Source organism: Aquarana catesbeiana, linkage group LG10 (assembly GCF_042186555.1).
Source record: "Aquarana catesbeiana isolate 2022-GZ linkage group LG10, ASM4218655v1, whole genome shotgun sequence".
Classification (NCBI taxonomy): domain Eukaryota; kingdom Metazoa; phylum Chordata; class Amphibia; order Anura; family Ranidae; genus Aquarana; species Aquarana catesbeiana.
Window position 1 is genome coordinate 111,023,339 of NC_133333.1, and position 536,761 is coordinate 111,560,099.

General features: G+C 43.2%; 2 protein-coding genes and 1 long non-coding RNA gene across 5 annotated transcripts; 2 read left to right on the forward strand and 1 right to left on the reverse strand.

Moving 5' to 3' along the window:
- Positions 1-10,518: 10,518 nt before the first annotated feature.
- LOC141110804 (uncharacterized) lies at positions 10,519-53,624 on the reverse strand. Its single transcript, XR_012236344.1, has 3 exons — positions 53,087-53,624; positions 13,935-14,236; positions 10,519-12,863 (listed from the first exon to the last, which is right to left on the reverse strand). It is a non-coding gene; the product is annotated as an uncharacterized lncRNA (long non-coding RNA).
- Positions 53,625-165,232: 111,608 nt separating this feature from the next.
- DIXDC1 (DIX domain containing 1) lies at positions 165,233-440,877 on the forward strand. Of its 2 annotated transcripts, XM_073602439.1 has the most exons (20): positions 165,233-165,384; positions 175,060-175,143; positions 259,094-259,223; positions 266,275-266,400; positions 271,208-271,457; positions 282,193-282,300; positions 348,700-348,812; positions 362,367-362,512; positions 365,539-365,628; positions 365,716-365,769; positions 370,841-370,891; positions 376,387-376,491; positions 385,114-385,167; positions 385,279-385,350; positions 404,260-404,352; positions 406,665-406,826; positions 416,193-416,259; positions 426,021-426,132; positions 428,183-428,291; positions 432,350-440,877. In XM_073602439.1, the coding sequence occupies exons 2-20, from the start codon at positions 175,105-175,107 to the stop codon at positions 432,428-432,430; spliced, it is 1,962 nt and encodes a 653-aa protein (XP_073458540.1). In that variant the 5' UTR covers positions 165,233-165,384; positions 175,060-175,104; the 3' UTR covers positions 432,431-440,877. The 2 variants fall into 2 exon arrangements, with proteins under 2 accessions (XP_073458540.1, XP_073458539.1); XM_073602438.1 differs by lacking the exons at positions 165,233-165,384; positions 175,060-175,143 and adding an exon at positions 193,132-193,334.
- A 23,007-nt stretch (positions 440,878-463,884) lies between these two features.
- DLAT (dihydrolipoamide S-acetyltransferase) lies at positions 463,885-523,140 on the forward strand. Of its 2 annotated transcripts, none has more exons than XM_073602440.1 (14): positions 463,885-464,231; positions 471,892-471,993; positions 473,469-473,593; positions 476,633-476,789; positions 479,639-479,765; positions 482,396-482,574; positions 484,322-484,475; positions 487,053-487,126; positions 488,022-488,129; positions 499,408-499,515; positions 516,060-516,178; positions 517,200-517,362; positions 518,910-519,046; positions 522,483-523,140. In XM_073602440.1, the coding sequence occupies exons 1-14, from the start codon at positions 464,007-464,009 to the stop codon at positions 522,610-522,612; spliced, it is 1,908 nt and encodes a 635-aa protein (XP_073458541.1). In that variant the 5' UTR covers positions 463,885-464,006; the 3' UTR covers positions 522,613-523,140. The 2 variants fall into 2 exon arrangements, with proteins under 2 accessions (XP_073458541.1, XP_073458542.1); XM_073602441.1 differs by having other exon boundaries at positions 487,053-487,120.
- Positions 523,141-536,761: the final 13,621 nt, after the last annotated feature.

A 536,761-nucleotide genomic window follows, 5' to 3' on the forward strand; every position in this document is an offset into this window, starting at 1 on the left:
AGATTTGGTCCCGGGGAGAATTCCCAACTGCATTCACACTCTCCAGACTCATAGATCCTCCATTAGACGGCTTCAGCACTCTTCAACTTAGGCACTATCTGAGGACCCTCCAGAAACTATCATATGTCCCTCGGAGCCACACCCCTCTGGAATCCCTCTGCAAATCGGGGGAACCTATCAGACACACACTGTCTTTCTTATACAGTCTTCTTACAGGTCGGGGGGGGACTCAACTCCAGAGTTCCTCCTGAAATGGGAAAGGGATCTGGGGACTCAGTTCTCCACTCAGCAAAGAGAGAAGGTCTTGGTCTTGGCACATAAGTCCTCGATTGTGAGCCATTATCAAGAAGCGGGATACAAAATCCTGACCAGGTGGTACAGAGTCCCATATGTGTTACATAAAATGAATCCGTCGCTGTCGGATAGGTGTTGGAGATGTGACAGGGAAGTGGGAAGCATGCTCCACGTCTTTTGGTCGTGCCCACTCCTGAGACCCTTTTGGGAGGAGGTGACCTCGACTATTCAAAGTCTGACCTCGGTCGATCTCAGAGATAACCCGGCCGCATGCCTCCTACACCTGACCACGAGACCGATTCAAAAGTACAAGAAAACATTGACAATGCAACTCCTGAACGCAGCTAGGACATGCATTCCAGCGCTCTGGCGTGATCCTCTCCCTCCGACCAGGGTCCTGTGGTATTCAAAAGTTAACTGTATTTTACGTATGGAGGAACTGACGGAAACTCTACAAAACAAAGAGGAACAATTTATTGACAAATGGAGACCCTGGAGATATTTTGTCGGTACAGACGCATATCTGCAGGACATGGCACAGACACAATCTTCGCCTACCTGAGGTACAACCCCATTAAAACAGATATCTGTATACACCCCTCTGGGGTGTGAAAGGTGGGATCGAACTGGGGGCGATGTCGCAGCCATTCCTTTATAACCCCTTCTTTTTTGCCCTCTTCCCACCCTCTTCATACCTCCCCTTCCCCCTTCCTACCCCGCTTTTCTTTTCACTTTCTACTCTTTTCTTTTCTTTAGTCTCTTGTGTTTCGATCAGCTCACTAAGCAGCCTTGGTGACGGCGATAACGAATATAATGTGAATGATATTACTGAAGGTGAGCAGGTAACACTCACCTGTATAGCAAAAGACATATCTGTCTTTGAAGGTTTAAATACTATCATATATATCAAAACTGTTCATAAACAAATTAAGCTTTATGCAAGGAGGCCCGTTGGTAGGCAACCTTGATATTATATATTATATATGGAACAGATATACTTTTGGCTAGAACTTATCTACGCTACCATATTTGTTTGGTTAATAACTTTGATTTTGGTCTACAGTCATATTTTATGTGATTCAAAAGTATGTTTTTGTATGGAATATGTAACATACTGTAACCTAGACTGTATTTCTATGCCTTCAGTGTGTCAAAAATAAAGGAATTTAAAAAAAAAAAGTGAGTACACCCCTCACATTTTTGTAAATATCTTATTATATCTTTTCATGTGACAACACTGAAGAAATGACACTTTGCTACAATGTAAAGTAGTGAGTGTAGAGCTTGTATAAGTGTAAATTTGCTGTCCCCTCAAAATAACTCAACACATCCATTAATGTCTAAACCACTGGCAACAAAAGTGAGTACACCCCTAAGTAAAAATGTCCAAATTAGGCCCAATTAGCTAATTTCCCTCTCCGGTGTCATGTGACTCATTAGTGTTACAAGGTCTCAGGTGTGAATGGGGAGCAGGTGTGTTAAATTTGGTGTTATCGCTCTCACTCTCTCATACTGGTCACTGGAAGCTCAACATGGCACCTCATGGGGAAGAACTCTCTGAGGATCTGAAAAAAAGAATTGCTGCACTACATAAAGATGGCCTAGACTATAATGCCCCGTACACATGGTCGGGCTTTCCGATGTAAAATGTGTGATCGGAGCTTGTTGTTGGAAATTTCGACCATGTGGAGGCTCCATGGGACAGTTTCCATCGGAATTTCCGTCGCACAAAATTTGAGATCTGGTTCTCAAATTTTCCGATAACAAAATCTGTTCAAGTAAATTCCGATCGTGTGTACACAATTCCGACGCACAAAGTGCCACGCATGCTCAGAATCAAGCAGAAAAGCAGCACTGGCTATTGAACTTCATTTTTCTCGGCTCGTCGTACATGTTGTACGTCACCGCGTTCTTGACGTTCGGAATTTCCGACCAACTTTGTGTGACCGTGTGTATGCAAGACAAGTTTAAGCCAACATCCGTTGGAAAAAAAACATGGATTTTGTTGTCGGAATGTCCAATCAATGTCCGATCCTGTGTAAGGGGCATAAGAAGATTGCCAAGGCCCTGAAACTGAGCTGCAGCATGGTGGCCAAGACCATACAGTGGTTTAACCGGACAGGTTCCACTCAGAACAGGCCTCGCCATGGTCGACCAAAGAAGTTGAGTGCACGTGCTCAGCATCATATCCAGAGGTTGTCTTTGAGAAATTGAAGTATGAGTGCTGCCAGTATTGCTGCAGAGGTTGAAGGGGTGGAGGGTCAGCCTGTCAGTGCTTAGACCATACGCTGCACACTGCATCAAATTGGTCTGCATGGCTGTTGTCCCAGAGGGAAGTCTCTTCTAAAGTTGATGCACACAAAAGCCCGCAAACAGTTTGCTGAGGACAAGCAGACTTAGGACATGGATTACTGGAACCATGTCCTGTGGTCTGATGAGACGAAGATAAACTTATTTGATTCAGATTGTGTCAAGCGTGTGTGGCAGAAACCAGGTGAGGAGTACAAAGGCAAGTGTGTCTTGCCTACAGTCAAGCATGGTGGTGGGAGTGTCATGGTCTGGGGCTGCATAAGTGCTGCTGGCACCGGGGAGCTACAGTTCATTGAGGGAACCATGAATGCCAACATGTACTGTGACATACTGAAGCAGAGCATGAGCCCCTCCCTTCGGAGACTGGGCCGCAGGACAGTATTCTAACATGATAACGACCCCAAACAAATCTCCAAGACGACCACTGCCTTGTTAAAGAAGCTGAGGGTAAAGGTGATGGACTAGCCAAGTATGTCTCCAGACCTAAACCCTATTGAAATACAATAACAAATAGCAGCGCAGGTCTCAATATAAATAATAAACCACAATGCAAATCGTCAAATAGTCCTTTGAGCAAATTATAGCTCCTTGTGAGAGATATATCTATTATTTCCATACGAATAGTCCAATAATGTTTCTCCCTATTCCTGTTATATGCATTTAATTATGTCTATTTAATGTAGTTTTTATCAATTCTCCCAACAACATTTAAATCCACTGTGTGTACAAATATGAATAACTTTTATAAATTCTATTAATGTTTAAATCTTCCCATTTTTATATTTTTATACATATTCTTCTATTTAATTTGATATATATCTGTGTATATTTGTGGTAATGCTTATAGATTTATTATCCAGTATTTAAGGAAAGTGACCACAATACAGGCAAGTCACAGTCCAGTACAATGTATTTGCACATTTTAATCTCTTCCCCTCCCCTCCCTTTATCCCGTTGTCATAGCTATATATATATATATATATATTTCTGTAATATTAGCTGTAACCATTAGGTGGCGGTGCTTAGGTAGCACATAAATAGGCCGCACAAAATCTATCCCCTTTAGCATGAAAAAGGAGTGCGCCCCACAGCGCATGCTCTGAAATGCGTTGCTTAACGGCAGTACAGCCCATACCACTGACTCTGCGGTCCAGCCCTCCACTTGACTGTCTGGCTGAGTTTCAAGCCTTGTTCTGGATCGTGTTCGTATCCTGGAAGTCTGCGCCAAACACACGAGCCGACAGCATAGAGGAACAAGGCTCCCTTCCATCGTAACACTACAGAGATCATCTATGGCTTCTACTGGAACTCCCTGCACCGGACAAACATGTTATTACATGTGAATCCTTTTAATGCATATTTGTCATTAAATATTACAATCTTATTAAGAGGCGCCTGTTGCTGTTTTTTTCTTCCTAAACCCTATTGAGCATCTGTGGGGCATCTTCAAACGGAAGGTGGAGGAGCGCAATGTCTCTAACATCCACCAGCACCGTGATGCCGTCATGGAGAAGTGGAATAGGCCCCCAGTGGCAACCTGTGAAGCTCTGGTGAACTACATGCCCAAGAGGGTTAAAGCAGTGCTGGAAAATAATGGTGGCCACACAAAATAGTGACACTTTGGGCCCAAATTGGACATGTTCACTTAGGGGTGTACTCACTTTTGTTGCCAGTGATCTAGACATTAATGGCTGTGTGTTGAGTTATTTTGAGGGGACTGCAAATTTACACTTATACAAGCTGTACACTCACTACTTTACATTGTAGCAAAGTGTAATTTCTTCAGTGTTGTCACATGAAAAGATATAATAAAATGTTTACAAAAATGTGAGGGGTGTACTCACTTTTGTGAGATACTGTATATCCGCTTTTGCTAAAAGTGCCCCTTTTTCCGATTGCCTAGGCTTCTGCAAAGCATCCTCAAAAGAAGCATAATTCACAGAAGCCATATCTTCCGAAATTTGGTCATTCAATTAATTACCTACTGGGAGTGAAAGGTGATGAACTAATCTAAAAGAATTTGGCTCCTTCTTAGGAACTATACTTAAACAGGAAATTCTAAAATTAACAGAGGTTGATTGAAGGGGCCCTCAAACCTCCCTTCTTGTACTTCTTTGAAAACATTTATCAACAGACTTTACATTTTTTACTAACGTACAACTGCCAGAAAATTTTGGCAAGCGGAAACCATCCCTAAAACCTTCAATTAACAGTAGAACCTTCTGTCTGTCTGGATATACCTGTAACCAAGGAAGAATTTTTAGTAACCTCACTGGGATGGCTGCCCTTTGGTAACAACTCTCTGCCATGCTGTTGGTTGGCAGCTGACATCTTTTTAAAGCATTTGCTGACTGGATGGCCTCTTGCAAAAAAGGCCCATTCATGCCTGTATTTGCAAGAGTTTGGCCACTTACAATGCCCGTCATTGAAATTAAAGCAGATTCCTTTTCTGTAACCGGGTGTTGACATGGGTGCCACAATGGCGGACTGCTTGCCGAATGTTGATCTTTGGGGGAGAAAAAGATTTTTTGACGGAAGGACTCGTTGTACAAAAACCACACAGATCCACCAAAATTTTTATAAGCCTCCGGAATTATGTCAATGTGCTGGAACAGACTAGAACTCTTATTCGGACACTTTTCACACAGCGCACTACTGAATATACAGGAAGCCTGAAGCCATTTATTAAATGACTTCTCCTATCCTCTTCTTTAGCACTCTTCTCAGGTTTAGCCATAAACTCGTTAGAGGACGGTAATAGGGACAAAATGTCTACATATTCCCCTCTCCATATTTTCTCTTTAATACTGATGGCGAGATGATAACCAAGAGGAGAAACTTCAATAGGCAATGTTTCTTTAAGACAAATCTCTGGAATGTTTTGTATCCTGGCATTGCTGAGACTGACTGGAACAGCTGCAGACAATAACTCTGCACTGGATGCTATTGACTGGGCGCAATTAGCTAAAGGGGCAGCAGGTGGCGCCCAAACCATAGCAACAGAATTATTTATATTATTCTCCCCACTCTCGCTAGCCCGTCGCACTAGCCTGTTTTTTTTTATCTAAATTTTTTGATCATTTAGATAACAAATCCGATAAGTTAGTCAGTAGTGTCAATGCAGGTAACTCACCAGCCCCTAGGTTCAGCTGGACATCTCCCCTCTGCTGCAGCTGATCACTGACCACTGGTATGTTGAGGCCTTAGTTGCTTTGCCTGCTCCTGGAGCTCTGCATTCTGCAGGGGTCTGGATAAACCTGGATAAACTCTGTTGCCTAGGCGATTTTTCTGGTCTTCACCAAGATGGCTGCCGTAACGCGGCTCTGCCCTTAGCCCTTCCTTCCGAAGCCTGGTGCTTGCACGGCTGCAATCGCCCAGCACTCCCTTCTGACAATCTGCAGGGCGGAGATGGGGAGTGCCTTCTTTGCGGTATGCACCTCCTCTTCGCCGGCCCCACACCTCTGCCGGAGATGACGCTGCCTTGGCCCCTGCGCTCGGGATCCTCTTCCCAGGGGTCTTCCTCTTCCTCCTGCCACGATGGGATGCTCCATCCTTCCTCCACTCCGGCCCGAGCTTATTTTGCGGCGGCGAGGGCAGCAGCGGTGGTGACAAAGGTGGCGACATCCTCTTTTCCTTGCTCAGCTTGACTCATAGTCCTCGGTAAGTCGAGACAGCGGCGGACCCATTCTTCTTCTTCCTTGCTGGCTTGCTCGATGAGGCACCTCAGAAGACTCATCTTCTTCTGCCTCAGAAGGTGCTGTTTGCTCAATGGAGCAAACCCCTAGTGCACTACAGCTGTGCCTTCTGAGGCGACTGAGCCCTCAGTCATGGAACCCCCTTTTGATAGCCCTATTCAGGGGTTCTGGAACATTCTAAGTGATGTCATCATATATCTGTACCCCTATTGGTCACCTGACCTCACCTCAAACCCTATACCTAACTAAGGCTTCACTGCGTGCCACAGGCTCGCAGGGGGAGCCTTGAAACTGCCCCCTACCATTATCCCATGAGGAAAGGGGGGTTCCTAGAAACCTCTTTCCCCTTTCCTTTCATTCTATTGGCACTAAATTTTTATGTCTTCCAAAGACCAACAACTGCGTGGCTGCTATGACATCCACATAACCACATGTAGCACCCTCTACCTAGGTAGGTGCTAGAGGTGAGATTTTTGTCAGAGCAGGTAAATTTAGGCAGGCCTAGCTGGAAACTAGGCCTGTTTGTTTTCATCTGTGTGTGCTGGGAGTGGCTCAGAGTAGGCTGGTGATTCACAGATAGCATTACTTCTCGGTTACCTCCATCTGGCTTCTAGAGGATTCTAGAAAAGAGGAGGGGAAGAGAGGTGGGGCTGTCTGAGGTGTCTCAGGGAGTCCTGACCAATCCCCAACTAGGATTGGCAGGGGGAAGGCCTCCTTGATATACCCAGGGTCAGTCCAGCTGGGGGGAGTTGTTGAGTGGAAGAATTGAGGATGGAGTGCTAGGCTGTCGGGGCCTTTGAGGGCGCTCCCCATTCTGGGGGGGTGACCTTGGGCCTGGGGACTTAGGTGCAGGAAGGATCCCTTCAAGAACGCATGAAGGATCTGGACAGGAGGCACAGAGAGGAGTCAGAAAGGACAGCAGGAGCTAGCGCTGCCGGGCAAGTCTTCAGGAGGGAACCACTGGTGTGTGCGTAGGCCGGAGAGCTGGTGAGTGACATAAGCTATTGGGAGTACTGGAGAGGCATGCCAGAGAGGACTGAGAGGTAACAGTCAGAGCTGGGTGTAGAGCCAGTGAGCATTGCAATGTCACAGGCAGTGGAGTCGGGCAGCTGCAGCCAGGAGGGCTGACAGGGCCTATAGAATAATTGCTGGGAGCAGTAGTCCCCCATAGGACAGCTACCACTAAACTCTTCCTATTCTATTTTTGCTACATTGAAGAGGGACCTGCGGTCCCTGCCTGCAAATGGCAATCTCTGGGGTCTGACTGAGTCAGAGTTGGGCCTAACCATGTGCTAGCTGTGCCTGGAGTTAAGTGTTGAGCAGATGAGAGAGATAGTGATAGTCTGCAAGCAAGTGTTGTGCAGGAGGAGTTTTAAGAAGTGTCATGTACAGAGAGTGTACATAGTTCTGTCTCAAATGGACTGTTCTAAAATTTTACTGGGCATCCCATATATTCCCATTCCTATCCAAGTTCAAATCCCTCAATAAAAACACAAAAAAAAACATATGGACTGTTCATTGACTCAAGGTGATTGGGAAGTGAATGCCGGGCTGGGCAGGGTGACAGGTGGACCCACAACTATCAGCAGCCCCTACCGGGGTACCGATATACACACAAAATCAAAGAAAACACAGGGAGGGCAGGTGGGAAGATTTTTCTTTGTCTGTTGCACTCCACCCTAAACTTATAGCTCACAAACCCCTCCCAAAGTCTTCGAGACCCTTCCCAACCAGATTCCCACCCCTAACAGGTAAGGCTTCTGAAGCATACAAAGCTTTTCAAATTTTAACATTTTTGATGCTTGTCCCCCCTCTTCACACAGTCGTGTCTGCCCTTCACTTTTTTTTTTTGCTTGGGGCCTTCATAACCTGTTCCATCAACCATCTCCAATGTGCAGATTAATGGCTGATTCACACCAGCAGTCGTGTTGAACGCAAAAAAGAACAGGAGAGCTGATCCCGGCGCATTGGCCCTCTCTTTTTTTGTTAGAACTTTAATGAAATATCACAAGTCACATTTCATTAAAGTGGGACTAAACTCTGGTTAAAAAAGAATACTTTTCAAATATGTATTCCTAACTTAAAAAGTCCCTTCTGTTGCTTCATTTAAATGTTCAAAGCAACTTTTGGCTGTGATCTCATTATTACCAGTGGCGTCTCTAGCTTTCATATTTAGGGGGAGCACATGGGGGGAAAAGGACTAAAGTAGCGGGGCCAACCATAAAACGCAAATTATATATATATATATATATATATATATATATATATATATATATACACACACACACACACACACACTTTATTAATGACAATGGGCATCAAATGCATAAACATGAAATATTCCTGATCCTGACAATGGGCATCAAACGCATAGACATGAAATATTTCTGACAACGGGCATCAAAGACATAACCATGAAATATTCCTGACAATGGGTATCCATGACATAAACATGAAATATTCCTGACAATGGGCATCAACCGCATAAACACGAAATATTCCTGACAATAGGCATCAAACACATAAACACGAAATATTCCTGACAATGCACGCGAAACACCTAAACATGAAATATTCCTGACAATGCACAGTGGCCGTGCCGTGTAAGTGGGAGATATTTCTAATCCGGCGGTGCTGGGGACTTATGGTCACCCTAGGCTAGTGGCCGGCAGGACCCACAGGTCAGTGGCCAGCAGGACCCACAGGTCAGTGGCCAGCTCCCAGCAGGACCCACAAGCTGCGGACCTGTGGGTCCTGCTGGCCACTGACCTGTGGGTCCTGCTGGAAGCCGACCATGGCATGTGGGTTGGAGGCCAGCAGGACCCACAGGTCAGTGGGCAGCAGGACCCGCAGGTCAGTGGCAAGCAGGACCCGCAGGTCAGTGGCCAGCAGGACCCACAGGTCAGTGGCCAGCAGGACCCATGGGTCAGTGGCCAGCTCCCAGCAGGACCCACAAGCTGCAGACCTGTGGGTCCTGCTGGCCACTGACCTGTGGGTCATGGTCAGAGGTCCTGCTGGCCTCAGGGGCCTCTAGGCTATGGGCAGCTCCCAGGAGGAATCACAGGCCATGAAGGGCAAGGTGTGTGAGGTGTATGGGGGGGGAGATCAAATGATCGATCCTGTGGGGGTGTCAGGGTCTCTCACCTACCTTGCTCGGCAGACTCAGAGCTCAGCAGGACAGGTCCTCTCTTCCAAGTTCCACCTTCTCCTTCCTTGCACTGCTGCTTCCTCCAGTCGTGGGGGTTGGTCAGTGATGTTGCTCCTGGGGGGTCGGTCTCCACCCCACAGTACTCTGTACTGTCTGCAGCCACAAGGCACACCCAGGCCAGCCACGTGGTGTACAGGCAGGCCAGGCAATATCCCACCACAGCGATGGGAGTTGTAGGTAGCACGTAGGCTCAGGCTGGCTGCTCTCCTCTGACTCCACCCCCTAGGAGTTTGAGCACGCAGCCGCCGCCGCGGACTACAACTCCCATAAACAATAGCAGCAGCCGGCGGCTGTCGCGCGATGCCGACGTCACCTGCGCTAGCCCCACTTACTGTCTCAGACAGACTCAGTCACAGTCATAGTGAGTCATTCAAGCGGGCACCGGGTGGACACTCGGACAGATAGCCGTGGCGCTGGCCAGCACCCATTCATTTATTACAGACAGTGCTTAAAGCGGAGTTCCACCCAAAAGTGGAACTTCCGCACATCTGATTCCTCCCCCCCTCCAGTGCCACAATTGGCACCTTTCAGGGGGGAGGGGGGTGCAGATACCGGTCTACTACAGGTATTTGCACCAACTTCCTGGAATAGACTTCCGCGGGAGTCACGCCACTTCCTGCACCCCCTGCTGTCTCCTGGAAAACACACAGGTCCCACTTAGGACCACGGGGACCACTTAGGACGTGCAGCGTGACTCGCGCATGCGCAGTAGGGAACCAGGAAGTGAAGCCGCAACGCTTCACTTCCTGATTCCCTCACAGAGAGCTGCCGAGAGCCGTTACACTTTTCGGATCGGAGCGGGTCAGATGTCAGCGGACATGTCATCGCTGACATCCGACGCTCCATAGGGATACATGTATGTCAGTTTTTCATCCGAGAACGGAAGGATGAAAAACGGACATACGGATCCTCCGTGTGAAAGAGCCCTAAGAACTAAGTCTGTCAGCCACCTTCTGAGAAGCATTCCACTGCAGAATATTTTTCAGAGGGGCTGAAAAGGCTACTACCCATTTAAATGAAGCCTGAGGAACCAGAAAAAAGTCACTATGTAGGTGGAACTGCTGGCACCCTCCCACTCAACATCTTTTGATTGCAAAGTCAAAGGAGCCAGGTGGAAAATTGTCAACTGAACAGTTCTGGTATTGTAACAGCAGTTGTCAGAATACAATAGCCACAGCTGGAGATTCCTCCATCTGCACTGTATAGCCCGCAGGCTGAATGAAATTGATTATATTAATCGGTGTATCCCCAGCTTTAAGTGAAACTCGAGGGACTGACTGGAGCAGACTTTTATGCACTGGTTAGTTGTTTATAGGTTGAATAGATTACATTTGGCAGCAGTGTCTGTACAAAATGGCAGAGGAAAGTGAAGCAATCTTGACATACTGAAGCACTACACTCTCTTGGCCATTCCAAGACAACAAAAAATCTGATCACCTAGTAACGGTCTGTTTTAGAAGTATACTATGCTGACGCTTGCAGGGTCAAGAAACAATGAATGGAATTCACATTGTTTACTAAAAAAAAAGGACGTGCTCCAACTGTCATATCACCTTGCCAGGTACAGATGATATTGTTTAAGTAGTTTTTACCTCCTCAATTTTTTTTTGCATTAAAGTAACACACGATGTGTACATGTACAAATACATTTTAAGAAAAATTCCCCTTAGCTTCCCTCAAATTACAAATCTGGTTCCCCCCTCCAGCAGGTCCGTACTTATCTCCTCCGAAGGCTGCGGCTTCCTGCGATGTCTGCAGCCTGTCCAGTAGAAATCTGGGTCCAGACTGCCCATGCCAGTGCACTAAAGCCAGCCATAGATGATTTGAATCTCAGCAACCCAGGCCATTGTTATATTGCTTATTAATGTGTGTTGCATTAGGGCAGCCCATTGTTTAAAGCGGTAGTAAACTCTCCTTTTTTTTATGGCCCCCTGCAGGTTGATGTCATAATGTGCTAGTAAGCACCGTATACTAGCACATTATGACAGACCTACCTTTTAAATGGAGCCCTCTATGCACTGAGCTGTGACCACTGTCAGGGCTTCCACCTTCACCCGATCTTCCTTCCGGGTTCGTGTTCTCTATCCATTTGCATGCACAAAAACTGTTTTTAAAAAGAGCTGGTTGCATTCCCACATGCATAAAATATAACTGGATACTAACATTTAAAGGTTATAATGACAGGGGTAGTTGATCCAGGGAATATCCAATTGCCTAATGGGGGATGAGGAAGGAATTTGTTTCCTCCACTGGAGTAAATTGAACCATGTTTTATTGTTTTTTTTCCTTCCTCTGCATAAACTGTGAGTATAGGATGGTATATATGGAGGTATGCTATTTGTGTGTGTGTGTGGTTTTTTTAATTGGTTGAACTAGGTGGACAATGTCTTTTTCCAACCTAACTATGTAACTATGTAATAACCCCTGTATGGCAGCCCTTCTCAGCATTATTACCCCACAGGAACCCTTGAAATAATATTTTCTTCCTAAAGTTGAGCTCCACCCAAAAGGGAAAGCTCCACTTATCTGCTTCCTCCCTTCTCCGGTGCCACATTTTGCACCTTTCGGGGGGGAGGGGGGAATGGGTACCTGGTTTTGACAGGTACACGTCTTCTCTTCTGGGAGACCTGGCTGCGGTGAGATGCAGCAAGGTCCCCAAGGAGTTCGCCCCCCCCTTCTCCTTCCCCCACCACTAAGCCATTCACAAAGTGCAGCGCACTTCACACATACGCAGTAGGGAACCAACATTTACCTGGACTAATTTCCCATAAATGTACCACTATCCTAAGCATGTAAAAATAGAGAACAATAAACACATCAGAATCACTAGATATCAAAATCTCGGCTGCAAAGCAATTGTCCATGAAATATAAAGGGGGAAGGGGCGTGATAGTCCATAAAAGCAAGTGGGAGGGGCATGACAGCCTTTAGGCCAAATAAAAAATAGTCCCAAAGAAAAACACAAAAAAAAGTCTCTTGTATGGCTTATGAATGTCCATTAAATTCAAAAAAGAAGGAAAAGGAAAATGTCCACATTATAATTTTAATCCTCCTAAACTTTTCCCAAAACATTTCCCAAACTTTTGGTTCGATTCTGTGCTCATCCATATTTACAGAAATTAATTCTCCACCCCAAACCCTGCCTCTTTGTAAGGACAGAACTCGATATCCACAGACAGACTGGAACTGATGCATTGGGCTAGACTTGGGTCTTTGGGCTGGCATCTGGATCTTTCCCTTGTGTTTCTCACTGAAATTTCGTAGACCTTGGGCGTGCGTCATTGGCTAACCTTCAAGGTGTCATTCCCAGGAACATTTTCCAGCAGGAGTTTTACTCATTTCAGCACCTCCCATGGCTGTAGAACAACAAGGATGAACAACAAAGATTTCCATATAAAAGCTGTAATCATTTCTTCAAGTAACTTGACATCTGGATAGGGTATAGGGTAGGGTATGAATAGGGTAATATTCCTCATTAATTCAAACATAAGTAAAGCATGCAAAAATAAGAATGTTTCTCAGCAACAGTTTTCATTATATAGATTCAATATATTTAACTGAGCATTTACCTCAAATCCAGTATTACGGCAGGACTTCAACAAAACATAAACATCTTTAGTTCCTTCTATCCCTGGGACCCAAGTGAAATCAAGTCCACATATCAAGCAGTAAAACACCATCCATGTGATCTTCAGTGATGATATATGGATACAACATGCAGGTGACTCCGTGGGTATGTATAAAACCTCCACCAGTAATAAAGATGGCCTCTCACCTCACCAAGGGGACCCTTAAATTATAGAGGGCCAAATACACCTTCCCTTGTGGGCACAAATGGATGGTACACAGAAGATCCAAGTCAATCCGGATGCAGCAGGGAGCAGCGATAAATATACGTTGATGTCTCCAAAGTCACATGGGTGATGTTTTACTGATTGATATGTGGACTTGATTTCAGCGCTGCACTATCTATTTTACATATCAGGAACATGGGCCTAATAACTTCTGCTCCCAAAATAAGAGAACACAATATCCCATGAGATCACATTATCTCTTTTTGTACATTTTAAAACATAAACAGAAACCCTTGCCTTAGGTACTTTACTGATCAAATAATGGGGAGGGTAAAATGGAGCGCTGGCAGGAGAAACTGGTGTGATAAATAAATAGATTTGTAGTAATGATAACTATAATAGGGGCGGTGCAAGGTGGAAGTCCAGTTATTATATGAGGGGGATTTTGTCCATTTTCCTCTCTGGATCCAGACCTGTGTTAAAGGTTCTGGTTGAAGGTAGGAGCGACAGCTGGCTCAAAATAGCAAAATAGCAGAAGTGACTCTATGACAAGAGAAAAAGGGGAGAAAGAGCAGCGCCGCTCTAAGCGTAATAACTATGGTAAAAAGCTTTAATATAATTTAAAAAACACACTCAAATTGTAGCAGTGTTAAACAGGCATTTGGATCAGAAGTTTTTGCCTCTCAGCTGTGCTGGATGCTCCCTCTGTGTCTCTGGCTGGGCAGCAGTGATGATGAAAGCAATCACCGGCTGCAGTGGCGTCTGCAGCCCCGAGGCTGATGGTTCACACACAAGCACATAAGCAGGGCATGTCAGCAGGAGTTCGTCAGACGCTGGAGGAAGTGGTGGGCGTGGCTTGAGTGCTCGTGTTCGGAGCATGCGTGCTCCTTCATCAGGCAGTGTCGCGATGGTAGCCGGTCTTTAAGCGGTTAACCCTAAAGTAAGAATCAAACATTTATAAATCCCCAAGAATTGTTATAATTATTCAATATTGTATGAATTGTATTAATGTAAACACAATTAAAACATTTGAACAAATAACCATTCCCTTGTTTTGTAACAGGCTTATATCCTAGTACATTGCCAAGTTGCCATTTCCTTAATTTCAATATCAACAAATGAGCCCATCGGTCCAACTACCCCTCAAACATACAATCTATGTTTTCATAATTAATCTTGAACAACATATTTATACCCTAAATAAAACAGGTTCTCTAGGTTCTTCTATAAAATCATAATACCATTTATTGAACACTTCGGAGCCCAGGGCAATTTTATGAATCCGAAATATAGTACATTTGTTGACATTGAAAAATAGCTTCCAAACCTTTAACAATGTGAGGATAGGCAATTGCACAATTAAAAATGTTCCTTAAAATCACACTCTAACTGAAACAATCAAAATACCCCATGTATAAATTGAAATGTTACTCTTAAAAATTTCTATCTTGCAATTATCTTAAACCTTTTAATCTACTTAATTATCTGATCAGATTCCTCAAAAAAAAAACATTTGGTACCTGCACATACATGTAATTTAATAGTGACGTCACATTCCCCATATATGATTCCAATTAACATTGCATTGGGCATGGGCTTAATAATATGTGCCCAACACATTCCATGAATAGACTAACAGTAAATGCTACCTTTTAACAATAAACATGTAATAACCTACTTTAAACCTATACAGTTAACCTCTCTGAATTCAATCCTTTTCAAAAATTTGCATTTGTCTTCAACAATCACCTTCCATTCCAGCAAGGCTAGGACTTGCTGAACATGGAATACAAATGTAGCAATATGCATGCACTCTGGAGTTGCATATGATAATGAAATGCATCCATAAAATAAAATTCAAAAGAATCTATTTTATCGTATCATCATCTATACCTTAATTATTATTATTAATTATTTAAAATAACTAACAATATTATGCTGAATGGCAAATTCCCCTTTTCTTAGTTTCAGTATTAATATATCTTATAGCTTACACATATCTAAAAATGTCTCAATATCTACTGCTAGATTGAAACTGGCTGTAAAAATTTTTAAACCAGCTGTCATCCATTCAATCTAGACAGTCCTTTACTATCTCATGTCATTCCTGACCATTCTTTGGTTCAAATATTCTTCATAATCAATAAATACATGAAAATGAATTTTCCTGCGATGCTACAGCAAACATAGACACTTGCCAGGTATGGTATGCTTCGCCATTAATGATATTCCCCTTTAAACTTAAACCTCATGCCCAGTAATGTCACTTCCCGTTTTTAAAACTACTTTATTTCTGCGTCTCTTGAACTTTATGGAACCGACTTGTACAATGAAAACCTTCAGATATATCGGTAGCTACCTTTGATAATAGATTTTAACTGCAGACACAGTGTTCCTAAGCTTCTACATGTAAACTCTACCTGGCCCCAGGAGTGGTAAGTTCCATTAACTTTTCCACTGCAATCCTAAGACCCCAATACTCCCTGAGTTGCTTGAACGCTTTTAGCTCTCCCACAAGCTCCCAGAGCTATCAATGGGCATGTACACTTTTCCACAGCGTTCCCAGAATGCTTAAAGTCAACCTGGGCATAACATCATAGAAACCCCAAGCTGTACAACAAAAAATATGCAAATAATCTAGCAATACCAATCAACAATCACAAGTTATGTTACCAGTGAAGTAATATTACTTTGCACACACTTCAAAATACTTCCTAAGTACCTGATCTGAGGCATTTGTCTTATAAGGGTGGGCAACCGGGTTCAACTCAGGAGTTAACCAACTCTGTCACCAAAGCGGCCTGCACCCTCCCCAACAAAAATACTCAAGAAAAAAACAATTCCCCTTTTTTAATCTAAGTCCCTATCAAATTTAAAATATATTAAAAAATTATCTATCTACCTGAGTATTTAAAATTCTGTAACAAAAAACACAAAAGGCAGCGCTCTATGTGAACAGACAGAAAGTACATGTAGACTAATAGCTAAATAGTAATAGCTGCTGTTAAGTGCTGGGGCTGGTCGCGGGGGAACAACTGTGCCAAGCTGCAGGTAGTGGAATAAGATTTCCTGCTGTTGGAAGATGGAGCCAGGGGAGTCGACCAAAGCCAAAAGAGACGTCTCCTGTGGCTTTGTTCGGCTCCCCTGGCTCCATCTTCCAACAACAGGATATCTTATCATCTTAACTTATCATCGGCCGATTTTGTTGCTTTGCACCCAAATATATGCATAGAAGACAGCGTACATCAACCAATCACAATGTCGCAATATCATTGTGTCACATAAACAGATATAAATGCAGAACATCTTATGAAACATACATCACTTCCTATGTCTGGTTTCGTTTTCAACACAAGACCCATCTTACACAACAATATATTTTACTTAATCAGCAAGATAACTTTTAAAGGTGCAGTTCATATATTAGATTGCAAATCACAAGGGGGACTTTTGCATGACCCTTTCATATCCCTTTCCTATTTTATACAGTTCAACTACCTTTTCCCACAGATACTTTGACAATTCTCCATGACTCAGAATCCAGAAAGTGCAGCACTGGATCAAAGATGCAAGGGTCTTTCAGGAGGCCAGAAACTCATTGACCTTTTATACACACACACTAATTACAAGAAAACAGATCACAGGTCACGATGGTTACCTTTAATAGCCATTCAAACCCCTTTGTGTCAACTTGTGTGAATGTTATCAGGCCAAAATCACCAGGGTATGTAAACTTTTGATCAGGTTCATTTGGGTAGTTTCTGTTGTCATTATGATTTAAAAAGAGTAAACACAGTTGATTGATAATAAATGGCTTTGGCCAAACACTAACCATGAGTGAAAGAAATGTTTTTGTGTTATTCATATTCTCTGAAAAATGGCCAAGAAATCATAAATTCTGCCAGGGTATGTAAACTTATGAGCACAACTGTATATACCATAGTCTGTAGACTCTATAACTTTCCTACAGACTAAATAATATACACTGATTTTGGTTATTTTTTACTAAAGAAATGTAGCAGTATATATTTTGGCCTAAATTTATAAAAGAAAGATTATTTATGTGCAAAATTGTATAACAAATGAAGAAAAAAGCTATTTTTTTTTCAAAATTCAAAACTTTCTGCCTTTTTTTGTTTTTTTTCACCAAAAAATGAAAAACTCAGTAGTGATTAAACATCACCAAAAGAAAGCTCTATCTTTCTCAATTTCTTTAGGTAGTGTTTTATGACTTAGCAATTGTCATTCAAAGTGTGACAGTGCTGAAAATTGGCCTGGACAGGAAGGGAGTCAAAGTATCCAGTATTGAGGTGGTTAAAGATCATTGTCACCATGCTCCTAGCTCTGCCAAGTGGTAATGGACCTGGATCTACAAAGACACCATTAGATGGAAGGTCAATTAGCCCCAGCTCATGGAACACCTAGCAACCTCTGGAGGAACCCTAGGCTTCCATGGAACTCTGGTTGAGAATGGCTTCTGTAAGGCTAAAAATAATTCTTAGCTAAACCCCAGCTTTAGCAGTCACAAACGATATAAAAACAATACATGCTTATGCTGAAGTTTAGCTTTAATGTGTATCTAAACCCAAGAACAAAAATGTAATATAATGCAGCTTACCAATCCTAAAATGTGGTGGCTACATTTGGTTTAATTTACTGGGTTTCATTTTCTTTATTTTCATCTGGTAACACTGCCAATAACACAAGGCCTGCCCTAGAGAGACAACGCTAGATCACTGTATCTATGGAAGAGCAACGTTGTCACTCATCTTGATAACATAGTGTGAAATGTTCTGCAGTCCACAAGCAGAACTGGGAACAAGGGTATCTGATAACAGTCAGCAGAAGCAGACAGCACAAGAAATGATCACCTTACTAGATTTCCGGCAGGACCAATTGTTTTTTTTTTTTTCACACATGGAAAATAAATGCTTCCTTTGATATTTTAAAAATGGTATTAAAATATAGTCGTAGCACTGCCCCCCTGGGGGTTGCTTAGAATTGCACGTTCATCTGCCCCACCTTGACCTTGTAAACTTTCCAGCCCTCCTGACACTCTAAGTTCAGACATGCTGTGTATACCTTTAAATAACACACTGACACAATGCAGATTGATTAGCTCTCTCTGGTTTTACTTATTTAAGAGAAGAGTCTTGTAACAGGGTATAAGTCAGCTAGGTCCTGGATAAACAGCCAAGACTCTAAGGTCCTCTAAGGCAGATAAATGACAGCTTGAAATCACAAATATAGAATATCAATGTACACAGAACAGACAATAAATGAATGAATCTCTAAGAAAGGCTACTGGTTGCTGTCTATAATACCACTGCTAAAGGGGAACCCCAGGCCTGCCATTATACCTTAACCGGTTCCCGACCAGCTCATGCACAAATACTGCAGCAGCATGGTTCTCCTGGGCGAAATCCTGTATGGGTACGTCCTTCTCCTTTTTTCGGCCACCAGAGGTCGCGATCACCGCCAGCCACGTGCGATCGTGTGCACGAGCGCCAGCCTGGGGATTTATGTGTGTAAACACACAAATCTCTGTGCTGTCAGAGGAGACATGTCGTTTGTTCCTAGTAAGTAGGAACATAGATATGTCTCCTCTCCTACTCAGTCCTATCCCCATACAGTAACACACTAATGCCCTGTACACACGGTCGGACTTTGTTCGGACATTCCGACAACAAAATCCTTTCGTCCTGGGTGAAGGAGGAAAAACAACATAGATACTGCTCCAACGTTTGGTTAGTATGGTTAGTCTGCCCGTTGATCTAGGGGTGGTAGGCTAAGGAGAAATTGAGTTTGATACCCAGGGCTTCACACAATGCTTTCCAAAACTTTGACGTGAACTGTACCCCACAATCAGAAACAATGTCACCAGGAATTCCGTGAAGTCTAACAATTTCTTTAATGAACACCCTGGCTGTCTCTGTTGCTGATGGAGTCCCCTTCATGGGGATAAAATGTGCCATCTTAGAAAGACAATCAACCACCACAAAGATGGACGAAAGTCCTTCAGAAGGAGGAAGCTCAACAATGAAATCCATTGCGATCTTATCCCATGGTCTTTCAGGGATGGGCAGCAGTCTTAGTAACCCCCAAGCCTTGTTTTTACTGTTCTTATTCTTGAGGCAGGTTAAATAAGAACTAACGTAATTCCTGCAATCCTTTGCTAGATTGGGCCACCAGAAATGTCTTTGAAGTCCATAGTCTTGTGTTCCCGAAATGACCCGCCAAAGGATAGTCATGGCAGACCTGTAGGATGGTGCTGCGCAGGTCCTGTGGCACAAATATTTTATTTCCCTGCCAGTAAAGCCCATCTCTTTCTTGTAGGTTCCTGCCTGGAGGTAAGGAAGTTCTCAGGGATGCCTGACGGATCTGTGACACAAAATCAGATTGGGTTAACAGAAAATTTCCAGCTTGCAGGAGAGTATCTGGAGGGAATGAAACTTCGGTCTCTGTGAACATGTGAGATAATGCATTGGGTTTGAAATTTTTAGACCCTGGCCGGTAAGTGATATGAAAGTTAAAGCGTGAAAAAAAAAGAGCCCATCTCGCTTGTCTGGGTCTGAGGCATTTGGCAGTTCTGAGATATTCTAAATTTTTATGATCCGTGAAGATCAATATTGGGTGTGCTGCTCCCTCCAAGAGGTACCGCCACTCCTCCAAGGCTGACTCTATCACCAACAGTTCTCGGTCCCCCACATCGTAATTCCTCTCCGATAAACCTGTTTTTTTGGAGAAGAAAGCCACGGGATACATTAAAGACTTAGATCCTTGGCGCTGGGACAGGATGGCCCCTACTTCACTCTCATTAGCATCCACCTCCAGGATGTACGGCAAAGCAGGATCAGGATGTTTTAACACTGGAGCAGAGGTAAATAACCCTTTTAGCCTGTCAAAAGCAACTTGAGCTGCCTCATGTCCATTGGAAACGGTTTTGTTTCTTTGTGAGCTGTGTAATAGGTGCTATGTTACCAGAGAAATTTTTTATAAACTCTGTAGAAATTGGAAAACCGATAAAAAGTTGTACCTATTTCTTGTTGGTTGGAGGTGGCCAAGACATTATAGCCGAGACCTTCTGAGGGTCCATTGCCACACCCCCAGTTGATATTACCAGGCCGAGAAAGTGAATAGAGAAAGTGAATAGTGTGACGTTCAAATTTACATTTCTCGGCCTTAGCGTACAGTCCGTTCTGTCTCAGTCTGTGGAGAACATGCTTCACATGGCTACGGTGTAATTCTAGAGAAATTGAAAATATCAGAATGTCATCCAGATAAACAATCATGAATAAGTCTAGGAAGTCCCTGAAGATGTTATTAACAAAATGTTGAAAAGTGGCCGGTGAGTTACAAAGTCCGAACAGCATAACAAGATATTCAAAGTGATCAAAACGTGTCCGAAAAGTCGTCTTCCATTCATCCCCCTCACGGTTTCTGATTAAGTTGTAGGCACCTCGCAAGTCTAGTTTTGTAAATATTTTTGCAGAACGGAGTCTCTGGAAAAGCTCTGGGATCAGAGGAAGAGGATAGCAATTTTTGATTGTTATTCTATTCAATTCCCTGTAGTCTACGCATGGGCGGAGGGAATGATCTTTTTTCTCGATTAAAAATATTCCTGCGCCAGCTGGAGAAGAGGAGTGTCGGATGAACCCTTTCCTGAGATTCTCGTTGATGTATTCTTTAAGGACCAGGCTCTGAAAGAGGAAAGATCCTTCCAAAAGGGATTTCTGCCCCTGGCAACAGTTTGATTGGGCAATCATAAACCCGGTGAGGGGAGGGAGTATCTGCCTTCTGTTTGTCGAACACGTCCAGGAAGTCATGGTGTGAAGGAATGTGATGTAGATAATAATAATAGTAATCTGAAAATGTCTGTTTTCTTATGTGCATACATATTTTTCTCCTTGCTCATTATATAAGTATACAGGTTTGCTCTGTTCCTATATTTTCTCAAGATAGCGGGTACCCCCTACATCCCACACATCAGAAGAACGCGGAACAAGATAAAACCAAAGATCAGCCAGACCTCGTTATGAACATTCTCCACTTTCTTTTTCTATCTTAACCAATGAGATGTACTTATTAGACTAACATAGCAATGACGTATTTGTGTGTATAAAACATTAACACCGCCTTGAATAAATTAGAAGTGTAACGGTAACGATACTGAGCGTGTCTCAGAGTGTTTACTTTTATATGCATGCATATCAACACTTTCAAAATTAGAGACAGTAGCAGATAACCTTGGGCTCGATTGGAGCTCTTAATCATTGCCATAACAGATGGTGCCGAAACCCGGGACCTCAGGCTACAGTCGAAGTTATACCGCGACAAGCATTCGGGCGTTAACTGATTGATGAGAGTGGGGTTTGCGCAGCCCTAACAGTACCAGTAAGTTTGATTTATATTCTTACCACTGTACGACTCTCTTATCTTTCGGTTGACGGCTGGATTCTGTCGGTATGCTGAGACTGTCTTAGAGGCAGGTATTTCCTCGCCTGAGGTTGTTTTAACGAACCTGCCAATGGGTTTCTGCTGACTGTATTTTTTGTTCACTGTCTGCCATTCTTTGGGCTACGAAACTCAGCAGTCTAAGGGTGCTACATGTGTGAATGGGTAGTCTCATCGCCAGATGAGCTTTCGGCCTCTGGCATGAGATTGTTTCCCGTGTGGCAAACGTTATAGACGGGTTACTCTGGGTTCGACGAACCTTTGAGGGGAATTTCAGCTGCTGGCTTTGCAGCCTGGAGTGCTACATGTGAGAATGGGTAGTCTCATCTCCAGATGAGCTTTCGGCCTCTGAGATGAGATTGTTTCCCTTGTAGCAAACGTCTATAAACGGGTTTATTTTGCAGGGTGGTCTGCCCTTGTGGTTATTTTAGCCTGCTGAAATTTTGCAGTTCGAAGAGTGGCAGGTGTAATGTCCTGTCGTGAGTGTATTTGTGATTTACTGTTTGCTACGTTGCTCCCTATTACCCCTGATGTGTTTGTTCTTGTTCTGAGATTAACGGTACATTACAGGGTTATAGCAAACAGTAGCAACTAGGAGTGCAGTAAGTGCCCCCACCGAAGGAATTTTTGATAAGAACGCTGAGAAAAATATTAACTCCTTGGTTGTATGTATTCCCCTCTCAAGCCGTTAGCCGAGAAACAGAAAGTGATATTGTAAAGAAGGAGAGAAGAAGATGTTGAAATAGTTAACAAAGTTGAAAGAAGTGGCGAAAGTTATGTTGCTGAAGAAACAGAGAGAAAAATCCTGTGTGATAAAGAAAATTGGATAAAGGAAGTTAAGAAAGATGGCGATTGTATTATGTATGTGTATCACAGAGCTGATGATATGTTGGAACTTGAAACAAAGGAGGGGAGGGACAGCACTGCCCTCCGTCTAACAACCACTCCTTTCTCACCACCCAAGTACAACCCACTGTGACAACTCAGCCCGGCGGCCATCTTAGTGCACCCATGCCTTCACTTTCTACCCAGTCCAGTGCACTTCCTGCCGGCGGCCATCTTGGTACACCCAGTAAGCTTAAACAGCCTGTACCCAGCCCTCCCTGTTTTAAACCAAGATGGTTCATACCACACACCTGTCTTCCCCAATACGGGAGCATCACATTCCCAGGCCGGATATGTTAATGATGAAGAAGCATCTGAGTGGGAAGCCCGACAGCAGGCAGCAAGGTCACCCACTGATTTAACCCCCAATCCGGCTCCAGACTCTCAGTTCCGAGAGGATCTCAAACACATGCTGGCAACCGTAAAGAACAGTGCTTCTTGCCAGACCCTGCCCCAACAACAGTCTCGGTTACCAGAAGGGGCACCAGTGATGTATGTCGCTTTTACTCTATCACAAGCAGCGGCCTTAGTGACAAGTCTGCCTGACCCAGAGAAGCAGCCAATTCCCTTCTACCACAGGATAGTGCAGATACAAGAAACTTACTCAGCTGCCTGGAGAGACTTGATCAGCCTATGCCAAATCAAAGCAGGATATGTCTTTTGGCCAGTCATGCAGATGGCCTTCAATGATGCCTGCCTGACAAGTGCCACTTCCTACACCTCAGGCGTGGAGTTCTGTGCACAACTCCACGACTGGGCAAAGGAGAAGTTGACGGATCAGAAGACCACAATCCAAGATATTACCCAAGATAAAGGGGAGTCTGTGAAGAAGTATCATGCTAGACTCATAAAGGCACACACACACATGTTATCAACTGCTTTTGTTTCAGGGCTCAGAGAGGATATCAGAAAAGGCCTGATGGTGGCCCGCCCTGAATACCATTCAATGAAAATGTCTGATTTATTGTTGGTGACCAGAGGTATAGAAAATCAAAAAGGTAAAAAACCAACGCCCCTCATGGCAACCCATGACGAAGATCCCGCCTACACTAGTCCACCACCACTGCTCAATACCAGGGAAAGGATCACCTGTTACAACTGTGGGAAACGGGGTCACTTCAGAAAAGAATGCAGAGCCCCAAGATGTCCCAGACGAAAAACCTACCACTTTCCTCATTGACAGGGGTGCAGCCAAAAGTGTGTTGAGGGCGGTGAACCTGCCTAATAATTCTTTCCTTTCCACTTCCTGATTTGCTTGCCAGATTTGTGGTGTCCTCTACATGTCCCTTGAATCTACTAGGAGCTGATGTGTTGTCCAGACTACAGGCCTCAATCAGGACACGCCTGAAGGGGGGATGAAGTTACATACTCCCCTATCTTTAGAAGACTCATCTGCTTTGTGTTCTCTGCCTCTCCTGATGACACTTAATGAAGCAAAAACTTCAAGTTCAATACTGCAGGAAGTACTTGACAGAATCCCTGCGTGCCTATGGTCCACAGGACCGGAAGACAACGGTCACTTAAAGGTGCCACCAGTTTCAGTCAAGCTAAAAGAGGGCGCTTCATTGCCCCGGAAACCACAATAACCCCAAGAAGAGAATCCTAAAAAGAGAACCAGGTACCTACTGTGGATGCCTTTGACTGCAAAATACCTCACAGAGGTGGACCTTACAAACGTTTTCTTCAGTGTCCACCCTCACCCCTCCTGCTGGTACCTTTTTGCATTCATCCACGGAAAGAAACGGCAACATACCTAAACAGTTGTGCCACAAGGGGCACAGAACTTTCCAAGCCAGTTTGCAAAAGCTATGGCTATCATCCTTGACACATGACAAGAGGAACACCCGGAAGTGATTCTCTTCCAACATGTTGATGACCTTCTCCTTTGTGCAGCTGACTTACCCCCTGTTGAAGTCACCTCAGAAAGCCTGTTGTGCTATCTTGCCAACCAGGGCTGCAGAGCCTCAAAGCCCAAATTGCAGTGGTGCTCAACACCTGTCATTATCCTTGGACTAATTTCCTAGTGCAGAGCATGGATTCCAGAAGCCTTCCTACTGATGCTCTGCAATCAGACCCCTTCCAGATGTCTCCTGAAGAAATATCTAAGTTTGAGGCCCTCAAGTTTGCCATCTCAGGCACTAGGGCTCCCAGACTACGACAAAACGCTCAAGCTCTTTGTATCCGAACGTCTGGGACATGCTGCAGGTGTACTCACCCAATCACACGGCATCAGCCTACGCCCTGTAGGATATTATTCCTGTCGACTGGATGTGGTAGTCAGAGGAGGCCTATTGTGTCTGCGAGCTGGATTTGCTACACAAGCCTTGCTTGACAAAACTTTGTACTTGGTCCTCGGACACTGCCTCGTTCTGCTTGCTCCCCATGACGTTGTTGCCATATTCAACCAAGATCCAGCCGAAACACTTGTCCACTACCAGACACTTGAGACTCCTGTGTTCCCTCCTACTGGACAGCATTACTCTATTAAGTTGTCAAACACTGAACCCTACCACCCTTCTTCCACTTCTCGAGGGGGGAAAGGAGGAGGAGGAGTAGAGTCTTGACTTGTCACCCCCGTGACCGCACAGGACACGCGGTCACCACTGAAAACACTGTTCTACAAGCTGAAGCCTTACCACCGGTGATGTCTACACAGGATGCAGAGCTGTAAGCACTTACTACAGCACGTAAATGGGCAGAGGGAAAAAGAGCCAACATTCATATGGACTCAAGATATGCTTTCAGCATTGCCCATGATTATGGTGTTATCTAGGACAGAGGATTCCTGATGGCTGCAGGAACACCTGTAAAAACTTGATTGATGCCTTGCTTCTCCCAACCCAAGTGACTATTCTGAGTAAAGCACACGACAAAATGAACTCAAAGGAAGCTTAAGGCAATCATTTAGCCAATTCAGCTGCCAAACAGACAGCTGGTGGTCCACGGGAAGTGGACAGCAGGGTGGTAGAAGAAGACCACCCCGTGCTTACCTTACAGACTTTCCCAGTGGACAGAGTTTATCTAAAAGAACTACAGGAAACAACAAGTCCGGATAAGAAGGAAAACTGGAAACGGAGAGGAGCAACTCTCAGAAATGGACTATTCGAGTGCAACAAGAAGCCTTGTCTACCCAGGAGTATGTACCCAGCTGTGGTGCAATGGGCACATGGAGCTGCCCACTTGACAAAGACTTTTATGAACTCTCTTATCAACAAGTGTTGCACCAAGAGTTACTCCACTGACCGACAGCTTCTGCAGATCATGCATTATCTGCACCAAATGTAACCCAGGATGCACAGAAGAAGCACAGAAGAAGCACCTGGCAAAAGCCCTATACCCCATTCCAGAGGATGCAAATTGATCATTCTCAAGTGCCAAGAAGTGGCAGATTCGAATACGCCCTAGTGGAAGTGGTCATGACTGCCAGGACCACAGCTAAGAAACTACTGAGTGAGATAGTATGTAAATTTGGGGTCCCAGAGGTGATATTGAGAGATCAGGGACCAGCCCTAACAACAACCCTTACTAAAGAGATTTGGGCAGCACTGGGGGTTCAGTTGGCACTACACATCCCATACCACCCTCAAAGTAGCGGGAAGGTAGAAAGGATGAATGGGACACTAAAAACAGGATGTTAAAGATGGCCCAAGAGACTAACATGAGTTGGCCAGACAGTTAGCCCATTGCCCTGTTCAGTGTCAGACACACCCCCAGGGGAAACATGCCCTATACCCTTATGAAATTTTGTTTGGTTCAGCTCCCAGACTTGGTTGTTATTTTCCACAACAGTTACAGTTACAGTCTGATGTGTTGACTAATTATGTAACCACTTTATCACGAGAATTAACCTGAATGCATGTCCAGGTGTTTTCTTCCATTTCAGATCCTGAATTAGATACAGGAACACACCAACTACTGTCTGGAGATCCTTGAGCCAAGTTATGATGGTCCATTCCAAGTTTTGCTGACCACAGCCACCTCTGTCAAGTTGGCCAGGAAGAACACCTGAATGCACGCTTATAACTGCAGGAGAGCGTGTTTTCGGGTGCTGCATATCCTTTTTCTGTTTGATCTAGGGGGGAGGGGCCCAGGAGGTGGCCATCACAAAAATGATAACATAATTACGTTTTGGTGTAACTCTTCAGGTACACATGTGACCACCTTTACCTTAGATTACTGTGACATAGTACCTTGTCCGTTTGACCCTTCATGGTGATGCCATTGGTACAGTGATATCCCTGACGGTAAGGACATATATGTATGCCACACAGACAGTTACTGGGGACAGAGTTGTGGTTTCTGTGGGGGCCAGTGGGTTGGAACCCAGGGCCAGATTGGGCGACCACAGAGTGCATTAGACAAAAAAGATGAAAATAGAAAGCCCCCATATCCTAACCAAAGATACCCCTGATACATGCACTGACCCAGCACACAGTCAGAGGAGGAAGCGAGCAGCTCTCTCCGGAAGCTTTTGATCCTCATGTATACATACATGTCATAGGGGTTACAAGGGGGGTCCCTGATGAGTTTAAAGCCAGGGATCAGGTAAAAGCTGGTTTTGAGTCTTTGATCCCCATAACAACTGTCAGCAAGAATGTAGATTGGATTAACTACATGTCATGGTTATGCAATAGAGTTTGTCGATCAGCATACCTGTCTCCATGTGTTCATCTCTAGAGACCAGCTGACCCTCACCAGACTGCTTTTGTAACCTCTCCTATAAGCATGGCCCCACCCCAGGCCCTATCAGGGAACCCTATATTAACCTGTGCACTGCAAGCCAGCAGTGCTGATCAACCACTGTGTGTTAGCCTCTATGTGTACTTGCTATGTTTCCTACATCTGATTTCTGTTACCGACTTTGGCCTGTTCCCGGCCATCCCTGTTTGCCTGTGACCCTGATGTTCCAGCCAGCTCCCTCCTTCCTCTTCTCCTGTAGTCTACCGTGAGCGTGAGCTGTGAGACCCTGGGGGCCGCGACCTGGAGCCAGACTGCAGCGCAGTCCATCCTCACCACTAGAGGCTCTGGTGAACACCTGCTGGCTCTTAGACTCCGCGCCCTGGGGAATCTATGCTCTAGCTCCCAGTGGGATCTGTGTCAGTGATCCAGTAGACCTGCTTCCTGAACCTCCCAGGGTACAATCCGCAGCAGTCAGCCGTAGGGTCCACTACCTTGCAGTGCACTCCTGATCCCAACGGTGTGCATCTGTCACCCAGCCTCTAGGTGACCTGACACTACACATATTATAACCAACAGAGATTTGTAAATTACACTAAAGATGCCCTCCAGGGAATTGCTGACCAGTTAGCCCCCACTTCCTACATGACATTCCAGGACCGGATGGCCTTAGACATGGTGCTAGCTGGGAAAGGAGGTGTTTTGTAAAATCATAGGAAAAAACGGGAACCTGTTGTACATACATTCCTGATAATACTGGGCCAAATGGTAAGGTTACTCTAGCTATAAAGAAATTAGAAGATCTGTCACTAGAGTTGAAGAAGAACTCAGGTATCACAGACCCATGGGATCAATACTTTAGCTGGATGAGTGGGTGGCAGAAGGTGCTCGTCCAGATAGGGGTAACGGTATTAATAATCCTGGTTCTTTTAGCCCTGATTGTATGCTGTATTCTACCTTTTGTAAAAAGTTAATGAACAAGGCTGTAGACAATAGCACACCTACATTTCTCCACCAAGAAGAAGAGGACCCCCTTATGATGGAAGATGACAAACCCTTCACTCCTCTACAGTCACTCCCTGTCCATAATCTCACAATCCTATAGGGTTTTAGGGATAGATAGCGCCTGACTGCACCTCTCCAGCTGTATCGAGGAGGGAAGTGAACAGTTGCTGCCCAATTCTATATACAGCCTAAAAGAGTTGCTGAGGAGAAGGGCCAGGCCAAAGTGGGACCTTTAGTATTAGGGACAGAAAAGAGAAAATAGTCATTTTAGGGGGGATTGTGAAGGAATGTGATGTAGATAATAATAATAGTAATCTGAAAATGTCTATTTTCTTATGTGCATACATATTTTTCTCCTTGCTCATTATATAACTATACAGGTTTGCTCTGTTCCTATATTTTCTCAAGATGGCGCGTACCCCCTACATCCCACACATCAGAAGAACGCGGAACAAGATAAAACCAAAGATCAGCCAGACCTCGTTATGAACATTCTCCACTTTCTTTTTCTATCTTAACCAATGAGATGTACTTATTAGACTAACATAGCAATGACGTATTTGTGTGTATAAAACATTAACACCGCCTTGAATAAATTAGAAGTGTAACGGTAACGATACTGAGCGTGTCTCAGAGTGTTTACTTTTATATGCATGCATATCAACACTTTCAAAATTAGAGACAGTAGCAGATAACCTTGGGCTCGATTGGAGCTCTTAATCATTGCCATAACAATGGTATACAGATGGGACGAGTTTCTGGGTTTCAGATACGGATTTCAAGCAGCCGATGACTGGAACTACATGGTGGGAAGACTTGAGACAATAGGAGGACTGGAAGATCAACTGGCCGGTAACCCAATTAATTTGGGGGTTATGGGCTTGCAGCCCTGGCATTCCCAGAATGATTGGGAATAATGGGGAAGAGATGACATCCAGGCATAACAGTTCTTGGTGATCTGGCAAAATGTCCGCAGACAAAGGTGGAGCTTCACGGGTAATAGGTCACGATTTGATGCTTGACCCATCAGCTAGCTGTATGGAGAGTCGCTGTTGTTTGGGTTGCAGAGGAATGTTGTACTGCTGGAGGAAGGCATGGTCGATGAAGCAGCTGCAGGTGCCTAAGTCAATTATAGCCTGGACCCAGAGTGCCCCTTCTGGAAGCTGTAGTGAGACAGGAAGAGCAATGTGAGCAGATCTGGTTAAAGTCAATACACAAGGATCGTGAGGAGGGGAGTCAAACTTACGGGTTTTGTTGGGGCACATACTTGCGTAGTGGCCGGCTCCCCCACAATACAGACAGAGGTTATTCTGATGACGACGCTGCTTTTCCTCTGGTGACAATGGTGAGCTAAGCAGGTCTACCTGCATTGGCTCTGGGGCCTCAGTAGTGGCAGTAGGTAGTGGGGAAGCAGGAACAGATGGACTGCTAGGTACTTTGAGCAGCATCCACATGGGACAAAATTGGCTGGTCCTCTCAGATCTTTGTTCCCTTAAGCAGTGATCGATTTGGATGGATAATTAGATCAAATTCTACAAAGAACTGGGGACCCCAACTTGAGCCAGCTCATCCTTAAGCGCTTCAGAGAGTCCTAGACAGAACTGGTAGCGGAGAGCGGCATCATTCCATTGTGTATCAGAACTCCACCACTTAAAGTCTGTTACATAGTCCTCCACCGGCCTGCGACCCTGCTGGAGGGCATGAAGGTTGGCTTCCACCATTGTGGTACACTGGGGGTCATCATACAACTTAGCCATTTCATCCAGGAAAGAGTCCATAGAATTCAAAAAAGGACTGGCTTGTTCCATCAAGCGGTAAGCCCAGGTTTGGGGTCCACCCTGGAGGAGTGAGACGATGAACCCCACTTTAGTGCTTTCCAAGGAGAAGGTGCTTGGTTGTAGCAGGAAGTATAACTGGCATGCATTTTTAAAGGCATGGAACTTGCTGCGGTCCCCCGAGAACCTCTTAGGAGTAGAGACCCGAATCTCTGGAGGTGGCACCACTACTGTGGGTACTGATGCTGCAGGAACAGAGGGCGAAGGTGCCATGGCTGTCAGATGTGCTGAGGTGCCTGGAGATAGCGACTCTACTCTTTGTTCAAGTTGACGATAGCCTTGTAGGCCCTGGACTGCCTGGGTGAGGGCTGCGATTTGTTGGCACAGTGCTTCCAAAGGTGAGGACCCCTTTCGGGCTCCATGTGGCTGGAACGTGCTGTCACGTACCTTACAGCAGAGCCCGAAATGATGAGAGTGGCCTCTTGCACGGTTCCGGTCCAAGCACCCCTGGTGGTGGGTATAGGGAGTGCAAAGGCAACGAAAGGGTGCAGGTGCCTACAGGCAGAAGGCTGGAACTTGGAGATACAGGAACCTCTCCTGAGGAGATGTGGAAACTGATCACCAGACTTGTTCAGTGGGAGCCAGATCAGGATCAACTGCAGAATCAGGAACAGGCAGGAGTCGGCAACATGCTGGCAGCGGTGTTACAGAATCAGAAGGCAAAACCGTAGTCAGGCACAGGCAGAGGTTGGCAACAGGCTTACAGCGGGGTACACAATCAGAAGGCAGAGCCGTAATCATAAGTCCAAGCCAAGGTCAGTATTGCAGGCAGAGGCAGATTGAGCAGGCAGGGGAAATCCAAGAGTATGGTCAGAGGATAGCCGGGTTTTCAGGAACAGGGTCAATCAGGCAGAGTAGCAACAGGAACACAGGGACAAACTGAAGACGATCCAGCACTGATGCTAGGCAGACTCTCTGTTTATATAGGGTGCTGTGCGCCAGGATTCGCGGCAGCGTGCGTTCTCGCATGGAGGTGCCATTGTGTATGCCTGCTCTGGATCTCATTTGTCTCTGACTAAGGTTCCGCGCATGCGCATTAACATTAGCGGAACGAGGGTTGGCAGCTGCTGCACGGAGACGGGCGCTTGCTGTGTGAGCTCTCTGACACAGTCCAAGAAAGGAAAGGGTAAGTCTACAGTGCCAGATAACTGTAGTCTGCTGTCGGCTACATCCTCCCCCCACTTGAAAGTCTTTGGTGACCGAAGACAGGATACAATCTTGTTAAATGATCTATTGATTAGTACATTTAAAGATATGCAACAAATTATTCTACTAATCAGAAGCAAACAATTGACTAATAGAGGGATTTTTCAACAAAAAACTATATACACCATCAGACAGAGTTATATCATTTTGATGACAGGTCAGTAATAAATTAGTGACCCACCCAGTAGTGGAAGGCGGAACAGGGTCATTCTCTACCAAAAGTTCGGTAGAGGAGGCTGGCACTTGGCTAGAATGTTGAGCTGTAGAAATTAGTTCAACAGAGCTTTCTCCAAGGGTGTTGTATGTTAGTCTCTTAAAAGGACAGATTTTCTGTCTAAGTCTTTATGCTCTCTAAAGGTTCAGGTTCATGATCCATACCCCAAAAACTACAACCGGGCTCTGGTTCTACCAGATTTTCAGGAACAGTCTCTCCTCCTGTTTCATGGATAGGGGGAACTGGAGCTTCTCCAAGATCTTGTACCTCAGGGTTGTCGGTTGATTCTGGTTTAACCCCTCCAGTCCCTCTCCCTGGAGAGTGTACAGATCCTTCTGTCTCAAAAGGCTGATGTTCTTCCATTTTGGGTTAAGATATTTCATTCCTGTCTTCCATTGGAGACTGAAAGACTCTGGTGGTATCCTCAATTGGGGAATCCATACCCAGTCAAGGTTTAGTTCTTCCCCATCACTCTCCTCTTCTTCAGCCTCCTGGGAGGTAGATGCAGGTGTCCGATGAGTTCTGGATCTCAAGGTGGGGGGGTGCATCAGAGCAAGGAGGTGGAGATACTCTAATAGCTTCAGATATGGGCAACAGGTGGTTCCGATGCCAGGACTTGAGTGGACCTGTCTTCCCTTCAGGGCGAATCTGGTAAACGGGAAGTCCTGGTAATTGTTTGCAGACAGTGTATGGTTGAGAACGCCATTGATCGGCCAACATATGTTTTCCTGGCACTCCCAAGTTCCGCAATAGCATCCAATCTCCTGGTTGTAAGTCTTGGACCCTCACCTTGAGATCAAAGTTCCTTTTGTTGGGGGGCGTGACTGACTTCCGGTATGTGAGCAGTCTTTTTCTAGAGCTCCGGACTGTGCTGAGATCCTACAGAATCCTGATCAGCCCTAGGCTTCGATTTTCACAGTGTATCCACCCAGAAAGGATCAGGGACACATTAGGCAACCGATCATGGCGAAATATGGGCCAAGTCTAGAACCAACGCCCGTGGAGAGGCTTGCTTGATTCCCCCACAAGGCAATCCAAGATGGCGCCTGGGACACACAAGAGCAGCCTCACTCCCCTGACGCTGACGGCCAGCCGCGGACCGAGGGAAAGGCTGAATGTATGGACGCTTCAGATCCTTTGGTGATTCCCTTGCCTTCTCCCTCTGTAGACCCGGGGGAGGGAGGTTCCGATTCACAGGTAGGAGAGCCAACGCTATTACAAATAATGGAGACCATAAAGAGCTGCCATGCTTCACTCTCCACACAAATTGAAACTGCACCGCTGAAGGATGATGTGCACAAAAGCAGACACAGGGTCACTAATGCAGAACAACGCATTAGTGCGATTTGAACCCACTGATGGTGAGGGTTAGAGAAGTGGCGGTGGACCACAAGTCCCAGGAAGCCAAACTGGGAGATATCGAGGATCAGCTCTGCCTAAATAATCTTTGCTTCCTGGGATTTCCAGAGGGATTGGAGGGCCCTGAGGAATTCCTGCTTTCCTGGCTCAAGCAAACCTTTGGGGAGGGATGCTTCTCCCACTTGTTGTTTGAGAGGGCTCATGGGGTCCCATTGAGGGCCCCTCCGCCAGGCAGATACCCCAGACCTCTGCTGGCCTGTTTCTTATACTTCAGAGATAAAGAAACCATTCTACAGAGAGCTCGCAACATACCTGAATTGTTTTACCATAATAATCGTATTATCATCTTCCCGGATTTTTCTGCAGCTACGCAGAAACAGCTTTCCAGAGTGTGAAGCAACGCCTGCGAGATAATAGCTTACTGTATAGCATGCACTATCCTGAAAGGCTCAGAGTGGTGCACAAAGGCAAAGCACAATTCTTCACTTCCTCTCAGGAAGCTAACAGATGGTTGGAATCTTTGGGTGGTACCTGAAATGCTGTTCTTTCACCTTTGAATGTCACTACATAGAAGTGTCATGGAGGGGATTGTCTTGCTTTAAGTTTACTTTAAGTTTGCCATGGTCTTGCTTTAAGTTTACTGGCGTCGTTATGTGCCTTACTTTTGGAAACAAGATCGTTAACAGATCAAGTGTTATCTGGCTGACATTAATAGACCTGCAATCAACGCGGTTCATTGTTCGCTCTGCTGACTACTTCCGTCTCACCCCTTTTCTTCCTCTCCGGCTGGACCAGGAAGAATTCCCCCACTAGGTTGACTTTGCTGTTTGATGTTTGGGGCAGAAGCCTGTAGTGTGTTTGGGACTGTAGGGAGGGTGTGGGGGGGTTGGGTTGTCCTACTTTATGAATCATGAATTTTATGGTTTATTGTTTTTTGTTGTTGTTTCTACTGTGTTTTATAATGCAATTTATTCCAATATTACCACTTGCTATTGGTTATGTCTGCATGCCTTTCTGCAGTTTCCATGTGAGGCAATTGCCATCTGTCCAATCCTGGTGCCCTTTGCCATTTTACCACTATAGGTTATATTATCTTGTAGCTCTTCATAGATATGTCACCAAATATGCAAACGCTTATTCTTTTATCTTGGAATGTGCGAGGCCTCAATTCCAAGATCAAAAAGGCCTTAGTCTTCAATTATATACAGAAATGTAAACCTTATATAATTTTCCTGCAGGAATCACATTTGGTTGGTTCTAAAACCCTAGCCCTTCGGAGAGCATTTGTGGGCCATTCCTTTCAATCCACGTATTCTAATTATGCCAGAGGTGTCTCCATCCTAGTGGCCAAATCGTTATTGTGTACCCCTAAAACTATAGTAACAGACCCCTTTGGTAGGTTCATGGTTATGTTCCTTATAATTGATAATTCACCTTATACGTTTGTGGCGGTTTATGTACTACCACCGTTTACTATCAATGTGTGGGATACTTTGATGGCAAAGGTGCTCCAGGTGGTAGAGGGGACAATTATTCTGGCAGGGGATCTGAATGCTGTATTGTCTCCTGAAATAGATCGATTTCAGGCGGCTTCTAGAGGCAGTTCCCTGCTGGAGGCCTGTGCGAAACAACATAATCCGGTGGAGGCATGGAGATGGAAAAATCCAGATAACCAAGCTTACTCATGTATTTCCTCTACATTTAATACCTTGTCTAGATTAGATATGTGTTTTGTGTCTAGGGAGGTGCTGCCGAGGATTCTCGGAATCCAATACCTCCCGAGGGCTATGTTTTGTGGTGATTGAGCCCCTTGTGCTTAAAGGAGGAATGATTTGAAAGGTCAAAAGCTACCTCTATAGCTAATTTTTGGTCAGAGAACAAAAAGGAAGTTCCATTGGGTGTTACTTGGGATGCACATAAGGCCACTATTAGGGGCTCCATCTCGGGAATTATTAAACAACTCAGATCTGATAGAGAATGGAAGGTCCATGCTTCTGAACAGGCTGCCACGGACACTGAGGTGGAGTACATTAAAAACCCTACTTTCTCTAACTATAGGTCTTGGAGGGATAGTATTCGTCATCTAGATCTAGTGTTGGTGGAAAAAAAAAAAAAAGTTACTCTATCAATCACAACGTATATTTAAATTTGGGGATAAAAACAGCAAATTTTTAGTGTATTTGGCTCATTCTCAACATGCTCCTGCAGAGGTGGCTCTAGGCTTTGTGAGGCCTTAGGCAAAACTTAGACATGAGGCCCCACTCACGCCCATAATGGAAAAAATAATTCAAGCGATAAAAATGGCTGCAGAAAGATGCATGGATTTAGGACAAAGGTGATCAGCACCACTTCCAGGGCACCCTCCTCACCTGTCAGACATATGCAGCCAATACAGCATCTGGGACCCAGGAAGGTGACAACCAGTGGCAGCCTGTCCATTAGGGGCGCACGGGCACTGCCCCCCCCCCCCCCCATCCATGCGTCCGGCCCACTAATGTACAAGCAGGGGGCCGGAAGCATGGATTCCAATGGGAGGAGGGGTTTCTTTTTGAAGCATGTAATTAGACCCAGAGGCTCTAATACAGTGGTGGCTGGTGCTTAAAGTTTTTTGGGGGGGCGCAAACAAATGGAAAAATTCTGAAAAAAAAATCAATTGCAGCCTCACTGTGCCTGTCAAATGCAGCTTCACTGTGCCCATCAATTGCAGCCTCACTGTGCTCATCAATTACAGCCTCACTGTGCTCATTATGAGGGTTTCCCACCATCCCTGTGCTGAGTTCCCGAGTCTGTACACCTGTGCCCATCAATTGTAGCATCACTGTGCCTGTCAATTGCAGCCTCACTGTACCCATCAATTGCAGTGCCCAAAGGGGGGGAGAGGAGGGGAGAGAGGAGAGAGAGGAGGAGGAGAGAGGATGAGGAGGGGAAGAGGAGGAGGGGGAGGAGAGGAGGAGGAGGAGGGGGGAGAGGAGGAGGAGGGGGGAGAGGAGGAGGGGAAGAGGAGGAGGAGGGGGAGGAGAGGGGGATAGGAGAGTAGCGCGGCATGGTGTAGTCATCTCCAGGAGTGGCTGTCTCCTCCTCCCCAGGAGCGGCTTTAGGAAGCGAACCATGCTGCAACCGGTGTGGGCAGATCAGCGGTTCGGTTTCCTGGGCATCTGAGGTACTGGTAGGTACCAGCAATGTATGGCAAGCTGCAGGGGAGCCGCTGGCCAGGAGTTCACGCTGCCATGCTGAGACCACGCCCCTGATCACAGGCAAATTAGGCGGCCGCAAAGCCCCTGTGAGTGTGAGGCCTTAGGCGGCCGCCAAATTTGCCTAATTAAAGGGGGAGATGAGGAGGGGGGGGAGGAGAAGGGGGAGAGGAGGAGGAGGGGGAGAGAGGAGGAGGGGGAAAGAGGAGGAGGGGGAGAGGAGGAGGAGGGGGCAAGAGAGAGAGGAGGGGAAGAGAGAGAGGAGGAGAGAGGAGGAGAATGGGAAAGGAGAAGAAGGGGTGGAGAGGAGGAGGGGGGAGAGGAGGAGGGGAGATGGAGGAGGGGGTGGAGAGGAGGAGGAAGAGGGGGGAGAGGAGGAGGAGGGGGAGAGAGGAGGAGGAGGAGGAGGGGGGAGAGAGGAGGGAGAGAGGAGGAGGAGGAGGGGGGAGAGGAGGAGGAGGGGGAGAGGGAGAGGAAAGGGGGATAGGAGAGTAGCGCGGCATGGTGCAGTCATCCCCAGGAGTGGCTGTCTCTCCCCCTGTGTTGAAAGCCACATGGCGCCATCTTGGAAAACACTGTCGATTGTTGTGGCTTTTGGAAGTGAACCATGCTCCAACCGGTGCGGGCAGATCAGTGGTTCGGTTTCCTGGGCATCCAAGGTACTGGTAAGTACCAGTAATGTGTGGCAAGCTGCAGGGGAGCCGCTGGCCAGGAGTTCATGCCGCCATGCCGAAACCACAGCCCCGATCGCAGGAAAATTAGGCGGCCGCGAGGCCCCTGTGAGTGCGAGGCCTTAGCCGGCCGCCTAATTTGCTTAATTAAAGGGGGGAGAGGAGGAGGCGGGACATGAGGAGGGGGGAGGGGAGAGGAGGAGAAGGGGGAGAGGAGGAGGGGGGAGAGAGGAGGAGGAGGGGGGAGAGAGGAGGAGGAGGGGGGAGAGGAGGAGGAGGAGAGAGAAGGAGGAGGAGGGGGAGAGGAGGAGGAGGAAGAGGGGGAGAGGAGAAGGAGGATGTGGGAGAGGAGGAGGAGGGGGGAGAGAGGAGGAGGAGGAGGGGGGAGAGGAAGAGGGAGGAGAGGAGAGGTGGAGAGGGGGAGGAGAGGAGGAGGAGGGGAGAGGGAGCAGAGGGGGTGGAGATGAGGAGGGGGGAGAGGAGGAGGATGGAGAGGAGGAGGGGAGAGGAGAGGAGGGGAGGGAGAAAAGAAGGAGGGGGAGAGAGAGGAGGAGGGGGGAGACAAGGGGGAAACAAGTTACTAAAAAGTGGCACGCTCGTGTAACAATTGTCCACGTACAAGTGGTAGCCCTTTCCGAATAAGGGTGACACCAAGTCCCACGCAATCTTACCAGTGCTCCCTATGTAGTCTGGGCAGTTCTCCGGCTCTACGTGACTATCTCTTCCCTCGTAAACCATAAAACTATATGTATAGCCTGTGGCCCGGTCACAGAGCTTATACATCTTGACCCCATATCTGGCACGCTTGCTGGGAAAACTTAATCAGGGACTCATCAATGCAGACAACTTGATCGGGAGTAAACAAGGTTGCAAACTGTTGGTTGTAGTGGTTTATGGGGGGCCGAATTTTGTGGAGCCGATCGTATTCAGGGTCACCCTGAGGACGACAGAGATCATTGTCATTAAAATGCATGAACCGCAAGATCTGCTCGTATCTAGCTCTGGCCATGGAGGCAGAGAACACAGGCATATGATGAATTGGGTCAGTGGACCAATATGACCGCAACTCACTCTTTTTAGTTATGCCCTTGTGGAGGGATAGGCCCAGAAAGGTCTTAAACTTGGAAACCGTAATAGGTTTCTAATCTCTGCCAAGGGTCAAATAGAGATTAGCAGCGATGAATTGACCAGCATACAAATTGCTTTGGTCCACAATAGATCTATAGAGATCTTTCATGAAAAACAGTGAATAAAAATCAAGTGACATAAAATCAACTGTTTCCACCTGAATTCCGGATTGGCCAGTGAATGGGGGAAGTACGGGTGCTTCAGAAGTGGTGAGCTCCCAATTAGGATTGGCAAATTCAACAAGAAGGGCACTATGGGCTAGACGGGCCTGTCTTTGTCTTCTTGGTGGCTGTGGGACTTGTGCTAGCCACCGCACCAACTTGAACTGCACTTATGGGACTCGCAACGTCACCATGTGATACTGCAGTGCTGGTTTGATTACGACCAGGGTATACTAGGCCGCTGGTGCTTGCCAGTTCACCAGAAGGATGAGTAGCACTAGTACTGGCTCTTTACTTTAGTGTTTCTCAACTCCAGTCCTCAAGGCACCCCAACAGGTCATGTTTTCAGGCTTTCCATTATTTTGCACAGGTGATTTGATCAATTTCACTGCCTTAGTAATTACCACAGCTGTTTCAGCTGAGGGAAATACTGAAAACACGACCTGTTGGGGTGCCTTGAGGACTGGAGTTGAGAAATGCTGCTCTACTCCATACGAGAGCCCTGCGGTTTTTCCACCTCAACAACAGCAGAAGAACGGGGTCAGGTACGCCTGACCTTGGCAGGGACCACTACTCTGTCGTCAGAGCTATCTGTCAGAGTGCCACTGCTATCTACAGGTTTGAATACTGAACCTGAATCTGACAGATGGGTGACTTCCTCTTCACTCTCATCTGTCATGCTCAGAAATGTGTAGGCCTCTTCACTAGTGTACCTTCGATTGGACATTTTGGAATCTAAATTTACTGGTACAACTAGTAAGACTCACAGGAAAAAAGAGTATCTAAATGTCAGAGACTGCTTCAAACACTACCAAAAAAACTGTTAGCGTTCGCAGGGATCAGGCCTGACTGTTTTTGTAAGTGACAGTGATTGATTGCTACTGCATTTGGGTGGGCCGGGTGGGCTGGGTGGAGGGGGTAAATGCAGGTGCTAGCAGATATCTGGACTGATCCTGCTAACGCTGTGTTTTTGGGAACCCTAAACTACTGGGGATGCTGGTATAGATCTGATTCATTCAGACACTATACTATTAAGGGAGGTGTATGGTGCGTGCGTGGGTGTTAGCGCTACTGGCAGTAACCTGACACTGCCTGGGGCGACGTGGATCCTAACTGATGCTAAAACCTAACTGATGTCACCTGCCGGGTGATCAGGGGGTTAAACCTTTATTGGGTAATATACGGCAGGCGCCCTGACACTTTAAAAAACTAACTAACTAACCAGCGTCACCTGTAACACTAATACGGTGATCACTGGTAATGGGGGTGAAAGGATTAACTAGGGGGCAATCAGGGGGTTAAAATCTGTATTAGGTGGTATATGGGGGTGCCTGATGCTTTAAAAACCTGCTCGTGAAACTAATCAACTAACTGGCTAACCCGTGACACTAATACGATCAGAAAAAAATCTATTAGTGACACTGGTGACGGGGTGAAAGGGTTAACTGGGGGCGATCAAGGGGTTAAACCTTTATTAGGGGGGTTTAGGGGGGTGACAAGTGTACCTATGTGTACTGGTGTTAGTGTAGTGTTGTGCAACTCACGTTTAGACATCCTCTCTCTGGAACTGAAAAGAATTCCAGAGAGGGAGATGACATCACTTCCCCTGCCTGTGTTTACACTTACAGGCAAGGGAAGCTTTTTCATTCGCCAGAACGGATCAGCAGGTCCAGGCCAGAAATCATTGGCCTGGACCTGAGGACTGATGGGTTCTGTAACAAATCTGACTGCCACAGGCATGGGGGGGTGTGCGCGCGTGCACCCCCTGCCCGCAGGAGCAAGGGATGTACAGGTATGCCCATTTGCGCACCCGTGCCATTCTGCCGTAGTATATCGGCGTGCGGCGGTCGGCGGTTGGCAAGTGGTTAAAACAAGGGCCCCACCGTTTGCTAGCAGAAGACACTAGTATTCTTCACCTCAGGACCTGCAACATTACAGAACTGTGCTTACTGTACTTGTGTAACCCTTTTCTTTTCATTGTGTGTTTGCCTCTCAAAGGTGTTTGCGGCCCCAGAAGGAGCTGAGAAGTTGACAAGTCTTCTCTCCTCTCCTCCCACCTGTGTTAAGGACGTATAGGTTACTGCCCTTTCTATACCTGCAGTTCCTAAATATTGAAGGGTGTCTTTTCTAATGTATTAGTTATTTGTAGCAAGGTTTAACAGTGTTGTAAGTAATGTGTTGTAAGTAATGCTTTAAACCGTGCTGATATATTTAACTTGTTTATCACTACCAGGTGTGTGTCTATTTTTGGTGATAATCCACAGCCAGGATAATGGTATTTACCACATGTGTCCTTAAATGTGTTTGCAGTAATTTTATTTAACCAGGTGTGTCAGAGGAGCTGAGGTCATTCTTGGAGTTGAGGTGGAGATCAGAGAATCCAAATTCACCAAGCGGCTCCTTCGGGGGTGGTGCTACATTTCCAAAACTGGATATTGCTTCGGTGGCCACCCAGGCAGCCCAAGTTCACTCGTTTGAAGCACTTATTAACATACTATATAGGAATGGCCCATATCCTGAACAGGGCGGCGGATAGAGCTTAAAGAGTAACTCCACTTTTTATGAGAAAAAACATTCCCCCCGGATGATCTATGTACACTGCAAGGATTGTAACAACCTTTGTTTAGGATTCCTACCTTTTGTTATTCTGAAGAAATCCATGTGTGTTTGTCTGCGCCTCTGTGCTGAGTAAGTCTAATGGGAGTGGTTTCATAATTATTAGTCAGCTGTGGCAGCTGAAGAGCACTAATGAGGAAAGCTGCTTGGCCCTTGCATCCCTTTAGACGTGTTCCTATTGAAATACCTCGCAAAAAAATGACATTTTTGTTGCAGGGGATGCCTGAAATCTGACTTGTATCTTAGGCAGACTTCTGGGAAAATTGGTGAGCCAATCACATAAGCAGAAAATGATGTTTCTGGGGAGTGGTCAGTACACATTCTGTGCAGAGAACAACTGTAGCCATATTGCATTGCATTTATAGTAAATTACAGCGCCCACAGATTGAAAAGCTATACAATATGACTTGTATCGCAATTGTACACACTATATTAATTTTTCTTTATTTGCTATTTTTTTTCCCTATGAAAGTGGAGTCACCCTTTAAACTTTCATACATGATCTTTCATATGTGTGATGGTAGAACAGTAGGCGCTTGCCTGAACACTTCTCCAAATGCTCCCTTGTGGCATAACCCTCAGCTCACTGAAATATATAAGATCCCAGACGGAGAGTGTTGGGCGCAATATGGCATCACATATGTTCACCAGCTATTTACGGACCGGACTCTTAGATCATTTAACCACCTAAAGTGGTTGTACACCCTGTACAACCACTTTTACCTACAGGTAAGCCTATATTAAGGCTTACCTGTGGGTGCTTGAAATATCTCCTAAACCTCCACGGTTTAGGAGATATTTACTAAAATACAGAGCGGCGATGACTACGGCGCATGTGTCCTTTAGAAAGGGCACATAGTGCCGTTTCTAATAGGGGTCATGCCGTGACTGGCGGCTCCCGCGTGCATGTGCGGAAGTGGCCTCACGCCACTTCGGCCAGTCACAGAGCCAGAGTTTGCGGCCCGGAAGGAAGAGGGGCGAAGATGGAAGCTCCCTGCTCGTGGGGACAATGGCAACAGCGCGTGCTTCGGTGTCAGGTAAGTGACACATAATGGGCTACTATGCGATGCATAGTAGCCCATTATGCTTTACTTTTGCAGGGAAATAAAGAGGAAGTAAAACCCTCTTTCTGAGATATGCTGTTTTCAAATGAAGATCAGGTTTTATTTTTTTTTGCTAGAAAACTACTTAGAATCCCCAAACATTATATATATATTTTTTTCTAACACCCTAGAGAATAAAATGGCGGTCGTTACAATACTTTCTGTCACACCGTATTTGCGCAGCGGTCTTACAAGCGCACTTTTTTTGGAGAAAATACACTTTTTTTAATTAAAAAATAAGACAACAGTAAAGTTAGCCATTTTTTTTATACTGTGAAAGATAATGTTACGCCAAGTAAATTTTTACCCAACATGTCACGCTTCAAATTTGCGCCCGCTCGTAAAATGGCGACAAACTTTTACCCTTAAAAAACTCCATAGACAAAATTCAAAATTCTACAGGTTGCATGTTTTGAGTTACAGAGGAGGTGTAGGGCTAGTATTATTGCTCTCGCTCTACCGATCACAGTGATACCTCACATGTGTGGTTTGAATACCATTTTCATATGCGGGCGCTACTCATGTATGCGTTTGCTTCTGCACGCAAGCTCGGCGGGACGGGGCACGTTTAAAAATTTTTTTTTTTTTCATATTTAGTTTACCTTTTATTTTTACACTGTTCTTTAAAAAAAAAAATGGTGCCACTTTTATTCCTATTACAAGGAATGTAAACATCCCTTGTAATAGAAAAAAAGCATGACAGGACCTCTTAAATATTGTATCTGGGGTCAAAAAAACCTCAGATCTCATATTTACACTAAAATGTAATAAAAAAAAAAAAAATTGTCATTTGAAAAAAAAAAAATTGTCTTTTAAGAGCTTTGGGCGTAATTTTGATGTCGCTTCCGCCCTACAAAGATATGGAGAAGGATGGGGGCCATTTTCCCCTCACTGGTCTCCATACCAAGCCAGGAGAAGGATCTGATCGCCTCCGCCGGCGGAGGGCACCAGAGCGCAGAGGGCACCAGAGAGCAGCGGGAGGGGGGGCCCCTCTCCTGCCGCTGATAAAAGTGATCTTGCAGTGAATCCGCCGCAGAGACCACTTTTATCTGAAAGCGGACCGCCCGCTGAAGAAGAGGATACCGGGGTTATGGCAGCTAGCTGCTGCCATAACAACGATACTCCTCTTTAAAGTAGCGACGTAAAACTGCAGCGGCGGTTCGTAAGTGGTTAAAGACTTGCAGATAAATATAGGATTCCCTATACTTTCTTTTTCCGCTATCTAAAATTACATCATGCAGTGGCGGCATAATTTGGTTTAAAGGAGGTCAAGCTTTGTCCCTCTAGTATGGAAAAAATGTTATTTGAAGATGATCACTCAAAGCTAATTTCCAGATACTATTATACCCTGTAGCTGCACAGTGGAAATCTGACATACCATCCCTTACAGAGGAGTCATGGTCTGAGGTCATGGAATTGCTGTTGCCTTCGGTGATCTCAGCCAGAGACAAACTGACATAATGTAATTATTTGAACCAAATATACTATACCCCTTCAAGTCTTCATAAAATAGTGTAGGGCGGATTCACCGAATTGTCCACGGTGCAATGCTGCCCGTAAGAGATTATTGCCATATGATTTGGCTCTGCCCCCTTGTGGGGAGATTCTGGGCGGCAGTTCTGAAATTCTTAGAGGAAAATATAGCCCTCTCCATCTAGATGTCTCTTGGGGGATTTGGAGAAGGAGGACATAACTAACTCTCAGAAAACCCTACTAAGGTTAGTTTTTTTGCCAAAAAAGTGTTGGCTCTCAGATGAAAGGACCCGGTCCCTCCATCTCTTCAAGGTTGGGTGGAACTCATTAACAGAGCATTGCCAATGTACTAACTAACATACATTTAGGGGTTGCCCTAAAAGCAGGGCTTTTTTTCCGCAAACAATAGGTGCTGGAACTCAACCACGACCCCCCAAAACCCCTCCCCCCACACACACCCTCCAAATCACATCAAATGGTGGGTGTGGTCATATTTCACAAACAGTAGAAGGGTCTTAAAGGGGAATTAAATATCAGGATTGCATTACACACAGAGTGCAGAGTTCATGGGGGTTACACACAGAGTGCAGAGCTGTCAGAGCTGAAACCAGACTTCTATGTTTACAAGTGATTGTGGTGAGCAGGCACCAAAGGGTCTGAGCCAGAGGTGGTGGAACTGAGTTCCACCAAGTTCCCCCTGAAAAAAAGCCCTGCCTAAAAGGTTTGAGAAAATATGGGCTGGATGGATAAAGTCTGTATCTGGGGACATAAAAGTGTAGTATGGGTGGGGGTGGCAGAGTAGCCTAAGTATGTAACTAAACAGAAGGGGGCTAAGTGTACACAGAAGTAGCACTGAGTTTTCTTGAATACTCAAAGCGTGGTAGAGTATAATAGGATCAAAAGGTTTCAGGTTTAGTTTGTTTTGTTTTTTAAGACTGGCTTTATTGATAAGATGCTGAATGTGTATAATAGGATGCACATATCTTGTTCATATGTAACATGATTATGGATGTATGCTTATCAATGTTATCCTCCATACAAGGTGGGTTATGAATGTATATATGTATATATATATTTTTGTTACAATATGAATAAAATGTACCCTTTAAAAAAAAAAAAAGAGGTTCCTTTTGTCTCTCTGCTCTCTAGCAGTGGATACTTGCTTGGCTTTTTCATAGACAATCTTCAAGCTTCTTGGAAGTCAAATCGACATATCCTCGATAAGAGGCCTGAGAAGTGTGATCCAAGGATATTCCAAATGCCAGATCCACAGGCAAACGAGCCTCTCTCCCGAACATCAACCGGTAAGGAGAGCACCCAGTGGAGTCATTCACCGTACTATTGTAAGCGTGGACCACTGCAGCAATGTAGTCACCCCAGTGTTGCTTCTTTTCCAAAGGTAGGGTTCCTAACATGTTCAATAAAGTACGATTGAAACGTTCTGGATGTGGATCTCCTTGTCAATGATAAAAGGTGCGGTTCAAGATTTTTGAATGCTCAAGAGTTCACACAGTCTTTTTATCAACTTGCTCTCGAAATCCCGGCCTTGGTCCAAATGCAAGCGCTGAGGTAGGTGAAATGGACGGAAAACGCCTCCACCAGAGTTTTAGCAACAGTACTTGCTTGTTGGCCTTTGGTCAGGAAGGCCTGAGCATAATAGGTGAAATGATCTGTCACAACCAGGACATTGCTTTGCCCACTCAGGTCTGGTTCTAGACAAAAGAAATTAATGCACACCAGTTCCATCGTCTCTTGGGTCTGCAGATGGCCCATTGGGGCAGCCCTACCAGGCAAGTCTTTCACCAAATACAGGAACGGCAGTAACTTACGACTTTTCAGCCCTCATAGATGGCCAATAAAAGCGGTCCCTAACTATCTTAAGAGTTCTGCCTGGCCCCAAATGCCCATGGTCATCATAAAGAGCGGTCAGTACTACCAGTTTGTGCTTTTTAGGAAGAAACAATTGGCGAACACCTTCTGGTTCCTCAGATGGGCCTTTCCTGTATATGACTCCATCTTCCAACTGCATCCGTTCCCATTCCTTATTAACTACTTTTGAACCGTCAATGGAACTATTTAGCAGGATCTGGGGGTCCACAGCTGCCAAAGCCTTCTTGACGAGGTTACATAGTGGATCCTCACGCTGATCCCTTTCTTCCTTGGTCAGCTGAGGCAGTTCTTGGCTGCGCACTTGAGTAAAATCACAGTAGCACTGGGGTACTCCAGCAGGGGTGACTCCCACAGCTTCAGCTCCCATGGCCCCTTTAACGATGCTCTACTCCCTGGCACACCACACGCACTCCCTCAGGAGGCAAATGGACCCATCTCTTCAGGTCAACGTCTGTGACATACGGTCTTTGGGATAGGACATCTGCATCTTGATTTTCCACTCCTGGCCGATACTTCAGGCTGAATTAAAACTCAGACAGTGCAGCCAACCACCTATGTCCAGTGGCATCCAATTTTGCAGTAGACAACAGGTAGGTCAAAGGATTGTTGTCCGTTTTGACCACCAACCTAGCTCCAAATAGGTAGTCTCGCAGCTTGTCTACTACTGCCCACTTGAGGGCCAAAAACTCTAGCTTGTGCACAGGATAGTTCTTCGGTTTAGTGTTCTATATTCAATACACATCCAAATGGACCCATTTTTCTTGCACACTACCACAATGGGGGAGGTGTAAGGACTCCTGGATTCTTTAATGACTCCATACTTTTTCAACTCAGCCAGCTGCTCCCTGAGATCTTCAGGATCCCTCAATGGGATCTGCTGAGCTCTCTCTCGAAAAGGCCTGTCTTTGCTCAGTCAAATTCGGTGTTGGGCACTTTTGGCACAGCCCACATCAAAATCATTCTTACAGAACATCTTTTCCCACCTGGCTAGCTAAGCTTTAACCCTTTCTTCCCATCTGGGAGACAAAGCGGGACACCGGATGGGAGGCTCTCTCCCAGGGTCCTTCTGAACCAAGTCGTCTGCCGTCACTAGAGTAGCTGCACTCACTTTTCCTATCACCATACAAAGCTTCAGGCTGACCAGCTGACTGCTAGCATTTCGAACACTGACAAGGATTCTTCCCCCATTTCTTAGTAATGCTCTGGTGGATACGATTTCCGGGACCGGTTCTATCTCGATATCTTCCTCCAATGTGTCAGCTTCCAATACCACAAAGGGACCCAGCTGGTCCCAGGAAAGCTTGACGGTGCCCTTCATGCAAGTTCTTTCTCCGGTTTGCAAGACTCTCTCGAGTGTCCAGTCGCCGCAGTCTTCCCACACTTTCGGCGAGTGCCTTTTGTTCCTGCACTACACATTGGAAAGCTTGCCTCAGCTGAGGGTGGATCCTCTTCACAGCAGCACCCTTCACAGCCAACGACGTGAGCAATCTTCTCACAAGGTTTGTATTAGTTCCTATCAACACAGGGGGCCGAGGGCAAACAATGGCCCCTCTTCCCCACATCCAAAACATCTCTTTTCCCTAGTTTGAGGAGGCTTTGACCCTCCTGGGTGAAGTCCTTGCTCTTGCATCTTCCCTTGGGTTTCCATTACTCGCATAAAAGCATGATACATCTAAGTTTGAACCTGGGCAACTTGGGTCATCAACTCTACTGGCCCTGATTCGCCAACTGGCTTTTTGTTGTCAGGACTGACAGATCCTTCTTGCTCTGGTTCTGTTTCACTGTCCTCATCCAAGAAACCAATTTCGGCATGGACAACACGAGCAGATGCTTTCTCTCTCCTTCCTCCACCCAACTCTCTCATTCCCTGACTCTTTTCCTCCAATAGAGCCTCTTCCTCCCGTACTTCTCTCATCAATTCAGGATAAGTTGGAACTGTTCGTGCTCCCTTCAGTAATAGTTTCAAGACAATGGGATGGTTTGGACGGGCCCCTTGTATGACCCGATCTAGATGAGCTTGATCGGCATCCTTTGGATCAATACCCTTTTTGACCAGACTGATCCGATGGACTTTCCGACGGACTTTCAGCTGACTTTTGACGGACTTCCGACGGACTTTTTAACAAACGGACTTGCCTGCACACGATCACACCAAAGTCCGACAGATTCGTACGTGATGACGTACACCGGACTAAAATAAGGAAGTTGATAGCCAGTAGTCAATAGCTGCCCTAGTGTTGGTTTTTGTCCGTCGGACTAGCATACAAACGGATTTCTGGGTCCGGCGGAGTTACGACGTAAAGATTTGAAGCATGTTCCAAATCTAAAGTCCGTCAGATTTTCGACTGGAAAAGTCAGCTGAAGGTCCGATGAAGCCCACACACGATCGGATTGTCTGCCGGACTCTGTCCGGCGGACCAGTCCGGTCGAAAAGTCCGACCGTGTGTACGCTGCATTAGGGATAATCTGGTGTAGCATTCTGTCTACTCGAGAAATATACTCCAAGAGTCTCTCCCCTCTTTGTTGGTGAGTTTGATTGAATTTGTATGAGAGATCTGAGATCGTCTCAACTCTTCCGAATACAGAATACAAAGCTTCTATGTAGTACACAGCAACACAATCTTTCTTTCCCTGTCTCAAGTTATGGATCACTTCACCTGCTGGGCCTCTAAGGCCCTCACTAAGTCGCTGTCGCTTCACAGCTTCTGGAACACTCCATTCCTCTACTGCCTGAATGACCTGACTCATCCAGGTCGCAAACTCCTCCTCTCCAACTGGGGTTGGCTACTGGCCTGAGAAGAACTGGAGCCTCCAGTATCCTTGGTTTGCATTGCCAGAGCCATTTCTCACCAAGCTCTCACTTAGCCGGCTCATATCCATGTAGAACGAGGTGGGAGGAGAATTAGCCCCACAGGAATCTGCACCAACTGGTCCTGTGCTCCCTGCACTGGCTTGTGGTGGCAGTTGCCCCTCTGTGGCCTCTTCCCCCGCTTGCAGTGGGTTCCCCCGAGCAACTACCCCTTTCACCAGAGGCACCTTTTCTTTCCGGAAACAGGCAGGTATTTCTTCCTGCCACTCCATCAGCTAAGTCCTGGATAAACAGCCAAGACTCCGTCAAAAAGGTCATGTTAAATGACAGTTTGAAATCACAAATATAGAATATCAATGTACACAGACAATAAATGAATGAATCTCTAAGAAAGGCTACTGGTTGCTGTCTATAATACCACTGCAAAGGGGAACCCCAGGCTGGCCTATTATACCTTTAATCCTAACGAGAGATGTGGTAATTTAGGTCCTTGCAATTATCTGCACCGGCAAGTTGGAGCTCAAAGAACAAGAATTCTGAGTGTGGCACAGTGATATGTAGTCCAGGGAAAGTTCTGCTGATCAAGGATGTCTGTTCAGGAGACTACAGCTCCCATAAAGCTCTTTGCTTGGCTCAGGAAGATAATGTATGTAATCTGAGCCCAGCACTAGAGGAACACAGAGACAGTCCAAGAAAGGAGAGGGTAAGTCTGCAGTGTCAGATAACTGTAGTCCGCTGTCAGCTACATAGTTTTGCAGCTCACTAATTCTTAGAGCCCTTTCACACCGAGACGCCCATAGCATCAGCAGTAAAACGCCGCTATTTTTAGCGGCGTTTTACCGTCGGATTAGCGGCGCATTTCAGCCGCTAGCGGGGCGCTTTTACCCCCCCTAGCGGCTCAGAAAGGGTTAAAACCGCCCGCAATGCACCGCAATAGCGGCGTTTTTCCGGTGGTATCCCAGCGCTGCCCCATTGGTTTCAATGGTTTCAATTGGGAGAGAGCGGTGGAGGAGCGGTAAACACACCGCTCCTTCACCGCTCCAAAGAAGCTGCTGGCAGGTCTTTTCCTGATGTCCTGCCAGCTCAGCGCTCCGGTGTGAAAGCCCTCGGGCTTTCACACTGGAGACAATGCTGCAGCTGTTTGAGGGCGGATTGCAGGCACTATTTTTAACGCTATAGCGCCTGCAAAACGCCCACGGTGTGAAAGGGGTCTTAGATGTGATGGCTGCATTTGTTTTCTTATTTTGGGCTTTTCTTTTGTTTTCACCTGGTGATCTGCCCAGCATGTCACTCATTGCGGACTGTCACTTGCCAAACGTTGCGGATTGTCCCTTTCCACGTCATCTGTCACTCGTTGCCGAATGTCACTTGCTGTGTCACTTTCCTGCTAAGGTGGGGATTGTCTCTTGCTGTGTCCCAGAGTCAGGAAGCAGAGAGATGATGTAATCTCTCTGCTGCCTGCGTCTGCCTGCACAGTGAAGGCGGAGCTGAATGGGATGTAGGGCGGGCGGTGAGACATGATGTCATCTCTCTGCTCCCCCGCCCGCTGGCTCGCTGATTGGCCAGCCGCCCTCTCACCCGCTGAGCCCCCCAACCTGCCTGCTCTCACCCGCCCAGCCTCCTGCCCGCGGAGCCATACGCTCTCTTACCCTCCCGCCGAGCCACTCAGCTGCCCAGACCGCCCGCTCTCTCACCAGCCCGCAGACCCGCCCACTCTCTCAGTTGCCCGCTCGCTCTCTCACTCGCCCAGCTGCCCACCCGCGGAGCCGCCCACTCTATCACCCGCCCGCCGAGCCGCTCAACTGCCCATCCCGCCCGCTCTCGGAGCAGCCCGCTCTCTCAGCTGCCCACTAACTCACCCGCATCTAATTTCTAATAATAAAGGAAAAAAGAAAAAAAGAAAAACAAATGCATCCACCTCATCTAAGGATTAGTCAGCTGCAACATATTACACTTTTGTTTTTGGGTTTAAAAACAACTTAATAGACTAAAAGGGAAAAAAAAAAAAAGGAATTGTTCACTGTTAGAGTGTACATAAACTTTAACGACTTTCAACTGGTTTCATCATTCCAGGCATCATTCCAGTATGTATTTTTTCAGCCGGCGATTCCCTAACATGCAGAAGTGATCCGAGTAGCTAATTAGCTACTCGATCACTTCTGCAGGTGGCGGAAGGAGGTCCCACCCCCCTCCCGTCGCCGCCTTTCCCAGGGTCTGCCATCCGATCACGGTGCCCGGGAGTGATGCGGCTCATGGCGATGGCTGCCCTGAACAGAGAGAGAGGAACTGATGTTGTTCTCCTCTCTCTGTAACTCCATAAATCGGGAGCGATGACGAGTTATGCCATCACTTCCAGTTCCGCTTCTTTGTTTACCTGGCCACCAGCGGCCAGGAAAGCAGCCGATCAGACCCATCTGGGTCTGATCGGCTGCATGGGAGGCTAGATGAGAGATTTGGGGTCTAATAGACCCTAGATCTCTCCCTAAAGAGGACCTGTCATGGCCCATGCTGTCACAAGGGATGTTGTTCATCCTTTGTGATAGCAATAAAGTTAATCTCAAAAAAAGTTTAAAAAAAAAAAATGTGTAAAAAAAAAAAAAACTGTATAAAGTAAACAATAAAAATATAAAAAGAAATTTAAGCGCCCCTGTCCCACCGCGTTTAGGCGCTAATGTGAACACATATGTAACTGGTGCTCGCACCACACATGTGAGGCATTGTCGGGAAAGTCCTGTGCAACTCTAAATTGGTAACCTGTAAAGGTGTTTAAAGCGTCACCTATGGCACCTATGGTTACGCGGCGTAACATCATCTTTCACATTATACAAAAAAAATGTATTCCACCATTTTATTCTATAGGGCCTCTGCTAAAAAAATATATATATATATATATATATATATATATATATATATATATATAATATTCTGGGGTTCTAAGTAATTTTCAAGTAAAAAAGTAGATTTTTACATGTAGGAGCAAAGTGTCAAAATTGGGCTGGATGACAAGTAGTTAACCACTTAAAGGAGTTGTAAAGTCTCATGGTTTTTCACCTTAATGCACTCTATGCATTAAGGTGAAAAACTTTCTGTGCTGTAGCACCCCCCTTTTTCTCACCTGAACCCAATTGTTCCAGCACAGAGCACGAGCCCAGCAGCTCCAGCCACTGTCTCGGGTCCTCATTGTATAGACTGAAAGCAGCAGGAGCCATTGACTCAAGTTTCTGTCAATCAAAGCCAGTGCTTAGGGCCGAGTCCTGCTGTCTGTGTCAATGGACGCAGCAGCAGGACTCAGCAGCGCGCCAGCACGGATGTCCCCATAGAAAGCAGCTCTCTGTGGGGGCACCCAATTAGAAGAAGGGGCCCGGAGCGCTGCCGCAGAACCCCAGAAAAGGCGGATCGGAGCCATTCTGTGCAAAACCCTTGTACGGAGCAGGTAATTATAACATGTTTGTTATTAAAAAAAAAAAAACCTTTGCTATCACTTTAGGGACCAAGCCTATTTCTGACACTTGTTGCTTACAAGGTAAATCCAGTATTTTTTTCTAGAAAATTACTTAGAACATCCAAATTATATACATATATTTTTTAGCAAAGACTCTGGAGAATAAAATGGCGGTCGTTGCAATATTTAATGTCACACGGTATTTGAAACGCAATTTTTTGTTTAAAAATACACTTCACTGAATTTAACAAACTAAACAGAAGTTAGCCCAATTTTTTAATATACTGTGAAAGATGATGTTATGCCGAGTAAATAGATACCTAACATGTTATGGGTTAAAATTTGTGGAATGGCGACAAACTACGGTACTTAAAAATCTCCATGGGCGATGCTTTAATACATTTTAACGGTTACCTGTTCAGAGTTACAGAGGAGGTGTTTTGCTAGAATTATTGTTCTCACTCATATGTTTGGGCGATACATCACATGTGCGATTTGAACACCGTTTGCATTTGCGGGTGCGAATTACGTATGCGGTTTCTTTGGTGCGCGAGCACGCTGAGACGGGGGCATTCCGGCTAAGGTTGCCACACCATCCCTTTAATCCAGGACACACATTAATTACACAGGTTCTGTGGCCGATTAAGGTGGTAATTAAAATCACTTGGTGCCTTATCTGCATTAAATCAGCCTCAGAACCTGTGTAATTCATATGTGTCCTGGATTAAAGGGATGATGTGGCAACCCTAATTCCGGCTGGTCGCTCGGGTTTCGTGGTGGGACGGGAGCCTCCGCTCTCGCTCCTGGTAATAATGGCTGCTGAGTCGCATCGGTTGTTATCACTATAAAGCCGATTGCCAGCTCTAAAAAACGGTACCAGGGTGAAGCCTACAACCACGGATACATCGCTTCGCATGACCTGGATAAAGAGTAACTCCACTTTTGTTGAAAAAAAAAAAACATTCCCCTCTGGGTGATCCATGTACATTGCAAGGATTATAACAAACTTTGTTGCAGATTCCGACCTTTTGTTATTCTGAAAAAATCCCTGTGTGTTTGTTTGTGCTCATGTAGGAAACTGAATCTAATGGGAGTGGTTTCATAATTATCAATCAGCTGTGCACCTTGCAGAGCACTAATGATGAAATTTGCTGCATCCCTTTAGATGTGGTCCTATTGGGAGTATCTAACCAAAAAAAAATTTGCTGCAGGGGATGCCTGAAATCTGAGTTTTGTGCAGAGTTCTGGGAAAATCTTTGAGCCAATCACACAAGCAGGAAATGATGTTTCTGGGGGGTTGTTATGTAAACATTCTGTGTACAGAACACCTCCAGGTAGCCATATTGCATTTTCAGAAAATTACAGCTGCTGCAGATTGAAAAGGAAAGGTAATTTTTAATAACATTCAATGACAATATGACTTGTGTCGCAATTGTATACATTATAATTTTTTTTCTTTATTTGCTATTTTTTTTTTCCACAAAAGTGGCGTTACCATTTAAATAATTCCAAAATCTCATTTACGTATTTAAAATAAACTATGCCGATGAACTGACTACAACTAACCGCACAGGTTTACCAAAATGCTGACAACAGTCAGCCCTGGCAGCATACAAGAAATGCAGTGCTATCCTTGCATTTATTTTTACTTCCTCCTCCAGCCTACCTTTACCTCCTCAGAACAAGCGTCGCAATACAATGTGGAGATTTGTCTTTTCCAGCCAATAACGATCAGGCCAAGAAACCTGACACTCCTCTTGTGTAAAGTACATGGGAACAGTAAAACCAGGAAACTGCAGCTCTCCACTGACATTTGCTTGCTCCATGGAGGTGGAAGGTGCGAAATGGGCAACAGCAGCAGCAGCACAAACGGCTTCTGGCCCCCTGGGTGAGTAGATCTGTGTGCCCTGATTGTGTGGGTGTAGTGCCAGGCACAGAGGATTGATCATACTGCAGATCTGATAAGGTGTTGTACTTCTCACTCACATATGCACCTGTCACATTTCCTGGGATAAGGTCTTGCTAGCAGGTGGAGGATCTACATACTGCTTTAATTATATGGAGACTGCTGCTAAGATCCCTTGCCTTCATCCACTGAGTAGGATTAGTCTTCCATAACAGAGATCTTGGATAGAAATACAAATGTTGTTGCCACCAACAATTATTCTGTGGTTGGTACAGTCACAGCGAATCTAGATCTTCTGTTGAATGTTGATTTTGTGGGAGGTGGATATATGGATTAATTACACAGATGCTTTCACTTGCCTACTATAGAGCAGAACCAAGTTTACATGAGCTTCACAATTTGATGAGCAATTTGCAGGAGATCACTTTTCAGAGAGTGTTTGGTAGGTTGTAAGGAGGCTCTAGTTTTAACCCCTAAAACACTGCACCATTGCACCGCAACCAGGGGCATTACAGAGGGTTTCGGGGTGGCCCTATTCAGTTAAATGGGTCACGTTCAGCGGACAGCACTACCCACCAAACATGGCAGAGGGGGTTCGTTTTTGCATCATGGCCAATCCATCTCCTGATAGAACAGAGCCTGGGGGGCAAGCTGCACATGCTCAGTTTGCTGTGTATTGCTTGAGAGTTATTTTTTCTTTTCTTGGGAGAGTGCATGTGATCAGCTCAAGGCCAATCAGCATTGTCCAGACAGAGGGTCAGGGGTCCTGTTGCCTCATAGGACAATCAGGGGAAGACAAAAACTCCTCCTACAAGCTTTAACCAGACACTGATAGAAGTCACAAGACTGCTCTAACTGCTGATGAGAAAAGGTATTTAGCAGTTTATATTTAATAAAACTATTGCATTTCCATGTTCAATGTACTGTGGGAGACCAGATATAGTAAATGCAGGGTACTGGGTTTAGTAACACTTTAAAGTGGAACTTCACTCTCCTATCAACATTGATTATTTTTAATACTCATGCTGCTAGCATTAGTAAATAGATAGGAATGTAGATCATATTTACTTGTTTCAAACATTTTCTTTTACATTTCTTCAGTTACTTCCTGGTTTCTTGCCTAGGCAAATGATGTAATTCACCCCAGGAGTCTTCAGGAGGAGAGGAGGATGTGTTTTCTTAGCTAAGCATACTCTCCTGCATGCATGCTTGAGCTATGGGCAGATGGATTCCAGGAAGTAAATGCTAAATTAATGAAATGTCCTTACTCAAGATGGCCATGGGCAGAAATATTAGGGGGGTGTTTTTCAAAGTGATTTCTCAACAAAATGAAGCATAGAGACATGGATGGATGAGGGAGTTTGCTTTGAATACTAAAAATGAATTAGTGTTTCTGGTTTGTGGTGCTCGGATGCAGTAAAGATCCACTTTAAGACGAAGCAGTAGGAAGTGGTATAGTAGTGAAGTAGTTCAGCATTGTGTTTTCGCCACCCCCCAACTACAAGTGTAAACATAGCCTTAAAGTGTATCTATGGAAAAAATGTTAAATTATATATTCATTTCCATTTTGTATTTCAAGTGTTTCTAGCCTACTCCTATTAATCTGAATGATCTTGAGGTTTGAAAGCCTACTCTGTGATGATCCCCCACACATTTACTTCCTTGAATTCTCGTGTTGATAGGCACTACTGTGTCACACATATCACAGAGCCTGCCTTCTGAACTACAGAGGTACTGCGAGGAGGAGCTTTAGGAGACGGAGTGTCAGGTCACCTGAGTCCAGGTGACAGATGCACCCCATTGGGGTCAGGAGTGCACCGCAGGGTAGTGAACCCTACGGCTGACTGCTGCGGATGGAGCTCTAGGTGATTCAGGAGAGCAGGTATTCTGGAGCACCAACACGGATCATACTGGGAGCTAGAGCATGAGTTTTCCCAGCGGGTGTTCACCAGAGGCTCCTAGTGGTGGGGATGGATTTTGCCGCAGTCTGGCTCCGGTTGTGACCCCCAGGGCCTCCCAGCTCATGCTCATGCACGGTTGACTGCAGGAAGGTAGAGATGAAGCAGTAGACTGCTACAACAAAGGATAGTCAGGAGATAGCCAAAGGTCGGGCAAGAAGCAGGTAAGGATAGTCAAGGAACACGCCAAGGTCAGGATATGAAGCAGACAAGGACAGTCAAGAACAAGCCTATTATGGCATCCTTGAGGATAGGTATGTGGAAAAGGGGGAGGAGTCCGAAGACCCTCGACCTGAATCCCACTAGGCAGGGCAGGACCACCAAATATGGATTTCTTCTCCTCGCTGACCACAGCCCCAGAAACATCTATCTCTATGAGATGGGTTCGACTTGGCAAATACCATTGAAGGAGGACCTTATATGCTGCCTTCAGCGTGACCATATTGAAGGAGCACTTTTCTATGCTGGACCAGGCCTTGCTCCAATCTGCAAGGTCAATAGGGAATAGGTCTTGCTCCAACTTAAGCACATAGGAAAGAGAAGCAGAGGCACTGTAAGATTTTGGAGAAGAATATATCATAGACATGGTGCCTGGGGCACATGGAGAGTGTAGGCAAGGGTGTTCAAAGGCCTTTTTTTGATATGGGATATTGTCATGGTAGCGAAGAGAGGATATGCAGTGCCGCGGCTGAATATAGCAAAAGAATTCAACTGAAGGAGCTTCATGGGTCTCTTGAATCGAAGACCATGTAGAGAAGGTGCGAGATCCAAGAAAATGTCAGACCTGTGAAAACCAATGGGCGGGTTACCATGAAAATATGGAGATGTTCAAGAGAGGGAGTAGTGAAAGAAACCGATACATGAGCTTGCCAGTGTACCGTACCAAGTCCCAAAGTTTCAGACTATGTGCCATTAAGGGGCTAACAGAGGGGGGATGTAGTTTAGGAGGGAGCCACAGTAGGGCGGAGATGGTGGACCAGCACGCAGTTAGGTATCTCGAAAAGAACTTAAAGAGGGATGTCAGTTGAAGCGTGGCGCATGGTAAGTTGAAAAATTTGAGCAGGAGACCATGGGGCGCTTGTGGGTTCAAATGAAAGAGAGGAGTCTGTTCTGGAGAAGTCGCAGGTAGAATGCAAAGACCTAGACAGGCAGGATGTTCTGAGTATTTTTATTTGAAATTCTATCCATCTATGCCCAGCTTTTGTTGCTGGTCACTTAAAGGACTATTTTAAACAATGGAAGGGCTGGGGAGGACAATTGTTGGGCTGTCCATTATCTGGCCCTGTGGCCCATAGATGATAATACATTTAGCAGATCATGATACTGGCACAGTTGTTAGGTTTTGAGCAGTGTGCACACAGTTTGTCTCCCACAGATCAACCTGCTACCTCTTCTCTTGCGATCTTTCAGAAATGTGCAATGTTGCTACATCCAGTAAGTGATGATGGAGGGTGTGAGGAGCAGCAGTTTCTACTGACAAAACATATAAAATTTACTGCCGATTTACACTTAAAAAGTCAACACAGCATTAAATTATCAGCCCCTGATATTTACTGGCAGTTGTAAAAAAATCACTGACTTTTACAAACTGTCAGAAAATTTACTGGCGGTTGGCAATCCTGGGAGGAGACTAAGGCTAGGTTCACATCATATAGGTGCAACAGGACGCGCGCATCATGTGTAGGGCAGCCCATTCATTTCAGTGGGCTGCCTAATGCACGAGAAATGCAGAAAAGACGTTTCTGAACCTTTTTCCAAAGTTGCGCTGCACCGAACTGCATGATGCTGCATCACCGTGCAACTCTTGATCTTCAGGCATACCTGTAAACCACAAAAAGAACATGCTATTACTATTATTATTATTATTATTATTATACAGTAATTAATATACAGGGATTTATATAGTGCACAACAGTTAGTGCAATGCTTTATATTATAAAGGGAGACAGTACAGTTACAATACTATGCAAGAGGGTTAGGAGGACCCTGCTTATGTGAGCCTACACTCTAATAGGGTGGGGCAAGTGGGACAAAAGGTAATAAATGTGAGGGATAAGCTGATGGAAAATATCAAATTTCAGTTGTTAGGTAGAGGCAGGTTTCACTGCAGAGATGAGTTTTCGGGGATTACCTAAAGGTGGCCAGAGTAGGACATAGTCGAACAGATTGGGGTAGAGATTTCCAAAGGATGGGAGAGGCTCTGGAGAAATCTTGGAGGCTTGTATGGGAGGAGGAGACAAGGGAGCTAGAAAGCAAGAGTTCCTGGGAGGAGTGGAGCAGGCAGTTTGGGTCATATATTGAGAAGAGATTGGTGATGTAGCTTGAGGCAGAGTTATGAATGGCATTGTATGTTGTTGGTATTTTGAGGTTTTTTTTCCCGTTAGGCAATTGGAGCCAGGGGAGGGGTGGCGGACACTGAGAGGGTAGTAAGGTATCCATGCAGTAAATTCTACTTAAAAGTTATTTCTTGGGGCTCTAGCAGTGGATCGGGTTGGTACATAGAGAACTCTTAAGCCTTGTACATATGCTTAGATTTTCAGACGACCGAATGTACGTTTTTTGTGGCATGCTAGCCTCATGTTGAAAGTGAAGAGGTTACTCACAACACGAAAAAGTTAGTTTCTGAGCATGCATAGTCTTGCTCTTACGATTGTTTTCGTACAAAAACCGTACTGTTGAAACGAAAATCGGATATTGAGTTCACATCCGACAAAAATTTTATAGTCTGCACATCCAGCTTTTATCTGTCAAAAAAGCTAAATCGGCCGTCGAAAGCACCGTACTAACGATCCGAAAATCGTTGTACGAATTTTTCCATCCGATTTTCGTATCATGTGTACGAGCCCTTACTCTAAGCAGGCGTTTGCAAGCTCCAAGCAGTATAATAGTGGGTTCATACAGATGGCTAAATCATATGTTTAGCAGGCTGCTCTGAACCCTGTGGATGGACCCCTAAACTGTACATTTGATGGAGTGGGTCATTGCACAAATAAATAGTGAGTTTACCGTGGCACAGCAGGCCAAACGTTTATTGCAGTGTCCAGCCGCAGCTATCCATTGCAATGTTTTTTGCTTCTCACAGCGGTCCTCTCTTCTAAACCGTGGTTGTTGATGACCAGTGATGAGCTCAGGCATGTTTGGTCACGAGTCTGAACCTGTCTAAGCTGTCAAAGCCAAAAGCTGATCATAGGCAGCAAAGGCATTCCCCTTCTGCAGCCATGCGTATACATGCTCTCAGTGCTGGGACAAGGCCATTTGGTGCCCAGGGCGAAGATGACAAACTGCGCCCCCCCATTTTTAAGAAGCAGTGGAAGCCAATCAGCAGGCAGTGATGCGAACCCCCCCCCCCCGCAGTGGAGTCCCGCATAGGTGGGGGTAAGGGTAGGATGGAAGGAGGAGTGGAGGGCTGACAATCACTGGGACTGAGCTGTCCTTACTGTTTGTGACACTGATGATCAGGAGGAAGGGCGTGGAAAGGATAGGATGGGACAGGGGGTGGTTATAAAGCCCAGTCTGTGGCTGAGGGATGCTGCGGGGGGGGTGCTGGCTCTTTCTCGTGTTGGTGGTCGCTGGCTGCAGAAAGAAGTTGTGGCATGGTGGTAGATGTATGTAAAAAAGGGGAAGCTGCGCTTAATAAATTGACCTGTGAGGCTACCAACTATTAAATTAAGCACTCACATAAAGTGTTGAATGTGAACAGACATGTGAAATAACACAGTACAATACTTAAATTAGGCTGCTACAATAAATGTGCACAGAAGTGCCAGTGAAATAATCTAAAGAAACAATAATGTAATAAGGTGACAAAAATTAGTGCACATAAAATTATACACATAAACTGTCAACAAACCAAATGGCCGATGACATAAATAAACAATAAACCACAAAAGCATTGAACAAGTTCATGAAAGTGAGTCCATGTACAGTAATAGTGACCATATAAATCAGAATTTGACAAAAATTGAGTGAAACGATATAGTCCATGCAAATGGTTGTTGGCTGGTTAACGGTGACATTAAACACAGCACCAAAGGAAACGTGAAGAAATAGAAATTGCCTCCACCACAGCAAACACTGGCGCTTACCAGATCACTATGGTCCCTTGTTACAGGGGACCACAGACGCAGATGGCTGATACCCCAGCCTGGGATCTTTAGGTAGACACTGGTCTTTAGCTTCAAATCCCTATGGCCCCTTATTACAGGGGACCACAGAACACGAATGGTTGATGCCCTAGCCCGGGATCTCCAAATGGACACCAGACTCTTAAAACTTAGGTAGATTAAAAATCGCATAAAATAAATCAAGCCGGCCGGCTCTCAATAGCTGCCCGTGACGGGCAGCCCGTCTGATCTGGTAAGCGGCAGTGTTTACTGTGGTGGAGGCAATTTCCAGCCAATAACCATTTGCATGAACTATATCGTTTCACTCAATTTTTGTCAAATTCTGATTTATATGGTCACTATTACTGTACATGGACTCACTTTCATGAACTTGTTCACTGCTTTTGTGGTTTATTGTTTATTTATGTCATCAGCCATTTGGTTTGTTGACAGTTCATGTGTATAACTTTATGTGCACTCATTTTTGTCACCTATTTACATTATTGTTTCTTTAGATTATTTCACTGGCACTTCTGTGCGCATTTATTGTAGCAGCCTAATTTAAGTATTGTACTGTTATTTCCCATGTCTGTTCACATTCAACACTGTATGTGAGTGGTTAATTTAATAGATGGTAGCCTCACAGGTCAATTTATTCAGCGCAGCTTCCCCTTTTTTACATATTCTATTGATGTCATATAACATCCTGAGTTGCAGCTTGATCTCTTTTAGCTATTAGCGCAGTTTTCCCTTTTTTTTCCATGGTGGTAGCTGTGCCTCTCCCTGGAGCTAGAGCCCCGGTCCCCCCCCCCCCACTGATTGACAGCCCCAGAGAGGGGCGGCCCGGTCTAGACACCTCTTCTTTCCTACCGGGACTTTCCTCTTCCAGTCCTCGCCACTGCATGTCAGATGCCTCCTCCAGGTGTGCGGGGACCGTTCTGCTGAGCACTCCAGTGGTGGGGGGGTGACGGCCAGGGGGAGCGTGATATGTGTCTCCAGAGCAGCGGGGCACATTTTGCTTCAGCTGCTGGAATCTCCTTCCCTTCTCCTCCCCCTCTCCTACCCCGGACAACACAGCGCCGGCCCCACCTCCTGCCTAAGACACAGCCACACTCCGTCCTCTCTCTCCTGCCTAAGACACAGCCACACTCCGTCCTCTCTCTCCGCTGCCTGGCCGTGGAGCACACAGGCAATGTTAAACCACTCCTGGCCAGAGCTTAATGCCGCAGCGGCATTGTTGTCAGCAGAGGCGGCTCTTCACTTCACTGCGCCCCCCCCACCCCCAATAAATTGTCCCGCCCAGGGCATCCGTCCCTTCCGCCCCCCCCCCCTTGTACCGGCTCTGCATGCTCTTTGTGGGGCAGGGAAGGCCTCTGCCATATAGATTTGCTGCCAACTTTGACAGCTTAGTTTGGAGATCATCCCTATTGGTGACTTGACTTTATTGGGGATATTTATCCTCATTTTCTGTCCTTGTGATCAAATAGTAAGAGAAGCCAATCCCCTTACTTGGACACAGACACTATTAATAACCTGATATAGGCTATTACTTCTACACGATGCTAAAAAAAGTTCCTTTATTTCAATGTCATATGCTTACTAACTACCATTATGATCACAGAAAATGAGAGAAAATCTTTCCAGTGAGAGTTGGACTTTAAAAAATGAGTGTGTGTCTGTTCATTTGAAAGCATATACAATGGCATTAACAGTACATAAAACGCAAATAAAGTATATCACGTGAAATGATGGCTATTTTCCTTTTACTAAATAGAAGAGTTTGAATGTGTTTTTAGGCTAGGACCACACTATTACGGGTCCTGAGTGACACGTTTATGTGGTCTGCTGTACCTGCGTGAAATACAGGGAAATGGTCCACAATCATTTTTAAGAAATAATGGCACCTCCACTCTTCTGCTAAATAGCAACGCATTTTGGCTGTGAGTGCCAGCAAGTGTGGGAACGTATGCAATTTACACATGCTCCCTTACCCACACACGCAATGGGGTAAACCTACCCTTATGCACTTAAGGGTTAAATAAAAGGTAATAGTTATTTTTCTTAATTTTTTTTTCAACATAATTCAGTTCCTGATTCGGACAAAGTACTATAAAGTAGCACTTTGGACTGGTCCCCCTTCCTTGGTCTACAGCTGCACCGCAACGCATTTAGCAAAGATGTAAGCAGGTTGCCCAGTGTTGACTTCAGTGGCTGAATATGCAGATGGCGCCCCACTTACAAACATGGCTCCAGGACTGTAAAAAGATATCAGAGGGTGCAAAGGCCTAGTATATAACCACCACCAAATTTAATTAAATATAAGAACCAAAAACATACTCACAAACTTGAGAAGGTATAAGCGTTTCAAAACTCAACTCCAGCATCAGGCAATGCCATAATAGCTGCGGTTGGAGAGCTGATGCATTTCCACAGAGGCCTGCAGCTGCACAACAACGCAGTTTTCAAAGATGTAAGCAGGCTGCCCAGTGTTGACTCCAGTGGCCAAACATGCAGATGGGGCCCCTCCTCCAAATAGGGCTCCAGGACTATTCCTATAGTATTTACTGTTCAAGCCCATGCAAACATCACATGCTCAGATACTGGTCTGAGACCATATTCCTGTATCCCTTTGTTCTTAGTGCAAAAAAAAACCCTTTCCCCGAAGCACTTTATACACAGGCCTGTGCCTTAACGTGGTCCAGATTGGGGCTCTGGGATTCCAACTCAACATCTAGGGCCCATGTCACCTGGCGAGTGTTCCAGGAGAGGTTTAGCTTTCAGTGCCAGGAAGGTGACTCTTTTTCCCCAATCACCACCTACTCCTAAACCGATCAGGTTTGCACAAACGCACATATTTAGTTCTTCCCAAAGGCTGATCCTATTGTTTCACAATTTTTGAGCTCCCAGGCTTCGACAAGGAAGAGACAATAAGACGCTTTTCTTGAACTTTACTTAAAACAAAAAGGATAATACATAGTTCTACAAGCTGATATTGCAACCCAATGTACAAGGTATGAACAGCTCCCAAACAATGACAGAAAGGTGCATAATAAAGATGTCCACATCCTGGTTATAATAGCAATAAAGCAATAGATACACAGAAAGAGGTGCTGTGGTGCTACTCTCCAGGCCCCAGGTCTCATAACTTCCCACCACCAGGGGGGGTGCTTCCTCTTTAATGCTGTATCCTGCTGTCCTTGCTGCTGACGAAGACCAGCATTAGCTCCCCCCCCCCACTATTTAAAGGGACAGGGGACTGGGCTGAGGTAGTACAGGGGACACACTTCCTAAGGGAAGTGGCCACACCTTAACGGGGAAGACCTACCTACAAGTAGACCGCTTCTCTCCCAGCACATGCAGAGGCAAGCACTGACAAGGAGAATGCAGAGTGATGGGGGTCTGACACTTCATTCTGCATTCCTCTTGCCCATGCCAAGAACAAGTGCTAGAAGCTGGAGACAGGCACTTGCTATCGAAGCAGCCATCTCCTTGTTATCTGCAGTGTTGAGTGGCTGTGAACCAAGGTGGGGTACCCTGTCCAATATTGCATCTAGTGTTACAGGACACCTAGGAAGATGGGAAAATCAGAAACTGAATAATTGATACTTCTTCTTTAACAACTAGCTCCTGATTTTATCAAAGTATGCAACTTCCCTAAACAAGATCAATCTGCTTTTATCCTATGTCTATCTGGTAGACAAGTTGTACCAGTTCATTTTTTTTAACCACTTCAGCCCCGGAAGAATTTACCACCTTCCTGACAGAGCACTTTTTGCGTCTCGGCACTACATCGATTTAACTGACAATTGCACGGTCGTGCGACGTTGTACCCAAACAAAATTGACGTCCTTTTTTTCCCACAAATAGAGCTTTCTTTTGGTGATATTTAATCGCCTCTGCGGTTTTTATTTTTTGCGCTATAAACAAAAAAAGAGCGACAATTTTGAAAAAAAACACATTATTTTTTACTTTTCGCTATAAAAAATATCCCCCAAAAATATATAAAAGAAGTATTTTTTTCCTCAGTTTAGGCCCATATGTATTCTGCAACATTTTTTTGGTAAAAAAAAAAAAAATTGCAATAAGCGTATATTGATTGGTTTGCGCAAGAGTTATAGCGTCTACAAAATTGGGGATAGATTTATAGCATTTTTATTATTATTTTTTTTACTAATAATGGCGGCGATCTGTGATTTTTATCGTGACTGCAACATTATGGTGGACACATCGGACAATTTTGACACATTTTTGGAACCATTGGCATTAATACAGCTATTAGCGCGATTAAAAATGCATTGATTACTGTAAAAATGTCACTGGCAGTGAAGATGTTAACACTAGGGGGCGGTGAAGGGGTTAACTGTGTTCCCTGGGAGGTGATCCTAACTGAAGGGGGGGGACTAACTACAGGAAGTGACAGATCGTGGTTCCTAGCTAATAGGAACACACAATCTGTCACTCCCATCAGAACAGAACAGGAAAGTGTGTGTTTACACACACTCATCCCTGTTCTGTGTCTCCTGGTCACGATCGCTCTTGGCTGGCGGTCATTGCGACCATCGGCCACGAGCATCGACACCCCCGCTGTGCAGCGGGCACGCACGCCTGCTATCCGGACCCCGCGAGATCACATACAGTAACGTGATTTCTCGCAGGGGAACCAGTCTGCCGCAGTAAAACTGCGGCGGCTGGTCCAGAATCAGTTAAAGAGTGGAAAAGGGAACTGTACCGACTGTCCTGCTTTTATCCTGTATGTTCCATCAGAAAACATAAAATTGAGGGTTTATTCCTCTTTCAAGCAGCCAGCACACCACCAACAGCTGAGACTAGTCAGATATAATGAACAAATTGGGATCAGCTTAAAGTGGTTTTAAAGCCTAAACATTTTTTACCTTAATGCATTGCTTGCATTAAGGTAGAAAAAATGTTTTGGCATCAGCATCCCCCCTCATTCCCCTTTTACTTTCCAGAGCCCTCCTTTGATCCAGCACTGTGCACGTCTACAGCTCTTCTCTCCCCCCACTTCCGGGTCTCACTGGCTCTCCTGGGGCATTGGAAGCTATTGGCTCCCAGTGCTGATAATTAAAGCCAGTGACGGGGGAGAGGGGTCGAGTCCCGCTGTTTGTGTCCATGGACTCAGCAGCGGGGCTCAGGAGCGAGCGCGCACAAGTGCCCCCATGGGAAGTGGCTTTCCATGGGGGCATTGGACAGAGAGGAGGAGCCAGGAGCGTCAGTGGGGGACCAGAGAAGAGGAGTATAGTATAGTATAGTATGTTTAAAAAATTGGAGAGAGCACACCACTCCCTCATAAGGTGGTAGAATTTTTAAGGATGTGTTTAAAACTGTCACTGGCGTAAGCACAACCACAAAAAAGTGTTCATAAAATTATTAAATTTATTACAAAGGTTAACAAGTTAAAAGGTTACAATAATGACATTTGGTAACAGAAAGTAAACCAATGCAATACAACAATAGCATTTGGTCATAACTATTTGACCATAATTGATACTGAATACACAGGATAAAGGCAGATGCTTGTATAAACGAAAAGCTGAAGTGTTTCGCAGACTTCTTATCTGCTTCTTCAAGGCAGCTCGGCAAGTTGGCATGCATTTATAACATTGTGTAAATTATAAAAAGATACTGTTAATACCAATAACAATTATTTTATTCACATTTATAGAAGATTATACAATGGGTACGAGTGCTCACCAAACTTGTGGTATTGATACTTCAGCAACTGCAACACCAAGAGGGAGCGGAGATGACACACCCTACGATGATAGGGCGGTGAAGCTAGATTCACCAGCCTGGTCTGATGGACGTTGGACCGTATAGAAAGCTCGATATAAAGAGGCCAATGATCGTCTAGGAGTACCAAACAAAATTGTTCAAAGAATAGAACCCTTTCTATACCATGACCATAGCAGTATATGTGTATATATATATATATATATATATATATCATATGTGGCCAATGGTAAGGTGAGTTCAAGTATAAGGCATGGATATGAGACATCCAATTGGCCCATACCCCCCCACAATCATCACAACCCCTCCACCCCCCCACCCACACACAAAAGGAGCAGAGCCTAGGCAGGAACAGGTGCCCCGTGTATAATAGGACAGTAGGGGTAATCATCCTCATTAACCACTAGGATGACCATGAACATTGCACTATAAATAAACCAGAAGCATAGGGCATAGGGAAAACTACCATTGCCACAGTATAATATACCTGCTAGATATACACTTGCCAATAAGAAAGTGGGATAAACAGAACACAATTCCTAAATGCCTATGAATATATGTTAGGGTTATTAAAATCATAAATATATGGGACATTACCTTGAAGTGGCTGTCAAGAACAAATACCCCAAAAAGACTGAGATGTAGGGTGCGTCACAACGGCTCAGCTGTTTAAGGGCTATTCTTAAATACACAGTCCCAGGTGGAAGTGAATGAGCCGGAAATGGCTCACTGACCTCACTTCCTGTGCGGGTACCCCTGCAAGTGCGCACGTGCCAAGTTCCCGGTCACGTGATACACGCTGAGACCCAGGATACAGAGCGCAAGTGCCACCCACCCAAAAGATGTAATAAATGGATGGGTACCGAGGAGAGGGAGACCTCCTCGTCCACCAGGGGCACCTGAGCGTCCAATCAATAACCTACACAGTAAGGGGATCAAATCGCTCTCAATGGTGAAAAGTACGGCAGCAGAATACCCACCATCAAGTTAATAATACTAGACTGGACATCTCTCAACTAAAATACAAAAAATAATGATAAACAAAGACGAAAAACAAAAAAACTACAACATTAAAAATTCAGTAGTGTTATACACCGCTCCTAAAGTGCCCCTGCCGAAGAAGTGCCTCGACAGCAGCGCTTTGCAGGCACTTTTAACCCTTTATTCGGCTGCTAGCGGGGGTTAAAAGCGCCTCTAAGACATCTATAAAGTGCATCTTAAATTAGCGCTGCTTTACCACCGACACCCCCGCGCTGGCAGTGTGAAAGAGCTCTTAGTCACAAAATTATGTCCTGCTAGATCACTTCAGGCTGGCCCCTTTTGCAGGTATAGCTATGTAAAACATTAGAAATAAGTGCTTATACTGTTTAAAACACAGTAATACACGGTCTTGTCCTGCTCTGCACATGCTCAGTTGCTCTCTATTTTTAGGCACTGTGCCAAAAATCAAAGCCACTAGAGGCTGATCTGCTGACAGCCTAAAGATTTACTGCTGTTTAAGGGCTCTGGGCTTCAGCAAAATGGCAGGAAGAAAGAGGAGCAATGCTGGAGGCAATGCACAGCACACACTTATTTTGGTAACATAATTATTAAAGCGGAATGTATGTTCCTTGCTAAAGAACAATATTTTTATCAAGTTTTTTTTGTAAAGTTCTGCTTTAAAGTGTATGTATAGCCAAAACTTTTTTTTTTTAGTTCTGAAAAGAGTAGGTAATGAGTAAACCCCACCAGTTAATTTTTAGTCTCTGCCCCTGTACAAAACAGGAAGTGACAGATCACTAAGTAAGGGGAATCACTTTTAGAGTTGTCGCTGGAATAGGTGCCCCCATAGAAAGATTTATCCTCACTTTGTTTTTTCTGGGGACAATTGTACAATTTTGGATTATCAATCGTATTTGGGTCTATTTACTATTTTGGGTCCCCATTCTAAAAAAGCCCTCACTGGATCCCACCAATCTCAACAACTTACGTCCCATCTCCTTACTCTCCTTCTCCTCCAAACTTCTTGAAAGACTGGTCTACAACCGACTAAGCGACCATCTGACCATGAATAAACTTCTTGATCCCCTTCAGTCCGGTTTTCGCCCTCAACACTCCACGGAAACTGCTCTCCTTAAACTCTCAAATGATCTACTAATGGCTAAAGCCAATGGACACTATTCTGTACTACTTCACCTGGATCTCTCTGCTGCCTTTGACACAGTGGACCACCCCCTCCTCCTCAAAAAACTCTACTTCTTTGGTCTCCGTGACTGTACTCTTCGCTGGTTCTCATCCTACCTATCCCACCGCTCCTTCAGTGTCACTTACAACTCTACTTCCTCCTCTCCTCTTCCTTTTTCCGTTGGGGTCCCCCAAGGTTCTGTTCTTGGACCTCTCCTTTTCTCAATCTACACCACCTCCTTGGGTCAGTTGATTGCCTCCCACGGCTTTAAATATCATCTCTAAGCTGATGACACCCAAATCTATCTCTCCACCCCCCAGCTCTCTCCATCTGTCTCCTCGCGCATTACCAACTTACTAGCAGACATATCAGCCTGGACGTCACATCACTTTCTCAAACTCAACCTATCCAAAACCGAGCTCATGATATTTCCTCCCTCAGGTGCCACTTCCCCTGATTTCCCTGTCAAGATCAACGGCTCAACTATCAACCCATCTCCCCACGCCAAGGTCCTAGGTGTAATCCTGGACTCTGAACTAACCTTTCGACCCCACATTCTATCACTATCCAAAGCTTGCCACCTCAGTCTTCGCAACATCTCCAAGATACGCCCCTTCCTAACCAATGACACCACAAAGCTTCTAATCCACTCCCTGGTCATCTCCCGCCTCGACTACTGCAACTCCCTCCTCATTGGTTTACCTCTAAATAGGCTATCCCCACTTCAGTCCATCATGAACGCTGCTGCCAGGCTCATCCACCACACAAACCGCTCAGCGTCTGCCACACCCCTCTGCCAATCCCTCCATTGGCTGCCGCTCAGTCACCGAATTAAATTCAAGATACTAACTATAACTTACAAAGCCATCCACAACCTGGCCCCCAGCTACATCTCTAACCTAGTCACAAAATACCAACCTAATCGTTCTCTTCGCTCCTCCCAAGACCTCCTGCTCTCAAACTCCCTTGTCACCTCATCCCATGCTCGCCTTCAGGACTTCTCCAGAGCCTCCCCCATCCTCTGGAATGCTCTACCCCAATCCATCCGATTTTCTCCTACTTTATCCACTTTCAGACGATCCCTGAAAACTTATCTCATCTCTTCAGAGAAGCCCATCTGGCCCCCACCTAACAACTGTACATTTATCTTCTCAATCAGCACATCACCCATAGTTATTACCTCTTGTATCTCTTGACCTTCCCTCCTAGATTGTATGCTCTAAGGAGCAGGGCCCTCTGATTCCTACTGTATCAAATTGTATTGTATTTGTACTGTCTACCCTCAAGTTGTAAAGCGCTACGTAAACTGCTGGCGCTATATAAATACTGTATAATAATAATAATAATAATATTTATAAAAACTTTGTATAGCCATTCTTCTGGTGAATCTGCAGGAACATTCATTCTGTGTGCAATGATCAAAAACAAATGTTTTTTTAGGCTGTTTTTCTCTGTTCTTTTATTATTTGCAGTAGTAAAATACTGAATTATGTGCACTAGTTGTAGCTGAACATTTAGTTTGGACCAATTGGCACAGAAGGAATGTCCATGCAGATTCTCTACAAACAGCTATGCAAATATGTTCTAAATAGAACCCTTTGTGTCTTGGTGACAATGGTCACACGACAAATAAAGAGAGAGAACATCCTAAGGATGGACACAGACAGCAATAAAACTGACAGCAATAAAACTGACAGGGGTTCTAACCCTTTCCTACTCTATCCAAAACAAGAATAAATAATGTCTTTATATGTTTTGGAATAAAAAAATGGTACAGGGTAGTGGGCAGTAAAATTGCTCTAAGAAATTTAAAATCTAAATCAGTAAAACATAGGTTCAGAATGACAATTTATTTCCAGGCTGGTTCACACTAGCCCAGCCGACAAAACGCAGTGTTTTACCATGCAGGCAGATGTAGTGTGAGCTTGGGCGGGGTATTGTGGGTTGCGTGTTCCAGCTCGTTGCACTGCTTTCCTTTTTTTGTTTTTTACTTTATTTGAAGTGTCACATAATTTCTGTTTAAAATCAATGAAAAACAATTGGCCAGAACAGAAAATAGCCAAATAACTTTTTTCCTTTTTTTGCCCCATGCGCAGGGATTTGCATGCAGGCAGTCTATGTTACTCTATGGGAATGCAGATAGTGTGCATTTGGGGCTGCACACCTACCCCTGCACACCTCTCAAAGTAGGACCTGAGCTGCCTGCATACATATATTGGCAGGTCAAGCTGCATATACAAATGCTCATTCAAGCTGTATGGTCTACAGTGCCCGTGTGAATGAAGCCTAAAGCCTGGTACACATGGGCTGAGTATTGGCCGGTTCCACAAAACCTGGCCGACATTCGTCCTGTGTGTACATCAGCCTGTCTGACAGAAGCAAAAACTGCATCTGATCAGCACTGGTAGCCAATGGTTCCGAGCGCTGACCGGTGCATTCTGGCGTAGGGAGGGGGGAATACAATAGCTCAGCGGGGAGCTTGCTGTACTAACGTCACATAGTTAGTACAGCAAGCGCGTCAAAAACTGAAAAAACTGTGTACTTGGTATTAGGCTGAAGTTAAAGGGGTTGTTAAAGTTTGTGTTTTTTCTCCCTAATGCATCCTATGCATTAAGGTGAGAAAACACCTGTCAGTGACCGGCCCCCCAGCTCCCCCGTTTTACTTACCTGACCCCTCTAACTTGACCCATGGGAACGAGCTGTCTCTCTGCCCGGGGTTCTCGGCTGTTGATTGGATAGATTGATAGCAGTGCAGCCATTGGCTCCAGCTGCTATCAATCAAATCCAATGATGCGAGCAACAGGGGGCGGGGCTGAGTCCTGCATTTGGCCTCTATACGCTGAATGTTGGACACGGGAGCATGCCCGCAAGGTACCCCCCTCAGGGAAGCGTTTCTCCGAGGGGGTTATCAGATGTGAAGAGGAGCCACGAGAGCCGTCGAGGGACCCCAGAAGAGCAGGTTTGGGGCCTCTCTGTGCAAAACAAATTGCACAGTGGAGGTAAGTATGATATGTTTGTTATTTTTATTTTTTTTTATTTTTACCTTTTATAATCACTTTAAGGCAGATCTAAAAGGCACAAATTAATGCAGGTTGTATCCATTAATAAAAACCATATGTCGTTTTTTAAATGCAAGCAGTGTACGTTCCTGAATTTGACTTGGTATCAGCCTCTTACATTCTACTCTCCATTCTGTACGGCTCAGACTGGGTAAAAACCAGCACAAGCAGCCAATCAGGTGTGTTGCAGCATAAAGCCCCTTTCACACAGGCAGTCTGATCAGGACCTGATTGGAAGCTCCATGTTAGGCTGGCCATACATTTTATCATTTTTTTGTACAACCTGTTAGATTTACCAAAACCATATAATATGAGGTCACACCTAAACACTTTCAATGTGTATGCAATCAGGCAGGCCCTTGCACTACATAGCTGAGGGTAAATCTATAGTAAATTAAATAAGAAAATTGTATAATGTATGGCCAGCTATAGGGTCCTTTCACACGGGTGGTCTGCCCGGCGGACTCCACTTTGCTCAGCAGGGATCGCTCGCTGATCCCCGCTGAGCAGGCGGATGACAGGTCCGTCTCCGCTCACTGTGCAGAGACGGACCTGTCAGAGCCTCGCTCTCCTCTATGGGGAGATCCGATGAAAACGGACTGCCTGTCTGTCATCATCTGATCCCATCCGATCTGCCAGACAGATGGAAAATAGGGAATCCATCCGTCTGGATTTCACAGACAGGTTTGGATTGGATAGCAGCGGGTGTCAGTGGACATGTCATCCGCTGCTCCATAGGAGCGATTGGATGCTCTGATCAGGCCCGCCTGAAATACTGACAGATGGACCTGATCGGAGAGCCTGTGTGAAAGGGACCTTAGTCTGTGGGTGGCCAGGTGTAAATAGACTACTTACCTCTCATTACCTCCAAATCCAGCCAGATCAGAAAAAAAACAGAGAAAGGTCTATGTCCTCTTTGAAAATGTTTGGACCTAAACATGACAGATTGCAAGTAGTCTGATTTAAACACTTAAAAGTCTGTTTACAGTATCTCACAAAAGTAAGTACACCCCTCACATTTTTGTAAATATTTTATTATATCTTTTCATGTGACAACACTGAAGAAATGACACTTTGCTACAATGTAAAGTAGTGAGTATACAGCTTGTATAACAGTGTAAATTTGCTGTCCCTTCAAAATAACTCAACACACAGCCATTAATGTCTTAACTACTGGCAACAAAAGTGAGTACACTCCTAAGTGAAAATATCCAAATTGGGCCCAAAGTGTCAATATTTTGTGTGGCTACCATTATTTTCCAGCACTGCCTTAACCCTCACCAGAACTTCACAGGTTGCCACTGGAGTCCACTTCCACTCCTCCATGACGACATCACAGAGCTAGTGGATGTTAGAGACCTTGCGTTCCTCCACCTTCTGTTTGAGGATGCCCCACAGATGCTCAATATAGTTTAGGTCTGGAGACATGCTTGGCCAGTCCATCACCTTTACTCTCAGCTTCTTTAGCAAGGCAGTGGTCGTCCTGGAGGTGTGTTTGGGGTCATTATCATGTTGGAATACTGCCCTGCGGCCAGTCTCCGAAGGGAGGGGATCATGCTCTGCATCAGTATGTCACAGTACATGTTGGCATTCATGGTTCCCTCAATGAACTGTAGCTCCCCAGTGCCAGCAGCACTCATGCAGCCCCAGACCATGACACTCCCACCACCATGCTTGACTATAGGCAAGACACGCTTGTCTTTGTACTCCTCACCTGGTTGCCGCCACACACGCTTGACACCATTTGAATCCGTAATCCATGTCCTTAGTCTGCTTTTCTTCAGCAAACTGTTTACGGGCTTTCTTGTGCATCATCTTTAGAAGAGGCTTCTTTCTGGGACGACAGCCATGCAGACCAGTTTGATGCAGTGTGAGTCGTATGGTCTGATCACTGACAGGCTGACCCCCCACCCCTTCAACCTCTACAGCAATGCTGGCAGCACTGTCCTGTTAAACTACTGTATGGTCTTGGCCACCGTGCTACAGCTCAGTTTCACGGTCTTGGCAATCTTCTTATAGCCTAGGTCATCTTTATGTAGAGCAAGGATTCTTTTTTTTCAGATCCTCAGAGAGTTCTTTGCCATGAGGTGCCATGTTGAACTTCCATTGACCAGTATGAGAGAGTGAAAACAATAACATCAAATTTAACACACCTGCTCCCCATTCACACATTGAGACCGTGTAACACTAACGAGTCACAAGACACCAGGTAGGGAAAATGGCTAATTCGACCTAATTTGGACATTTTCACTTAGGGGTGTATTCACTTTTGTTGCCAGCAGTTTAAACATTAATGTCTGTGTGTTATTTTGAGGGGACAGCAAATATTAATTATAATTATACAAGCTGTACACTCACTACTTTACATTGTAGAAAAGTGTCATTTCTTCAGTGTTGTCACATGAAAAGATCTAATAAAATATTTACAAAAATGTGAGGGGTGTACTCACTTTTGTGAGATACTGTACATCCAGCCGCCCATAGATCTAACATCGGTCCAAAAAGCTCCAGTTTTAAAATTCGGCAGAGGATCTGTTCCTTGTTGATCAGACTAGATAGCTCCCATTGATAAGGGACATGCTGCTGAGAGAAAAGGGACAGAGAGATGAGCTCATCAGTGTGCTGCTTCTCCTTTCACTGACCAGTCACAGGATGGGAAAAAAGGAGAGGACCTAAAAGCGAATGTGAAATTTCAGCAAAGAAAGGTCAGGTCCCCTTCCGTGTACGGCTAAGTTGAAAAGTCTGGCAGACTTTTCCACCCCTCTAAAAAGCCATCTACAGTGGATCACTTTTTAGAGGCAGTTAACAGGCAGTGAGGAGGTGATATGTTGCCTCCTCACTGCCAGTCCCAGGCTACTTTCACACTCTGTTCCCAACACACACAGAAACTCACTTCCCTTAAACTTAATGGCACCCACATGCATCTGGTAACGCGCATGGTTTTGCGCGTGCCAAAACGTACGGTGCAGCAGCATCACGGGTTCTGAACTGATGTGATTTTGCAAATGGTAGGACTTCTTTTGTGCTTTGACATAATTGGGCTGCACTATATGCGATGCGGAACACCTGAAAATCACACATGCGCTCCATTGCAACTACATGTTGTGAACAGAGCCTTAAACCTGTAAATGCCACACCAACGCAAGCATGTGCATTACTTGCAGGCTGGTTGTGGTGTGACCCCATATACCTGAATTGGGCTGCATTTGATGGCGGTACTGCCGGCCAAATGCAACAGGGGGTATCATTTTTGCCACGGCATATATACAACCCCATTTGGAAGCCTTTGCTGCTGAAGAGGTGGGGGTGGTTGGGGGAGGTAAAATTGTGGCTTAGCTGCTTGTTACAGGTAAATGGCTCTCATGTATGTATTTATTCTGTTTATTTAGCAGTTTTCCTGGAGTTCAACTTTAAACTGAAAGTTCAGTTGGGAATTTACATTAGTAATCTTATCAATTTGTGTTAATGCTTTATAAGGAAATGCTTCTATTTATAGTTTGTAATTACCTTACCTATGCAGAACATGCTTCCTGATTACTATGGTTGTGCTTTACTAGGGTTCTTTCCCAGAGAATGGCAACCAGTTTAATTAAGCTGAATATTAACAATCCCCTCTGTAGGTGTCTCATTCTGTTACCTTGGTAATCGCTGAGCAAAGGTGATGATTGCCAGTCTCCCATACAGATTAACAAATGCAAATCTACGTGAAAGTCACATAAAAAATGACTTTCATTATACACCTTACAGTAATACATGTATCAAACAATAAGTGTATTTTTTTTGTACGTCTTAGGAACAGGTACAAAAATTCTCAGAACATTAGAAAGCTGTTCAAAAGATTTTGTTTGTTTTTGACATTTGTGGACTTACGAAAACCACATACACTGTTAGAAATGAATTCCCTCAACAACATTTTTCCATTCTGCTCCTTTGAATTTTCTCGTCACTGCGGTAAAAAACAAACATCAATTTCACCCACTGTTAATTAGAAAAAAGAACAAGTTTCTTAGAACATTCTTTTCCTAAGAATTTTTGCTCGAATCTCTACCCATCTATGGCTATTTTATGTAGCGGTGCCCCTGCAGGAGCCGCTTCATAGATTGGGTCTCAACTCAACTCTGAGAACAAACTCAACCCCACTGAAACGCCAGATTAACCAATTCAGCTCTGGAAGGTTTACCCGCCTTCATGACCAGACCATTTTTTGCGATATGGCACTGCGTTATTTTAACTGACAATTGCACTGTCGTGTGACACTGTTCCCAAATAAAATGTATGTCCTTTTTTTTCCACAAATAGAGCTTTCTTTTGGTGGTATTTGATCACCTCTGCGGTTTTTATTTTTTGCTTTAGGTCAATATGTATTCTGCTACATATATTTGGTAAAAAAAAAATCCATTAAGCGTATATTGATTGGTTTGCGCAAAAGTTATAGCGTCTACAATCTATGGGATAGATTTATCAAATTTTAATTTGTTTTTACTAGTAATGGTGGCAATCAGCAAGTTTTAGCGGGACTGTAACATTGTGGCGGACAAATCTGACTCTAAGCCCTTGTTCACACTGACAGCGGGAATGAAATCTTGCAAGTTCAGCTGAACTTGCACAATTTCATTCCTGCATGTCAGTCCCGACTTTGGGGGTGACTTCAGAGACATCTGTGCAGCTTGCTGCACAGATGTCAATAGAAATCACACCCCAAAGTCGCCAAAAGTAGTACAGAAACTATTTTTGGGAATCAGTGCGGCTCCACAAATGCAGCATCACACCGATTTGGTCGGTGTCATTGCCGGCAATCACCGCCGTTTTGGCATGGGATTTGACATGTCATGCTTAGCAGAAACACAAGATCTCTGTCTTCCCTTCTCAAAGAACGGCGACCTGCCTTGTTTACACAAGCAGACCGCCATCCTGCTGATCTCCAGGACGATCGGTGGGTCCAAGCGCACATCGGGTCCCCTGGACCTGCTGATTGGCTCCCGCTGTAGTGGGGTCACAATACAAGGGGTATCTTATGGTATATGGTAACAGTGCTGGGGGGAAATCTGAGATGTAGAGGGGTCACAGTGCTGGGGGGGGGGTATCTGGGATGTAGAGGGGTCAGAGTGCTTGGGAGATATCTGGGGTGTAGAGGGTTCAGAGTGCTGGGGGAAATCTGAGATGTAGAGGGGTCACAGTGCTGGGGGGGGGATATCTGGGAAGTAGAGGGGTCAGAGTGCTTGGGAGATATCTGGGGTGTAGAGGGGTCAGAGTTCTGGGGGGATATCTGGGGTGTAGAGAGGTCAGAGTGCTGGGGGGGGTATCTGAGGTGTAGAGGGGTCAGAGTGCTGGGAGGATATCTGGGATGTAGAGGGGTCAGAGTGCTGGGGGGATATCTGGGGTGTAGAGGGGTCAGCGTACTGAGGGAATATCTGGGGTGTAGAGGGGTCAGATTGCTGGGGGGATATCTGGGGTGTAGAGGGGTCAGAGTGCTGGTGGGATATCTGGGGTGTAGAGGGGTCAAAGTGCTTGGGGGATATCTAGGGTGTAGAGGGGTCAGATTGCTGGGGGGATATCTGGGGTGTAGAGGGGTCACAGTGCTGGTGGGATATCTGGGGTGTAGAGGGGTCAAAGTGCTTGGGGGATATCTAGGGTGTAGAGGGGTCAGAGTGCTGGGGGGGATATCTGGGATGTAGAGGGGTCAGAGTGCTGGGGGGATATCTGGGGTGTAGAGGGGTCAGAGTGCTTGGGGGATATCTGGGGTGTAGAGGGGTCAAAGTGCTTGGGGATATCTGGGATGTAGAGGGGTCAGAGTGCTGGGGGGATATCTGGGGTGTAGAGGGGTCAGCGTACTGAGGGGATATCTGGGGTGTAGAGGGGTCAGATTGCTGGGGGGTATCTGGGGTGTAGAGGGGTCAGAGTGCTTGGGGGATATCTGGGGTGTAGAGGGGTCACAGTGCTGGTGGGATATCTGGGGTGTAGAGGGGTCAAAGTGCTTGGGGGATATCTAGGGTGTAGAGGGGTCAGAGTGCTGGGGGGGATATCTGGGATGTAGAGGGGTCAGAGTGCTGGGGGGATATCTGGGGTGTAGAGGGGTCAGAGTGCTTGGGGGATATCTGGGGTGTAGAGGGGTCAAAGTGCTTGGGGATATCTGGGGTGTAGAGGGGTCACGGTGCTGGGGGGGGGATATCTGAGGTGTAGAGGGGTCAGAGTGCTTGGGGGGATATCTGGGGTGTAGAGGGGTCAGAGTGCTGGGGGGGGGTATCTGGGGTGTAGAGGGTTCAGAGTGCTTGGGGGATATCTTGGGTGTAGAGGGGTCAGAGTGCCGGCGGGATATCTGGGGTGTAGAGGGGTCACAGTGCTTGGGGGATATCTGGGGTGTAGAGGGGTCAGAGTGCTTGGGGGGATATCTGGGGTGTAGAGGGGTCAGAGTGCTTGGGGGATATCTGGGGTGTAGAGGGGTCAGAGTGCTGGGGGGGTATCTGGGGTGTAGAGGGGTCAGAGTGCTTGGGGGATATCTGGGGTGTAGAGGGGTCAGAGTGCCGGGGGGATATCTGGGGTGTAGAGGGGTCAGAGTGCCGGGGGGATATCTGGGGTTTAGAGGGATCAGAGTGCTGGTGGGATATCTGGGGTGTAGAGGGGCCATGGTGCGGGGGGATATCTAAGACTGAAGAGGGATTATAGTGCTGGGTGGGGGGGGGGTATCTAGTGTAGAAGGGCCATGGTGCTGGGGGGATATTTAGGGTGTAGAGGGATCAGAGTGCTGGGGAGGCATCAATGTAGCAGATATATTATATGCACGGGACAGCTTTGTTACTTTATGTAGTATTTTCCCACTGATTCTTTGCTGTACAGAATGATTGTTCATGTAGTTAATGCGGAGCTCCACCCAAAAGGCGAAGCTCCGCTTGTCTGCCTCCTACCTACTTGATACCTGTTTACCTGCGCTGTCTCCATTGTAGGGGCCCCAGAGCATTACTTTGCCCAGGGGCCCAAGATGCTATTAAAACGGCCCTGGATTGGAGTTATATGCAGCTAATTTAGCATAAACCTGGTAATCCACAAAATCAGCAGCAAGTAATGATATTAGAAAACAGTAACAGCAACAATAATCAATACTGTAAACAGTAGTCTATATCTACTTTAGAGTGCACTCTCTTTGAATAGCAGCAATGACATTTAAAGAGGAAGTAAACCCTGATGGGTTTTACTTCCTCTTTGTTTCCCTGCAAAGGTAAAGCATAATGGGCTACTATGCATCGCATAGTAGCCCATTGTGTGTCACTTACCTGACACAGGAGCCTGCGATGTCACCGCTGTCCCCTCTTCCACGAAGCATCCATCTTCCTTCCATGTATCACGGCTCCGGCGCTGTGATTGGCCGAAGCCGTGATGACGTCACTAACGGCGCGATCACCGTTAGGAACAGCACGCTCAGTGCGCCTGCGTGCCGTTGTCTATGGCGCATGCGCCGTAGACATTGGTGCCTGTCTTTTGCAAATATCTCCTAAACCGTGTAGGTTTAGGAGATATTTCTTGCACCTACAGGTAAGCCTTAATCTAGGCTTACCTGTAGGTAAAAGTGGTCTTAAGGGTTTACAACCACTTTAAAACCCCCTAGAGAGGTACCTCTTAATATGGACAGTAGACAAATTCTTGAGAAGCAGCTGAGTGAGCAGTCTTGTGATAGGTTGAAGTGCACACAGTAGCTCAGTCTCCTTACAGCAAAGAGAAAGTTTCTCAGTATTGAGCATGAGAAAATACGACTCTCTGTCCCCTAATACCTGGCTAGCATTGGAATAGAAGTTCAATGGTCCATAGACTGCAATAGTAAAATTTCTTTCCCAAACCTAATTTCCCATGATTCAATGCTGCCAACTATCATCCCTCTTGAATTTTTCTGCTTGTCAGCTCCCTGGTGGATGGAGGCGAGGTAGTGTCAACTGAAATCCACAGAGAGCACTGCAACACAATATCCTACATCATTCTGTCTCTACAGAGGACAATGTTTAGGTCAGTGTTCAGAGTGCATCCTGTTAGATCTCCGTGAAGAAGAGGGAACTTATCCCCTGAAACGTGGTGTTTGGGATCTTCGTTTTAATCTCTGAATGTGAATGTTTATGTAAGTGTGTATATACTTTCTTCCATTGTTAAATATGATGGCCATTTCTTTTCATAAACTACATTTTATAGTTTATGGTATGAAGTCCAACGTTTAGGTGCGGTGCATTTGCTAATTACAATAGGCTGCATGTGGTGACTACATCAGCCTTTAACATTACCCAGTAGGTTTAAAACATAAAATTGTTAACTAAAGGGGGTGTATCTGTAACATTTTTGCACAGCAATTCTCTCTGTGAAAGTGCATATACATTTGTTCTGTGTGAATGGGGCAAAAACAAATGTTATTAGACGATTTCCTGTGCTGGTCGATTGTTTCTCCTTGATTTAAAACAGAAAATACTGCATTTGGCCGCTAGATGACATATGATATAGGAAATTCCTGGGATACTTAGTGACATTTAGTTGCCCAATTTGGTATCTTCTGTTTAAAATTTATATATATATATATATATATATATATATATATATATATATATATATATATATATATATATATATATATATATATATATATATATATATATATATATATATATATACCCCAAAGTGTCTGTAAACTCTTAATATAAAACTCAACAGTAGCTATACATCAGCATTGCTAAAACACTAATCATCCAAACAATGCTTTAAAATGTAATCGAAATACCTTTTTTCTAAAGGTTATATTCATGGCCACATGACTGCTAGGTTCCCCTCAAATACATCAGCTCTGTGGGAAGAGGGTGACGCCACCACTATGCAGTATCTTGCTGTATTGACAGTGATAGTCACTAAGGCAGTCTCTGTCAAGCTACAGACAAGTGCAGGCCCGGAGTCATGGCTGCCTGTACAACCACAGGCACATTACTACCTGTACACTGATACAGGGTCAGAGCTGGATGGCGCGACAGCGATAACGAAGTAGTGCCTCGTGGTTTTTGTTGACCTGATGATCCAGGAAGCTGAGGCTGCTAGCAGGATCAACAGGTAATTCAGGCTTTGGGAGAAAAAGAATAAGAAAGAGGATTCATAAAAACATTGAATGCATTATGCTTGTTTGGTTAACCCTGTTTTCCCAGTTTGAGTATAGATAGTGATGGAGCAGCAGCAGACTGATTAGCTCATCTGTCTGCTCTCTTCTCTTATCAGTACAGTCATTGTCAGCTTGTGTGTACAGTAGTGTACCTGCTTGGCTGGACTCTAGCACTGGCCCCCCCATCTCCCAGTCTGCTGGATATAATTCTGTTATACAACACAAAACAGAACCGGCCTATGAGCCTAATAGCATGCAGCTGGCTTCTAAAGGGAGCCTTTCCCCAATTGCTACCAAAATACTTTAGTTCCAATGGGATGGTGCTTTTGCCCTTGTGCCATGCATCCCTTCAGCTGTTCACCTGTGTAACCAGAGCTACCTTAGACTTCAGTGATAGATATGCTGTTTATGAGGATAATCATAAGTATCTGTCTGATTATTGTTTTACTGAAAAAGTGATTCTCAGTTGGACTCTCTGTTGTTATAGTGTCTTATAGAGAATATGTTTTGCAACAATCATGTTACCCTAATTGAGCCACATAGACATTGCTGTGAAGAGTCCATGATTGTGAAGCTTTCTTAATCTGTTTTGTATTATTCTGCAATTTATGCATGCTCTTTGCCATCCTGACCCCGTTTGGCATTATTAATTCTAACCTTGTACCTGTTTAGTATTCTATTAAAATGCTAAGCTGTGGCGGACTGCTCTCCTGCTTAGGGAATTCTGCTGCTAAGAGCAGAGTTTTTTTTTGCTATTTAGACAGCTACAATCGTTAGTATTATCTAGTGGAGGACTAGGATCTATTGGCCTGATGGACAGTCTGAAATAATTTTGTGTTGTGGGGAAGTTTCCTATGTGCCCAAGAAAGTATTTCACATAGAGTGTGCCACAGTGACATGGTGGCTAGTAACATGTGAGAGATCAATACTGTCCTAAAGGACATTTGTTATTGTCATACACTTATTTTTATATTTTTTAAATATATATATATATATATATATATATATATATATACATATATATACACACAGTATCTGACAAAAGTGAGTACACCCCTCAATTTTTTGTAAATATTTTAAATCTTTTCATGTGACAACACTGGAATAGTCCAGGCCACATGCCCTCAACATGGGGGGGGGGGGTGGATCTGGGGGCCCCCTTGTTAAAGGGGGCTTCCAGATTCCAATAAGCCCCCCGCCCGCAGACCTTGACAACCAACGGCCAGGGACAAGGTGCTTTGGGGTGGGGGGCACATTGCCCCCCCTGCCCCAAAGCACCCACCCCCCCATGTTGAGGGCATGTGGCCTGGTACGATTCAGGAGAGGGGGTGCTTGCTCGTCCCCATCCCCTTTCCTGACCTGCCAGGCTGTGTGCTTGGATAAGGGTCTGGTATGGATTTTGGGGGGCCCCCACACTGTTTTTTTCAGCGTGGGGGTCCCCTTAAAATGCATACCAGACCGAAGGGCGTGGTATGCCCTTGGAGGGGGAACACATGATTTTTTTTTAAATCGGCATGGAGTTCCCCTTCAAGATTATCAGAGCACAAGTCGCATGCCAATGTGGGATCAGTCAAGACGGCGATCTGACTTTGATCCGACTTCAGTGATATTCAATGGGCTGAAGTAGGATCAAAGTCCAACCAAAGTAGTGCAGGGAGCATTTTCAAAGTCGGACCGACTTGTGTCGGACCAGTTAAGACGCCTCCCATAGGGAAACATTGATTTTCACACGTCATACGACATGAGCTCCCAATGTCGGAGCGTTTGTAGCACCAGTGTGAACCCGGCCTGGAGGTCCAGTGGGCCTCTTTTATGAACTCTGATCTTTTCAGCTTAAACATGAACTTTTATTAAGAAAATGTTCATACAAGGTCATACAAAGTATAACTAACAAAATTTCACTGGTGTATACATCAATTACAAGAAACATGGGGTTATTCATCCTCTGATAAGATCAATAGTAACTAAGCACAGCTTATGGGTTATTAAATAGACCAGAGAAAATCCTATTAGTTAGGACATGCACAGAAAATCAATACAAAATATGACATATAACACAGTTGTCAATATACACAGTCTGTAGCCTATCATAAAAAGAGAGGGAGGGGGGGGGGGGAGATAGAGATACCCCCTCCTCAAATAAATGGGACGTTAAAGGAAAATACTGAGTCTAGTAGGTGAAAATCAAGCAAGTTTGATAAAAAAATTAATAATATTTATTGAGATATGATTAAAAATAGCATTGTCAAAACATATACAGACATATGACCATCCAGTAGTAAATTCCAAAATTCATACGTGACTAAAGCCAACATGTTTCGCAAAAGGATTTTCGCTTCATCAGGGCTAGACACAATGTCATTGATTCATTTAAATGTTAAAATTTCAAAGGAATAAGGCTATTACCACCATTCACCGGACATCAACCGCTGAACCAACCAGCACGGATTGTCCCTGGGTGCCAGATCCCAGGCGGACAATACCAGTAGGAGGACTGGACCACACACTTAGGGCAATATAGACTGGGCACAGTGGCGCATAGGTATGAATGTGAGTTAGGGACCTTAGATTGTAAGCTCCTTGAGGGTATAGGGACTGATGTGAATGTATAATATATATATATATATATATATGTAAAGCGCTGCGTAAATTGACGGCGCTATAGTGGCGCAGTGGGTAGCACTCTCGCCTAGCAGTAAGAAGGGTCGCTGGTTCGAATCCCGACCACGACACTACCTGCCTGGAGTTTGCATGTTCTCCCTGTGTCTGCGTGGGTTTCCTCCGGGTACTCCGGTTTCCTCCCACACTCCAAAGACATGCTGGTAGGTTAATTGGATCCTGTCTAAATCGGCCCTAGTATAGGTATGAATGTGAGTTAGGGACCTTAGATTGTAAGCTCCTTGAGGGTATAGGGACTGATGTGAATGTATAATATATATATGTAAAGCGCTGCGTAAATTGACGGCGCTATATAAGTACCTGAAATAAAATAAAATAAAAATAATAAATAAGTACCTTAAATAAATAAATAAAAATAAATAAACCCGTACCCTGTGTGTAGAGACAGAAGGAGAGGAGCTGTGATAGCTCCTAATTAGATAATTGTGCGTCCGCCCGTCACGATGGATGGCTGCAGAATGTGTCTGTAGCCTGTAGTAAGAAACCATGGAATGGTATCTAAACACGGGTTTCAGAGGATTGTAACCAACAATCCCAATTTTTACTATATCTAGAAGGACATCCCCTGTGAATGTATAAAAACGTTTTGTAGGGCAAGTTATTATTGATTTCTCGTATCCATGTGGTGGGTTCCGGGGGTAAATTTCTCATCCAGTTTTGGGTCATAGTGATGTAAGTAATGATAACAGGCAAATGTATTAGAAAAAGGACGATGATCATGTTAGAGAAGATGCTGATCAAGTCCGCAGCCTCTGACCATGTCTGCAGCCTCTGATCATGTCTGCAGCCTCTGACCATCCCCTGTATCATGTCCGCTGTCTCTGACAAACTCTTGTAGTACGTCTGCAGTCTCTAACCAACTCCTGAGGTGGAGCTCTAATAAGAAGAGTTGGAGCCTAAAGAGGAAGCTGTGGAGTTTACAATTGAAGGGGTGGATCTTAAACAGGAAGGGGTGTGGCAAATTCAGATGGGTGGGCGCACGATTTTATTCTTGCCTAGGGCAGCACAAAACCAAAATACACCACTGACTCAAATATTGGATTCCCTTTAAGCTCCATAAGTCGGCACTAGGAACGGAGGTGAGTTTATGAATTCTTATTTTTAGTTCTTTTCATAGATTTTCTATTGGATTCAAGTCAGGTGATTGGCTGGGCCATTATAGAAGCTTTATTTTCTATATTTTCTGATAATTCTTTTCACTCCTCTGTCAGAAATCTTGTGAGGAGCACCTGGTCGTGGCTAGTTTATGGTGAAATTATGTTCTTTCCACTTCCGGATTATGGCCCCAACAGTGCTCACTGGAACATTCAGAAGTTTAGAAATCCTTCTGTAACCAATGCCATCAGTATGATTTGCAACAATAAGGTTGCAATGGTCTTGAGAGAGCTCTTTGCTTTTACCCATCATAAGATGTTTCTTGTGTGACACCTTGATAATGAGACACCCTTTTATAGGCCACCAGTTGAGACTGAACCAGCTGATCTTAATTTGCACTGACAAGGAACTGGATTGCTTTCTAATTACTGATAGATTTCAGCTGGGGTCTTGGCTTTCCATACCCTTTTGCACCTCCTTTTCGTTATGTGTTCAGTACTTTTTCCCTGTGTCATTCAACGGATCACACTGGGAGCTAGAGCATGAGATTCCCCCAGAGCACAGAGTCTAAAAACCAGCAGGTTTTCACCAGAGCCTCTGATGATGAGGATGGCCTTCGCTGCAGCTGACTCCAGGTCATGGCCCCCAGGGTCTCCCAGCTCACGCTCAAGGCTGGCTATTGGTGGATAGAGAGGAAGCAGCAGTCCAGGACAACAAGGGATAGTCAGGAGAACAAGCCAAGGGTCTGGGCAATGAACAGACAGGGATAGACAGGAGAACATGCCAAAGGTCAGAGTATGAAGTGGACAGGGATAGTCAAGAGAACAAGCCAAGGTCGGTATACGGAATCAGACGTAGAGCACATGGCAAGAACCACAAAGGAAGCCTAACATACTAATGTTGATTGGCAAGGCTGGCTTGCAGTGCACAAGGCTAAATAGTGTTTCCAGTGAGACCCATAGGAGAGAATGGACGCAGGGGCTGCATGACTATGGGAGGAACAGGGGTCAAGTAACGGTCAGTCAGGTCAGTGGTGGGGGCAAGAAGTCATCTCTTACCTGATTGGAGGTAGAAAGCAGATGGGGCAGGGCCAGAGGCTTGGGGTCCGGTGTAGGGGGTGGATTCTTCATCATTCAGAGAAGTTGGAGAGGAGACATCTTCTAGGGACACCCTTGCTGATCACCTGCAGGTTAGAGAAATAGGGAGATAAGTGATCTTGATGCCTTGCTGGCTCAGGTCAGGGCCGCAGCGGTCGAGCGGGGCCCTCAGTGGCTGCAACAGCAGCTATATGATGTGCTTGGGGGGTCGGGAGCTTCCCCCTCACCTGCCCCTTCTCCCCCAGGGCAAAAACGAGTCAGGAAGGTGCACCCTCCGGAGCGCCTGAGCCCATCTCCTGTCCCACGGGCTCAACAGGCTAGAAGGAGCCCCTATCCCAGGGACCCTCCAGGGCTGGCTGCCGGGCTGCATCCTATCAGTTCCGGTGGGGGCCCTGGGAGGAATCCTACCCCCCGGCGCTCTCCAGTGGCTCGCTACACAGGCCGGAGCAGGCGGTAGCCATCCCCCCCCCCCCACATGGATGTCACGGTGGGGAGGACGGCTTGGCGTGGGAGAAGCAGCGGTGTCAGCGGTGGGGGGCGGACTTACCCCTCAGCTGCTCCGTGCGACGTAGAGCCACAGGACCGGAGGCATATCACTGGGGGGGTGCCGCCATCGTCCCCCGCCAGCCGCAGACGCAGGGCTCCGGAGCGTTCGGCTCCCTCCACGGCCGCTGCACAGAAGAGGTTTTCTGCATCAGAAAGGAACTGACACGAACGGCAGGGGGGTTGGAACGCCCTCTGCTGGTTCGCCAGCGGGATCGCAGGCCGGGAGCTGTACAAGTCTTCAAGCTGGGGGACACCCCCCCTTAAAGAGACAGCGCGTCCCTGCTGCAGCTGGGGGTACTACAGTGCCCAGCAGCTCTTCGGGGGTGAGAACTGTGCCTGGGACTGAAGAGGAGGCTTCCGGGAGCCCAGATGAGGAGTCGTCGGTGCGAGGGAGGCAGGGGACGTCGCCGTGGCAAGATTCTTCGGCTGAGTCCGGTGAGATTACCAGCGCGGATGATGATGATGATCGGTCAGGCGGGAGGCGTCCTGCCTTGAAGAGTCAGCTGGGATCCGGACAGACGGCTAGTCGTGTGGCGGTGCGGCTGCAGCCTGGTAAGTCGCCAATTTTACCTATACTTAATAGTCGGGTGGGGGGGGGTGCAGTGGGGGTTTCTGCGGGGGCTGGTACAGGTGGATCAGGAATTGTAGGGGGAGATGCGGGTGCAGCGCCGGTTTTGTCCGCAATTTTTGCAGGTTTTCGGGATTTGTTGGCTCGTTTTGACCCGGCGGGAACTCCTAGCACATCTCAAGGGCCTGTTGGGGCATGGGCTCCGGCTGCCTGGAGCGGGATATCTAGTTTTCCTACCACGGTTCCCTCAACGGTGGCGTCCCCCGGTGATAGCATAACAGCCGCGTCGCTGACAGAAGTGTCTGGGGCGGCCGCGAGTAAAGGGAAGGAGGCTGCTGAGGATAAGGTTCGGTTGGCGGATGCGGCGAAGTGCGAAATCTACGTGTGCTTCGAGGGCCCACTGGGGGTGCATTTGAAGCCAGACGTACGGGAAAAAAAAATTTGGAAAGGGGAATATGTTGAAATATTCTCTCTTTTGCCATTGGAAAAATTTACTATTGACAAAGGGAAGGCAGACGAAAGCAAGAAGGAGGAGGAAGAGAAGCGTCGCTGGAGGCTTATTCCGCGCACTTTTGCGAATTGGCTTCAGGCGTTTGCCATCTCGGCTAGCGTGATTGGCGAAAGAGCGCCGGAGAATGGTTCTCCACTTTTTTGTTAAATCTGGATGCCATTGGGGAGGCTTATCGGGTTTATGGGGGTGTTGCTTGGTTGCGTTATGACAAGCAATTCCGACGGCGCAAAGCTTTGCGTCCGGGCTTGCGTTGGGATCATAAGGACATTGGGCTTTGGATGAAGCTTATGTCCCAAGCACGGGTCGGGACAGCCCTTTCTTGGGGGGGGCGGCGGTTCAAGTACCGCTGGACGGTCGGCCTCACAACGGAAAGGAATTTGTTGGCAGTATAACGAGGGGTCGTGCCGTTTTGGCACGAACTGTCGCTTCCGTCACGAGTGCTCTGGTTGTGGGGGCTCCCACAGTTATGTCAAGTGTTTTAGGAAGGAAAAGTCCCAACCCGTCGAGTCAGCTTCAAAAAGGGAAGACGCCGGTAAACCTCCTCGCGATGGTGCCGTATCTAGATAGGTATCCGCGGAGGGAGGCGGCACGTTTTTTGGCTGATGGTTTTGCACATGGTTTTCGGAGCCCGTGTTTGGGGCCAGTGACCCCGTCGCCTCGGCACAAAAACTTAACATCAACCCGCCAATTTCCACAGGTTGTTTCTGCCAAATTGGCGAAGGAGGTGGAACTTGGGAGAATGGCTGGACCATTCGAGCCCCCCCCCCCCCCCCCCCCCCGTGTCGTCTTTACACGTGTCCCTCTTGGGGGTTGTCCCCAAAAAAGGGAATCCGCTTTTCGCTTGCTACCAGTGCACCCGGACATTCAGCATTTGCTGGGTTGTCGTTGGGGGGGCAGTTTTATCTTGACCGGTGTCTTCCGATGGGGTTCCATTTCTTGCGCATATTTTGAGGTCTTCAGCACCTTCGTGGAATGGGTGGTTCGGGCAGAGACTCAGTTGGGGTCGGTGCTGCACTATCTCGATGATTTCCTTTGCATTGGTCCTCCGGATTTTTCAGTCTGCTCAGTAATGTTGCACACTTTGGAATCTATTGCGACCCGTTTTGGGATTCCCTTGGCGCCGGGTAAAACGGAAGGTCCTTCCACGGTCATACAATTTTTGGGCATTATCATTGACACGCGTCTCATGGAATGTCGGCTCCCGAGCGACAAACTGGAAGACTTGCGTCGGGGGGTGGCTGAGGCGCTGGCGGCAAAAGAAGGTGAGGCTTAGGCAGTTGCAGTCATTATTGGGTAAGCTTAATTTCGCCTGCCGCATCATGCCTATGGGACGCATCTTTAGTCGTCGTTTCTGTGCTGTTACCGCAGGGGTTCTTATGCCGCATCACTTCATTAGGCTTTCAAGGGAACTGAAGGCTGACCTGAGGGTTTGGGAAAAAATTTTGGTCACGTATAATGGCAGGTCATTATGGATGGCCTCTGTTGTGGCTGCTTCCGACATTGACATTTTCACGCATGCGGCGGGTAGTTCGGGCTTTGGGGCTTTTTGCCAAGGGGCTTGGTGCGCGGCGGCGTGGCTCAAGGAGTGGAGTGTGGCGGGGTTCTTGCGTAATTTAGTGTTGCTGGAACTATTTCCGATTGTGGTGGCGGTTGAGATTTGGGGCTCCAAATTTCGGGACCGGCGGGTCTGTTTTCATTGCGACAACTTGGGGGTGGTGGAGGTAATATTGAGCTTGTCAGCTTCTTCGCCGCCGGTGGTGCGATTGCTGCGTCACTTGGTTTTACGGTGTTTAAGTTTGAATTGTCTGGTACAAGCTGTTCATGTCCCGGGTGTTTTGAATTCCATTGCCGATTCTTTGTCTCGTTTTCAGTGGACAAGGTTTCGAAGGTTGGCGCCGGAGTCGGAGCAACTGGGGGTTCCTTGTCCAGACAGGCTGTGGAGACTGGCATTGGAGTAACGGAGGAGCTGTTACGTCGATCGGTGACCGGGGGTACATGGGCAGCGTACTCGCCGGTGTGGGGTGAGTGGTCTGACCTGGTAAGTTTGGTTGGGAGGAATGTTTCACAACAGGAGTATTTGGCTTTGCTGCTGTACTTTATTGGGAATGGGTTTGCGCAGGGCACATCGGTGTCGAAAATTAACAAGAGTTTAGCTGCCTTAGCCTTTTTCTTTCGGAGTCAAGGCCTGACGGATGTGACAAAGGATTTTAGGGTGCGCCAGGCCATGAAGGGGTTCCGGAAGGGGCGAGTGCATCTGGATTCTAGGCACCTGGTCTCGTTTGACTTGCTTCAGGAGTTGGTTGGGCTGTTGCCAGGGGTTGGTACTTCCAATTATGAGGTGAGGCTGTTCACGGTGGCTTTTTCATTAGCATTTTTCGGGGCGTTGCGTATTGGGGAGCTGGTGAGCAAGAACAGGTCAGGGGCCGGGGGGTTACAATTGAACGACGTGACAATGTCAGGGGAGTGTGTTCAGATTCATATTAGTAAGTCCAAAACGGATCAGTTGGGAAAAGGAGTTTCTGTGTCATTGTTTCGGGTACTGCCGGCATCTGTTTGTCCGGTTTCTTTGGTGCAACGGTATCTTGAAGCGAGAGGGTTGGGGTCGGGGACCTTTTTATTGCACAAAGATGGTTCATCTCTGTCGCGTTTTCAATTTTTGTCCGTTTTCCGGCGTTGTTTAAAGCAGGCGGGTAGGGAGGTTTCACAGTTTAATACTCACTCCTTTCGTGTGGGGGCAGCCACAGAAGTGGCCAGGTTGGGTTTGGATTCATAGGTAGTGAGACGGATAGGGAGGTGGGAGTTAGATCGTTTTAAGATTTATGTTCGCCCTCATCTGCTTTGAAGTGTCATTGTATGTTGTGCATGGTTCTATGTTCCTTTTGTTTCCTTTCAGGTCTTCTTACTGGTCTGGGGGGGATCCTGGGGGATTCATATGTTTTCTGGGGGGCTGTTCGGGCAGATGTCCGACCGGATGGGAGACAACTGGGCATTTTACGGAGTGAGGCTGTCCTAAAATGGTTAGGGATTCGTGGAATGATGTGGGGCCAGGTTATCCCGGAATTTCATTAATTTGCCAGAGTTGACAGGCCACCAAAGGTGGTAGTTCTCCAGGCAGGGGGCAATGATTTAGGGGTGCGTGCAGCCAGGGATTTGGCGAGGGATATAAAGTTTGATGTTTTGCGCCTTTTGCGTGATTTCCCTGGCTGCATCATAGTATGGTCCGATATTGTGGCGAGAAAGAGGTTGCGTTTCGCCCGCTCCGTAGTTCAAATGAACAAAGCCAGAACCAAGTTGAACCGGGAGATTGGGAAGTTTGTGGCCAGGTTGTGAGGTATAGTGGTCCGACACAGGGAGTTGGAGGATCAGTCTGTTCGCTATTGGAGAGATGACGGTGTTCATTTAAATGCTGTGGGTATAGACATCTGGTCCCTTGGCCTTCAGGAAGGGGTGGTTCGGGCTTTGCAGGTGTGGAGGGATTCGCTTGAATGAGGTTTTCAATCAAGCTCATGTGGCGGTTCAAGGGGTCTTTGGGGGGTCAGTGAAAATTTTGCATGGTCACAGGATTAGTGGGGCCCATCTAAGGATGGCGCTTTCCTTTGGTTAGCGGTGGTTCTCCCAGGAGATAAGTCCCCTGGGGGAAGGAAATATGGAAGTTGGTGTGATGTCCGAGCGTCCTCGAGCCAGTTGGGGCACAGCTGAGGATATAGACCATTAAAGTCATTAAAGTGTGCCTTTTTAATACACCCAAAGACCTCTTGCTGTTGGATATTATTTTTGTTCTTACGGGTATGTGTTACGTGTTTTCACGTTATGTTATTTATTATTTGGTTAATAAATGGGGCTGCTGTGGCCTTTTAAAACCCATGTCACGCGGTCTGTGTCTTTAATCTAATGGTAATGACCCAAGGTTGACGAATCCTTTAGTCATGTTAGAGACTGGGGTGAAGCCATGCTGAGGGAAGATTACTTAAGCACACAGGTGAACAGCGCACCGTCTCTTAAGCTGAACACAAGCAGAAAGGTAAGCAGACAGGACATGAAACTTTACTGCAGATTCATGACATATATACAGTATCTCACAAAAGTGAATACACCCTTCACATTTTTGTAAATATTTTATTATATCTTTTCATGTGACAACACTGAAGAAATGACACTTTGCTACAATGTAAAGAAGTGTGTGTACAGCTTGTATAACAGTATAAATTTGCTTTCCCCTTTAAAATAACTCAACACACAGCCATTAATGTCTAAACCACTGGCAACAAAAGTGTGTCCACCCCTAAGTGAAAATGTCCAAATTGTGTCCAAAGTCTTAATATTTTGTGTGGTCACCATTATTTTCCAGCACTGCCTTAACCCTCTTGGCATGGAGTTTACCAGAGCTTCACAGGTTGCCACAGGAGTCCTCTTCCACTCAACATCACAGAGCTGGTGGATGTTAGAGACCTTGTGCTCCTCCACCTTCCATTTGAGGATGCCCCACAGATGCTCAATAGGGTTTAGGTCTGGAGACATGCTTGGCCAGTCCATCACCTTTACCCTCAGCTTTCTGTGGTCACCTCATGGCTAATAACTCTCTGAGGATCTGAAAAAAAGAATTGTTGCTCTACATAAAGATGGCCTAGGCTATAAGAAGATTGCCAAGACCCTGAAACTGAGTTGCAGCACAGTGGCCAAGACCATACAACGGTTTAACAGGACAGGTTCCACTCAGAACAGGCCTGGCCATGGTCAACCAAAGAAGTTGAGTGCATGTGCTCAGCTTCATATCCAGAGGTTGTCTTTGGGAAATAGACATATGAGTGCTGCCAGCATTACTGCAGAAGGGGTGGGGGGTCAGCCTGTCAGTGCTCAGACCATACGCTGCACACTGCATCAAATTGGTCTGCATAGCTTTCATCCCAGAAGGAAGCCTCTTCTAAAGATGACAAGAAAGGCCGCAAACAGTTTGCTGAAGACAAGCACATGGACATGGACAAGCACTAAGGACATGGATTATTGGAACCATGTCTTGTGGTCTGGTGAGATCAAGAGAAACTTATTTGGTTCAGATGGTGTCAAGCGTGTGTCACAGCAACCAGGTGAGGAGTCTTGCCTACAGTCAAGCATGGTGGTGGGAGTGTCATGGTCTTTGACTGCATGAGTGCTGCTGTAACTGGGGAGCTACAGTTCATTGAGGGAACCATGAATGCTAACATGTACTGTGACATACTGAAGCAGAGCACGATCCACTCACTTTGGAGACTGGGCAGCTGGGCGGTATTCCAACATGATAACGACCCCAAACACACCTCCAAGACAACCACTGCCTAGCTAAAGAAGCTGAGGGTAAAGGTGAAGGACTGGCAAAGCATGTCTCCAGACCTAAACCCTATTGAGCATCTGTGGGGCATCCTGAAACGGAAGGTGGAGGAGGGCAAGGTCTCTAACATCCACCAGCTACGTGATGTCCTCACGGAGGAGTGGAAGAGGACTCCAGTAGCAACCTGTGAAGCTCTGGTGAACTCCATACCCAACAGGGTTAAGGCAGTGCTGGAAAATAATGGTGGCCACACAAAATATTGACACATTGGGCCCAATTTGGACAATTTCACTTAGGGGTGTACTCACTTTTGTTGCCAGCGGTTTAGACATTAATGGCTGTGTGTTGAGTTATTTTGAGGTAACAGCACATTTACACTGTTATACAAGCTGTACACTACTTTACATTGTAGCAAGTGTCATTTCTTCAGTGTTATCACATGAAAAGATATATTAAAATATTTACAAAAATGTGAGGGGTGTACTCACTTTTGTGAGATACTGTATATAAACAAATGCAGCCACCACATCTAAGGACTAAACTGCAGTATTATATAAAATTTTTGTTCTTAGGTATACATAGCTCCCAACTGTCCCTGATTTGGAACAAAGGCCCTCTGTCCCTCTTTCTTCTCCATTTGTCCCTCATTTTGGTCCGATCTATATAGTTGCATATAAAATTTATTATTTATCTTTCAAAAAAGTGTTTACAGTGCTACATTTGTCATCACATTTCTAAATTGCTACATTTGTAAATTTCAAAAGCCATTATAAAGGAAAAGTAGTTGTAAAAGAAAGTACTTGAGGATTTACAATCTTTTGTTTTATATAATTCTCCTTTAAGGGGGCGTGGCAGGGGGTGTGTACTATGCCCACAAACTTTTGCTAAGGTGTCCCTCCTTCTCACCTCAAAAAGTTGGGAGGTATGGGTTTATATATACTTTAAGTTAATAGTTCAAGGTGTTCATGCACAATCTTGCTTTACAAGATGTACTAGGCCATGCCTACAACAACAAAGGAAAACAGTACCCATGGCATCCAGTCAGAATGTAGCTGACAATGTGTAATGCAGGTAGAAAACCAGAAACAAGCACCTCACTGGTTGGATTGGACAATGGTCTGATTTTCTCTTGTCCATTTGTTTTATAAATAAGGCCCACTGTTAGATACATAGTCAGTGCACATTATACAGTGCTTTTGTCATTGTCCATCCAGCAGACTTGTAGTAGTTCAGTGTGGGAGTTCAGTAGAAGTAAAGCAAAGACGTCACTTCAGTGAATCATCACTATACACCCCTGTGTAGTGACAGGCCTCAACCCTGATACCTCATTGTACGAATGTCTGTATTATTCATTAGATAATCCCATGTGTAGACCTAAAAATATACTCATTGTAATTAGTTTAACCTGGAGCTGTATCTTAATAGGATTAAGTTTAGTGGTTCATTGTCACAAGTTGTAAAACATTTAGGCCCCTTTCACACAGACGATTATACGTATACACCAGATTCCAGAAGCAAAAATCAGCGGAGTCTTGCAGCTGGAATGACTGGTATATGAGAACAGCCACAGCTGTACAAAGTAATGACAGACTGAGAAGGACTGTCACATTTCGCATGTATTTGCACACCCATTCGGTTACCTTTTGGCTTCCTCCATAATGCAGGTGAAGTGGAGGAGACTCAAAGTACTCAGTGGCTAGCATCTGCCAGTTGGTTGAGTTGGAGGCTCTTTACCATGTGATCAGTCATGTCCAATCACGGCTGATCAACGTGTAAACAGCAAAAGCCATTCATCAGCTTTTCCTCACTCGCGTCTGACAGATGCAAGTAGAGGAGAGTCGACTGGCTGCTCTCCTGACAGGGGGGGTCTGTGCTGATTGATTATAAGCCAGATGCCAGTCAGTGCCCAAACATGATGCCAATCAGTGCCCAGATACAATGCCAATCAGTGCCCATCAGTAATGCCTGCCAGTGCCATCAGTGATGCCTATCAGTGCCCATCAGTGCCACCTATCACTGCCGCCTATCAGTGCCACCCATTAATACCCATCAGCGCAGCCTTTCAGTGCCCATCAGTGTCACCTATCAGTGCCGATTAGTGCCACCTATGAGTGCCCATCAGTGCCGCCTATTAATGCCCATCAGTAGTGCTCATTGGTGCCACCTCATCAGTGCCGCCTTATCAGTGCCTGTCAGTGCAACCTCATCAGTGCCCATCAGTGAAGGAGAAAACGTACTTATTTACAACCTTTTTTAATAGAAACAAAGGAAAACTTTTTACATTTTTTTTTTATTTTAGGTGATCAAATACCACCAAAAGAAAGATCAATTTGTGGGAACATAATAATAAAAATTTTGTTTCGGTACAGTGTAGCATTTAAAAAGTGACAGTGCTGAAAATTGGCCTGGGCAGGAAGGGTGGAAAGTGCCTGGTATTGAAGTGGTTAAAAGTACTTACTGTAGTTCCCATGGGCTCAGTTGCCTAAGAAACAACAAAAAGTAAACACATCACAGAACTTACTACAAAGTTTCACCATAAGGTGACATGGGATATTAATTACAGATGTGTATTTTCATTTAGCTATAATACCAAGTCCTCCTGGGTTCAGAGTGTGATTGGGCGATAATACATGGACATTACATCACATGTTAACACAAATTGTGTCAGGGCAGCTCATTTATTTTAATTGGCTTCCAACACACCCCATCACAAGCAAAACTGTACCTCACCCTTTTTTAAGGGAAGCAGCACACGGTTGTGCATTGCTAGATATTGAGGAGCACTACAGTGCAGGGGCATCACCTTATTGTGTCAGGATGCCATCGAAAATCAATGACACCTCAGTACACAGACACCATAACAACGCACAATCTGTGAACCAATCTATACTATACATACCAATCTATACTATACTACAATCTATATCTAAATCCTTCCAAAGTGAGGTAAATTCTGTCTTAGACAACTGTCACAGGTGACCCTCCTGGATGTTTCTCTCTTTTATTTCTGTCCTAGCAACATCAAAACTTTGGATTTTCCTTCACTTTAAGTCCCCATGCCAATGGTTACCAGGGCAAATACAGATAGTGAATCTGCTTAGCGTATATAAAAACCTGACCTGACCCCTCACCAGTCTATCCAAAATTTAAAAAAAAAAGCTTTGTCTATAAATGCACTTAAATGGTCTTCAATATTCTTGTTGTTTGGTACTTGAGGGTTTTGTATCATGTTTAATGTTTTTGTGAATCTAAAAGTCCCTTGAGTCCTTATAATATTCCCACTGAGACAACATGCAACATTTGAAAGAGAAGGGCAGGGTTTAAAAGAAAAACAAAATTCACCTTTATGGTTGCAGCATCGATCCGATGCTGCATCTTTTCCCACCAGCTCTAACACTGAGAACTGTGCAATCACATGACTGCTGATTACTCAGTTCTGAGGCTTCAGAGAGCTGGGACTGTCAGTTACCGGCTCTTTTCTCTGCCCCTAGTGTGCTCAGTAGAGCGCCAGGCTGTGGAAGGGGCAGGACCGGTTCTAGCTGAGGCTCTAAGAGGCTGAGCCAGTTGCTGGTCAGGCATCTAGGTGGATCCTGACATTATTATTGGGATGGATCTATAAATTGTTAGCTCGAATAGCATGCCGCATACCTAACATAATCGATACAAAGAAAAAAAGGAGGTATTTTTTAAGGCTGGATTTTTGAGGCACAGTTCACATAATATAGGTAAAGTACAAATAACTTTATTACAAAATTACAAGATTAAAATCTCCATAAAATCATATGTTTTTTAGATTCTCTCAAACTGCCATATTGTTGTACATTCAACTAATGTATACTTCAAATCTCTTAACCACTTCAGCCTAAGACCATTTGGCTGCCCAACGACCAGAGCGTTTTTTGCGATTCGGCACTGCGTTGCTTTAACTGACAATAGCGCGGTCGTGCAACGCTGTACCCAAACAAAATTGACGTCCTTTTTTTCCCCACAAATAGAGCTTTCTTTTGGTGGTATTTGATCACCTCTGCGGTTTTTATTTTTTGCGCTATAAACAAAAAAAGAGCGACAATTTTGAAAAAAACACAGTATTTTTTTACTTGCTATAATAAATATCCCCCAAAAATATATTAAAAAACTATTTTTTTCCTCAGTTTAGGCCATTATGTATTCTTCTACATATTTTTGGTAAAAAAAAATTGCAATAAGCGTCTATTAATTGGTTTGCGCAAAATTTATAGCATCTACAAAATAGCGGATAGTTTTTTGGAATTTTTATTTTAAATTTTTTTTATTAGTAATGGCGGCGATCTGCAATTTTTATCGGGACTGCGACATTATGGCAGACACATTTTTGGGACCATTGTCATTTATACAGCGATCAGTGCGATTAAAAATGCATTGATTACTGTGTAAATGACACTGGCAGTGAAGGGGTTAACCACTAGGGGGCAGTGAAGGGGTTAAGTGTGTCCTAGGGAGTGATTCTAACTGTGAGGGGGCTGGGCTTGAACACACAGGACAGTGATCACTGCTCTCGATCACAGAGAGCAGTAGTTCACTGTCCTGTCACTAGGAAGAACGGGAATGCTTTGTTTACATAAGCATCTCCCCGTTCTTCCTCTCCATGACACGATTGCGGGCACCAGGCGGACATCGAGTCCATGGGACCCGTGGTCACGGAGGTCACACGCTTGCGACGCTGCTTCTTAAAGGGGACGTACCTGTACACCCTTTTGCCTGCAAGTGCCATTCTGCTGACGTACATCGGAATGCGCTGGTTGGCAAGCGGTTAAAGTGTTACTAAAACCATAACAGTAAAATCAGTCTGTATTTGCAGTAAAGCATGCTTGTTATACTCACTGTGGAAGGGCTTAATCCTCTGCATTGTGTAAAAAGGCTGTTTGTTCCTGTCTTCTGTGATCCTCCCCTTCTTTTACTATCCCCAATCCATCTGCTGATAGAATAGAGCCCTAGGAGGCACTCTGCACATACTCAGTTTGGTGTGTATTGCTAGAGAGTTTGTTTTTTTTTTTTAGAGGCTGCATGTGATCAGCACAGAGCCAATCAGCACTGTCCAGACAGGAGAATGAAAACTCCTCCTACAAGCTTTAACCAGTGCTCAGTCAGACACTGATAGAAGTCATAAGATTGCTCTAACTGCTGATGAGAAAAGGTATTTAGCAGTTTAGATTTACTAAAATAATTGCATTTCCATGTTCTGTGTACTGTGGGAGACCAGATATAGTGAATGCAGGGTCCTGGGTTTAGTAACGCTTTAAATCAGGTGATAGCTTTCAACCTTCTATAAACTTGTCATCAGAAGAATATTTATATGGCTCAATGCATTTCCTGGGTCATAGTCCACTTCTTCAAAATGGAAACCATTTAATTACCTTAATCCAAAATAATTCTAAATGTTTATTATGCTGACCGCAGTCACTTGAAAAACCACTGGGGGTGTTGTTGGTTTGGAGGATACTAAAGGGGAACCCAAAACACAGGAGAAAGGAAACCACTCACCAGGCATCCCAGGATTCCCTTCTCTCCTCTTCCTATTTTACTCACAAGGTAGCACAGGAATTATCAATATTCTTATTGTTTATATTATTCTCCAAGATGTTCATATTTACTAAAAAGGGGAATTGTCAGAAACCATGAATCAGACCGAGAGAAGTACAGTTAAATCACACTTGTTTAATAATAAAAGTAAATAGAACAAACGTAGTCAAAACATAGCCAAAGTTTGGTAACCGTAACGAATAGTCAGACAAGACAGAAAGTCGGGGAGCCAGCGAATGTCAGTCAAGCAAGTCTTTAACAGGAACGCAGGAGATAGTCTCTGTGATGTTGACCAAGGCGAAGGCAGAGATCATCTGGGCTGGACGGCTTAACTAGGCAGGACTGACGAGCAGGATATCATCAACAATTGAGTCACTGTGGAGAGATAGGAGCTGGCAATTACCTGACAGCTGAGCGCCCAGCTCAGAGAAGGAAGGGCTGAGCCCAGCCCTGACACAAATAAAAGTATTCATAATCTAAGGGTCCAAAATGGAGGCTTTCCCTTTGATACATTTATACATTGTAAAGCAGAGCTCCACCCAAAAGGGGAAGTTCCACTTTAAGCTCTCCTCCCCCCCGCCACATTTGGCGCAGTCATGCTGGAACAGGAAGGGACCATCCCCAAACTGTTTCCACAAAGTTGGGAACATGAAATTGTCCAAAATGTCTTGGTATGCTGATGCCTTAAGAGTTCCCTTTACCAGAACTAAGGGGCCAAGCCCAACCCCTGAAAAACAACCCTACACCATAATCCTCCTCCACCAAATGATTTAGACCAGTGCACAAATCAAGGTCCATAAAGACATGGACGAGCAAGTTTGGGGTGGAGGAACTTGACTGGCCTGCACAAAGTCCTGACCTCAACCCGATAGAACACCTTTGGGATAAAGCAGAGCAGAGACTGGGAGCCAGGCCTTCTTCCAACATCAGTGCCTGACCTCACAAATGCACTTCTGGAAGAATGGTCAAACATTCCCATAGACACACTCCTAAACCTTTTGGACAGCCTTCTCAGAAGAGTTGAAGCTGTTATAGCTGCAAAGGGTGGGCCAACTCAATATTGAACCTTACGGACTAAGACTGGGATGCCAATAAAGTTCATGTGTGTGTAAAGGCAGGTGTTCCAATACTTTGGTAATATAGTGTATGTATTGTTATAATTACCAATGCATTATGACAGAGTACTAGTAAAATTTGAATAGGGGCCTCAGCCTCTTTACTTATTAAACCTTAGTGACCCCTTAAATTGTAACAAACTTACATACTTAATTATTTAAGGATAAGAGTAGATTACAGTCTTCTTGATTAAATATGCATCCCACTTTCCTGTAAATAGAAAGGCCAGAATGTGATATTTCAGTTATGTTCTATGTTTATAGGTTGAATTAGATGAACTTGTGTCTTTTTTTATTTTTCATCCTGACTGTTTCTGAGTCAGCCTTTCTCAACCTTACTTCAGAGAAACCCTTGGAATACTTTTCAGGTCTCAGGAAACCCCTCTTAAATTGATTTTACCTACAGCTCATGGAACATTACCATGAACAATAAGTTGTAGGAAGGTTTAAATAAAATAATAAATCATTTGGCTTACCTACTGTATTTGACACCCTGGAGGCTGAGCCTTGCAGCCGCCACCTAAATTCTAACATTTCAGCCAAACAGGACCGTACACATGGTGCAGAAAGGATGCTTTGCTTGGTTATCAATTTTAACTTCGCCAGCAGAGTTTGACAGGTGGCACTGCCTGTCAAACATGTCTAATGAAGTCAATCGGAGTACACTGCAACCGGGAGGCAAACACTTGGCCCATGTTTGCAGTGTAGTATTTTGATCTAAAATTCCCTTTGAGATTAAAAAAAAGAAGACATTCAGAAGTCAGACAAGTGTTTGTCTTGTAGTACAGTGTTTTAATGTAAAATCCCCTTTGAGATTAAAAAAATGAAAAAAGAAATTATTTAGGAGGTGGCAGGATTGCCTACTGAATGCTTGTCAGCTGCTGCTATACCACCCTCTGAAAAGTGTTCTTCCATGGACCACTTTTCAGAGGGTGATAAGCATTACCACTAGTGAGAAAGAGCCTTTAGAGATCCCTGGAACCCAGGCTGAAAAGGGCAGGTCTGGATTCTTTCACCTTTTTGTAAAAAGCCCTGTGACAAGAACCAAATTCTCACTACTGTTATAAGCACGTTCTTCCTTAAAGAAAGACTAGTTATTGAATAACTTCAACTCACGTTCTTGTCAATGCAGTTTGGTTAGTGAATGTCTGGAAGTGAAGTTGTTTTGTTTCTTTCAATCGAAACTCTGCAATTCACTTCCTTACTGACCTGGTGGATAGTGTGTGGTTACTATGGGAGGGGTTGTGTGATCAAAGCTTCTCATTGTACACTTAAAATCAGGTTTAACTTCTTTAGTTGTGTTACAACTGTAGTTCTTAGTTGTGTTATCAAAAATGTACAGTATTTCAGTTTGTTTGTAAAGCTAGTTATATAATTAGCAAGAGACAGTTAGCGAGTACCGTTAAGATAGAACTTTTTTTTTTCATTTTGAATAAAGTAAGGGAGGGTTCTAACACCTGTCAATTGTTTTTGCCATTTGTGTCCCATTAGGGAGATCCCTGGTTGTCACTATAACTACTGTCCCCATTGAAAGTTTTGTCCTGTATGTCCTGTTTATCCTGTTTGTCCTGTATAACCCCAGGTGACTACCCAAAATTTGGGATTTCCCTTCGCTCTCTGTGATATTGGTAAACAGGACAAATGGAGAAGCTGAATCTCCCTAACCGGGGCACAGATAGCAATTAAAACAAAAAAAAGAAGTTTTGTCTTTTAGTTATACCTTAACAAATACAGTTATATCTTGTACCAGAATTATTTTTTGGTACTTTATTAGGTACACCTGATCATTGATACAAATAACCAAACAGCAAAGGATATGGCTTCAAAACTCAAATATTTAAAGCATGCAAGTATAATTAAAATGGACCCCTCAGTATTTTTAATCTTTAAGAAGACATTTCTAACAACAGTATCCAGTTTTTCCAAATCTGTACCTTTTATCATCAAAGCAGCAGTCCAAGACACATCATTTTGCTGAGATGACACTCTCAGTCTACTGCAGGCAGGAAGGAAGAAGCATTTTCTTAACCTGGCCATAGGCTAATGGATTTTTTTCATTCAGCCTGTAGAACAACCTACATAATTACATAAAGCACATAATTAAACCACCTAAGCAAGGAATGCAGCCGATCAGAACCGTACACCTGACGTGACCATGATGCTTCGCTTCATGTGCGCAGAAAAAATTAAACTCCTGTTGCATTCTGCTGACAGTATTGCAGCTGAACCCAACTGATTTAAGTTAAAGCAGAACTCCACTCAAAAGAGGAAGTTGCCCTTTAGGGCTTCCTCCCCCGCTCCTGTTTCTAAAGTGGAGCTTTTGAGGGGGGGAGCAGGTACCCAATTTTGACAGGCACCTTCTCCTACTTCCGCCCCGATTGCCTAGGCAATTGGAAGAGGACGTTCTCCCCCCTCCCTCCTCACAGTTTTCTGGGACACGTGACAGGTCCCAGAACACTTTGCAACCATTCACAGCATGCAGCAGAGCTCGAGCATGCGCAGTGGGCACCCGGCTGTGAAGCCACAAGCTGTGTGCCCACAGTTAAGATGCCGACGCCGGGAACAGCCGAGAGGAGGTGAGCACACCGCTGGAGTGTGTGGCTATTTATTAAATAGTAAATGAGTGGAAATTCCTGCAGATTAGGAGAATCCCTTAGCCCCCACACTCCACATCACCAGAATTGGTGTCCTTATTGGAAGATACCCCGCCAGGCATGCCGAATTTTCACAGGCACTCCAGAGTCAAACAACAGTCCGTGACTTTGTTTTTGTTATTTATTAGGGGTTAATAACTTGGATAGGGATGGGAGGTTATGGGATGCCCACTTGACTTTGGCAAAACTTTGGCAACAACTTCAGGGACATCTTCCTATATACAGTCTGTATACAGTTTTCTTGTCACTCCTCCTGCACACACTTGCTTGAAGACTTCAGCTAAATCACTGTTAGTTGGTCTGATAGGCTCTAAGTCAGATTTGTAGCAATAGACCTTTACAGGCAGGGACTCACAGCCCAGTGGCAGCTGGTGGTATATTCTTTGGGGGGGGTTCAAACAATCCAACCGATGACACCGGGGGGGGTTCAAACAATCCAACCGATGACACCACCCCCCGGTCGGTCGGGTCACAGGCACCCCCGCACCGGTCCCGCAATTACCCCATCTAGGTCGCTTCATCAGGGCAGTAGGTGGTGTCTCTTCCTCTTCACGGCGGCTTCTCCTGAATCTCCTTCCTCCTTCTCCTCGGCGACCAATAGGATCGTTTCTCCTCTCGGCCAATCGGGTGACGGGTACCCGCTTCCTGATTGGCCAGGAGGAGAATCAGATAGACAATAGCGAATATTATTTCGCTATTGTCACACAACTGGGTGGCCTTTGGGCGCAGTGCTCTGCGCCTTGAGCCCATCCTTTTTTGAAGCCTTTTAGAGCCTATGGCTCTAATCACGCGCTTCTAAAAAAAAAAAAAAAAGAAAAAAAACCCATTGGAATCCAGGCATCCGGTGCCCCACATGTAGATTAGGGAGCCGGACGCATGGATTGGGGGGGTGGCGCCACTGTAGCAACCCCTTGTTGTGTAGCAAAATGTCAGTGAAAAAGATTGCACATCTCCTCCTGTAGTTACTAATCCCAGCACCACCTCTTCAGGCACTGCCAACTCACCTGGCTGCAGCTGCCCCTTTCACTACCCCTCCAAACTAACTTCTCCACACCAGTCCTCCACACTGACTCTTCATCAGCCCACCCGGATGACTCTCTCACCAGCCCACCTGGCTGACTCTCAGGAGATCTCCTAGGTAAGGATGACGTCATAAGCACGCCACTGTCTTTAGTGAGACTGGCTACATGTGGCAGTCTCCCCCCTTGTTAGTCCCCAGCAGTGCTGATCTACTCATGCCGTCCTCTCTCTTGCTCCGGTGCCTCCAGGAAGAGCTTTGCTTCTTCTGTGTGTTTTGACTGGATCCTTACAGCACCCGAACCCTGGCCCAAGGTCACCCCCCAGAATAGGGGGCACCCCTGAGGGCCACCGACAGCCTCCTTAGCACTGTATCTCTATCTTCCACCCAACTGCCCCTGCTGGCATGCCTATTTGAGGTAAGCTCTGCCCCCTGCCAGTCCACTACTGGGCATTGGCCGAAGCCTCATAAATATTCCAGGCACCTCCTAATCTCCACCCACTTGCTCTAGAACATTCTGCAATGTCCCAGAAACAAACAGCCCACTGTCTGCTAAAAATGGGTCACAGGAGTGCAAAACGAACTGCACTCCTGTGATCCACAGGAAAAGTACAGCCAAACAAGCTTCGGCTGTACTTCTCCTTTAAACCAGCCATACACTCCTAGATTTTCTAATGAATATTCCTACAGATATTCTCAGTAAATTCAATGACTTTATGAATGTTGTTTAAAAGTGCTTTAAAATTTCATTTGCTTTTACCATTCAGTTTTTGGAAATAATTCCATTTCCTGCAAGAAAAACGCATACACTGTAAGGCCCCTATCACATGGGCTGTCCGATTAGGTCCACTTGTTAGTTTTTCAGGTGGACCTAATTGGACATTGCACTGTCCTCTATGAAGCGGCAGATGTCAGCGGACACATGTCCACTGGCACTCGCCGCCATCCGATTCTGTCAACCAAAAACAGACGGATGGTGGTCCTATTTTCCATCTGTCCGTTGGAGAGGAGAGAGAGGACCGTGTTTGTGTCCACTCTGCCCAGTGGAGCAGTGGCCTGTCTTCCTCCTGCTCAGCGGGGATCAGTGGAGCAGTGGTCTGTCTTCCTCCTGCTCAGCGGGGATCAGTGGAAGAGTGGTCTGTCTTCCTCCTGCTCAGCGGGGATCAGTGGAGCGGTCCCCCGCTGAGTAAGCAGACTCCATTAAGCGGAGGCACCCATGTGAAAGGGGCTTTAGAAATTAATTTGTTCAAGAAAAACTTTTCATCCTGATCCTTCAAATTTTCTTGTCACTATGGTCAAAAACAAGCATCAATCTGACCCCACTAACCATTAGAAAACCAAACATTCCTAAAATTAAAATTTTCTAATAAAATTCTACTAGTGTAAAACCAGTTTAAAAAAAGAGAGCTTACTGGAAGTTGTAAAAATGTGTTTTATGGTTAAAAAAAAAAAAATCAAAGCAAAAATATGTGTAGAAACAATCAATGGACCCATCAAAGTTGAAATCTGTGAATGTATTAAAAAATGTAAATGTATTATTTTGATCTAATTATTACAGTTAAATAGCATAATAGTATAAGCAGTTGGAGAAGCAAATGATATAAAATGTGATTAAACAGTAATACAAAGAAGAAAATGTCAGTTTTACTTTACATTGCACTGCCTAATCGTGTGTCATATCTTTTAGTTCTAAGCTTTACCAAGATGAGTCTATTGTGCTATTTCATTCTCCTAACTATGCATCAAAAGAATCCATTCATGTTGTTTAATTAGATTTTTAGACTTTTCCCTACCTTTGATGAGTCCACTGATTTATGTTCCATATATATACATTTTTCAAAGGTTTTAGATTTATGTTATGCACATATTCCTAATGAATTCTTTTTAACCAGGAATTGTTTTGTTTAGTGCCAGTAAATCACCTGTTCCTTTAGAAGATCTATTATTTTTTCTTTATCTGGGGCTTCATGGCATCCTCCTCATATCCTGTCTACATTAACCACTTCAGACCCGGAAGGATTTACCCCCTTCCTGACCAGAGCACTTTTTGCGATTTTGCACTGCGTTGCTTTAACTGACAATTGTGCGTTTGTGCGACATTGTACCCAAACAAAATTGACGTCCTTTTTTCCCCCACAAATAGAGCTTTCTTTTGGTGGTATTTGATCACCTCTGCGGTTTTTATTTTTTGCGCTATAGACAAAAAAGAGCGACAATTTTGAAAAAAACGCATTATTTTTTACTTTTTGGTATAATAAATATCCCCAAAAATATATAAAGAAACAAATTTTTCCTCAGTTTAGGCCGATATGTATTCTTCTTCATATTTTTGGTAAAAAAAAATCACAATAAGCGTATATTGATTGTTTTGCGCAAAAATTATAGCGTGTACAAAATAGGGATAGTTTTATGGCACTTTTATTATCATTTTTTTTTATTAGTAATGGTGGCGATCTGCGATTTTTATCTGGACTGCGACATTGAGGCGGACAGATCGGACACTTTTGACACTATTTTGGGACCATTGTCATTTATACAGCGATCGGTGCTATAAAAATGCACTGATTACTGTGTAAATGACACTGGCAGGGAAGGGGTTAAACACTAGGGGGCGAACAAGGGGTTAAGTGTGTCCTAGGGAGTGATTCTAACTGTGGGGGGATGGGCTACTACTCACATGACAGCAATCACTGCTCCCGATGACAGGGAGCAGTGATCTCTGTCATGTCACTAGGCAGAATGGGGAAATGCCTTGTTTACATAGGCATCTCCCCATTCTTCCACTCCGTGACCCACGGTCACGGAGCACGCGGCGGGCACGCGTGCCCACAATGTCACTTCTTAAAGGGGACGTACTTGCATAGCCGTGCCATTGTGCCGACGTATATCGTCGTATGCTGGTCGGCATGTGGTTAAAAATGACTTTTTAGCCCAATTCTAGACAAAAGTTTTTGCGCTTGTTTACACTTGCAACCGGGGTCAGTAAAAATAGGCCAATGAGCTGCAGTTTTACCGCCCCGCAATCCCTTGCCTTAACATAACATTGTAGCTGGAGGTGGACTGTACAACATCATTTAATGTCAGGAACCATAAACCAGAAGGAGACAGAAAGTGAAGTTAAAATCACACCTTTAATGTAATGGCAAAAATAACACAGTTCGGGAAAGTAGTAAAAAAGCATAAGCCAGGGTTCGGGTGCCAGAGATGGTAATTAGACGAGCTGGGGTCAGGAAACCAGAGGTCAGCGTATTCAGGAGCAAGAATCAGGAACTGGAATCAGAAGGGAAGTCAGTCAGGCCAAGTCAAACACAGGAGCACAGGAAAGACCGCACTTAGAGATCATAGACCATGCAAGGGCAAGGAGGAAATGAGCTAAACTGCTTAAATAGCAAAAAGGGTCTGGCTGTAGGCTGAACTAATGAGGCAGGTTAATGGTAACCAGGTGATTCACTGTGGTAACAATGAGTGACTGGTATTTACACGACAACTGAGCAGCTTCTGAGCTTGGAAAGAAAAGAGCTGCTCGTTAAGAAGCAAGAGACCAACCCTGATATGTAAAGCATGCAGCTGCGACATGCTGCTGCAGCCTTCCAAGGGTTAAACCTAGGTTCACATTGGAGCGATTTGGCAAGCGTTTTGACATGTCAAATCGCATGCCAAATCGGCGGCTATTGCCAGCAATGGCACCCTCCGAATCGGTGCAGCACCACACCGATTCCCGAAAGTAGTCCCTGTACTACTTTTGGCGACTTCAGAGGGCGATTTGGATAGATATTTCTGCTGGAACCCACACAGATGCCTGTCAAATCTCCCCTGAAGTCGGACTGCATTGCCAGGTTGAAATTGCACGCGTTTCTAACCTGCAGCAATGTGAGCCTGGGTTAAAGCAGGCAGTGCCTTTCAGCTGCCCTCTAAAAAAAAACGATCCACCATCAATCACTGTTGTAGAGGGAGGCCCCTTTTCCAATCAGTGCACATGACCATGCCACATAGGATCATATTTCCATCCCTGGAGTTTGTAGGCAAACAACCATCTGTCCTCCACGTCATATCCCTGTGCTATGTTGACCTCCTTTATAGAACATTTTCTAGTTTTACTGAACCTACCCTGGCTTATAATATAAAAATAACATTTAAAAAACTTACACGACCTGAGTGATGATGGGATACAAAATGTGTAGTCAATATCTGTTAAAAAAAAAAAAAGGCACCTCTTTGTCGATGCCACCTATTGGAGCAAGTCTAGCGTGCCTAATGGTAAATCCAGCCCTGGGGCCATGTGTCATCTGGGGCATGGCTGAGATCAGAGGAGAGCTCTAGCTGAGATGGCACTGATATCAATGCAGAAGGTGGACAACCTTCAAACCTGTTGGTGGTTAAAACAAGGAGTTCTCTGCAGGTTAGTTCTGTAATGAGTGTCTTGTTGGTACTGAAACTTTTTCCTTCAGTCATTTTAGTAACATGCACATTATTACATGGTCACGGTGTATGTTCCAGAATATTCCTCTTTGTTCTTACATTATTACACTTCCTCTTAAAAGATCTAAAACTTGAAATGACAGAAAGGGGAAATCCAAAAGGAAAATCTCTAACATAATACTCCAATCACCTGGAGCAGCATATCATGTTACTAAAATGCTATTCACAGAAAGATTCTGTATTATTTAGATCATATTACAAATACTTGATTAGATGTTGTTGACTTTGCTGATACCTGTTTACCTATTTATACCTTAGATCTTACTGGAATGGATAAAGCGGGTGTGACAAGTTTATTTACACTTCTCTATATCAACTGCTTTGCAGTTCTTAGTAGTCTTTATATAATCTGATCCTAGAACAGCTCAGTGCTGCCCTCTGTGTGATTCTTCGCAGACTGCAGTGTCTTCCTCTTCTGAACTTGTGCTGCAGCGAGGACTGGTGTCCTGGTGTGGAAAGCAATGTAAACAGTGTAATGTTAGGCTGTAATGCGCAAAATGCTTTTACTGCAATGTCATGACTTAGCAGCCTGGACAGTTTTATACATCTTGTGTCAACAATTTAAGGCTCCATTCACACCTGAGCGATCCGCATCACGGCCGGAATCTCCACGATTCTGCCCGCGATTCCAGAATCTCGGCAAACTGCAGAACGCCTTCGCGATGCCATTATTTCTTAATAGCACCCCAAATGATTTTACCATGATTGTCAAGTGACAAATTGCGCTACAATTGCGGCAAAAATCGCAAACACTCTGTGTCAAGATTTGGTACATGAGCTTTTTTTGGAGCATTTTTGGAGCGGAGGGTGGCCCATTCAAACGAATGGTGCCGCTTCAAAAACACTCAACCAAAAAACAAAAAAAAGCTAAAAAAAAAATGAGCGGCAGCAGCTGTCGCTGCAGATCGCTCAGGTGTGAATGGAGCCTTAAGTGTATATTGACACCAAGTAGTGAGTTGCAGCGCGGTGGTTGGTGTGCGGTGGGATGACAGCAGTGCTGATGGGCCAATTGCTGTGCATCGTATGGTTAATGGCACTGTAATTATTTTAATTAAAAAAATCTAAGCACCTTTTTCCTAATCGATATACAGCTGTCACATGACCCAGATCTTTCCCAGCCTGTCTGCAGAGAAACATAAGCAGGAGGAGCTTTGAGTCCTCTGCTGCTGGCCATGTGTTCAAAATAAAAAAAAAGGCTTTGGAATACAGAATAAAAATAAATAAATAATATCAATAAACTGTTTTAAATCATCATCCAAATATATATTTGGAGTGAATCCTTATTAACATGGGCGGATTTCTGCCAGTCACAGGCTGTGTCACACGCCTTCAGCCTGTGTCATAGAATAAGAGGGAGGTGAAGCCTCCATTAATCTACATGTAATATCCCACCCACATTGTGTTTAGCTGGTTAGTGGGCATGGAGGAGAAGGGAGGGAGTGGGCTGTCATTTATCACTGTGTAGCCCACATATGTGACTCTATAGTCACATGGGTGCTCAGGTGCGTCAGTGAAGAAATGCTCAGCATAGAAACTCACTGAAAACTGAGCATGTGCAGAGTTGCCACCACAGCTCTGCAAAATCCCTAGCTGAATTGGGGACATGAACAGAAAGTGGAGAGAGGGAGCAGCAGGATCAACCTGTTGTTTTTTTTTTTTTTGCAAAATACAGAAAACGAATCTCATAGTGACTGAGCATTTATTGATAGTTTTTATGATGTGGGTTTAGTGACACTTTAAGTTCTATTGGTCACCGCGCGGTACAAGGTGGTGGATTGCCTCACACTGCTCTGTGCTGAAAAAAGTACATCCTGCCGTAGCTCTTTGCAGCGCACATCACTGCAACGCGGTGGTGTGAACCAGCCAGGTAGGAGACAAGGGCTGCACTGAAATAGCCACCCAAAGCAGTCCTACTGTACCTGGTGTGAATCTACCCTTTTCTTAGAAGAGAGATATGGAAGCTGCCAATGCCAAAGCAGGCTTAAAAAGAGAAGTTTATTTCATCATTTTTTAATTTTTTAATTTAACCGCTTCAGCCCGGGAAGATTTTACCCCCTTCCTGACCAGACCACTTTTTGCGATTTGGCACTGCGTCGCTTTAACTGACAAAAGTCACGGTTGTGCGATGTTGCACCCAAACAAAATTGATTTTCTATTTTTCCCACAAATAGAGCTTTCTTTTGGTGGTATTTGATCACCTCTGCAGTTTTTATTATTTGTACTATAAAAAAAAAAAAAGAGCGACAATTTTGAAAAAAAAACGCATTATTTTTTACTTTTTGCTATAATAAATATCCCCCAAAAATATAAAGAAAGAAAAAAAACTATTTTTTTTCCCTCAGTTTAGGCCGATATGTATTCTTCTACATATCTTTGGCAAAAAAAATCGTAATAAGCGTATATTGATTGGTTTGCGCAAAAGTTAGAGTGTCTTCAAAATAAGGGATAGTTTTATGGCATTTTTATTATTAATTTTGTTTTTACTAGTAATGGCGGCGATCTGCGATTTTTATTGGGACTACGACATTATGGCGGACACATCGGACAATTTTGACACATTTTTTGGACCATTGGCATTAATACAACGATCAATGCTGTTAAAAATGCATTGATTACTGTAAAAATGTCACTGGCAGTGAAGGGATTAACACTAGGGGGTGCTCAAGGGGTTAATGTGTTCCCTAGTGTGTGTTCTAACTGAAGGGGGGAGAGGACTGTGCAGGGGAGATGACAGATCGCGGTTCATACTCTGTATGAGCAGATGATCTGTCTGTTCTCACCTCAGAGAACCAGAAACTGTGTGTTTACAGACACATATCCCAGTTCTTCGTGTGTCAGCGGCGATCGCGGGAGCCCGGCGGTGATCGTGACCGCCGGGCACTCGCATCGGCTCGGGGCGTGCGCGCCCCTAGTGGCCACAGGGCAAAACGACGTTACATAACGTCTTTTCGCCCAGCCGTGCCATTCTGCCACAGTACAACTGCGGCGGCTGGTCTGCAAGTGGCTAATCCTCAAAGCTTTTTTTTTTTTTTTTCTTTTTTCTTTTTTTTTGTCCCCTGGCTGTACTGCTATAACCCTACTCTCCCTTTCTGCCCTCTGTACCACCAGGACCTTTGGAGTCCTGTGTGAGTCTCTGCAATGTGCACGTTTGCGCTCTGTACTGCAGCTTTATGTGCAGTCGTTCAGAGCACTGCACACACAGCCATACTGAGAGGTACACAGCCGCTTTCAATCATCACCATGGAGTAGAAGAGGAATGACTTTTGCTCTGTGTCCCCCACACACAGTGCTCTAATCAGCTTCACAAGAATTGTTGTACACAGCACAATGCAGAGACTCATATGGGGCTCCAAAGGTCCCAGCAGAATAGTGGGCACGGAGAGAACAGGAATATAACAGAATGGCCGGGGGACAAATGGAAAAAAAAAAAAAAAGGTCAGAGGAGGAAAATAAAAAATTAAATTCATGTTAGTTATGTTATTATTTATCTGATTTAGGAAAACAAATTTTATATCATTTTAACATTATTTACCTGTAAAAGACTCCTCATGTAGACATCCAAAAGTCCTGATCTTGAATGTGATATCAGCAGGCCCAGGAGACCCAGCGCTGTCACTAACGTTATATTGTATAGTGTTTGCCTTTATCAGCTGCTACATAAAAGGTTATGTAGGAAGGGGAGGGACGCAGGAGCTGGACCAGCACAAACATAAATTAGACACTCCCAGAAGAGAAGAGGACTATGACCTGCAAGGAAGAAGGGGGCTGTGCTGGGGAACTGATACAGTCCATTTCCTAGTAAGTTCTAAGTACACTGCAAATCCATTAAAAAAAAAAGAAAAACATTTATGGAAAGCAAAAAGGCATTAAATACTTTTCTGTTCTTTTACCTGCATTTTTTATGTTGGTGACAGTCTCCTAAAATGGCAGTTTCAAGACTGTAATCCTGAGATCTACTTATCTGCTACACGCTAAACAAATATTCAGAATGAAAACAAAGTCTGAAAGTTTCGATCTCATTTTCTTTATCTGAGACTGTTGCTTGCTTTATTTCCTCATTCTTACCAGAATTGCATAAGGTGAGTGGAAATTAGGTTCTCAAGTTGCATGAAAGTGTAAGCTCTTCTTCTGCACATCAATTGATACTAAAGGTTGATTTTTTTTTCATTAAAATAAAAAGATGTTATACTTACCTTCTCTGAGCAATGATAGTGCACAAAATGGTCCCTTACCTCCTGTTTGGAAGTCCCATGCCAATGCTGTCCACACTTCCTTCTTCCGTTTGTGTCCTCAGCAAGCCAGGTGCTAAGGAGGCACCGGTACATGTGTGCTCTGGAGCCGGGCTATGTGAGTCCCTAGACACACATGGCACCAGTAAGCCATGCCCCTGTTCCCTCCTCACAGGAGTATGACTGACAGCAGCAGGAGCCTACCACTGTGATTCACATAAAAAAAAGTGCACCGTCCCCTTAAAAACCACTTGCCTACCAGGCCAATTCTGACATTTCTCTCCTACATGTAAAAATCATAATTTTTTTGCTAGAAAATTACATAGAACCCCCAAACATTATGTATGTTTTTTTTAGCAGAGACCCTAGAGAACACAATGGCGGTCATTGCAACTTTTTATCTAGCATGATATTTGGACAGCAATTTTTCGAATGCGTTTTTTTGGGAAAAAAAAACAGTTTTGGGCTTTAAAAAAGACAAAACAAGAAAGTTAGCCCAATGTTTTTGCAAAATGTGAAAGATGAAGTTACACTGAGTAAATAGATAACCAACATGTCACACTTCAAAATTGCACACGCTCGTGGAATGGTGTCAAACTTCGCTATTTAAAAATCCCCTTAGGCGAAGCTTTAAAAATTTTTACTGGTTACATGTTTTGAGTTACAGAGGAGGTCTAGGGCCAAAATTATTGCTCTCACTCTAACGTTCGTGGCGACACCTCACATGTGTGGTTTGAACACCGTTTTCATATGTGGGCGGGACTTATGTATGCGTATGCGTATTTACTTTTTTTATTTTAGCTTGACACTTTTTTTCCCCCAAAAAATTTTTTTGATCACTTTTGTTTCTATTACAAGGAATGTAAACATCCCTTGTAATAGGAATAAGCATGACAGGTGCTCTTTACAGTGAGATGTGGGGTCAATAAGACCCCACATCTCACCTCTGGGCTTAGAAGCCTGAAATAAAAAAAAAAGATCACCGCTTCCCAGCCGAAGCGGCGCCGTTTTTTTTAATACAGAGGCCGGGCGTGATGTCATAACATCGAGCCTGGCCTCTGAATGATCATAGAGGTCCGCCGGAAATCTCTATGCTAAACATCCGGGGCTGGCGGATCCTGTGACCGACTCACCGATCGTAGCGGTGAGTCGGTACAAGCACCGGAGGGCGGCGGGAGAACGATCAAGCGGCGGAACAGCTGCTACGATCGGTCTTATGGTGCGCAGATTTGCTGGCTCTAAAAGACAATATCTGGATGATGTCTGTAGCTACAGGCATCACTCAGATATCCCCGCTCAAAGCCGAGGACGTCATTTGGCGTACGGCGGGCGGGAAGCGGTTAAGAAAGACTTGCTTACCAGATTGCAAGCAAAATAGGCATATGGCTATAGCCCAGCCAAGGCCTTTGCTTGCACGAATGATCTTAGGAACGAAAATCACAAGCTAGATGGCTGCATCAGCTTTCAGACACTGGCACCGCTGTGTAGTCCGTATGCATCTCTTTCAGCAAAAGACCCAAAAAGAAAGACTGGCCATAGTGTAATACTGTCTAGCTTTTTAATAATATGAAAAGTAATCCACTTACATTTACTTGGTTTTAAAATCGCATATAAAACAGAGGCGGCTTACAACAAATGCCCATCCTCCTAGTACAACAGCGTGGTGAAGTCAACAAGTACCCTCCTCCAGGCGCACTTCGTCATACGTGACGTTGTCAATGGAGGAGGGTACGTGTTGATGTCACCACGCTGTCGTGTCCTCTTGCTGAATGGCCCAATATCCAACAGACGTGCCCCAAAATATCTTGCCAGAAGAGTGGAGGCTCTTATAGCTGCAACACCCATAGTTAGAGAATGGGATGTCCAACAAGCTTATATAAATTGCCCAAAAAAACACTAGAAACTAAAGTAAGGACTTTAAAGGTACCACTTATATAAAATATCAAAAATATTGATATTTTATATAAGTGGTACCTTTAAAGTCCTTACTTTAGTTTCTAGGGTTTTTGTTGGGCAATTTCTATTAGAGGATGTGGTACCGGACAACAATTTAGAGGGTCCTGCTTAGTGGCCCTTCCTCCCATTTATCTCTTTTTTTCTAAGCTTATATAAATATGATAGTCAGGTGTCATAGAATACATTAAGGTAAAAAAAACCTTTAGGTTTAAAAGGCTCCAAGCACACTATTTTAGGCTCCTAAACGCTGCTAATAGCGGTTTTTGAGCTTTTTTCCCCCCTTTTACAGTAAAAATGCCAATAATAATGCTAATGTTCCTAAATGCTCCTAAAACACTGCTAAAAACGCTACTATAAAATGGAAAATTTATATCAAATACTTACCGTAATTTTCCTTTCCTGATGGACTCCATGGCAGCCTACGTATGGGTTAATCCCGCCTCTCATACCTCATAGGACCCCACTCCCATAAATCTTTGCTTCTGGTCAGAGGCCGTGTTCCGTAACTTAGCCTACTCCAGCAAATGGGAGGGAACTCCTGCTGCCATGGAGTCCATCAGGAAAGGAAAATTACGGTAAGTATTTGATATAAATTTTCCGTTTTCCTGACAGACTCCATGGCAGCCTACGTATGGGAAATAACTAGCTATACACACCCAGGTGGGCAATTGCTGGATAAAGAAAAAAGGGTTTAATTGGCACCATCAACAGATAATACGTGCAAACCAAAGTTAACCGAAGACAAAGAATCCGGTTCTACACAATAGTGCGTCATAAAAGTGTTAATTGATGACCATGAGGCCGCTTTACAGATTACTTCCGGAGACACATGCCGGGATGCTGCCCACGATGTAGAAACGCTCCTGGTAGAATGAGCGGTTACCGCCTCCGGAGGAGCCAAACCCTTAAACCTGTAAGCCCATTGAATGGCCTGAACGATCCATGCTGCAATGGTTCTAGAGGAAGCCCGTGATCCCTTGTTTTTACCATGAAAGAGAACAAATAGATGATCAGACTGGCAAAGGAAGCTGTGGCTTCTAGGTATTGCTTTAGAATCTCCCCAACATCTAGAGGGTGAACATTAGAGTCCTCAGTAGACCTGAAAGTAGGAAGGACAATCTCCTGATTCTCATGGAAGACGGTTGTTACTTTTGGATTCGATCCTAACATGGGGATCAAGACCACTCGATTTGGGAAGAAGGTAAGGAATGGTTCTTTGCATCCTAAGGAACCAATTTCAGAAACCCTCTTGGCCGATGTTATGGCCACTAGAAAGACCACTTTGAGAGAAAGCTCTTTAATCGATGATTGATCCATATGCCGTATTTCCTTTTCTAAAAAGAAATCCAAGACGAGAGGAAGATCCGATTTAGAAAATCTTGGTCTTCTCTGAGGCCTAAGCCTTATTGCTCCCCTGAAGAACTGCCTAGTAAGTGGGTGCCTGGCCCATGATACGCCTGTGAAGGCTGAGATTGCAGAAACCTGGACCCGCAAGGAACTCACCGATAAGGACAGATCCAGGCCAGTTTGTAGAAAACCTAGAATGTCCTGAATCCTTGGATTACTACAGGAACCATTGGTGGAAACCACATAGTCCGCAAACTTCGCCCAAATCCTTTGATACACTCTGTTGGTGCCCGCTCTTCTGGCATTCAACAATGTAGCAATAGCTGTACTTGGACATCCTAGTGCTTCCAACCTTCCCCTCTCAACCACCAAGCCACCAGATGGAGATGGGATGGGCATGGGTGAAGAGACGCTCCCTGCAACAGGAGATCTGGTCTGGACGGGAGAGGGACCGGCTCTCGGTAACTGAGCTGCATCAGGAGAGGAAACCATGGCCTGTTGGGCCAAAACAGGACAATTGCCAATACTTCGACATCCTCCCACCTGAGCCTCGATAGAAAACGAAGAATGATTGGAACCGGGGAAAAGGCATAAGCCCTGTGGAATCTCCACTGGTCCGTCAAGGCATCCACTCCGAATGCTTGGGGACAACGACACCTCGTGTAATATTTCTCCAGCTTGAAGTTGCAAGGGGATGCAAACAGATCTACTTCCGGCATCATCCCTAGAGACAGGACCCAATTGAAAACTTCGGAGTGGAGGGACCACTCGTTGTTGTCCAGGGTGACTCTTGAAAGGAAGTCCGCCTGGACATTTTGAATTCCCGGGAGATAAACAGCTGATAGATTTTTCAAGTTCGTCTGGGCCCAGGACATGATCGGGCTTACTTCCCTCAGTAAGGAGAGACTGCGGGTGCCCCCCTGTTTCTTGATATATGACACTGCGGTCATGTTGTCTAACCTCAGGAGAACTGAGGCTCCTGATATCAGATGGAGAAAAGCTTGGAGGGCACTGAAGGCAGCTCAAAGCTTCAGGACATTTGAGACTATCCCTTGGGATGGGAAGTCCCATCTGCCTTGGGCTACCTCCGTCAGGCAGAGAGCGCCCCAACCTCTGTTGCTTGCATCCGTTGTCACCGTAATCCAGGAGACAGGTGCTATGGAATGGCAATTGAGGAGATTTTTCCGTTGCAGCCACCAGGGGAGGCTCTCCCGCATGGAGGTGGTTACCCGTACAAGATGGTCTCGAGACCCTGGATCCCATTGTTGGAGAAACCCCTTCTGAAAGGGCCGCATTTTCCATTGCGCCCACCTCACCATGGAGGATGTGGCTACCATGGTGCCAATTATCTTTAGACACTGAGGCTCTGAGGAGAGATGATGACAAAGCCAGGCGAATTCTCTCCCGAATTACCGGAATTTTCTCCAGTAATCTTGAATCGAGGCTGCCCAGACGTGCTGATACCGGAGTAAACGAGCCCCTACTTGCTCCGTCTGGACAGGCGCCGTATCAAAAGGACTTGGAAATCTCCCGTCCTCCTGACGGGGGCTGACTTTGAGGATTTTTGGCCGGAAGGCTGGCCTCTCCTCCAGTTTTTCCTAAACTCACGGCCAGGTCTGTAGCGGCGAGCATCTCTAGCGCGCTCTGGCTCTTGCCTAGGTTGAGTTCTTCTTTGGTTTAGGATACGACGGTCCTGGGGTAAGAACCCTGATTTACCCCCAGTAGCACGGTAATGGCAGAATCGAGTTTATTTCCAAAGAGTGAGGAACCCTCGAATGGAATCCTGCACCATGCTTGTTTAGAGGCAGGGTCTGCAACCCATGGGCGTAACCATAGGGTGCGTTTTGCTGTGACGAGAGCATGACACGTGCCACAAGACAAATAATGTCAATGGATGCTTCCCCCAGGAAGACCGATGCCAGCTTCAGCTCATGTACTGGAGAGCTCTTGAATAAGTCTTCAGACACACTTCCTAAAGTTGCACCCACATCATCCGTCCAAGACTCCATCGCTTTAGACAAAGCTGCAAGGTCCAGAGCTGGTTTACAAGCCATACCCGCCGTGATATAAATACGTTTTAAGTCCGTATCAATCTTCCTCTCCAAACCATCCTTGAAAGAGATGGTATCCTCTAGAGGGAGCGTAACATGTCTCACCAGCCTCATGAGAGCTGCATCGATAAGGGGGGCTGATTCAAGATGTTTTACTTCATCACTCTTGAATGGATACATCTTTGCTATCTTGGAAATTAAAGAGTTTTTCCTTTCAACCTTACCCCATTCATCCGAGATAACTTCGCCCAGTTCACCCAGGAAGGGGAAATTTGGGCGGTCCTTCTTAAGATGTTTAAAGTATTTCCTCTGCTTAGAGGGTGCCTCTACTGGTTCTTCCCATCTCAATGCGTCTTTAACCGCTCTGACCAACTGTGGAACCAGGGAGAAATCAAAACCTGCACCAGGCTCATTCATCTCTGCCTCGCTGTCCGAGGAACCACTCAAAGAGAGACTATGTTGAGATGGACCCGGAACTTCGGGCTCAGTTTCTTCAACAACTGGAGCTATAACAGAAGGAGGAATTACTGCCCGGTCAAAATCTGTTTTGTTAAGAGATTCTTGGACCACTTTCCTAACCAGAGCTTCTACTTGCTGGTCCCCAGCTCCTCTTTCCTTTGTAGCTCTAGAATAGCATAACTCACAGAGAGATTTACCCTCTGGGACTTGAGTTTTACATCCCCAGCAAGCTTTCCTCTCAGAGCGCCTGAAATGGCGGGGGGAATGATGACTGGACCTAGATCTTGACCCCTCTTTGCGGTGTCTGGAGGATGACCTAGTACGTCTAGAACCTGACGTGGACTGGTGATGTTGAGACCTAGACTGGTCTTTCTCTTTGTGTGCCGGTAGCTGCGGTTCAGACCTAGAAGGGCTGAAGGAGAGAAAGAATACTTTGCTCCTAAATAATACCCCAAACAATACAGGCGGAATGAAAAATAAAAATACTTTCATCCTACCTGCGGTGTAAGGGTTGGCCACGAGGGGGCGGTGACACATCCATGGCGACAGAATCAAAAGACTGAAAACAATTCAATAGAAAGCAACTGATAAATAATAAATTTTAACTTTCTCTCTCTTTTTTTTTTTTTTAAGAAAAAAACCCAGATACAAGAAGGTACAACAAACCCTTACCTTAGTCAGAGGAATGGACTCAGGGAAGCCTGCTGCCTGAGCAGTGAGAGCAACCCAAATAATAGCTGTATCTGACAGGCGATACAGCCTGTCAGCCTGTATCGCGGCCACATCGTCCCTACGCTGTGACCGACGCCATCTTACCCGGACTGCGCAGGTGCGAACCAAGCCTCGATCTCAATCGAGACTTCGCAGCTGCGCACTCGGAGTGGGGAAGCGGTGAACTGGAACGCAGATGCGTCCCAGCCGCCATGGCCACTGAAACAAACGGAGCTAAGACAAGAAACAACACACAAAAACAGGCTGCCATATCAGAAAAAACAGAAGGGCATACATTACCACGGCACCCAACGAGATCCGTCCTGGGACTGGGAGCTAAGAGAGTGCTCACCGCATGACCGGGGTATTTGTAAGAGGAGGCCTCCCGCTAATAGCTGGGACAATTGGCCAAGTTGCCGCTTCCCAGCCAATGGCTGGTCTAATAAGCTCTTCAAGGCATCATAATGAACCCCTTGTGTCCTGCCCTGCTAATAGCTGGGGAAGCTGGACTCCAGTAAGACACCGCCATCACCATCAAAACACGTGCAAACCACCAGGACTGTATCAATAAACTTGATAATGTAAGAGATACACCTTGGTCCTAGGAGGAGGACAAAAAAGGAACATGGTCTCTGACCAGAAGCAAAGATTTATGGGAGTGGGGTCCTATGAGGTATGAGAGGCGGGATTAACCCATACGTAGGCTGCCATGGAGTCTGTCAGGAAAAAGCTATTACCAGCGTTTTTTATCCAGTGATTTTTCCAGCGTTTTTTTTTAGCATGGAGCCTTAATGTGCTAATATGCTGTGCATGCTAGATCGTTATGGCTTCTGTGGCCCAATTTGACATCTTTTTTGCAGTGGCTTACTTGATTGTTCTTATTGCACAGTTACTGTATCCTTTTTTCATGTAATTTATGCTTCTGTTAACCTGTTACAATGTCTGACTTTCCCAGTAAATACCATGCTTCTTATATGCCACTAGAGGGCATATTATTCCTGGATTTGACAACAGCAGCATATCCTCTTCTGTTTGTTACATGTCAACATCAAAATAAAGTGAGAAAAAATCCTATCAACACATTGATATAATGAGCACAAATCAAATTCCATATGTCATTTCTTTGTAACATGGTTCTAGCTCTGATGGTGTGATAATAATGAATAAAATGTGAAAATGCATTTAGTTTTATCTCTACCTTAGTGTTTTTTTTCATAAATATATCCAGGTGGATATGTTGATGTGTTTTAGATGTACAAAGGCAAAAAATTTGTTCGAACACGCAAACACTGCTAAAGTCTATGGAACACGAACTTGAAAAAACAATAGTGCTAATTTTAAAGGCTTATATGCAAGTTATTGCCATAAAAAGTGTTTGGGGACCCAGGTCCTTTCCCAGAGGACATGTATCAATGCAAAAAATTGCATTGATACAGGTCATTGATCGTTTTTTTGGGAGCAGTGATTTTAATAATGTTTAAAGTGAAAAAATATAAATGAAATATTCCTTTAACCACTTCAGCCCTAGAAGATTTGGCTGCTCAATGACCAGAGCATTTTTTGCGATATGTGGCTTTAACTGACAATTGCACGGTCGTGCAACGCTGTACCCCAACAAAATTGATGTCCCTTTTTTCCCACAAATAGAGCTTTCTTTTGGTGGTATTTGATCATCTCTGCGGTTTTTATTTTTTGTGCTATAAACAAAAAAAGAGCGTCAATTTTCAAAAAAACACAATGTTTTGTACTTTTTGCTATAATAAATATCCCCAATTTTTTTCTCAGTTTAGGCGATATGTATTCTTTACTTATATACATATTTTTGGTAATAAAAATTGCAATAGGCATAAATTGGTTTGCGCAAAAGTTATAGCGTCTACAAAATAGGGGATAGATTTATGGCATTTTTACTTTTTTTTTTACTAGTAATGGCAGCGATATGCGATTTTTATCATAACTGCGACATTGTGGCAGACACATCGGACACTTTTGACACATTTTTGGGATGATTAACAATTATACAGCTACCAGTGCTATAAAAATGCACTGATTACTGTATAAATGTCACTGGCAGGGAAGGGGTTAACACTAGGGGGTGATCAAGGGGATAACTGTGTTCCCTGACTGTGTGTCCTAACTGTAGGGGGAGGGGACTGACTAGAGGGGATGAGGGGATGACTAGAGGGTATGACAGATCGTGGTTCCTAGCTATTAGGAACTCACAATCTGTCTCTCCTCACATGTCCCTGTTCTGCCTCTCATGCCCGCTATCGCTCGTGGCCAGCGGTCATCACGACCGTCGGCCATGAGCATTGGCACCCCGCAGTGCAGCAGGCGAGCCTGCTATCCTGCTTAAAGGAGCCAACGTATAGCTATGACGGCTCGCGGGATCGTGCCAACCTGCCGCAGTATGACGGCGGCTGGTCGCAGGAATGCAATCTGAATAAAGGGAGCCTTGAGAGCTAAGGAAGTCCTCCTTTTCCTCCCGCTGTTCTGCCTCAAGTGCCCTGTCCATGATTCCACGAAGCGTGTGCTCCAACAGGAAGACTAGAGGGACAGTGTCACTGATGCATGCATTGTCGCTGCTCACCATCCTTGTGGCCTCCTCAAATGGTGACAGGACAGTGCATGCATTCTTGATCAGTAGCCACTGGCGTGGCGAAAAGAAGCCAAGCTCCCCTGACCCTGTCCTGGTGCTATACTCGCACAGGTACTCATTGATGGCCCTCTGCTGTGTGTGCAGCATTGCCAACGTTGAGATCAACCTGGTGGGCATGTCACAAATAAGGTGGTTGGTGGGCAGGTTGCATTCTCTTTGAATGTCAGCCAGCCGAGCACTGGCATTGTTTGACTGGCAAAAATGATCACAGACTTTTCTGGCCTGCTTCAGGAGATCCTGTAAGCCTGGGTACCTGCTTAAGAACTGCTGCACGATCAAATTCAGGGTGTGTGCCAAATATGGAACATGGGTCAAGTGTCCCTGTCGGAGGGTGGAGAGAAGGTTGGTGCCATTGTCGCATATAACCATTCCTGACTGAAGCTGGCGTGGCGTCAACCAACTCTGAGCCTGCCCCTGCAGAGTTGACAGAATCTCTGCCCCAGTGTGGCTCCTGTCCCCTAGGCAGACCAACTCAATCACCACATGGCATCTTTTAGCCTGACTGCTTGCATAGCCCCTTGAACGCTTATGGAGCACCACTGGTTCAGAGGACAAATCTGCAGAAGAGGCCATAGAAGAAGAAGAGAAGGAGGGGGTGGAGGAGAGAGCTGTGGCAGAATCACCACTAGCATTTTGGAGGCATGGTGGAGGAACAAGCTCCAACAACATTGAATCCTGTCCTGCATCCTTCCCAGCTGCCAGCAGAGTTACCCAGTGCGCCGTGAAGGAAAGGTAACGTCCCTGCCTATGCCTGCTGGACCATGAGTCAATGGTAAAATGAACCATACTGTTGATCGCCCTGTTCAACGAGGCCAAAACATTGCCTTCCACATGACGGTAGAGAGCTGGAATGGCCTTCTGTGAAAAGAAATGGCGTTTTGGAACTTGCCACTGAGTTACAGCACATTCCAAAAAATTCACGAAAGACACTGTAACTCTAATACACTGTATTAGATACTGTGTACGAACTTATGTTTGACCCGAACATCAAGCTCATCCCTAATCCACAATATTGTGTGTACTTCAGCACAAGCAATCAAAATGCATCCTGTGTGCACAAACTCTAAATCTACATGTGGTCTATACAGTGGGGGAAATAAATATGTAATCTCCTGCAGATTTTGTAAGTTTGCCCACTTACAAAGAAAGGAAGGGTCTATAATTTTTGTCATAGGTTTAGTTTAAATGATAGAGACAGAATATCAACCAAAAATCCAGAAAAAACACATGATACAAATGTTATAAATTGAGTTGCAGTTCAGTGAGTAAAATAAATATTTGATCCCCAAGCAAAACATGACTTAGTACTTGGTGGAGAAAACCTTGTTGGCAAGCAAAGAGGTAAGACGTTTCTTGTCACCAACTACAAGAAATGCCTTACCTCTGTGCTTGCCAACAAGAGTATCTCCACCAAGTACTAAGTCATGTTTTGCTTTGAGATCAAATACTTATTTTACTCACTGAACTGCAACTCAATTTATAACATTTGTATCATGTGTTTTTCTGGATTTTTGATTGATATTCTGTCTCTATCATTTAAAATACACCTGTGATAAAAATGATAGACCCTTCATTTCTTTGTAAGTGGGCAAACTTACAAAATCTGCAGGGGATCAAATAATTTCCCCCACTGTAGGTAAAGGCTTTTTAAAGCTAAACTCCAGGTTTGATCTTTATTGCATACTTGCAATCAATGCACCAGCTCCAGCTTGGTCCAATGTAAGTATGCATATCTTGAATGTAAGAGGCCGCTGGGAAAACTGACAATCACTATACCGTGTTTCCCTGAAAATAAGATCGGGTCTTATATTCATTTTGAAAACAAAAGACACAGTAGGGCTTATTTTCGGGGTAGGTCTTATCATGTAATGTTCTGTCTTCTCTCCCCCTCTCCCTCCCTGTCTGTCAGGAATTCCCAGCATGAACCAAGTTAAAATGCTTGTAAAATCCTATAATCCACTCTATTACAGTAGCATATAATGTACAATGTGTGTGTTTCTGTAATATAATTGTGCCAAATACCCTTGTATGGGTCACGGAAGCGCTGCTCTGTGCTTCCGTGACCCACCGGAGCTCTCTTCCCCGCTCTGAGCACTGCAGAGGGGGCGCGTGGGGGTCTGAGATCCCCCCACTGACAGCTGGCAAAAGACGAGGAGAGCAGCAGGAGGTCAGCTGAGTGCCGAGCGGTGCTGTATCGAAGGCATTTGGCACAATTAGATTACAGAAACACACACATTGTACATTATATATTACTGTAATAGAGTGGATTCTAGGATTTTACAAGCATTTTAAACTAGGGCTTATTTTCAGTGTAGGGCTTATATTGCAACCCTCCTGGAAAATAACAGTAGGTCTCATTTTCAGGGTAGGTCTTATTTTTGGGGAAAGGCAGTAGTAGTCGGCACTGCAGTGATAGCCATAATCTTCCAGGCCCTGTGCTGAGTGGGTTCCCCTAAGCACACTGACCACAGGGGGTCAATTGCTCTGCACTGCTGCCATTCAAAGAATGCCTTGTAATTTTTTTAATTAATGCAAGTCATTCTCTGATTAGACAAGGTGGAGATCATGATGTCACCGCCCCTTCAGCAAGCTGGAACAATGTAAGAGTGCAAAAAGTTTACACCTGGAAAGAACCTGTGCAACTATAAACTTTTCTAATCCTTATTCTTGCTATAACATGGTTATAGAAGTTAGTCCAGCATTGTTTTTTTTAGTTGTTAGAGAATCACAACCCTCAACATGCTTGCAGTTCTGCTAGTGGAAAACAACTGGTCCTTTATAACACATTAAATAACATAAAACATTTAAAAAAATGCATTTCTCATAGAATGGACCTGAAAAGAAAGAAATACAGGGATATATATATAAGAAGAAGAGTCCAGAGGGTTGCTGCACTATATATATATATATATATATATATATATATATATATATATATATATATATAAGAGTCCAGAGGGTTGCTGCACTATATATATATATATATATATATATATATATATATATATATATATATATATATATATAATATTTTTATAATCAACCTTTTTATTTAATATTCAACACATCATACTAACCTAATTTTTCTTTTATTTGCAGGAAACTGTTTCAGCGCAAGAATAAACAAAGTAAGTGAGTTTTCCTAATTTTCCAAATACAAGGGTCGTCCCAGAAATTATCAGCCTGACTTACAAGAGACATAAGTGTGTGTTAATTTTAGGATATAACACTGCACATCTAGAAATGCCAAGAGACAAGCTGTAAGCTTCTTGGTCATGCTAAGTATTTTTACAAATCTACTGGGTAAACCAAGGACCTTAAAATGACAATCTATGAAAAGAAGACAAAGGACATTCATAGAGCCTCAGGGGCTAAGACTCGCAGAGCATAATCCTTCATAGAGTACTGTAAATAGGCAGACGGTGAAATTCAAGCATGGGAGAATGTGTGTTAAAGATGGCCCGTAAGACATACCATTGGGAACATACTAGAATAAACTTGGACAAGGTACATGGAAGAATACTGCAAAAAAGACACGACATAATATTTAGACATAAAAAAGAAAACTGCTGACTACTGAGTCCCAGAGATCCTGCCTCCAGAGCAAAGGAAAATCAGAACAGGTCTTGCACTGTTTCAAGTCAATCTAAATAATTCTGCATAGTTTGCAACAGTGGATGAAAAATGGACATGCTACTATGGTTGGTTCTGTAAAGACAGAAAAGTCTAATGCCTTTGCTGAAAAGCTCATGGCATTCGTTTTCAGGGATATGGAGAGGTTAGTGATGATGAATAACCTTGTGAGACCAAACCTTCACTAGAGCATACCATGCAACTAGGGAAACATCAACAGACTAAAGATTAAACCCCAAAGAAGTTTGAACAAACAGGAGTTGTTTCACCCAATATCACCATCTGCCATTCATGGATGGGATTTTTTTTTTTTAAATGTATTGCATTTTAAAAAGCAAATACAAAATAAAGGGGAGAAACATAAAATTGGAATATAGTATTCACATAGTAAAGGACATAAAATAGTAGATTTACGCTTATACGTGGATGGGAGTTTTAACTGTGTCAGTATCCTCTCAATTTTGAATTAATTTTTTGGATTAGTATCTGTTCCCATATGTAAAGAAAGACTTGTTTTGATGGCTTAATACAACTTTGCCACTCTTGACAAATCTTTTTTTTTTTTTTTTTTGTATAGTAACCCTCCGACTTTCAAAGCATATGAGGTAGGTTCAGATGGCATTTCACCTTAGGGTCTAGTCCTTGGAATAGTGGAACATAGTGAACAGATGGGCACTAGTCCCTTTTTTGATGCAAGAAATAGTCCTTAATGACTCTTACTCAACAATCCTGGGAGAGAGGGTTAGGGCAGAGGACTCGCGTGGACTAAGCAGATTCCAGATAAGGCACAGCAAGTATTTACAGTGTTTCGTTTAGGAACAAGCTTCTACCCATTTTTTTTACCTTCTTCTCAAGTCCCCGAATTAGGCTAGAGTGCCTTAATGGTGCTTTAATTACTTACCTTCCTGTACCCGCAGAGAAAAATGCACTGCTGCTTAAGTGATACATGGGGGGGGGGGGGCATCGATCCTATGGCAACACCACACACTGAAAACTGCAGCATGGTTTCCTGTCCTGGTACTGCGGCTGCATTGTTTGAAAAGGTGCAAGGACCTTTTCCCTGCATTTTCAGGAGGTACAGCAGCCTGGTCAAATGAATGGGCTGCTGTGCTACATTAGGAAATAAGAGTTGTCAGTACGGCTATCAAAATGGGGGCCCTATTATGTAGGAAAAAATACATATTTTCACGGCCTATCCCTTTGTAGTAAGGCTGAGAACTTTTGGGACAACCTGTAAAAATATTCATAAATCCACCACGTAGGTATGTGTAAACTGTGCATTTCGTAGGGCCGAATTACATCCTTTTCTTTCCTTCTATGTTACTGTAACTATATAAAGGAATGTTGTTAGTCAGGTTATTTTTGTATTTATAACAGTGTGGAATATGTTGTTGCCATACAATTTAGTATGATAATACAGAATCTTACTTTTGAGTATGTTTTAAAGTGTTCAGTGAGTTGACTTTATATTTCTATATAAACTGGACAATAACAATAGCTACAGCAGGTTAGAAAGCTGCTTGCTGCATAAAATGTGGTGCTATAAGGATTTTAGTAGCTACAAATTCTTAAGACATTTGCAGCTACTGAACAATTTCACAAATTCACAAAATATTCATAAAACAATTTCAGAGGGAGTTAAAGTGCATCTAAAGCAGAAGCCTTGTTTTCTCATCTTAGATAGAACAGGGAATGGCTACATTGGGTTTTTGACCCATTGGGGAGATTTCCCTTTTACTTCATGTCTTGTGTGATCCAACAGGAAGTGAGAAGTCCTTAGCAATAGTCGCCAGAACAAGTGTCCGCATTGGACAAATTCTTTCTCTCTTTTTTTTGGCTGACATTTTTTGATTCTGCTGACAGCACTGTAAGTTTGAATTGTCCCTCGCTTTCAGCCATGGTGATAGTGGCCATCAGCACAAATAGAGAGTGTGAATATCCTAAGCAGGATAAAAAACGAAGAAAGAAAAGAAAGCAATATAAACCTAACAGCGGTGGTAACCTTTCAGTACTCTTAAAAAATGTTTTGGCTTTCGATATACTTTAACTACATCCTACAGTGAGCAGCCAATAGATTATCTACTTTATACCCCCATGTAACAGAAGAAATATATCTCTCTACCTCCAACAGCTTGATTGTGAATAAAAGTAAGACCCTCATCTTGTTTACACTATTGGAGCAACTGTGATTGCCCTTGTATGTTTAAACACCATGAGCTAGTTTGGAGATATATTTTACAGGTTTTAGGCTGGGTTCACACTATTGCAAATTGGATGCGGATTTCCCCGCATCCAATTTGTATGTCAGGAGATTGTGACTGACTCTCTATGGAACCGGTTCATACATCTCCGGGGCGGCTCCAGTGCGAATTGCCCAGGAGTCTTGTGCGTCTTCTGGTCTGTTTCAGGTCCGAATTCAGCCAAAAATTCAGACTGAAATCGGACCTGGAACAGGGACTCATCGGACCCTTGCTGTGAGCCGCTCCATGCTGTGCTGTGAACCCAGCCTAAAGAAGTGCCCACACTGCATGGGTTAACTGCTTGTTTTGTCCAGGGCCACACAGAAAGGCTATACTCACCCTAACCTTTGATCCTCTGGAAAACAGAGCTCCCCCACATCCAGTGGTGGACTGTTCCTGCTGTTCTCATGTCCAGAGTCGGTCTATGAGTGTGATGACATCAGGAACAGTCCACTGCACTAGACCGCTTGACCACCAGGAGCCCCACTGCATGGGGGGAAAAAATAATTTTCACAGAGTTCTTCTTTAACCTACAAAATAACATAAAATTTATTATCAAATACTTACTGTAAATTTCCTTTCCTGATGGACTCCATGGCAGCCTACGTGTGGGAAATAACTAGCCAGTCCACACGGGTGGGTATGCTGATCAAAGAAAAAAAATGTAAATTTAACCCGTCAACCGACAGGATTCTTAAACCAAAGTTCACAGAAGATAGAGAAGCAGGCTCTATGCAGTAATGTGACATAAAGGTATTAATGGAAGCCCATGAGGCCACTTTGCAGATGACGTCTGGGGCCACATGCCGGGCTGCTGCCCACGAAGCCGCCATACCCCTGGTGGATTGTGCTGTCACTGCCTCTGAAGGAGCCAAGCCCTTAGCCCTATAAGCCTGCTGTATAGACTGGACGATCCAGGCTGCAATCGTTCTGGTTGAAGCCCGCTTCCCTTTGTTACTGCCAGAGTGCAAGATAAACAGGTAGTCAGAGCGTCAAAAGGAGGAAGTAACTTGCAGGTATTCCCTCAATATTTCGCCTACATACAGAGGATGAGCTTCGGTGGACCCCTGGGCCCTGAATGTAGGTAGGACAATTTCTTGGTTTTCTTGGAATACTGAAGTGACTTTTGGGTTTGAGCCGAGCATAAAAATGAGGACCACCCAAAAGAAGCAGACGCGCCCCCACCCGACCCGCCTGGGCGGGCCCAATCTGAAAAAGACTTAGCTGGTTCTCGTCCGCTGGATGCCTGGCTCTTAGCAAATTTTTGGAAGGATGTCTGACCTCTGCTCCAATTTCTTCTGAAATCCCGGCCGGGCCTGTAGGAGCGTGCTTCCCTTGAATGCTCAGTACTGCGTCTTCTAGGCTGGGGCTTCTTCTGACCAAACAGACATCTATCCTGGGGTAGGAAGCCCGACTTCCCACCCGAGGCTCAGGCTATAGCGCTATCCAGCCTGTTGCCAAACAACGAGGGCCCTTCAAAGGGAATCCTACAACAGGCCTGCTTAGATGCTGGATCAGCAAGCCAAGGGCACAACCATAAGGCCGCTTAGCTGTGACCAAGGATAGCATAGTCTGAGCCAACAGGCGGATCAGATCGATAGAAGCTTCCCCCAGGAGAGCTGTTGCCAGCTTCAATTCATGAACTGCCGAGCCCCTGGCCAATTCTTCCGCGACACCTCTGAGTACAGAATCCACATTCTCTGTCCAGGCTTCCATAGCCTTGGACATGGCTACGATGGCCAAGGCCGGTTTGCAAGCTATACCAGCTAGCCCCGTAAATTCTCTTGAAATCTTGATCTATTCTCCTCTCAAGCCCGTCCTTGAAGGATATGTGTCCTTTAAGGGAAGAGTGATGTGTTTAGCTAGTCGCATCAGTGCCGCGTCTAAAAGGGAATCGTTCTCCAGATGTTTCACTTCCTCTGCCTTGAAGGGGTATAATCTGGAAGTTCTACTTGACATAGAAGTCTTCTTATCTACCTTGCTCCACTCTTCATCAATGATGCCCTTCAATTCAGAAAGGAGCGGAAAACTGAAGCGTTCCTTTCCCAAGTGTTTAAAGAACTTCCTCTGCTTAGCCGGAGGAGTGGAAGGATCTTCCCACTTTCCCAGGTGTTTAAAGAACTTCCTCTGCTTAGCCGGAGGAGTGGAAGGATCTTCCCACTTAAGGGCCTCTTTGGTTGCCTTAATTAGCAGAGAAACTGGGCTGAAGTCGAAGGCACCGACAAATTCATCTCCCTCCAATTCGCTGTCTGAAGAGCCGAGGGAGGCATTGTAAGGCTGGAATGGGCCCGGAACCTCCTGGGCCTCGTCAGGAGAAAAAAGGAGAAGGGCAGAAAACACATCACGTTAGGGGATACGTCCATCCAACATGAACCTCGCCCCCTCTCTACCCACACTCCACGTACCTAGAGCGTGAGGGCTGGCCGCACGGAGGCAGTGACTTGTGTCCATGGCACCCTGGCGGACGATAATTGACGATCCTGCAGCTTTGTAGGAGCACACGTATGTCCTGGGAGAAGGAGAGCATGCAGCTTGCCCTTTAAGAGCCATCTCCGCCCCCCCCCTCACCCTGCACCATAACCGCCGAAGCTTACCTTAACCTGGGAACTCTGGTGCATGGAGTCGCTGTCGCAAGGTGCCCGCAGTGATCCCCAGTATGACAGGGCTCACAGGGATTTAAATATCCCCGCCGTAATGACATCACCGCCATGTTAGCGCGCCTGCGTGGCCACCAGGACTCCGGCTGTACCACGCACACGCGAAACCAAGCCTCGGCTTCGTCCAAGGATCGTGCATGCGCAGAAGCGGGAGCCGTGCCAGGCACCAAAGAGGGGTGAGGAGGGGAAAAATGAGACACACACACACAGGCATAAAAAACAAACACTTGCTGCCATGGAGAAATCTTCAGACCTGGCAGCCCACCGGACACAGAGGCCTGGAGCCACACACCCACCCATAGCTGGGCCCTGGGCTATCCTGACACCGTTAGAAGATATGCCTGGCATCAGCCTCGATCGATTGGACATCTGTAAACGTAAGTGCATTGATTGTAGATCCAATGAGGAAAACAAAAAAGGAATGCAGTCTCTAGCGGTGAGCTCAAATTTATGGGGGTGGGGTCCTATACCATTGGAGAGGAGGCGGGGTTAACCCACACGTAGGCTGCCATGGAGTCTGTCAGGAAAAAGTCATGTTTGCTCTATTTTATCATATTTGCCATTACATTTTACAGCCACTTTAAATGCAAATTGTGTGAACAAACCTTTTACTTTAAAGTTTGCTGTACACATGGCAATATTCAGTTAACTTAAACCAGTTGCAAACCACTGGGAATTGCGAATACAAGCTCAAGCCATTCTATGACTTTGATTGCTTTGCTCTTTCAACAGAAAATGGGAATCAAAAGTTTCATTGCTATATCAATTGCCACATGCATTGCCAAGAGATGAGTAAAACAAAAAATGTTAGTATAGCAAAAATTATAAATATCTTTGGATTTATTAAAATTGTTCATCTTCTAGGTTTAAATAGGAAGACATCTAAGCACGCCAGTTCAAAGGTAAGTTATTAATAATTATTGAACTATATTAAATGCTAGATTTGTAAGCAGAATAAATAGGGCTTTGCTTTGTAATGTACATGAGTGTTATTGCTGTTTACATGGTGCGAATAAACTGTTTCTCATATAGTCAAACATTAAAGTGTAAGTCCAGCCAAAAACTAACTAACTCTAAACCTGCTCTCTGCCACATTCTAAGCCTATTCTATTGAACCCCATAAAGCAAAAATCGATGTACTTACTTATTCTGCAGCCAATCCAGTCTGGTTTCCAGTGGCGGAAGCTGTGTGCAGGAGAGGACCGACAATGGCTGTGAAATGGGTGGGAAGTGATGTCACCCATAGACTTACTGTACTTACTGGGACTTCCATTGTCGGCTGCCTCTCCTGCACCCGCCTCCACACTGAAGGCGCCGCTGACAGCTGATGCTGGGACCAGACCGTATTGGCTTAATAATAGGTAAATACAACGATTTTTGCTTTACAGGGTTAAACAGATTAGGTTTAGAATGTAGCAGAGAGCAGGTTTAGCATTAGTGAGGTGTTGTCTGAACTTTTACTTTAAGAGTCCTTCAAACATGTTGCACATTAACATGCTTTGGGGTTTATTTACTAAAGGCAAATCCACTTTGCACTACAAGTGCACTTGGAAGTGCAGTCACTGTAGCTCTGAGGGGGACATTCAAGGAAAATAAAAAACAGCATTTTTGCTTGTACATGATTGGATGATAAACTCAGCAGAGCTTCTCTTCATTTCAGATCTTCCCCTCAGATCTAAAGCGACTGCACTTCCAAGTGCACTTGTAGTGCAAAGTGGATTTGCCTTTAGTAAATCAACTCCTTTATGTCATTTGCAGTAGAGCAACCCATTCATTTGAATAGGCAGCGCAGCTAGTGCTCCAGAATAGATTAAAAAGAAAAACCTCCCTGCGTCTTTTTCTTTTAAGCAGCAAACCAATAAGCACAATATATATATATATATATATATATATATATATATATATATATATATACACACACATACTGTATATATAGCGGGAAAATAAGTATTGAACATGTCAACATTTTTCTAGGTAAATATATTTCTGAAGGTGCTATTGACATGAAATTTTCACCACATGTTGGTAACAGCTCATGCAATCCAAACATACAAAGAAGTCAAAACAAATAAGTTCAGAAATTAAGTAATGTCTAATAAAATGGAATGACACAGGGAAAAGTATTGAACACATGAAGAAAGGGAGATGCAAAAAGGCATGGAAAGCCAAGACTCCAGCTGAAATCTTTCAGCAATGCCCCATTCACACCTGAGTGTAGCGTTTTCAGGCAGAAAGCCGCATTTTTTGCCACGTTTTTTGCCGTGTTTTTGCACAGGTCATAAGGTCACCAATGTAAAAAGCAGAAAAACGCCCAAATCTGCCAAAAAAAGTTCCAGAACTTGTTAGAGCTTCTGGCTTTATGCGTTTTGGAGTGGAGATGTGAGCCATCTCCATAGAGAATAATTGATTTTTTTCCCCTCCAGCGTTTTGTAGCTTGAGGCTTCAAGCTACAAAACGCTCAGGTGTGAATGGGGCTTAATTAGAAGGCAATCCTGCCCCTTGTCAGTGAAAATTAATATCAGCTGGTTCAGTCTCAACTGATGGCCTATAAAAAAGTGTCTCATTACCATGATGTAACACAAGAAACATCTCATGATGGGTAAAAGCAAAGAGCTCTCTCAGCTCTTCGCAATCATATTGTTGCAAAACATACTGATGGCATTGGTTACAGAAGAATTTCTAAACTTCTGAATGTTCCAGTGAGCACTGTTGGGGCCATAATCCAGAAGCGGAAAGAACATCATTTCACCTGAAACCGGCCACAACCAAGTGCTCCTTGTAACGAAACGTCCCACACTCTGCTTGAGTGCTTTCGTCATATACCTCTTCTTTCCAGTCTGAATATAGATATCAGATATTCCAACCGCTCACAAGCACAAAACAAGACGATACTTGTTTAGTTGCTGAACATGCAGGTGTATATAGTGTAGCGCTGATTGGGATAAGGATTTTTCAAATCACAAAAAATCAATATATCAAACCATTATTCCTAAGCTATGTATTTCAAAAAACATTGAGAGTGAATTCCAATAGGCACCTATTACATATAAGATCTGAAGACAAAAAAAAAAGTCCAACATAGATGGTGGTGCTCTACACCACGTGAAATAACAAACTGAAAAGAAGTGATATAAAATAAATGGGTCCTCCGTGTGGAAGCAATACAGGCTTACCGGAACCGTTGGACTCAGAGAGACGTATGTCACCTGAGTCAATAACGCTTGTGTTGCCACCAGGCAATGAAGTGGGATTTCACAGTGGAACGTTGTGGAATCCAGATGTTTGTTCTAGGACTCTCGACAAGCCTCTTTCGCATGTAACCCGGTCTCGTAGTGGCCCTATATGGATAATCAGCAAGAGTCCATTAAAGTCCTGTTTGGTACACCAAGGGTTAACTCCTGCGTGTTCCAGTACACTTTCAGCAGCTCCTCACAAAGACTGAAGAGACCTCTAGAACGGTCAGATAAGAAACAGCAGAGGGTGAATCCAGCAAGTACATAATCCAGCAGTGGATCTTTTCACACAGTGTGCTGCTGTGTCTCTCTTTCCTACTCAAACAGCTCCTCTCTGACACTTTCAGCCCAGAGACCTGAAGAGACCTCTAGAACGGTCAGATAAGAAACAGCAGAGGGTGAATCCAGCAAGTATATAATCCAGCAGTGGATCTTTTCACACAGTGTGCTGCTGTGTCTCTCTTTCCTACTCAAACAGCTCCTCTCTGACACTTTCAGCCCAGTCAGAGAGGAGCTGTTTGAGTAGGAAAGAGAGACACAGCAGCACACTGTGTGAAAAGATCCACTGCTGGATTGTGTACTTGCTGGATTCACCCTCTGCTGTTTCTTATCTGACCGTTCTAGAGGTCTCTTCAGTGTTTGTGAGGAGCTGCTGAAAGTGTACTGGAACACGCAGGAGTTAACCCTTGGTGTACCAAACAGGACTTTAATGGACTCTTGCTGATTATCCATATAGGGCCACTACGAGACCGGGTTACATGCGAAAGAGGCTTGTCGAGAGTCCTAGAACAAACATCTGGATTCCACAACGTTCCACTGTGAAACCCCACTTCATTGCCTGGTGGCAACACAAGCGTTATTGACTCAGGTGACATACGTCTCTCTGAGTCCAACGGTTCTGGTAAGCCTGTATTGCTTCCACACGGAAGACCCATTTATTTTATATCACTTCTTTTCAGTTTGTTATTTCACGTGGTGTAGAGCACCACCATCTATGTTGGACTTTTTTTTGTCTTCAGATCTTATATGTAATAGGTGCCTATTGGAATTCACTCTCAATGTTTTTTGAAATACATAGGTTAGGAATAATGGTTTGATATATTGATTTTTTGTAATTTGAAAAATCCTTATCCCAATCAGCGCTACACTATATACACCTGCATTATTTACAAATTTCCTTGTTTGTTGTGTGAGCTGCTATTGTACCGAGTAAGCGCAGTGTTTTTAGGGATTTTTTATAGTTGGTGAACATGGACTGTTTTGTTAGAACCAAAATACAAATCTTATATACAGTAAAAGAGGAGGTTCCTCCCTCCTGCTCATATTACTCTAACAATACACCTGTAACCAGAAACCTAATTAACATGAGCTAGTTTACTAAATCATTACACAGACTAGGTGACTCAGAGATATGACCCCTCAGGGTAGACTTCACGTTTCCTAGCTCACCAACTATACAATACACATTATCATAGATATCAACACAGAATTCCTTCATACAATAGCAAGGTTAATTAGCACAAAAACAATGGCTAAAATACTCTTAGAAGCCACACTAGTAGACAACAGGAAACCCAGGGCTTTCCAGATCTCATTAATCAGCATTCCTTTCACATACATCTGCTATATGACCATCATGGCCTCCTTAAAGGGATTGTAAAGGTAAACATTTTTTCACCTTAATGCATTCTATGCATTAAGGTGAAAAAACTTCCGACAATACCGCCACCCCCAGCCCCCCCATTTTACTTACCTGAGCCCTCGAAAGTCCAGCGCTCGCCCCCGACATCCTCTTCGTTGATCAGCCTGACCGCTGATTGGCTAGAGTGGATGGATTGAAAGCAGCGCAGCCATTGGCTCGCGCTGCTGTCAATCACATCCAATGACGCGGCACGCCGGGGGGATTATCAGTAGAGTTGTCCAAGAGCCAAGGACTTGTGGAGCACTTCAAAAAGACCTGGAATTAGCAGGTACAATTTTTTCACAGAAAACAATAAGCAATGCACTCACCCGCCATGGCCTGTATGCACGCTCACCATGCAAAGCTCCCTTGCTGAGGAAAAAGCATATTGAAGCTCGTTTAAAGTTTGCGGCACAACATTTAGACAAACTTGTGAAATACTGGGAAAACATATTTTGGTCAGATGAGACCAAAATTGAACGCCTTGGATGCCATAACACACACCATGTTTGGAGGTCCAATGGCACTGCACATCACCCCAAAACACCCCCATACCTAAAGTGAAGTTTGGAGGTGAGAATATCATGGTGTGGGACTGTTTTTCAGCATACGATACTGGCAAACTTCATGTCATTGAAGGAAGGATGAGTGGAAAAATGGACCAAGACATTCTTGATATAAATCTGCTGCCATCTACCAGGATGATGACGATGAAACGAAGGTGGACATTTCAGCAAGCCAATGATCCCAAACACAAAGCCAAGCAAACTCTCAGTTGGTTTCAAAGAGAGAAAATAAAGCTGCTAGAATGGCCCAGCCAATCACCTGACTTGAATCCAATAGTAAATCTATGGAAAGAACTAAAGATCAAAGTTCATAGAAGAGGCCCATGGTACCTTCAAGATTTGGAGCCTATTTGTGTGGAAGAATGGGCCAAAATGACACCTGAGCAATGCATGCGACTAGTTTCTCCATACAGGAGGCATCTTGAAGCTGTCATTACCAACTAAGGTTTTTGTACGAAGTATTAAAGTGGTTGTATAGTCTGTTTGTTAACTTTTACCTACAGGTAAGTCTATAATAAGGCTTACCTGTAGGTAAAAAAAAATCTCCTAAACCTGTATGGTTTAGGAGATATTCCCCTTGCTATGAGCCACTGACTGCAGCGGCGCATGCGCACAGGTGATTCTTGGCAGAAGGCCCGGCAGCTGCCGGACCTTGCCGGGGAAGAAATCTCCCGCGCGCATGGTGCGGGAGTGATGACATCGCCGTTTCAGCCACTCACAGCGCTGGAGCCGCGATACCCGGAAGACAGGCCGAGGCAACATGACAGCTCCCTCGGCGTGGACCAGGTAAGATACCGACGCCTCGTTCTAAGGTAAGTATTTCATAATGAGCTAGTATGCGGTGCATACTAGCTCATTATGCCTTTTGCCTTACAGGGGTAAAAAAAAAAAAAACAAATGTCAGCGGGTATACAACCACTTTAAAGCGGAGTTCCACACAAAAATGGAACTTCCGCTTTTCGGAACCCTCCCCCCCTCCGGTGTCACATTTGGCACCTTTCAGGGGGGAGGGGGGTGCAGATACCTGTCAAAGACAGGTATTTGCACCTACTTCCGGCATAGACTCCCATGGGAGTCTATGCTTCTTCCTGTCCCGACCGCGCTGTCTGCTGGGAACACACAGCTCCCAGCAGAGAGCGGGGACCACTAGGGACGCGCAGCGCGACTCACGCATGCGCAGTAGGGAACCGGGAAGTGAAGCCGCAATGCTTCACTTCCTGATTCCCTCACCTAGGATGGCGGCAGCAGCTGGCGAGAACCGAGCGGGTTCTCGGCGTCCCCTGCCGACATCGCTGGACCCCGGGACAGGTAAGTGGCAATGTATTAAAAGTCAGCAGCTGCAGTATTTGTAGCTGCTGGATTTTAATTTTTTTTTTTTTTTGGCGGTGTGGGTGAACCCCCGCTTTAAATACATTTCAGTTAGCATGTTCGATACTTTTTCCCTGTGTCATTCCATTTTATTACACATAACTTTCTGAACTTATTTGTTTTGGTTTTCTTTGTATGTATGGATTGCATGGGTTGTTACCGACATTTGATGAAAATTTCCTGTCAATGGCACATTTAGAAATAGATTTACCTAGAAAAATGGTGACATGTATAATACTTATTTTACCTGCTGTGTGTATGTGTGTATGTGTGTGTGTATATATATATATATGTGTGTGTGTGTGTGTGTGTGTATATATAAATATTCTCATCCCATTCTGTACGTCTGCCGTATTACAGGATGTACAGTAGTAGAGCAGGGAAAGCTCCCATTGCATCATGGGAGCTGAGCTTATTTATTTACTGGTTTGGATATGTTTTACAGTGTGGGTAGCTTCACGTAAATTAGAGGTACACTGTAAGAAATAATCCAGGTCATGATTCTAGGTGGAACATGGGAGTATAGAAAAATCTAAGAAGTGGGCTAAAAGACTCTGCTGTGTCATTATTAAATCACAGGAATGAGCAGTAGAATAGACAAGCAAGGCCTTGCATGCCCATAATGTAGTAAAGACAGACAGAAGAGGACTCTTTAGGAAAAAAGTAGGAAAAAAATGAAAGTGGATGTAAACCCGAGTCATGAAATTTGACCTGGGTACATATATACTCGCAATGTTTACTTATCTCTCTCCTAAGCCCTGAGTCCTGTGTCTTTCTGCTGCTTCGTTCCTCTGTTATCAGCATAATAACTTCTGACAAGCTCTCCGACACGGGAGATAAAAGCAGCTGGAAATTTGTGTCATGGAGGAAACTTCGAGACAGATAAGCAGAGAGCTGATCTATTCACAACACAGCTCTGCAAGTATCTTTGTTCCTCTGTCTATGTGGAGTGGGGGGTGTGCCTAATCTCCAACCAGCTGTATGCCAAGACTCCCCTCCCACTGCTGAAAAAGGAATAAAAATTCTAACAGTATGTTCACTTTCACGTTCAAGAATATATAAAGCTGAAGATAGCAGATATACATGTAAAACCTATATGGGGAGATTTGTTTAATCTCTGTGTATCATCTGAGGCTGTTCACTTCACGGGTATAGGAGAGGGTTTACATCCACTTTAAAGGAGAAGTATAGCCAAAGCTCGTTTGGCTGTACTTCTCCTATGGATCACAGGAGTTCAATCAGTTTTGAAATCCTGTGACCTGTTTTCAGCAGAGAGCAGGCCGAAGTCCGCTCTCTGCTGACGTCACCAATGTCAGTCCAGGCACCACGTTATCCCAACCATGGAGTCTGAATCCGCCAGGTGCCTGGACTGACACCCGTCTCAGCCTCTCAGCGAGCCGTTGAGAGCCTGAGCCGGCTGCCCCCTCTACAGCCCAGAGCTCCAGTGAGCGAGGAGGGAGAAGAGCAAAGAGCTGTGATTGACAGTCTCCAGCTCTCTGCTCATGGAGCTCTAAAAACCGAGTGATCGGCGGTGTTCGGTGGCTCGGTTCTCAGCGTTAGAAGTGTCGGGAGACAGATACAGCATCGGACCAATGTTGCATCCACCTAGGTAAGTATGAATCTAAAAAAATGAAAAAAATCCCTTACTTCTCTTTTAAGGAACTTAGGAGGTGGTGAGTTTGTAGAGGAAAAAGTGGAGTTGCAGAAATGTGAAATTATTGTGTACATACTGTATTTATTTTAAAAAAACACGATTTGGAAACATTACATCCCAGTGCCAGTGTAGTTATTTTTTATTGTAGTTCTGAATATGTGAAATATACAGTAGACCCTCTTTAATGATTATTGAACATAACAATGTTAGAACCATTTCTCTTTCTGGCTGGTTTGGGGGTCTTGGCCTTGAAAATATGAGAAGAATCAGAATAAGTAGTAGAGAATGGGTAAAACCACTGTCCGTTTCTTTTTCTTTTTTAATATCTGTTTCCCATTGTGGAAATATATCATCATTTCATTACCCATAGACACAACAGGAACCAAGAGTAATCTCCAAAGTGAGAGAAATGCCACAGTTGTCACCAAAACAAGTGTCCCATTAGAATATTTCCCCTTTGTACCTGTTCTAGTGAAAACTCAGTTATGCATTTTACCTCACTTTCAGCTCTAGTGAAAATAGTTAACAGGAAAGTAGAGAGCTAAGCTGGCCATACACTGTATGAATTCATTCAGTGGGTGGACCTGTCAGTCGCCTCCCGCTCGACATCTCATTTGAAAAATCAAGGCAGCCACCAGCCGGGCGAGATCTTGTTGACCAAAAAGCAGCTACATCTAATTAGAAGCAGCTGCTGTTTGGATATTTTTGACAGTTGTTGGAGCTGGCTGTCAAAATACATTAAGCGCAGTGTATTGGTTGGGTTTTTTTTCTTTTGCTCAGCTTGCAAGCTCAATTTAAAAGAAATATTAGTGTACGGCCAGTTTAAATCTCCCTACTGGGGACACAGATAGCGATTAAGGCCTAACATTTAACAATCTGTACAGATACAAATTAAACACTATATACTAAAATGGAAGTGTTAGTTGCAATATATGCCAACTGGATGTCAACTGCTGCATCATTAACACATCTATTCTAACACTCCTTGCTTTTGTCTCTCAGAAGCCTCCTCCAATAGCTCCAATGTATGACACAGTAGCCAACGACTTCCCTGTTTATTCTGTTGTGGACAAATCACGACCAAACCATCCCAAGGTGGAAGAGAATGTGCAGTATGCAGAAATAGAGGTCATACGGCCACCAACCAAACGATCCCAAAAGAAGCCAGCCATCTTACCAAAGCCTGTAGAGTCTACAGAGTATGCTACCATAAACTTTCATCCACATAATGAACCTGCCAAACAGTTGAAGCCTTCTCCAGGGCATACCTCTACTACTTATGTCAATACAGCTTCGGAATTCAAGTCACCAAGGAATTACAACTCTGCTAATGGTACTCTTGTTTAACATAATCACTTTTTCTGCAAAGGAAACTCCTGGTACAGAGTCATTGATGTGTTTAAACATCAAACACTGAGACTGTCCTACTATATATAGCTCTGTCTACATTGTCAATTTGCTGCGTGTTTCACAATTAACACTGTGGAGGTAGGCTGTCTGCCATTTTGTCTTCTCTAAACACCTACCTTGAAATGGACATTTAAAACATAATGAAAGACACTTCTTTGTCTTCTTTTCCACATCGATAAAAATACACCTGGATGCTGAAACTGAATAATGTTTATGGCAGTGTGAGGATTGCTAGCTGATCCTAATGTGTTGTACCCAACTCCAGCCAATTTTTTTTTCTTATAGAATGAAAAATATTAAGGCGGTTATTTCTTTTTGTGATCCCATTGGTCTGATTTTCCCTGACTTCCTGCCCCTGTTATACCTGAACAAGTAATGGGGTGGGTGGGGGGACAGGAAAGCAAGGATAGCAAAATGATAATGAGTTTTAACCCTTGCCAACTGTACTAAATATGATTTCGTTTTTTTATGTGTTCTCATTGGAGATTTCTCATCACTTCCTGTCTTGTTTTTAACTTGACATGTTAAAGCAGTATAGATGTTTTTTCTTTCTGCTGACCAGCTGGAAAAGTGTGCAGGAATTTTTGTATTGCTATGCATATTATTCGGCCTGTGTACACCTCTACCTTGTTTTACTAGTTACAAATGAATATGTGAGGCTGCTATTGTTGCTATGTTAAGCCTGGTACACACTATGAGTTTTTTTCCATTCAACCCAGCGGGAAACCCCCTGCACCCCCGCCAGAACACTCAGATCAGTGCTCTTTGCCATTGACTGAGAGTGCTGATCGGGAGCCGGTGTTCTGCCGAGAAAGTTCCGCTCGGCGGATAAGGACCCCCCTGTACCGCGCAGGCGCTGCGCCTGCGCAGTAGGATCTGGGTGAAATAGCCGAAGGTGAATAGCTGAAAATCAGCTGTACATGGCTCCTGTAAGAGGGCCCCTCGCGGGCTCGCTTCGCTTGCCACGCTTCGGGCACGGCCTCGCTTCGCTCAGCTCTTTTTTATTCCCCCTCTAGGTCCACTTGGATGGTGGGGAAGGAACCTAGACCTAGGGCGCAGGCGCCGTGTACAGCTGATTAAAGATTTTGAGCTTCGACTATCTCCGGCGGCTCATAGTAGTTCGTACTGCGCAGGCGCTGCGTCTGCGCAGTACAGGGGGGGTCCTTATCCGCCGAGGGAACTTTCTCGGCAAGACATCGGTCGACTGCTGGTTTTCCAGCATGCTCGTCTGACAGAAACCGGTCAAACTTCTTCTTCTGTCGGACCGGATGCCATACACATGGGCCAAATATCAGCTGGTTTTTGTTGAACCAGCCAATGTCCCCCAGCATTCGGCCCGTGTGTATGGGGCTTAAGTTTTCACTTTTTGTTTAAACTGATTGGAGAGATGTTCCCTGACTTTATGCCCTGTGACGTCCATACAATAAATGAGGGGTGTGGGCGTCAGCAGAACAGGAAGGCAAGGACAGCAATAAATGCATTGTCAGAAGTTATAACCCTTTCTAAGTGTACTTGTGGCCCTGTTACATTGCAGAGATTTCTAATGACTTCCTGTTAGGACAGGGAGTGAGGGACACAACAGAGAGTATTGGTTACCTGCAGGCTCAGACTGGCAATCTGTTAGAAGATGTTGTGGAATGGCATAAGTCTAAAACTCAAAGCAGTTCCTATTGATAAAATTTGCTTTGTATTCTCCAAACATTGAGTCCATTGTGGGGCAAACATATATATACATATTATAACTCTCATTTGGATGAAAATTTGGGCTGGTGTTGCATGTATAAGGCTAATATTTTTTCTTACCCACACTGGTTTTGCACTATGTTTGATCCTTCACATGTCAGACAGCTCATTGTAATGTTGAATATAAAGTATATTGCTATGTTACAGTGATGAATTACTTCACTTTATATCTATATAGTATACAAGTTTCTTGATTCCATTACATATCATTTGAATCTGAAGCACTTGTATTTATACAATTTTGTGAAAGAGTTTCTGCACACAGCTAAATATCATTTTCTTATGTACAAATGCATATTAAAATACCTTGATTAGTCTTCTCTATTTCAAAAATGACTTCTTTCTTAGCAGTGCCTGTACTTGTTTTCCTATAACACATGTCCTATATTTCCCACCATGTTCCACTCAGTGTTCATTTCATCAACAAAAATATTTTGTCATAGTTTTTGTCAGATGTATGTTTTCAATGATGAAAACTAAAGAAAATTAAATCAATGGACAAAAACTATGATGAAAATCAATTCCAATTTTCATTTAGTCGACTAAAATCGAATGAATTTAGTTAAATTGTAATGCATCATTTAATCATTTCTCTAGAATTTCCAAACTCATTATATACTCCTGGAGTAAAAATCTAATAACATGTTATTACTTAAACTATTAAGGTTTGAACAAGCACTACAGACACAGATTTAGTCGCTGTGATATATAGCGTCTTTATAAATAAAACCATAAACAAACAAAAATATTGCTTTTTGACAAACGGAAGTGCAACTTAAAAACAAAACCCAACTATATATATAAATATATATATATATATATATATATATATATATATATATATATATATATATACTGTAAATATCTATTGGCTGTAATGCCAGGCTGCAAGTGGGAATGGGGAAGTAAATGGAGTGAGGGAGTGCACAGGGCAGGGTGCATTATAGATTAGGGGTAGGGAGGTGACCTGCAAGTGGGGATGGGGAAGTAAATGGGAGTGAGGGAGCGCACAGGGCAGAGAACTGTACGGTCTGGGGAGGCTGTTATATTACACAGTGCTAAGCGCTGCTATCTTGCTGGGAGGGGAAACATTACCAAGTCACATCCAGACAGACATGAATCTGATGAAGGAGTTCTTCTTCTGTGATTATGCAGGGCCAGATTTAGGGGGCTGCTGGGGTGGGCTAGGCCCCCCCAAATTTCAGTGGCACCCGTCTAATGTCAACTGCTGCCCTCCTCCACTCTGGATACTGTGCCTGGCCCTGAGCCATACTTCAGACAGCTGTGCTTTCCCTGTCATTGCAGCTTTACATACATAGTAAGTGTAATGCCCAGCTAAGACGATCATCGGGTCAGCAGGGGGCCCAGCAGGGCATTGGAGGCTGCCTGTACCTGTCCCCGCCATCTAATATGTTTAGATTGTCCCTCTGTGATCTTCACTAGCTACCGATGCAGCCGGAGTTGGTGGGTGGGGCTGGCGGTGTGGCTGCCTCCTCCACTCCCTCCACAGACTATTTTACTCTGGCTGATCTGGCAGCTGAAGAAGGGGAAAGGGGAGGAGTGGACACAGCAGCCTGGGAGTCTTCGTCACCAGCCTGTAAGTGACTAAGGACACTGTCACTACATACAGCCCTAGCATGCCACTATACACACTGTACTGCCCTTGACTGCCCCAACCTGCCACTATACTGCTCCAGCCTGCCACTATACTGACACTATATTGCCACTATATTGCCCTAGCCTCCCACTATACTGCTCTAGCCTGCCACTATACTGCCCTAGCATAACTACAGCTCTCTTACATCTTTATGTATGTAAGTATGGCATTAGGTTAATAATTTGCTGCTTGGAAAACCATGCCAGTTTTAAATGAATGCCCCATCCCTAAATAAAGTATATTCTCCGTTTATGATGGCTTTCTTAATGTTTTTAAAATGTTGGCAACTATGCTGAACTCCTTCTCCCATTCCTGCACTGCACACAGCCTGAGCACATGCAGCAGAGCTCCTGCTCCCCACACAGCACATAGCTGGGATTGGATTTCCTTCCTGCGTGTAGCTGGCTGCCAAGTTGCAGTTGTGAACAGTGAAATTACCTGGTCGGAATGGCAGCACAGCTGCAGTAGCCAGATACACACTGTGCAGATCATGGCTGTGTGTAAGGGAATACAATCTCAGTTATGTGTAGTGTGTGGAGAGTAGAAGATTTGTTGCCTGTGCCCAGGCTGTGTGCAGTGCAGGGATGGGAGAAGGAGCTCTGCTGAGTGCCCTTGCCAGTAGTGACCCCTATCCTCTGCCGAGTGCCCTGCCAGTAGTGACCCCTATTCTCTGCCGAGTGCCCTACCAGTAGTGACCCCTATTCTCTGCCGAGTGCCCTGCCAGTAGTGACCCCTATTCTCTGCCGAGTGCCCTGCTAGTAGTGACCCCTGTCCTCTGTCCACTGCCCTGCCAGCAGTGACCCCTATCCTCTGCCGAGTGCTCTACTAACAGTGATCCGGCCCTGGTGGTAAGCAGGGCATTGTTTCAGAACACCTAGGCAGCAGGCAGACAGAGGGAGCCTGCATCTCTCAGCCAATAAAGCTTGCCTATAGAGTCAAGGGGCCGGGGATTTAACAGACAGGCAAAGCTCTGAGGAACGTTCAGGTGGGTACTGGAGATTTTAGTCGACTAGAATACGACAAAAACTAAAACCATTCAGATGACTAAAATACAACTAAAAGTAAAATGGCATTTTAGTTAAAAGACTATAACTAAATTGAAATTTTACATCAAAATTAACAGTGGTTCATCGACAGATATATCATGAAGAAGCCTCAGGTCGTTTTTTCTAAGTATTCTTAACCTGATACTAGCAAATTCCTGTTTTCTTTGACTGGTTTCTCAGCAAAAGGAAAGCTGCCAGCAATCTAAACTGCAATAATGTAAAATAATTATAAATACAATTTCAGTCTGCTGTACTTGAAAATCGAAGAATTTTCATAACATTACAAGGAATTTGCTTGTCCGGCATTTTAGGACCCCTCAATGAGACAAATTTTTGGGCACTCCAGTTGACTACTGGACAAGTAAAAACACCAATTCACTGTGATCCATTCACAGTTATTTACAAATGAATCCTGTCCAGGTCTTCAGGACAGAGGGACAGATGTGAGCACAACTCCCCTATGTTCCCCTATGTCCCCTATGTTCCAGAGGGCCCCTGTGGGGCTGCAGAGCCTGCACACAACTTGTTATGTCCATTCCTGCACTCTAGTCTTATTGGCTAAATTAAGCTTTATTAAGAAGGTTTATGTAGTTATGTGATCATGGGTACAAACTATTACATTTTTCAATTGAGCAGCCCTGGTATTTGCACCTCATCTGCGTGTCCTATGTAACCCCTTCCTCCTTTTTCTAATTTCAATTTTGAGGTTGTGGGGACTGAAAAGTGAAAGTTCTATTTGTGATCTAAGACATGTATTCTTCAAACTGCCCCTATTTTAAGTAAGGTTGGCTATGCACTAATAGAATTTTGTTTAAAAAATTTCATTTTGGAGTGTTTACTCAATTTTGTAATGGTTAGTGGGGTCAAATCAATGGTCGTTTTCAACTATAGTGATGAGAAAATTCGAAGGAACACGATAAAAATTTTATCTCAGCCGAATTTCTATTATTATTATTATTAAATGTTTAAAATAAGCTAAATTTTGAAGTACTTTCGAACAGCTTTCATTCAAGTTTCAAGTTGGCATTACTGTTAAGATTTTTCATATGAACATTTGTTAAAAATAAAAGGGATATATAAATAAATATATAAGTGATCCTGCGCAATACCTAGTAATAATAAGAAGCATATATAATTGGCAATAATAAAAATAATAAACAGTGGTAGAACATCACATAATAGTGAAAGTGATACAAATCCCAATAGTGATTTTATCAATGAAAAAAAGCCCAACAATTAATTGAAAAGAAAAAAGAAAAAAAGAAGAAAAGTGTTGATTGTTGATCCAGTGCCTTGTGATATACACACGACCGATATGTGCTCTCAGAACTCTCACCTTGAGGGCATAGATAATATGTCTTAATGAATCCACTGGGGAACAGCCTCAATCCAAAATCCAGGATCAGTGGCGGTGTCTGCTCGCTACTAGGAATTACATCCCCTCCAGTTCCTTTCTACATTGCATTGTAGGATTTCCTAGTAGTTTTTCATATGTAGTTGCATCCTACAATGCAATGTACAAATGAACTAGAGCAGATTGTGCACTTAGGTGTAAAGAAAGGAATATTGAATGCCCAGGAAGCAAGATACCTCGTTCCAGATTCATGGAGAATCCCAGTAATATACACTGTTCCTAAAATTCACAAAGATAAAGAAAATCCGCCAGGCAGGCCCATTGTCAATAGGATCAATTCACTGACATTAAGGATGGGCCAATATATTGATAATTTCATCCAACCGGCCATTCAACATACTACATCGTATTTGAGAGACACCAAGCATGTCCTACAACTATTACAAACTCCACCAGTTTTAGAGGGAAGAACCCTACTGGCGACTGCGGATGTCTCATCTCTTTATATAATTATTAAACATCACCAGGCTTTCAAAGCCACTAAGTGGGTTTTGAGAAAGCATAGCACATTAAAATGCATGCAGAGAAAGTTCCTGATGAAATGCATAGAGTTTTCTCTCAAAAACAACTATTTCTGGCATGATCAAGCCTATTACAAGCATATCACTGGCAATGCCATGGGTGTGAAATTTGCCCCCAGTGTGGCTAATGCTTTTATGGCCCAATGGGAGAAGGAGGCAGTCCATAGAAATCCACCATGTGAACTAGGATTGTATAAAAGTTTCATTGATGATGTATTAATAGTATGGAATGGCAGTAAAGAGTCACTGGAACAATTTTTATGTAATCTAAATCAAAATGATAGAAATATCCTTCTGACCTGGTTTGTTGTAGCCGTATTAGTGCAATTGTGACAGAGAAAATTGAGTACTGTCCGTGATACTTTTTTTATTTGCACTAACATACAATTTTTCAGGACAAGCTTTCGGGGTATGTCCCCTTCTTCAAGGTCCAAGCAGTACTGATTCACACATTTTTAAGCAGAATGTTAAAGAAAAAAAGGAAAAAAAAAAAAAAAAAAAAAAAAAAGAAAACAAAACACATACAAATCAATGGTAATAAAGATAGCAGCAGAGTTAGTGAGATAAGACAGAGGGAGAGCTAGGAGGGAATGCAAGGGGGGGGAATACTCTGTGATTAGTATTCCCCCCCCTTGCATTCCCTCCTAGCTCTCCCTCTGTCTTATCTCACTAACTCTGCTGCTATCTTTATTACCATTGATTTGTATGTGTTTTGTTTTCTTTTTTTTTTTTTTCCTTTTTTTCTTTAACATTCTGCTTAAAAATGTGTGAATCAGTACTGCTTGGACCTTGAAGAAGGGGACATACCCCGAAAGCTTGTCCTGAAAAATTGTATGTTAGTGCAAATAAAAAAAGTATCACGGACAGTACTCAATTTCCTTCTGACCTGGAAAATTGATGCGAAGAATATTGAATTTTTAGATTTGGAAATAAGTATTGAAAGGGACACATTAACAACAAAAACACACTTCAAAGATGTAGCAAGGAACAGCTATTTACCTATTAAAAGCTGCCATTTTAAAGCCTTGGTTATTCAACATCCCAAAAAGACAGCTAGTAAGAGTCAGACGTAATTGCACTAAGGACTCAGACTATGTGACCCAAGCCGACCTTATTGGTAAAAGGTCTGTTACGAAGGGCTTCTCTGAAGGAGTTTGTCAAGAAACAGATCCAATCTGTGCAAACAATGGACAGGAAACAAATGATTCATGGACACAAAAAAGCACAATCCACTTCAGAAGCACCAACTCTAGTCCTTGATTACAATGTCCAACACAAAGATATAGAAAAAATTATTAAAAAGCATTGGCATATTTTGAAAGGGGACAAACACCTACAAAGAATTTTACCTGATAAACCAGTTTTTGTTTACAGAAGAGCTCCAACATTGAGAGACTTAATTGTTAAAAATGTAGTAAAACCACCTTCCAAAAATAAATTCTCTTTCTTTACTGGAAAAGGTTTTTATCCCTGTAAATATTGTTTTGCCTGACAGCATGCAAAAAAATTTTAAGGCAAAAAGAATGAATTCCAAGCAACCAGTACAGGAAACATATACCCGATGAAAGACTTTATTAATTGCCACACATGAGTCGTCTACGTTCTACAATGCTCTTGCAAATTACTATATGTAGGGAGAACTAAAAGAGCATTAAAAGTGAGGATCAAAGAACATGTTCAAAATATCATGAAAGGTTGTCCAAAACATAATGTACAGTATCTAGACATTTTGCTCTAGTGCATAACAATGATCTAACTGGATTATTGTTTTGGGGTATTGAGAGATACAACAAATCATGGAGAGGTGATCACAAAATCAGATCCCTCAGCCAGAAAGAGTCTAATTGGATACATAAAATGAGAACACTTGCACCTGAGGGGTTAAACATAGATTTTGATTTGAATTGTTTCATTAGTGATTATTAATTTGATATGTCTTCCACCTGATGTAAACCTCATATTTAATTTCCAGTGTGCAATATATTTTCAGTTTATTATTGTGATATAAAATATTTCCTTTCCCCTGTCTAGATAGCTTACTGCAATTACACCTCTGGGTATTGACATCTATGAGGATTCATATGATGTTTTTTTATAAAAATTCTAAAAAAAAAAATTTGTTTTTAATTTAATTGTATAATCTAATAAAGTTAATTTTATTTTATTTTTTATATATTTTTATATTATCTTATGAGCAGGTCTCATACATTTATTGGCAACTTTTGGAGCCGGTACATATTTGGAGATTTAGTACGTCTGATCGCCATTTAAGCATATATTAGCTTGGTCCCTTTTGGCGACCGTACGCACAGGGTTCTTTGTCTACGGGTGGATTTAATGTCCTCCTTGTTAATCATTAAATTTTTTAAGTTGTTCAACAAACTTTATTTAAACTAGTATCATTTTTTATTTATCTAATGGAAAATGGCCACTGCTTTGACATTGCAATCTATTGGTTAGTCTTCAACAAAATGGCGATTTTTCCATTTCCTGTCCGCATGATATAAGTAGACTGACATTCTAGCCAATCCGGTTCCCTGAGGAAGTCATGTGATATGACATAACACGTAGGAAGTAACCGGAAGTATCTATCGCGGCCAGGAAGTGACGTATGAGGTGGCGTGGAATGTGGCTTTTTGTTCATGTTTGGCGTGCTTGCTGTTGCTATATTGTAAGCAGATATTTTATTTAATATGATATTACACTATTGGAGGCTCACTTATTTTATATATGGATCTTATCAACGTTCTGGAGGGAATGTAATTCCTAGTAGCGAGCAGACACCACCACTGATCCTGGATTTTGGATTGAGGCTGTTCCCCAGTGGATTCATTAAGGCATTCACGTTGGACTTTTTTTCATTGATACAATCACTATTGGGATTTTTATCACTTTCACTATTATGTGATGTTCTACCACTGTTTATTATTTTTATTATTGGCAATTATATATGCTTCTTATTATTACTAGGTATTGCGCAGGATCACTTATATATTTATTTATATGTAGCGCTGGTAGATTTTTATCTACCGCTGATAGGTAAATTTAGTGGGTCGCTTATTATAGGAAGTTAGATTTGCCTCTGTTCCAGCTTGACTGACGTTGAATGCAGTTCCGCATTGTGCCGGTGGGTGTCATTGTCACCATCGGCAGGTGTTGGAAAAGCAACATGTTGAAGTGCTCCTCTGTCCTGGAGATAATTCGGTGGAGGTGGTCCTCCGAGTTGCATTCTGGGAGAGGGTATTTATGGGACAGACGCCATGTTTTAGGGTTCGTTTTCAGCCACCTGCTGGCCCTCCTGGCCGACAGGTATGCACTAGGAATACCACCTCGTGGTCCTCCGTTCCGGAGGCCCACGTCGCTGCGGCATGTGGGTGGGCCCACCACAGCAGCGGAGAAATGGTCCTGAGCTGTCTTTCCTGAGTAAAGAAGCTGGACAACCGAGAAGATCCCAGGGGAGGACCCGTCATGGAAGGATCATGCAGAGTGCTGGTCTGGAGAGGGGCCTGGTGACTTGGTTGGAGGACGCATTCCGAAGTAATCTTACAGTATAGTACTGCCGGGTTGGCTTAAAGGTTCAAGTACTGTATCTGACTTTCACCACAAACCAATACATCTTGTGGCAGAGGATCATACGGGTTTTATTCCATATAAGTCTGTGGCAGAGACTTTTGTTCGTGCTACGTGCTGGCTGCTAGGCAAGTGAGAGATGTCTATCCAGACGGGCAAAGATTGAATCCTACAAAAAAGGGGGAACCATTCAATTACAAAGAATATTTCTGAAGAAATACAACAGAAAGGTATTTGAGCTTCCCTGCAGCTTTCCCGCTATCTCTTTTCTGCTACTTCCCTGGTTTATTCTATTAAAGCATTGGAAAACCTACTCAAGTGTTTGGTGCTTATATCGTCCAGAGGTAAACTCAACGGAACCCTAGACCCGGTGCCGGTGAAACAGAGGTATCGAGAGTGAAGGTAACAAGCCCGCTTAAACCAGCAGCTCCACCGAGAGTTATTGCTACATATATATCCCTTTTATTTGCTTGTAGTGAGTGGTGTTCACTTTTCAATTTTGCAGCAATTCCACGTCACACTTAATATTTAGGTTTTTACATAGTGGCGCAGAAGTCCCCAGCTTACGGCCAGCTTAACTTTTTTTTCCTGAATACACCAGACCCATTTATCTACCCTTTATATTTATTTATTTTGTTACCTCTATTAACCACTTCCCACCCAGCCTATTGTCAAATGATGGCTGGGCGGGTCATTCGTCGTTCTGGGTGGACGTCATATGACGTCCTCCCGGAACATGGCTTGCGCGCTCCCCATGGGATACAGCCGATGACTGATCAGTGTACCGGCCCGCTGCTGGTACCATGTGATCGTGTGACCAATCACAGCAGATCACATGACAATTGTAAACAATGTACGGCTTCCTTTCATGCCATTCATTGTGTACAATTGTGTTGCTAGCTGTGATTGGTCACAGTGATCACATGATACAAACTGGGCCAATCACAGCCCATCTGTACCATGTCATTCGCTGTGGCCAATCACAGCTAATCACAATACACACTGAATGAATCAATTTCACTCGGTAAAAATGGTTGCTTATACCAGTGAAATTCATGGTAACACTGTATTACTCTGGTCATAGTGTGTTTTAAAAAAATAAAAAATAAAAACAAACAAATGTAATGAAAGCGGGGTTCCACCCAAATTTTGAACAATATCTGTATGTATTCTCTTCCTTGCCTAGATGCTGACATGCCGTTTAAAAAAATTTTAATCGCCGTAATTACCTTTTATTTTTCTATTCTTCTTTGCACTTCCTGGTTCTCCTCCCATGGGAGTAGGCGTGTTTCTAGCCTCTCCCAGACTCCTGGGAGCTAGTCTCAGGCTTCCCAGGATGCCACTGAGCATGTGCAGGAACGAGCGGTGAATGCTGGGAGCACAGCATTCACCACATCGAGGAAATAAATGCTTGTGGGCTTCAAATGCCCACAATGAAGATGGAAACCGTCTGCAGTGAATAATATAAGTTATTCTTTCCAACGAAATCTGACACAGGCGGACTTATTACACACAATATGTGAGTATGTAATGCTGAGAAGAAAAGTTTGTGAATGAACTAAAAAAAAAAAAAACGATAGATAGGTGGACCCCCGCTTTAAAAAAATTGAAACTACTTCCGGCCAACGCTATAGCCAAATGACGACTACAGAGTGGGCTTCTTTTCCAGGAGGCCACGATATGATGTCCTCCCGTGATTGCTGAGTCCTTTGGACTCAGATGATTACAGATCGGGGTAAAGGACCAATCACAGTAGCCCTTTACCACGTAATCAGCTGTGTTTAATGACAGCTGAACACAATGTAAACAAATGCCAGTTATCGGCACCCTTTTCCTCACGCTGTTAGCGTGAGGAGAGAAGAGGAGAGTCGATAATTGGCTTCTACACTGATATTTAGGGCACTTATCAGTGTCCTGATTATCAGTGCAGTCCTAACAGTGTCCACCAGTGCTGCCAATCAATGCTCATCAGTGCTGCCAATCAGTGCCCATCCATGCTGCCAATCAGTGTCACCTATCAGTGCCGCCTACCAGTGCCCATCAGTGCAGCCTCATCAGTGCCCAACAGTGCTACCTCATCAGTGCCCATTAGTGCCACCTATCAGTGACGCCTCATCAGTGCAGCCCATCAGTGCCACCTATAACAAAACCTGAAAATGTTTTATTTATTTTTTATTTTTTCGATTTTCAGTCCTTTTTAATTTGTTTAGCAAAAAATAAAATACCCAGTGGTGATTAAATACCACCAAAAGAAAGCTCTATTTGTGTGAAAAAATGCTAAAAAATGTCATATATATACAGTGTTGTGTGATCGATCAATTGTCATTCAAAGTGTGACGGCGCTGAAAGCAGAAAATTGGCCTGGGCAGGAAGGGGGTAAAATTGGTCAAAAATGTTAAAATAATTATTAGTTTTTTATTCCCTGATCACCGCCAAACCAGTTACACGATGACACTGTACTGCACTGGTGACAGTGGGGTTGATTTACTAAAACTGGAGAGTGCACAGTCTGGTGCAGCTTTGCATCATAGCCAATCAACTTCTACCTTTGGCTTGTTCAATAAAGCTTTGACAAAAAAAAAAAAAAACCTGGAAGCTGATTGGTTTCTATGCAGAGCTGCACCAGATTCGGCACTCTGCAGCTTTAGTAAATGAACCCCACTATGTAAAAAAAAAAAAATGGTGAAAAAAATGACAACTTCTAAAAACCTTGGACTACTTTCCAAAAATGGATCATTTGGGGGGGATATTAGTACTGTCCTGGCATTTTTTTGGCCTCAAGAAATTATCAGATTGATCAATTTTCTTTTTTTACAAGAAAAGATTGATCAATTTTCAGATATATACCATAGTTTGTGTACTGTATAACTTTCCTACAGACTAAATATACACCGATTTGGGTTATTTTCACCAAAGAAACGTAGCAGAAAACATTTTGGCCTAAATTTATGAAGAAAGCTTATTTATTTGCAAAATTTTATAACAGAAATTAAGAAAAACTTTTTTTTTTTTTTTCAAAATGTTTGGTATTTGTTGGTTTATTTAGCAAAAATAAAAAACCTAGTGGTGATTAACCCCTTGGCGTCAGCCGTACACAAATATGTGGCCTCTTGGTGCCTGGTCCTTAGCACAGAGGGGGCACATATTTGCGTGAATTGCCCCCAATACACCTGTGCCAAAAGCGCGTGCAGTGCGCGCTTCCGGCACAGTTTCCTCCGCCTAACTGACAGCTCACTATTGCTCCCTGCGATTGGGAGTTTTCGGACCACGTGACTGCCAATCGCGGCGGTCACACGATCTTAAGCCACGCCCTGCCTCCCGGCGTCATGAACCTCTTAAAGGGCTGGGAGGCGCCAGCGGTAAGAGGTTAAATATCACAAAAAGAAAGCTCTATTTGTGTGAAAAAAAAAAATGATACAAATTTCATATGGGTACAGTTTTGCATGACCGCCCAATTGTCATTCAAAGTGGGACAGCGCTGAAAGCTGAAAATTGGCCTGGGCAGGAAGGGAGTGAAAGTTCCCGGTATTGACGTGGTTAAGCAACTCTTTTTTTTTTTTTTTTTTTATTAACATCCAGGTTTATTAAGGAAAAATAAAGGCATAAGTGAAGCAACTCTTTTGTCCATTAAGCCACATTAAGTCATGACTGCCACGGCACACTTCAGAAGCAGAAAAGTACTTGGCATGTGTATGTGACCGAATTCGCCAGCAACATTATTTCTTGTAAAAGATTGCTCCATAAACCTGCCCGCCAGTTCATAACTGTGGAATAGCAGCTTATCTCAGTGGAAAACATCAGCGATCAATCAAAATAACCCAATGTGGATGGTTGATTCTTCTGCAGAAATCAATTGACAAGGAGGCTATCTTCAGAAGTCATTCAGTCTTCCTTGACAGATTGTTTTCTAGACTGATCATAAGTGAAAATCATCCTAGGGTTGTCTTCAAGTGTAACTCCAGTCAAATTATTTATATTATTATTTCTATTAATATACAGGATTTATATGCCGCTAATAGGGATGAGCTTTGTGTTCGAGTCAAACCCATGTTCGACTCGAACATCGTCTGTTCGCCGAATTGCGAACGATATGGGCCGTTCGCGCCAAATTCGTGTGGCGCGTCACGGCCCATAATTCACTGCGGCATCGCAGTGCATTGCTGGCTGATGATTGGCCAAGCATGCACTATGACCCGCATGCTTGGCCAATCACAGCGCCGTCTGAACAGAGAGCCGTAATTGGCCAAAGCCAAGGAGGCTTTGGCCAATTATGGCTCAGGGGATTTAGTACACGCCCCACACTATATAAGGCTGCCTGCATGGCGGCCCTGTGTAGTGTGTGTTCCGGTGTTGAAAGAGATAGACAGAGTGACAGTGTCATTTGATTTACGTTAGATAGATTAGGCAGGACAGTCAGTGAGTTAGCTGCACTTACAGTGTATTGTGTATATATATGCATCCCAGGTGTTGTATGTGTATATATATATATATATATATATATATATATATATATATACTGTATTCAGTTTAGCTAGATCCGTTCCTGTTATCTTCCTACTGACAGGCAGGCTTGTCTTGTTACAGTATTTACAGCTACCTGAAGAAAATTGCTGGTGTTCTTTTGATCCTATTAGTACCACAGTCAGGCAGCTAGACTAGTTACAGTTAGTGTAGTGCGTCCTCCTCACAGTGTTCAGTTAAAGCTACATGTTAGTTTAGTGTGACCTCTGCACAGTGTTCAGCTAAAACTACAAGTTAGTGTAGTGCGTCCTCCTCACAGTGTTCAGCTAAAGCTACAAGTTAGTTTAGTGTGACCTCTGCTCAGTGTTCAGCTAAAGCTACAAGTTAGGGTAGTGCGTCCTCCTCACAGTGTTCAGCTAAAGCTACAAGTTAGTGTAGTGCGTCCTCCTCACAGTGTTCAGCTAAAACTACAAGTTAGTGTAGTGTGACCTCTGCACAGTGTTCAGCTAAAGCTACAAGTTAGTGTAGTGCGTCCTCCTCACAGTGTTCAGCTAAAGCTACAAGTTAGGGTAGTGCGTCCTCCTCACAGTGTTCAGCTAAAGCTACAAGTTAGTGTAGTGCAACCTCCTCACAGTGTTCAGCTAAAACTACAAGTTAGTGTAGTGCAATCTCTGCACAGTGTTCAGCTAAAGCTACAAGTTAGTGTAGTGCGTCCTCAGAACAGTGTTCAGCTAAAACTACAAGTTAGTGTAGTGCGACCTCTGCACAGTGTTCAGCTAAAGCTACAAGTTAGTGTAGTGCGTCCTCTGAACAGTGTTCAGCTAAAACTACAAGTTAGTGTAGTGCGACCTCTGCACAGTGTTCAACTAAAGCTACAAGTTAGTGTGGTGCGTCCTCTGAACAGTGTTCAGCTAAAGCTACAAGTTAGTGTAGTGCGTCCTCCTCACAGTGTTCAACTAAAACTACAAGTTAGTGTAGTGCGACCTCTGCACAGTGTTCAGCTAAAGCTACCTGTAGAAGGTTGGTGGTGTTTTCCTGATCCTATCACTACCGCAGGCAGCTAAATAAGCTACAAGTTAGTTTTTTGCGAGCTCTGCACAGTGTTCAGCTAAAGCTACCTGTAGAAGGTTGGTGGTGTTTTCCTGATCCTATCACTACCGCAGGCAGCTAAATAAGCTACAAGTTATTTTTTTGCGAGCTCTGCACAGTGTTCACCTAAAGCTACCTGTAGAAGGTTGGTGGTGTTTTCCTGATCCTATCACTACTGCAGGCAGCTAAATAAGCTAAAAGTTATTTTTTTGCGAGCTCTGCACAGTGTTCAGCTAAAGCTCCCTGTAGAAGGTTGGTGGTGTTTTCCTGATCCTATCACTACCGCAGGCAGCTAAATAAGCTACAAGTTATTTTTTTGCGAGCTCTGCACAGTGTTCACCTAAAGCTACCTGTAGAAGGTTGGTGGTGTTTTCCTGATCCTATCACTACCGCAGGCAGCTAAATAAGCTAAAAGTTATTTTTTTGCGAGCTCTGCACAGTGTTCAGCTAAAGCTACCTGTAGAAGGTTGGTGGTGTTTTCCTGATCCTATCACTACTGCAGGCAGCTAAATAAGCTACAAGTTATTTTTTTGCAAGCTCTGCACAGTGTTCAGCTAAAGCTACCTGTAGAAGGTTGGTGGTGTTCTCATACTACAGGCAGGCAGTTGATTTTGCTAGCTGCAGTATCAGTATATATATATATATATATATATATATATATATATATATATATCCCAGCTTAGTGCAGCTACAGGCCATTAGTATGTCTGGAAGGCCAACAACGAGAGGCAGTCACAAGCCAATAAAAGAGGGCAAGCAGGCTCTGTGTCTAGAGGCAACAGTGCTGGTCGTGGAGACGGTGCATCTTCATCAGCACGTGGCCGTGGGACACGCTTGGCCTTTTTTTCGGCAGCTGGCCCTGTTGGGCTGCAACATGCGGAAGACTTGGTGTGGATGACCAAGCCGTCCTCATCCTCCTCATCCTCTCTCACCCATGCTCAGGGTACTTTGTCTGGCAAAGCAACTGCCAACGCGGCCTCTTCCCTTGGCTCAGTGGCATCAGTGACTCCTTCCCTAGCCCCACCATGTCCTCCTGAGGAGTCCCTCGAACTGTTTGACCACAGTGTTGGGTACATGCTCCAGGAGGATGCCCAGCGTTTAGAAGGCTCTGATGATGATACTGAGCTAGATGAAGGCAGTAACGTGAGCACGGACAGAGGGGGTGCCCAAGAAGGACAGCAATCTGGCAGTCATGCTCCCCCTGCTGCAGCATACTGCCAGGTTTGCTCCAGTGATGAGGAGGGAGGGGATGATGAGGTCACTGACTCAACGTGGGTGCCTGAAAGGAGAGAGGAGGAGGAGGCACATCACCAACGAGGCAGGATGCCCTCCAGGAGCCAGCCTAAGGGCAGCACACTGACTGCATCACACCCCAAAGCTCCGCATGTGCAGGGCGCTGCTGTCTCTTCGCGTTATTCCAAAAGTTCTTTGGTGTGGACCTTTTTTGAGACGAGTGCATCAGATCGCACCGCTGCTATTTGCAACATATGTCTCAAGCGTATCTCGCGTGGCCAAAACATCTCCCGCTTGGGCACCACATGCTTGACCAGACATATGTTGACCTGCAGTTCGTTGGCAAGCGTATCTAAAAGACCCACACCAAAGAACAAAGAGGACCGCTCCTTGCTCCTCATCAGCTAAGATCTCCAACCCCACTATACCTTCAGTCCTCTCTGAGACCTGTACTGAGAGGAATAAAGGTGTAGAATTAGGTGTGTCACAGCCAAGTGCTTGTGGGCAATCTGCTTTCGGTACACCGACGACCGATTGTACCAGGCAAATTTCCCTGCCCCAGCTGCTGCACCGCCGAAAGAAGTTCGCTCCCAGCCATCCCCATGCCCAGCAGTTGAATGCTAGCTTGGCAAAATTGCTAGCACTTCAACTGCTGCCTTTTCAGTTGGTAGACTCTGCCCTCTTCCGTGAGTTTGTGGAAAGTGCGGTTCCTCAGTGGAAGGTACCCAAACTCCACTTTTTCTCATGGAAGGCGATTCCGGCTCTCTACCGGCATGTGGAAGGCAAAGTCCATGCCTCGCTGGACAGGGCGGTCAGCGGTAAGGTGCATATTACCGCTGACTCATGGTCCAGCAGGCATGGACAGGGACATTACCTAAGTTTCACCGTGCATTGAGTGACTCTGCTGGCAGCTGGGAAGGATGCAGGACAAGGTGCAGTAGTGTTGGAGGTTGTTCCGCCACCACGCCTCCAAAATGCCACTACTAATGATTGTGACACACCTCTCTCCTCCACCCCCTCCTCTTCTTCTTCCTCCATGGCCTCTTCCTGTGCTTTGTCCTCGGAACCAGCGGTGCTCCGTATCTGTTCAAGGGGCTACGCAAGTATGCAGGCCAAAAGATGCCATGCGGTGCTTGAGCTGGTGTGCTTGGAAGACAGGAGCCACACTGGGGCAGAGGTTCTGTCAGCTCTGCATGGGGCAGGTTCAGAGGTGGTTGACGCCACGCCAACTTAAGGCAGGAATGGTGGTTTGCGACAATGGCACCAACCTCCTCTCTGCCCTCCGACAGGAACAAATGACCTATGTGCCCTGTTTGGCTCACGTCGTTAACTTGGTGGTGCAGCGGTTCTTGGGCAGGTACCCGGGCTTACAGGATGTCCTGAGGCAGGCCAGGAAAGTCTGTGTGCATTTCCGCCGGTCATATAATGCCAGTGCTCGGCTGGCAGACCTCCAAAAAGAGTTTAACCTGCCTAAGAACCGCCTAATCTGTGACATGCCCACCAGGTGGAACTCAACGTTGGTCATGCTGCAGCAGCTGCACATACAGCAGAGGGCCATCAATGAGTACCTGTGCAACTATGGCACCAGGACAGGGTCAGGGGAGCTTGTTTTTTTTTCCCCACGCCAGTGGGCCATGATCAGGGATGCATGCACTGTCCTGTCACCATTTGAGGAGGCCACGAGGATGGTGAGCAGTGACAGTGCATGCATCAGTGACACTGTGCCCCTTGTCCACCTGTTGGAGCACACGCTGCGTGGAATAATGGACAGGGCACTTGAGGCAGAACAGAGGCAGGAAGAGGAGGACTTCCTTAGCTCTCAAGGCCCCCTTTATCCAGACAGTGTTCCTGCATGCCCGCCGATCACACAGGAAGAGGACGAGGAGGAGGAGGAGGAGGATTGTGTCAGAATGGAGGTGGAGCCTGGCACTCAGCATCAGCAGCAGTCTTTAAGGGATCAGTCCCAAGTAACACATGGACTTGTAAGTGGCTGGGAGGAGGTGGCTGCGGACCATGTCGTCCTTAGTGACCCAGAGGACTCCGGACCAAATGCCTCAGCAAACCTACGCTGCATGGCCTCCCTGATCCTGCAAAGCCTGTGTAAGGATCCTCGTATTCATGGTATCAAGGAGAAGGACCAATACTAGTCCGCAGCCCCAAGGTATGATCGGTTTCAGCAACCATTGCCAGCGTCTGTGTTACATGGTGCAGGAATACCTAGGGGCAAGATCTGACTTGGACACCTTTCCCACCGAAAATCCTCTGGGTTACTGGGTCTTGAGGATGGATCACTGGCCAGAGCTTGCACAGTATGCAATTGAGCTACTGGCCTGTCCTGCATCCAGCTTTCTTTCGGAACGCACATTCAGTGCTGCTGGAGGCTTTGTAACCAATCACAGGGTGCGTCTGTCCACCGCCTCGGTCGATCGACTGACCTTCATAAAAATGAATCAGTCTTGGATCACCACCAGCTACCAAGCACCTGATGCTAACCGAATAATTTTTTTTGAAATCTCAGATCCCTTCAAAGACTGCCTATGCTGATGCTGAGTGACTATCCTCTTCTTCCTCAATGATCACGCTGATAGCTTGTAAGAACATTTTTGGTTTTGGGCGCCGCCACCAGTGCCTAAGGCCCAATTTTTCTGCTCCTGTTTAACAGGGGCATGTAATTACAATTTTTGATGCAATACTTTGCAGCAGGGCTCGTTCCTGCGTTCCAACTAGAGTATCTGTGAGGGGTTGCAGTGTTGTGGCACCAGTACCTAAGGCCCACTTTTTCAGCCCCTGTTTAACAGGGGCGTGTAATTACAATTTTTAATGCAATACTTTGCAGCAGGGCTCGTTTCTGCGTTCCAACTAGAGTATCTGTGAGGGGTTGCAGTGTTGTGGCACCAGCACCAGTGCCTAAGGCCCAATTTTTCAGCCCCTGTTCAACAGGGGCATGTAATTACAATTCTTGATCTAATATTTCACAGCAGGGCCCGTTTCTGCGCCCACCAAGAGCGAGTGAGGACTTACAGTGTTGTGGCACCAGCACCACCACCACCAAAGGCACAATTTTTCTGCCCCTGTTCAACAGGGGCATGTAATTACAATTCTTGATCTAATATTTCACAGCAGGGCCCTGTGAGGGCTTACAGTGTTGTGGCCACAACAACACCTAAGGCCCAAATTTCTGCTGAGTATATAGGGCAGGCCCCTACTTTCAAACATCCAACTTACAAACGACTCCTACTTGTAAACGGAAGGAGACAACAGGAAGTGAGATGAAATCTACCCCTAGGAAGGGAAATTCTCTCCTGTAAGAGTTAATATGGGAAAAACATTTCTCCTTTCCACTGATGCTTTATCACCAATCCTTGTTTCACAAAAAACCCAAAATTTTCAAAAAACATTTGTCATTGGGACAAAAAGTGAGGTGAAATCTTCTGAAGAGGAGCACAGACAGCAAAACAAATGTCACAGGGGTGATAACCCTTCCCTATGTTCTCCAAAAAGCTTAAAATAGATTTTTTGGCTGGAGCTAAACATGTTAAAAATGTACCAGTTCAAAATTACAAACAGATTCTACTTAACAACAAACCTACAGTCCCTGTCTTGTTTGCACCGCCTGTATACTGCTGTTCAGAGTACAGAGACTGTATACTGCTGTTTCCTTTTTTAATTTGGGTGCGGGGTTCCCCTTAATATCCATACAAGACCCAAAGGGCCTGGTAATGGACTGGGGGGTACCCATGCCGTTTGTCTCACTGATTTTCATTCATATTGCCAGGACCCAACATTACATTAAAGCCGCAAGCAGTTTTAAATGACTTTTTTTCCTTTAAAAATTACATTTTGTGCAGGGACTGTTCTAAGCACCGGAAACACGTGCCACTTTACAGGCATACTATAGACACCCCCCTGGTACGATATTTAAAGGAATATTTCACTTTTTTTTTTTACTTTAAGCATTATTAAAATCACTGCTCCTGAAAAAACGGCCGTTTTTAAAAGTTTTTTTTGCATTGATACATTTCCCCTGGGGCAGGATCCGGGTCCCCAAACCCTTTATATGACAATACCATGCAAATGAGCACTTTTAATTTCGAACGTTCGAGTCCCATAGACGCCAATGGGGTTCTAACGTTCGTGCGAATTTTCGTTCCGTTCGCAGGTTCTGGTGCGAACCGAACCGGGGGGTGTTCGGCTCATTCCTAGCCGCTAACAGTTTGCTCAAAACTTTACAAGATAAGGGGAGACAGAACAGTTACAATACAATACAATACAATACAATACAATACAATACAATTCAACACAAGTGGGTTCAGAGAGCTCTGCTCATGAAAGATTACAATCTAAAAGGGCAAGTGAAACAAAAGGTAATAGGTGCGTTACATTAGCACTGGTTATACGTTTACTGCTCACCAACCACCTTGCCTTCATGTGAATACTAGACCCTATTAGGAACTAGGTAATACAGTGAAACCTTGGATAATGAGCATAATCTGTTCCAGGAGAATGCTTGTAATCCAAAGCACTCACATATCAAAGCGAGTTTCCCCATAGAAGTCAATGGAAACGGAGATAACTCGTTCCACATTGACTTCTATTGCATGCAATACTGCGTGTGTCCAGAGGTGGTGGGCGCCAGAGAGACTCGGAAATACTCGGAGACAGCTCGGCTGCATTCGGAAACCCTCGGAAAGGCTTGGAAACACTCGGGAACTGAGTATTTCCGAGTGTTTCCGAGTATTTCCGAACGGCTCCGAGTGTCACCGGCACCCCCCCGCACCTCTGGCTAAATGTGGTTCTGCACACCGCAGAGGCTTGAATCCTGCTCGTTTTGCGAGACAACACTCGCAAACCGAGTCAGGATTTTTAAAAAATAATTGCTCGTATTGCGAATTGCTTGTCATGGGCTCTTACAGTATACTTATTATCAAAGGAAAAAAACAAAAGGAGACACCAGATTGTTTTGCACTGTGCAACCATTCCAGAGGGGAAAGAAAATCACACTATAGCAGTGTGTGAACGTGTGTGAGAATCACGCAATTGCACATGCATTCGTGAACTGTGCAAAAAAGTGTTGCCCTTGCGGTGACATTCATTGTTAGCTCAAAAAGGTGCAAAAGATGCATGAGTTACTTTGCTGTGTTTGATGTGCATAGGGCAGCCTGTTTAAATGGTAGGTAGCCCTATGCCTGTATTCGAGTAGCATGACAACGCACAAAAAAATGCACCTATGCCCGACACTTGATGTCGTGCATCACAAAAAAATGGGGCCTTACTGAGAGAACACCAGCCTGCATGGAGAAAAAACACAAAGTTATCTTACACTAGTACCCAAACTACACAACTGCAGGTCTTATCTGCTCATTGGGGGTTTTCAGTGCTCATTATACTGTAGTAAGGGCTCGTTCACACTTGCTCAAAATACTGACGCTTATCAAACTCGCCTCTAGCATTAATGAGCATTAATAGATGCGGTTGATAAGCATTTATTGAGCATTAAAAACGCCCCCCCCCCCAGGAGCCCTATGCGCATTTGCTTTGCATTTGACAAGCGTTTTTGGCTTGTTAAAACCGCACCAAAAACACCTACAATAGCTAACTTGGAAAAGCTTCTCCTTAAAAAAATATTATAATAAAATCATTATTTCTACACTGGTTTGAAGCAGTTAAAAATTAAGTCAGCGCGATTTCAGGTGCTACTTGGCTGACAGATATCTATGCAAGTCGCACCTGAAATCGCAAAAAACAGTGCAGGAACCTTTTTTTGCAAAGTCGGAGTTGCACTGATTTGGACTAATTTTGCCGACGATAGGGTGCGACATGTCATGCGATTTGGAACTGTCAAATCGCATGACAAGCCGCACTGGTGTGAACGGGGACAGTGAAGGTGATCACCAGGAGAAAGAGTGAGGGTAAATCTTCTCATTGAGGGAAAGCCCATGAAGCAGTAGAGCCACTTGTAAGTATCTTCTGAATATAAACCCCTAATAGGAATGAGTGAGAGTGCAGAGTGTAGGCTGGCCTGGAAACCTTGCAAAAAGATCTGAACAAATGAATGGGGTGGGCAACTACATGGAAAATGAGGGTCAATTGTAGAAAAATGTAAAATAATGCATTTAGGTAGCAAAAATATGAATGCAATCTAAACAGTGGGGGAGAACCTTTGAGGGAATCTAGTATGGAAAAGGACCTGGGGGTCCTAGTAGATGATAGGCTCAGAAATGGCACGCAATGCCAAGCTGCTGCTAGCAAAGCAAACAGAATATTGGCATGCATTAAAAAGGGGATCAACTCCAGAGATAAAACGATAATTCTCCCACTCTACAAGACTCTGGTCCGGCCTCACCTGTAGTATGCTGTCCAGTTCTGGGCACCAGTCCTCAGGAAGGATGTGCTGGAATTGGAGCGAATACAAAGAAGGGCAACAAAGCTAATAAAGGGTCTGGAGGATATTAGTTATGAGGAAAGGTTGCGAGCGCCAAACTTATTCTCTCTGGAGAAGAGACGCTTGAGAGGGGATATGATTTCAATTTACAAATACCGTACTGGTGACCCCACAATAGGGATAAAACTTTTTCGCGGAAGGGAGTTTAACAAAACACGTGGCCACTCATTAAAATTAGAAGAAAAGAGGTTTAACCTTAAACTACGTAGAGGGTTCTTTACTGTAAGAGCGGCAAGGATGTGGAATTCCCTTCCACAGGCGGTGGTCTCAGCGGGGAGCATCAATGGTTTTAAGAAACTATTAGATAAGCACCTGAACGACCACAACATACACGGATATACAATGTAATACTGACACATAATCACACACATGGGTTGGACTTGATGGACTTGTGTCTTTTTCCAACCTCACCTACTATGTAACTATGTAATTGACAAGTAGCTTTGTGGGTAATACTTCACTGGATCAGTACCGGGAGAGTATAAAACTGATGGGGTAGCTGAGGGCATGCAAGCCATAAAAATATGTAACTGCTTCAAACCAGTGGAGAAATAATGATTTTATTATAATATTTCTTTAGGAGAAGCTTTTCCAAGTTATATATATATATATATATATATATATATATATATATATATATATATATATACTGTATATTTTTTTGTGCTGTCACCAGTCAGTGTCCCTGATCACCACCACACCAGTTATATGATGACTCTGTACTGCACTGGTGACAGTATTTAAAAAAAATGTTTTAAGGCCCCAAGAAATGAAATGATCAGTTCTCAGATGTATATACCATAGTTTGTACACTACCTTTCACACAGACTAAATAATATACACTGATTTGTGTTATTTTCACCAAAGAAATGTAGCAGAATACATTTTGGGCTAAATTCATAAAGAACAATTTATTTGAAAAATTTTATAACAGAAAAACGCTTTTTTTTTCAAAATTTTCATTTTAGTTTATTTAGCAAAAAATAAAAAACTCAGAGGTGATTAAATACCACCAACGGAAAGCTCTATTTGTGTGAAAAGAAATGATAACAATTTAGTTTGGGTACAGTGTAGCATGACCGCGCAATTGTCATTCAAAGAGCGACAGCACTGAATGCTGAAAATTGGCCTGGGCAGGAAGGGGGTAAAAGTGGCCGATATTGAAGAGGTTAAAGGGCCAGATGTGATTGGGTCTTCAGGCGTTGCGCTAATGCCCATTTTGAACTGCACTCCAACTGCATAGACAGCCCAAAACCAAGGTAATGCAATGGCCATAGTTCACATCACTGCAGTGCAGCGCGGCTCAAAAGAAATAGAGCATGCTGCAGTTTATTGCACCGCAAATGCAGGGAACGCGCTACAAACGCACCGCGTCTTTTTAACAACTTCCGGACCGTCCGCCGTCGCTATACGTCGGTACTTTGACATTGAATACCGTTGTTATGGCAGCAGATAGCTGCCATAACCCCGATATTTTTAAAAACGGTGGGTGGTCCGCTAAAGTGGTCTCCGCGGCAGAAGGGGAAATGTTTTTTTATTAAAAAACAAAAAGACATTGTTTTTTTTTTTAAATTGCATTTAACCTCCCTGGCGGTATGATTATTTCAGATTTTTGCATCTCAAAGCAGTACAATTATTTTGCATGGAAATTTGGCGTTTTATATTGTAGGTCTGTAATTCTTAGCAATAACACACCTGTCCACCAAGAGTCTAGTAGATATCCCGGGTATGGTGAAGTTTGAAACACAAAATCATAAATTATAATATAATAAATAAATATAAATAATTAAAAAAAAAAAAATAATAATAATAATAAAATAAATTTCCCCACAATTCACTATCGCTCAATTCTGCAAGTGTTCTAATTTACTATCGCTGTTTTCTAGCTGGTCTAAAGCCACTTTTGACGTAAAGGGACACTTTTTGGTTGCTATGGACAATCTCCAGTTTCCAGGCAGAAAGAGCAGTATATATAATATAAAACTGCATGCAGGGCATTGGACAAAGCACTGGGGACAAAAGGGAAGAGAAATGATTTTATACAGTACTGTAATCTGTAAGATTACAGTACTGTATGTGTTATGATTTTGACATTTTTTTAAATTTGCTGCCAGGCTCCGCCCCCGTGCGTTGCGACGCTCGCAGGGAACGGAGCCTGGCACAGAGAGGCTTCGGGCAGAGGACGGAGCCCGCAGACAGCGCGGGGGGACATTGCAGGATCCTGGGGACAAGGTAAGCACACATGGGATTACCTGACATGTAATCCCGAGTGCGGCTCGGGGTTACCGCTAAGGGTGCTGAAATTTAACCCCGAGCCACACTCGGGAACACCGTCAGAGAGGCTACGTGTAATCAATGTTAGATCTGAGATCTTTTTGACCCCTGATCTCACATTAAAGAGGTCCTGTCATGCTTTTTTTCTATTACAAGGGATGTAATACATCCCTTGTAATAGGAATAAAAGTGATCTAAATTTTTTTTTTTTTTAAAGGGACAGTGTAAAAAAAAAAGTAAAATAAAGAAGAAAAAAAAAATGTTCTAAAGCGCCCCATCCCGCCGAGCTTGCATGCAGAAGCAAGCGCATACGTAATTTGCGCCCGCATATGTAAACACCGTTCATGGTAAAACTAAAAAGTAAAATAAAGAAGAAAAAAAATGTTTTAAAGCGAGCGCCCCGTCCCGTCGAGCTCGCACGCAGAAGCCAGCGCATACGTAAACGCCGTTCAGTATAAAAATAAAAAGTAAAATAAAGAAGAAAAAAAATGTTTTAAAGAGCCCCGTCCCGCCGAGCTCGTGCGCAGAAGCAAGCACATACGTAAGTTGCGCCCGCATATGTAAACGTTGTTCAGTGTAAAAATAAAAAGTAAAATAAAGAAGAAAAAAAATATTTTAAAGCGCCCCGTCCCGCCAAGCTCGTGCGCAGACGCAAGCGCATAAGTTGTGCCCGCATATGTAAACGCCGTTGAGTGTAAAAATAAAAAGTAAAATAAAGAATAAAAAAAAGTTTTAAAGCGCCCCGTCCCGCTGAGCTAGTACGCAGAAGCAAGCACACATACGTAAGTTGCGTCCGCATATGTAAACGCAGTTTTTTTGTAAAAATAAAAAGTAAAATAAAGAAGAAAAAATGTTTTAAAGAGACCCGTCTCGCCGAGCTCGTGCGCAGACGCAAACACATACGTAAGTTGAGCCCGCATATGTAATGGTAAAAATAAAAAGTAAAATAAAGGAGAATAGAAATGTTTTAAAGCGCCCCGTCCCGCTGAGCTTGCGTGCAGAAGCCAACGCATACGTAAGTTGCACCCACATCTGTAAACACCATTCAGTGTAAGAATAAAAAGTAAAATAAAGAAGAAAAAAATGTTTTAAAGCGCCCCGTCCCGCTGAGATCGCACGCAGATGCAAGCGCATATGTAAACGCCATTCAAAACACACATGTGAGGTATCTTTAGAGCTGCAATCGTTAGAGCGAGAGCAATAATTCTCGCCCTAGACCTCCTCTGTAACTCAAAACTGGTAACCTGTAGAAGTTTTTAAACTTTACCCATGGAGATTTTTAAGTGTCAAAGTTTGTCGCCATTCCACAGGCGGGCGCAATTTTGAAGCGTGACATGTTGGGTATCAATTTACTTGGCATAACCCTATCTTTCACATATAAGAAATGACTGGGCTAAGGGAAAAAGCCAAGCCCAAAAAGATATAGAAAAATGCACTGCAAACGCAGCACAAAACGCATTCAAACGTGCTTCAAATGCATGTAAAGCTGCAGTCATAAAATTGCAGTTCTGTGCAGAGTCTGCTGTGAATGGGCCCTCAAGACTGGAAATAAAGCCAATAAGGAGAGTTTAGGTGAGAGATGTGTAATCACGTGACCAGCCTGAGGCAACAAGAGAGCGCCAGGACACATAAACAACTTTCAGTCCACCCATCACTCAGGGCACCAAGCACTTTCTCTCTGCCAATCAAACTGCAGCCAGAGAGCCCGCCTCTCCCCAGTCCTGACCAACCACAGTCTGATGCAGAGAAAATTGAACCCCGTGCTTGGTAGCTGGTATTATGTGATAGGGCGACATGTGCACGGCGAGTCCGCCCCTCCCCTACCCAGTGTGTGCGTTGCTATAGTAACAGCAGCACGCTGGAGCCGTGTAGAACGGGATGGGAGTCTTGCGACACTTTGGCTGAGTGTAGTGAGGAGTGTAGTGAGGTGACACCGGGGACAACTTCTGCTTTTATGTCACATTGGTGAGGCTGAAGGGTAAGTCTACTTCTACCAGTGTGCTGACTCCATGACCTTTGTATGTTATGTGCTGTGTGTGCATGGATGGTGTGATCAGTCCTCTGGATCTGTGAGGTGATTTGTGTCTTCCATACTAGGTGTTTAGATTGTGTGCGTCCAATCCTGGCAGAAAAAATGGCGCTATGAGAGGCGTTTGGCGTTTTTTTTCCCCTTATCTCTTTATCGCAGTTATATGATCGCCTCTGTGATGGTGGCCAATCATAGAACTGCGATAGAGGCATAAGAACGCTAAACGCCTCTCATAGCGCCGAGCTCGCACGCAAACGCAATGCATACGTAAGTTGCGCCCGCATATGTAAACGCCATTCAGTGTAAAAATAAAATGAAGAAGAAAAAAAATGTTTTAAAGCGCCCCATCCCGCCGAGCTCGCGCGCAGAAGCCAGCGCATACGTAAGTTTCACCTGCATATCGCAGTTCTATGATCGCCTCTGTGATGGTGGCCAATTAAAGAACTGCGATAGAGGCATAAGAACGCTAAATGCCTCTCGTAGCGCCATTTTTTCTGCCAGGATTGGACGCACACAGAATAAAGACCTGGTATGGAAGACACAAATCACCTCACAGATCCGGAGGACTGATCACACCATCCTGCATACCATCCACGGCGCACATCAGGCATCCAGATCGCCATTTTAAGAGTACCGCTTAGGCTGCGATCACAGCTGGGCATTCCTAGAACTAGCGATAAAGCCACAGAAGAAGCACAGTTTGTCGCGTGTTTCAGAAATGCGTTGCAAATGTGTGTCACACTTGCGGTGCCATTAATTGTTAGCATCTGGTAGCAGGCGTAATACAAATCCACCAGAAAAGTGCTGTGAAAAAACGTGTGTCTGCCGTGCGTATGGCAGCCTATTCAAGTGAATGCGCTGTCCTATGCATGACGAGTGGAAACGCTCCAAAAAAGCAAAAAACAAAAAAAAATGCACGTGGGAACGTGAGAACTACACAGATGTATATGAGCGCAAATGTATTCCAGTAGCCAGAATAAAAGAATATTCTGGCCAGTAGAATGAATTTAGCTCCACTTCACACCGTCACATCGCATGTGAATCACACTGCATTTCTGTGCAAATCCCATGCGATTTAAGCCTATCATTTTGTATGGCTCAAATCGCATCACATCTGTACAAAAAATGCAGGCCACTTTTTTTTTTTTTTTGCTGCAATGGAATTGGATCGCATTTGTGTCCAAGCCCATGCAATCCAATTCAGACAAACGCACTGCGTTTTGTGACCTGCTTTTGGGGTGTCGATAACTTTTAATTGACACCCACAGCAGATCGCATCAACACAGTATGAATGCGAGGCAGGAAACACTGTGATTCCTGTGCGTTTCCTGCATTGCATCAGTGTGAACTGGCCCTGAGGGCTTATTGTGCCGCCCTCCGCGCAGAGCCGCTGACAGGTGCGTCTGCATCCATCTCAGTGCCGCGTGCAGGCAGCCCATAGAAGTGGATACTTCTCAGCACAGAGGCTCTGCGTTCAGATCTCTGCACCGCTCCTACCTGCATGTCAGACTTTGACATGTGATTGCGTCCATGCCAGCGCTGCGTGTGCATCCACTCCTATGGGCTTCCTGCACTCAGCTCTGGGATGGACACTCACACATCTGCCAGCGGCTCTGCACATCAGTCTGTGCCCTGAATGAGCCCTTAATCTCAATGCTATGCGCACGTAGATGTGTGTACATGCATGACATTATTGGAATTTTTTCTGCCAAGTTATGGTAGACAAAATCAAGCATATTTGGAACATAAATTCATACGCCTCTGTACATGAGGCTTTAGGCGTCTTTAATATCGGAGTACAAAATGCCACGTTATATAATGACCTGAAAAAAGGTGCATTATTGTCTATGGAACAATACACACAACTGTGAAAGGATCAGTAATACAGCGATAAAGGCAGAGCCATGAAAAAAAAAAAAATAGAACATTTTACATTAGAGGGCAGTAATTTACATGCATACGTGTGTATATGTGTGTATATGTACACTACCATGCAAAAGTTTTAGGCAGGTGTGACAAAATGCTGTAAAATAACCCCTTCCCGCCCACCGCCTCCCAGCTCTTTAAGAGTTCTAAAAGTTGGGGGGCGGGCATTCAGGTCATGTGACCGCTGTGATTGGCTGCCACACCGGTGACATGATCGGAAAGCTCCTGATCATTAGTATGCATCGGGAGCTTTCCGGTACCCACCGGCTACCGTGCTGGGAGTGCACAGGAGGTTCTCTCATCATGGTAAGTGGTTTACACAGAGTCGCATATATGTGGCCGCTTGGTGTTAAGGCCCACACGCCAAGAGCCTGGATATATGTGTGCAGCTGGCGTGAAGAGGTTAAAGGAGAAGTAAGGTCAAAGCTATTTTGGCTATACTCCTCCTGAGGATCACCAATTTTCAGACAATAGCAGGCTAAAGTCCGCTGTTGGCTAATGTCACTGAGCCAGTCCAGGCTCTGGAGAGATCCTAACTTTAAAGTTGGGATACACCCAGATGTCTATACTGGCAGCTGGTCCAACCTCCCAGCGAGCCACTGGGAGACTGAGCCAGCCGCTCCCACTCCCCACACAGCCCGGCGCTCCAGTGAGTGCTGGAGGGGCAGAGCAGAGAGCCAGTGACTAACCGTCACTCTCCTCTCTAAAGACCGAGAACTGAGTGATCAGCTGTCTTTGATCGCTCAGTTCTCAGTCTTTGTGGCGGCGGGGGACAGATGCTGTATCCACCCAGCTGAGTATGATTTTTTTTTTTGTTTTTTTACATCCCAAACTTTTTTAAAGTGATTGTAAAAGTTTGTTTTAAAGAAAAATAGCAAACATGTCATACTTACCTTGCCCCGATCCTCCTTTTCTGGGGTGCCTCTGCGGGACTCCTGGCTTCTCCTCCGCATCTGGTGCCCCCCACGGAGAGCGGCATTCCGCAGGGGCACTCGTGCGGGTGCACTCAAGAGACCCGCTGCCGCGTCCATTGACACAGACAGCAGGATTCGGCCCCGCCCCCTGGCACCCATGACTGGTTTTTATTGACAGCAGCGGGAACCAATGACTCCTGCTGCTATCAATCTATCCAATGAGGACCTGAGACAGCAGCTGGAACTGCTGGGCTCGTTCTTGTTGTTGGAAAGATCGGGTTCAGGTAAGTAAAAGGGGGGCTCTGGGGGGTGCTGCACCACAAAAGGTTTTTCACTCTAATGCATAAATTGCATTACGGTGAAAAACCTCAAGACTTTGCAACTCCTTTAGGATAGCTTTCAGAAATAGAAGGGTTAATAGTTTAACATAATGGAAAGTAAATGAACAGAAGGGAAATTGAAATCAAATCAATATTTGATATGACCACTCTTTGCCTTCAAAGCAGCATTGATTCTTCTTTCACACGGTTTTTGAAGAAACTCAGCAGGTAGGTTGTTTCAAACAGAACTAACCACCAATCTTCTGTGGATGTAGACTGCCTCAAATCCTTCTGTCTCTTCATGTAATCCCAGACAGACACAGTGATGTTGGGATCAGGACTCTGTGGGGGCCAAACCATCACTTCCAGGACTCCTTGTTCTTCTTTAGCCCCAGTTCACACTACGGTGACTTGTCATGTGACAAAGTCGCATGACAAGTCGCGCCCAATTAACGGCAATGGAACATTTTTCTAGTCAAGTCGTTCCGACTTAGAAAAAGGTTCCTGCACTACTTTGGGGGCGACTTCATCATGACTTGCATTGACTTCTGTTAAAGAAGTCGTATGCAAGCCACGATGAAGTCATGCATAGGTGTCGGCTTCAAAGTCGTGGAAAATTGAAACCGCGATTTACACTTACACTGAAGATAGTTCTTAAAGCAGTGCCCCGCCCACCGCTGCAAAAATGAAAAGCCAGCAGCTGCACATACTGCAGCTGCTGACTTTTAATAATCGGACACTTACCTGTTCTGGAGTCCAGCGATGTCGGCACCGCAGCTGATGTTTCCATCAGCTGTTGGGTGCTGCCGCCTCCATTGCGAGTAAGGGAACCCAGCAGTGTAGCCTTTCGGCTTCACGCCGGGAACCCTACTGCGCATGCGCGAGGCTTCGCTTCTCTCGCCTACTTGCCCGGCGACAGGGCAAGTAGGTGAGAGGGAGGGAGGGAGGAGGAGATAACCCTAGCCGTGACGTCAATACCCATGGCTGAGGCGCCAGGAAGTGGGGAAAGCATACCTGTGAAAGACAGGTATGCTTCCCCCCCCCCCGAAAGGTGACAAATGTGGCACCAGAGGGGGGGAGGAGTACAATGAGCGGAAGTTCCACTTTTGGGTATGTTGGATACCTGGTCTCCTGTGCAGTGGTTTTATCTTCCGCCACCTACATCACAACAAGACACAGTAGTGACACAGGGAGCAGTGGATGGAGCTACACTGCACACAGGGCAACAATGCAATGAAATCTTGTTTTTGTATTTAATATATAAACCTGATTAACCCCTTCCCACCTAAGGGTAAAACAAATGTTAATGCCTAAGCACAATTTTGCAACTTTGACATATGTTAGTAAAACTGTACATATGATCATAACTACTTTGTGGATCCAGGTGGATTATACCTTGTTTTTTCAGGACAAATTGGGCTCTCTTTTGTTGGTAATGGATATTTCTTGATTTTTTTTTTTTTTTTTATTATCAAAGGAAAACTGGCCCAAAATAGTAAAAAAAGCATTTTTTTTTAAGTTTAGCTGTATATTAATTGCTATCATCATAATTTACCAAGGAACAACCCAAAATCAATTCTCCTGCTCCTGACGATCGCTGTGATAGCACATATGTGCATGTTATTAGTTGTTTGTACTCATAGTACAACCCAGAAACAATGGTGCGCATTCTGCATTTTTGTATCCTGCCTTAAACACACTGACACTGATACTAACTGACACTGAAACAAATTAACAAAACATTTTTTTTTTAATTCTACCTAAAATATGCTGACCATGAACTTTGACCTCGACCTTGACCCTGGCAAGCCTTAATCTGGTAATTTTTTTTTTTTTTTAATTTTTATTTTTTTTTACACACTTTTGGTTTGTTTACGTTTTCCTCTCCTGCAAGAAGAGGAAGATACAATGTATCTTTCTATTCATTCAGAAGAGGACGTAAACGCAGGGGCGGCCTCACAGTGACTGGTCACTGTGATAGCCAATCAGAGGCTATCACAGCGATTAAGTGACTTGAAACTGAGAGTCCCAAGTCCTGATCGTTAGCACGAGACCTGGAGCTTTCGATGAGAGTGTGCAGCACGATCCAAGCTGTCACAGACAGTTCTAAGCCTTGTACTAACATTCAGGAGTTGGGAGGGCCAACTCGCGATCATGTGGCCGCTGTGACAGCCTGTGATTGCATATCACCATGATCAGTACATGTACAACCCACTGCTGTACTTTTCCAATCCATGAATGGAGAAAAAAATACATTGTATTTTTTTTTTTTTTTTGATAGAGGAAAATGTAAAAAAAAAGTCTGTTTAAAAAAACAAATAAAAAAATAAAATAAAGATAAAAACTATATCAGGGGTGTACATAGAGGGGTCGCAGGGGTCCCAATTGCTTCGCAGCCCCATGCTCCAGGGGGGCCAGTGCTTCCAACTGTACACCTAGACAGGAGGGGCGTCGGGGCAGTATATAGAGGAACCGATCCCCTCCATTTCCCTGCAGCCTTTCAGTGGTTCATTTTCTCTACTCCACCCCCCACTGCCCCTCCTATCCACCTCCTGCTGTGATCGGACTCATGTACTCTCTCCTTGCCCGCTTCATCTCCCGCAGCGCTGCCAGGTCCCCGCTCCCTTCCCCCGCCAGCTACTGCGAGGGATGCCTTCAGGATGGAGAGGGGAAGGGGCCAGTAAATGTGTTAGAGTCAGTGATCCACACCGATCAGTTTGTGAATGAATGGGAAGCCCTGTACAGAGCTATTCCTGTCCATTCATTCTGTGCAGCTGAGGCTGCAGAGATGGAGATTAGAGTGGAAATACATGCAAAAACTAAAATCCCTTCATCTATAGACACCACGGATCTAACACTAGCCTCTCTATCGTTGTAAAGAAAAAATTAGTATACATACCTTTTTGGAAGCCGATCTGACCCGCTCTGACCGGATCTCCAGCGGCAGAAGCTCTGCAGAAGACACGACCGACAACGGCTGTGAAATGAATAGGAAGTGACGTCACCAATAGAGTTACTATGGGGCGTCCGTTGTCGTCCGTCTCCTCTTCACTCTACAGTGAAGCCGTGGTTGACAGCTCAGCGTGGTATCTGGTTGGAGTGGGTCAGATCAGCTTCCAGAAAGGTATGTATACTAATTGTTTCTCTACAGGGATGGATCCGTGGTGTCTATAGATGCAGGGATTTTAGTTTTGCATGGACTTCCACTTTAAGGGCTGTGCCCTCTATCTCCTTTCTCTGTCTCAAAGGTGAAACATCAGAGATCTGTTTAAAGTAGTGATTTTTCTCCAAAGCCCCCCAACAGGGCTCCTAAAAAATTAGAAAAATAAAAGTGTAAAATAAATAAATACAATAAAATAGTAAAAATAAGTAAAAAAAAACAAAAAAAAAACTACTGACACCAGGTGGACCTTCCTGGGTCGCAAAGGTCGCACTTGCGATCAGGCCCTGGTGTTCCGCGGAGGTTAGGGGACCCTTAATGGTTATGGTTCTTCTTTTCTGAAGGTTCTAGTTATGCCTCTGAACTCTATATCAGGGTTTGATTAGATGAGGGTCAAAGGTCAGGGTCAGCATATGTTAGGTAAAATTTAAAAAAAAAAAAGCCATATTTTTTTTTGGTGTCAATTAGTGTTAGTGTGTAATAGATAAGATAAAAAAACAAAATGCACGCTATTGTTTCTGGGCCCCACTGCAGTTACAAACAACAAATAATTTACACATGTGTGGTATCACTGCAAAAATCAGGAGTAGGTGAATGTATTCTGAGTTGTTCTTGGGTGGTAGATATCAGGCGATATCCATTAACATTTATCACCATTTTGTCCTGATAAAACAAGGTATAATTCTCCTGGATAGTCGTTGCAAAGATATGTAGAGTTTTAGGCTCGGTTCACACTGGTGCGATGCGGGAAACCCTTTGAATACAGTGCGGATCGCACCTGACACGCAGACAGTTCACACTGCCCACTGCGAAACCGCTGCGGGTGTCAATACAAAATTAATGTGTGAACACCCATGCGATCTGATTTTGATGCAGACAAAAAAAAAAGGGTCCTGCACGAGTTTGGTCCAAATGCGATGCAAATTCAGACAAACAGTTTGTATGGCTGAATTCACATCGCACAGACATCACATGTGATCTGCACAGCAATGCATGGTGTGAACCGAGCCTTACTAATAAATGCCAAAGTTTCAAAATAAAAATATATTTTTGTTTACCAAAAAATGATCCTGTTAAAATGCATTAATTTACCAACTTCATTTTGAATTCCAAATTTGAAAAGTTAATTGAAGCTAATTTAGCTTTTTTATAATGAAGTGAACTTGCTGCCCTTTTGGAGTTGAAAAGAAAAAGTTCATTTGAAACAGCAAAGACTTTTATGAAGAAGACAAGCGACATGGTGAAATGCTGAAACCGTTCATTCATTGCTGCATGCTGCATTTTTTTTTTGTATTTCGTGACCCGTTCGTTTGAACCTTAACCTCTTTCACATGGCTTTGAATAAAAGGGATGCCAGCAGGAGAGGTAGGGGGTCAGACATGTTCACTTAGAGACAGCTTTACCACTAAATCCCCAAAATAAAGTTATATTTGTGTGTATGATAGAAGGAAGCCATATATATGAAAAATCAAAATCCTGCTTATACTATGTTAAATCTTGTTCCATGACTTAACATATTATTGGGTTTATATGGTTACTGGTGCCAAACCAAAAAGTATTTTACGTTTCCCAAAATTATTGCAACAACGTCCACTACATGGGTATCCATTTCCAGATAGCATGTTGAGCTCCTTTTTACATGTTTACCAGACTAATCGTAAAGTGCAGCTAAAAGTGGAACTAAACAATATTCTTCCCCAAATATAATCCATACACATCTACTACTTAATGGCCCTGTGAGCTGTTTTTCATAACCACTTGAAAACCAGGCCTTTTCTGGCACTTTTTGTTGACAATATCAAATCAGTATTTTTTTGCTAGAAAATTTCTTATAGCCCCCAAACATTATATATATATATTTTTTAGCAGAGACCCTAGGGAATAAAATGGTGATTGCAATGTTTTATGACCCACTGTATTTGCGCAGATCAAAAAAAAATTTGAATCTTTTACGTAAAGCAGAGTTCCAGCCACAAACATTTCGTTTTTTAAAAGTCAGCGGCGCTTTGTGAATGGCCAGCTTGTTTTCTGGGACACACACAGGTCCCAGAAGACAGTGGGGGGGCTCGCTGCTCAAGAGGACATGACATCCTACGCCACGGCCCAGCTGGAACGGAAGTACACTTAGTACTTCAAAAAAGGTGGGTGTTTTTTAACAGCCAAAACAGGGTTGTTTAAATGGGAATACTGTGCTGCAAGCGCTAGACTTGTGGTCGCGGCCCCCCATTCACTTGAATAGGTCATGTTTGGTTGCGGTAATGCCTGCTGAATGCGTCGGGGTATCGTTTTTGCTGCAACTGCAAAATAAAGCATTGCAACTGCAGGATTCATCCAGCACTTCATCTGGGTGCCGTGTATATTTAAGGTGGGCTATCGGGGGTAATAAAATCGCAGCTCAACTGCCCATTTTTACCATCCCTGACTGCAAGTATCAATGAACCCTAAATGTAAATATGAACATGTATAAAATGTATTTTTCAATGTTCCTGATTTGTTTACTTTAAACCCCTTCCCTTTAAGCCCTCATGCACACAGGCTGTTAAAAAAACGTTATGAAAACGCCAGTATCTTTGCAGTGATTTTTTTTAACTTTTTTCAGCGTTTTTCAGCTTTTTTGCAATAGCGTTTTTCCGCGTTAGCGTTTTTGAGCGTTTTTTTTTTCAAATTTTTTTTTTTTTTTTTTTTTTCAATGGATCAAAAACGCTAAAAAACGTTGGTGAATGACGTTTTTCAGCGTTTTTCAGCGTTTTTCAGCGTTAGAGCGTTTTTACAGCTGAAAAACGTCTCTCAGAACCCACTGGTCCTGGGTTTTTTTTACAGCTTAAAAACGCCTATGCCACTTGCAGCTCAAAAACGCCTAGGTGGGCATGAAGCCATAGACTAACATAGACAGGCCTTTTTAAGCTGCAAAAAAGCTCAAAAAAGCAGCTGTAAAAACGTCCGTGTGCATGAGGACTTATGTAGATCTATTACATAGCTTTGCTTTCTCTACAACTCTCAGACACAAAAAAAAAACTGAACAAAGGAAGGGAGTAGTTTACATCTATTTTCTACTTTTAAATAGTTAAATAGTATACTTATTTACAAAAGTATACTGCATAAATGTATCATTATATTTTATAGGTTGTAACTTTAATATCCTAGTAGCTTTACAGGTCCTTTAAACATAAAAGTGCTCATTGTAAGGCTGATGAAGTTAAATCCAAAGCTTTATTATTAGTTCCCACCCGCAATAACAAGCTCTAGGTGTACCTGCTACCCTACATTGTGTGACTTATGTGTGTGTGCTCTCATTATTTCTCAGGACCATTTATGAATGTGCAGCCCAGCTCGCTAAGTACCGGTAATAATGACAACACCAGCTCAGAACTGCCCTCACCCGTCATCTGTAAGTACCTCCTGTACCTATTGTCATTAAGAAGATGTTGTTTTTAATTTTCAGCTCCATGCAGACAACTTAAGCTGGCCGTAGATGAATCCGTTTTTTTTGACCAGCCAGAAGACTGATCAAAGAAACAGAATAAGTTCTGTCATCCACACAAGCAAAGTGGATGGGGGAATCATCCGGGACATAGCACAGCCATCCACTGCCCACTGCAGTACACTAATCGCAGTCGTTCACTCGCTCAGCACCTCCTCCATTTAGAAAAAGCCTATTCTTTTTAGAGATTGCAAGGCATTCTGTGATTGAAGTAGGTGTGGATGAATTTTACAATCTCCTCTCTTCCAAGCACAGAACACCTTGTATTTTGTGAAAAGAATTCAGGGCTTTTTTTGAATGGAGAACGTGCCAAAAATGTGCCCCATAGTTATCAATGTGCTGCACCCAACTTACAGGTCTTAGCAGCGGACGTTCTGTGCTGACAGGAGACTGTAACATGAATAACAGTGTGAGGTTTATCAAATGTTGCAGCTTTAATACTAACTGGGACTGGTAGTACCCGATTATCTATTGACAGAGTGTAGTGGTAGTACAGAGTGAACAAAGTGAATTGGGAATTGAGTGAATGAAGTACAAGAGGGAGGAGGGAAGGGTTGGAGTTGAAGAAAACACCTTCAACTGAGAGGGACCCACAACGTGTCCAAGGGAGATCATTGTTCAGGGCACGCTCAGGCAAGGTACAATGTAATTGAAGAATCGGCGTGAGTGAGAGCTTTCAAATCAGTAAGACGTCTATGTGAAATGTGGGTGGCATGTAGGCATCGATTCATGGGGTCCAGATTCTGCCAAATTTGGTAATGTTAGTGAATTTTTTTTTTAATAATAATAAAAAAAATGTTTTATTACACACCTTTTCATTCTTTGTGAAATATTTACATCTACAGTTACACAGAGGTTATACAGATAAAAAGAAGTCCAAGAATACTGTATATGCAAGTATGGTCTTAAGATCCTTTCTCCTACAACGAAAGTGCCAAGACCCAAATGCTTGTTTGTTGAAGATAGACCATAATATGGTCATATTATTTTTCTCAGTTTAACAGATTATGTTGAGTTAATTTGGCTAAGAGCCTATCGGTTAATTTTGGAATCACTTGGAGAACTGTACTTTTGAATCTGAAAACCTATTATAAGATATAATATATGTAAAATGAAGGAATGTTTTATGTTCTCTCCACAGAATTACTTATTTTCTATTGTCTTTGTTTGGTAATATACAGCTAATTGGCTGATAATGATCAAAAATTCAATGTATGCAGACATTATATGGCATTTACGGTACTTTGTCTTCTGCACAATGTAGACATTTGATTAAACATTTTCATTTCATGCCTGTTTGGAGCATGAGATATTTATGTATATTAATAGCACATATATATGTATATATATATATATATATATATATATATATATATATATATATATATATATATATTATTATACAGGATTTATATAGCGCCAACAGTTTGCGCAGCGCTTTACAACATGAGGACAGACAGTACACTTACAATACAAATCAATACAGGAGGGATCAGAGGGCCCTGCTCGTGTATATGTATATATATATATATATATATATATATATATATTATATAACCCATTAGATGATGTTCGACCAAGACAAAAGTCGTTTTTATGTAATGTCATTTTTTTTAAGAATAACAATAAATTATCCCAAGCTTCATATAGAAAGTCAGTCGCAGCACTGACTTGGGACGTTGTTTAACATCTCCTGAACTTTTTAACTTGACAGCTAGAAACCGTCATCTAAAAACGTCAGTTTAGTCGCATTTACATGCCACTTTTTTTTTTTTCTTTTTTTTGTTAAAATGAAAAGCGACTGTAAACGAAACGCTGCTAAACGCAAAGTTACCACGTTTAGCAGCGTTTACAAGCTGTTACAGGCATTTGGTGTTTCAAATGCTTCTGAACATCCGTCTGAACCCATTTTTCTGCGTTCCAAAAATTGCTTCTAAACTCAACTGCCTAGAAACGACTATAAACGACCCTTAGTACATGTACAGATAAGATAACATAGAGGAGAGTTCAGGGGCAGCTGAAAAAAATGCCCAACTACTCCTAAACGTCCGTTTACCAGCAGCAGCGTACATGAGGCCTAAGACTTGAAAACGGCTATCCATGCTGACATGTATACAAGCAAATAGCCATTTCTGAACAGGTTGGCAAAAAGTTTCACAAGCCATAAAGAAGGGGGGAGGGGATTCTAAGACTTCTCAAATGTGTTGTAACACTTTATGAAGTTTTTGAACAAATAAAGGACAAATATATAATTATCTTGGTTCTAGACCTTTTGTATGTGGCTCTTCTACATCTTGACATGCCCAAAGGTTCCATTTTGAATATTTATTTGCATGCTTATGCTAGCAAAAAGTAACTTTTGGGTATAATAAAGGCATTCTCTTTTACATTATATTAGGGCCCTTTCACACCGAACACAGTGGTATTCAGTTGGCTTCAGTTAGATGCATTTTGGACTGCACTCCAACTGCATAGACAGTCCAAAATCCAGGCTATCCTATGGGCATAGTTCACACCATTGCAGCACAGAAAAGTACGGCATGCTGCATTTTTCCGTACTGCAAACGTGCAAAAATGCATGCAAATGCACTGCAACGCATCACAGTGCACATAGAAGTGACCTCACAGAACAAATGCAGATAGAAAAACGTGCGTCAACTGCTTGTACGATGCATGTCATATACATGCATAAGTACAAGGAAAAAACTTGCAGTTACTTGTAGTTTCTGGTGTGAAAGGGGCCTTCAATTTTTTCCTGATTGTACAATACACAAGCTTCTTAGCCTTCACAAGTAGGTTAAATGCAGGTATCATGAAGTGATTGGACACTGGCAAAAAAAAGCTCCTGTTATTGCACCTTTGAGGGTTATTTGGGGACAGCTTGGGGTTAACACTGCACTGGCGCCATTTTCTGCCCAGGTGGCCACAATTCTGGAGGGCGCTGGTGGTGGCACTATTGCACTGTTGTATATTAACACTGTGGCACTCTATGATGCATATGCAGCCTTGTGGTGACAGCAAATTCCAAGCCTGTGGGGTGCACTGCGCGGCCTCACTTTGAAAGAGGCTCCTACACATGTGCAGACTTAATCTCCCTATTTTTGTGCTAGGTGCTGACCTTGACACATCCCTCTGTGTATGAAGCATGGGTCAGCGGTGATGCTTATACTCTGGGAGGCAGCCTATATGTGATATACAGAGGCATTCTCCTCCTCACTCCATTACAGTGGGGAGCATGGGTACTCCTTCTGGACACCATTTGGTGGGCATGGCAGGTGAGAGAGGTAAGGGTCCCATGGATCTCATTAGCTCAGTCTACAGCTTCATGGGGTATGGATGTCCATGGACTAGGTGCCTTATCTTTTGATAGCTACCCCTTTTCTGATTCCTTGCCCTCCTCTGGTTATTCTGCTGGGTCACATATCATGTCTTCTCCCTTTCTTTTCAGAAAATAATTTTTTGCCACAATGCCTGAGTTCATGGGCAGAATTTCAGACCTTATTGAAGCCATGAGCAACAAAAGTCACACTTGGGCCACTACTGGTTTCCCTCCAGATTTAGTCTATAACTTTACTTTTTAACCTGACGAGTCTCCAGAGGAGGAGGATGTACTGTAGAAGAGGAGAATCTCTTGGCCTTAGAGGCCTCAGATTGGGAGGACACATCTAGTGCTGCAGTCTCCCCTAAGTTGAAGGAAACCATTTCCATGTTCATAGAGACAGTATGTTCTTGCTTTGCTATGGCCTGAATCTGTGAACTCCTGGTGTCCATTATGGGATCTCTAAAATTCCCTAAACCAGCTAAGACTTTTCTGGTTCACTAACTTATTCAACCTGTCCAGTATGGGGACTGACTTTACACGGAAAAGCTGTCCTCTCCTCCAAAGCAATTTGCTCAACTGTATCCTATTGGGGAAAGCTTTTTAAGTAAGTGGGCACTTCCTTTGGTGGATTCTGTTATTTCCTGTCTTTAATAAGACCCTCCCAACCCCCGTGGAGAATAATCCAATGTTCAAGAGTCCAGCAGACAAGAGATTAGTAGCCCCCATTAAAGTATTTTCTTTCCTGGCTGGTCCAATTCAAGGTCCAAATCAGGGCCAAGGCTTCTTCCCAGTGACAGAGAAGTGTCCCCCCACCTTTCCCAGGGCTACAAGCTGGAACACTGCCTCCCACTTCAACCTCCTAAACGTACCCCATTCCCCATCTCAACGGGTGAATCTAATGGTTTAGTGCAACATCTTTTGTCTTGGGGTCCTGGCAGTGGAACGCTTTCAAGGGTTTTGTTTGAACCTCTTTATGGTCCCGAAGCCCAATGGGGAAGTCTGTTCAATTCTGGCGTTCAAGATTTTCAATATCTTACTACGGATACAGAAGTTTTGCATGGAAAATGCAGGGTTGGTCATTGGCTCCCTTCTTAAAATAAATAGAACAAGACCTAGTGCAGAGCCATGTGTTATACCACTAATTACAAGCACACTCTGATATCTATTCTTTAGCCGACCTAACGGTTAAGTTCTAGCTAGTACAACTGTTTTGGAACAGTATCAAATGCTTTGCTGAAAATTAGGAAAAGGCTATGTCCATAGCACCACTCTGGTCCAAAATATTTGTGATGTAGTCAAAAATTACAATCAGATTAATCTGACATAATCTACCCTCAGTAAAGCCATGCTGTTTTGGGGACAGTAAGTTGTGTGTTTTTAAATGATTATTGATCCTTCCTTTTAGGAGTAATTCTGTTCATTTTTCTACTACACAAGGTAATTCCACTGGCCTGTAGTTGCCAGCTTCTTCCTTACTATCCTTTCTGTGGATAGGTACAATATTAGCTGTTTGCCAGCCATAAGGAACATCAGTAATGTTGCAACTTTACTACTTCTCCTAAATGGAAAGCGTTCCATCAAGATGTTGAATTTATAAGAAAAGTATGGCCGAAGTTTTTCTGGGTATACTTCTCTTCTGGATCATAGAAGTGCACTTACGTGCACCCAGAATTATGTGACCCAGAATCAGCCGACAGTGGGATTCACCCAGATGCCTGACTGGTGGCTGTCTCAGCCTCTCAGCGTGCCACTGAGAGTCCGAACCAGCCCCTCCTGCCCCCTCACCTGTGGAGGGGCAGAGCAGAGAGCAGTGACTGACAGTCACTGCTCTCTGCAAAGAGTAGACCAAAAACTGAGTGATCGGCGGTCATAAGATTGCTCGCTTCTTGGGCTTAGAGCCGGTAGGGAACAGCTGCAGCCTCAGTCTGAGGCTACAGCAGGTAGTCTTGTAGTGTTTTTTTTCCTTTTTTTACTATTCCCACACTTCTTGAGGCAGACTGTCAGGTAGAGTAGGTACACGGGGGAGTTTTTTAGTTCCTCATAATTGCAATTCTGCACAATCAAACCAAGAGAAGACCATACATTGCACAGTTTACAGGCAGTCCCTGAGTTACGAACACCCGAGTTAAGAACGACTCCTACTTACGAATGGCCTCAATGCTGGCCGCTTGTGCTCCACGCTGGTCCTGGATACCTCCGAGCAGCTATCTTGCAGCGCCGGACACATCCCACACTGCAGTACAACATGTACTGCATGGCCAGAAGAGCCCCAGATAACATAACTGCATGCGCAGAAGCGCCCGGAACATCCCACATCCATGCACAGGCGGAAGTTACACTTACAAATGCAGTGTTCTGACTTCCGACACACAAATTCCACTTACGTACAAACCTACAGTCCTTATTGTGTTTGTAACTCGGGGATTGCATTGTATTTGTTGAGTTTACTTTCTACTTATTTCACGTATTTTGGCGACAGGCATATTTATAGCTGTAATGATCCTCTGAAAATACACAGTAATTTAAATAGAGAAGAGCAGCAGGCAAAGGAACGTGATTAGAAGATTCAAGTTTTTACTAAGTGGATATATTCTCCCTGATCCCTTTGATCTTTAGTGCTGCTATGCCTGGTACACCACAGCTAAACCCAGAGTATCGTGTTAGTGTATGTGCTGGGTCGCTGTAATCTAATTTAGGCATTACATTCAGCCTTTCAGCTGTATTAGAATGTTGTTGTTTTTTTGTCTTATGTCGGCAGCACAACATATTTAAAGGCCAACACTATTTAAAACTGATATTTTACTTTTGGATGGGCATTGCTGGTTATATTATTGCCCCAAGCTTCTTATAATCATTTGGAAAGTGCATTGACCAGATTTTCCCCTAACATTGTGTTTTTCTGCCCACTCCCACAGGGATTCTGATCGAAAGTTGGCCCATTGACCAGGCTGCATTCATACTTTTTTCACACCACTACCCAGCCAAGTAATAAGCCTATACCTAGACACTTATTAGTTTCCCAGACTTCTGTGAATTCATTTTGTCTGTTTTACTATAACCATAAGAGTAAAGCCTGACTCCAGGCAAAAGTTCTTTTTTAGTTTTGGATAAGGGGGGTGGGTGCTGGTGTCAACTGGACAGGAAGATCCAGATAGTAATAAAGAAACATTGCTGGAAATCCTAATCCCTCCTTAGGCTACTAAAATGTGTTGCTATTGGTGGGATTTCCCTTTACTTCCTGCCCTGACAAGAAGTGATGGAGATCTTCCTAGTACAGACAGACATGATGAGAAAAACCTGACAGAGGTTCTAACCCTTCCCTTCTGGACCAAAATGAATGAATCCATTTTTGCTGGAGTTAGTATTTAAAGAGATACTTTTGCCTTGCCCGCGTAGGGCAAATGAACAATGTATTTTCAAAGGAGTCCCCTGCGCCATCTTATACTTTTCTTGTCAGCATTCCCCTGCTCCTTCCTCCGTTGCAGCCCATGACAATACACAGTGATTCCATGCTCATCGCTTCCCCTAGCATCTGACTCTAGTCAGGAATTTTAATGCTGCCAAAGCAAAGGAAAGAGCAAGCGAGAAGATCTGGCAAGGTAAGTAAATGGCCTCTTTAAAATTCACCACAGGACACTCATAGGCAAATAAACTAGATAATGATTTTCTATATCCCAGGCAACCAGTAATAAATTATCCACATAAAAATCCCCAATTCCACCCACCAGCTCCTGTGTTAGAAATTCAAGTGATGATGTCATGCTTCATTAATAGATTTTCAGTGGCAAATTTGTTTAGGATTTGTAGGAAAGGAGAAAGACACAAGCTATTGTGGTTGATTTACTAAAACTTGAGAGTGCAAAACCTTGTGCAGTTCTGCATAGGAACCAGTTTCCATGATTTTGGGTCAAAGTTTAAAGTGGATGTAAATCCACTGCTCACCATGTATCAACTAATGGCACAGTATCAATGTATACATATATATGCAATTCTCCTGCATGCATCCCTACCTTGCAAATGTCACTCCCGAAAAACAACGGAATCAGTGGGCGGGGCCAATGTTCCAGTGCTCGGTGGGCAGAGTCATGATGTCACAAGACTCCCCACCCACTTCTACACTCCCCTTGGTCAGGCAGCGTCACGAGGATGAACCTCGCGTCTGGGGAGTGAAAAGAAGCAGAGCGCGTTTCGGGCAGAAGCAGAACGCGCTCATTGCCCTCCTGTCACTTCTACGCATGTTGTATACACTCGGTGCTGGCCCCAGTAGAGTCTCTTTGCTCTCATGCTCGTGCATGAGATAAGGAAATTGGATGTCAGTCACTGCAGTGGGGGAAGTGGCAACACAAATTCATCTGTGTGTTTTTTATCATAGTAAAAAAAGATAAGAGGATTGCTCAGAGCTGGATTAACTCTTTGTGGCAAGACTGGGCACAGATGACTTGACATCCTCTACTCTACCAGATAGTAGTCTTCATTAAAAAAAAAAAATCGGGTTTACATCCACTTTAACCACCTCAATACAGGACATTTACACCCCCTTCCTGCCCAGACCAATTTTCAGCTTTCAGCGCTCTCACACTTTGAATGACAATTACTCAGTCATGCAACACTGTACCCATATGAAATTTGCGTCTTTTTTTCACACAAATAGAGCTTTCGTTTGGTGGTATTTAATCACTAGTGGGTTTTTTATTTTTTGTGCTATAAATAAAAAAAGACTGTACATTTTGTGAAAAAATGCCTTTTTCTTTGTTTTTGTCATAAAATTTGCAAAATTAGTAATTTTTCTTCATAAATTAATGGCCAAAATTTATACTGCTACATATTTTTGTTAAAAATAACCAAAATTAGTGTATATTATTTGGTCTTTGTGAAAGTTATAGAGTCTACGAACTATGGTGGCAATCACTGAAAATTGATCACATCTGATCAGGCCTTCAGTACATCAGGTGAATCTCATTTTTTGAGACACTGAGGCTGGGTTCACACTGGTCCGACAAACGCTCCGACATTGGGAGCTCATGTCGCATGACGTGTGAAATTCAATGTTTCTCTATGGGAGCCGTCCTAACTGGTCCAACACAAGTTGTTCCGACTTTAGAAATGCTCCTTGTACTACTTTGGTCCGACTTTGATCCTACTTCAGCCCATTGACCATCATTGAAGTCGGATCAAAGTCGGATCGCCGTCTCGCATGATCCGACTTTGGCATGCGACTTGCGCTTAAGGGAGAACTCTGCGCCAAATTTTTAATAAAAAACCGGCATGGGTTCCCCCTCCAAGAGCATACCAGGCCCTTGGGTCTGGTATGGATCTTAAGGGGAACCCCCTACGCCGAAAAAACTGCGTGGGGGTCCGCCCCAGATCCATACCAGACCCTTATCCGAGCCCAGATCCTGCCCCCCCCCACCCTATATGAATGAGTGGGGTACATCATACCCCTACCCATTCACCTAGGAAAAAAAAGTGTCAATAAAAAAAACACTCGACAGGTTTTTAAAGTCATTTATTAGGCAGCTCTGGGGGTCTTCTTTCGACTTCGGGGGTCTCTTCCTTCTTCTCTGCGGTCTCTTCCTTCTTCTCTGCACTCTCTGGCTTCTTCTCCGCGCTCTCTGGTTCTTCTCCTGCTCTCCAGTATCTTCTGCCGGGCTCCTCAGCTATCTTCTACTCTTTTGCCGGCTCTTTTGCTAGCGGTGGCCCGGTCTTCTGCGCTGTCTTCTTCCCTCTTCTATTCTTCCGATGTTGACACGATGCTCTCTCCCACTGTAATGCGGTATGCGCGGTCCGCAATGACTTATATAGGGATGGGGCGTGGTCACTGGGTGATGTCACCCGGTGACCCCGCCCCTTATTACATCACAGTCCTATCATGCCCCAGGACTGTGACATAATAAGGGGCGGGGTCACCAATGTACCCCATACTCATCCACATAGGGTGGGGGTCGGGATCTGGGGGCCCCCTTATTAATTTCCCATGATGCTCAACTACACTGTAGAGTGCAAGAGCATCATGGGAAATGTAGTTCCAAAACATCTGGGGTGCCAAGGTTCGCCATCACTGATCTAGGGGATTCAGTCCATAGGTATTCATCCACAAATTATATATCAGTTTTTGGAGATGTTGGCCTCTAAAATGCATATAGTCCAAACACAAGAACAAGCAGGGTGCTGGATTCAGATTTTTCTAAAGCACCCAAAACATTAATTCGTTTTTTTAATTCAACGAGTGGGTTAAATGGAAAAAAAAGACCCGATTCTCCCATCTACACCCTCAATGTGGATGGGGAAATCCTTCCCGCTGAGTTATTGTATTCTGATAGCGGGGAGACTTCCCTGTCACGCACATTAATGTGGGACAGTGTTGGACAACAGTGCTAATTCTCTGTGCATAAGTTTTTATTAATCATTCCAGTATATTTTTTTGTCTACCAGATTTTCTATAATAAGGAGTTTTTCTTGAACTTCATTGACCTGAATGTGTATATCTGCAAATGGATTAGTTTAATCCTGTTCTGTGCACTCCCATATAATTATTTTAGATTCCAATACTAATATTTAGATGTGGTAAGCTAAGTTCTGTAAGATTTAAATTACAAAAGGGTAAGATAACAAAGTCAAAGTTTGTACTAGCCTGGGATATGCTTGTATGGTCAGTAGTACCTGGCGGTTATGTGAATAATATTTATGTGTGAACGGGGACATTGCAGTACATGACCACTGACAGAATCTGTATCTAAATCTCTCTGTGTTTTATTTTTCTATTCTCTTAAAAAAAAACACCTCACAGAACCTCATGCAGGGCAAAGCAACAATGTTCCTGCAAAGGGCATCTCTCGACCCTCATAAAGTCATCTTGTCTGGACCCTCTTGGCACTCTTTCCTCCATTGTAGCTGGTGCTGAAATCATTGGCATTGGCGAACATTGGGAGTAGCGACATCATTTCTCATATGACCCAGTGATTGGTAGCTAGGCCCGAGCACTGTCTCTGTAAGGAAGGTCACATACTGCTCTATACATAGAACCACCGAGTACTACCAAGCTAAAATGTAGAAAGTATTGGTAGGAGAGTTCTGGCAAGGTAAGTATAAAGGAGTCGAGAGATGTCCATTACACAGACATTTTCACTTTGCACCTCATGGACAAGAATACAATCACCATCTGGCAATATTTGTAGGAGCAAAAACCTGTGGTAATAATCATAGTGAGTTCACTTTTCCATACAGTGCATATTATATGCATGCAGCCTTTAGTGAATAAAGAAGAAAAGTTATTAACATAACACACAGGAATTAAAGAATTGCATGTGTTATCCTTTGTTAAATTAACGCTGGTAAAAAAATAAAGATCCCAGTGCTCACTGTAGTGGTGGGGATGAAGAGGGAGGTTTGGTGTGCTGGTAATATTCCTTCACTCAGCTTTGAGCCCACCCTGGTCTGCTTACCTTCCCCATAACCTCTGACATACTGTATACCTTGTGCTGCCTCCTGGTATGGCCTCACACATTCAGAACTGTGAGCTGCCACTGTGTGTCTGAGATCCAAATATCCAAGGTACCTACAGTATGCCTGAAATCCAAATATCCAAGGTACCTACAGTATGTGTCTGAGATCCAATATATCCAAGGTACCTGGAGTATGTGTCTGAGAACCAGTATATCCAAGGTACCTACAGTATGTGTCTGAGATCCAATATATCCAAGGTACCTAAAGTATGTGTTTGAGATCCAGTATATCCAAGGTACCTACAGTATGTATCTGAGATCCAAGTGCCACTGGTATTATGCCCATGGACCCTCCTTGTCACCTCTCCCATCACCAGGGCTGCCAACTGCCAGTAAATTTACTGGCAGTTTGTAAAAATCTGTGATTTGTTTACAACTGCCAGTAAATATCAGGGGCTGATCAATTCATGCTGTGTTGACTTTTTAAATGTAAATCAAGCAAATCACTTTGTTGTAGGTATTGTCAGTGTTTCCATATCATATTTATACTGTTCAAATATTCACTGTGTTCATTTTCAATAGGAGTTCTGTAATTTCTCAGGTTGGCAGAAAAAAAATGTGCCCCGCCAGTAAATTTTCCATGTTTTGTCAGTAAAAAATGCTGCGGGAGGTTGGCAACCCTGCCCATCACACCAGCTTCATATGCGTCTCCTGTGTCACTGTCAGTCAACACAGCCTCCTTTAGAATCAAGTATAGCAATAAAACCTTACAGGTGTTATAATCCTTCTTCAATTCAAGCCAAACCAATATAAGTTTTGCATTCAGTCCCCCCCCCCCCCCCCAGACTGACAATGCTGCTGTCTGCTGTGCCCCCTGTGCTCATTCCTCCAGAGTTCTATCTTCCTAATACAGGAGGTGTGTTACTGGCCAGATCACCAGGTGAAAAAAAAGGGAAAAAAGCCAAAGTAAAGAAAACGAATACAGCCATCACATCTAACGATTGGTGAGCTGCAATACTGTATAATAGGGTTACACCGATACTAATATCGGTATCGGTGCTGCTACTGAGCATTTGCATGAGTACTTGTACTTGCCCTGATGCTTGACCTGATACCTAGGCAGCCTCAGACATGATCGGTGTGGCGGTGGGGGAGTTACAAGGACCAATCTCCCTGTATAGCTTTTCTGACAGCCGCTTGTAACTCCCCCCACCGCTGCACCAATCACCCCAGACTGTCCCCTGTGTCCTCTGGGTCCCCCTCTGTGTGCTCCCCGGGTCTCTGTGTCCTCCTCCGGGTCCTGATCCATGTCATCCTCCGGGTCCCCCTGTGTCCTCTCCAATGCCTTCCCTGGGTCCCTTATGTCTTGGATCTGTTAGGATGGAGAGCAGAGAAAGGAGCCGGTAGATGTCATTTACCGGCTCCTTCCTTTTCTTAATGTACCAGAGTCAGTGATCTCTGACCCTGCCCTTTCATAACTGAGCATTGTAAACTTTGTTTACAATGCTTCAGTTCATGAATGGAGAGGAGCCTCGGTCTCCTGTCCGTTCATCATCAGTGCAGCCGAGGCTACAGAGAAAGGGACTGGGGAATCTGTGTCCTCAGTCCCTTTCCCTGTCTCAAAGTAGAGCTATCAGGGGTCTGTTTAGACCCCTGATATCTCACCAAAGCGCCCCCCCCAAACAGAGCTAATAATAATATAAAAAAATAGAATAAAAAATTGTATTAAATATTTAAAAGTTAAATTGTAAAAATAAATATATAAAATAAAACACTGACAAGTCTTTTAATAATAAAAAAAAATTGTAAAAAATAAAATAAAAACTACTGACACAGGCCACGCCTCATCAGTGCCACCTATCAGTGTACATCAGTGATGCATATTAGTGCCACTATCACATGACATTAACAAAATGGTATTGGTAATCGGTATTGGCGAGTTCTTGAAAAAAGTATCGGTACTTGTACTCGGTCTTAAAAAAGTGGTATTGGTGCAACCCTAATGTATAGTACATTTTTGGTTTGGGGTTTACAACCGCTTGAACTTTTTTTTTTCTGAAGGTGAAAACCCTATTTAAAGATCAGCAGCCTTCCATACTTTTTGATACTGATATGAGGCATACAATCAGCCAACTCATCACATATTACACTATGGAATAATATTTGTGTTTTTTGTATTTTGTAACACTGTGTCGTGTCCTTGCTGGTGTTTATTCACTTGTTACAAGTGCCACAACAGCAGAACTGAGTCATCTGGTTCCACAGGCCTTGTCTGTGTACAAATACGGTTCACCAATGTCAAGTTACTTTCGTTTTGGCATATAGTATCTTCTCTGTTGTATTTGTAACATTGTAAAATGATTTTGTGGAATGTTTTGATGTAGAGTGTACCTAAGTTAAAGTGGGGTTCCACCCAAAAAAAAAAAATACATGACAAATCCTAAAAAAAAATACAAAAAAACATTTGGATATTTTTTTTTTTTTTACTTACCTCTAAATGCCTGTTGCTAGGTGGTCCCTCGTAGTCTGCCTCTTCCAGTGCCTGGGCTGGTGACATCACTTCCCCCTCGGCACAGGAAGGGCTCAGCTCTGCTCCCTCCCTCCTGTCAATCATCTGGGACCCATTACAGGTCCCAGGTGACTGAGCGGCCAATCACGGCGCGCGGCGCCGCTCACGCACGCGCAGTGGGTGCCAGGCTGTGAAGCCACAGCCCGGCGCCCACAGTTGCAATGCCGGCGCCGCTGAACGGAGGGGGAGACGAGCGGGGCTTCGATCCCCCGCATCGCTGGACCCTGGGACAGGTAAGTGTCCAATTAAAAGTCAGCAGCTGCAGTATTTGTAGCTGCTGACTTTTATTTATTTATTTTTTTTTTTAATGGACCTCGGGTGGAACTCCTCTTTAAGTGCTCACTGCCCTCTCAGGACTGTCATGGCATACCTAAATGATTTAATTATATGTATTATCCCATATACATCTGTTTTAAAAACAAGTAAATGTGAATATATTTTTAAATATTGAATGTAATATTTCCTGGTCTGGAAACAAACATAAATAAAGGCATGTCAAATAAAAAAAGGAAAAAGTATTCAGTGTTGATTACATGTATTAACCCCATACAGTTACCAGAATACAATTGTTCCCTATAGTGATCATTTAGGCACAAAACATTTTATTGTAAAATTAATCAATAGGCCTACCAGCAACTATAGCTGGCCATACTTTGATCATTTTGTTTTCGATAAGCCGTTTGGCTGATTAAAAAATACTGCACAAATTCCCCCAGTCACACATACGAGGTGGCTGTGGGAATCTTCCACACTGAGCTATTGTATTTTGCCAGAGGGACTACTCTGAGGTCAGAATACACTGATCAGTGCTGCAGTCAACTGGCTGCATGCACCGATTGAACAAAAATTTACCAGCAGTCCCAAGTAGGGATCAACTGATTATCGGTGGGGCCGATCATCGGCAGCCGATATTCACTTTTTTGAAGTATCGTATCAGGGCTTTCTTGTAACAACAACTGATGGGGCTCAGCAGCCGCTCGGCTGTGACTACAAGCAGCGGGAGGGGACATCCCCCCTCCTGCCGCCTTCTGCAGCTCGCCCGGGCTTTCTCGTCCCACCAGGAGGCCCGAGCAACCAGCCGACATGTCCGTCGGCTGGCCGAAGACCCAAACAAAGCCAATGCTTCGGTCGGGCCTCAGATCTAGTAACCCGGAAGTGATGTCATGACATCACTTCCCGGATTACTGGCATCTTAAAGTATAAAAATGATAAAGTATTCAAAAACTCAGATCTTGACGTTTTGAATACTTAATAGTGCAGTGGAGGGGTTTGGGTGTTTGGGGACATCCAATCCCTCCATAAAGAGTACCCGTCACTGCCTATTACTGTCACAAGGGATGTTTACATTGCTTGTGACAGGAACAACAGTGATTAAAAAAAAAAAAAAAGTGTTTAAATTATTTTTTTTAAATGTACAGAATATCGGCAGACAATATCGGCCATCGGCTTGAGAGGTGGCCGAAATATCGGTATCGTATCGGCACCGAAAAAACGATAGTCCCAAGACTGTTCGATCCCTCAAAAAGCGTCCTTTGACCCTGGACATCAGGTGGACTACACCATGCAACGGCCATCCATCCTGGGAGTGAGGAAACCGAGGCACATCGTGCATGTCAGACTGTCAGAGCAGTTCCCCATCCAGCAGTGCAGTGATCCAGACTCTGTGTCTTCAGTGGCTCATCCATTCAGCTGCGCATGTTTGGGACAGTGCTGTTACTACAGGCTCACCCCCCCCCCCTTGTGTTTACATGTGTGTTTCTCATGCACTGTTGTGAGTTTACATCTTTTAATCCTTTTTTATTAAAATTGGTTGGAACTTACTACACTAGAGTGGTTGCGCTGTCTCCCCTTACCCCTCATTTGTTTTAATGATGTAGTCCCTTCTCCTTTTTGACAGCGTCACCCCTAGTCTGTTAGTTTTTCTTGTCTAGTTATCACGCTACCCGCTCATTAGCCCCCCATTTTTCCATTGGTTTTTAACATTGTTGATGGCAGGTTATGTTGACATGGTTTATTCACGTACAATAACATCATCTGTGTTTTAATCGATTTTGAGTGGTTAAGCGATGGTAGCCAAGCGCCTCCTCTGGCGTAAGGCATTTTTTTTCTTTAGCTTTGGACTTTGACTAGGTCCCTTGTGTTGTGGTGCATTACCTCATGCATGTTCACTTGTGTTGTGTTTGTAGTCTATTAATTTTGAATGAGCTTCTGATTCACCCTAGGTTCACACCTATGCGTTTTTTAGTGCATTTTGCAGTTTACATAAACGTACTACAGACCATTTAACATGGTTTTCTATGGTACACGTTCACATCTATGTGTTTTGCAGCCCATGCGTTTTTGGAAAGGGTCGGGGACTTTTTTCCCACATTTTGCGTGTAATAGACTTCAATGGAATCGCACTAAAAATGTAAGTGTTGTGTTTGTGATGCGATTTTTGATGTGTTTTGTCTTTTGTAGTTTTTATGTTTTCGTTTAAACACTGTATATAACTGGTTGCTAAGGCGTGGGCCGGGAAGCTGGCCGATGTGTCCTTAACGACCGATGAGTCATCAGCTGTCAGCAGGCTTTTTAATAAAGGACTTGTTAAAGATTCCAGATTCCAATAAGCCCCATGCCCGCAGACCCCCACAACCACTGGCCAGGGTTGTGGAGAAAAGGCCCTTGTCTACATCAACACGAGGGCAAAGTGCTTTGGGGCACCCATCCCCCCATGTTGAGGGCATGCGGCCTGGCATGGTTCAGGAGGGGGGACGATCGATCCTCCCCTCCCTTTCCTGACCTGCCAGGCTGCATGCTCAGATAAGGGTCTGGTATGGATTTTGGGGGGAGGGCACATCATTTTTTAAAAATGTTGGCGTGAGGGGGTCCTCTCTGAATCCATACTAGACCCAAAGGGCTTGGTATGGACCTGGGCGGGGGACACCACGCCATTTTTTTATTTTTCACTATTTTTTTTCTTTTTGCTGGCAATTTTTTTTTACATTTAGCAGTCAGCAGGGAAGACCGCTGACAGCTGATGACTCATTGGTTGTTAAGGACTCGGCAGCCAGCTTCCCAGCCCGTTCTTAAGCAACCAGCAAAGTACAGTGTGTTTACAGTGTTTTAAAGAGAACAAAAAAATGCAAAATGCATGAAATACTGCAAAAATAAGGGTTTAAAAACCCAAAACGCACTGCAAAAAACGTACTGCAAAAAACGCACACAAAAAAATCAGACAGGGGCCTTTTTTTCATTGTAACAGACCACAAAATACAAATCTTTCCATTTTCTGCAGTGTGGGCTGCTTTTGAGTATGTTTGCAATGTGCTTTAGGGTGCCATTTAAAATGAATAGCACCGCAATATGCTGAAGTAACGCGTGGTATAACTTGAATTACTGGAAACACAGGTGTGAAGCCAGTTTTAAACTATGTGTCCAGTGGCATCTCTAGTAACTGACAGTAACTAATTATACAGAACAATTCCAGCACTACAAGCTATCTCTGAGGGTCTGTTCACACCTTGCACTTGTATCATTGTGTGTTTCAACAACATACATTTTGATGAGATTTCATTCACTTCCATAGGTTTCATTTCTATTGGTTTCAGATCCCCGTTCAGATCCTCGTTCTGTCAGGGGAGTAGAGAGAGATCTTCTGTTTCTAGTGATCAAGAACAGTGATCTCTCTCTACTCCCAGTCAGTCCACTCCCCCCCACAGTTAGAAACCTCTCCCTAGGGAACACTTAACCCCTTGATCGCCCCCTAGTGTTAACCCCTTCCCTGCCAATATCATATATACAGTGATCAGTGGCTATTTTTAGCTCTGATCACTGTAATAATTTCACTGGTCTCAAAAAAGTGTCTGATCTGTCCGTCACAATGTCGAAGTCCCGCTAAAAATCGCTGATCACCGCCATTACTAGAATAATAAAAATTAATAATAAAATGCCATAAATATATCCTCTATTTAGTAGACGCTATAACTTTTGCGCAAACCAATCAATATACGCTTATTGCTGTTTTTTTTACCAAAAATATGTAGAAGAATACATATTGGCCTAAACTGATAAAGAAATTAGTTTCTTCATTTTTTGGGGGGGGTATTTATTATTGCAAAAAGTAAACAATATTGTTTTTCATTTCAAAATTGTTGGTCTTTTTTGTCTAAAAACCACAGAGGTGATCAAATACCACCAAAAAAAAGCTCTATTTGTGGGGAAAGAAACAACCTCAATTTTATTTGGTTACAGCGTCGCACGACCGCGCAATTGTCATTTAAAGTGACGCAGTGCTGTATCGCAAAAAATGGCCTGGTCATTAAGGGGTAAATCCTTCTGCAGCTGAAGTGGTTAATATGCATTTTGGTAGTGAGTATTCTGGGTTTTTAGTAAGCACAGCAGTGTGCTGATGCAGAGCTTAGCATCTGTTTTGTGTTATTCCTTCCTGTGTCTCCATCCTATAAACTGCTGGTTGTCATAGTGAAGTTTAGGCTGACACCTCTCACACTGGTAGGAGATCCCATTACACGCATGCTCAGTGTCTCTGCAGTCTCCCCCTCCCTCCCTCCCTCCCTCCCTCCCTTCAGCTGTGCTCTCAAGTCTCCAGCGGGCAGAGAGGACCAGTGTTATCCCTGATGGCATCTGCTGCCTCTGTGTGCCTACAGCCAGCCAGGGCACTGCCGTGGATATAAAGAGAGGGATCGGCTCTTGTCATCTGTAGATGATGATCGCTTATCTGGCAAGGGGCAGTCTACAGGATATTCTCCATGAAGGCTTCCCTGAGGTATTAATATGAAGAGTTGTATGTGTAAGAGGCTGGGTGTGCTGCAGTTATATGACTTGTGGGGGGGGGAGCCGAGAAGTTTGCTGAAGTTTGGGGGGTCCTGATTGCCTTTGTAGGTCTCAGTGCTAGAGGTGGTCTTTGCATTGGGTGTAAGCTTTGACTTATTGTAGGGAGGAATGAATGAGAAATAAACACAAGGTTGGTATTGTTCATTTAGTGAATAGATCACATGTTACACGGATCCCTGTTAGCGTGTGGTCTTCTGATGGTGTAGATGTGTTCCATTTATGCCGTGCATGAGACAGGAAGCAGTGTGTGCGTCTGAGGGTTTTCTATTAGATGTTATCAGGGTATGATCACAGCTTGTATTTCTCCAACATTTGTATACATTTACTGTAGCTCTAAGAATGTGTGTATGTTTTCACAGTGACGTGACTTTCATATGCACAGCACACTTGTGTAGATTGTTGTTGGTCAAAAGATATCGCACAAATACAAAATTCTACATACAAATAGCTGAGAAGGTCAAAATGTTTACCCTCTAAACCAGATTTGGTTTTATTCAGAAAAATATTTATTGTAGATCAGACTTTCTCAACCTTTTACCCTCCAAGGAACCCTTGAAATAATTTTCTGGTCCTGGGGAACCCCAGCTATATAATGGGGGACAGAGGAATGGACCTTACATTGGTGGTCAGTGGGAAGAATGCTGTCCTTAAGACCCTTTCCACACTGAAGCAGTTTGCAGACGTTTTAGCACTAGAAATAGTGACTGTAAAGTGCCTGAAAACTGCCTTCCATTCTCTGCAATGGGTGCTTTAACACCTGGGCTGTGCATTTGCAGGACATTAGAAAAAGTCCTGCAAGCAACATCTTAGGGGCAGTTTGGGAGCGCTGTATACATTGCCAACCTGCCCCTGCTCATTGCTTGAAAAGTGCTTCCAAAGCGCCGCAACACGGGAGTTTTGAACCCCTTTTTTGGGGTTAAAAGCACCCCACTAGCAGCTCAAAGGTGCAGCTTAAACAGCGGTAAAGTGCCGCTAAAAAGAGTGGTGCTTTACCACAAACGCACGGGTGGCCCCGGTGTGAAAGGGGTCTTACAGTGGTGATCATAATACCACCTTTACAACCAGCTAAAATAGATGGTTGGTGTCATGCCAAAGCCAAGGAGAGTTGGGCCTGGATGTATGCAGGCACCATCAGATGGGAGGTCAATGATCTTCAGCTCAAGGAACTCCTAGCTACTTCTGAAGGAACCCTGGTGTTCCTTGCAATTTTTGTTTACAAGTTTAAATCAGTATTGTTTGCTAAAAATTACTTATAACCCCCAAACATTATATATTTTTTTTTAGTAGCGACCCTAGGGAATAAAATGGCAATTGTTGAAATTTTTTATGTCACATGGTATTTTTTCATAGCAATTTTTTTGGAAAAAAATACATTTTAATAAATTATAAAAAAAATACAATATATACCCCAATTTTTGTATAATATGAAAGATGATGTTACACTGAGTAAATAGATACCTAACATGTCACGCTTTAAAATTGCGCACACTCGTGGAATGGTATAGTAAATCATTTCTGACAGGTTTTCCTGACACCAAGAAAAATATGGTGACCCGGGAGGGATCTCTCAGCTCTGTTCCTGTGTGCTGTGTGAAGAAGGGTGTGTCCCTACCCTCCAATCAGCTCTCAGAGCTCTCCTCGCTGAGCTCTGCAGAGTGTAATTCCAGCTCTCGGACCCCTTTTTTTCTGACAGCTCCAAAAAGCTTTATAAATTCTATACTTTGAACGGATGTAGAGAGGACTGCAGATAGACAGGTACAACTTATATAGGAGAATTTGTTTCATCTTTGTATATCACCTGAGGCCAGTCACTTCACTAGGCATATGTAAGGTTTTACAACCACTTTAAATTATTGTCTAATTCCTATTTATTAAAATATATTAATATATTTATAGTTGGACAGTCTGAGGTCTCCTTGCTGGTGACAATGCCTCTAAGATCTGATTTCACTATCATACTGGAGCAGATGACAATAAAACCTGGAGATCAGTATAAATGAAAATGTTTTGCAAATATATCCATATTAGATATATTAGTGCATTATAGCAGTTTTTATTAATTGCTTTTTTCTCCTATCCATGTTTATTTATTTTTTATTTTTATTTTGGGCGTTAATTAAATTAAGGTCACAACATTAGATATACTGGAGGTGCTTACATTAGGTAAAAATCTAGGATCAGATTCTCTGCAGGAAAATGTGTATTTAGTGAGATATTAAAATTCTGGGATGGCTGAGTATGCTGTGTAGTTCTAGCACTGCTGAAGCTCTCTCTGCTTGTAAATGGCAGTGTTCCTTGGGGTAGAATTATCCCTGGATATGTCAGTCTGCTGTTGTGTCTTGTCACATGGGACTAGGTTTCAGATTACAAAGACGTGTAAGGTTAGTTTACGTAAGCCTGGGATCTATGGATTTAAATGGAATCCCTACCTGAGCACACACGTGCCACTGAACATGGACTAATCTGCACACTAGCCCAGCTGTCTTTACTTGGAACATGCAATGATTTATTGGATGGTCATGTAGCCAAAAGCAACGCAATATCCACAACATCTCTATCTCAGGGGGGTAACCTTCTGGCTTCTGGCTTTTTATTGGAGGCTTGGATTTATTGCTTCTTCTGGTCCCTCTCCATCATGTTTTTGAAGAAACCCAAGTAAGATGTCAGTTGGATAAGAGTGCAGCACTGCATGGACAACAAATATTTTCTAAATTCAAGATTCATGTCTATTCCTATTTGAATCTTGATGTTTTCTGTACAGTATATGTCTACCAGATCTGTGAAGTTATTCAGAGTGAAACGTTGCCTATGTGCAGGAGCTGCCTGCCATTGCTTTTCTCTCTCCTGGTGAAAGGTGACTGGTCTTGTATTCGCCCCCTCCTATAGTTTTCTGCAGGCGGCCTATAGTGGGTGGGGCCTGCTGGGTTCCTCCCACAGATCTGGGCTCTGCACAGGCTATATACAGCACAGTGATGATGTCACTGTTACTATTACAAGGTAATATCTGGGTTTGCAAATGCATTTGGTGCACACAAAGCTTTAGGTGAACATGGGACTTCAAATGGAAGTCTAGGCTGAAATACATGCTTGTGAACTGTTTTACATGCCAAAAAGTTTACATGTCACAGCCATGTTCTGACCTCCTTTATCTCAGCTGCATCTAAAGCAACACAGGTTAATGATGGACCTCCCCAGATTGTGATTAGGAAAGATGAAGGAACAGCAACATATTGATGAGGTCAGCCCTAAGTGCTCACCGCCTCTTGGCCTGCTCTCTCTGCACTGTGTAGTTAAAGCATTACTGTATACAAGGAAACTACAGACCACTAAGCCTAACATCAACAGTATGTAAGGTATTTGAGGGAAAGATAAGATAAGTGACAACCACATGTTATCATTCTATGAGGATGGAAGTGGATCCAAGAAATTGGATAGTGGAAGATTTTGCTAAAAAAAATAAAAATAAATACTGTACCTAATAAATGTTTAACCCCTGCACGCTGACATAACACATATATGTGACAGCACAGAGACCGGGTCCTCACCCAGGACCCATACTAACAATCGGGACCCCTAACTCCCGATTTCGGGTCACATTATTATTGCTGTGGTAGCCTCTGATTGGCTACCACAGTGATCCATCACTTTGAAGCCCGCCCCTGTGTTTCTCTATCTTTGAATGGAGAGGAAAGATGCATTGGGGGTTATTTACGAAAGGCAAATCCACTTTGCATTGCAAGGGCACTTGAAAGTGCACTGAAAGTGCACTTGGAAGTGCAGTCGCTGTAAATCTGAGGGGTAGATCTGAAATGAGTGGAAGCTCTGCTGATTTTATCATCCAATCATGTGCAAGCTAAAATTCTGTTTTTTATTTTCCTTGCATGTCCCCCTCGGACTTAAAGCGACTGCACTTCCAATTGCACTTGCAGCGCAAAGTGGATTTGCCTTTCGTAAATAACCCCCAATATATCTTTCTTCTTGCAGAGAGGGAAAAAAAGCGTGTGAAAAGTAAATACCGGTAAATAATAATAAGAAAAAACTAAAGAAAAAAATACCTAATTCAAGGTTTGATCTAGGTCAGTGCCAGGGTTAATGTTTGGGTCAAGTGAGGGTCAAAGGTCAAGGTCAGGCCAGTATATTTTGGGCAGGATTAAAAAAAAAAAACTTTTGTTAGTGTCAGTGTTGGTGTATTTTAGGTAGGACAAAAAAAAAAGCAAAATGCGGACTATTGTTTCTGGGCTGTACTATGGGTACAAACAACAATAATGTACACATATGTGGTATCGCTGCAATCGTCAGGAGCAGAAGAATTTTTTTTTTTGGGTTGTTCCTTGGTGACAAATATAATAGAAAGAAATATACAGCTTTTAAAAAATGATTTTTTTACTATTATATGGGCCAGTTTTCCTTTGATAATACAAAAATCAGGAGATATCCATTACTATTTACCACCAAATGAAAGCCCAATTTGTCCTGAAAAAAAACATACTATAATCCACCTGGATGCACAAAGTAGTTGTGATATGTACAGTTTTACTAACACATGTCAAAGTTGCAAAATTTGTTTTACCTTTAGGCTTGAAGGGGTTAATCTATAACACAGGGTCTGTTGGAATTGATGAAATTATAGAAAAATAAATTTGAACGCCTTTGCATCAACTGGTTTTCTGTAGTAATTTTCAATAAAATCTGATCTGATCCTCATCTAAAGCCCCATACACACTATTAGATTTTCTGCAAACTTTTTTTTGTCTTCAGAATTACCAAAACCTTATAGTATGAGGTCAAACCTTAAGAGTTTCAGTTTATATGCAATCAGGCAGGCCCTTGCACTACATGGTTTTAGTAAATCAGAAAACAAAAATCTGCAGAAAATCTAATAGTGTGTAGGGCTTCAGTCATAACAATAGACAATGTGCTTATGCTGATAACACACAAACAATTACAATTTCTTGTATCTTTAATGAACACACCCATTAAACATTCACAGTGTTAGAGGAAAAAGTAAGTGAACCCATAGACTAATTACTTCAACGAAAGCTAATTGGAGTTAGTGGTTTGCACCCTGAGTCCCCCCTAATACTTACCTGAGCCGTTGGCTCCTGCTGCTGTCAATCACAGGCAGTGAGCCAATGAGGAAATAGCGCGGGCGGGACCCAGCAGCACTTTGGCGGGGGGAGGAGCCAGGACCATTGGCGGGGGACCCAAACAGAGGAGGATCGGGACTACTCTGTGCAAAACCATTGTACAGAGCAGGTAAGTATAACATGGTTGCTATTTGTTTTTCCTTTAGAATCACTTTAATTCCAAGTGGTTCACATACTTTTTCTTGCCATGGTATGTACATGGATAGAAAACTGGTTATATGAACGGGTCTATGGAGTAGTGATTAAATTATTATTTTTTTGTAATCATCTGAAGTTGAGAGTGGTGTGCGCCAGGGTTCTGTCTTGGGGCCAATGCTGTTCAGTTTGTTTATTACTGATATAGAGGTTGGAATCAAGAGCTTAAAGTAGTTCTAAACCCAAAACACTTCTTTAACCACCTCAATACTGGGCACTTAAACCCCCTTCCTTCCCAGACCAATTTTCAGCTTTCGGTGCTCTCACACTTTGAATGACCATTACTCAGTCATGCAACACTGTACCCAAATTAAATTTGTGTCCTTTTTTTCACACAAATAGAGCTTTCTTTTGGTGGTATTTAATCACTAATGGGTTTTTTATTTTTTGTGCTATAAATAAAAAAAGACCGTAAATTTTGTGAAAAATTGCCTTTTTCTTTGTTTTTGTCATAAAATTTAGCAAATTAGTAATTTTTCTTCATAAATTTTGGCCACAATTTATACTGCTATATATCTTTGGTAAAAATAACCCAAATTAGTGTATATTATTTGGTCTTTGTGAAAGTTATAGAGTCTACAAACTATGGTGCCAATCACTGAAAATTGAAAACATCTGATCAGGCCTTCAGTACATCAGGTGAATCTCATTATTTGAGGTACTAACAAGTCAGAAAAGTACAAATACCCCCAAATGACCCCTTTTTAGAAAGTAGACATTCCAAGGTATTAAGTAAGTAGCATGGTGAGTTTTTTTTAAGGTGTAATTTTTTTCCCACAATTCTTTGCAAAAGGAAGATTTTTTTTTTTTTTTTCAAAATTTTCATATTAACTGGTTATTTCTCTCAGAGCATATGCATACAACAAATTACACCCCAAAATAAATTCTGCTACTCTTACCGAGTATGGGGATACCACATGTGTGGGACTTTTACACAGCCTGGCCACATACAAAGGCCCAACATTGAAGTCGCACCATCAGGCGATCTACGAGCATAAATTGCACATCTCATTTCTCAACCACCTATTACACTTTTGAAGGCCCTGGAGCACCAGGACAAAGGAATTGCCCACAAAATGACCCCATTTTGGAAAGTAAACACCCCAATGTATAATCTATGAGGCATAATGAGTCTTTTGAACAGTTATTTTTTTTCCAGATGTTTTTGGAAAATGTGGAAAAAAAAATGAAAACGCATTTTTTTTTACACAAAGTTGTCCATTTATAAGATATTTCCAACACATAGCAAATACATAGCAAAAATTACACCCCAAAATACATTGTGCTACTCCTCCTGAGTATGGCGATACCACATGTGTGGGACTTTTACACAGCCTGGCCACATACAAAGGCCCAACATTGAAGTCGGGATGTATGATACAGTTCGAAGCATTCACCAATGCAAAGGCCAGGTTGGGAGGGACACTGGGGACAATGGTAGCTGGTATCTTTTCGAAAACCTCTTCTGCTGCACACACGACATTTTTTTTGCCGTCTTCGGCCTGCTTCCGATGGTGGAATGTTGTACAGGAAGTGGTGTTCATGAAGTCGGCTAACTGCATCAGAACGAGGTACTTCTGGGAGGGGTCTTTGTGGATAGACGAGGGACGTGACTACTACTTCTATGAATTTTAGGAAGGGGGCGGGGCTTTCTGTGGATTTTGTGTAGATTATGTAGGAATTGTAAATGGCCAAATGGATTAGATATATTGCTACCTTCTTATACCAGAATCGGGACCTCCTTATTGACAAATAGGGCTGAATCATTTGGTCATTGAAATCCACCCCCCCCATGTAGAGATTATAGTCTTGGACACATGTCGGTTTTTCAATGGGACCTCGTCTTCGCTGAAACTACAACCGTAGTGTCATCATGAATGGTGGACATCATGTGCACGTTCCTGTTATCCTTCTACCTCAAGGCCAGCACTTCATTACATCTCAGTGTTGCTCTTTCCCCCTTTTTCAGCCTTTTGTTCACAATGGATTGTGGGAAGCCCTTCCTATTTTTTCTTGAAGTTCCGCAGGCCAGGGTTTTTTCAATATATAGGTGTCTGAAAAGGGGCAGGCTGGTATAAAAGTTGTCCAGGTATATATGATAGCCTTTTTTCAGAAGTGGGTAAGCCAGGTCCCATACGATTTTTCCAGTTGTGCCCATGTAGGCCAGGCACTCAGGGGGCTGGAGCTGGGAATCTCTTCCCTCATATATGCGAAATGCATATAGATATCCCGTGGCTCTCTCACACAGCTTGTAAAATTTGACTCCATATTTGGCCTTTTTGCTAGGAATATACTGTTTTATTCCTAGCCGGCCTGAAAATGGTACCAGGGACTCATCCACACATATATTCTTCTCGGGGACATAAAGTTCTGCAAATCGTTGGGAAAATAAATTTATTAGTGGGCGAATCTTGTATAGCTTATCGGAATTTGGATGATTGCGGGGAGGGCACTGGGTGTTGTTGTTAAAATGAAAGAATCTCATAATCATCTCATATCGGGACCTGGACATAGCGGCAGAATACATGGGCATATGGTGGATGGGGTGGGTGGACCAATAGGTATGTCCTTCATTTTTTTTTGTAAGCCCCATATTTAGAGTGAGGCCCAAAAACAATTTGAACTCCTCCAAATTCAAATCTCTCCACTCAAACGGACGGGCATAAGATAATTGGGGGTTGCTGGCAATATACTGCTGGGCATACAAATTTGTCTGGTCCACAATGAACTGCAGCAAAGTGTCGGGCAAAAACAGGTGAAAAAAATTGATCTCTGTAAAATTTTGGGTGTTGGCCTGCACACCTGGCTGTGCTGTGAAAGGGGGAATATTTGGTGATCCCGAGTTGGAAGGCAGCCATGTTGGGTTGGCAAGACCATCTGGCATATAGGTAGCGGCCCTGGCTCTTGGGGGACGTGACACTCCAGTAGTTGGGGGAGTTGAATTTCCTGTGCTGGAACTCAGGTGTGATGTGGCAGCACTGGTACTGGGCATTTGTGCGCAGGGCCTATCTCTGGTGGCAGCACTGGTACTGGGCCTTTGTTCCTGGGGCCTATTGCTGGCAGCAGCACTGGTACTGGGCCTTTCTTCCTGGGGCCTATTTCTGGCGTCAGAGCTGGTACTGGGCTTGGGAATATAATCCCGGTTGCTGGCGGCTTCCTGGTTTCCAGAGTGTCGTGCCCTTTTAGGAGGGACCCATTCTTCATCTGAATCATTGCTACTCTCGATCGGTTCAAATGCTGAATTTGATTCGGAATCAGAATGGGACTCTGATGAGAGCTCCCCGGTGTTCTCATCAGTCATAGAGAGGACCTGGAACGTCTCCTCACTAGTATATCCTCTTTTGGACATGGCTGTGTGGCGGGTAGCTGTGCGACGGGTGACAGATGGGTGGCAGGTGACGGTCACTGATGGGCTGCGCGATGGGTGGCAGGTGACGTTCACTGAGAGGTGATGGGCGATGGTCACAGATAGTTGACAGGCGACGGTCACTGATGAGTGACAGGTGCACCGCTGATGGTCACTAATGGGTGACAGGGCACAGTCACAAATGGGTGAGAGGGCACGGTCACTGATGGGTGACAGGCCACGGACGGTGACAGGTGATAGTCACAGATTGTTGACAGGCGACGGTCACTGACAGGCGACGGTCACTGATGGGTGACGGGTGCACCGCTGATGGTCACTGGTGGGTGACGGGTGACAGGGCACGGTCACTGGTGGGTGACGGGTGACAGGGCAGGTCACTGATGGGTGACGGGTGACAGGGAAGGTCACCGATGGGTGACGGGTGACAGGGCACGGTCACTGGTGGGTGACAGGGCACCGCTGATGGTCACTAATGGCAGTCTCTATGTGACAGGTGCACTTTTTAAGGGGTGACTGTTGGGTGACAGATGACAATTGGGGGGGGCGATGGGACAGAAGTGGTGTTGGTGCAGACACTACAATACAAAGATCTGTAACTCACTGCTCCTGGCTCTTCTCTCCTCACACTGGAAACGGTGTGTGAGGAGAGAAGGGCTAGTAACAGCTAGTGACAGCTCTTTGTTTACAGTTAGTGATCGACTGTGAATGGATCACAGTCGATCACATGGTACACAGAACTGGCCAATGGCTGTAAACTATCGTCGGTGACGAACAGTGTTCCCGGGTAACACGCCGCCACTGACGTGCACGCGCAGCGCGCTCACGATCGCGCGCATGCGCCGTGCAATGCGGGATGTACCATTAGTGATCGGCCGTGATGAAGTCCCCTGTCGGTGACGAGCGGTGTCTCGGTGACACGCCGCCACCGACAGTACAGGGCTGCGCGCTCACGATCGCGCGCATGCCCTGTTTAAACGGGCGGACGTCATATGACGTCCGCCCAGAACAATAGGCTTACCGTCCCGCCGTCATATGACGGCGGGGCGGTAGGCTACTGGTTAACCTCAATGCATTCCCTGCATTAAGGTAAAAAGTGTTTTATAGATTTCTGTTTATCCCTTTCCCTGTGGGCTACTTTTGTTTTTATATTTCACCTTTTTAACTATGGATTATATCTCCTAGTTTGTGGCAGCTTTTTCACAATTTTTTCTCTTTTTTACCTCCTCCTTATTTATATAACTACTTGCCGCCTGTGCTATAGCCGAAAGACGGCTTCAGCGCGGGCCTTACTTGCCGGGAGGACGTCCATGGACGGACGTCCTCCCGAGCAGAAGCTGTCTGCGCGACCTTGTCTATGAGACTCGGCTGATCACAGATCCGAGTAAGGGGGCAGTCCCGGCCCTTACCACGTGATCAGCTCTCAGCCAATGATGACTGATTACATGATGTAAATAGAAGCTTGGTAATCAGCATTTTTTTTTTCCTCGCGTTGTCAGCGCGAGGGAAAAAAAAAGCTGATCACCGGCTTCTGTCAGAGGGACATCCGTCCCTCACACAGAAAGCCGCAGCTGCATTTTCTGTGCCCACCAGTGTCAGCTGCCAGTGCCCACTGTGCCTCCTACCAGTGCTTACAGTGCCACCTACCAGTGCCAACAGTGCCACCCATCAATGCCCACCAGTGCTGCCAATCAATGCTCATCAGTGTCTCATAATCAGTGCCACAGATCAGTGCTGCCTATCATTGTCACCTACCAGTGCCTACTGGTGCCCATCAGTACCACCCATCAGTGATCATCAGTGCCACCTATCAGTACCGCTTATCAGTGCCACCTATCAGTGCCCTTCAGTTCCACCTATCAGTGCCCTTCAGTGTCACCCATCAGTGCCCATCCGTGCCAACCATCATTGCCACCCATTAGTGCCACCTCTCAGTGCCACCTATCAGTGCCGCCTCATCAGTGCTACCTATCAGTGCCCATCAGTGCTGTCTATCAGTGCCCATCAGTGCCTATCAGCGCAGCCTATCAGTGCCCATCAGTGCAGCCTCATCAGCGCACATCAATGAAGGAGGAAAATTACCTGTTTTCAAAATGTTATAACAAACTATAAAACTATAAAAAAAAATTCAAATTTTTCTGTCCTTTTTTGTTTTATTTAGCAAAAAATAAAAAACCCAGCAGCAATGAAATACCACCAAAAGAAAGCTCTATCTGTGTGAAAAAATGATAAAAATGTCATTTGGGTACACTGTAGCATGACCGCACAATTGTCATTCAAAGAGTGACAGCGCTGAAAGCTGAAAATTGGTCTGGGCAGGAAGAGGGTTTAAGTGCCCAGTAAGCAAATGGATAAACTACACATTAGAAGGGGCTTTCCTGGGTAATCAGTGATGGAAAAGGATTTGCTGTTGTTGTGGATCACAGACATAGCAATAGCATGCAATGCCAAGCTGTAGCTAACAAAGCTAGCAATATGTTCTTATACAACCCAGAGGAGAACACGTGGCCACGATTTGAGGTTAGAAGAAAAGAGGCTTAACCACTTCAGCTCCGGAAGGATTTACCCCCTTCCTGACCAGAGCACTTTTTGCGATTCGGCACTGCGTCACTTTAACTGACAATTGCACGGTCGTGCGACGTGGCTCCGAAACAAAATTGACGTCCTTCTTTTCCCACAAATAGAGCTTTCTTTTGGTGGTATTTGATCACCTCTGCGATATTTATTTTTTGCGCTATAAACAAAATAAGAGCGGCAATTTTGAATTATTTGCATTATTTTTTTACTTTTTGCTATAATAAATATCCCCAAAAAATATATAAAAAAACATTTTTTTCCTCAGTTTAGGATGATACGTATTCTTCTACATATTTTTGGTAAAAAAAAAAATCGCAATAAGCGTTTATTGATTGGTTTGCGCAAAAGTTATAGCGTTTACAAAATAGGGGATAGTTTTATGGCATTTTTATTAATAATTTTTTTTTTTACTAGTAATGGCGGCGATCAGCGATTTTTATCGGGACTGCGACATTATGGCGGACACATCGGACATTTTTGACACATTTTTGAGACCATTGTCATTTATACAGCAATCAGTGCTATAAAAATGCACTGATTCCTGTGTAAATGACACTGGCAGTGAAGGGGTTAACCACTAGGGGGCAGGGAGGGGTTAAGTATGTCCTAGGGGAGTGATTTCTAACTGTCAGGGTGATGGGCTGTGTGTGTCACTACACTGATCTCTGCACCCGATGACAGGGAGCAGAGAACAGTGACACTGTCACTAGGTAGAACGGGGAGATGCTGTTTACAATGGCATCTCCCCGTTCGTCCTCTCCGTGAGGCGATCGCGGGAATCCCCATGGCGATCGAGTCCGCGGGACCCACAACCCGACTCACGGAGATCGTGGCAGGCACGCGCACGCGGCGGCAAATTCAAAGTAATGTACGGGTACGTTACTTTGCGCAGCCATGCCATTCTGCCGACGTATATCTACAGGAGCCGGTCGGGAACCGGTTAACCTTAGATTGCAGAAAGTGTTCTTTACTGTTAGTTCAGTAAAAATGTGGAAATCCCTCCCCCCAAAAAATGATACTAGCTGAGAATGTTGACAACTTTTAGATGTCTTCCTCGGGAAGAAGAATATTCAGGGCTATGGAAATTGTTACAACAGAATGATGTAGCATAACTTACAAAAAATAACCACAGTATAATACAAGTGCAAACAATTGTGCAAAAAATGTGTAAAAAAATAAATAAATAAATAAATAAATATATATAAATAATCCAATGTATATCCAAAAATATCACAGAAGGAAACGATAAATGTGCAAACAATTATGCAAAAAAATATGTATGTACAAAAAATAGTCCAATATATATCCAAAAAATCAAAGGAAAAGAAAACAATATCCAATTTGAATCCACTCCAATCACCAATGTGACATGTAATGCAAAGTGTGAATCCTCCATCCTTGTAGATTAGCCTCTCACCTCACTTCCGTGACCCCTGCATTACCAGTAGGTCTCACCACATGTTTTTCCCTCTCTGGGGATGAAGACAAACTGCTGCCGCTTCAAATGTCTGTACTTGTACAGTAAAGGCTTCTTTCTGGCAACTTGACCATGCAGCTCTTTTTTGTTCAAGTATCATCGTATTGTGCTCCTTAAAAACCACACAATCTTTTTCCAGAGCATCCTGTATTTCTCCTGAGGTTACCTGTGGGTTTTTCTTTGTGTCCCAAACAGTTCCTTTGGCAGTTGTGGCTGAAATCTTTCTTGATCTACCTGAGCTTGGCTTGGTATCAAGAGATTTCCAAATTTTCCTCTTCTTAATAAGTGTAACAGTACTGAATGGCATATTCAAGGCTTTGGATATCTTTTTTATATCCTTTTCCATCTTTGTAAAGTTTCATCACCTTGTTACGCAGGCCTTTTGACTGTTCTTTTCTACCTCCTCATGGCTCAGTGTCTAGCCTGCTTAGTGCATCCATGTGAGAGCTAACAAACTCATTGACTATTTATACACAGACACTAATTGTGATTTAAAAAGCCACAAATGTGGGAAATGAACCTTTAATTGCCATTTTAACCTGTGTGTGCCACCTTCTGTGCCTGTACCAAGGCCAAACGTTCCAGGGTATGTAAACTTTTTATCAGGGCATTTGGGTGATTTCTTTTATCATTATGATTTAAAAAGGATCCAAAAAACTATGTGATAATAAATGGCTTTGTTTTGTTTGCTATCCTTAAATAAAAGACAGTTTTTTAGGCATGATCAGTCATATTTTCAATATTAATGCCAAAATTTCACAATTTCTGCCAGGGTATTCAAACTTTTGAGCACGACTGTGTGTATATATATATATATATATATATATATATATATATATATATAAAATTTTGTACACATTTTTTGCACAATTGTTTTCACTTGTATTATATTGTGGTTATTTTTTGTAAATTGCGCTACATAATTTTGTTTGTATATACTAGTTCACTAAGGTTGGAATCATTTATGGGTGTTGGCTAGCAACTCTTTTTTTTTTTTTTTTTAATAATTAACCGTTTTTATTGATTTTTTTTTTTTTCATATGACAACAAAAGAGAAGAGTTATCAGACAGGGGACAACATATAAAGTCCACAATCAATTAGTAGTCTAACAAAGACACATAGCTTAAAGATATGCATAAGTCACAGCTAGCAACTTTTTAAATTAATTTCATTGATATAGTATTGGATTGCACAGATTGATTATTTGGACACTATCCGAATTGATAGAGAAGATAGAGAAGTGGTTGGCAGGTTTGTATAGAATATTTGTATATTATGGCACATTCCTCCTGTGTTTGCTCTTCACCAGCCCTAAGAGTTCAATGATCCCCATTGCCACTCATTTCATGGCTGCTGCCATCTTCTCTGCCAGTTTTTCTGGCATGGTATCTTCCTGCTTTGCCCATTAGGCAGGCACTAATGTAACTCTTGTATGCTGTCTGTACATAGTCCATGCACCCAGTTCCCTTCTTGGCATCTTAGAGACAAGAGTGGGCTTGAAGTGCACACTGCACTGCGCTTGTTCATGGATTCAGGTTGTGCACAGAAAACAAAAAAAAAAAAACAAAAGCTAGGAGAAAGGAAGGTTTTTTTTCAGCAGGAGACACATGCAGTCTCTTCTGTTACAATGTTGTGCCTCCTAACAATTATTCTGGGGAAGTTTAGATCCACTTTAAGTCTTGGCTTACAGTTCCTTTCCTAGCCTGAATACTGAATTACAGGAGGCTAATATAAAGACAGACTAAGGTACTGTACTGTTAAAATTAAATGTCTGGATTTTTTTTTTAAATGAAGACATGACTGGTTTAGATGAGGCCTTTTGTATATGTCTACACTTTTGCTTTAAGGCCCCGTTCTGTCACATATACAACATCCTTTTTCCTCCATCTTGTAATGATGGAAAATGAGATCCATATCATTCCTATGGTTTGGCCTGATAACGGATGTTCTTTAGCCTAAATCTGCCCACATTCGGTCAGATCAGTAAAAGTGGAACTGGACGCAAACATATTTTCATTCGTTCTGTCGAACCTGAATGGATCCAGATGTGGGAGGATAAAGGGCAGACACACGTCTGTTTACAGCCTGCCACCCATAGGGTTAGGTTTCACTCCACTTTTGATCCGTGTAATCATGGACCACAAACAGACTGATGGAATGCCTACATAAAGGGGCCTAAAACTTGAAAACATCTGAAGACATAGCTATACAATATACTGTACTGTATGTGAACTGTTCGCCTGCCATACAGTGCCTTGACAAAGTATTCATACCCCTTAATATTTTCCACATTGTGTCATGTTACAACTAAAAACGTAAATGTATTTTATTTGAATTTTGTGTGATAGACCAATACAAAGTGGCACATAATTGTGATGTGGAAGGAAAATGAAAAATGATTTTCAACATTTTTTACAAATAAATATGTGAAAAGTGTGGGGTGCATTTGTATTCAGCCCCCCTGAGTCAATACATTGTAGAACTACCTTTTGCTGCAATTACAGCTGCAAGTCTTTTTGGGGATGTCTCTACCAGTTTTGCACATCTAGAAAGTGACATTTTTGCCCATTCTTCTTTGCAAAATAGCTCAAGCTCTGTCAGATTTGATGAAGAGCGTCTGTGAACAGCAATTTTCAAGTCTTGCCACAGATGCTAAATTGGATTTAGGTCTGGACTTTGAGTGGGCCATTCTAACACATGAAAATGCTTTGATCTAAACCATACCATTGTATCTCTGGCTGTATGTTTAGGGTTGTTGTCCTGCTGGAAGGTGAACCTCTGCCCCAGTCTCAAGTCTTTTGCAGACTCTAACAGGTTTTCTTCTAAGCTTGTCCTGTATTTGGCTCCATCCATCTTCCAATCCACTCTGACCAGCTTCTCTGTCCCTGCTGGAGAAAAGCATCCCCAAAACATGATGCTGCCACCACCATGTTTCACGGCCGGGATGGTGTGTTCAAGGTGATGTGCAGTGTTGGTTTTCTGCCACACATAGACCCCTTTCACACTGTGGGAGTTTTTCAGGCGCTAGAGCGCTCAAAATAGCGCCTGAAAAAAGCGGCTCCATTCATTCTGGGCTGGGAGTGGCTCAGAGTAGCAGCTAGTGACTCACAGGCAGCATCACTGAGACCTTCCTCTTCTTTCCAGAAAGAGATGAGGAGAGGAGAGGTGGTGCTGCCTGGGGTATTCTGATTCGCCCTGCCCAATCCCCAACCTGGATTGGCAGGGGGCAGGTCTGCTTAAATAACCAGGGTCAGCCCAGCTGGGGAGGAGTTGTCAAGTGGAAGATCTGGAGTGGGAGAGTGTGGAGGCTGTTGGGGCCTTTGAGGGAGCTCCCCAGTCTGGGGGGGGGGTGATCTTGGGCCTGGGCTTGGGTGTACTTGGGACCACCTTCAGGAACGCATGAAGAGGTCCTGGACCGGAGGGACAAGATAGAGCAAGGAGATGACAGTGGGAGATAGCACTGCTAAGAGACACCAGGGAGGACAACTGGTCGCAGGCAGGAGGGCTGGTTAGTGAGGCACAGTCGGAAGGACTGGGGAGGCATGCCTGAGAGGGCTGGGAGCTTGCAGTCTGAGATGGGTGCAGAACCAGAAGTGTGGACTGTGGTGGAAGGAGCAGTGGAAAGAGGTAGCTGCAGCCAGGAGGGCTAGCAGGGCCTGAAGATGCCTTACTGGGCTCAGTAAAATTTTATTCAAAAGAAGGAAACATGGACTTTAAAGGCACATCTGTAGCATTGAAATACAAAATGAACTTTTATTAATCTTTAAAGTTCACAATATTGACATTGATATTTGATATTTGTTAAAAACAAAGCATGGTGATTGGTGTAAACAACGCTCACACCACTTAACACAACCAACTATTACCACAGTGGAACAGATTGATCAATAGTGATTCAAAATGAGGTTATGCCAAATAGAAGGAGCAGCTGGTTGGTGGTAGAGACATAGTGAAGAAAATTCTACATGTTACGAGCCCTTAAGCGCTCCTTCAGGAGCTTGCAGTGGTGCATAGTATACAAAACAATATACGCAGGCAAACCTTGTGGGATCATCCACCAATCAGCGGTTTCTCATGCCTTTAGCAATATAGAGCTTGAAAGGTCCTTATAACTTGTGTGGGACGGGGTAATAACCACATCCTCAACACCCAAAATAGGGAACTTTGAACCAGGCACTAATACCATACACATGGAAAGGGGGAAGCCCAATATTGCTATTCCTATGTAAAATCCACTTTAAGTGTACCAGTAGAGCTCCAACAGTGTTAAGGCCAGAGCTGGTAAATGTATCAAAGACCCACCATCTGTATCTCTCCAGACAGAGTGAATCTGTCTCTAACTGCCCTACACAGTGGCCGCATGTAGGGCAGCTAGCACCAGAGCCTTTTTGTTTGCCACACTTTAGAGGCCAGCTCTCTGCCTGCAAAGGGCAATTGCCAAAGGCCTGACTGAGCCAGTGTCAGGCCTATCCACTTTGTGCTAGCTGTGCCTGAAGATTAGAGAGGAAGGAATGTGCTGGAGGAGAAAGATCTGAAGATTAGAGAGGAAGTGATGTGCAGGAGGAGAAATGGAGTTTATATACTGGACTATATGTAGTTGTCCCTACCAATTATACTGGGCATCCCATATTTCCCTTACCCCACCCAAGTTCAATCCCCTCAATAAAATACAAAAAAACAAAGCATATGGACTGTTCTATGTCTCTTGAGTGTCAGAGGTGGATGCCGGGCTGGGCAGGGTGATGGGGGTAGCGCTACGTACGAAAATACATTTTGTCAAGGTTGTTCTCCTCTAATTCTCTCAAAAGTGAAATATGGGAGAACCGGTCACAGTTTAGTAACAATATTTTTTACACCACGTTCTCTTTTTCCTCTTCTTTCGAAGCTGGTTCTGGATTGCCAGAACTCCAAGTCCAACTATGGAAATAGTTGAGGTTTGCAAATCATCTGGAATATAATCCATTGTGCAAATGTGATTGTTTCTACTGGCGCGAAAATTCCATAGACATAGACAGAACAAAGAATCCACAACACTCTGAATAATGGCGCTAAAAGGCGTGGCTACAGGGTCACACATACTATACAGCACTTCCTAATGAACGCTGCAACGTCAACCAAAAAGAGCATTTGTCATTCGCCAATTTTTGTACAATTAGTACTATCCTCTGGTTCGACTTGCTGCAAAACATCAAGGAAAACCAGACGATAGCTTTACTGATCCAGAAGTTGATAAGGGGAAGCATACTCCTTTTTGTTTACAAAAATGAATGTATCCATTTACCTAAATACATTGTGCTTGTGTGATCTTCTCTCTTGATATCTGAAAATACAAAGCTTTTTATCAGCATTTTGAAAGGAAAGCTTTTGAGACCCTTGTGGCTGTTCACATGGCAGTCCTCTTGAAGTTCTTCACGTAAAATGAAGTCATGTCTGAAGATTAATGTGGAGTAGAGAGCAGTCCAGCTGTTCGCTTGCTATAAGTAATATTTATTGATTGCAATGCTGGGCATAACTGTGTTCTATTCATGTTATGTTAGAATCTACTAAGAGCATAAATGAAGAAAGCATTTGTATTTTCTGTATCTAAATACACCAATATAGAAAATGTACCTTTTTCATTGCCTGTATTTGCCAAGCAACAATTCAGATATGTTTTATTATATGTGTTATTAAAAGATATAAAGCCTATCTGGAGCCAAAACATTTTATTTTGAATGAGGTAGGTAATGGTTGAAACCCCTGTCAGGGTTTCTTTTTGCTGTCTATGGTCCGTTGGTAAAATTCTAGTTTAACAAAAAAAAAAAAATAATCATACAATCCCATATACACAATCCTTCACCCACAGTTGATCCAGAGGAAGGAAAAAATACAGCAAAGCATGCTCCAATTTGCTACAGCAGGGGAAAAAAATTCCTTACGGCCCCCCCGAGAGACAATTAGATTTTCCATGGATCAATTTTACCTATAAATGTTAGTACCCAGGTTTATTATGTACATTTAGGAATGAATCTAGGCCTTTTTTTAAAGCAACCTACTGAGCTTGCCAGAGCCACCTCTGGAGGGAGTATATTTCACATTTCACTCTTACTGTGAAGAATCCTTTCCGTATTTGGAGATGAAATCTTTTTTCCTCTAGACATAAAGCGTGCCCCCGTGTCCTCTGTGGTGACCTTAAAGTGAATAACTCAACACCAAGTTCACTATATGGACCACTTATGTATTTGTACATGTTGATCATATCCCCCTTAATCTCCTCTTCTCAAGAGAATATACATTCAGTTCCTCTAATCTTATCTCATAGCTGAGCTCCTCCATGCCACTTATCAGTTTGGTTGCCCTTCTTTGCACTTTCTCCAGTTCCCTCGATATCCTTTTTGAGAACTGGTGCCCAAAACTGAACTGCATATTCCAGAGGAGGTGACTAATGATTTCTACAGAGGCAAAATGATATCTCTTGCTCTGGAGTCCATACCTCTCTTAATACAAGAAAGGATTTTGCTTGCTTTGGAAACGGCAGCTTGGCATTGCATACTACTATTGAGCTTGTGATCTACCAAAACCCCCAAATCCTTCTCCACTATAGATCGTGCATTGCTGCTGGGCTGTGCCCTTTCTTCTCCCAGGACTCCAGCCAGCTGCTAATCTCCTAACCTCCTACAGTGCCTTCCAGCTCCCATAGTGCCGCCCAAACTCCAATAGTGTCCCGCAGTACCCCTCAACCTCCTACAGTGCCTTCCAGCTCCCATAGTGCCGCCTAACCTCCCATTGAGAGCTCTCAGCCCACACAGTGCCCCTCAATCACCCACAGTGCCTTTAACCTGCTGCAGAACCTCCAGCCCCCAATAGCAGCTCCTCATAGTAATCCTAGCCTCCAGCAGTTCCTATGGTGGCCCCCCCCAAACTCTGTAGTGTACTCCAGTTTCCTACAGGGTCCATCTCCTGCAGTTGCCCCAGCTCACTCTAGAAACATCATACCCTATAAGGCCACAAAGTCTGCTGCAGAGACCCTATACCCCCTCTAACACCCCCATCTCCCCACAGTGACACCCAGCCCCATCCACAGCCTATCAGCATTTCAATACATAATCTGTGTTTCCATAATTTTCAAACTTTTTTTTTTTTTTTTTTTTTACTAGTGGGGCATGGAAGGTTTTGGAAGAATTTACTGGGCTTTGTTGTCAATATGGTTGGGAACCACTGTTCTAGACACAACAGAGAAATTTCTCAAAATTAGGAGAAAATCCTCTCCTAAGCCTGCCATACATGGCTCAAATATTGGCCAAATTGCATGAATCAGCTGATATTAGTGCCATTTATGATCGTGTTGACACCACCCAGCTCAATTGAAAAAAAAAATTGAAGGAGCTGGGTAGAAAATTGATGGCCAAACAATGACTGCGTCCAATCAAATCACTGTTCGTGCATCAAGACAGCCATGAGTGCTGGCCCTCTAAATACGGTATATTAGTTGACTGGAGAGATTCTTCCTTTATCACTGTTAAGTGTGGATGGAAGACATTTTTACATTAAAAAAAATCTATGCGTATAAGGCTAGCCTTAAAGAAGTTGTAAGCCCTCAAGGTTTTTCACCTTAATGCATTCTGTGGATGCAGCAGCAAGACTCAGGAGCGTGCCCGCATGAGTGCCCTCATGGAAAGTGGCTTTCCGTGGGGGCACTCGATGAAGAGGAGGAGCCAGGAGTGTCGCCAGGGGATCCCAGAAAAGGAGGATCGGGGCCGTTCTGTGCAAAACCCTTGCACAGAGCAGGTAAGTATAACCTGTTTGTTATTTAAAAAAAAAAAAAACGAACCTTTACAATCACTTTAAGCTGAGTACACACACAAAGATTAGGCACTTGCTGACCTGCTGCAGTACATATACTTATGCACCTGTATGTTGAGGTTTTCTTTCAGGTCCACCTGAGCATGCGCTCACACACCCGGAAACCCGAGCTGTCATTTGGTGCAGCACAAGGTGATCAGTGGGTCCTGGCCAATGATTTATGGCTGGGAACTGCTGATCAGCTGAGCGAATGACAGAAGACAGCAGCAATGTTTTTATTTTTCTCCCTGCAAAGCAGGGAGTAAAAACCAGCACATTTCTTAGTAAAAACAGCACACAGTACACACAGTAAACATTGTAGGCACATAATTAACCCTTTGATTGCCCCTAAATTCTAACCGTTTCCCAGCCAGTGTCATTAGTAGTGACAGTGTATATTATTAGCACCAATCACTGTATTAGCATCACTGGTGATGTCAGTACCAGTTAGTCAGTTTCCTCCCAGCATCAGTTAGTGTCAGATTTCCCGCTGGACCATCACAGTCCCACTATAAGTTACTGATCACCGCCATTACTAGTATAAAAAAAAATGAACAAAAACTCTAGTATATATATACAGTGGAACCTCGGTTTGCGAGTAACGCGGTTAAAGAGCGTTTCGCAAACCGAGCACTGTATTTCTAAAATTCCTAACTCGGTTTGCGAGTGTTGTCTCGTAAAACGAGCAGGATTCAGGCTAAAAGTGGTGTGAAGTACCGCTTTTAGCCTGAAGTGGGGGGCGCCGGAGCTGAGCAGATCCGAAAGTCGACGATCGGCGCCGTTTGTAAATGCACGGAAAGGCCCGAGGACAGTTCGGCTGACCTCGGCAAACCTCGGAAAGGCTCGTGAACGAAGTCTTTCCGAGGTTTGCCGAGGTCCGCCGAAGTGTTCCTCGGGCCTTTTCAGCCGTTTCCGAGGCTCTCCGGCGCCCCCCGCCTCTGGACGCATGTGGTATTGCATCCCATTGAAGTCAATGCGGAACTAATTATTTTCGTTTCCATTGACTTCAGTGGGAAAACTCGCTTTGATATGTGAGTACATTGGATTACGAGCATACTCCTGGAACGGATTATGCTCGTAATCCGAGGTTCCACTGTACCATCGTTTGTAGACGCTATAAGTTTCACTTGAGCCAATTAATATACAGATTTTTTTGGGCTAAAGACATGTAGCAGAATATATTTTGGCCTAAATTTTTGAAGACATTTTATTTCATTTTGTTGTTATTGGATATGTTTTATAGCAGAAAGTAAAAAAATATTTTTTTCAAAATTTTCTGTCTTTTTTCGTTTATATAATAAAGAATAAAAAACCCAGTGGTGATCTAATACCACCAAAAGAAAGCTCTATTTGTATGAAAAATATTCTAAAAAATTTAGTTGCAAAACTACGCAATTACCAGTTAAAGTAGCACAGTGCCGAATAGCAAAAAATAGCCTGGTCATGAAGGGGGTAAAACCTTCCGGAGCTGAGGTGGTTATCTTTGTTCAATCTGCGGGCTGAACAGAAATAATCCAACAGATTTCCCCAGCGTGGATGGGGGAATCCCCTGCTGTGGTTATTGTATTCTGAAAGCCGCAGCTGGCACTTGTCAGAATACCCAAACAGCAGTCTGCATCTGATTGAATGCAGCTGCTGTCCTGCTGACAATTTTCTGCCTGGCTCCTTCAGTTTTTCAATTAAAAGATATTGGGTGGGAGGTGGCCAACAGGACCACCCACGTAGCGAATTTCAGCCTGTTCCTTGGGAACCCTCTAAAGTTCTAATTGTTTGTGCCCGGCTAAGGATTGTTTGCTGAAAATGTGTCCACTTTAGAACATATCTTCATCACATCTGTTCTGGGGACAACTGTAAAATTTTGGATTTCCCATCTATCTATCACTGACAATGGGATATAGAGATGGTGAATCTCCCCAAGGGGAACACAAGCAGCAATAAAACCCCAACAAATGTTTTAACACTTTCGCACTTGTGCACCCCAGATGCATTGGGGCAATGGTGGCAACTATTTCTAGCACAGACCCAATTAATCGACAAGGCAAAACTTTTCCTAGACTGTCATTTTACACCACTGCTGCTGTGGTATGCACTGAAAAAAAATCACTGCATGCAGTACTTTATTCATTGCAGCGGTTGTGCCACCAATAACCGCTTTGCAACACAACTGCCATGAACAGAACTGTAATGAAATGTCACTTGTAAATTTCAGTTAAGTTCTGTGAAAAAAAGTGAATAGTGTGATATGTTGGGATCTGCACCTAGGCACTGCGTCTCCCAGGGCACACTAGGGGTTGTGCGATCAGCACAGATTGCTGGTGTGAATGAGCCCTTGAATAGAAGTTTTCAAATTTTAACTAAGGCTAAACCTACCCCCACCCCCATTCTAATGCCCCATACACACGATCGGAAATTCTGCCAGCAAAAGTCCGATGTTAGCTTTTGGTCTGAAATTCCGACGGTGTGTATGCTCCATCGGACTTTTGCTGGCGGAATTTCCGCCAGCAAAAGATTGAGAGCAGGTTCTCTATTTTTCCATCGGAAAAAGTTCCTATCGGAAGTTCCGTTCGTCTGTATGCAATTCCGACGCGCAAAAAACCACGCATGCTCATAATCATCGCTTCGTATGGAACTTCCCTTTTCCAGTGCCATCGTACACGTTGTACGTCACCGCGTTCTTGACGGTCGGAAGTTCAGAGAACTTTTGTGTGACCGTGTGTATGCAAGCCAAGCTTGAGTGGAATTCCGTCGGAAAAACCATCCAAGGTTTTTACAAGGAAAATTCTGATCGTGTGTACAGGGCATTAGACTATTCTATCTACCCTGTAAAAAAAAAAAAATGTCTATACTTGCCTATTCTGAAGCCGCTCCGGTGTGGTCACATGATCTGGTCCCATCATCTGCTTTAGTGTAGAGAAGAGGCAGCAACAACAGATGTAAAGCTTGGGTGATGACTTTACCCATAGGCTTACTATGAGGCAGCCATTGTCATCTGCCCCACCTCTACACTAAAGCAACCGCTGGAAGCTGGTAATGTGACCAGGCCAGAGTGGCTTCAGAATAGGTAAGTATAGACATCTTTTCTTTTACAGGGTAGATAGAATAGTCTTAGAATGAGGGTGGGGGTAGATTCCGTCTTAAAGTGGCTGTAAACTCCTGTTGATTAATTTTACCTATAGGTAAGCCTATAATAAGGCTTACCTATAGGTACTGTAAATATTTCCTAAACGTGCACCATTTAGGAAATATTTACTGTACATGCAGGCGATGATGTCATTGGCGTATGCGCTCTGAAGGAACAGCCACCCGTGGCGATCCTTCGAAGCCCTGTGCTGTGACCAGCAGCTCCCGCTCATGAGCGGGAGTGACGTCACGCGGCTCCGGCCAGTCACACACCCGAGGTCAGCGGACCTGGAAGGAAGACAGGTGAAGATGGATGCGGCCTCCAGTGGTGACAACGAGGGCATCGTTTGCAGGTAAGTTTCACATAATGTGCTAGTATACGATGAAGAAGATAAAAATCGCATAATTTATGGCCAGCTCAAGTGTAGTTGCTTTTTCTGTTCCAGGTGTTCGGCTGTAAATAATTTTTTTATGCCTGGATATGGTTGAGAAACATTGGGGACACTAATCTAGTAGTTTAAAGGCTCACTGCCTGTATTAGATGGGGGAGTTGCTTCCTGCATCATTAAACTACAGGATGCGCATTAACAAATAAGCTGCCACTTCCTGGAGTATCAGTGAAACAAGTTACAGACCTTTAATCTGTATGTAAAACCTTGTCTAGATGTCTTATCTTTAAACAGCAGCCAATGATCCACTGAGTGCAAGAAAGGTAAAAAAAAATCATGAGCAGTTACTACTCTAAGCCAGTGGTTCTCAGCATTTCCCACTTGGGCCCCGAAAATCTCTGATCAGTATAAAAACAGTACAAAATGCATAAATCTGAGATGCTTATAACACATAAAAAGACTGTTAGTGAGGGGAATGGAGAAAACTGCAGACAATAAATATATACCTGCAGCAGCCTTCCAAGTCTTCATGTCACAGCCAAAACCATGGCCATTCTGATAGGCAAAGCTCCAACAACTCCAGGTTGTGTCAGAGCATGCTGCTAAACCTCCACACATTCCTATCCATCTGTTTCTATGATTCTGTCTGTTTAGAACCATAAACATGTATTACAGTAAAACCTTTTCGTTTTGAACAGCGTGGAGAGGGATTAGAACATCTGTCAGGCTTTTATTGCTGTCTGTGCCCCTGTTAGAGTGATTCACCCTTTCTTTGCATCTTGTTTACTGTTATCCCCAAAAGTGAAAGAAAAAAAAGTTTTGCCTTAAGTTCTTATTTAATATTAAAGTGGAGTTCCACCCAAAAGTGGAACTTCCACTCATTAGATTCCTCCCCCCCTCCGGTGACACAGTTGGCACCTTTCAGGGGGGAGGGGGGTACAGATACCTGTATATTACAGGTATCTGTACCCACTTCCGGCGTAGATAGCCGCAGAATCTGCGGGTATTTACGCCACATCCTGTTCCCCCCCCCCGCTGCCTGCTGGGAAACACACGGGTCCCAGAGGCAGCAGGGACCATTCGTATTGCGCTGCGCGACTCGCATGCGCAGTAGGGAACCGGGAAGTGAAGCCGCACGGCTTCACTTCCTGATTCCCTTACCGAAGATGGAGGCGGCAGCACCCGAGGACGGAGAGACGCTTCGGCCTCGGGTGCCGACATCGCGGGCGCCCTGGACAGGTAAGTGTCCATGTTTTAAAAGTCAGCAGCTGCAGTATTTGTAGCTGCTGACTTTTAAAAATTTTTTTTTTCGGTGCCGCTCCGCTTTAATTTTGAAGTGAACATAACCTTTCCTAAAAGGAACATAAGATAAAAACTTGGCTGGGGTGCAGACATCTTGCCTGCATTTAAAGAGTTTGTTACCCAAAAAAATAAAAGATCCTGTCCCTTCATAGCATGAATAACAGCACAGTACTTGTGCTGTATAATTTGGCTGATCCAGCCAGTTTCTGCCCTCCCCCTGTAAACTGACCACGGTTCATCATGGCTGCTGAGCCCTGACACTGTGGTCAGTTTACGTGCCTGTGTCTTCCGCAGCTCTCCTCTGTCCCCCCACCCCAAATGACAATGCCGCCCCTCCCCTCCTGCTGCTATTTTAAGGCAACCCCCTGTGTTTAGATAATGCAGTGTCTCCAGTGTATGTGCTTTATTAAAAAATGCCTCTGTAGGCCTAATTTCCGAGCGCCGCTCGTCACTCGTGTAACCGGCTGCCTCTCTCCTCCTTCCGACTGACGTGATTCTCGGCCCCTCCCTCTGTATCGGTCGGATCGGGAGAGGCGGCTGGTCACGTGAGCGTCGAGTGGTGCTCGGAAATAAGGTATACAGAGGCATTTTTTCAATAAAGCATATACACTGGAAACATTGCATTGTCTAACACAGGGGATTGCTTGAACATGCTAAAGTCGGTTTACAACCACTTTTAAGGCTGGTGCACGCTGAGTTTTTTTTCTTTCATTCAACCCAGGCCAGCGTGCTGAATGACAAAAGACTGAAGAGTGTAGGAGGAGCCACTGTACTAACAATCGGATGATAGTCCAGCGATCTCCCCTGCTGGGCTATTGTGTTATGACAAGGGGACTGCACTCACTAGACCGCGGGGCTGGGGAGGGGGCTGGCACAGCTATCAGCCACGTGCAGAAAAATTAAGCCAGCTATCAGTCATGTAACAGGGTGGGTACCGACAATATTGTCAGGATCCTTCTTAAGCCTGGCATAACTGACTTTACAAGAAAAGGACTATTAAATGCCTGGTGGGATGGGAAAAAATAGTGATCAGCAACATGTCAACAGACCATGTATCATTTTAGCAAGGCTTGCAGGAGTGTCTTCTTTGATTGGCAGCTTTACCTCACTTATAGCATGAATAATAATGTACCCATAGACTGTTGGGGTAGGGTGTAATTCAGGGGTAGGCAACCCCCGGCACTGGTGCTACATGTGGCACACAAATCCTCTTTTGCCGGCACTCGATTCCCTCCCCATCAGCAGAGCAGTGCAGGGAAGTGTCAGTGAGACACTAATGCATTCTAATTTCAGAGTTCCCCATGCCGTATCTGCACTGAGGGGGAGGCACTGTGAAACATTGTTTGGTTCTCTAACTTTGCTGTAGCTGCAATTGTCAGCTTTTGTGATGGGGAAGAGATTGGGTGCAGTTCTGCTGGGGGGGGGGGGGGGGTCCCTGTTTCCAGGAGGAGGAGGACTGTTATTGGCCACTGCTAAAGCCAATCACAGTCCTGCTAGCCCCGTCCACCATCTGGAGGAAGATGACTCGCTTGGTTGCCACTACCAATCTCAGAAAGAAGGGATTTCACTGTGATTGAGAAAACCACATCAGGTGACAGTTTGTGAAATTACTGTTACATAGTTACATAGTATGTGAGGTTGAAAAAAGACACAAGTCCATCAAGTCCAACCTATGTGTGTGATTTTATGTCAGTATCACATTGTACATCCCTGTATGTTGTGGTCATTAAGGTGCTTATCTAATAGTTTTTTGAAACTACCGATGCTCCCCACTGAAACCACCGCCTGTGGAAGGGAATTCCTCATGCTTGCCTCTCTTACAGTAAAGAACCCTCTAGGCAGTTTAAGGTTAAATCTCTTTTCTTCTATTTTGGCCACGTGTCTTATTAAACTCCCTTCCACGGAAAAGTTTTATCCCTATTGTGGGGTCACCAGTACGGTATTTGTAAATTGAACTGATATTGCCTCTCAACTGTCTCTTCCCCAGAGAGAATGAGTTCAGTGCTCGTAACCTTTCTTCATAACTAATATCCTCCAGACCCTTTATTAGCTTTGTTGCCCTTCTTTGTACTCGCTCCATTTCCAGTACATCCTTCCTGAGGACTGGTGCCCAGAACTGGACAGCATACTCCCGGTGCGGCCGTACCAGAGTCTTGTAGAGTGGGAGAATTACTGCTTTATCTCTTGAGTTATTCCCCTTTTTAATGCATGCCAATATTCTGTTTGCTTTGTTAGCAGCAGCTTGGCATTAATGAGCCTATCATCTGCTAGGACCCCCAGGTCCTTTTCCATCCTTGATTCCCCCAGTGGTTCTCAATCCCCCCTGTGAGTAAATTGCATTCATATTTTTGCCACCCAAATGCATTATTTTACATTTTTCCACATTAAACCTCATTTGCCATGTAGTTGCCCACCCCATTAATTTGTTCAGATCTACTTGCAAGGTTTCCACATCCTGCGGTGAAGTTATTGCCCTGCTTAGCTTAGTATCGCCCGCAAATACAGAGATTGAGCTGTTCACCCCATCTTCCAGGTTGTTTATGAATAAATTAAACAGGATTGGTCCCAGCACAGAACCCTGGGGGACCCCACTTTTCACCCCTGACCATTCCGAGTACTCCCCATTTATCACTATCTTCTGAACTCGCCATTGTAGCCAGTTTTCAATCCATGTACTCACCCTATGGTCCATGCCAACTGACCTTACTTTGTACAGTAACCGTTTATGGGGAACTGTGTCAAATGCTTTTGAAAAATCCAGATACACCACATCTATGGGCCTTCCTTTATCTAGTTGGCAGCTCACCTCCTCATAGAAGGTTAATAGACCGGTTTGGCAAGAACGATTCTTCATGAATCCATGCTGATTACTGCTAATGATACCATTTTCATTACTAAAAACTTGTATATAGGCCCTTATCATCCCCTCCAAGAGCTTGCATACTATTGATGTTAGGCTAACTGGTCTGTAATTCCCAGGGAGGTATTTTGGCCCTTTTTTAAATATTGGTGCTACATTTGCTTTTCTCCAATCAGCTGGTACCATTCCAATCAGTAGACTGTCAGTAAAAATTAGGAACAATGGTCTGGCAATTACTTGACAGAGTTCCCTAAGGACCCTCAGGAGCAAGCCATCTGGTCCCGGTGACTTATTAATGTTACGTTTTCCAAGTCTATTTCTAATTTTGTCCTTTGTTAACCATGAGGGTGCTTCCTGTGATGTGTCATGAGGATAAACAGTGCAGTTTTGGTTACTGAAGCCCCCCGATTCCCTCATGAAGACTGAGGAGAATAATAAATTCAATACCTTTGCCATCTCACCATCCTTTGTAACCAGATTCCCTTCCTCATTCTTTGTGGGGCCAGTATGGTCTGTCCTCCCTCTTTTACTGTTTGTATACTTAAAGAATTTCTTGTTTTGTTTTTTGCTCTCCTCTGCTATGTGTTTTTCGTGTTTTATCTTAGCTGCTCTAATTGCACCCTTACATTTCTTGTTGCATTCTTTGTAAAGTCTGAATACTGATGATGATCCCTCAGCCTTGTATTTTTTAAAGGCCTTCTCCTTTGCTTTTATATGCATTTTTACATTGGAGTTAAGCCATCCAGGACTTCTGTTCACTCTTTTAAATTTATTTCCCAATGGGATGCACTGGCTAATGCCCTTATTTAATATGCTCTTAAAGCAAACCCATCTCTCCTCCGTGTTCTTTGTTCCCAAGATTTTATCCCAATTTTATATCTTCTAGCAAGGTTCGTACTTTAGCGAAGTTGGCTCTTTTGAAATTCAGTGTCTTTGTATTCCCCTTATGTTTCCTATCTGTGTGATTTATACTGATGTAATTGACCTGTGATCGCTGTTTTCTAAATTGCCCCATCCATTTTCTACCATCTAACCCATGAAATTGTCCTGCAAGACATTTAGGAACTGGAGAGCCTTAGACAAATGCGTGGTTCCTTCCGCCCAGTCTATGTCTGGATAATTGAAATTCCCCATTATGGTGACACCTCCCATCCTTGCCACTAATCCAATTTGTGATAGGAGGTCCGTCTCCTCCTCCTCCCTCAGGTTAGGGGGCCTGTAGCATACTCCCAGTATTACTTTTCCCTTCGTTTCACCCCTTTGGAGCTCTACTCATAAGGATTCCACCTCCTCCCTAGCTCCCCTAGTGATGTCATCTCTCACTTGTATATTAGTCTTGATATACAGGTATACCCCTCCCCCTTTTTTACCCTCCCTATCCCTGTGATAAAGGGAATGTCCTTGAATGGTTGCCAGCCAATCATGAGCTTCTGGGAACTTCTGAGAACTGTTGAGCTTCTGGGAACTTTGATGAAATTATTCCTGAACCTTTGCATCACTTACTACTGAACCCCGACACTCTGTGTCCCTTTAAGCCACAGCCAGTATTTAGGGCAATGAAAATCACACCCAACTTTTCCTGTGGAGCAGAGCGCTGCACTTTTTCTCAGCTGCAGGGGCCCAACTTATGATCCTGCACACAGGCCCACTGCTTTCAGTGCTTTCAGAAAATGCCCCTGACCTGAGCTCATCATTGCACATCCATTCCAGATGCTTGTATGTGACATCCCATACAAGCACATGGGCTGGATGCGAGAGTTGGATCAGCAGGATGAGTGTGCCAGGATGTGTCTCATCTCTGTTTCCTATTACCACTTTGCATGTCACACATATTATAGATGAGAAGAGGGTACAGCGGTGGAGCAGATGAGCAGGAGGGTACAACTGTGGGAAAAATGAGCAGGAGGGGTTCAGAGGTGGGACAGATGAGAAGGAGGGTGCAGCGGTGGGGCAGATGTACAAGGAGGTACAATGGTGGAAAAGATGAGAAGGGGGTTCAACAGTGGGACAGAAGAGCAGGGGGGTACAGTGTTGGGGCAGAGGAGTGGGGTACAGAGGTTGGGCAGATGTGCAGAGGAGAAAGGAGGTACATCGGTGAAACACATGAGCAGGTGGGCAGGAGGTACAATGGTGGGGCAAATGAGAAAGGGGGTTACAGTGGTGGGGCAGATGAGCAGATAAGGTCAGTGTTAGGACAGATGAGAAGATGGTTCAGCGGTGAGACAGAAGAGCATGGGGGTATGCAGGGAGGTACAGTGGTGGGGCAGATGAGAAAGGGGGAACATTGGTGGGGCAGATGAGCAGAGGGTTACAGTGGTGGGACAGAAGAGCAGGGTGGTACAGTGGTGGGACAGAAGAGCAGGGTGGTACAGTGGTGGGACAGTGGTGGGACAGAAGAGCACGGTGGTACAGTGGTGGGACAGAAGAGCAGGGGGGTACAGTGGTGGGACAGAAGAGCAGGGTGGTACAGTGGTGGGACAGAAGAGCAGGGTGGCACAGTGGTTGGTCAGATGTGCAGGGGGTTACAGTGGTGGGGCAGATGAGCAGGGAGGTAAAGTGGTGGGACATATTTGCAGGGGGGACAGTGATCTGAAGTGTGGAGTTGCAGGAATTGGGGCTGATCTGAGGCATGAGAGTGCAGGATGTTAATTTCTCACTACTAAAGAATTTACTTTATAAAAAAATCCTTTTTCGTGATTGAGAGTGTGAAGTTGACATTTTTTTGTTATAAAATCGGCACGCTCAATTTCTTTGAAAACATTTTTCGGCACACTGTGTTCAAAAGGTTACTTACCCCTGGTGTAATTACAATTAAAACATTGTTTTTTGTGTGCCCTTGCACATTCTGGTGGTTATCTAGTGCAGAAGAACACCGCTCTCCAGCGTGAACAGCCTTGCTTATACATAAACCTTAAGAAACAAAAGTGTGGCGCTATATATCACATCCACAGCTGTGTGTATTACAATGAAGACATATAAAAATGGTGAATACTACCAAAAAATGTATGACCATAAAATGGATAGTGTCAAATAATTAATCAGTGTTGATCACATATAAGGTAAATACACAATAATACTTAATCATCAAATGTGCCAGTGATTAATAAAAACCCGTGCTAGTTCCATGAGCCAGACATCAAACATAAAAAACATAAAACTTTAGAAGTCCATAAATGTGTAGAAAAATAGTGAAGAAAACATCAACAGAGTTCAAAGGGGGTGATGCATGGCCAGATGGTATTCACAGAATTTTAGTCGCACCAAATCTGGCGAGTGGGCAGAAGGGAGACCACAAGTGTGCATAGAATGTACATCAGTGCCGGGGCCAACACCAGGAGTAGAGGAGGCTTACCGGAAAGAATTGACCTGAAATGGCGTACGGCAGACAAGTCAAAAAAGCATAATAACCACTGGTTCTGGGAAATGCGTCTTGTCAGATGTCATCAACAGGTGGTGGAAAGAAAAGGGGGGGTCCGCACGGCTTCCTCTCCCATAGGTAATCCAGCATAAGCCAAACGTGTAGTTTCATATGCCATGCGAGGAGCAAACAAAACTCAAATAGCGTAAAAACGTTTTAAAACACTAGTTTATTAAAGTAATAAAAAACAGACTCACATTTTGGAAGAACGAAACAGAGCTCAAATATCATATAGCGGCGATCGTGAGGGGTCCACCCGACATGTTTCAGCTAAGAAGCCGTCATCTGGGGTATGGACCACCCTCACCTCACCGCTTTATAAACAAAAGATGACCCCCACTGGGAGTGTCTACAAACCGGAAGTGCAACAAGTAAGAATCACTTCCGGTTTTCAGGGTCATAGGATGACTAAATGAATAGTTATATTAGGAAAAAATTAATGAAGCAGAGAACCATGTATCTCATGTTTCTAAATTAGAAGATTAAAAATAAAAAATGAGTACAAAAATTATAATTATTATTATTAATCACTGGCACATTTGATGATTAAGTATTATTGTGTATTTACCTTATATGTGATCAACACTGATTAATTATTTGACACTATCTATTTTATGGTCATACATTTTTTGGTAGTATTCACCATTTTTATATGTCTTCATTGTAATACACACGGCTGTGGATGTGATATATAGCGCCACACTTTTGTTTCTTTTGTTTTTTTCTACCTTGAGTCTATAGGTGTGTTGGCTGCTTTTCACTTTCTTTTTAAACGTAGCGCTGTACTTAATTTTTATTTTTGCTTTTTATACATAAACCTTACAAAAGGCATTGTACCGGTCAGTATAAGTATGCATCGGCTCTTCTACCACCTTACATCCAAAATTTATAGAAGTTTTTACATAAAGTTTTTACAAAAGCAGTCTTTAAAGTGTAGGGCCACCCTGAAAAAAAAAATCACCAAATATCCTAAAAAAAGATAAAAAAAAAACATTTGAAAAAAAAAAAATTTTAAACTTACCTAAACCCTTGTTGCTAGGCAGTCTTCCTAATCTGCCTCTTCCTCTTCTGCGGTGTGTTCTGCTCCTCGGTGAGCAGCCCGTTGTCTTCTGGGAACTGTGTGTGTTCCCAGAACACCAGTCACAGAACGGAGCGCCGCTCGCGCGTGCACAGTAGGAAACTGGAAGTGAAGCCGCAAGGCTCCACTGCCTGTTTCTCTTACTTAGGATGGCGGTGCTGGGACCCAAGAGCCGAGGGACGGGTCAGCCTCGGGCGGCCGACATCGCGGGCACCCAGGACAGGTAAGTACTTATTTAAAGTCAGCAGCTACAGTGTTAGTAGCTGCTGACTTTTACTTTTTTTTTTCAGGGACGGAATCCCGCTTTAATCTACCAAATCAATGATTCATTCTTTACTATTAATACTATTCACAAACACAGACAGGGGCATAACTACCACCATAGCGTCCCGTGCGGGCGCTATGGGGCCCGCAGCCGAATAGAGCCCAGTGAGGATAAGAGCACCGCCGGCACAGTCTCCCAGCCAGGGGAAGAGAGAGTAGAGGAAGAGGCGAGCTGTCCGTATCAGCAGAGAGCTGAATTGCCCGATGTAAGAGCTTTCATTAGAACTTCCAGTGTTCCTGGGGCTCACGTCACATAGCTCCATCTTTTGGCCCGGTGCCTTTGAGAACGGCAATCCAATGCGAGACATGTGACGTCATCAAAGGCGTCGGGCCAAAAGGTGGGGCTATGTGACGATGAAGACAGGAAATTCAAATGAAAGCTATTACAGCGGGCAATCCCGCTCTCTGCTGATCCGGATGGCTTGCCTCTTCCTCTGCATAGGTGTGGCTGTATGGGGCACAGGCAGACCAGGCTGTATTGGGCACAGGTCACGCTGTATGGGGCACAGGTCACGCTGTATGGGGCACAGGTCACGCTGTATGGGGCACAGGTCACGCTGTATGGGGCACAGGTCACGCTGTATGTGGCACAGGTCACGCTGCATTGACACTAGGGCAGCTGTGGGGGGGGCTGTTTGCAGGGGGGCCCCATACAATATTTTGCTGTGGGGCCCTGCTATTTCTAGTTACGCCCCTGATCACAGAACAACAATATCACAGAGTTGCGTGTTGGAACTTTCTTCACACAGTATTTGCTTGTGGTTTACTCAAAACCAAATTTGTTTCTATTTACATATGTAGCCTATTCTGTAGTCATGCAGCGTAGTGGCTCATACCTAAGTGTCATGTCTCGGGTAAAATACAACACATAGCATGTAGGATTCTTTTGTATCCAGGATGATTGGAAAATATTTCTATTAGAAATCCCATGATGCATATTGATAGTACTAAGCTGGTAAGCACCCCTTCATGTAATACAGGTGCTAAAATTGCGGTGGTGCACATCCATGGTCTAAAATGTCCTAATTTTCTAATAATCAGCTTGTAATTTGGAGGCAAATGGTTCACGCTTCTGAGGACCAGTATATACACAGGCCAATAATCTGGCAGATTTGGTTGTTTGACCTTATTAGGCCTGTGTTTGTTGCCTAAACAAATCCTTTATTATTAACCACTTAAGTACCGGGCCTATTTTTCACACTCTGTGTTTACAAGTTAAAATAATTTTTTTTTGCTAGAAAATTACTTAGAACCCCCAAACATTATATATTTTTTTCTAACACCCTAGAGAATAAAATGGCGCACTTTTTTTGGAAAAAATACACTTTTTTAAATAAAAATATAAGACAACAGTAAAGTTAGCCTAATTTTCTTTTTATATTGTGAAAGATAATGTTATGCCGAGTAAATTGATAACCAACACATCACACTTCAAAATTGCGCCCGCTCATGGAATGGCGACAAACTTTTACCCTTAAAAATCTCCATAGGCGACATTTAAAAATTTCTACAGGTTACAAGTTTTGAGTTAGACTCGATTCACACCTATGCATGTTGCTTTTGGGCGTTTTTGGAGGTTTTTTTTTTCATGCTTGCCACGTTTTTGAGCAGCGTTTTTGCCGCGATTTGCGTTTTTTTTTTTTTTTACAGTCTAAAAAAAAAATTAAAAAAAAAAAAAAATGGCAAAAACGCTGCAAAAACGCTGCAAAAACGGTGCACTTGCGTTTTTGATGCTTGTCCATTAAATTCTATTACATGCAAAACGCTGCATTTTGCATGAAAAAAAGTCCCTGACCCTTTCTAAAAATGCAGAGAAACAAAAAGGCATTGATGTGAACATGTTCCATAGGAACCCATGTTAAAAAATTCCCGTGCATTTATGCAAAATGCAAAATGCATCAAAAAACACGCTAGTGTGAATGGAGCCTTACAGAGGAGGTCTAGGGCTAGAATTATTGCTCGTGCTCTGATGATCACAGCGATACCTCACATGTGTGGTTTGAACACCATTTTCATATGCAGGCACTACTCACGTATGCCTTCACTTCTGCGCGCAAGCTCGGCAGGACGGGGCACTTTCAGTTGTTTTTTTTTTCTTATTTATTTTACTTTTTATTTTTTTATTTGGACACTGTCCTTTTAAAAAAAAAAAATTGGGTCACTTTTATTCCTATTATAAGGAATGTAAACATCTCTTGTAATAGAAAAAAAGCATGACAGGACCTCTTAAATATGAGATCTGGGGGTCAAAAAGACCTCAGACCTCATATTTACACTGAAATGCAATAAAGAAAAAAAAAGTAATTCAATAAAATAAAAAATTTATTCTCCTTAAAGACCATTGGACGGAAGTGACTTTTGACATTGTTTCCGCCCTCCAACGCTATGGAGCCGAGTGGGGCCACCTTTCCCTCACTCGGCATCCAGGCAGTGAGGAGAAAGGACGCGATTATCTCCGCCGCTACCAGACGACTGGAGTCCGGTGGGGGGGGGGGGGGGGCACCACCGATAAAAGTGATCTTGTGGCGAATCTGCAGCAGAGACCACTTTTATCTTAAAGAGAAATGCACCCTGTTCCTGAAAATACCGGGCTGGGCTGTGGTTTGTTTGGGCAGTTGTTCAGTGCCATTGTACCCAGTCTTGGGAACTGCGATGCGCTCTGGGGGCCCTCCCCTTCCCCCTTCTCTTCTCCAGGGTGTTGCGGGGGCTCGGGCAGACGTTCCATTGCGCATCGACGCCATGCTTCCAGCGCCGTGGCATTATGTAATTTCCTGTGGCATTGGTGCGCCGGCACTGTGATATTCCACCTTGGCGTCCTACAAGAGGTTACTTGGCACCGTATGGCGAGCAGGGCCGCTGCTTGGCTGTTGGCGCCCCTCCTCCTTTTGGCCACCAGCGTGTCGTTGGTGGACACCCACAACCAGATTAGAGAGTATATATGTTCTCCTTCCAGTTGATCCTTACATTCCCCTTGGCTGTTACCCCTGTGATCACTGTGCACTATTGGACCTCAACTATTCACCTAGATACTGTAGGTAACTTGTTGTCAGCATTTCCCCCACTCCTTCCTTCACCTCCTTATACTGAATTAAAACATTTTTTCACTGCTTGTGGTTCACATGTTACCCTTGGTCTTTCACTATATTTACTTTATATTGCCCTTTTATATTGGGGCCAAATTAAGTCACTTATATCACCTTTACCTGCTCTTCATTCGAGTACAGTTTTTCATTATGGTTTGGTCCCAGCAATAGCAACACTCCCTTCATTTATTAGCTACTCCAATTTATATCTTCATCTATAGTTTACACTTTACTATACATGGTTACGCTGGTATAGATCCTATCTATTTCGAATATCAATGGGGGTTCACTATCGGGGCCTGCTGTTTTCTACTCGTATTCCACCTTATGTGTCTGAATTTTCCACCTCAGCTCCCGGGGCTGAGTACCCTTTCTTGGCCGGCCTCCAGCCCTCCACGCTTGCGCCCAGTCTCACTTGATAATATTCTCCTCCTCTCCCTATAGACAGATCTCATATTACACAATTTCAACTCTTAGTAATTTTAACAATTCTTGTAGACACCTACCCTACATCTGCTCCCGAAGAGTGGCAGAAGCCATGAAACGCATCAAACTAATAGATGCCCCCTGTGTTTACATCGCAAGATTTTTTACCATTCTACTCTTCATACCAATTTGGATTGTACTCACTAAGAAAGGCTATGTTTATTATTTTGTGAAGACACGCAACAATGAGTTTGGTTTTTACAATGTCTACAATATGAACTAATATGTTACTATACTATTATGTCACTATATCATTTGTATATAATTAATCTTTTTGACTGTATATCATTGTTGTGCATCATGCCTTCATGCAATGGTTATAGTTCTAAACTTATTATGTACCTGCCAGACACATTTTTGTTGTGATATCTCCCTGGTTGGATGCTTCACATACACATGCATGCTTCACACAAAGTCCCAACCTTTCCTTCCATGTTCAGTAAATAGGGATAGAAGCACTGGGCTTGCAATGCCCTGTGTCTTCATTTAAAGTCCCAATCATGTTTTTAACTTTTCTTTGAATGTAAAGAACAGGCCGGCAATTAATAATTATGGGGAAAAAATGCCCCCCCCCCATGCATACCAGGCCCCCCACGCCAAAATAATTAAAAAAAAAACATTGTGGGCCCCCCCAAATCCTCCGGAATCACACCAGGCCACATGCCCTCAACATGTCCACCCCACCAGACCACCCCAAAGCACCTTGTTCCTATGTTGAGTCTGCTGGTGGGGGACTTATCAGAATCTGGAAGATTCCCACCCCCTATGGAATTGACAATTCCTTTATTAAATAAAAAGTCCCCTGAATTAGAGCCAACGTCAATGACGATGCCTGTCGCACCACTGGATCCAAAATAGAATAAGAAAAAAAAACATCCAGCCCAGACGAAGGCTCCCACCGAGTGCCTGCTCCACCATCTGACAGTTCTTAAATAGCTAAGGGGAGGAGTCACCCAGGGATGTCACAGGCTGGCCCCGCCCCTTGTGATGTCACCACCCCAGCATGTTGACAGCTGATGAGTCATCCATTGTTAAGGAAGCGGCAGCTGGCTTCCCGGGCCGCTCCTTAGCAACCAACTATTGGGGGCGGGGGAGAACCCACACTGTTTCTGACCAATACAGCCAGCAAGACCCTGGTGATAAATATTGCATTTTTTTACTCCTCTGTTCTGTTTGTGAATTGGAAAATGCGGTAAATGCTGCATAATCGTTGTTTTTTTTTTGTGAATTCACTTTTTATAACTGCATGCAAATGAGTCACATGATCATGTTATCACATGCAATAAACGTTAGTGAATTGACCCCAATGACTCCAAAGAAAATGATTATATATGTGATAAGTCTCTCAACACAGTACCAGTTAAAAAACACACACAAAAGGAATGAAAACGAACCTTTACTAAACTGATGACAAATGACGGGTTACAGAAGTAGCAGTCTCAGGTCTCTCTCTCAGGTTCCATCCAAAGTGGTCTAGTTTCAGATCATGTGACCTGAAGCAGCCATGTGACCCAATGCATGGTCAGCTGTAGCATAATCTTCATTCACATTCAGTTAAGGCTCGGCTGACATTGGCACAGCAGTGTGTGCTCACTAGGACATGTGAACCCTGCAGGACCGACTGTTTCCAAATTACAGGTTTGTATGTTAAAAGAGAATTATGTTTTTTTTTTTTATTCATACTTGCCTAGATGGATGCAGCATGGATGCTGCATCTGTCCCCCACCACCTCTAACACTGAGAACCGAGCGATTGAATACAGCCAATTGCTCGGTTCTCAAAGCTACCCGAGCAGAGAGCTGCGAATTGTCAGTCAGCACTGCCCCCTCCTCGCTCACTGGAGTGCTGGGCTGTGGAGGGGGTGGGAGTTGCCGGCTCAGGCTGTCAGCGGCTCGCTGACAGGCTGAGCAGGGTGCCAGTCCATGGATCTGGGCGGATCCTGACTCCATGGTCGTGATGACGCCCGAGCCTGGACTGACTGTAACATCAGTAGAGAGTGGACTTCAGCCCACTCTGCTGAAAACAGATCACAGGAGTGCAAAACTGACTGCACTCCTGTGATCCATAGGATAAGTACAGCCAAACAAGCTTTGGCTCTACTTCTCCTTTAAGCATTTTAGTTACAAACTACATTATGGTGTGTTGCCTTTGTTTATGCTGTGTTTATAAAATGATTTACCTACATGATATGCTTTAGCTGCGTAGAGCAGCTGCGTTACTCATAGAGTTACTGTAATGCAGTTTACTCAAGGCTTCCAGTTGGAACGTCTCCCTTATCTTTCTTTGTGCTGCTTGGCGGGTCTCCTAGGCAATGATAAGATTAATATTCTGTCTAATTAAAAGCTAAATTCTTCAGTGTAGCTTTTTATAATCTTTATTCCATGGGATTCATGGTTCTCTTATCACATTTTTCCAAGTAGAACAAATGCATTTACCCCTCCCCCCTCGTTTTCATATTCTTTGGGCAGAACAAAAATCAGGGAAACTTTGAGGAGTCTTTTATTTAAAGCATAGCTCCATATTTTTTTTACTGAAAAGCAAGAAAATGGTAGAAAATGACCTGCCTAATTGTAATGTTTTGCCATGTGGCCATTTTAGATAAATTACTGAAATAATAATAACTGAGTTTATGGATATTTGAAGTACTAAAGGTATCAATTGAAACCCTGCCCTCTTGACTTTGAATAAAAGCTTTGCCCCCTTCCAGACACCCCATATGGTGCCTGCACATTCCTTTGGATGAGTTGTTCTGCTGGCAGGTTGCTCAGAATCACTCTGTAATACCATTAATTTGCAGGCTTTTATTGGCTAGTAATTGTAGCCTAAATATTAATAGGCCAATAGGAAATTTCAGGTAGTGGAATGGTGGTGGGGGTCAGCTCTCACAACTCTAGAAAGTGCTGAAACTTGCTGGTTACAGAAGCCCTGGATTCAGTTCACCTGGGATGTAGAAGAGTTCATCTAAAGGTATATGCAAACTACTTTGACAGCTGTCAAAGAAAGCCGTTGGAACCCGGCATCCTGCAGGTTTTGACAAAGGAGGATTGTACCCTTTGAAATGCGTTACCGCCCCCTATCAATACCCACTATCCCCAGTATCACATAGGAGTACCACGAGGCAGTGTATAGAGCTACAGGATGCCGGGTTCCATCAGCTTACTTTGACAGCTGTCAAAGTAGTATCTTCACATGCTGGTTTGAAGATTCTATAACTGCTGCTGCATTCCAACACCCAATGAAGTCTATATGGTATCCCTGATGTGCTGATGTCAAGAATTTGAAATTTAAGTGTGCTATGTTTTTTGTTGTAATAAATGGATTTTAACATGGGGATCCCGCGCTGCTGTTTTATACTGTATCTGTTGAGCTTTCCCGATCTTCCCGAATCTACACTGGAAGCTGCAGGATCTTTGTGGCACAATCATGGAATTCCCCTTAATTGTTGCTGTCCCTGAAAAACACTGGTGAAAGCTGGGACTTGTAGTGCACTATACTAGTTTGTTTTTTTCTCTAATGATATATGCAGGTACTGGTTTGTGCCTGTGGGTACTTTTTGGGTCCTGACTGAGAGCTGTACTTTCACACTTTGACTGTCATGGGCATGTTCTCTAAGCCATGGCTGGCCCTCTCTTACACATCCAGTGACATATAGTAAATGTCATAGCGATCAAGGGGTTAAAATACGCTCATGACTGCACTAGGGGCAATAAACTTGTTTTCCATGTAAATGAAAACCTCTCCGCTTTTTTTAGACGTGGTCCCAGATGTTATGGCGCTCCTCATCGCTTTTGCAATGGCAGAACATGGGTGATGAGACTGGCCATCTTCTGTTCAGGTCTCATTGCCATCTCTGCAACTCAAGCGGAAGATAATAGAAATCATAGAAAACAGGCTTTTCTTTTTGAAGTGTCACTTTAATGTTATAGTGCAGTCATGTTAGGTGTCCTAGAGTATCTAGCCCACACAGGTATTTAGGACAATTTTCATGGACAGGAATAAGGACACAATTTCCTTTTTTTTGGGACCACAAAATAAGTCAAATATATAAAATGTAAAACTGTTTAATTCTCACAAACTCCTTTTGCAGTCTCAGCTTTTCCTGACAGGGATCTGCCATGATGATTTATGTGAAGGTGACCGGTAATGTGATGTACAGCCATGACAACTCTATAATCATGGAATGCACACCTTTCCCTGTATATCATTTAAAGTGGGTGGCATATAAATGAGTAAAAGAGGAAGGTAGCAACTAGATATAGAGCACAGACAGAAGTAGGATGTAAATATTTAGCTGAGTAAAGGACTTATCTTACAGTAAATTGAAGAAAAATAAATGTAATGGGCAGTGCTGTTAGGTGTCGAAGAAACTGTAAAGCATGTTGGGGGTTTAGTTAAAGGCCTCTTATCATTTATTTTACATATTATTCATTGTATTTCTATTATCTGCCGTCTGAACTGTTTATGTAGTTATCCAAATATTATAAAAACATGGGGTTATGGCCTAATGGGTAGCTAAATGTATGATAAGAGGATAGGCCTAATGCAAATATGGGAATGTTTGTGTCAGTTGTTGTCAATAAAGAATTGTCATTAAAATGAATTTGTCATTGGATTAGATATATAGTAGCTATATAACATCATAAGGATTGTAGGTAGACTAGAGGAGCTGGCAGAGGTAAGCCGGGGACTCCCTCCTCTAGGACATGCTCAACCACATCCCCCCAGTAGGTTAGCACTCAAAGTATAAGGAATTTAGGTCGAGTGCATAAAGCTGATTTGCTTTAGATCCCCCTGGGGAGAGGTGCCCTCTCTAGGAGGACTTAGTTGACAGGGGGCTTTTTTACCTCCTGTTTAGATCTCTTTGGGGATTTTTGTGGTGTTTTTTTTTTGGTTTCCTGTGTTAGGCCCTCTGAGGGTTTGTTTTTCTCCGTGTTAGGCCCACTGTAGGGGTGGTATTTTATTTATTTATTTATTTATTTATTTATTTATTTTTTGTGTTAGGCCCTCTGTGGGTTTTTTTTTTCCTCCTCTCCCTCCCTATCTCCTCTCTCCCCCTCTCTTTTGCCTGGGTTCCTCCTGAGTTTAGAGATTTTCCCCCTAGTTGGGGTAAGAGGTAAAAGAAATGTGTACCATTTCAATAATGTCAATTAATGCTAAGGGACTAAACATCCCCGAAAAGCGACATATACTTCTTCAGGATTTGAAAAGATCAAGGATTGACATAGCATTTGTCCAGGAAACGCATTTTAAAGAGAACAGCCTCCCTTTTCTTAGGAACAGATCTTTTCCAATAGATTACCACGCTACTAATCCTGTTGCTAAGACAAGGGGGTGTCTATATTGATTTCGAACAAGATTCCATGGTCATGTACAGAAACCTTGTTGGATGCCGGGGGTCAATACCTGCTCCTGAAGGGTAAGATTGGGGGGACAAGAGTAACCTTGGCTGCTTTTTATGCCCCTAATATACAAGACAACTTTTTAAAGAAATTTTTGGATAAAACTATGAGATTTACGGAGGGTCAATTGATTATGGGGGGAGATTTGAATGCAGCTCTGGTTCCAGGTGAGGATACTTCTTCAGGGGTCTCAGCTGTATCCTTGGGTGTTCGGAAGCGAATAGTGGATACATGGCGCCTCTTCCATTCTGGAGAAAGAGATTACTCTTTTTTCTCAGCCCCACACAAGACATACTCTCGTATAGATTATTTTTTTACTCCGCACAGTCAATTGCATGCAATAGAGGAAGTAAATATTGGGAAGATAACCTGGTCAGACCATGCACCAATTTTTTTGAAGTATAATCTCTCAGATATTCAACTACCCGGTCATGCGATGTGGAAACTGAATGAAAGCCTCCTACAAGACCCCTCTGTGATAGAGGAGGTACGTAAAGAGGCAAGGTGACTAGAGACTAACGATACTCCCGAATGTAATTCGGGAGTGATTTGGGAAGCCCACAAAGCAGTGATGCGGGGAGTTTTGATCAAGCATGGGGCTAGGATTAAAAAAGAGAGAGAAGCCAAGATAACATCGCTAATGGCAGATATACATCCCCTGGAGATGCTGCATAAACGAACCCCTACGTTAACCGTGGAGCGGGATCTTTTGACGACACGCAGACAGATCATAGATTTACTTCGGTATAAAGCTAAAAGAGCAATACAAGTAGGAAAAAAGCAGAGCTATGAGTATGGGAATAAATGCGGTAAACAACTCGCTGACTCTCTGAGAGAACAGCAATTAAGGACCTATGTCCCAATGATTATGGGAACTGAGGGTAAAAGATATCTGCTGCCAAGAGAAATAGCACAGAGGTTCGGGGACTTTTATTCAGCTTTGTACAATTTACACTCGAACCCCCAAAATCAGACTGAGGTAGAGGAATATGTGTCAACTTCTGGTTTGCCTAGCCTGGCGTCTATTGCACGGCAGGAATTGGAAAAACCAATCACATTGGAGGAAGTTCATGAAGCGGTGAATTTGGCAAAGATGGGGAAGGCCCCGGGCCCAGATGATTTTACCGCCCAATATTATAAGCTGCTCTTTCCTATTTTAGGACCTTATTTGGTTAAAATGTATAATGGATTGGGAGATTCAGGTTCATTCCTGATGGAATCCCTGAAAGCGTTAATCACGATCTTACCTAAGGAAGGTAAAGACCCATCACAATGCGGGAGTTATAGACCGATATCCCTTTTAAATGCGGATCTGAAGCTTTTCTCTAAGATCTTGGCGATGTGGCTCCAACAGTATCTACCCTCCCTGGTCCATTTGGACCAGGTAGGGTTTGTCCAGACACGGGAAGCACGAGATAATACGATTAGGACTTTGAATTTAATTCATATAGCTAATACTTCCAAAATCCCATCCTTATTTCTGGGAACAGATGCAGAGAAAGCTTTCGATCGCATTAATTGGCAGTTTATGTTTGCGGTGTTAAGACAAGTAGGATGGGTAACAATAGGATTAGATGGATTTTGAGTATCTATACACAACCATCAGCTCAGGTTAAGGTGAACTGGGTGCTATCTCAGCCTTTTAGTGTCACGAACGGAACGAGGCAGGGATGCCCACTGTCCCCAGTATTATTTGTTTAGTCGTTGGAGCCATTAATGTGTAGGATCCGGTCAAATCCAGATATAGGGGGTATATCAATAGGAGGTATGCAGTATAAAGCTTCGGAATATGCAGATGATATGTTGTTTTCATTGACTAATCCGATTGTATCATTACCTAACCTTCTTCAAAAAATAGAGATATATAGCTCCTTATCAGACTTTAAGATCAACGTATCAAAATCCGAGGCAATGGGAGTTAGGATATCTAGCAACATATTAGGAACACTGAAGGCAAGTTACAAATTGAAATGGTCCGATCAAGCCTTGAAATACCTGGGAACTTTTATCCCAGCAAATCTTTCCCATACATACAATCTTAATTTCCCACCAATATTACATAGAGTGCGAGTCCCCTTGGAAAGGTGTCAGAGAGGGCTCCACTCCTGGTTTGGGAGGTGTAATATTATTAAAATGAATATCCTGCCAAAGTTTTTGTATTTATTCCAAGCATTACCTATCGCTATACCTAAATATTATTTCAAACAGATACATTCCCTTCTTGTCAGATTTATCTGGGCAAATAAACACCCAAGGATTAGCAGAGCCCTGTTGACTATACCCAAACAAAAGGGTGGACTAGCTGTACCAGACATGTACAAATACTATCAGGCGGCTTTATTAAGCCGCTTGATTGATTGGAGTAGACATGGAAATGGGAAGTTATGGCCGGGCCTGGAGCAGGCTCAGAGCAGTGCTTTACTGCAACTTGCCGCTTGGTGTTATAAAGACCTTCCGACTATTACGAGGGCACACCCTGTGATAGGACCCACCCTAAAGATAGGCTTTGAGCTTTTTTCTAAGGGTAAACTTTCGGCAATAATCTCACCGTTGTTTCCAATACTGGGGAATCCCCAGTTTGAGCCAGGTCTGAGGAAGGGAAATTTTACGGCATTGATGGAACACGGGATCTTCCAGGCCTCTCATTTTTTAACAGGGGAAGCATGGCCCACAATATTTTCATTGACAACAGGATCTTTACCATAATGTTTGGATTTTTGGCGTGCGGTACAACTGAGACATTTTTTGAACACTTTAATCCTGCCAAGTAGTTATGGGCGCACTCTAACAATCTTTGAGGAATATTGTAACGGAAGTGGTGTATTCCACCAAACCCTTTCTAAAACGTACGCGCTGCTGGTAGCACCCTCCGAGGACTTTAGGTTGCCCTTTTTTAGGGGGTGGGAGAGAGATCTGGGCCGAACCTTTACGGAAGAGCAGTGTACTAATATGATACACAATATATTTGAGTCGTCAATCTGCATAAGAATGCAGGAAACAAATTTTAAGATTCTGTCCCGGTGGTACCGCACCCCAGCATTCCTAAACAGATGCTACCCGGAGGTATCAGATAATTGCTGGCGTTGCGGGGGAAAGGAGGGGACGCTAATGCATATTTTTTGGTCCTGCCCCAGAATAGAGAACTTTTGGAAGGAAGTCCGAAGAATTGCTCAAAAATTTAGTGATCAGGAGATTCCGGAGGATCCATCTTTCTTCCTATTACAAGATACTAAAATCCCAGTTAAATCATATAAGAAATCTATTCTATGTCATCTGCTGAATGCAGCTAGAGCATGTATTCCACTCACTTGGAAGCAGGCACAACCACCAACGGTAGGATTGTGGCTTAAAAGGGTAGAACAATTGAACCTTATGGAAGATTTGGTTTGGACATCCTGGCAAAAAAGAGGGATATATCTGAAAACATGATCTCCATGGAATCTTTTCATTAATACAGAAGAGGGAAAAAACCTTATAGATGTAAGTTCTAATGACTGAAAACAGAAGATGTGGCCATTGGATTCTTGGCAGGGGAGGGGGATGTGGGGGAGAGGGGGAGGAGGAGGGGATGGGGTGGCGGGAGATGGGCTCTGCCCAAAACCTTAGGGTTTTATTTATTTGTTTTTTAATTTTTTTTTTTTTTTTTTATGTCTTTGTTGTTTTTTTTAGTTATAAATATAGAGGTAAGAGAGAGTTAGACGCTTAAGGAAAATATAGATAGAACTCCCCAGGACAGAGTTGGAGATATATTTTGATTAGGGACGGGAGAGGATCTCTGCCTTAATGCGTTTGGGGGATTATAATGAGGTTTTGACTTTGTTGTAATTAGAGAGTATGGTCTTGGCTTTAGAAGAAAATTAATTTATTTGTATATTAGATTAGCATATAGACATGCATAATATGCTATATTTGATGTTGGTAAAGGCATATCTTCCTCTTAAATCAGTAATAGAAATATTAAATATGGAAAAAAAAAATAAAATGAATTTGTCATCTACATCAGTGTGTCCAAATTAACTTCACTGTCCAAGTGCAGACAATTTGTGGTACCTCCAAATGGTTTTGATATTCATCTAATTGAGGTTATAGAACAGATGTGTTGTGTTGAGAAAATTTAAGGAATGCTTTGGGTCTCAGTATCAATTTTGAAAAAAATAATTTATATACCTTTTCAGGCCATTTGCTTTTTTTAAATTTAGATGCTTCCCTGTAATGCTAACTGCAATATGAGACAGGGCGTTCCCCCCCCCCTTGGCACACAACTGACCAGCACCACAGCTAGCAAAGAGACTGCTGCTTTGCCTTGTATTGCTAGGCACTACTTCCCCTAGGCAGTCATCAGCAAGAGAACTGCAGAGAGACGGGAGGCTATATTCCTATTACCAGCACTTGCCTTGGGCAAGAACAGGGAGCTGGAGACAGGTGCTTGCTATCAATGCAGCCATCTTCTTGCTAGCTGCAACATTGGCTGGCTGTGCGCCAAGGGGGCTCCTTGTCCAACATTGCAGTTAGTGTTAAAGAAACCTAGGGAGGCAAAGTACTACATGTGTTTTGTTCTATTGATAACGCAATATGTTTTGCTTGGTGGGCATTATTGTTCTGTGGAGTGATTGTTGTAAAGACATAAACAATTGAATTGACTACATATGCATGTCTATGAAGTCTGTAGAAATCCCCTTGTGCTGGTGCTATATTTCGGGAAAAGCAATTATTGGCCAAGAAAATTCACCAGGTGATTTATTTTACACAGGGATCGGTAAGGCAGCCCAAACATTGGTAATTTTTTTTTTGTTAAACCAGTGGTTTGAATGGGAAAAATGACCCAATTTCCCCTTCCACAACTTCGATATGGATTGAATGTGGAGGGGGCAATCCCTCCGACTGAGCTTTTGTGTTCTGATGGGGGGAGATCATGCAGAAATTTTCCAATAGGCTGGTTTTACAGAAGAAGCAGTACAAACAAATGGCAACCACCTCAACCTACCAAGGCCTTTGCAGCAAGGAGCACAGGGTAGGGTGACACGTGTCAAAAAACAACAAAGAAAAATTCCCAGCTCACTTACCAGCCAGCTTGCAACAAACAGAATTGTCCTGTCTAACAGTTCATGTTAAAACCAGGGTTTTAGTTTGCAAACATTTGCAAATATATGCATAAGCTGCAGGGCCACTTCACGGCACCCCAGTGTACTGCAGTCTTAACGCTATACATTTTGAAAGTCTCCAAAATTAGAGCACATATATAATCAATATATTGAGGGCTGGTATGCCTGGAGGGAGGTCGCCCCTCCTTAAAGGTATAGGAATGCACTGGACACCCAGCAAGATCACAATGACAGTGAAGGTAACCAGTGTGTCCCCTCACCATTGATTGGTTGATTGACTTCTGTATAACCAGCCTGCCCATACATAGATTGAGATTTGGCCAATTCAGTGGAGACTAGCCGAATTTCGATTCATGTATGGCCAGCTTTTGTCAGTGTTTTTAGAATGGTACAGATGTCACTTGTGGAGTTGCCTTTATCATGCAACTCTACTTGTAGAATCTACTTTCATCACAGAGCCTCAACATCTCCACGTTCAGGTCCCATCTTCAACATCTCCACGTTCAAGTCCCATCTTCAACATCTCCACGTTCAGGTCCCATCTTCAACATCTCCACGTTCAGGTCCCATCTTCAACATCTCCACGTTCAGGTCCCATCTTCAACATCTCCATGTTCATATCCCATCTTCAAACAACTCCATGTTCATGTCCCGCTCCACCCACAATCTTCATTAATTCCAATGTGGAGTTCATACCCCATCAGGACAAGTGGAATAGAAACTTACTTTAAGGTGGAGGTTAAAATCTGGGGTCGCTTTAATGATTTCATCATTATTTTCACCACTGGACATGGACAAGCTTTATTTTTCATCGCCTCCCATCTATTGTAGCATTATATGTACAGAATTGTGCTTTGAATTATCCTTACTCCATATGGGACTATTAGCATAAGCAATAAGACTTGACGTTGAATAACAGTATTTTTGAGTGTAAGAGAAGAGGAACACAGGCATGAAATTTTATAAAGGGAAATTTCCGAGCTGAAGTTGGTGCACGCAGAGAGGCAATGTGGAATGTATGGTGTTTAAACATTAATGGAACTACTTAGCTGTATCTTCGCTAAGCAGGCTGTGACTTTAACAAAGCGTGTCTTTTGGATGAGTGAATTGCTCCATGTCTGAATCAACTTATTCCTCTGTGAAAACAGACCATGTCTGGGAAGGCAAATATTGTAGCTATTTATATCCTGAATGAGTGAACTGAGCACGCATGTTACTAAGTCAGCAATATCATTGATGGCCAGGATCCTTCACCATCTATCTGACAGATTCACGGGTAGCAGAAATCTCCTAACCCCTTATCTAGGCTTCAAGGAGATACATTTTATTACATTTTTTTTTTTTTTTTTTTAAGGACTGTGTCATTACATATTCCAAGTTTGTTTACGTTTGCATTAAAAATGTGCAGACAGGATGCTGGAAAGCTGGCTGCTGAAAGGAAATAGTTTTTTTCTGCCATGTGTAACATTTTAGGAGTGCATGTTCTTGTTTCTAGGTTTATGTTGATGTATATGATCTACATATTATGTTAATCTGAACTGGGGATGCATATACCAGTTTTTTAAGACCAATGCTTTTTCTCAAGTACTTGCCGATACCAATTACCGATACTTATTTTTGGACTGCTGCCGTGCCTCTGCCTTCGTGTAGTAGTAGGCCAGCAAACATAAAATCAATCATTGCCCTTGGATGCATTTATTTTTTACACATAATGCCCAGCTCACCTGCCTCTGCCCTGGTGGTGTAGTGGTAGAACACTTACCAGAGCTTCTGCAGTCTGGATGTAACGTCTCACACTGCTACGCCCGCGTGCGACATCCTCCTGCGCCTCTCTCCATAAAGGTGGCAGTTACTGTCTGTGGACTTGAAGGTATCGGTTTCAATATCGGAGCATTTGCACAAGTACAAGTACTTGTGCAAATGCCTAATATCGGCACCCATACCAGCATCTGTGCAATGCTAATGTGAACAATTTACTGGGATGTAGGTGAGTGAAGTAACAGAGACTAGCACGTCACTATCAGGGTTCATTTAAAAGAACACATTTACTATTACAGTGGAACCTCGGATTGCGAGTAACGCGGTTTAGGAGAGTTTCGCAATACAAGCTGTTTTCCTGTTTTCCTGCAGTACCACATTTGGCCAGAGGTGCGGGGGCGCCGGTGACGCTCTGAGACACTCTGAGAAAATCCGTTCCCGAGTGTCTCCGAGTATCTCCGAGTGTATCCGGCGCCCCTGAACCTCTGACCACATGCGGTACTGCATAGACCAGCAGTGGCTGTGAATCAGATTATCTGAGTTTCCATTATTTCCTATGGAGAAACTCACTTTGATATACGAGTGCTTTGGATTACAAGCATGCTTCTGGATAGAATTATTCTCGTAATCCAAGGTTCCACTGTATTATTCCTTTCAAGTCTTCGTTTCATTCCTTTGTAATGTTCCGCTTAGTCTCTGCATAGCTGTCTAGGCACAGATATTTAGGCAATTTTCACCTCTATATGTTCCTGCATTTTAATGAATGTTATTGCAAGGCACAGTAATAGATTATATCTGTGTGTTGCTATTCATTTTAAATGGCATCCTCGGAAAAAAAAAAAAAAAAAAAAAAAGCACCCGTCAATAGTACTTCCCAATCCACACATTTGAATTCTTTGTGTTGTGGTCCGCTGCATTACCAGAAATAGTGCAATTACATTTTTGCGTCTGAGGATTGCTAATGGCCAGTTGAAATGAAATGGGATATCTTAACACAACATGCGTCAATGCACAAGATAACGCATGTGTTAATGAGCACTGAGAGGTGTAAATGGGCCCTTAGTATTTTGTTTATAAAAAGACGGTAAAAAACTGAATTGTCCTTGTGCATATTTTTCTTTGTCTTTTTAGAGATTTTAAAGGTTGTTTTTGGTTGCATTTATTGCAAAATGTGGCAGCAAAAAATGATAAAAAAATACAGTAAAAACAACAAATAAAACAGCAAAATAGAACAAACCAATTATGCTGTGTATGTATTCATATATAAACTGGCCACACACCTGGGCAATTTAAAATGAGCATATAATAAAAAATACACAGAAGGTCGCAATTGCTTTACTGAGGAGACATATACAGTAGTCAGCGGAATAATATGAAAATCCTGACATTTTCCTGTAAAAGTCAAATTTAACTCTGCTGCTTTGACCTCCTAAGTTTCCCTTTTGTCCTCTAAAGCTTCTTATAGACTACTAGCTCATTTTTTTTTGTTCAACCCGCTGAACTAAGAAAGAACTGACAGCTCAGGTTGGAGCCGCTGTACTAACAATCCGATGTTAGTACAGCGACCTCCCTTGCTGGTCTATTGTGTTCTGACAGGGGGCGGTGCCCCAGCCTGAACACTCCGGTCAGAGCTCTCAGTCATTGGCTGAGAGCACTGATAGGGAGCTGGTCACACGGGCCAAATGTTGGCTGGCTTCTATTGAACCGGCCAACATTCGGCCCGATGGTCCCAGGCTTTAGGGTCTGTGTGTAAAAGGCTTTTGTTTGCAAGCCCCGAGGGCTGGTAAAAACTGAAGTACGGTGTGGGAAAGGCACGTTTCATGTGTGTTTCCCGCACCGCACGTGAACACGCTGCCCCTGCAAGACACGCAAGTGCCATTATTTGGCAATGGCACCCCAAATGCATGCAAATACGCTGCGTTTGTGGCCACCAAACCATCTGCTTCTACAGTAGCAGGGGGTGTAGTGTGGCGGGTTCTGAAAAAGTAGTGCTGGCACCCATTGAAATGAATGGACTGTCAAAACCAGAACACGCAGGACTGCATTGGAGCACACAGGTTGTAGTTTGAACCAGCCCTAACAGTGGTCAAAGACAGTTTTTGACTGAACAAAACCAAATGAACGAATTGCTCCATCTACAAAAAAATCGATGGAGGAATCCTCAATGCTGGGACATTGTATTCTGACAATAGGACCTGGTTCTATCAGAATACACTGAACAGCGAGTGATTGACAAACATTTTCCAACTTCCGTCCGTTCGATAGAAGTTGATTTAATGATTGGCTTCTGTCAAATAGGCAGGGCCACACACTGATCGAAATTCGTCTCTGCTGAACCAGCCAAATTCCAGTCTGTCTATTGCCAGCTTTAGACTCTCCATCACATTAAAGTGTCTCTGTGGTTACTTTTGTAACGTTACTGCACCACCTCTCTAGTTTGTCCAATCGGAGAATGCTTTGCATTCATTGAGCAAATGCAAAGCGTTCTCTGAATGGCGCCCATGCACATTCACTCAGGATCCAGGGGATAAAAAAACCCCTGGAGTTCAGTTTTACATTTTTTGTTCCCCCACTGCATGCTGTTTGAGCCCTGGTTTACACTGCTTTGACTTGAGAGCTCAAAATCGCATGATTAACTGCAATGGAACCGTTCTAATCGGTGCGACTAAAAAGGTCCCTGCACTACTTTTGGTGGGACTTCAATATGACTTGCATTGACTTGTTTTAAAGAAGTCGTATGCAAGCCGCGATGAATTGAGCGGGACGATACAGCATGTGGCAACAGAAGCAGGTATCTATACACCCAGAAGTTTACCTGTAGTTGCTGGGGAGTAGCAAAGCAGCAACATTTGAAGACAAGTATTAAGGCTCTTTTTTGTAGGCAGAGCTTCTTCTACAAGGAACCCTGTGATAACAGGACCACCTCGGGTAAAGTATAAAGTAAGTTCACATTTTCCATCATTATCGCAGTGTTTACCTAAAAGTCATTTGTGATGTGATGTTCCTATTCATATATCTAATAGGCTTTTTCTTTTCAGGAATCGTAGATCATTACTAGCTGCAAGCAGACCATCTACTAAAGTTGCTTTTGCCTAAGCTCCAGTTTACACTGCTGCAACTTATCATGCGACTTGCAACACATAAAGTCACTTGACAAGTGAAAACACATTAATTTCAATGGGTGCTGTCTTAATGAGACTGAAGTCACAGCGACAAAAAAAAAAAAGGTTCCTTCACTACTTTTCTGCGACTTGAGCCTGCCATAAACTGCAATGTTAAATCACAAAAGTCGCAAGCAAGTTGCATCACTTTTCCAGGTCGCAGCAGTGTGGGCTAAACCTATGTGCAAAAAATGTTTGGAAAGCCAAAACATTTTTGTGGACTGAACATGAAATTGTTGGAACCTTTGTCAGGTTTTATTTTCTGTGTCCATGCACATGAGGTTGACTGCTGGTCCTGGTGACTATTGTCTTTGGCTTTGCATACACTTTCACAGCTGTTTAGAGAAGATTTTTTCCGGAGTCCGCTGACTAGGCAACCATTGTGCAGCACTAGGAAGCAGGGAGCACAAATAGCATCTACATTATCCAAATACCTCTGTAAATATAGAATTACACATTGTATACAGAAGCAAGTTTTTTTTTTTCAAATACTGTAGTGTAACATGTTAATAAGATTATTTACACCAAGCTGATCTGTTTTACAAGTATATCTACTTAAAAATACATATCCTTGAAAGGCCCAGTTTGCACAGAGCCATTTAAGTAGACATCATCAAATTTGGGAATCATGGCTTATATGAAACAAGCCTTAGTGGTTTATTGTATATATTATACAATATCATCATAAAGCCAAGAACATACATGGGCCCAGTGTGTAAAGATGTTGATGGAAGCAAGACATTTTTTTTTAACTATTCATTAATTAACTCCTATTCAACTTCACCTTTTTTTACCAATTTATTTTTGTGTTAGTGCAATTTTTTTTAAAGTCATAGCATTTTGCATAGTTTCTTGTAAAAAATCATGTGTACATAATGTGTTGTACCATTAAAATCATTTTAGAGCAATGATAAATGGAATATATGGCAGGCTGAAATTGTATATGTGAATCCAATAAAACAAATCTTATAGAATAATTAATAATTTAATTTCAAATGATATTTAAATCTGAAGGTCCTTGTTCAGGCACGCCCTGTTTTAGGGTGACAACCCTCTGTTCTTGTATTCATGTCGCTCTTCTGGGTTGTCACCTTGTCACTGGTGTAGACCATAAGTGGGTGTGGCAACGCTCAATGTGTCACTATCTGCCTTTGCAAAAACCTGCCCTGAGCATTGACATACAACCACCTCTAATGCCCTGTACACACGAGCGGACTTTTCGACTGGACTGTTCCGACAGACCGAATCCGGCGGACAATCCGATCGTGTGTGGGCTTCAGCGGACCTTCAGCGGACTGTTTCTGTTGAAAATCTGATGGACTTTAGATTTGGAACATGTTTCAAACCTTTACGTCGGAACTTCGCCGGACCCAGTTCCTATAGAAAAATACGCTCATCTATATGTCCGACGGACGAAAACTGACGCTAGGGCAACTATTGGCTACTGGCTATGAACTTCCTTATTTTAGTCCGGTCGTACGTCATCACGTACAAATCCATTGGTGTGATCGTGTGTAGGCAAGTCCGTTCGTTCAGAAGTCTGTCGAAAGTCCGTCAGAAAGACTGTCGGACCTTTGTTGCCGAGAAGTCCACCCGTGTGTACAGGGCATAAGAGTTGTTGTAAGCCTAAGACATGAAATATGAACAGAGCATATTCCACTAATGTGTGCTTGTCTTAATCCAGAGCACTAAGTGTCATTTCTGTCCACTGCCTAGTTCAGCTGCTATAAGCATGAGCTGCTTCTGACAAGTTTTCCTGACACCCAGAGAAAAATAGTGACAGGGGAGAGAGCTCCAGCTGATTGACAGCCTCAGCTCTGTTCCTGTGTGCTGTGTGAAAGGGGTGTGTTCCTTCCCTCCAATCAGCTCTCAGAGCTCTCCTCACTGATGTAACCTTAGCTCCCCACCCCTTGCTTTTCAAAGCTGAGAGATCCTGTGTAAATACTGCACTTTGAATGGATGTAGGGCAGTAGCGTCGCCAGGGGGTGGCTGTTGAGGCTATAGCCATGAATCTGGGGCCCACAGCCCCGAGTCTCTTGCCGCAGGGGTCCCTGCCTAACCAGCGTGCCGTGGCCTTTTTGCAGCCGGGCCGTGGGTGGGCGGGCTGCATGAGAGAGCCAGGCAGGCCCATGAGAGAATTGAGCGGGCGGACGAGCAGAGATGACATCATCTCTCTCTGCCAGCCCCTCATCACTGCTCTTCCATCCTCACAGCGTGGGCCTCGTCAATGTCGGAGGTGCGGCGGGGAGCAACGAGATGATATCATCTCTCACTGCCCGCCTGGCATCACCGCTCTCCTGAACCGACAACTGCACCTGCCTCTGTGAACCCCCGGCCTGTAACAGAGCAAAGGATCTTGGGACCTGTAGTCCTGCAGTCAACCCTCGCTGTATTTTAGAGCCCCTTCTGAACAACAAATTCCAGAAAGCTGATCCAACAAAGGATTATGGGGGACAGCACCAGAGGCAGTGGCGTCGGAACAACTGCACCTGCCTCTGTGCTAAATGGACCAGTGCTGCCAGCCTGCCTCCAATTCAGCGACAATGACATTTGGTGGCACTGGCTGGCATGGCAAGTGACAATCTGCAAATAGTGGCAGGTGACGTGGCAAGCGATCATCCACATCTGGTGGCAGGCGACTTGGCAAGTGACAATCCACACCTGGTAGCAGGTGACGTGTCAAGCGATCATCCACATCTGGTGGCAGGCGACGTGGCAAGTGACAATCCATATCTGGTGGCAGGTGACGTGGCAAGCGATTATCCACATCTGGTGCTAGGTGACAGTGGCAAGTGACAATCCACATCTGGTGGCAGGTGACAGTGGCAAGTGACAATCCACATCTGGTGGCAGGCGACAGTGGCAAGTGACAATCCACATCTAGTGCCAGCCGACAGTGGCAAGTGACAAGCTGCATCTGGTGGCAGGAGATGTGGCAAGTGACATGCCCAGGGCTCCCACTAATTCTGCATTATGGTGAGTTGAAGCACTTCATTATATATTACAATGTAATGATAGAAATAATGCACTTCAATCACCCTGACACCATATCAACCATGGTGCTGTGATGATTGAAGCGCTGACACCAGCCATTGGCCACGAAAAATTGCTTACTACCCGCATGAAACCCCCCTCCCCCCAGTTGGTGACCGCTGCTATGGGCTCTAGCCCCAGATCTTTTGCAGACATAGCAACACCCCTGATGTAGTGTAAAGATGACTGTAGATGAATAGGTACAATTTATGTAGGAGGATGTGTTTCATCTGTGAGGATGTGTTACAGCGACTGCACTTCCAAGTGCACTTTCAGTGCAATTTCAAGTGCACTTTGCACTTGTAGTTTGCACTTGTAGTGCAAAGTGGTTTTGCCTTTCGTAAATAACCCCCATAGACTTAAAAACTGAACATGAATATTTTTCAGGGCTTGGCTTTAGTCAGACAGCTTACTAATGAGTTAGAGCTGGAATCCATTGTTTGCCTTATTGCCCCCCAGATAGACATTGGGTTTTTTGCTGCAAATTAATTAGAGAATGTGCTGGCTGAAGCCGTGCCAGTTCTCATGGTAAGCCACTGCAGGACAGTTTTGTATGCACAGTCCTCTTTGTAGTTTACAGACAAGCTGTTCCCAGGGAAATATTTTTTTGGTTTTGACACTGGAAAACCAAGTACAATAATAAATAAACATTCCAGTGACTTTCCAGTGACTCTGCCATCTGCTATTAGTTACACAGAATATTGAAACCGAAAAAGTATGCAGGTTAGTGCATGTGATGTGCATTGGCCTTATACCTGTAAATAGAAATTACATATACATTCTTATTTATTTTTTTTGTTTTGGATAGGGTAAAAATTTGGAAAAAGTGTAAAGGAAAAATTTGTACTTAAATAAAATAAAAATGCCGCCTTATTTCCATTACTCCACTTCTGCAGAAAGGAGCAGTTTTGTTAGCATGAAGTATATGTTATGGGGAAATTATTACTAAAAAGACATTTGCCTGATTACTGCTTTGCATTGCTCGCATACACAAAGTACAATTACCCTTTGTTTTTTGTTAAAGCGAAGAGAGAAGATAGTTTTAAATGTAAGTCAGTGAACATGGTCTTCTTCTTTGCCTTGCTATATTTGTCAGCTCTTTGATATAACAATTGGGATATTACCTTGTTTATGCTACAGTTCTTCCTGGTAACATTTTCCATGGTTCAAAGTTGGCCATACATGGTTAGTTTTTGGGCTGATTGAAAAAAAAAAAGAAGAAAAGATTTCTCCATTCACAAACTAGGTGGATGTAGTGTTTCTGCCTACTTGGACATTGTATTCTGACAGTAGCACCTGCCACTATGCCAATACACTGATCAGTGGCTGCAGCTGATTTGCGGCAGCCGATTATTGACAGAAAATTATCCAAAATAAATAATTGACCCACTTACTGATGGAAATAATAGCAGGGACTGGCCCAGTTTTGATCAGTGTATGGCCACAGAGGGGGAGAGTTGGATTGCCCTAGAAATGCTCATGCTGCATTGCTGTAAGAGTCACAGCATTGCTTTCTCCTGTCTCCTTTCACATCAGAGCCCCCCCTTTCAAATCAGGTGCCCCCTGCACATCAGAGCCCCACCCCCCCTTTCAAATCAGGAGCCCTCTGCACATCAGAGTCCCCCCTTTCAAATCAGGAGCCCCCTGCACATCAGAGCCCCCGTTTCAAATCAGGAGCCCCCTGCACATCAGAGCCCCCTGCACATCAGAGCCCCCCCTTTCAAATCAGGAGCCCCCTGCACATCAGAGCCCCCCTTTCAAATCAGGAGCCCCCTGCACATCAGAGCCCCCTTTCAAATCAGGAGCCCCCTGCACATCAAAGCCCCCCCTTTCAAATCAGGAGCCCCCTGCACATCAGAACCCCCCCTTTCAAATCAGGAGCCCCCTGCACATCAGAGCCCCCCTTTCAAATCAGGAGCCCCCTGCACATCAGAGCCCTCTTTCAAATCAGGAGCCCCCTGCACATCAAAGCCCCCCCTTTCAAATCAGGAGCCCCCTGCACATCAGAACCCCCCCCCCTTTCAAATCAGGAGCCCCCTGCACATCAGAGCCCCCTGCACATCAGAGCCCCCCTTTCAAATCAGGAGCCCCCTGCACATCAGAGTCCCCCCTTTCAAATCAGGAGCCCCCTGCACATCAGAGCCCCCCTTTCAAATCAGGAGCCCCCTGCACATCAGAGCCCCCCTTTCAAATCAGGAGCCCCCTGCACATCAGAGCCCCCCTTTCAAATCAGGAGCCCCCTGCACATCAGAGCCCCCTTTCAAATCAGGAGCCCCCTGCACATCAAAGCCCCCCCTTTCAAATCAGGAGCCCCCTGCACATCAGAGCCCCCCTTTCAAATCAGGAGCCCCCTGCACATCAGAGCCCTCTTTCAAATCAGGAGCCCCCTGCACATCAGAGCCCCACCCCCCCTTTCAAATCAGGAGCCCTCTGCACATCAGAGTCCCCCCTTTCAAATCAGGAGCCCCCTGCACATCAGAGCCCCCGTTTCAAATCAGGAGCCCCCTGCACATCAGAGCCCCCTGCACATCAGAGCCCCCCCTTTCAAATCAGGAGCCCCCTGCACATCAGAGCCCCCCTTTCAAATCAGGAGCCCCCTGCACATCAGAGCCCCCTTTCAAATCAGGAGCCCCCTGCACATCAAAGCCCCCCCTTTCAAATCAGGAGCCCCCTGCACATCAGAACCCCCCCTTTCAAATCAGGAGCCCCCTGCACATCAGAGCCCCCCTTTCAAATCAGGAGCCCCCTGCACATCAGAGCCCTCTTTCAAATCAGGAGCCCCCTGCACATCAAAGCCCCCCCTTTCAAATCAGGAGCCCCCTGCACATCAGAACCCCCCCCCCTTTCAAATCAGGAGCCCCCTGCACATCAGAGCCCCCTGCACATCAGAGCCCCCCTTTCAAATCAGGAGCCCCCTGCACATCAGAGTCCCCCCTTTCAAATCAGGAGCCCCCTGCACATCAGAGCCCCCCTTTCAAATCAGGAGCCCCCTGCACATCAGAGCCCCCCTTTCAAATCAGGAGCCCCCTGCACATCAGAGCCCCCCTTTCAAATCAGGAGCCCCCTGCACATCAGAGCCCCCTTTCAAATCAGGAGCCCCCTGCACATCAAAGCCCCCCCTTTCAAATCAGGAGCCCCCTGCACATCAGAACCCCCCCTTTCAAATCAGGAGCCCCCTGCACATCAGAGCCCCCCTTTCAAATCAGGAGCCCCCTGCACATCAGAGCCCCCCTTTCAAATCAGGAGCCCCCTGCACATCAGAGTCCTCCCATGATATCAAAGCCCCCCTTCGCATCAGGATCCCCTTCCACATGTCAGTCCTCAGAGCCCCCTGACATTAGTGTCCGCAGGCAGAGCCCCCATCACAGTGTTCTGAGAGCCTCCTTACATCAGAGTCCTCTGAGCCCCCCACATCTGAATCCCCATAGGTTCCGTCACATCAGACCACCCCCCCTCACATCTGTGTCCTCATAGGCTCCTCACATCAGAGAACGCAGGGCCCCTTCACATCAGTGTCCTATCTTAAAATTAGTACAGTAGCAGGGCAGAGGGCAGGAGGTGGATTAGGTCTGGACAGAGGTGGAATTTTGCCCTCTACTGAATGGGGGGGGGGGGGGGGTACAGGCCTGGATCATTGTCATTTGTTTCCGTGGTGTGGGCTGACCTGTCTACACCTTGAGAACACATAAGCACTGTACAGTGATAATAAATAGAGGACTCTGGGAAGTCCCGGATTTGGCATACCCCTTCGAGTGGCTCCCTTGGCATGTGCCATACGTGCCATTCCCTGGATACATTGATGGTATTATATGATAAACAGTTATTTACACTAATAACATTTATTCGAAAAATTGCATCGAATGATCTTCTGTCTGGCCTCAGTAATTGTTTTTGCAGCTAGAATGCTGTGATGTTGATTGAATATTCAAAGACTGTGGTCACATCTTCCAAAAAATTGGTCCACCTTTGGATAGCCAAATTGTTGCCATACACATAACAATTTGTGATTGGTATAAGTACCAGAGATCACAAAACAAGCAATTCATCATTAAATAAAACATCAGACGAATGCAACATTGTTCATGGATTTTGCAATTGACTGAAATTATTGATTGAAAATATGACTGATCATTTACAGCTGTAGAATACCAATTAAAAACAATAGTTTCATTTATGTGTATTATGAATGTCTTTCAGGCACACACACAGATATTCAATTGAAAAGTGATCAATAAAAATTCCACCACAGCTGATCCACACCGCTGAGTGTAAAGCTTTTATGAGCTCTCTAAATCAATTTAATGGACGGTCTCTGGTTTGCCATTTCTATTTCATTTAATTAGCTTAGTCACATTGAACGATCAGATTGATGATATGGCTACTATAAGACATGGTTGTTCCAAAGCCATTACTTTGGGTTATATTAACATGTAAAGTGGCGTTTAAGTTTTCTTAAATATGATAAATATGATATCATGTGCTAATCAGTGAATCACTGTGCAGCAGCCATACCATGAGATATATTTTCAATATCTATCTTATTTAAAGCAAAGTTTTGCAGTAAATGAGACCCCGATCATTGACATGCAAGCAACCACAGGGTATGAAATGGTTAATAAAATCTCTGGTATCACCAGCTCTGCTGAAATGCAGTTGAAAGAGATTAGCTGGGATGAAGAGATGGGATGATTAAATTGGTACCCAACCACCATTGCTTGAGCACAATGTTTAGTCTGACAGTCCACACGCCACATGTATTGATTTTTGCTTTGTCTGATAAATGTAATCTTAAGTGACTGTTGCATGGCAGCTCAATATCTGAAAATCAGCCAACGCCTGGAGAGCCGTCTTGGGTAAGGGAAGCCTAGTAAACAATGTCTACAGTATAAGAGACACAGATGGGCCATTCTTCTCTGGCAGCAAAGGCTCAGACCTTCTTTTCCCATGTAAACAAACATTCATCGCACTGACAGCACAACCTCTTCCGTGCAGCTGGCATATGTTTGATGAGTTTCACAGAACCCATGCCATGACTACTCGTATTTATAGGGGAAATGCCGTTGTGGTGTAGGGACAAAGCTTACTGCTTGTCATCTGCTAGTAAAGAATGGGGCTATAAGTGGTCATATCAAGTGGCTTATTAGCTATTAGAGAATGTGCCCTCTCACAGGAAGCATATGTGCTAAATGAATGAGGCAATTCATTAGAGCTGCATGATTCTGGGCAAAATGAGAATCACGATTTTTTTGCTTAGTGTAAAGATCACGATTCTCGCGGCGTAACATTATCTTTCACATAATACAAAAAAATCGGGCTAACTTTATTGTTTCTTTTTTTACTAATTCATTAAAGTGCATTTTTTTCCCCCAAAAGATTGCATTTGAAAGACTGCTGTGCAAATACAGTATGACATAAAATATTGCAACAACCTCTACTTTATTCTCTGGGGTCTCTGCTAAAAAAATATATATAATGTTTGGGGGTTCTAAGTAATTTTCTAGCAAAAAATACAGATTTTAACTTGTAAGAAATAAATGTCAGAAAAAGGTTCAGCCTTTAAGTGGTTAAACTTCCCTCATTTACAGCCCGAAGTTCATTCCTTTGATCTAAAAGGACCAAAGCCTGGTACACGCGATCAGATTATCAGACAAATTTTCTTCAGTTTTTTGTTGCATGCTAGTCTCTTTTTTTTTCTTTAGTCTCATATCAAAAGTGAAGAGGTTACTCAACATACGAAAATTCTTGTACGACAGAATTCAGCTTCTAAAGTGATGTAATGTGTTAAATTGTTTTGTATATGTTCTTTTGTTTCTGAGCATGCGTAGTCTTGCTCTTACGATTTTTTTTGGATGAAAACTGTACTGATTAAACGAAAACCGGACGTTGTGTTCACATACAACAAAAATTTTATAGCCTGCACATCCAGTTTTTGTCGTCCGAATAAAAAAATATTCAGATTTTCTGATCGCGTGTTTCTGTTTTTATTCTGTTTTACAATGTTTCTGTTTATCTCCGTCTGAGACCCCTTTCATACTGAACGCTTTAGCGCTAGAAATAGCCTCTGAAAAGCGCCTCCCATTCATTGCAGTATGTCTTTTCACACTGGGGCGGTGCGCTTGCGGGACGTTACGAAAAGTCCTGCAAGCAGCATCTTTGGGGCAGTTTGGGAGCACTGTAAATAGCGCTCCCAAAACACCCTGCCCATTGCAATGAATGGGCAGTGCTTCCAAAGCGCCTGAAAAGCATTTTTTTAAAGTGCCGCAAAACTGGACTTTTTACCATTTTTTAAAAAGAAAAATCGCCCGCTAGCAGCCGGAAAGCAGCCAGAGCTAAAGCGCTGCTAAAACGAGTGTCGCTTTAGCGCTAACGGAGGGGCGCTGCCAGTGTGAAAGGGGTCTAAGCGATGTTGTCATAAACTTGGCAGGCTGCCTGTTTTTTTTTTAGACAGCTGTCAGCTGTGAGCAGGGAACTCTGCATAGAATCGGGAAAATGCTTTGTTAAGATCACGAGGGGGAAAGAATCACAATCTGATTCTTTAATGAAACATCATGCAGCTCTACAATTAATGAATTAAATGAATAATACTTTCTAATACCCAATAACTGAGCATTCTTGGCTGGCTCTGAGAGAATGCAAGGAGCAAAGCTTTATGCCTCATGCACACAGGATGTTAAAATAACGTTATGAAAACGCCAGTATCTTTGCAGTGGTTTTTTTAAAACTTTTTTCAGCTTTTTTCAACGTTTTTGCAATAGCGTTTTTTAGCGTTTATTAGCGTTTTTTAGCGGTTTTCCGCGTTAGCGTTTTTTAGCGTTTTTTATTTTTTCAAAATATTTTTTTTTTTCTTTTTTTTCAATGGATCAAAAACGTTAAAAAACTTTGGTGAGTGACGTTTTTGAGCATTTTTGAGCATTTATCAGCGTTAGAGCGTTTTTACAGCTGAAAAACGTCTCTCAGAACCCACTGGTCCTGGGTTTTTTTTTACAGCTTAAACACACCTATGCTATTTACAGCTCAAAAACGCCTAGGTGGGCATGAAGCCATAGACTAGCATAGACAGGCGTTTTTAAGCTGCAAAAAACGCTCAAAAAAGCGGCTGTAAAAATGTCCGTGTGGATGAGGCCTTAAAATGACACTAAACGATACAGTATAGTACTTTTCTGAGTTAAGAATACATACTTGTATAGAATATATTTTTTAAACCATAGTTTAGTAAATGCCGTGTATATGTGCTATGCATAGCAAGAAGCACAAGGTTACTGCACTGTGTCCCCAGCACTTTGTTTCTTACACTATTTTTTGTTATACGCCTTGATAGCATTTTAAAGCATACATAAAATCTAAAGGGCTGATTTTCTATTTTTTGTCCAAACTTTATTGGTTGTACTGTGAAATTGTTTTGGATCAGTTTTTATGCCTACACTAATTTATGCAAATTTCTAATGTACATAAACAATGTTATACATTTATGTGTATGATCAACATTAATAATAAAAATAACACAGTTCTCTTTTGCCTGTTTAACGTGGGCTTCAGCTTGTATAAGAGCAGTGTGAACAGCAAGCTTTGACAAAGCATTTGCAGAGCTTTTAGCAATATTTGTTGAAGCTTTTAAAGTATCATTCTACTCCAGTTTGTAAATGCTGAACACAAATCCTAATGGGAGTGCTGAATGCCACTTTAAGCAAGCTGCTAGCTGGCTTCATGCTTTCAAGAAGTTTTGAAGCCTGCTAGCAGCTTGTCTAAAGTGGCAGTCAGCACTCCCTTTGGGATCTGTGTTCAACATTTACAAACTGGAGCTGCATGGAGCTTTAAGAGCTTCAACAAAGCTTGCTGAAAGCTCTGCACATACGTTGTCAAAGCTTGCTGTTCACAGTCTCTTATACGAGCTGAAGCCTGTGTGAAGCAGCCCTTTGTGTTTGTAGAGTTATCATTGAACCTATACATGAGCGTTCGTATGGCTCCATCAGTTTTGGGTAGATCTGCCTGCAGCCCGACTGATTTCTTCTGTTTTTTAGTGACAATGGGAAATCTCAATTTCTTACTATCTTCTCTGATGGTTCCATTCATTTAGAACAGGGCCGCCAGTTTGAGACCCCTGATTTAGAATGTTAGATATTTTATTTGCATAATATGCAGCAGAAGGCATGAGACCCCATCATTTAACTTTAAAATTGTTATGGCTTTGGGGTGGGTAATTTCACCCACTGGCAGCAACCGGCTTAAGTAATCAGCTTGATGTGGAGATATCCTTTTAAATGTTCCAAGAAATAAAGAACAAAAGACTTTTTGGCACCTTTCTAGATTCATAAGTTTTTAAACTGATACATTTTTATCTGCTTTACTATATGTGTACAATCACTATGTTTAACAGGTAACCATTAAGTACATGGCAAAGGATTCCCAGAGCACTGTGGATTCTTTAAACAGAAAGCACACCAGAGGAAGCCTGCTTTAAGGCTGCTTTGTGTGATTAAAGCCACAGATGAGGCCATCCAGTAAAGGATGATTCACTGCTTTGACTTATTCCTTTATGTGTGTGGAGACTTGAGCTACTTGTCTTTGAAATAAGCATGTATTGTTACTATACATGTACAGTAACAATAAAGTTGAAGTCCATCTGGAAAAGGAAACTTAGGCTACATTCACACAGGCGATTTAGGCCGGTGCGAAGAATTTTCTGATTACTGCTGCAGGTAGGTGCAACCTGCCAGGCCCATTCACTATAATGACATGTCAGACCTATTCGCACAGCTCTTACCTGCTGGATGTACTTTGTGGATGCACTATGGCGACATGTCATTATAGTAAAAGGGGGCGGCAGCTACACCTAACCGCTCACAGCCACAACAGGTATCAGAAAGATGCCTGCTGCTGCAATTCCCAGCAGCCTAAATTGCTGGTGTAATTGAAGCCCCGTCTGAACAGTGTGAAGAAAAGAAAATATATACAAAACCACTTTGTATTCCCTTTAAATTAAATTATACTATACCAAAAATGTTATTTTATTGCACCATGGTACATTATTCGTTTTTTCTAAATTTCCAAATGACTTTGTTTTGGATTTGATATTTCCTGTTATTTTGTTGCAGGCCTCCCTGCCATGTGTCTGAATGTGTATTACATCCGACTGACTCAGCATATTAGATTATACAGAGCTCATTACAGAGCGGATCTGATCTAGCAAAAAGCAGGGCTTTATCCTGTCACAACAATCGGCGGAGGGTTTTAAAAGGGAGATCGCTGCAAAATCCCCCCAGTGACCTGCACATATCTCTTTCTTTTTTTCATGAATAGTAGAATATTGCATGTGCGGGATAACCTTTTTCTTCCACCTTTGAATATACAGTACATGTCATTTAGTTTAGAAGATCATGTTCTTATATGTTATCCTAGCCTCCAACCTTCTATTAGTGTCATTGTCCATTTACACTTTACATAAGCAATTACAAGCATTATTCTTTTTAGCCATTTTCGTTACTGATGTTTTTTTAAACCCTCTGCATCAATTACCCTCTGAATTAATTGCTGGCTCAGTCCCGTGAAAGAGCTTACAATCGAAAGCGCCTGCACAAATTGTAGGACCAGCTTTTGTATATCTTTGGACTGTGGGATGACACACAAACACAGGGAGAACCTGTAAACCACTACAGGCATTGTACTTGGTGTTAATGAACCCTGGGACCCTAGAGCTGTAACGCGCGACAAATGGACAAAAGCAAATTGGTTGCTGATCCTACTCTAATCCCTTTGACTGACACTGATAAGGATTGCAATAGATACAGAATGTGCCCCATTTGTACTGTCTTACTGGCATGGCTCCATGAGACACCAACTGCCTACTTGGACATCCTCCCTTGTATAGTGACAGGCAGGTGCACCACTTTGACTAATTGGAATATCCCCCTGGTTTAGCATGAAGTTAGTAGCTGGGCCCATTGAACATCCACTGATCCCTAGGCATCTGTTTTAGTTGCCTAGTGGATGATCCGGGTCTGAAGGCAAGTGTGCTAACCACTATCACTGTTAAAGATGTGGGAGAGCATCCTGAAAGCACAGGAAAATAAATGGGCCCTTATTGTTTTTTTATAGTTACACTTTTATTTGTGAATTGATTGAATGGTTATTCCACCCAAAACTGCTATTACAGGCTTGGATGGGATTCGGGGAGGGTTGAACACCCTATCTGAATATCTTTCAGCGCTCTTAAAGTGAGGTTGCTTCTTCTAAATTCAGATTACCCACTGAAATCAATTTGGTGGCCATTCATCCTCTGTTCATTTTTGTTCACTTATTTTATATTATTGGTAATGCAACAAGGAGACTTCATAGGGTGGTGAATTTCATTATCTCCTACTTTAAGACAGAATCTAATTGGTGGAGTGGAGAAGGCTGATGGGTCGCGTGTAGTGTGCAATTGGATTACATTAAGCATATGAAAGTCCTGCTTTGAGCAACTTCTTGCCTCCTGTGAGCCCATCCTCCTGGAATTTGATTGTTTCACTACAGAGTTCTTTTTTACCAATTACATATAATTAATATATTTTTTAGTATGAAATGAATCTAAATAAAACAATAAATTTTTTTATCTTTCAGCAACAACTACAGGCCTACGTCGCCTGGGTGAATTCACAGTTAAAGAAAAAAGCTGGGGTTGGTGCAGTACAAGACCTACGTCTCGACCTTCGGGATGGGGTGGTGTTGGGTCATCTGATTGAAATCGTGGGTAAGTACACAGACCTGTGTAGAGATATCTTGTAATTTTGTTATAGGATACTATTCTTTTTTCTACTAATTATCAATTAAATGTATTGCTTTTTTTAAAAACTGAAAACAGGATGCCTAACACTTGGTGACCGGTGTGTCTCTAAGGTATGAGCTTGGTTCACAATCATTATTCTTGGATGTGAAATAGCTGTGCATGGCATAAGATACTACACTGGTGGTGACTACAACCAAGTTCTTTGTACTCTCTGGCTGTCCTTCTCAGTCCTCTGATTCATTAACATTAGAGTGGAGCAGTTAGTGGGGAGCTAGCCAGGTGACCCCCCCCGTATCTCGTTTTAGCTTTGCAGCTTCCTGGGTCACCTGTCTACAAAAAAAAATGTGCATTTTAAATGCCAAAACTGAACAACTGAGTAGTTGTTAAGCCAGTGTTTGTTATCTTAAGGGATTTGGTCAGTCACTACTAGGCATAGAGATTTTTAGTCACAAAGACTGACCAATAATGGCCCAATGTCTCCATGACAACTATATACCGTATTTGCTCGCCCTTGGACAGGTCACTCCATAAACGGCATCCACCACAATCCTCACCCTGTGCTGACAATGGTACCTGCATGATAAATTTGATCCTTCAGTCTTCTTTACAGAGGAGTGAAGGATAAGGACCTATGTGCAAGGAGATGTTTTCAACAAGCTGAAAATCTCCATTTGCAATAATGAGCAGTTCCAATCTTGGATCAGTCCACCCACCCAAATGTGATATTTTAGTTTTTGGTATGGCAAACAATGCTTGAAACTTGAAACATTGTTTGTAAGTATTTCTCCATCTGTTTCCACCCTTAGGGGTTGATTTACTAAAACAGTGCAAAATCCGGTGCAGCTGTTCATTGTAGCCAATCAGCTTCTAACTTTAGCTTGTTTAATTAAGCTTTAACAAAAAAAAAAAAATGGAAGCTGATTGGTTTCTATTTCTGCACCAGATTTTGCACATTCCAGTTTTAGTAAATCAGCCCCTTAGTGTTAGCAGAGTGTGCATATGTGGTTTACACAGTGTAAATATGGTAGACAAAGCTTCATCTGCCACCTGATATGCCCAAGAACAGAGACATTTTGATTTCAGCTGGTAGCTTTTTTATCTGACAGTGGTGACTTGAGGTAGTCTGACTGTCTGTTGTTACCCATAGACATCTCAAATGTCTTATCATTCTACAAATATTGCAGATCTGAAGTGACACCTTTACATGATGGATGGGACATGTGTCAATCCTTTCCACAATGGTAGCAATTATTAACGCTTTATCTGCTGTATTCTTGTAGAATTCAGACTCCATTGAATAATGAGGGCAGCTGAAGTATTGGAGGAGATAAATACAGCTTGGTTTAATTTCATTCTAAATGGTGTTCTTTAATATATTCAGAGTACAAATAACCCAATTTTACATTATAATACACGTCACATTAAATCACTGTGCCAATCTAAATGGTCATGAAAGTACATTTAAATTCTAAAACCTCCATAAAGAGTACAGATAAATGTGCCACTTGCTCCATTATTCTACATTTAATAGTATTTTAATCTGCTCTTTTATACATTGTGCAGTCTTGCATAATTACAGATGTAGGACCAGCCTAAGGTACTATTGAGTTTGACCCCTGCCATATACATCTACTTCTATCATGGCACAGAAAGAAAATCACACTTTCCCTGTTTAAATCACAAAGGCACATTAAAAAATATTGCACCTTAAACAAAAATATTACATAAATTGTAGAAAAGGATTAGTATTTTATCCAGTCCTGAGATTTACACAACCCTACTGGGCAGTTAGGAAATATCACTTGGTTACCCTCCGGCCCCCAGCTGTTGAGTGGAAAGAGATAGAGCAGCAGAATGCCGATGAATCATCTCTCTATTCTCTCCTTCTGTCAGAATATACATTATGCATGCAGCACAACCAATTGGCCCCTATTGCTGCCCCTCCCCCCAATTGGAGAAATGCTGTGCAGGGGATTGCTGCAAGAGTCTGATACACAATTAAAATTATATTCTGTGATGTTGTAATGAATGTATAACTGCATTACTGTTATTGCTTTTTTTCATATCTGCTTTGATTTAGGATTTAATAGATTACATGCATGGCATAGATTACTATTTCCACTCCACCTCTACTTATGGTTGACAGGTGTGCATGCTGCTTAAATATTGCCCTTTATCACATGTCAGAGAAGCTGGCATCTGACTGTTCACACCCTGCAAAGGAATGGATGTATTGGATGCAGTGACATAGAGAGTCTCATAGAAAAACTAACCACCATAGAAGAACGATTATACCAACGGCGAAGAAGCCTTGGAATATTGATTCATTGGGGGAGATTTACTAAAACTGGAGCCCTCAGAAACTGGTGCAGCTGTGCATGGTAGCCAATCAGCTTCTAACTTCAGCTTGTTCAACTGAAGCGGAGTTCTGCCGAAAAAAAAAATAATACTGCAGCTGCTGACTTTTAATATTAGGACACTTACCTGTCCAGGGCGCCTGCGATGTCCTCACCTGAAGCTGATCTGTACCTCGGCTCTGGGTGAAAGCGCTGGCATTTTCAGTAAGGGAGTCAGGAAGTGATTGCGGCTTCACAGCCTGGTTCCCTACTGTCGCGCTGCGCATCCTCACTGGTCCCTGCTGTCTTCTGGGACCTGTGTGTCTCCCAGAAGACAGCAGGGGGGACGGGGGGGGCTGGACATGGCGTAGATTGCTGCAGAATCTGCGGCGATCTATTGCCAGAAGTGGGAGCAAAAACCTGTATTAGACAGATATCTGCTCCCCCCTGAAAGGTGCCAAATGTGACACCGGAGTGGGGGGGGGGGGACCGGAAAAGCAGAAGTTCCATTTTTGGGTGGAACTCCGCTTTAAGCTTTGACAATAAAACCTGGAAGCTGATTGGTTACTATGCAGAGCTGCACCAGATTTTGCACGCTCCAGTTTTAGTAAAGCTCCCCCACTAATAGTTGTAAAATTGTGGGCAAGAGGAATAGGGGTACAATGATGAGGGAATAACATACTGATAAAGAGGAAGTAAACCCTGGTGGGTTTTACTTCCTTTTTATTTCCCTGCAAAGGTAAAGCATAATGGGCTACTATGCATCACATAGTAGCCCATTATGTGTCACTTACCTAAAACCGAAGCCTGCAATGTCACTGCTGTCCCCACTAGCAGCGAGTGTCCATCTTCACACCTTTTCCTTCCGGGGCCGCGAACTCTGGCTCTGTGACTGGCCGGATTCGTGTGACATTACTCCCACGCATGCGTGCGGGAGCTGCCAGTCACAGCATGACACCTATTAGAAACCGCACGATGTGCCCTTTCTAAAGTGCACATGCGCCATAGTCATCGGCGCATGGCTTTTTTGTAAATATCTCCTAAACTGTTGAGGTTTAGGAGATATTTCCAGCACCTACAGGTAAGCCTTAATATAGGCTTACCTGTAGGTAAAAGTGGTTGAACAGGGTGTACAACTACTTTAATCTCACATGCTCTTGTTGTTTTCAAATGGGGGGAAACTTTTGGATTTTTGCAGGATGAGGATAGGGCCTCTCTGGCCATTCAGATTATACATGTGGCCTAACCTGTTGAGATTCAGTGGTAATTTCTACGTATCTTTTTAAAATTTGGCTTCAGTAGTTTCTGTATTCCATCTATTGCAACTATATATATCTGCTGCATATTATGGTTATCTATTCCCTTTTGCCTGTCATTTCTTCTGACAATTACTGTGAAGCTAGGAAGTTTAAGAATGTCAAGAGAATAATAGGAGTGTGCTGGCTGTAATGCACACTCAGAGCTCTTATGGAGCCAATTCATAATTGCAATTTTTTTGAACACTTATCATTTGTAATCTGACACATGTAACCAAGCAGCAAGCCAGCAACATGATCATCTGTAGCAAAATCTTACATCAATGCAATTATTTGATTGGCTTGTATTAATGTGAAATGTACCTAATAGATTTTATATGGATGGATTTGTTGCTGCTTGCATAAGAATTCAACAGGGAATGTGGAAATGACTCATAATGATCCCAACAGTTAAGCAGACTCTGATGCTAAGGTGCTGCTATCATCCACATCTACCTAAATATCAGTGATAGGTGGGCTGACACTTTAAACATGGAAACTGATTGGTTAATAGGAACTCTGGATTTCTCTTTCTATACCTTTCATGAATCAAACCCTGTCTAAACAGCAACAGACAAAATCAGAATATTTGTCAGCTAGCATAACTGATATTTTGAGCAGTCAGCTTAACATTTATGATAATTATAACTAAATCTTTTTCGTTATGGATAGAGTAGGGAAAGGTTAAAACCCATTATTTTATTAATTTCTGTATTTATTTTTGCTGTCTGTATCCCATTAGGGAAATTTTCCTTCACTTTGTGTCCCAGAGACAAAACAGGAAGGGGAAATTTCCCAAAGTTAGTTTATTTGTCCCCAGAACAGCTGTCATCATTGGAAGATCTTCTCTAGATTTTGTTCTGGGGACAACTCTAAAATTATGGATTTTCCCTCACTTTCATCTCGTGACAATGATCACCAGTACATATAGAAGGGTGATCTCCCCTAATGAGGACACACCAACAGCAATAAAAACCTGATAGAGAGTTTGGCCCTTCCCTTCCCTCCCCCAACCAAAACTAAAAAAACCCCACAAAATTAATGAAAAATACTAGTTACAGAGCTGATGATTTAACCAGCCTGCATTAGCATAATGGAGCTAGATTTTAACAATATTTGTTTTCATGAAACTTTGTTTTATGGTTGCTTTATAGTTTTCTTGGGATTTATTGTCTATTATTTATTTTTAATCACATTGATAATTTTTTATGATTTTACTATTTAGAATGCAATAGTGGATAAATAAAATAAGAAAATTGAATACATACTTGCTATCGTTTTCTTTTCCTGACAAGTTTAAGCATACTGGTGGGTGTAGACAGCTTCATGTCAACATACTGGTGGGAAACAGCAGATGATAAGATCTTTCAGCCAAAGTTTATAGTTGTAAGAGATGCAGGCTCAACACAATAATAAGTCATACAAGTGTATATCAAAGAACAAGAGGAAGCCTTGTATATAGTTTTTGAGGAGACACGCCATGATGCTGCCATACCATACGTGGAGTTATTGTGTTCACCGGGTGGGGGGCGGGGGAAGCTGTCCCTGTCAGGAGAACACAGTGATTATTGCTAAGTGGCTATACCTAGCAATAATCGCATGTAAAATCCGACAGGCTGTTGTACCCAAGTTGATTGATCAATCAATTAGGTACATTTGGACTGCCCATACATGGTTTGAATCTTGGCTGGTTCCTGCTAAGCCGGCCGAGATTCGAACTGTCTATGGCCAGCTTTGGATTTGTAGGTCAAGGAGATTGTTTTGATTATCCAGGATGCAATTGTTCGACTTGAAGCTTTCTTGACATTTCCGTCACCTTTGGAAATCACAAACAGGTTGTCAGAAGTTCTGAAGCTTGCCATAACTTGTGTGTACACCAAGATTTGCCCACATCTAAATGATTTACTTACCGGATATCTGAAGACAAGAACTTAAGGACTACATTTTCCTGTTTTAAGATGATAGTTTGTGAACATCTTCAGGGTGAACCCTGTCGTGGGTACTAACACAACTCTGCCAGAAAAAAAGGTGGTGAAGGTTTTTTTTTAACCCCTAATGCAACAATCTCAGAAACTCTAACCCTTCGTTGTTGTCTACTGGACTCAGGAGAGGTAATTGTCTTAAAAATACTGTAGGTCTGACCCGGGATGCAAATGGCAGATAAGTGAGCTATATTGACCCAGTCTCACTCTAAAATCTGAGTGACATCCTTCATCAGCTTGCTGCTATAAGTGCCTCCTTGTATTTTCACATAAGCCAATGCTGTCACATTGTCCATCTTTAATAAAACAGACCTGCCCCTTATCTGCTGTTGTAAGGCCACTAAAGCTTGAAAGGCTGCCCTCGGCTCTGTAATGTTTGATACCACCCTCATTGAGGGAAAGGCTGAGCTGTTTCCCCCAGACAAAGGACTTTCACCCAGTCTCACTGACATTCAAGGTGAGGACAATCCAGAGTGCAGGGACAAGAGAATGACAATTCTGGGGATTTTCCCTGTTTATCCACCACTGAAGACTTTGTCTCATATTTGGAGAAACTAGGATTCGGTCTTCAGATTTCCTTTGGCCTAGGAATCCTTACTGAAAGGGCCAAGATATTCAGTGAGCTCATTTGACCATTGGTACTGCAGAGTTTATAGTCCCCACCACCCTCAAGCACTTGACTGCTGACATGGAGATTGCAGCTCAAGCCTTCAGCATTCTCCACCAGACTATTGGAATCTTCTCTGTGGGGAGCAACATGGTTTATACAGGCTCCCGTGTACACACTCCAGTTCAGCTGTCTCTGGAAGATCTTCGGTCAAATATGTATCTGGAAGTGCTGGCAACCAAGAATATAAGAACCTATTGGTGAATAAAAGAGTATCTTCTTTGTAATAGGAATGAGAAAGCAGGCATCCACATTCTCTGCATTGACTGGCCTTTAGAAGGGGTTGGCATGTTTGAGTAAGTAGAGTAAGAGAAAAGCCTACTGTTATGATGATAAAAGATACTCTGCCATAGCAACCCACTTGTGCACCACAGAATGTACCTGGGCACCATACAGGGAATAACTCAGTACAGTATGTGCAGAAGACAGTAGATTGATGGCTGCAGCACCACAAGTGCAGCTATTCTAATTTAAATAAGCTACCCAATGACAGCCACCTAGCTGTCCAAGGTGGGCAAAGAGCACATGGCATATATGCACCACCTGTCAAAATAGTAACACTGTGGCTAGTGAGTGCACAATTCTATAGTTAAACTGTCATCTGAGGATAGTGGGAATCGAGTCCACACTCATCAGTATACATGCTGTGCTATCGGCAAAAAGGTTTTAATTAAATGCTTGATAATTAATATAGGCTAATGAATGCATTAGAATCGTTGCTTTTCTCTCCTACAGCCGGTGAGAAGCTCAGTGGAATTCATCAGCAGCCAAATAACACACAGGAAATGAAGGAAAATGTGGAACAAGTACTACAATTTATGGCTTCTAAAAAGATCAGGATGCATCAAACAACAGCAAAAGGTAGGCGTAGCAGTGTGAAGTTCAGTTCATCGTTTCTTATAGTTGGACACTAAGTTATATTACTCTATGGATGAAAAAATCTACATGGCACTATGAAAATTGGGTGTCCTGGGCAGCTGCCCTGCCTTTTATCCCTGCTGTGGCCAAACTGGTATTGGATTGTCTGTGAATGTTTTCATTTATCCAGGTCATGGTGTAGCTAATAATAGTCATATTCAACTGGACCTGTTCTGCAAAGTTATAGATTTTTGCTACCTATCCAAGCTGCTTCTTTGGATCTGCTGAGTGTCAGGAACATGCCTCAGGATTTATAGTTATACTTGTAAATCGTCATCTTAATCCAGTCACACTGAGGGAAGGTGTGAAATTTGTGACACAACCCTTTTCTAATGATATAATCCAATAACCTTCTTGTAATAAAGTTTGGGCCATGTGTTATTCATTTGAGGTACATTGCTGTGGTAGAGATTTTAAAACAGCCTTACATGTGGTTGACAGATGGTGTCAAAGGTCCCCACCCCATTTAGGGATAGTTGTTCCAGTTTAACATAGATAGCCACCTTTGTGCATCTTTCAAAAATTTGTACTCACTAGCACTTCATCATATACTCTGTTTCAATCTTTTTAGATTTGCAACAAGTTGACTTTAAAGTGAACTTTTGCATTGCCCTTGTGCAACAAAGAAACAGGTTATCTTGAATGTCCCTCTTCCCTGTATCACATAGACACCCTTCTTTCCTATTGCCCCCCCCCCCCATTTACAGTGCCTTGATAAAGTATTCATACCCCTTGAAATTTTCCACATTTTGTCATGTTACAACCAAAAACGTAAATGTATTTTATTGGGATTTTATGTGATAGACCAACACAAAGTGGCACATAATTGTGAAGTGGAAGGAAATGATAAATGGTTTTCAAAATTTTTTACAAATAAATATGAAAAGTGTGGCATGCATTTGTTTTCAGCCCCCTTTACTCTGATACCCCTAATTAAAATCTAGTGGAATCAATTGCCTTCAGAAGTCTAATTAGTAAATAGAGTCCACCTGTGTGTAATTTAATTTCAGTATAAATACAGCTGTTTCTGTGAAGCCCTTAGGTCTCGTTCACATGAACGATCCGTTCAGGTCCACCTGTCAGTTTTTTAGGCAGACCTGAACGGACCCTCCATAGACCTCTATGGAGCGTCGGATGTCAGCGGTGACATGTCCACTGCCATCCGACCCGCTCCGATCCGAAAAAGTGTAACGGAGGAAAAACCTACTTTTCCATCCGTTATCAGATCGGGTGACGACGGACTCTACAGTCCGTTGTCATCCGATCCCCCATAGGGGAGAGCGGCACTGTGACAGGTCCATCGCTGCACAGTGTGCAGCGATGGACCTGTCATCTGCCTGCTCAGCGGAGATCCACGGAGCGATCCCCGCTGAGCAAGCGGATGTTCACGGGGCGGATCATCACGGATCCGTCCCATGTGAAAGGACCCTTAGAGGTTTGTTAGAGAACCTTTAGTAAACAATCCGCATCATGAAGGCCAAGGAACACACCAGACAGGTCAGGGATAAAGCTGTGGAGATGTTTAAAATAGGGCCAGGTTATAAAAAATATCCCAAGCTTTAAGCATCTCATGGAGCACTGTTCAATCCATCATCCAAAAATGGAAAGAGTATGGCACAACTGCAAACCTACCAAGACATGGCTGTCCACCTAAACTGACAGGCCAGGCAAGGAGAGCATTAATCAGAGAAGCAGCCAAGAGGCCGATGGTAACTCTGGAGGAACTGCAGAGATCCATAGCTCATGTGGGACAGTCTGTCCACAGGACAACTATTAGTCGTGCACTCCACAAATCTGGCCTTTATGGAAGAGTGGCAAGAAGAAAGCCATTGTTGAAAGAAAGCAATAAGAAGTCCCATTTGCGGGCTTTCTTGTGCACCATCTTCAGAAGAGGCTTCCTTCAGGGATGACAGCCATGCAGACCAATTTGATGCAGTGTGCATTGTATGGTCTGAGTACTGACAGGCTGACCCCCCCCCCCCCCACCCCTTCAACCTCTGCAGCAATGCTGGCAGCACTCATACGTCTATTTCCCAAAGACAACCTCTGGATATGAAGCTGAGCACGTGCACTCAACTTCTTTGGTCGACCATGGTGAGGCCTGTTCTGAGTGGAACCTGTCCAGTATGGTCTTGGCCACCGTGCTGCAGCTCAGTTTCATGGTCTTGGCAATCTTCTTATAGCCTAGGTCATCTTTATGTAGAGCAACAATTCTTTTTTCAGATCCTCAGAGAGTTCTTTGCCATGAGGTGCCGTGTTGAACTTTCAGTGACCAGTATAAGAGAGTGAGAGCGATAACACCAAATTTAACACACCTGCTCCCCATTCACACCTGAGACCCTGTAACACTAACGAGTCACATGACAGCGGGAAGGGAAAATGGCTAATTGGGTCCAATTTGGACATTTTCACTTAGGGTTGTACTCACTTTTTGTTGCCAGCGATATAGACTTAAATGACTGTGTGTTTTGTTTTTTTGAGGTGACAGCAAATTTACACTGTTATACAAACTGCATACTCACTACTTTACATTATAGCAAAGTGGCATTTCTTCAGTGTTGTCACATGAAAAGATATAATAAAATATTTACAAAAATGTGAGGGGTGTACTCACTTTTGTGAGATATTTAGATTTAGAGTGCAGCAAGACCTGGAAACACCATGCAGAGGATATTCGTACTAAATATGACATACTAAAGGGAGCACTTTTCTTTGTACTTTTTTCAAACTATGTTTTTCTAGAATAGATTTCTTTATTTTGTATGAATTTTTAATATTGTAAATAAGAATTATGTTTTTATCATAACAAACTGTGTAAGTGGTGCCTTAAAAGTCCAAATGTCCTTGTCTGTTAATTTTAGAATGATTTTTTAGATGTGGAACCAAACTAAGACCACCACAAATCTAGACCTTTGTGGTCATCTATATAAAGTGTGCAGGACGCTAGGGTTAGGTCCTAAAGAGGGACTGTTTGAAGGTAATGTTGAGTACTCAGGGTTTCTCACCCATGCAGGATGAGGGGTTCCAAAATAGTCTGGCTAGAGAGGAGAGGACTGACTTTCAGTGCTTTCTAAATTGCAAAGTTCTTATTAGGTACCTCCCATTTTGGAGGTGCAAAGAGTTTTGGATAGAAAGTACCTCCAAACCCTGATTACAGGGACTTTGGTCCCGAAGGGGTTAATCCAAGTACACCAGAGTCCAAAAATGGAAGAAAAAACAGTCGGGCCCCTAAGTGTGAATAAGTGAGCAGGACACACCAGAGTGAACAGGCTGGTCTTGCTTAGGACTGAGCCAAGTCTGCTGAACTGCAGAAAACCTCTTCTTTGGTACCCCAGAATCAGACAGGGAAACTCCAAACCCCCATGTGGTACGGGCACAGTGGCAACGAGCCAATTTCTTTATTTCTGTACCAGGACCTGATTGACTATATTCTGCTGAAGACAATCTGTTTTTCTGTTTTGCCTCTTTTCTTTTGGAATAAAAGGAGCCGTTTGCTTTTACAAACATGCTTGGCTAATAATCTCGGCCCTTTATATGACATATGACCGCTGAACTGGGGTGATGATGCAGTGCATATGTGTTCACTACAAAGATGTAAACGTGGGAAAAAACTTTACATTTTTTTTTCAAATTTCCATGCTTATAGTTGGAAGTTTGAAGCTCACACACATGTACATCGTGTCAACTCATATACTGTATACTCATCAGGTCCTGAGGTTGGCATTACATGGCCCAACAATTAACATGCAGAGGACCTGATTGCAGTATCTCTTGCAGTATCTGGTGAATATTGGGCCACATTGAGAAATAATGAGAGATAAGGGAGATGCAATTTAACATATACCTCAGTGTTTATCATTCTATGCCGTATTTACAGCATATTGTTGATTCACATTTACACATCTGAAACATGACAGCATACATGCAGATATGAACATCACTCTGCTTTTGTTAACGGTGACTGGAACTGGTGAGATTATCTCATGTTGCGGCACAGACTCCTAGGGGTTTTTTTTTTTTAAAATAATTTAACTAGACCAATATCACAAGCATTTGCCCAGCCATCACAGATTCTGACCATATTTTGCTTAATATGTTACTTTCCTTCGATCGTCAGCTCCATCTAATGGCCATAATGCTTTTTTTTTTCATGACTTACCTCAATCAGGAAAATACCTCATTATGGCCACTATACGGAGCTGACAATCATAGTAAATAAATAAACATAGTAAGCAAAATATGGTCAGATCTTGTCATGTCTGGGAAATGCTTGTGACATTCGTCTAACATTTTTTTTTTTTTTTTATAGATAGACCCCCTAGTTTTGGATTTAATTTGCAGTGTAGTTCCAGGAGAGGTCGGGAAAGGCAGGACCAAATGCAGCTTTTATAGGTAACGGGGACATTTAGGACTATTTAGGGTTGATTTACTAAAGGCAAATAGACTGTGCACTCTTTATGTGCAGTTGCCCCAGAGCTTAGTTAATGAAGTGAAGCTTCACTTTTCAAAGAATGCCCAATCACACGCAAGGAAAATAAATAAAAAAAAGCATTTTTGCTTGCGAATGATTGGCTGAATGAAGTCAGCAAAGCTTCATCTCATTTACTAACCTCTGGATCAAATGCACTTACAGAGTGTACAGCCTCTTTGCCTTTAGTGAATCCACCCTGATATCTCTTGATCATTTTGACATGCTTTTTTTCTTAGAAGGTAAACTAAGATTATATAAATTTTCTTTCTTTTTCCACAGATATAGTTGATGGAAATTTAAAATCCATTATGAGAATTATACTCACACTGGCAGCCCATTTTAAACCTGTGTCAGGACGATCCGTCAACCACAATGTGCAGGGAGCAACTGGAAAGGGCCAGTCCAATTTCTCTGCCAATCATCGCCCTCAGTCTACTACAGCAATGGCCCAGGGTGCAGCTGCTGCTCTTGCTGATGTTCGACTGGACATGTCACTCTCAGGACGAGATATTTCCCGCTACAGACAGGGGTAAGTTATCATGTGGACCCTATGCAATGAACTCTGTGTACATGATGATGTTAAAAATTGAATGACAGTCTACAGATAATTTAGTTTCTTTAAATATGCCCATTAATATGCATTGTGCATAGTTTTCCTATTGAATATCTACAGTCAGAACGTTTGGCCTACAAATTTCCAGGAAACAAATGAAATCAATCAGGAAACTGCTAATTATATCCAGCAAACAGCGAAAGTTAAAGAACAACAGAAACTCCACTAACTTTACTTCGATCAGTATTCTCTGTAATCCACTCCTGCCAGATTTAAAAGAGCTCCTTACAAGTGGGATGGGTATGATGGCTGCACGCAGTTGGTAGCTGTTACTGTCTCTGCTTGCGGTATCACCACTTGGATTCAAGCTACTGTGACATGTAGTTGGTGACTCTAATGCCGCGTACACAAGACCGGACTTTTCGGCATCAAAGGTCCGACGGAACGAATCTGTCGGACAATTCTATGGTGTGTGTGGGCTTCATCCGACCTTTTCTGTCTAAAAATCTGACGGACCTTAGAAATAGAACAAGTTTCAAATCTTTCTGACGGACTCAATTCCTATCGAAAAATCCATTTGTCTGTATGCTAGTCCGACGGACCAAAAACAACGAAAGGGCAGCTATTGGCTACTGGCTATGAACTTCCCTATTCTAGTTCGGTCGTACGTCATCACGTTCGAAATTATCGGACTTTGGTGTGATCATGTGTAGGCAAGTCCATTTCCATCGAGAAGTCCTTCGGAGTTCAGTCCGACGAGAAGTCCGCTCGTGTGTACGCGGCATAAGGCCCCTTTACATCAAGGTGTCTTGCTGTTGTGCATGCCTCCCCCACCAGGAATGGACAGGTGCAGTTGGACCTCAGCTAGTTGGATAGGGCTGAATGCTGTACTGAGCGGGGCTCACATTTAGGACTAATGGCCCATACACACGATCCGAAAATCGGACAAAAAATACTGCTTTCGACGTGATCGTATGCTAATCGGATGGTTAGTACAGAGCTTTCGAGAGCCGATCACGACAATTCATCCGGTATTATTCGACCGGACAAGCATGAAAATTTTCCTCGTACGATACCAGATCGTACGATTTTCATTTAGTCAGTACAGTTGTCGTCCGAAAATACAATACAAATACATTACAACACATGACATCACTTCCGATTTTTTTTTCTGTTGTACGAGAATTTTCGTGACTTCAGTAACTTATGCAATTTCTACTTGCGACTATTAAGCAAAAACAGTTGTGTGTGTACGGGCCATTAGGCCCAGAATACAGAAGCCATGTATGTATAACAAAATTAAGCCCTGAACAAGTAAGCTCCTTTTGACTAGAGTTTTCCTATAATATAATATGTGGATTAACAAAGTATGATGCCCTGTGCTTAGAGAACATTATTTTATATTGCCTTTCAGAGGCAGGAGCTTTCAGCTTTGTTCCCATTTTGCTGTGAGAGACCATGCTGTCACTTACAGCTCAAAGGTTGTACTCCTGTCAAGAACCAATCAGCATGGTTCCTGATCATGTCATCATCACTATGTCAGCTATAACATGGTGATCACGTGAAGTTTGTTAATTACCATACCTATACTGTCAGTTTATTCCCCTCTCTGTGTATTTGCTTTTCACAGAGATTGTGCACACCTGTATACCCCTATGGATCGGAGCAATTTTTACTGCTCTGCTATGGGCCTGTTTATTCAACAATACATTGCTTATTGTTTAAAGATGACATTTAATCTGCTTATATTTTGCCTTACCTGGTCTCTCCTTTAGGCCTCTTGCACACAATACTCCTGTTTGAGCATCTATTTTTTCAGCCAATTTTTTTTGGTATGTATTTGCAGGTATTTTCACGCATATGCATTTGAGCAATGTTGCGCATTTGCACTCAAATATATTCTAACATTCACAATATGTTAATGGACAATTGCGCGCAAATATGCAAATACTCGTGCATTTGCACGCATGAGTCGTAAATTACTGACTAAAAATGCAAATTTTTCTATTTTTTTTTTTTTTACTGAAGAATACACGCCTGTGTGAATAGGCACATTACAATTAATTTTATTACATACCTTATTTTAGTATTAATATTATGCAGCGCTAAGGACAACCAATAAATGAAAATACCAAAATTATTAAAAATTATTAAAACATAATATCATAATTAATAAGGTGAAAAATTACCATAATAATTTATGACCACTGTAGGATATGTGTATAATGAGATACTAAAATTAATAGTGTCAAATAAACCAAAAAGAGCACATAAAAAGTCCCATCACAAATAGTGCGATTACAAAAATTCCATATATAAAGTTCATAAACGTAAAAAAGAAGAAGAACTAATCCAAAATCCGTGATAAAGGAAATCCAATCTCCCAAAAAGTGAATACACCCAAGTGGATATGAGGCTCCTTACCGACTCAAAAGACCAACAAAGGTCTATCCAGGCATATGGGAGATTACAGGTTTCCCAATAACCTATACCAGCATCTGGGTCTGTGGCTGAGGCTGTATGGCTCCGGAAATAAAAGCAAGAAAGGCTCCCATAGTGTAATTGTTCCAATCAATAATATTTAATGAATAAAAAGATGCACTTACAAGTAGTTCAAATAAACGAGTGTCAGAGTAATCTCAATGATACAGCGTCTCCGCAGGCTTCCCGCTGTGCATATGGGTGTGGCCTATGACGCTGACGTCACTATGCTGTTCCTCTTTGCTGAACTGGATGGGAAGTGTATGCACAGCGGGAAGCCTGCGGAGACGCTGTATCATTGAGATTACTCTGACACTCGTTTATTTGAACTACTTGTAAGTGCATCTTTTTATTCATTAAATATTATTGATTGGAACGATTACACTATGGGAGCCTTTCTTGCTTTTATTTCCGGAGCCATACAGCCTCAGCCACAGACCCAGATGCTGGTATAGGTTATTGGGAAACCTGTAATCTCCCATATGCCTGGATAGACCTTTGTTGGTCTTTTGAGTCGGTAAGGAGCCTCATATCCACTTGGGTGTATTCACTTTTTGGGAGATTGGATTTCCTTTATCACGGATTTTGGATTAGTTCTTCTTTTTTACGTTTATGAACTTTATATATGGAATTTTTGTAATCGCACTATTTGTGATGGGACTTTTTATGTGCTCTTTTTGGTTTATTTGACACTATTAATTTTAGTATCTCATTATACACATATCCTACAGTGGTCATAAATTATTATGGTAATTTTTCACGTTATTAATTATGATATTATGTTTTAATAATTTTTAATAATTTTGGTATTTTCATTTATTGGTTGTCCTTAGCGCTGCATAATATTAATACTAATATCTAGAGTATGTGTCTGACTCTTTTATGCTGGCTGCTTTGGTAATTTGGGTTAAAACCTTGTTTTTTATTAATGTGTTTTTAGTCTGTAAAGGTTAATCCCTTATAGCTACCAATCAATTATTGGGTTTCTAGCGCAGCGTTAACCCTTTTTGGGTTTTTTTACATACCTTATTTTAGACCCAGTGTTATCATCACTAGATCTCTGTGCTTCTCAGTGCAATGCAGGCAGATTATGGCTGTTGGGGGGGGTCCAGCAGGGTGCTGCTCCTCTCAGGTAGGATGGCTCTTGAGAAGGGTTATGCAATATCAAAATAATGTGATGGGTGGATATCAGTCTGGAGGAGGGGCATTCCTAGGCAGGATGTATTTGCATGCAGAGATACTTAGGTAACACTGATATGATGCTAAACCTCCATGATTAAAATAATTCAAATCCACTGAATGAAAGGGGTGGGTAAGGAATGATAAGGCAGGAGAGGAAAGGGTCTAGATGATGCTGGAAATAAAGCAGGCTCTATCTGACTTGCTGTGGCTTCTAATGCACACTGTGAAAAGGTCCCTGTGTGCAGTCAAATCAGAGTAAGCTATTTTAGAACGTATGAACGTTACTTGGCCTGGTGTAGGCCGTAACTTATTGACTGAGTCATCCCCTGAGCTAGAATGTGGAAGACAAAGGAGGACCGCTAGGATTAGTGTGGTTACTAGTACACTTATCCTTTAAAGCGGGGGTCCACCTATCTATCGGTTTGTTTTTTTTGGAGTTCATTCACAAACTTTTCTTCTCATGATTATCTACTCACATGTTCTGTGTAATAAGTCCGCCTGTGTCAGATTTCGTTGTAAAGAATAACTTATAAAATTCACTGAAGGCGGTTTCCATCTTCATTGTGGGCATTTGAAGCCCACAAGCATGTATTTCCTGGATGCGGTGAATGTTGTGCTCCCAGCATTCACAGAGATGTTGTGATGACGCTGTTGCACAATGCATGCTGGGAAGCCTGAGACTAGCTCCCAGGGGACTGTGGGAGGTCTGGGAGAAGCTAGAAACACACCTACTCCCATGGGAGGAAAACCAGGAAGTGCTAAGAAGATTAGAAAAAAAAAGGTAATTACGGCGATTTAAATTTTTTTACACAGCATGTCAGCATCTAGGCAAGGAAGAGAATGCATAGAGATAATGTTCAAAATTTGGGTGGAACCCCGCTTTAATTCATGTTACAATGCAAACAGATTTTGCAGCCTCATACTCCATAAAAAGACTTATATCACCTACGCCAGACCGGATGGGGCTGAGTGGTGCACTTAGCGGTATGTACGTTTAGGGCAGTGTGGGCCCAGGGACAAATGTCCAGGATGCAAGCAGTCTGCATTTTGAGCATTCATCCTTGGGCACATACTACCCTAAATAAAAGTACTTCTGAATGCGCTGTCCAGCGACATTGATTGTCAGACTCTCAGAGTTTGAAAAAGTTGCTGGCAGTGGGGCTGGTCTGTGTGCCTGTTCCCTCCAGCCGCAGCTTAAACCCAAAGCCTCATGCATCAGGGCTAAAATACCCAGTGTGCAGGAGGTGTAATTGGGTGGAATATTGTATGCTCTATGATAAATCGTGCCGCGCTAATAATAAGTGGTAAATCTTAACAACCATAGACATTATACATTGAAATTACAAAACATTAGAATTATTCCATGTGATAATATAGTGCCATGTGCAAAAATAAAGTGCAGGGACCCCAGATGATGTCTAAGTAGACGAAACACGTCGGATCGAGGCCTGTCCGGGCCATTGCGTACTACACGTTCTTCACCATTTGGATGTATTGAGAGGCGTTTTATATACTTGTTGAATGTAAGTGTTCTGAACTTTTAAAATAAATCTCCATTGTTACGGTTTTACAGTATGTGGAGATGTTTTGTCTTTTTTGGGATGGATGACCGTTGTTCTGCAACTAAGAGAGGTGACCCGGCTGTAATGGTGGAGCTGTTGCCCCTGAAAGTTGCCATTTGGATTGTCCCCTAGGAAGCTGCTACCGAAGTGTTCTCTCGTTGATATATACATTTCGGCCTGTTTGAGTCCACAAGCTTTGGTATGCGCATATAACCCTCTATGGTGGCGGATAATTTTCACTGCGGTGATCTACACATGAATTACCATGATTACCATTCACAATTACTGGAGAATTGTTTGGTTCAAATACCGGGATTTTTTGCACTATATAAGTGCACTGTCACTTTTCTTGGTTCCTTGCACTTTATTTTTTCACATGGCACTTTGTTATATTATAATGATTCCAATGTTTTGTAATTTTAATGTATAATGTCTATGGTTTAGATTTATCACTTATTAGCGCAGCATTTTTTCTCATACAGTTTTCTACACAAATGTTTTGTCGTTGTCCTTTGTGGTGCTAAAAGCTTCCAACTTTAGACACTATTAGTGCAGTATTCTTTAGAAAAATTGGAATATATGCTCACTCACTTGTTACTCTAAATTATACATACTGCATACACAAACAATTATGGTTGATGTGACCATGGGAGATCAATGATACTTTAATGAGTAATTAGTTTTATTCATTTCCAATACCATGCTGTGTTATGTAGAGCCAAGTGTTTTAATTTATCAATAGAGAAATCCACATACATGCATGCTGAAAAATGATACAGCCCTAGTGAGTTTTTGGATTCTGAGCTATCATCGGTGCTCTGATTTACACTAACATACTTGCTCAGAGTGCGGCAACAGGCATTCAGTATCCCTAGCAGATGCTTCATGCTTTGCTGTCTGGCTGCCTGGTCACTTTGTTCTGCGATAGATAAGCAGCACAAAGTGTTATCATTCCAAGGTGATGAGTTCATTGTCTTTCATATGTGTATCTTGGTTAGGAATCTCAGGTGTGATTGATGAAGATTAGTACCTTTTCTTAAGATAAAGTCAATAAGCAGCTCATAAATGCACTGATTTCTTACTTAAGCCAGCCATACATTATTATTATTAATATTTAAGGTACTTATATAGCGCTGTCAATTTACGCAGCACTTTACATATACATTGTATATTCACATCGGTCCCTACCCTCAAGGAGCTTAAAATCTAAGGTCCCTAACTCACATTCATATACTAGGGCCAATTTAGACAGAAGCCAATTAACCTACCAGCATGTCTTTGGAGTGTGGGAGGAAACCGGAGTACCCCGGAGGAAACCCACACAGGCACAGGGAGAACATGCAAACTCCAGGCAGGTAGTGTCGTGGTTGGAATTCGAACCAACGACCGTTTTTACTGCTAGGCAAGAGTGCTACCCACACTACACCACTGTGCAACCTATACATGGATTGAAATTCGGCTACTTCAGTAGGAAACAGCTGAATTTAAATTTATGTGTGGGCAGGCTCATTGACCTCTGTACAGCCATGCATTTGGGTTTTTCACAGTTGATCAATGGCACCAGGCTTTAGCCAGCGACACTAATCAGTGTATTCCGACAGCGGGGAAGTCTCCCTACTGTCAGAATACATTAACTCAGCGGTGAGGATTTCCCCATCTACAGTGCCTTGCAAAAGTATTCACCCACCTTGGCTTTTTACCTATTTTGTTATATTACAGCCTTTAGTTAATGTTTTTTTAATCTGAATTATATGTGATGGATCAGAACACAATAGTCTAAGTTGGTGAAGTAAAATTAGAAAAATATATACATAAAACTATTTTTCAGAAATAGAAAACTGATAATTGCCATGTGCATATGTATTCACCCCCTTTGTTATGAAGCCCATAAAAAGCTCTGGTGCAACCAATTACCTTCAGAAGTCACATAATTAGTGAAATGATGTCCACCTGTGTGCAATCTAAGTGTCACATGATCTGTCATTACATATACACACCTTTTTGAAATGCCCCAGAGGCTACAACACCTAAGCAAGAGGCCCCACTAACCAAACACTGCCATGAAGACCAAGGAACTCTCCAAACAAGTAAGGGACAATGTTGTTGAGAAGTACAAGTCAGGGTTAGGTTATAAAAAAATATCCCAATCTTTCATGATCCCTAGGAGCACCATCAAATCTATCATAACCAAATGGAAAGAACATGGCACAAGAGCAAACCTGCCAAGAGACGGCTGCACAGGAAAACTCATGGACTGGGCAAGGAGGGCATTAATCAGAGAGGCAGCACAGGGACCAAAGGTAACCCTGGAAGAGCTGCAGAGTTCCACAGCAGAGACTGGAGTATCTGTAAATAGGACGACAATAAGCCGTAGGCTCCATAGCGTTGGGCTTTATGGCAGAGTGGCCAGAAGAAAGCCATTACTTTCAAAAAACAAAATGGCAGGTTTTAAGTTTGCCTAAAGGCATGTGGGAGACTCCCAAAATGTATGGCAGAAGATGCTCTGGTCTGATGAGACTGAAATGTAACTTTTTGGCCATCAAAGAAAACTTTTTGGCCATCAAAGAAAACTCTACTGTATGTCTGGTGCAAACCCAACACATCACATCACCCAAAGAACACCATCCCCACAGTGAAACATGGTGGTGGCAGCATCATGCTGTGGGGATGTGTTTCAGCAGTCGGGACTGGGAAACTGGTCAGGGTTGAGGGATAGATGGATGGTGCTAAATACAAGGATATTCTTGAGCAAAACCTGTACCACTCTGTGTGTGATTTGAAGCTAGGACGGAGGTTCACCTTCCAGCAGGACAATGACCCCAAACACACTACTAAAGCAACACTTCAGTGGTTTAAGGGGAAACATGTAAATGTGTTGGAATGGCCTAGTCAAAGCCCAGACCTCAATCCGATAGAAAATCTGAGGTCAGACTGTTCACAAGCACAAACCATCCAACTCGAAGGAGCTGGAGCAGTTTTGCAAGGAGGAATGGGCAAAACACCCAGTGGTAAGATGTGATGCGACTTGGAGCTGTGATAGGCCCCAAAAGGTGGCTCTACAAGGTATTGACTTTAGGGTGAATAGTTATGCACATTGACTTTTTCTGTTATTTTGTCCTATTTGTTGTTTGCTTCACAATAAAAAAAAAATCTTCCAAGTTGTGGGCATGTTCTGTAAATTAAATGATACAAATCCTCAAACAATCCATGTTAATTCCATTTTGTGAGGCAACGAAACACGAAAAATGGCAAGGGGGGGTGAATACTTTTGCAAGGCACTGTACATCAAGTGTGTGGATGGGGGATTCGGGTCATTTTTTTAGTTCAACCCCCTGGCTAAATGTAATACAATTTGAGCCTTTGTACAAGGGGTGGCTCACTTTGTATCCCTGATAAAGTTTTCTGTTGACTCCATGGGACCTCAACCTGGGGTTGTCGGTCCTTCAGAGGCCACCATTTGAATCTGATTGGGATATTTCTCTCCCTCTTCTTTCACACAAGGTTATCTTTCATTTAGCTATTAATTTGATCCGGATGTCCGGACTGGCAGCTTTATCCTGTAAGAAATAGTTCTTGTTCACAAGGACAAAATTGTATTAAGGCTTCAGAACTCCTTTCTCCTAAGGGTGGTCTCAGTGTTTCATTTAAAGGGGTTGTAAAGGTAAATTTTTTTTTTCTTAAAAATAACAAACATGTTATACTTACCTTCACTGTGCAGCTCGTTCTGCACAGAGTGGCCCCGAACCTGGTCTTCTGGGGTCCCTCGGCGGCTGTTTCAGCTCCTCCCCGCAAGCATTAACCACCTTAATGCGAGCTCCCTCGCATGGTGGTTAGTGCTTGCGGGCACGCTCCCGTGATACATCCGGCGGCTATAGCCGCTCACTGTATCACTGGGCCCCGCCCCCCAGCGCGCCGCGTCATTGGATGTGATTGACAGCAGCGCGAGCCAATGGCTACGCTGCTTCCAATCCATCCACTGTAGCCAATCAGCGGCCAGGGTGAGCGAAGGAATAGATGTCGGGAACGCGAAGCTGACTTTCGAGGCATCAGGTAAGTAAAACGGGGGGGCTGGGGGCGGCGGTATTGTCAGAAGTTTTTTCACCTTAATGCATAGAATGCATTAAGGTGAAAAAATTTTTACCTTTACAACCCCTTTAAGTCAGGATATAGTGTTGCCTTCCCGTTGTCTGACACTGAAGCATAAGATATTTTCTCTCCACTGCCTGGATAAAGTGAGTTTTGTTTTTCTTGCAGCCTGACATTCTGTTTATGTTATCTGAGGGTTCTCAAAAGGTACAGAGGCTGCCTTTTGATCCACAATTGCTAGGTGGATTCAGCAGATCATTACTGATACTGGATGGATGGTACCTCCCTTCCTGTTGAAGGCTTACTCCACTAGAAGTGTAATGGTGCTTTGTGGACTTTCCAGCATTAGGCCTTGGTTTCTCAGATCTTAAAGCCTGGTTTCTCCACACACTTTTGCTAGATTTTACTAGGTGGGTGTCCAGGTCATAGGGGGCACCAAGGAAGATTGGAATAGGCAGCTGCACACCGCAACAGGATACCAATAAAAACTTCTTTTTTGTAATGTATACAGATGCAGTCACAGGAATGAATGGAAGGTTAACATGTTTCGCACATCTTGTGCTTAGTCACAACCCGAGGGGGTGCCAGCCTTTGTTAGAAGGTCCTCCAAGTTGCCTCGTTAGGGACCTTCTCAGTTTATTCCTCTTTTTGTTCCTGTTAAAAGGGTTGTTCTTCGTGTGCCTGCTAGCTGTTTGCTCTTGGCTGCTCCTTGTCCTGTGACGTATGATTTAAGGCTCACTTACATGGGCATCAAAAACACTGCATTTGGATCTGTACAACATATAGTTTTGTATGCATCTAAATGCAGCACTATAGTAATCAATGAGGCGCAATACACACAGCTGCATCTACAAGTAAAAATGTGTGCTGCATTTAGCTGCTTAAAAGAAAAAAAAAAAAGTACTAGGACATAGCTGTGTCCAGGGCTGCACAGATCTGCAGAGTTTATGTAAACAGGTTTAACGGGTGAAAGCCATTCGATGAATTGTACGAATCTAAACGTGAGTGCTTTAGGTATGTATTTTTTGCAGGGTCCTCTTCTAGCTCTGCCAGCAAAAACCTCTATTCCATGCAGATAATACAGGACTGAGTCAAGTTTTGCTATTTGCCAGTGTCCAGTCACCTAGCGGTGAAGCATAAGGCAGTGGTGTAAGAATTAACTCTCATTTTTCCTATGATGTATTTTATAAAAAGGGGATTTTACGGGTAAGTTAAAAATCCCATTATTCTACAGATACAGTAGAAGACAGATATATGCACATTTGCAATATTTCTGGATATCATTAGCAGTTTAATGGTTTCAGTTGTTCCCTGGAGTTACTCTTAATGCAATCTGCAGTTGCAAGTCTTTGATTTGAATGTATTACAATGAATAACCCCTTTTTAACATTTCTTCCTAGGAACAACAGCGTGGAAGAAGAGATCGGGAACCCATACTGGAGTGTGCGGGCGATGGTGAAGCAATATGAAGGTCATCAAGGGAGTGCATCTCCTTCTGGGTCATCCGGGTAGGCTTGTGCTTTTATATTGTTTTCTGCAGTAATAGAACATTTGTTTTTAAATGTAAACCAGTGGTTGGATTCTGATTGGTTGATAAGGGTTACTGCATTTAGCGATCAGCAATTGGGAACAAGTATTTTCATTTATGAGGTTGACTATGTACAGGCATACCCCACTTTTAAGTACACAATGGGGCTTATTTACTAAAGCTGGAAAGTGCAAAATCAGACTCACTTCTGCATAGAAACCAATGAGCTTGCAGGTTTTATTACCAAAGCTTAATTGAAGAAGCTGAGGTTAGACTCTCATTGGTTTCTATGCAGAAGTGAGCCTGATTTTGCACGTTCCAGCTCTAGTAAATAAACCCCAATGTGTACTTAAAAGTGGGGTATGCCTGTACTGTACTTTACATGTGTATAGATGCTATTAGATCAGGGGTGGTCAACTTACTTATATATAGAGGGTCCCAAATGCAACCTCTGACATCACCAAAGGGCAGCATATAAAATTCTGTGAAAATAATGCTATGGTCACCTGTCAGAGACTGTAGATACAACAGAAGACAGAGACTGCGAACATGCTATGGGAGATTGTCGGAGAATGTGCAATTGCTTCAGAAGACAGTCATAGACTGGAGGTCACTGTTGGTACAAATGTATAAAGCACCCCCCCAATTCCTGTTGCTCAGTGTTGAGAACATTCTGTGATAACCTTAGAACAGGGTTGGTCAATTTACTTAATGTAGGAGGCCTCAAGTTCAGCCTCTGACATAATCAAAGGGCCACACACAACATTCCGTGAATATACTACTACAGTAATAGACCAAACAGAAAAAGTTCAGCAGGGACCAGCTTCCCTGTCTCTGCTGAAGAAAAGCATCCCTACAACATGTAGCCACCACTATATTTCATGATGGGAATGGTGTGTTCAGGGTGATGTGCAGTGTTAGTTTTCCGCCTCACATAGTGTTTTGCTTTTAGGCCAAAAGGTTCAATGTTGGTCTCATCTGACCAGAGCACCTTCTTCCACATGTTTGCTGTGTCCCCCACATGGGCACTGCAAACAGGACTTTTTATGGCTTTTTTTCAACAATGGCTTTCTTCTTGCCACTCTTCCATAGGCCAAATTTGTGGCGTGCATGACTAATATTTGTCCTGTGGACAGATTCTCCCACCTGAGCTGTGATTCTCTGCAGCTCCTCCAAAGTAACCATAGGCCTCTTGGCTGCTTCTCTGATTAATGCTCTTCTTGCCCGGCCTGTCAGTTTAGGTGGACGGCCATGTCTTGGTAGGTTTGCAGTTGTACCATACTCTTTTAATTTTCGGATGATGTATTGAACAGTGCTCTGTGAGATGCTCAAAGCTTGGGATATTTTTTTTATAACCTAACCCTGCTTAAAACTTCTCCACAACTTTATCCCTGACCTGTCTGGTGTGTTCCTTGGCTTTCATGATGCTGTTTGTTCACTCTGGTTCTCTAACAAACCTCTGAGGGCTTCACAGAACAGCTGTACATATACTGAGATTAAATTACACACAAGTGGACTCTATTTACTAATTATCTCACAAAAGTGAGTACGCCCCTCAATATTTACAGTTTTGTAATTTTTTTATTATATCTTTTCATGTGACAACACTGAAGAAATTACACTTTGCTACAATGTAAAGTAGTGAGTGTACAGCTTGTATGACAGTGTAAATTTGCTGTCCCCTCAAAATAACTCAACACACAGACACATTATTGTCTAAACTGCTGGCAACAAAAGTGAGTAAACCCTTAAGTGAAAATGTCCAAATTCGGCCCAAGGTGTCAATATTTTGTGTGGCCACCATTATTTTCCAGGACTGCCTTAACCTCCCTGGCGGTAATCCCGAGTGCGGCTCGGGGTGAATTTTCAAAAGTGGTAACCCCAAGCCACACTCAGGATTGCATTGCAGTATCCTGGGAAAGTTACTTATCTTGTTCCCAGGATCCTGCGATGTCTCCCTGCTGTGTGTGTGGGCTGTGTCCTCCTCCCCGATGTACTGTGTGCCGGGCTTCGTTCCCTGCGAGCGTCGCAATGCACGCATGCATGAGACAGAGCCACGTGCCAAATTCAAAAAGTGCAAAAAACAAAACACATACAATATACTGTAATCTTACAGATTACATTACTGTTTAAAATAATTTAACATGCTTTTTGTCCTTAAAGTGGAGTTCCACCCACTTTTACAACTCTTCAGCATCCCTCACTAAACTGTGCACTGTAAACGAATTGGATATTTTTTTATTTTTTTTCTCAGCACTTATTGTATATCTGCTGTATTCATTTTTCACTTCCTACTCCCTGTCCGCGGCCCATCGCATAATTTCCTGTTTGCAATGCCTTCTGGGAAGGGGCGGCAACTTCCTCTGACACTGCCGTTGCTATGGAAACCTGACCTGAAACCTATTACACTGCTTGTGCTGCACTGAGCATGTGCGAGATCTGCAAGGATGAGATCCAGGAAGAAATACAGTCTGGCTTCAGATGCCCAGACTTAAGATGGCCACGGTCTGTTGTAAGTTTATAAAATAACAAACTACTGCTATAAACTAAAAAAACAGACCTTAGTTTACAGACTAACTTTACTAGAATACATTAAGCTTGTGTATTATAGGGGTATTTTTATTTAAAAAGTATCATTTCGGCCGGAACACCACTTTAATGCTTTGTGTAGTGCCCTGCATGCAGTTTTATATTATATATATATATATATATACTGTTCTTTCTGCCTGGAAACTTGAGATTGTCTATGTCAACCAAACAGTGTCCCTTTACTTCAAAAGTGGTTTTAGACCAGCTAGAAAACAGCGATAGTAAATTAGAACACGTGCAGAATTGAGTGATAGTGATTTGTGGGGAAATTCATCATCAAACACTGAAAGTAACGACAGCGACAATTCTGCAACTTTAAAATGTCAATAAAAAATGTCAGTGTTTTGATTTGATTACATTATTGAATAAATTATATTATTATTTGTTAGAATTATTTAGAGTTATTTTATTATAATTTATGATTTCTTGTTTCAAACTTTATCATACCTGGGATGCATACTAGACTCTTGTTTGGACAGATTTAAGTGAGTTATTGTATTCCTAAGAATTACAGGCCTACAATATAAAATGGCAAATGTTCAATGCGAAACAATGTACCGCATTGAGATGCAAAAGTCTGACATAATCATACTGCCAGGGAGGTTAACCCTCTTGGGCATGGAGTTCACCAGAGCTTCACAGGTTGCCACTGGAGTCCTCTTCCACTCCTCCATGACAACATTACTGAGCTGGTGGATGTTAGAGATCTTGCATTCCTCCACTATTTGAGGGTGCCCCACAGATGCTTAATAGGGTTTAGGTCTGGAGACATGCTTGGCCTGTCCATCACCTTTACCCACAGCTTCCTTAGCAAGGCAGTGGTCGTCTTGGAGGTGGTGTTTGGGGTCGTTATCATGTTGGAATAATGCTCTGCGGCCCAGTCTCCAAAGGGAGGGGATCATGCTCTGCTTCAGTATGTCACAGTACATGTTGGCATTAATGGTTCCCTCAATGAACTGTAGGTCCCCAGTGCCGGCAGCACTCATGCAGCCCCAGACCATGACACTCCCACCACCATGCTTGACTGTAGGCAAGGCACACTTGTCTTTGTACTCCTCACCTGGTTGCCGCCACACACGCTTGACACATTCTGAACCAAATAAGTTTATCTTGGTCTCATCAGACCACAGGACATGGTTCCAGTTATCCATGTCCTTAGTCTGCTTGTTTTCGGCAAACTGTTTGCGGGCTTTCTTGTGCATCATCTTTAGAAGAGGCTTCCTTCTGGGACGACAGCCATGCAGACCAATTTGATGCAGTGTGCAGCGTATGGTCTGAGCACTGACAGGCTGGCCCCCCCCCTCAACCTCTGCAGCAATGCTGGCAGCACTCATACGTCTATTTCCCAAAGACAACCTCTGGATATGATGCTGAGCACGTGCACTCAGCTTCTTTGGTCAACCATGGTGAGGCCTGTTCTAAGTGGAACCTGTCCTGTTAAACCGCTGTATGGTTTTGGCCACCGTGCTGCAGCTCAGTTTTAAGGTCATTTCTTCAGTGTTGTCACATGAAAAGATATAATAAAATATTTACAAAAATGTGAGGGGTGTACTCACTTTTGTGAGATACTGTAGATATATATATATATGTATATATATATATATATATATATATATATATATATATATATATAAAATGAAACATTTGGGGTGTTATATAACATCCAGTATAAATCTCACCTGGGTAGCAAAAAGATGCGACAAAGTTGACGCCCACAAGAGGTCACTATAGTGTATACTTTGGTTCACAGGTTATAAAAAAGGAAGCACATATCCAACTCTTGCAAGAGATAATTCCTGCCAAACTCAATATAATATAATATAATAAAGAGTATATGTGTGGCCACATGAGCGGCCGATGGCGGTTACGCAGATGATGATAAATGCTTCAAACTAAGGGAATGCTTATCACATGAGAGAAAGTATGGATATGAGCAAAATAACCGAGCCGTCACCCCAACATCAAAGAGCCATCCATAAAGGGTATACCCCCCTAGGGATTCATCCAACCCCACATGACAGTTTCTAGGTATTAAAACTTAGAGTGCATGCCATGACCAATTAGGTTCGAATGGTTGTCAAAAGCAAGTGTAAAACATATTGGACTTACCAGGAAGAATGTAAACAATTGCTCCCCATGTCATCAGCGAGAAATGCCCGCTAAATATGCCCCCCTTATAGTGTCCTGGTCTGGCATATTGAAACCCCCCGCCACGAGTGGTAGGTGACGTCACAAGACCCGACCCCCTACTGTACAGGCGCCACCTCCCGGCTGCATCATGGCGGATGTGCCAGGCCTCCACAAGTATTTTAAATTCAGGTTTTCGGATGTAGGTACTCTCAACATATCTTTACAGTAATAGGCACAATAATTTAATAATACCTTACCCAGTGAAGTGACTGGCCTCAGGTGATACACAGAGATGAAACAGATCCTCCTGCATAAGTTGTACCTGTTTATCTCCAGCCCTCTCTTCTCTACATCCCTTCAAACTGCTGAATTTATAATGCTTGTCTGACAGTTCAGAAAAAAGGGGACAAAGAGCTAAAAATACACTCTGCAGAGCTCAGTGAGGAGAGCTCTGAAAGCTGATTAGAGGGAAGATACACCCCCCCCCCCCTCCACACAGCTCACAGGAACAGAGTTGATGCTGTCAATCTGCTGGAGATTTTTTCAACTGGTGTCAGGAACACTTGTCAGAAATGCTGATAGCAGAAAAATTAAGCAAAAGACAGAAATTACACTTTGTGCTCTTAATTGAGACAAGTACACACTATTGAGGGATTTGCTTTGTTCATATTTCATGTCTGAGGTTTACAACCACTTTACTGGGTATAATATTGACACAGCCCCAAATGATTTACAAAGGCTCAAAACTGATATGGTCTAGAAACATTTAGACAAAATAAAGGTGAATAAAGCACCTGGACCAGATGGCTTATGCCCATGGGTCCTCAAAGAGTTGAGCTTTGCTATCCAACCCATTGTTTCCAATTTTTAGACCCTCTTTAATGACTGGCATGGCACACTGGATTTGCATAGTTTAAAGTGGAACTTCACTCTTTCAATCAACATTGACTACTTGGAATCCTTATGCTGCCAGCATTAGTAAATAGGTAGGAAAGTATATCATATTTATTAGTTTTAAACTGCTTTTTTACATTTATTTAATTACTTCCTGGGTTCCCTGCCTAGTCAAATTATGTCTTACATCCCAGGAGTCTTCAGGAGGGGAGAAAGGGTTTTCTCAGCCAAGCACACCCTCCTGCCTGCATGCTTGAGCTAATGGCAGGTGGATTCTAGGAAGTAAATGCTACATGAATCATCTGCCTTTACTCAAGATGGCCACATACAGAAATGCTAGGGGTGTGTTTTTCTACGTGATTTCTCAGCAAAATAAAGCATAGAGATATGGATGGATGGATGGGTGAGTTTGCTTTAAATATAAAAAAATTAATTAAATAGCACTTTTGGTTTGTGGTGCTCAGATATGGTGTATTAAAACACATAGAAAAGTTTTTGCTAGAAAAATATTTTAAGCAATAGCCAGCATGGATTCATGAAAAACAGAAGTTGTCAAATAAATCTAATTTCTTTTTATGAGGAGGTTAGCAAAAACAAAGAAGTGGCTGTTCACATAGTTTGATTCGATTTTGCCAAAACATTTGACGCAGTTTCCCGCACATGGCTAACATATGAGATCAAGTCTACAGGCTTTGAAAATTCAGTTTGTAAATGGATAGAAAACTGGCTAAAAGACCGTATTCAGAGAGTAGTGGTTAATGATTCTTACTCTGAATGGTCTAAGGTTATCAGTGGTGTACCCCAAGGTTCAGTGCTGGGACCCTTACTATTTAATACCTTTATAAATGATATAGGGTCTGGGATTAAAAGTACAATTTCAGTGTTTGCAGATCACCAAGCACACCAAGCTATGCACTGGAATAATGTCCTTACAAGATGTCTCCAACTTTCAAGCAGACCTCAGTGCACTTGTTTAATTGGGAAACAGTGTTTAAAGTGTTTGTTAAGGTAAAAAACATTTCTCTATAGTTCCCGCTTATATAGAACACTAAGCTCCGCAGTGCATGTCATTTATAAAAATCTGCTGTATAATAGCTTACTTCAGAGCGCCATTCTGCGCTCAGCTAACTGCCCGCTGTTCTCCTCTCCCAATGCAATAGCTGCAGAGGGAAGTGCTGGGAAACCTCCGCTGACATCAGCCGAGGAGAGGAGACCGGCAGGCAGTCACATGAGCGCCGAACGGTGCTCTGAAGTAAGCTTTTATACCGCATATTTTTATAAATGACATGCACTGGGGAGCCTAGTATTCTATATCAGCGGGAACTGTAGAAGAAAAAAGCTGTTATATTAGGCGGGTCGGGGAGCTGACAGGCAAGGAGGGGAGGAGGACAGAGGGAGAGCAGGCTGCGGATGATGGAGGCACGTACGCTGACTTCGGTGTCAGAGCTCAGCAGCCCTGATAGATCGGAGTCAGCGTACAGGGGGAGGGTATAGCCAGGCAGGATCAGCCAGGTATTACAGGTGTTACAGGGGGCCAAATTACACAGCACAAGCACTGTGCTGTATAACATGCTTTAAAGAAACAGGATCAATATTTTTTTTTTGCTGGGTTAGCAAACGCTTTAATGTTGATAAATGTAAATTGTGCACTTGGGGGCTAAAAACATACATGTATCATACATACCAGGGGGAGAACAGCTGGAGGTGTCAATGGTGGAGAAGGATCTAGGTGGTTTGGTAGATCACAGACCTAAACGGTTAGTTCACCTTTACCAAAAAACTGTCGATGCAGGTATGGGGTGTCTGTAGATAAAACCAAACAGCTTTGACCAAAGTTGAATAATGCCCTTGCTATAGCTGTAGGTGATTTATATACTTCAGGAAACCTGACTGGAATACTTCTAGGACATTGCTATGATGTTGCTAAGAGAGGCCTAGTCAATGCTGCTAGCCTCCACCATCACAGGAGTGAACTCTCAAATGCTAAGCTCAGAGCTGCTGCATCAGGGGAGAGAAAAAGCCTGTGAGAAGGTTTGAATCAGAGAAAGAACTCACTTCTTTGTAGGTGAACAGTAATGACTAAAGGCCCGTACACACAATCAGAAAATCATACACAAAATACTGCTTTAGAAGCGAACGTACGATAATCTGAACGTTGGTACACAACTTTCCTCTAAAATTTTACAGGGACAAACGCGAACGATTTTTATTTAACCAGTAGAGTTTTTGTCCGAAAATACAATACAATACATTACATCACTTCCAAATTTTTATTCAGTCGTACGAGAGTTTTCGTACTTTAGTAACCTCTTCATTTTTGATATGGAGACTAGCATGCAAAAAAAAAAAAAAAAAAAAAAACACAGAAAATCATTTGTCCGATAATCTCATTGTGTGTACTAGGCTTTAGCCTCTCTCTACCAACATCCTTGGAGTATTCCAGTCTGGCTTCATGAGATATGTAAATGGGCTACACCTATAGCAAAAGGCATGATTCAACTCTAGTTAGAGCTGCACGGTTTGTTTTTATCTACAAACAACCCTTACCTGCATAAGCAGTTTTTTTCTAAAGCGAGCAAAATCCTTTCTTGTATTAAAAGAGGTATGGACTCCAGAAAGAGAGACATATTTTGCTCCTGTACAATTCATTAGTAAACAGGAAAAGAGAGAGATGCAGCTCACAAACAGTCTAGTTCTGGAATGACACCACCCTAGTGAGAACTGGTTCCAGGTGCTGGCTTTGCTGGGTGGCAATGAGACAAGAAGAAATCCTGGATAGCCGCACTCCGGGATAAGGACATCTTTATTAAAGTAAAATCCAACAATACAGGAAAATGCAGAGAAGTACAGGGTGGTAAACCGCTGACGCTTTTCACATCATTTGGATGCTTATTCGTAGCTACGAATAAGCATCCAAATGATGTGAAATGCGTCAGCGGTTTACCACCCTGTACTTCTCTGCATTTTCCTGTATTGTTGGATTTTACTTTAATAAAGATGTCCTTATCCCGGAGTGCGGCTATCCAGGATTTCTTCTTGTCTCATTACAATTCATTAGTAAGATCCCCCTGAGGAAGACACGTGATTAGCCCTGTGTTGTCATGCGTAGGGGAGGGGCCAGGACAGTGGAGGAAACAGTCTCATGTTCGTTTTGAGCAAACTACTGGCACACACAAGATTTGAAGCCACTTGGGAGAGGATTTTGCCACTTGTTTTTTATAGTTTGGTGCTCTGGTAGCACCAACGAAATTGTGAGTACCCTGATGGTCTTTTTACAAATTTACAAACAAAACGATAATGCACTATCCAGCCTCTTTCTTATCTTTAACATTGAGGATATCATCCGTGGATTTTACCGTGGGATCCTGCTGAAAATATCTTTACCCAGAGCCCAGGAGTGGCTCAACTGTTTATGTGGACCAAACTTAGTTGTGTGGTCACACAGCTTGAGGTGAGCGCAGTTACACAGGTGGGGAGCACATGTGTACAGTCACCCTCTTATCAACCTGAATTTTTTCATCACAAGAGTCACCTAATGGAATATTATTGCACATATGCACTTTAACATTTGTGGATTTGAAGATTTATGAGGACATACTGTTTTTTTGGACACCTGTTACCAATGCAAAGACTTTTTTCACTGTGAACTTGCTTGATACACAAATTTTGCTTTATTGTATTTTTAATATTATATTACGCATCATTATTGCTTCAGTATCCTTATACTATTAAGGTCATAATTGCACAGCGCTGGATTTTCTTTATTATTTTTTTACATTAGTAAGACCCCATCTGGAATATGCAGTTCAGTTTTGGGCACCAAATCACAAAAAGGATATCGGGGAACTGGAGAAAGTGCAGAGAAGGGCAACCAAACTGATAAGAGGCATGGAGGAGCTCAGCTATGAGGAAAGATTAGAGGAACTGAATTTATTCTCTCTTGAAAGGGGCGATTAAGGCCCTAGTCAGATCTCGTGTAGCAGGAACGAGTGTCCCTGCACGTGATTTTTTTCATGCAATTTACACATATTTTCCATGTGTCGCACATAGAAAAGCCCATCTACTTCAAAGGCCTACCCTATAAGTGTTTGTCACCCAAATGAAGCTCTTTTTCCTTTTTGGGCAAAGAGCTTCACGCGGGGTTTGCCACGATTTTCAAATGCAGCAAAATCACACCACGTTTGGGGTGCGCCATTAAGGATGAACAACACCCAATTCTGTATTGCGTGTGTTACCTCAATTTTACCGTGATTTGGAATCGCAGGCAGAATCACTTTGATTCTGCTGACAATTCCAATTGTCCATTGCTTTTGGAATTCCATTCCATAAGTGGTCCATATATAGTGAACTTGGTGTGGAGTTTTTCACTTTCAGGTCATAACAAAGGACAAGGGGGCACTCTTTACGTTGCAGGAAAAAACTATTTAGCCTTCACATGCAAAAAAGGCTTCTTCGCATTAAGAGTTGTGAAAATGTGGCATAGACTCCCTTAAGAACTAGTTCCAGCCAGCTAAGTAAAGTTTTTTTTTAAAAAAGAGCTGTATGCATTCCTAAAAGTACAAAATATAACTGGATACTACCATTTAGAGGTAATAACACCAGGGGTAGTTGAACACTGTGTTAGGATTACTTAACACATCCCTCTTTTCTCTATAATGAGGGTAGGGGGGCGGTTGTAGTTAATAGAGATAGCAAGGAGTGATGCTAACTGATAACAGTTATCAGAGTCAGCTCACAGAATTCTGTCTTGATGAACAGCTATTTGTCGAACAGATATAATAAAACCCTTTCAATAGTATATTTAACAGACCAAAAGGGAATAAATATAAGAAATATATTGTTAGAGTTTACATACATTTTAAGACCTGACTGAGAACATGTAGTGTTTTATGGGATCCAACACCTTTCTTCTATTCCCTGAGGGCTCTACGGAATAACTGAAAGTGATTCTGATGGGGTGTACACACGGTCAGACTTTTCGACCGGACTGGTCTGACGGACGCCGACAGACCAAATCTGGCGGACAATCCGATTGTGTGTGGGGCTTCACTGGACCTTCAGCGGGCTTTAGTCGCAAATCTGACGGACTTTAGATTTGGAACATGCTTCAAATCTTTACGTCGTAACTCCGCCGGACCCAGAAATCCGCTTGTCTGTATGCTAGTCCGATGGACAAAAACCGACGCTAGGGCAGCTATTGGCTACTGGCTATGAATTTCCTTATTTTAGTCTGGTCGTACGTCATCACGTACGAATCCGTCGGAATTTGGTGTGACCGTGTGTAGGCAAGTCCGGTCGTTAGAAAGTCTGTCAAAAGTCCGCCAAAAGTCCGTCGAAAGTCTGTCAGACAGGCTGTCGGACTTTTGTAGCTGAAAAGTCCGACCATATGTACACGGCATTAGAGTTTATTTTTTTCCTAAAATAACAAACATAGTATAATTACCTACTCAGCGCAATAGTATTGCACAGAGCAGCCCCAATCCTCCTCTTCTGGGGTTGCCCACTGGCGCTCCTGGCTCCTCCTGCTTTCTGAGTGCCCCCATAGAAAGCCACTTGCTATGGGGGCACTCACGCAGGCTCAATCCCAAGCCGCACTGTGTGCGTCTATTGACAGGCACAGCCTGGCTCAACCCCACACCCTCTTTCTGCTCATAGTAGTTGATGGACGGCAGAGGGGCCAAGGGCTCCTGCTGCTGCTGAGCCTTCTGTGAGGGGGGGGGGGGGGAAAGAGCAGCGCTGCTGCAGACATGCACAGCCCTGGATTGAGATCAGACTCAGGTAAGTATTTTAGGGGGCTTTAGAGTGAGCTGACAAGTAAAGGTTTTTTACCCTAATGCAGAAAATGCATTAGGGTAAAAAAAACATTTACCTTTACAACTACTTGAAGCTGCTCATTGACACTGTCACTTGTACACCATACTTCTAAAAAACACCCGTGTAAAGCTGGTCACTTCCATTGTATTAATTGCAGACCTGAACTAGAAGTGGGATTGTATCTATAGTATGTTACCTGTTTTTATTTGTTGGGTTTACAGACAACTATTAGCACAGTCATATTGCAGCAACATAACTAAAACCCCCTCTGAGAGATGTGCTTTGTCTCTGATTCTCTGAATAGCTGGTAATTATCTTAATTATGGACAGGGATACTCTATGCTATTTAATTAGGACTTAATCGGTGTCTCAAAGGCTGACTGCTTCCTGTTATCACATTGAACATATCATATATGGCTTCGAAAACATAGAGTTACCCATGGAAAGGGCAGTCAGTTTGTGCTTATTCCATCTAGTAGGTCAGTCCTGTGGCTCAAACTGTAGAGAGGCAGTCTGTTTTTAGACACACATACACATAAATATTCATGTCAGGCAAATGAATGTCTTTGAAATTGATTCTCTGGCGCTTACATACCCTTTGACCTGTATAGAGGTAGACTGAAAATGAACATAGTGATTTCATTTAAATTATTAATGATTTTATTTTAACTGTATTTTAACTCTATAAGTGTATAGTGTACAGTATCTTGAGATTTTTCACATTTTGTCATGTTACAACCAAAAACATAAATGTATTTTATTGGGATTTTATGTGATAGACCAACACAAAGTGGCATTCAGAAGTGGAAGGAAAATGATAAATGGTTTTCAAAATGTATTACTAATAAATATGTGAAAAACATGGCGTGCATTTGTTTTCAGCCCCTTTAACTTAGGTTTGCAGCAATTTTTTTGCCGCGATTTTGCCACGATTTTCATGCAACTTGAAGCAATGCCTGTGTATTCTTGAGGTCTATGGACCTCAAGTTGCAATAAAGTGGGACCAAAGTAGTGCAGGGACTACTTTGAAGTCGCTGCAACTTGTATGCACAGATATGAACAGTACTCATTGGAAAATATGGGGTAAAACTTGTTATGCGACTTTGCAGTCCCAAGTCCCATGACAAGTCGCACTAGTGGAAACGTAGCCTCGCTCTGATACCCCTAACTAAAATCTAGTGGAGCCAATTGAATTCAGAAGTCACCTATATAGTAATTAGTCCATCTGTGTGTAATTTAATCTTAGTATAAATACAGCTGTTCTGTGAAGCCCTCAGAGGTTTGTTAGAGAACCTTAGTGAACAAACAGCATAATGAAGGCCAATGAACACGCCGCAGGTCAGGGATAAAGTTGTGGAGAAGCTTAAAGCAGGGTTAGGTTATAAAAAAATATCCCAAGCTTTGAACATCTCACAGAGCACTGTTCAATCCATTATCCGAGAATGGAAAGAGTATGGCACAACTGCAAACCTACCAAGACATGATTTGTCCACCTAAACTGACAGGCCAGGCAAGGAGAGTATTAATCAGAAAAGCAGCCAAGAGGCCCATGGTAACTCTGGAGGAGCTGCAGAGATCCACAGCTCAGGTGGGAGAATCTGTCCACAGGACAACTATTAGTCGTGCACTCCACAAATATGGAGGAGTGGCAAGAAGAAAGCCATTGTTTAAAGAAAGCCATAAGAAGTCCCGTTTGCAGTTTGAGAGAAGCCATGTGTGGGACACAGCAAACATGTGGAAGAAGGTGCTCCGTCGGACCAGTCTGGTCAAAAAGTCCGCCCATGTGTACACGGCATTAGAGTCTGCAAAATACTTGAGACTGGGGCGGAGGTTCACCTCCAAAAACCCTAAACATACAGCCAGAGCTACAATGGAATGGTTTAGATCAAAGCATATTCATGTATTAGAATGGCCCAGTCAAAGACATGTCACCTGGCATAGGTGAAGAGAGCCACCCTCCAAAACACTGCGTACAGAATATCTGGAAGTGGATCACTCTCTTTCTCATTCATGTGACAGTTGAGGAGCCATCACCATTCATCTGATCCTATTTACCTCAGGAAGAGGAGATACACAGTGCAGTTTATTCTCTATAGTAAAAGAAAGCAACAGGGAGGAATGGTTAAGGTACACTTGGATTGCAGATCTGCGTGTGCACATGGATGTTTTGTGCTCAAAATAGCCACAATCACCGAACCTATCCAGCTAATAGTACACTGATTTTACATACAGTAGCTGGTAAGGTTGAATGAAGACACCAGTCCATCTAGTTCAACCTGAGTGTGTGTGTTTATGTTACTACCATTTTCCATATCCCTGTACATTGTATTCTCTGAAAAACACATCCAAGAGTTTTTTATAACTTAGAGTTCCACATCCTTACTGCTCTAACAGTAAATAACTCCTTACACAGTTTAAGATTAAGCCACTTTTCGTCCAGCTTCATTGTGTGTCTGCGCGTCTTCTTTAGAGACCTTGGGTTAAATAGTTTCTTCTCAACCCCAGAGTCCCCATTTAAAGAATTTTATATTGCAATCATATCCCCTTTTAAAGCGGAACTTTACCCATAACAACTTGATAAAAAATAATGTTCTTTAGCAAGAAACATACATTCTACACTAATACCCCATAAACACGATCAGACATTCCGGCAACAAAATCCATGGGTGTTGGCTCAAACTTGTCTTGCATACACGTGGTCACACAAATCTTTTCGGAAATTCCGAACGTCAAGAACGCGGTGACGTACAACACGTACGACAAGCCGAGAAAAATTAAGTTCAATAGCCAGTCCACCTCTTCTGCTTGATTCCGAGCATGCGTGGAACTTTGTGTCAGAATTGTGTACACACGATCGGAATTTACGACAACGGATTATGTTGTCGTAAAATTTGAGATCCAGATCTCAAATTTTGTGTGATGGAAATTCCGATGGAAAATGCCTGATGGAGCCTATACACGGTTGGTTTTTCCGACAACAAGCTCCCATTGAACATTTTCCATCGGAAAATCCGACCGTGTTTACGGGGCATAATAGTTATGCTACCAAAATGAGTGTGCCCTGTAAATTGCCTCCTGCGTTGCTCCTGTTTCTTATTACTGGTTTCAAAAAACAGTTACATTCCTAGAAATATGGAAATGCAAACTGTCACATTTGATTGTGTCCTCAACCAAACTGTCAAACCATCAAATGGCTGGTGTCATAACTGATCACATATGCAGCACCATGTACAGTGCGCTTCTAGCTTGTGGTGGACCTTAAACTTCCAAATAGCATTGCCTTTGTGCCTTCTATTCCTATAAGGTACATCACAGATTGTGAACACCAACATTTTTCTTAAAATAAATAAATAATATGACAGGCTCACTAAGCAATGAACTGCATGTGCCCCAAGCTAAATGGCATGTCAAAAAAAATCCGTACACTATGTTATCATAAGAAAGAATGCAGTGTATGTTCCCGATTTTTATCATTGTGAGCTTTATTCCAAATAGAGATATATAAGAAAGAATATGCGGGGCTTACTACCTATTAATGACTCAAAAGAAGGTAATTAAATGTACGTGAAACTAATAACCATACCAGGAGACTAAATAACAGAAGCTCCAGGTAATGATCAAGTTCATACAGTTGATTTTCCACTACTTTTGTGCAACCAAAGATCACGCCAAACCAATATTGCATCAAAGAATGGAGCTAATTTTAAACCGAGGTATAAAATCACCAATTTATTAAACATTTGCCCACTTACATTTAAATAATCAAATAATGATGAAGACACTGACGGCGGCTCACTGCTCACCGATCCCCGCCGTGATCGGAGAGACAGCAGCCGAATAACCCGCCTCTCTTCTCCCTGACGCGTTGCGTGACTGCCGCGTCACTTTATCACTTTATACCCTTTGATAACGTGACGTGGCAGTCACGCAACGCGTCAGGGAGAAGAGAGGCGGGTTATTCGGCTGCTGTCTCTCCGATCACGGCCGGGATCGGTGAGCCGCCGTGAGTGTCTTCATCATTATTTGATTATTTAAATGTAAGTGGGCAAATGATTAATAAATTGGTGATTTTATATACTTCACTATGGAGTCCTTCCCCTTCTTTTTGAGCTGACTTCGCTTAAACCACCTGGAAGCCCGGAGACCCCTGTCATTAAGGAGATCGGGAAGCTGCTTCATCATCTGTTACAAGGCTGTTATTGTTCAGCCGTGAGGTGAGAGGCTGGGGGAACCATCACTTCTACACACCTTCTGTTTATCACTGGTGATTCGTGGAAGATTTTTTTGGCATGTTTTTCCAATTTGTCACAATGGAAATTTGAATGTATATGGGACCTTTGTTTAAGATTTCTTTCAATTAACTTTTGGAGTCACAGTATTATTCTATTACACTTTGTGTGTAATTTGTTTGAACACTGATATTACACTTTTTGGTGTGTTTCACTCGTTCATAAACATTTAATTACTGGATTAGTTTCTTTGGATGCCGCACTGTTTGCTTTATTTGCATATTATTAGTTCATTATTCACATATTTTGAACTTGTAGATTTGAAACAGATTTTTATGTTGCACTGTGGATGTTTTAGTGTTTCACTTGCTACTTTATTTAATAATTGTTACATTTTTTGGATGCCGCACTGAATGTTATTTGCACATTTTTTTGAAACATATCCATTTGTATCTTCTTACATTGTTATTAGAGTGGTGGAATTTGAAGATTTTATTTAGAATTTATGTTGGAGTGTGTGTGGATTTAGTCATTCTCACACCCACTGGATTGTATATTGCCATATATTCACGCTACACTTGGTATTGGGGAATTTATATAGAAACAACTATTGATTACTCAGATCCCGTTTACGTCGGTTTAAAATTAGCTCCATTCTTTGATGCAATATTGGTTTGGCGTGATCTTTGGTTGCACAAAAGTAGTGGAAAATCAACTGTATGAACTTGATCATTACCTGGAGCTTCTGTTATTTAGTCTCCTGGTATGGTTATTAGTTTCATGTACATTTAATTACCTTCTTTTGAGTCATTAATAGGTAGTAAGAGCCGCATATTCTTTCTTATATATCTCTGATTGGTGTGTGAACAATTGTTTAGTGGCAGCTACATTCTTAGACCTTTTTATTCGTTTTGTTGGTGTGCGCACAAGTATCTACCACCTTTTTTATTCCAAAAAGCAGTTTATTGAATCTTCTACGCTAGCTAGTTCTTACACCTCTACACATGCTTACAAAGATGCATACATGTCACAATACCTCTCCATGTTTAACAAAACATTTTACTAATAAAGGTTTTTTTTCTTTAACAATTTCATTAATTGGTAGTCATGCACTCTTGATGCACTTTCTACATTGTATGTGCATACTATGCACTTAAAAATATAGAGAAAATTGCACTTTCCTCTAGGACAAAATCCCCAAGTGGTGGGTTAACAAAGGCCTTTACAGGATAGCACACTTCATAGATCACAAAGGGATTGGGCAACAGTCTTATTTTCAGGAGACGCTACAGATGCCACAGACGGAATCTATCTGTCTGTACCAAATTATTAATTTTATAAAATCCCTCGGTACCGATCAGATAGACATAACCACTAGGACCTTGTTTGAAAATAAATGCATACACGGACCTGAGTCACGTGGGGGGACCCCGGAGCCCTATGTCCTCTTGTCCACACTCAATGGAGTAAACCCTCATACCAAATGGCATGTGAATCAGATCTAGGCGAGACTATAGAGGAGGAGGTTTGGGGGCAGTGGTTGATCATGGTGCACAGAGGAATACTTAATACTTCCTTGGTGGAAGCGAATTACAAGGTGCTGTCCAGATGGTACCTGGTCCTGGTGAGGCTGGCAAGATTGTACCCTGCCACTTTACCCCTTTTCTTCAGAGGGTGCGGGCAAGAGGGTACAAAGTTCCATATTTGGTGGTCCTATCCCAAGGTCCAGCGCTTTTGGATCAGAATATTCACTCTGGTCTATTCAGTGACAGGACAAAATCTACCTTAAAATCCTAAAACTGCGCTGTTTGCGGACCTGCTGGACAATATCCCTAGTCACCTCTGATCTTTCATCTTTTTTATTTTTTCAGCAGCCAAAATTACAGTAGCGCGAGCATGGAAAACCCCAGTCGTCAGTCTTGCACTAGTAAAACACAAACTTTCTTGGATAATGGCCAATGAAAAATTGACCAGCATCCTTAGGGACAGACAAGCCAGATTTGATAAGGTGTGGTCCCCCTGGATAAAATACCTCCAAGCCCCATAGTTCCCGGAACTGGGTGGTAGGAGGCCTAGGCCAAGGGCAATGACTCCTGCTTCTTATTTCTGACCTCTTGTCTTCTTCTTTTCACTCCTTCCCTTTTTCTCTTTTCTTTTCTTTTCTTCTCTTTTAAGTTCAATGATATTTACCTTATGGATGCAAGTGGAGAGTCCTGAAGCCTCTCATTTTATGATGCTAATGTGGGAGCTATGTAAAGTGACTCAAAGTACCAGATCAACCTTGGTGATAAGTGTCCCAACCTCGGGTTACGCTATAGGCGCTACAGTTTGATCAAACGTTATCGAGATGTTTTCTGGAGCAATATTCCTGAATAGTTTATACCACAGAGAAGTTATGATTATTCCATATATTCCCAGACAGGCAGCAGCCCAATTCAACTGAATTTACCTTTGTAATTGTTTTTGTATTACAGTCATGAGGATCTGGTCCGATTCCGGAGCATACATTCCATAGCAAACCTAGTACCTCTTACCCAAGTCAATCCATCGTACAATCAGCCTGTTGGATCTTTTGCATGTGATTACTACCGGAAGGCTCTCACTGGCAGAACACAATAGTGCTGCTGGAGCGATTCCCCCTTCAATGCTGACTGTGTTTATGGAGGGATCATGGGATCTTCTTTCCTTTCATCCATGTGGAAGGAAAGAAAATTGCATAATCTATGGGCTGCTCTACCCTAATGCCGCGTACACACGGTCGGACTTTTCGTCTACAAAAGTCCGACAGCCTGTCCGACAGACTTCCGACGTACCTTCGGCGGACTTGCGGCAGACTTTCTTACGAACGGACTTGCCTACACACGACCACACAAAAGTCCGACGGATTCGTACGTGATGACGTACACCGGACTAAAATAAGGAAGTTCATAGCCAGTAGCCAATAGCTGCCCTAGCATGGGTTTTTGTCCGTCGGACTAGCACACAGACGAGCGGATTTCGGGGTCCGTCGTACTTACGACGTAAAGATTTGAAGCATGTTTCAAATCTAAAGTCCGTCGGATTTGAGGCTAAAAAAGTCCGTTGAAAGTCCGGAGAAGCCCACACACGATCGGATTACCAGCCAGCTTTAGTCCGTCAGCGTCCGTTGGACTTTTGTAGACGAAAAGTCCGACCGTGTGTACGCGGCATAATAGATACACAGAACTCCATGATTAAGCCCTTTGCATGTTGGAGCTAGAGTTGGACAGGCCAAACTATAAGTTGTGAATCTTTTACCTATTATATTAAAGCTGGTTTTACATCGGAGGTGGCATCAGTTTCTATAGAGTTACAGAACTTACATTTTCACAACTGTGGTATGTACAGAAAATAAAATATGTGCCTTCTATATAACTTGACTGTCCATTTTCTTTTGTCTGTGTTATCAGCTATTTAAAGTGAATGCCCAGCCACATATTTTTTCTTCATTTTTGGATAGAGTAAAAAAGGGTTAGAACCTCTGTCAGTTTTTTTTTAATTTTACATTTGTAGTTTATTGAAACAGATATCAGGTTTTTACTGCTATCCGGGGCTCCTTTAAGAGAGATTTCCCCTCACTTCCCTACTGTTGACAGAGTTCCATCATACAGGAAGTTAAGTCAACTGTCAAAGTAAGACACTTCCAAATATTTTTATTTTGTATAGTAGATAAAAGCTAGAACCCCCGGCAGATTTGTTTATGTACCTATTGGTATTAAAGGAGGTCTGTGCATCCAAGTCTTTTTTTTTTGCGGGAACGTGGGGGAACGCAGTTTCGGCACCTCCTGCACTGAATGTATGTAATCGCAAATTGTGCTGGGGTGTAGCTGGGAGATCTATTGTTTATAGGAGAAATCTACTGTTGAGGGAAGGGTCTATTGTTGTTGGCTGCTGGGAGATCTGTTGTTGCTGACAGGGGTCTATAGTTGCTGGCGTGGATCTGTTGTTACTAGGGTGGATATTTTGTTACTGGAGGGTCATTTTGTTGCGGGGGGGTCTATTGTTGAAAGAGAGGATCTATTGTTGAAAGAAGGGTGTATATCTTAATGCTTAATTACAAAATCTACACAAATTACTTAGCACCACAAAATGATACTTGGTTCTGTATTCTCTAAAAAGGGCCGTACAGGAAGGTGGGTAGAGGATGGGACCAAGGGACGGTACTCAGAGGTGGATAGGGGGCGAAGACAAGGGGTGACTTGAAAAGGGGAGTTCCTGAACCTACTCTCTGAGAAAAAAAGCCCTGTGTGCCCCACTACATGAATTTTCAAATGCGTTTTGTTTAAGGTTGTTTTTGCTTCCCTAATAGTTACATTGTATGAGTATGTGCGTTATCATGCCTTGCCCTTAATTCCTATGGGTCTTTGTATGGCTTGTTTTGCAGAAAAACACACAGGGGTCTATTTTGGGGCAGAGAATGTGACGTTCATCTTTCTCTGATGGAGAACTATCCTAGTGCATGTGTTGTAAATGGAAGTGATTGATTCTCCATCAGCGAATGTTTGTGAATACCACATCCTCTGCTTTAAAAACAGACCCCATAGTGTTTTTTCATAACAGTGCGACAAAGCACATGTAACGGCAAAAACATACGCTATACCATGAGCACAATTTGTAATTGTATATGTACATGGGGGGTGGCCATATCTGCTTACATACACAGGCTCTGCTTTCTGGTTGTGACTTCCTGATTTTCTTATATCACTGCAATTCCAGATAGAGTTTGTTTTGTTGAAGTCAAAACTTCCTGTCTTGCAGTCTCTAATGATGTGAAACACCCAAAACACCTGTAGTCTTCGATCACGGAAGGTAGAAGTGTCTTTTCACTTCAGGAAAACAAGAGATACTTTTTTATGCTTTTTTTTACTTAAAATATAAATGTGATTTGATAATGCTGCAAGTAAACCTACTGATTCATGCGACCTTCATTATGATTCAATTTATCAATCAGCCTGAAAAATAAAAGAATGAAAGTTTGAAAAATAGTTTGTGGCAGATTTAAAGTATAACTAGAGGCAAAACCTTTTTTTCCTCTTAGTATTGGATGGAGTGGAGAGGAATTGGGACACATTTTGGGTTGACAGCAGACTGCTAAGGGCCCGTTTACATTAGAATACCGTGTGGGAAACCCACTTTACACCGCATTCAGATTGCACTGCCCTTGCGATCTGCAGTGGGTATCAGTGCAAAGTCATCAACCCCCCAAAAGCAGGTCACAAACGGAGTGCATTTGACCACTTTGGCTCACATGGTACAAATGTACTATGAGATCCAGTTGGTTTTGGTGCAGTGCAATGTGATTTCAGCCCATTCAAAATGAATTGGCTGCAATCTCACTGCACAGAACTGCATGTAAATTGCACAGAAACATGCAGCACGATCCTGTGCAGTTCACATGTAGTTCTTGGTGTGAATGGGCCCTTACTGAGGGGAAAATTTTCAATGGGGACACTAGTTCTGGTGACCCTAGTGACACACTGGGGTTCCCTCACTTTACAGGGATTTCCTCTCACTTCCTGTTTTGGCTGTGGAACAGGAAGTGAAGGGGAATCTCCCCAGTGGTACACAAATGGCAAAGAAAAACTGACTTGGGTCTACACCCTCCCTCCTACTCTATCCAAAATGGAAAAAAAAACGTTTTTCCTTTAGTTACATTTTAAGAATTATGTTGCTTTGCCATTTTTTGATTGCTGTTTTATTTTCAATCCTCTACCTTTTTTAACACACACTGTTCGTATTTTTATTATTGTAGAAAACCGTTGGTTTCTTTTAAGATCCACATCCTAATACTTTGTTTTTTTTCCAAGTAATGTTAGGCTACATTCACACAGGTCATTAGGGTACATAGTTTGTTGTGTTCAGGGACAGGTAAGCCCTCCTCTGGACGAAGCAGCATTCTGTGCTATGGACGCATACAAACTGACTTATTAATTGCGGCCAGTTTGTGTGCAAGCAGTGATTAGAATCAGTAGATTCGGTGGCCATGTGAATGTAGCCTTACACCTCATTAGTTATTGACCATAGAAGGATTACTATAAGTGGCGGCCGCTACATTAAGGGCGCAGGGGTGCCGCCCTGCTAATCCATGCACCTGTCCCCTAATCTACATGCAGGGCGCTGAACACTTGGATTTCAGTGTTTTTTTTTCCTTTTTTGAAGCAAATGATTAGAGCCTGAGGCTCTAATTGGCTTAAAAAAAGGTGGCGTTATGTGCGAGTGAGGGGGGCAGGCTTGTTTGTCCCCCCCCCACAAATATTGAGCACCAGCCGCCACTGATTACTATATTACAAATTTGTATGTATCCTTTTACTCTTTATCTGGATTTAAAATGGTTCTTAAGCCTAAAGTTTTTTTTAGCTTAATGCAGTCTGTACATTAAAGTGGAGGGCCACCCTAAAAAAAATAAAAAAAATAAAAAAAATTACATCAAAATGTTCCTAAAAATCTGGAGAAAAAAAAATGAGCTTACCAGAAATGGCTGTTGCTAGGCAGATCGTCCTAATCTGCCACTTCCTACACCGCGGTGATCTTCAGTCTTCTCCTCCTCGTGCTGTCTTCTGGGGAATGGGGCGCGCTGTGTTCTAGGAACTGTGTGTGTCCCACAACACAGCGTGCCCCATTCACAAAGCTCTGCGCGACTCGCGCATGCGCAGTAGGAAACGGGCAGTGAAGCCGCAAGGCTCCACTGCCTGTTTCCCTTAGTTTGAATGGCGGCGCCGGGACCCGAGAGCCAAGGGACATCGCAGGTACCAAGGACAGGTAAGTGTGCTCATTAAAAGTCACCAGCTACAGTGTTAGTAGCTGCTGACTTTTAAAAAATTTTTTGTAAACTGGCCCACCGCTTTAAGGTGAAAAACCTTCAGTGTCACAATATCCCCCTTTCACCCCTCTTTATACTTACCTGAGCTCGCTGCTGTCAATAAAAACCTTTGATGAGGGGGAGGGGAGGGGCTGAGCCACCCTGTCTGTGTCAATAGACACAGACAGGGTGGCTTGGGAAGCAAGCCCACACGAGTGCCCCAAAGAGACACTTTTTATGGGAGAGCTCGGGGGGAGACAAGAAGAGGAGGATAGGGGCTGCTCAGTGCAAAGCCATTGCACAGAGCAGGTAAGTATGGCACGTTTGTTATTTAAAAAAAGTGACAAGCTAATGATTTCTTACATTCCAATAAATAATTTAAAAAAAAGCATTTTTACTTCTGTCTGTGTTGTTGTTGGAGAGGTTCCTTCTCTTTTAGTCTAGTGAGTCCAGGAGAAAAGTAAAATCTTACAGGTGTTTTTAACCCTTCCCCTTCCTAAACAGATGTTTTGCATGTAGATACAATTTACATATTAGAATCCATTAGCGGTTGGAATCAGAATTAGAGAAAAAAAGTGTGTGTGTGTATATTTGTGTGTTTGTGTATATATATATATATATATATATATATATATATATATATATATATATATATATATATATATATATATATATATATATATATATATATATATATATATCTTATGCACTATATCATCTAAAGTATTAGGATGCTTGCCTGCCCAAACTTGCTCATCCATGTCTTTATGGACCTTGCTTTGTGTACTGGTCCAAATCATTTGGTGGAGGGGGGATTAGTGTGTGGGGTTGTTTTTCAGGGGTTGGACTTGGCCCCTTATTTCCAGTGAAGAGAACTCTTAAGGCATCAGTCTACCAAGACATTTTGGACAATTTCATGTTCCCAACTTTGTGGAAACAGTTTGGGGATGATCCCTTCCTGTTCCAACATGACTGCACACCAGTGCACAAAACAAGGTCCATAAAGACATGGATAAGCGAGTTTGGGGTGGAGGAATTTGACTGGCTTGCACGAAATCCTGACCTCAACCCGATAGAACACCTTTGGGATGAATTAGAGTGTAGACTGTGAGACAGGCCTTCTCATCCAACATCAGTGCCTGGCCTCACAAATGTGCATCTGGAAGAATGGTCAAACATTCCCTAAACATTGTGGACAGCCTTCCCAGAAGAGTTGAAGCTGTTATAGCTGCAAAGGGTGGATCTGTGTGTGTAAACACACAGATCCACGTCCTGTCAGGGGAGAGGAGACCAATCGTGTGTTCTCAGTACAGAGGAAAACTGATCGGTCTCCTCCCCTTGTGAGTCCCCTCTCCCTACAGTTAGAATCACTCCCTAGGTAACACATTTAACCCCTTGATCGCCCCCTAGTGTTAACCCCTTCCCTGCCAGTGACATTTATACAGTAATCAGTGCATTTTTAGCTCTGATCGCTGTATAAATGTGAATGGTCCCAAAATAGTGTCAGAAGTGTCCGATGTGTCCGCCCCAATGTCACAGTCACGATAAAATTTTGCAGATTGCCTCCATTACTAGTAAAAAAAAAAAAATGATAATAAAAATGCTATAAAACTATCCCCTATATTGTAGATGCTATAACTTTTGTGCAAACCAATCAATATATGCTTATTGCGATTTTTTTTTACCAAAAATATGTGGAAAAATACATAAACCGAGGAAATTTTTTTTTTTTTTTTTAAATTGGGATATTTATTATAGCAAAAAGTAAAAAATATTGTGTTTTTTTTCAAACTTGTCACTCGTCTTTTGTTTATAAAAAATAAAAACGGCAGAGGTGATCAAATACCACCAAATGAAAGCTCTATTTGTGGGGAAAAAAATGATCAAAATGTCATATGGGTACAGTAATGTATGACTGCGCAATTGTCATTCAAAATGTGACAATGCTGAAAATGGAAAATTGACCTGGGCAGGAAGGGGGTGAAAATGCCCGGTATTCAAGTGGTTAAAGTTCATGTGTAAAGGCTGGTGTCCCAATACTTTTGACAATATAGTGTGTTTATATATATATATATATATATAAATAGATAGATAGATAGATAGATAGATAGATAGATAGATAGATAGATAGATAGATAGATAGATAGATAGATAGATAGATAGATATCTATATATATATATCTATATATATTTAGATATATATATCTATATATATATTTATAAATATACACACACTGTAAATATATATATATACTACTATAACAAGTAGATTTTTATTGTATCTGAAATTCTCTATACTTAACAATGTTCCTGAGGTGCATGTGTTGTGTATAAATAATTCACATAGGATATGCCAAAAGAGAAAAAAAAAAATCACACTTATTCCCAGGGTACCAAGGCATTCCCGTTGCCGATTGGATAATGAGACCCTCCCTCCCCCCATCCTAAGCTTGCATTCATCTTCCCGTGATGCTGGGTGGGAATTTTCTGCACGGCTCTGGGTGACAGCAAGAGGAAAGCAGACAGCCTTCCAAATAAACAGGAGAGCCTCTAAAAGGGATCTGAATAGGTCTGATTAGTGTAAGGATGGGTGCTTTGTAATGGCTCCGCTGAGAAGATGCAGTTAATTTGTTCCACGCCTGGAATGGAGACACGATCTGCATGAGCCTAGAATGCCATACAGCTGAAGAAAAACAAGCTGGAGGGTTATGGGAAAGTGCTGTGTGTAATGGAGCAAGAGGCTTGCAATGAGAAGAGCCCAGGAAGGTGTGATCTACACTGTCAGGAGACAGGAATATTGGATGGAGACAGTGGATGGGAAAACTGAGGCTTCCGTCCTGTTGCTGAGGAGAGACGGTACCCAGGTGATGGAGTAAAGGCAGCGTTGGCGGCCACAGTAAACAGGTAGCAGCAACAGCCGTGGCGTTCCAACATCTGGAGGGGACGTAGCTCATAAGCCACGTGTGGCTCAGACAGCTGTATGGATCCAGAGGTTACCATGCCAAAGGCTTGAACGGCAACCATGGGTGGGAAGCTTGTGAAATGGTAAGTGATGAAGAAATAGGAATGATTTGAAGGGCCAGGTGATATACCTAGATTTATATTACTGAGACTACCTAACATGAAACTACCTGCATGTTGTATGAATTGTTCATTCTGCTCATCTGTTGATATAATGATTATAAATCAGTCCTGGTTAGGTTCCTGCAGTACTCTGTACTGTCATATGTTACTGTGGGGCAGTATAGGACTCATTTAATAATAACAACACAAACAGCAATGAATAACAGAATGGCAAACCATTAGAAAACAGTGTCTGGCAGTTTAATGCGGTACAGATGTGATTGGCTACTATAGGTCACTGCACACCATTGCCAGTGCATAATAAAAGCTTTTCAGAATACTTGTATTTAGTTAAAGATGAACTCCTGGATAAGCAATGATTGTCTAAATATAAGAGATGTGTGCTTTTATTTGAATCTTACTGTCATTCTTGCAGATCTGTGCAGTAATGCACTGTGAAGCTTGCCTCTGTGCAGGAGCTTCCTGTAATAAAGACCGATCACTGCTGCTCTCTCTCGGTGTAGGGTGACTGGTCTTGTCTCCGCCCCTCCTGTAGTTTTCTGCAGACAGCCTATTATGCTTGGGCCTTCTAGGCTCCACCCACAGCTCTGCCTCTCTTCATAGGCATGTCATAATGTCACTGATACTTTCACAAGGTAACAACTGGGTTTGCAAAGACACATGGGGCATACAAAGTCCTCTGTGGCTATTAAGGAATATATTTAAAGTATATGTAAACTCTCACCTTGTAAAACAACCCATTCAGTTTAAAATAGAAAGGAAAGGCAAAACATTTGTGATTTATGTTTGGTTGCTATACTATACTTGCTATATCCATACTAGCCGACCGCCTAACTGGGAAAATACGTCAATTGTTTGACGTTCAATACCGAGGTTATGGCTGCTGCTAGATGCCATAACCCCAGTATTTTGCTTTCTCTCAGGCACTGACTTTCAGATAAAAGTACCTATAGCTGAGCCCAGGAACCAATCAGCGCTGGCTTGGCATATAGATAAGTGATGGCAAGATGGCCACCGTTCATCTCTATGCCCTTGGAGGAGTGATGACATCACTTCCGGTTCTCAGGCCAATTAAACATGGATTTTTTTTTTTTAAATTGCTTTTAAGGGTATAGGAGAGATTTGGGGTCCTTTTTAGACCCCAGATCTCTCCATAAAGAGGACCTGACATGCTGTTTTGTTATCGAAAGGGACAGTGTAAAAATGTAATAAAATAAGTTAAAAAAAAACTTTTTTCTTTAAAGCACCCCCATTTCCTCATGCTCGCACGCAGTAGTGAGCGCATACGTAGGTCACGCTCCCACATATGTAAACAGTGTTCGCACCACACGTGTGAGGTATTGCTGTGAATGTCTGAGCGAGAGCAATCATTGTAGCACTAGACCTCCTCTGCTAACCTGTAGAAAATTTTAAGGAGATTTTTAAGTACTGACGCCATTCCATGAGTGCGTGCATGTTAGGTATCTATTTACTCGGCGTAACATCATGTTTCATATTATACAAAACTATTTTTTACTTATAAACAACAAATGTCAGAAAAAGGTCTGGTCCTTAAGTGATTAATATGCCTGGTAGGCTGGGAATGGAGATGCATACAGGGCATCACAAATGAAATGTCATGATACTAACGGCAGCATTAAACATTCATACAATAGCCTTAAGCAGTTACTTAGATTTGTTATTTTCTAAATATCAGTTAATAAAGTGAATTGTTTGATATTCAAGTAGGTATTATAATACTATTTTCAAACATGTCAGGGTCACAGTGGTCTTATAGGAATACTGACATGCCAGGTTTTTATCGATAACCTTGCCTGGGCACAGATGGATCAGCTGTTGGCTGTTATTTCTAGTGACATGTGAGACTAATTAAGCACATCCTTCAGTTCTGGCCTGCTATAAGCTCCTGTACGCTTCTTTTGCCAAAACCAGTGTTTTGATTAATTATGTTTTATTTGATTAATTGTTGCATATTCTAAGGTTGACATCAGAATGTCATTTAATTGAAGACCATGTTTTGGTTTGTTCTGGAAGTTCTTGAGTTTCTTCAGCCAGCACTTAAAGTTTGCTTGGATCTCCTGTTCATTTTTTATTTGCAATATATCACTTTAATAGTGCCTGTGTTTGTAAGTAACAGTGGTAGCATACAGACTTGTGTTGTGTGATTCATGTCCTTAAGATGATTGATTTTGAATTTGGCTGATGTTTCGGCTAAATAAAATTAGTGGGTAAAATGAGAGCTTTACAAAACCAAATCTAAAGTTTCAATATACTTAAAATGATATTAAAGGCAGAATTAAAAAAAATAAAAGCAAAAAACATGTCATACTTACCTGCTCCGTGGAATGGTTTTGCGCAGAACAACCCCCATGCTCCTCTTCTCAGGTCCCCTGCCAGTGCTCCTGGCTCCTCCTCTTCTCTGAGTACCCCCATAGTAAGCCTCTTGCTATGGGGGCGCTTGTGCATGCTTCCTCCCAAGCCTCGCTCTGTGTGTCCATGAGACACACAGAACAGGGTTTGGCCCCGCCCCCACCTCACTGGCTGGCTGCCCCAATGGCTCCCGCTGCTGTCTCTCATTGAATGAAGAGGCAGACACCTGGGAGAGCAGCCGCTCTCGTACACATTGCTGGATCGCGATCAGGCGTAAGTATTGGGGGGGGGGGGGGGGGAGCTGCATACTGAAGGTTTTTTACCTTCATGCATTATGGTAAAAACCTTCAGTCTTTAGAACAACTTTGAAACTGAACTCCAAATATGGATTTCATTGCATGGTTATATTGGTTCCACTTGAAAGTATACATATGCCATACCTGTGGGGCCACTGTGGAAGCAGAGAATTACTGTATTAGTTGCCGCTACTACAGTGATCCTCATTGTCTTCTGAGTGCCATGCAGAGAGACTACCCTGCTGCATAGTAACCGCAGAGGATCATCAGGTCAGGCATACAAGCAGGAGGGCGTGCTTAGCTGAGAAAACCCCTCCTCAACTCCAGAAGACTCCTGTGATGTATGACATCATTTGCCTAGGCAAGAAACCAGGAAGTAACTGAAGAAACAAAAAAAAATGTTTAAAACGAGTAAATATGATGTATGTTTCTATCTATTTACTAATGCATGAGAATTAAAAATAGTCAACATTGATTCAGAGAGTGAAGTTCCACTTTAAGAGCTCAACAGCTAGTGCTTAGACTCTGTGACTAAGGTGAGCTGCATCACCAACCGAGGAATGTTGTCATACCAGCTTTACCCCCCCCCCCCCATCTTCCCTGCCTGGACCCCCCCCCCCCATCTTCCCTGCCTGGACCCCCCCCCCCCCATCTTCCCTGCCTGGACCCCCCCATCTTCCCTGCCTGGACCCCCCCCCCATCTTCCCTGCCTGAAGATGTCCATAACTCTACAAGCTCATTTGACTTTCTGTTAACGCCTCTTAATGGCAGGGCAGCTATTCAAGACACTTAACAACACAAACCATCCCCTAACTTAGGTAAAAGAACATTTCTCACAATGTGTGGTTTCTATGTAAGACGATGTTGCAAATATATACACACATTGATAGGTTTACAGCATTGTTACCAAAGTTTTGATGGCTTTACCCACACCAAATGTATATGACCACTGCATCTGATGCTGCTCCTAATTTGGAAAATATTGTTAGATGTTACGACTTTCTTGTTGGACAGTGGCTGCTATGGCCAGTTGAATCTTTTTTTTTTGGGGGGGGGGGGGGGATTTTTTAAATTTCTGACACCTTGTCTGTATGGAAGTAAGATGATTACAGACAGAGAATAGAGAAGCAGTGCCTTTATTGGACCCTTATATAAAATCTTTGGAAGCAATACTCTTGTGCAGTAGGCTGATACATTATGGGTGATGATCACCGTATCTAGTATGACTATATAGAATATATGAGTACAGTGAACAGGAACAATTCAAGATAGACCATAGGGAAAAGTGACTGTCCTCAATACATCAATGTAATAACTGATTTTCTAAGAACATTTTGTTTTTTTGTAGTTACACATGTAAGTAATAAAATTGAGAATATCATTTAAAAAAGGGGTATTTTTTATGACAGCGGTTCTTCCAGTTCTGCCACTGATGAGGTTGTATGCTTTTAGGTTATATTTCATGTTTTTCTGACCTCTGATGTTTTCTTCTAACAACCCACCACTGAACTGTATCATTAATACACATTTTCAGGCAGCTACTGAACAAAAAAGAAAAGAGCTTTGATCAATAAGTGACAGATGTGATGTATGGATCTTTTAAGTATAATCAGAGGAGGATTAAGAAGGGAGCTGATAAAACACCAGCTTGTGACCTCTAACATGAAATAAACTCTTCAGACCCGGTCCACACACGGGCGGCACGACTTGCAGGTCGCCTCAGCGAGGCGACCTGCACACGACTGCCTGGGTGACTAGCAAAACGACTTCTGTATAGAAGTCTATGCAAGTTGCCCCAAGTCGCCCCCAAAGTCGTACAGGAACCTTTTTCTAAGTCGGAGCGACGCAAGTTCCATTGTACAGAACAGGAGGCGACTTGTCAGGCGACTAGGTCGCCTGACAAGTCGTCCCTGTGTGAACCAAGTCTTAAGGTCCATGTATAAAACTTTGCTGTACGAATGTGACAAACATTCGCACAGCCCCAACTAAACTTGCTGTATTTTGTGTAATATAATAATCTCCTCTGATCATAAGCACCATATAGTGACCATATATATGTGTGTTATTTAAAAACAAATCATGACCTCTCTTGAGAAAGATGAATTGACAAATAAATGCTGTTGCTTTGACCTATCTCTGCTGCAAGACCTACTTGTTTTGGACTTGTATGGATATTTCATTGTGGGTGAGCACCCAGGCATTTACATCATGGAGTGTGATACCCTTGGGATACATTATGGCCACTAGATGGCGCACCTTATCTCCCACATTAATCAAATGTGCCCTTGAATATTACATTCTATGTCAGAAACCAACCTATACTCAACTGATGTATGCTGATGACAACAGTATGTCTGCAAAAAATGGAAAAGGCCACAAACCTATTCAGTTTTTAATCACTGACCTAAACCGACATGGATGTATACTAATGACCATCAGTATAGATTCATACACCCCCCTGGAATACATTACTGTCTATTTTCAGTCCACAAACAGGGGGCTGAAAAATGAAAAGACAGAACACCCGTGTGAAAGGGTGATTGTGCAGCGCTCAAAAAATGAATAAACAAAGTTTATATACTGTGCAATACATACACTTTACACAAATAAATAATAGCAAAGATAAAAAAGGGGCATATATACATATAAGTGATATGTGAACACCAAACTACTATTCAAAGTCCAGTGTGCAATCATGTGCATGCCCATTTGAATTTCAATAGTGCATCATTGTGACAGTCCACAATACAATTAGTGAAAAGACAAGTTACATGAACATTCCAATGTGAGGATAAATAACCTCCAAAACTGCACCACCACAAACCATGCTTTCCTTTTTATATGCTCGCCTGATCATAGACCTCTTAATTATAGGAGGTCTAAATAAACCTGATGGAGAATTCCCAGTGGATGTACCATACCATACATATCCAATCTCAATCCTCAAGAGGGATCCAAGCTGGATGGAGTCAGTCAACTCAAGGGACTCTCATCAAATCCAGTGTCTCCCTTTCACAAATCCCCTCAGTAAAAGAAATCAGAGGAACATCTAATGCTCTCTGCAAAATAGGTTTTATTAATGATAAAACAACAAGTATGGTCACATTGGTCAAATTTGTGTCAGAAACCATGAAATCAGACCGAGACAGAAGTACAGTTAAATCACACTTGTTTAATAATAAAAGTAAATAGAACAAACGTAGTCAAAACATAGCCAAAGTTCAGTAACTGTAATGGATAGTCGGACAAGCCAAACATCAGGGAGCCGGAGATGAGCGTAGTAAAACAGCAAGCAGGATCTGGAGCCAGAAGGGATGCCAGCCAAGCAAGTCTTTTAACAGGAATGCAGGAGAGCGTCTCTGTGATGTTGACCAAGGCGAAGGCAGAGATCCTCTGGGCTGGACGGCTTAAATAGGCAGGACTGACAAGCAGGATATCATCAACAGGTGAGTACCTGTGGAGAGATAGGAGCTGGCAATTAGCCAACAGCTGAGCGGCCAGCTCAGAGAAGGAAGGGCTGAGCCCAGCTCTGACAATTTGTCTCCAGTGTCAGTAAAACTCAGTAAAAACTCCTCTCTCAGTGAGAACAGCATGACAGGCAAAAATGACACAACTACTCATCAGACTCCCAGTGGCTAGCACAGAGCGGCCCTGTATAGCGTGATGACGTGACAAGGTAAGCCCCACCTTATGGGTTACGTCCTGTGGCGGAACTGCATCCTTTTTTATGATTACTATAATTTATTTGTGTTAAGTGTGTGTATTGCTGAATATACGTTATTCACTTTTTGTACGCTGCACATTGAATCATAGTTTGTGTGCTAGCATGATGACAATTTTTTTGTATTCTTTTTTCACTGTGTGGAAAGGACCCTAAAACAAAAATTGAACTCCTTGCAACTTAAAGCCTAGTGGAGCCCTAGTTAAGCCTAACCCCATGTTATTTGTTAATTTCAATAGTTCGTTTGGACCAAAAATGGTCCAAATGGACGATTTCCTTCACTAACAGCAGCTGTGAGTGTCATACAAACTGTCAGCTGCCTACAGTATACAGCGCTGTGTTCTGGCGGCGGGATAGGGATCTCCTGTCCCATTCTAGGAACAAAGTTAAGCCGGACTAAGCACTACTCAGCCATTCACAGGACACATTGTATTTTTGTGTATGAATACAAAGCTTCCTCTGATTGGGTGAGGTGGAGAGACAGGCTGATGATGTCACCTCTTCAGCCATTCAGAGGAAGCCTTTTATTCCTTCAGAAAATCCAAAGCTTCCTGTATAAGTGCTTAGCCCAACCCAAATTTTGTTATTGGGGCGGGATGGGAAATAAAAAAAAAATCAATAAAATAAAACCTGGTGATCCTTCCATAAAAGGGGTTTGTTCAGGTACTTCCTGTTACAGGGTGACAACTCTCTGTCCCTGTCTAATGTCCCGTAAATATGATCAGAAAATATAATACGCAAAATATTGTGTTTGAAGAAATCGTACGATAATTTGATCGTTAGTACACAGCTTTCGTGAGCCGATCACGACAATTCATGCAAAATTATCCGATCGGACAAGCACGAAAATTTTTCTTGTACGATACCAGATCGTAGGATTTTCTTTTCATCAGTACAGTTGTCGTCCGAAAATACAATACAAATGCAATACATTACACCACTTCCAAAGTTGTATTCTGTCATACGAGAATTTTCGTAACTTTAGTAACCTCTTATATTTTCAACATGAGACTAGCATGCAAAAAAAAAAAAACAAAAAAACAAAACCGACTAACATTCGAAGGATAAACCCATCCTGAAAAATGTCAAGCAGCCGTTGCTGGAGTGCGTGCACATAGACAGGAAGTATCTGCAAAGCGGATGTAGGAGATCAACAGCACTGAGATGCAATACAGGTTGAAAAAAAAAGGGTGAAAACAGTCCTGTATCTTTAAGAAAATAGTTATTCTTTATGATACACAGTGTTTTAGCTAACCTCATTTTACTAAGATTTATATCTCATTTAACTGGAAGTAGTCCCAATTAGCTCCTTTTCTTTTTTCCTTTTTGAGTATTTTACCTTTTTTTCAACTGCTCCTATGCAAACATTTTTTATAGCAGTAACATTCGTTGTTTTAAAACTAGCACTGGTCACATAAACACATTTATAATGTCAGTTCTTACTGAACTATTAGGCCCTAAGCTGAAATGTTCTCCTCCATATGGGGTAGAATGATGTAAAAGCTGAAGTGGTTCACACTGTTGCTTTTTGTCTGTGGCTCCTTTGTTTCTATGTTCATGGACCACTTAAAACCAAGTCACCTATGTTTTCCCTGTAAAAATGATCACCAAGGGCCTGTTTATACTTGTGGTAGTCTCTGAAAAGTGATCAGCGGTGGATCGCTTTTCAGAGAGTGGTACAGGAGCAGGTGACATGCATTCAGGACACAATATGCTGCCATACCACATCTGGCCCTCGGTTGTAGCTCAGCCCTATTCACTGTGGCATGTTTACAACTTCATCCAGCCGTCATATTATTCTACCCTCTTGCCACCTACATAGCATATATGTGCAGCGGCAAAGAGGATAGGCTTTACCACCCACACCACACATATGTTTCCATGGGCAGCAGAGCTTTTTGTGCTGAAAATGCGCTCACTGCATTTCCAACACAGTGACCGAGCCCCTGGTCTGTACTAATGATTAGGAATCAGCAGGCCTGGTTCCTGATCATGTGACCATTGTGAATGCCAATCACAGTGATCACGTGATCGGCCAATCCTTCCCACTTCCTGGGCATACAGACCCCTATTCTATTAAAGGGAGGCTGGAGCTGGGCAAGGAGGGGTTAAGGTGGATGGTTGGGAACAGGTGGCAAAACTGTGGCTCAACCTCTTATTTTTACCGTCCCCCAACTGCAAGTGTAAATGAGACCTTAATGGCAGATGAGTCTCTATTGCAGTCTCTTTTATCAATCTTTCAGGTAATATCTGCTTAGATATCAGAGAAATTAGATTAAAAAAATCCATTTGTGTAATGACCACATCCACAAGTGTATTCATTGAGGATTGAATATTTCTTTCTTGTCCCTTGCATATGAAAAGTAGAAATGAACGGGCCACACTCTGATGTCATCACTGGCTTTAACCAGGTTTAATAAAATAAGTTAAGGATTTACAACATATATTGTTGCCTGTCTACTTCCTGCACTTCATCCCGCAAAGTGCAGTTGCCCTTGGCATGCGCAGATGCTCCAGAGCTTAGTAAATCAGGTGAAGCTTCATTTACAAAGAATACCCAATCACATGCAAGGAAAATAAAAAACAGCACTTTTGCTTGCACATGATTGGATGATGGAAGTCAGCATAACTTCTGCTTTTTTACTAAGCCTCGGTTCACACCAGAGGCGGCACAACTTGCAGGTCGCCTCACCGAGGCGACCTGCACACGACTGCCCGGGCGACTTGCAAAACGACTTCTGTATAGAAGTCTATGCAAGTCGCCCCAAGTTGCCCCCAAAGTCGTACAGGAACCTTTTTCTAAGTCGGAGCGACTTGCGTCGCTCCCCTTAGAATGGTTCCATAGCACAGAACGGGAGGCGACTTGTCAGGCGACTAGGTCGCCTGACAAGTCGTCCCTGTGTGAACCGAGCCTAAGGTAGGGAGCTACTGCAGAGTGCAACTGAATTTTGCAAAGTGCACAGTCTATTTCTCTTGGTGATTGTAAACGATCACCTTGTAAAACAACCCAATCAGTTTAAAATAGAAATGAAAAGGCAAAACATTTTTGTATAGTTATAAAAAAAAATTATAAATATCTTTTTTCCCCTTTTTTTTTATAAGTGATTACATTCCTTCTGTTCTCAGCTGCATAAGAGCTAGAGGGAGGAGAAGCAGCAGCACACTGAGCATCCCAGTGAATAGCTGTGCAGCAGGGGTGTGCCAGAACAAGTCTGATCATTGGAGGAGAGTACAGTGCATTCCCAGCATAGCTAAATAACTGACCATGGTGTGCTCTCCTGCTTAGTGTGGCCAGCTTTTAATAAGAAAGCAGTGGGACTGGCAGGAACACCAGTGATTTCACATAAAGGAAGCAATACAAAGAGAACAGGAGACTTTCTCATACAATGACATGGTACAGCAGGCACATGTAAGGAATATGAAGAGTTGTGGTAACAAATGCTTTAAGTAAATCAACCCCCAGAATGTTATGAATCCTCTACTTATTTTAAAGCTAGTTAAAGCCAGTGATGACCGCAGTGTAAGAGTTGGAGGTACAGGGAAAGGCAAATTTGGAACAGAAGAGCTACCATAGATTATTAGATTATTGCATATGAAAGTTTTATGTGGACAGCTTTGGACATGTGCTCTCCCAATGGAACAGAACTGTGTGTTTGCATTTGACATGCATGTCCACTAAACACTTCATATTCATACCCAAACCACATTGGCAGCTGTCATAGAGAGTAATAGAAAAGTGTCAGTAGATTTCCAGGGAGTGGTAAAAGCAGGGACTTGAGCCATGGTTTACTCCTCCTATTCTCAGGGCTGTGTACTTGCAATGGCTACAGTGTGTCCACCCACCCCTCCTACGGCTTCCCAGCTGTGAAAAACATTAAACGGCACGTTTCATTTGTCAGGCAGTACTGCCGATGAACGTGACCCATATGTACGTGTATGGGGTTGCTTGGCAACAGCTCTACAATCGTATGCAATGCACGGAGTTGGGATTGCAGTGCGGGCGGTTTCGCCTCCTCACCATCTGTCAAAACACCCTCTGGAAAGTGATCCAACATGGACTGCTTTTCAGAGGGATGGGAAGGGTTGCCACGTGTCAGAAAACGAGATTCCAAATGTCCATGCTGCTCCGACTCTACGATCTCATGTCTGCAAATGACAAAGCTGTTGTAAATTGCGTTGTGAGAAATGTATGACTGTCTTGAAGGGAATATTATTTTGCATAGACTTTACTTATGGGATTGTCTAAATAACCAGACAGGCTTCATCGTCCCTCTTACTCAGATAACTTATCATACAGATTTTTGTGTGTAATTGCAGTAATCTTTTAGAATACTTTTCGATATGCTTATCGCGTTTGATCCCTCAGGAAATACAGTCGGATTCTTGGGCTGATAAATTAGCCTGTCGCACAGAATATAATTCTAGACTTCTCCTAAACAAAAATTTACAAGTGTTTCTATCTGCAAAGAGCTTTGGCAGAGACTATTAAAATAGCTGCCACATGGGTTTAAACCTATGTATATACTGTATACCTTGTATACAGTATATATATTATATATATACACACACACACAGATTTAGGCTACATTCACACTAGCTGCATGGTAAAACGCAGAATTTTACCATACTGGCTAGTGTAAGTGCCAGATAGAAAACAGCATAGGTGCACAGCCTATTGCGTTTGGGTATGCACCCCAAAGCTTCAACACACATGCATGTGTATGTATATACACACACACACACACATCAGGAGAGGCAGAGCCTCACCTGCCATGAGCATAAAAAAAAAAAGCGATCGACTTCGAGGGTCGCAGCTCGGTGACCAGGGGTTTGGGAGGGAAGCTAGCTGAAGTCCTACCCCACCACTGGTCAAAATTTGGGGCTCTTATCTATGGTTTCCGGAGATACGGGGCTCCTTGCACAACCGGTCAGAAGCTAAATACAGAGCAACCAGTTTAAATACAAGCTGGCACACTGTTTGCAGCAGACTGAGAGGATGAGCTCACAGTGCCTCTCCTCACTTTTTGTCAGAAGCACTGAGCTCAATGGACAGCTTGGAGTCTTATACCAATGGTAAAGTACAATTGGTCCCAGCTGTCCAATAAAAATGCTGCAGTGGAGGCTGTCCTCTCACTGCAGTGTCATAGAAGGGGGCATGTGTCTAAAAGACAAATACTCCCTTCCAGCCCAGCCCTCTTAACTATAAGGTAAAAACGTGTTTATGTGTATAATATTTACCCATAATCCCATGTTTTTCTCACATAGTTAAGAGGGAGAATGAGAATCTGCTGCTGCTGAAAAGGTACAAGCTAAATCATATATTATGCTATATATATGTATGTTATAAGATAATAATTTATTATTGATCTATTTACTGTGAAATTACTGGTTGGAAGTTATAACTTCAAACGTCAGTAATTTGTCCGTTAAGCACCTGCTTGAGTACAGTTTTTGAAAATATAGTAAATTACCTTAAAAATAATTTGTTTGCTAGAAAATTACTCAGAACCCCCAAACATAGTATATATTATTTTAGCAGACACCCGAGGGAATAAAATGGTGGTCATTGCAACATTTTTTTTTACATGGTATTTGCACAGCAATTTTTCAAATGCATTTTTTTTGGAAATAAACTGTTTCATGAATAAAAAACAAAACACTAAAGTTAGCCTGATTTTTTTGTATAATGTGAAAAATGATGTTACGCCAAGTAAATAGAAACCTAACATGTCACGCCTTAAAATTGTGCACACTTGTGGAATGGCGGCAAACTTCAGTACTTAAAAATCTCCATTGGCGACGCTTTAAACATTTTTACAGGTTACATGTTTAGAGTTACAGAGGAGGTCTAGTGCTAGAATTATTGTTCTCGCTCTAACGATCGCAACCTATGTAACCTGTGTGTATCTGGCTCTGATACTAGCCAGTGCCTCACCAGCCACTGACCTCACCGCTCGTTCCTGATATACATGCACACACATTCTCTTATAATAATGATTACCAAGTATTTTTTATTTGCTAATAATGCTAATGTAGCACCTCCCTCCACCCCCCTGCAGGAGCCACTGGTGGCAGGTGACTAATCATTCCTGGCAGGTGACTAATCTGGTCCTAATGGCTTGGCTGTCAGCAGGCACTGGAATTCTCATGCCTCACGATCTGTTCCTGACTGGCTCATGTAGGCAACAGGTCACTTTGGGTTGAAGGGCAGCCGAATAACAATTAGTGACTCAGCCCCATGGTCCCTGGTATGGCACAGATACCCAGCGTTGGGTCTGCATTGCTCCAGGTCCCCACGCACACACACAAAAGGTCCACAGCAGCCCACCCTCTCAAAATTCTGGTGTATATGGATGCAGACACCCCTGGTAGCAGGTCCTCACTCACTAGTTCCAACCTTAGGCTTCATTCACATTTTGGGATTTGGAATTGCGGGCAGAATTGCCACGATTCTGCCTACAATTCCAAACCATGTGGCAGTCACAGCACAATGCACGGCATGCAATTGGTTGCCATTATCCTTCAATGGCATCCCAAACATGATGCAATTCTGTGTCACGCAACACATATATCCAGTATCCACCGTTATGGATTTACCATAAGGAAAAAAATGGTATTTATACTAATTTTGTTTTGGCACAGTGTCAGCTGCCCGTAGTTCCGACCACAATACCCATATGGCTATCACAAGTAGTGACATTGATCTTACAAAGTATCAAATTGTATCCATCGCCGTCTCACCAGTGTAGTCTGCTGAGAGCCATAATATGTCCAAAGCCTTGACTATATTTTCCCTAAGGACATTTTGATGAATCACTGTTTCCATGTTTTCAGTCCATGCCCGCAGGGCATTGGATACAGATAAGGCAATTGCTGACTTCCAGGCGTTTACCCGCCATTTGGTTAGCTCCTTTAAGTTAGGGATTATTTGTCTTTCTTAAAGATCCTCTATTGAGGCTGAATCATTGGTTGGTTAGATGAAATTCTTTGTTATACGAACCACTTCCGTGTCTACCACCGGTGGACCATCTGGCAGTGCAGAATCTTGTTCCGACAGTGGATAAAGTTTTCCTAGGCACTTGAGAGGAAAACTTTTTTTTTCTTCAACAATGTGTTTTGACATCATCCATCAGAGACTTTCAGATCGCTATAGCGATTTTGTCGCAATTTTGTGCTGCGGTTTTGATGTGACTTGAACATTGCGTGTGTATTCTTGAGGTCTGTGGACCTCAAGTCGCATTAAAGTGGGACCAACGTAGTGCAGGGACTACTTTGATGTCGCTGCGACTTGAAGACGCACAGATATGAATGGTAATTATTGGAAATCATGGGGTACGACCTGTCATGCGACTTTGCAGTCCCAAGTCACATGACAAGTCGCATCAGTGAAAACCAAGCCAAAAGAAGGAAACCTGCTTCTTTAGAAATGGGAAGGGCTCCTCAGATGTAGTGTCAGCTTCCTCCCAAACAATAGCTGGCTGTACAGGCTGGACATAGGGCTGAACTAGGAAAAAGTTAAAGTCCGAGGGCTGAGAGCTTCTGGGGTATCCTCAGATGGCCCCCCATCTGAGAGGATTCTTTCGAAGATGGGCCAGGAAGAGTTAACTTCTCTGGAGGAGATTGAGCTAATTGCTGCAATGGAACTGCTGTTGCTCCTTCCACTATGTATCCCCTGCCCATCTTTGAATAGGACAGCTTACCTGTTAACTCTCTGACTCTCTGTCTGCTGCATAGACTCTAAAACAATTTTTGCAGATCAGTTGACTGGTAATGGGATGACCCTGGATGTTTGGCATTTTAGAGTTTTGAGAGTTGGTGAATGTAAAGAACTATGTCTTTTCACGGATGAACCCTCGCTGCTTGCATGGTATCCTGATCTGGTTGGGGCCTTCATAGGTTTGTTTATGTCGCCTTATGTCCGCTTGGACTTCTGGCATACAAGGCTGAAATACATAAACGTACCAGCACGAGTTCTCTCTTTTTTTTTTTTTTACTCACCTGGATGAGGGTCCCTACCTTAAATGTTGGAGAGGGTCTTGTTCGGGTGGTGTACTGCTTATTTTAGGCAACAGACAGAAAAAGCAGCTAGAGAAAGGTAAAGGAGTTAGCAACTGGTATTTCAGCTGGAGCTAATAAACGGTATTCCTGAGTAAAGAAAAAGAAAGAAATTACAAAAAAAAAAGGGTCCCCTCCAGGGGCTCCCCGCATAGGCAACCTTCTCAGGTGACAACAGGCTGCCATGCTGAAAGCCCCCAGTAATAAACAATGGAGAGGGGAGGGACATCTTGCGGAAGATACAACCCTCTAAAAAATTTTGACAAACAAGGGCAAAAAAATGTAAAATTTGCCCCTATTCAAGATGGCCCCCACAACCTCAGGCCAGACCGCGCATGCGCGGTCGGTAACACTAGGCTTTTGCAGCCCACCCGACTCAGCCCGGCCCACCGAGCTGGCTCCTGGCGTCCGCGCATTCGCAGAGCGGGCAGGAAGAAGCTGAGGGACTCAGAAAAGCAGGTGCGAGGTGTGCGCTGCCCACTATTGTAACCAGGAATGAAGGTACAATATCACGAGGAGGGGAAGGTGGTGGGGGAGGAAGAAAGCAAAAAAGAGAGAGAGAAACGCAAAGAAAGGAAATCGAGAAGGAATGGATGACAGGAAGGAGAAATGGAAGGCTAATGCCGCGTACACATGATCGGTTTTCTCGTCGGAAATAGATAAAATGGCCTTTCCGGTGGGATTCTGCTCAAGTTTGCCTTGCATACACGCGGTCACGTAAAAGTTCGCTGAAATTACGACCGTCAAGAACACGGTGATGTACAACACTACGACGAGCCGAGAAAATGAAGTTCAATGCTTCTGAGCATGCGTCGAATTGTTTCCGAGCATGCGTAGGGATTTTGCGCGTCGGAATTGCTACAGACGATCGCATTTTCGGATAGGAACTTTTCCCAACCAAAAAATTGAGAGCATGCTCTCAATCTTTTGCTGGCTGGAATTCCGCCAGCAAAAGACCGATGGAGCATACACACAGTCGCATTTTCTGACGAAAAACTCTCATTGGTCTTTTGCGGTCCGAAATTCCGACCGTGTGTACGCGGCATAAGGCTAAGTGAAAAATAGATAGAGCTACTTTCTCTGCTGCAGGTTTGAGCAAATGCCAGTATATAAATGCAGATAGGAGCTCTTAGTTAAACTGCTGTCCCAAAAGGCCCACAGAAGGGACTCCCTATCTTATCAGCGCATTTAGCTGCCCAAGAATAGGGACTGCACCTGGGAGAGGCTTGAACCCAGCTGGAATCTGCCGACTGCAGAGGTAAGGGACGTTCGACCATCATTCACTAACTATGAGGGGAAAAAAGGAGAATGCTGGGAGTGCACTCATCCTTTTCTTTTATAATATTCACTGGTCCTGAGGGAGGAGCCAAGGCGGAGCTTGTCACAGGTATGCTGCCATGGAGGCACCAGGAAAAAGTTTTGCCTTTAGTTAAACTTTAATATTTAATTGAGTGTTTGTGCATAGTGAGCTAGAGGGCTCAATAAATATTTTCTACAGTAAGTGTCAGAGAACACTAGGCGTAGGCAGGTGTATAAAAAGTACGCTAAACACTTCTCTTTTGTTACAGTCCTGCTCATGAGGCTTTAACTATTTCAGCCTCGGAAGGATTTACCCCCTTAATGACCAGGCAATTTTTTGCGATAGGACACTGCATTACTTTAACTGACAATTGCGCGGTCGTGCAATGTTGTACCCAAACAAGTTGATGTCTTTTTTTTCCCCACAAATAGAGCTTTCTTTTGCTGGTATTTGCGCTATAAACAAAAAAAGAGCAACAATTTTGAAAAAAAAACAATATTTTTTAATTTCTGCTATAAAACATATCCAATAAAAATATGTAAAAAATCTAATTTCTTCATCAGTTTAAGCCAATTTGTATTCTGCTACATATTTTTGGTAAAAAAAAAAAATGCCAATTAGTGTATATTGATTGGTTTGCGCAAAAAAGTTATAGTGTCTACAAACTATGGGATAAATTTTAGGGACTTTTTATTTATCTTTTACTAGTAATGGCGGCGATCAGCTATTTTTAGCGGGACCAGTGACACCGATACAGTGATCATTGCTTAAAAAAACGCAGACACTGTATAAATGACACCTGGTTACCATCAGGGGCAATCAAAGGGTTAAATGTGTTCCCTATGTGTGCTTTCTAAAGCCTAGTACACATGGTACGATTGTTGGTCAACCGAGCGTCTTATTTTTGTCAAAAGGGCGTGTGCCAGGATTTTGTCTTGCATACTAATGCCCCGTACACACGGTCGGACATTGATCGGACATTCCGACAACAAAATCCTAGGATTATTTTCCGACGGATGTTGGCTCAAACTTGTCTTGCATACACACGGTCACACAAAGTTGTCGGAAAATCCGATCGTTCTGAACGCGGTGACGTAAAACACGTACGTCGGGACTATAAACGGGGCAGTGGCCAATAGCTTTCATCTCTTTATTTATTCTGAGCATGCGTGGCACTTTGTCCGTCGGATTTGTGTACACACGATCGGAATTTCCGACAACGGATTTTGTTGTTGGAAAATTTTATATCCTGCTCTCAAACTTTGTGTGTCGGAAAATCCGATGGAAAATGTGTGATGGAGCCTACACACGGTCGGAATTTCCGACAACAAGGTCCTATCACACATTTTCCGTCGGAAAATCCGACCGTGTGTACGGGGCATTACAGTACACAATTGTCGTTCCACAAACACAAATGTAGTGACGTGCTACGAGGAATTTCAGCTCTTGAGCGCCACCCTTTGGGCCCCTTCTGCTAATTTCGTGTTTGGTGAGCATTGATTCCAAGCATGCGTGTTTGTACTTTCGACTTTTGTGTGACGGATTTGTGTACTGAGCATACAAAAATCTGACATCAAACCGTTGTCCGCCGAAAATTTACTAGCCTGTCATCCAACATTTATTGGAGGAAAATTGAACAACAAATTGTCAAAAGGAGCGTACTAATGGTAAGATTTTAGGACAACAGTCTGTCAACAGACAATCCCCTGCCAACAATCGTACCGTGTATATGAGGCTTAACTGTGTGGGGGATGCTGACACTAGACAAAGAGAGAGATCGATGTTCCTGATTAGTAGGAATCACAGATCTCTCTCTCTTCCTCTGTGACAGAACGACGGTCTGCCTTGATTACATAGGCAGACCTCCATTCTGTCATTTCCCAGAGCGATTGCAGGTGGCTGGCGGCCATCGCAACCACCGGAGCCGCTGATTGGCTCCCGCTGTGTCCAATCACAGTGGGAGTGGGTCGCCGGCAGCACGCACACACACGCCCAAGACCAGGCAGTGCGAACAATGTACAGGTACGCTGTTTCGCGCGGCAGAGCTCAGTTGCTCTCTATTTTTCATTACTGTGCCAGAAATGTAGATGCCGATCTGCTGACAGCCTAAACATTTACTGCTGCTCAGGGGCTCTGGGCTTCAGCAAAATGGCAACCTCTGGTAAGAAAAAACAGGAACAATGATGGAGCCAATTTACCTCACACACTTATATTGGTAGCATAATTATTAATACAAAATATATGTTCCTTGCTAAAGAACATTATTATTTATCAAGTTGTTATGGGTAAAGTTCCACTTTAAAGCAAGCCTCTTTATTGCTGTGAGCAGCATCCCAGTACTCCTTTAATTCATTCATTTTTATAGACGGGTCAGAAGTTTATCATTGCAATTATTTCAGCGATGTGTTTTTTTGGAACGGTCGATCCTGCTGCTTCCTACTGATTACTGAAAATACACATACTTTTCAAGGTAAAGATACAGGTTCTTTTGCTGCATACATCTCCCTCGCTCTTACCTGTGCTAGCCTGCCGTTGTCTTGAGTAATAAGCCCCGTGTAAGCTTTGTATCAGTTTGTTTTAAAGCTTACACAAGGCAAGCTTACGGCAAGGATGTGGAATTCCCTTCCACAGGCGGTGGTCTCAGCAGGGGACATCGATAGTTTCAAGAAACTATTAGATAAGCACCTGAATGACCGCAACATACAGGGATATACAATGTAATACTGACATATAATCACACACAGAGGTTGGACTTGTGTTTTTTTTCGACCTCACCTACTATGTAACTATGTAACAAGGGTTATAACTTCCACCACCTGACAGTGCTTGGGCCTTCCTCCCAGGAAGTAGAGGAGAAATTTCCATGTTTGCTCATACCTGGTATTGCTAAAGGTTCTTACGTCCAAATGGAGTGGTAGGAAGGACAACAAAAGTATGAGATTTACAATGTGTCATATTCAGTGAATTTTTTCAACTTTAAACGGATCTTCACCCCCCCACCCATCCATGTCTCTATACTTTATTTTGTTGAGAAATCCACCCCCTGGCATTTGTGGCTGTGGCCATCTTCAGTAAGGGCAAATGATTCATGTAGCATTTACTTCCTGGAATCCATCTGCCCTTAGCTCAAGCATGTATGCAGGAGGGTGTGCTTAGCTGAGAAAACCCCTCCTCCTCTCCTCCTGAAGACTCCTGGGATATATGACATTATTTGCATAGGCATGAAACCCAAAAAAGTTTTAAACAAGTAAATATGATATACTTCCCTATCTATTTACTAATTCTAGCAGCATGAGTGGCTGGATGCTGGACCTGTGCCTCCCAGACGCACTAAAACACCAGGATTGCACAGGGTCTAGGTGCCACATGTGCTCTCTTCTATTCTCACAAACAAAATAAAGCTGCTATTTTGTTAAGTGATAAGAGACAGAATGTGGATTAGGAACAGTTTATTGCATTGATTTTCATTGCAGGTAAAACAGAGGTTGATGGTGATAAATAACACAGCCTCCCTTGTTCTCGATTCGGGTCATATTGATTATTAGTCCAAAACATGATTTATTTATGAAGCACGTGACCTCAATTTCAGAACTCTCAATGGTAATCTGTTAGACTAGTTGGTTGTCTAATGAATAGAATCAATAGAAAAGTCTGGGCTGGAAGCATTAGAAGGAAAATGTCTGATTCAGAATCCTAGTATTTACCCATTAAGTAAATTGCTTTTAAGAACGGGTTTATATAGAGGTGTGCAGAGTTCACAGGATCACTAGGCTTTCAAAGACCTTTTATGCCAACATTTTACTACCTATCCATGACACAGAGGAATATGTAAATGGATGGATGTCTGATAAAGGGAAAGTACAGTGCATTTTCAGTAAGTACGTACTTTGAGTTATTATTGCAGTATACAGTATACTTTAAAGTGTAATTCCAACCTTGCAGTCAAATTTGAGAACCCCCAACAGCAGTTTTTTACATAGAATTTACCCTAGGCTCACACTTCCCCTTTTTGTGCAGGTCGCATTTGCGTGGGCCTGCGTTTCCACGAAAAAAGAAGGTGCAGGCACTTTTTCAAAAACACAGCCACAGGGAAATCGCATTGTCTTTTTGACAATGCGATTTCCCTGTGGTTCCCGCATCTGCAAACGCACTGTGTGCTGGGATGCATGGGGGTGGCAGCCACACGCTTAGGTGTGAACCTAGCCTCAATAGGCAATTTATACACCGATCAACCATTACATTATGACCACCCACTTAATATGGAGTAGGTCCCCCTTTTGCCACCAAAACAGCCCTGACCCATTAAGGCATGGGGTCCACTAGACCTCTGGAGATATCCTTAAGTATCTGGCACCAAGTTGTCAGTAGCAGAACCTTAATTCCTGTAAGTTGGGAGGTGGGTCTTGTTTTTCCAGCACATCCCACAGATGCTCGATTGAAATGAGATCTAGAGATTGTGGAGGCCAAGTCAACACCTCAAACTCATTGTGTTGCTCAAACCATTCTTGAGCCATTTTTGCAGTTTGGCAGGGCACATTACCCTCCTGAAAGAGGCAAGCAACAATGTTTTGGTAGGGTACATGTCAACTTAACATCCACATGAATGGCAGGACTCAAGGTTTCCCAACAGATCATTGCCCAAAGCATCATACTGATTCCGCCCTCTTGCTTTCTTCCCAACGTGCATCCTGGTGCCATCTCTTCCCCAGATAAGTGACGCAGCCGACCATCTACGTGATGTTAAAGAATATATGATTTATGAGACCAGGCCACTTTCTTTCATTGCTTCATGGTCCAGTTCTGATGCTCATGTGCCCATTTTAGGCACTTTTGGCTGCTGACATGGGTCAGTATGGGCACCGTATACATCCAACACAGAGGTACACCGCTCTGAACATAGAAAACCAGATACTGGAGTAGATGGCAGCACACCTAGTCCAAGTGCTCTGGCTCAGGATGTCCCTCCCACTTCCAAAATCGAAACATACATAAACACTGAAGAACCGGCACTCTTGGAAGTTCAGTCTTGTATCTTTATTTCATATGACCATGTTAAAAAGAACACGCAGCCACGTTTCGGCACAAGCCTTGTTCACAGCACATTCTAAAATGAAACACACAATATACATACAGTTGTGCTCATAAGTTTACATATCCTGGCAGAATTTAGGATTTCTTGGCCATTTTTCAGAGAAAATGAATGATAACACAAACTTTTCTTTCACTCGTGGTTAGTGTTTGGCTAAAGCCATTTATTATCAATCAACTCTGTTTACTCTTTTAATATAATAATGGCAACAGAAACTACCCAAATGACCCTGATCAAAAGTTTACATACCCCAGTTCTTAATACCGTGTATTGTCCCCTTTAACATCAATGACAGCTTGAAGTCTTTTGTGGTATTTGTGGATGAGGCTCTTTATCTTCTCAGATGGTAAAGCTGCCCATTCCTCTTGCCAAAAAGCCTCCAGTACCTGTAAATTCTTGGGCTGTCTTGCATGAACTGCACGTTTGAGATTTCCCCAGAGTGGTTCAATGATATTGAGGTCCGGAGACTGAGATGCCCACTCCAGAACCTTCACTTTATTCTGCTGTAGCCAATGACAGGTCGATTTGACCTTGTGTTTTGGATCATTGTCATGTTGGAATGTCCAAGTACGTCCCATGCGCAGCCTCCTGGCTGATGAATGCAAATGTTCCTCCAGTATTTTTTGATAACATACTGCATTCATCTTGCCATCAATTTTGACCAAATCTCCTGTGCCTTTGTAGCTCGCACATCCCCAAAACATCAGTGATCCACCTACATGTTTCATAGTTGGAATGGTGTACCTTTCATCATAGGCCTCGTTGACTCCTCTCCAAATGTAGCATTTATGGTTGTGGCCAAAAAGCTCAATTTTGATCTCATCACTCCAAATGACTTTGTGCCAGAAGGTTTGAGGCTTGTCTCTGTGATGTTTGGCGTATTGTAAGCGGGATTCTTTGTGGCATTTGTGTAGTAATGGCTTTCTTCTGACGTTTCGACCATGCAGCCCATCTTTCTTCAAGTGCCTCCTTATGTGCATCTTGAAACAGCCACACCACATGTTTTCAGAGAGTCCTGTATTTCACCTGAAGTTATTTGCAAGTTTTTCTTTGCCCCTCATTTTCCACTTCTTGATTAGAGTTTGAAAACTGCTGATTTGCATTCTCAATTTCTTGGATATCTTTTTATATCTCTTTCCTGTTTTATACAGTTCAACTACCTTTTCCCACAGATCCTTTGACAATTCTTTTGCTTTCCCTATAACTCAGAATCCAGAAACATCAGTGCAGCACTGGATTAAAGATGCAACGGTCTGTCATGAGTCCAGAAACTCACTGACCTTTTATACACACGCACTAATTACAAGCAAACAGATCACAGGTGAGGATGGTTACCTTTAATAGCCATTGAAACCCCTTTGTGTCAACGTGTATATATGTTATCAGGTCATAATCACCAACTTTTGATCAGGGTCATTTGGGTAGTTTCTGTTGCCAATATGATTTAAAAAGAGTAAACACAGTTGATTGATAATAAATGGCTTCAGCTAAACACTAACCATGAGTGAAATAAATGTTTTTGTGTTTTCATTCATATTCTCTGACAAATGGCCAAGAAATCATACATTCTGCCAGGGTATGTAAACTTATGAGCACAACTGTTTATACAGATAAGGAAATAGTAAACTTCACTCCCTTCAATTAGATGAAGTCCTCAATTAAAGTGGATGAGCAACATCATTACATGTGTATACTCCCTAGGAGGTGTGATACATATTATTTTCTAAAAACAAACAGAAAAATATATGTATATGATAAGCAATTGGATCTATCGAACAATATAAATATGTACATTAAAAAAAACAGAAAAAGTAGAAAAATAGAAATATATGTTCAGCACAAGGTACCCATAATTATAAAAGCCTATCAGAGGAACAAATCAACATCATATCTATGGTTCATACCATGTGGAGTCCTAGTATGAAGGTTAAAGATCCACCATACCTCACGTTCGAGGAGCTTGCGATGTGTATCACCACCTCGAGGTGGACTTCTAACCTTCTGCAAACCATAAAATGTGAAAGATGACACATTTCCTGAATGCTCCATTATAGTGGTCGCTTATTCTTGTTCTTAGAGTTCTTGTAGTACACCCCACGTACTGTAATTGACAGGATGTGCATTCCACCGAATACTGTACATCACATTATTAGTTCCACAATTTATGTAGTCTCTTATTGAAAAATTCTTACCAGTGGGACATGAGCATACTGAATTCGTTTTTTTGGATTGTTTAGTACAAAACTTGCAGGTGTTAACAGCCCAGGTTTAAGAGTCTGTAGTGTGTGACCAGGTTTTCTTCTGGACCTCTGATTGAAACAAGCTATAAAAAATATCCTCCAGTGTGCTGGCTCACCTACTCGAAAACCTGCAGCCTGCTTCCATAATTGAGTTAAGATCCTTATCTGTAGACAAGATAGGGAGATGCCTTCATATAATGTCAGTGACTTGGTTAAATTCAGTATGCAGTAACAAAAGTGATGGGGTGAATCCCCGCCATTTTTGTCGACTTTTTTTTTATAAGACTGTTTTAAAAGAGTTACTCTATCTCTATTGTTAGCTATATTATTTATAGTTCTATCTATATCCTTTTGTTTGTACCCACTTGCCTGTAACCCAGAGGACAATACATTGCATTCATCCACAAAGTGTTCCAATGTTGAACAATTGTGTTTAGTCCTAATGAATTCCCCCACTGGCACTGTCCGTATAGTGTGCGAGGGATGACAACCGGTGGCTAGCAATAATGAGTTACCGCCACATGTCTTACGGTAAGTGCAAATGCGCATATCCCCTGAGGAACTACAGCCTTGTAAAGTGATGTCCAAAAAATGAATACTTTCATGTTGAAATTATCAGCTGAATTCCAAATTCAAGGGATTAGAATACACATACATGACAAAGGAAGCAACATTGTCATAGGTGCCTTCCCATGCAAGGAGCAGGTTGTCAATGTAACGACCGTACCACTTGATGTGGCTTGTGAACAGATTGGACAGTGAGAAAATAAACTTCTCCTCCCACCAACCCATAAATAAATTGGCCAGAGAGGGGGAGAACTTGGCTCCCATTGAGGAACCCCTACATTGTAGATAAAAAAACATTTTTAAAAGTAAAAAAAAAAATATTTTAAAAATAGAAGACGGTCTAGACGCCGTACACAAAGACATGTCAACTTCAGCTCTCCAGAGCAGTCAAATTCTCAGTCAGAAACTTCTCATGGTATGAATGGAGGACCCTTGAGTGCATCTCGGAGCAGCACTTCATCTGTATTCTGCAGAGAGTTGGGCCGGTCAGATACATCATCTTCAAAAAACTATCCATCAACATCGAGTGTCAACACAAGAAAAAAGAAAAACAAGGCGAGGACGACGGGGTCGCAATAAAACAAAATCATCCCCGACAAACGAGAAGCAAGAAGTAATTACATAGGTGACAACTGACTTGGACTCTGTTACTATAGTTAAAGTGGTTAATCTTTCATTTGTTACTTTTTCTGATGCAGAGTTGTCTCTTTTCTCCAAGGTCCTCTCATTTTCTCCTATGTTGCATTTTGACATCTTTGGAACTTTACTTGATGTTAATCTTTTTATTTGCAACACAGTATTAAGGAAGCATTTTAGTGCCGAGCCAGAATCCGCTGTCTCTTCGCCTGTGGCTTCCCAGAGTGATGAGTCTGTTTGTGACACCTTTGACTTTCATGACCTGGTTGTTAGGTCCGCTTTGGAGAGTCTACAGTCAGAGACTACAGGTGGATTGCATGGTATCACAACACATAACATCTGTGGTGGCAATAGGTATTTTTACCCGGTGCAAACACATAGTGCAGCAATAGAAACGTTTCGGACTTTGGTTGAACAGGACCTAGTCTCACTTAGAGAAAGAATGGAAAAAATGCTATACTTTTCTAGTGATAACCTTACAAAGACAGAGAGGGCTGCAATTGTGGCAGCCCGTCCTTCCGGAACCTGTTCAAACGTGGTGACATCAGCACATCACTCTTACTTATGCATTTCGTCACAAGATGACGTTGTGCTGGGGCACGGTGCCCGGAAGGACGGGCTGCCACAATTGAGCCGGTCGGCTTATCCATGCATGTTTTAACTACTTTTTGTAAGTGTAGCCATTTTTTATTAAACCATATGTTGGAGATTTTACACTATGGAAGTCTTATCTCTTTTTTTGGGAACCTCATCTGATGGGGCCCCCCCTTGAGTGGCGGTGACTCACAACTCGGTTTCACAGGAGGATTAAAGGCCTTGGCTGGATAAAATAGCCACAAGTAGGATAGGCCTTCCATAATAGGAGGACTACGGAACTGGTAAGCGGCAAATTTATTAGATGGAGGTTTTTCCTTTGGAATTCACACCCTATTTTGGCGAGTAGCAGTGCACCATTGGATTGTTTCTTACATCACTGTATGGACTTTCTGCTTGCTGCATTGTTATTTTCCCTTCTTAACATTACCTAGAAGGAGAAAGCTATGCAGGATAAGTAAAAAGGTAAGCAACATTTTTTTTATAACTATAAAGTAGGTGTTATCCCAGGAAATAGCAGGCTGCCTGTCATCTTAGGGATCCATTCCTAGTTATAGGTAAGTATTTCAGAACATTTATTATCAACATGCATGTTCAGATGACCTGGATGTGCAGGTCTATGGAAAGACCTTTCACCAGTTAGATCCTACTTTTACATCTGTAGGTAGCCTTAAAGCAGATCTTCGCTGCATCTGAGCACCACAAGCCAAAAACACTATTTAATTCATTTTTAATATTTTAAAGCAAACTCCCCCATCCATCCATGTGTCCATGCTTTATTTTGCTTAGAAATCACTTTGAAAAACAAACCCCTAGCATTTCTGGCCGTGGCCATCTTGAGTAAGGGCAAATGTTTTATAGAGCATCTACTGTACTTCTTGGAATCTATCTGCCCTTAATTCAAGCATGCATGCAGGAGAGTGTGCTTAACTAAGCAAACCCCTCCCCTCCTCCCCTCCTGAAGAATCCTCGGGTTACTTAAAAAGTAACCCAGTTGTTGACCCTCCTGAAGACTCCTGGGATGGATGACATCATTTGTCTAGGCAAGAAACCAAGAAGTAGCTGAAGAAATGTAAAAAACAAAAGTTTAAAACACGTAAATATGATCTACTTTCCTATCTATTTACTAATGCTAGCAGCATGAGGATGAAAAATAATCAATGTTGATTGGGAGAGTGAAGTTCCACTTTAAGCTGGCCATACACTGATTAAAATTTGACAGGTCCAATAGGGACCTGCTGAATTTTGATCAGTGTGTGGCCTTCCCTGCTTGGCAGAAATCGATTATTTGATAGACTTCTGTCAAGGGGACATGTTGGCAAATTTTCCATTTATCAGCAATTACAACCAAGCTACTGTATCCACTGAACTGTATTCTGACAGCAGCGGGTGCAAGTGTCAGAATACAATGCCCTGGCCGGAGGGATTGCTCTATTCACCTTTTTTGTGTGGATGGGGGAATCTGTTAGTCTTTCTTTTTCTGAAGGAAAAAAAATTTCCACATATAGCCAGCTTTATGGGGGAATCTGTTAGTCTTTCTTTTTCTGAAGGAAAAAAAAATTCCGCATATAGCCAGCTTTATACTGGCTCTCACTGGCAGATAAAATCATGTAATAGAACATTGCATTTATCTGGTTTCATCCCCTCTTGATGTAAAGAGAAATAGTTCTGCATTATCTCACAATGTAAAAGTATATTCTGTGAATTAATTGTTTGGTATAAAATTAAAATTCATTGCATGGGATAGGAAGGTTTGGAAACATTTCTAGATCTTCAGTAGATTATTATAAATCCAGATAAAAAGTGACAGCTTGCCAGGTGGCACCCTTTGATCAGGCAGGGAGATGCTCTTATCTTGATAAGACCACACTTCTTATTCAACAGCTTAAAAGGCCAAACAACTCATTAATTTTAGCAGGCAGCTGGGGCCCTTGACGAAAATTAATTAAAAAAACAGTCTTTGTTAACTCTTTAAACCCAGAAAACAATAGGTTTACATTTTTTGCATTTAAGAATGTCTTTTTGCAGCTGAACTCTAAGCCAATTTTTTTTTTTTTTTTTTTTACCATGCAATAGGGCTGTACCTACACTGCATGGGTTAACTGCTCATTTTGGTCTAGAGCAGGGGTCTCAAACTGGTGGCCCTCCAGCTGTTGTAAAACTACAAGTCCCATCATGCCTCTGCCTGTGGGAGTCATGCTTGTAACTGTCAGCCTTGCAATGCCTCATGGGACTTGTAGTTTCACAACAGCTGGTGGGCCGCCAGTTTGAGACCCCTGGTCTAGAGGTTCTGAGAGCAAAGATATACTCACCTAATCCTCTGATCCTCTCAGCGCTATTCCTCTCAACCCCTGTCTGTATGCAGGTGTGGGGCAAGGAATGCCTCAGCTGCAAATTTTTGGCCCAGTACAGGTGACAACTTACTGATGGGCTCATTCAGGTAGGTTGGACTAGGATCTGAACAGGCCAGAGCTCATCCATATGGGCTGACATTGAGAGGTTGACAAAGCTTCTTCTCGTATTGTATGTGTCTTCTTAATAACAACACAGGATCATTATACATAGCACCAACCAGTCTCTTTACAGAGAAATAGTATTTTTTGATGAGCACATCTTTTGAGTTATTATTGAAGTGTTTAACTTCATGTATTCATGTGACATTTACATTTTATGTTTGCTCTTTCATCATGCTTCTTAAATATAGAAATTTGTAGATTATATGTGAACGCTATATAACTCTTAGCCAAGGTTCACACTGAGCTGCAGGAATGAAGCCATGCGAGTTCAGCTGAACTCGCACGATTTCACTCCCGCATGTCAGTCCTGATTTCTGCACAGATGTCAATGTAAATCGCAGCCAGAAATCGCAAAAAGTACTACAGAAACTACTTTTTGAAATCGGTGCGTTGCTGCAAATGCAGCGTCGCACCAATTAGGACGGTGCCATTGCCGGCAATTGCCGCCGATTTTAAATCGTTCCAATGTGAGCCAGGGCTCAATTGCTCATGTCAGATCGTTCCAATGTGAGCCAGGGCTCAATAACACAGCATACCTTCTTAGTGGTTGAGCAAAGATTTCATCCACATAATTTTTTTTCAGGTATTTATATAGCGCTGACAACTTACACATTGCTTTACATAATGTACATTTTTTGAAGTGTGGGAGGAAACCCACCCAAGCACAGAGAGAACATGCAGACTCCCAGTCCTGGTGTCCTGGTTGGAATCTGAACTGAACACCCTGATACTGCAGGGCAGAAATACTAACCACGGAGCCACTGTGCTGCCCTAACATAGAAAGCACTTTGTTTTCAGTGATCTTTTACAAAAATAGGGGTAAGTGGCGCTACCTTTATTGGGGTATCTATTGTGAAAATAGGTGCTGAATGTGTATTTTTAAGAGCCCCCGCTCTGAAGGAACAAAATCAAAAATCAATTTAAATAAAAATAAAAATAAAAGCTATTTGCATGGATGTGTCCCCACCTCTGTGTTAATGGGGTAATCTAATCTACAGACGTCCCCTCTGAAATATGTGTAATAAACCAATCAGTTAATTATTCATTAGGTACCACGTGAAAACTATTCTAAAGCATGTGTTTAATACCCTCCATCCATCCAGAGACCTCTCAGGTAGTGATGAGAAGGGTATTAAATAATAAATGAGCAAACCAAATATTATAGGTATTTCGTGACCACATAAAACATAAAAAATATAGGAAACATAAGAAGTCCTTATGAGTGTGAGAATCCAATCCCACATGTGAAGAAAAAAATAATATAAATTATATATAAATATCTAACAGTCCCACCATGCCATTATATATATACAAATATCTAACAGTCCCAGCATGACATTATATATATATATATGAATCACAACGTCGTGACAAACGCGTAAGGCGGAGCTACGCGATCACGTCACACGCGGAAGTGGAAGAGAGTGTGGAACGCAGCTGAGGCGCACGCCGCTCAGCTGACGGCCTGGATTTCACTAGCTCTCTGTGTGCACACCACTTAACGCAGTGTGAAGGCTTGGCTTGGCTTTTTGCTTTGTTTTTATTCTATATACTTTTACTTAATAGCCCGGAATGTTGGGCATATAAAAAAATTTTTTTAATAAAGTATTTTTTAAAAAAACGTATTACACTACGGGAGCCCTGTTTCCTTTCTTATGTGGATTACCTATTCCGGACGGGTTTTTGTGGCTGAAGCGGGAGGACCCAGGAACTACCCCATTGGAACCTAGGATACCATACCAGAGTGTAACACTACATGCCTACTACCCCTGCAGGGGTACAGGGAGCTGGTGAGTGGGGATCCTTGAGGGGGAGCACCGCAAGTCACTGGATGATAGCTGATTGCTTGCACAAAAGTCACTAATCACAAAGAATACTGCTGGAACACCGTTGGAATACATTATATATACACCTTTTTTGCTGGAACATTTTTTTGATTCATATATATATATATAATGTCATGCTGGGACTGTTAGATATTTGTATATATATAATGGCATGGTGGGACTGTTAGATATTTATATATAATTTATATTATTTTTTTTCTTCACATGTGGGATTGGATTCTCACACTCATAAGGACTTCTTATGTTTCCTATATTTTTTATGTTTTATGTGGTCACGAAATACCTATAATATTTGGTTTGCTCATTTATTATTTAATACCCTTCTCATCACTACCTGAGAGGTCTCTGGATGGATGGAGGGTATTAAACACATGCTTTAGAATAGTTTTCACGTGGTACCTAATGAATAATTAACTGATTGGTTTATTACACATATTTCAGAGGGGACGTCTGTAGATTAGATTACCCCATTAACACAGAGGTGGGGACACATCCATGCAAATAGCTTTTATTTTTATTTTTATTTTTATTTAAATTGATTTTTGATTTTGTTCCTTCAGAGCGGGGGCTCTTAAAAATACACATTCAGCACCTATTTTCACAATAGATACCCCAATAAAGGTAGCGCCACTTACCCCTATTTTTGTAAAAGATCTCTAGTATTAGCCACCCTCTAGAAAGGCTGTCTAAGGGGAGGCTGCACACCTAAGTCTGTGAGCGCGGAAATCCTCGTATTTCAACTTTGTTTTCAGTGAGTCAACAGACTCTAAGGCCCCATTCACACTAGCGCGTTTTTTGATGCATTTTGCATTTTGCAGAAATGCATGGGAATTTTTTAACATGGGTTCCTATGGAACATGTTCACATCAATGCTTTTTTGTATCTCTGCGTTTTTGGAAAGGGTCGGGGACTTTTTTTCATGCAAAAAGCAGCGTTTTGCATGTAATGGATTTCAATGGACAAGCATCAAAAACGCAAGTGCACCGTTTTTGCAGCGTTTTTGGTGCGTTTTTGGTGCGTTTTTGCCGTTTTTTTTTTTTTTTTATTTTTTTTTTTTGTAATTTTTTTTTAAGACTGTAAAAAAAAATGAAAAAAAAAAAAAAAAAAAAACGCAAAACGCAAAACGCGGCAAAAACGCGGCTCAAAAACGTGGCAAGCATGAAAAAAAAACCTCCAAAAACACTCAAAAGCAACATGCATAGGTGTGAATCGAGCCTTAGGCTGGGTTCACACTATTGCTGGATGCGGCTCGCAGCAGTGGTCCGGTGCGTCCCTGTTCTTCGTTTCAGGGGCGAATCAGGGCCGAATTTTAGCCTGAATTCGGCCCTGAAATGGAGCCAAAGACACACAGGACCCCTGTGCAAGCCGTTTCAGAGCTGCCACGGAGATATGTGAACCGACTCCAAAGAGAGCAAGGCACAATCTCCTGTCATGCAAATTGGATGCTGGGAAACCCGCATCCAATGCGCACCAGTGTGAACCCAGCCTTAGACTTGCATTGTGAGCACTGCACATTATACATAGAACATGCTTTTTAGGGCTCATTCACAAGGGTGCAGAGAACCGTACACTGGCAGATTTCAGGGTATTTCTGTGCCCAGGAGTCACATGCGGCCAGCAGTCTGTACAAATCTAAAGCTGCAGCTGTAAGAAAACCTGAGTAGTTACATGTGTATAGGGACGGCTAAGCAGCCATGAACGCATACAGTTTTGCACAGGCTACTGGCTGCAGCTGTACGCAAACACCTGTAGCTCCCAGATAGACTGAATTCTTTTGGTGTAGGGCTCTCTGCTCCCATGTGAATGAGCACCTTAAACATTAACATGCAGTATATTTATAACACTGTTATCATCAAGCTGATCTTTTTCACACATGTATCTAGAAAATTAATTGGCAAGACTATACATTCCCTTCAGTGGCCGCAGAAGTAAACCTCCGCTAAAAAAATGTTAAAATGGGCCCCAGGAGCGTTTAGCCATAATGTTCTAGTATACTCCGCATATTTGTACTTTATGGCACACTTATCTGGCAAGCGATCCCATCCAGTGCTGCAGTGTCAGCTCTCCAGTCCATCATGGTCACCTCAGTCTTTTTGTGGTCCTCCTTCTAGGTTCAGGCTCTTCGGCTACCTTATTGACCAGGCCATGATGGCATCACTCCCCTGACTGTGCATGGGAGTCACACTGTTATGGCACAAAGAAGTGTTATAAATGTACGCTGAGAAGCCACTTCTGGCAATAAAATCCTATTTGTCAGCATTTTTCAATTTAATTCTTTGTTCCCTAACATGTATCTGTACATTGTACAAGGATTGTCTGTGAAGGGTCAGCCAGTCACCTCTGACAATGGCTGTATCTCAGGGGAAAAACAGTGATTGGCCTGACAATCTTAGTCAGCTAATTGATTGCTACTTCTCCTGCTGGTACCCAAAGACCTGTCAATTATCAGCTTCTGGATGCTGCCTGATACTTAACCTTAAAAAAACACGAGTGGAAGGCTGTGTTGTCAAGATTTAAAAGAGTTGTAAAGGTAGAAGGTTTTTTTTATCTTAATGCATAAAAAACCTTTTGTGTGTAGAAGCCACTTCAGCACCCCCTAATACTTACCTGAGCCCCTTCTCTCTCCAGCGATGTCCACAAATGTCTAAGCCGTCCGGGACACTCCCACGGCTGTCAATCAAAGTCAGTCATCCAATCAGGAGAGAGAGGGGCAGGGGTGGGCTGGGGCTCCGTGTCTGAATAGATACAGAGCTCTGACTTGGCTTGGGTGCCTGCAAAGAAAGCTGCTGGCTGAGGGGTCACTCAATAGGAGGGAGGGGCCAGGAACAGCAAAAAGGGCCCCGAAAAGAGGAGGATCGGGGCTGCTCTGTGCAAAACCACCAACCAGACTGGCAGCTGGCTCAGCCTCATTCTTTGATCGCTCATCTCTCAGTCTCAGACCGATGCTGCATCCACCTAGGGTAGTGTGTGTGTATATATATATATATATATATATATATATATATATATATATATATATATATAATTTTTTTTTTTTTTCTAAATCCTGAACATCTCTTTTAAAAGTGTTACTAAACCCAGGACCTGCGCTGTATTCACTATATCTGGTCTCCCACAGTACACAGAACATGGAAATGCAATTATTTTAGTAAATATAGACTGCCAAATACCTTTTTTCATCAGAAGTTAGAGCCGTCTTGTGACTTCTATGTGTGTCTGGTTAAAGCTTGTAGGAGGAGTTTTCATTCTCCCACGATTGTCCAATGAGAATGCAGGACCCCTGACCCTCTGTCTGGACAGTGCTGATTGGCCCTGTGCTGATCACATGCACCCTCCCAAGAAAAAAAAAACTCTCTAGCAATATACACCAAACTGAGCATGTGCAGCCTGTCCCCTGGCTCTGTAAATATCAAGTTATTTTTTGGGGACTGTGGAAGGAGATCAGAGAAGACAGTATCAAACAGCCTTTTTACACAGTGCAGAGGATTAACCCCTTAGGTTCCACAGTGAGTATAACAAGCACGCTTTACTGCATGTACATACTGATTTTACTGCTGTGGGGTTAGTAACGCTTTAAGACCTTGCAAGTGCAGAAAAAAATTATTTTGACCTGCCAGAAATGCACTCAGCTGTCTTATTTTGGGCTGACAACACGACATTTTCTGTGGACTGAATGGTGTCAGCCCTGCCCAGTTGTCTTGCTAAACTTCTAAAAATTCACGCACTATCCTATTCTCTACAATAAAGAGACTAATCTGAATCTGTCAGTATATATAACGGACCCTTTAAAGTTCTAACTATTTTAGCTTCAAAGACTATGAATGAAAGGAATCTTGTTTTAAATAATTTTGTCATTCATGAACTACATTTGTTGTACCTTTTGGTATATTTCTCTGCTCTCTACAAAGCCTCTTGGCATCAACACTGCACCCACTTTGTCTTTTGATCTGCTCAGTACTAGATTTTTATGTCAGTATGTTTCTGACAGATCCTCCCCAGGACACAACAGCAGAAACATAAATTCAGCAGCTCTGTCAAACTTGAAATGTTATGAAGCTTAATAGCTACAACTAGCCCAAAATGCATGTTACTTGGTGGAAGTAAAATGAAATGACTCATTAAGAACCTAGTTTGTAAAGCAGAACTTTGGGCAATTTCAAAAACCTCAATTAAGAAAAAAAAATGTATTTTTGAATTAAAAGTGCTAGGCTTTTGTTTTGATGGTGCTGTAGAATTTTACCTGAAATCATTTGGATTCCCAGCATCCTTTGCACACCAGGTGAGTTTTTAAATCAGACTGTGAGAGTGAAAGTGACTACATTAGTTTCTTAAGGAAAGGAAGAAAGGATCCCTAGTGCCGCACATCCATGGAGTTGTATGATGGTGATGAGAGAGACAACCTCGGTCTGGGCTCCTGCCAGGCCATGCCCCTACATTAGTTGCTGAAATGGTAAAGAAGGGACAGGTTAAGGGTGTATGACTACAAATCATATTTACAGTCTTCCCCTTGAAATAGTGCCATATTCATTTTACATTTATTTTATTGGGTTTATAAAACATTTTAAAGACATGTAACGTTCTATACAGTGAAGAGCTGTCTCTACAAAGGAAGAGTACAAAAAGTAGATGGACAATGACAAAGATACAGGTAAACTAGAACAGGTTAGTTAGTGTCAGTACCTCATATATTGAGAAAAGAACAGTGCTTAGTATAATTTATGAGTGAAAAAAGTTATACACATACAGTTGTGCTCATAAGTTTACATACCCTGACAGAATTTATGATTTCTTGGCCATTTTTCAGAGAATATGAATGATAACACAAAAACTTTTCTTTCACTCATGGTTAGTGTTTGGCTGAAGCCATTTATTATCAATCAACTGTGTTTACTCTTTTTAAATCATAATGACAACAGAAACTACCTAAATGACCTTGATCAAAAGTTTACATACCCCAATTCTTAATACTGTGTATTGCCCCCTTTAACATCAATGACAGCTTGAAGTCTTTTGTGGTATTTGTGGATGATGCTTTTTATCTTCTTAGATGGTAAAGCTGCCCATTCCACTTGGCAAAAAGCCTCCAGTTCCTGGAAATTCTTGGGCTATCTTACATGAACTGCACGTTTGAGATCTCCCCAGAGTGGCTCAATGATATTGAGGTCAGGAGAGTGAGATGGCCACTCCAGAACCTTCACTTTTTTCTGCTGTAGCTAATGACAGGTCAACTTGGCCTTGTGTTTTGGATTATTGTCATGTTGGAATGTCCAAGTACGTCCCATGCGCAGTTTCCTGGCTGATGAATGCACATGTTCCTCCAGTATTTTTTGATAACGTACTGCATTCATCTTGCCATCAATTTTGATCAAATTTCCTGTGCCTTTGTAGCTCACACATCCCCAAAACACCAGCGATCCAACTCCGTGTTTCACAGTTGGAATGCTGTACCTTTCATCATAGGCCTTGTTGACTCCTGTCCAAATGTAGCATTTATGGTTGTGGCCATAAAGCTCAATTTTGGTCTCATCACTCCAAATGACTTTGTGTAAGAAGGTTTGAGGCTTGTCTGTGTACTGTTTGGCGTATTGTAAGTGGGATACTTTGTGGCATTTGCGTAGTAATGGCTTTCTTCTGGCGACTTGACCATGCAGCCCATCTTTCTTCAAGTGCCTCCTTATTGTGCATCTTGAAACAGCCACACCACATGTTTTCTGAGAGTCCTGTATTTCACCTGAAGTTATTTGTGGGTTTTTCTTTGCATCCCGAACAATTTTCCTGGCAGTTGTGGCTGAAATTTTGGTTGGTCTGCCTGACCGTGGTTTGGTTTCAACAGATCCCTGTCAGGGCTGGGCTCAGCCCTTCATTCTCAAAGCTGGCCGCTCAGCTGTTGGCTAATTGCCAGCTCCTATCTCTCCACAGTGACTCACCTGTTGACTGCTCGTCAGTCCTGCCTACTTAAGTCGTCCAGTCCAGATAATCTCTGCCTTCGCCTTGGTGACATCTCTAGAGACGCTCTCCTGTGTTCCTGTTAAAGACTTGCTTGGCTGACATTCCTTCTGGCTCCAGATCCTGCTTGCTGTTCTACTATGCTCATCTCTGGCTCCCTGATGTTTTTGGCTTGTCTGACTATCTGTTCCGGTTCTTGAACCCTGGCTATGTTTTGTCTACGTTTACCCTGTTTACCTTTTTTTATTATTATTAAACAAGTGTGATTTAACTGTACTTCTGTCACAGTTTGATTGATGGTTTCTGACAAGCCCCTCATTTTCCACTTCATGATTTTGAGAGTTTGAACACTGCTGATTGGCATTCTCAATTCCTATATCCCTTTCTTGTTTTATACAGTTCAACTACCTTTTTCCGCAGATCCTTTGACAATTCTTTTGCTTTCCCCATGATTCAGAATCCAGAAACCTCAGTGCAGCACTGGATGAAAGATGCAAGGGTCTGTCAGGGGTCCAGAAACTCATTGACCTTTTATACACACACTAATTACAAGCAAACAGATCACAGGTGAGGATGGTTGCCTTTTCAAAATCTTATCTAAGAATTTTCGTTCATATTTCGCACCATTAGTGGGCTGCAGCAACACCGATTTTCGTGCGGCAATCAAATTTGAGTAATTGGACATGTTGGAAATTTTTTTAAAAACGAAAAATTTTCTAATCAATGATGGGAGAATCATGCAAGAAATGTAATCGAAATAAGAAATGCGCATGTGCAAGAAAAGAAATTTCCCGGAAAGAAAAGAAGATTCCTAGCCACGAAAATTCTTTCCTGTAGCAACATGAGGTGAAATTCAAGGCTTGGTTGGCCTAATTTCAAAATCAATGGTGGCACCATTGGATCACAAAATGCACAAATTTTCTGGTTTTCAAAAGAAAATTCTTTTGAGATTCGACCATGTATGGCCAGCCTTAATAGCCATTCAAACCCCTTTGTGTCAACTTGTGTGCATGTTATCCGGCCAAAATCACCAGGGTATGTAAACTTTTGATCAGGTTCATTTGGGTAGTTTCTGTTGTCTTTATGATTTAAAAAGAGTAAACACAGTTGATTGATAATATGTGGCTTCAGCAAAGCAGTAACCATCAGTGAAAGAAATGTTTTTGTGTTATCATTCAGATTCTCTGAAAAATGACCAAGAAATCATAAATTCTGCCAGGGTATGTAAACTTATGAGCACAACTGTATCATCCATTGGGGGTTTCCAGGTAATGTAGCCAGTGCGTAATTGTTCCCAGGGAGTTGGGCATTGTGGAGTTCATACTGGCAATGGCTGAAGCCTGTTAAAACCAGGGTAAAGCTGGCCATACACAGAGTGAATTTCTTAGTGTTCCTGATAAATTGGCCAAAATTCCATCAGTGGGTGACCCTGCCTACATGTCTCCACCTGACATCCTTCTATTATATCGAAGGAGCTAGGTGGAAAAATAGTGGCTAAAAAGCCCCTGCATCCCTACAGATACCACCGTCTGTCAGATTACAATATAGCATAGCAGGAGATTTATCCATTGATGCTGTTAGCATGGATGGAGAAATCTGTTAAGCTGACCATAGATGGATTTAATCCCGGCGGGTTCAAGTAGGGACCATCTGAGATTCGATCCATCTATGGACAGGCTGATTGTATCCAAGTCGATCCATCAATTGACCTGTACACAACCAGCATGTCGGATCTTTATCGCATGTGCTTATTGTCCGTGGTTAAGCCGCTAGCAGTAATCATGGTCTCCTGGCAGGGACGGCTCCCTGCGCTCCCCCGCCGGGAGAACAGAATAGCTTTGTGGGAGGGAATCAAAGGATTTTCTTTCCTGCAATCAGTGGTTGCAGGAAAGAAAATTGCACAATCTATGGCTTGCCTTAGATTTCTTTTGTTCAGCCTGAAGGCTGAACAAAAAGAATTTATATATATATGGTCAAGGGGGTTAGCCAAGGGGGTTAGAAAGGGGGTTAGCCAAGGTGAGCAGAAGAATGGGCATAGGTAAGGAAAGGGGGAGTTATTTGGGGCCCGACCGGTGCATATGGTATAACCTGCCATATTTCATACACAAGTAGAGGGCAGGGTAGGTGTTTAGAAAGCTTAGAGTTTAAATAAAGGGCAGTGCTATTTTATAGGTTCAGCGTCTCTGGGGTATAGGTTTAGAAAGCAAGATTTTGAATTGACATTAATAAACCAAATAATGGCGGCACTGAGAAAGGAGAAATATGCAGGTAGTCAGCTCCATTGTATTTACTTGGGAAAAAAAAAAAAGATGTTTTTTATCATTTGACTGGAGCTGCCCTGTCAATACTGTGCTGTATTTTCATATTAGCACTGGTTCAGTCTACCAGATGATCAGATACTTTGTATACAGGATTAAATACCCCTAAGCTGAAGACCCCATGGAGATTAATGCGATTTTACTGTCTGATCATCATAGGTGAACTGAAGCTGGTCTGACAGCTGTTATTCCCCATAATTCAATGAACATTCATAAACCACTCATCACAGTGTCCCAGAAATGATGCAGACCAAAAAAAGATAATACACGATATTAAAAATAAAAACTGAGGAGCAACAATGAATGACACCTGGTTCCACATTTCCTTATATAACTTCAGACTCCATTTTGATATATGGAACAATAGGGAACCACATATGTAATGGTCTATTTAAAAGTCTTTATTGTGCATGCATACATAGATAGACAATATTACAGATTATTAGTTATTATTCTATGATTACAGTGTTATTAGACACAATTATGGAGTTGATTTACTAAACGCAAATAGACTGTTCACTTTGCATGTGTATTTGCACTCTGCAAGTGCAGTTGTTCCAGAACTTAGTAAATGAGGGGGAAACTTTGCTGACTTCCATCATCCAATCATGGGCAAGCAAAAAAAATGTTTTCATTTTCCTTGCATGTGATTGGGTGTTTTATGCAGCTCCAACTCAATTACTAAGCTCTGGAGTAACTGCACATGCAAAATGCACAGTCTATTTGCCTTTCAACACCAATGCTGTTGATTATTAAATTAATATACTGTGTACTGCTTATGATACTTCTGATGCTGACATTCTTGACAGATGTCTATTTATTTATTTTTTTTTTCTTGTTTTTTCCTGAAAATCAATAAAATATGTATATGAGTACTTGATGCACATACATCTTTTTTGTCAACTGAAATAGTTATGCAAGTATATGCAAATAAGTTACATAATAATAAATGACCTTGTTAACCATGTAGGCTGCAGGAGAACACACTAACCTGCTTGCTTCAGCCTGTTCACAGTGATGAGGGAAGTCTTATTGTTTTTAATGTTAAAACAAACTGTTCCATTCCCCAAGCATATACAACAATCTAATATTGAGTAGGTTCCCCTTTTGCCACCAAAACAGCCCTAACCCATCAAGGCATAGGTGCCACTAGACCTCTGAAGGTATGCTGTGGTATCTGGCACCAAGCTGTCATTAGCAGATCCTTTAGGGCCCTGTACGTTTCAAGGTGGGGCTTCCATGGATCAGACTTATTTTTCCAGCACATTCCACAGATGCTTGATTGGATCTTTTGAGTTTGGAGGCTAAATCAGCACCTCAAACTCATTGTTCTGTTCCTCAAACCATTCTTGAACCATTTTTGCAGTGTGGTTTCCCAGCAGAACATTGCCCAAAACATCACAATGGCTCAGCCTGCATGCTTTCTTCCCAGTGCATCCTGGTGCCATCTTTTCCCCAGGTGAGCAATGCACATGCACCTGGCTATCCACATGATGTAATAAAAAACATTGACTGGGCCACCTTCTTTCATTGCTCCGTGGTCCAGTTCTGATGCTCATGTGCCCATTGTAGGCACATTTGGCTGTAGACTTGGGTCAGCATGGGCACCCTGACTGGTCTGCGACTATACAGCCCCATGCACCACCAAATGTAATGCCCATTTTTTCTGCTTTTAACATATAAACTTCAATGTTATTCGCTTAACGCCTGTAAGTGGTCATAAAGTTATGGCTGATCAGTGCATACTTATTGTTATCTTCATAGTCTACTCCATCATCTGTTTCAAACACATTCCTTTTAACAAAACCTGCTACCTCACTAAACAGTGCTGTTACTGATATACAGATTTTACTGTTTTATTAAGTCAGTATCTAATCCCTCATCACCATCTGTAACCACCTCCCGGCCGGCCGCTGATTTATGCAAAGAGCAGTAACAGGACTGTCAGAGGAAGGACAGAGGTTTCTGACATTCTGGCTGTGATGGCCAGCCTGTTGTCACCTTTATTGAGTTGTGTGAGAGGCAAGATGGCAGCACCCAATGGGGGAATAACTGGCTATCTGGGGACACACTGGAGCTGGATTTTTTGTTCACAGATTATGCATCGGTGAGTTTTTTTTTTTTTAAGCTGAATAGATCATATTTGGTTCTGCAAATGCTAGCCAAGGAAAAGGTTGCTTTAAGTTCTGCTCACCTAACACCAGGCATGAAATATCAATTAAGGAGTTCAATAGTACATTAACTTTAGTAATAAACATAATTCAGTGTAAGAGAAAGACAAGGGAAGGAAATGCTATTTTAGGCTCTTAAAATGGTCAAAATGATTTATTGCATTTTGGATTGATTTGTAAAGCCTACATGGTAAAGATACATGCATACTGTCTTAAACAAGAAAGAATTCCAGGATCCTAAATAGTTACTGGCATTGTCTCATTTATTGCTATTATTGTGTATTACACATTTGTGGTGTAGCACATGATATATGCTTATAGATTGAAGCTGGATCCACACTGTTTCACTGCGGTAACACATACATTAGCATGTATTTAATGTGTTGTGTGCTGCGGTGGCATTTATTCATAATAGCATTCGTATTTTATTTATTTTTTCAAAGAAAGGGATTGCACTGAAGTAAGGTTAAAGTAGAACTATAGGCAAAACTTTTTTTTTTCATTTTGGATAGAGTAATGCCACGTACACACGGTCAGACTTTCCGACAGGAAATGTTCAATGTGACCTTGTTGTCAGAAAGTCCGACCGCGTGTATGCTCCATCGAACATTTGCTGCCGGAATTCCGCACAGAAATGTTTGAGAGCAGGTTCTCAAATTCTCCGACAACTTCACTTTGTTGTCGGAAATTCCGATCGTGTGTACGTGGCATAAGGGATGGTTGTAGCTCCTGTTAGCTTTTTTTTTGTTTTTGTTTTTTCCTTCCGTGTCCCATTGGGGAGACTTACCTTCACTTCCTGTCCCGTAGCCAAAATAGGAAGTGAGAAAATCCCCACAAATTAGGGAAAACCCTTGAGTGGTCACCAGAACTAGTGGAGATCCCCTCTATTTCTTTTTCTGAGGACAACCCAAAATTTGTGATTTTCTTTTACTTTAATTTTCAATGATAATTATAAAAAAGACAAATAGAAATGGAGGATCTCCCTAACGGGGGCACAGTCAGCAATAATAATTGATAGGTGTTCTAATCCACCTCTGTTCTGAAAAAAAATTTTTGCCTTTAGTTAAACTTTTAAGTGTATAAGTGTATTGAAAGGATAACTGTTCTTCCACAAAAGTCTGTTTGGCTTCTACAGTTCTAACTTTTATTCTTCCAGTCTGACATCTCCAAGCCCTGTGCATAGTTCAAAATCAGAAGTCAGTGGAGCTCATTGTGAAGATAAGGCTGAAATCACAATTATCCAGTGTGAGGAGAATCTTTGTAAGAAAGGTAAGAATACAATTTTGTAATACAAACACACACAGCTAATACTGTATATTTAGGATGGATTGGGCTAAGTACACCATATAGGGTTGCCACTTTTTCTTCAAGCCAAACCTGAACACTTTAGCGGCGCACAGCAAAAAAAAATTTTTTTAGCATAGGATTGTAAAAGACCTGGGATACCTTTCAGCGCTCCAAAGAGAATAGTAATGTGGCGTGCATAGTGCCCCCTCACCCTCCTATCAGGCACTGTTCTGAACTACATTCCTGTCTGAATATTGTGTCTGGGTTTCAGGTGGACTGAAATCCGGACACATGATTCAAAACCTGAACTGTCCGGGTGAATCCCGGACAGGTGGCAACCCTAGCACTATACATGCAGGAGATTCGTTCTCATGCCAATAATGAAGGCCTGTAATCATGTGTGGTTATACAGTACTTGACCGCGAGATTGTGTTTCCAGCGCGATCCCATCGCGCTGGTTCTCAGCGACGGGGTACTGTGTATCTCGCGCTGGCTCGCTCATCGGGAAAGGAAAACTGTTTTTTCCTTTCGCGATGAGCGACAGACAGTGCTGACAGCTGTCTGGTATGAATCATGAGGGGGAACGCCGCGCCAAATTTTAAATAAAAAACCGGCGTGGGTTCCCCCCAGGGGCATACCAGGCCCTTAGGTCTGGTATGGATTTTAAGGGGAACCCCCTATGCCGAAAAATCGGCATGGGTGTCCCCCCCAAAATCCATACCAGACCCTTATCCGAGCACGCAGCCCGGCCGGTCAGGAAAGGGGGTGGGGACGAGCAAGGCCCCCCCCGAACCGTACCAGGCTGGATGCCCTCAACAAGGGGGGTGGGAGCTTTGGGGAAGTGGGGGGCGCCCTGCGGGCCCCCCCACCCCAAAGCACCTTGTCCCCATGTTGATGAGGACAAGGGCCTCTTCCCGACAACCCTGGCCGTTGGTTGTCGGGGTCTGCGGGCAAAGGGCTTATCGGAATCCAGGAGCCCCCTTTAATAAGGGGGCCCCCAGATCCCGGCCCCTCACCCTATGTGAATGAGTATGGGGTACTTCGTACCCCTACCCATTCACCTGGGGAAAAAAGTGTCAATAAAAAACCCACACTAGACAGGTTTTTAAAGTAATTTATTAGGCAGCTCTGGGGGTCTTCCTCCGACTTCGGGGGTCTTCTTCCGACTTCTCCGGCCTCTTCTTCCGGTGTCCGCTTCTTTTCCTGCTCTCCCGGTGTCCGCTTCTTCTCCCACCTCTTCTCCCGGTGACCGGTTCTTCTGCTGGGCTCCTCCGCTATCTTCTGCCGCTCTTTTGCTAGCAGTGGCCAGGTCTTTGCCGTCTTGTTCCTTCCTCTCTTCTTCCGATGTTGACACGACGCTCTCTCCCACTGTAATGATGTATGCGAGGTGCGGGGCGACCTATATAGGCATGGGGCGTGGTCACCCGGTGACCCCGCCCCTATGATGTCACAGTCCCGGGGCATGATGGGACTGTGACATCATAGGGGCTCACACAGCATAACAGCGGGAGACAGCGTCATGTTAACATCGGAAGAAGAGAAGAAGGAACAAGATGGCGAAGACCCGGCCACCGCTAACAAAAGAACGGCAGAAGATAGCGGAGGAGCCCGGCAGAAGAACCGGACACCGGGAGAAGAGGCGGGAGAAGAAGCGGACACCGGGAGAAGAGGCCGGAGAAGTCAGAAGAAGACCCCCGAGGTCGGAAGAAGACCCCCGAAGGCAGAAGAAGACCCCCGGAGCTGCCTAATAAATTACTTTTAAAACCTGTGTAGTGTGTTTTTTTATTGACACTTTTCCCCCCCAGGTGAATGGGTAGCGGTACGATGTACCCCATACTCATTCACATAGGGTGGGGGGCCGGGATCTGGGGGCCCCCTTATTAAAGGGGGCTCCCGGATTCTGATAAGCCCTCTGCCCGCAGACCCCGACAACCAACGGCCAGGGTTGTCAGGAAGAGGCCCTTGTCCTCATCAATATGGGGACAAGGTGATTTGGGGTGGGGGGGCCCGCAGGGCGCCTCCCCTTCCCCAAAGCGCCCCCCCCATGTTGAGGGCATGCGGCCTGGCACTGTTCAGGAAGGGGGGCGCTCGTCCCCACCCCCTTTCCTGACTGGCCGGGTTGCGTGCTCGGATAAGTGTCTGGTATATGGATTTTGGGGGGGACCCCCATGCCGATTTTTCGGCGTAGGGGGTTACCCTTAAAATCCATACCAGACCTAAAATTTGGCGCGGCGTTCTCCCTCATGATTCATACCAGACAGCTGTCAGCACTGCCTGTCGCTCATCGCGAAAGGAAAAAACAGTTTTCCTTTCCCGATGAGTGAGCCATCTCGGCGCTGGCTCCCATGACGGGGCTCGCAGGTGTCAAATCTCATCGATAACAGCGGCGAGATTGACACAATATCGCGGTCACCTACTGTAGCTGGTTTGATTACCAAAGTTTCTCTTCTTACACGTTTAGATGGGTGTCCGATTGAGTTGGTTTATGGGTCTTTTAATTAGTGACTGTGAAATCTATTCATTCAGAACAATAACCAGAGGATAGAATGTATTAGATGTAACCACTTGCCCACTGGGCACTTATACCCCATTCCTAACCAGACCAATTTTCAGCTTTCGGTGCTCTTACATTTTGAATGACAATTACTCAGTCGTGCAACACTGTACCCATATTACATTTTTGTACTTTTTTTCACACAAATATAGCTTTCTATTGGTGGTATTTAATCACCGTTGTTTTTTTTTAAGTTTTGCGCTATACATGAAAAAAGACCGAAAATGTTGTAAGAAAAATGCATTTTTCTTCATTTCTGTTAAAAAGTTTTGTAAATTAGTAATTTTTCTTCATAAATTTTGGCCAAAATTTATACTGCTACATTTCTTTGGTAAAAATAACCCAAATCAGTGCATATTATTTGATCTTTGTGAAAGTCTACAAGCTATGGTGCCAATCATTGAAAATTGATCACACCTGATGTACTGATGGTCTATCTAAATTTGTGAGACCCTAACAAGCCAGAACAGTACAAATCCCCCCCAAATGACCCTTTTTTGGAAAGTAGACATTCCAATGTATTTAGTAAGAGGCATGGTGAGTTTTTTGACGTTGTAATTTTTTCCCACAATTCTTTGCAAAATTAAGATTTTTTTTTCTTTTTTTTTTTTCACAAAATTGTAATAACAAGTTATTTCTCACACACAGCATATGCATACCACAAATTACACCCCAAAATACATGTATGGTGATACCACATGTGTAAGACTTTTACACAGCCGGGCCACATAGTGAGGCCCAACATGCAAGTAGCACCATAAGGCGTTTCTAGGGACATAAATTACACATATAATTTCTAGACTACCTCTCACACTTTTGAAGGCCCTGGAGCACCAGGACAATGGAAACGTGCAAAAAATTACCCCATTTTGGAAAGTAAACACCCCAACGTATAATCTATGAGGCATAATGAGTCTTTTGAACATGTCATTTTTTTCCACAAGTGTACATACATACACCCCAAAATATATTCTGCTACTCCTCCTGAGTATGGCGATACGACATGTGTGAGACTTTTACACAGCCTGGCCACATACAGAGGCCCAACATGCAGGGAGCACCATCAGGTGTTGTAGGGACATACATTGCAAATCTAATTTGACTACCTATTCCACTTTTGTGAGTCACTGATGGGCACTGTAGTGGTATGGATATGGCACGGATGCGCACTGATGAGAACTGATGTGGCATGGATGTGACACGGATGATCACTGATGTGGCATGAATGTGGCACGGATGATCACTGATGCGGCATGGATGTGGCATGGATGTGGCACGGATGATCACTGATGTGGCACCGTTCAGCACTGATGTGGCATCGATGTGGCACGGATGATCACTGATGTGGCATCGATGTGGCACGGATAATCACTGATGTGGTACAGATGATCACTGGTGTGGCATTAATGTGGCACGAATGATCACTGATGTGGCATGGATGATCACTGATGTGGCACAGATGAGCACTGATGTGGCATGGATGTGGCACAGATAATCACTGATGTGGCACAGATGATCACTGATGTGGCATGGATGAGCCATGGATGGGGATGGATGAGCCAGGGATGGAACATGGGTGAGCCAGGGATAGAGCATGGATGAGCATGAATGTGGATGGATGAGCCAGGGATGGAGCATGGATGAGCATGAATGTGGTTGGATGAGCCAGGGAGGGAGCATGAATGTGGAAGGATGAGCCAGGGATGGAGCATGAATGTGGATGAATGAGCCAGGGATGGAGCATGAATATTGATGGATGAGCCGGGGGTGGAGCATTAATGAGGATGGGTGATCCAGGGATGGAGCATGAATGAGGATGGATGAGCCAGGGATGGAGCATGGATGAGCATGAATGCTCCAGTTTGTTTACAAGTGATTACTCCGTGCCCCCAGGGGGTGCACGATTCTGGGAGGACGTTATAGTACGCCCTCCCAGAGTTATTGGACCATGCTGTAGCCATTTTTTGGTCGGCAGGTGGTTAAAGCAACTGATCAAAACTGTCCAAAACAAGATTCTGAGGCTAGGGTCACATTTATGTAGGTTGCAGTTGATGTATTTTTTCTGACATGTTTTGCAGTGTATTTTGCGATTTTTATGCTTTTTCTTTTTTTTGTCTAATAGAAACGTATGACAGGTCTGTTCATGTAGTGCAACCTTGAGTCACATCAAAGTAATGCAGAAATGTTCACCGTAATCATTAGGATTAGAGGTAATCGTTAGGGTTAGAAGTAATTGATAGGCTTAGCTGTCTAACCCTGACAATTACCGCTAACATTAACTCTATTTCTAACCCTAGCCCTAACCCTAACATTTAACCCTAGCCCTTAACCCTAACATCTAATTCTGGCCCCTAAGCCTAACATGCGACTTTGGACACATAAAGGTTCCTGCACTACTTTAATGCGACTTTAATGCTACTTGAGTCCCACAGAGTATAAAGTTGCATCAAAGTCGCACTACATGAACAGAACTGGCATACTTTACCATTAACCACAAAAACCTGCAAAACGCATAAAAAACGCAACACTTGTGTTTTTGGTGCGGGTCCATTGAATTTTTTTCATGCAAAACAATCTGCTTTGGGAAAAAAAGTCCTTGGCCCTTTCCAAAAAATTCACCAGCTCAAAATGCCCAGATGTGAACTAGATCCATAGGAAACTATGTTACATGGACTGTAGTGCGTTTCTGCAAAACGCACTAAAAACCGCATAGGTGTAAACCAAGGGTGATACAAATGGATGCATAATAAGGTGTGGGTATATAGCCTCTGTTTTTCATTCCATGTGTATAGTGCATTCTGAGAGTGCCTGCTTTCTGTATGCAGGTTTGGAATTCTCAGAGCGGGCGACTCGCTCCTCATCCACATCTCCACTATACAACACTGGTGCTTAGGAACCTGCAGAGAACAGTACATTAGTACATGGAGCTAACAGCTTGGTACTTTTGATTTTGGGTGCAGACCTGTCTGTAAATCCTGCAGCTCATCTAAATGCCCCTGACTTTCTAATACTTAACCCTCTCTCTACTTGAACCAACAACCCTAGCTTCCTCGTAGGTAACACTTATACGGGAACACTTACCTTGGACAATACCCTCACCCCCTTTTTTTTTCTTCAAAAAGGTTTTTTATTCATCATAACAAAAATGTTACATACAAAATACGGGGTGGGTAATACATACCGGTAGCAATAAATTCACAGTGATTCAGTCAAGGATATCAGTGCCATAATTCTGTGAGCATATATTCCTGAATCCCAACCACACCCCTGTATAGTATTTACGCTCTTTTTTATTTTTTATTCATTTTATTTTTATTTATTTTAGGTACTTATATAGCGCCATCAATTTACGCAGCACTTTACATATACATTGTACATTCACATCAGTCCTTACCCTCGAGGAGCTTACAACCTTAGGTCCCTAACACACATTCAAACATACTAGCGCCAATTTAGACAGGATACGATTAACCTACCAGCATGTCTTATTAATGACACCAAAACAGCAAGCAAAAAAACAACCCCCCCCCCCCCCCCGAACAACGAACAATTCAAGCCCCAACAATGTCTTTAGGGAGAAGAGGTGGCACGTCCCCTCCCATAAGGGTCAACTCCTCCCTCTCTTCCCACCTCAGGTGTCCCACCATTGAAACTCAGACCATAGATAGTGGGATAGAGGGCGAGCACCCTAATTCCCCTCAATCTCCATATTTTCAGTGTAGTGCACTCATACGCTCACCCTCCAGTGTAATCTCTCCAGCTGGCTCTCGCTCTTAACTTCGTTCACCGCTCTGAGCCCCATCCTCCTCCAATGTATTCTTTGAGTCAACCCACCTAAACCATACCTTCCTGAACTTCTTGGGAGCCCCCCTGACCTTATACGTCATCCGATATAAAAGCACATCAGCATTCACTATCTTTATCCACATCTCTAATGTCAATTGTTCCTCATAAATCCATCTCCGGGCGATAAGTTTTCGCACTCCAAAGTACTGTATAGAAGCCTGAGGAACAACTTAGTATGTACATTTACCTCCTCTTGGTCAAAGACACCCAGGAGGCAACGTAAGGGAGAACATATGTTAGGAAGAGCAAAGTTATCAAAGATGAATTCAGTCACTCTGGACCACAGGGGACGTATCCTAGAGCATTCCCATACCATGTGAATAAAAGTTCTCTCTGCCCCCTTACATTTGTGAAACTCTGCAGGGTCTCTTTTGCACATTTGAAACAGTCTGGCCGGTGTGTAGTACATCTGGTGGAGGTATCTAAGCTGGATCATTCTATCCATGGAGGATATAACAGAGACAAGATATGTATCCAGAACCTCCTGCCACAACTAATCAGACAACTCTGGTGCAACGGCCACCCAGCGAAATCTAGTCTTGGCAATCAATTCAGAGTTCCCAGGGCCCACTTCCCTATAATATCTGGAAATGCGTTTGGTTGTATCAGGGTCAATCAGGACCTTTTCCAGAGCCGTATTTTGTACCCTAACTTCACTGATGCAGCTGAGCATATTCGGGTATGCCAAACTGCTCCCTTAGTTGCACAAAGGAGGACAACCTACCATCCTGGTATATGTGATGCAAATACTTAACACCACATCTAGCCCATATATATCCATCCTCCAATTTAACCCAATTTAACCCTTAATTTGTTGCACCACAGAGGACTATTGGGGGACAGCCATAGGGGCTCATCACCCATCCTCTGAGCATATTGATGAAATATCCTACCAGGGAGTGCCATAACAGAACCCACCTTCCTACCCGGGACCCCCCTCCTGTACACCATATTTAATAGAGTTTCCTGAGAAGTAGCGACCGTAGCTTCCAGTAGTGGCATTAGGAATTCGGGGAAAATATCGCCAGTGTAGAAAGGTCAGTTGAGGCGCAAAAAATAGGAGTGCAAATCAGGAAGGGCCAGTCCCCCCCATTGCAACGGGTAGCTTAAGAACAGCTAAAGAAACTCTGGGGGCACAGGACCCCCACAAAAATTCCACCACAATGGAGTCTATGCTCTTAAACATTTTAATCAAAAGTAAACAGGAGAATTCGAGAGAACATACAGAAATTTAGGAAGAAAGATCATCTTAAACAGGTTTATTCAACCCATCACCATAAGAGGTAGATTCTGCCATTTTTGTACTCTCTCCCGAAAAGTCCTTATAATCGGCATCAGATTAAGGTCCAGGAACCTAGAGATAGGGAGCTGAACCACCACCCTCAAGTATTTGAATGATTTGGACAGAGGGATGGGGCAATCCGAAGGGACCGCCACTGCATCATCAATGGGAAATAAGTTAATTCGGAAACCAGAATAATCTCCAAACCCCTGGATCAGACCGAAAGCCGTAGAGAGCGAGGGACCCGTATCCTGCAGATACAGGAACATGTCATCGGCATAGAGAGAGACACACTCCTCCAGCCTCCCTACCCAAAGTCCAGACATGCTAGCACTAGTTCTCAGTTTAGCCGCCAGGGGTTCTATGGCCAGGGCGAACAGGAGGGGAGACAGTGGGCATCCCTGTCTAGTCCCACGGAAAATAGGAAAGGGCTCTGAAATAATTCCATTAACCCGCTAATCTAACTAGCGGCTCTGTATACAGTAATCTCACCCATGAAATAAATACAGGCCCAAAACCAAATGTTTCCAGAAGACGGAACAAGTAATTCCACGTTTGCAGTCCCCCGACAATAATTTTAGCTAGAATTTATGTGTCTACGTTCATTAACGAGATAGGACAGTAGGAGTCACACTCCCGAGGATACTTTCCCCCTTTATGAATCAAAACCACCAGGGCTTCTCTCATAGGGAGTGGTAGTCTACCATCCAATCTGGCCTTAGCGAACACTCGCAGCAGGGGAGGTGCCAAACTACTCCCAAAGGTGTGATACCACTCCAAGGGGAAACCATCAAGACCCGGTGACTTCCGAGGAGCAAAAGAAGAGATTGCCCCCTCTACCTCCTCCACTGTGATATCTGCTTCTAAAGCATCACAGTCTCCATTTGTGAGCATAGGTAGATCAATATCATCTAGATAGCTAACCAGTGCATCCCCCCAGCAGGGGCGCACAACAGATAAGGCGCACAACAGATAAAGCTCCCTGTAAAAGTGAGTAAAGACTTGCAGGATGTCAGCCGAGTCACACACCTCAGCTCTGTGTCTATCATACACACTCATTATGTATACAGGTACATATTCCGGTTTTGCTAAGTACGCCAGAAGTCTGCTATTCTTGTTACCAAACCCAAAGATGGTCCGTCAGTGCAGCACAGTACGCCCTAGTTTTGTCCTGTAAAGTCCTCAATTCCTCCCGCGTCGGCCCCCTAACGTATTCTGCTTCCGCTAGAGATACTTCCTTTTCCCTGTCCTGTATCGTAGAGGCCAACTGTTTTTTAAACCCGCTCACCTCCGCTATAAACATCCCTCTTAGAGTGGCTTTAAACGCCTCCCACTGAGGGAGATCTGACCCAGCGTTCCTATTTTCAGTCCAGAAAAGCTTAATAGCTTCATTACATTTAATCTTTACGTATTCCTCCTGCAACCAACTAGCTTCCATCCGCCAATGACAGATCCCTGGTTTTGGCCCCAGGCTAAGATCCAGCAGCATGGGAGAATTGTCAGAATGTGCTCTAGGGAGATATGTCACCTCCCTGACCATTTCCAGGCCCTCCCCCTCCTCAAGGATGGCATCTATTCTGGATAGCGTTCTATGCATTTCAGAGTAGCAGGAATATTCCTTAGCAGCCGGATATTTAAAACGCCAAACATCACGGGATCCATATGTAGACAGCTAGCCCACCAGGGGGGCCGGAGCTCCAGATGGTGCAACCAACCTATTCATGGTTGAGTCCGCCACTGCATTCAAATCCCCCAGAATGAAAATCCTCCCTTCTGTTGTCTTATAAGTAGCCTGCAGCATGTCATCTAAATGGGACATCGAGAAGCGAGGAGGTACATATATATTAACAAATGTCAGGAACTTTTTCAGCACTTTCACCACAGGAATAACATATCTACCCTTAATATCAGTTTTATCCGCATGAATGAAGATGGGCAAAGATTTTGTGACCAGGGTAGAAACTCCCCTAGCATAGGAAGAAAAGCTGGCATGATACACTCCAGCAACATGTGCCCTTTTTAGAGAAAGAACCCTGGAGCCCTGCAAATGAGTCTCTTGCAATAGGATCAAGTGTGATTTATACTTTTTTAATGCTATCAAATACCAAGGAACGTTTAAATTTGGAATTAAGTCCTCGGACGTTCCAGGACACAACCCTGAGATTTACCTCCATTGCAGATAAACAAAGAGCAGAAATGCCCCCCCTGCGAAGAGGGGAGCCAAAGTCTCAGAGCTCCAGAGCTCCCTCCCCCCCTAGAAATAGAGCGGCAGCTGTTTAACAGGAGAAAATGTATTGCACACGCTGAGTATAAAGAGTACAGATAGAAAAAAAATTGTCCCAGCAGAATAAACACCTATAGGGCCCCCACCCCCCTCCCTGCACCCAGCCAACTTGCCAGGCACTTTGATCCCATAACCTTTAACCAAGAGAAAGGGTAAACGGATGTAAGACTTAGATTATTCTGACAGGCTCCAGCACCTTGAGGAACAAGTCCCAAGAAAGAGAAAACTGACGAGAAAAAAACAAAAGAAAAAAAAAACCTTTGCAGTAGACAGAACAGTCCGCAGGCTCCCACTATGCAGTGGGTTATCTTGAGCAGCAAGAAAACACATAGATACAGCATCATAATAACGTAGTCAATCGCCTGGACTGCCAGGGAAGTAAGGCAAAAATGCAGAGTTCCAGGCAGGGTATCATCCCAGCAAAAATAATAATAATAATAATAATAATAAAGCGAGAAAAACAAAGAAGGGGGGGGGTTAAAAAAAAACAGACCAGTCACTCATACCTCCCCCTGCTCCCGCAGTCTTCTTCCAGTCGCTTCTTCACCTGCTGAAAAGAGGCTCTTTGTTTCTGGATGGCAGCGGAGAAATCAGGATATATAGAAATCTGGTAGCCATTGAACTCCAATTCAGGCCCTGTTAAGGCCCCTTTCAAAATATTCTCCCGATCACGTAAATGCAGGATCTTTGCAATCATAGGTTTGGGAATTGCTCCCTTTGGTGGTGCTTGACCCGGGACGCGATGCACCCGTTCGAAGGCAAACATGTTAGTGAAAGTACCAGGAGCCATGTGCTCTTTGAGCCACCCCTCTAAGAACTCCTCAGGGTGTTTCCCCTCCGCTCCCTCAGGGAACCCCACCAACCTTATATTATTCCTTCTCATACGATCCTCCATATCGGCCATATTGAAAGTATGCTCAGAGAGGGTTTTCTTTGCCACCTGAACAGCATTGTCCATAGGTCTGACAGTGTCCTCCAGATAGGCAATACAGTGGTCTGTAGCCTGTGCCTTTTCTCTGAGCTTCTGCATATTATGTTTCATGAATGAGAATTCCAATTTAAGTTCCACAAAGTGATCAATCAACTTGTTCTGGCATCCCTGTATGCCCCCCATAATCTGTGTAAGGGATGGTTCCTCTTCCTCCTCCACCTGCACAGTTGTGTGCATTCTAAAGATCTCCCCCTGTGTTTGAGGTGATCCCTCTGTGGTCTGGGACTCACCCGATCCGGTGGGGGAGTCGCTGGCTGAGCAGCCTCCACATGTCTCTGCAGCGGTGGTCATGCCTCCTCCTCCTCCCGTGCACCGGCGCCATCTTGGGACCCCCAAGCAAAGCGGGCCAGCCGTTCTCCCGGTGTTTTGGGTCAGGGTGGCCCGTATTTCACCATCCCTGGAGGTGCTTGTGAGGATCCTGCACACATACCCCAGCAGTCCAGGTCAAAATTTGAGCTTTTTGCTCACAGGATCACGGCACAATCAACAACCTGCAGAGAGAACTCTGTTCCTGCAGTCCTCACATGCCGCGCGCCGCCTCCGCCCCACTCACCCTAATCCTTAAAGTATATGTCACCCCTCACCTTTAAAACAACCCATTCAGTTTAAAATGGAAATGGAAAGCAAAACATTTGTGTATAGACATAAAAATCATAATAAATATAATTTAGGAGGAGAAGGCACTGATCTTCCCAGCTGTGTAGGTAGGCTTGTCAGCACAAGTCTTGGCCATTGAAGGACAGACGGGCTGTGCTCCCAACACAGGCAAAAAACTGACCACACTGGGGAAGGATGTGATTCTATGCCTAGTGTGGTCAGTTTGAAATAGGAAAGCAGGGGGACTTTCAAGAACAGCAGGTATTTCACACAAAATAAGCAATATAAAGAGAACAGGATACATTTTAAAACAAGTAAATGGTACAATATACACATATCACGAATATAAAATGTTGACGTAACATACACTTTAACCTAACTCCTAAAGTTCTTGTTTTTTAACCATTGCCCCCAGCACTTACCCTTCCCTTCCATACTAACAGTTAGGTTGCCCAAGCACACTGAAGGCATGAAATGGAAAACAAGGGTATGTACTTTTTACTTGTTTGTAAATGGATAACTCCCACGCTGTCTAAAAAACTAACCTAGGGGGCACTGCTGCAAATACCTGTGAATCTGATCCAAAACAGAAAAAAGTGATAGATGAATAAATGGTGGTGTTTGCGCTGTGTAAAAGTGTGATGAGGGAACAGAATTAATTAATAGTATGTGTATATAACGTGTAAATAAAGTAAAAGTCAAACAAATATATCAAACATAAAACTCCATAAATAAACGTGGTGCAATCCTGGTGTAAAACGTGACAAACCAAATTATATAATCAAGTAAAAAAGTCCGTTTACAAATATATAAAGTGATGAGTAAAGAAAATCCAACGAAAATCTGTGTAAAGTATAATCAATGAGTCCCACCATCAATATGACGTATGGGTGCTGGAAAAGATGCAAATCTTCAGTAAAAGAAGGTAGAGAAAGGAAGCGCCACCTAAGTGTAGTATAATGACACAATAAAGGGTCACACTTACAGGAGACAAAGGGTTAAAAGGGCTCATCTGCATTAAGAGGATGGTCCATGGTGTGGTCCTCAGTTCAGGGTCCGGTGGTACTCTGTCCGGTGGTGCTGCAGAGATGTTTCTCGGCCCTAGAGATGTCCTGTGGCCGTCAGGAAGAGGCTGGGGCCGGCGTGGAGCACACGTGACGTCACAGGTCATACGATGACTTCCGGGAGCACTTCTGGGGGAGGGCTTCAACTGAGGAGAGAAACTTGATAGGCTACGAGCTCTGAGTCACTGCTCCTTCAAAGGGCCTGCGTGAAGCCCTGATGAAGTCACGTGACGACTCATGTTGGGATTGGAGCACTAGGCACTATTCACATCTGATTGAAGGAGATGAGCTTGGCGCTCATGGTTAGCTCTATTTTATGTTATTCCAAATGTGAGTTTGTTTTTATGGTTGTTATTGTAATAAATCATTTTTAAATACGGGATCACTCTATGGGAATCTCTCTTTCCTGATTTTAAAACCATCTATCGAGCTTATACTGGAATGGCTTTGGAGCAAGGGCAGAACCAGGACTATATGCAGGTGAGCTGCTTGCAGCACACAGGTGTCATCACTGAAGATTTGCATCTTTTCCAGCACCCATGTGTCATATTGGTGGTGGGACTCATTGATTATACTTTGCACGGATTTTCGTTGGATTTTCTTCACTCATCACTATATATATTTGTAAACTGACTTTTTTACTTGATTATATAATTTGGTTTGTCACATTTTACACCAGGATTGCAGCATGTTTATTTATGGAGTTTTATGTTTGATATATTTGTTTTGACTTTTACTTTATTTACACTTTATATACACATACTATTAATTCTGTTCCCTCATCACACTCTCTTTTACACAGCGCAAACACCACCATTTATTCATCTACTTTTTACTTGTACTTTGTTCCATTTAGTTATGCTTTAAATTTAAATTAATTCTATGTATTGTATGTTCTGTTTTTTGCTTTCGTTGCAGATGAATCATTTATACCTCCACCAGAAACCCAGCCTATTAACCCAGCCATGTATCCAGACACTTCATGGGAGGACCATCTCCTAGAGCAACAGGATCACCTAGAGAGGGAAATGGAGGAAGCCAAGAAAATGATATCTGGCCTGCAGGTATGCATCTGTTATCTTCATAGCTCTTATAAAACAGCTTGTCAACTTGTCTCTATATCTATATATTGAACAAATCTGTAAGTAAACTAGAGTACAGTAACTATAGAATAAAAGCATAGGGCAACCTTAACAGAACATTTTCACATTGGAAATGAGCAGTGCAGTCAGCATAACTCAGGAAGACTATTTTTCATATCTCTAAATGTGCTTGGATTGTAAAGGAGGCACACAAGGGGTCCGATGGTACAATTATTCTGAGACATAAAGGAGGGTTTTCTGGTTAGTAAAGATAATAGCAGACACCTTGTGCTACAACAAGCTCTCAGGCAGGTCTTTTAAATATTTAAAACAGCCTTTAGCAGACATGTCAAACTGAGAGGAAACAGTGGGCTGAACTGAGTATATTAAATGTGCGAGAAACTGCATTATATCTGCTGAAGGTCACATCCAAGTGATTTCCAAAAAACATGATAGATGATAAGTAATTAAAGTTATACTAATAACTGTATCGTAGCATATTTAATCCTTGATAATGGGTCAGTGAAACAAATTATGAAGCACTTGGCTACAAAATGATGTAAGTGTACCCCGTATTCACTGGAGAATAGCTAGGGTCATATTCAGTGTAAATGCGTAAGCCAGCTGAGGGTCTCAAGGCCTTGCTCTTTCAAGTGGTCTTCAGTAGCTGCTAACCTATGACAAATGCCAGTAACTCAGTGAAAGACAATTTCTTCCATTGTTTGTGCATGTTGCTGTGAATTTCGCTATTTGTCATTGCAGATTTCAAAGTTTTAGCACTCGACTAACAGAATATTTCTGGTAACTTCATATCTAGGGCAGTGGTCTCCAAACTGTTGCCCGAGGGCCGGATGTGGCCCTTTGTTTGCCTTTGTCCTGCCCTTGAGCCACTATTCCTTCAGTTGACACCAACAATGAGGTACCATTCCTTTCACTGACACCAACGATGGAGCACTATTCCTTCCAATGACACCAGCAATGGACATAATTCCTCCCACTAAAACTAAAAACGGGGCATCATTTCTGCCACTGATACCAATGTTGGGGCATCATTCCTCCCACTGGCACCAATGATGGTGCACTGTTTCTGCCACTAAAGATGTTTGCCTTTGTCCTGCCCTTGAGACACTATTCAATTGACACCAACAATGAGGCACCTTTCCTTTCACTGACACCAATAATGGGGCACTATTCCTCCTTCTACTGACCACATTTTTTTAAATCCCACTGACCACCAAGCCTGAGACATTGCGGACTCCTATAGATGCTGGGGCATTTTCTACTTTCATTGGCCACAGTTCGGCCTCCTAAAGTCTCAAAAGCAGTACACTGGCCCTTTGTTTAGGGAGTTTGGAGACTTCTGATCTAGAGTATAGTTCAGTTCACATTTAGTGTGTTCAGTAATTTGTACACATTCTACATTTAGTAATGAGGCAACGATAGTCAACGATAGTTAAAACTAAAGTACTTTACATTCTACATAGAAGCAAATTTGGAATGAAAACAGGAAAACATTATTAAAGTGTGATAAATAATACTGAAAAATAAACATCTTCCTTTTTATATAACATTACATCGGTGACTTTCTATGTAAAGCGGGAGGCCGGCAACCAATCTTTTTTTTTTTTTTAGGTCATTGAGACACTTTGCTAACCTCAAAATAATACTCACAGTTTGGGTGTAATATTTCCGCCTCTGTCTGTTTTCGTACTGAAGAATAACTTAAAAAATGTGATGCTGGCTGTTTCCATCTTGCTTGTGGGCACGTGAAGCCCACAAGCATTGATTTCCTGGATGCGGTGAAAGCTGTTCATTCACAGCTTGTTCACGCGCATGATCATGGTTTCCGCACTGAATCTTGGGAAGCCTGACACTAAGCTCCCAGGAGACAGTGTGGCGCCGGGGAAAAACAATAAACACGCCTACTCCCATGGGAGGAGAGACAGGAAGTGCCACAATAAAGTACAATATAAAGGTAATTACAGCGATAAAAAAAACTTTCATGCGGCATTTGAACATCTATGCAATTAACTGAAGGGGGTAAGATTAAGTTAAACATTTGAGTGGAACCCCGCTTTAAGTCCACATTAGCAAGCACTATAGATCTCATTCTGCTAACTGACAGGGAAAGCAGCTAAAGTGTGTAAAGGCTTTTTTTTTTGTCATGGACAGAGCAGAGAAGGGTTAGACCCTTTGTTGTTTTTAATACGTTTTTATTGCTGCCTGTGTCCTTGCTGGGGAGAATTATCCTTCTTTTAGTCCTGGTGACCATTTTCACTGAGACAAAAAGAGAGTAAATACAGTTTTTTCAATATTTTTCTGATTTCTTGTCGCTTCTCCAAAACAGCAAGTATAGAGAAATCCTCGCAGCAGGTTATAGGCAGCAAAAATAACCTATTTAAGGCCTCTTTCACACGGGGGATCCATATGTCCGTTTTTCATCCTTCCATTTTCGGATGAAAAACGGACATACATGTATCCCTATTTTGCGTCGGATGTCAGCGGTGACATGTCCGCTGACATCCGACCCGCTCTGATCCGAAAAGTGTAATGGAGGAAAACCCTACTTTTCCATCCATTTTCGGATCAGATCAGGTGACGACGGACTCTGCGGTCCGTCATCATCCGATCCCCCATAGGGGAGAGCGGCGCTCTGACAGGTCCGTCGCTGCACAGTGTGCAGCGACGGACCTGTAATTTTCCTGCTCAGCGGGGATCGGCGGAGCGATCCCCGCTGAGCAAGCGGGTGTTCACAGGGCGGATCATCACTGATCCACCCCGTGTGAAAGAGCCCTAAGTCTTTCCTATTTAAGTTTATCTACAACAAAAAAAAAAAGTTTATTACACTTTAAAATGTGCATAGGAACATTGTATAATGTGTTGTAATTCACAGACACATTGTAGCGCAGTCCTAATAAGGGAGTCTTTATTTGTATTCTTATAGCAGCCTGTAACAATATCCCAGCTTTATTATCTCCCATGGTTACAGGATTGTGTTTCCTTTTCAGGCATTGCTATTAAATGGATCGCTTCCCGAAGACGAACAAGAGAGTTTATTCTCTTTGCGTGAAGACGGGGCGTGCCCAGAAGAACAACTGGTGAGTTCATACTGTACCTGCCTTTACCATTCTGCAAGTCTTCCAGCATCTTCCATCATTGCTGAACTTTACTTCTTCTCCTTTCAGGTCATCATCAAAAGTCGCCTTGACCAGAGTATGAGTGAGAACCAGTGTCTGAAGGTAAGTCCTTACTGCAACACCTACAAGTTCGAGAGGATGAGTTTTTTTGTAGTTACACAATGTGATAATGTGTAGTAATATTTACTGACATCCAGTCATTCATAATGTGATATGAGCTAAAGGAAAACACCAGATCTCCTTAACAACCTACTTGGTCATGTTTATTAAGTGCAAGATTAAAACTATGCCTCTTAGCCACCACTATTTTTCTAAAGTTTCCCTTTGCGAGTTAGGTCGTTAATATGGTATTGCTGACCAATTTGTAGCCCGAACTTTATTTAATCTGCCATAACTTTTGAAAAAGGCCAACTTCAGGGGGGTTTTTTCGGGAAAAAAGACATCTGCCTGTACAGTAGATGATTTACATACATTGAGTTTTAGCAAACTTAAAATAATACTAATGTCTTGGGTTTTTTTTATTTATTTTTTTAAATTACAGACATGTTATATTTACTTGCTCTATCAAATGGTTTTGCACAGAGCAGCCTGGATCCTCCTCTTCTCGGGTCCCTTGTCGGCGTACCTGGCCCCTCCCTTCTGTCGAGTGCCCCCCACAGCAAGCAGCTTGCTATGGGGGCACCCGAGCCACAGCTCTGTGTGTCAATTTAGACCAGTTTGGCTCCTCCCACTTTCTCTCCTGATTGGCTAACTGACTTTCATTGATAGCAGCAGGAGCCAATGCTGCTGTGTCTCAGCCAATAAGGAGGGAGAGTCCCGGACGGCCGAGGCACTTGTTCACATCACTGGATAGAGATGGGCTCAGGTAAGTATTAGGGGGGCTGATAGAATGCATTAAGATAAAAAACCTTCTGCCTTTACAACCACTTTAAGACACAACTTCTGTAAAAAAATCCACTTTTTTTAGGGCTTCCATGGAAATTCTGATATATTTATAGAAAAAAGAAAATATCTGACTCTTATGCAGCAAACTGTATACTAAATACATTTTATTATATATAAAGTATAAAGACACACAGACCCAAGTTAAAAACAAAGGTATACCTTCTAAAACCCAAGATACATATATAAATCCATCCTGCAGTTAAAAAAAAAAACAATGATTCTAAAACCTTATATCTGCATGACATTTCCTGGGCTTATCTTTAATATATACAGCTGACTGTTTTATTGCACTCACAGAAGATGGCCATGGCTGTGTTTCCGGAGCCCGACACTGATGCTTCAGGTGTAATCATCTTCAACATTAGAGTCGGTGCAGCTGCTATGCTTGCCCCTTCCCTCCTCCTGTCCAATCACAGAAGCTTTTGTATTATATGAACTCACAAAATACAAAGGCTTCTCTGAATGGTCGGGCAAAGCTGATCTGTGTGCCTCTTTTTCCTCTCTCACAGTTCTGAGTGTCAGTGTATGCTCCAGCAGAGCCATAAAACTGTCAGATATAAATAATAGGGATAAGTTCAGGAGATGTCTTGTACCTCTTTGGATTTAACTCATAGAGGTTTGATTTACTAAAATCAGAGAGTGCAAAATCGGGTGCAGCTCTGCCTAGAAACCAATCGGCTTCCAGTTTTTTTTTTGCCAAAGCTTAATTGAACAAGCTGAAGTTAGCAGCTGATTGGCTACCATGCACAGCATGCACCAGATTTTGCACGTTCCTTAGTTTTAAACCCCATAGTGTGCCTGCACGTTTTACAAAGTGACTGAATTTCTGGAATTCATCTTTAGGCCCCTTTCACACTTGTGCGACTTGTCCTGCGACTTGGGACTGCAAAGTCGCATGACAAGTCGTACCCCATGATTTCCAATGAGTACCATGCATATCTGTGTGTCTTCCAAGTCGCAGCGCCTTTAAAGTAGTCCCTGCACTACTTTGGTCTGACTTTGATGCGAGTTGAGGTCCATAGACCTCAAGATTACACAGGCATTGCTTCAAGTCACCTCACAATCGCGTCAAAGTCGTGGCAAAATCGCGGTAAAAATCGCAGCCAAGTTGCACAAGCGTGAAAGGAGCCTCAAAGTAAACCTGTTGCTTTGGCCTACATAGAGAAAACGCAGATTCACTTTAAGACCGCTTTCACACTGAAGCGTTTTTCAGGCGCTTTTGGGCTAAAAAATAGCGCCTGAAAAACGCCTCCCCTGCAATCCCAGTGTGAAAGCCAGAGTGCTTTCACACTAAGGCGCTGCGCTGGCAGGACGTTAGAAAAAGTCCTGCAGGCAGCATCTTTGGGGCAGTGGAGGAGTAGTGTATACACCGCTCCTGCCCATTGAAATTAATTGACACCGCTACCGAAGCGCCTTCAAAGTGCTTCGGCAGCGGCGCTACACGGGCGCATTTAACCCTTTATTCGGCCACTAGCGGGGGTTAAAAGTGCCCCGCTAGCGACAGAATATCGCCAATAAAAAGACTTGCTGCGTTTTACCGTCAACGCCCGCCCCAGTGTGAAAGCAGACCACCCCTACATACGAACCTTCGAGTTGCGAACTTTTAAAGATGCGAACATGTGTTTGCACAGTTTTTTTAATTTAACCCAGCGGGTTGAACGAAAAAAAAACTGACAGATCCCCATACCAACACAAGCAATGTTGGTGCAGGGATCTCCACTACTGTGCTATTGTGTTCTGACAGGGGGACCCCCCCCCCCCCGCCAGAACACACTGATCAGCGCTCACAGCCTTTGTCTGCAAGCACGGATCTTTGTTAGACTTACAAACAGGTTGGGCTTACGAACGAGCTCCCAGAACGGAACTTATTAGTTAGTAGGGGACTTAATGTAGTTGACCTTTTAGAAATATGATTATGTATTTGAGTCCGAGTGGCGCTATGTTTGTTTGTTTTGTTTTCTTGTTTTTTTTTTTGTTTTGTTTTTTTATTGATATTGATTTTGTTTAGTTTATTTGATTTAATTTATGTAAGTGAATGCATATTATAGGATGTCTCTTTTGGAGTTGTCCCTTCAATGATCTATGTGTTATTGTACTAAATGTCTAACAATAAAAAAATTACTTAATTAAAAAAAAAAAAGAAATATGATTATGTTAAATCCAGGACCACATACAGAAATATACTTGACATCAACACTGAGCTTGAGTGAGAAAAAGGTGATCCTGGACGGCCGCACTCAGTGAAAAATCAAACATCTTTATTATAGCAAATATATATAAAAATCGAACGTGGGTTACATCAGAGGTGGGAAATACAGGAGTAACAGCTAACGCGTTTCACATCTACTGATGCTTACTCATAGTTGGTTAATAGATGGTCAACAGGGTGCATATAAAAGGAGAGTGATTTAGCATACATCCAACACCTGTCCTGTAAAATTGGAACACTACACCCTTTATATTGTTAACCATCACAGTCCCAGAAACCATGATGTAATAAACATAGACACAGTTAAAAGAGATTCTCTATATACGAGTACCTATCATAGAGACTAGCCAGATTGTAAAAATCCAAGAGAAATAAAATTAAAAACTGTTCTCTACATACATAAGAGAAACTGGGACAACCGCAATAGTTCACAGAGCAAATATGAAACATTCTGAAATACATGTGAATGCAGAACCATTAACTTTTTATCCCGTTTGCAGTGGCTTGAGCGAGTCTTTATGCCCTATTACGCCTTACAATACGGAGCTTTTTTCATGACTGTTCATCAGATCCATCATTCCGCTTGCAGCGGCCGGAGTGAGACTTCATGCCTCACAATACATCCTCAGTCAGGGGATTTCTATGGTACATAGTGGGTTTAGTAACCGCTTACCTGACTTCCACCCTGGTTGCAGTAGTCTGAGTGAGACTTTATGTCTCACTGCAACACAGAACTAGTCCAATGACTGTCTATTTAAGCCATCGATTCATGTGCAGCGCTTGGAGTGAGACTTCATGTCTCACAACATATAGGTATAGCATAGGTTTCTTTTTTCTTTTCCGTTTCCGATCTTGTTTATGTTTTATATTTTTATTATTGTTTGTTTACTCCTTTTGACTTTGCATCCAATTGCTATTTGTATTCATTGCACCATTGTGTGATTATAATATAACAACAGAACTGTAGGCTATGCTATTTCAATATACATTCACGTTTTTATGCGCTCTTAGGATTGTCTATTCTTTATTATATGTAAGTATACCATGCAAAACGACAATCTTCCAGCACTTCTTCGTGTGTATGTATACCGCTTTTTTTCTCCACAGATGCAAAATACAAAGTACATATATATATATATGTTTTTTACTATATGTACAGTGTTTCTGCAGAACTTCTTCCATGCACGTTCATCCATAATGCATGGGTATACTGGTGTGGTTGTCATTTCTATTTATTTTTATTTTCATTTGTCATACTATTGGTTATAACTTGTTTTTGATATTATTCTCTTAATGGTTCTGCATTCACATGTATTTCAGAATGTTTCATATTTGCTCTGTGAACTATTGCGGTTGTCCCAGTTTCTCTTATGTATGTAGAGAACAGTTTTTAATTTTATTTCTCTTGGATTTTTATAATCTGGCTAGTCTCTATGATAGGTACTCATATATAGAGAATCTCTTTTAACTGTGTCTATGTTTTTACATCATGGTTTCTGGGACTGTGATGGTTAACAATATAAAGGGTGTAGTGTTCCAATTTTACAGGACAGGTGTTGGATGTATGCTAAATCACTCTCCCTTTATATGCACCCTGTTGACCATCTATTAACTAACTATGAGTAAACATCGATTTTTATATATTTTTGCTATAATAAAGATGTTTGATTTTTCACTGAGTGCGGCCGTCCAGGATCACCTTTTTCTCACTCATCCTACCATGCAGAGCCAGCACCTGTGAGGCTGAGTAGGGCGGGAGCTCACATTCAGGTGTGGAGGCCCTGGGAGCGGCATTTTCTCCTGTATCAACACTGAGCTTCTACTTTCTGCACACGCATAAAAAAAAAAAAAAATCTAAGTTCTATACACATTCCTAAAAAGAAACACAGTACCAAAAAGAAAGAACAGAACAAGATTAATGTGAAATGCAGTCCAGCTATAATGTGCACCGAGTAGTATTCCTATTCCTCCCTGTATGGAAGAGTTTAATAAGTTACACCATTTTTGATGCCTTCGCAGAAAGAACTGCAGAATTGCAAACAAGAAAATCGGAATCTCCAAGCAATCAAGGTAAATTGAACCATGAGATACAGTACATGTTTTTGGAATGTGACACCTGTACATCTGATCCAGAATTAGTTATTTTTATCAGCTATTTAGAGGGTTGATGTGGAACTAATCCTGCAGCTATAGTGTGGAAGCTAATGCCTAATGGAATTTGGAAAAACACAATATGTACTTACTGTATATTCAGAGCTAAAGTTTGATCTTCTTATAGTTTGCTTCCCCTGGTTTATCCTTTTTTCCCCTCATTAACAGGCTAATTGAATTATTAAAAAAATAATTGTTTTTGGTACATAGCTTTCTTAGTACCAGTGACATCATCACTTGGTCTTTGTGCTTGTCTATGCAATACAAGCATATCATGGCTTGTGAGATGGCCTGGCAGGGTGCTGTACATACAGTGCCTTGAAAAAGTATTTATACCCCTTAGAATTTTCCATGACATGTTACAACCAAAAACATAAATGTATTTTATTGGGAGTTTATGTGATAGACCAACACAAAGTGGTACATAATAGTGAAGTGGAAGAAAAATGATAAATGGTTTTCCAGATTTTTTACAAACAAATATCTGAAAAGTGTGGCGTGGATTTGTATTCAGCCCCCCCTGAGTCAATACTTTGTAGAACCACCTTTCACTGCAATTACAGCTGCAAGTCTTTTTGGGTATGTCTCTACCAGCTTTGCACATCTAGGGTGACATTTTTGCCCATTCTTCTTTGCAAAATAGCTCAAGCTCTGTCAGATTGGATGGAGAGCGTCTGTGAACAGCAATTTTCAAATCTTGCTGCAGATTCTCAATTGGATTTAGGTCTGGACTTTGTCTGGGCCATTCTAATACATGAATATGCTTTGATCTAAACCATTCCATTGTAGCTCTGGCTGTATGTTTAGGTTAATTGTCCTGCTAGAAGGTGAACCTCCCCCCAGTTTTTAGTCTTGTGCAGACTCTAACAGGTTTTCTTCTAAGATTGCCCTGTTGGCTCCGTCAATCTTCCCATCAACTCTGACCAGCTTCCCTGTCCCCGCTGAAGAAAAGCATCCCCACAACATGATGCTGGCACCACTATGTTTCACGGTGGGGATGGTGTGTTCAGGGTGATGTGCAGTGTTAGTTTTCCGTCACACATAGCATTTTGCTTTTAGGCCAAAAAGTTCAATCTTGATCTCATCTAGCCAGAGCACCTTCTTCCACATGTTTTCTGTGTCCCCCACATGGCTTCTCACAAACTGCAAACAGGACTTCTTATGGCTTTCTTTCAACAATGGCTTTCTTCTTGCCACTCCCCCATAAAGGCCAGATTTGTGGAGTGCACGACTAATAGTTGTCCTGTAACATCCGTTTCCGCCAAGCTCCGTTTTTTATGTGGGAAGAAAAACCTATTTTTCATCCGTAAAAAAAAACGGTACGGACGAAAAACGGATGTTAGCAGATGATCCGCTTACATCTGATCCTCTGACATTAGTTTTTAGACCCTTTTTTCCCCTCATTAAATACACTGTATATAGCTGGTTGCTAAGTAAGGGGCCTGGAAGCTGGCCACCGCGTCCTTAACAACCGATGAGTCATCAGCTGTCAGTGGGGTTCCCCGTTAACAGCTGAATGTAAAAAAATAAATAAATGGCTGGGAATCCCCCCCCCGGTCAATACTAGGCCCTTCGGGTCTAGTATGGATTTGGAAGGGACCCCCATGCCAAAAATTTTTTGTAAATATGGCGTGGGGTCCCCCCCAAAATCCATACCAGACCCTTATCCGAGCATGGAAAGAAAAGTGGGAAAGAAACGCTTAGGTGAAGTGTATAAAAATAAATGAGCTGCAATCCCTCTATGCAACATAAACACAGTGAAAAAAGTTTGGAAAAAAACGGAATTGTGCCAGAAAGAACTCGTGACCATGCGTATGATCACTAATCCACAATATTCTTGAAACGTGTAGATAAACAAATTAAGCACAAAATAAATAATAAGTGACAGTCCATCAAATGTACATTGCTTGATGTGAAATAATGACAATATTAGACAAAAGTCCATGTGCATAAAGTGAATATATATCAGCCATGTGATAAATAAAAGTCCATGTGAACTATGATTCCTGCTAAGAATAGACAAGAGTGCTTGTTCCACCACCGTAGGTAAACAATGGCTGCTTACCAGAAACTCATGATCCCCCACTACAGAGGATCAGAGAGAGCTGTTTAGAAGAATGATAATCTGGATCACAACCATAAAGCCAGGAGCCTTGGAATATGATAGCACATCAGAAACCTTGATACCGTAGTGAAGGAATTCCAACTAATCGGTAATAGGGCACCAACCCGCAGCAGAGTGGATATGATCATGAAAGATAGAAAGGCTCCAATAGTGTAAAACCGTAAAACTTTTATTAAAATGTAAAAGAAAAACAATGCACTCACATGCTGGTAGTATAAAGTAAGCGCCTGAAAATGTCTGGAGCCCCGGCCGGAAGCTTACAGACAACCCGTCCTACTGGTAACCACAGCAGCGATGAGAGGTGACGCGAACGCGTCTCTCTGCCCATGCATGCAGTCCGGCAGGTCAGGAAAGGGAGGGTATGAGCGAGCGCTCCCACCCCAAAGCTCCTTACCCCGGGGAACCCCGCTGACAGCTGATGACTCATCGATTGTTAAGGACGTGGCGGCCAGGTTCCTGGCCCCTTCCTTAGCAGCCAGCTATAGTGTTTGAAGTTCAGTCACTTTTTTTTTGTTGTTGTAAAAAACGGATGTCAGCGGATATGAAAACAAATGTAAAAATTGACATGCGCATCTGTTTTTGATCCATTTTTTTTACAAAAAATAATGTAACTGAACTAAAGAACAAAATTGAACGCCCATGTGAAACCAGCCTTAAAGCTTACTAAACTGATTTGTCCTCCTCCTAACTTGGTTAAAGGAACCTACACACATTTAATGGTGGTCAGATGTCTGGGCGTGTGATGACTGCAAAAGGATCTTTCATATGAAAGCTCTTTTTATAAACAAATGTTCAAATTAGCTAAAAATACTTGCTTGGACCTATTGAGAAGAGAGAGGATACTTAGTAAACACTCCCGGCAGTTCTCTGGGAAAATCCAACCAGCTGATTATTCTCCGAAAAGGATCCGGTATGGAATGTTTTTCAAGGTTGGGGAGTACATACAGACATATGATTCTTTTCCAATCTGGCCAAAACTGTCTCTGGTGCAAAAATAAAGTCATGTCTGGAGGCATCTCATGACTTTGAAAATGTACTAGAATAGCTTGTGTTATGTGTTGCTCAGAATCATCTGTTTCTAGCATGTTTATAAAGAACAAGATTGTTTTTGTAGTGCTTCAGCTGTATGCAGCATATGTCTTTACTACTTTTGGCTTTGCTTCTGTTGTCATAGAAGAAGAATGTGACACATATGTATGTGCTAAACAAGAATGCAAATTCCTCCTACACCATTGACTCACCTTCACACCATAAAAGTAAAAATAACTGCTGAGATGTTCTCATTAGTCATTTGCGTTATGCTTGTTAAATGTCCTGAAATTGCATGAACTTAAATTTACATTCTTAACAGAAAGGTCTGCTGCAAACTGGTAGTTCAGGGATGGATGAGGGCCATTGATGGAATCATTACATAGCTTCTTGTATCTTTCTGGTGTTGAGTTTTTTGCATGTGAGTACTAAGGGCAACCCTTTTGATGGCTAGGCAGTTTTTTCAATACCTCTTGGATTTTTTATTCACGTTGCATAATGCATTTATGTTATTTTGGCACATAGGGACTTTATCAAAAATTCTGTTTTTATGCAATCTTTATAGTTTACTGGCCCTTTTTCTTAACCCCCCACTCCACTCCCTTTCTTATGCTTCCTTATATTTTTTAACTGTAACTTAAATCCAGCAGTCTTCTGGATATTCCGATGACCTCACAGGTCCTTCCTCTACAGAGACGAGCATTTCTTCTTCCTGCACTGAATGGCGCTCATGTTATGATGTGTGAGTACTGTTTAGTGCAGCAGTAGCTGTGAGATGTGAGCCCAGGCCAATGTCATGATGCACTCCAAGGTGGTGTGTCCATGACAGTCTGGGCTCACAGAAAATGGGTTGAGTGACTCTGACTGTCATTAAACCCAAAAGAGGAGCTAAATCTAGTGGATGAGCAGACTTTTTGTAGAGGACTGACATTGAGTATTGCAGCAAAAGTTTTTCTATAAATTTTACTGCAGGACAATTAATTTTTTATTCTGTTGTTAACCTGGAATTATGCTTTAGGGTCTATTCACACTTATGCCTTGTGGTAAAGTGTGCATTAAGGCAGCATTTTAACACACTATGTACACAGTGTCTGGCACCCCATCACTGTGATCCGCGAAGCACAAAAAATTACTACCTTACACTGTGGTACTATGTGTTGATAAAAATGGTGCATGACCTTTGTTTGTTGGTTTGTTGGTAGCCATTTAAATTAATCTACAATAAGAACTAAGAGTAACTGTATATAGCCCAGTCTTTTGCAGGTAACATACCTAAACTGAGCATCTTATGTGAGGTTCACTGAGGATTGGACTTTGTAGGGCTTTTTCTCATGGGTTCTCTATATCCATTGGAAAAAAAAATTCTGTACCTTTCTCTGTGAAGCTAAAGGAATTAGTAATTCACCCGGCCTTCTAAACAATTTTGAGACAACATGACAGTATCTGGTGACATAGCAGGTTGTTTGTCGATAGCCAAATGTGTCACCACCAGTTGTTCTCAGTGACACATTTCAGTGTTTTCGGTGAGCCCATCTTCTTCTCAAAATGAAATTAAACCTGTTATTTTTTTGTTAGCTATAATAAGGCCAGAATCATTGGAGCCTCAAATCCCTGGGTGCTTTACTATGCAAGCCTTGACTTAAGCATGGAAAACTGAGCTCTGGTCTGTTTTCTTACAACTCCTATACTTCAGTATTGATCAGTGAGGCTACCCATTATTCCAGCTGACCAAGAGAGAGGTTTAGGAGGAGGCAGGACTTCACTGTCCGAACCTGAGATTCATAAAAATAAGCACCTTGAGTTTTAGGGTTCTTGGTGTGGTAAGCAACAATCTTGTGATATATACTGTATACACAACATTTTAATGGCCACATAAAGTGTATGATCTTCACCCATCAGGTTGTCTTTGTGATATCTAAGAGTACCCATAGGAGCGATGTGTGCTTAAAAATGTGGCCGTGCCATTCCTTGCTCTTTCCATTAATTTTTACATAGATGAATTTGTGATGGCAGCTAGCCACCAGTTCAGGTCAACAGAAATCTAAAGCAAATAGAAACTTGGGGATAATTATTTTTTTTGAGGGAAGACGGGCCACATAAAAATTATCTTTCACTTCTGACTAGCTGTACGCTTTATTTTAGCAATAAGTAGCAATTTTGACAGCTGCATTTTCATATGGACCTTAAAATGATATGTAATAACACAAAAAAATGTCTACCACTATGCCTATGTTAAGTTTGTTTTTTATTGGTTTATCAGGATGCCTTGCAGCAGAGAATGGCTCAGCAAGAAAGCGCTGTTCTTCAACTGAAGCAGGAGTTGTTAAGGGCGAACATGGACAAGGATGAACTTCATAACCAAAATGTAAGCTTAGTGCTATTGTAGAAACACTAAAGCTGGCAATAAACAAGTATTTTTTATTTTTTTGTTCAGTCAATGCAATATCTACACAAACAAGGTGGATGGAGAAATGTCCTCACCCCGCCAGGACATTGCATTCTGACAGTGGGACCCATTGCTATCAGAATACACTGAACAGCGACTGCAACCTCAGATTGACATACATATTCCAGCATGTTCCTTTAACATGAGTCAATTAAATGACATTGGTCAAGCAGGGACGGCCAGACACCAAGTGAAATTTGTCTGGTTCCTGCTGAACTAAGCAAATTTCACCCAGGTAATGGTCAGCTTAACCTGTATAGAAAGTGACTTTTAGAGGTGAGCGGCGGCGTTTTTAGAGAGCTCCGCTTACCGGTTCACTAATCCGGATCCATCAGCCTCTAATCTTCCCCTGACACGTCCCAGCGGACTGTGGGGGACCCGTGGGTCTCCTGTGCACTGAGGGGAGAGGAGAGTTTGCCGTCCTCGGCGGAGATCGCGGCCCGCCGGACGTCCCCGGCCTGCCTCGCGGCACTAGGCCGCAGCCGCGGACTTTCCCAGCGGACCGCGCCGCGGCCTCGAGGACCCTTGGCGCGGTCGGCGCCTCCGGCATCCATCACAGCCTGCTGCGGCTGCGGGTGGGATCTGAAGGCCGGGCTCGGGCCTGGTCACAGCTGCTACACGGGGCTTGATCTCCCCATCACCCCCCACGAACAAATAGGCCGCAACCCCGGCCTTTCCTGAGGATCCAGGGCCGCCGGACTGCCTGGGAGAGTGACTGATCCTGAGTGCCTGGAGGAGGGGGCCCTGAAACGGCTGGAGGCCTCCACCTGGACAGCAGAGCAGGCCCTATACCGCGGAGCAGGCCCTATACCATCCCCATCCCTGACCTCCTTGGTGAGGCCCTCTGTGGACGAATTGCATGTTCCTGTGGAGGCTTGAAGAGGATCCCTCCAGTACTACATAACTTCCAGGGCAGAAAAATGCAGTTCTTGGCAAAATATTAACCAGTAGGGGCCTGGCTTAGCAATGGCCGAGTAGAGACGTGTATTGCAGGGGCTCCCGGCCTCGGCCGATCCTTTTCGGCCAAACAGACGACCTGCTACGTTTATGGAGACGGAATGAACACCCCTAAAGGATACAGAACCAGAGCGATCACAAAAGAGACACGAACACCGACCACACAGCTCGGCATCCAGAGATACCTGACGGACAAAAGAGAGCTATCCCAGGGCGCCATTGCAGCCTCTCCACGTGACCTCCGCACTGTGAGTGACTTGAACAACACCGATATGTCACGGGCACCCTCCCCGACAATATCGACAGATCCAGGCCCACTCATGGGGACCCCCGCAGTGTTCAGATCGGCCACCGCTGATCCCACACCAGGCCAATCTCGCCTGGAAGACGATCTCCGCGCCATGCTACAGGCCCTACCCACGAGGGCAGACATTGAGACGCTAATCCAGCGAGTAGAGGAGGCCCATAAAAGAGACATACAAGAAATCAAAACGGACATCCAAACAATTGACCACAGGGTGACCACCGGAGAGAGCCTAACATCCGCCCTGGAATCTAGGATTCTATCTCTAGAACAAGCACAGGAGTCCCGGGACAGGGAACTCCAAGAGGTGCAGCTTCATTTAGAGGAAATGGAGGACCGCAGCCGCCGCAACAACCTGAGGCTGCGGGGGATCCCAGAGGCCACAGAATCTGAGGACTTGGCAGTAACGGTCACAGCCATATTCCATCGGCTGCTGGAAACCCCACCACCTACCTTAGAGATTGACAGGGTCCATCGTGCGCTGGGGCCGAAGTCCACGGATCCCGAGAGACCACGAGATGTCCTGTGCCGCCTGCATCGCTATGCTCAAAAAGAAGTTATCTTACGCGCGGCCTGGGAGAGTGGAGAAGTTGAATTTGATGGCGCCCGTGTCCAGATACTACCGGATATCTCCAGAGCCACATTACAGAGACAAGCTATGCTGCGACCGGCACTGGAGGCCGCCAGACAACAAGGCTGCACTTACAGATGGGGTTATCCCTTGGCAGTGATATTTCGCTCCAACCAAGCCGCCTTCACGTTGAGAACACCATCGGACCTCCCCGCCTTCTTCACCTTCATGGGGACAGACCCGGTTCCAGTGCCGAATTGGCTAATGAAAATAACAAGGCCGGCGGGCCGATCAGGCCCAGTGGCAGCGGGCCCCGGCCGGAATACCCGCTCTCAGAGGCGCCGAGGAAGATCTCGATCCACCACAAATAACAGATCGCGTGAGTCATAAACAAACATCAACCCGTGACTCTTTAACAAGCAGGGATGTATAAGGCTTCATCCGTGAAGCAAGTTATGTGTTATCCTCCAGTGGGGTTACTGTTCCTCCTTTGGGTTTTTTCTTTCTTGTTCTTTTTTGTTCTTTGTTTCCCACTGGAGTTTTACCTGTTTTGATTAAAGGACCTGTCACCACGTTAAACCTAGTGCCGATATCCAACGAGCGGCGGTTACACCCCCGACTGGACCCAGGTGGACTGTATTGCTGCCGAGCTGAAACTGACCTGAACTCCCTATTGAACACATGGCTCCACTAGAGGAAACTTCTATACAATCCGGGGTACAGTTCTGCACCTTCGGTTACACCTAAATGAAACTCTGGAATATAAGTGGGACACTGTTACCGCTGCCTTTATACGAGCTAACGAGACTTATGCTACCCAGTGGTGTCCTGAGAAGAGATGAGCTGAGCCTGGCAAGGTGCTGTTTGGCGCATCCCCACCCCCTCCCTCTAATGAGCAATACCTCCGGTGGCAACGGGTAATGGGCCCTCCATCCTATACACATGCGACACTCCAGCCACTCTAAGAGCTCCGTTGTAACCAAAAATAAGGACTGGGAACCGGAAAGACTACTCATAGCAAACCCAGACTTACAAGACCAGAACATTCAGACGAAGAAGTCCTGCCTACTAAGGCCATCGTGAACTTGCAGTGTCTGTAATTCAACTCATTACTCACCAACAAAATGGTTGTTTAAACACCTGCATGTTAGAGGGTAAGGACACTCTGCACCGGTTTCACTCTAAATGACTTTTAGCTATATAATTTCTACCAGATCTCCTACTCCAGCGTCCTTTATACAGAGACCATAGACTGAAGTATGCTGGAAGGGAGTGTACGTAAGGTATAAGAGCTAAAAGCTTCAGACTAACAATCCCTGCAGGGGAGGTCGGGCAAAACAATAAGCAGCAGAAGGGTGGAAGTCTATGAGGGGTGGGTAAAAACCGGCAGGGCCCAGATACACCAGGGAGGGGGGTGGGTGTGAGATGCCAGGGACACGATATAAGAGTACCCCACCCCTCCTGCTACCAACCTCTCTCTTGGAGGAAGGTCTACGAGGGCACACTGTGAAACCACGCAGCAGGCCTGGGGCCCTTTGTCTGAGAGACACGGGGCGGGAACTGTTGGATTTAGTGGAGATAACACGAATTGCAGACCCTCCCTGCAGAGTTAACATGTTTTAAAGATTACCGCAATAGAAACATTGTTGAAGAATATGGTTTCTGTTTTTTCCTTTTTATTTGAAGAATTTTATCAGTAACTTCTATAAACTCTCACCTGTAGAGCTTATTACGCTCAGAACGGGCTGAGAGGGATCTGGTTGACAACCGGGAGCCCCCCAAGGCCCTTGCTGATCAAACCCCCACCTAGGCCTGCGCTCATCACTCAGGTTTTTCCTGAAGAGCGTATAAGCAAAATTTTGCTATTACCTTAGATTTCACTTAGAGGGTCAGACACCCTCCTATTTCATTTTTTCTTTCCTTTTGACTTTATATCTTTTTCCAACTACCCCCCTCCCCTCCCCATCCACCCCACTACATCACCCCCCTCCCCCCACCACGCCCTCCGCAATCATGGACGAAATTACAATCGTCACCTTAAACGCAAAAGGCCTCAATGTCCCAGAAAAACGTAGAATGCTACAAAATGACATGAAGCGCATGAAGGCAGACATCGTCCTGCTACAGGAGACACACTTTAGGGAAAATGCCTTCCCTATTTTGAAAAATAGGCACTATCCAACAGTTTACCACTCGACATACAAGGAGGCCAAATCTAGAGGGGTTTCTGTTCAGATTTCTGCCAGAATCCCATGGACCATGACTGACATAAAGACAGACCCGATGGGCAGATTTCTCTTCCTTAAGGGAAAGATAGGAGAGACTAAAGTGACTATCGCCAACCTGTACACCCCAAACTGCCATCAAGAAGTCTTCATTAAAAAACATATGAAACTTCTCCAAACCTTCTCTGAAGGTCAACTTATAGTTGATGGAGACCTCAATATCCCCCTTATTCCTATGGAAGATACCTCGACGGGAACGTCCTCCACATCTCGAGGTGCACACAAAATAATTCACTCCATACTGCATGACACACAACTGATAGATATATGGCGCCTTTTCCACCCTGGAGAACGAGATTACACGTTCTTCTCCCGCCCACATCACTCGTACTCGCGAATAGACTACCTCATGATACCCCATAGTCAATTACAGGCAATCAGAGATATTAACATAGGATCTATTACATGGTCCGACCATGCCCCGGTCACGATGCGATACGCTTTGACTGATTTTTACAGGGGACAAAGAAAACCTTGGAGACTGAATGAGAGTTTACTACAGGACCCGGAGATAGTAGCGGACGTGACGAAAGAAATTTCAAATTACTTTCAAGTAAACCGCACCCCAGAATGCGATGCGGGACTAGTATGGGAAGCGCACAAACCTGTGATTCGGGGCATCCTGATAAAACATGGGGCTAGACTGAAAAAAATACGGACGGAACAAATGACCGCGATGATCAATAAACTACAGACATTAGAACAAGCACACAAACAGGACCCTTCTAGACAACTAGGCGCCCAGCTAGATATGACACGCACGCAAATTATGGAATTACTTCAATTTAAAGCTAAAGCAGCGATGCAAATCTCAAAGAAAAAAATATATGAATCTGGAAACAAATGTGGTAGACTGCTGGCACAATCCCTACAAACACAAAAGGCAGCATCCTATATACCACACGTAACCTCACAAGCGGGCCATAAAATATCCCTACCCCAACAAATCACAAACGAATTTAAATCGTATTACGAGAAACTCTATAATATATCAACTACACAGTCAACGACAGAACAGATGAGGGAATACCTGACTAACTCCCTTATGCCCACCCTGACGACTGATACAAGTGCATTATTAGAGGAACCTATCACATTGACAGAAATACAAGTAGCAATTAAAAACACTAAGCCAGGGAAAGCCCCAGGTCCTGACGGCCTTACGATACAATACTACAAGGCTCTTTTACTGCCTCTGGGAGATCATTTGACCGAACTATTCAACGATCTTACAGAGGGAGGTTTGTTCCATAGATCCACACTACAGGCCCAAATATCGGTCATTCCGAAAGAAGGGAAAGATCCGACCCAATGTGGGAGCTACCGCCCAATCTCCCTACTTAATACTGACCTCAAACTATTTACAAAAATAATAGCGACCAGACTACAACAACACCTTCCCCACTTAATACACCTAGATCAAGTGGGCTTCGTTCCGGGTAGAGAGGCGAGGGACAATACCATCAAGGTCTTAAACCTACTACACGCAGCTAACCTCACCAAAACACCGAGTATATTTATAAGCACCGATGCCGAAAAGGCGTTTGACCGTGTAAACTGGTCCTTCATGTTTGAAACACTCCGACACGCGGGAATAGGCGATAACATGATGCGCTGGATAAAAGCGATCTACACCACACCGACGGCCAGGGTCAGGGCGAATGGCGTGATCTCAGACCAGTTTCCAATCACCAACGAGACGAGGCAAGGGTGCCCTCTATCGCCCCTTCTTTTCGCACTCTCTCTCGAACCCTTTCTGTGCCACATAAGGCTAAACCCAAACATATCGGGAGTTACCATAAACCAGTCACAATATAAGGTGTCTGCGTATGCAGACGACCTTATGTTCTCAATCACGAAACCTACGATATGACTCCCAAACCTATTTAGGGAATTTGACTTATATGGGTCCCTCTCAAATCTGAAGATCAATTTCACCAAATCAGAGGCTATGGGGGTGGGAATTCCTAAACCACAACACTCGTTTCTCCAATCTAGCTTCAATCTGAAATGGACTACGACCTCATTAAAATATCTAGGTACACACATACCACAAACCTTGCCCAAACTATACGAGTTGAATTTCCCACCACTTTTAAAAAAAGTCCAAGCTCTCTTAAACCAATGGGGCACAGGACTGCACTCATGGCTGGGACGCTGCAACATACTAAAGATGTCTATACTACCTAAATTCCTTTACCTTATGCAGGCACTACCCGTCGCGATACCCTCGGCTTATTTCAGGAAAGTACAATCGCTCTTTACGACATTTGTCTGGACCAAACAGAGACCACGACTCTCTAACAAAATACTAATCCTCCCCAAACAACATGGCGGACTAGCACTCCCTGATGTGCGTACATACTACCGGGCAATACACCTAGGAAGATTGATAGATTGGTGCCGTCATACCGATACCAAACTTTGGACTCAGATAGAACAGAAACAAAGTATAGTTCCACTCCGGAGAGCCCCTTGGTGCTGCCCAGCAGTTCCGATTGAAATCAAGAAACACCCTCTAATAGGAAACACCATACAGGTCTGTGCTCGTCTTCTGCCCCGTGCATCCCTGTTCTCACCAAATTCTCCCTTATACCCAGTACTGGGAAACCCTTTGTTTGCGCCAGGCCTACAGGACGCAGTCTTTGAGAGACTAGCTGGAGAGGGTTTTTATCAAGCCTCCCACTTTAGCATTGGGGGGAGGTGGAGGACGAGCGCAGAACTTGCTGCACCTACGGGCCTTTACCACCTAGATTTCCTGAGGGCCCTCCAACTGAGCCATTTCCTCAAATCCATTCAGCCCCCCTCGAATGCCCTACCACCTACCACATTTGAGGACCTGTGCTCGACGCCGGGGGTGTTACAGCATACACTCTCTCTGACATATACCTTACTGAACACTCCCACACCAGATTTCGTACCACCAGGCTTACTTAAATGGGAGAAGGCATTAAACTGTAATTTTAACAGTACCAAAAGACAGCAAATTATTAGATTCACACACAAATCCTCGATATGCGCCAAAACCCAAGAAACGAATTACAAAATTTTAACACATTGGTATAGAACCCCAACACTCTTACACAAATACTTCCCAATGACACCTGAACTCTGCTGGAGATGCCAAGCAGAAAAAGGGACATTATTACACATATTCTGGTCGTGCCCTAAACTGACGAACTTCTGGCATACAATACAGACAATTATACAGAAATTTACAGACTATAACATTACTAATGACCCGGCATTTTTTCTCTTACATGCATCCAATATACCTACCAAAATATATAAAAAGTCTGTGCTCCGCCACCTTCTGGACGCAGCTAAAGCCTGCATACCGCTCCACTGGAAATCCCAGACACCCCCAACTTTAGGCTTGTGGATCAAAAAAGTAGAAGAAATCAAAAGAATGGAAGACCTTATACACACAGCTCAAAACAGACAGGAAAAATTCTCCAAGACATGGCAGTTGTGGAATATGTTCATTTATTCCAGCGAGGGCCATACCCTGCTAGAGACCTGAATAACCCTCCAATCAACCACATGGTAAATTAACAAACGAGACACACATCTGTGTCACAAGTACAGTCATGCCTCGGAGAGTTCTTTAAATACTCCGTGATTGCGAGGCACGTGTCCACCCCCCCCCTCCCCCCCCCCACATCCTATCCCCACCTCTCTACTCCTACTCTCGCTCTTACTCTTTTTCTAATCTTAGGACTTTAAAGTAATAATGGTAGGAGGGGAGCCTGATGGACTGCACCACTTAATACAAGAATACTTAAAGAATACGTAGAATATTCCTCTTCTGGTTTATATTCATGTTTTTTCCTATATTCTAATTGTTACCAAAGTGTTGAGACGACAGATGTTAACAGAAAGAACTAACAGGCTTAACTGTATATTGGATTATATGATTGTGCTCAACGTTATGACTGTTAACGTGTTGATGTTTATTGTTTGTATGTCGGTCCATGCGGGCCCCCTTGCCTGATATAAATAAAAAATTAAAAAAAAAAAAAAAAAAAAGAAAGTGACTTTAGTAACTACATTGACAAGCAAATCTCTTATCGAGAAAGTTGGCCAGTATAAGATCTCCCTGACCTTGCTGGAACTGCCATATCTTCAGAATCTGCAGATATCTCCTTGAGAAAACCGACTGATAGATGTGGAAAATACCTGTCTGTGATTTGTTCTTTCTCGTTATAGAAAAGACAAAACTTGTTCAAGCAAAGCAAAGATTTTCTAAAACATTGTAAAAGACTGTGCATTTATTAATGCATTGACAATGCTTATGAAAGCTTATTTTCTCTGATGTTAATGCCACAATGCCTAGAAGCTAGGCCTGAATCTGTTGTATCACTTGTTGTAAGCCTTATATGCGGAGGATGAAAATACTGAACACAATATAACTACTTTTACAGGTGGATTTGCAAAGAAAAATGGAAGAAAGAAGTCAGTTAATTGGGGATTATAAAGTGAGTATATGTTCATTTTTTGTGTCTTTTTCTTACTATATAGAGCATATAGCAATAACATAACGAAATAAAAAACAAATACCTATCAAACTGAACCTTATTCTTCTGCAGAAAGAAATCACACAAAAGGATTGGCTTATACAGCAGATGCAGGGGAAACTTTCAGAAGCAAGCTATCAAAAGGTACGTCACTCTGGTCGACTGTTTCCGGCATTGGGTAGTGGGCTTACCCGATTATGTAGCCATGTACTATAGGTTATAGTTAACTACCTACTATAAATGATGATAATATTAGGATTATTGGATCATAAAAAGAATACACATGGTCAAAAGCTTAATGGGTTTATAAAGGACAATGAATCCCATGGTGAGCCCCAATATCCTTTTTTTGCTGTAGGAACTATGTAATTTTCTTTAGCAGACCAAAACGTGATACTTAAAGCAGCAATAAAGTCCACTTTGTGATTTTTACCTACAGGTAAGCCTATACTAAGTATCCATCCTTCCACTGTATGTGATCAGTACTAAACACCTTCATCTCCACCTTCCTCTCTGTATAATGTATCTAGTGTACCATTCTCAAGCTCTGTGTTAACCCCCCCCCAAAAATGAGTTCACCTTGTGGTATCAACTTTCCAAAAAAAGGTAATTTCAGGGGCTTTTCTGGCATTCTTTGTAACAGAAAGTAAGGGAAACTGTTTTTTTTTTGTTTTTTTTTTCTTTTATAGTATCAAACAAAAAAAACAGCGGTTAATAATTACCACCAGAAGAAAACTCTGTTGAACAAAAAAAAAAATTCTATAAAACTAATATGGGTGCAATCTTGCATGATGGAGTAGTTGTCAGTCAACCTATCTCAGCGCTGAAAACTGAAAAGTGGCCTGATAATGAGGTCGGTACTCAAATGATTAACTAGGCATTAGCACGCAAGCTAGCTTTTCTAGCATGCTGAAAAATGCTATGAAAAAGGATTGAGCCTTTCACCCTGCATGAATCATATCAGTTCTTTACTTTGCTAAATCTGATAGAAGACAAAAGGGGGTGCCAACTATGTAGCAGTTCCAGAGAGGTCATGCAGATTTTGCTCTACCAGCTACCCTCATATAGATATCAGACAGGTTTGGGGGGCTCCAAACGAATCCTTGAGCAAGAATGAGTTGTCTAATCCTGATGTTTTTGCTGGATTTGGGCAAATTATCTCCCACTACCACCAACATTTAACAGTGATCAGACAGGAGCAAACCCTTGTCCGGTTGTTTCACTTTTCTCACCACTAAGCTGGCCTAGGAGGTGTCTGCATGTCTTCCTTCTTTTCTCTTCACAGGCTAAACACAGTCACATGGCAACGATGTATCTGTAGATATATCTTAGTGTGATCTCTATGACGTCTGAGCTATGGACTGTCCCACATGGTTGCGCAGTGGCCATGTTTGTTTACCTTTTAGATGTAAGTGACCCAAATCACCCCTGCATTTGCAGATGCCCTCTACAGTCTCTACATAACCAGATTGTATGGCCAGTTTCAGGGTGAACCTCTTTCACATACCAGTGTTACGTTTTTTTTTTTGTTTTTTTTTAAGGGAGCCAAACTATCCATAGAAAACTGACACCAACATAAAAACTGCATTCAGATGGAACTGAACCCTGCTTCGAGTTCTGTAAGGCAGGAGTGTTAACTATTCAGCTGCTGTTCTGTGCAAAGTTGTTAAAACCATAGGCTGTTCTTTTTCTATCACAAATCAGCATCTGTTAAGTTTCACCACAACAGAGACAAGGTATATCAGACTTTTACTAGTCCCAGGTTCTCCGTTTTCTGGCTAATTGATCCTCATTTGTACATATGGCTGGAGTACGTAGGCTGCTAAAAACATGCGAACACCAGATGGTGCGTTCATAAACAGCTGATTAATTATTCATACTTGTTTGTGTAGTGCACAAAACTCATCGGCCTTTAAAATGTTTTACTATCATTAGCCATTCTAAGTACTTCATTGGATTTACAGTATGTCATACAGAAGTGATCCAAAAGAGCTTTGTAGAAATTGTATGTAAAACATTTAATTGTTGAGCAATAGAAATTGTTTTGTGCGTTTGTACATTTTTTTAAACTGGGATTTCTCTAACAGCCAGATTTCCTTTTCCATTATTTTGTTCCTACTTTGCTATCATAAACCCTTTCTGCTGATGAGCAGTGAGAGTTTAAAAAGCAGATTACTCTTCACACATTCACGTTTATGGGTTTAGGCTCAATTTTTTTTCAGTCACTAGTGAATCTTTGTGCAGCACATTGTTAAAGTATCCTATGTGCTGCAGTTTAGCTGTGTTTTTTTCTAAGTACAACTTATATTTATAGTACCCATTGCAATATTGGAGCAAGCTCTGGGACCTGCCATAATCGTCACCAAACACTGACAGTGATGCATAGAAAAGTAAAGAATTTAGATGACCTTACAGGTTGCAATAATGCAAACACACAGAACATCAGCACTGAGAAAGCAGAGAACACTGTGTATAACCCCTTTCTGCCCACGGTCTGTAGGGGATATTAATCAATGTTCCCTCTTTGACTGCTAGCAGTTGACACTGTGTGTGTCTGCTAGTTCTGCCCATCACTGACAGCTCCAGTTTACACTCACATTCAGATGCCAGTCAGAGTAGTTCCTGGTCATGTGATGTTATGACCAGTGGCGGCCCGTCCATTAAGGGCACACGGGCGCCGCCTGCTCTATCCACGCCACCCCCTATATGGTTAATGGATTCATTCATAGCATGAATCTATCCATGGCCACCGCGGCCACCCCCTATTCATGCGTCCGGCCCCTTTCAGGGCCTCGGGCGTGTGAATTACAGTGGCGGGGGGTGTTTTTTAAGCACCTGATTAGAGCCATAGGCTCTAATAGGCTCCAACATAGGGTGGACTCGTGGCGCAGAGCATTGCACTCGGTGGCCCCCCAGATGTGTTAGAAAAGCAAATGAGTATTCCCTTTTCTAACAGTGAATGGCCTCTCCACCAATCATGAAGCGCACGTCTATTACCCGTTTCCCGATTGGCTGAAAGAGCAGGCGATCCTATTGGATGCCTAGGAGGAGGGGAGGAGACCTATGGCAGAAGCCACCGTGATCTCAGAAGGGAAGAGGACAGAGGAGACGTTGCCAGATGCCCGCCACAGCCTGTCCCCCTGTCCGATGTGCCCGCCGAACCCCAATGTGCCTGCCAATACCCCATGTGCGTGCCGATCCGGGGGGGGGTTGAGGTGCCACGGGGGGGTTTGGTTGTTTGTCGCCCCCCCAACAAAAAACCACCAACCGCCACTGGCTATGACATAGCTTAAAGCCCAACTCCAAGCAAACCTACCTCTACCATCATTCTCTCCCACCTACCTCTAACCCATCTTTCCAAGCGTTTAGCTTTTCTTACCTGGTGAAGCAAATTATGCTGACCTGAGTCCCCCCATCCAGGTCCCTTGCTGATGCTGTTTCTGCCTACAGGGAACACTAGTCCAGCACCGCACATTAACCCTCACCAGCAGGTTCCCTTCACTCCCCTCAGTCAGACTCTAGCAGTAGTCTTCTGGATCCTTACAGCCAATGGAAATTGTCCACATCATGTTCTCCTTGTACAAGTGTGCACATCCTTCTTAGAATGACTCAGGACTCCACCCTCCTGAAGAGACTACAACCCCTGGCAAAAATTATGGAATCACCAGTCCCTGAGGATGTTCCTTCAGTTGTTTATTGTTGTAGAAAAAAAGCAGATCACAGACATGGCCAAAAACTAAAGGCATTTCAAATGGCAACATTCTGGCTTTAAGAAACACTAAAAGAAATCAAGAAAAATAATTGTGGTGACCAGTAACAGTTAGATTTATAGAACAAGCACAGGGAATAAATTATGGAATCACTCAATTCTGAGGAAAAAATTATGGAATCACCCTGTAAATTTTCATTACAAACACTAACACCTGCATCAGATTAAATCTGCTTGTTAGTATGTAGATAAAAAGGAGTGATCACACCTTGGAGAGCTGTTGCAACAAGTGGACTGACATGAAGCATGGCTCCAACACCAGAGATGTCAATTGAAAAAAAGGAGAGGATTATCAAACTCCTTAAAGAGGGTAAATCATCACGCAGTGTTGCACAAGATGTTGGTTGTTCACAGTCGGCTATGTCTAAAACATGGACCAAATACAAACAACATGGGAAGGTGGTTAAAGGCAAGCATACTGGTAGACCAAGGAAGACATCAAAGCGTCAAGACAGAAAACTTAAAGCAATATCCTTGAAAACAGAAAATGTACAACAAAACAAATGAGGAACAAATGGGAGGAAACTGAAGTCAACATCTGTGACCGAACTGTAAGAAACCGCCTAAAGGAAATGGGATTTACATACAGAAAAGCTAAAAGAAAGCCATCTGTAACACCCAAGCACAAAAAAACAAGGTTACAATGGGCTAAGGAAAGGCAATCGTGGACTGTGGATGATTGGATGAAAGTCATATTCAGTGATGAATCTCGAATCTGCATTGGGCAAGGTGATGATGCTGGAACTTTTGTTTGGTGCCGGTCCAATGAGATTTATGCAGACGACTGTCTGAAGAAAACATGCAAATTTCCACAGTCAATTATGATATGGGGCTGCATGTCAGGTAAAGGCACTGGGGAGATGGCTGTCATTAAATCTTCAATAAATGCACAGGTTTACATTGAAATTTTGGACACTTTTCTTATCCCATCTATTGAAAGGATGTTTGGGGATGATGAAATCATTTATCAAGATGATAATGCATCTTGCCATAGAGCAAAAACTGTGAAAAAAATCCTTGAAGAAAGACACATAAGATCAATGTAATGGCCTGCAAACAGTCTGGATCTCAATCCAATTGAAAATCTGTGGTGGAAGTTAAAGAAAATGGTCCATGACAAGGCTCCAACCTGCAAAGATGATTTGGCAACAGCAATCAGAGAAGGCTGGAGCCAGATTGATGATGAGTACTGCTTATCACTCATTAAGTCAATGCCTCAGAGACTGCAAGCAGTTATAAAAGCCAGAGGTGGTGCAACAAAGTATTAGTGATGTGTTGGAGTGTTATTTTGTTTGTTTGTTTTTCATGATTCCATAATTTTTTCCTCAGAATTGAGTGATTCCATAATTTATTCCCTGTGCTTGTTCTATAAATCTAACTGTTACTGGCCACCACAATTATTTTTCTTGATTTCTTTTAGTGTTTCTTAAAGCTAGAAAGTTGCCATTTGAAATGCCTTTAGTTTTTGGCCATGTCTGTGATCTGCTTTTTTCTACAACAATAAACAACTGAAGGAACATCCTCAGGGACTGGTGATTCCATAATTTTTGCCAGGGGTTGTAATATGCTGCCAGGAAGCATCAGGCGCACAGACATGCTAAGATAAGTTGTGGCAGGAGCAGCTTGTGAACTGTCATATTCTGGACAGAGAGAGCAGGAAGTTAATAGGCTGAGTAGGGTTGCTTCATAGTCAGAAGGCCATACTTTTTAAGTTTTTCATAGGATACTTTGTGGAAAATTCATGTGTAAGGGATTTTACTTTTAAATGGAAGTAGACAAAGAAATTGTGGTCCTCGTACCATACAGTGGGGACGGAAAGTATTCAGACCCCCTTAAATTTTTCACTCTTTGTTATATTGCAGCCATTTGCTAAAATCATTTAAGTTCATTTTTTCCCTCATTAATGTACACACAGCACCCCATATTGACAGAAAAACACAGAATTGTTGACATTTTTGCAGATTTATTAAAAAAGAAAAACTGAAATATCACATGGTCCTAAGTATTCAGACCCTTTGCTGTGACACTATATTTAACTCAGGTGCTGTCCATTTCTTCTGATCATCCTTGAGATGGTTCTAAACCTTTATTTGAGTCCAGCTGTGTTTGATTATACTGATTGGACTTGATTAGGAAAGCCGCACACCTGTCTATATAAGACCTTACAGCTCACAGTACATGTCAGAGCAAATGAGAATCATGAGGTCAAAGGAACTGCCTGAAGAGCTCAGAGATAGAATTGTGGCAAGGCTCAGATCTGACCAAGGTTAAAAAAAATTTCTGCTGCACTTAAGGTTCCTAAGAGCACAGTGGCCCCCATAATCCTTAAATGGAAGACGTTTGGGACGACCAGAACCCTTCCTAGAGCTGGCCATCCGGCCAAACTGAGCTATCGGGGGGAGAAGAGCCTTGGTGAGAGAGGTGAAGAAGAACCCAAAGATCACTGTGGCTGAGCTCCAGAGATGCAGTCGAGAAATGGGAGAAAGTTGTAGAAAGTCAAACATCACTGCAGTCCTCCACCAGTCGGGGCTTTATGTCAGAGTGGCCCGACGGAAGCCTCTCCTCAGTGCAAGACACATGAAAGCCCGCATGCAGTTTGCTAAAAAAACACCTGAAGGACTCCAAGATGGTGAGAAATAGGATTCTTTGGTCTGATGAGGCCAAAATAGAACTTTTTGGCCTTAATTCTAAGCGATATGTGTGGAGAAAACCAGGCACTGCTCATCACCTGTCCAATACAGTCCCAACAGTGAAGCATGGTGGTGGTAGTATCATACTGTGGGGGTGTTTTTCAGCTGCAGGGACAGGACGACTAGTTGCAATCGAGGGAAAGATGAATGCGGCCAAGTACAGGGATATCCTGGACGAAACCATTCTCCAGAGTGCTCAGGACCTCAGACTGGGCCGAAGGTTTACCTTCCAACAAGACAATGACCCTAAGCACACAGCTAAAATAACTAAGGAGTGGCTTCACAACAACTCCGTGACTGTTCTTGAATGGCCCAGCCAGAGCCCTGACTTAAACCCAATTGAGAACCTGGAGAGACCTAAAAATGGCTGTCCACCAACGTTTACCATCCAACCTGACAGAACTGGAGAGGATCTGCAAGGAGGGATGGCAGAGGATCCCCAAATCCAGGTGTGAAAAACTTGTTGCATCTTTCCCAAAAAGACTCATGGCTGTATTAGATCAAAAGGGTGCTTCTACTAAATACTGAGCAAAGGGTCTGAATACTTAGAACCATGTGATATTTCAGTTTTTTTTTTTTAATAAATCTGCAAAAATGTCAACAATTCTGTGTTTTTCTGTCAATATGGGGTGCTGTGTGTACATTAATGAGGAAAAAAAGAACTTAAATGATTTTAGCAAATGGCTGCAATATAACAAAGAGTGAAAAATTTAAGGGGGTCTGAATACTTTCCGTCCCCACTGTATATGCAGTGTGGAAGGGTGCATTATCCTTTATTAAAAAAAAAAAAATATATATATATATATATAAGGAATTTAGGACTTTGAAGAGACTATTGACATTGTGAAGGTGGATTGGTAAAAGGAAATATTTAATAACATGAAAAGATGTAAAAAATGCATATCAATGATACAAAACAAGTAAAAAGTATTGATCATATATATACACGCATACATATGCATATATAATGGACATCAAGGATACATAAATATATATGAGCTTGGCAACACATAGTAGTGTAGAGAAATTAACAGATACATTCTGTAGATTTATATATATATATATATATCACATTGCAATATAGAATGGTATAAACATGATTAATGTAGATGATGGGCTGGAGTAATTTTTGATACAGGCATGTATCTGCATCCTAAAATCCACACTCATCAGGGGCGGATGCTCAGGAGTATCTATAAAGAATAAATATAATTAATCTATTATGGCACTAAACATGACAGGAAGAGGCGAATATGCCAGTCCTGGATACTTACATATCATGAAATATATTGGAGTATAGTGAGTGTTTAGCTCTGCCGCAGTATATATGCGGTGCGTGGTCTCTAAGTGCTGAAAGGATCTGCTACTGATGGGTTTGTGCCAGATACCACAGCATACCTTCAGAGGTCTAATGCCTCGACGGGTCAGGGCTATATATGCAGCAAAAGAGGGACAAAGCAATATTAGGTGGGTGGTCATAAAAGTAGGGCTGGTGTGTGTATGTGTATACACACTATATATAATTATTATTTTTAAATTTTGTCTATTTGTTAGCCTATCATGACAACATAAGCAGGGAAGTGATTGAAACTGTGTACCAAATAAAAACCTTCTATGTCTATAAACTAAAAAACTAAAAATGATTTAGGTAGGCAAATTAGTCCTGGAGTTATACTTAAGTTGATTAATACACACTGCCACTGATAACTTTGTGGTCAGAAAATCTAGATTTGAATGATATCTGGTCACAAAAGGATTAAGTATTCATACTGTACATCATATGACACAAAGAAAGCAGTTATTTACAGAGAAGACAAACTGACATCTGTTGGACTGCCAAAGGCTATCATTGCTGCTCTAAAAAATAACAGTCTGTCTCAACTGAACAAAAAAGCACCTAAAGTCTGCAGTTAACTAATCTGAATATAGCAAACAAAGAAGTCTGCATTGTCTTTGTTCTAGCGTGATATGTTCACTAGTATATTCCTTTCCTAGTGCTAACGTTGGCTAACTTCTCTTTCTAGAATGATCTGCAGAAAGAGTTAGACCACAGGAACGGTCTTCTGCAACAATACATAAGCAGAGAGGATGACCAGGTAGAAGTGTAGTGTCTCCTGCTTTTCTATATATATATATATTCAGTATCTCACAAAAGTGAGTACACCCCTCACATTTTTGTAAATATTCTATTATATCTTTTCATGTGACAACACTGAAGAAATGACACTTTGCTACAATGTTACATAACAGATGTTTCTCAGAAAAGAATAATAAAAAAGTGCTTCCATAGCGTAAAACCATAAGGTATTTATTTTATAAAGAATAATAAGAGGTATTGCACTTACATTTGTAAAAAAGCATCATAAGCAAAGTAAAAACAAAGCCGTCCGGCTCCCTGTAACAGACCGTGGTTCCGGGACTTCCATGTATCGCGGTGACGTCAGCACGTAGCTCCTCCCTACACGTTTCATCACACCTGACTTCATCCTGGGGCACGTCAGGTGTGATGAAACGCATAGGGAGGAACGACGTGTTGACATCACCGCGATACACGGAAGTCCTGGAAACACGGGCTGTTACAGAGACTCGGCCGGCTTTGTTTTTATTTTGCGTATGATGCTTTTTTACAAATGTAAGTGCAATACCTCTTATTATTCTTTATAAAATAAATAACTTATGGTTTTATGCTATGGAAGCACTTTTTTATAATTTTTTTTATTATTCTTTTCTGGGAAACATCTGTTATAATCTTCCTGTATGAGCCACAAACTCCTGCAAAGGCGATGGGATCTTGACCATGTGCCATCAAAGGCTCCTATAACTAAGAGACCCACAGGAGCCGGTAAGCTGCAGTTTGTGTGGAGATGGAAGGCAGACCTTTTTCTCTTATCACCATTCTTTGGTGTTTTGTGTGCTATCTGCACAGTGGAGATCAACTATCAATTTGAATAGACTATTAATTATATACTATATGAATAATTACATTTACTACACTTTTACATCTGAATAAGGTTACAGTACCATATTTGTCACATTTCAGTTTACAGTGCGACTTGATATTTGAAAATTGTTTATTGATGTGTGTATCTTGTAGCAAAGTCGCAGCCGTTTACATTCACTATTTTTGTTTGCAATCACTTATTTGGTGTCACCAATTATTTTAGGATAGCGCAGTAATTATAAACCATATTTATATGTACTCACTTTTGTTGCCAGCAGTTTAGACATTAATGGCTGTGTGTTGAGTTATTTTGAGGGGACAGCAAATTTACACTGTTATACAAGCTGTACACTCACTACTTTACATTGTAGTAAAGTGTCATTTCTTCAGTGTTGTCACATGAAAAGATAGAATAAAATATTTACCAAAATGTGAGGGGTGTACTCACTTTTGTGAGATACTGTGTGTGTATATATATATATATATATATATACAGTATATATATGTGTCATATTGACATAAAGCCCCTTAATTCCCAGGCACATTACAGTCTGACTGAACAATCTTTGTACAACCACCTTAAGATTTACTAAATATTTGCAATATGAAACCTTAACTATCCTTCTACATAGGTTTGGTGGATTCAACAGTAATTGAAATGTGAATAGTAAGCTTTAGACCTATTTCACACTATGCCGCCACCAGCGTCAGCGGTAAAGCAGCACTATTTTTAGCACCGTTCCAGTGGCGCTATTCGGCCACTAGCGGGGCGGTTTTAACCCCCCGCTAGCGGCCGAAAAGGGGTTAAATCCGCCCGTAAAACACCACCGGCAGTATCGCAGCACTGCCCCATTGATTTCAATGGGGAGCAGCGGTGGAGGAGCGGTGAGTTCACCGCTTTTTCACCGCTCCAAAGAAGCTGCTGGCAGGACTTTTTCTGACGCCCTGCCAACACACCGCTCCAGTGTGAGTGAATGGAGCAGCTGTTTTAGGGTGGTTTCCAGGCGCTATTTTTAACGCTATAGCTCCTGCAAAACACTTCAGTGTGAAAGGGGTCTTAGAGTCACTGGAATAGTTCTAATTTCCAGGCCATTCATTTAAAGAAAGAACTAAAGCCATTTCACAAGTGGTTGATCTGCGCCTTTATAACCTCTCTAACCACCCACCTACTGTAAATCCCAACATTGCAACCAGGCAGTGGCAACTGGCAACTTGGCAGGCAACTTCGCTTTCTGAGTTTGACATGCGGCGCCACCTGGTGGGGTCAATGGGACTGTGCCACAACCGTGCGCCAAACCCTTAAGCCTAGATCATCGGTCGAAAAATCGTACGTTTTTTTTTTTCTTTTTGCATGCTAGTCTCCATATCGAAAACGAATAGGTTACTAAAGTACAGAAATTCTTGTATGACAGAATAAAAATTTGGAAGTGATGTAATGTATTGTATTTGTATTTTCAGACAAAAACTGTACTGATTAAATGAAAATTGTACGATCTGGTATCGTACGAGAAAATTTTTCGCATTTGTCCCTTCAGAAAATTTGATGAAACAGATGAAAGCTGTGTACTAACGATCAGATTATCATACGATCGCTTTGAAAGCAGTATTTTTTGTATGATATTCTGATCGTGTGTGCGGGGCTTTAGCTGTCAGTTGGTATAACAAAAATTATGTAACTGTGCTCTCACTATCACAAATTTAAATTTATACAAATAGTGCTTAGAATTCCATCTTAGGCCATATACAGTGCCTTGAAAAAGTATTCATACCCCTTGAAATTTTCCACATTTTGTCATGTTACAACCAAAACCATAAATGTATTTTATTGGGATTTCATGTGATAGACCAACACAAAGTGCCACACAATTGTGAAGTGGAAGTCAAATTTTTTTTGCAAATAAATATCTGAAAAGTGTGGCTTGCATCTGTATTCCGCCCCTTTACTCTGATACACCTAACTAAAGTTTTAGAGGAACCAATTGCCTTCAGAAGTCACCTAATTAGTAAATAGAGTCCACCTGTTTGTAATTTAATCTCAGTATAAATACAGCTGCTCTGTGAAGCCCTCAGAAGTTTTTTAGAGAACCTTAGTGAACAAACAGCATCATGAAGGCCAAAGAACACACCAGACAGGTCATGGATACAGTTGTGGAAAAGTTTAAGCCCGGGTTCACACCACAACGGGCTGCGGATCGCACAGGAGCGCTGTGCGTCCCTGTTCACCGTTTCAGGGACGAATCAGGGCCGATTCTATGCCTGAATTCGGCCCTGAAACGCAGCCAAAGACGCACAGCGTTTTTGTGCAGTGCGCACCGCAGCCGCCCCGGAGATATGTGAACTGGCTCCATAGGGAGCCAGTCACATTCTCCTGCTATGCGAATTAGAGGTGCGGAAACGCACCTCTAATTTGCATAGGTGTGAACCCGGGCTAAAGCAGGGTTAGTTTCTAAAAAAAAATCCCAAGTTTTGAACATCTCACGGAGAACTGTTCAATCCCTCATTGGAAAATGGAAAGAGTATGGTAAAACTGCAAACCTACCAAGACATGGCCGTCCACCTAAACTGACAGGCCGGGCAAGGAGAGCATTAATCAGAGAAGAAGCCAAGAGGCCCATGGTACTGTAACTCTGAAGGAGCTGCAGAGATCCACAACTCAGGTGGGAGAATCTGTCCATAGGCAACTATTAGTCGTGCACTCCACAAATCTGGCCTTTATAGAAGAGTGGCAAGAAGAAAGCCATTGTTGAAAGAAAGCCATAAGAAGTCTTGTTTGCAGTTTGCGAGAAGCCATGTGGGGGGGACAGCAAACATGTGGAAGAAGGTGCTCTGGTCAGATGAGACCAAAATTTTACTTTTTGGCCTAAAAGCAAAACGCTATGTGTGGTGGAAAACTAACACTGCAAATCCCCCTGAACACACCATCCCCGCCTTTAAACATTGTGGTGGAATCATCATGTTGTGGGGATACTTTTCTTCAGCAGGGACAGGGAAGCTGGTCAGAGTTGATGGGAAGATGGATGGAGCCAAATACAGGGCAATCTTAGAAGAAAACCTGTTAGAGTCTGCAAAAGGCTTGAGACTGGGCGGAGGTTCACCTTTCAGCAGGACAACAACTCTAAACATACAGCCAGAGCTACAATGGAATGGTTTAGATCAAAGCATATTCATGTGTTAGATCCCTTTCACACTGAGTCAGTTTTCAGGCGTTTTAGCGCTAAAAATGGCGTCTGTAAAGCGCCTGAAAACTGCCTCTCATGCCTCCCGAGTGTGAAAGCCTGAGTGCTTTCACGCTGGGGTGGTGCGCTTGCGGGATGGGAAAAAAAGTCCTGCAAGCTGCATCTTTTGGGCGGTGTAGGAGCGCTGTATACAGCGCTCCTACACCGCCCCTGCCCATTGGAATGAATGAGAAAGCAATTCGGAAGCGCCGTAACACAGGAGCTTTTAACCCCTTCTTAACCCTTTCTTGGGGCCGAAAAGTGCTGCTTAATCAGCGGTAAAGCGCCTCTAAAACTAGCGGCGCTTTACCGCTATGTACCCACTGCCCCAGTGTAAAAGTAGCCTCAGAATGGCCCAATCAAAGTCCAGACCTAAATCCAAGAAGAAAACCTGTCTGCACAAAACTAGAAACTGGGGGGAGGTTCACCTTCCAGCAGGACAACGACCCTAAACATACAGCCAGAGTTACCATGGAGTGGTTTAGATCAAAGCATATTCATCTGTTAGAATGGCCAAAACAAAGTCCAGACCTAAATCCAATTGAGAATCTGTGGCAAGACTTGAAAATTGCTGTTCACAGACGCTCTCTATCCAGTCTGACAGAGCTTGAGCTATTTTGCAAAGAGGAATGAGCAAACATTTCACTCTCTAGATGTGCAAAGCTGGTAGAGACAAATCCAAAAAGACTTGCAGCTGTAAATACAGCGAAAGGTGGTTCTACAAGTATTGACTCAGGGGGGCTGAATACAAATGCACGCCACACTTTTCACATATTTATTTGTAAAAAAAAATTGAAAACCTTTTATCATTTTCCTTCCACTTCACAATTATGTGCCACTTTGTGTTGGTCTATCACATAAAATCCCAATAAAATACATTTATGTATTATGTATTGTAACATGACAAAATGTGGTAAATTTCAAGGGGTATGAATACTAATAAATTTTTAAAGCACTGTATATAAAAATGTAATTCCAGTCCATTTTAGACAATATATACAATGTCCTTATACTTCCAGGTGAATCCAACAACACCACATTGATAGCACTCCAACAGTGACCATCAGTATCTCCTCTTCACCAACATTTAAGCACACAGCCCACTCACCAGAGCTTTATGACCCTTATTACAGGCAGTCAGAAACAGCATAGGGTATCTGATGATTTCGCTTGCAGTATTCAGAGGAGCATCTGAGGGCAGGCCATCAATGGCGGCACTCCTGTGCTAATGAATTCTCATACCAGACCATGCTCAGAAGGGGAGGTAAAAGAGAAGCCTCTCATAGTGCAGTAAATCCAAATATTTTATTTAAAAAGAGGAGACACTAATGGTCACTGTCGGAGGCGGAGTGGTATCACTGTGGTGTTGTTGGATTCACCTGGAATTATAAGGACATTGTATATATAGTCTAAATGGACTCACTGGAATTATAAGCACTTTATTTATATTCATTTCAATTTGTGATAGATAATTTGTGTTATGCCATCTTCAAGCTATGTTTAGCTTTATAATGAGCAGCTCTCAAACTTATATGGTGTAGTATTTAGCACGTTTTTATATGAATTTATTTTCATGATTGAGGGGGTGCTGGGTTAAATCAAACCTACTCATTGCACATTTAGCTCTCAGTTGCCTCACAGTATTTAAAAATAAATTCCGCCTTGGGATTTTAAAAAAAATAAGGGCATTTAGGGGGCAATTTGATCACCTCCCGATTGCTCATCAGCTGTTGCTCTACTGCCCTCTGAAAGTCAGTCCACCACAGATCACTTTTCAGAGGGCAGTAGAGACTGTTGCCTGTGTGAAAAAACCCAAAGGATTAAACATTTGTGTACAATTTGTAAACAATCAGGAGCATAGATACACATACAAGTTAGGCCTCATGCACAATGAGCTTAAAAAAATGCCGCTTTTACATGTGTTTGGCTTTTATTTTCAGCCTATAAAAGCGCCTCTATGTTATAAGTGATTATGCACACATAGGTATTTACAGTCATATTAAAAGAGCATTTACAGGTTGAAAAAAACCCCATTACTTAGCTCATTCAGGAGAGGATCTGAAGAGCAGAAAAAAGCTGGATGCACCTAAAGAGGTGTCTAGCATTTGGGTGTTAAATGCATTTCAATGTCTGGAATAAATTATTATTTTGGCCTATGGAATCCATTAATGCTCAGACGCTTGACGCTCCTAAATGCGTGTCCAAAACAAGACTGTAGGTGTGTTTTTTAAGCTGCTTTTTCCTGCCAGGAGTAGAAGGCATTCAGAGGAAAAAAATCAAACCCCTGTGTGCACGAGGCCTAAATTATAGATGAAAGCAATTATTACATTTAATAGTGAATAGCTGTACAGAACAATAAAGGACTGCTATTCAGGATGAAGGATTCTGGTACTAGGGAGTGTGCAAACAAAGCATAGACAGTAACCAGTGGCAATATCAAGGGGTAGGCCAAACTCTTGAGAGCCAGAGGTGGTAGTCAGCTAGAGGAGGGGGAAATTAATCAGTGATGAGAAAGACTGAGCACACACATATAATGAGGAAACAAGGCCCACACCAGGAGGTAGTCAAGCTGTCAGCAGAGAGTGAAAGCCTTATATCAAGGTGCAGGACTTGACAGTGTTTTGTCCTCACCAGAACCTCAGATTGTGAGAATGGAAGTTGCATAACACTCCTAGGCTATTATCCTCTGAACTGTGTTAATAAAGACATCAAGAGAGTGAGTGATAAGCAAGGGAAAAGGATACAGGGAAAAAAAGCAAGAATTGGAACTATGGCAGTGGTAGAAAAACAGGGAAAATCAAGTGTTAGGCTGCCTATAGACATATAATAGCGCATGATTGACTTGGAAAATACCTTTTTCGATGACAGATCATTAAAAAAATGATCATGAAATAATCATTAAAAGCCTGATTCGCTGGGATTTGTTAAATGCTTACGGGTTAACGTTTATTGTTTCGGAGCAGCTCACTCATTAGAATGGGCTACCCAGTGCACCACAATGAGCCAAAAAACATACATGCAGCACACGTAAGTATTTTTCCACATGTGCGCTGAGAAGGATGTACCAAGCCACGTAACAGGTATTATCCTTAAGCTGGGTACAGTTCGGTCAACCAAGCGTGCCAAAGGTGAAAAGAAAAACAACTGACAGATCGCTGTACTAACACAAGTGATGTTAGTGCAGTAATATTGCCCACTGTGCCTTTGTGTTCTGACAGAGGGACTGCCCCCCCACCAGACACACTGCCAGCGCTAATCAGCTGCTGGTTTTCCAGCACGCCGTTTGACAAGCCGGTTATGAGACTAGTTTCCGTGAGACAGGCAGCTGTACACATGTACCGAATATTCAGATTGTGTGTACCCAGCTTAAAGCTTCATGTGCTAGGTTGGTGTCTAAAACAGATATTTATATAGTATATTCACATTAGTCCCTGCCCTCAAGGAGCTCACAACCTAAGGTCCTTAATTTACATGCACACAGATACTAGGGCCAGTTTTAGAAAGAGCCAATTACCCTAACAGCATGTCTTTGGAGTGTGAGAGAAAACCAGAATACCCAGAGAAAATCCAGGCAAGCACAACTGAGGACCCCAGTGCTGCAAGATAGAATTGATAACCACTTGTTGCATACCTTGGAGATGGGAACGAGGGACACCTATCAGCAAAAGTATGTAGGCATAGGACACACCCCCTGCCACGCCTCTCTTAAAGGAGGATTATACTAAAAAAATGATTGGTTAAGCCCACAATTGCTGTTTTTACCACTACTATTCCTTTATACTGGCTTTTGAAATTTGCAAATGCAGCAATTTAGAAATTTTTAGCACTGTAAAACATGTTTTGATAGATAAATAAGGCATTTTATATACAACTATATAGCTCAGGGACAAATGAGGAGGAAGGAGGGACAGAGGGACTTGAGGGACCAAATAAGGGACAGTCCCTCAAAATCAGGGACAGTTGGGAGCTATGGAGTTGCTGTGTCACAACTGAATAGAATAATTGTGTTCACATTTCTTCATTTAGCCTTTATATGAAGATATCAGTCGCAATATACTGGGGGACGTTTATCCTGTTGCAAGGCAAAGCAATGCTAAACAGGAGCAGTGAGACATAATTATGAACAGGTTACAGCCTGAGACATAAATTCCTTAATTCTTTGGCTGCTCTAAAGATGCATTTGTGACTGAATCCTGGCCCTGACTACTTATTAATTATGCATCTGTATAGAGTGGGAAACTATTTTATCTTCACTGTTAAATTTGTTATTGAATTTGAAAACAACTCCCAGCCTGATTTGCAACGAAATCTGTCACTTATTTGATTGATAAGTACCCATCAGTAGATCCAGTGCCAAATTAGATCAGAACCTGTAAAATGAGGATATCATCCAGCTAATGAAGTGACTAGTGCAATGGAAGTGATTTACATGTTTTAAACGTGTAAGAAAAGGATTATTATGGGTAGTAGAGTTCAAGCTGAACATACACAGTTATACCTCGTAGACACGCGATCAGACTTTCCGACAACAAAACCGTGAAATTTTGCCCGAAGGGTGTTGGCTCAAACTTGTCTTGCATACACACGGTCACACAAATGTTGGCCAACAATTAGGAACGTAGTGACGTACTAGACATACTACGTGGTTTTTCAGCTCTTTAGCACCACCCTTTGGGCTCCTTCTGCTAATTTTGTGTTAATAGAAGTTTGGTGAGTGTTGATTTGCGCTTTTCTTTTCACATTTTTCATTTAGCGCTTTTCAGTTTGTTTCTGAACGGCCGTTTGGCAACCAGACATGTTGCGGAATCGGAGGAGATAACGTGTTATTTATTATTGGCCTTGGAGTTATTGCTTTGACATTATTTTATTGGTTGAATAATGATTAGATTTGGTATATTTTCTATATTTTTGGATGCATAGAATGCACTTTTTGGTTAAGTTCTATTGGCAGATAGCATGTCTAATTTTTTTTTTTTTAATGCACAATAAAAAAAAAATGTGGAGAATAATACTTGGCTATGTGTTTTACTTCAAATGACAGTTTGAGAGTAGGCAGTTACATTTTAAAAAATACAATGTAAAATTAACAAGGGACACCAACATAGTTGTATCTTTGTTCTTAAAAACTTGCACAAATAAAAAAAAAAAAACATAATAATATTATTCTTGATATCACTAGAAAAAAAACCCTTGAAAATTTGTTTGCAATAACTCCATCAGTATCACCAGCAAAGCAGCTTCATTATTATCCCATTAAAGAAGAAGAGAATGTGCGCTGCATTTGGAGATTTCATAATTTGCTGCGTCATGAATGTTAATTCTCCATTACAAATGCTAGTTTACAAGACCGACCGCTTCTGCTTCCGAGCATGCGTGTTTGTACTTTGGACTTTTGTCCGACCGACTTGTGTACATATGATCGGAAAGTCCGACAACACACATTTGTTGGCGGAAAATTTGAAGACATGCTAGCCAACATTTGTTGGCGGAAAGTCTGACAACAATTGTCCGATGGAGCATACACACGGTCGGATTTTCCACCAACAGCCTGACATCCAACATTTCCCATCGGAAAATCTGATCATGTGTACGGGGCTTTAGAGTTTCGTTCGAACATTAAGAGCCCTTGCACACTGGGGCGGGGGGCGGCGTCGGCGGTAAAACGCCGCTATTATTAGCGGCGTTTTACCGTCTGTATGCGGCCGCTAGCGGGGCGGTTTTACCCCCCGCTAGCGGCCGAGAAAGGGTTAAATACCACCGCAGAGGCGCTTTGCCGGCGGTATAGCCGCGCCGTCCCATTGATTTCAATGGGCAGGAGCGGTAAGGGAGCGGTGTGTATACACACCGCTCCGAAGATGCTGCTGGCAGGACTTTTTTTACCGTCCTGCCAGCGCATCGCTCCAGTGTGCAAGCCCTCGGGGCTTGCACACTGGATACACAGCAGCGGCACTTTCGGGGCGGTTTGCAGGCGCTATTATTAGCGCAATAGCGCCTGCAAACCGCCCCAGTGTGCAAGGGCTCTTAAAGAAAAATCATTCATCATAACATCTGTTTTGTTTTTTGCCATCCTTGAGTCAAAATATTTTTTTACAAAGCCCTAAAGTTTCTTCAAAATCTATTTATTTATGCACATTTTTTCCAAACAGAAACCACATTCACAGGTAGAATTTTTTAATTTTTTAAAAAAGAACATCGATTTGACAACACTAACCATTCAATAATATGAACTTTTCAGAAAATTAACATTTCCAAACAGACTATTACTGGTGTATGGCCAGCTTCAGGCTCCAGTGCTGGAGCCCATTTTGTGTTCCTCATTCACTTCTATTGGAGGTTCCTGGTGCACAGTTATGTCATCATTGTTAGCAGAATTTAGCCATGACATTTTCTGGAAATATAGTTTAAGTAAGAATCATTTTTTCTCTTTACTGTTTATAGGGCAGCAATTACATTAGCCACCCAGCACAGACTAATGGCTTCTTGCAGCCCAGTGGAAAAGGTCCAGTGCGTGACCCGATACCACAGAGGACGGTGAGTACAATTCTGTTATATGGTGAATACCTCTTATGGTTTAATCACTTCGGCTCCTGCACCTGTATATATATTTTATCATATTTCTAATACAAAGCATTAGAAAGTTATTTACAAATAAAATAGGGGGAATTTGTATCATTTTTTTTTTTAGTAAAAAAGTAACACTACAAAAATAAACAAATACAATTAACAAATTTGAAAACATTTACTTGCAATGATAAATTAATAAAAAAGTGAGGGAAGAAGTAAATTAATGGTAACTGGTGATGAATAAGGAGTTAATAAGAAGAACTATTATTTTAAACATTTTTGCTACATTATAGGTTTGCTAGAACTGCCAATTTGTGCAGGTCAAAGTACAAACCTTGCACATAAGCACCAAACATAATGCATTGTTCTGATGTATTCATGAATGATGCCTGCAAACACTGCTTGCAAACCTCATTCACTCTGGAGCCCCTGTTAGAGCAAGCTTAGATGTCAAACTTGCCATTCAGATCCTGTCAAATTAACTTGTAGAGATAGTGCGGAAGTGTGGGGGGTCTTGGATGCACAAGCTAATGTATAAAGTTTTTAGATTATTTTAATATTTCATTTTACATTATTAAACATTGCTATCTAATCTGTGAGATCAAGAAATTAGAAAATAAGTTATGTGTATTATTTGTTTTTTTTTCCCATGCTTTTTGTCATATTTTTCAAAACTGACATGTTTGTTAAAGCGGAACTTCACTGAAAAATTAAGTTCCTCTCTTTCTCCCCCTCTTCTACTTTTCAAACATAGTTTTTTTGGGGGGGAAGTGGGTACCTACTTTTGACAGGTACCTACTCCCCCTTTCCGCTGGAATCGCCTAGGAGATTCCACCAGAACTTCACCCCCCTCACTCCCTGCCCGCAACCTTCTGGGATATGTCACAGGACCCAGGAGGCTGCAGGACCATTCACACAGCGTAGCGTGGCTTGCACATGAGCAGTAGGGAGCTGGCTGTGCAGCTGCAAGGTTTCACAGCTAGCTTCCCACACTCAGAATGATGGCGTCGGGGACCCGGAGACCTGGGAAGAACCGACCTAGGTGAGTACAGAGCTGGATCCGTGGACAGGTAAGTGTCCTATTATTAAAAGTCAGCAGCTACAGTATTTGTGGCTGCTGGCTTTTCATTTGAGAAAAGTGGCTGGAGAACCACTTTAAGCAGTGAAAAAGACAAATGTTTCATTTCATGAGTTCTATAACCTGCCAGTGCAATATATTTATAAAGCCACATGTAGTGTTGTATGTCACAGATGTAAGTGTTCTTTTATGCAGTAGCGTGTATCCTAAGAAATGTACCATTGTAGTATGCTGCAGAACAATTTGTTTACCCTTCGACTTGAATTTCTCATTTGATCATTTACCAAATGGACAACAGTGACACCTACTGTTCAGATGCATTTAATCAAAAAAACTAATAGGAACAATGCACAAAAGTAGATAGTTCAAACTTCAATGTCTAATACTTCATTTTACACAGCACAGTACATAGCATCATAAAACTTATAAATATTAATTTTAAAACTGAAATACAGATGAGTATGGTAGTATCTGTTTTCTAGGAAAGCAAGTTATGACTGTGGCTCTATACAGTGATTATATATTTGATGTCATTGTTTAGACCGGGCTAAATTAAAAAAGAATATGCTCTCGGTAATAATGAACAAGCTTGTAGCCCAAATTTCAAAGAGTAGGGAGTATGATGTTTTCAATCTCAGATTCCATCATGCGCAGTGCTTTACCAGCTCATGGGACAACAGCCTAAGTACCAGCAGACTGAGAGTGATCATCAGTGAGGCATGTTAACTAAGCAGTTAATCCTTTAGGCTACTTTCACACTGGGGCATTGGGGACATTGACGGTAAAGCGCCGCTAAAAATAGTGGCGCTTTACTGCTGACGCCCCAGCGCCTCAGTGTGAAAATGATATGCTGAAGGGACTGGGGAGTATTTTATTATACTTCAGTGGACACTCTCTTACTGCCAACTATTCAAATACATCAATATTTCCATCTAACACGTTTTCACAATCCAACAACCAACATTTTTTATTGCACAGAATAAAATTACAATTTGTTGAGTACCAAATATGATATGGGTATTATGGATGTCGTCCTTTAGGAACATGAATGTGTTCCACCAGCTTTCTTGACCTTATATGGTGTATGATTGATTCGTATCTTCCCAAACAGTGTAACCACTTTTTATAAAGGTGACTTCATCAGAGTATTTATTTATATTTATACAGTATTTGTATACATCTCCTTTGTTTTTATGCTCAGGCTAACGATCTTCAACTTGTCCGTGATGCTCTGCGCAGCCTGAGAAACAGCTTTAGTGGTCATGACCCTCAGCATCACACTATAGATAGTCTAGAGCAAGGAATAGCTAGTCTGATGGACAGACTACATGCCATTGAGACTCAGAGGAGGCATGACAGGAAGGTAAGGATAAAAGAGTGTTACATTATAAAAGAAAAACTGCTTTTGCAGCAGCACAGTGAAAAAAATGTGGCGCATCTCAAACTTTACTTGATGTACTATACAATGGTTTGTACCATTTTGCTTTCATAATGCAATTGCTATTGTTTTACTGCATGTCCTACCTATCTTATCTACTGCTGCAGTTTGTTGTTTTTCCATTTATCAGATATGTACAAATCTTTTATAAAGAGAACGTTATAAAAAAAGAAAACTGTAACAGTAAACTTTTATTTTTAAGCAGACCTAAACTTTAAAGTGGAGTTCCAGGCTAAAGTTAAACTAGCTCTAGAACAATCAAGCAGACTACCAACCACCCCCCCCCCCCCCCTCGTTTTCTCGTTTTCAGATTTTCTTTCTTCTTTTTTTTTGTACCTTTTCCTGTATTTCTCTTTGCAGATCCTCTCCAAGTCATTAAGGTTTCAAGGCTGACATTTGTTAACTCAAACCTTCAGCTCCTCCACATATTTTCTATGAGATTAAGGTCTGGAGACTTGCTAGGCCACTCCAGGACCTTAATGTGCTTCTTCTTGAGCCACTCCTTTGTTGCCTTGGCCGTGTGTTTTGGGTCATTGTCATGCTGAAATACCCATCCACGATCAATTTTCAATGCCCTGGTTGAGGGAAGGAGGTTCTCACCCAAGATTTGGCGGTACATGGCCCCGTCCATCATCCCTTTGATGCGGTGAAGTTGTCCTGTCCCCTTAGCAGAAAAACACCCCCAAAGCATAATGTTTCCACCTCCATGTTTGACTGTGGGGATGGTGTTCTTGGGGTCATAGGCAGCATTCCTCTTCCAAACACGGTGAGTTGAGTTGATGCCAAGGAGCTCGACCACAACATTTTAACCCAGTTCTCCTCTGAGTCATTCAGATGTTCATTAGCAAACTTAAGACGGTCCTGTACATGTGCTTTCTTGAGCAGGGGGACCTTGCGAGCGCTGCAGAATTTCAGTCCTTCTCGACATAGTTACCAATTGTTTTCATGGTGACTATGGTCCCAGCTGCCTTGAGATCATTGACAAGATACTCCCTTGTAGTTCTGTACTGATTCCTCACTGTTCTCATGATCATTGAAACTTCACGAGGTGAGATCTTGCATGGAGCCCCAAACATTCTGGGAGATTGACAGTTATTTTGTGTTTCTTCCATTTGCAAATAATCGCACCAACTGTTGTCACCCTCTCACCAAGCTGCTTGGCGATGGTCTTGTTGCCCATTCCAGCCTTGTGTAGGTCTACAATCTTGTCCCTGACATCCTTGGACAGCTCTTTGGTCTGGGCAATGGTGGAGAGATTGGAATTTGATCGATTGCTTCTGTGGACAGGTGTCTTTTATACAGGTAACAAGCTGAGATTAGGTGCACTCCTTTGAAGAGAGTGCTCCTAATCTCAGCTCGTTACCTGTATACTGGGAGCCAGAAATCTTTCTGATTGATAGGGGATCAAATACTTATTTCACTCATTAAAATGCAAATCAATTTATAACTTTTTTGAAATGTGTTTTCTGGATATTTTTGTTGTTATTCTGCCTCTCACTGTTAAAATAAACCTACCATTAAAATGATAGACTAATCATTTCTTTGTCAGTGGGCAAACATACAAAATCAGCAGGAGATCAAATACTTTTTTCCCTCACTGTAGTTGCAATGCCGGCGCCTGCACCCAAGTCGATGAACTTGAAAAAGTATTCATACCCCTTGACATTTTCCACATTTTGTCATGTTACAACCAAAAAACATAAATGTTTTTGTTTTGTTTTTTTTTTTTGGGGGGGGGGGGGATTTTATGTGATAGACCAACACACAGTGGCACATAATTGTGAAGCAGAAAGAAAATGATAAATGTTTTTCAACATTTTTTACAAATAAATATCTGGAAAGTGTGGTGTGCATTTGTATTCAGTCCCCTTTACTCTGATACCACTAACTAAAATCTAATGGAGCCAATTGCCTTCAGAAGTCACCTAATTAGTAAATAGAGTCCACCTGTGTGTAATTTAATCTCAGTATAAATACAGCTGTTCTGTGAAGCCCTCAGAGGATTGTTAGAGAACCTTAGTGAACAAACAGCATCATGAAGGCCAAGGAATACACCAGACAGGTCATGGATAAAGTTGTGGAGAAGTTTAAAGCAGGGTTAGGTTCTAAAAAAATCCCAAGATTTGAACATTTCACAGAGCACTGTTTAATCCATAATCCGAAAATGGAAAGAGTATGGCACAACTGCAAACCTACCAAGACATGGCCGTCCACTAGGGTTGCCACCTTTTCTTCAAGCAAAACCCGAACACTATAGTGGCGCGCGGCATTTTTAATTTTTTTTATACTATATAAAACAAGTGAAAAACAAAACATAGTACAAATAGATTGTGCTGCACCAAAACACGTGGTATTTTTGTTACCATACGTTTTGCCACAGGTAAATGAGTGGAAAAGCAAGATGTGTGGTTGTGTCATTAATACTTAATGGCACCACAGCGCACCTGCAAAAGGGCTGTGAGTTTTTGTGCATTGTATTTGAATGCACACAATTGTGTGCACATTTCTGCAATGCAACAATGTCCAACTAGGGCAGAGGTAATTAATTCAAATTCAACGTGGTCTGGTTGCTAAAATTTTATTCAGCTGAGGTCCAAATTGCTCTCTAAAATGATATAAAAGTAGGCCAATCACATCCATATTTCAAATAAAATAATCTTACATCAGGTATCCCCATCAGAGCCCCCCTTAATTCTGTTTCCCTGTCAGTGGCCCCCTTACATTAGGGTCCCCCACCAGAGTCCCCTCTTGCATCTGATGTCCCCATCAAAGTCCCCCCTTACATCAGATGGCTCTATAAGAGTCCCCCGTTACATAAGATGGCTCTATAAGAGTCCCTCCTTACATCAGATACCCCTATAAGAGTCCCCCCTTACATCAGATGGCTCTATAAGAGTCCCTCCTTACATCAGATGCCCCTATAAGAGTCCCGTGGTATCTCTGGAGGAGCTGCAGAGATCCACAGCTCAGGTGGGAGAATCTTTCCACAGGACAACTATTAGTCGTGCGCTCCACAAATCTGGCTTTTATGGAAGAGTGGCAAGAAGAAATCGTTTGTTGAAAGAAAGCCATAAGAAGTCCCGTTTGCAGTTTGCGAGAAGCCATGTGGGGGACACAGCAAACATGTGGAAGAAGGTGCTCTGGTCAGATGAGACCAAAATTGAACTTTTTGGCCTAAAAGCAAAATGATATGTGTGGCAGAAAACTAACATTGCACATCAACCTGAACACACCATCCCCACCGTGAAACATGGTGGTGGCAGCATAATGTTGTGGGGATACTTTTATTCAGCAGCGAAAGGGAAGCTGGTCAGAGTTAATGGGAAGATGGACAATCTTAGCACAACGACCCTAAACATACAGCCAGAGCTACAATGGAATGGTTTAGATCAAAGCATATTCATGTGTTAGAATGGCCCAGTCAAAGTCCAGACCTAAATCCAATTGAGAATCTGTGGCAAGACTTGAAAATTGCTGTTCACAGACGCTCTTCATCTAATCTGACAGAGCTTGAGCTATTTTGCAAAGAAGAATGGGTAGACATTTCATTTTCTAGATGTGCGAAGCTGGTAGAGACAAAAAGACTTGCAGCAGTAATTGCAGCGAAAGGTGGTTCTACAAAGTATTGACTCAGGGAGGCTGAATACAAATGCACCCCACACTTTTCAGATACTTATTTGTAAATACATTCGAAAAACATTTATCATTTTCCTTCCACTTCACAATTATGAACCACATAATTCAGTCTATCACATAAAATCCCAGCAAGATACTTTTACGTTTTTGGTTGTAACATGACAAACTATAGAAAATTTCAAGGGGTCTGAATACTTTTTCAAGGCACTGTAATTGTCCTTATATTAAAAGTCAACAGCTACATTACTTATAGCTGTTGACTTTTAATAATTTTTTTTTTAGAGGCTGGAACTCTGCTTTAAGTAGAATTCCAGGCTAAACCTAACTAGTTTTAAAAATGTTCCCTCCCCCCTCCTAACACCTATGCTAACTAACCTGTGTAAAAAATATGTGTATACTTGCCTATTTTTAGCCTGGTTCGGTCACATGATCCGGCTCCCCTGGGTCAGTCAGTGGCTGCAAAAGAGAGGAGGGAGTGCCAACAACGGATCAGACATAGGAACCTATGAGTGACGTCATTGCTCCGGGCTTTACCAGCCATTGCTGTGTGCTCTCGCCTCTTCCCTGTATTCACTGCTGGCTGACATAGGGGATCATGGGACCAGACCGGAGGGGGGTGAAAATAGGAGCATTTGTAAGACTAGTAAAACCCCTTTCACACTAAGGCGCTTTACAGGTGCTAAAAATAGCGCCTGCAAAGTGCCTCTCCTGTCACTCCAATGTGAAAGCCCGAGGGCTTTCACACTGGCGCGATGCGCTGGCAGGACGTCGAAAAAGTCCTACTAGCAGCTTCTTTGAGGCACTTTAGGAGCGGTGTATACACCGCTCCTAAAGCACCCCTGCCCGTTGAAATCAATGTACAAATGCACTCAATCAATGTACAAATAAAAATGAACTCCACACTTTTCAGATACTTATTTGTAAATAAATTTGAAAAAAATTAATTTAAAGAACATTTATCATTTTCCTTCTACTTCACAATTATGAACCACAATTATGAGCCAATTATGAGCTTTGCAGGCGCTTTTGACCCTTTTTTGGCCGCTAGCGGGGGGGTTAAAAGCGCCCCGCTAGTGGCCGAAGAATGTTGGTAAAGCTCCGCTAAAAACAGCCCGGGCGCTGTGAGTGTGAAAGTGCCCTTAAGTTTAGCCTGGAATTCTATTTTAATTTAGTAGGCATTATATTGGATGGATGGGAATATCTGAATGAACAAAAACTTACCTGTCCACTGTAATAACCCAGCATTGGGTTATGTAGCTTACAGCAATTGTGCATTCTGGGTGCAGATGTTAGCAGCATCCATTCAATTTGACCAATTAATGATGATGTCAGCTCTCTGGTATATGGTTTTGACAGAACTCACAAAAACTGGAATTAGAAAGCTTTAGGGATCATCTTGTTAAGGCAGACAGGAACACATTTGCTCATTTTGTTATGCCCACTAAACCAACATAAAGCCTTACTAAAGGATCCTGTTTAAAATGGATATTTGCTTTATACTGCTATGTTGGTAAGCCCCGTGGCCCTTTTATAAAATGTAGGCCAGGGTGTTGAGCCTGTGGTCTTTCACAGTTTTCTCTGCGGCTCATGTGATCAGGCTCTCCTCTCTGTTATTCTCCCCTTAGGCGCCTTTCACACGAATGGCCCGCTCAGATCCGCTTGTCCGTTTTCCAGGCAGATCCGAGCAGGCCATCCATGGACTTTTATGGGCAGGCGGATATCAGCAGAGATATGTCCGCTGACACCCGCCTGCCATCCGATCTGACAAGATCCGCTCCAAACAGATGGATGACAATACGTTCGCCATCCGTCCAGCGGATAGGATGGGATCGGATGAAAATGGACAGGTTGTCCATTTTCATCCGATCTCGCCATAGAGAACAGCAGGGCTCTGACAGGTCCGTCCCTGCACAGTGAGCAGAGACGGACCTGTCATCCACCTGCTCAGCGGGGATCAACGGAGTGATCCCTCGCTGAGCTGGTGGAGTCAGTCCAGTGGATCCGCTCCATATGAAAAGGCCCTTAAATTTATATTTTAATAGGGCTGTGTTGACCATATAGACCTCATACACGCTGGGTGTTTAGCCCCAGTGCACCAGGTTCCTATGTTTAACTGCGGCAGAATGGCACAGGTACCCTGTCCAACCCCACTTCCATTAACCTGTTTTTTTTTTTTTTAATTCTTTTTATTGATTTTATCAACATAGTAAATCATACAACATTTAGGACGTGTCCAATAAGACAACATCCCTACTGGGTCAAAAAGACCTCATTACCTATCTAACAAAGATCTACTAACTACCAGAACTTCCCAATGCCCCCCTGGTTCCCCCCCACCCCCACCCACGAACCACAGCTTGCCAAGAATTTCCCGGATCCCTGGAGTAGCCTACATCAGAAACTTATGCTATTTTACTTGCTTATATAGATCATGAACCTCTACCCTCTAAATTTAATTATTGATGCTCATTCTTATCCCACCGTGGTGGTAGACTTATACCATGTTTGCCACACTCTATCAAATTTCTTTACACACCCTCTAGACTCATATGTTGCCTTGTAGAAGGGAAGCATGGAGTTCACCAGGCCCTTCCAGGCTAAAATAGTCGGTGCATTTGGCTTTTTCCAGGCCAACAAGATAGCTTTTCTACCATAAAACAAAAGTATATTCAACAGTGTTCGCATGGCACGTGTTGGTACTATATCATCCACTAGGTCCAGCAGACAGACCTTAATATTCATCGGGATTGGTACTGATATCAATTCCGTGATACAGGAAGTAATATCTGTCCAAAATTCCTGGATATTTGGACAACGCCAAAAGATGTGATCTGCATCTGCGGTTAAATGAGAACATCTCCAACACTCTGCCGAAACTGTAGGGAAAATCTTATTTAGTCTAGCTGGGGTAAGATAGCTTCTGTGTAGAAATTTGGCCAGTAACCTGTTTAAAACTATGACAGACTGATGGCTTTTGTGACAGGGTGGGGCTGGACAGTGCACCTAGCCATATTTATGTTCATGGCAGTATGCATCCAGGGTCAAATGCTCGGAAAGCAGACTGTTTGCATTCTGAGCATTCATCCCTGGGCACATACTGCCCTAAACATAAGGACTTTTAGGCACACAGTCCAGCCACAGCCACTATCAGCCTCAGATAGACTTTGACAAACTGCTGACATCGGGACAGTCCACCTGTGCCTTCCACCCTCAGCTAAATGCTGGAGCCTCATGCACCAGGGCTAAATGTCCAGTGTGCATAAGGCCATAAATGGTCCCACTAAGTGTTTAAACTGAATCTAAACCATACCTTGCCTACTAAAAATACTGAACTCTCCAGTGGAAGGTGATATAGGTAATATAAGCTCCAGTACAGCATACTCTGCATCTTTAAATATATAAAACTGGAAATAAAAAAATTAATAATAAAAATATATATGTGTGTGTGTATATATACAGTATCTAACAAAAGTGAGTACACCCCTCACATTTGTATAAATATTTTATTATATCTTTTCATGTGACAACACTGAAGAAATTACACTTTGCTACAATGTAAAGTAGTGCGTGTACAGCTTGTATAACAGTGTAAATTTGCTGTCCCCTCAAAATAACTCAACACACAGCCATTAATGTCTAAACCACTGGCAACAAAAGTGAGTACACCCCTAAGTGAAAATGGCCAAATTGGGGCCAAAGTGTCAATATTTTGTGTGGCCATCATTATTTTCCAGCACTGCCTTAACCTTCTTGGGCATGGAGTTCACCAGAGCTTCACAGGTTGCCACTAGAGTCCTCTTCCACTCCTCCATGATGACATCACGGAGCTGGTGGATGTTAGAGACTTTGCGCTCCTCCACCTTCCGTTTGAGGATGCCCCACAGATGCTCAATAGGGTTTAGGTCTGGAAACATGCTTGGCCAGTCCATCACCTTTACCCTCAGTTTCTTTAGCAAGGCAGTGGTTGTCTTGGTGGTGTGTTTGGGGTTATCATGTTGAAATTCTGCCCTGTGGCCCAGTCTCCGAAGGGAGGGTATCATGCTCTGCTTCAGTTTGTCACAGTACATGTTGGCATTCATGGTTCCCTCAATAAACTGTAGCTTCCCAATGCCGGCAGCACTCATGCAGCCCCAGGCCATGACTCTCCCACCACCATGCTTGACTGTAGGCAAGACACACTTGTCTTTGTACTTCTCACCTGGTTGCCGCCACACACGGTTGACACCATCTGAACCATATAAGTTTATCTTTGTCTCATCAGACAACAGGACATGGTAGCAGTAATCCATGTCCTTAGTCTGCTTGTCTTCAGCAAACTGTTTGTGGGCTTTCTTGTGCATAATCTTTAGAAGAGGCTTCCTTCTGGGATGACAGCCATGCAGACCAGTTTGATGCAGTGTGCGGCATATGGTCTGAGAACGGACAGGCTGACCCCCCATCCCTTCAACCTCTGCAGCAATGCTGGCAGCACTCATATGTTTATTTCCCAAAGACAACCTCTGGATATGACGCTGAGAACGTGCACTCAACTTCTTTGGTCGACCATGGCAAGGCCTGTTCTGAGTGGAACCTGTCCTGTTAAACTGCTGTATGGTTTTGGCCATCGTGCTGCAGCTCAGTTTGAGGGTCTTGGCAATCTTCTTATAGCCTAGGCCATCTTTATATAAAGCAAAAATTATTTTTTTCAGATCCTCAGAGAATTCTTTGCCATGAGGTGCCATGTTGAACTACCAGTGACCAGTATGAGAGAGTGACAGCGATAACACCAAATTTAACACACCTGCTCCCCATTCACACCTGAGACCTTGTAACACTAACGAGTCACATGAAACCGGGGAGGGAAAATGGCTAATTGGGCCCAATTTGGACATTTTCACTTAGGGGTGTACTCACTTTTGTTGTCAGAGGTTTAAATATTAATGGCCATGTGTTGAGTTATTTTGAAGGGACAGTTTATTTACACTTATACAAGCTGTACACACACTACTTTACATTGTAGCGAAGTGTCATTTCTTCAGTGTTGTCACATGAAAAGATATAATAAAATATTTACAAAAATGTGAGGGGTGTACTCACTTTTGTGAGACACTGTATCACTGTCTCCCACGGTACACAGAACATGGAAATGCAATCACTTTAGTAAATATAAATTGCTAAATACCTTTTCTCATCAGCAGCATATAGCAGTCTTGTGAATTCTATCAGTGTCCGGCTAAGCACTGGTTAAAGCTTGTTTTCATTCTCCTCTGACTGTCCTATGAGGCTGTATGACCCCTGACTCTCTGTTTGGACAGTGCTGATTGGCCCTGAGCGAATCGCATGCACCCTCCCAAAAAAAAAACCTCTAACAATATACACTAAACTGAGCATGTGCAGAGTGCCTCCAAGGGCTCTGTTCTATCAGTAGATGGATTGGGGACAGTGGAAGAAGGGGAGGATCAGGGAAGACAGGATCAAACAGCCTTCTTGCACAGTGTGGATGATTAACCTCTTAGGTTCTACAGTGAGTATAACAAACATGCTTTACTGTATATACAGACTGATTTTACTGTTGTGGGTTTAGTAACACTTTAATTTATCATTCCAAAAAGAACATTATTACGATTTTGGTCCTTGTGATTATCCATTACAAGCTAACTCACTGTTTTGCCCTAGGCAAGAGGAAGAGTATCTGGAAATAAAGAATTGAACGAATACAGAGACTCCTGGCCTCCCAACTCTAGTAAGTAGTATATCAGTGAAATTAAATGAAATTGTGAAATGTCATGCTCTAAATTTTTATTTAATAACAAATTATGTTTTAAACTAAACAAACCATTAAAAAATTAGGGTGGTTCTCAGACTAAAAACATTTGTCCCTCATCATAAGGTCTTTAGCTGTAGCATTCTACACACTTGGCTATATTTCCCATAGCAGCACTTGTGGGACATTGCAGTTGGTGCAATGCAGATTTCCCTCAGTTGCCTTTGATTCCCTCACCATTAACATTGACATTCCCTCAGCCGTGTTCGGTTCTTTCTCCATTAATGTTGATATCCCATAAAGTCTTGCACTGTCTTTGGGCTGAAAGCAGTCAGTAATTACATACTGTGAATTGTTAAGTCATATTGAAGACCACAGGTAGGATACATCCTAGAGTGACCACGCTGCTTCTGATTAGTCAGCTGCTCAGGAAAACCTAGGACAGGAAATCTGAAAACAGGCAGGATCATCTAGTGAGAAATGCATATTGAAGAGAAGAAGCCCGAAAGACCACTTGAACAAGTGGAGGGCAAGATACTATATAATACTAGTTTTTGTTTTTCCGATACTTTAAAGTGATTGTAAGGGGGTTGGGGGGCGACGATGGAAGGCTGAGGACATGCACTGCTGAGCTCTGTGTTCCCCGACGCTAGCAAGCTACTTTCCTGATCACCCTCACCCACAATCCGCAGCTAGCTCTCCCCCTGCTTAACCCGTTGAGCTACAGCAGGGCACTATGCAGCGTTACCTGCTCCGCTCGAGCCTCAGACTCCTCAGGATCCCAAGTAGGCGCCCGACCGGACCACAGGAAAGCACAAGCCTCCTCCCTCCACTCCCGCAGCAGCCTACACCAGCGGAGACACTGCAAAAGAACTCCCGGCCTTCCAATCAGACATTATGGAGTCTGCACTAAGGTCAGTAACTCCTCCAGCCACAGGCTTAATGACAGACCTGACAGATATGCATCCTTCAGCTGCAGATTGGCCTTTGAGATCTGAAGCCACGGCTCTTCTCTCTGCCTTCAGGGCTGATTTTGAGTGCTGGGCAGTTATGATGGAAGCCTCATTACATGTGGAATTAAATGCCTTAAAGAGAATGGTCTCAGCATCAGAGGTGGTTGTGTCTGCACTGGCTACCACTCAAGCTGATCATGCGGCTCGTATAACGGCTCTAGAACCTATGTCTAAGGCCCATCTCCATCGTATACGACAACACCAGCTCCGTATAGAAGACAGTGAGAACAGAAGTCGTCAAAATAACCTCAGGCTGCAGGGAATACCTGAGGCATCATCTGGTACTGATCTGAGGCCCACTGTCATATCTATCTTAAATCAGGTCCTGGGAAGAGAGGTTTCTTCACCCATTGAACTTGACTGAGTGCACAGAGTAGGGGGGCAGAGTGGAGACCGTGGAGTCTGCCCTCGGGATGTATTATGTCAGGTTCATTATTATACCCTGAACGAAGCATTACTGCGCAAGGCATGGTGTCTAGGCCCAGTGGACTTTGATGGATCCTCCATTCATCTGTACCCAGACCTCTTCCGCAACACACTGTACATGCGAAGAGTATTCTGGGCCCTGCTGGATCTAATACACCAGGTGGAAGCTATCTACACCTGGGGCCACCCCTTCAGACCAACATCCTGATTTTTTTCCTTTTTCTGGAGCAAGATCCGATCGATGTTCCAAACTGGTTGGATCCTCCAGAGGAGGCTGTTGGGTACTGGCCCTCTTTCACAACGTCGCAGATGCCCAAGGTCCAGGTCAATGTCCTCCGGTTCCAGACCGCTTAGCCCTGCTTCACCAGAAGACTGAACTGGTTCTCTCCTGATGAGTCCTAAATGCATTCTGTTACCTCAGTCTTTTGACGGGTTTGCAATACACTATGCTCTCCTATCTATATTTATCCTCAACTGATGTAAGCAGCCGCATTTGCAAGTTCGGCGTTTGCTGATCTACAGATTACTGGAAATATAGGTTCTGTCCCTGCCCTTTGCTAGTACGACCCGTCTAGCTGGGGTTTGGGAGGGACAACAGGAACCTGTTGATTTTTCCTGCTGTTCCAGATTGTGATCGTTAATAGATTGCACTGACTGTCATTGCACCCTTTTTCCTCAATTATTTTTTTGCACTAATAGTGCTGTTATGACTATATACCGTCTCTCTCTACAGTCAAATCTATATATAGTTGTTAGCCCCCTAGAAGAGGGAAGCTTGGATCTGTAAAAAGACATAAGTAAGGGTCTCTCTACTGACACCGTACCTGTCTTGTCGGGAGGGTTGGTCACACGACAGATTGTCGTTACCCCCCGCTACTCTACAGTACTTATTCAATATTTATAGGGGTTCTTTGGAGCCTGTTCCAGATCCCTGCTTGCCTTTCCAGACAGTAATGCCCCATACACACGGTCGGATTTTCTGACGGAAAATGTGTAATAGGACCTTGTTGTCGGAAATTCCGACCGTGTGTGGGCTCCATCACACATTTTCCATCGGATTTTCCGACACACTGTTGTCGGAATTTCCGATCGTGTGTACACAAATCCGACGCACAAAGTGCCACGCATGCTCAGAATAAATAAAGAGATGAAAGCTATTGGCTACTGCCCCGTTTATAGTCCCGACGTACGTATTTTACGTCACCGCATTCAGAATGATCGGATTTTCCGACAACTTTGTGTGACCGTGTGTATGCAAGACAAGTTTGAGCCAACATCCGTCGGAAAAAATCCTAGGATTTTGTTGTCGGAATGTCCGATCAATGTCCGACCGTGTGTACGGGGCATTTAGAGTATTGTTGTAATCTTTAGGGCAATACCCTTGGGAGTAGTATTGAGAATTCGTGCTATACTTCCAATAACAATTTCAATATTGATATTTCTGTTGCTTGACTGAGCAGCAGTAACTCTGACTATGTTTCGAATGTCAGCTTACCTGTTCAGCACACTATGGTTGTATAAAATGTTTAGTTCCTTCTCTTTTTATTAACAATTTTTCCTCTTCGGTTCAGTTACCCTATTCAGGTAGCCTGATCTGACAGTGCCTGTTTAGGTACCCCTCTATAGCACTTATTGCTTCCTGACATATTTATGCTTTAATAAAGGGTGTGTCACATGTACGAATATTATGCCTGCTATGCTGTCGGGATCACAACTCAGATTTTTCCCTTCGATCACTCTCTCCCACAAAAGGGTTGACACCATTTGTGCCAGATTTGTGAAATTACACGTAGTGTCTCGCTTTTGCGAGCGCTTTAGTTTTTTCTGGACACTTAACCCCAGGTGTCCTCTTGTTCTATTTCTGCTTCCTCTCATCTCTATTTGTTTATCCCTTCCATCTGTCCCCCCTCCCCATTCTCTTTGCCCTTTTCATCCCACTTTCGCCCCTCTCTCATTTCCCCAATCCCACTTGGTCTAATCTACTCCCTTGAACACTCCATCATAGCCCATATGGTAAGTTTTCGCCCCCCGGTTGAAACTCTGCTCCTATAATGTAAATGGCCTCAATATAGCCTCTAAACTAGATAAAAATCCTTTATCAAATGCACAAACAACAGGTCAACGTGCTCCTAGTGCAAGAGACGCACTTTCACTCTGATTCCACCCCATCCTGCCTCAACAGGTGGATCCACAGTACAAATCCATCACTGAAGGCCCAGGGAGTCTCTATTGCCTTCCACAAAATGCTCCCTATCGAAATACTTGACCATATGTCCGATCCACAGGGAAGGTATGTCTTTGTGAAATTTACACTGTGGGGGACTAAATTTACGGTAGCTAACATCTACCTACCAAACGTTAACCAAGTCCCATCAGCTTTGCGGTACCTAAAGATCCTAGCGGGTTTCATGGGGGGGGGTAAGCTCATCCTTGGAGCAGATTACAACACCCCACTGGAGCTTCTTTTAGATTCATCGACATCATGTTCTTCAATCTCCTTCCGTAAACTCCGGTCCCTGAAGCGGGCTATCTACAATATGCATCTCATAGATGTCTGGAGGGTGCTATACCATAAATCTAGGAATTATACTCACTTCTCCTATGTACATCACTCATACAGTCGCATTGACTATTTCTTCACCGACCATAGCTGCTTAGACTGGTCACCTGATTGCAAAATTGACTCCATGGTTTGGTCGGATCATTCCCCCATATACCTAACTTTCTTACTCCCCTCCACCCCGGTGAAGTAGTGGACATGGCGTTTAAACGACTCACTACTTAGGAACTTGGACTGCATCGCACGGGTCTTGGAAGCCATATCTAACTTCTTCACAGATTATGCCATGGACACTACCTCCCTACTCATCCAATGGAAGTCACTAAAAGCTGTCTTGCTAGGCAGTTTCATTCACATAGGGGCCCATCTGAAGAAAGAGCGCTCAGCTGCTATAGTGGCTGCCATCCAAAAGCTCAGAAACCTGGAAACTGCACATAAGCACACACCAACGGTGGAAACTCTTACAGAGGTTTCTTCGGCCCGGTCACAACTCAGGGAACTGTAGGTGTCCACACGCACATTTGCAGACAAGCTTGCCCTACACCAATATAAATCTCAAGATAAGTGTGGTAGACCACTAGCTCGCTCCTTACACCCAAAAACACCATCTACTTTTATAACCCACATCCAGGATAAGTCCGGGGACTCAATCTCCTTACCCTCTAAAATTGGCCAGACATTCATGGATTTCTACCAATCCCTTTACAATATATCTGCTGCTGATCCCTCTAGCTCGCCCCCCCCCCCCCACTTTGGGGGAAGATAAGGTATTACCTACCCTAGATGATGAAACCATCAGTGATCTTGAAATGCTCATCACTGAGGGCGAAGTAGCAAGAGCCATAGCTACCACCCCTTCAGGCAAGAGTCCAGGTCCTGATGGCTTTACTCCTGAATTCTACAAATGATTTGCTCTCCTCCTTACTTCCTTTTTAACTAAAGTTTTTAGTTCCTTATTGGAAGGCTCCGTATTTCCTCCACAAACACTTGAAGCCCATATCTTCCCTATCCCGAAACCGGACAAAGACCCAACTCTTTGTGCGAACTACAGGCCTATTTCTCTGATAGGAATCTCTGATAGGATCTGAAATTTTTTGCCAAGGTATTAGCCAATAGATTACAGCCCTTACTGCCCCACCTAATACATTCAGACCAGGTTGGTTTTGTAAGTGGACGTGAAGCAAGGGATAATACTATAAAAACACTTCTCCTAACTGACTATGCCTACACCCATAATATCCCTCTTTGCCTCTTAACGGTCGATGCTGAGATGGCATTTGATTGCGTAGATTGGCAATTTTTTTGCTTGTCCTTACAGCAGATAGGACTTGGACCCCAAATGATATTGAGGATAATGCCTCTTTATTCCTCTCCATCGGTTAGGATCCAAATAAATGGCACGTTATCCCCTGCATTTCATATCCATAATGGAACACGACAAGGGTGCCCTTTGTCCCCTCTTTTATATGTCCTTACTATGGAACATTGGCTATTGCCCTGTGAAATAACCCCGCCATTCAGGGTATTGTGGTGGGTCCTGTTCATACTAAACTCGCTCTCTTTGCAGACGACTTACTGATGTTTGTGACCCAATCTCACATTTCATTGCCTTCGATACTCTAGGAATTTAAGGAATTCGGTTTTGTGAGCAACTTTAAAGTAAATCATAGTAAATTGGAAATCCTCAATATATCATTGTCAGGGGAGGCTCTACAACAACTTTCATCCTCGTTCCTATTTAAGACTGGCTCCACTTCTATTCGCTATTTAGGAATCAACAGAACAGGGGACGCATCCCAACTCTTTTCGGGAACTTCACCCCCCTACTCCTCAAAACACAAGTGGACTTGTCCACATGCACAACGGCTTTCTTGGTTAGGAAGAGTGAATGTTCTGAAAATGGATGTCCTCCCTCGGTTCCTATACTTATTACAAACAATCCCTATCTATATACCTACCTCGTATTTCAGGAAACTCCGCCAGATGTTCTCTAGTTTCATATGAAAAGCAGCCCAGCCCAGGATAAAATATGACACTCTTGCCCTTCCGAAGGCTGAGGGGGGAGCCCAGATGCTTCTTTGTACCACAAGTCAGTGGTGCTCACACGAATTGTAGATTGGTTTCATCATTCTTCATCCAAGCTCTAGATCCAACTGGAAGGCCTCTTTAACTCGATTAAGCTTTGTGCTTTACTGTGAACCCCTGCAGTCCATCATAGAGAGTCGTCGCTTCTCAGCAACCTTACCCGCCAAACAATTCAAATTTGGGACCAATTGGCATCATCTGGTACCTTAGCTAAGCAAATGGGACCCATGACTCCTTTCTTTGGAACCCCGGCCTTTCCACCAGCTGTACGCGGTTCGGGGTTTGGACCTTGGCATAAAGAAGACTGTAGGCGATTTGCCCAAGTCCTTCGGGCAGACCCGTTCTTGCTGGCAGACTTCCCTTCCCGGTCGTCCTCTCATCACCCTATGCAGTGGCTCCAGAGACAGCAAGTTTTATATTATATTCGTAATCTCCCCTCCTTGTCAGATATTTTAGCTGAACCGTCCGGACTGGAGGACATGTTCTTGCAGACTGATCCACCAACCCATGTAGTTTCTTCTCCTGACCTCCCATCATATACGCAGACTTGGGAGTCAGAACTGCAACACACAATCTCATGTATAACATGTATAAAATGCTTCATTTTGACACATAAACTCTCTTTAGCGACCAAGAGCCGAGAAAAAGGGTTTAAGTTGGTAACTAGGTGGTACAGATGCCTGGCAACCATCAGACATTTTCATCCTTCTGTACCAGATACTCGCTGGAGATGTCTGTCTTCCAGAGGTTCCTTGCTCCACATCTGGTGGGATTGCCCTCCTGTATGGAAACGCTGCAAATCAATATTTGACCTGTACTGCAAACTGATGGCGACTTCTATTCAACCCTCGCCAGAAATAGCCCTTTTATCCATGATCCCAGGCCCTATTAAATCGGTAAAAAAAGATGTGTTGGGACACTTCCTAGCCGCGGCAAGGACAGTGATCCCTCGACACTGGAGATCGACAAAAATGCCTTCCCTGGGTGATTGGTCTATCAAAGTGGATCGTATTAGAGACCTGGAACGTCTGGTGGCTGAGGAAAACGGGAAAGTAGAAAGGTTTTCCATTACATGGACTTCTTGGTCCTCGTTTCAGTACTCTTCAGAGTTTGTCTCGTGGGCCAAAGGTGACTCAGATACTACCACGCCTTAGCCTAGATGGAGTGTTCCTTTACTTTTACCCTATTTCTCCCATCTTCTCCCCCTGTCTTTTTCCTGTACTCTTCTGTAAGCTATTTACCAAATTGAATTGCTATTGGAGCATTAGTTATACAATGTTATCCCTTCACATGACGATAATATGTAATCCTTACAGCATATCACTCTCTGCAAATGAAAATGCCTTATTATAACATGTGATACCTTTCAGATTATTCAAGTGTTTCTGCAATACCTCTGCTACTCGGAATTTGATAGCCTAGCTTTATATTTGTCATTATCAGTCCTAAGCTATACTGAATAGTTTTGTTTCAAGTCCACAGACTGAGAGTAGAATATAAGTTATGATATGTTAGTTGTGATGTATATTACTTTTACGACATTGTCAACTGAATATGTTACCTTCATACCTGTTATATCCTGATCCTTCAATAAAATAAGATTGAACTAAAGTGATTGTAAAGTCTCGTTTTTTTCTTCTATTAAAATAAAAAACATGTTATACTTACCTCCTCTGTGCAGTGGTTTTGTACAGAGCAGCCTGGATCCTCCTCTTCTTGGGTCCCTAGCTGAAGCTCCTGGCCCCTCCCTCCTGTTGAGTGCCCCCACAGCAAGCAGCTTGCTATGGGGGCACCCGACCTGAGCTGAGCTCAGTGTATCCGCCCCCTCTCTCACTCCTGATTGGCTAACTGAGTTTGATTGACAGCAGCGGGAGCCAGTGGCGCTGCTAGTGTGTCTCGGCCAATCAGAGGGGGAGAGTCCCGGGCGGCCGAGTCACTCGTGGACATTGCTGGATAGAGATGGGGCTCAGGTAAGTATTGGGGGGGAGGGGGGCTGCTGCACACAGAAGGCTTTTTATCTTAATGCATAGAATGCACTAAGATAAAAGAAAACCTTCTGCCTTTACAATCACTTTAAGCTTCCAAGTTTGTGCCTGAAGGTTAAATGGTGCCCAGGACATGGTGTGTAAGGTACCCACTGAATAAGCTGCAATGCTGCCCTGATTGAGAAAAAAAAAAATTAAGAGTCTTTTTAAAAAGTATTATTGTGGCCTTATCATGGCCATATCACTACTTTAAAAGATAATTAAAGCAACACACATTTCTAAACCACAACAATGGAGACTCCAAAGCAAGCAGAGTGCCATTAAAATGAATGACGAAGAATCAATACAAAAGGTGTTGGGAAGAGGAGATCGCAGTCACCTGACCTTGCAAACTCATGTGACCAGCCTTCAATTAGGATTTCTCTCAGCAGAGTTAAAACCGATCTTCACCCTCTGAACAGACTTCCCTCCAATCCACCCCTCCTCCCCTCCACTACATGAACACAGTGCACAGTGCGCACTGTGCCCCCTAGGATATGCAGATCACAGTGGTGGCAGAAGACAGAAGACAAGAGGATCTCAGTGGGACAATGCTTGATCTTCTGGGTGGGTAAGTATCTGAAATGTGCATGGACCACCTGGTAAGCTGTGTAAAAAAAAAAAAAAAAGGAGGGGGCAGCAAAATTCCACTTTAGGTAGCAAAAGCCTCATGGGATACCTCGGGCTCCACATCGCTGCCTGCATTTTACAAATGAAGCATAAAATTCAGACCAAGTTGTGGAGTAATACTGCAGTATCCAACAGAGAAAAAATTGTAAAATCTGATCTCCATTTTAAAACAGCCCCCAATTATTTAATTAGGGTTCACCTAAAGTCTTTTTGTACCAGTTGTTAAAATAATTAGCGACCAACCTCGCTGAAATACAAATAAGTTGTGTATAAGGTAGTCAGTCATAACCTCTCCCTTCAATAGATACGGTGCCTCTCCTTTTGATTTTAGGTCTGATTTAAGAAAAAAAGTCAAGATATTATGTTTTATCATTAAAAAAAATGTTTTATAACCTGTCTATAATTCTCTGCATTTTATTTACCTAGATTTGTGTAATTTAAAATAGAAGCATAGCAATATAAGAATATGAAGTGCATATCAGCTCAGAATTTTACAGTACCTAAGAGAGTAAACACACAGAAGGCCTTTAATTTTCCTGTGTATACCTGTATGCAGTGCAATCAGCACTGTGGATGCTGCACTTTGTATTTCTCCTTGCATTGATTTGTTGAATAAGTTTGTTCCTTTTCATTAGAATTAATTTTCAAGGATAGCTGCAGAAATTTGAAAATGTTATGCCAGAGAATGCTAGTTCCTAAATGCCCCTGGTTTTATTACCTATGCTTTATAAGTTAACAGTAATTAAATAGCAACATCTACGGTGCTTAAAAAGGACATATAATCAAATATAAATAAAATATAAATATGTTATAACTGTCCAAAGTATCAAGCATACCGTGCATAAAGAATTTATAGAAAAAACAGTAAAGTAAAACATCACTAACCATGTGGCAACTGTGTAAGACCAGGCATTTTAACCACATTTCCAGAAAATTAGGGGTTTGTAAGGAGCATTTAATGTGATATTTTAATAATAATTTAAATGTTGTGTTTTATTGCAGAGATGCCTCATTCACAGAGTGCCCCAATCATGGGTGGTAATAATTCCTGCACCAAAGTGCTATATTTTACAGACCGCTCACTAACACCCTTCATGGTCAACATACCAAAGAGGTACAGTGGTTTAACAGGTTCTCTTTAGGTCATATTTTTTGCCAATAACATTGACATGATATTACAGTTATCTTGGGTAAGATTTATAGGTAATTCAATTCAGCAGTCTTTTGCTGACAGACAATATTTAATGGAAGTGAGCATGTATGTTAGCGATGACTCTATTGATTCTCTGTTTGCAATTAATTGGGCAAATATGAATCCAATCTTTACTAGATGATTTACACTTTACTGTTTCTGCTGGTGTGCAGCTGATCATGAGATTCAACATGCAGTTATGTAACAAAATGCATTTCTTCTTGAAAGCATCGCACTTACCACCTTCCCAATATACCTAGTGTGCAGAGAATTGCAATGGTTCACTCACCTCTTATTACAGGACAAGAATTGTTAGTGCACAAATAAAGTGACAAAAAAGTAAAAGTCATTACACCGAATACATTTTGTGGGATCCTTGAAGGGAGACTGTATCTTGTGTTTAATGTGCACTGAATATGAATGTGTCATATAGTATTTATATGAAAAAAAAATTGCAGTTTTTCTACATTATATTTTCATGATCACACTTTCTAACATGGTTTGTAAGCTTTCCTTCTATGTCAGCAAGTGTAAAACTGCTGTCCTTGCTGAATGGATGCTATAGTAAGATCCAACACAGGCACATAAACAGTGAATTGTTTTCGGTAAAAGAACAGGCTGTGTCCAAAGACTTGCCGTCAGATAAGTTGAACAGTAAAGCAAGATAACTGTGCTGCACAACATAAGCAAAAAGCACAGCATAAGTCAATGTGGCTACCATTTTATAAAAGTATAAATATAAACAGAAACAAGGTTTTAATATACTGCTGAAATAATTTGCATTAGGCTGACCACATTCATATATCACCTAAAAAGAAACGCTGGAGATTTTCTTGAGCTACCTTCAAGCATTCTGCACAAACAAGCCTTCCTTGAGGGCTCAAGATTCTCTCAAGATTTATTTTATTAAGGCCCCATTCAAATAGGCATACTACAGCGCACACCCATGAGAGGGCCATGTTTACCCCCATGGGGATGCACAGGTGGTCCCATGCAGGCAGCCATGTATACAGTGATTGCACAGACACAGACATTGTTCCCAATCTGACATCCATGTTGGTGTGTGTGCACCATCCCAAACACACACTGTCTACATTTGGGGCCATACACCTGCATGGATAAATTGACATAAATAGGGCTGCCTCCACAGAGATACACTAAACACCTGTGCATCCTGGTGCAGGTAAAGCACGAGCATACCCTGTAGTGCGCCTGTGTAAACAAGGTCTTAAAGCAAAAGTGGAACTTCCACTCATCTGATTCCACCCTCCCTCCGGTGCCACATTTGGCACTTTTCGGGGGGGAGGGGGTAACTGATACCTGTCTTTGACAGGTATCCTGTCCCCACTTCCGGGAGACTGGGCCGCAGCGATCTACGTCAGCAATTCGGTCCCATTCCTCATCCCTCCTCTTCTGCCAGTGAAAGAGCGCAGCGTGCTTCACACATGCGCAGTAGGGCCCCGGCCGTGAAGGCGAAAGGCTACACTGCCGGGTTCCCTTAGCACACGATCAGCCGATCCGAAGATCGCCTGTGGTGCCCACATCGCTGGACTCCAGGACAGGTAAATGCCCTAATGTTAAAAGTCGGCAGCTACAGTATGTGTAGCTGCTGTCTTTTAATTTTTAAAGGGGTGGGCAGACCTCCTCTTTAAGGATAAGTGAACATTCAGTGCACTTATCTATCCAAGTCCCCCCCCCCCCCCCCCCCCATGCTGAGCTAGTAGGATATACTTTCCTGTAGTTCATTGCACTGGTGATCTGCACAATGTGGTAACTTAAAAATCAAGGAGCCTACCAGTGCCCCTCCTTCCCTAGAGCATGCATGCCATAGTTTTAATGTATTCTTAATGCAAATGTTGACAACCCTTCATTAGAAATGTGTGAAAGTAGAAAACATCTTGGTTTCTGTATGGGGATAAAACATGTATCATTCACTAATGTATAACTGCACCACTTCTTTCTTATCATACAGGTTAGGGGAAGTCACGTTGAGAGACTTCAAGATAGCCATTGACAGGGAGGGAAATCACAGATACCACTTCAAGGCTCTAGATCCAGAGTTTGGAACAGTCAAGGAAGAGGTATGTATATGAAATTGTGTTATATTGTTTCAAATACTGTATGTGTTTACATTTTACAGGTAAGGTGTGTGTCTAAAGTTACTCCTAAATAGTACCCCCCTCCCCAAAGCAAGGGCACTTTGTCCCTGATTATACACAGTGACTTCACCATCATACTTTAAATGCATGGCACTGAGGTTCACTGTGGGCTTACACAAACTATATTTTGCTGGTTTCAGCGTGCTTCCAATAAATATACATAGAGGTTTTGGTAAGGCTAAATAAAGGCACCAGTCCATCCAGTTCAACCAGAGTGTGTGTGTTTTTGTATATGTTTGTGTATGTCCGCTGTCTTCTATATCTTTGTACTCTCTATGCTAGAAACACATCTAAAAGTTTTTTGAATGTGTCCAGGGCTCTCTACTGACACCACCAACTGTGGAAGGGAGTTCCACATTCTTACAGCTCTAATGGGGCGTACACACGGTCGGACTTTTCGGCTACAAAAGTCCGACAGCCCGTCCGACAAACTTTCGACTGACTTTTGGCGGACTTGCGGCGGACTTTCTAACGAACGGACTTGCCTACATACGATCTCACAAAAGTCCGACGGATTTGTACGTGATGACGTACACCGGACTAAAATAAGGAAGTTGATAGCCAGTAGCCAATAGCTGCCCTAGCGTGGGTTTTTGTCCGTCAGACTAGCATACAGACAAGCGGATTTCTGGGTCCGGCGGAGTTACGACGTAAAGATTTGAAGCATGTTCCAAATCTAAAGTCCGTCAGATTTGCGACTGGAAAAGTCCGGGGAAGCCCACACACGATCAGATTGTCCGCCGGACTTGGTCCGTTGGCGTCCGTCTGACTTTTGTAGCCAAAAAGTATGACCGTGTGTACGCCCCATTACAGTAAAAAAAACTATTACACAGTTTAAGATTGAAACGCTTCTCATCCATCTTCATTGTGTGGCCACATTTTTTTTAGAAACCTTAGGTTAAATAGTTGTCTTCCAATGCTAGAGTCACCATTCAAAGATTTGTATATCATCATCATATCCCCTCTTTAAGTGGTATTAAACCCAATAGCAAACCCGCTTACCGATTCTTAGATGTGATTGCTGCATTAGTTGTTTTCTTTAGGCTTTCTTTTATTTTCATCTGATGATCTGGCCTGTAAGTCTGTTATTTTTCAAAATCATCTCTTCCAAATGTATCAGTTTACAGGGATGAGACAAACCATTTAATACTTGCAGGGATACTTACAATGATCATTTTATTTAGTCATGTAAAACCTTTATCACAAAAGGAAAAAAATGCTGTAACTTGTAAAGTGTGTCCTCCAGCCCCCTTATTAGCTTTGTTGCCCTTCTCTGGAATCTCTCCATTTCAAGCACATTCTTCCTTAGGATTGGGGACCAGACCTGGATGGCATACTCAAGATGTGGTCGAACCAGAGTTTTGTAAAGTTGTAGAATTATAGTTTTATCTCTGCCTGCTAAAGATGTGCTGGCCTTGCTTGCTGCAGCTTGGCATTGCATGTTAGTGCATAGACTTTATGTTATTAATACAAGCAAAATGGTTGATAACTATATCTAAGAAGAGGGAGGCATGAATTATTAGTGCAGACAGCCGCAGTGTGCATTCTTTTTCTCTGTCTTGGTCTGGTTTTGTGTTGGAACCCATATTATCGTGTCACTAATACATTACTCTCCTTTACATTGGGAATATTGGCATTGATGAACACAGAACAGAAATGGGTATTCTTCAACAAAAACTGCAAAATATATTCCCATGGGCAATCGTTTAAAGGACTAAAAATAAAACTTATGTAGCTCAACACCAAAGACAAAATAGCTATAAATAATAAGAAAAGAGCTTTTAAAAAATATAAAAATGAAGGAACACTATCATAGTTTAAATGTTACAAAGAATATAACAGAACATGTTAAAAAGAAATCAAGGCCGCAACAATTCAAAACGAACGACAGATTGCAAAAGAAAGTACAACAAACCCCCAAAAAATCTTCAAATATATTAATAGTAAAAAGGTCAGGTCTGAGCATGTTGGCCCTATACAACATGATCTGGAGTGGGTGACTGGGGACAAAGAGAGGGCAAATTTTTTTAAATACCTTCTTCAGCTCTTTGTATATAAAAGGAGCATGGGGGAGCTCATGGCCATAATGGAGATGGTATTGACACAGCCCCAAATGATCCTTTATGGCTCAGAAGTGATATTGTTCAAAAATATTTAGGATCCTAAAAGAATCGAGTTCTGTCATTTCAAAGCCATTTTTTCTATTTTATAGGGACTCTTTAATGACTGGAATAGTACCACTGGATTGGCATAAGGCCAATGTGGTGCCTATATTTAAAAAGGGATCAAAGTCTTTACCAAGTAAAGACAGACCTATTAGTGTAATTTCTATAGTTGGGAAGATATTGGAGAGTTTAATAAAAGACCGCATAGATGAATTCTTGCTGGAAAAATTTTTGAAAGACAGAAGTTGTCAGACAAATCTGATTTCTTTTCACCTTAGATGAAGAAGTGGCTGTGGATGTTAGTAGCCTAGATTTTGCAAAAGCGTTTGACACAGATCCCCACACATGGCTAAAGTGTAACGTAAGGTCTACGGGCTTGGAAAGATCAGTTTGTAAATGGATAGAAAACTGGCTAAAAGACAGAATTCAGAGAGTAGTGGTTGATGGTTCATACTCTGAATGGTCTATGGTTATCAGTGGTGTACCCCGAGGTTCAGTGTTGGGACCCTTACTTTGTAATATATTTATAAATGATATAGCGTCTGGGATTAAAAGTACCATTTCAGTCTTTGCAGATGATACCAAGCTATGCAGTGGAATAACATCCTTACAGGATGTCTCCAACATACAAGCCGACCTCAATGCACTGTTTAATTGGGCAAATGAGGTTTAATGTTAATAAATGTAAAGTTATGCAATTGGGGGCTAAGAATATGCATGCATCATACATACTAGGGGGAGTACAACTGGGGGAATCAATGGTGGAAAGGGATCTGGGTATTTTGGTAGATCATAAGCTTAAAATTGGCATGCAATGCCGAACTGCATTTTCCAAAGCGAGCAGAGTCCTTTCTTGTATTAAGAGAGGTATAGACAGCAGAGAGAGAGATATCATTTACCCCTGTACAAATCATTAGTAAGACCTCATCTGAGGAAAGATTAGAGGAACTGAATGTATTCTTTCTTGAGAAGAGGAGATTAAGGGGGCATATGATCAACACGTATAAGTACATAAATGGTCCATATAGTGAACTTGGTGGCGTTATTCACTTAAAGGTCATCACAGAGGACAAGGGGGCACTCTTTACATCTGGAGAAAAAGAGAATTAATATTCAAATATAGAAAGGTTTCTTCAGAGTAAGAGCTGTGAAAATGCGGAATAGACTCCCTCAAGAGCTGGTTCTGGCCAGCTCAGTAAATTGCTTTAAAAAAGGCCTGGATTCTTTCCTAAAGGTACATAATATAACTGAATACTAACATTTATAGGTAAAGTTGATCCAGGAAATATACGATTGCCTCTTGGGGGATCGTATATTCCTGGAGCAAATTGGATCTTGCTGGGTTTTTTGCCTTCCCCTGATCAATTGTGGGTATAGGATTGTGTATATAGGATTGTATAATTTTTTTCCTTTTTATTGGTTGAACTGAGATGAACTTGTGTCTTTTTTTCAACCAGAAAAACATGTAATTACTATACTGTATATGTAGAATAAGCTAGTTAAAGTGTAAGTAAACCCCCCTATCGTTTTCAGCCAAGGAAGCTGCCATCTTTGCCATCTTTGTTTAATCTACAGCTGCCATGATGCTGCACATGTGAATAGTTATGACACCAGCCATTGGATGGTTTGACGGTTGACAGTTTGGTTGAGAGCACAACCAATAGGAGTGTTTCATTTTCGGCATATGCCGGAAATGAAACTGTTTTATGGATGGGTTTACTTCCATTTTAATTCATTGAAATTTATATGAGAGGTATCTGATGTGCTTGAAAAATCACCAGATGAGTTTATGATTTGACTTCTCTTGCCTTCTAGGTATTCCATGATGACGACATCATCCCAGGCTGGGAAGGAAAAATTGTGGCATGGGTTGAAGAAGACCATGGAACCAACTGAATAAATTCTTCTCCCCAATGCAAGGACCAAAGTTCTTGGAATGAACTGACAAATGACAAACTTGTCAAACTGTTGTGGATTATTTCTCAAGCTGCCAAAAGAGGTCCCTATGGGCACCGGATAACCTTACAGTTTTGTGTCTAAAAGAAGAAGCAGCAATCAGTCATTGCTGGTTTTATACTGCGAGAATCTCCCACTTCTTCAGGAGGAGACTGGAGGACACTGCAGTTTTACAGGGTAGCTAACTTCCATTACTGGAGGATGTTAAAAGCTACGTGTTACATATATATTCTTATGGAGAAAATTCAGTATTTTTAAATGGGGCATATTGTTGCATTGATTTGGGGTTTATGTGTGTATTTCACTTGTATATTGAAACCACCAGTCTTGCAAGACACATACTGTACAGCAGAAGTCCTATTTTTCTCACAGATATGTTTAGCAAGAAGGTAACTTAAATTAAAAAAAAAAAAAAAAGCTATTTATTTGTGCACAGTAATGTCATATACCAATATTTTCCCATAACATCCATTGTCCATGTCCTGTTAACAAATATCACAGCTTCAGAATCTGGTGATGATGTGATACAAATCCTATTTGTGTCTCTTTGCATGTTTTTTAAAAAGGGGGGAAGAAACATTAGTGATTCAGTTTGTTGGTAGAATTTTCAGCACTGGTGCCATAACTAGAAAGATCTTACTGGGATAGATAGGAGCTCATCAGCCTGTTAATACCTGTCAATTGTTAGTGCTGTAGAAAAATATAGTCCTAAGTGTAGATAACCAGAGTAACTGCCATAGAATTTACCTTAGCTTCACTGAGACATCTAGAAGCATTTGAAAGCAGGAAATTGATCACATCTATGCACCCTTGGCTGTGATTTGCAATTTTATGCCCAGTTAAAAAAAACAAAAAAACTGTTTGGTAATGGGATGCAGAATCTCTTTAGTGCTCAGAGTAGGAAGGAAGGAACCTCTACTGAATTTAGCCTCATGTGAGAACCTAGTTATCCCCAGTAAAGTGACACAACAAGGTATGGTTAGAACATCTGTCAAGTATTTAGTATGGTCCCTGTCCCACTGAAGAGATCCCCCTCACATGATGTCCCATTAATGTCACTGAAACAGGAAGTGAAAAGAAATCTCTGTAACTGGAACAGAGGCAGCAAGAAAAACCTGAAAGATGTTCTCACCATTCCTAATACTATCTAAAAAAAATCTTTTGGCTTGAAATCCATTTTAAAATGCATTTGGATTGACTGGCAAAACCCATTTCCATTCAGTAGTAATGTGCCAATTACCAAAATATTATAGACCCCTCAACAGCCCGTCAGTATAGAGCCAAACTGTATCTTATAAAATAGAAATTAAAGTTTGTTTACCCAAACCCAAACATGTCATATATTGCAGTTTGATAGTCATTAGATGAAGTGACTGCATTAGCTTTCTTTTTTCAAGCCAAGATCTAGCCAGGAAAGACATTGTCCTTGTCACTACCTGTGAGATGAACTGGAAGCAAAAACAATTTTTTATTTTTTGTACAAGTTACTAATGCCATAAGGTCCCTATGTAATAGAGATTAACAAAACAGACACAGTTAGGCCTCGTTCACACTGGGTGTTTTAATCTGTGCCCCGTGCAGGGCAGTGATTTACTGACATAGGTTTTGTGTGCATCTCCATACCAGCAATCCCATTGCTGTCAATTGGGATGTGGTGGCTGCATGGACACAGGCGCTGCTCCCAGTGTGACATCCGTGTGGGTGCATGGTGCCGAATGCCACACACTTGCACTGACGTCTCATTGGGAGCAGCAGCTGTGTCCATGCATTCGCTAAATACCAATTAACAGCAATGGGACTACTGATACGGGGATGCTGCAATACCTGTGCATCCCCATGCCGGTAAATATGGCCCTGCATGGGGCACGGATTAAAACTGCCTTAAAGTTGAGGCTGTGTGACAACCATGACTGCCTACCTAGATACAGTGTAGTCATGATGGAACATGACGTGTGGTATTTGCAGGTTTACTGGGAGCAAATAAAGGGGGAAAGCCTGAAATGCAGCCAACTAACAACTGGTAAACTGCAATACGTTAATATTTTAGTTTTTGGGTTTAGAAATGCTTTAACTGCAGTAATGTTGCAAGCAACCATTTTATACCATCTGTGAGGTCTGCAGTTCCAGGTCCAAACTGTCTTACTGCAACACAAGCAACGTTCATTAGAATTAAAAGAAAGTGGGTTAGCTAGGGTGATTTACAGAGGAATTCAATTGTCAATATGGTCCCCTTTTTAGTGGCCAGTGAAAGCGGTTATCATCCTCTTTTTATTAAGACAGTATGTAGCTATCATATATGTAGGGTCCGTTTTGTGAAAGAAGAGATGCTGGAATTAGGAAGATTTTGGGGCAGATGTGAAATAAGCATAATAATGGAATTTCCTCAGATCATCAACTGTAAAGGTAAAAGGGATGTCACTGTTATTAGATGTGTGAATCCCTTTAAAGACACACAAGTTAAAGTTTGTTTATTTTCAGAAAATGTATCCCCCATTATTAACACCGCTTATACACATAGGCAATGATGACATGATTAGACTTATTTAATAAGGCAGAGCGAAGGACGATGACTTGCTGTAAATTATTCATGGCAATCAACGAGGTCTCCATTTTCAGAAGTCATATGAATGATGATTGGGTTGTTACAGTTACATAGTAAGATTGAAAGGTTTTTGAATTTATCTAAACTCTCCGCTGACACCACCAAATGTGGAAGAGAGTTCCACATCCTTACTGCTCTAACAGCAAAGAACTCCTTATGCAGTTTGAGATTGAACAGCTTCTCGTCCAACTTCATTGTGTGGCTGTATGTCTTCTTTAGAGACCTAAGATTAAATAATTTTCTCTCAATGACACAGTCACTGTTTAAAGATTTGTAAACTGCGATCATATCTCCTGTCAAGCGCCTCTTCTTCAGGGAGAACAGGTTTAATTTATAAGGTTACTATACTTTGCCTTATTAAATAAGACCAAACGTCTGTTCTCACTTGTAGCATTCATTTATTTCCTACATTTATCCTGACTACCTCCTTCTTCATTCTGGTGTGCTGCTATAATCATTTGTGTGATATCCACTGAGTACCAATAAGATCATCGCTTTAAAGTCACCCAAGCAGTTCACAAAAGCATTTCATGAGACTCATCATAGACTGCTGCTATGGAAATCTTCTATACCTCATACATACAAGGCTTCCCTATCATTCCCAAGGGTTTGATTTACTAATATAAGTAAGCAATGAAGAATAAGAATGATACAAATAAAAGATGATGAGACAGACATTATGAACTGTTGTCCGTCCATCATGAGGTAGGGATGACAGTTTCTACACTCCCCCCCCCATGTATGTCTTTTGCACTTACAGCTTTTTTGGTAAAAAAGGATGACTAAGTGTGACAATGCAGGGATCTGTGGCACCCAGATTTTGGCACAGTTTTTACAGACTGTTACCTGACATCTTTTATCAGCCTAGAAGTTGTTTTTATGAAGTCCTGTGGGAAAGCTTCCACTTCTGTGTATTATAATGCACTTCAGAGATCAATGTCTATTGGAGTGGCTTTCATGGATTGAAAGGCCAGATCATAAGATTGGACTGTATTTTTTTTTGCAGCTAAACACATGTGTCTAACAGATTGGTGAACATGGCGCTAATTTAACTTAAAAAATATCTAAACCCAAGAAAAAAAAAATTAATATATTGCAGTTCATCAATCCCTAAATGTGGTGACTGCATTCGTTTTCTTTTTTTATGCTTTTTTATCTAGGCTTGTGGCAGCACCACATATAAAGGTTGGCCAACTGCAATATATACAATTTTTGTTTTTGGATACACTTTTAAGTTAAATTCCAGTTATGGAATTTTTGCATAGTTAAATTGGTCCACCTTGGACCAATGTAAGAATGCATAAGCCATACCTGTGGGATCACTGTGGAAGCAGTGTATCACTGTAGTAGTCGCTGCTACTACAGTGATCGCAGCTGTCTTCAGGGTCCTGTGCTGAGCGACTGCCCTTCTTCAATCGCCTGGCACTGGACCTGGAAGACAACTACAATGATACACTGCTTCCACAGCAATCCCACAGGTATGGCATATGCATACTTACATTGGTCCAAGGTGGACCAATGTAACTATGAAATAAAATCTATACTTGCTTTAGTTACAGATTATTCTTATTTATCTAAACACGAAATTGTGATGGTCCAAGGTAATCTTCATGTCAGCTGTTATTCAGTTGACATTTCAATAAAGTATATTTCAGCCATAACTCCACTCATTCCTCAGTCTTTCCACATATCCTGTACTCCCGTTTTCTGCCCAAATTACACATTGGACAGAATGTTAACTGGTAACACAACTCCAATTGCTGCCGATTCCACCACAGAAGTTAAAGCACTAAAATAAAGCGTGGAATGTTGAAATCTTTTTAAGCATAAGCATCATCCTAACATTTGCTTTGCTCCTACAGACAAAATAAATAACAGTTGTTAATGTCCATTTGAACTTTCAGTTTAAATAATCTAAATATATTTGAGGTACATCAAAAGAAAGTGTGCAAAGTTCTACATTTTTATTTCTGTAGTAAGCAGATTACCAGCAGCTGCAGAGTGGTACCCTTGCTCTCTCTCTCTGGAATCAGTGGTCTCTCTGAAGAGGTTCTACATGCCCCTCATCTGAGTCAGACCTATAGCTCTGCATTCAGCAAATCCTATGACCCATGATTGGAGAGCTCTGGACAAGATTCATGCAACTTTCACTTTAAGATTAAGTTTTTTTTTCAAATGTGTGAAAGACGGGTGACTCTTGTGTGAAAACAGTTATGATTAGACCCCCTGTGTACAAATGTTTATAGATTTGGGCAGTGTTTTAGCAGTTTAGGTGAGTAGTTTCATTATGTCCAGATTTTGAGCTCTGGTTCACATTGCAGAATGTCAAATCGCATGCCAAATTGGCGGCAATGGCACCGTCCAAATTGGTGCGACGCCGCACCGATTCCCAAAAGTAGTTTCTGTACTACTTTTGTCAACTTTGGGGTGCGATTTCAATAGACATCTGTGCAGAAACCCACACAAATGTCTCTGAAATCACCCCCGAAGTCGGGACTGACATGCGGAATTCGCACGATTTCATTCCCGCTGTCGGTGTGAATCTAGGCTAAAATAAAGAGATTGCATATATCTTCGTCAGGCTGGGTTCACATATGTGTGGCCTCGGTCCAAATTTTTGCCTGAATTTGTACCATAATTGGAACTAAAGATGCACAGGACCCTTTTTAAATGCGGACCACATGCCCACCCAAGCTGTGTGAACAGGCTCCATTGAGAGCCGGTCACACTCGCCTGTCATGAGAATTGGATGCATGGAAATCCGCATCCAATTCTCATATGTGTGAACCCGGCCTTACTGTTGGAGCAAACCGTCATAGCAATTTTTTTTTAGCTGCAGTGCACCCCTCCCCATGTTTTAGAAGCCCTGCATTCGGGCATTCATCCCTGAACACATAGTGCTTTAAACACGGGTACCACTTGGTACAGCATTCAGCCATAGCCTGCCATAGACTTGGATAGGCTGCAAGCAGTTGGGCTGGATAGAAGCTGCACCCGTCCCTCCTAGGCACGCTAAAACACAGAGAGGGACGCACTGCAGCTAGACGCTTTCATGTGCAAGGGTCAATTGTGGTAGGTAAGCCTATAATCCACAATAAAAAGATTTTGTAAATGAAACTGTTTCGTTCTGGAATAAACTTGCCTGTTAGAATTACATTCCCTGCTCCATCTCCCTGAAAAAAAGCTGAATATTTGTTTACTATACCTGTGACAATGATCTATGAGCTGTGGCTGTCCTATGTCATTACAGTACTATATTTTAGTGCAGCAATAGGCTCACAAGTAGCCATGTGGGTTTTAATGCGACATAACGGTGATTAAAGTGCCTGTAAAGACTGCTGTTTCTAGTTTTTGGAAAGTTTAAAGGATAATTTGTTGTAAATATTTGTACCTTCTTTGTTCAGTATGAATTTTGAAGGCAGTTGTATTGGTGATTGTGATATTGTGATGTGTTTTGTTAGCTGCTTATGTCTGTGACATTTTGCTATATTTATGATTCCTGGAAAAGCAGTGATGAAGCCATTCATTCCGTATGCTAGAGAAATTAAATTTCATTCCTTTGAACACCTAGTCTTTACTGTAAAACAGAGGGTTCCCAAAGTCCTCCACACAACCCTGCAATAATAGCTGAACCTATTAGAATTCAAATTTGCACAGTTGACCAAATATGACTAAGAGCTTTTTGGGATTGAGTAAATGTCTTGTTCAATGGCTGAGAGAAGGCCAGCTCTATTATATATATCTATAGAGAGAGAGAGATGAGTCCATGCCAGTCAGATGTGTTTAGGAGTTGTTGGCCCACTTTTATTAAACAAAGTTAAAGTCCAACATAAAGTAGTTGCCTATGCAGGGGTTTTTCACCATAACAGGAACTGTGAAAATAATACAAAGCCTCCTGGCTTCCTCTCTTCGGCAGTGTTGTTGCTTAGGCCTTAAACCTCTGGCTTTGGCTGGTCCCTCAGACCATCTTCACACAGTACCTCTGTGTTCCTTTGCCCCTCTTTCAGCTCATTCAGCTTTCCTGGCTCTCTCAGCCTTTTTAGTCGCTGCTTCCTGCTGCACGGGCCCCAGGGAATCTCCTGACACTCCAGTCTCTCTCAGTCTTTTGAGACCTCTAGGTTCCTTCGCTCCTCCAGACTCGATTAGCTGTCTCTACTCTCTTAGCCCTCTGGATGAGGAACCTCCCCTGTCTCCAGTATGGAGTACCGTCTCCTGAGCAGAGCTCACCTGTCTCCTAACGGGAGCCATGAACTATGTCAAAGTCTGTCATTTTAAAGGCTGTGCACTCCTGTACACACAATTTTCTGGTCTTCAGCAAGACCTGTACACTGGCTTTCCAAAGCTTTCTTTCCTCCCAAAGCTCTTTGGGATCTCCAAACTCAAACAATACCAAAACCTGAAAAAAGTAAATAAAAACTCCTTTCTCTCCTCAAAATCAATATTCTGGAGTCCTGCATTCTGCAGTTGTGCAAATCCCCTGTGTCCCTTCTACTTCCCTTTCTACAGTGGCAGAGCCTTATATTTTTTTTTATATATATTATATATTTTTTTATAATATATAACTGTATAATAAAAAATCCTCTCCCGCAATTATCAATCCTGATAGTACAGAAACGTCCAACATAACGGATTAGAGGACCAAAAGCAGGCTTCGCCTACAGGAGAAATCTAATCCTACAGTTCCCTGACCCAAAGAGTTGGGCCATGTGGAGTCCTGTGTCCCCACCTGGGGATAAAAGGGAGGGTTCCGATTTTATATCTTCAAAAAAAAAAAAAAAACTTATTTCTCATTGCAATGTATCAGCCAGTGAATACAGCCACTTTGGACCTGGTAGGGTCATTGGATATTGCACTGACAATTGGCCTTATTTAATAAGGAAAACAGCAAAGTGCAGTAACTGATTACTGACAATAGCAATTGATTTTTTTACAGATCTGAAGTAACCTTATTAATATCTAAATTGTTGGTAAAGAGTTACTGCACTTTGAGAATTATCTCTGCTCTGTAACTAAGACTAAAAATGTGTAATGATATTTAACTAAACAGTTACATTGGAATTGTTTCATTTTTGTTACGACATTTCCTGCATGCCGGCCATTCTATGCCATTCCTACTACCTCGCCCAATACTCATTGAAGCAGAGCAGTATTCATCTGGACATACACTAGCAGATTTTAATCCCAATAAAAATTTTTAGGAAGTTCAATGGCTTGACAAATGTCATTCTAAAGTACTTAAAAGTTTGTTTGCATTGAAGATTTGTTTTTGGAACAGTTGGACTTTCCAAAACGAAAACCATGTTCAGTGTTAGAAATTCATTCGTCCAAAAAAAAAATTTACATCCTGCTCCTTCAAATTTACTTGTCATTGCAGTTGAAAACTAACGTCGATTTGACTCCTTTTTTGATTAGAATATCGAATGAAAGTTCTTACAACTAAAAAAAATGTCAAATTCATTTATTCTAGTGTATGGCTAGCTTTAAGCTGGCCATAGATGAATCAAAAATCAGGCAGTTCAGCAATGACTGGACAATTTTCGATCCATCCATGGCTGTTCCCACTCGAGAGAAGACAATCCAATGATCGGCCTCTCTGGAGCGGGAATATTACATTTGATCAGTGCATGCAGCACTGATCAGTGTATTCTGACAGTGGAGGAGTCCCTGCTGTCAGAATACAATAACACAGTTGGGAGGATTCCTCCAACCACCTAGGGGAATCCATTCTTTTTTTTTTTTTTTTTTTATTTAATCCTTCAGCAAATCAAAAAACAATCTACGGTCAGCCTATCACCTAACAATTTTCCAAAAAAGCCAGTTCATCCTAATAAAGAAGTTAATAAAGTATAAAATGTCACAGGCAATGTTCAGATAGATTTTCTTTTAGTTTGGGATAAACTTTACAGACAGTACCAGAAAGCATTCACTTATCCTCACCCATTTTGTATGTGTGTCGGCACTATGATGATTTATACATGAATGTACAGTGGTTTTATCTTCGGAGACTAATGATTCCATTAGGCCTGTTCTTAGTAAGGCAATACAAAGTGCATAGACTGTGTGTAAAGTGTTGTAGCCAATAGCTACTGTTCAGATTTGGTCTTCTACAGATCTTTGTATTGTAGACTGAATGTATAGGTTGCTGCACATACAGTCCTTACACTTCATACTGCCTCACTGAATAAGCTTGCATGTCTCAATTTTCTAGTACTGTGAGCTATTTGTAGAACAATGTAATTACTGCATTTTCCAAACTTGTGACTATTTTTACACTAGTAAATGTCTTTCTATGCCATACCATAAGAGAACCAACATTTCTATACATGACTTGTATGTTTGCTACTGTTTTATTGCCTCAAGTTCGTACTGAGCAAATGTCACTATTAGCTTTATTTTTATTATGAAGTATTGGGAATTGGTTGTGATCCCATCGTTGTACATAATGGGTATAAGTCAATCCAATTTATGGCATATTCTGTATATAAAGAATAATGAATATCAAAAACTGTGTGCGTTTTCTTTTTGTAACAAATCCGGAAATTCTAACAATGAAATGGATGACATTTGGAGAGCAGACTGGATGATGCATTCTAAAGCCTCGTACACACGGTCTGATTGTTGGACGACCTAGTGTTTGATTTTTGTCAAAAGCGTGTGTGCGGGATTTTGTCTAGCATACTAATTATCCACAAATTGTCATTTGACAAACACGAACGTAGTGACGTACTATGAGAGTATAAAGAGGTAGTTCATTTCTCAAGCGCCACCCTTTGGGCCCCTTCTGCTAATTTCGTGTTAGTAGAAGTTTGGTGAGCGTTGATTTCCAATTTTCAGATTGCACAAAACAAATGCCTTTTAAAATACATTTGGCATAACTACATCAGTATCGCTAGCAAAGCAGCTTCATTATTATCTCATTGAAGAAGATGAGAATTTTGACATTTCATCAGTTGCCGCGCCACGAATGTTAATTCTAGATTACAAAAGGTAGTTTACAGGACCATATAAATAGGGAGAACCGCGCTAACACAAAAATAAAATAAGCAGCAGCATATAGTGCGATTACACCAAAATCTAGAGTCCTGTAAAAAGCTGCGCTAAAAATTAATAAAAGTCCATATAAATGACATCAAGGGGATTTCTCCAAATCCTTTTCAAGTGAAAACACCACCACCGTGCACTTCTAAGCAGTAGTGACAATCCACCCTAGTAGTTGAGCCTGCTTACCAGATGGCAAGCATAAAAGGGCAAGTGGCTTTAGCCTAGCCAAGGCCTTTTAGCTTGCTGGCGCTCCCGGTGTTCCTATGGGGGGTAAATCTCCAGGCTCCCTTAGGTTGTCCACATATCACCATTCAACACGAGAAACCCAGATGACCCAGAAGGAGAAAAGAACTCGCCATAGTATAAAATCCTCCAGATATTTATTAAAAAAAACAAATAGTCACTTACATTCAAGTTAGCAAAGTTGTATATACGAAAAAAGCCGGCCGGCATGCAAACAAACGGAGCCCGTTCTCTCACTCCGAAAGCGTGGTGACGTCAGTGCGTACCTTCCCAGACGCGTTTCGTCATCATCTGACGTTGTCAATGGGGTAGTTTACAGGACCAAACTCTTCCTGGTCGTTCCTTGATTCCGAACATGTGTGTTTGTACTTTTCCACTTTTGTGTGACGGATTTCTGTACTGACCATCCGAAAATCAGATGTTGAGTTCACATCAGAAAAAATTTTTATAGCCTGCACATCCAGCTTTTGTCTGACGAAAAAGTCAAACTGTCTGTCGAATTCACCGTACTAACGATCCGAAAATCCGCAGACAGCTCGTCTTCAGACTTTCCCTTCTGATTTTCGTATTGTGCGTACAAGCCTTTAGACTGGATAACCATGTAGATGGAAAAAAGATATTGAGCATCAGAATAGCCATAGACTGTAAGGCCTCATTCTCTCAGGATGTACTACAGCGTACGCCATACAAGACCGTGTTTTCATGCACAGGTATTCTGTGTATCTCCATGCAGGCAGTCCCACTCATGTCAAATTGGATGCAGCAGCACAGACACAGATGCAATTGTTGACATCCGTGCGGGTGCACAGACCTGAATGCAGACAGTGTGGGTTTAGGAACACGCACTCATACCCACATGTATGTAAATTGGGAGCAGCAGCTGTGTCTGTGCAGCCACTGCGTACCAATCAACATCAATATCAAGATTTCCTGCACAGGGATGCATGGAACACCTGTGCATTCCCATGCGGGTAAACACGGCCCTCGCAAGCGTGTGCATTGTAGTACGCCCCTTGTAAATGGAGCCTAAACGCTAAACATGCATCCAAATGTTTAGACAGTTCCAGACCCAAGTCAAAGTTCAATTTATAATACACTTCAATTAAACTTTAAAAAAAGATGTGTGGGAAAGAAAAAAACAAACACATATACTGTCCCCTGCCAGCTCTACACTGAGTGATCAAAGACCGCTGAGTGCTCAGTTCTTGGGTCTTCAGAGTACAGAGCAGCGACTGCCAGTCACTGCTCTTTTCTCTGCCCTTCCAGCGCTCCAGGGAGCATGGAAGTGGCTGGCTCAGGCTTTCAGCGGTGCGTTGCCAATCAAGCATCTTGGTGGACCCTGACATTGTTGGGATCCCCACTGAGCCTGGACTGGCTCTGTAAGACCCCTTTCACACTGAGGCAGTTTTCAGGCGTTTTAGCGCTAAAAATAGCACCTGAAAACTGCCTCTCAAGTCACCCCAGTGTGAAAGTCCAAATGTTTTCACACTGGGGCGGTGCACTTGCAGGATGGGAAAAAAAGGTCCTACAAGCCGCATCTTTGGGGCGGTGTGGGAGCGCTGTATACAGCGCTCCTAAACCTCCCCTGCCCATTGGAATGAATGGGCGCCTCTTCCGAAGCGCCTGAAAGCGTTTCGGAAGTGCCACATCACGGGCGCTTTTAACCCCTTCTTGGGAGTTAAAAGCGCCCCACTACCACCCGAAAAGCAGCACCAAAGTGCTGCTCCAACAGTGGTAAAGCGCTGCTAAAACGAGCGGCGCTTTACCGCTAACACCGGCGCTGCCCCAGTGTGAAAGTAGCTTTATGTTAGGGGACAGCAGGCTTTAACCACTTACCTACTGGGTACTTCTACCCCCTTCCTGCCCAGGCCAATTTTCAGCGCTGTCACACTTTGTATGACAATTGCGCAGTCATGCATCACTGTACCCATATGATATTGTTATCATTTTTTTCACACAAATAGAGATTTCTTTTAGTGGTATTTAATCGCCACTGGGTTTTTTATTTTTTGCTAAACAAACAAAAAAAAAGACCGAAAACTTAAACAAATAAATTTAAAAAAAGTCATAGTTTGTTATAAAAGTTTGCAAACAGGTAAACAGGTAATTTTTCTCCTTCACTGATGGGCACTGATAGGCAGCATTGATAGGTGACACTGATAGGCAGCATTGATAGGTGACACTGATTGGAGGCACTGGTAGGCACTGATTGGCAGCACTGGTGAGCATTGTTGGGACTTCACTGAAATCAGGACACTGATAATCAGTGCGCTGATTATTACTATAGGTGTATAATAACTATAATAAATTGCTACCAGCCAGCCTGCACAAGATTACTGTAGTTCCAACCTACCTTCTCAAGATCACCAGTTGGTGATGCCATGCAGCCATACTGTAGACTTAATTTTATTCAGACGGCAAGTTTCATCCCTGCAGATTGTATGTTCATAAACAGTTTGGCGGTTCTCTAATTTACTCTAAATTAGGTGTTCCGTTTGTTTTATCAGGTCAGTTATGTTTTTTCAAAGAAACAATGGATTCCGTTTTTTTACATCCACTACCAATGCAAAAACTGACCGTTTGTCCTTTTACATCCGTTTTTCATCCGTTCCGTTCTTGCATCGGAAGAAAAATAGGGCTTTGATCCATTCCAAAAAACGGTTGTTGACGGAAGCGCATGTAAATGGATAATCATCCGTATACATTCGTGTTTCCATAGAGATGCATTGATGTCCGTTTTTCATCCGTAACGGATGAATAAAAAACAGACATACAGAAAGCCCATGTGAAAGTGCTGGTTCACACTGGTGCAATTTCTGATGTGATTTGAGACGCACAGGATCGCATAACAAGGAAAAATCACCTTATTTTCAATAGTGCCCATTCACATCATTGCAACTGTGCATGGCTCGATTTTAGAAAAGTTTCCAGTGCTACTTTAATATGATTTCAGTGTGATTTGGCTCCATAGAATATGCTAACCATATCCAAATTTACACTTCATAATCGCACTGAAAATCGCAGTAGTGTGAACCGAGCCATAAACATGAATTCACACCTACGTGTTTATAAATATTTTAATGCTTGTTTGCATGTGCATTTTACATAAAGTTTTAATGCGCTAAGGTGAGCTTGAAATTAGTTTTCAATACGTTTTAAATTCATCTATCCAGAATAATGATACAAAACTGATTATGACTTTTTATGCACTTTAAATATGCATAAAAACATGAAAATATATTGGTGTAAATGTACCCTTAACTATTTGTACCCCCCTCACACTATAGCATTATAAAAATGTTATGGTTTAGTATTCATATTTAACACATTTCACCACATTTTTAAAGCAGAAAAATGCACTAAAACCCTTCCAAAATGGGAATGAAATCCCAGTAAATTGCTAAGCATGCTACAACACAGCATTTTAATAACTATAGTGTTAATCCAGAGTTACCAATATTAATATTGAGAACCCTGGAATTCATTCAAATTATCCCCCATTGCCTCAGTCTACGAATTTCAGGGTTCTCAATATTAATATTTTGATTAATATTTTATTTTATTAGGCTTTTTCCCTTTGTTTTCACCTGATAATCTGGCCAGTATCCCACCTCCTGTATTTGAATGCCTCCGTTCTGAATGAAGGAGCAAAAAAGACAATTTTGTCTTACTATTTTCTAAATAGTAAGTATAAAAAAAAGATAGAATTATATCTTTTTTATAGAAAAGATAGAATAATATATATATATATATATATATATATATATATATATATATATATACACTTTATTTGGGTTACTAATGCATTATGATGGGATGCCTGTAAAAAACTAAAAGGAAATTCTGTGGCCGGAACTCCGCTTTAAGGAGTGGCTTCCGTCTGGCCACTCTATCATACATGCCTTATTGGTGGAGTGCTGCAGAGATGGTTGTTCTTCTGGAAGGTTCTCCTCCCTCCACAGAGAAATGCTGGAGCTCTGCCAGAGTGATCATCGGGTTTTTGGTCACCTCCCTGACTAAGGCCCTTCTCCCCTGATCGCTCAGTTTGGCCGGGCAGCCCACCCTAGGAAAAGTCCTGGTGGTTCCAAACTTCTTCCATTCACGGATGATGGAGGCCACTGTGCTCATTGGGACCTTCAATGCTGCAGACAATTTTTCTGTAGTCTTCCCCAGATCTGTGGCTCAATCCTGTCTCGGAGGTCTACAGACAATTAATTGGACTTCATGGCTTGGTTTGTGCTCTGACATGCCCTGTTAACTGTGGGACCTTTTATAGACAGGTGTGTGCCTTTCCAAATCATGTCCAATCAACTGAATTTACCACAGGTGGACTCCAATCAAGTTGTAGAAACATCTCAACAGTGATCAGTGGAAACAGGATGCACCTTAACTCAATTTTGAGTGTCATGGCAAAGGCTGTGAATACTTATGTACATGTGATTTCTTAATTTTTTAATTTTTATAAATTTGCAAAGATTTCAAACAAACTTTTTTCACGTTGTCATTATGGGGTAATGTTTGTAGAATTTTGAGGAAAATAATAAATAAGGCTGTAACATAACAAAATGTGGAAAAAGTGAAGCACTACACCTGATTACACAGAATCTCATTCTTCCCAATAGTCCCCGATCACACTTGTATGCTCAGTCACTCTAAGCTCTACACCCTATGCTCAGAATAGTACATGAGCTTTTTCTGAGTGTATTTAGGCTTTTTTTTATCTCAAAGACTTAAATAGGAATGCCTGTAAATGCACAATATACAGTATGTGTTTTTGTGCATTTTTGCAACTCTTCAAAAACACCAGGAATACGCTCTGCTCAGGTGTGAATGTTGGCTAAATAATAGTGAAAAGTGTCTCCACTGGAGAGCTGTTTGCCATGAAGATCCCATTTAGGCTACATTTACATGGGTGATGGATTGCGAAAAGAAACTCTGCAGAAGCACTGTCCCTGGATGCACACTGTCTGTGTCCAGGGTCGGTCAGAAGCTCCATTTGCATGTACTGCTCCGATGAGTGCCAGTGTTGCCAACCGTCAGTATTTTAAACAGGCACTTTTCTCCTGCCAGCATGTATGGGAGAATTTAGAATCCTATATATAACTGAACACATATTTTATTATTGAATTATTGGTGGGAGAAGATTACTGCACAATGGTGATGGTATGGATACTGTAGTGTAGTGTGATAATGTAGAAGTTCTGAATAATACTGCCATATAAATAGAGAACAGATGTGCCTTACCCTCTGCTATCCAGCATCCACCATCCATGGTCCTTCCACCAAGATCCCGGGAATGCTGAGATTTCTAAATCTCTTGAGAAGACCCTCCAGCACTGGTATCTTTCCCTGAGATGTCCCTAGACACTGACGGAGGAAGTCTGGGTATAAGGTGATGTTTCTTTGGTACACTTTATTGCAGAAATTTGGTATAGGGGAGGGGACCTTACCTTTAGGCTCATGTACACAGGGCATTCAAGGCATTTTATATGCCTTATGTCTTTTTCTGTCACTTTCCTGCACATGCCATGTACAGTCTGCCATGCTAATGTCTGTACATAACTGTGCTCTTGTAAATGCCAATGCTTCTTTGCAGCCATTGTTTACCCACACACATGTCTGCCAAATTCTCTGAAAGCAAAAGTTGCGCATTCAGAAAATACTTTTGATATGCATGTGTGACACAAGCAGCTCTAAGGCCTGATTCACACCTATGCATTTCTAGTGCTTTTTGCATTTTGCAGATTTGCACTACAGAACGTGTTCCATAGGAAACCATGTAGAATGGACTGCTGTGCAAATCTGCAAAATGCAAAAAGCACTAAAAATGCATAGGTGTGAATCAGGCCTAAGGTGCAGGAAAGCCTTGGGGAAATGATGCTAGACACATGAAAAGCATCTTAAAGCCCCATATGCAAGAACCTTAAATTTCTATTTTAGTACTGGATAAAGTGGGGAAGATTTACACTGGCAATACACTTTTGTGAATTTTGTTTGCAATGTTTCATTTTAAGAACCTTCTTTCAATTTTCGAATCTTTAACGGGGCAAAATCTTGGGCTGGAAATGCAGACCCAAAAGATCCAGTAGAGCATCTGGTCAGGAACTGCATCTCTATGAGAGGAACCAGTTGAGGTTAAAGCAGAGCTCCACTCAAAAGGGGAAGCACCTCTTGTTTGCACCCTCCACTGCCACATTTGGCACTTTTTTGGGGGGGGGGGACAGGGTACTTGGTTTTCACAGGTACCTGCTCCTACTTCTGGGTAAGATTGTCATGGCAATCTACGAGTATGTCCAGCCCCTACTCTTTCCCCCCCACTGCCTTCTGGGAAACACACAGATCCCAGAGGATGGCAACCATTCACAAAGTGCAGCATGACTCATGTATGCACAGTAGGAAACCGGTGGTGAAGCCTCAAGGCTTCACTGTCGGTTTCTCTTAGCGGAGATGCCGGTGCCTGCACCCGAAGCCGATTGGAGAATCGGCACGGGGTGCCAACATCGCTGGATCCCTGGATAAGTGTCCTTATATTAAAGTCAGCAGCTACAGTATTTGTAGCTGCTGACTTTTAATTTTTTTTTAGGGTGGGGGGAAACTGGAGCACCTCTTTAAAGGAGAAATATGGCCAAAGCTCTTGTGTTTGTACTTCTATGGATCACAGGAGTGCAGTTCGTTCTGTACTCCTGTGATCCGTTTTCAGCTGACGTCACTCAACCACTCCAGACTCTGGAGAGATCCCAACTTTACCATCTGGATTCACCCAGATGCCTGGACTGGCAGCTGGCTCAGCCTCTCAGCGAGCCACTTAGTCCTGAGGGTAGGATACTAGACAGCCCAGCCTGTTTTTAATTTGATGTGGGGTAGACGTATGAGAGTGTTCAGCTAGTTTCCGAGAGTGGGCCTTATTACCCTTGTCATAGTAGAGTTGTCTAAGCTTAGTCAGGGCTTTTTCTAATTGGCCTAGTGCCAGGTCTTTAAGAGTCATACAGAGACAGGCGATTTTTTTTTGAGTAAGGGTAGGGATGGGGAGGTTTGTAGTCGAAGTTCCAAGGCCCTAAGTTCCCTCTCAGCTTGTGATTTGGTGGCCCTCACGTCTTTTTTTATAGCTGAAGCTAGTGCAGCGACCTTGGAGAACTGCCTTGTGGGCTTCCCAAAGAGTGGCGTAGGATATATTAGGGATGTTGTTCTCTTTGAAGTCTAGTTTCAATGTGGATTCTAATTCCGTTTTGGAGGGGAGGTGTTGTAAAAGGAAGGTATTCAGCTGCCAGTGACATGGTTTGTGGTTCGGGGGGCCCAAGTTCACAGTATGTAGAATAGGGGCATGGTCAGACCAGGATATTGGGAGAATCTGCACAGAGCGGGTGGTGCGCAGCGTGGCATTATTAACAAAGAGGTAGTCAATATGGGAATGCATGCGGTTGGGGGCAGAATAAAATGTGTACTGCTGATCCCCAGGGTGAAGAACCCACCAGGAGTCTCAAAGGGCATATCGCCTAGTGAGGTGACGGAAGAGTTTTAAGTCTCTGGAGGCTCGAGTTTGTGAGTCCCTGGGGTTTATCACATGGCGATCATGCACCGAGGAGTGGGACATATTAAAGTCCCCTCCTGCAATAAGGAATTAGTTGATGTCTGAAACAGACATGCAAACACTTTGGTTAGAAAGTTGATCTGTTTGACATTCGGGGCAAAATGTGACTGCCTGGGTCTGCCAGTGTCCACGCAGGATGATAAAGTGTCCCCACGAATCAAGAAAGAGAGCACATGTGAACGGTGAACTATGTCTGAAAAGTATAGCTATACACCAGCTTGTTTGCGAGGGTTGAACGCCTGATAAATCTGAGGGTAGTGTCTAGAAGCGAATGCGAAGGAACCTTCCCTGTTAAAGTGGGTCTCCTGAGCCAGGATGATGTCTGCCCCCGATTGTCTGAACTCTCGAAGCGCCAGGTGTCTCTTCCTGTTAGAGTTTAGGCCATGGACATTTAAAGACATAACCTTAGCCATGGTGCTGGATAAAGGCAAACACAAGAGCACTTATCTGGTCTGTCTGGAGGAGTGCCGTGGTGCAGAGGCCGGGAGTGTGCCATCGCAAACACCCCCTATCTGGTGCCAACATTGACTGCGGGCGCATCCACGTTTGCGTGCACAGCTGCCTACACTTCTGTGTGCATGCCTACCCACAGTTCTATGTGCAGCACTATGCACTAATTTTCAGGCCAGCCGGCAAAAAGGAATTCCCCAACAAGTACTTTCAAACGACATTCATCTAGTCACTGAATGAACAAGATCTTTTCATACAAACGTTTGTTTGAAAAACTACTAGTGTATGGCCAGCTTTAGACCCTCTGACAAGTTTTTATTGCTGTCTGTGTCCCCATTGGAGAGATTCATCCCACTATTTGTACGGGTGACCATTTTCAATGAGAACGAGGGTGAGAGAAAATACACAATGTTAGAGTTGTCCCCAGAACAAGGGGTGAGGGGGAATCTTCCAATTAGGGACAACTATGATGGGGCTTCCTCTCCCTTTGGGAGATTTCCTCAAACTTCCTGCTACATCACTAGGACAGGAAGTGAAGTAAAATCTCCCCAATGGTACACAGATAGCAAAAAGAAAAACCTGGCAGGGGTTTTATCTCTTCCCTTTCCATAAAATAAAGTCTGGGCTATAGATAGACTTTATGGGTAAGGTTTACTTTAAAGTATAACTAACGGGAAATCCTTTTTGTTTTAGTTTTGGATAGAGTGGAGAGGGATTAAATCACCTGTCAGTTTTTATTGCAGTCTGTGTCCCCAGCTGGGGAGATTCACCCTCTATATTTGTCCTGTTTAAAATTATTGGTAAGTGAAAGTGATTTTAAGTGAAAATAACATTTTGGGTTGTCTCCAGAACAGGAATAGAGGTGAAATCTTACACTGGGGGACACTAGATCTGTTGACAGTCATAGATTTCCTTACTTTGGAGGGATTTCTTCTCACTTCCTGTTTTGGTTATGGAACAGGAAGTGAAGGGAAATCTCCCCAATGGGACACAGTTGGCAAGAAAATGGAAAATTGTATAAAATACTTACCGTAATTTTCCTTTCCTGACGCCAATACATGGCAGCATACATATGATATAGTTCTGCCCCTTGTAATAGTGAGAGTCCCTGTCGCTATAAAAATGGGGTTAAAGTGGACATAGGGTATGCACATTTGCTTGAGGCAAGGCTTCAGAGCATAAATGTGGACTGGAGAAAACTGCTTTTGCAGCTTTCTCCAGGTTTTGAGATCCACCAGCAGATTGACTGGTCAGGTGTGTGTTGGGCTATTTGTAGACACCTGACCATAGTTCTGGGCTCCACCCTCCCGAGGAGTCCAGGCAAGCAAGGGAGAAGTGTGCATGTCTGCACAGGTCTGTCAGAGTAGACAGAGGGCCTAAGCCTGTGGGCTGGAAAAGAGTGCTGAGGTACTGGGTGTACAGGAAATCTGTTATAGAGCCGAGAGGGCTGAAGCATGTGTACAGGAAATCTGTTATAGAGCCGAGAGGGCTGAAGCATGTGTACAGGAAATCTGTTATAGAGCCGAGAGGGCTGAAGCATGTGTACAGGAAATCTGTTATAGAGCCGAGAGGGCTGAAGCATAAGTTTGAGCAGCAGTGCTGCTAAAGAGAGCCAGGTGGCTTGGTATTTCTGATTGAACTTACATTGTTGCTGTGGAAAGCTGAAACCCCTGTGTGGGCAACACTTCTGTTATCGGACATTTTCTTTCTTTAATAAAAGTGGGTCGACAAGCCCTTAAAACTGCATATCTGGCGTGGACTCAGCTCACTGGTAAGCTCTACCTTAAAGCTAAACCAACCCCCGATGTTACACCCTATATCCACCCACAGGACCTGTTTAGCTCTATAAAAGTCTGACTGAGAGCAACCTCCCTATTCTCCCGTATAAAGCACAAAGATCAGAGGGAGGGTTCGTATGCTGTCATGTATTGGTCTCAGGAAAGGAAAATTATGGTATTTGATACAATTTTCCATGTTCCTGGCGCCAAACATGGAAGCATACATATGATACATAATGAGCTTTTGAGAGGGAGGGTTTAATGCTACAAACATAGACTTTATTTGACAATAGACATAAAAGCTTGGATGGTTTTCCTCCCAAACTCTACTGTAGTAAGAGCTGCTGGATCCACCCTGTAGTGTTTTAAGAACGTATGATGTGATGACCAGCTAGCCTCTTTGCAGACTGTCTCCAGAGACAATCCTGCCCGTGCTGCCCAAGAAGAAGACATCGCCCTTGTCGAGTGAGCTCTAACCACCTCTGGAGGATCCTTCCCGGCCGCTCTATATGCCCGGTGAATCGTTTTTACTATCCAGGCCGAGATGGTTCTTTCCCTTTAAATTTTCATGATGATGAAAAAGTCTGTCAGAACGTCTGAATGTAGAAGTAGCCTGAAGATAGGCTTTGAGGACTTTTGAAATGTCCAACTCGTGCAGATCAGCATCTGATTCCGCTGGGAAGGCTGGAAGCACCCATTCCCTGGAGAGATGAAATATCAATGCCACTTTTGGGACAAAATGATCCAATGGTCTCAGCACAACCCTGTCTGGGAAGAACGTGGAATAACATTCTGCTGCCCCCAATTCTTGGAGTTTCCGACACCCTTCCCCCTGAAGCTATGGCTAATAGGAAAGCCGTTTTTAAGGTGATATCCCATAATGAACAGTCTTCTGTTGGGGAGGGCTTGCTAGAAAATTGAGAACTACTGCCAGGTCCCATTGAGGGAAACTATTTCTCTTGGGAGGTCATAATCTAAGTACCGCTCTCATGAAGTGCTCCACCAGCAGGTTTGGTGCCCATTTCTTTTGGGTAAAAGCTGAGATGGCTAACATTTGCACCTTAAGTGAACTGAGCCCCAAATCCAATCCGGATTGCAGGTAAGACAGGATTTGAGATACATTTGGGTCACTAGGGTCAAACTGACGTCCAGCTGCAAAGCTCGTGAACCTATTCCATATTCTGGAGTAAATGGCATTGGTTGACCCCTTTCTGGAACTCTGTAAAGTTCTAATACCCTCTGGAGAACATCCAAACTCTTGTAACCCCAGGCCAGTCGTGATGGTTGCTGTTGTAGGGTATGTCCTTCAGACAGGAGATGAGGAGTTACCGGCAGAGTGATCAGTGTGCACATGCGGAGATCCATTGCCAGAGAGACCCATGGTCTGTGAGGCCAGTAAGGAAATACTGTGATGACTGTCAAATTCTCTGTCAACAATCTCCTCAGGAATTTCAGGATTAAAGAAATTGGAGGGATGGCATAGACCAGTTGCCCAACCCAAGGATGGGTGAAGGCATCCATCCCCTCCACTAATGGATGAGGGTAGCGTGAGAGGAATCGGCTCACCATGCAGATTCTTGATGAGGCAAAAATATCCATCTTGCGGACACCCCCACTCGTGGATGATCTGTTTGAACACTTCGGGGTGAAGGGACCATTCTTTGGGGTCCATGAATTGTCTGGATAGGCGATCTGCTTCCAAGTTCTGACAGCCTGGAAGATATATGGCCCTCAAATCTGGGAGATATTGTTGTGCCAATGTCATGATTGGTTCCACCTCTCTCAAGAGGGATTGGCTGTGCATCCTGCTTTGTCGCTGTATGTAGGACACTGCTGCCGTGTTGTCCAGATGGAGCAGGACTGGGCGACCCTGTATGTGAGGCAGCAAGGTGGCCAACGCCATGAATGCTGCTTGAAGTTCCAGAATATTGGAAAGTGGGCCCTGAGTGGGAAATTCCCCTCTGCCCTGGATCTTGAGTTGTTCGCAGGTGGCGCCCCACCCTGCTGCGCTGGCTTCTGTGGTAACAATGATCCATGGCTGCGGCCTTAATGGACTATACCTATGCCAAATCTGAGGAACTGCTGGTATGACTAAACGATCGGGACATGCTGGTAGGCATATTGCAAGTCCACTGAAATCCTCCAGTCTCCTGGTTGAATAACCTGGATTATGGTATGGAGAGACTCCATCTTGAGTCTATCCAGATAAATTGATTCAGCCTCTTGAGGTAGTTCTGGAGGCTGCCATTTGAATAGCCAATAATTTTTTTTGGCAGTGGTCTTGCCAGAACTGGGTCACTTTGAGCCACCCGGCTCCAACTGCCTCCTGGGCGGGCCTGGCGTTGAAAGGGCTTCTGGGTACCTTGGGGAGCCGCAGGGGTCTTAGCTCTCTGCGATCTTACGAAGGTTGACTGTGTACCCCTCTAACGCCTTCTGAAGTCCTTGGATGGGTGAAAGCCTCTGAAATCCCAGTACCTGTTTAGCGCTCCTCTGGATGGTTGCCCCCTCTGGCATCTGGACCTTTGATCTTGGGGCTGAAGACCTGATTTTCCTCCTGTAACCCTGGAGATGGCAGTCTCCAGTTTTTTGACCAAATGCCTTCCCATCAAAAGGCAGTCTACAGCAGTTGTGCTTTAAGGATGGGTCAGCCGCCCAGGGTTTTAGCCACAGCACTCTTTTGGCTGTGACTGACCTGAGCATGGCTCTAGAGGACCATCGAATGATGGCTATAGCTGCCTCACCTGTGAAGTCCCCCGAGACTTTTATCTCAAGAGCCTTGATGATTTTTTTTTCTTTTGGCAGCTGGTTTTTGATCGCATACTCCAAGTTCTGCGTCCACACTCGCATAGCACTTGCTACAGATGTTAAAGCAATGGCGGGTTTACAAGCACCACCTGCCGCAAGGTAAAACTTTCTTAAGTCCATGTCAAAGCGTCAATCAAGGATATCATGAAAGGAGAAAGAGTCTTCCATCGGAAGTGTCACATTCTTGGCCAGTCTGGTAACTGCCGCATCCACCATTGGTGGTCTAGATAAAGGAGTCGCATCCTCCTCTGTTAGTGGATACAACTTCTGCAACCTATTGGTTGAGGAGGATTTTCTCTCCCCCTTTTCCCATTCCTCTTGAAACAGGCCTTTTACCTCTGTCATAAGAGGAAAGGTAGCTACCTGTTTCTTTTGGTTCCTCCTATGGAACTCAAAGACTTGTTCACACTTGCAGCAGGCTCTGCTATTGCACTGAAAAGTGATCTGTGCTTAGGTCACTTTTAAGAGACATTTGATAGTATCATGTAGAGGGGACAAGTGTTCCTGCTATGCGTTTTTTCAAAGAGCGATTTGTGCGTAATGTTGCAACTTGCATAGGGGCAGCCCATTCACTTGGCTGCCCTACGTGTGCAAAAAGAAGCCCCTGCTCCTATTTAGGGGCGACCAGCTTCGCACAATGTTTTTAAAAGCGCATTCTCCCACATGACAATCACAGCAGAATCATATCGTATTTGGGGTGCCCTGAAAGGATAAAGGCACCTAATGCGTGTTGTGCAGCGATTGCCATACAATTTAAAATCAGATTGTATGGTGTGTGATAATAGGTTTTCTCCTTCTTTGGAGGAGGTTCCGGATCCTCCCATTCCAGTGCAGCTTTTACTGCCTTAATGAATGATGGTATTAGTGCAAAATCAAAGCCTGAACCTTCAGGATCCTCTGCCGAGGAGGAGGCGATATCTTCTCCCTCTGCCTGGAAGGTTGGCTGTAATACTGGGTCTGGGGAATCAGCCTGCCTAATCTGCTGGGCTGGAGTCACCCCTGAAGTGCCTGGTACCCCTCTAGTTAGAAAGGGTTGAATGGCTTGGTTTAGACCTGGTGCAGGGACCACACTGTTCATCCGCTTCTCTCCCTGGTTGCCCCAGACGACCGGAAAATTCTCCCAGGGAGTTGGGGCCTTTTCTGGGGGCTTTCTGCACAGGGGTGGCTCCAGCAGAACCCACTCCTCCAAAGCCTGGGTATCATCCCAACCTCCTCTCAAGGTCCTCGAAAACCTTCTGCGGCTATTTTACACCGCCTCCCATGCCGCCCGGCAGGACGGACAAGATGGCGCCGGCTGCCTCCACATCGCACACGTGGTCTCCACCACAGTCTGCCTTCCAGGCCCCAGCTCCTCAGCGGGGTACACCCAAACCTACATAGACGGCAACAAGACACTGGTCACCGCCCACACCCATAACTGGCCTTCACAGTAAGGAGCACATGGAGGGCATATACATACAAGAAAAAGACAATTCCATAGCTCAACTCACCAACCAGTCTGCTGACCAACCAAATTTACCTGTCTAACCGTATGTTAAAAGCAGGGGTTTAGTTAGCACACATTTGCAAACGCATGTGAAAGCTGCAAGGCCTCGTCAAGGCACCCTGTATTACTTGCAGTCCTAACACTAAATTTATAAGTGTCTCCACAGTGGAAGCACATGCATTGAATGGATAGGTGTGAGACAGGTGAGCCAGGAGGCCGCCCTAGCCCCCTTAAAGGGACAGGACACACACTGGACACCCAGCAATAGCAGCAGAGGCGTCCAGTGTGTCCCCGACCCAAATATACAAACGGTAACAAGACACTGGTCACCGCCCACACCCATAACTGGCCTTCACAGTAAGGAGCACATGGAGGGCATATACATACAAGAAAAAGACAATTCCATAGCTCAACTCACCAACCAGTCTGCTGACCAACCAAATTTACCTGTCTAACCGTATGTTAAAAGCAGGGGTTTAGTTAGCACACATTTGCAAACGCATGTGAAAGCTGCAAGGCCTCGTCAAGGCACCCTGTATTACTTGCAGTCCTAACACTAAATTTATAAGTGTCTCCACAGTGGAAGCACATGCATTGAATGGATAGGTGTGAGACAGGTGAGCCAGGAGGCCGCCCTAGCCCCCTTAAAGGGACAGGACACACACTGGACACCCAGCAATAGCAGCAGAGGCGTCCAGTGTGTCCCCGACCCAAATATACAAACGGTAACAAGACACTGGTCACCGCCCACACCCATAACTGGCCTTCACAGTAAGGAGCACATGGAGGGCATATACATACAAGAAAAAGACAATTCCATAGCTCAACTCACCAATCAGTCTGCTGACCAACCAAATTTACCTGTCTAACCGTATGTTAAAAGCAGGGGTTTAGTTAGCACACATTTGCAAACGCATGTGAAAGCTGCAAGGCCTCGTCAAGGCACTACATAGACGGCGACTGGAGTTCAGCTACTGCCAGAGGACACAGCGAGTCTCCCCCAGTACCCTGAATGCCAGGCAGCAGTGCCGCATGGGACACAGCTCGCTCCACTATGCCCAATCCCCGCCTCGTGCACACAGACGCCTTTCCATGGCTGTTACGCACAGCATCGGATCCCGGCCTGACCGATGGGGGTCTCTACTCTCCCTCTCCTTCAGTGGACTCTGAGGACTACCCTCCCCTACCAGTCACCATGTTCACACAGGACTCTGAGTTACCACGGGCCGAGTCTCAGGGGAGATCCGCACTACACCCGGCCTACTCTTCTGCTCCTGCCTCCCCCAATCACAGAGGCAGTCCCGCTGCAGGGACCCCAGATCCTCTGGGAGGGGTGCTGACCCCATCACTACCTATGCCCAGGCTGTCAGGTCACCGGCCCCTAGTCACACAGAGGGTCTAGCAATGCAGGCCTTTTCTCTGTCCCAAGCCATGGCATGGAGTGATCCGTGGAACCCCCCACTGAGGCCTAGCTTACAGGCCCAGAACGTCCTTATCCTGTGGCCTCAACTACCATCTTCCCCTCCTCACCTCCTACCACCACAGGTGGCGGTGGGGCCCCACCACCAGGTCCCCCCTTCTGGCAATAATATCTCCAAGCCATACCGACCAAAGAGGACTTTAAACAACTTATTGAGGGTGTTAAAGCCACCTGCCAGGCAGAGATTCAAACGCTGCATGCTAACTTCAAACATTTAGCAGACAGAGTAGAGATGGCAGAGGAGGAAATACAAGAGACTAAACTAGCAGTACACTGTACACAACTACAGGGTGCATACCACCGACTACTGCTGAGAGATATGCAGTGCCATGTGGAGGACCTGGACAACCGGGGGCGCAGGAACAACATCCGTGTCTGGGGACTACCCGGATCAGAGGGCCCGGAAGATCTACAGGCTACCCTGCAAATATCTATGCAACGATCTCTTGGGAGACCCACCTAACAAACACATTGAAATGGATAGAGCACATTGTGCCCTATGTCCTAAAGATCGCGCCTCCAAATCCCACGATGTCATCTGCAGAGTTCACTCTTACCCTTTGAAAGAGGATATCATGCGCAAGGCCCGCTCCATTCGCAAAGTAGTCTTTGACAACACACCGGTACAGCTATACCCGGACCTCTCTTGGATCACTCTGCAAAAACACAGGCTCCTCCAACCCCTGCTCCATTCCCTGCAGGAAGAGGACATAGTCTACCATTGAGGATTTCCTTTCTGCCTTACAGCAAAACGTCAAGGACAATCTGCCATGCTACGCTATCCAGAAGACCTGGAAGCCTTCTGCAATGTCTTGGGGATCCCTGTCCCCCAACTCCAAGAATGGGTCTTGGTGGCTACCCCACTGCCTCTGCCCACAGTCTGTCAGAAAGTTTTCTCAACCAAACGCTCCCATGGCCCAGACAACCCTCATAAATCTGCTAAACAAAAAAAGATTGACAGAAACAGGGCCTTTCCTTCAGTTATACCCATTGGATGCTCCGAACTTCCTCCTGGATAATATTCCTGGACCATCCCACAGCCTTGCACACGGCCCCCTTAGGCCCCTGATTTCCTTTTGCTTAAGTACATTGGGCGTATCTCGTCTGGGACGTGAGAGTGGTTACCCTGCCGTTCACTAGTACCCCATTTGGTTTACCCTCCAGAGTTCCTTTGATACCCTATTGTTGACTTTTAGTAACCGTCACTGCGGTTCTCTGTGTCCCCCTGGCCTATTTCTTATTCTTGGCCAGGTGGACATACAGGAACTTAGCCAGGCCTGTTATCCACAGGCCTCGCAGAGCTCATTGACAATGTGTATTAAACTTAACGTGCCTAGTATTAACCTGACTCTTTCTACTTTTTTTTTAGTTTCTGTTTCTCTCTTTGTTTCTCCTCCACTGGCTCACTCCACACTTCCAGCAACCATTTGGATCCTCTCCTAGCGATGGCGCACTCCCGGCCTCTGCACCACGGCACTCCTCCATACAGACCAGATAAGTGCTCTTATGTTTGCCTTTATCCAGCACCATGGCTAAGGTTAAGTCATTAAATGTCCATGGCCTAAACTCTAATGCCGCGTACACACGGTCGGACTTTTCGTCTACAAAAGTCCGACAGCCTGTCCGACAGACTTCCGGCGGACTTTCGGCGGACTTGCAGCAGACTTTCTAACGAACGGACTTGCCTACACACGACCACACAAAAGTCCGACGGATTCGTACGTGATGACGTACACCGGACTAAAATAAGGAAGTTCATAGCCAGTAGCCAATAGCTGCCCTAGCATGGGTTTTTGTCCGTCGGACTAGCACACAGACGAGCGGATTTCGGGGTCCGTCGTAGTTACGACGTAAAGATTTGAAGCATGTTTCAAATCTAAAGTCCGTCGGATTTGAGGCTGAAAAAGTCTGCTGAAAGTCCGGAGAAGCCCACACACGATCGGATTACCAGCCAGCTTTAGTCCGTCGGCGTCCGTTGGACTTTTGTAGACGAAAAGTCCGACCGTGTGTACGCGGCATAACAGGAAGGAAGAGACACCTGGTGCTTTGAAAGTTCAGACAATCGGGGGGCAGACATCATCCTGGTTCAGGAGACCCACTTTAACAGGGAAGATTCCTTTGCATTCACTTCCAGACACTACCCTCAGATTTATCAGGCGTTCAACCCCCGCAAAGGAGCCGGTGTAGCTATACTTTTCAGACGTGGTTCACCATCTACATGTGGTGAGTCTTTCATTGATCCGCGGGGACACTTTATCATCCTGCGCGGACACTGGCAGACTCAAGCAGTCACATTTTGCCCAGAATGTCCACCAGATCAACTTTCTAACCAAAGTGTTTGCATGTCTGTTTCGGACATCCAATGAATTCCTAATTGTAGGAGGGGACTTTAATATACCCCACTCCTCGGTGCGTGATGAACCCCAGGGACTCACAAAAACTCTTACGTGACCTCACTAGGCGATATGCCCTTTTTGACTCTTGGTGGGTTCTTCACCCTGGGGATCAGCAGTACACATTTTATTCTGCCCACCACCGCATGCATTCCCATATTGACTACCTCTTTGTTAATAATGCCATGCTGCGCACTACCCGCTCTGCGCAGATTCTCCCAATATCCTGGTCTGACCTTGGCCGTATTCTACTTACACTGAACTTGGGTACCCCTAACCATAAACCATGTCACTGGCAGCTGAATACCTTCCTTTTACAACACCTCCCCTCCAAAACAGAATTAGAATCCACATTTAAACTAGACTTCAAAAAGGGAACAACACCCCTGATATACTGATATATCCTACACCACTCTCTGGAAAGCCCACATGGCAGTTCTCTGAGGTCGCTGCATTGCACTAGCTTCGGCTATGAAAAAAGACGTGAGGGCCACCAAATTACGAGCTGGCAGGGAACTTAGGGCCCTGAACTTCAGCTACAAACCTCCCTATCCCTACCCTTACTCAAAAAAAATCATCCGTCTCTGTATGACTCTTAAAGACCTGGCACTAGGCCAAGTAGAAAAAGCCTTGACTAGGCTTAGACAACTCTACTATGACAAGGGTAATAAGGCCCACTCTCTGTTAGCTCACAAACTAGCTGAACGCTCTCTAGGACTACCCCACATCAAATTAAAAACAGGCTGGGCTGTCTACTATCCCACCCTCAGGACATTTGCCACACGTTTGAGGAGTTTTACACCGACTTATACAACAATCCTGAGATCCCCCATGACCCCCCACCCCTGCACGAATTAACTGCATGAATTGTTATTTAGAAGATAGTGGGGTTCCCCGTCTTCAAACCTCGGACCTCCTCTCCCTCAATGCACCCATAACGGAAGAAGAACTTGTCAACCATCAAAACTCTACCTACGCGTAAATCCCCTGGCCCAGAAGGTCTCCCCTATGAGTACTACAAATCCTTTCTACCCCTGCTGCTCCCACATATGTGTAAACTCTTTAATGCTTTCCTTCAGCAAACCCCCATTCCCTCAGACACGCAAAGATCATTCCTCACCCTGATACAATGATCCTGCGCCCTGATCTGGTCCTTCTGACTGGAGGGAAGCAACCCTTGCAGGGACCAACGCACCTTCAACCATCGGCCGCTCTGCAATCTCCCTGTCTGGCATAACAGTTGCTTTATTTTCACTAATATATTATAGTTTAGCACTGTTTTATATTTCACATTATTTATCGGATTTGCACAATTTATGTATGTGTATATTATATTCATTACCATTCTCAGTAGGAATCTGAGATTTTTCAATTTTTAGCACTGCACTTTTTCACTTTATGTTACACTTTGCAAAATTGATCCTTTGCTGTGCTGGCTGCTTCAGTTGATTTAAAGGGACAGCGCGGTATATGTATTTTTTTTTGCCTCTGTGAAGACAACTATTCTCCCTAAACTCCTGTATTTATTCCAGACATTTCCCATTCCCGTCCCTTATGCACACTTAAAAAACTTCAAGCGGACCTGATTCCCTTTGTCTGGAACTACAAGAGGCACAGGGTACCCAAGTCGGTTTTACTGGCGTCCCGTTCTGATGGGGGCTAGTATTCCCTAACCTGGTAAAATACTATCAAGCCACCCAATTGCGCACCCTAACCTTTTGGTTCCCTCAATGATCATACAATAAATGGACAGAGATTGAGAAGATATGGCTCGCACCAATACACCCAAATAGTTTGGAATGGGAATGTGGAGGTGGACCCTGGTAGGCTTTTAGGGTCCATGTCTCAGCTTAGATGGCTCTGGGGAAAACTGTCCCATGAACATGCGCTTCGCTCAGAAAAGTCGCTGTTGACCTGTTTTCTCTGCAACCCCAAGATGCCTGCTAGTCTCACTCACCAGATGTCATCGCCCTGGGCAACATGGAATTTATTCCACTTTGGTCAATTAGTGGACCCTAGATAACGTAAATTACTGCCATTTACTGAACTCCAAGAAAAATATGAATTACCTCACCGGGTGTTTTATGGACATTTGCAAATATGCCACTATGCCCAAACCTTTTCCCCGAATCTACAATTTTCAGCGCCATCCCCTTTTAAAAGCATAATTATGGAGGGATCCATGCGCCAGGGCCTGATCTCCGACATTTACCGGATACTTAACTCCTACTCTATACCAAATCAGGGTAAACATGCCTATATGCTCCGCCGGGAAAAGATATTGGGAGAAGAAATCCCCAAGATGACGTGGCAGGCAATCTGGTCCCAGGCGGCTAAAAGCTCCTTTTGCACGCTTTATAAGGAAGATGCATATAAAATTCTCTATTTTTGGTACCTGATACCGGACGTACTCCACGCCATCTACACCTCTAACTCTAATCGGTGCTGGCGCTGTCAGGGGGACAAAAGGTACCCTATACCATATTTACGGGAGTTGCCCCATGATAGTGCCCTTCTGGACCGTGACGCAACAATTATTGTCCCACCTCTTTGAGGTGCAGGTCCCCATGATGCCAAAATTCTTCCTACTTGGTGTGTCACCATTAGGCTGTATTCACACCTGGGCGTTTCAAAGTCGTGTGCTGTTACCACGTTTTTGACCACGATTTTGCCACGTATTTTACTGTGATTCTGCCGAGATTTTGTTGAGGTCACCAATGTAAAAGGCAGAAAAACGCCTGTAATCTGCTCCAAAGAAGCTTGTGTTCTTTTTTGAGCTTAGGGTGTTTTTCAAGCGTTTTGCTTTAGGTGACAAAACGCTCAGATGTGAACAGGTGCCATTGAAATGAATGGGATTTTGCTTCTTGGGCGTTTTTCAGGTTTGTGTGAATGCAGCCTTACCAATTGCCAAACCATCCAAGAAGCTGCTTAGACACATCCTTACAGCCGCACGTTGTCTGGTTGCCCTCAACTGGAAGCAGCGCTCTCCTTCCTCCCAATGATCTTGCTCCACCTACTGCTAAAATGTCTGTATTTTCTATATGTTGCTTGGAACTCACCGTGTTCTGTTTTTGTCTTATTACCTGCTGAGATAACTAATAAAACTATTATTAGAGTAAATACAACACATTCAGTCTTCTATCCAATCAGAGAGCGATGTAGTGACATTCCTCCAGGTGTCACCCTGTCTCTGCTGTCATTGGCAGCGACGCCCCGCACACACCCACCCTAACGATCTTACGACTAGACGACACCACGCCGTCAGCCATCTTGCTCCACCCATCTCCTCGGGGTTAATTGAACACTAAGCCACCGGAAGACTCTCACAGCCATCTTGATCCTCTCAATCAGCGTGCACAATCTCCGTGACAACCTCCACACCGTATAATATTGTACAACTGAGTAAATAAATAGCGAATACTTTGTGTGACCGAGACCATCCGATATCTAGCATCTGAAAAGAAAACGTGTCACTCAGTACATTTTTACGGTCGCGGGTGTACCAAAATGGCACCCGATGACTCTCGCGATGTGAGCGCGCCCCCTAGGGGAACGTGGAGGTGGGAGCATCTGCCGTGAGTGTTCCCGGATCGCCGGGGAGGTCATTGAAGAAGGAGAGAAGCCAGGCCTTGAGTGTTCCCTCTGCAGACATGCTCCGCCTGTGCCTGAGGCTCCGCGGCCCGCTCCGCTCCGCCCTGCCGGCCCGGGGACACGGGAACACGGCGGCCCGAGTGCGGAGGTATCATATGAGCGCCGGCTGCCGCCTCAGAGCCCTGGACTGTGTGCCAGCCGGTGTGCCCGGAGGAGGCCGACTACATGGGAGGAGGGGAGAGGAGACTGGGCGGAGGTGGTACAGCTATCCTCCCCACCAGAAGGTAAGAGGGAGGACTACAAGTCCCAGAGGACCCTGCGTGCGCAGAAGTGCCAAGGCATGCTGGGAATTGTAGTTCACTAATCAGAGTGTCTGCAGGATCTGTGCTTCTACCCCCTACCTGCCTGTACAGTGCTGCTGGGACTTGTAGTTCCACATCTGCAGACCAATACCAGGCTGCATGCTGATGGGAGGAGAGAGAGCAGATAGCCATACACTGTCCAATCAGATTGCATAATCTCCTGTAAGATGACCATACACTGTCCAATCAGATTGTATAATCTCCTGTAAGATGACCATACACTGTCCAATCAGATTGTATAATCTCCTGTAACATGACCATACACTGTCCAATCAGATTGTATAATCTCCTGTAACATGACCATACACTGTCCAATCAGATTGTATAATCTCCTGTAACATGACCATATACTAGAGTTGCCACCTCATCCCTTTAAACCCGAACACATATTAATTACACAGGTTCTGTGGCTGATTAAGGTGGTAATTAAACTCACTTGGTGCCTTATCTGCACTAAATTAGTCTCAGAACCTGTATATTTCATATGTGTTCGGGTTTAAAGGGATGAGGTGGCAACTCTACCATATACTGTCCAATCAGATTGTATAATCTCCTGTAACATGACCATATACTGTCCAATCTCCTTTTAAAGTGGATCTTCAGTCCCGATTTGGCCAGTCTCCTCCCCCTGTGGTGACGGGTAGATGTGCCCATGACAGAGCCAGTTGGCACATCTGCCCACACGCAGGGACTGAAAAGGTCCCGGTGGGGAGTGTACATGGCAGGAATTCTACCCCCTTGTGTTCAGCAGATTGTAATTCAAGGGAATGGGGTGACACTGCAATTCATGCGGTTGCAGCACAATAGTACAGTATTTAGGGGGTAAAACAGACCATGAGAAGGCGACATATCACCTCCTTACTGCCTGTACAGGGCCTCTGAAAAAGTGATCCAAGTGTGGATCACTTTTTAGATAATTGAGAGCCATTGGCACTAATGTAAACAAGCCCTAACACATAAGAAGACATTTGACCCGTGGATTACAATTTGAAGCAAGTGCTGGAATGCTTAAAGCGGAGTTCCACCCAGAAATGGTACTTCCGCTGAATCGGATCCCCCCCCCCCCCCTCCAGTGCCACGTTTGGCACCTTTCAGGGGGTAGCAGAGAGCGGATACCTGTCAAATCCAGGTATGTGCTCCCACTTCCAGGGAAAGATCGCTGCACGTTGTGGGATGAACTACCCAATGTCCGATTTCCCCCCCCGCCTTCTGGGAGACACACACAGGTCCCAGAAGACAGCAGGGACCATTCAGAAAACACAGTGATACGCAGTGTGAAAGCCACAAGGCTTCGCTTCCTGTTTCCCTTAGTAATGATGCCGCCTGCACCTGGAGCCAAGGGACAGGTTGGCTTCGGATGCCGACATCGCGGGCTCCCAGGACAGGCAAGTGTCCTTATATGCAGTATTTGTAGCTGTTGACTTTTATTTATTTTTTTTTTCCCAGGTGAAACTCCGCTTTAAAGTAGTTATTTACTCTGAAAAAAAAATAAGAAGTCAGCAGCTACCTGTAGTATATAGACAGCTGCCCACATACCTGGACCAGTTCTTTACTAGCCTTCGGGTACCTGGTGTCGCCATCCTAACTGTGGGCAGCCGGCTATGCTGCTTTCAGCTTCACAGCCAATCGCTCACTGCACATGTGCGAGGCGCCCTGCACTTTATGAATGGTCTGGCAGTCTTCTGGGACACGTGACATGTCCCAGAAGACTGTGGGGAAGGGAAGGAAGAGAACTTCCCCTCTGATTGGCTAGGTGATCTGAGTGGGAATGGTTACCTTTCAAAACTAGGTACCAGCTTCTCTCCCCTCCCCTAAAAATGACATGCCAAATTTGGGAAAGGAGAACTTGAAGTGGAACTTCCCCTTTTGGATGAAGCTCAGCTTTAACATGGGGATTCCTGTCGTATCCTATGGGGTCTGTTCATACTTGAGTGCCATGCCACTTGAAGCTTGAAACAAGACTTAAGCTTCTTTGGAGCGGTCGTGTGTTTTTTGGTCCTCATAGGTGCTCAACCTGTGGCCCTCCAGCTGTTGTGGAACTACAGGGCACCCAACAATGATAGGAGCGCTGATGACGCTGATGCGATCTGTGAGCCGTGGCTTAGCATTGTCAGTGTGCAACAAAAGGGGCTATTACTGGCAGGATCTGCAGGCAAGAAACTTTGCGTCCGTTACTCGTGTAAGGAAATGGTATACAGCGAGATATGATGCCAGACATAATAAAAATACAGCTTGACTTTACATACACTTTAAAGCTGAACTCCGGGAATTAGACAATCGCTAATACGTGTTTAGTCTAGGGGTGCAGGGAGAAGGTGTAATACTTGCTTCATCCCTGGCTCCAGCAGGCTCCCTCCATCTATGTAACCAGTCCAGCAATTCCACATCTCTAAGGTGCTCTCAGCCCTGGTCGCATGCTCACCTGCTCCATGTACAATGCGGGGTTCATAGCAACTACGACTGTGGGTTAAGGAAAGTAATACATCTTATGCCCCGTACACACGGTCAGACTTTGTTCGGACATTCCGACAACAAAATCCTAGGATTTTTTTCCGACGGATGTTGGCTCAAACTTGTCTTGCATACACACGGTCACACAAAGTTGTCGGAAAATCCGATCGTTCTAAACACGGTGACATAAAACACGTACGTCGGGACTATAAACGGGGCAGTGGCCAATAGCTTTCATCTCTTTATTTATTCTGAGCATGCGTGGCACTTTGTCCGTCGGATTTGTGTACACACGATTGGAATTTCCGACAACGGATTTTGTTGTCGGAAAATTTTATAGCCTGCTCTCAAACTTTGTGTGTCGGAAAATCCGATGGAAAATGTGTGATGGAGCCCACACACGGTCAGAATTTCCGACAACAGGGTCCTATCACACATTTTCTGTCGGAAAATCCGACCGTGTGTACGGAACATTAGGCCTCATTTACACTGGCACTTCCACGTTTAGTAGTATAAAAAAATGTTGTGCCTCCCCGATAGTTTTTTCTGGCATTTAGATGTTCCTGCTTTAAGCCTAGGTTCACATTGGAGCGATTTGGCATGCAATTTGACATGTCAAATCGGCGGTAATTGCCAGCAATGGCACCGTCCGAATCCCAAAAGTAGTTTGTGTTCTACTTTTGGCGACTTTGGGGTGCGATTTCCATTGCCATTTGTGCAGCAATCAAAGATGTCTCTGAAATTGCCCCCGAAGTCAGGACTGACATGCAGGAATGAAATTGTGCGACTGCAACTGAACTCATACGATTTCATTCCCGCTGTCAGTGTGAACCTAGGCTAAGAGTCATCTCGCATCACAATGTGTGCAATGGATTGCCAAACAGACACATGCAAAAAGTACGCCACACCAAACCACATGGCACTGTGTTTTTAGAGGTATACACTGATCCCAATACGCCCTGCCCATTGAAATGAAAAGCACTTTGGAAGCGCTGCAACACGGGCGCTTTTAACCTCTTCTTCGGCCACTAGCGGGGGTTAAAAGCGCCACACTAGCGGGCGAAAAGCACCGCAAAAACGAGCAGCGCTGTAGTGCTAACGCTCGGCGGCCCCAGTGTGAAACCACCCTTAGACTAATGGAGCACTGGACCCTTGCAGTACCAGGCGCCCCATTGTAAGGGGAGATTTTATCTATTTCATGGAGTTCAGCTTTGAAGGCAACTTTTCATGACAAAGATAAGCAGACTGCCATTGCTGAGCTCTGGGAAATGCTGATACTTATATGTTGGTGCTTCCTGAGTCCTGACGAAAGACAAACAGCCAAGCAACAAGCATTGTGGAAGGAGGTTTGCATTGGCAGTCCTCAAATGTCACTCCTGGCAGATGTACTTTAGGACAAGTTTTTTTTTTTTTTTAAAGCCCGTGGAGTGTGAAACACACCCAAAAAACTCCACCGGTGCCAAAAAAAATGCACACACGTAAAGAGTGATACACAAAAACGTGCAAAGGGTGCTACACGGTCCTCCCGAGGAAGGACCTTACCCTGATCCCCCGGGGCGTTAGGCTACAGACGGAGACGGAGGTACTTCACTTGGGTCCGTCTGGCTGAAACCAGACAGACCCCCTTTCTCTGGAAGGTCTGCCGAAGCAGACCCACCCAAGTACTCGGTGGGACTCCCCCGAAGGGAGACCCCATGAAAGAGGGTGAACCAAGCCAAAAGGCCTATGTCCACCCCCTCCCAAGACTTTCAGGGCAAGTCCGAGGACCCGCACCCTACTCATCACACAGTGACAAACGTGTAACACATCAAACAAAAAGGTACAAAAAGTGACGAAGACGGGGGTAAAATAAATAGGAAAGTGGGTAGAAGGAAGAGTGACCATTGTGGAAAGAGTGACCATTGTGCAATACAATGGCCAGGCCCTTCGGTCAGGAATAAAAATTTCCACTGGTCCTAGCCAAAAGGCTCGGCCCTAGAGGCAGGTGTAAAAAAACGTGTTTGGTGAAGTGACCATGGTGCCATACATCAAAGTGACCCTCACTCACAGTGATTGTATGGCACCCCTGAACTGCCACTTCAGGGGCACATTCACCACAGGCTTTTTGTCCCAGACCAGCACAGCCCCCACCCCAGCCAGGAAGGCCTGGAGTTCTGAGAGCTTAGGGAGAGCCCCTAACCCTAAGGCTCAACCACCGCTCCCGTCGCTTCTGCCTAATTACATTCAGGAGATACTAACCGCCCCCTCCCCCCCCCAGGGGGGCCTTGTGTTCTCTCCCGAAAAACTGACTAGAGCTAGGACCACGCCAATCTAGGCCAGAAGGCCAGGGACCCGACCCTTTAGCCGGACCCAATGGTTCTCCATTTCCATCAGAAGGCTTCCCTTTCAGCTATTTCTAATCACTCCAGGTTGCCTTTACACCAAGAGGTTTTGCGTAGCCACCGCCACCCCTAATCCACCTCGCCGTAGATTAGGGAGGGAAGCAAGCGCCACCTCCTGGCAACTGATAAAAACAGATACTACACTTGATCTTAGCCAAAAGACCAAGACAAGTATTCTAGGAGCAGGTGTATGGGGGGAGGGGCAGATGAAGGGCAGAAGGAATCTATAGAAGAGAAGGAGAGATCACGGCTGTGTGTAGACTGAGAGGGAGAATTATTGCATGGAGGAGATCTCCAGCCCTGTAAACATATAGTGTAGACTGGATGTGGTAAAAGAGATATCATGTACATAAAGTTTCTATCAGCTTCAGAACTGCTACCATTCTACTTGTATTACTCTATGAAGCTGTTCACTTGCTGGCGGTGCCATTGTGTATCTCCCATGGTAACAGTGGACTTTCAGCAGCATTATGGGCTGTGATGGGTTAATTCCACTAAGTCCTCATGCACACGGACGTTTTTACAGCTGCTTTTTTGAGCTTTTTTTGCAGCTTAAAAAGGCCTGTCTATGTTAGTCTATGGCTTCATGCCCACCTAGGCGTTTTTGAGCTGCAAGTGGCATAGGCGTTTTTAAGCTGTAAAAAAAACCCAGGACCAGTGGGTTCTGAAAGACGTTTTTCAGCTGTAAAAACGCTCTAACGCTGAAAAACGCTGAAAAACGCTGAAAAACGTCATTCACCAACGTTTTTTAGCGTTTTTGATCCATTGAAAAAAAAAAAAAAATTTGAAAAAAAAAAAAAACGCTCAAAAACGCTAAAAAACGCTATTGCAAAAAAGCTGAAAAAAGTTTAAAAAAATCACTGCAAAGATACTGGCGTTTTCATAACGTTTTTTTAACAGCCTGTGTGCATGAGGGCTAATGATAATGGAAGTTCGGTTTTTGTTCCCTGGGAGATAATCGCTCACCTGACATATATTATATTGAACATAACTGTGCATCTTATTTACAGCATCATTTTAAAAGTCCAATACTTGAAAGCTTCTTATAACTACATATAGACCATTTGAATATTAGCAGTATTCGATTATACAAAGAATGCTACAATCCAATCCAATCTATTGCATGCCAGCCACATAATACCCTCATTCGTCTTTTTCTGCTTTTTTTTTTTTTTTTTTTTTTATGTCTTGCAGCTTTTAATTTAACCCTTCATCCTAGTTTGGGTGCATTTTGGCCAAATATTGGTCCATTAAGAGCAGGGTTTCTCAACGTGGGTTCCTCCAGAGGCTGCTAAGGGTTCCTTAAAGTGTTACTAAATCCACAACAGTAGTCAGTGTGTATGTGCAGTAAAGCGTGCTTGTTATACTCACTTTGGAACCTAGGGGGTTAATCCTCTGCATTGTGTAAAAAGGCTGTTTGATCCTGTCTTCTCTGATCTTCACCTTCTTCCAGTGTCTCCAACTCCTCTCCGGATAATTTCAATGGAAGGAGTCAGGCTGCACATGCTCAGTTTGGTGTGTATTGCTAGAGTTTTTTTTCTTCTTGGGAAAGTGTATGTGATCAGCACAGGGCCAATCAGCACTGTCCAGACAGAGGGTTAGGGGTCCTGAAGTTTTATAGGACCGTGAGAGCAGAATGAAAACTCCTCCAAGCTTTAACCACACACCGATAGAAGTCACAAGACTGCTATATGCTGCTAATGAGAAAAGGTGTTTATATTTACTAAAATAATTGCATTTCCATGTTCTGTGTACTGTGGGAGACCAGATTTAGTGAATGCAGGGTCCTGGGTTTAGTAACACTTTAAAGCGGAGTTCCACACAAAAATGGAACTTCCGCTTTTCGGAACCCTCCCCCCCCTCCGGTGTCACATTTGGCAACTTTCAGGGGGGAGGGGGGTGCAGATACCTGTCTAAGACAGGTATTTGCACCCACTTCCGGCATAGACTCCCATGGGAGTCTATGCCTCTTCCCGTCCCCACCACGCTGTCTGCTGGGAACACACAGCTCCCAGCAGAGAGCGGGGACCACTTGGGACGCGCAGCGCGAATCGCGCGTGCGCAGTAGGGAACCGGGAAGTGAAGCCGCAACGCTTCACTTCCTGATTCCCTCACCTAGGATGGCGGCGGCAGCTGCCGAGAACCGAGCGGGTTCTCGGCGTCCCCTGCCGACATCGCTGGACCCCGGGACAGGTAAGTGGCCATGTATTAAAAGTCAGCAGCTGCAGTATTTGTAGCTGCTGGCTTTTAATATTTTTTTTTTTTTTTGGCGGTGTGGGTGAACCCCCGCTTTAAGTAATGAACAATTTCTGCCTCTCAGATAAGTTCCTACTGACACCACTGATCTTGTAGCTATTTTTAATGGGGTAATTCTTCCTGCTGACCATCACACTAATGTATCATGAGTTGTAGATATAGTAATTTTTAGCAAGGGTTCCCTGAGAACAGACAGTTAATTCAAGGGTTCATCTGTGTTGAAAAGATTGAGAAAGCTGATTTAGTTCCATACAGAGTTTGTCAAAGAGCTTGGTTTTCATTCATTACACTTGCAGAGGATTGAAGCCACCAATGTTTTTCAGTGCCAGTCTACCCTCGTCTGTCGCATCACATTCATTACCCATCAGCTAGATCTTCTGTAGAATGCACACACAGGTTGTTTGGCAAGGAATAATTGGCAATCGAATGTAACAAAAGTCTTATGTATTTACAAATGAACATTTTATTTACTAATGGATCTTTTCTTTGTACAGGTGCCTTTACCTGCACTCTCCCCCACAATGCAGATGGGAACCATTGCACGATGGGAAAAGAAGGAAGGCGAGAAAATCAGTGAGGGGGATCTGATTGCTGAGGTTTGATTTCTAAATGTTTTACTTTGATACATTGTATTTCTTTAACTATCACAAAATTGAGGCTTCTGGATTCCTTTTTTTGTTTTTTTTTAGTTGAACACAGTTATAAACTGGTCCGAGAGTCTGTTCAGACCAGAACACAGTGCAGGATACTCATGTTCTGTGTGGTTTTGAAACTCACTGGAGTTGCGATCTGCAGCAGCATTTTTTGCGATACGGCACTGTATCGCTTTAACTGACAATTGAAAGTTATAGCGTCTACAAAATAGGGGAAAGATTTATGGCATTTTTATTATTATTATTAATTTTTTTTTTTTTACTAGTAATAGCGACAATCTGCGATTTTTATCGGGACAGCAACATTATGGCGGACAGATCAGACACCTTTGACACGCTTTTGGGACCATTGGCATTTATACAGAGATCAGTGCTATAAAAATGCACTGATTATTGTGTAAATGTCACTGGCAGGGAGGGGGTTAACAGTAGGGAACGATCAAGGTGTTAACTGTATTACCTAGGGAGTGATTCTAATTGTGGGGGGATGGGACTGCCTGGGTGAGGAGACCGATTTGTTGTTCATAGTTGTTTGACCCCCTAGTGGTCAAAAGGCGAATCGACGTACAGCTACGTCGGTTCGCCCAGGGGAGCCAACCTGCCGCAGTACAACTGCGGCGGCTGGTCGGGAAGGGGTTAAAAAGGAACCTCATGGGGTTCTTCTATTTGCCCATCAAAAAGGCACTTCTCGTTAGTCAGTGCAAGTTAGTCAGTGACACCCCTCTAGTACAGCTGTCCAATTATCCTACAGAAAGTAGAATTCACATGGGACCCCTGGACTTTCATTGCACCTATCCAGCAATTCTTTAATCGAAAATTTAGAGTTCAAGCCTACCTTCATCTACGTCTTTTTATATTGGTACAATAGTATATGTACTTCCAAATTGTATGCTTGTGACTTGAAAGTCCAATGCCGACCATTTTACAATGTGCCGTATCTATTCTCTTATGGCTTGTGCCCAGTGTTTTCTGTTATGTAATGACAAAAAAAGCTATAAATAATGCTATAGGAAAACTAAAAATCAGTAGCTACAAGTATCCCTCATAGGTAACAACTGTTAAGCTAGCCATACACTATTAGAACTTTGGCCAATTCCACTGAATCAATTAAAATTCTAAGAGTGGGTGGGCCTGCTGGTTTTTTTATAGGAGGTGGTCAGAAAATTGCATGCTGAACAGTGCCTGCATCCAATCTGATGAAGGTACTGTCTGCGTATTTAGCAGCCCCATACATTACCACACTCTTCTGGAGTAAAAATGTTCAAAGGACTCCTATTTTAATCACAGAAGCCTGTTATTGCAAGCACTTTGAATCCAGGGAAGTGGTGCAGGAAAGATATAGATATATATTTACAGCAACCGGTATGGTAATTTATGGAATTTTCTGACTTACTGTCATTAAAAATATTGTTTTATAGGTTGAGACAGACAAAGCTACAGTTGGATTTGAAAGTTTGGAGGAGTGCTACCTGGCCAAAATCCTGGTGCCAGAGGGGACAAAAGATGTTGCAATTGGTGCCATAATTTGCATCACTGTTGACAGGTGAGTGACAAGCACATATCCATTGATATTACTTATATTGTATACAGTGTAAGCTCATTTTTGTTTGCCAGTCGGGTTGATTTGCTAAAACTGGAAAGTGCAAAATCTGGTGTAGCCGTGCATGGTAGCCAATCGGCTTCTAACTTCAGATTGTTCAATTAAGGGTTGACAAAAAATTCTGGAAGCTGATTGGTTTCTATGCAGAGCTGCACCAAATTTTGCACTCTCCAGTTTTAGTAAATCAACTCCAGTGTCTTTAACATATAATTTACAAATCTATAATTCCAGTTGCGCAAAAGGTTTCTAAAATCAACACCCAATTTTTTAGGGAGTCAATGAGGGATCTACAGAACTAACTCTGTAAAACTGCGAACCTGCATTAAAATTATAAGGTTTATCCCTGACCAGTCATGTTTTCCGCTTAGAGCTAGCTGTCATTAGGGATGGGCGAACGGTTCGGCCCGAGCATAAGTTAGGGCCGAACTTTGGTTGTTCGGATGTTCTGCGAACACCGAACAATATGCGGTGTTCCAGGCAAATTCGAAAGCCGCCGGAACACTGTTAAAGTCTATGGGACACTAACATGAAAAATCAAAAGTGTTCATCATAAAGGCTTATATGCACGTTATTGTCATAAAAAGTGTTTGGGGACCTGGGTCCTGCCCCAGGGGACATGTATCAATTAAAAATTTTTTTTTTTTCGGGAGCAGTGATTTTTTTTATTTTTATTTTTTTTTTTATGCTTAAAGTGAAACAAGAAAAATTTTCCTTTAAATATCGTGCCTGGGGGGTGTCTATAGTATGCCTGTAAAGTGGCGCATTTTTCCCGTGTTTAGAACAGTACCACAGCAAAATGACATTTCTAAAGGAAAAATTGTCATTTAAAACTGATCGTGGCTGTAATGAATTGTCGGGCCTCGGCAATATAGATAAAAATCATTGAAAAAAAAAAAAGCATGGAATCCCCCCCCCAGACAAGGGCCTCATCCCCACAACCCTTGCCCGGTGGTTGTAGGGGAATGCGGGCGGGGGGCTTATTGGAATCTGGAAGCCCCCTTTAACAAGGGGACACCCAGATCCCGCCCCCGTGTGAATTTGTACCTCTACCATTTCACAAAAAAGTGTCTAAGGGTTAAAAAAGACAATAGCCGTTTTTTGACAATTCTGTTATTAATAATGTCGGCTTCTTCTTTCCCCCGCTTTTTCCTACATCTTCTTCTTCTGGTTTTCCTTCAGTTTTCTCCTTCTTCCTCCTTCTTCTTCCCCCGCTTCTTCCTCCATCTTCCTCTGCTTCTTCCTCCGGTCCTCTGCCTTTTCCTCCGCCTTTTTCTTCCCCGCTTCGTCATCCGGACGATCTGCCTCAATGGGAAGCTCCCGCTGTGTAACGCTTCTGTGCTTGTGACAGTTCTTATATAACTTAGGGTGGAGCCACCTGGTGACCCCGCCCCCCTCTGATGCCACAGGGACTTCCCTATGGCTTTCCCGTGGCGTCAGAAGGGGGTGGGGTCAAACGGGTTGCGTGCTCGGATAAGGGTCTGGTATGGGGACCCCTACACCATTTTTTTTTTTAATTTGGCGCAGGGTTCCCCTTAGTTTCCATTTGAGACCCGAAGGGCCTGGTATGGATTTTAGGGGGACCCCCACGCAATTTTTTTAACATTTTGGTTTGGGGTTCCCCTTAATATTCATACCAGACCCAAAGGGCCTGGTAATGGACTGGGGGGGGGGGGGATCCCATGCTCCCTTTTTTTTTTTTTTTTCAATGATTTTTAATTATATTGCCGAGACCCGACAATTCATTACATCCCCGATCAGTTTTAAATGACAATTTTTCCTTTAGAAATGTAATTTTGCTGTGGTACTGTTCTAAACACGGGAAAAATGCGCCACTTTACAGGCATACTATAGACACCCCCCAGGTACGATATTTAAAGGAATATTTCATTTTTATTTTTTCACTTTAAGCATTAAAAAAAATCACTGCTCCTGAAAAAACGATTGTTTTAGATAAAAATTTTTGCATTGACACATGTCCCCTGGGGCAGGACCCAGGTCCCCAAACACTTTTTATGACAATAACTTGCATATAAGCCTTTAAAATTAGCACTTTTGATTACTCATGTTCGTGTCCCGAAGACTTTAACGATGTTCGTGTGTTCTGCCAAATTGTTTGCCTGTTCGGTATGTTCTGGTGCAAACCGAACCGGGGGGGTGTTCGGCCCATCCCTAATTGTCATCTGTTTTTTTTTCATTTTAAAGTGGACTCCTTGTTTTTGAAAAAAAAAAAAAAGCCCTCCCTGGTCGATGATAATGATTGCCGGGACCGAAGCATATTTCATTGCATCCTCTGCTTTTGTTCTATAGATCCTTAAACCGGTGATTACAATAACCTCTTATACTTTGAGTGCTAAGACCCCTTTCACACTGGGGCCGCAGCTGCGTTAGCGCTAAAGCGCTGCTTGTTTTAGCGGCGCTTTTAACCCCAATGAAGGGGTTAAAAACTCCTGTGTTGCAGCGCTTCTGAAGTACTTTTCATGCACATCGGAAGCGCTGCCTATTCATTGCAATGGTGAGGAGCGTTTTGGGAGAACTGTATACAGCGCTCTCAAACCGCCCCAAAGATGCTGCTTGCAGGACTTTTCCGAACGTCCTGCCCGGTTGTGAAAGCACCCATTGTAATGAATGGGAGGCAGTTTTCAGGCGCTATTTCTAGCGCTAAAATGCCTGAAAACTGCCTCAGTGTGAAAGGATCTAAGTGAGACAGTTTGCTCTAAAGAGGACCATTTAATTAATTAAAAAAAAAAAAAAGAAAAAAAAAACTCTTCTCAATCAACCGAACACATGATAGAACTGCCAAAGCATAAGTATCTATAAGTACCGCAATTGTAGAAAACATTTAAACTAATCCTACTGGTATATCTGTTTCCCAGATGTACAAATCTATAAAATCTGTATCACTACCTTGACTATGGCATTTTTAAGGTTCCGTAATATAAGGATCATTTGCTATTCTGAGTGATTTTGTTTGTTATTCCATAGGCCAGAATTAATTGATGCCTTCAAAAACTACACCTTGGACACTGTTGCAGCTGCTCCTGCACCTGCTGCCCCTTCAAGCACCCCAACAGCAGCTGCCCAGGCACCACCCCCAGCATCGGTTCAAGCCCCTGGCAGTTCCTATCCTACACACTTAAAGGTAACCTTGGCACCCCTGTGAATTTATTATGTTATGTAACATAATCCGTGCCTGCTATTTATCTGCTACATATTTCTTTATTGAAGAAAAGCACAAGGAGACGTAATTTATCCTTTTCAAGATATATATTTTTGGACAGTAGCAAGCCAGGTTTATGTATCTAAGTGAGTGCTGGCTTTTACCAAGATGAGGTGTAATGCAGGACCTCCAATACATCTTAAAGCTAAACAAGTTCCTTTAATATTTACCCCTGCACTGCACCCCCTCCCTCGCACTGCAAGGGCGAAATACTTGTTTTGTCTAGAAGGATAGGAATAAGCACAATACTAACCTTATTTCTTGCTCCCCTAAAGGGGGGGGGGGGAGGGGGGGGGGGTGCAAAGCACAAAATTGACTGAATAGAATTGTATTATTTCAAATCTTTGACAGGTGAAACAGGAAACATATACAGTTAGGTCCATATATATTTGGACACAGGCACAATTTTCATACTTTTGGCTTTGTGTGCCACCAGAATAAAATTAAAACGAAACAATTCAAATGAAAGTGCAGACTTTCAGCTTTTATCCACAGCTGTTAGGAACTGCAACCATTTTAATACACAGTCCCCCCCCCCCCCATTTTCAGGGCCTCAAATGTAATTGGACAAATGAATATAATACTAAATAAAATATTAATTTTTAATATTTTGTTGAGAATGACTGCCTGAAGTCTGGAACCCATGGACATTACCAGACTGTGTTTCCTCCTTTTGAGGCTTTGCCAGGCTCAAACTGCAGCTGTCTTCAGTTGTTTGTGGGTCTTTCTGCCTTTAGTTTTGCCTTCAGCAAGTGAAATTCATGCTCAAATGGGTTGAGATCAGGTGATTGACTTGACCATTGCAGAATATTCCACTTCTTCTCCTTTAAATGCTCCTGGGTTGCTTTTGCAGTGTGTTTTGGATCATTGTCCATCTGTACTGTGAAGCGCCATCCCATCAACTTTGCTGCATTTGGCTGAATCTGGGCTGACAGTATATCTCTAAACACTGCAGAATTCATCCGGCTGCTTCTATCTTTTATCACATCATAAATAAACCTCAATGACCCAGTGCTACTGGAAGCCATGCATGCCCGTGCCATCACACTGCCTCTACCATGTTTTACAGATGATGTTGTGTGCTTTGGATCATGAGCTGTTCCAAGCCATCTCCACACTTTTCTTTCTTTCTTTACTCATCATTCTGGTACAGATTAATCTTAGTCTCATATGTCCAAAGAATGCTTTTCCAGAACTGGTTTGGCTTTTTTAGATTTTTTGGCAAAGTTTAATCTGGCTTCTCTATTCTTCAGGCTTATGAATGGTTTGCACCTCATGGTGAACCCTCTGTATTTGCTCTTGTGACGTCTTCTGTTGATTGTAGACTTTGACAATGATACGCTTCACCTCCCGGAGAGTGTCCTTCACTTGTCTGGATGTTGTGAATGGGTTTTTCTTTACCATAGATAGGATCCTGCAATCATCCACCACTGTTGTCTTCCATGGACGTCCAGGCCTTTTTACGGTGCTGAGCTCACAAGTGCATTCTTCTTTCTTTAGAATGTACCAAACTGTTGATTTAGCCACTCCTAATGTTGCTGCTTTCTCTCTGATGGATTTTTTTCGTTTTTGAAGCCTTACAATGGCCTGTTTCACTTGCATGGACTGCTTTTTTGAGCGCATGATGTAGGTTCACAGCAATAGATTCCAAATGCAAATACCACATTTAGAATCAACTCCAGACCTTTTACCTGCTTAAAGAGGACCTGCAGTCTGCTCACATAATTTGTAGTAAAGACATCTTTGCTTTTTGAAGCTTCCCTCCAACCACTTTGCATATTATTTTATATATACTGCGATTCTGTACTTGCCAATTATGCTGCAGAAATCTCCCTCCCCACTGAGTCTGGCTGCAATCATTTTAACTGTGGGCAGCTGAAGCTGCTGCCTGTTAACTTCCTGGATTTACACAGACACACACCTCCAGCTCTGCAGCTTTCATTGGCCCTCTTATGACTCATCCCCCCCCCCCCCTCCCTTCCTGGCAAACTCTCACAAAAGTGAGAGTGAGAGAGCTGTGTATGTCATAAGCCTAGGATTTTTTCCAGAAAAGAAACGAGAAGTGGGCTGTATAAGGTATTTACTGGCAGAAAAAAAATGTTTTACTATCCAAAGTTAAAATACCAAGGACAGAAGATTTAATAGATGGAAAGATGAGAAAATTGCTGAAGTTCCACTTTATTTGATGAGGACATCACAAAGGACTAGCCCACACCTGGCCGTTAAACACCTTTGATTCAATTGGCCAATTACTTTGGTCCCTTGAAAAAAGGGGGGGGGGGGCTATTCTTAAGGGCTGTAATTCCTAAACCCTTCCTTTTTGATTTGGATGTAAATGCCCTCAAAGTAAACCTGAGAGTGTGCACTATAGCTTGACTTTGTTTTGGTAAATACCTGGGAAAAAAATAAAACTGAGCTTGTGTCCAAATATATATATATATATATATATATATATATATATATATATATATATATATATATATATATATATATATATATATATATATATATATATAAAATTGTCTGTCTGTTTTGCCATCTGTCTGGAGTTGTAGGTTAGTTTTCCATAACGTAGTCATACAGTTGCACACATTATGGTCAGTTTTAAACCATTAGGACCAATAAATTAATCTATATGAATAAAAAAAAAAATGCACAAACTTCATGAAGATAGGGTGCCTCATAGGCATTGAACCCAGGATCTCAGAACTACATAAGACATTCTTCATCATTTTTACTAAGACTGGATCTGTTATATTCCACATCTATAGATCTTATTACCTGCACTATCACCGACAATGACAATGGGAACAGTACAGAAATGGGAAAAGAAGGTTGGAGAGAAGCTCAGCGAAGGAGATCTGCTGGCAGAGATTGAAACCGATAAAGCCACAATAGGTAAAAGAACACCTGTTATAAAATGTAATACTACAGAGTGCTACAATATTATTTGCCATTTAACCATTTCAGCCCCAGAAGATTTTATTCCCTTCCTGACAAGAGCACTTTTTGCAATTCGGCACTGTGTCGCTTTAACTGACAATTGCACGGTCATTCTTGCACCCAAACAAAATTGACGTTTTTTTTTTCCCCCACAAATAGAGCTTTCTTTTGGTGGTATTTGATCACCTCTGCGGTTTTTATGTTTTGTGCTATAAACAAAAAAAGAGTGACAATTTTGAAAAAAACAAATATTTTTTACTTTTTACTATAATAAATATCCTCCAAATAGTATATAAAAAAAACACATTTTTTCCTCAGTTTAGGCCGATATGTATTCTACTACATATTTTTGGTAAAAATTGCAATCAGTGTATATTGATTGGTTTGCGCAAAAGTTATAGCATCTACAAAATAGGGGATAGTTTTATGGCATTTTTATTATTCATTTTTTTTTTTTATTAGTAATGGCGGCGATCTGCGAATTTTATTGGGACTGCGACATTATGGCAGACACATCGGACACAATTTTGGGACCATTGTCATTTATACAGCGATCAGTGCTATAAATAAATAAAGTGTAAATGACACTGGCAGGGAAGGGGTTAACCACTAGGGGGCGATGAAGGGGTTAAGTGTGTCCTAGGGAGTGATTCTAACTGTAGGGGGATGGGCTTCAACTCACATGACAGAGATCACTGCGCTCGATAACAGGGAGCAGCGATCTCTGTCATGACACAAGCCAGAACGGGGAAATACCTTGTTTAAAAAATACAGTTTTTTTTTGTATTTCATGGTGTGTTTTAATCATATATATGTGCATGAGTGTGTGCACACATGCACTTATTATCACTCTAAGGTGTGTGACAAATAGTGGCATACATATGGATCTCTCAATATGCAGTATAGCTGATTCCCCTTTTTTGGATAATTGCCTGTAGTCAATTAAGACAATTAATGGGTGGAGTCAGTGATCCTTGGAGCTACTATTTATTTTCAAAGTTTCATGTTTGTAATGTGGTTATGACTAAGGCATTATAGGCTGAAACGCGTCAACTGTTCTTATTTGCGTTTGGTCACTGTGTTTTGTCAATAAATATTATACTTCTTAAGAGCAATCACCGGAGTGCGCATCATCTTTTCCACAGAACGGGGAAATGCCTTGTTTAAATAGGCACTTCCCTGTTCTGCGGCTCCGTGACACGATCGTCGGGAGACCGGTGGACATAGAGTCCTGCGGGCGTGGTCACGCTGTACGCGGCAGGCATGCGCGCCTGCTATCCCCGCCTCTTAAAGGGGACGTACAGGTATGCCCATTTGCCCACCGCTGCCATTATGCCGACGTATATCAGTGTACAGCGGTCGGCAAGTGGTTAATGTATCAACTGTAAATGTTGTTTAAAGTCATAATTAAAGGAGTGTTTTTCTTTTTAAATAAACGTATCATACTTACCTGCTCTGTGCAAGACATTTTCACAGAGCAGCCCCGATCCTCCTCTTCTCGGATCCCCTGTTGGCACTCCTGGCTCCTCCCCCTTGACCACTGCTCCCAATAGCAAGCTGCTTGCTATGGGGGCACTGGTGCATGCTTGCTCTCGAGCCCTGCTCTGTTCTTATTGGCTCCCTGGCTGTGATTGACAGCAGTGGAAGCCCATAGATCCCACTGCTGTGCCTCTGCCATTTAAGAGAGAGAGACCTGAGACAGCCGAGGCTCCCGTGCACATTGGGAGGGGACTCAGGTGAGTATTGGGGGGGGGGGGGGGGGGAGCAGTACACAGAAGGTTTTTTACCTTCATGCATAGAATGCATGAAGGTAAAAAAAACCTTCAGCCTTTACAACCACCTTAATGCTATTCATTTCAGTGTCCTAGTCATCACTTGTTTTAATGCTTGATAATATTGTGATGTATTACATTTTTTCCTAAAAGGTTGGGACCTTGCTGGGGTATGACCTCAGAACCTCAGTACAGCAAGTCATCCATGCTAACCACCAAGCAGCCATGCTGCACCCAGAATGTTAGAATGATAATTAGAGAACATATAAAACTTAGAGGTCCACCCAAGGGTTTTGTTTATAGAGGGTTTTGTTTATCAAGTGGTCATATGAAAGGTTGTTTTAAAGTGTTTCTTAACCTGCCAAAACGTTGTTGACAGTTGTAATGTACACTAGTATGTCCTATTTGCATCTAATGCTGTACCTATTATTATGCTTACTGTATGACTGAATCTTTTTGGTATACTGGACGTGTGTGTGTGTGTTATGTACATGCTATTTTCTTTTTTAAAAAGTATTTGATTAAACGTATTCCCATGTACTGTTTTAGTTTAGTTATTAAACTATTAAAATATATCTATCTATCTATCTATCTAGATATATATATATATATATATATATATATATATATATATATATATATATATATATATATATATATATATATATATATATATATATATATATATATGTATGTGTAATATAATATATTTTACAACACTGACACTAACTCTTACAGAATTAAATTTTGTTTTTGTATGAACTGGTGTCTGTTCACTGTTACAATAAATACATTTTGCTCTGTTTAACCAAGGTTTCGAGGTGCAAGAAGAAGGATATTTGGCAAAAATAATGGTACCGGAAGGCACACGGGATGTACCACTTGGAACCCCTCTGTGTATCATAGTGGAGAAAGAATCAGATGTTGGAAGCTTTGCAGATTACAAAGAGACAGCTGGAGCCATAGACATTAAGCCTGCTCCCTCCACTCCGGTACATTATTATAAAGCAAATATTTTAAACCTATGTTGTCACATTTAACCATTATTATTATATATATATTTTTTTTTAACTGCTATCTTACAAAATGCAAACTGCCACCCTCCTGCTTTTCTAACATTAAAACATTTTATTAAATAAAAACATAAAGCCAAGAAAAAATATATTGCACCTATAGCAATCCTTATATTTGGTGGGTGCATTTTGTTTTTTTTTTTTTTCGTTTTTGGGCTTACATATACCTTTACCAGGAGATTGGAAAAAAAATGATTTTGATAAATGTTGTTGGGGAATACAGCAGACCTTGGAGTATAAACCTTGCCCCTAGAGGATTGACCCTTCAGCATAAGCCTAAAGAGTTTAGTTTTTTTTAGATTTGACTGCCACCTGGTTCTTGGTGGATATATTCATAGACTTCTTCCATATTGACGTGGCAGCCCTCTTCCAGTGTTTATATTGGTTGAAAAGTAATTCAGGAAGTTGTGTGAGTTTTTGGGGTGTTCATTCTCTTACTTCCTCAGGGAACTATTTTTAAATTTATAATCTAGGTCTGCCAGTGTCCATCTTCCTAGGGCTACTAACTTTAGTGCCTCCTATTTCTTTCACATTCATTTCAGTAGGCTTCTAGGCCTAAAGAGGTGATACTCTTGGAAAAAAAAAAATTGAATTGCTAGTGCTACCAGTGCCAGCGTTGAGTGCAAAGGGAGCAGACCCCAGCTACTGTCCTTATGACAACACTGCATTGATTTAGGTATATCTTATGATCATTTAATCCCAAAAATAATATTTCTTATTTGTACATCACAGGGCACTTCATATTCATAACTACTTGGGTTATGCTTCCACTTTCAAGTGAATGAACACTGGCCGAATAGGCAGAAATTCTGCACCCAGGCTTAACTTCTCCTAGCTCAGCTAAGCCTCAGGTTTAGTGTCAGGTGATGGATGTGCCTACATCAAGTTCTTTGGACACTTGTTCGTTAGAGGAGACTGCCACTTCTGGCTTGTGCTGATGCTGCTCTCAGCTGGGTGGTCCTTGCCTATTGGGTATCAATCTATTTCTCAGGCCTTTGGGATTAAGAGTTAGGTTCCTCAATTCCCAGTTAAGGTCCATTTCACCAGGAGAGTCAGTGCTCCCTGGGCAATTCAGCATCAAGCTTTTGTTGTGCGAGTTTGTAAGGTTGCTACTTGGTCTTCACACGTTTACTAAACTCTATCAAGTAGATGTTCAAAACTGTTGTGCAGGTGGCTTTGTAGATGTGTTGCACAGCTTTGGGATATCCCAAGTAGTCATGAACATGAAGTGCCTTTGTGTCCTGCAATGTACTCTAAGAAAAACATTTTATAGGTAGAGCAAAAATTATTGTATTCTCTGCAGCCAGCTTCCAATATATAAACGGCTACACAAATCTAAGTTTTGGTTATGTGTGACAAGACTTCTAAAGCATAAGTTATATAGGAGAAATATGATGGGTGCCATTACTGCCCCCCTGAAAATGCTGGTTGCCTGGCTGTGTCTTGCTTCAGCACTTTTGAGTCACAAATTGTTTAAAAAAACTTCAGATTTAATTATCACTATACCTGTTCCCAGTCGGAGACTCCAAAATGATTGGTGCCAGAGCATTACCATGACAACCAGTAATGTTCATTCTCCACAGTAGAGGTTGGCAATTGCAGCTTGCATAATTTCTTTTTTTAAATGCATGTGTTTACATTTACCTCTGAATTGTCATATCTACAGGCTGCAGGTCTCCCACCAGCCACACCAGTAGCTGCAGCTTTTCCATCTGCACCACCTCCTGCACCAAGCTCTGCACCCAAAGGGAGGGTATTTGTGAGTCCATTGGCCAAAAAGCTGGCATCAGAAAAAGGCATAGACATAAAACAAGTAAAAGGTATATTACAGCATGCTACAGATTATGCCGCTACATTTTATCATGTTGTGTGTGTGTATATGTGTGTGTATATGTATGTATATATATATATATATATATATAATATATATATAATATATATATATGTGTGTGTGTGTGTGTATATATATATATATATATATATATATATATATATATATATATATATATATATATATATATATATATATATATAGGAAATCAAAGTTTTGGGTATCTCAAATGTCAGAAAATAGATTCTTGTGGTGTCAGCAAGTGCAACATCAATACTTAAAACTGCAAAGAAATCACAGCTTTAAATGCCATCTATCCCACAAAGCCCCATGTATACAGTGCCTTGAAAAAGTATTCATACCCCTTTTAAAATTTTTCACATTTTCTCATGTTGCAACCAAAAAGGTAAATGTATTTTTATTTGGATTTTATGTGATAGACCAACACAAAGTGGCACATAATTGTGAAATGGAAGGAAAATGAAATGGTTTTCCAAATTTTTTACAAATAAATATGTAAAAAGTGTGGTATTCAGCCCCCCTGAGCAACATGACAAAATGTGGAAAATTTTCAAGGGGTATGAATACTTTTTCAAGGCACTGAGTATATACTAGTATATTTATATGTGTGTTTATGTATACACATAAATATTTACTTATATAGCCTGCCCTAACTTTTATTAGGGCCGTACAGTGACAGAGGAGGCAGAGCAATTTCTCTGCTTTCCTTTCATATTGCTGCCTGTTTCCCTCTTCTTCTATCCTCCCTTTCACCACATTTTAAGGCATTTTACATATATGGACAGTCAGATGCTTGCATTGCACCGTAATAAACTGGCAGTTTGTATTGACTTTACTGGTAGCTTCTCATTGTGTTGCGATGAGGAGCAGAGAACAGAATCTTCGATCCCCATGGCAGCTACATGAACTGCCACACAGTTGCTTATCTCACAATAATAAATGGACACCTTTGATTTTTTTTTTTTAGCAGCTCTGTTAGAGAGTGAGTGGAAAACTGCAAAAGCAACACAAATGTAAATGCAATCTGACAGAGGTTCTAGCTTTCTTGTACTCTACTAACCAAATAAATTTTATTTTTTATTTCTGTCTGTGTTGGTGTATTCCACTCACTTTTTGTCTGGTTGACAGCAGGCAAATCCATCTAACTGAGCCCTGAATATCAATAAAATCTGACAAGGGTCCTAATCGTTCCTTGCTCTGTTTTAGTCCAGAGAGTAAATGCCTCTTCCAGTTGATACCTTGGGTGTTTTGCAGTGATATAAAATGAACATTTTTCCACTGAATTGAATGAATACAATATAAATATTAATATTACTTCATAGTTGAGGTCTTCCGTTCCAGTAATTTAGTTGTCCTCTTCCACCCTGGAAGCTTCAGATTGGTGTTATATGTTAAGTCTAGGATCTACCAGGTCTTTCAAATTCTTCATCATTACTACGCAGTTTTATTTCCCCAGATTGTAGATCATATGATGTGTGCATGTTTTAACCCCAGGTACATAACTTTACATTTGTTAATATTAAACCTTAGTTGTCACGTAGAAAACATCGCTCCAGGATGGCCCATGCTTGCCTGCTGTAAGCCAGCCTGTCTCTCATTTACTTACAACTACTATTCAAAAGAATTGGAAGACCCACACACCAGCTATTTCCAAACCTCTTTTTATTTCATTCATAAAAGCAATACACGAGGTGTGGAGACCTCAGACAGATTTCAAGCACAGAAGCACTTAATCGTGTGTGTGTGTGTGTGTGTGTGTGTGTGTGTGTGTGTGAAATGCAGTAGGGTTTCATCTATCTCTTGTATATTGCTTTTATGAATGAATAACATTCAGAAATAACTGGTGCGTGGTCATCTGATTCTTTTGAACAGTCATTTGTGATGTAGCTTGTCAACTAATACATCCAGGTCAGCTTGTAATCACTTACATGTTTCCTATATTCCCTACGAGCAAAGGCCTTAAAGCGGGGGTCCACCTATCTGTCGTTTTTTTTTTTTTGGAGTTCATTCACAAACTTTTCTTCTCATGATTATCTACTCGCATGTTCTGTGTAATAAGTCCGCCTGTGTCCGATTTCGTTTAACTTATAAAATTCACTGAAGGTGGTTTCCATCTTCATTGTGGGCATTTGAAGCCCACAAGCATGTATTTCCTGGATGCGGTGAATGCTGTGCTCCCAGCATTCACAGAGATGTTGTGATGATGCTGTTGCACAATGCATGCTGGGAAGCCTGAGACTAGCTCCCAGGGGACTGTGGGAGGTCTGGGAGAGGCTAGAAACACGCCTACTCCCATGGGAGGAAAACCAGGAAGTGCTAAGAAGATTAGAAAAAAAAAGGTAATTACGGCGATTTAAATTTTTTTACACAGCATGTCAGCATCTAGGCAAGGAAGAGAATGCATAGCGATAATGTTCAAAATTTGGGTGGAACCCCGCTTTAAGCATTTTTTGGCTTGTGAAGCAGACACCAAGCTATTCATTATCTTATATTTATTTGCTGGATTTAATTCTTACGTAGTATTTTTCTTTGGGGGTTGTTTCAGGTACTGGACCAGATGGAAGGATTACAAAAAAAGATATTGAATCCTTTGTGCCTCCTAAGGTTGTTCCTGTAAGTGTGAGTATGCACTTTACCTTTCTCTATTCCATATGAGTTTGTTATATAGACATGAATGATATTCTGATTGACTGACTGGCATATTCTTAGGCAGTGTTGTTGTTCACTTTGAAGCTAGCAGATAAGGCATTGAGGATTAGCTCAGATGGTTATTATCATTAAGCAAAATCTCTGTCAAAATCATCCAATTTGAGCTGCCATTGAATTCTGGGCTGTGCAGTAGATGCTTGGAGATAAAGCTAAACCTGATCAGCCTGGTCTGGAATAATTGTGCAGTCCAGTAAATGTGGCAGCTTCTGTTGAGTTTTCTCACATACAAGTATTTGTCATAGAAAGTTTTGTGGTGCTCTGGTCCAAAAATCACCCTAGATTACTCAGAGTACTCCACTTTTATCCTTTAGGTAAAAAAGAGAATCTGCATGTTGCAAAGTTTTGGCTATGCATAAGAGTATTCAGCTTTCATGCTCGGCTATGTGTCAACAAATATGGCAAACCTGTCACAATAGATGGACCCCCCTCCACTATGTCCAGCTACAGTCATACTGGGCGATTTGTTCTCTGATCAGGCTCCTCCCCTCCTTGATGACATGTCTGGAATTAGGCTAGCTATACACAGAGCAAATTTTTTTTGCAGGAAAGAAATTAGCTCAATTTCCCTCATCAACACAGATAGCGTTGATGCAGGAATCCCTCCTGCTGGGCCATTGTCTTCTCCCGGCAAGGGGGAGGGGTGCAAGCTGTTCCCGCTGGGAGAAGACAGCGGAAAAAATGTATCACTTGACTTTGAATATTGGCTTGCTTTTGAAATTGAAATAAAAGAAAATATGAGTGCTTTCTGTATCTAAATAGTTTTTCCATTTATTCTCTATTTGTTTTTTTTTCTTTGCATTCTAAGGCTCCTGCAGCTGCTGCTCCAGCCCCTGCACCCGCACAGCCCTCTCCAGCTGTAGCAGCTGTTCCTACTGGAACCTTTACAGATATTCCCATTAGCAACATTAGGAAGGTAAGAATTCATACATGCCTCTTTCTGGTAATCACTCTTTTTTTTTTTTTTTTTTGGTAACTTTATTGTATACAGAGTTTATAGGTACAAAACAAAGAAAAGGGAAATAGAGCAAATGTTTATGAAAACATAGTATAAACAGAATGTTTATTCACTTCATTATCATCAAAGATTAAAGGGGCAACTACATGACACAAATACAATTTGAAGACATGAGGTTCAAATTTATGAACAAAACAACAAGTCACAGTAATAGTAGCTACCCCCGATATCATCTCCTAAACCTTCACGGTTTAGGAGATATCCCCTGTATCAGCATGTGTTGATGTCAACGGCACCTGCACGCATGCACGGGAGTGAGGTCATCGTGGCTCCAGCCAATCACAGCGCCGGAGCCCGCGATACCCGGAAGCGATGTTGCCGGCCAGGGCTGTGTACTGGGACCGCTGCGGGGGCTCCGATCTAAGGTGAGTATTTCATAATGAGCCAGTATGCTATGCATGCTAGCTCATTATGCCTTTTGTCTTGCAGGGTTTTTTTTTTTTTTTTTTGGGGGGGGGGGTTTACAAGCACTTTAAGTGAGCCCTAGTGCCTAACAAACCCTTGCGTATCAGGTAGTATAGTACGGTCTGTGTTCACCCACGTGTCTCAAATCTCATGAAAAATTTTTTGGGGCAACCCCTGGCCTCATATGTCAGTTTGTATAGTGGGAGAGCTTGATTTATGAGATTGATCCAAGAACCGACAGTAGGGGGAGCCTGGGGTTTACAGTGAATTGTTTTAGATTTCTTGGCATAGAACAAAACTAAGCAAAAAAAAAAGAGCTTGAAGCACTTGGGGCGAGAATCATCATTATGTCCAAACAGGCAGATATTAGGTAGTTGAGTGAGGGAGCTAATAAAAGCAGTGCCTTCAGACCAAAACGCTCTAATAGAGGGACATTCCCAGACCATATGATAAAATGCGCCATCTTCAGTGGAGCATCTAGAGCAGACCACGGAGGACAGCCTATTTAACCACTTAAAGACTAGCCGCGTTTTGAGATTTTGGTGTTTACAAGTTTAAAACAGTTTTTTTTTGCTAGAAAATTACTTAGAACCCCCAAACATTATATATTGTTTTTTTTCTTTCACACCATATTTGCGCATCGGTCTTACAAGCGCACTTTTTTTGGAAAAAATTCACCTTTTTTGAAAAAAAAAATAAGACAATAGTAAAGTTAGCCCAATTTTTTTTATATTGTGAAAGATAATGTTACGCCAAGTACATTGATACCCAGCATGTCACGCTTCAAAATTGCGCCCGCTCGTGGAATGGCGTCAAACTTTTACCCTTAAAAATCTCCATAGGCAACGTTTAAAAAATTCTACAGGTTGCATGTTTTGAGTTACAGAGGAGTTCTAGGGCTAGAATTATTGCTCTCGCTCTAACGATCGCGGTGATACCTCACATGTGTGGTTTGACCATCGTTTTCATATGCGGGCTCTACGGACGTATGCTTTCGCTTCTGTGTGCGAGCTCTTCAGGACAGGGCGCTTTAAAAAAATTTTTTTTTCTTTCTTATTTATTTTACTTGATTTTTATATATTTTCACTGTTGTGTTTTTTTTTTTTTTTTTTAAATGGGTCACTTTTATTCCTATTACAAGAAATGTAAACATCCCTTGTAATAGAAAAAAGCATGACAGCTCCTCTTAAATATGAGATCTGGGGTCAAAAAGTCCTCAGATCTCATATTTGGACTAAAATGCAATAAAAAAAAAAAAAATTGTCATTTGAAAAAATGACATTGAAAAAAATGTGCCTTTTTAAGATGTATGGGCGGAAGTGACGTTATGAAGTCACTTCCGCCCTGCCTAGATATGGAGACGGCTGGGGGCCATCTTAGCCTCACTCATCTCCATACCCAGCCACGTCAAGGACCCGATCGCCTCCGCCGCTGCTGACGGCTCCGGTAAGCGGCGGAGGGCGCGGGAGAGTGGTGAGGGGGGGGGGCCCTCTCCCGCCGCTGATAACGGTGATCTTGCGCCACAGAGACCACCATTATCGTAAACACGACCGGCTCCTGAAGAGATAGATACCTCGGTTGTGGCAGCAGCTGCTGCCGTTACTGAGATATCCATCTTCAAAGTGCCGACGTATATGTACAGGAGCCGGTCACCAAGTGGTTAAGTGAAGGAGGAGACAGGGAGTATAGTATGACCGAAATAAAAATTTGGTCTGAATAACCTTATCCCTAGAGGTGAATTTTCTGCCAAACCACCTCCTGTGAGTTCTGGAATAATATCTGAATGCCATCTGGGTTCAGTGAGATTAAGTCTGTCAGTTTTAGAATGAAGTAGTGTGAGGAGTAGTAAGTCGAGCTGAGCTTAAAATGGGAAGGTACGCTTAAAAGGCATTCCAAGGGGGCAGATTGTATAGAAACATTATTTAGGCCAAATTGAGCTGCCGGCGTATATGGCTGTTGCAAATATGTAAATTAATGCTGTGGATGGGAGATTGAAGTCCCGACAAAAATAAAGAAAGGAACCAAATGTACCTAATAAAAATAGATGAGAGATCAATTTTACTCAATGTCTGAACCAAAATATTCTTTCTGTCCGGCGAACTGTTTCTCACAGACGGAGATTGTGCCATAGAGGAGCATTAGGGGAATAATCCACAGGTGTATTAGAGGGGAGTAAGTTTGAGGTTCGAAAAACTTGCAGCATCATGGACAAAATACCGGTGCTCTCCCCGCCCATAGCGGACTGGCGATGAATTACATTTTTGAAGGGATTCATATGAGGTAAGAATAGCTGCCTTAAAAAGCTATAGCCGCATCATTAGCTTCAAGGTAAAACCACCAATGGGCATGAGCCAACTGAGAAGCTATATAGTAGGTTTGGAGGCTGGGAACAGCAAAGCCCCCTCCAACACCAGCAGCTGCAGCGTATCTTTAGCTATTCTAGCAGCTCAACCTCCCCAAATAAATGACGTAATGATAGAATCAATCTCTTGAAATCGGCGCATGGGAATATACACTGGTGATTTACTTAATATATAGAGGAAGTGTGGCAGGAAAACCAATTTAAAAATATTTACCTAATGGGGTTAGGGTTTAAAGGTGTGCCTCCAATCTAAATCATCTAAAGTAGGGGCGGGTACCATAATCCACAATGGTTAATATTGAAAGGGAATGCCTGGGGCTGCCCCAAACATGCCCCTGGCAGAAATGGTAAAAATTGGACTATCTCGGTACCCAAGGATTAGGCAAGAATATAATTAAAAATATAACAATTTATTATTAGAAAAGCATGATTAACACGGGGGAAAGGGAAGAACTATTTTTACAAGAAAACTGTATACAGTCAATAGTTACAGCTGTGCATGATTCTTTTGAATCTTTTTAAAGGTTGATGTACCCCAAAGATCATAGGGGGCACCGGATAGTAGATCTTGACAAGGTCCTCTACATGTTTTGCGGTGTGAAGATCTGAGGAAGTGGTTCACGCCACAAAACATGTAGAGGACCTTGTAAAGATTTACTATCCGATACCCCCTGTGATTTTTGGGGTTCATCGACCTTTTGAATATTTTTAAAGAATCATAAACAGCTGTAACTGTTGACTGTATATCATAAACGGCTGTAACTGTTGACTGTATACAGTTTTCTTGTAAAAACTGTTCTACTCTTTTCCCTGTTTTAATCATGCTTTTCCAATAATTGTTATATTTTTCTGCCAGGAGCATGTTTGGGGCAGCCCCAGGCGTTCCCTTTCAATAATAGGGTTAGGGGAATATTGGCCCAGACCTTTAGAGTGCCCTTTAGTTTACTAATAAGAGGGTCCAAATTATTTTTAAGGTATAAGGAAAAGGGTTGCTGTATTATTGTTCCCAAATATCTGAAGCTGGAAACAATTTTTAAGAGACAGGAGGAACAGAAGAGAAATCAAATCAAGAGAAAACAATCAATCCTGATCTAACCTTTCTGGATAATCTTAGTGTCTTGCACAGTCCTTTCTCTGGTTTTGTAGCAGTGTCACTCTAATGCCGCGTACACACGAGCGGACTTGTCAACGGGCTAAACTCAGTCTGCATTTCCGACAGAAAGATTTAGAACCTGTTCTATATTTGAGTCCGTCGGAAATGCCGACAGAAAAAGTCCGATGGGGCATACACATGGTCAGAATGTCCGACCAATAGCTCCAATCGGACTTTTTCTGTCAAAGTCCGGCCGTGTGTATGCGGCATTAGACGGATACATTGCTTAGCACAAAAAGCAGTAGTTTAGAATAAGCTTTTTTTTTTTTTTTTTTTTTTTTTTTTTTGTGAGTTCAGGAATATTTTATCAAAGAGGGACTAAACACTGGAAATTGTGCCCAAAAAAGGCAGGCAGAAGGCAGTTGATGAGTCCACAGTATCGCCTTTGGTTTCCCTACAGCTGACCTTTCGCCAAAACTGACTTCCTGTCTTATTCTGCGCTGTGACCTTGTGTTGAGGCAGCTTAGTAAGGTTATGTAGCACCTTTGCAAGATGTATAGCTGTGCAGTTTTATATAATGCAGTCAATGTAATAAGTTGGGACAAACAATTGCAAGTATAAGTTCACACATCAACAGTCTTCATTACACAACACCCAAATTTAAATAGTTTTGGTTAGAATTATTATAATATATATAATAAAAATAAATTGCAAAAGAAAAGAGGGATAGTTAATTTGACGGATTCAAGAAATTTGAATTCCACTTTTAATCATTTGATTCTTTTTCAGCTATTTAATTTTCTTTGTGGCCTTGGGAGGATCCAACAGATGATAAAATATAGAAATCCGGTTCCTAGAAAGGGATCCAGTAAATTAGTTAAAATAATGTTTATAACAATAGGAATGTTGTCATCAAATTAAACTGTCATTGAAATTTAACACTTAGGATATGGGAACTACCAGCACTGGGTTGGGATTTAACATGCATGCTCTGGGCCTGTCATATCCACTTGTATATCACAACTTTTTTGCCCTCATTCCCCTTCATACTGTAGCACAGAATGACCTCCTCGATATTTACCATAGAGAACCCCTGACTTGTCAGTCCCTCGCACCTATGTTACATAGCGAGGTCCCCTCATTAATTCTGGCTGTTTTCAGGAGTTCTGCCTGTCCCATCTCCTCAGCCAGCCAAGACCTCCTAGATGAGCCAGCCAGTCACCATCTCTGTGTGAGCCGCAGCTTATTACTTTCCTGTTTAATGGAATGGTGGGCTAGTACTGTATTTGCTGTGCAGACTCATGTAGTATTGGGGCACTCATAATCATTTTCTAGTCTTAAGATACGCAGCAGGGTGGGTGTGGGGTTTATTGGGGCAATATGGGCACTTATAACAGTTACCAAAGAAAGGACCAGTGGCATGTATCCTAGGCACCCAGGTTTAGCAACATTTGTTGTAGCCAAAATCCTAAATCTAATGTAATATATTTTTCCCTTATCGTCTTTCAGGACAGCACATGAGAGAGTGGCTCCACCCACTAGGAAACGGGAAACACAAACTCCACCGCATTTTAAAAGGAGGCTCCTCTCCACAGCTCGTCAGTTTTTGTGTTTCCTCCGGCAAGGGAACACCTAGTAGGGGCCAGGGTCTCTTATGGTGCTATCCTGAGAGGCCAGGCTGCCTACCCCACCATACCTATTTTTTCCTCCAGAGAGTCCGATCCTCCCACACCGCGCCACAGGGTTGCTGGTAAGTGGGCTCCTTTTTCCTTTTCTTTGCTTAAAATGAGCTGGACCGTTCCTGGAGCCGCTCCTTAGGCGGTGGCAGCCGTTCGTGGGCCTTTTTTTTTTTTTTAAACTGCGTGTCGGCGTTACTGGCCGCCGCCATCTTGGTAGAGTACAGACTCAACCGGTCGGACGTGAGGTATCCGACGAGGGGAAGGCACTAGGAATGGGCGCATCATTTCCGATCGGAAGTGGCGCAGAGAAAGAAGGGAGGAGCGGTCCTGGTGCCTATATTCCGGTTCCGGTCGGGCGCAACGGCGTTTTTTGACTCTGGAACCGACGTCCGTAAGAGCCACCGATCGGAGCAGCACCACTATGGATTCTGTGGCAGCTGCATGTGGGACAGGCACCAGCAAGGCCCAGGTAAGAGGGTATAGAGAACTATCCTGGTTACTTTGGTGCCCCTCTCGCAAATGTTTTTTTCCCCCTTGGTGGCTGGGGCCTGTCTTGGCACATGGGGTTAACTGCTGTTCCACCTGTGCACCTGTGGTGAGTCCGTTAGGAGGAAGCTTTGGCTTAATTGAATGCTGGTGTTTTTTCTCTTTTGTCATTTTTTTCTGGCAGGCTAAGCTCTGAACCAGCTATTAAAAAGAGATGCCCCTCATGTAAAGCAAAGTTACTGGAGGGTTGGAAGAAGACTTTATGCCAAATTTGTATTGACTCCTTAGTCAAGGAAGAGGCTTCTTCTGCATGCAGCGACATAATCGCATCAGTTAAGAAAGAGCTAGATGCTACTATACAGGCTTTTCGCTCTTCTCTTGTAACACCAGCACCAGTCAGGCAACTACCTCAGACCCCTCTCAGGACTCACACTTAACCCCAACGGTAGAGGCTGAGGCTGGCCTGATTACCCAAAGGGGGCATTCCCCTTCATACTCTGGAGAAGAGGAGGAGGAGGAGGAAGAGGCAGATGCACCTTCTAGATACAAACTGTCCTTGGAACAAGTAGACAGTCTGTTGAAAGCAATTTATGCAACATTGGGAATGGAGGAAGAAAAAAGAGAGTTATTGCTGCACGATAGAATGTATGAAGGGCTTAGTGAAGCAACAGGTCGCACTTTCCCTGTACATTTGGTAATCTCGGAGACCATTAAGAAAGAATGGGCTGACCCAGAGAGAAAACCCTTTTTCCCAAGAGCTCACAAGAGGCGTTTCCCATTTAATGATGATCCTGAGTCACTTTGGAATAAAGTCCCGAAGTTGGATGCAGCATTTTCCCAAGTATCCAGATCAACAGATCTGGCATTTGAGGACATGGGTACTTTGAAGGATCCTATGGATAAGAAGGCGGACCAACAGCTTAAAGCCTGGCAGTCCATTATAGGGAATCTTAAGCCTGCTATGGCTATGACCTGTGTCTCCAGAAATATGGAGTTCTGGCTGAATCAGCCAAAAGCACATGTTGTAGCTGATTCACCCAAACAGGAGATTCTAGATTCCTTCCCAACCCTTATAGCAACTGTAGCATATATTTCTGACGCCTCTGCAGATTCAATAAGAATGTCAGCTAGATCAGGGGCCCTGACCATTGCAGCTAGGAAAGCGTTATGGCTGAAAAACATGGCCTGGGGACGCAGCTTCCAAAAATAAGTTATGTGGAGTTCCATTTTTGGGAGATCAGCTATTTGGTCTAGAGTCTATCTTGGATAGAACAGCTGATAGGAAGAAATCCTTTCCTGTTAAAGAGAAAAAGCAGCCAGTTAGGTGTTTTTTTTCGACCTCAAAAAAATCAGGAAAAGAGTAACAGGCCCCAAGAAAAAAGAAAGAATTGGGTGGCGCAGAGAGGAAAAGGGAATGTCCTTTTCAATCCTCCTACGCAGGCCAATAAAACACAATGACTTGGTGGTACCTGTGGGAGGAAGACTTCAAAAAAGCCATGAAGAACCTGTTAGGGGATCTGATAAAACAGGGTGTTGTGGTTCAGGTGCCTCTGGAGGAAGATTGCCAGGGGTTCTATTCCCATATCTTTCTGATAAAGAAACCATCAGGAAGCTTTCGGCTCATCCTCAATTTAAAACCGTTAAACAGGTCAGTCCAATACAGGCGATTCCGCATGGACTCCATCTTTTGGGTAAGAAATCTCTTAGTCAAGGGATGCTTTATGGCATCAATCGACTTAAGGGATGCGTACCTGCATGTACCTATAGCTGCTCAGTCCCAGATACCTGAGGCTGGCAGTAAATATGGGGAGGGAGGTTCTGCACCTACAATTCAGGGCCCTCCCATTTGGTCTATCTTCCGCCCCTGAATATTTACCAAAATTATGGCGGAAGCCCTAGCTCCCCTCCGGCTACAAGGGATTGCGGCTGTCCCTTACCTGGACGACCTACATTTCTATGCCCCTTCAAGGGAAAAGTTACAGGAGGATTTGATCAAAGCTCGCAATCATCTGGAGGCCTTAGGTTGGATTGTAAACATCCAAAAATCAAATTTCAATCCAGCACAAAGAGTCCAATTTCTGGGGTATCTGATAGACTCAGTGGATCAAAAGATCTTTCTTCCAGAAGAGAAGAAAGTAAAGGTATTGCATGCAGTATCCAGCCTTCAGACGAACCTGGAGGTATCCGTCAGAAGGATTATGTCAGTGCTGGGAACCTTGACCTCAACTATGCCGGCCATTCAATGGGCCAGACTCCATTTCAGACCCCTTCAGAATTTTCTCTTAAGAATCTGGGATCACAGTCCAGAAACTTTAGACTCAAAGGTAAAGCTTTCCACCAGGGTAAAAAGGACCCTTTGGTGGTGGAGAGATCAGGCAGTGCTGTCAAGGGGTCTACTCTGGTCCTTCCCAACAGAGAGAAGGATAACGACAGACGCCAGCAGTTGGGGATGGGGAGCATACTGGGGTCAAGACATAGCTCAGGGAGTTTGGTCCCCAGTGGAAGCAGGAAGGTCATCAAATTGGAGGGAATTAAAGGCAGTCGCTCTAGCCTTGGTTGCCTTCTCTCCAAACCTTCAGGGGTCCCATGTGCAGATACTGTCAGACAACGCCACCACGGTGGCATACCTGAACAAACAAGGGGGCACAAGGAGCGGGACTCCTTTTGCTATCTTCAGAGATCCTAAAATGGGCAGAGAGGCATCTACTTTCCCTGTCAGCAGTACATCTCAAGGGCACGCTAAATGGAGTAGCAGACTTCTTGAGCAGACAAAAGATTCAGGAGGCAGAGTGGAGTCTGAATCCAGAAATATTCACTCTAATCACCCAGAAGTGGGGGTGCCCGCAGGTGGATCTTTTCCAATCAAGAGAAAATGCTCAGCTCCCTCAGTTCTTCTCTCTACACCGAGACAACGGATCGATAGGGATAGATGCCCTGGCACATCCTTGAAAGTTTCAGCTGGGTTATGCCTTCCCCCCCTTTTCAGCTAATTCCTTTGGTATTGAGGAAAATACAGAAGGAGAAGGTGTCAGTAATCTTGATCACCCCGTATTGGCCAAAAAGGGCCTGGTTTTCCTCCATTCTACTAATGTCAGTCAAGCCATTCTGGCAACTCCCCCTCAGACAGGACTTGCTACTGCAAGGTCCTGTGTCATCCGGATATAGCAAGACTAAGTCTCACTGCTTGGTATCTGAGGAGCAGTTGTTAAAAAACAAAGGTTTGTCAGAGCCTCTAGTATCCACTCTGCTTGCTAGTAGAAAGAAGGTGACTAGAGATATCTACGCTAAAGTTTGGAAAATCTACAACTCTTGGTGTCGCTCAGCAAACCGAAATTTAGAAGACATTGTGTCGGTTCTGGAATTTCTGCAGAATGGGGTTGACAAAGGGCTGGCAATTAGCACTCTTAAAGTACAAGTGGCTGCCCTAGGGGTATACTTGGAGCAACCTATTTCCTCAGTTCCGTTGGTCACAAGATTTTTCAGGTCACTTACTAGATCCAGACCAGTTCCCACTAGATGCTTTCCAGGATGGGACTTGACAGTGGTCTTACAAGTACTCACAAAAGATCCTTTTGAACCGTTACAGTCAATCTCTTTAAAGAATTTAACTCTGAAGACGGTATTCTTAGTTGCAGTTACGACTGCGAGAAGAATTGGAGAACTTCATGCTCTTTCAGTTAAAGAGCCCTTTATGTCGATTTACCCAGACAGGATTGTGCTTAGAACAGATCCTGCTTTTTACCAAAGGTGGCATCAGTCCATAACAGGTCGCAGGAAATCATCTTGCCAACTTTTTGTTCAGATCCTTCAGGAAGTAAGGAAGAATTATTTCATAAGTTAGATGTAAGAAGAACTTTATTACATTACTTAGAAAAAACAAGGGACTTCAGGTCTTCGGACTCTTTATTTGTTTTGTTTTCTGGCATCAGAAAAGGAAGGCAAGCTTCAAAGGGGTCAATTGCCAGATGGTTAAGATTGACTATTTCAGAAGCTTATGTCCAGTCGGGTTTGTCTCCTCCTCAGGGAGTACGAGCACACTCTACTAGAGCTCTAGCCACTACATGGGCAGAAAAGGCTGGTGCCACCCCAGACCAAATTTGTAAGGCAGCTACGTGGTCAAGTTATCTTACGTTTGTCCGTCACTACAGATTGGATCTTCTGTCAGCTGGTGATCTGGCATTTGGCAGAAAGGTCCTGCAGGCTGTTGTCCCTCCCTGGTTGGTAAGTTTCGATTATCCCCTCATGTGCTGTCCTGAAAGACGATAAGGGAAAATTCAAGTTAGACTTACCGGTAACTTGTTTTCCAAGAGTCTTTCAGGACAGAAAACTACCCGCTCTTCATGTTTATATATACATATTTATACGTATATGGAAGTGTGTGTGTATATATGTATGTATGTGTGTGTGTATATATATATATATATATATATATATATATATATATATAAATATAAATAAATAATATTATGTATGTGCTGTGAATTAACCGTATTATGATTATGTGTTCCAGCTTGGGCCGGAGGTACTCTACTACAACTGACGAGCTGTGGAGAGGAGCCTCCTTTTAAAATGTGGTGGAGTTTGTGTTTCCTAGTGGGTGGAGCCACTCTCTCGTGCTGTCCTGAAAGACTCTTGGAAAACAAGTTCTAACTTGAATTTTCAGAAGCCTAAATATAGTGCAAACATAGATTAGATGCACCTTCCAATATTCAGAAAAGCAGCATATGTGCATTATCACCTCTGTGACCTACAATAGCTCGAAGATATGTACATTGCGCCCTCACTGACCAGACAACACATTGGCACAGAAAGGATTGTGGTCAGCATACCAAATGAATAACTAGAAGATGATGCCAATTAAAACTTATATAAATTCTGTTTTAAGTTAATTATTTTTATATGAAAATAACGCTTTAAAAGCTGAACTACCGGAAAAATTATTTCCTTGTCAGGTTTCTGTAATGTATGTACTTCTACTGCATATTTAGCCAATAAATGTTCATGGATTATGGTTAAGTATTGCGTGACATTCAGATGACTGCTGATCTTATGTTCATTCTCTTGGTGTAAAATATTGTAAACTGAGGATAAAAGTGCTTTACAGAACATATAATGTGACAGACTGTCTGTCTGTAATCCTGCTGTTTCTAGGTGATTGCACAGCGACTTATGCAGTCCAAACAGACGATACCTCACTACTATCTCTCAATCGATGTTAACATGGGAGAAATTCTACATTTGCGAAAGGAGCTAAATGAGGTAAGAACGTTATTTTGTGTGTGAGAGAATCCTTAAAAACATTCCTAACATTTACCTTTTGTAAATGGCTTTTAGAACTCCATTCTAGTTAAAAGCAAGGCTGAAATAACCAGTTGCACATTTCATTTAAATGATTCATTTAAATTGATTGCTCTCAATGTTTCCACGCAAACTGAATCAATCTTTGAAAGGTTTAAAAACCTTCAAAACTCTGAAGGATTTACAACTGCTCTCCCTCAAGAAATTCTTAATCTTTGAAACAACAACATTTCTTTATATCCCCTGCGTGGGAGTTTTGTGGTTGTAACTATCAATATACTTCGATAAAAAATATCAGAAACAACATTTCTCTTCCTGCCCTCTTATCTCAGCAACAGAACAGTCCTAATTGGATATAGTAGATGGGGAATTGGCGCTACCCTCTATGTGTCTTATAATGGTTACCTATATCATAAAGTGAACGAGGATATTACTATCCCAGTGTTTCTATCAAACTAAACTTAAAAAATGCATTAAGCTTATAAAAGTAATAATACTTAGTGATATTGGCATCCAGTGTCTAAAATGTGACAGTATGTCCCTTTGGGCAGACGCCCTTAATGTGTGGTAATGTGTAGCACCCAGGGGTAAAGATCCCTTTAAAAAATATATCACTAGCGGTGCAAACTCAAACGGGTCTCAATGTGTACATACATTAAATACAATACAGGGACTAGTATTTCAGGGTGGAAAGTTTGTGGGGTACCATCACTTAATACACCTAAATATTTGAAACCTGTACCAAGCATGAGCTACTTGTGATTAAAGCATAAAAACAAATTATATGTATCTCAAACCATAGTGCTGTGACCTACTTAGAAAGTTATACATATATCAAAACTGCATGTGCAACTTTATAATTGTAACAAAAAAGCTGTGGAAAAAACTATGAACAGAGTCCAATCGGAAAAAAATACATAAAAAATAAAATAAAAAATAATAGGTAGATTATAAAGCGTCCCAACTGCATGCAGTCCAAACTTATTAAACCAGCGAGTGAGTATTTCAATAGTGACTTCTGTGCTCTTCAGAGACAAGTAAAATTGGTGACTCCAGGTGTTCCCCCCAATGTGATCCCCACTCACCAGAAATAGTCACCCCTGCAGGGGTAGCAGGCATAGAGTGGGTTTCTGAAATGAAGATTCCTGTGTATTTCCTGGTTACCTCCGGTTGTCCGTGGGTGTATCCCAATGGCTCGGTGCGGGGTCCCCAGCAGGCTTTGTTCAAGAATGGCCCCTCCGTATCTCCTCAGTAGGTTAATGTGTTTTCCTCCATATAGAAGAAGAAACAGGGGACTTTCATAGTGAAGTAAGTCTTCATTTATTTGAAATCATTCGTTTACAGATTACAGTGGCAAGCAACTGACCCGGTACAGCGCGGCTGTACGATACGCAAGACCAGGAAGCCAGAGACGGCGTGCGTCCCAGCTTGCGTTCCAACCACGGCTTCCGGGTGTGACGTGTGAGCGTGACTCCGCCTTACGCGTTTCGTCATAGGACGTTATCAAAGGTCTTTGATAACGTCCTATGACGAAACGCGTAAGGCGGAGTCACGCTCACACGTCACACCCGGAAGCCGTGGTTGGAACGCAAGCTGGGACGCACGCCGTCTCTGGCTTCCTGGTCTTGCGTATCGTACAGCCGCGCTGTACCGGGTCAGTTGCTTGCCACTGTAATCTGTAAACGAATGATTTCAAATAAATGAAGACTTACTTCACTATGAAAGTCCCCTGTTTCTTCTTCTATATGGAGGAAAACACATTAACCTACTGAGGAGATACGGAGGGGCCATTCTTGAACAAAGCCTGCTGGGGACCCCGCACCGAGCCATTGGGATACACCCACGGACAACCGGAGGTAACCAGGAAATACACAGGAATCTTCATTTCAGAAACCCACTCTATGCCTGCTACCCCTGCAGGGGTGACTATTTCTGGTGAGTGGGGATCACATTGGGGGGAACACCTGGAGTCACCAATTTTACTTGTCTCTGAAGAGCACAGAAGTCACTATTGAAATACTCACTCACTGGTTTAATAAGTTTGGACTGCATGCAGTTGGGACGCTTTATAATCTACCTATTATTTTTTATTTTATTTTTTATGTATTTTTTTCCGATTGGACTCTGTTCATAGTTTTTTCCACAGCTTTTTTGTTACAATTATAAAGTTGCACATGCAGTTTTGATATATGTATAACTTTCTAAGTAGGTCACAGCACTATGGTTTGAGATACATATAATTTGTTTTTATGCTTTAATCACAAGTAGCTCATGCTTGGTACAGGTTTCAAATATATAGGTGTATTAAGTGATGGTACCCCACAAACTTTCCACCCTGAAATACTAGTCCCTGTATTGTATTTAATGTATGTACACATTGAGACCCGTTTGAGTTTGCACCGCTAGTGATATATTTTTTAAAGGGATCTTTACCCCTGGGTGCTACACATTACCACACATTAAGGGCGTCTGCCCAAAGGGACATACTGTCACATTTTAGACACTGGATGCCAATATCACTAAGTATTATTACTTTTATAAGCTTAATGCATTTTTTAAGTTTAGTTTGATAGAAACACTGGGATAGTAATATCCTCGTTCACTTTATGATATAGGTAACCATTATAAGACACATAGAGGGTAGCGCCAATTCCCCATCTACTATATCCAATACCCGAATAGTCCCATTTAGGGACTTACTAGGGGAGGCTGCAAACCCTGTTATTCCTAAGCGCGGACTAATCACATTTAGAACAGTCCTAATGCCCCATTCTCGGAAAATTCAGCTTTAAGAATTGTTAAGACCCCTTTCACACTGAAGGGCTGCAAAAACTGCAGATAAAACACTAGCGGTGCGCTTTTTTAAGGTCACGTGACAATGTGACCTTTAAAAAGAAAAAAAGCCGTTTTGAAGTGCTGCCCATTCATTTCAATGGGCAGGGGCGTTTTTGAGGCGCTTTTTAAAACGCTCCAAATATGCCCCAAAGATGCTGCTTGCAGGACTTTTTTCACTGCCCTGCAAGCGCAAAAGCGCCTGAAAACCGCCGTGTGAAAGGGGTCTGAGTCTTTGGAAACTTCCACTGTTTATGGATGACATGGCTTGACAGCCACATACTATAAACAATTTGCCTCTTTCCTGCCCTCCAAATTGGCCAACCTTTATTTTTTTTATCCTACATTTCCAGCTGAAATGCTATTGGCAAATGTCTTCATTACCTAAAATTTCAGACCTATTTCAGTTATCGTAATGATTTCAAGGTTTATTAGTAGACTGCTTGTAGACAAACTATCACCCCTTCACTAATTTCACCAGATCAGTCGAGTCACTTTACCAACAGACAAATCACAGATCATATACTTTCAGTGACTACTATAATTCAAAATGTGAACGTTCACTTTCATAAATTTGTTACTTAAGTTTAGACATTCATAAAGCCTTTGATAGTGTTACTTGGATGTATATGACTGCTTTGCTTTAAGGTCATGGCTTCAATAATGAATTTATACACAGTTTTCAAGCTCTATACCACTCTCCCAAAACCAGAATAAAACTCTCAGGTTGCAGGCTCAGATTTTCTTGCATTGGATAGAGGCACTAGGCATGGATGTTCCCTGTCCCATCTGTTCTTTGCACTTACAATGGAGCTCTTAGCCACAACAATCAAGATGGACTCTAATATCTTGGGATAAGGGATAGACCCTTATGACTATAGACTCGGCATGTATGCAGATTATTTTATGATGTTCCTTTCTCACGCTGTCACATCTCTTCTTAACTTAATAACTGTTACATAAATTTGTCAAATTGTCAGGTTTAACAGTTAATCTTTCCAAACCAATGACCATGCTAATTAACAGCTTCCCACCTGGTCTATGGCAGACTAATGGCCGGGCGAGCCTATCGTCCTTCTGATTGGACGTTATATGATATCCTCTCAGAAGGCAGTGCTCACATCCCCGGAATAGACAATTCATTTGCGTATTACCTCAGCCCTTTATCCCAACATGTTCAGTCTCTCATGCCAGAAATTGGGAAATCTATATATGGACATCCTGCAGGTTCAACAGGTACCCTTGTTTGTAGGCATTACCATGGATCCCCCAGCACTGAGATCAGATGCTCTGATAATTCCATGAATTCCATTTCAGTTATGCCTGTCTTCTAGTGCGAATTGTCCATCGACTCTTAACAAAGTGAAGCAAGTAAAAAAAAAAAAATTCCCATTGCACCAAACTGGTCCAGCAGAACCTGGTACACAAGCATACTCAAACATGTAGGAGACGGCCCTGGCCTATTCCAAACTGTCTCAGAGGGCCCCTGTACCATTCTACTCAGTCACTGGCTTTAGTGTTAAAGGAGTGTTAAAGCCTAGGTCTTGATAGAGCTGCACGATTCTGGCTAAAATGAGAATCCACAATTTTTTTGTTTAGAATAAAGATCACGATTTTCTCACAATTCTCACGGCGTAACATCTTTCACATTATACAAAAAAATTGGGCATACTTTACTGTTTCATTTTTTTTTTTTAATTCATTGAAGTGTATTTTTTCCCAAACAATTGTGTTTGAAAGACCGCTGTGCAAATACAGTGTGATAAATAATATTGCAACAACCGCCATTTTATTCTCTAGGGCCTCTGCTTAAATATTTATAAATATATATATATATATATATATATAATTTTTTCTAGCAAAAAATACTGATTTTAACTTCTAAGCAGCAAGTTTAAGTGGTTAAACTGACCTAATTTACAGACCAAAGTTCATCCTGTGTTGTGTTTTTTTTTTTTTTTTTTTTTACAGCTGAGTGAGCAGACTCACTGCACTGGGAAATGCTGCATAGAGATTGTGAGGGGGGGGGGGGGTTGAATCAAGATCGTGATTTTATTTTTTTTAAACAATTAATCGTGCAGCTCTAGATCTAGAGGGACAGGAGTATTTAACTCTCTCATTAGCACATTGCTCAAAGCCAGAAAAGACACTTCCAAAAAAAATGTACTTTACCAGGTCATCCTCCCAGGACTGTAAGCTCATGTGACCATCCTGAAGGATTCCTGGAAAAGGAGTTATCCGGTAATAACTTGTGTTATCGTACCTGGAAATGCCTCTTTGCCTGGTGTGAGCGCAGGCACTTCAGTCTCAGAGATTTCTCTGCCCCTCGCATTCTGGCCATGCTACGAATGGGACTTGACCAGAATTTGGCCTAAAGTACTCCTAAGGGGCATGTCTTAATTTTCCCTTCCCTTTTTTATTCAAGGTGTTTCTCAGATTAGCCCCCCACTTAAGCCTAGTACAGATCACTAGTTTTGAACGGAAAAAAACTGACTGGTTGGAGTCGCTGTAGTAACAAGCCAATGTTTTTACAGCGATCTCCCCTGCTGAGCTATTGTATTCTGACAGGGACGGTTGGCTGCTGGTTTTCCAGCATGCTCGTCCGACATTCAGCTGATGTCACCTGACATTCAGCACATCTGTACTAGACTTAACTGCACGCCATGCTTCCTTAGTATCTTAATTTAGTTCTCTCTCTGCCCTGCAGAAAGCACCATTTCAGCCCATGAGGGAACTATCTTTAGATGATCCCTCCTGCAAAGTGGGCTTCTCAGTGGCCTGTGAGATGTGCCTCTGACCTAACACCTATCTTAAGCCCCGTACACACGGCCCGAATGTTGGGAGACAATGGCCAGCTCAAAAAAAAAAAAAAAAAAGGCCGACATTTCAACCTGTGTGTATGTCGGACATGCATGCCGGAAAACCTAACCGACTCTAGATCATCACTCTTAGCCAGTGGCAGAAAGCGCTGATCGGAATGTTCTGGCGGGGGGGAGCACACTCCTGTCAGAACACAACAGCTCAGCGGGGGAGAGCTGTCCTCATTAACATACAATGTAACAAACCCAGCTATACCCCTTTAACCCTTTGTTAGGAAAGATAGTGTTCAAATTTGCTGTCAGTGGGGGGCCTTCTGCTAGCTTTCAAACGATCTAGTGTTGGAAGATCTTGGACACCTGGGTACTAGAGGTCTTCTCCTTTGGTTACAAACTGGAGTTTCTTTCTCGAACATCATGGGACACAGAGCCACAGTAATTACTGATGGGTTATATAGGTATCACTGGTGATTGGACACTGGCACACCCTATCAGGAAGTTCAACCCCCTATATAATCCCTCCCCCTTGCAGGGATACCTCAGTTTTTACGCCAGTGTCTTAGGTGATGGACGTGTAAAGATGTCCTGTGCTGAGCTCCAAAGGGAATATCCTAAGATCCTATACTGGGGCAAGCCAGGCGAACCGGATCCATTCAAAGTGTCTTTTCATGGCCGAATTGAATGGTACCCGGGCCTCGTGTCCGAAGAAACGAGGTTTTACCCGTAATGCTTCTCTTTTTAGAGAGCTGGACCCCGCAGATCAGAAAATGGCTTTAAACTTCCTAATTTCTGGCGAGGTGCTTTACGGTCCCAGAACTGTTGGATCCCCCTACTGATGGGGGCCCCAGTCTCTGACGGTTTTTTCAAACGGAGCCCACCGTGAGAGGTGAAGATTGGGTCTGTGTAAACAGCACCCTGCGGCTGGATAAGGTAAGAGGAGATTCCACAGAATTTTTGAGTTCTAGTGGCTTTTCTCCTTTAAGGTAAATGCATGCTATGCCTATTGTGACCACCGGGGGCTGCCAAGAGCACAAACCTACACATGCTGACTGACTGTCTCAGGTGTTCAATGCTGATTATGTCCCAGCATCTCAAAGCAGGCTGCAAGCAGGTAAGGTGGAAAGGGGGATTTCTCATGTTTGAATGTTCCCCCCAGGCTAGAGAGGGGCCACAGGGGTCTAGAAAGTGGTTATACCACCCGGGCTCTGCGGCCTTATGGCCACCATCTCTGAAGATAGCCGTTCAGGCAGATCTTGTTACCAGTCTCCCTCCTACCCCCCCCCCCCCCCCCCCATCCCCAGCCTTTTCTCCAGAAGCATGACAGGAGAGTCGGCAGTGCGGGAAGCGCTCGTTTTTTTCAAAACTCAGGGGGGGGGGGGGCGGTAGAGGAGGGGGCGGGACGTCAGCACAGGTGCTTAGACTCCCACTCAGGCCAGCTGCAGGCTATTAAAGGCACTCTGTACAGGTGCACTCAGCCTTCTGAGAGACATAGAGCTGACGGTCGCATGTAAGGTGGGACACAGGCATTCTCCTAGGCAGCATTTACTGAAGTAACACCAGACTGAGCATTGGGTAGCAAGGCTTTTAGCCAGACTACATCGCTCAGCGGGCAGTGTTCATTTGTATACCTCACACCTTGTTGCTTTGCACTATGGGTAGAAGCACCCCAGGAACCAGAGACACTAGGGGATCTTGTTCAGGTTCTGAGGGCCCCCTGTCGGCAGCATCCTCCCCCCCTAAAGATGGGCCAGGGACGGCTAGCCAGGGAGAGCCATCGGGGTCAGGGGCTACACCTGCTTCTGGCACTTCAGCCCCTGTATATATTACACAAGAGGTTTTTTCCTCAACCATTAATGGTCTAGAGCAGGGGTCTCAAACTGGCGGCCCTCCAGCTGTTGCAGAACTACAATTCCCATGAGGCATTGCAAGGCTGACAGTTACAATCATGATTCCCATGGGCAGAGGCATGATGGGACTTGTAGTTCCGCAACAGCTGGAGGGCCGCCAGTTTGAGACCCCTGGTCTAGAGGAAAGATTAATGGCCGTGAATACGTCTTCACTCAGTGGAAGAAAACGCACTAGGCTTTCCTCTGTTCCCCAAGACCCTCAGACAGAGGAGCTCTGGGATAAAGGAGATGAATCCCTTTAAGAGGATCGGGATGGGATGGATGATTCCTCTTCGGAGGATTCAGGTGGAGAGGGACCCTCTGCGACTTCCCAAGAGGAGAAAGTCTTAGTGCAGATCCTCACTGGATTGGTCCACTCCACATTTAAGTTGCCCATACCTGAAACTGCTAAAGAATCCTCTTCTGCTTTGGGGTCACTGAAACCTTTCCAAGCAGCACATGCTTTTCCTGTTCATACTTTACTTGAAAAGCTTATTTATTCTGAGTGGGATCACCCAGACAAACGTTTTTTTCCGCCGGGAAAGTTTTCAACACTTTATCCGATGGTAGAAAAGTTTATTAAAATGTGGGGAATACCGGCTATTGATGCCGCCATTTCCTTTGTAAATAATAGCTTGACTTGTCCTGTAGACAATGCTCAGATGCTCAGGGATCCTGTAGATAAAAGGATGGAATCCCTATTGAAGGATGTTTTCTCCTTAGCAGGATCAGTGGCCCAACCTGCAGTAGCAGCGTTTGGAGTCTGTCAATACTTACGAGACCATGTTAAGCAGGTCATCAAAGTATTACCTGAACAGCAGGCCCAGGGGTTTGCTAACCTTCCAGCGGCCTTATGCTTTGTGGTTGACGCCATTAGAGATTCTATCGTGCAAACCTCCCGTCTTTCACTGGGGTTGGTGCATATACGTAGAATCCTATGGTTGAAAAATTGGTCAGCCGAAGCACCATGTAAGAAGCTACTGGCTGGGTTTCCATTTCGTGGTGCAAGGTTGTTTGGAGAGGACTTGGATAACTATATCAAGAGAATCTCTTGTGGGAAAAGCACTCTCTTACCTGTCAAGAAGAAGAGTAAGCGTCCCTCTTTCAAACGGACTCTTTCCCCAGCGCCGGGGGCTTCAGCCTCCAGGCAGTCTCGACGGCCGCCTCCATCGGGGTCCAGAGACAAGAGTCAACCCCAGGGACAAAAGAAGTCCTGGGGAAAGAAGCCTACTAGGCAAAACACTAAGACCTCTGCATGAGGGGGTGCCCCCACTCACTCGAGTGGGGGGAAGACTGCGACAGTTCTCAGAGCTCTGGCACGAGGACTTCCAGGACAGATGGGTAGTCTCCACGGTAACCTTAGGGTACAAGCTGGAGTTTCAGGAATTCCCTTCTCCTCGGTTCCTCAGATCAAATGTTCCCAGAGACCCAGAGAAGCAGTCGCTCCTTCTAGCGTTAGAGTGACTTTTGTCGCAGGAGGTCATTATGATAGTTCCCGCAAAGGACCAGGGATTGGGCTTCTATTCCAACCTTTTTACGGTCCAAAAGCCAAATGGGGATGTCAGACCCATTTTGGACTTAAGGGATCTGAACCGATTCTTAAGGATTCAATCCTTCCACATGGAATCAATTCGAACAGTAGTTCCCACCCTGCAGGGAGGAGAATTTCTGGCATCAATAGACATCAGAGATGCATATCTGCATGTGCCCATTTTTCCTGCTCATCAGAAGTTTCTGCGCTTCGAGGTAGGAGGGCGCCATTTCCAGTTTGTGGCTCTGCCTTTTGGGATAGCCACTGCACCTCGAGTGTTCACAAAGATCTTGGCTCCTCCTCTGGCCAGATTAAGGGCTCAGGGTATAGCTATCATAGCATACCTAGACGACCTGCTCTTGATAGACCGGTCGGTAGCCTCTTTGAATGGAAACTTGAGGACCACGGTCAGGTATCTAGAACACCTGGGTTGGATCCTCAACTTAGAAAAGTCTTTCCTAAAACCAGTAAGAAGACTGGAGTATTTAGGTCTGATTATAGATACAAGCCAGGAGAAAATATTTCTACCCCAGGCAAAGATCACTGCTTTGAGAGAGCTGATTCTGACAGTAAGGACCAAGAAGGGTCCCTCAGTCCACCTTTGTATGAGGCTACTAGGGAAGATGGTGTCTTCATTCGAAGCAGTTCCCTATGCTCAGTTTCACTCAAGAATGCTGCAACACAGTATTCTGTCGACCTGGAACAAGAAGGTTCAGGCATTAGACTTTCCGATGCACCTGTCGCATGCGGTGCTTCAGAGCCTCAATTGGTGGCTCATACCCGAAAACCTGCAGAAGGGGAAATCCTTTCTACCGGTTACCTGGACGGTGGTAACAACAGATGCCAGTCTGTCAGGTTGGGGAGCAGTTCTGGAACAGGCTGCGGTCCAAGGGGTATGGTCCAAGACAGAGAGGACCTTACCCATCAACATTCTGGAGATCCGGGCGATACATCTAGCTCTAAAAGCCTGGACTATCAGGCTACAGGGTTGTCCGGTCAGGATCCAGTCCGACAATGCCACAGCAGTGGCTTATGTCAATCATCAGGGAGGCACCCGGAGCCGAGCTGCTCAAAAAGAGGTGAACCAGATTTTAGTCTGGGCAGAGATGCATGTGCCATGCATATCGGCAGTTTTCATCCCGGGAATAGAGAATTGGCAGGCGGACTATCTAAGTCGCCAGCAGTTACTTCCAGGGGAATGGTCTCTGCATCCCGACGTCTTTTGGGCCATATGCCAAAGATGGGGGGTTCCAGATGTAGATCTCTTTGCATCCCGATTCAACAAAAAGATAGACAGATTTGTGGCAAGGACAAAAGATCCTCTTGCATGCGGGACGGATGCGTTGGTGATTCCGTGGCATCGGTTCTCACTGATTTACGCATTCCCGCCTATTCTGCTACTACCACGACTCCTTCGCAGGATCAGGCAGGAAAGGAAGTCGGTACTTCTGGTGGCCCCCGCTTGGCCCAGAAGGACTTGGTATGCAGAAATAGTAAGGATGACGGTGGGTTCCCCGTGGACCCTACCGGTACACCCAGACCTGTTATCTCAGGGTCCAGTGTTCCATCCTGCCTTACAAACGCTAAATTTGACGGTTTGGCTATTGAGACCCACGTTCTGAAGAGTCGTGGGCTCTCAGGTCCTGTCATATCTACCTTGATTAATGCAAGGAAGCCAGCTTCCAGGATCACTTGCTTCGCATTCTTTGGTCCGAAACTTTATGCAGGGGGTGATGCGTCTTAATCCTCCGGTTAAAGCGCCCCTAAACCCCTGGGACTTGAATTTGGTCCTGGCTGTGTTACAGAAACAGCCTTTTGAACCAATAAGTCAGATTCCTTTGGTCTTGTTGACAAGGAAATTAATTTTTCTGGTGGCCATCTCTTCTGCTAGAAGAGTATCAGAATTAGCAGCTCTTTCCTGTAAGGAGCCTTATTTGATTATACACAAGGATAGAGTGGTACTACCCCTCATCCTAGTTTTTTACCGAAGGTGGTTTCTGATTTTCATTTAAACCAAGACATTGTTCTACCTTCCTTTTTTCCAGATCCCTGTTCTCCGGAAGAGAGATCTCTACATTCGTTGGATGTAGTAAGAGCAGTTAAGGCCTATCTAGGGGCAACTACTCAGATCCGCAAGACGGATGTTTTGTTTGTGCTGCCAGAGGGCCCCAATAGAGGACAGGCAGCGTCACAAGCTACCATTTCTAAATGGATTCGACAGTTGATCATTCAAGCTTACGGTTTGAAACAGAAGATTCCTCCGTTTCAGATCAGGGCACATTCCACAAGGGCTATTGGTGCTTCTTGGGCAGTGCATCACCGGGCCTCTATGGCTCAAATCTGCAAGGCCGCAACCTGGTCTTCAGTTCATACATTCACCAGATTCTATCAGGTGGATGTGAGAAGGCATGAGGATATCGCCTTTGGGCGTAGTGTGCTGCAGGCAGCGGTACAGGGTCCTCAGGTCTGATTGCACCCTACTTGGTCGTGGTTCCCCCCCCTCAGGTAGCATTGCTCTGGGACATCCCATCAGTAATTACTGTGGCTCTGTGTCCCGTGATGTTCGAGAAAGAAAATAGGATTTTTTAAAACAGCTTACCTGTAAAATCCTTTTCTTTCGAAGGACATCACGGGACACAGAGGTCCCGCCCCTCTTCTAATACACTATATTGCTTGGCTACAAAACTGAGGTATCCCTGCAAGGGGGAGGGATTATATAGGGGGTTGAACTTCCTGATAGGGTGTGCCAGTGTCCAATCACCAGTGATACCTATATAACCCATCAGTAATTACTGTGGCTCTGTGTCCCGTGATGTCCTTCGAAAGAAAAGGATTTTACAGGTAAGCTGTTTTAAAAAATCCTATTTTTAAACCCACCTTTTACCTTATTTTTTTTTTCCTCCAATGGGTCTTTGTCCCATTAGCACAGAGTGAATTTGCACAAGGCTATATTCCAGCTTTTGGCAGTGGGGATTATGATCGCGGTCCCAGAGGAAGAGAGATTTTAGGGGTTCTGTTTGAGTCTGTTTACAGTTCCCAAGCCAAACAGGGATAATGGACCCAATCCTGGACCTCGCTTCTTTTAACTAATGATCTACCAAGGCGGTGGCGGTCATGCGGCTCAAGAAGAGACAGATGTCATCTTGGCTTGAGCAAAAATCAACTTTCCAGCCATGTCGAGTGTGCACATTCCAGGAATGGAAAATTGGCAGATGAACTATCTAAGTTGGCACCTGTAGGTGGGGAATTTCAAACATAGACCTTGTGGCATCCAGGAAATTTTACAGATTTGTGTCCAGAACAAGAGATCCACAAGTGTTTGCTGTGGACACTCTGGTGACTCCATGGAATGAATTCCAACTAGATTTTGTGTCCCCCTTGCACACCCCCCCCCCCCCTTCAGTTGCTACTGCGTGCATGTCCTTTGCGTGGCCTCTTCTCGACTGACTAGACGTGAAGTCCCATCTACCATCCTGCTTCATGGTTGCTGGCTTTCACGGCATGGCTGTTGAGGCCCATGTCCTATAGGAAAAGGGGGCATCTCGGATTCAGTGATTATCACCTCTGTCAAAAGGGTACTGGAGCAGGCTGCTCTGTCTTGTCAGGAGCCCTTTTTAGTGTTGCACAGGTGGTCTTGTGACCGACCGTTTCCTGTCTGCCAAAAGTGGTATCTGGATTCTACTTAAATGAGGATAGTGTTTTGCCTTCCCCTTGCTCTTCTCCTAAGGATCCAAAGGAGGCAGCAGGCTGTGTGGGTGTACCACACCGCTACTGTCTTCCACCAAAAATTGGTCTCACTTTTCAACTTCAAGGGCCCTAAGCAGGGTCTTTATACCTCACAGACCACCTTTTCCAAGTGGATTTGCCAGGTCGTTGCTTGTGCCTATACCCTGAACAGTAAGGAGCTTCCTTCTCCCGGTTAAGACTCCTACTACTGGATCTATTGGCACATCTTGGGTGTTTCAATGTCAGGCTTCTGTTGCCCAGATACGTATGGCTGTTACATGGTCTACCTGCTAATGGTGAATTTGGCCACAATATGTTACAGGCTGTTGTTTAGGGAGAAGTTTTGGCCTTTGTTTTGGGAGTCTGTTGGCAGATTGTAGGTTGCCATGTTACCTTCCCCTCATTTTACTGCTTAGGGATGTCCTATCCAGTATGATTTGAAGACCTGTGTCCTTTACTGTAAAATAAAGAAAATTCTTTTTTTCTTTTATGCACCTGTAAAATCATTTTCTGTGGTACAGTATAGGTTACAGGACCCTCCGCTCTGTGACTGTATCCTAACACTGCATGCTAAAAATGAGGCTTGCATCTTGGGAGGGGTTATATAAGGGAGTGTTTAAAGCTTTGAGTGGCTTTGCCATTTCCCAATCCAGTGTTCGTTTGGAAGTCAAATTTCAATTTCATTTTAGACATAGGCTTTTGACTAAAATGCCATTTTAGTTTTAGACGTATTTAACTCATCTGAATTGTTTTAGTTGTATTGTAGTCGACTAAAGTTATTTTTAGTCAAGCATTTTATTGGTTTAGTTAAATTGTAATGCATTATTTAGGCATTTTTCTAGAATTCCCAAACTGGTTAATATACTCCTGGAGAAAAAATCTAATAGCATGTTATTTATGGTATTCTGGTTTGATCATGCACTACAGACACATATTTAGCCGTTGTGATATATAATCCAGTGTTCATTTTAACGTCAAATTTCAATTTTAGTCATGGTCTTTCGACTAAAATGCCGTTTTAGTTGTATTTTAGTCATCTGAATTGTTTTAGTCATATTTTAGTAGACTAAAATAGTGTTACTTTCGTTGTCGAAATTAACACTGCTCCAATCACCTGAAGGTGTGGCATATAAATCGTGTTAAGATTTTAAGACCTGTCACCTGTACTGTACTCTGAGAAAAGGATTTTACAGGTAAGTAAAAATGTGTATTTATTTTATTTATTTATTTTCACAGAAAAACATTGTAGTTTTACATGAGTGTCAAAAGATTGTGGCTAGCAGGAACCTGTCTAGAAATAAACATGTGCTGCCGCAGCTCAGCTTCTTTAGGCTCGATTCACACAGGGGCAACACGACTTCAACGCGACTTTGCAACGCGACTTCAACCCGACTTCAACACGACTTGTGGATCCGACTTTCAATGAACGGGGATCCGACTTGGATCCCCGCCACTGTGTTTGGTATGAATCTTTAGGGGGAACTCCGCGCCAAATTTTAAATAAAAATCCGGCATGGGTTCCCCCCCAGGGGCATACCAGGCACTTGGGTCCGGTATGGATCTTGAGGGGAACCCCCCTATGCCGAAAGGACGGCGTGGGGGGTCCCCCCCAATCCATACCAGACCCTTATCCGAGCACGCAGCCCGGCCGGACAGGAATGGGGGTGGGGACGAGCGAGCGCCCCCCCCCTCCTGAACCGTACCAGGCCGCATGCCCTCAACATGGGGGGGTTGGTGCCTTGGGGGAGGGGGGCGCGCTGCGGCCCCCCCACCCCAAAGCACCTTGTCCCCATGTTGATGAGGACAAGGGCCTCTTCCCGACAACCCTGGCCGTTGGTTGTCGGGGTCTGCGGGCGGGGGGCTTATCGGAATCTGGGAGCCCCCTTTAATAAGGGGGCCCCCAGATCCCGGCCCCCCACCCTATGTGAATGAGTATGGGGTACATGGTACCCCTACCCATTCACCTAGGGAAAAAAAGCGTCAATAAAACAAACAGTACACAGGTTTTTAAAATAATTTATTAGGCAGCTCCGGGATCTTCTTCCGACTTCGGGGGTCCTCTTCCGACTTCGGGGGTCTCTCCGCCGTCTCCTCCCGGTGTCCGCATCTTCTGCCGGCTCCTCCGCTATCTTCTGCAGCTCAATTGCTAGCAGTGGTCCGGACTTCTGCCTTCTTCTTTTCTTCCAGAGATGTTGACACGACGCTCTCTCCAGCTGGAATGGTCTCTGAACGCTCCGCAACGGACTTATATAGGCGGTGACCCCGCCCCCTTATGAGGTCACTGTCCCAGGGCATGCTGGGGCTGTGCCGTCATAAGGGGGCGTGGTCATCACCCGGTGACCACGCCTCCTAAAACGTCACAGACCCAGCATGCCCAGGGACTGTGACGGCATAAGGGGGCGGGGTCACCGCCTATATAAGTCCCTTGCAGAGCGCACAGAAACCATTCTGGCTGGGGAGAGCGTCGTGTCAACATCTCGGGAAGAGAAGAGGGAAGAAGATGATCCAGAGGTCCGGACCACCGCTGGCAAAAGAGCGCCAGAAGATAGCGGTGGAGCCGGCAGAAGATGCGGACACCGGGAGAAGACGCCGGAGAGACCCCCGAAGTCGGAAGAAGATCCCGGAGCTGCCTAATAAATTATTTTAAATACCTGTGTACTGTGTTTTTTATTGACGTTTTTTTCCCTAGGTGAATGGGTAGGGGTACCATGTACCCCATACCTATTCACATAGGGTGGGGGGCCGGGATCTGGGGGCCCCATTATTAAAGGGGGCTCCCAGATTCCGATAAGCCTCCCGCCCGCAGACCCCGACAACCAACGGCCAGGGTTGTCGGGAAGAGGCCCTTGTCCTCATCAACATGGGGACAAGGTGCTTTGGGGTGGGGGGGGCCGCAGCGCGCCCCCCTCCCCCAAGGCACCAAACCCCCCATGTTGAGGGCATGCGGCCTGGTACGGTTCAGGAGGGGGGGGGCGCTCGCTCGTCCCCACCCCCATTCCTGTCCGGCCGGGCTGCGTGCTCGGATAAGGGTCTGGTATGGATTGGGGGGGACCCCCCACGCCGTTTTTTCGGCGTAGGGGGTTCTCCTCAAGGTCCATACCAGACCCAAGGGCCTGGTATGCCCCTGGAGGGGGAACCCATGCCGGATTTTTATTTAAAATTTGGCGCGGAGTTCCCCTCAAGATCATCTGAGCACAAGTCGCATGCCGAAGTCAGATCATGCGAGACGGCGATCCGACTTTGATCCGACTTCAATGATAGTCAATAGGCTGAAGTCGGATCAAAGTCGGTTCAAAGTAGTACAGGGAGTACGCTCTGAAGTCGGAGCGACTTCAGTAGTGTCTATTAAGACGCTAGCGTTAACTCCCATTGAAACTATTTCTGGAGCGACTTGGGGCGACTTGAGGGCGTACAAGTCGGATCCCAAGTCGCCCCAGTGTGAACCGAGCCTTAGAGGGTAAAAGTGTTTATCAGGTGCTTTACTGTCTGCATCGGGTCAACAGCTAAGTAATGAAGCAAGGCTAAAAACCTTTTCAATACCTACTTGCCCTAAAAGATCTGCTTTTATTTAAAATAGCTTTTATTTGGTGAGTGTTTGCTGGTGTTCTTTTTAAAATACACATAGGATGGGTTGTGCACCAGGCCTAAAAAATTACATGTCCAGGACGCTTTACGTTAAATTGTTTAATAAATATGTATGTCTTCACTTTCTAGGTTACAAAGTCTGAAAACATCAAGCTGTCTGTAAACGATTTTATCATTAAGGCTTCTGCCCTATCTTGTCTGAAAGTACCCGAAGCAAACTCCTCCTGGATGGACACAATTATTCGACAGTAAGTATATACAGCAGCTTTTATTGTATGTTTTATTCATCACATTTAGTAGTATTTTGATACAGTTGGATTTCTAAGCTCTAAAGGAGGACTCCACCTCTACAGGAGGATTTGAGATTTTGGTTGATTTACTAAATGAGTGGAGCATGTTAACTTTTGAAAGTACGGTAAATTTTTACTTAGCTTAGTGAATACGTTGAAGCTATAGGGAAATTTTACTTTTAAAAAGAATACTCAATCACGTAAAAGGAAAATTTAAAAAAAATGAATTTTTGCTCACACATGATTGGATTATTACAGTCCACACAGCTTCACTTCGTTCACTAAGCTAAGCAAAAATTCTCTTTGTAAAGTGAACATGATCTTCTCTTTTACTAAATCAATACCAATGTGTTAAACCTATGAATGACCCACTCACTTCTCTAGGATGGTATTGGTAATGGTTCTTTCATGTTCCAAAAGCTTGACAAATACTCATAATAACCAGTTGTACAGATTATTGTCCATTACAGTGTATGCTCATGTTATGTATATTTAATTCCAGAAATGAGGAACATTTTATCTTGCTTTTGATAAAAAAAAAAAAATTGGTGAAATATAACTGCTTCCTATTCCTACCAGTACAGTTTGCCCCCTGAGCTTGCTGTGCATACACAGCTAGAGCTGAACAGAGAATACAGGCTGGGTAGACTTAGGGCCGTCTTTAATATTAATTGGACCATGGGCAAACAATTTTCTTGGGGGGGATGCAATTTCTCTCCCTCCCCCATACTACAGAAATCACTACATAGGACCCCCATTCCCCCATACCCCCATTCCCCATACTACCCCCATAATTACAGGACTCCCTCCCACATCATTACACAGGACCCCTCCCCATACTACACCCATCACTACACAGGCCCCCACCCCCAGCCCTGGCATATGCAAATTCCCAGCTTACATGCTGTAAATCGAGAAGAATATTTGTAGTCAGGCTTTTGGGTAGATAATTAAAGCTATAATGCTTGTATCTTTACAGGAATCATGTTGTAGATGTAAATGTGGCAGTGAGCACCCCTGCTGGACTGATAACACCCATAGTCTTTAATGCGCATATAAAGGGCCTGGCAGCCATCAGCAAAGATGTGGGGTCTTTGGCTGCTCGTGCAAGAGAAGGCAAGCTAAAGCCACATGAATTCCAGGTATGTTCCCTGCTAATTAGCTTTATGTAACCAAGTTCATTTGCTCTTCTTTTTTTCAATCTACATTTTGTATATGTAAATTTTGTCTTCCAGATGAAACACCAGGAAACTGGAGTTTGGTTTGGAAAATCTGTAAATACAAATTACAAAGCTGCTCTAAATGGCAGCAGTGCTTTATAATGTAGAATACCATTGTCAAAAAACAGTCGATGACAGATGATGGGGAAAAAAGTGTAAACAAGGAGTATAATTGGTACTTTAGGAAATGTTAGAGATTTTATAAAGAAAACATAAAGAGTTCTGAAGCGCTAAAACTGGCAGTCATTAGAAACTTTTGTCATGTCATGACAATTATGCAAGGAATAGCTGGACATCAGTGCAGCTGCAAACTTCTGGAAGAAAAGTAGACAACAAAAATGCAACGCTCAATGGGACAAGTAGTAAAGAACTATTGCTAATGGTATAATCAATAAAGTTCATTTATTGGATGCATGCTGAGATTTGAAATTTAAAACAACTGTCAATGAAAAAATGAGATGATAAAATTATTAGACTTCATAAGCACAACTCATTATCATGGTTGAAGTAATCCGAAAATTAGTATATACGATACCACCATGACTTCCAGATGACAAGGGGTTAATGTCAGCAAGTGTGCTCCAAGCTCCGATCCTAATTGTCAGACCCAATAGCTCAATGTGCAGGGAGAAAAATAGAGGCGAAGAGACACCGCTCTCTAAGGTGCACTTGGCTGTATTCCGGATATCAAACTCTCTGTGATCCAGGAGGTGTATTGTAGATCGCACCTCTGAACGACCTCGATCAAGCTGGCTGATCAGGCTGGCTGGTACCTGGCGCGCTGGAGGGCGCTCTGGATGGCGCACACTGAATCCGGAAGCCAGGAGGCAGGGTCAGGGCCGGATCGCCGTTTCCGGCGATTTATTGATTATACCATCAGCAATAGTTCTTTACTACTAGTCCCATTGAGCGCTGCATTTTTGTTTATTTTAGAGATTTTAGAAGCAAACGGCCAAGTGCACAGATTTAAATACATGTACAAGTGCTGTTTTTACTGCCAGAGGATTTGTATTTCTGTCCACCCAATCCTAAGATTTACTCAGCCCTGGACATGGCACAACCCTTTCTGGCAGGGCTGGATACCTGAAATTTCCCTGCTGCAGTTAAGGGTAGTGAAAAGTTCAAGCAGAAGATGGATGAGCTTATCTCCTTGTCACTCTGATATTCTCTTCTATCAGCATATCTACTGTTGGCACATAAGCACTGATTCAATCTTTGTGCTGCCTCTGCCAGTCTGAACTCTGCTGTACAGTGGATTGCAAGAGACTGTTACCAAGTCAAAAAAAAAGTTAAGCAGGTCAAGCAGTTTTTACTTTTTATTTGGAGCTAATTGATATAAAGTGACTATTTAGTTAAGGTGGTTATTTTAAAATAAATGGTTACAGTACACAGTATGTTTGGTAGTCTCCTATTTGTTTACTAATTGTAGAAATTGTTAGTTTTCTTATTTGGCATTTGTAATATTACAGGGTGGAACGTTTACTGTATCTAACCTGGGAATGTATGGAATAAAAAATTTCTCTGCCATAATTAACCCGCCTCAGGCCTGTATTCTTGCTGTGGGAGGAACAGAGAACAGACTAATTCCAGCAGATAACGATAAAGGGTAAGAAAATAATTTATTGCTGCTTTATGCTTTTTAGTATGCCACCAGTTGAATTAGAAAGAGAGTGTCAGCCTGTGTGTACAAATATATGAGCGTAGCATCAGGGGTCGCAATTGTGACCCAGCCCATGCTCCAGGTGGGCCCATGTAGCCTTCCTGTCAAATTGGCATACCCCCCTCAACTTTACAAAATCCCAAAGTCTGGCTCGGATCCGGCTTGTGTCCCGCAGCCGAGTGGTGGAATGTTTGTTCCAGTGCTCATCTTTCACTATGCCTTCCACACCCCCTGCTCTCAATGGCTTGGGCTTCCCATTCAGCGACATTGTTAAAATCTGCCCACAGCCACTAATTAAGCTGGCCAATGTGGTTCCTAGGGGCACGATCTGCACAGGGTGATGGGAGGTGCCAGACAATGTTTTTAATGTGTGTGTTGCAAGGCACTGCAAGTCCTTATTGTATGCGCACTGCAGCAGCGCTTCATGCTGTCTCACAGGGCCCTCAGAGCTGAGGGAGGCTCATTCTGGAGATCTGTATAGTTCTAGGCTGGGGAAGTGGGGCTGGAAGGGAGTTGTCTGTACAAAGGTGGAGGGGGTATGTACCAAGGAAGGGTGGTCTGTACAAAGGTGGGGGCAGCCTGTACCGAGGAGAGTCTATATTGAGAAGGGGTCTGTATCAAGGGGGTCATAACTGAGAGGGGGTTTATCGTGAGTGAAGGGGGTCTGCTTTGGGGTGTCTATACTGAGGGCATAGGCTGGCGAGGAATCAGGGTTCTGCACTGAGCAAAGAGATTTCTGATGGAGGGGAGGGGTGGTCTATACTTAGTTGAGAGGAGGGGGGGTCTGTACTGAGGGGGTGTGCTGGTTCAGGTCTATCCCAAGATGGGCGGCCTCTCCAGGCCTCTACAAACTCTGTGTACAGGTATTTAAAGAGGAGTTCCAGTGTCCTGTGAAAAAAAAAAAATAGTTGACGGCTACAAAAACTCTAGCCGCTGACTTTTAAAAAGCAGCCACTTACCTGTCCCACGATCCAGTGGTGTGCTCACCCCAGTCGGTTTCACCCACTGTCTTCTTCCTCGGGGCCTGCATCTTCATTATGGACAGCTTGCGGCTTCGCAGCCAGGTGCCCACTGCGCATGCAGGAGCAGCACTGCGCATCATGAATGGTGGATGCAGTCTTCTGGGACCTGTCACATGTCCCAGAAGACTGCAGGGGGGAGGAGAACTTCTGCTCTGATCGCCTTGGTGGTCAGAGCAGAAGTGGGAGCGGGTACCTATTAAAATCAGGTACCAACTACTCAAAAGTGTAAATTCTTCAAGAGGAGCGGAGGATGAGTCCTTAAAGTGGAACTTCCCCTTTTAGGTGGCGCTCCTCTTTAATAGGATTGGAGAGGCATGTCAAAACATGGACATTTTCTCCAAAATCTTTTGAATTATCCTATCAATATGTAAATAAAGCTCTTAAACAACTCTTTAGCCACTTGGAGTATCTTGGCGCACAGTGGGACAGGGGGTGGTACTGGAGGGCTCCAGGTCAACTTTTTGCATCGGGGCCTACAAGCTTCAAACTACGTCTCTGTGTACAAGCATTTTTATTTTGATGACTGGGTGATGTGCTTCTATTAGCCTTACTCTCTGTCCATTGCCATCCTTGTAAGTGTCTCATTGCTAAATAAAAGTTGCATGTAGTAACCATTCAGCTTTATCATTCATTTTAAGAAAAATAAAATATACATTTTGGTTGGTTGCTATGGTCAAAAATTCTACTCAAAGCGACCAAGTCAGTCACTTAAAGAGGACACCCCCAACCCCCCCAAAAAAAAAAAAATTAAAGTCAGCAGCTACAAATACTGTAGATGCTGACTTTTAATATTGGGGCACTTGCATGTCCAGGCATCCAGCGGTGTCTTCACCCGAGTCGATTCCTCAATCAGTTATCGGGTGCTGGTGCTGGCACCACCATCTTGACTAAGCGAAACCAGCAGTGAAGCCTTGCGGCTTCACAGCCGGTTTCCTACTGCACTTTGGGAATGTGCCGCAGTCTTCTGGGATATGTGATGTGTCCCAGAAGGCTGCGGAGGGGGGGCGGACCTCTGGCTCAGTTCGCTATGCCCACTGCCAAAATTGGGTACCTGCTTCCCCCCCCAAAAGGTGCCAAATATGGCAGGGGAGGGGGGGTTGGGGGGGTAGACAAGCAGAGCTTCCTCTTTTGGGTGGAGCTCCACTTTAAAAAATGTTGAAATGCCCTCCATTAGGGTGGACTATACCTGAAAGGCAACTGTTTGTAGAATAACTCTGTATATCTCTGTTTGCCTGTACCTGTCCTGTACGGCTTAAGTCCTTTGTATTACACCATTGAATTGCTGAATGACTCGCTGTTATGCCCAGTAAAGTATTAAACTTTAAAGAAAAAAAAAAAAAAACATTAAAATGTCAGTTCCCTGCAACAGAAGAGCTGTTCTTCTCACCTATCCGGCACCTTGTGTCTCCTTCCATAGCTCAGATGCCCTTTGGGTACCACAAATACCCTTTAGCATTCAATATGTTTGAAAGTATCAGAGGTCTGTGTACCCCCACTACACACACTGGTTCCATCCTCTGAACCCTACTTCCTGCCACCATTGTCTTCTATAATGCTGTAAGGGTGGGATCATGGAACCACAGTGCATAGTGGAAGATACAAAGATCTGACACTCCTGAAAATGTCAAAAAGCTGAAGAGTCTGATGGAAGCAATGGTAGAAGAAACAGGTAGGTGAGTATAACTGCTCTTCTATTGCAGCAAACTGACATTTCAGTTTTTTAGGTGACTGTCAGGGAGGGTGATGGATTTAAGTACATTATTTTTCCTCCAGTATTTATAAAGGTCCAAGACGTGTTCAGTACACATGTTCAGACAGCTTTTGTAAAATGCTCTTCCTTTGTAAAAATTGAGAAAACAAAAGCTTTGTTCAACACTCAAACATATGTATTAAGCCCCTTTCACACCAGTGGACCGATTTGGGTCCGCCTGTCAGTTTTTCAGGTGGACCTGAACAGACCACCCATTGTTCTCTATGGGGCGGCAGATTTCAGAGGACATGTGTCCGCTTGCACCCGCCTGGCATCTGATCCGATTAAAATCCTCTAAAAATAGATGTATGGCTATACGTTCGCCATCTGTCCAGCGTATCAGATCGGATGACACTCTGATGAAAACAGACATGCAGTCCATTTCCACCCGACCCCCCCCCCTATAGAGGAGAGCGGGCTGTGTCTGCTATGCAGAGCAGACACGGACCTGTCATCCACCCGCTCTGTGGGCATCAGCAGAGAGATTCCCCGCTGAGCAGGGGGATTCCACTTGGATTCGCTCCATCTGAAAGGGGCCTATAGTTGTTTTATTTTCTCTCTCGTGTGTATGAGGGCTGCTCCTCATTAATTGTTTCTTGTTTTTCTGCAGTTTTGATGTTGCCAACATGATGTCTGTCACCCTGAGCTGCGATCACCGCGTGGTAGATGGGGCAGTTGGTGCTCAGTGGTTGGCCGAGTTCAAAAAGTTTCTGGAAAAACCAACAACTATGCTGCTATAAATGAGTGTTTGCCTTTTTCCTCGGATCAACTATTCTACTCATACAAACTATTTATACTCTTTATCTCGGAACACTCACAGTAAATATGAATAACTTTTTTGTTTTTTTTATTTAAATGAACAAAAGAGAAAAAAAAAGCTGGTAACCCTGCTAGTTTTTTTTTTTTTTTTTATCCTCATTCTGTACAGACAACCAGTTCTCCACTCCAGTAACTGTTCTCAATCTCCACAGAACTGTGATGTGTGGATGTCATCAACGTTGTAAACGTCTTACAAAGGTCAATGTTTCCTGGAATGATTTTAAATCGTGACTGTCCAGTACTACAAGAACAGGATAGAGATATATATATATATATATATATATATATATATATATATATATATATATCTATCTATCTATCTATCTATATATATATATATATATATATATATATATATATATATATATATATATATATATATATATATATATCTATATATATATATATATATATCATATTTTCCAGTTGAATAAATAAATGTATGTTTAGCCAGTGTTCTATCTTTTTTATTTCACTTGTATTGAAATGGGCTTGTGTGAAAGAATGAATTAGTGGCTCCTAATTGCTGTCCTCGTTATCGCAGCAGCGAGTGAACAAATATACTGGGCATGCTTCCTAGGCCGTTCTATAGTTTGAGGATGCGTTTGGGTTTGATACACAACATGCTTACATAAAAAGGAATCAACGTCACGCATCTACTTTTACGGTAAAAGGAAGCAAAGTTGTAACAAAGCAATACAATACATGAGTATAGGCTGAAGAGAATGTAGCAATTTGGCCATTAGTGCTTGGCGGTGCCGATCCAGGCTGAGGTGTAAGGCCATGTTCCCGTGAGCGGCAGTGTCATGCTTAAACTAGCAATTTTTGTTTGTCAGAGCGTGATTAGTGTCATGCACAAAGACAGAAAGAATGGGGTAATACTAAAACAAAACAAAAAAAAAATTAAAATGGTTAAGAGCTATATACATATATTATGAAAATTTGGAGGTTTAGAACTTCTATCACATTTCCACCCTTGTCATTCTTACTAACCATAAAATGCTATCACCTCTAACCCGAGATCTTCTTACATTTAGGTGGAGCTAGTCCTGGCTTAGGAGGCAATCTCCAATGGGGAAAGGCTAATAGTTGAGAGCAGCTATTAGGCAGCCTTTAATTACATTTTCATTAACTGATACATAGATACTGTTTGAATAATCTCACAAACCTCTGTGAGCTACTGAAGGTAATCCAAAGATGGTCTTTTTTTCTAAACTATCCCTCCTGAAAGGGTCTGGAGGGCATTAATTATGAAGAAAGGTTACGAGCACTGAACTTATTCTCTCTGTAGAAGAGACGCTTGAAAGGGGATATGATTTCAATTTACAAATACCGTACTGGTGACCCCACAATAGGGATAAAACTTTTTCGCAGAAGAGAGTTTAACCGCTTCAGCCTCGGAAGAATTTACCCCCTTCCTGACCAGAGCACATTTTGGGATTCGGCACTGCGTTGCTTTAACTGACAATTGCAGCGGTTGTGCGACGTTGTACCCAAACAAAATTGACGTCCTTTTTTTTCCCACAAATAGAGCTGTCTTTTGGTGGTATTTGATTGTCTCTGCGGTTTTTATTTTTTGCGCTATAAACAAAAAAAGAGCTTCCATTTTGAAAAAAAACGCATTATTTTTTACTTTTTGCTATAATAAATACCCCCAAAAAATACATATTTTTGGTTAAAAAAAAATCGCAATAAGCCTATATTGATTGGTTTGTGCAAAAGTTGTAGTGTCTACAAAATAGGGGATAGATTTATAGCATTTTTATTATTATTTTTATTTTTTTTACTAGTAATGGCGGCGATCTGCGATTTTTATCGTGACTGCGACATTATGGCGGACACATTGGACAATTTTGACACATTTTTGGAACCATTGGCATTAATACAGCGATCAGTGCTATTAAAATGCACTGATTACTGTAAGAAATGTCACTGGCAGTGAAGGGGTTAATACTAGGGGGCGGTGAAGGGGTTAACTGTGTTCCCTGGGTGGTGATTCTAACTGAAGGGGGAGGGACTAACTACAGGAAGTGACAGATCGTGGTTCCTAGCTAATAGGAACACACGATCTGTCACTCCTGTCAGAACAGGGAAGTGTGTGCTTACACACACTCGTCCCTGTTCTGTGTCTCCTGGTCACGATCGCTCGTTGCCGGCGATCATTGCGACCGTCAGCCACAGGCATCGCCCCCCCGCCCCCCCCAGCTGTGCAGCGGGCGCGCATGCCGCCAGAGCCTGCTATCCTGACCCCACGAGATCACGTACAGTAACGTGATTTCGCGCAGGGGAGCCAGCCTGCTGCAGTAAAACTGCGGCGGCCGGTCCGGAAGTGGTTAACAAGACACGTGGCCACTCATTGAAATTAGAAAAAAAGAGGTTTAACCTTAAACTACTTAGAGGGTTCTTTACTGTAAGAGCGGCAAGGATGTGGAATTCCCTTCCACAGGCGGTGGTCTCAGCGGGAGGCATCCATAGTTTCAAAAAAACTATTAGATAAGCACTTGAACGACTGCAACATACAGGGATTTACAATGTAATGCAGACATATAATCACACACATAAGTTGGACTTGTCTCTTTTTTTTTTTCAACCTCACCTACTATGTAACTATGAGTTGGGCAACTTCAGCATTTAACATACCAGTATTAGCAGTTGTAAGATTTAGAATTGCATCTAGAATATTTACAGTCCAGAATATTGGTATATTTGTTCTTTTCGTAGCTTCTATAATCCAATCAGTCCACAAGGGAAACCATACCCAGATTATATACTGTATTTCTCTCAGTCATTACTCTATCTATCCAGAGGGACACAGTAAGGGCCATTTGCCCAATATGGCAGGTGCCCCTACAATGTAAAAGCAGCGCACAGATGTAATAGCCTCTCGTTAAAGCAATAGGAACATGAGATAACTATAACTATGATATAATGCACAGGTGGTATCTATCTTTCTTATTAAAGCAGAATTCAGCCACTTAGCAAAAAGTGAAGGCACGTGCATTTCAGGTCTTCTATTATTTGATATCTAACGTCTTTATTGCTCTGCCAGTGGGACACTCTGGGATCTGAGAGGAAAGAAGCACAGAGTAGCTATACCGCCCCTCTGCTGCCCATCACAGAAGCCTTTGTATTTTGTGAATGTGTTCACATACTACAAAGGCTTCTGTTATTGGGCAGGAGGAAGGGCGGGTCGGGCATAGCAGTTCCAGCAACTCTGTTGAAGATGCAACGATCAGAAGTATCAGCACCTGGCTACCAGAAATACAGCGATAGTCGTTTTCCAGGAGTATTATAAATCTACCAGATATAAATAATAGAGATAAGTCCAGGAGAAAGTGTGTGTGTGTATATATATGTGTGTGTGTGTGTATATATGTGTGTGTGTGTGTGTGTGTGTATATGTGTATATATATATATATATATATATATATATATATATATATATATATATATATATATATATATATATATATATTCTCACAAAAGTGAGTACACCCCTCACATTTTTGTAAATATTTTATTATATCTTTTCATGTGATAACACTTTGCTACAATGTAAAGTAGTGAGTGTACAGCTTGTATAACAGTGTAAATTTGCTGTCCCCTCAAAATAACTCAACACACAGCCATTAATGTCCAAACCGCTGGCAACAAAAGTGAGTACACCCCTAAGTGAAAATGTCCAAATTGGCCCCAAAATATTAATATTTTGTGCGGTCACCATTGTTTTCCAGCACTGCCTTAACCCTCTTGGGCATGGAGTTCACCAGAGCTTCACAGGTTGCCACTGGAGTCCTCTTCCACTCCTCGATGATGACATCATGGAGCTGGTGGATGTTCGAGACCTTGCCCTTCTCCACCTTCCGTTTGAGGGTGCCCCACAGGTCTGGAGACATGCTTGGCCAGTCCGTCACCTTTATCCTCAGCTTCATTAGCAAGACAGTGGTCGTCTTGGAGGTGTGTTTGGGTCGTTATCGCGTTGGAATACTGCCCTGCGGCCCAGTCTCCGAAGGTTGGGGATCATGCTCGGCTTCAGTATGTCACATTACATGTTGGCAATTATGGTTCCCTCAATGAACTGTAGCTCCCCACTGCTGAAAGCACTCATGCAGCCCTAGACCATGACACTCCCACCACCAGTCTTGACTGTAGGCAAGACACACTTCTCTTTGTATGCCTCACCTGGTTGCCGCCACACACGCTTGACACCATCTGAACCAAATACGTTTATCTTGGTCTCATCAGACCACAGGACATGGTTCCAGTAATTCATGTCCTTAGTCTGCTTGTCTTCAGCAAACTGCGCCCTTTCTTGTGCGTCATCTTTAGAAGAGGCATCCTTCTGGGATAACAGCCATGCAGACCAATTTGATGCAGTGTGCGGCGTATGGTCTGAGCACTGACAGGCTGACCCCCCACCCCTTCAACCTCTACAACAATGCTGGCAGCACTCATACGTCTATTTCCCAAAGACAACCTCTGGATATGACGCTGAGCACATGCACTCAACTTCTTTGGCCGACCATGGCGAGGCCTGTTCTGAGTGGAACATGTCCTGTTAAACCACTGTATGGTCTTGGCCACCGTACTGCTCCCCATTCACACCTGAGACCTTGTAACACGAACGAGTCACATGACACTGGGGAGGGAAAATGGCTTATTGGGCCCAACTTGGACATTTTCACTTAGGGGTGTACTCACTTTTGTTGTCAGCGGTTTAGACATTAATGGCTGTGTGTTGAGTTATTTTGAGGGGACAGCAAATTTACACTGTTATACAAGCTGTACACTCACTACTTTACATTGTAGCAAGGTGTCATTTTTTCAGTGGTGTCACATGAAAAGATAGAATAAAATATTTACAAAAATATGAGGGGTGTACTCACTTTTATGAGATACTGTGTGAGTGTGTGTGTATATATATATCTATCTAGCAGCAGCCCGTCCATTAGGGGCACATGCAGGGCATCGGACCATGGATTCCAATGGTGGTGGTGGGGGGGGTTTGTTTTTGTTTTTTTTTAAGCACGTCATTGGAGCCAGAGGCTCTAATAGACTTTAAAATAGGGGAGGGTCTTGGGGTGCAGAGCACTGCGCTCCGAGCCCACCTAGTTGTAAGACTATGGCAAACAAATATTCTCTATTGCTACATTGATTCTCCTCCGGCCAATTAGGAAGCCAGTCTTGAGACCCGTCACCCGATTGGCTGAAAGGACAGGCGATCCTATAAGCGATTCGGTCAGTTATCGAGCCCGGCACTTACCCTGTCTAGGTTGCGGGTAGGAGGAGAGAGGGGACACGCGGCGGAAGCCGCCGTGATGCAGAAGAGGAGGAGAGGACATAGGAGCTGCCACCCGCAACCTAGATAGGGTAAGTGCTGGGCTTGATAACTGACCGAATCGTTTATAGAACTGCTCTGATCTGTTTGCACTTACTTTGGGTAAAGAAATTAAATGCAACAAGCATTCTCCATGTGGTGTAGTGTAAGGACTAAAAGTGTGAATCAGACTGCTCAGTCAATACTCAGGGAATGTAGCATCTTTAAATAACCTGTGCAAACCTGATCTGCATAAGAGCTGGTGGTGGTTAGGGAAAGGAGTCACTCTGCTGGTAATTTTAGAGGATCCCCCTTATGAATAACAAGTGGGGTGACTCATGGGCCTCGGGTGTTCGACTGGACTTCTGGAGCCCTAATCTGAGCCACATTTGTTTTGCAGTACCTTGGGTGAAGTGTGGTGTTTTGTTTTGGACTTAGTTTAGGGAGATGGGTTGTAAAGCTCTCATAAGGTTATGTGTGAAAATGTTTGACAGACAGACAGGCCTGCAAGGGCTTGGGCAGATTACAGGGTACAGAGGACGACATGTGTTCAAAGGTAAATTAAGATTCCCCTCTCTGCTTATGGGCCCCTATTGAACTGGTTGGGTCCAGGATCTGTACGGGAGAGCTGGCAACCATGAGTATTACAAAATAAATAAATTCTTTTTAGTCATGCTACAGATATCAGAAATGTACATTTAACAAAGCTACCTCACAAATATGGGGGCATTTAATTGTATAATTAGAACCGATGAGGAAATACAACTGATTTCAGACACTGCCATAACACATGTGTAAGTCACTGTACTCTGGTTTTTTAGAAGGACGAGTTGGCAGCTCTTCACCTTATTTCGTCATGTTCCATTAGTGTTAGGAAGACACTCTGAGCAGGAGTACCGTCAGTCCACCTCCGTGGAGAATCTGTCAGGGCTTTCCACTTTTCTTCTCTGTGTAAATCTGACTTGGGTTTGTCATCTTTAGTAAACCTGGATCTCTTCTTCTTAATAATGAATCGGGACCGTTTTTTGTTTTTTTTACTTTTTGTATAACCTTATTTTAGGACCTGTGATAGTATACAACTGGATCTCAGGTTTAAAAGACTAAAATTGCTTCCCCAACCCATCCTCCCCCCTGGTAGGGAGATCCCCCCCCCCCCCCCCCATTTTTTTTTTCTACCTCCCCTTCTTCCCTTTTCTATTCTTTGCCTCTTTCTATTAGTTACTTATTTTCTTTCACCAAGTTAGGGTATTATGATCCTGGGATCAAGAGGTCCCTGTGCCCCCCCCCCCCCCCCTCCTTTTTTTTTTTCTCTTTCTTTATATAAAATACGGTGTTTGCCTTTTAAAAATAGTGGACATGCGGGATGCAGAACCTCCCTATCCTTCTACAACCTGGTGGTACTCCATAGATGGCGAACTGTTACTGTAAGACTACACGGATGGTACTATCAAATGCCTTTGAGGAATCTACTGTTACTTCTGTACATACCATTGGGATTGTATCTGTGTCTCCGCATGATTACTCTTCAAAATAAAGAATTTACAAAAAAAAAAAAAGACTAAAAATTGGTTCCATACAGGGTACAATATATTGCAGCACCCAAGCTAGCAATCTCCATTCTTCCTATCCTTAAACCAAAACACAATAAGTACTGTAGCTAAATATTGGCAGTGTAAGTCCAATATTAAAGAGGAACTGCAGTCTGCTCACATAATTTGGAATAAAAACATCTTTTTGCGATTTTGAAGCTTCCCTCCAACCACTTTGCATATAATTTTACATATACTGTGATTCTGTATTTGACAAATATGCTGCAGAAATCTCCCCCCACTAAGTCTGGCTGCAATCATTTTAACTGTGGGCAGCTGAAGCTGCTGCCTGTTCACTTCCTGGATTTACACAGACACACAGAGGCATCTCCTGTGTTCCAAAAATTAGTTTTTCATATGGTAATAGTTGAATTACCAATTATATCCACTGAGGGATAGAGGGAGGGGGAAGTTGGATCCACTTAAGTGCCACAGTTTTCCTAGCCAAGAACAATGTTTCTATTAACATAGTCCTGGTATAGCTCGGCCGCTGTTCCTCGCCTAAAATACCCAGCAAGCACACCTTTGGGGTACATGGTACAGGTACTGATAAAACTGCTGACAGTACATCCGTTACCCGCTTCCAATATTGTGCAATGACAGGGCACAACCATATAACATGATCAAAATCTGCACGTGGAAATGTACAAGTGGCGCATAGAGGAGCAGGTAAAGAATTGTTTTATTCATTAAAATCGTAAGTTTTAACACACATTTGCCATCGATGTTCTTAACTTCCTTTACTAGTGAGGATCACCCCTAATCTCTCAGGGGATGTGCAGAATCCTTGCTTACTCCTATTAGGTGTTTTATATGGAACTGACTAAGCTATTACTGACATGTATAATATACAAAATCCGCCACGCTCTTGAGAGTGATCAAATACAAAAAATATATATAGAACACTCAGCGATGGTGTGATTTGTGCTGCTACTTAATATAAAAAAGGGTGAAATACTCATAAGTAGTATACTAATAATATTTCACAGCAGCGCAAACAAAACATTCATCAAATCAATAAAAATAATGTAAAGCAAAAAGTTCTTGTAAATAAAGTCCATATATGGGTCACAAGCAAGTGTCGATTCTTGCTAAGAATATTGCACCTTGAATCCACCACCAAAGTGACAAGAAATGTCACTTTAGAACGACATTTACCAGACCCAATTGCCATTCATTTTCATGAGTGGCAAATAGCGCTTTTAAAACTCCATTCTGACCATTCAAAAGCGAAACTCCACCTTCCTCATTCGATTAATTCTCGTTAGAGTAGGCATATGCAGAAGAAAGAACAAAATAGCCTCCAATCGTGTATTACTTCTAGAGATAACCTTCAAGTACACCTGGGGTTCACCGAACAGCAAATTTTATGGGGCATTCGCAGTAAATTTGAGCGCCCCATAATGCACTGCAAGACCGCAGTGCATTGCGTTATGATGATTGGCCAAAGCATACACCTGACCTGCATGCTCTGGCCAATCACAGCACGCTCCTCAGCGAGAGCAATAATTGGCCGAAGGCAGGGTGCCTTTGGCCAATCATGGCTCAGGGGGACCAAGTCCACGCCCCACACTATCACTACTCTTGTTGGGCGCAGGAGTCTCTGCTGTTAAATATTATTTCAAAAATTGTAATTACATGCCCCTGTTAAACAGGGGCAGAAACATTGGGCCTTAGGTGTCGGCAGTGTACACAGTAAATAATTCAGTGTAGTGCGGTGTTTAAAAAAAAAAAAAATACCCATCATGTCCGGAAGGCCTCCAAGGAGAGGCAGATGCTCACAGGCCACTAAAAGAGGGCAAGCACCCTCTGAAATAATATTTAACAGCAGGGACTGTTCCTGCACCCAACAAGCATAACTGTGAGGGGTTACAGTGTTCTGACACTACCAACACCTAAGGCCCAATGTTTCTGCCCCTGTTTAACAGGGGCATGTAATTACAATTTTTGAAATAATATTTAACAGCAGAGACCGTTCCTGCGCCCAACAAGAGTAACTGTGAGGGGTTACAGTGTTCTGCCACCACCAACACCTAAGGCCCAAATTTTCAGCAGAGTATATAGTGAAGTCCATATAGTATATATATACTGCAGTTCAGAGTATATAGTGCACTCAGTGTAGTATTGATAATACAGTGCAGGTTATATAGTGCAGTGTACAATATATAATATAGTGTAATGAAGTGGTTAAGGGGAGCCCTATGACAGAATTAAGAAAAAAACGGGATGGGTTCCCCCAGTCCATACCAGGCCCAAACTGATATGGATTTTGGGGGGGGGACCCCCACGCCATTTAAAAAAAAATTTGGCGTGGAGCTCACCTTAATATCCATATCAGACCTGAAGGGCTTGGTATGGCCCGGGGGGAACTCGCGCTGTTTTTTTAAATGATTTTTTAGGTATATTGCTGGATCTGGCAATACATTACAGCCGTGGGCAATTGTAAATGACATTTTTTTCTTTACAAATGTCATTTTGCTGCGGTACTTTTCTAAACATGGGGAAAATGTGCTACTTTACAGACAGACTAAGGAGACCCCCCAGGCACGATATTTAAAGGAATATTTCATTTTTATTGTTTCACTTTAAGCATTCACTGCTCCTGAAAAAACGCCTGTTTTAAATACATATTTTTTCATTGATACATGTCCCCTGGGGCTGTATCTAGGTCCCCATACACTTTTTATGGCAATAACTTGCATATGAGCCTTTAAAATGAGCAATTTTGATTTTTCACGTTCGTGTCTCGTAGACTTTAATGGTGTTCACACAAATTTTTTGTCTGTTTGCAAGTTCTGGTGCGAATCGAACCCGGGGGTTGTTCAGTTCATCTCTAATTACTTCCAACTACAAAACTAGTTTTAATAAAAAAATTCCACTTACATTTAAAACCAATATAAAATGCATCAAAACATCAAAATGGCACCAGGTAACGATCCTGCAGCAATCTTGCCACCTCCACGCTGGTTTCGAAGGCTGCTAGGTTCACGTCACTCGTCCTCCCAACGTCACATCGGGTTGCTGCGTAGCCACGCCCCACTCCACTATTTGTCTTCAGTTTCTCTTACTTCTTTCTCTGCTAGACCTCTCGGTATTGTCAATATTTTCTTAATCTTCTGATCTAATATAGCCGAACTATAACCCTTTTCTGGATAAATATCTTCTTGATCACTTCAGACTGTTCAATATAATCATGATCAAAGAAGTGCAATTTCTCCTAATGCGTATCACTTGGCCCCTTGGAATGTTTCACAACCACGTAGGACAATACCCGCTATTTATCAAAAGTTGTTCCTATCTGTTGGTTTGAAGTATACTTTGGTGGCCAGACTATCTCCCTATTTTAATATAGTTAAGTCTAAGAAGTGGATTGATTTACAATCCCACTGATATTCTAATTAAATGTTATTGTTATTCTTGTTTAAATCATCCATAAAGGAATGTAAACTTTCCTTGGTACCTTCCCATATAAACATCAAATCGTTTATAAATCTTCTGTAAAAACGTAATTCTGGTCTCAGCCATAAATTGGATAAATTCCTTCAACCCAGTGTTATAAAGATTTTTTACGGTTAATAAAGATATTAACAAAGTATTCCAAAGAAGATCGGTGAAATAGTGGCGCTGTAAAAAAATATACTATACGTGAACAGTGAAAATAAGTGTTACTAACCATTATTGTAAACACATGACCTAAAGTGCAAGTAATAGACCCAAAACAATTATCATAAAAATATAATGATGACTGAGTGAGTAAAATAATCTGATGATGACAAACAAGTGATTATGAATATCTCAGTGAATAATTCATCCAAAATTGCTTCAACTAAAAAATTGTCCAGACCAGAAAAAATATATATATATTAAAAGTCCAAACCAATAAAAAATTGAGGTGCCAAAAAGGGGTGCAACACAACAGGTGAATATGCAGTAAAGATCTTCCTTTGATGTAAACACTCTCCTCCACCACACCGATTGTGATTGTGAATCACTCTAATGGAGCCGCACTCACCAGATATGCATGCCTTGCATTCTCATGCACGGCATGTAGGCTTTATAAAGATCCCCCAAGGGATTACACGAGCTGAATAAAAGAGGGCCCACACAGATGGAACTCCTTAATAGGCAACGCTTCTCATCAGACAGAGGTGTATCACCATGCAAGAAATATTGCCTCCAATAGTGTAATAGAGTTTTAAAACATTTATTGGATAAAATCAAAAACGTCTTCTAACATTGTACTCACATTCTTAACTAACAAATACAGCACGAGCAAGACATTCCTTGTATTAGGTGATGACAGTGTGCTAATGGTCACGGCGGACCGGGGATGCAGCTTGGAACTCTCACCCCTCCCCTCGTCGGATCCACAGCGCTACGAGGTGATATCAGCCGGCCAAAGTCACATCACAGTACGTCAAGCGTCATGCGCAGATGCTGGGTTGCCGTACAGCCACGCCTCCTACATGGTTCGTCATATCGACTTCTTCATAGGATTCTTTCTTTTTTAAGTTGGCAGCTGCGGTCAATGTTTATTTTATACCTGAGCACAGTGGAGGGTCACCAAGTTTTTTTGCGCAATACTTGATCACTCTTTATAAGAAATAAAGATATTAAACTACAGAGTCAACTCCCTACATATTTGGTGACATTGGACGTATCGTCGCTGTACACCATCATTTAACACATTGATGCCTTATTGCCACCAAGCTGGAGAGCGGATTTTTTTTTTTAAGCACAGATGTAAGATATGGTTAGAGTTATTTATGTAAAAAAGTATTTAACAATGTTTCAAGTGGTTGTTATATGAAAAATATGCTTATCTTTACCTATAACACAGTGGCTCCTGGCGATTAGGTGACTCCTCGGCTCTCTCCCCTGCATGGCTGACAGCTCCAGTGGGCGGGGCCGAGCACTGCTGTTGACGTCAGTCAGGGAGGAGAGGAGAGAGAGAGAGCCGAGGAGTCACGTGATCACCGGGAGCCACTGTGTTATAGGTAAAGATAAGCTTTTTTTTTTATATAACACAGGCACACTTATTGTTATATTACAGAGGGGATGGGAGCATTTTATATTAGATATGAGAGCAGCTAGAGCAGAGGGGGCAGGCGCTGACATGAGCAGACAGACAGGCAGGAAGGGAGGGCAGAGGAGAGGACAGAGCAGGGCTGCGGATGACAGAGGCACATAAACTGACTACGGTGTCAGGGCTCAGCAGCCATGATATACCGTGGTCAGCTTACAGCGGGGAGGGCATAGTCAGGCAGGATCATCCAGGTTTTTTAGGTTTTACAGGGGGCCAAATTACAAAGCACAAGCACTGTGCTGTATAACATTCTTTAAGGGAACAGGATCTGTTTTTTTTGGGGGGGGGTACAGGTTGACAAACATTTTAAGGTTACAACTGCTTTAAGACCCCAGCCAGTTTTATTTTTGCTTTGTCCTGTCAGGGAAATTTCTCTTTACTTCTTGTCCCAGAGACAGAGGAAATACATTATATTTCTCCAAAGTGAGGGGCAAGCCCCTCTTTTGTAACCAGAACGGGTGTCTACGTTGAAGGATGTAACCTCGTTTTCTGTTCTTTTACCAAATCCAAAATGTGGGACTACTGGACAGACTCTGTCCACTCCCAGGAACTATTATTGCAGATTCAAACCGTATCATAATTATAAAAGGATATGGAGATATATTTAGTCAAGCAATGTGCCCCCCTACTGATCTTATCTTGTGGCTGTTTTTTCTACTCCCAAAATTCTTTATACTCTTCTCTCGGTCTCTTGATCTTTGAGCATATTTTATCATGAAAAAGTAACATGGATGTGCATCTTACATCTTTCAAAACACACCAGACTCTATGCCATGTAAAGCTGTTTATTGTAATTGTTGTTTATAATTTAATCTTGCACAGTGTACCACTGCATTGCTAAACGCTTACAATACTGTAGCTACATTCCATGTGACTCGTCTGTGCTGTGATATCTCTGTCTGAAATAAATCATTTTAACAAAAACCTGACAAGGTTCTATATCTTCCTCACTACAGGCAGAGTCCCCGAGTTATAAACATCCGACTCGTGCTTAAGAACTGTGGCAACATGTCGTCATGCTAGTCATGTAAACGGCCGGGCTCCCATCTTGCTGCTCACCACATGCTGCCACCTACTGTCCGGCGGACCTGTCAGCAATCCCACATCACTACATGGCCAGTTAACTGTTCCCTATGCTATCCAAAACAATATTTTTGGGGCTGGAGTTACATTTAAAAAATGTACCTGTTTCAAGTTACATACAAATTTAACTTAAGAACAAACCTACAGAACCCATCCTGTTTGTAACCTGGGGACTGCGTATACAGTGGGGACGGAAAGTATTCAGACCCCCTTAAATTTTTCACTCTTTGTTATATTGCAGCCATTTGCTAAAATCATTTTAGTTCATTTTTTTCCTCATTAATGTACACACAGCACCCCATATTGACAGAAAAATACAGAATTGTTGACATTTTTGCAGATTTATTTAAAAAGAAAAACTGAAATATCACATGGTCCTAAGTATTCAGACCCTTTGGTCAGTATTTAGTAGAAGCACCCTTTTGATCTAATACAACCATGAGTCTTTTTGGGAAAGATGCAACAAGTTTTTCACACCTGGATTTGGGGATCCTCTGCTATTCCTCCTTGCAGCTCCTCTCCAGTTTTGTCAGGTTGGATGGTAAACGTTGGTGGACAGCCATTTTTAGGTCTCTCCAGAGATGCTCAATTGGGTTTAAGTCAGGGCTCTGGCTGGGCCATTCAAGAACAGTCACGGAGTTGTTGTGAAGCCACTCCTTCGTTATTTTAGCTGTGTGCTTAGGGTCATTGTCTTCGGCCCAGTCTGAGATCCTGAGCACTCTGGAGAAGGTTTTCGTTCAGGATATCCCTGTACTTGGCCGCATTCATCTTTCCCTCGATTGCAACCAGTCGTCCTGTCCCTGCAGCTGAAAAACACCCCCACAGCATGATGCTGCCACCACCATGCTTCACTGTTGGGACTGTATTGGACAGGTGATGAGCAGTGCCTGGTTTTCTCTACACATAACGCTTAGAATTAAGGCCAAAAAGTTCTATCTTGGTCTCATCAGGCCAGAGAATCTTATTTCTCACCATCTTGGAGTCCTTCAGGTGTT

Coding starts and splice junctions, on each gene's coding strand:
- DLAT (XM_073602440.1), top strand. CDS start 464,007: ATGCTCCGCCTGTGCCTGAGGCTCCGCGGCCCGCTCCGCTCCGCCCTG. Junction 464,232..471,891: donor GCTATCCTCCCCACCAGAAG/GTAAGAGGGAGG, acceptor TTCTTTGTACAG/GTGCCTTTACCTGCACTCTC. Junction 488,130..499,407: donor CCATTAGCAACATTAGGAAG/GTAAGAATTCAT, acceptor TGCTGTTTCTAG/GTGATTGCACAGCGACTTAT.
- DIXDC1 (XM_073602438.1), top strand. CDS start 193,272: ATGATGATCGCTTATCTGGCAAGGGGCAGTCTACAGGATATTCTCCAT. Junction 348,813..362,366: donor GGAGAATCTTTGTAAGAAAG/GTAAGAATACAA, acceptor CTTTCGTTGCAG/ATGAATCATTTATACCTCCA. Junction 404,353..406,664: donor ACCCGATACCACAGAGGACG/GTGAGTACAATT, acceptor TTTTATGCTCAG/GCTAACGATCTTCAACTTGT.